The 522,762-nt window shown below is 38.1% G+C and overlaps 6 protein-coding genes across 8 annotated transcripts; 3 read left to right on the forward strand and 3 right to left on the reverse strand.

The window, feature by feature from the left end:
• Positions 1-81,492: 81,492 nt before the first annotated feature.
• On the forward strand, positions 81,493-385,715 carry LOC132157249 (pro-neuregulin-3, membrane-bound isoform). The gene is made up of 9 exons (XM_059566502.1): positions 81,493-83,537; positions 278,414-278,543; positions 335,034-335,107; positions 354,824-354,850; positions 361,596-361,698; positions 369,506-369,632; positions 375,835-375,944; positions 378,037-378,216; positions 382,568-385,715. The coding sequence occupies exons 1-9, from the start codon at positions 82,844-82,846 to the stop codon at positions 383,133-383,135; spliced, it is 2,013 nt and encodes a 670-aa protein (XP_059422485.1). The 5' UTR covers positions 81,493-82,843; the 3' UTR covers positions 383,136-385,715.
• Positions 385,716-471,302: 85,587 nt separating this feature from the next.
• Positions 471,303-491,859, forward strand: sh2d4ba (SH2 domain containing 4Ba). The gene is given in 9 exon segments (XM_059565539.1): positions 471,303-471,512; positions 472,795-473,018; positions 476,773-476,932; positions 477,240-477,387; positions 484,797-484,935; positions 485,398-485,692; positions 486,272-486,399; positions 489,906-490,126; positions 491,552-491,859. Coding segments are annotated over 8 exon segments (1,365 nt in total). The 5' UTR covers positions 471,303-471,512; positions 472,795-472,837; the 3' UTR covers positions 491,645-491,859.
• A 5,835-nt stretch (positions 491,860-497,694) lies between these two features.
• Positions 497,695-504,597, reverse strand: tspan14 (tetraspanin 14). 3 transcript variants are annotated; one of them, XM_059566504.1, is made up of 9 exons: positions 504,497-504,597; positions 502,624-502,710; positions 501,748-501,798; positions 501,411-501,557; positions 501,004-501,174; positions 500,412-500,537; positions 499,764-499,817; positions 499,170-499,283; positions 497,695-497,903 (listed from the first exon to the last, which is right to left on the reverse strand). In XM_059566504.1, the coding sequence occupies exons 2-9, from the start codon at positions 502,702-502,704 to the stop codon at positions 497,835-497,837; spliced, it is 813 nt and encodes a 270-aa protein (XP_059422487.1). In that variant the 5' UTR covers positions 502,705-502,710; positions 504,497-504,597; the 3' UTR covers positions 497,695-497,834. The 3 variants fall into 3 exon arrangements, with proteins under 3 accessions (XP_059422487.1, XP_059422486.1, XP_059422488.1); XM_059566503.1 differs by lacking the exon at positions 504,497-504,597 and adding an exon at positions 503,930-504,337; XM_059566505.1 differs by lacking the exon at positions 504,497-504,597 and adding an exon at positions 503,709-503,902.
• A 2,634-nt stretch (positions 504,598-507,231) lies between these two features.
• On the reverse strand, positions 507,232-509,433 carry mxtx1 (mix-type homeobox gene 1). The gene is made up of 3 exons (XM_059565540.1): positions 509,336-509,433; positions 508,865-509,049; positions 507,232-508,272 (listed from the first exon to the last, which is right to left on the reverse strand). Exons 1-3 carry the CDS (start codon positions 509,355-509,357, stop codon positions 507,505-507,507), a joined length of 975 nt encoding a protein of 324 aa, XP_059421523.1. The 5' UTR covers positions 509,358-509,433; the 3' UTR covers positions 507,232-507,504.
• Positions 509,434-513,071: 3,638 nt separating this feature from the next.
• Positions 513,072-517,519, reverse strand: elovl6l (ELOVL family member 6, elongation of long chain fatty acids like). The gene is made up of 5 exons (XM_059566506.1): positions 517,271-517,519; positions 517,021-517,152; positions 515,383-515,534; positions 514,385-515,115; positions 513,072-514,344 (listed from the first exon to the last, which is right to left on the reverse strand). The coding sequence occupies exons 1-4, from the start codon at positions 517,363-517,365 to the stop codon at positions 514,688-514,690; spliced, it is 807 nt and encodes a 268-aa protein (XP_059422489.1). The 5' UTR covers positions 517,366-517,519; the 3' UTR covers positions 513,072-514,344; positions 514,385-514,687.
• Positions 517,520-518,629: 1,110 nt separating this feature from the next.
• On the forward strand, positions 518,630-521,105 carry mtg1 (mitochondrial ribosome-associated GTPase 1). Its single transcript, XM_059565541.1, has 11 exons — positions 518,630-518,911; positions 519,113-519,177; positions 519,249-519,353; positions 519,480-519,566; positions 519,690-519,746; positions 519,822-519,912; positions 519,996-520,057; positions 520,138-520,234; positions 520,324-520,405; positions 520,520-520,632; positions 520,752-521,105. The coding sequence occupies exons 1-11, from the start codon at positions 518,809-518,811 to the stop codon at positions 520,847-520,849; spliced, it is 960 nt and encodes a 319-aa protein (XP_059421524.1). The 5' UTR covers positions 518,630-518,808; the 3' UTR covers positions 520,850-521,105.
• Positions 521,106-522,762: the final 1,657 nt, after the last annotated feature.

Below are 522,762 nucleotides of genomic sequence, written 5' to 3' on the forward strand. Positions count from 1 at the left end.
GGAGGCATTGTAACAAGATGGAACAGATGTCACAAAGCCCAATTTAGGACTTAAATCAATTTTGACCAGATGTGTAGTTACCATATTTTTGTGAGATTCGATCATATGGTTGTAGTTCTTCAGCTTATTGGTTTCTGAGTTCTTTAGTAGTAGCAGTACATGAGGCCATGCATAAAAGTGACTTTACCGAGGCTAAGATCAGTGGTGTTAGACAATATTCAAAAGCAAAAAACCTTTAACCTATAATACTTATACATATGGTAAATTCAAGGCCTTGATTTATTTATTGCTTTTAGAAATTTACAGCAGCATCAATATAAAGGATATGAATATTCAATAATAATAAAAATATAAACATATTAATATATTAATAGTAAAAACCATTCTTCTTTCATGAGTAATATAATTTATTAGCCTAACCTGTAGGCTGTAAATTTTGTAGCAACTTGGTGCTTTAATATTAAATTCATTTGAGGTGTGCATTGACTGTTTTACTTTAAATGTAGCTCATAGAGTCAGAACTGTGCATTAAAAAGTAGAAAATCTTTCTGTGTGAAACTTACAAAACAGTTCTGCTTCAGCTATAAAGCACTTTTTTGTTTTCAATTAAACTCTTTATATTTAAGAATATAGGGTTATACCTCCTTTTATCATTTTCACTGAATTCCTCCATCTCTCTTCTCTGTCTGTGGTTATGACTGTAGAGAAGCCGTCTGGCCCCCATGCTGAATGAGCATAATTAAATTACATGCTCCTGGTGTGAACTCCATTATCAATATGCTTCCAGATACATCTGAATGATTGTATCTGCAAAACCCCAACAGACATCTTAACTTTTTAAATCAATAACTGTAGAATTTAATGTACTGAATTTAAGATATGTAGCTTTGATTATATTATGTGCTATTGGGCGATGGAGTGCTTAAGAAAATTGCTGGGTAAAGAGGTTTTCATTTTTACACGTTAAGTGTCAGTGTATGTACTGTAAGTGTGAGAAACTGAACATAGGTGTGGGAGCTCTGCAGAAGCATGTAGTTGCTGCTTGCCAGATGGACATATGCAATATAGGTCACATTTACATGAAATAACAAATCATAAATCCACAGAGCTCTACATGAGATGCATTGACACAATTGGACATTTCTTGTCAGGAGATATTTAAGGATAAAGAAGAGATTTAGATTGTTATATGGAACCAGAGAGCACTAGACTGTTATATCCATTCGTATTCTCTGAATTCTAAATAAGGTTGTTGATATGACACATCAATAAAGTTGGATTTTAAAGAATTCTATGAAAACATACCATACCATTAATGTTCATAATAATGTTCATATTTTTTTCTCCTTCTCTGCTTACCAAGGCTGCACTTATTTGATCAAAAACATTGTATAACTGTAATAATGTAAAATTTACTTTTTTAAATATATGATAAAATGTAATATAAACTCCTGTGATGCCAAATCAAAAATTTGAGCATTACAGTAATTATTATTATTAAGAAAAGAAATGACAGAAAATACGCCTTGTTGTTCTGTGTTTTTGCTTTGTTAATTGGATTTTTCTCAAAATCAACTCTGCGGACTCCACTTTCAAACGGATGTATTTTTTTTGTGTCTGATTCCAACAATTCATATACCATTTTGAAGCTATTTAATGGAGAATGTGAAAATAAAATAACTAATTTTAGAAAATTTGCTCATTCTGACACATTTTGCCAGGACTGGTCACAATTTGCATGTTATATAATTCAGTTTGAGTTGATTGACAGCCTTAATTCTTGTCACTAGCACTCCGAATCCAAGGTCCTCTTTTGTTCCTGTTAAAGGAGAGACCAGATTGGCTGGATTCAGACTAGTGCAGTGAAGAGAAATGAAAGAAATCTGGCATTATCAAAGGAAATAACACAACAGCTATTGTCTTACGTCTCTTTAGGAGGAGTTCTTTCGTTTTTTCTTTCTTAGAAAGAAACCAAGAAAGAACACCCAGTCAATTAATATTCATTTTTTTTAGTTGGAGATCTCTGAATATAGTCTACTGACAGTGGAAATACAAAGTGTGAAAGAACACAGGGAGGTGTTTGGAAATAAACTCTCGTCACAATCAGGGAACCAGTCATATTTCATGGAGAGATGAAAACAGCACTGGCAGTTCGGACGTGTTATACATTTGAAGCATACAGAATATCTGCTCTGGCATTCTTCCAATCTGCAGTATCATTTATTGGGCCATAAATATGGTGAGAATGTGTGTGTTAATGTATGTGAGTCAACAGGAGACTCTAGGTGATCTATGGTTACTAATAGGCAGTAAATAGGTAGTGACTCTTGCGTGAGAGGTCTCTTCCCATGCTGCCACTAGCCTTGATTTAATTATCAAAAAACTCATCGCTTTAAATATGCTTTGGTGTCTGAGGTCTCCCGCTCCCTACATTTCCACTCTTCCATTGTTTACTCTGAAATAAATAACCTTGTGCACAGAAACACACGATCGATCTGCAAACAAAAAATGATGTTGTGGAGAGGAAAGATAACTCTTGTTGTCAGTCAACACCTCCATCCTCTTTCTATCATTACTGATCTTAAATAGCAGCGTGATCTGTCTAATCTTGTCAGCGCTGAGACCCTGTCTATATAAATCTTACTGCTACATGTGAAAACCACATTCATTTTATTAACTCTTCACCTGAGCCTAAATGAAAGAATTATGTTTGACTTACTATGGTTAGATGGGCCTTTAGTATTAAGAGAAATGTCAGTAATGTGCCGTTGTACAAATCTAAATGAAAGGTCTCATCCCTCTGGAAATCGCATGACTTAAGTCTGTTATGCATTTATCAGTATCAATAGTATTACACAGGGGTCCTGAAAGCATTCATCCAATTGCCTGATGACGGCTGTTTTTCACAGCTAAATGGCTCACTGTTGATTCTGTGTGAGAATCAGTTTAGCCCTTCAAAATGTATGGACTTAATATGATGCACTGATCATGCAATAGCTAACAGTACAATGACCGTGGCAGAATATGAGTTATGGTTAATCAGGGCAAGTGCACAGCAACTTATGTTACTAGTGACTATTTCTATTTCTATCAAATAAACGTAAAATATTCTGCTTTATTCAGCAAGCTTTATTCAATCTTTGCTGAAGCACTTTCAAAATGTGTCGGATTAAACTGATCAATCTGTTCCCACAACAGCTCAACATCTCAAACTTAGGTCCTAAGTCTTTCATCCACATATATAATACTCGTCTTTGTTCCTTTGCCCATTCTACCCTTATTTGTGAATATCAGGTGTTGTCTTTTCTTTGAAAGTCTGCCTAAAAGCACAATCTGTTTCTAAAACTAGAGACTCTGATGTACTTGCTTAGTTGTTGAGCATCTGGGCTGTCCACTTCTCTTTCTTTCCTGCTTAGATCCAGTTGTCTTTATTCTTTCGAGACTGTAATGTATGGAATAGCCTTCATCTCTCAAAAGAACAAAAGATGGGTTAGTTTCAAGAGAACTTGTTTCTTTATGTTAATTTTTGAAACCCAATTTCGAAAGTGCAACTGAACAACTGACAGAACAGTAGGGTAACACATATTGGAGTAAACATACATTATCAATATTCACCCACCATTTCTCAGGCTTTGGCATGTCAACACATATCTCACAGCTACAGTTGCTGTCTGTCCCTCTCCCAGGATATTTTGTTTTAAATTTAGTCATGCTTTCTCATGGCTGTGAAGTTATTTATATGATTTGTGAATTGGTCCATGTATATGTCTCTTGTTGTTTTGAGTTTGTGCCAGTGAAGGAGAAAGTGCACACCTGTCTCGACCTGATCTGTCTAGCAGTGAGCACACAATCTTTCCTCTCTGGGAAACAATGCCTTCCTGTGTCTGCATCTCTTAATGGCAAGACTGTGCAAACTGAGCCTGTATTTAGTCGCTTTGTATCTCTGACAGTCAGTAGATACTCTTCCAATTCATAATTAGGTTGCATGGTAAAATTGTCTGTCTGTTCATATTTTTGTCTATCTGTTTCTTTTTAATTCTACGTCCATAACTTTTTAAATTGCATCCTATTTTCTATATAAATTCAAATTCAGTAAGTTGATTGGAATTTAAAAGTCATTCTCAATTCAATCCTGAATCAGAAATGGGTGCATAGGCAGTGTCTGGTTTCAACTGGCCATCACTGTGAGTGTGTATGGAAGGGCAGTCTGGTTAAAATGCATTCTGAGACGCTTAGTTCTTTTATATGGGCAACATCAAAATTCAGGACACATGCTTGAAGGTGTAGAAAGGAACATTGAATGCTGGGTTTGTACTTTGTGATCAAAGTCATTGCAGTCATTTCTGTTTTAGTAGCTTTTCTCTATGTTTATGTGATTATTCATTCTTGATTAAAAACATAATAGTCACAATTGATGAACGACACTGCAGAGTTTTTTTTTATGTCATCATATTGACTGCATTTGACAGGACACTCTCAAACAACAGGAGACCCAGGAAGGAAGGAAAAAGCTTGCCACACAGAGCATGGTATATGGATTAGATTGAACCATGTTTAGAAACAGCTGAATACATCTCCAGCAAATAAAAAATGAAATATTTTTAATAATGCAGCACCAAACCTGTGCCTTTTTGAGTATGACGTCAATAAGACAATCCTGCTGCAAATTAAAGTATTGATGCTCTAAATGTAAATGGTAAGTCACTGCAATGCTACAAAAAAAATTGACATCTAAGAGGTTTTTAGTTTGTACTTTCATGTCTTCCCAAATGAAACATGTATATAAAGTAATATCTGGAGCAAGTCTCTCATTACCCATTCAGAGGGCAGTAAGCTCAGAATTATGCAAACAAATGCATTAAATACTGAGGTATGCAGAGGTCACACACATTGTCAAGCAATACAATGTGTGCATACACCACCAAAATTAGTGCAAAAGGACCCAGCTTTGCTTTCATTTGAGTTCTCTATAAAGTATAATAGGCAATGAACAACTTTGCATTTGAATACAGATTGTTTGTAGGAGAACAGAATGCATTTGGAATTTGTCTTCCAGCCATCTTTTGACAAAAGCTGGGCTTTGGGTACATTTTGAATGAGGGCTCTGGTAGTCACATTTATTGGATGCAAATCTTCCCCATTAGTTTTCAGCTGAAGACGTAAATTACATTTAAGGTGCACTGTCAAGTGTCTTATATTCACAAGATGAAACAATTTTCTCTCTTGTGTAGCTAAAACACCTTGCTGGTAAACCAAGACATTTCTGAGAAATTCTAAATCAATTTGTCAGCTTTTCTGTCTTTTGTTATGGTTTTTATTTGAGAATATTGGTAAAAAGTGGACAGTAAAATATATTATTATATCTAGAAGTTCTTATAAATGCATATCTTTAAGACTTTCAAGTTATACATGTATAACACTATTTTTCAGAAAACATTATTCAGTGGTTATTTATACAACTTATTTTTTCATTTGTTTTTAAAGGTCCCGTTTTTCGCGCTTTTTTGAAGCTTTGATTGTGTTTACAGTGTGCAATATAACATGTGTTCATGTTTCGCGTCTAAAAAAAAAACAGTATTTTTCACATTATACACCTATCTGTATACCACTGTTTTCACTGTCATAAAAACGGGCTGATGACTTCCTTGTTCTATAAAGTCCCTCCTTCAGAAATACGTAACGAGTTCTGATTGGGCCAGTGGTTCCTGTGTTGTGATTCGACAGCAGCTGAGCGCGCGCTGCCCTCCTGGAAACGCGATTGGACTAGTTTTGGAGTAGTTTTGAGAAGCAAGTGGGCAGGAGCATGTGCTGGAGATGTACTTATAATCACAAGAGCGTTTTTACTGACGAGATGTGCATGAAAATCGCATTTGTTTTTTTGCACAGCCCTAACATCTAGTTAACAAAGCTAAACAGCATTGCCCTTTGTGTAATAAGTTACATAAACTGTTAAACGCACCAACTTAAATAATAAAATACACTTACCGCTTGTGGTCCATAAACATCGCCTTCTCCAGACAAAGAGGGAACTGTTTCATCTTTCAAGAATAATCTTTGTGTGAATCAGGCATTAAACTGATTGAGATCGAGGAAGCTGTCCTCAGCAAAATGTGCTGCACATAGTTTAACATGTGGATTATAATTTCCGGGAACCGAGTTAAACATAAATTGTAACCATTGATCTCTAAGTACAGCGTCCCTGGGAAGGCCAAACAAAGGTGATTGGGCTCCGAGATGAAAATAACAGCGTTTCAACGACATGGCGACAAACACAAGTGCAGCTCTTCCTTCTTCTCCGTCGGAGCGCAACAAGACCACGCCCCCCTTTTTGTGTATTCCTGTGGGCGGAGGTTAGACATAAAACTGTTTTAGTGACGTCATTACTGCAGGAACTAGAGGGATGTAGTCCAAACTGTCGTTTTTTGTAGGCGAATTCTGTTAAATAAAATATCTCCCTTGGCATTGAACTTTGAGCTTTAGAATTTTACAGATATTATTTAAACTAAATATTATGTAAACAACATTACACACTAACTAAAGTTTAAAACATGGGATCACGAAGAAGGGGACCTTTAAAAAATGTGAAAATGAATATTATTCCAAATCAATTAACAAATGCTGTAAAAGATTTGTCATTTTGTATTAGATATTGATGTTAATTTATAGACCCTTACACTTTTAAAAATAAAGGTGCTTCATGATGCCATAGAATAACATTTTTGTCTAAATGGTTCCACAATGAACCTTTCTGTTCCACTAAAGGTTCTTTGTGGCGAAAGAAGGTTCTTCAGATTATAAAAAGGTTAGAAAGAGATGGTTCTTTAAAGAATCTTTGACTGAATGGGTCTTTGTGGAACCAAAAATGATTCTTCTATGGCCTCGCTGTGTAGAACCTTTTAAGCACCATTATTTTTAAGATTGTACTGTAAAGTGTTGTAATGTTTTCTTCACAATAGCATCATTAAATGTATTGCTATGTTCTGTTTCTTGCCCCCCCCCCTCCTTTTGCTTTAATCTTCTTAACTTAATAAGGAATTTCCATAAATTACATTTCCATAAATTAGCATTATAGTTTTCTCTGGTTAGTGTGTATATTTCGTCCACATGCCATCATCAATCGACCGTGAGCAAACTATAAATCAGAAGTCTGTAGTCAAACAGCGTTCAGTTTTCCTAAGGTGAGTCATTACTCACTCTATCATTCAGGGGCGGATCCATGCTGCCAATAAGACTAAAGAGTGTAGCTCTCATTTGTGAATCATTTAAGGGTCACTGGAGGATCACTGACAAACTGTTTATGAGTTTGTAGTGACAGTTGGTATACAGTATGAGTGAGTGAACTCATAGAGATATACTGTAAATCATTCGGTTTGAACACTGTCATATTCCTAGAAAACTGATGGATGAGAATGCAAACGTTAGCTTTCCCAGGTATAACAGATTGCCTTGGTAGTGGTATTATTTTGTGACTTGGATATCGTGGTAGTACCGTAGGGCCACCATGCAACATTAACAGGGATATAGAAACCTAGAAAAAAAGAAAAATTGATGAGCAACGTGTCTTAGGGCGAGTCTGAGTGTGTGTCTGCAACCAATTTTGGCACCTGAAAGAGCTACTGATTATTTTGCAATTACTCCTCACCTTGAGCCAAAGAATGTACTGCGTTGCAAGGGATCGGTCCTCCTTTGACGTCCAATCACCCTTTTTGTGTCTTCTCTGCTTTTGCCTGCGGTGTCTGTTTATGAGTTTACGCCTGCTCCTCCTGCTTGTCCTCAAATGCTCTCTGCCAATTAGAGCACCTTCCATATACAGCTGTATTTTATACAGCTCAAACATACTTGATAAGAATGGATCTGATATAGTAAATTGGGTCAGGTAAGAAAAATAATTTTAAAAGATCTCTTGAATGTTTTGTTGAGGAAAACAAGGTAGCTGTAAACACTTTTTTTTCAGCATTCAGCCTTTCCAAGCATACTATTCTTTTTTTTTTTTGTCTGAATTAAGTGTTTCATCAGCCTGCAATGCATAAAGAAAACATGACACGAGGAACATGATACTAACAAGATGTTAAGTCAACAGCTTCTAGGATTTGAACAAAATCAACTCCAGTGACATACAGGTGCATCTCAATAAATTAGAATGTCGTGGAAAAGGTCATTTATTTCAGTAATTTAACTCGAATTGTGAAACTTGTGTATTAAATAAATTCAGTACACACAGACTGAAGTAGTCTAAGTCTTTTGTTATTTAAATTGTGATGATTTTGGCTCACATTTAACAAAAACTGACCAATTCACTATCTCATCAAACTAAAATATGGTGACATGCCAAAACACCTGCAAAGGTTTCCTGAGCCTTCAAAATGGTCTCTCAGTTTGGTCGACTAGGCTACACAATCATGGGGAAGAATGCTGATCTGAGAGTTGTCCAGAAGACAATCATTGACACCCTTCACAAGGAGGGTAAGCCACAAACATTCATTGCCAAAGGAGCTGGCTGTTCACAGAATGCTGTATCCAAGCATGTTAACAGAAAGTTGAGTGGAAGGAAAAAGTGTGGAAGAAAAAGATGCACAACCAACCGAGAGAAACGCAGCCTTATGAGGATTGTTAAGCAAAAACAATTCAAGAATTTGAGTGAGCTTCACAAGGAATGGACTGAGGCTGGGGTCAAGGCATCAAGAGCCACCACACAAAGACGTGTCGAGGAATTTGGATAAAGTTTTCGTATTCCTCTTGTTAAGTCACTCCTGAACCATAGACAACATCATAGGCGTCTTACCTGGGCTAAGGAGAAAAAGAACTGGGCTGTTGCCCAGTGGTCCAAAGTTCTCTTTTCAGATGAGAATAAATTTGTATTTTATTTGGAAATCAAGATCCTAAAGTCTGGAGGAAGGGTGGAGAAGCTCATAGCCCAAGTTGCTTGAAGTCCAGTGTTAAGTTTCCACAGTCTGTGATGACTTGGGGTGCAATGTCATCTGCTGGTGTTGGTCCATTGTGTTTTTTTTTTAAAAACAAAGTCACTGCACCCTTTTACCTAGACATTTTGGAGCCCTTCATGCTTCCTTCTGCTGACCAGTTTTTTGAATATGCTGATTTCATTTTCCAGCAGGATTTGGCACCTACCCACACTGCCAAACGTACCAGAAGTTGGTTAAATGACCATGGTGTTGATGTGCTTGACTGGCCAGCAAACTCACCAGACCTGAACCCCATAGAGAATCAATGGGGTATTGTCAAGAGGAAAATGAGAAACAAGAAACCAAAAAATGCAGATGAGCTGAAGGCCACTGTCAAAGAAACCTGAAAATGAACACCAGGTTAATTTTCATTCCTTATTTGCATAATGCCAAATATTTTTAGCCATTATTGTAAAAAAAAAGTAATGATGACACACAGATGAGAAGATGAGCCACTGATTTTATTTTTATAAAGATGACAGAATGAGGAGCATTTTAAAAGGTATTGTAAATTACACACAGACTCTCAAATGTGTTTTTTTTCTGCACCAGTGATGTCCAAACTGCCTTGCAATGCCACAAGAAAGTTAACAAAAATATAATATAATTGTATTTCAATTAGAAATACTAATAAACAATAAATAGTAAAAGTAAAGAATAAATAATACATTTAATAATAATAATTTAAAGGTGACATATCATGAAAATCTGACTTCTACAGGTTTTAAGTGCTATAATCAGGTCCCCAGTACATCTACCAACCAAGGAAACGTGAAATAGGTTAACACAGTAACTTTGTTTTGGTAAGCCTTTTTCTGCAAGCATCTGAGAAAACGAGCTCGTCTGATTTCGCTCTCTTGGTGCCGTGGCAAAGGGCTCTCATTATAATATTACCACCCCTTAATCTGTAAGCTTTCACCCACGGTGCAGACATTTTGTTTTTGCAAGCGCCAGTGGTGTACCAGCTCTAATGCCGTAGCAAAAGTTTGAGCAAAACACGCTAACTGTTCTGTCTTTGGCTGCACAGATGAGCACATAACTCTATTTAGAGTGCCAATCATATGCTGTGACAGCCGCTTTCTTTCCATGTGCTTCAGATGTATGCACTCAGAATACCCTATATCAGATGTTTGAACTAATATGGTTTAAAATGCATGATTTTAGCACGAAAAACATGATAATCAGAACCAAAACAGATGTTTTAGCAGGTCCAAGCTGTAAAGAAGCAGCTCTATACTGGAAAAGGGGGCGGGGAGCAGCAACTCCTTTGCATTTAAAGAGACAGGCATGAAAAAACTGTGGTTTCTGCCTCCCCTCAAAATAGAGATTTAAGGTATCAAAATAATATAATAAATGATCTGTGGGGTATTTTGAGCTGAATCTTTACAGACACATTCTGGGGACACCAGAGACTTATATTATACAAGATAAAAAGCATAACACAACCCAACATAACACATAACATAACATAATATATTTTCAGTGTGTGTTTTTCTGTCTGCAGCCCATGCATGAAAACATCTGAAAAGGGAAAAAAAAAAAAATAAAAAATAAATGAAAGCGTCAGTTATAAATGGCACCTTTCAGAAAGGCTATACATTATAGACTACACAGCTTGTAAATATCCTCAGTAAGATCAATGAAAGCAAGATCATGTATTGTAAAGAATGAGATCAGGCCTGGATCTAGTTTTCCACAGAGAGCCATTTAAAACAATGGATGTTGTTGCTGCACGGTCTCAAGATTTCAGTAAAGATGGCTGCCTGCAGGGGAGCAGCAGCTATATGTGAGGGTTCAGATTAATTCTAATGATCATGCAGATGATTAATGCATGACAAAGGGAGCCTGGAGTCTCTGCCAGGCTCGTGGTAAGCTGGTTAATTGTGTTGATTTGACAGTCCAACATAAACATGCGTGCAGTAGCGTGATACTCTTTAAACCAGACTTCCATTCTTCTCACCCTTGGGTTTAAGTCACACTCTATCTTTCTGCTGTGCTGTGGTGAATGATCATAGATCAGATTGCATATACCCGCTTGAAGCTTTTCTGAGTATATTACTTTCATTCTTTTTGGGACTTCCTCCTCTCTGGGCTGTCCATAGGCATGTCCATTAAAAGAGTATTGGTGACAGCTTTTAGCGGTGAGGTTCATTTAACACTGGAGGATTTTAAATCATGCCACAAAGTTTATGCAGTCTCAGTTCCAGCCATTGGACACCTTTTTTCCCCATTTTCTTTTCTCCCTCATTTCTCATCTGTCCTGTGTCTTGTTCACTGTTCCCTGAGGTTTTCCAAACGTTATGATCCATTTCCTCCCAGTCCTCCTCAAGTGTGTCTCTGACTCTCATAAGCTGGCTGTAGACCACCCTAAGGACTAGTTAGTAGGGGTGTGACGAGACACTTATCCCACGAAACAAGATGAGACACAAGACTGGGTTTGCTCAATGAGACGAGACAAGATTTTTTGACTTTTTTTGAAGAAATCCTCAATGATGAAATATATAGGGAAAAATTTTATTTTATTCAACTGAAAAACACAAAAAGCTAAAAATGTAGGTGCATTTTGAAATCAATTTGTACTTTATGAAATTAAACTTCTATTTTAATGAATTATATGCAGCAATAAACAACATGTAAACTAGAGGTCCTTGTGGATTGCTGGTGAATCATTGGTTGAGAGCTCACGCAGATGCTTCAGATTAAACTAATAATAGAGCTAGGAGTTTGAGAGTGGGATGTGCCAGATCAACTGGAGAGATCCAATATATTTTCACAGATTCCCATTTATTATGTTTAATTATTTAATAGCAACTGAATTCAGTTACTTATCCTCATAGTTATATCATTAAGCCCGGAACCATCAACATCGTCAATGGTCTAATTTGATGACGCCTCTAGACACATTCGGTGGAGGTTTCTACAGCGTGTGTTCATTTTATAATCACAGAGAAAATCTTCACTCTCAAAAGCATTGTGAGCATAAGTTTATCGTAAACCAGTTATACCTAGGGTTTCTACGGTCTACTCAGACTCACAATGCTTTTGTCACAGTTGAAGGAAAGAAACAACGTATAAAAAGAAAATAGTACACCATCTTTAACTTAACACACTCTCATTGACATCGGGATACTGTGGAATGTAATGTTTGGTCGTCTTACAGCCGCGATCCAAGCGAGCCAACGACTCTTTGTAATCTCGGATACTTGGTCTTCGTGGTCACGCCTTCAAGCAGGAAAGCGGTGTAAAGTTATTCCATCTTAATTTTTTTCCCCAGTTTCCCAGCAGTTAAGGAGGCCATCAACGTGGCGGCCAAGCCAAGTAATGACATCACGATGCCCAAGCCCTATTCCAATAGCATTTTAAGAGAATAGCTTACAGTCACTAAACCATCTGTAAAGTGTTAATCTACAAGTCAAGTAAATTAAGTATTATTTACAAACGATTTGAGTTTATTTTATAAATATAAAAAAATCTAACAGATACCAATGTCGTATGTAACCTTACAGATGGTCCTTAAACTTGCGAATATCGAGCAACTAGTGCCAAACCAACTTTATGCCAGTGGTTCGCATTTCCAAAAAGCATCGTGAGCCTGAGTAGACTGTAGAGGCATTTAGTGCAACTGGTTTTACGGTAAACTTATGCTGACAATACTTTTGGGAGTCTTTTCTCTGTGATTACAAAATGAAGACAAGCCTAAAGCCCCTTTCACACAGCGATTCCGGAACATACACAGGTAATGTGTCCCGGCAATTGTTCCCGGGTCACTAGATTTTGCACTTTCACACTGCCAGTGATTACCCGGAATATGTGCGTGCTTACACACAACCCGTAAAGGTCCTATAATGACACGTGACATCAAGATGTTTCGTGTAATGTACGAGTAAAAAATGCTAGGCATATTAACTTTCACTTTAACTGGTGAACAATCTCAGCTTCAGCGCGGAAAGTGAGGAACTAACTGATCTCTGCTTTGTTACAGTTTGCTTATATTTGTTTAATCTCGAACGCTGATCTGCCTTCAGAACAGCCGGTAAAAAAGTTGCGCGATAACGTGACGCACCATTACAACACAACATTAGTTCTTGCTTCTGTGCACACAGCGCTGGTTCCGGGACTGAACCCTGCAATATTACTAGGTTCCCAACCCGGGATCAATCTCGGTATCAATCCCGGGATGTGTTTGCTTTCACACAGAAGGTGACCCGGCAATGTTCTGGCAATTTTCCAGGTCCAACGTGCAATGTGAAAGGGGCTTTAGAAAACTCCACAGAGTGTCTAGTAGCATCATCAACCTACAAACTCATCGACGATGTTGATAGTTCCGGGCTTGATGTAACTATGAGGACAAGTAACTGAATTCAGTTGCTATAAAATAATTTTAAATGATAATGTGAATCTGTGAAAATATATTGGATCTCTCCAGTTGATCTGGCACACCACTCTTGCAAACTCTTATCTCTATCATTAGTTTAATCTGATGCTTCTTCGTGAGCTCTCGACCAATGATTCACCAGCGATCCACAAGGACCGCCTCCCTCATTTCCATGTTGCACATGGAAAAGTAAAAAGAAATAAATCTATCATATTTCATTTCTGCAGGTTTGGTCTGCTCCACATACACACAAACTAAAACCAACCACATCCACACCTAAAACTTTCCCCTTCTCCTTCTGTCCCCTCACTAAGGCAGACGTATCCAAACTTAGCCTCTCCAGCCATCCTACAACATGCCCACTTGATCCAATCCCCTCACACCTTCTCCAAGCAATCTCCACTACATTTTCCACCACTCACACACATCATCAGCACATCTCTTCTCACAGTCACCTTCCCCACTGCATCAAGCAGGCTCGGGTAACCCCACTGCTCAAAAAACCTTCATTAAACACTTCACTTATAGATAGCTACAGACTTGTCTCTCTCCTTCCTTCCATAGGAAAAACTAGTTGTTTTTAAGCAGGTATCATTATTTCTTACACAGAACAACCAACTGGATCCTAACCAATCAGGCTTCAGGAGTGGCCATTCAACTGATACTGCACTACTGTCAGTCACTGAAGCCCTGCAGTTTGCAAAAGCTGATTCCAAATCGTCAGTTCTTATTTTGCTGGATCTATCTGCTGCTTTTGACACAGTGAATCATCAGATCCTCCTGTCTACCCTCTAATCACTGGGCATCACAGGGATTTCACTTCACTGGTTTGAATCCTATCTCACTGGTATGCCTGTCAGGGGGGCCTGTGATGGGGAGGTATTCAAGGCACATTAACTGATCACTGGGGTTCCTCAGGGATCAGTTCTTGGAATCCTCCTCTTCTGCATATATACTACATCATTGGGACCCATCATACAGGCACATGTTTTCTTCTACTATTGCTATGCTGATGAAACACAGCTTTATCTTTCATTTCAACCAGATGATCCAATGGTAGCTACACGTATCTCAGGCTGACCCGTCCACCTTTGAGCATAAATGAAAGTTAATTTAAATGAAAATTGCAGTAATATATATATTGTGACGCGTGTCCCGATGCCTCATCAGCGTCACCCTGGAAACGCATGAGGAGCACCTGGAAACCTCATCACCGGCAGATCGGTCACGGCTGCCGACAATCAAGCGGCGGCTACATAAGCCGCCGCCACTGATACACAAGTGAGTGATCACTCCAGAAGAATGGATGCTAACGCTGTTCTCCGTGTTCCCTTGCAGAAAGCTCGTGACCGATCGGCACCCCCCACGCACGGACACGCCGCACCTGGGATTTGCACGCCGCACCAATTCACCACTAAAAACTCTCTCACCCTAATAAATCCACCCTCCAGGGCCTTACTTTGTACTTCTCGCTGTCGTGTGATTCTTCACCCCGTGACACTGGTGGAGAATGCGGGAGAAGCCCCTCACCGCTGTTTCTTCTCTCCCTTTCGCCGTGCAGGCGGACACTCCTCCACTCGTCATGGAAGAGCTTCTCAAACACCTCACCAAGATCAGCATCCGCCAGCAACAAATTGCTGAACACCTCGCCAGCCGTCAAGGGGAGACAGAACGCGAGCTCGCCACCCTCCAGGCAGGCCGACACGCTCCGCAGCCTGATCCCCGTGTCCAGGCCGCACAGCTGATACCCAAAATGACCGCCCATGATGACGTAGAGATGTTCCTGCAGATGTTTGAGAACTTCGCCATCCGAGAGCGTTGGGAACGCCCGGGCTGGGCATGACTGCTCGCACCCCTCCGGTCGTCGACCGGTTCTTGCGCGCACTACCCCTGCCCCATCGTCAAGCGGCAGGAATGCGGAATCCCACTACCCTCGGCGAGCTGGTGGAAGCCGTCGAACTGGCGGATGCGTCCCAACGACGGGAGGCTGGGGAGCGAGCGCCGCCATTTCCCCGGAGGGTGGTCCAGGAGCGACGCACACTGGAGGGCACCTCGCGACCAATGAGCAGGCCGGTGGCTCCCACCCCCCAGGACGAGCCCATGCCCACCGAACCACCCCGCCCTTCCATGCGGACGTGGCTGACAGGCTGCATCGTCCAGCACGCCCCACCCGGGGGGGCTCCACGAGCCAAGGTTAAGGTAAACGGCCACCCGTTGGAAACTGTCCTAGACTCCGGGAGTGCGGTCAGCCTCGTCCACCCCACTGTCTTACCCCCCCGCCCGGAGTCTAAAGCCCGCCTAGCCATCACGTGTGTCCAAGGGGACACCCAAGAGGTGGCAGCACGGCGCGTCACTATTTCGGCCGCCCCAAGATCTTGGCCGCTTGAGGTGGGGATCATCACGGACCTCCCGATGCCGATGCTCTTGGGGAGGGACTGGCCCGGATTTGACCACTTCCTCCTCGCCGCCACCCAGCCTGCCAGCCCCTGTGGGAGCCGCCGAAGACCCCTCCGGAAGAAGGGGGACCGACGTCGCACAGTGCTGCTGGCATCCGACAGCGCAAGAGAGTGTGAGTCCCCAAGTGTCCCTAACCTATATCTTGATGTCTTCCAGCAGGTGTCTGGAGAGGGCAACTTCAGCAAGGCCCAGCACGAGGACGACCGGTTGAAGCACTGTTGGGCCCAGGTCATCGAGGGGAAGGAGGTCCGGCCAGGGCCCCACCCGGTCCCACAATTCATTGTCAGGAAAGGCCTGCTCTATTGTGTCGCACCGCTAAGGGGGGTGGAAAAAACCTTGCTGGTAGTGCCTCGGACGAAGACGGAGACGGTGATGGAGCTGGCCCACTCACATCCCATGGCCAGCCACCTCGGGGTCCAGAATACCGTCCAACAGATCCGGGATCGCTTCCACTGGCCCGGCCTGGACGCCGAGGTGAAGAGGTTCTGCCAGGCGTGCCCGACCTGCCAGCGAACGTCGCCACGGACCCCTCCCCCCAGCCCGCTGGTTCCACTACCCATCATTGAGGTGCCCTTCGAGCGGAACGGGATGGATCTCGTGGGGCCGCTGCACAAGTCTGCCCGGGGCACGAGCACGTCCTGGTGATTGTCGACTACGCCACCCGGTACCCGGAGGCTATCCCCCTACGGAAGGCCACCGCCAAGGCCATTGCCCAGGAGCTGTTCCTCCTCTGTAGCCGAGTCGGCATCCCCGCTGAGATTCTGACCGACTAGGGGACCCCCTTCATGTCCCGGCTGATGGTGGACCTCTGTCGGCTCCTCAAGGTAAAGCAGCTCCGGATCACGGTCTACCACCCTCAGACGGATGGCTTAGTTGAACGGTTTAATTAGACCCTCAAACAAATGCTGAGATGTGTGGCCACTGAAGATAGAAGCGATTGGGACCAGATGCTGCCCTACATCCTCTTCAGCATTCGATAGGTCCCGCAGGCCGTCGATCGAGCATGTCCATCTGATGCGGGAGAGGGTCGACAGAGTGATGCCATTGGTCCGGGAACACCTCAGTCAAGCGCAGCGGGCCCAACAATTCCACTACGATCGGGCAGCGCAGCCACGGGAGTTCCGGCCGGGAGACCACGTCCTGGTCCCCAACACGGCTTGCAAGTTCTTGGCCACCTGGCAGGGGCCGTATACCGTGACCGAGAAGGTGGGCCCGGTCACCTACAGGGTGCGTCAGCCCGGGCGAAGACGGGAAAGCCAGTTGTACCATATCAACCTGTTAAAAAAGTGGATTGGAACCCGGACCCAGCTCTCCGCCCTTGCCACCTCCTCTCCCGTGGTTGTGGACATGGAGCCCCAACTGTCAGCTGCCCAGAAGACGGAGCTGCAGCACCTGGTCAGTCAGTTCCCCGATGTGTTCTCCCCCCTCCCTGGGCGGACCAACGTGGTACAGCACGACATCCGGACACCACCAGGACTCATCGTGAGGTAGCGGCCTTATCGTGTCCAGGAAGCTCGGCGACACGCCATCGAGGAGGAAGTTAAGGAGATGCTGAGGTTAGGGGTGATCGAACCATCCCGGAGCCCCTGGTCCAGCCCAATCATCCTGGTCCCGAAGCCCGATGGCACCCTCCGGTTCTGTAATGACTACCGTCGCCTAAAGGAGATCTCAGAATTCGACGGCTATCCAATGCCCAGAATGGACGAACTTCTCGACCAACTCGGGAGGGCCCGGTATATCTCCACACTCGACCTGACAAAGGGGTACTGGCAAGTAGGACTCACAGAGGAGGCCAAGCCCAAGACCGCCTTCTCCACCCCAAGTGGCCACTGGCAATACCGGACCCTCCCATTCGGCCTGCATGGGGCGCCAGCAACCTTCCAGCGTATGATGGACATCCTCCTGCGGCCCCATCAAGCCTACGTGGCCGCCTACTTGGACGATGTCGTCGTCCACTCTGAGCGGTGGGAGGACCACCTAGAACGGCTCCGGAGGGTGCTAGGAGAACTGCGGAGGGCTGGACTTACGGCCAACCCCCGGAAGTGCCACCTCGTCCGTACCGAGGCCAAGCATCTGGGGTTCCAGGTGGGCCGCGGCCTGATTAAACCCCAGCAGAAGAAGGTAACAGCTATCCTCTCCGCGCCATGTCCCAGCTCCAAGACACAGGTACGGGCTTTCCTGGGGTTGGCAGGGTATTACCGTTGCTTCATACCTAACTTCTCCTCCTTAGCAGCCCCCCTGACAGACTTGACCAGAAAGGGGCAGCCGGAGAAGCCATCCTGGGGCCCTGCAGAAGAGAAGGCGTTCCATCGGATCAAGGCAGCCCTCACATCGGAGCCAGTCCTGCAGGCCCCGGACTTTAACTGCCCCTTTCTGTTGCAAACGGATGCCTCTGACACAGCATTGGAAGCCGTCCTCTCCCAGGTACAAGACGGCCAGGAACATCCTGAAATTACATCAGCTGGAAGCTGACCCCCACAGAACAGCATGACACGTGTCCCGATGCCTCATCAGCGTCGCCCTGGAAACGCACGAGGAGCACCTGGAAACCTCATCACTGGCCGATCGGTCACGGCTGCCGACAATCAAGCGGTGGCTACATAAGCCGCCGCCACTGATACTCAAGTGAGTGATCACTCCAGAAGACTGGATGCTAACGCTGTTCTCCGTGTTCCCTTGCAGAAAGCTCGTGACCGATCGGCACCCCCCACGCACGGACACTCCGCACCTGGGACACCACCACGACCAGCGCACCAGCACTTCCCACTTCCGACCACTAAAACTCTTTCACCCTAATAAATCCACCCTCCGGGGCCTTACTTTGTACTCCTCGCTGTCGTGTGATTCTTCACCCCGTGACTATATATATATATATATATATACAACCCGAATTCCGGAAAAGTTGGGACGTTTTTTAAATTTTAATAAAATGAAAACTAAAGGAATTTCAAATCACATGAGCCAATATTTTATTCACAATAGAACATAGATAACATAGCAAATATTTAAACTGAGAAATTTTATACTTTTATCCACTTAATTAGCTCATTTAAAATGTAATGCCTGCTACAGGTCTCAAAAAAGTTGGCACGGGGGCAACAAATGGCTAAAAAAGCAAGCAGTTTTGAAAAGATTCCGCTGGGAGAACATCTAGTGATTAATTAAGTTAATTGATATCAGGTCTGTAACATGATTAGCTATAAAAGCTTTGTCTTAGAGAAGCAGAGTCTCTCAGAAGTAAAGATGGGCAGAGGCTCTCCAATCTGTGAAAGACTGCGTAAATAAATTGTGGAAAACTTTAAAAACAATGTTCCTCAACGTCAAATTGCAAAGGCTTTGCAAATCTCATCATCTACAGTGCATAACATCATCAAAAGATTCAGAGAAACTGGAGAAATCTCTGTGTGTAAGGGACAAGGCCGGAGACCTTTATTGGATGCCCGTGGTCTTCGGGCTCTCAGACGACACTGCATCACTCATCGGCATGATTGTGTCAATGACATTACTAAATGGGCCCAGGAATACTTTCAGAAACCACTGTCGGTAAACACAATCCGCCGTGCCATCAGCAGATGCCAACTAAAGCTCTATCATGCAAAAAGGAAGCCATATGTGAACATGGTCCAGAAGCGCCGTCGTGTCCTGTGGGCCAAGGCTCATTTAAAATGGACTATTTCAAAGTGGAATAGTGTTTTATGGTCAGACGAGTCCAAATTTGACATTCTTGTTGGAAATCACGGACGCCGTGTCCTCCGGGCTAAAGAGGAGGGAGACCTTCCAGCATGTTATCAGCGTTCAGTTCAAAAGCCAGCATCTCTGATGGTATGGGGGTGCATAAGTGCATACGGTATGGGCAGCTTGCATGTTTTGGAAGGCTCTGTGAATGCTGAAAGGTATATAAAGGTTTTAGAGCAACATATGCTTCCCTCCAAACAACGTCTATTTCAGGGAAGGCCTTGTTTATTTCAGCAGGACAATGCAAAACCACATACTGCAGCTATTACAACAGCATGGCTTCGTCGTAGAAGAGTCCGGGTGCTAACCTGGCCTGCCTGCAGTCCAGATCTTTCACCTATAGAGAACATTTGGCGCATCATTAAACGAAAAATACGTCAAAGACGACCACGAACTCTTCAGCAGCTGGAAATCTATATAAGGCAAGAATGGGACCAAATTCCAACAGCAAAACTCCAGCAACTCATAGCCTCAATGCCCAGACGTCTTCAAACTGTTTTGAAAAGAAAAGGAGATGCTACACCATGGTAAACATGCCCCGTCCCAACTATTTTGAGACCTGTAGCAGAAATCAAAATTGAAATGAGCTAATTAAGTGGATAAAAGTGTAAACTTTCTCAGTTTAAATATTTGCTATGTTATCTATGTTCTATTGTGAATAAAATATTGGCTCATGTGATTTGAAAGTCTTTTAGTTTTCATTTTATTAAAATTTAAAAAACGTCCCAACTTTTCCGGAATTCGGGTTGTATATATATATATATATATATATATATATATATATATATATATATATATATAATGGGCCATTTAGTGCAACTTTGTTGTTTTTATTCATTTAGTCTATTTGTTCATTCTAAAAGCACAAGGTGACCATGAACTTACAATAGTAATGGTCGAATAATACATGTTTTAGAGCAAAATTAATGCAAGGGCTTAGTGTATGAGCTTTACATTTTGGCATTTAACCCATCTGGATGCTGCAACTGTTTACTTCTATTGTAAGTGCACTGCTGTAACCATGAATATATTTTACTTGGTAATTGACATTATGCAACAAACGTGTTGTTTCAGCTTAACGTGAATTGATCTTGGAACATTTCCTTATATCGCAAAGGGATTTGACCCACCTGCAGGGGATGTGATGATGTGTGATGTAGCAAAAGTTCACATCACAACAGATTCAGTTTGATCTGAGGCCATTTTAGTGTAATGAAGCTTGAGGATGAAGCTTGGGAAAATCAAGGATTTCTGAGAACTTCAGCCTAAAAATATAAATAAATGAAATTAACATTAAGTTTTTAGACTCTGAGGAAATAGAAAGGAGGAGAGAGAAATTGAGTTGGTGGGAGGGGAGAATCAGACAGGCTGATTTTACAAGCCTTTAAATTTTTATGTGAGTGTTTATGAGGCAGATTTTTCTGACTATGATGCAGTGCCTGAAATAAAAAGGAGAAATGGAGAGAGAGAGAGAGAGAGAGGGAGAGAGAGAGAGAGAGAGAGAGAGGGAAAGAGAGAGAGAGGGAGAGAGAGAGAGAGGGAGAGAGAGAGAGAGGGAGAGAGAGAGAGAGTTTTTTGTTGTCTCCCAGCTATTTGTCTAAGGTTTGTTCTCTGTGTGAGTATGTGTGTGTGTGTGTATGTGTGTGTTCTCACTCTTGTTCAGGTCTTGTCTGTGATGGCGGCTTTGTGACCTTGGGAAATTTGAGCATCTCTTGGTGCTGTGTAGAGAGAATTGAAAATGTCAGAGTCATTCTCTCTCCACCTTGATAAGCCTCTATTAAAAAATGTTTCTGCAATCACCAGCAAGCACAAAAAGCCAACCTACAGATTGAAGGAGACTGCACAAGTGAAGGCCCTGAGAGTGTAAGTAGCAATTTCCCAGTCAGTGTTGGGTGAGAGTTATTTGATTTTTAGGCCAACAATAAAGGATTAATGTATACAGATTGAGTCAATGTTCTTGAGCTGAGCTGAAGGTTACCTGCGGAGCGTTTGTCTGATTTACACTGCTGTTTGGCAGAAGCGTTGCTCTCCCGGCCATAGTCCGAGACCCTCCCTTGCATATGTCTGGCTCTGGACGGAGAGAGAAAAATATGAAGACACAGAGAGAGAAAGCGGTTCATTAGCATTGCTCTCCGAGCAAGCATGTGTTCAGTGCAGATGGGTCTGTGAACAGAGTCTTCCACCTCCATGGCCAACCACTCCTGACTAAATATGTCCAGAAGCCTTCTGACCTTTGACAGCATCCTGTGAGTCCCTCCTTTCATTTGAATGTACAGGGGGCTTTGTGTTTGCTCTCCATGTCAGGGCAGGTGTGAGCTTGAATGTTATGATCGTCTGTGATAAATGGTGGATGGCCTGATTGACATCTCTGGTGTTTGCCTTCTCCATTTTCCATTAAATTGTTTTAATTATTTTTTCTTTATTAAGGGTTGCTGTTAGCATGTTGTTAAGCAGTGCTACATGACAGTGATAAAACAGTGAAATAGCAAAGTTGTAATATTCTGTAAAAAAAAAAAAAAAATAAATAAATAAATACATATATATAAAAAAATACATATACATATATATATCTTACTGACCCCAATCTTTTGCATAGTAGTGTATATCATGTAGAAAATTATATGGAATTTACTTAAAAAAAAAAAAAAAAAAAACAGCTAACAAAATTAAGACTCTTTCTACAGCAGTAGGGAAGTTGTGTCGAATGTGGTGCAGAAAATATTTATTGTATGTCTCATATTCCATTACTCCTATAGATTACGTATATAAACCTGTGAACTCCTTTTACTGTATATCGACTCCTCCCATGTTTCTAAAACTAAACTTCTCTTTGTACGTAGTGCAAGTGAGATTTTCCAGCCTTACAAATTGTATCGCCAACAAGTAAACATTTGCTCTTCTAGTTTAATTTCTAGTCTTTGACAATTATAATCCATGAATGACTGACTCCACTGCAGAATGGTGTTTATTTCCTGTTGTGTCCTCGCTGACATTGCCTGATTTTTCTCCAATAATCTGCTTCTCTTCCAATATGGACTGTTCACAGAGATGAGGCTAAATGCCAGCCAGGCCCTAAAGGGTATCCTCTTTCTAACAGAGGCAGTCTGTACCGCGGAATAAATCATGGCCATAATTACCACATCAGCATACTGCAAATTAGCAGCTGTCATTTGTTAACTGTCCCGCCAACAATGAAACCCCAGCACTCATGTCGACGTTTTGCCTTTCTGGTTTGCTCCAGGGCCTCAGGAAGTTACTTCCACAGGCTAAATGGAGGCCATTTCAGCATAGGACAACAATTACAACAACAGAATATGTCAATATAAAGAGGTGCAACAGTTAAAAAAAAAACTGTAGCATTTTTATTGAGGTCATGGAGTCTGGTTCACAGCTGGGTTCCAATTTATGCCAAAGGTGTTTACTGGGGTTCAGGTCTGGGCTTTGTGCAGATTAGTTTAAGCCAAATCTGTTATTTAGAAGGGGTGTCCAAGTGCTTTTTATTTATTATTTTGTTTTGATACTATTCCACACATTTGGTAGTTCATGACCAAGTGCCATTCTCTGATATATATATATTACTCAGTTAGGGAGGAATCTTAAATCAATCTTTTTCTTTTTTTCTTTTTTTTCTTCAGAAATGGCAAGTCTGTCTTGGTTCATTAATTCATTTTGATATGAAGATAAACACTGTGTGAGAAAAAAGATGAAAATGGGATAAACAAGTCATTGAGATGCATGAAATAAAAGTAATTCAGTAGTAAAATTAATGTACTTAGCAAACAAATAAACACACTATGTAAAAGAAAAAATTGTGTAAAGGCTTCATTTCATGATGGATCACTATTTTTTTTGTCATTTCTTAACTTAAAGGGATGGATCAGAACTTAAAGCAACCACTTTTGTTTCTTACACAAATTACTTCAGAAGACTTGTGCATGTGTCAAATGGACATTTATGCTTTTAATGTGGTTTTGCCTCCTTTTTTTCAGCTCGGATGTTTCAAAATCAAATTAATTGTTATAACATCTAGTACAACCTTCATAATTTCTTCTGGAAAGACTGGAGGATGAGTAAATGGCAAAAAAAAAAAATTAAGTTTAATTCACAGGTCCAGGCAATTAAGGTTATGATATAAAAAGCAGTAACAAACTCCAAAAAAAGATCATTTGGGAACACACATGACATATTGAGTGCCTCTGACACCACATCAGAGAAATTAACAAATTTCTTGTGTCGTGATGTCTAATAAACAAACCAATTTAGGGCATTGCCAGAGAGACAAACTTCTGCGTTTCGTTTGAAGAGATGGATTAGAAGTGTTCTTTGGTGCCAGCTGCACTATTAAGATCTAAGAGAGTGAAATGACAGATTGTTGACATCAGCCTTACATCTTTAATCAATCAGCAAAAACAGCAAGATGAAGTGTTGTAGACTCTCAGCCTGCCTTGAATGGTGCTGGAGGCAAACAGGAACAGACCCAGTCACAGCTGCAGAGATTAGGGCTTAATTAATGCTTTATTTCCATTTTAAAATGGGGTCGTAGCACCGCACAGGCATCAGGAACCGTGTTGGGTGATCTCTGCCGAATGGGGCGCAGCTAAAGACAAATAAACAAATCTGCGGCATAGCTTCGCACTTACAGTGTACTGAAAAATGACAGATGCACGTGCGCTTGTACGCATGAACTACTCGATGCTTGAAGCAACAAGAAACCTTTTTTTCCACATCAAAGCTAAAAGGGTTCCCAAGGCGTAATCAGTCGGTGCTTGGATGGAGTGTGTTTTGAGACCAGCAGCTATTCGCAGTCGTATTGACTCTAGAAAAGCAAGACTCTGTCAAATTAAATACATCATATGCATTACGTCAGGCTAAATGCTACATACAGACCATATGCTATAGCGGCGTCCTGTAGAGTGTGTGTGAGGTAGCCTCAGTGTACTAGAGCAGTATGGGAGTTCAGAGTAATGAAGTGATCCTCTCTCTAATATTTTCCTGTTGCTGCATGCTATCGTACTATTGTCCGAGAATGTGAATAAAAGCTCATGATAATTCTCCGCCAGCCCAGCACTTTATTACTTTGAGATATGATACAATTCTCTGAGTTCAGTGGTAATTGTGAAGATAAGTTTAATACTTCTCTCCCCAGATACAGGGTTCAGCCAAGAGATGAAAAGGCCTGAAAATATTAATGAGGGTAGAGGAAGTGAGCTTGGCTCACCGGTGCTTTAATGTCCTTATCTGTTTAGCACAGGGGCCGCTCTTTGCAAACCAGACCTTCCCGAGTATGCAAATATCTCTGCGATTGGACAGGCTGTGAATTGGGCTATAACGCTAATTTCATCCCTCAACGTGCGCTGCTTAATGTATATTATTAGTGTGTCTGCTGGGAAACCAGGACATAACGCTATTCTAATTGATGACACGGCAGATGGAGACTTTATTCGAATGCCAAAGTGTTGCTTCATAAATGTGCTTTTCGTCTGAAAGTGTTTGCTCAGAGTGTGAGAGAGGCTGATCTCTCCTCCACTCTTCCCTGCCCACATCCCTCACAGAGTTCTAACTCAGTGTTTGCCTGTGAGGAATTGCTGTCAGAATGGAGGAACAACATGCACCTATATATTATTATGATTATTCATTTTTAAGCATCAGTGGCTCAGGCTCAGAAGGACAGAAAGAAGCTACTTATCGTTTTTACAATTTTATTAAGTAAAGATGCAATAAAATGATCAAAAGTGGCAGTAAAGACATTTTTACATTGTTAAAATAAAATTATTTTTTCAAGTAAATGTTGTTATTTTGAACTTTTTAACCATCAGTAAATCCTGTGGAAGAAAATGTTTCATGGTTTTTGCAAAATATAACAGTACAACCATTTTCAACATTAATAATTAAAATATTTTAAATTTACTGCACACCAAATATACAGTATAATATTACAAAACTGAACATATCAGAAGGCTGAAATAAGGGCCAAAAATTCATTTCACAGGAATAAACTACATTTTAGAATATATTAAAATAGAAACAGAAAATAGAAAAATTACAATATTTTATATATATATATATATTACAAACCAGGTAAATTGCAGTTGACCTTTTATATGCTTGTCAAACATTTTTTGTTTGTATACATGTTATAGAAGGCATTGCTACCAAGCCCTGCCTGAGAAACCACCAATAGTTTTTTTTTAACAAAGACATTTTTCAAGGCGAGACGATCAACTGTGGTCTGTGGTTTAAGTTCACGATATGTGTCAGACACTGCGTGTGTGTATGAGTTGTATGTCTCTGGAGGATTGGCATGCAGAGAAAGAGCCAGAGGACGCTTAGACACCATGAGATAGACACAGAGGTGTGAAATGAGAGAGACAGAGCTGGAGTGAATGTGTGAATGTTGTCTTTGTTGGAGAATAGGAAGAGGTTGCCCTAGTGCAATCGCCCTTATCATGCTCTGTAGACTAATCCTTTTGTCTGGGGGAAATGATGTGTGTCTGTTCATGTGTATGTGTGTGTGTATGTCTGAGGAAACAAAAGGGCTTTATATCACCTTAATATGATTATTTCATGGAAAGCTTACACTAATGAATGATACATCAGCAGAAGGGAGGCAAGGAAATGTGTTTTATAATATGACCTAATTGTTAAACATGAATAGGAAGAAGTTGCAGAATTAAAAAGGAAATATTTACTTTTGATTTACATCTCTGTACGTGCTCTGCTTTCCTCTGTAAATGGTCCTGGCATATCAGTCTTCATACCTCAGGCTGTGAGAGACAGTGTGTTTGAGACCCCCTTCAGAGGACATGGTTTTCTCATCCCACTGTGCTTGTACTTCCATGGGGAGTGTGGGAGAGGAGTGTGACTGCGCTCCTATCAGAGCTGATTGTCAGTAACGACCAGAGATGAGTTGTTCCTTCCACCTCCAAATCACTGCACCCTGACTGAGGGCTTCCACTTGAAAAGTGATTTATTTGTGCACACGTTTGTTTGGCACATTTTGGTCACCATGTCACCTCTCACATCATATTCTGCTCGTTAGGGTTTGCTGTTAAATTAAAGGAGTCGCGTTTATTTTATATAGAGTATTTTTTGTAAAAAAAATTATATAAATGTATTTATTTTTTATTCATTATTTATAGTTTTGACTGCCTCACCCTCATGCCTTATCAGATAAATATTTTGTGGCACTGAAATGTGACTGAATGTGAAAAAACAAACAAAAAAACAAAAAACAAAAAAGCTTAGCAACTTATACTCATACTAGAAGAATTTGCAGAGCAGAAGGTGCTACAGTACACACAACCAGGAACAGTACAATGATTGGCAAAATTTCCCCCATCTTGCTTTTTCATTAGTTATTAAAGTGTGGAGGAGCAATCAACCCAGGCTCTTTGTAAAACCATGCCTGTGGCAACATTTCTCTGATAGGGATATCACATTGGTTCTTACATGTTTCTCATCAGATTCAACAGTATGTATGCCAGCGTTATAAAATATGTTTACGTATTTTAGAAATGAAATATCCAGGCAAATGGTGCTAAAAGATTTATGCTCTATGAAAATAACATACCAACTTTTGAGGTCATAGCATACAGTGGTATTGTACAGGGAACAGCTCAAAATAAGTCTTTATTAATCGTAAAGCTGCCTCTGCATTCATAATTTGTTTGAAAAAGAAAAAAAGTCGTTTAACTTAAAGTTGTGTTTAACTGCCTCTAATGTTAATTTCAACTGAAAACCACAATGAATTAAATGTATATGTATGTTTTTGGACTTTTGATAAAATGTAGGTAAGATGCTCGTTTTTAGCCTTTGATAATATCAATCCTGCTTCCTTCATGTTCTGGAAAGATCTAGTTTATGAACACTGAAATTGTTGTAGATGTGGATGCACGTATTCATCTATTTAAAATGTATTTTCAGAAAGTTCCAGGAGTATAGAATAAACCATTTTAACAGTCACAGTAGTTTCAGGAAATGCTGTTTTTGGACTTTGGAGAAGTTTTGTCCTTTTAAACTTACAGTATGTTTTCATCAAACAGTAATCTCTGTTATCTCAAAAGATCAAGGCGAATTTGATTCCTCATGATGTGACCTCTTTAAGGACAGCTGCCCAGAGATTCAACCCTAGTTTCTCTGATAAAAAACACATTTCCTATGATGCCTTTAGGTGGGAACATATCTCTACATTATTATCAGAGCTAGGTTCAGGGGCACTGGGTCGAAATACAGTTAAGATGCACTTAGGATTTAAGTAATTAAATCCTCTGGCATTACTTCTAATAACAGACTCTTTTTGTTCTCTGACTTTTTGGTGTTTCTGTGCTCAGTAATAACTTAAAATGAATGTGTATAATGGACTAAATATGTTTCCTGCTGCTTTGATCCCTCCATATAATTATCTGATTGCATTTTGGTCATGTTTTTCCCACAGTACTTTGTACTTTTGCAATGATGGATATATATTTCTTATGATGCTGCATATCTTTAAGTATAGATATACTGCATTTATAGACTGTATTACTGTATTATATAGAGTTGGACTAGGATCATTTTGTACAATCTGACAAGCAACCACTATAAATAAAAATTGTTTTAAAGCAACTCAAGGACAAAATAGTGCCCAGACTGGACCATAGCTTCTGTTATTATGAGGAAAAGCAACAACTCTGCATTTATCTCTGCAGCCATTACTCAGTTTGTCTTCAGGCAGCAGTAATAGTGCAGTATTGATATGGCTAGATTTTGAGTGAAAACAGTTGAGTCATGTGGTTGTGTTTTATATGTACCTGAGTGGGAAAACATGAGTTGTGTGGTGGCAACTCTGAGATCAGTCTTTGTGCTAGGCCTCAAATCAAAATGAAGGGGCTTTTTTTGGAAAGATTGGGTATCATGTTGTGTTTGCGTTTGACTCTTCCAAAAGGACATCTGTTTGAATTTGTGTGTAATGGAAAAAATCTTCTTCAAGAATCCTTCAGAGAGGTCTTTTATTTAGCCGTTTTGAGCTCCTGTTTGTCCAGATAGACAAATGAGGAAGAAGAAATACCCGAACTTCTGCTACGATTTTACAGATCTAACGCTGCCAAAGCCAGTGCTGGGCTGCAGAATACTGAACATTTTATTACATCACCTAGAGGTGATGGAGGTGAACTCATTTGCATGTATTTGGGTTTCGTGGAATCAATCTTTTCATGTTTTTGTAAGATTAATTTTTTTTCTGCCTGCATAGTTACTGCGTATTTCAGAAAACCACATGAAGAACATAAGCAGCTCTTCGGTTTTTTGTCTGATCAGATGTGCCCTCGTTGCTCTTTATATCATTACTGTTTTTGTTGTCATGAACACAACAAGATGAATATTGCAATGTGATCAGGCATGGAGATATTACATAACCAGCCTGGATTTAGCCTTCCTGTTTGGTCAATAGATGTATTTGAGGCAGATGCTTTAGTGTATTAGATGCATTAGATTTTTTATTTTTTAATATTGATTTGACTGGTGAAAAGGGCAGAAATTATTATCCTTTTCTGTTAGAATCACCATGTGCAGTGGCTGCAACACTGCCTCTCATTGCTAACAGGGACCATCTGAAGTGAGATGTAAGTCAGAGAATATCTGTACTGTTTTTCTTCTAAGGACATTTCTGTAAATTTCCACAGAGAATTTAAAATGTGCAGGAGAGCATAAATATAAATGTAGACATTCACAAAATAAAAACAAACCTGTAAGTAATGTATTTTACTATAGATTGATAATGTGCCACTGACACAGATACATCGTAACTTGTAATTAATTTGTAGATGGCCTGGTGCATTCTTAAAGGATTAGTTCGCCCAATTAGCAAAATTATGTCATTAATAACTCACCCTCATGTTGTTCCAAACCCATAAGACCTCTGTTCATCTTTGGAACCAATTTAAGATATTTTAGATTTAGTCCGAGGGCTCTCAGTCCCTCCATTGAAGCTGTGTGAACGGTATCCATGTCCAGAAATGTAAGAAGAACATAATCAAAGTAGTCCATGTGACATCAGAGGGTCAGTTAGAATTTTTTGAAGCATCGGAAATACATTTTGGTGCAAAAATAGCAAAAACTATGACTTTATTCATCATTGTCTTCGCTTCCGTGTCTGTTGTGAGAGAGTTCAAAGCAAAGCAGTTTGTCATATCCGGTTCGCGAACGAATCATTCGATGTAACCGGATCTTTTTGAACCAGTTCACCAAATCGAACTGAATCGTTTTAAACGGTTCGCGTCTCCAATACGCATTAATCCACAAATGACTTAAGCTGTTAACTTGTTTAATGTGGCTGACACTCCCTCTGAGTTAAAACAAACCAATATCCCGGAGTAATTCATTTACTCTAACAGTACACTGACTGAACTGCTGTGAAGAGAGAACTGAAGATGAACACCGAGCCGAGCCAGATAATGACTCCGTTTCTGTCAGACGTGTCCGATTCGAGAACCGAGGAGCTGATGATACTGCGCATGTGTGATTCAGCGTGAAGCAAACCGAAACGCATGTGATCGTCTGAACCGAACTGATTCTTTTGGTGATTGATTCTGAACTGATTCTGTGCTAATGTTATGAGCCCAGGTAAACCGAAGGCTTAAATCAAGGGCAATCATCGCCAATGACGCCATTACGTCGAGCGCAAAAGAACCGGTGAACCGTTTTCTTCAACCGGTTTATTGAATCAAACTGTCCGAAAGAACTACTGGTGATCCGAAAACCGATGCAACTGGTTCTTGACTCGTGAACGAGTCATTATCTGGCTCGGCTCGGTGTTCATCTTCAGTTCTCTCTTCACAGCAGTTCAGTCAGTGCACTGTTTGACTAAATCAGGGGTGCCCAACCCTGCTCCTGGCGATCGACTGTCCTGCAAAGTTTAGCTCCAATCCTAATCAAACACACCTGAAGCAGCTAATTAAGGTCTTCAGACTCACTTAAAAATTAAAGGCAGGTGTGTTTGATTGGGGTTGGAGCCAAACTTTGCAGGACAGTCGATTGCCAGGAGCAGGGTTGGGCACCCCTGGACTAAATGAATTCACAGAAGTTCAGTCAGTGCACTGTTTGAGTAAATGAATTACTCCGGGATATTGGTTTGTTTTAACTCAGAGGGAGTGTCAGCCACATTAAACAAGTTATCAGCTTAAGTCATTTTTGGATTAATGCGTATTGGAGACACGAATCGTTTAAAACGGTTCAGTTCGATTTGGTGAACTGGTTCAAAAGACTCCGGGATATTGTTTTTTTTTTTTTATAAATTGCCCTTAGCAAGCTTTAAGTTACGTCAGAGCTCAGTAATAATTAAACTTGACTTTTTTAATGTCTCCAATCAGCGTCCTTGCCAAGAAGATTCCCACCATCTAGAAGCAAAATCACAAGACACAACATTACATTGAGAATAACTTAACTTAATAACTACTATTTAAAGACACATACCATAGAAAGACAGACAGGTTCTTTCTTTCAAGGACCTACAACTTCATTCTAATGTTTATATCATAATTAGTGTGATTTAAAACATTCTAGTGTTCCTGTAGCTCAGTTGGTAGAGCATTGTGCTATCAAGCGTAAGGTTGGGGGTTTGATTCCCAGGGAACACATGATAGGTAAAAATTGATAGCCTGAATGCCCTCTAAGTTGCTTTGGATAAAAGCGTCTGCTAAATGTATTAATTTAATTTAATTTTAATTTAATTTTTTTTTTTTTTTTTGCCTTTTTTGTCCCAGTGGTGTCAGAGTTCTTGGACATTACACTGACACCTATTGGTGTGGATGTATGAAGTTTATCCACTAACTGCTTCCACCTCACCACAAAAATGTTTATGTTTTTTCTCATATCTGTGACTCACTCCAGTGTTACATTGTGTCTGTATTACATTGTGCTTGTTGTTATTTTGCTTTGTTTAGATATGCTTTTTAGCACTATCTGAAATCAACACTAATAATATGTTTATTTCATGGTGCTTTTATATGTAGAAATTAAATTGCAATTGCATGAAATGATTGGGCATGGTTGCACTTTCCATGACAAGTGACCTGGTCCATGTAGGATAAAATAGATTATTTTAAAAGAATGATATGACTAGAGACCTCATCAAATGTCATGTATGTTATTTCTCAATAAGATTGTTCATCCTTCATGCACAAGTGTATTATTATTATTATTATTATTATTATTATTATTATTATAATTATTATTATTAGCAAAATATGTTCCTCCTCAGTTGTATGAAATTAATATCCCTGGCTTAATCCTTAACCCTTTAGTGGTAACTATATTTATGGTATAGTATAGCCTATCATACCTTATAGCTTAATAAACTGTTAACAACAACAACAACAACAACTATTATAATACTAATATAATACAAATAATGGGTTACACTTTATTTGTGTCCTCGTTTCAGTGTAATTATACAGTTAAGTACTGAGTAATATGAATTAACTACATGTACTTACTTTATGGTCAAGGCTATGACTAGGGTTTGGCTTACTTGCATGTAATTATGCATGATTTATTGTTATTATAATATTGTATAGTACATGTAACATGTAACAAGGACATCGTAAAATAAAATGTTACAAAATAATGCAATTAAATCAATCTGATTCCTGGTTACTTGATTGTTCAAATATAGTGATTTTAAAATGCACACAATGTTTCAGAAGCTGTTAGTTAATTTTAATACATTTAAAGCATTAGGATATACACAATCACTTTCCTAATGGCTAGCTGTGGTAAAGTGCTTTGATTTTGGTTATGCAGATCAGGACCCTCTGGCCTGTTGCAGAAAAGTATTGAATTTGTGTTCTTGCTGACATAGATACTTATGTTTGCTGTAGTTAAGCTCCTTGGCCAGTTTCATTAGAAGTTTGAAAAGAGAGCTGTGTCCCCTGAGATGTGTTTAATATCTCACTTGGCAGTGAACCAAATAGCTTTTTGGAACAACAATCCCTAGTCTTTGAAAGAACACTAATTACCTGATGTTTTCGGTCAATCAGATGGGTTTAATTCTAGCTACTGTGATATTTTAATTGTGTTTAATTGTGATTAGATTGCTATGTAATCAAATTTACCCTACCCAATATAAAATAAAAGGAGAATGTGACACAGAAAGGAACATTTAAGTGAAGGCAGATTTTAAAAAGAATGAATTCATCGGTTGGAACCTGAGCCAGTTTTGCTGCTGGGTATATGAGGATTCTGGTTTTCTTATTCATTTTTACAAGCTTAAAAGTACAAGCTTAATTGACAGCATTTGTATATATATATATATATGTTTATCAATTGGCATTCATTTCTCCTTAAAAATAAATAAAAGAAAAAAGTGATAAGTTGAGGCACTTATGGCAAGTCCATAAGCGTTAAAATCCTGATTTCTTCAATAGTACATCCATAGGACGTAAAAAAATATGCACATTTAAAATAAGAAAATAAAAATATATCAAATAATATCTAATTTTACAAATTTTTACATTCTCATTGCTATAACAACACAATGGCTTAGATCCAAAAAAAAAAAAAAAAAATAATAATAATAATAATAATAATAAAAATGCTAATAAATAAATAAATAAAAATATATAAAACGATGAAAAATGACAGCTGTAAAGCACTTTTAAAAGACGTATTATGTGTTTAAATTTTAATTATCACTTTTCTGCTTTTAAATGCTCCAAATATTGGCCTCATTACTTTGTACATTGTAAATTTACCATTGTACATGTCAACTGAGCTTAACTTGTAACAACCTATTCCTATTAACGTTAACATTTTCATGAACAATTCACCATATTTTCACCTTTCATTTTGGGAAAAACACACTGAACTTCTGTTGTTCCTGTCATTATGGAAGTTCAGTTTTATTTTGATCAGTGTGTTATGTAAAGTGATTTGTCTAACTTCCCAAAATGCCTCATTTTAATTGTAAAAAGCATCCTTTTATGTGTCTGTATGTAGACTGTAAATCCTGTCATTTAATGTGTTTTGAGCTATTGAAATTTTTTAAAGTATTCTAAAATTACAATGTTTATTATGTCACTTTGAATTAAGAAGCTTTTTATAATAACTTGTCGTCAAAAAGAAACATGCCTCCTACCGGGCCTTTTTCTGGAGAATGAAAATAGTAGTTAACCAGAGCATCACAAGCAGCATGATAACGGAGGTTATAGATCATTATAGTTGTGCATTAGTGCACACTGCCTTATTTAAGCGTAAATCTCCTCTGATGTGAGACCTTCTGATTCGATCCATATAGAGCCATGAGTGAATCACCTGGTGCTGGTATTAAGGGAGGCAGTTTGCTGCTGAACTCATTCATATATGCTATGGAAACAAAGGTGGTGGAAAGTGTGTTCTCCTCAGTGCGCTGCAGGGAGGCAGTATGAGTGCACAGGGCCAATCTGAGCCTCAGACAGGATGAGTAATGAAGCGGCATCTTCTGTTCGTGTGCTTCACATGCTCTGGAATATTCCTCACTTGTGTGTGAGTGCAAAAGTTTGTGCACATCACAATATGCCTGTGTGTGATTGATCATGGCAGAAAGTGGGAACTACGTCTTGTATGTGTCCCTCTGTTCTTTTTGTAGTTTCTCTATATTTTCTCTATATCCTTTCAGAAAGCACTGTGTATAGTGTGTGTGTAAGTGTGTGTGTACAGTAATTAATTTCTCTCAAACTTCAAAGTGTTACATATTTCTTGCTTGTCCATGGAGATTCAGGAAGTGTTGTCAGAGGAGGGTCAGAGTAGCACACAAACACAACAACTGCAAATACACACTTAGACACCGCCAATACTATATTTAAACATCAGCACTGGGTTTATGCAATCACTCGCCATGATCGTGCATTGCAGTAAAAACCTGTGTTTTTTGCAGGGTTTTAGAAGCAGTGAATGCTGCCATAATGAACATGAAAATCCATTGAAATCTGTTTATTCTTTCTTCACAGCCCTCTTGTGTTTAAGGGCAGAAAGCTTGTGGTGTTCTTAAGCAGTGCATCAGATTTCTGCCCTGTCTCATTTGGTCTAAGCACATAATTCAATATCCTGGTGTCTGGACTGTCTCCTCTTCTATCTATATCACATCTCAGTTTAGGCTGCAATTGAAGATACTGTAGTAGATCATAACTGCACTCAGCAATTTATAGGAACTTATGGAATAAGTTAGTTTTATTTGGTGGCCCAGTAGTGCACACAACAAAATTGTTGTGTTAATTGTTGCTGCTTCCATTGTGTTGGGCTAATTTTGTTGTGTTGCAGCTTGTTTCTGTTGTGTTGTGCTAATTTCATTGTTGCGACTTGTTTCCATTGTGTTTTGGAGCTTTCGCTGTGATTTTGAATCAGATTAATTAAAGGATATGCTGATTTATTTTATTTTATCTTGCAATTAATCAGATTTATCTGTATTTCCTGAGAAAAGCTGCCAAACAAAGATACTTCAAAGACCTTAGCATACATTATTGTAAGATGACAGTATTGAAAAGTCATCGAAAAGGGTAAGCTTAGTATTGCTCGTTGTAATATTGTAAAATATTGCTCAATGTTCATTGAACAATGAAAAATATAGTGAAAAGTTAATATTAAATAAACTGTTTCAGAAAAAATTCCACTAAAATATACACTACCATTCAAAGGTTGGTTTAGAACAAACAGTTTTTGAGCTTTTTTTTCTCCCAAATAAATTAATACTTTTATAAAATATCAAGCAGCTCAACTCTTTTCAACATAACAAATGTTACTTGTCAATTGATATTGCTATTCTACATTTTAATAATATCTCATAGCATTTCTGTGTTTACTGTATGTTTTATCAAATAAATGCAGCTGTAGTGAGCTTTAAGCAGAAGTGTAAGAGAAAGCAAATCAAGCTTTAATTAGCATATTAAATTAGCACCCTAGTTTATCCCTAAAATCAGTTTTGATTCTAACTGCATTACATAGCTTATTTTGCAAGTATTCTGTAATATATAAAATATGCTTGTCCTTTCTTTAGAGATAAATTGATTTTGTGTGGTTGACTACTGAACTTTTCTATGGTAATATGTATTAATGAAGTCCCAGTCTTCAAAGACATGTGCATAGTGAAATTCTGCTCACATCTTTGCTGTAATGAGTAAAACGAAGTGGCAGAATCTATTCATTAGAGTCCAACAAAGGGAAAAGTCAGTGAAACTGCAATAAAACAGTGGTACTGTATAATGAAGCTTTATTTGTGTGTAAAAAAAAAAAGAAAAAAAGGGCATGTTTCTACTCTTTTTTTTCTTTTTCTATCTCTCACCCTCTTTTTGTCTATATTAGTGTGTAATCCAAAATGCCTGTGGTGTCTCCTGGCAGGAGATGTTTGTCATTCATACATCAGAGGAAGTTCAGTCACCATAAAACAAGATCACAGGGACAGGTGGGTATAAATGGGTAAAACTGCATGTCAAATGAACATTGTACATTCCTGAAAGATTATTTCTGACTACTGTTGGCAAATCATGGAAAGGGTGAGAAAAAGGTGAAATTTTGTCCATATCCCCATATAAAGTCATTGGAGATAGATGATGTCAAGTATATTTACATATGGACAGCGGTGTTTATATGAGTGTTTATATTAGTGTCAGTATGTGGAGATTAATATGCCAATAAATGTGCCTTCTGTTCAGTTCTGTTGTGCTACGTCTGTGCCAAGGTCCCCTGAGAAATCAGTGCCCAGGGCATGATGCGTCATAATCTCTTTCTAAAGTTCCTACAGTTTTGAGAATTAGATGTGTAGTTCTCACATAGAGTTGAAATAAAAAATTGTTACCATTTTAACAATCAGTTCTCATTGACTAGTAGAGCTCTGCGAGACGCTCAGGCCCGAACCCGGCTCGTTTCATACAGCTTATCAGAATTACCGTCTTGAACCTGCCCCGTGCCCGCCCCTTCTCCCAAAACAGCTTATACTTCTGTTGCAGTTGTTAAAAATAGTCCATCTTTGTATGTAATGGCAAAGTGATCATATTTAATGTTTTAATTTTAATTCCGAAAAACATTTGGAGCATTTTATGTTTGTTAAACATACATTTTTGTTTTTAAAAGTAATGACCAAGCGGCCAGCGGCAGACAGTAAGCTGATCATATATGTGTAATAATGTTCGTATGGCAGAGAAGGAAGGAGTCCAGGGTCGGCGTACTGAGACTCGTGGGAACTTTATTTAACCAAAAATAAAAGGACGGAAAAACAAAGTCGCGCCACATGCGCATAAATCATAACATTCACTTTGATACTCTCGGGTGCTTCTCGCGTTCTGACGGCCGCTTCCTCCCATGAGTCCTCAGGTCTCTCACTCGTCTCCGGTTAGCAGCTGGCTTAAATACTGCCTCCCCATGCCAATCACTGCAATGAGAAGCAGGTGTCACTTGTCTCTCACTTAACTCACTTACCACCGCTGATCTCTTCACTCTCTCTCCCGTCGCTAAACCACACCTCCCCTGCCACATACCCCCACCGCCCGACTCAGGCCGGGGAGCCCTCACCTCCTTTTTGGTCTTGGGTCTGGGGCAAGTCGCAATTGCTGCCGTCTTGTCAATTTGGGGACGCACTTGCCCGTGACCCAAGTGGAAACCCAGATACCTTACCTCCACCCGCCCAACCGCGCACTTCTTCGGGTTGGCCGTTAGCCCCGCCCGTCTCAGCGCCTCGAGGACAGCCCTCACATGCTCCATATGCCGCCGCCAGTCGCCACTATAAATGATAATATCATCCAGGTAGGTGGCGCCATATGCAGCATGCGGGCGCAGCACTCGATCCATGAGACGCTGGAACATAGCGGGGGCCCCGAACAAGCCGAACGGAAGCGTCACAAATTGGTGTAAACCAAACGGCGTGGTGAAGGCTGTTTTTTCTCTAGACATGGGAGATAAGGGGATCTGCCAATATCCTTTTGTCAAGTCCAATGTCGAATAAAAGCGAGCCGTACCTAACCGATCGAGCAACTCGTCAATCCGTGCCATTGGATAAGCATCAAATTTTGACACTGCGTTCACCCTGCAATAGTCCACACAAAATCGCACCGAGCCGTCCGTTTTAGGGACCAAAACAATCGGGCTCGCCCAATCACTGTGGGACTCCTCGATTACTCCCAACCCCAGCATCACCTCTAATTCTGTCGGAACCACTTTTTTCTTGTGTTCAGGTAATCTATATGGCCGGCTGCGAACCACCACACCCGGCTCCGTCTCAATATGGTGCTGAATCAGATTAGTACGACCAGGTAGAGGCGAAAACACGTCTGCAAATTCGGACTGTAACTGCCCAATGTCAGTGAGCTGCGAGGGCGAGAGGTGATCCCCTCCCGGGGCCAGGGCGAGGGATTTTTCTTTAATGACCGCCTCTGGCCCGAGATCCTCCTCTCCGCTCACTGCCGTCGCTAGCAACACTGACTCCTCTTCGCTCCATTTTTTAAGGAGGTTGAGGTGGTAAATTTGCCTGGAGTCGCCTCTGTCTGTTCGTACTACTTCATAATTGAGATCGCCTATTCGCTGTGTGACCTCAAAGGGTCCTTGCCACTTTGATAATAATTTGGAGCTGGAGGTTGGCAGTAATACGAGCACTTTATCTCCCGGTGCAAATTCTCGGAGCTTAGTTCCCCTGTTATACAGCTGGCTTTGTCTGCCCTGGGCCTGAAGCAAATTCTCCATTGAGAGCTGCCCCAGTGTACGGAGTTTTGCTCTCAGGTCCATGACATATTGAATTTCGTTTTTGCTATCCGAATGTCCGTCCTCCCAAGTTTCTTTCAGGACGTCCAGCACCCCCGCGGGGCTGGCGTCCGTAAAGAAGCTCGAAGGGGGAAAACCCCGTGGAGGCTTGGGGGACCTCGCGCACAGCGAATAAGAGGGGCTCTAGCCATCTATCCCAATTTTTCGCGTCTTCTTGTACGAATTTACGAATCATTGTTTTCAAAGTGCGATTAAATCGTTCGACCAGACCGTCTGTTTGTGGGTGAAAGACGCTGGTCCGTACCGCTTTAATGCCCAATAATTCGTATAATTCGCGTAACGTGCGTGACATAAACGCAGTGCCTTGGTCCGTGAGAATCTCTTTTGGGATTCCCATCCGGGAGATTAAACGAAACAGGGCGTCCGCCACACTCTTCGCCGAGATTTTGCGGAGCGCCACTGCTTCGGGATATCATGTTGCGTAATCCACTATGACTAACGCAAAACGATGTCCCCGTGCGGATCGTTCTAATGGCCCGATGAGGTCCATACCAATTCGTTCGAAGGGGACCTGCACTAGAGGTAGAGGGCGCAATGGCGCTTTTGGGGTGGCCGGTGGGTTCACCAACTGACATTCCCGACACGACGCGCACCATCTGCGGACGTTCTCATGAATGCCCGGCCAAAAAAATCGGGTCATTAGACGATTTAGTGTGGCTGTCATACCTAAATGCCCCGCCATTGGATTACAATGTGCCGCCTGGAAAAGCATTTCCCGACGGCTCTTAGGTACTAACAATTGGGCCGTATCTTCCTTTGTCTGAGCGTCATGGGTCACTCGATACAACCGGTCCTTAATAACGGCAATAAATAAAAAAAAACAAAAAATACGGATAAGAGAGCGCGCGGTCAGGATGGAGGACCTGCCCATCGATGGAACGGACCTGCTCGAATGCATGTTTAAGGGTCTCATCCTGGGACTGCTCCAGGGGAAAGTCATCGCGACTGGAAAGGTTTAGCCTCGCCAAATCGCTCGGTTCCCCTGAAGCTTCCCCACTGGGTCCTGGTACAGATTCTCCCACCTGAGCGCTCACCCGCCAACCGGGCCTCTCTTCTTCCCAGAGGCATCCACTGTTAAACACCCCAATAATTGTTCAAAAGCTGGCCAATTGGTACCCAAGATTAGTGGATGCCGGAGGCGCGGACTAACGGCCACCTCCACATAATGCTTTTGTCCCCTAAATTTGATGCCTATGGTTTTATGGGGTATTCCACTATATCTCCAATGCCCCGGATTGTATCAGGCTTTGATGGATGGAGGTCTGGTTACAACCTGAATCCACCAAAGCCTGATAGGTACCCCCCTTAATACTCACGGGTATTTGGTACAACCCGGCTTGATCGGGGGCAGCCTGCGGGTCGTCCCGGATCCGGACCAACGTCCCCACCTCCATGACTGGGCACCGGTCCACGAAATGGCCCGGATCCCCGCAACGCCAGCAGGCCGGTCCAGGCCTTCCCACCACCCTAGTGGTTGGAAGTGGGTCAGGTGATTGACGTGGGGAAGCAGCCGGTAGCTCAGCCAGTCCCTCCCCGTGCGGCGGCCCCATACCCCTGGCAGGACCCCGTGACATAGCGGCCGGCTCCGTCCTTGCTCTCCAACGGGGTGCGGCCCTCGGTGGCCCCGTGTACCGAGACCTGGGTAAAGGGACAGGCTTTGGAGAAAGAGGAGAGAGAGGAGGGGGGGGTGGGGGGGGGTAGGAGACAGATGGAAGGGGTTCGCCGACCCCGGAACACGCCGCCAGCTGATCCTCCGCCAGTTGGATAGCCAGATCCAGCAACGCCGGCCGGTGGCACTGGACCCACTGAGCAGTCCTCTTTGGGAGTCGTGAGATGAACTGCAGCACCACGGTGTTGATAATGGTCTCGGCGTCGCTTCCTCCGGCCAACAGCCATTTGCGGCAGGAGTCCCGGAGCTGCTGGGCTAAGACAAAGGGCCGGCCCGCTTCGGTCAGTTCTAGCGTCCGGAAGCGTTGACGGTGCTGCTCGGGGCTGAGGCCGACCCTTTGGAGCACTGCTCTTTTTAAGTCTGCATATACCAGGAGGTTCTGGACGGGCAGTTGTTGAGCAGCCTTCTGGGCCTCCCCTGACAGCAGCGGAATTATCCGGACCGGCCAGCTGTCCTCCGGCCACCCACACGCCTCGGCCATCCTCTCAAACAGATCGAGGAACGCTTCCGGATCATCTGTTGGCCCCATCTTTGTAAGAGGCATGTGGGCAGCAGGGCTGGAACTGGGGGAGGCCGACCTCGTCCGAACCTCCCGGTCCAGCATGCTCCAGAACAGCTCGCGGTCCTCCCGCTGGACCTGCATCATTGCCTGAAACCGATGTTCGTGGTCGGCTCGCAGCTCCAGCAGGGCTTGATGTTGTTCCTGATGCAGGCCCGCGAGCGATGTAATGAGCTACGCAAACGCTGTTCCCGATGATCCTGACGGGGTTTGCATGGTGGCGTCGTTCTCCTTCCTTCCCGGGTTTCGGGCACCAGTGTAATAATGTTCGTATGGCAGAGAAGGAAGGAGACCAGGGTCGGCGTACTGAGACTCGTGGGAACTTTATTTAACCAAAAATAAAAGGACGGAAAAACAAAGTCGCGCCACATGCGCATAAATCATAACATTCACTTTGATACTCACGGGTGCTTCTCGCATTTTGACGGCCGCTTCCTCCCACGAGTCCTCAGGTCTCTCACTCGTCTCCGGTTAGCAGCTGGCTTAAATACTGCTTCCCCACGCCAATCACTGCAATGAGAAGCAGGTGTCACTTGTCTCTCACTTAACTCACTTACCACTGCTGATCTCTTCACTCTCTCTCCCATCGCAGAACTCGCTAAACCACACCTCCCCTGCCACAATATGTTTGATCAATTTAGCTTTCTCAATTAATCACTACTTGCCTTAAATAAAATCTGTAGATATACTAAAACAGTTCAAGCATATAACAATGTTTAAATGTTAAACCTAGATAATTGTACGCTGTATCCAATAGTTTGTGCAGAGAGTGGAAGCTATGCATGCTTTGCAGGACATGGAGGCGCCAGCGTGATCACTTGCATGTTTTCTGTGGATACGTCATCATTTTTGCTCATAAGGTAAGAGTAATTCATAATTCGTAACTGTAAAGGGTCTACTTTTATTCTTGTTCTCTCACAATATAAACAAACCATTGTGCTTTTATTAAATAAAGAAAACAAACATGATTTGCTTTTTGACGTCTGGTCTTGAATAGGAGCGCTTCAAAAGAATGAACCGAAACTCAGCGAATACATGCCTCATAGACATGATAAATATACAGTACAGACCAAAAGTTTGGACACACCTTCTCATTCAAAGAGTTTTCTTTATTTTCATGACTATGAAAATTGTAGATTCACACTGAAGGCATCAAAACTATGAATTAACACATGTGGAATTATATACATAACGTATTGAATTATATACATAATAAAAAAGTATGAAACAACTGAAAATATGTCATATTCTAGGTTCTTCAAAGTACCACCTTTTGCTTTGATTACTGCTTTGCACACTCTTGGCATTCTCTTGATGAGGTAGTCACCTGAAATGGTCTTCCAACAGTCTTGAAGGAGTTCCCCGAGAGATGCTTAGCACTTGTTGGCCCTTTTGCCTTCTGTCTGCGGTCCAGCTCACCCCTAAACCATCTCGATTGGGTTCAGGTCCGGTGACTGTGGAGGCCAGGTCATCTGGCGCAGCACCCCATTATTCTCCTTCTTGGTCAAATAGCCCTTGATGCCTTCAGTGGGACTCTACAATTTTCATAGTAATGAAAATAAAGAAAACTCTTTGAATGAGAAGGTGTGTCCAAACTTTTGGTCTGTACTATATCTATAGGAAGCTTTAAATTAGTACTTAACTAAATAAAACATATCAAAAACAAAATTATTTTATTATAATCATATTCCATATAGATGCATTTCTTAAAGGTACATCTAATGAAGAGATGGCGAGCACTGCACATGACCAATTGGCTCGTTGTTTGTCGTGGTAATCAAATCAAATCTCTTTCAAAATGCAGCTTTTCCCGAAGCATTGGGAACTTTTAATAACTCCCTACTTCTCCCAGATGCTCTGCATGGTCAACTGTCACCTGTATGCTAATGCGTGTGTATATATATTCATTCATTCATCTATAATCAGAAGCTAAATGAGCACTAGCCCAACCCAAGCCCCATCTGTAAAAAAAAAACAAAAAACATATGGCCCGAGCCCGACGTGCTTGCAGACCTCTATTAGCTAGTTGTTTATTAACATTCACATTACCAGCATGTTGGCTATTTATTAGTACTAATAATCACCTTTTCTATAGGTTGCAATGTTTTAAATTAATAAATAAATTACATATTTTATCGATAACTTATATTAATTACTAACAAAATACTTTTATCAATATACAGTATATGTACATGACATGATAAACAGTTGGTTCCACAAAAGGTTTTTCTGATCTCATTTTAAAAATCTAGTAGGACAAATAGCCCTAGCGCTGTTACACTGACACTGTTACATCCAAATATCTTGGCATTTGGCTTCACAGTTCACGTACAGCTAGCTAAAAGCTACAGGCAAAAGTGAAATCCAGATATGGTTTTTGATACCTTGTCTGTCAAAATATTATTTGCGTGAATGATCATTCTCCCCAGTCTCATTATGTGTATACAGAATGTTAAGGTGCTCTCATATGCTTAGATATTTTGTGAGATTTGCCAGTATGTTCTCCTACAGAACTCATCAGTGTAATATGTATTCGGTTAAATATGTGAGAACTTCAGAATCTTGCTTGGTCTGACACCAGCTTATTTGCAAAATATGCTACAATGTCTCTGGAACATATCGATCATCTATTTACAGCCTTCACATATTCCTTAAACAAACTGTTTTTGGTAGCTCTGCCAGCAGATTTGCTCCTAGTGATTGGAATCAGTCATGGAAAATGAAACTGTCTCAAGTGAATGGTTTTGAAACTTTTTCTTTTTCAATGTTTGTATTATGTTTGGTTTATTTCTCGTTTTTAGTTTTTGAAGAAGTTTTGATGAATAATTTAATTATATAAAATTGTGTTATGATTGTTTTCTTTAATAGAATAATAGTCTAGTAAATAATATATTTTTTTGTAAAGTACTGCCCAGTGCAGTACACTATAAAATAAACATTTTTATTGTTATTTATTAATAATTTATTTAATGAAATTATATGACTGGTTATATGATCTCAACATTAACCACTGGTGTCAAAAGTATTCACATTCATAACTCAAGTAGAAAGATTGATACTACGGTTTAAAAAGACTTTTGTAGAAGTTGAAGTATCAACTCAAACTTTTTACTCAAGTAAAAGTGTAAAAGTACTGGTTTCTAAAATACTTAAAGTATAAAAGTAAAGGTAATGTAAGGGAAAAAAATATATATAAATAGGCCATCGCACCAATAAAACATTTATTTCTTAACAAATTAAATTAAGATAAATTCTAAATTAAGATGGGTATTTGGCAATAACGAAATTAAGATAAAGGCTTCGCCGAACTTGCTTCGCCACTAGCAGTTGACATAAAAGAATTATGCCAACATTAGCCTATTCTGTCTACATTATGCATTTAAGACTCAATTAATATTTTGTTATCATTTTTAAAACCTTTACTCACCAAGATTATGCTAGGCCTACATTTTTTTGTGGAGGAAAATTATTGAATCCACTGTAGATGGCTTCAGCCACTGATCAGCTCACTGATGGTGCATCCAGCAATATAACCCACTGGATCATTATACTCATTATAAACACCTCAGACTTTACTTTATTTGCAACCAAAACGTAATCGCCAGAGGCAAGCCTCCATTTCACCTACTCAGCATACATTTTCGCATTTCTTTCTCGCGCTAATCGAAACACATGACCGCTCATTTACCAAACTCAGTGCAAGCCCGAGCCCGGCCTGAGTCCAGCCCGAGCCAGTGGTAAATTATATAAATTAAGCCAAAGATCTTCAGCTTTAGTAACGAGTTAGTCTACTTATCACAACATTGTCAATCGCGTTGTCAATCACAAACACTTAATTTATAAAACGGCTCGCTACCGAACTACCTACAGTAGCTTAATTTGCAGAGGACGAAGAGAAAGCACCCATTTAATACATGAGCCAGTAGTTGAGAAATAATAACTTTTAATAAATATATTTTTTGATGAACAATCCCAACACTGGCTGTCCTTGCTGGAGTGTGATGTGATTTGTGTCATGTGCAGGTGCGATGGATCGCATGCAAACCAATAGGGTGTCAGTATATGTTTATACTATAATGGTATATGTTTATACTTCTCATCCAATCACAATCAAATTCACTCCATCCGGATGGCGCTGGATAGTTTTTTTTTTTTTTTTTTTTTTGAATGATGAAAAGCTGAAATTAAATAGCAGTAATGAACCTATTTTTAAAATGTAAGGAGTAGAAAGTACAGACAATTGCGTGAAAATGTAAGGAGTAGAAGTAAAAAGTGGGTTGGAAAATAATTACTCCATTAAAGTATAGACACCCAAAATTTCTACTTAAGTAAGGTAACAAAGCATTTGTACTTCATTACTTGACACCTCAACATTAACACATCGACGAGGAAATGACCTGTTCCAGAAACAGCAAGGTCACTTACATATTGTAAATGTAATCATATTTTTCAAATCCAAAACTTAATTGGCAAAAATTACAGTGTGTACCTTTTATTGAGTCTATAACTGCAAAAACTGCATCCTTCACAATCACTCTATGCTTTTGGTATTGATGGAGAGTGGAGATGTTTTACGCACTTACTGTATGAGATATACAAGATGTTTTTTCTTTCTGGACTTGATTAAATTCTGTGACCATTAGTGGAGCAGAATTTTTGTCTGTGACTCTTCTGTGGTTCCTATTGAAATTCCAAGTATGTGTGTTTGCTGCAGGTTGTCTTCATCCCTTGAGGCCTCCGTTTGAAATGGAAATTTTCTTGGGAAATCAAAATATGCCACACACACACAAACACACACACACACACACACACACACACACACACACACACACACACACACACACACACACAGACAGTGGACCTCTCTGCTCCATTTCTAAGCTGTGCTTGTCACGGCTCTGTGGCAACCCTGTGTGCTCATATGGCTGCTGACACCTGCATTAGAAATAGCACAGATGCAGCTCCCAGAGATCCTGTAGATAATTAAACTTTCTCTTTCCTTTTACCAAAGGTGGGTTAACTTCATTATGCTTATTTACAATACATTGTTTTTATTTTTTTATCTTTTTGGTGATTTTGATGATGATAATGATGATAATAATGATAATCCTGTAATATTCTCTGGTTTTCACATAATTGTACAATGCAATGTCATTGCATACATCTTCTGGGTAAAACTGATTGATTGATTGATTGATTGATTGATTGATTGATTGATTGATTGATTGATTGATTGATTGATTGATTGATTGATTGATTGATTGAGTGAGTGATTGATTGACGGAGTGATTGATTTATTGATTGATTGATTATTTTTTTGTGCATTTCTTAGATCATTTTACAAATCCTGAACATGTATATAAACGTATAAATATAAATAAATAAATAAATAAATACATAAAAAAAAAAATATATATATATATATATAACCATTTAAGAAGAAGAGGAAGAAGACATAAATAAGAAATAATAATAATAATAATAGGAAGAAGAAATAATGATCATCATCTCAGCTTCTCATTATAGTATGTTTATTATAATGCTGTATGCATGTCCTGTAATTAATTTTTTAACATGGGAAACATTTTAAATCTCTATGATTGTTTGAAATTCACACTAGCTTTATCGACTCGCTCAAATAATGTCTCCATTTTCTTTTAGCTTAGTTACTTAGCAATGAATTTCACCAGGCATACTCTATATTGATAATAATAACAATAAGCATTATAGTCAGAATAATGAAAATGACCATTCTGAATCACCATGAATGTGGAGGTGTAAATAAATCCTTCCTTTCTCCAAAACCTCAAACCTGCCAAATGTCCCTTAAATGTCTGCCAACACCACCCTCCTGTTTTGCAGAGATAGGATTTAACAGTGACGTTTACTCACAAAGCTGATATTAACTGAGCATGGTCCCATATCCACATGCAGGTCTTAAGGGGGTGTTCTTTCTCTTGGATGTAGTGGGCACTTTAAAGTCTCCAAAAGGAGTTTAACCCCCCAGCTGACCCTGTTGGCTCAGTATGGGGTGGGATCTGACAGAGGAGGACAGGCACTGGCCAAGCCCTTGTCCCCAGAGGTACCATACAGAGGCAGTTGTTGGTCCTAACCACCCTCAGTGCGCTGTTCAGCCTGAGTCAGCATGTCATCGCAAAGGCCATGCTAATTTTGACAAGAATCAAATGCTCAAATGCTCTTCATGCCTCATAATTCAGCACTTCTTTAAAGCCATTGCTTCTGGCCAAGTGATTTTTCTGCTATCCATTTGGAGATTGTATTGGTGTGTGGGGGCAGTTCTGTGCGTGGATGCTTCTATCTGCATCATCTGTACATGTATGTGTCAGTGTGTGTCTTTTTTATGAAACGATGATCCACACAGTCCAATGAATGTGTCACTTTTAAGAGCTGACAGTAATAAAGGTGGATTGTCCAGCTGTTTTATAGCTGTAACTGGCGAGAGACAGATTTTTCGGTGTTCCGCTCCTCTGAAAGAGAGAAAATGTGAAATGCATATACATATATTAATAAAACATGAGATCTGATGTCATTTGCCTCCCTCTCGACTGTGATTTGGAGCTCGTTATTGGTTGTTTTCTTGCGCTGACAGCATGTTTTGGTTGACCTGCCATTCAGGTGACATCATCTGCGAGATGTACAGTATTCTAGTGGGATACACACTAATAGAGTGTTAATTTATTTACACCACACTCAACCTAACCACAGCATGCTGAGAATAACCAAATGAATTGTGAGCTGAGGCATATTTTCTCTGCATGCACAACGAACTGTCTGTCTGTATATCTGTCTGTCTTTCTTCTATTTTGCTTGGACTTGCTTCTATTCTTTTGGAGTCTTTTGAGTTTGCATCTGCTTGTACAGTATGTGTGGTTTAGGCAAGGATAGATCATAAAAATCCATGTAAAATGTTTTACAAAAAAATGTGTTAGTAAAAGTATTTATCTATTAACACATAATTACCTGCACTAAAAAAATAATAATAATAATAAAAATAAAAGTGTTATAAATGCACCTGCCAAAAATAATAATAAAGAGTATTCAGTGTGTATTTTTACAAGCCTGCATTGCTTGCCGTTGAGGTTCTATTTAAAATACATCTGAAACAAAATACAGTGACAGATACTTAAGAGAAAATAATATAGAGTGTAAGAGGACGCCAATTTAAAAGTTAAGTTATTTTAAAATTTATAATTTTTTCATGCATGACAAAATTATTCAAGAATAATACACCCTGTTATTTAGAATAGACAGAACCCCCCCCCCCCCATAACCCCCCACCCCATTAGCACCAACTCACAATGTTTCTCTGATAGAATGTTTAAAAGATTATAAAATAAACAACTGTATTTTGTTTTTTAAGTAAAAACTTTAAGGTATAAAATAGACTAACCTATAGACAGCATTTTTCTTAAAATTAAAAAATATTGTATTTTAAGTAGAATATATTAATTTAATATATTAATATAAATATAAAGTGATATATAGATATATAACATCCAATTAACAAAATGCTGGGAGGGCAAACATATTTAAGTTGATCTAATTTCCTTGCTTGGGCTTAGTTTGAGAAGACATATTATATTAGGTCTACACAAATATATTTAAAAACTAATACAAAATAATCCAGCCGACAATTTATAATGTATATATTTATAAACAAACATACAACATATACTGTATAAACACATCGAATAAGCATTCGAAATTAGTGGAAATTAGTTGTTTAAGTAAAGGTCTTTCATCTTGTTTAATCCATAAAACACTTAATGTAAAAAGCAGCAGTGTATGAAATTCTATGTTTGAGGAATACAGTGTTGCCGTACAAGCTCTGCAAAGACATCCAACTTATATCATCTGTATAGTTAACATTGTCTTGTTATTCCGCAATCTACTGTTGTGTTCATAGAGGGTGGGAAAAATAGTTTTTTTGTCCAGTATTTTGGACAAATAAAGCAGTTTGTTTGCCGGTTTTTAGCTGTCATTTCCATATCTTAGTATTAGCTCCGGAGCAAACAGGGCAGTTTAGAGGTAAACAAAAGGAGATGAAGAACCAGAGCTGCTGTTTCTTCAGCAAAGCAGAATAATCGGCCTCACACAGACTCGCCTTATCACAGCTGCTTTGAAACAGCCTGAATCTGAGAACAGCCTGGCTGCCATTCTAACAGCTCTCTGTTTGTTTGAGATGGTGGCCTATTGATGTACATTTGTGACTTATACATCATGTGTCTTTTTTTCCTGATTCATTTATTTTTGAGTAGCAGTAAACTATTTTTCTTTTTTCCCCTTTCTGCATCTTATTGCATTCCCGTCGGTCTAGACTAAAAAATATATCTCAGATCTCATTTTAGCACATTAATCTATCAAACGGGATGGCAGCTGAAAATGTGAGTGTGTGAATGTGAGATGAGGGTGATGAAGAGAGCTCCTGTGATCTATGAGGACGCGTTCTGTGAATCTTGGTCTCTCTGCTCCTCTCACCAGATCGATCTGCCCAAACATCTCTCTTCTGCATGCGAGGGTGAGCATGTGCTCCTGCGTATATTGATGCGTGTGGGTGTGTGCTTGAAAGTTTCCCTCCACCCTAACCAAGACACCTGCTAACTAGAATGTCACTGAATGTGTGTCAGTGTGTGTGTGTTTGTGACTGAGTAAGCAGGGGTGTTAGAGGCTGCTTGTTGAGCTGGTCTCACCCACTGAAGGTTAACAGTGAGCAGATTTGTGATGTCATACTTGCCTGCCTCCATTCCATCCTCTCTCAAAGAGTCAACAGAGCTCTACAGTATTTACAAAACTGTCAAAATGTACACAGTACTTACATTTGCAGGAATAGAAAATAAATAAGCTGAAGTAAATGAATAGATGAAGGAAATGGGGGAGAAAATAAAAGAAAGTTGATAAGAGAAAATAAATAGGAAAAAGAATGCAATTTAAGGACAAAATATTATGCTGAAAGTAGAAATTACTCATCAGAGTAATAAATGTTTACAGTCTAATAGTTCTTATTGACATGCTGCCACATAGATACTTCCTAAGGGGGAATGGGATTCTCTCACGCTCATTTTGTTCTGTCATCTCTTTCATTTTTCAGGATGCTGTGTCTTCGGTTGCTCGGATGAAAGCAAAGAGAAATAGAAAGACCTGAGGCGAAGTATAGATACAAACACATTTGAAGGTGGTATCGCTAGTTCAAAGCAACACCCACAGTATTGTCAGGTACATCACATCTCTGGCTCTTTGCTATCTTTTGTAATGATCAACATTTCATGCTATTTGCTGTAGCATTATGTAAAATAAACAATAAATGTTGTAAAAAGGATAAATTAATCAGAATATGGAAATAAAGCTCTTTCACCATGTTTGAAATCAGGCTGCAAATAAGTAATGCAGCGAGTCAGGCTTTTAGTGAGACAGACTAGGGAGATGTCTTTACCCTCACTTGCAGTTTTGGGGTGTGGAAATGCTAACGCTGAGAAATCAGGGCATCCCCTGTGATCATTATTACTGGAGAATATTCCAACTGTCTGCCATCTGTCTTTGAACTGCAGATGATTTTCTTAGTGGACAGACTGTGATACAAATTCTCCTCTGTTTTCTGAGCATCAGTCAGAGTGTGACATCATGAAGGAGGGACAGAGGTCTCTCAAAAGAAACATTTTGTAAACATTTCCAAGTAATCACTTAATTATTTTGCATACAGTTCATGCACGATAAAGCACACTTGTTAAACATGCCAATGTTAAATTTTAAAATTGGCTAGGCAGCCTTGAAAATGTAAAATAGCATTACAAATTGGAAGTTTAAGGTTTTATCTGAAAGATTAATCAGGTGGGATATGGACGGACTTATGGACAGATGGATGGATGAATAGATAGTTTTATTAAAGAAAGTTTATTTGGAAGGTTATACAGGACTCACAGGTTAGGTATATACTGTATATAGGCCTGTGTTTTTATAAATAGATAAAAACTGTGAAATAGAGGACAGAGTGGCTCTCTTTCATCACCCTCATTTCTCCTGTGATGGACGCTGGGGTAGATTTGTCACTAATGCCACAGGGTGTATGCTTTAAACATTATAAACTAAATGATACATAAGTCATGTTGAGGAAGCAGTAGGGCTTGTGAAAAACCTACTGCGTGATGTTTCTGATGAGAGGGGGAAAGAGTGGAAGTGATGGTTTATCATCTTCACTGTGCCATTCTCATTCATTCGATAAGGGATGGAAGGGTAACTGGCCCTGGAAATGTCTGCGGAGTGAAAGTGAGAGAGATCCAAAGGCTCTCCTGTGTGTCAGCGCTAAAGGCAAGTCTTTGAGGGGTTTTGACACAAATGGTCTTTTAAAAGTGCCTTGAAAACACTTCTACTGACATTGAGGTTTTGCTGAAGGACATTTGTCTTGGGCAACAACAACAGATTCTATCAACACACACACACACACACACACACACACACACACACACACACAGTTAAGGTCAAAAGTTTACATCAGTTTCAGAATCTTTAAAATGTGATTTATTTAATCAAATTAATAGGGATCATACTAAATGCATATATATTATATATATATATATATATTAACATGGTATAAATTAGTAATTGCAAAAAAGTAGAATTATAATATACTGTATAATCAATATTTTAAAAACAATAAAAATATAAACAGTACAGAATATATATATAATACATTATTATGACCTTAGGGTGCCATTTGTTATATTTTATGTTCATATACATTATAGGTTTTTGAAACATTTACATCAAATACACTCTTCCACCCTCAGTACCCATGGCTGAAGTGCCCTTGAGCAAGGCACTGTTCTCTTACGAGAGTTCTCTCGTACTGCGTCTTAGCTAAGACGCTACGGGAAAAGTCTCTTTTCACGAAATACTGAAGCAAAAAATTATCCTTAATTTTGAATTTTTGTAAAGCGCATTTGCAGCAGTACACAGCCATAGGCGAGACGGCTCGCTCGCTCATTGGCTGCTCTGCAGCAAGTGCACAGCCTATCGAGCGCAGGCTGATGCAATATCAGACCAATTAGGACGCTTCGCGCCCATCACGCCACTTCCCGTCGAAACGGGTGTGGCCCAACCCTATAAAAGGAGCTCGAAAAGGCTGACTCACCTGATTTTTCATCTCTTCAGCTAAGCTCACGCATCGCTGGATCACGGAGGAAGCAAGCGCCGTCTGAGAAGCGTCTCAGCGGGACGAGCCATTCTGAAGCTGCTGGTCTTCGCCGCCTTCTACTGCCGTTCCTGCTGCACGGTCCGGCGCACATATCCTTTCAATTCTGTTATATCCAGCTGTTCTTTATGCGTGTGTGTGTTCGCCCTGCGACACACACTCGTAAAAGAGCTTGCGTCTTTTTTAAGATGCCTTCCTGCGGCTCGTCAGAGCCCCACTCAGCGAGGGCGACCGGTACGTCATCTGTGTCTCCTGACTGGGTGAAGATCATGCAGCGCTCGCGCTCGCTGACGGCGGATGCCCTCACTGCGAGCTGTTGCCATGGTGACTCTGAGGACTCGCTTGGCCTTTTCTCTGAGCCTGCATTCTCCGCTGCGCTGAGGCGCCGCACTCTGCTAGCTTCGGGCAGTGAGGGCTGGGCGAGCTCCGAGGATCTCGCACCTTCTGCTCAGAAGCCCAGCAAACGAGCTGACATCGAGAAAGAGCCGAGGCGAGTGCTCACGCTAGCCGCGACGAGTCTCTGCCTCGAGTAGTCTGCACCAGCGCCCCCCCTCTCATTCCCGGCTGGATGGTAGTTTCCTCTCGGATGAGCGTACTTCTCAAAGCCCGCCTCATTTCTTCCTGAGCTTCACGGAGAGGTGGCAAAGGCTTGGAATGCTCCATATTCAGCGTGAACTCGTTCGTCAGTCTCACTAGCATTCTCCACACTGGATGATGCTAAAAACAGGAACTACCAGTCACTTCTGCCGGTGGAACAGGCGATAGCGACGCACCTTTGTCCGCCCTCTGCTGGACGGCGGACAAAAGCGGTGTTGCCATCTAAAGCCTGCTGCATGACGTCACCTCTGCTCGCGCGAATCTTCTGCTACTGAGCAGGCTGCGTCTGCACTGCACACGATGGCTGCTTCATCGAAGCGCCGGTGTACGAGTTCTGCTGTGGCCGAGCTCTCACCCAAGCGCGCCGCTGTTTCAGTTCCAGGAATTGTGACTGTCTCAGCGTTTTCTGCAACACGCAAGCCTGCACAGTTGCCCGCTTGCCTGCACACAAAAGCCGTTATCCCAACAGCTTCAGCAACGCAGCTCGAGACCCCCGTTCTCGCTCTACCGGCCGTCGCCCCGCGCCGCGGGGACCGCGGCAGAGGATTACGGTGAAGCCGGGAGCCCTGAAGCCATGCTAGGAAAGCGCCGGTGTACGAGTCGCCGCAGCCGAACTCTCACCTAAGCGCGCCGCTGTTTCAGTTCCAGGGATTGTGACTGTTTCAGTGTCTTTTTGCAATACGCAAGCCTGTACGGTGGCCCGCTTGTGCCTAAAAAAAACAACAAAAAAAACCCAGATATTTCCTGAAAAAGGTGTAATTTCTGGTGTCCCGGCCACGGCCGATGGTGCTATAAATGTAGTGACGATGCCCACTGCTCAGTGCCCATCTCCACATATAAGCACAGCCCTTCACACAGGGCTCGCGCCCATGAAAGCGACTCAAGTCGATCGCGCGCACTGCATAGTAAACGTGCCCACTCCTCAGTGCTCACAATTACCATGTCACACACGTCATGTGGTTTCTGTAAAAACGAAACCCGTGCATGTTCGTCCGGCCACGGCCGATGGTGCTATAAATGTAGTGACGATGCCCACTGCTCAGTGCCCATCTCCACATATAAGCACAGCCCTTCACACAGGGCTCGCGCCCATGAAAGCGACTCAAGTCGATCGCGCGCACTGCATAGTAAATGTGCCCACTCCTCAGTGCCCACAATTACTATGTCACATGCGTCATGTGGTTTCTGTAAAAACGAAACCCGTGCACGTTCGTCCGGCCACGGCTGATGGTGCTATAAATGTAGTGACGATGCCCACTGCTTAGTGCCCATCTCCACATATAAGCACAGCCCTTCACACAGGGCTCGCGCCCATGAAAGCGACTCAAGTCTATTGCGCGCACTGCATAGTAAACGTGCCCACTCCTCAGTGCTCACAATTACCATGTCACACGCGTCATGTGGTTTCTGTAAAAACAAAACCCGTGCATGTTCATCCGGCCACGGCCGATGGTGCTATAAATGTAGTGACGATGCCCACTGCTCAGTGCCCATCTCCACATATAAGCACAGCCCTTCACACAGGGCTCGCGCCCATGAAAGCGACTCAAGTCGATCGCGCGCACTGCATATTAAACGTGCCCACTCCTCAGTGCCCACAATTACTATGTCACACGCGTCATGTGGTTTCTGTAAAAACGAAACCCGTGCACGTTCATCCGGCCATGGCTGATGGTGCTATAAATGTAGTGACGATGCCCACTGCTCAGTGCCCATCTCCACATATAAACACAGCCCTTCACAGGGCTCGCGCCCATAAAAGCGACTCAAGTTGATCGCACGCACTGCATAGTAAACGTGCCCACTCCTCAGTGCCCACAATTACTATGTCACACGCGTCACGTGGTTTCTGTAAAAACGAAACCCGTGCATGTTCGTCTGGCCACGGCCGATGGTGCTATAAATGTAGTGACGATGCCCACTCCTCAGTGCCCATCTCCGCATGTAAACACAGCTCTGCACACAGGGCTCGCGCCTATAAGATCGACTCAGATCGGTCACGCGCTCCACATAGTAAACGTGCCCACTCCTCAGTGCCCACAAACACTATGTCACACACGGCGCTTGGTTTCTGTAAAAACGAAACCAGTGCACGTACGCTCTGCCCAGGCAGACAGCGAGTCGAAAGCAGTAAATGTGCACACTTGCAGCCCACAGTTACTCGCAGACATCATGAGTCCCACGGGACCCGCTCAGCCCTCCCTCAATCGGTTAAGCGCCGGGACGGAGTCGAGGAGGAGCGATCTGCCCGCTGTGATCAGCGCGCTCCCCGCCTCAAATGCCACAAGCGTAACGCCCATGTTACAGCACACCGAAGCACCGCCGTTGCTCATGTCAACAGAGCGCACTTCGCATCCAGCCCTTAGCCATTCATGCAGATGCATGTTCAGATATGGGACGGAGGGCCCCCCTCCCCCCCTTTCCTGTCCTGGACTCTCTGTGAGTCCCTCGGGTGACTGTGCACTGTATATCCTGGGCGTTGCTTCAGGTTTATTGGTGTGTGATCCCTGCGCGCACGGCGTTTTACATGGGGTTCCCGTAGTGTCTTAGCTAAGATGCAGTACGAGAGAACTCTCGTAAGAGAACGTACTCGGTTACTAACGTAACCTCGGTTCTCTCTAGAAGAGGGAACGAGTACTGCATTCTCTGCCGTGCGTACGATTCACTCTGGTTCGCTTCGGCGATGAAATAAATCAGGTGAGTCAGCCTTTTAGAGCTCCTTTTATAGGGTTGGGCCACACCCGTTTCAGCGGGAAGTGGCGTGATGGGCGCGAAGCATCCTAATTGGTCTGATATTGCATCAGCCTGCGCTCGATAGGCTGTGCACTTGCTGCAGAGCAGCCAATGAGCGAGCGAGCCGTCTCGCCTATGGCTGTGTACTGCTGCAAATGCACTTTACAAAAATTCAAAGGTAAGGATAATTTTTTGCTTCAGTATTTCGTGAAAAGAGACTTTTCCCGTAGCGTCTTAGCTAAGACGCAGTACTCGTTCCCTCTTCTAGAGAGAACCGAGGTTACGTTAGTAACCGAGTACGAACCCCCAGTTGCTCCCTGGGTTCTGGATATAGCTGCCCACTGCTCCGGGTGTGTGTTCACGGTGTGCTCACTTCTCACTGCTGTGAGTGTGCACTTGGATGGGTTAAATGCAGAGCACCAATTTTAACTTCACTTCCCTTTCACTTCAAAAAATGTTTATACGCTTTTAAAGTTTAATCTATTACAGTTTGACAATTGTAATCTCATTCTTAATCATTATTTAATTATTATTTTTAAATGAAAAGTATGTATGTGTGCGTATTAACAGTGATGTCTCATGTGCATGTATAGTAGATCTGCCTCCCCTCAATACCATTATCAGTCTGACCTTTCTGAGCATGTCTTAGAAAGTTTATAGTCAGCAATACAGTGTGTGGATGTACCATTATTGTATTTAACATATTTGATTAGAAGGAAAAAAAAACTGAGTGAGTGAGTGAAGTCAACAGCTTTCCATAAGAAAATGCAATTAGAGAAACATGTTTGACATGATGTCATTGTCTTTCTCTGGTGTGCCACTGAACGATGCCTGTTCAACCTCATCTAAATATTTTATCATATTATTGAATGTGGCCAGCAGCCATCCTCAAGGTTTTTTAAATGTGTTGTTATGTGCATAAAGTATTCCTCTCTTATTTTAACAGTTGATTTAATGCCAAATAGACTAGAAGGTACAGTTGAGGGATATCAACATTTCCCTCTATGTCCTTATGCCCATGATAGGCATTTCAGTTTAGGTGACAGGCAGTGAGCCCTACTGAAGGGACTGTCCCTCTGATGTCCTTGTCCTCAAGTAGCTGGACACAGAAAATGGCAAATGAGAGTTTGGTGTGGGGAGTTTGCTATAAATAATTTAAAGTGGTGTACCGTCATCAGGGGAGATTAGGGTTCAATTCCAGCTCCCCGAGTCAGAACCAATGTTTGATTGGGGGACATGCGCACACACATATACACACAACAAGAGACAGACTGTTGGAACAGTTGAAAGAGAAATGTTAACTCCCTGAGGAGCAGTGCTAGTTTTGGATCAGAAGAGAAGCACAGCTCCATTCGTAGATTCAGATGCAAACCGTGTCTTCTGTCTGCAGATCAATAGTAGAGGAACAACTGCTGTTAAGTCAAACACCCAAAGAACCCCGGTGAGATGAGATCAGTCTACAGTGATTCTGAACCATCTCTAAAGCAACCAAATTAGACATACGTGACAGTTTTGGTTCAGGCATTATTATCAAAAAATGTCACCACTTCCGCTTCCACCTCGAAATTATACTGTTGCCTCACGTTTCTGGATAGTGAAGTTCATAGCAGAAGTATTTTACCCCAAAAAAGGCAATTCTGACATAATTTACACATTCTCTTGTTGCTCCCGAACTCACATGACTTTCTTCTTTCTCTTTTGATATTTTGCAGGCAGTCTATTCAGCTTTATCCTATTTAATGGAAACATTTTAAACATTTTTAAAAGACCTTCTTTTGTGTTCAGTATAAGAAAGAAACTTAAACAGGATTGGAATGACATAAGGGTGAGTACATTTTCATTGTAGGTTGAACTATTCCTTTAAGAATAAATTTGCTAATTTATTTAGAATAGTTATTTATTTAGTATTTAGAATATTTTTTATTCACAAAAACAAATGTTATTATTGCTACAAAACTTCCTTGGCTTTCTGGATGGTTGTGTTGTTCCTGTGGGTTGTCAATAGGGAGATAGAGCCAGAAAGAGACCTGGGCAGATCCTTTCACCCCTTCTGCTCATGTTCTGCTTAGGCAATTTTGGCTTCCCAGAAACCCAATAATAATAAGTATCTGATAGATATTTTGAGCTATAATTTGCAGTGAAAGACAAAGAGGTCCTTTACCCTTCAGTGATACAGCCAATGTTTGCAGTGATACTGCTTCTGAATGAATGGACATGTCATTAAGATTGGGTGCCATCAGAATTCTGTTTAGGCAATATTGGCTTCCCAGAAACCCAATAATGTATCTGATAGATATTTTGAGCTATAATTTGCAGTGAAAGACAAAAAGGTCCTTTACTCTTCATTGATACAGCCAATGTTTGCATTGATACTGCTCCTGAATGAATGGACATGTCATTAACATTGGGTGACATAAGAATGAAGTCTAAAAGTCTAAAAAGCTGATAAAAATTTGTTATTTCTTTTTTATCCATTCATTGAAATTCAGTGGGGTCCAGTGTTATTTGGACTCTTCAAAATATATTATTTTGCTATCCACAGGAAAAAAAAAGGAACATTTTTGGGTAAACTTTTCTTTTACAACTTTCTTTACCACCAAACTAGTTCATAAAACTTATGCACTATTTTGAATGTAAATTGGAATATTCTTATCACATCTCATTCTCATTCCTTTAAGCATGCCGTGGTGGTGGCAAACACATGGAAAAAAAATCTTGTCTGTTCATTTTAAGGTTATATGTTTAAGGTTTTTAAGGTTATAAAATCACACAGTCCAAGTGTGGTTCACCCAGAATTGAAGGGCTTCTGATATCACAGTCCTATTTTGTCACTCTAGTGACATTTGTATCTTAGAACTGGACACTTAAAGGCAGATTACTTTGGGTAACTGACCTTCTAATTAGTATATATGTATGTATTGTCAGGTTAGTAAAGTGTTTTTTTTTTTTTACCAGGGACCACAGATGTAAATTAGCTTTACAGCTAACTCTGGTACAGGGCTTGAACTGTGCACGGTCCCTGTCAAATAAACTAATAAAAAAAATAAATAGAACCCATGACTCTGTCCAGTTATTTGCTGATAACGAACCTGTTTGCAAGTCCCTAGATGGCATAGTCGACAACCAAAATTATATCAATAGCCTAATTATTTCTGTAGTTTAGGCCGATTCCTGTCTTGCTGGTACGCGTCCGGTCATACTTATATATCGAGACGTCAAAGCCACACAATACGAGATTCCGATCCTTGTCTCTTCTCTTGCAGTGGCAGTTCAATAGTCGAAGGATCACTCAGGCACTCAGGAGATATCAAGGTACGTCGGGGAGTTCAGATCATGGAATATGCCTGGGGTGTTCTGGAGACAGGAGAACAAATACACACAGGTTACTTTCTCAAATGTGAGTATACTTTACGGCTTCGTGAAGACGAGGTGAGTCGGAGACAAGTTCACGAGGTCGATCCCTGTTGGAGGCTTGACAATGCATTGTGGTTTCCGGAGGTGTTTTATAGAGCAGGGGTAATGTAGATCAGGTGCTGGTGATCAGTATTCGGGAGAGAGTGAGCACTGGTGATTGGTTGGAACCGGGTCTGCCCGATCCCTGACACTACACCCCCTTCCAGGGTCCGCGCCAGCGGGCCTTATTCTCCGGAGTCGTGGGGGTCTGCCTCGAGGTCGTGGAGTGGGTTTCTCAGGATGCTGGGCATGAAACTCAGTAAGTATACTTGGATCAAGGATGTCTTGGCGAGGCACCAAACACCTCTCTTCTGGTCCGTAATCTTCCCAGTCTATTAGATATTCTAACCGCCATCCACCACGCCGGGAGTCTAGGATTTCCTTAACCGTGTAGATAGGCTCCGCGTAGATGGGTGGTAATGGGGGTTCGTCATCAGGGACCGGGTCTGCAGAGGGAACAGTAACAGGTAAGTGATGGGGTTTTAACAAGGAGACGTGAAATGTAGGGTGGATGCGGAACTGTGCAGGAAGCTGGAGTCGATAGGTGACCGGGTTGATTTGTTGCTCTATTGGGAATGGTCCGATGTATTTTGGGCTTCGTTTTATACAGGGCTTTCGTAGTCTGATGTCTCGGGTGGAGAGCCATACTAGTTGGCCAGGCTGATTTACAGGGTTCTCTTTCCAGTGGGTGTCTGCAAAACGTTGTTGGCGATTGACCGCTTGTTGCAGGTGATGATGGGCTTGGTTGATGGTGACATTGAGCATGGCAAGGAAAGACTTTCAGACCCTTGAGATAAATTGAGGTCCCCTGTCAGAGACAATGTCCTCAGGAATACCAAAGTTACCGAATACATGGTTGAATAATAATTTGGCAGTTTCAAAATCTGTGGGGAGACCTTTTAATGGGATGACCTTGCAAGCCTTGGAGAACCTATCTATGGCTACTAAGATACAGGTATTACCTTCAGAAGCTGGGAGGTCTGTAACAAAATCCACTCCTAGATGGGACCAAGGGCGTTGAGGAATGGGTAAGGGTAGGAGCTTTCCAGTAGGCAGTTAACCAAGGTAACCAAGGTACCTTGGTTATCGCGCAAAGTGCGCAGCCGTTGATGAATTCCAGGATGTCCTACCGCATCCGTGGCCACCAGTACTTCCTCTGAAGAGCTGAAAGAGTTTTATTCAATCCTGGGTGACCGGTTCTGACAAAGGAATGAGCGTCCGAAATGAGTGGAACTCGATAATCCTCCGACACATAGCTCTTACCCTCTTACCCTCAGGACACATTGGTGGAGCTGGCTGGTTCTGGGCTTGTTCTCGGAGTACTTCATCAAGATCCCATTGAATTGGGTTTACAAAGAGTTTGGTGGGCAGGATGGGCTCCACTTCCTCTTGGACTTCCTCTAAGCCATGTAGTCGGGATAGGGTGTCTGCTCTTGTGTTTTTCAATCCTGGACGATAAGATATGAGGGAATGGAAACGTGTGAAAAATAGTGCCCACCTGGCCTGACGAGGGTTAAGTCTTTTGGCTTCCTTGAGATACTGTAAGTTCTTATGATCTGTAAGTACAAGGAAGGGTAACCGGGCTCCCTCTAACCAGTGCCTCCATTCCTCGAGGGCCAGTTTCACCGCCAGTAATTCCCGGTTGCCGATATCGTAGTGTCTTTCTGCAGCGGATAACTTTCTAGAAAAGAACGCACAGGGCATTGGTTTCCGAGCTTGCTCAGAGTATTGGGATAAAATGGCTCCTACCCCCGTGGTGCAGGCATCCACTTCGACGATGAACTTTTTTCTCTGGGTCTGGGTGTTGTAGCAAGGGAGCTTTTGTGAAGGCACTTTTCAATGCTTGGAAGGCCTGTTCTGCTTCCAGGGTCTACTGGAGTGTCTTGGGTTTAACTTTAAGGAGAGATGTTAGTGGAGAGGTGATGATGCTGTAGCGGTCTATGAAATGTCTGTAGAAGTTTGCGAAGCCTAGGAATCTCTGGAGTTCTTTGACAGACTTAGGTATAGGCCAGGAAGTGATGGCTTTGGTTTTCTGGTCATCCATCTTAACCCCTCTTGAGCTGATCTGATAACCGAGGAATTCTATGGAGGTCTGGTGAAAGAGACATTTTTCCGCCTTCACAAACAGGGAGAATTTTCTTAGCTGCTGAAGTACCTGGACTGCATGCTGCTGGTGTTCCTCTTCGTTCCGGGAGTAGATGAGTATGTCGTCGATGTATACGAGGGGGAATCGGTCCATAAAACTCTGGAAAACAGAAGGGGCATTTACAAGACCATAGGGCATCACTAGATATTCGTAGTGACCGGCTGGTGTAATGAAAGCAGTCTTCCATTCATCTCCCTCTCGGATCCTGATCAGATTATTCGCACTTCTTGAAGTTGTTCTAGGGAGGATGGAATTAACGGTAGGGGATAACTAAACTTCACTGTGATCTTATTTAATGCCCGGTAATCAATGCAGGGTAAAACCACCATCCTTCTTTGGGACAAAGAAAAAGCTTGCTGCAGCTGGTGAGGTAGATGGTCTAATATATCCCTGTTTCAAGGTTTCTTCAACATACTCATGCATTGCAGCTTGTTCTGGAAGGGACAGAGAGTATATCATACCCTTAGGAATGGGTTCTCCAGGTACGAGGCCTATCGCGCAATCCCAGGATCGATGTGGGGGTAACTTGGCTGCTGCGACTGGATTAAACATCGGAAAAGGATGAATAGCATGGAGGAACACGAATGGACAGATTTTCTCTTGGACTCTCAATAGACGTAGAATAAATGATCATAGAATCTGGCTTTTCATTGGTGTGAGATACGCAGTGTGTTTGGATCAGCCAAGGACGCCCTAGGATGATGTCTGTCTGGCTTTTCTCAAGAACGAAGGGAGTGAAAGACTCGTGGTGATTATTCTGTACAATGAGTGTAATGGTGCAATTTGGGAGGTCACATACCCTTTGTTTATCATCTCACCTGTCACTGTGTAGATGGAGTATTGTTTCTGGGTTCTGGTTGTTTGGAGGTCATGGGTTTTCGCGAACTTTCCGAAGTTACCTGCAGATCCGGAGTCCACGATGGCAGTGGCTGAAATGACGACATCTCCAATTCTTAAGGTGACACTGATGGTTAATGGGGAGGATACAGATGGTTTGGGAAGAACTGAACTCACCAGTAAACGTGGGGGACGAGATGGGCACGTGCGTATGAAATGATTTTCCTTCCCACAATAGAGACAAAGTCTGTTTTCTCGTCGACGAATTCGTTCAGTGGGAGTCAGTCTCTTGATTTCAACTTGCATTCTCTCTGGCGGTGTTTCCGTGGGTTTTTCAGGTGTGAGCTGCCGGGAAAGAGGAACTGAAGCAGGTGTGTCTTGATAGCATGATTGGGATCTAAGATGCACTCATTGGGCTTGTTGCATGAAATATTCTAACCCCATACTGTAGTCGTATATGGCAAGTTGTAACCACAGTGTAGGATTTAACCCTTCTCGGTACACCGTTAGTAGGGCCTTCTCGTTCCATCCACTCGCCGTGGCCAGGGTTCTGAATTCAAGTGAATATTCTGACACAGATTTTTTCCCTTGACGTAAATGTAGTAATCGTTCACTTACTGAGGAATCCCCCACTGGACGGCTAAACACCTCTTTAAAATGATTAATAAAACTCTGGAATGATGAAGTGACTGTGGTTTCTTGGAACCAGAGTGCTTCTGCCCATCTCAGCGCAGTCCCGGATAACTGCTGAATCACAAAAGATATTTTTGAACTATCCGTGGGATATCGATGTGCATGTTGTTCTAGCGCGAGAGAGCATTGTAATAAGAACCCGTTGCAGTCCTCCTCCCTGCCTGAGAAGGGCACTGGTCGTGTGATCGTGTTCGCGATGTACACCAGTGTGGAAGCGGGGTTTACGGAAGTGCCGTCCTCGGGTGGTGTTGAATCCATCGGTGTTGGTCAAGCCTTCTGTCAGGTTAGTACGCGGAGGCAGAGGTAAGTGGATTCAACACAGTCTTTATTTTAAAGGGAATAGTGCGAGGGAAGGAAGTGCACTCAGGAGATATCAAGGCACGTCGGGGAGTTCAGATCATGGAATATGCCTGGGGTGTTCTGGAGACAGGAGAACAAATACACACAGGTTACTTTCTCAAATGTGAGTATACTTTACGGCTGGAGTCTTTGTGAAGACGAGGTGAGTCGGAGACAAGTTCACGAGGTCGATCCCTGTTGGAGGCTTGACAATGCATTGGGGTTTCCGGAGGTGTTTTGTAGTGCAGGGGTAATGGAGATCAGGTGCTGGTGATCAGTATTCAGGAGAGAGTGAGCGCTGGTGATTGGTTGGAACCGGGTCTGGCCGATCCCTGACATGCATATTGTGCGATTTGTATTTTGCTAAAAATGTCAAGCGTCTACAAACAGACCATACAGATAAATACAATTGTTTGACATTATTGCTTATTCATTCAGTCTTCTAAGACCTTGCTGGATTGATTTATACAGTTAGAAGCATGTTGCCATGGTTAACATGCTATTGAGCTCTTAACTGTGAAAAACAGAAATTACACTATACTGAGAACTAATGTAACACTTTGAATCAAATATATTCATAACCAAGGAATTTGTTGATTTCTCATCTATGTGATATCCTTAATGTTTGTTATACTTCTTGGACATGGTGTATATGTGCACTTTCTGAGAGACTGAACAGTTTTACACACTGTGTGTGTGTGTGTGTTGTATCTAGCTAATGAGCAGATCTTCAGGTGACTTTGTCTTGTAGCCTCAGCACACTTCTCAGCAGGGGACCACAACAGTGAGGAGATTCTCATTATTTTCAGCAGAGTGAGTGAATGAATGAGCAAGTCAGTAAGCCAATAAGTGAGCAAACTGACTGAAAGAGTTAGCAAATAAGTAAGTGACCGAATAAGTAAGTTGAAGAGAAAATGGAATGATGTCTGATGGCAAAACCCCAGATCTGGACAGCCGGAATAGAAATATTTCAAAGCTCATTCATATTTGAACAGCTTCACTGAGGGAAGTAAACTTTTGCTCAGTGCCCAATTTTACTCTAAACCTATTCTCCCCCATTGCCAAAACAATACAGCAAACAAATAAATATAAACATGATAGAGATAAAAAATCATGGGTCAGCTTGTTTCAGATTGTTTTCACATCTATCTATCAGATCATATATGTGCCACTTTAAAGTCCTTTCTAATAAATTACACATAAAGAAGATGTGTACTAAAAGAATGAGAAACAAAATAGTGAGAAAAATTTATAAGTAAAACATATCAATACATATAAAGAGGAGATCTTTGGCATTAGAACTGTAGCACACTTATATGCATCTCTCTACACTGGAACAAATGTCAGTTTATTTGTGTTTGTCCTGTGTACATGGGAAAAAAGGAATGAGAGTACTCATGGATGTGTCTGACATAACAAAAGTGTATAAATTTTGTCACAGGTATTGAAGAATGGACTGAATCATAATAGCCAGCCCATGGTCATGAGTAATTTAGACGTTCAGCGTAAAAAAAAGGATATTAACTAGCCTAGACTGTTTACACAAAGCTTGAACATTGCATTCCTTGGATTGAACAACATGAGCAGATGGGAATATTTTATTGAAATAGCTTTTTTATTATAATAATTCTGTCATGGTATGTGGTTGTAGCAATCCCACACGATGAAGGAGTAACCAAAATATCCTTTAATTCCACTTTAAACAAAAGACAGGAGAATAACCTGGGGAATTTATCCACATCAACTCACATACTTTAATTAACATTAATCTTGGACAAAGAAGAGACAGAAACCGATGGTTTATAAAGATCAGAAAACAAAGGAGCAAAACGATATGATTAATCAACACAGATGAACAGAACGAACTAATCAGGGGAACTACACTGAACCAAATTATAAACGCAACACTTTTGTTCTTGACCCCATTTTTCATGAGCTGAACTCAAAGATCTAACACTTTTTCTATGTACACAAAAGGCCTATTTCTCTCAAATATTGTTCACAAATCTGTCTAAATCTTTGTTAGTGAGCACTTCTCCTTTGCTGGGATAATCCATCCACCTCACAGGTGTGGCATACCAAGATCTTGATTAGAGAGCATGATTATTGCACAGATGTGCCTTAGGCTGGCCACAATAAAAGGCCACTCTAAAATGTACAGTTTTATCACACAGCACAATGCCACAGATGTCGCAAGTTTTGAGGGAGCGTGCAATTGGCATGCTGACTGCAGGGATGTTCACCAGAGCTGTTGCCCGTGAATTGAATGTTCATTTCTCTACCATAAGCTGTCTCCAAAGGAGTTTCAGAGAATTTGGCAGTACATCCAACTGGCCTCACAACCGCAGACCTTGTGTAACCACACCAGCCCAGGACCTCCACATCCAGCATCTTCACCTCCAAAATCATCTGAGACCAGCCACCCAGACAGCTGGTTTGCAACAATTGGTTTTCATAAAGTAATTTTGCACAAACTGTCAGAAACCATCTCAGGGAAGCTCATCTGCATGCTCTTTGTCCTCACTGGGGTCTCGACTTGACTGCAGTTCATTTTCGTTACCAACTTGAGTGGGCAAATGCTCACATTCAATGACATCTGGCACTTTGGAGAGGTGTTCTCTTCACAGATGAATCCTGGTTTTCACTGTACAGGGCAGATGGCAGACAGTGTGTATGGCGTCGTGTGGGTGAGCGGTTTGCTGATGTTAACATTGTGGATCGAGTGTTCCATGGTGGTCGTGGCATTATGGTATGGGCAGGCGTATGTTATGGACAACGAATACAGGTGCATTTTATTGATGGCATCTTGAATGCACAGAGATACCGTGACAAGACCCTGAAGCCCATTGTTGTGCCATTCATCCATTACCATCACCTCATGTTGCAGCATGATAATGCACGACTCAATGTTGCAAGGATCTGTACACAATTCCTGGAAGCTGAAAACATCCCAGTTCTTGCATGGCCAACATTTTCACCGGACATGTAACCCATTGAGCATGTTTGGGATGCTCTGAATCAGTGTATACAACAGTGTGTTCCAATTCCTGCCAATATCCAGCAACTTAACACAGCCATTGAAGAGGAGAGTGGACCAACATTCAACAGGCCACAATCAACAACCTGATCAACTCTATGCGAAGGAGATATGTTGCAGTACGTAAGGCAAATGGTGGTCACACACAAAGCCAACGTTAAACATAAGGAAAACCCCCCAGCCTTTCCACATCACAGAAAAACTGTCTGAAACATTCCCTTGTTTTTGGGCAATTCAAAGAATTTTTGTGCAATTCTTCTCAATGAGCACTAGACACTTTTCAAACCAGTGTTAATTTTGTTAATCAGAATCAGAATCAGAATCAGAATGAGCTTTATTGCCAGGTATGTTCACACATACGAGGAATTTGTTTTCGTGACAGAGCTCCGCAGTGCAACATAACAGCGACAGAACAAAAAACACAATAAGGAATAAAAAATACAAAAAAAATACAAATAGGTGGGTAAGGATTGACAATATACAAATTGACAATGTATGGCAGGTATATTAAAAAGAGCATTTATGTATGTACATGTATATTATGTGGAAAAATTGTAACTGTACGCTAAGTATGTGTGTTTGGATAAATAAGTGTATGTGTATATAAATATAAATATAAGTAGTATAGTGTGTTCCATGTATGTACATGTATATTATGTGCAAAAGATTTACGTGTACGCTAAGTATGTGTGTTGGATAAAAAGTGTAGTGTATATAAATATAAATAGTGTAGTGTGTCCCACAGTTATTATCAGCTGTTCATAAGATGGATTGCCTGAGGGAAGAAACTGTTCCTGTGTCTGGTCGTTCTGGTGCTCAGTGCTCTGTAGCGTCGACCAGATGGCAACAGTTCAAAGAGGGAGTGTGCTGGATGTGAGGGGTCCAGAGTGATTTTAACAGCCCTTTTGCTCACTCTGGATAAGTACAGTTCTTGAATAGATGGGAGGGTTGTACCGATAATTCGCTCAGCAGTCCGGACTACCCTCTGTAGTCTTCTGAGGTCCGATTTAGAAGCTGAGCTGAACCAGACAGTTACTGAAGTGCAGAGGATGGATTCGATGATGGTGGAGTAGAACTGTTTCAGCAGATCCTGTGGCAGGTTAAACTTCCTCAGCTGGCGAAGGAAGTACAACCTCTGCTGGGCCTTTTTCACAATGGAGTCAATGTGAATGTCCCACTTCAGGTCCTGAGAGATAGTGGTGCCCAGGAACCTGAATGACTCCACTGCAGTCACAGTGCTGTTCATGATGGTGAGTGGGGGGAGTGCAGGGGGGTTTCTCCTGAAGTCCACGATCATCTCCACTGTTTTGAGCGTGTTAAGCTCCAGGTTGTTGAGACTGCACCAGACAGCCAGCTCTTTAACCTCCTGTCTGTAAGCAGACTCGTCACTGTCCTGAATGAGGCCGATGAGTGTGGTGTCATCTGCAAACTTCAGGAGCTTGACAGAGGGGTCCTTAGATGTGCAGTCATTAGTGTACAGGGAGAAGAGCAGTGGGGAGAGAACACAGCCCTGGGGAGCTCCGGTGCTGATTGTACGGGTGCTGGATGTGTATTTTCCCAGCCTCACTAGCTGCTGCCTGTCTGTCAGGAAGCTGTTGATCCACTGACAGACGGAGGTGGGCACGGAGAGCTGAGTTAGTTTGGGCAGGAGGAGGTTTGGGATGATCGTGTTGAAGGCAGAGCTGAAGTCCACAAACAGGATCCTCACATAGGTCCCCGGTCTGTCTAGGTGTTGCAGAACATAATGCAGTCCGATGTTTACTGCATCGTCCACAGACCTGTTTGCTCTGTAGGCAAACTGAAGAGGATCCAGCAAGGGTCCAGTGATGTCCTTCAGGTGGGCCAGCACCAGTTTTTCAAATGACTTCATGACTACAGACGTTAGAGCCACAGGCCTGTAGTCATTTAGTCCTGTAATTTTGGATTTCTTTGGGATGGGGATGATGGTGGAGCGTTTGAAGCATGAAGGGACTTCGCACAGCTCCAGCGATCTGTTGAAGATCTTTGTGAAGATGGGGGCCAGCTGGTCAGCACAGGATTTCAGACAGGCTGGTGTAACACAATCTGGGCCTGGTGCTTTTTTCCTTTTCTGCTTCCTGAAGACCTGGCGCACCGCATCCTCGCTGATCTGTATTGCAGGTGTGGGGGAGAGGGGGGATGCAGGAGGTGTGAATGGTGAGAGCGCTTGATTGGAGAGGTGTTCAGGGTGGGTTGCAGGAGTTGTGAGTGGTGTGAACAGTTGTTTGGAGAGGCATTCAGGGTTGGTTGCAGGAGTTGTGAATGGTGAGAGCGGTTGATTGGAGAGGTGATCAGGATGGGTTGCAGGAGCTGTTAATGGTGTGAACGGTTGTGTGGAGAGGCATTCAGGGTTGGTTGCAGGAGCTGTGAATGGTGTGAACGTTTGTTTGGAGAGGCATTCAGGGTTGGTTGCAGGAGTTGTTATTGGTGTGAACGGTTGTGTGGAGAGGTGTTCAGGGCAGGTGATGGGTGTTCTTTCAAACCTGCAGTAAAACTCGTTCAGATCGTCTGCCAGTCGTTGATTTTCCACAGTGCTGGGGGGTGGTGTCTTGTAATTGGTGATCTTCTTTAGGCTTTTCCACACTGATGCGGAGTCGTTCGAAGTGAACTGAGTCCTTATTTTTTCAGAATAATTCCTCTTTGCCACTTTGATCTCCTTTTCCAGTGTGTATTTAGCCTGTTTATACAAGACATTGTCCCCCTTCACGTAAGCATCTTCTTTGGCCTGACGGAGCTGTCTGAGTTTTGCAGTGAACCACGGTTTGTCATTGTTGTAATTTAGTTGAGTCTTGGTAGGAATACACATATCCTCACAGAAACTGATATATGATGTTACGGTCTCTGTGAGTTCGTCCAGATCGGTGGCAGCAGCTTCAAAAACACTCCAATTAGTGAGGTCAAAACAAGATTGTAAATCCTGCTCTGCTTCATTAGTCCATCTTTTTACAGTCCTTAATACAGGTTTAGCTGATTTTAGTTTCTGCCTGTAGGTCGGTATAAGATGAACCAGAAGGTGATCAGAATGTCCCAAAGCTGCTCGTGGAACAGAGTGAAATGCATCCTTTATTGTTGTGTAACAGTGATCCAATATATTACTGTCTCTTGTGGGACAAGTAACATGCTGTCTGTATTTTGGCAGTTCACGGGAGAGATTGGCTTTATTAAAGTCCCCAAGAATGATTAAAACAGAGTCTGGGTGTTGTTGTTCTGTCTCTGTGATCTGCTCAGCGAGTTTCTGTAAAGCTGAGCTCACGTGCGCTTGAGGAGGGATGTAAACACTAACCAGAATGAACGAATGAAACTCCCGCGGCGAATAGAACGGCTTGCAGTTAATGAAGAGCGTTTCGAGATTTGAGCAGCACGTCTTCTTTAACACAGTTACATCTGTACACCACCGTTCATTGATGTAAAAGCATGTCCCGCCGCCGCGCGATTTCCCCGTTGATTCTGCGTCGCGATCCGCTCTAAACAGCTGAAAGTCCGGCAGATGGAGCGCGCTGTCCGGTATGGTGTCATTCAGCCAAGTTTCCGTGAAACACAGAGCAGCAGAGTGGGAGAAATCTTTATTTGTCCGAGAGAGCAGAAGCAGTTCGTCCGTTTTGTTGGGTAGAGAGCGGAGATTTGCCAGATGGATGCTAGGCAACGGCGTTCGAAATCCGCGTTTTCTGAGTCTCACGAGCGCTCCCGCTCGCTTTCCCCGCCTGCGCGTCCTTTTGAAGCGTGTGATCAGGGCAGCCGCTCCGCCGACAAGAATGTCCAGCAAAACATCAGAATAGTCGAAAACCGGTGAAATATCGGGAGATGTGTGTTGCCGAATATCCAGCAATTCATCCCTGGTGAAACTGATTGCAGGAATATAACTAAAGACAGGACAAACTAACAAAAACACAAAAACAACTGCAGAGCACGTCACGGAGGCAGCCATCCTGTATCGGCGCCACTCCACTAGCCTGTGAGTGGAGTGGCGACAAAAAGACGACGACAAAAAATATTCGTTAACAAACATTTTTTATGCGACTAAGACGAGATGTTAACGAGCTAAAAATAATATCTGATGACGAAATTATGACTAAATTTATGACGCGTTTTCGTTAACTAGAGAGACTGGACTATAATGTTATTTCAGGACTACCGGACATTCAAAATGCATCCTAAAGGCTATTGTCAGGTTGAGAACCACTGCTCTATTGTATTTATCTAATTGTGCTTCTATATATATATATATATATATATAGAAGCACAATTAGATAAATACAATAGAGCATATATATATATATATATATATATATATATATATATATATATATATATGTATATATATATTATAAGTGGGCTGTTATCGGCGTTATCGTGCTGCGTTAATGTGAGACTCTTATCGGGCGATACAAAAATATCAACGTTAATCTATCCTCAAAGTTGGGTTAGGAGCTGGGTCTATACTACGCAAGCTATGATGACTTTCACCTTGATATTTTAGCACGAATGTATACCTAGCCGAATTTCACAGTAGGGGCGAGAACGAGTCTTTGAACCTGTGTGTATAACTACTGTGAAATTACCACATCAAACGTGACATGCTAACATGAATGCAGCTAAGATGTTGCCGGGTTTGCTTCAGGGATTTTTTTTTAAGAAGCTTCCCAATGGAAACCTCAACAAAAAGCATGCCTGTTTCACACATACTCCATCTGCAGTACGTATGCAGTCCGTTTGCATTTCGTAAGTTGTGCTTGAAGCAGCACAGACTCATACTCATTTTGCTTTCACACAATACTCGGTACGTGAACGATCGCTGCACTGCTGCAAACGCAATGCTCCTGGAATGCACTGACGGACCGCAACCGCGTGAATGCTGGAATCCGTTAACATGGGTGTGTAAAAAATATGAAACGCATACGCACTGCAGACAGAGTATGTGTGAAACAGGCGTAAGGTTGTTTGCACCTTGTGCAATGTGGAATTTGTTTACAGCTTTCTCGAGCAGTTTGTGATGCATTTTGGAAACAGGAGATGAGCCCCTGGTCTAATGCACCACCTGGCTTTAGAAAATAGTTCTCAAAGACTTACTTTTAGTCATTATTTTATTTGGGTAACACACATATTCTGAATGCTTCGGCAGAATTCAAATGAGCCAATTTAATCTAGATTAATTCCAAGACTACAGTCAGATTAATCTAGATTTAAAAAAAAATTATCTACAGTATGCCCACCACTAATATATATATATATATATATATATATATATATATATATACTTTTTTATATACAAGATAATCCTTTTTCACTTCTGTTAAAGGGATAGTTCACCAAAAACTTTTAATTATCATAATTTATTCAAGATTTTCTAAATTCAGTCCTTGAACTTAAATAATTTGGTCTAAAGAGAGAAGAATTAATGATTATTTTAATTTGAAAACTACATATAAAATAGCAACCAACATAAATTTTGGTAACTAAAGTTTGGCTAAAACTATTTACTAAAAGTAGTGACAAAAAGTTGACCAAATTGCAATGACTTTTCATCAACTAAAACTAGACTAAAACTATGAAAGACTCAAATGACTAAAATGTGACTAGGACTATTAAGCATTTTCGTCTCAAGACTAAGACTAAACCAAAAATGCCTTTTTACATGCTCATGCCCTACAAATCATCTTGCATTGTTCCCCAGCCAGCTGCTTGACTTATGATGTTTCTCTTTGCACATGTACAGCACTATGTGAAGCATTTGTATATTCTATATATTTTTCTTTTTCGGTTTATGTATAGGTTAACATTTATATATAATATATTTAAAGTCAAAATCTGTCAGTAGCTTAATTGTGTATAGCTATAGTATTATGTGAAGCATTCGTATAGTCTGTATTTTTTATCTTATGCATATGTAAACATTTATATATAGCATATTTATAGTCAAAATCTGTCAGTAGGTTAGTTGTGTATATAGATTTCTACTGTTTTACTAAATTGTTGTATGTCTGTATTTATGTAGCACCATGGTCCTGTGAGGCAAGACATTTCGTTCCATGGTATGTCCACACATATAGTGGAATGACAATAAAGCTCAACTTGAACTTGAAAAACTACCCATGCACATGTGGACATGGCCTAAACCTGAACAGAACATAAACGTGACAAATTCACCTTGCTGGTGGGAATTTCTCTTTCTGGTTTCTTTCAGTTAATTGAGATCGAATCTATTGTTTTTGAGGATTTTATACTGATGCGACAAAGATTCAATTTCTGAGAGCAAATGGACCAAACAGATAGATCTGCTTAGCACATCAGCCACCATAAATGTATTTAAATCTAGCAGCTCTTTTTGGAGAGTTTCAATCCCATCCTAATTTATTTTTGATCCATAATAGCACCAAGTAAAAGTTTTATCTCAAAATATTGTCAAAGATATCTTTCAAGATGGCTTCATATAAATTTGTGGGGAGATTAATTCAGAAGTTATCTCTTTGACATATCAAAACTTATCAATAACTATGTTAAATTATTATTATAATTTTTTTCTGTAATGGCGATTAGTTATCTTAGTAATTTTACTAAAAATCAATGGACAAGTAAGAGTCCTATATATAACTAATGTTACTATTATGCACTTATTGCACCTGCTTTCAATTCACCTGCATCACAGGAGAATTATGTATGTTTGTGTATTAATATGTTGGTATAAAAACTGCTTATTCTTCACAGTGTTGTCTGTCTCAGCGGGAGTAAAAGAAAACTGAGTTATCTCTGTGATCATGTGAAGCACCATGCCTTTGGACAAAATGTTCTTGAAGATTGATGCAAGATTGAAGAAATTTTGAGACTTTGGGCTGTACTGTTTATGCTGTTACAAACTTAATGTAAAAACACACACACATATATAGCAGTAGAAGTGAAGTAAGGTGATAAAAACTGTTTTAAAAAACTGGCTGGTTATATACTTGCTCAAATATTGATTTTGGATCATTTTCACAAAACAAAAAAACAAACAAACAAAAAAAAAAAAATTACAGACTGCAGCTTTAAAAAACTAACTTAATAAAGTGCAATAATATTATCACTATTATTAATTTATTTTAAAGCTATATTTAATAGGCCGCAAAATGTGCAGTGTGAGGACCAAGCCACATCTCCAAGTTCTCTTATGAGACCCAGGCTCAAAAACGTATGTGCACCCCTGTGTATTTAAATAATAGAAAAAAATGTAATGTAAAAACGTGTAAATGTAATGCTTTGCCCTCTTGTATAACTTAGAGAATTTGTCATAATTTCTGAGTTTAACATTAAAAAAATCCATCAGCTTTTGGTATTTAATAATCAGTCCAATTTCAGTTCAATTAGATTTAAATGGTTAGTTTACCCCAAAATTTAAATTGTCAAATAAAAATTACGTACCTTTATGTTGTTTTAAAGCTCTATAACTTAATTTCCTTTGAGGAGCATAAGAAAATATTTTGAAAAAATGTCATTGTGATTTTTGTCTATGGTCAGTGGGATCCAGTGTTTTTCAGTTCATCTTTTTTGTGTTCTGCAGAAGAAAGTAATGCATACAGTGATGACAGTGATTTACCTTACCTTTAAGCATGACAGAAATATAAACAAATATGTGAAAGACAAAAGTGGCACTTGTTACAATCACTGCTGGTTGGGACAAAACAATTCTGACTGGCATGGAAGATGTGCCTTTAAGATGCAGTGAAAGGCTCAACACTGTCCCTCCGTTTTGCGCCATAGTTTTGGCATTGTTTATTCCTAAGGTCACTCTCATTCTTAAGAACTTTATTATAATTTTGTCTGAAATTTTTATGTTTTAGAATTTTTACTGTATGTTAATGTAAACTGTTTTCTCTTTTCTGAGCATCATTGTATTGTAGTTTTATATTGATTAGTAGAAATAAATCCAACAAATGCATTCCTAGCCAACAACAGTCCATCTTACATGCCATCATTCATCTATCCTAGTCACTGTGGGAGTTCTCCAGTCATTAGGGTCCTGTCCCCTCGGGGCCAATGTTTTGAAAACTCCCTGATGAAAAGACTTTGCTCATTTACAGCCTGTCGATTTCTGTCACCTCTCTGGATGGAGAAGTGTGTTTGGATGTCTGTTTGTGTGAACCTGAAGGCTAGAACTGTATTTGCTTGATGCACAGTTCCTGACCTTTAGTTGAATGGTTTCATTCCCTCTGACTCTGTATGCATTTATCAGTCACAGCATTGTGTTAACCTTCTGACCTGCTTTATTTTTTTAATTTTTTTTTTTTTTTTACTTTATTAATTTCCATGACCAGTCCTGTTTCCCGTCTCTGTCTCAACCACCTTTATAATGTTTTGTCATTCTGTACCAGAAAATGTCACAACATTGGATGAATGACCTTTTTAAAGCTCTGTCGACTAGCTCTAATCCTTCATCTTCACTGTGTGATCTTCCATCTGTGACCCCTTCGCATTCATTCTCAGCCTAATCACCTCCACCATAACACAGACCCTCACTCATCTAGACAGCTGAGTGTCTGGTAATCTCCTACGTATGGATATCAGGGATCTCTCTTGGCCAAAACGCATATGAATTTGTGATTTCTGTGTTAGAGATCTGCTTATTCTTTTGTGTATGCTCACTATCTCTAAAGAGATGATTGCAGTGATGTGTAATGAGCTTTCAGTCCTGTTATAATGACATAGTATGAATAATATTGATAATATCTGCTTGGAAGATATTGTGAATGTTTTCTATCTACATTGAGATGTACAGTGCACTCCCTACGTATTGGAACAGTAAAGAAAAAAAATGCTTTCTCTGCTGTGGAGTCTAGACATCTAAAAATATGATTAAAAGATGAATATGCAACAGAATGTCACATTTTATCATTAGGTCTTTCGACACATACATGTTTTACCAAATAAAAAGGACAGTACTTTTAATCTTCATTCCACTATTTGATGTGAGTATAGGTATTGAAACAGTTGAATTTAAGGCAGATGTATAATATTCAAAGCTAATATTTAGTTGCAGATCCCTTGCATGCGCTCAGAGCAATGAGTCTGCAACCCATAGACATCAGCACTCTTGGTCTTATGCATTGAAATGCTTTTCCCTGGCTTTAATGCAGCCAATTCCAACTGTTGCTTGTTTTGGGAGTTTCTGTATTTAGTCTCCTCTTAAGCTGGTGAAATTAATGTTCAATCGGATTTAAACTTGGAGATTGATTTGGGCAATCTAAGACTTTGCATTTCTTTGCCCTGATAAAATCCTTGACTGAACTGGCAGGGTGTTTTGGGTCATTGTCCTGATCCAATATGAAGTGCTTTCTAATGAGTTTGGTGGCATTTTCTAGAATATTGGTAGCCAAGATGATTTTGTCCCCTTCCAAATTCATTCTGCTAATGCAATTATACATTAAGTCAACATTAAACTGAAGAGGTCCTGTTCTATAGACAGCCATGCATGCCCGTGCCATGACACCACCTCCACCAAGCTTTACAGATGAGTTTGGATGCTTATGCTCCACACTTTTGCTTTCCAATCACTCAGATAAAGGTTAATCTTTGTCTCATCGGTCCATCAACTCCGTTCCAAAGCTCTACTGGCTCACATTGGTGAAGAATCTGGCCTTTCTATTTTTGGTGCTGATCAAAGGTTCTGCACCTTGTTGTGTAGCAAGGTCGTCGTTGGTTGCTGATGTCGCTGGTAGTTTCCTAACTCTTGATTTCTCCATGCCCTTTGTTTTTCCTATAGTTCTAATTGACTTCCTCTTTTCTTTTAGCATCCAAATTGCTTGCTTTTCTTTCAGAGTTGGCTTCCTCGTCTTCATCCTGATTTGTGTGTTTCATCATTGAATGCAAGACTTAGAATGCAGAAGCTATGGATATAACTGATAAGACACATTATCTGATTTTAATATCTGAAGAAATAATGCAACAGGACACAGCTGAACTCTTAGAAAGACCTGTGAGGCAACTGTTCCAAAACTTATGCTCACATCAGATATTGATATGAAACTCTAAAAGTGCTAATCTTCTTAGCTGGTAAAACATCTTTGTGTTGAATCACAAAATAATCATAGAGTGATGATAGAACTTTCATTTTGGGTGCCCTGTAGTAAGTGAGACTTACGTCACCGAAGACGTTGTAATTTTTGGGTCACGCGTCACTCGAGGTGCGGTTAGGAGTATATCAGGTGACCAGTTCCCACCTTGCTCAGTTTAGAGCACCAGTCAAGGACTGTTTATTTATTTATTTATTTTTTGCAATAAGCTGTTCAACAATTTGAGATTCACAAACCGTAGGGAGTTTAACAATAGATATACAAAAGTAAATACAACAACTTGTAATGATACCAATAAATAAATATGTTAATAGATAATAAAATACAACTAAATATGAAGAATTTATATGTTATAAAACTTAAAACTTAAACTGTTCTAAAAAAGAAAAAGTCACGGGGCAGCGTTGACAAGTTTATTTGCTCCTGGATGTGTGAGCTGGATGATCTGTGATAGTGTGTGTGTGTGTGTGTCAGTAAGCAGCACATTAATATAGAACAGTAAGGCTCTAATGAACACCAATTTAGCAGTACAGGTGTGTGTATTCTAGGAGCTAGATGACGTATGATAATGTGTGTATAGTAGCGGTGTCCCAATTCTTAGAGGAATAATTTCACCCCTACCCCTTGACAATCTGTTTCGAGGGGCAAGGGCATGGGGTATAAAATAGAATTGGGATTGTGCCTTAAGGTCTCCAAACATGGGTATGAATGGGTTTGGATAGATCTTTGTGGCCTTTCCTTGTTTCGGCCACTGCTGTTGTATCTAGAGAATTGGAAGACTTTTTACGGCACCTAAACCTTAGGATTTGGTGTGATGGTAAGGGTCAACCCGTAGTCCAATAAGAAGTACTCTCTTAGATGGTTGTAGGTGCAGAAGGTCTCCCTTCCTGTCCTGCTAGAGGTGTCTGGCAGTTGTCTAGGCATCTTATCTGATGGTTCTGAACATTTGTTTATGTTCTTTCACCAATCAGAGTGGGGTACATCTCCCTCCACACCAGCAGTTAGAGAGGGGCCTTGCCATAAGCTGGTCCTTGGAAATCCAACTCTTTAAAATTGAGACGTGGTTTTGATATGATAAAAACTGACCTTTGTTCTGTGGAGGGTTCAGGGTTGCATGAGTTCTTTGAACAGTGGGAATTTACCCATCATATCCTTAATTTTGGTGCTTTTCACTCAGATGGCACACAGATGTGCTTTTGTGTTTCTTCATTTCCTTTGGACAGGGTGACTTCAGCTTTTATAGGATCTCAGGAGTGCCTGACAGACAAAGTGCTTTCTCCTCAGTCTTAGTAACAGGACTGTGTGGGCGTACGGCTTTGGGGTTTAAAACATGGAACAAGAAAGAATGGAAATGGGGTTTAGTGGAAGGATGCCGTGTAGATATGTGACATAAGAGAGAGAGATGTGGAGTGTGAGTGTGCGCACATGCTCACATGCTTGTGGATGCATGTGGCCCTTGGCAGGAGTGGTCTAATCATTGAGCTGATGTGAACTGGCAGGTTGATGCATCCCAAATCAGACAGGTAGAAACACACACAGAGCTCTGTCAGTCATTTAATGAGTAGCATTAGCTTAGATACATGCTGGTTGAGAAAACATTCAAATAAAGCATCTTTGCTGAGCAAAAGTAAAGCCTTTAGCAGGCTAATCTTGTCATCTGCTGGTGTTGGTCTATTGTGATTTTTGAAAACCAAAGTCACTGGTCCATTTACCAAGAAATTTTGGAGCACTTCATGCTTCCTTCTGCTGACCAGCTTTTTGAAGATGCTGGTTTCATTTTCCAGCAGGACTTGGGACCTGCCAACACTGTCAAAAGCACCAAAAGCTGGTTAAATGACCATGGTGTTGGTGTGCTTGACTGGCCAGCAAACTCACCAGACCTGAACCCCAGAGAGAACCTATGGGATATTGTCAAGAGGAAAATGAAAAACGAGACCAAACAATGCAGACGAGCTGAAGGCCACTGTCAAAGAAACCTGGGCTTCCATACCACCTCAGCAGTGCCACAAACTGATCACCTGCATGCTACACCGAATTGAGGCAGTAATTAAAGCAAAAGGAGCCCCTACCAAGTATTGAGTACATGTACAGTAAATGAACATACTTTCCAAAAGGCCAACAATTCACTATTTTATTTATTTTTTATTATTGTCTTATGAAGTATTCTAATTTGTTGAGAATTGGTGGGTTTTTGTTAAATGTGAGCCAAAATCATCACATTTTATAATAATATATATCATAATATATATATTATTTTCTGGGGTATGGCTTCAATACAAAGTGGCACAAAGTGCTCATGCGCATCCTGTGCACAGAATTATGCACTTGAACCAACACAAAGTCACATTGCATAGTGCTCCACATAAAAAGGGAAGATATATTGATGCATAGTGTATTATATCGGTGCAATATTTTATTGAGCCTTTTCTTATAACAGTTTTAAATCTCAATTATTGTGCGCTCTTGAAAAGAGTTTCATCGTTTTGACTGTAGTAACCGAACGCTCAGTTTGAATGCTGAATGAAGAATGACAGACGCAGCAGAGAGCAGAGTTTATGTGAACCTAAATATTCATCTAGCTATACTTCACATAAAAAACTATGGAATGGCTTCAGAACACTTAAAATACAGTGCACAAAAAAGTATGGTGCTTTATAATGTTTTTGTGCCTTTCGTGGGGCTTAACAATAACACAGTATAGAATATGCACAATATCAGATTTGGATCTGACCGATACACGATCCAGCAGAAGATAACAGATTCGGAGTCGATACCGATACTGAGTATCGAATCGATGCATCCCTAGTATTTTAAATACAAAAATAATGAAAAATTCAGATTAATTGCTAGTATGAGATATTTTTCTCAATCCAGCTGTGGACGCATTTGTGCTAATTTTGAACCCTGACTGCCCCGCTCAAACCATTCAGGTTGATTGGTGTCCCAAGAAATTGTTTCTCCATTGACTTGTCTCCATCAACATGGCAGGTTACCGTTTTATTGACAGCTGGCTGGAATATTAGAAATATAAAACAACAAGTACTGCCCAATGTGCAAAAAACACACCAATTTTGTGCTCATCGGCACTCACCAGCCATTTTAATTGTGACCTGGGTCAAATATTTTGTTGAAATTAGTTCCTTTATTTAGATTTAGTTTTCACAGTCATTATCTAAAATGACAGTTTAGTCCCAGAAAGTAAAACATAGGTAGCTAGAAATGGAACACGCTAACAGAATGGGAAGGTTTCATTCTGGGGGGTTTTGAAAGGCAAACTGTCATGTTGTACCTGGAACCAGAGTAACTGATTCATTTGCAGAGTTCTCATTGAAGTAGCTGCTGATAGTATGGATTTATGGCAGTGGTGAAAAAACACACAACAAGAAAAGGTCATTTAAATATAGTTACATGTGTAAATGTATAGTTCAACTGAAACTAAATGGACAAAGGGTATTTTTGTGTTATATCTTTCAATATGTAATTTACTCAGAACCATGTTGTTTTAGTTGTTCTGCATTATTAAACGAAAATGTGCAAGCACCTTTTAAGCCTGGACATTCTATTGTGATTTATACTGTTTATGTGATTTATAAAGGCAAACAACCACCATAAAATTAAAAGAAAATTAATCTTTTACTATGCATTGTATTTTGAATGCAAAAGCATGTGTGGTCATTTGTAACTTGAATATGCAAGGCTTCTAGTCATTTTAGCTGTACAAAAACAGCCCTGCACACTTCTTTCCATATTAGTCAAATTTATTATCCTAATTTACATTTATTTGTTGTTATTATTGTTATTTACCTATTGTGGCTAATAATTAACATGTCTCACTTTGAAAATAGCTTATTTCTGTCTTGCAGAGTGGTAAGGGTGGTTATTCCAAGATTTCTGAAGACTGTATAATCAAAAATGATGTGTCACCTTGAAACTTTTTATGTGTTTTACACAGGAAAGAAAACAATATGGGGCTCAGAGCAACATTATTTTTTGTGTTTTTGTACCTTTAACTTGTAATGCGTTTTTGGGATTACTTGCTAAAGGACTTTCTTTTTCTGTTTCAAATGGATTGGATTTACTCCTGTTATTCTGTATTACAAAATACTAGAATTAGGTCATCCGTGTTGGAACAGTTCATTCACATGCTCTTTAAAGGTGCCCTTCAGTGATTTCTGCTTATTAAATACTGATTCTCCATGGATCATTAAAAATGTTATTTAATTTTAACGTAATAAAAAGTCTTAAATATCTCAAATGAAAAGTCTTAACTGTCATTTCAGGAGGTCTTAAATATGGAAGCGAAAAACAGGAATTGCGATATGGCTTAATGTGATTACTTTAGGCAGTGATTTAAATAAATGTGAATAGTTCATGTTTCAAAGTAAAAATGGGCCACTGTTGGATGTTTTACATGCTCATGCTTTTAGAGCAGTCGATGGCCACATGTTTGTCAAGTGATTGTTTTTTATCTACTCTTGATTAATTATGACAATATTTGCATTGCAGTGTTTAAATCATAAACTGCGAAGTCCTAATAAAATACTACTTGCTTTTATTTTATTTATTTTTATTTTTTTTTACAGCATATACACAATGTTATAAATATTAACTAATGAAGTCAGAGTCATTGTGAATACATATATGAATAAGTAAAATGACACTATAACTAAATATAAGTTTGTTTATGGCATAAATTAACAACTTTAAATAGTTTTGAATCTCTTTTTTTTTTACTTTTTTTTTTTTTGCTGTAAAAGAAATGTTAGTTTCTAATTATAAATTATATGTCATTCCGTCTTAGAAATAGACTTACAAATACATTGTCAGAATTGCCATATATTTTATTTTAAATTGGACTGTAAAATCGTTATAATTTTAATAATATTATTATTAATAATAATAATAATAATAATTATAATAATAACAAATTTAATAGCATTTTATTTTTGTTCTGGGAGTACCATCTTGGTAATTAAATTGCTTCTCACTCAAGTTGTTGTTGACCAATTTCAGTAACATGCCTGTTAATTGAGACTGTCTGTTGTGGAATTAAGTGTGGCTCATTGGAAATGGCTTGTTTGTACAGTGGCATCGGTGCTTCATCTGTGACTCATCTGTGCCTCTAGGTGTCAGTATTAATCCAAGTGGGCTGCCATATCATCCAGCACAACATAAACGAAGAAAATATTGAGTTCACATTTAAAACAAGTTAGAACCAACAGGAAACAAACTAGCATCTCTGTAGTCTTTAGGTATTAAAGTGTCATCCACTCCCTTTAATTACAACCCTTTTGTGTTGCACAACAGTCTATTTAAAAATACCTCCCATTAGACACTGCACACGATTTTTAATTCATGCCATCCATTAGGTTTTCCTCCCTTCTTAGAGTCTTAGACGTGAGGAGGGGCTGGTTGCATGATTGACAGTCCTGAAAGAGAGATGCTAAGACTCACTTTGTTTACAGCAGTCAGTAATCCCTTTTTCTGCTAATACCACAGAGCACTGACACGGATCTCTTTATTTCTTTCCTGTATCTTGTCTTTCTCTCTCTTGCCCTCTGCTTCTCTCATTTTCTATCTCATCCTGCTGTGAATGCTTTCTCAACTTGTACTTATCTCTCCTTGTTTCTCCCTCCCTCCCTCTCTGTCTTTCTTTCTCTGTATTTTTCTAAAGGGGTGGGGAATGTTCCTGTGTAGAAAGCAGGTGCAGTGCCTTCTCTCTCTCTCTCTCTCTCTCTCTCTCCCTCTCTCTCTCTCTTTCTCTGTCTGTCTCTCTCTCCCTCTCCCTCTCCCTCTCCCTCTCCCTCTCTCTCTCTCTCTCTCTCTCTCTCTCTCGCTCCCTCTCTCTTTCTCTGTCTGTCTCTCTCTTTCCTGGCATCAGCAGTAGGGGAGAGGAGAAGGCTGTCTGTGTATGTGTCTGGCTGCAGTGTCGTATGCTTGAGCCACGGTAAAATCCCACAGGAGATTAGAGCGGGAACACACGCTAGTCCGGACGCTTTAGAAATGGCAGCCCTAGGAGAGAGCAACAGAGAGGCAAAACAAACACAACAGTACTGAGGAATGGATGAATGTTGTCTCATGGTAAACCTGCATGGTGTCTCTCTTTTTTTAACCCTTCTCGTTTTCTCTTTCCGTTTGTCTTCGATAAGCTTACTCCCCCCTCCCTCTCCTCCATCCCTCCGCTCCTCTCCCTTCCTGTCTCTCTCATTCTTTCTTGCGCTCTCTCAGTGGAGGAATGTAGATAGAGGCTGAACGTACGCCCGCTGCTCTGCACAATATCAACGGCTCGTTCTACGGTGGTGGGTCGCTCATCAGATGCTGTTCAGAAAGGAATTTTACTGAATTTGACTATCCACCATCTCTTCCTGGACAACTCTGCGCCTGCCACTGCCTGCTCTGCTGGGTTTATTGCTCAGCTTGCACATACCGGGATCCTCGCTGCAGATCCCTTGCTCCCTTAAGGATGCTATAAATCAGCAGGAGCTTTGGTCAAGGAAAAAGGGACATATTGCTTCACGGTCAATGCTGAGTCCTCTTTCGTGAGGGAACCAGTTTTCCGGGATATGTATAGCTGACTCAGCACTCGAATACAAGACCGTGAGTCAAATCAAGACCTTGAAAAATGAATTGGTAAGAACGAGGGAGCCAGAGAGGAAAAATATAAGCCAGTTTTTAACTTTTACTGAACTCAACGTTCAAATATTGCAATGTATGGAGGAACGAGGTCGGAGGATAAATCTAACGGTGGTGTCATCTGCAAAAAGAGGGATTTGATAATCTGACGACAGAGAGTGCTGCTGCAACGGCTGGTGCTCGGAGTCAACATGCAGATGATTTCACTCCTCCCTTTCTTTCCACCTTCTTTGCTCAGCACCTTTATTTAACATTTGTACCATTTTAGTGATCTTACGAGGAGCTGGAAGTCATCTGGACGTATAAGTGGAACTGGACTAAAGGACTGTCCTTTTTTACCGGATTCTGAAAGATTTCTACATCCGGAATTCTATTGGTGGAATAAGCTTGTCTGTTTGTGAGTGTGTGTATGTGTATTAGTTGTGTGTGGATGTGATTTGTCTGTCTTGATTGTGTTTGTAACTCTGTGTTCTTGAGGTTGTGATATACTTTCCCATCTTTTTCCAATGTCTGGCATTGCTGGCCAGTGTTTCGTCTTGTGCTCTCCATGTCTGCCAAGTGCCTGGCTGTGGGGTTAACCCTTACCGTGCTACAGGCAAGATGAGTGACAGCTCTGGAACAGTGAACAACTCGGGGGCTATGGTACTGGAGGAGCCGGATGGGAGAGATGGCTCCGGTGGACGTGAACAAGCCCAGGCCCCTGCTCGTGGTGGTATTTTAAGGTGTGGGAACTGTGCCCTTTGGCCACGTCAACAGACTTGGCTCTGTGTGGTTCCACTTCTCATTGGCTTCATAGGCCTAGGGCTCAGTCTGATGCTGCTGAAATGGATCGTAGTGGGTTCTGTGCGGGACTACGTGCCTACTGACTTGGTGGACGCCAAGGGAATTGGCCAGGACCCCATCTTTCTGTCCAAGCCTAGCATGTTTCCTAAGGGATCTGACACCACCACAACCACTATTGGAGGGGTCAGCTCAGCCAGCCCCACCGTTACTACTGTGGTGCGGAGCAGGACTCGAACGGGAACTCCTCCGAACGTTCCCCCTAGGGGTGGTGGAGCATCCGGCAGCCAGGTGACACAGAAGAGCCCCTCTACACGCTTTGTCACACGTAATCCCACCTTTACGACCACCATGGTCTCTACCACAACATCTACTGTCCAGACATCCACCTCCAGCCCCTCTCCCTCCAATCCTGCCGTTCTAAATGACTCCACCCAAATGTGGACCAGAGAGCAGTCATCCACTGAGAGGCACGTGACCACGCCTGGTGGAACCCACATCAGCCGCAAGACACGTAAGTTTAATACTTTTTGATTGTTTCTTGATGGTTTTTGCTTTGGAAAGAGATGTGCAGTACAGCTTCTGATGGGGACTGGTAGTGATCAGATTTTTTTTTTTAGTTTTGCATTGTACTCTTAGCATGTGTATACCGTGTTAATTATGACAGTCCAGATGCAAAACATGAAGGAATTTCATGCTGTGTGCAGTCCTGTCTATCATGTCGCCAGGGAGTGGCAGATGCACTAATGACAAACATTGACTCTGACCACTCCCTGTGTTTCAAAATATGATAGAGTGAATCAGGATATATAAAGAGAATTTCATAGGTGTAATAGTGTAAAACAGATTTAATTTTTCTTATTTTGTATTTTTATCACTTACTGCAGCACATAAAATAGTTTATGTATCAGGATGTCAGTTAGTGAACATCAGAAGATGTCTCCTATAGCTCTGCATTTGCTGATTCATTTTTCATATTGGGTTACTGTAAGAGCTTCAAGTGATGTGTCTAATAATGGTGACATACTTTACATAGATTTATGTAATTGACAGGTACTACACATTTTGCTATTCATTTAAAAACTACAGGAGCCTCTGAAAATAAGAAATTGTATTGCATGTGCTAATGGTACACCTCAGTGTAACATCAATGGCATTTTAATTGTCTGTGCATGCATAAACTGATTAATGCGTCATCATGCCAGATTGCTCACACCTGCTCATAGTATTACCTGAAGCCAAGGTATGCTGTCCATATGTGATTCTGCTGTGGGATTATAGTGCCTTTACTATAGTCATCAGAATGCCTGGATAGAGATGTGTTCATAATTTAAAAATCACATTAATTTGCATACAGTGGACAGCCTGTCCACAGTGACATTTAGAAAGTTATGTCTGAATACTTGTCATAAGGATTACAATGACTCTTTGTAGAAGAGTTTTTGTTCTAGCGATGTAAGTATTGTAATATTTTGAAGAGCCCTTTCTTTGAATTCAGATGGTAATGTTGGATCATAGCATCAGGTAGTAAGAGGTTGTCATGCCTCACTACTCTATGAGATTACTTCACTCTCCATGTTTAATCCAGATTAAGTAACCTTCATTCATGGAAACTGGTACTGTTACATCTACATCTTTAGAAAAAAAATTACCTTATAAAGATTTTGCAAAACCTGCTCTGTATTTTCATGTGTGGGTTTTATAGGAAGTTTTTATAGGAAGAAAATTGTTACTAGCTTTTTTTATGTGTTTTCAAATTTGGAAAGCATAATTTTGTCACAATTAGTGTCCATTTTCAGGGCTCTATAAGGGAGGCCCACAAACAACATGGGTGACAATGGGAAACAACATAGATGATAAACTGCACTGAAACACTTTTGCAACTTTTATAAATTGAGGTTGTTGTGAAGTATTATAATTTGTTTGCATCATTGTTTTGTGAAAAAGCTGGAATATATATTTTTTTCTAAATGACTAAAATGACAAAAAGCAAATCATAATTAATCGAGAAAATACATTTTTCTTCCAAATATAAAAATGTTGCTTAAAAAAATCCTTAATGATGACCAGTTTATTTCAAGCACAAAGAGTCTATGTTTATAGTAATGTAGACCTCCCTCAACTGGCAACAATATGAACCACTGAATTTCATGAGGTGTCGTAAGGCTATGAACAAATCCTTATCGTATACTTTGGTTGTACAATAATTCATTTCCATTGCTATTGTCTGCCTGCTTTATGTCTCCAACAACAATTGCTTTCCTTTATCAATAGCACAGAGGAAAAGATAACTAAACCTTTTGTGATCCAAATGCATTTGACAGCTCACAGCTGTGGCTCGACTTAAAACCCATTATTGATAACTGTATTTGATATTAAAGCTAGAAACAGATCTGTCTTTAAAAACTTTCCAGGTAAAGAGGCCATTTTGTTTTCATAGAATGTGATTCTACAAGATTGGCTATGGTGAATTGAGTGGCCGGTAATTTTGTTTTCCCTTTTGGACTTCTGTTAGTTATGTTTGGTTGATGAAGTGCAAGGTCCAATGCTGGAGCCATGGATCTGTTAGTACTGCAGCTCATGTAAGAGCAAAGCTAATTAGAGTTCAATGCAAATTTGCATTTGATGCTGGGGGCACCTTGCGATGATCTGATCTTATAAAAGCCATATCTCAATGTGATCGATTATGAAGTTGCAGAATCAATTGTAGCATTAAGTGAAAACAGCTTTGGCTGAAACTTGGCTGACATGATTCCTGGTTCCAGCTGACTGCAATTTAATGACCATTGATTCCTCCTTTTGTTTTGTAACATCAGATTGATTTGGAGGCTGAGTTTATGTCATCTACAGTACCAGACCATATGGGGCATTTACTGCACACTACTTGGTCTTGAAATACAGTTGAGATTTGAATCATTTGATGATTCTGACATTAAATCATTGCCAGTGTTAAATGACCTAAAATCATTCAAAATGTTATAAGATGGTGATTTATTTGCCTTGTCTCCTCTGTCAATTTCCTGTTTTAATAGAAAACCACAAAATCTCTGCCTTCCAGTGACATTAGAACTTAATTTTACTATGAGACTATTTTTTTTTAAATGCCACTTTGATTTATCTTTTTAAGATCTCCTAGAGGAGGGTTGAAGCCTTAAATATTAATGCTTGGAAAGAGAAACATGTTCAATATGTAGAAGAGCATGTGAATAATTGACAAGGGTGTGTGGAAAAATTATCAGTGAAAGAAATGAGAAATGTGCAGGGTTTTATAAATAGAGGTGGAGTAGAGGACGATGAAAGCAGACAGTGGTGATTGGAATGAGCATATCAATGTGTGGAACATGCCAGAATTGGAATCTCTGTAGGGGGAAATGTTATTTCTAGTCAAGCCATATATAATGTACATTATTTTCTCCATAGTATAATAATCATTTAAATTAATATTATAAAATAGTACTTAAGAGATAGTTCCCTAAAAAATAAAAAATAAATTGCTTATGCTCATGTCGTTCCTGTATGACTTAAGATAATTTGAAGATATGGTTTTATTTTTATTTTATTTATTTTTTCCCTTTGGTCCACACAAAATAATCAACCCTGCTCTTACTGGAAAATGTGCCTGAGAAATATTTCATTGCTTCTTGCTAGTTTCATGGCATTTTCAAAAGTGAAATGTCCACTGAGTGGTGCTAAAAATGACCATGCAAAAATAATTCTGTGTTAATCATTAATGTGCTGAGTGATCATAATTTGTGTGAAAAGTAATATAAGTAGTTGCAATTTTACTTCTATAGTGTTAATTTCAGCCGGAATGTAGTGAATGTTTTTAGACTTTTCCAATGAGCCTATGATGAAAGTAGACACTCTTCTTCTTCTTCTGCCTTCTCCTTATGCCATTTCAAACCTGTATGTCTCTAATTTGAGGAAAGGCTGACAGAACTTTTTGGTGAACTATTCAAGTTGGTCATTCCATTTTTATGTTAAATGAAGCTTGAATCCTTAATTTAAATGATTTAACTTATTAAACCAGCATGCCAGTAAAGTTTAAACTGCTGTATTGTTGCAGTGCCGTACATAAATTGTTTTTAATTGTCTCCTTTTTTATAAGCTCACAATGATTCAGTCTAGATTCTAATCTGTTTAGTTTTAGGTAGAAATTAACATAAAAAAATATTGACAGCTGATATTTTTGCTTGAGGGATGGCTTTCAGAAAATATCAGTAATGATTATAAACTCCTGAATGACCATTTGTGAAGTGTTGAACTCTGGTTCAAATGCAAATCATTTTTGTATTTTCCTTTAGTTATGCACCAAATAGTGCAATCTTGAATCTTAAATCTGCCACCTTTCTGGGAAAAAGAAATACGCCTCACAGGAGAAAGGCTTAAATCGTTGACGATAAAAGATGCATGGGATGCTTATAAGAAAACAATAAGCTGTTCATCAGCTCTGCCGGAGGCAAATGTTAAAGGAGAAAGCTTTGTCTTCATTACCATAGGTTTAGTTTCTGTCAAAGAGTTTGGGCGTCTAGATCAGTCATATAGAAGATCATTATAAGCACCGTTTGGAAATAGATCTTTCCCTGAATCTACGAAGATAGAGATACTTGTCTATGAAATTGAATTCAATTAACTAATAGCTGCATTAAGTCTTAATGATGCTTTTTTGACACAGACTAATGCTATTTTTGTGTGCATGCTTCACATTGCAACATTACTTAATCTTTTCTGTGCTCATCTGTTTAATCGGTTTAAAATACTAATATTATGCATGCTCTGAAAACAAGTTATCAGTCTTATTTGCTTGTCAAGTAATTTCGTCTTGTGTTAAGAATTTGGATATTTTTTTTTTATTCTTTTCAGTGTTGTGTAAATTATGCATGATGTCATTAGGTTTGTCCATTGCGTTTTGTTTCTCCTGCTTCCCTTTTATTTCTTCTCTTTTGTCTCACGATATTCTGTGCTTTTGCAGGCCTACCACAATCCCTTTTATATCTGTGGACAAACAAATATCACGCTGGTTTGGTGGGTTGCCTTGGTCACTTGATGGTGTTCAGGCTTTCAGCCTAAGACCACATTGTGACTTTAAATAGAGCTGACCGGCATGACAAATGAGGACCATAACCCTTAACAAACCATTCTGCTCAACCAATCAGAGTTCAGGGATAATGTTTTCTCTCAGCCCAAAAATACAGCCCAGCATAAAGGAACACTGTGAATCCTGCTTATTACTGTTGCAGCTTAAAGCCTATTGAAATATATCGCTGCCAACATGAAAGTACGCTGTAGGAAGATGTTTAGCTAACTCTCCACCATAGTAGGATACTGTAAATTTAAATCATGAAGACATGGAAGTAAATATATTAGGGTTCTCAAGGGATTAAAACTTTTATTTTTTTATCAATTAATAACGCGTCAATTTGGCCTGATAAATTTACCCCAAAAGATCAGTCATTATTGTGTTAAATGAGAAAAGCAGTAATTAGACATTACAAAAAAGAATCTCTATTCAAGACAGAATTTATTACACATGAACTTCTAAGGATACAATGAGGCCATAACATTGTTTTCAGAAGCTGCATCTGAATTGGCACTTATTATTTACACACTTTTCAGAGGTGGCATGAATGCATTTATGCTACAATTAGAATAGCATAAATAATGCTATGAGATTATTATTATTATTATTATTATTATTATTTTCTTTAAAAAAAAATGCTAAACCATTACTGTACATAAGGCAAAATGCATGACACAAAAAGGAAATTTAAGACAATATAAGGCAAAAACCATACAGGGGCATTAATTTCTTAGCAACTGCAAGATGATAAACAAAATCCTAATCCAATAAACTGGAATGACGGGGGAGTGACTGTAATACCAGACCAATGAATAGTTAAATAAAGATGGTCTGTTGAAATGTATTGGTCTAGCCGTAATAATTCATTTAAAGCATTATTGTAAACAATGTCCACAAATTAAATAGCTCTTGGAATTAACTTGAACTTTAAAGAAGGTGATTTGCACAATAAGCAAGGCTTTTTTTCTTCAGTGGCCCATAAAATAACTCTGCGTGTCCATTTCATTCATTTGCTGTTTATGTTTATGTGTGTTTGTGGCTGGTCTGCATTGTCCCCTTTCAGCGCTACCTAAGGGATAAAAGAGTGGTGTCACCATTGTTTTTTGGAACACCTCAGTGCCTGCTTTCTCATAGCCCTGAGGGAATGATCCTACAGCCATGACATGATCCCTTATGCCTGAACTCATTTAGGCTGCTTAGAGCAATCTCTTCTTGCTTACCCTCGCTCGCTCCTATTCTATCTCTCCTACAAAATGCTGGTTGGTGGCTAATGTGCTCCATGTGCTCTCCATTTAGTTTTCTCTCCCTCACTTTTTCTCTTTTGCTTTCTCCTTATCCTCTTGTGGTTATCGAGGCAGATCTGTCACAGGGACACTGCACCTCAGGACATGGCTTCACACACCGTGACAGCATCCAGCCAACACACTCTCAGCTCAGATGGCAGATTAAAGAGGGGTCACACATGCCCCCACAAACACACACACATTTTGATGTCATACCGAGGTTGATGAATGGTGGAAATGGAGCGAGCGATTTGCACAGCTGTGTGGTCAGCGCTCCCACAGTGAGTGTCTGAGTACGTTCGAGGGAGTGGTCAGCACAGATGCGGACCGTTAGAGGCCATATGCTTCGTCTTCCCAATCAGATCTGGCTGGCATCTGCAGGGGTGAACACGTCAGTCCTAGTGCTGCCGCTCTCTCGTTTCAGCCACCTGTCAAATGTTACTGATGGTTTCCCACTGAGCTTCTGCCTCTCGCCTCTGACTCCACACATACTGTAGACGTGAGTCAGAATCATAAATGACTGCTGTGGTGATGAGATCTAATATGCATAATGTACGATTTAATGTACATCATTTTAAAATGTCAGTTAGGTTTTAAATTGGTGTCTGCTCCAAACCAAACAATTGTTCTTTACCTGAATCCAATGCCGATTCCTTACACAGAGGGAGATAGAAATAAACAAGGAGGCTTAGACTATTTGATTGATTTAATTTACAATTCTTATTTTTTTTTTTTTATAAAAACATATATACAATAAAACATAAAATAAATCTCAGATCTTTGATTTCATTTCATAAAAAATGTAGATACTTTTTTGTATATAATTTTTTTTTTTTGGAGGACCAGACCCTTATTGTTAAAAGCATAATTGCATTAATAAAAATGTTTCATTAATATTTTGCATAGTAATTATATCTTTTTGGCACTGCAAAACACACACACACACACACACACACACACACACACACACACACACACATATATATATATAGTTTTTTTGTTTGTTTGTTCATTTGTTTTTTTGTTTACAAATATATTTGTATTTATTTATTTTAGTTAGTAAAATGTGGTTCTGCATGGCTTAGCCTTTTTGCAAGTGCACCACTGTAGCTGTATTTACCCTTTTAATACAGATACAATCTAATCTTTGATATTCAACATTTTTATAATAATAATAATAATAATAATAATATCATTAAGCATATAAAACATATTGTTTACAACAGAATTGATATGATATTTAGGCTTAAATCTTGAAAAAAAAAGGTCTGCCATTGGGGTAACAAAAAAATAAATAAAAAAAACCTCCATTCGAGATACATTCTCTAAAAACATTGGGGTCCAATGCAGTTTTATTTTTCTCATAAATGTATTTGATTTTGAGCTTCTGAACTCTGCGTGCACAGATTTTGTGCCAATGACTGGAAAATGTTCTCAGTGGCATGAGCTCTCTTTAACTGACCTTTTCTGATTTCTTTAGGGGGAAACTTTGGGGTTAATCAGCCTAACAGTAATACCATATTATAAAACCATAAAACTAGATCCCACTGTCTCACTACAGTAGCACAAAGTAGGTCTGTACACCTACTCTGCTGCTTTCCTGTGCTGATGGGTGAATAGTTTGCCTACAATGAACCCCGCTAGACACTCTTACTGGCCCATATGATCTCCTCTCCCTTTATGTAGGACACCGTCTTAAATTATACATGTAATATTCTACAGCTTTAAGCTCAGAAGCAGAAACACACTTTTTCTGTAGGCACTGTAAATAATTAATTGTGCAACCACAGAAAGTAGCATCATTCTATCTGTTATTCAAGCGCTATGCGCTGGCTCTACCACTTGCCAATTGATAACATTAAGAGGACAGAAAAAATATGATGATAACGCCGTCATGTTAGGGATGAACTGTACCTTCCGCTCAATTTCTGCTCAATTTAGAATGATCAGAGATTCACAGTATCATCAGTGAAAGCTCATGCTTACACGGGATTCCTCAGATATAACACAAAATGGAGGCAGTGTGGATGAGATGATTGACAGTAGCAGAGGAACCTTGAAAGAGACGCAGGTTCAGAATGAAGTTCATTTGCGTCTGACTAGCTGTCATATCCTGAGTGACAGAGTGGCGATATATTGAAGTGACTGTGTTTGGCTGTGTGTTAAATGAGTAATTGAGAGAGTAAGTGGTAAGTGTGACAGACAGACAAGTTAAGATTCAGAGCAGAGATCTGAAGAATTTCTGTGTGAACGATACAATTTTAGAAAAGACCATAGTAATTGCCACAGAGTGGATGAGGTAAAATAGCACAGTGTCTGATCATTTGCCATTTGAATTTTCCACTCCAAAAATCAATATAATTATACATTTCTAGTCATTGATGATTACTGGATATGCCAAAAGACATGGCAAAGATGTTCTACAGGGAGAGGAAGCATTTTAAACAACAGGGTGCCTGAGCAAGACAGCGAATAGTACATTTGTAAAAGAAAATGCTGTTTTAAAGCTCACCATTCATGCTTTGAGTCCTGTCATTTCAAAGTCTTGGAAGAGTTGTCTTTTGCTCTCTTTCTCCACAGGAAAGTAGTTCACTACATCCTTGGCAGTTGGATCAGTGATGTTTTTACTGACTGAAATAAAGAAGTGGAGGCCCTCTCGGAAAAGTAGCATTTATGTGTCTGATATCTATCTCGGTGACAGCAAGGAGACCTGGGAAATTTTGCTGAAGTGAGAGAGGGAGTGATAGAAATAAATATGAAGAGAGAGCTATTACAGATTAGAGACATAATCTTTTATTTATGGAGTCAAATTCCAGCAAGCTGCACAGTGAGCTCCTATGGCACATGCCAATGTGCAGGCGTCTGATGAGAACCAGCACCCACCTGACTGGAGATAGATGCTGTCTTACTCCATTTCTCATTCTGTGACAAGACCCAGGTTTTGAAATATCTCTTGCGCTACTTCTCCTTTATCTTATCAATTCTGTAATGCATTTCCTAAACCACTTTCTGTTTTGGGGCTAAAAGTCCCAGTGTTATTTAATGCCTCAACAAATGCACTTTAAAGGGAAATTAAATTAAATTAAAGGGGAATAAAGAAAATTAAACTTGTCATTATTTATCCACCCTTATGTCAATTCAAACCTGTATGACTTTCCTTTGAAAGTCAGTGGGGCAATGTTGTTTTAAACCCCACTGACAGATCGTTGTATGGGCACAAAACATTAAGCAAACTTGTCTGACTTATATATTATTGAGTCACATTTGGGTACATTTTTTTCAGTGGGATGAACTATCACTTTAAAACTGAAGAATTAATTAATGTATATAATTCATTTACATGCTGTATATCTTATCAACATTAGAGCTGATTGGTAACTAAATTTTCTTTTGATTGAAGTTTTCTTCTGTGAGAGCATCAAATCTTTGTGTTTTGCTTTGCTTGGTCAAACGTGGTCCAATGAGAATACATCATAATTTGCACAAAAATGGTGAAATCGTGAGGCGATATATGAGTTAACCATAACTAACTATGGATCGTCATCCATAACCTAATCATAGTAGGTAAATGAAAAAGGCTGTCAGACATACACAAGTGTTAGCCAATCATAGCAGTGGGTGTATACATCCGACTCTACAATCCACCACACAGGGACAGGGCATTTCAATGAGGGGGTCAAAACCGGACAGAAAATAGCCTGTTACTTCTAAATAAATAAAAATAAAATAAAAATTATTTACCCCTTCAATTGGTAAAAATGCATGTGCTTTTTACAATAAGAAATGATAAGAAAAACACTTTAAAATAAAATCTATGAAAGTGGCACATTTTCATATGTTCCTAGTTGTACTGTGACATACGATTTTGCTGTCTAGTACAAATTCTTATGAATTATAGGAGTTTGTTGACTTTCAGGTCACTTTTAGTATGGATGCACCTGTGCTCTGACATTTCACTGTGTGTACAGTAAGTGCCACGTAATATTAGTCATTATCAAAGAAAATGGTTACTTTCTACTTGCAACAATGTAAAACTACAGCTTTGTCTCTCTATGAGGACTGATTTATGTTTTCTATCTTTCTTTTGCTTAACTTTTGATAACTTCCCTGAGCTTTTTGAACTTTTCTCACCCTCATTAGTGTTGGACACCCTCAGGCGTCCAGTTCCAAACAATTATTAACCTTTAAGGAGAGGCAGGCGCTCAGACAGAGGTGTGGTGCTCGGATACCTGAATCAAATTATTTCGGGGTTACTGAGAGAGTGATATATCGCCCTTTATGCAGCCAGCAGCCTGCCATTTATTGGTCCCCCATGACATTAGAAAGACATTAGAGTTAGAAAAGTGTGTGTGGAGTGCATTAAAACACATTATTGCACATTCTTTTCACCATCTGATGCTACATATATAGACAATCAAGAGTGTCCTGCATGTTTCTTGCATAACCCTCTTCAAAGTCCACTGTGTGGGTATGATGTGTCCATCACATGTGTATCTTTGATCTCAGCAGGATATCTGGGTGCGCGCAAAGCATTATATGATGAAAACACCTTATCTTACTACTTCTGCGACATCAAACATGACAGCCTTTGGTCTGTATGTGCTTTAATGTGGTATATTTTAGTGACACTTCAAATTTTACTCTCTTCTGGGGTGTTTAACAAATATTTTCTTATTTTCCATGCATTTTTGATGGACAGTAATCCTTTTGCGACAAGATATTTGGCTAAACGCCATCGAACGTATATCTATTGCGTCAACAACCGCTCAATAAGGCCTCAATCGAAGAGATGAACCTGTCTGTCACAATATACCAGACAGTCATTGATAGACAGCTTTAAGCAGGTTGTAGAAGGTTGTTTGTGTTTGTCGGATATTAAGGCCTTGCCTCAGCCGACCTTGCCTTTTGCAGTTTGCTCAGTTAGTCTGCGTATGTGTGTGTGCATATGTGTTTGTTGTTCTTGTGATAGAGTGTACGACCAGGGGCCACGGAGTGATGGATGGTGGAAGAGGACGACAGATCTCTCAAATGGCCGGCCTTTGCCAGCAATGGTGGTGAAATGCGATACCAGGGAAAAACAGGAAATGGGGGAATAAGCAGGCTCCAGCCTTAATGCTGACAGAATCAAATGGCCAGCGCTTTCTCTGAACTCCTCCAAAGGCGTTTTCTGCAGGGTTTCGAGTGAATAGTCTAGCGCTACCTGTTGTGTAATCTATATATTTTAGCCGGCGGCATGGCCACCCACCTTTTACCACTTCGGCTGCGTGTGGATAGCGGTATTTTGTTTGGATGGCCACCCCAAACACCAGCTGTTTGGTGACCCCGCCACTGACCTTTATCCAAGCTTGTGATTATCTGAAGCAGAGGAGATGTTATAAATATGTATGAGGCCAAAACCACTGTGGATTTGCATAATACCATATCAGCATGACATTTTGGCTTGTTACATAATCATTAAACGAGTTTAAAAAAGGCAACAAAATCACCCTGTTTAGAACTAGTGAATCTGAATGTAATGAGTTTGAAGGCATATCTGTGTGTGAGTGCTGTTAGTGAAGGGCATTTTCTGTTTATCATGCTCTCTATGGCCACAGGTGGCCTTCGTGGGGTGGCAGATGGGAATGTGGAGTGGAAGGATAGATGAAAAAAGTTTTTCTGTGTGAATTGTTGGTGGTAATCTCTATACAGATGGCTGCAGTTTGTAAAAGAGAGAGACAGAGACCAGTGGCGCGTTGTGTAATTGTGTGTGTGTACATAAGCAAACACTTATGAAGGATTAATGAATGCATTAGTCTCTTTGCCAGACAGACAGCGAGCATGCACAACATCCATATGTGTATGTGTGCGTAAAGTGTAAAGCTCATCTCATGAAAATCACACTAAATGGGAGCAATAAGTTCATGAGATGAGTTGATAAGTGCTTTGAGTACCTGCAGTGTGCAGCTCCATGTGCTGCATGTGTGTGAGAGAAGATAAATAAGATAAATGACACATGAGAATCTGCCTTTACTGGAGCCTTGTAATGGTGAATGGAAAAATCAATCATCATTGCTCATGTTTCATGCATGTTTGGTTTGATTGAATGCCCTTGCAGAACAACAGCACATCTTATAGTAGCATAATATACACATTATTTCAAAAAGATAATAGGATGAGATTTTCCTGACTTCTGAGATTTATTAATGGAATGATGTACTAGTATGGAACCATATTGTTACTTTCTGAACAGTAAACTTTGCTTTTTATAATAATAAAAAAAAAACATTTATGGAGAAACTACTGTTTTATTTATTTTTAATGCTTAGTCTCATGCTCACCATAGGTGCTAGATCGAAAAGAAACATTGTTGTGAAATATTATTGTTTTAAATAGTTGTATATGTATATGATCAATAAAATTAGTTTTCATATATTGTTATATATTGTGTTATGTGTTTTGCCTGTTAAATGGATGATAACATAAGTTTGTGATGGTGTCTATGGGCAAAAAAGGGAAAGCAAGTTTAATTTTTATAGATACAAATAAAATGTATTATTTTAATGTAAGGTTATTAGTAATATTATTTATTGACAAAGTATATTCTTGCTTTAAGCATAAACTTACTTGATTAATTATATTGTATTGATTTGTAGTGCTTATAGTGAAGATCTCTGTTCATTTATGACTCCCTGACAAGTCTGTTTGAAATCCATCTCCAGCCTCCCACTTCCTCTTTAGTGTGTCAGTCACAAGGCAGGGGTCCGTTAAATTGCATGGAAAAACAGTGAATGGCAGTAGCTCTCTCAGACTCAAATCCTGCTTTCAAAGCAGAGCTGCATTTAACTATTTGTGAACTGTGGGATACAAAAGAAAGCCATTTTCGTACATAGATACGTAGACACTCATGTGCCCCACACTGACTGTAGAGCTTGATAGTGTGATAGTGTCTTTCTGCAGGGACAAGGCTGTCACAGTGTCACACTGCTTGATGATGCCATGCCCTTTCACTGCAGCTCTTTCAGTCAGATGTAATAGTTCACATCTTAAATCTTCCCAGCGTAACCGGTCTGCAGTCTAAATGCTCCTGGGTTAGGTTAGCCTGTATTGAAAAGAGAGGGATTTGTTGGCAGCCTTGTATGTTGAGCAACTTCATCTCTCATGTTAACAAAAGTAGCAAAACATGTACACACACACACACACACACACACACACACACAAATATATATTCAAAACCCTCCAGAGGGGCGGTATCATCCCATGCTGTCAAGTATAGAAACACATTAGCATAGATTAGTCAGTCACAAGCTGACAAGCTCTGGGGAAAATAAACAATCAAAGCTAATTAATAATTTGTGCATCAGGTGTGAGTTCAGCCTTGTTATGATTAAATACTTTAGGTATAAATTTTCTGTATTTCGAAACTTGAACCATTCTTAAAAGATATGAATGTCATTTGCATTGTTCAATCTTTACAGATTCAGGGACTACCACAGCTAGATTCCCTTGCTCTACATTTTTATAACTTTAATAACAATCTAACATTAATTATTTTATAAGCACTGTAGAGTAAATAAGTCAAAAAAAAAAATTAAACCTTTTTACCGATTTTACGTGGTTTAATAATTTGGCTAATTTTATTACATCCATAAAAATGTTTGTGGATTAAATATTATTTTCTATTCCTCTGTACCATACTGTAGCTGTCTCCAGAATCAGCCCACCTTGTGTTTCATCTGTAAACATTGGTTTAGCTTAGCCCCTTTACTGTAAACCTTACGCAACTCTCTAATGGCCATAATTGTTAACCACTGCCATGCACAATTGGTGCTTGACCTAAATGTGACAAATAGACAAGGGATGAAAGAGAAAAGGAAACATTTCTGATGAGTCTCTTGTCTCCAGTTGTCCTTTGAACACTATATTCCTACACAATGTTTTTGTCTTCAACAGGAATTATTGTATGTTCTTGCAGTTGTCTTGGTATTGTTATTTGTTATATGGCTGTCAATTGATTATATTAATTGATATGATGATTAAATGAATGAAGATCATTTATAATAAATTACCCTAATGAAGATGTTTCACAAATATTACACTATTGTGACAGGGTGACATAAAAAGTGAGTTAAGACATCGATAAATTGTTTATTTCTATCTGATTCCACTTAAGCCTGTGGTTTACATACAGATCATGCAGCATTAATTAATAGCAATATTACTCTTTAGTTTATTTGTATTTTTCTAATTATATAATACAATATTATTTCATTCAGTTACATTTTAAAGTTTTATATATGCATATACTAGTGCTAAACAGTTAGGCTTTTTGTTTGATTTTGTTTGTTTTATTTATTGTAAACTGACACATCTACAATTTTTTGAGGCAAATTCTTATGCTTTTCCTGGAGCTGTTTATGTGCTGTAGTTTATAGTGCTGTTGCCTTGTTTTACTCTCTGCCGACGTTTAAGCAGAGAATCACAGGCAGCATTAAATAAATAGCTCTTTTTAATACAATCACAAGCACACTGGTCTTTTCTGAGCAGCATAGATTGGATACTAAAACCATAATGGTTGCTTCAGCTTCATTGTTTACTCTCAACCTCTCCTTTGCATGATGTGAGGAAGAGATTCCTATCGACTAGCCTTTGACCTCGCATTGCCCTGTTCTATTATGAGTGCCTGGGGAGAGGTCATGGGTCAGGAGCCTCCGGTTATTAGCAGATGTAGCATGTGAGAGAAATGTCAGTCACAGCTCTTTCTAGAAAAGACTCATTTGGCGTTCATGACAGGAATGGCAGGTTCTCTCTGTCTCTGTTGCCCTTTCAACAAATGACAAAGCCGTTATCAGTATACACTTGTAGTAGAATGAATGTATGTTGTTTAGTGTGACAGGTTGACTGAAATCTGATTGAACAAATGCTACAGAAAGGGATCGGCACATGCAACCAGTGCGATAAGTCTGTACATCCTTTATTTTCACATACAGCAAAGCTACAGTGTTGCTGGAACCACCACTTTGGCTTGATTAGCTTCTTACCTAAAGCCTTCTCTACTGATATCTCAGTTTCTGGTTTTAGACTTATCATAGGTATCACTGTTATCTAATTCCAGCCTTATCTTCCTCAGCGGAGCATGTCATGGTGCCAGGGAGGTGGGCACATGTTCACAGGGCCATGCTGAACGTCATGTAAATCTAGGCTAAGAGGCTTAGTGCCTGTTCCCTCTCTCTGTTTCCATGGTGTTCCCCACAGATAGGTGCCATCATGGCTGGCCAAATGCCAAGCATCCTTTTCCACTCTTCCTTTATCTCATTCTTTCTCCCTTCCTCCCAGTCTATATAGTATCATCAGGCTTGTTTGGAGAGGGTCTTTCTTGTGCAGTGCCAAGAGAGTGTAAGTAGGGCATCTAATCATTCCTGATCAGCTTAGTCCCACAACACCAAGAATGAAAACATGAGATTTCACTAAATCTCACTACTAACATTTTCTGCCCTCAGTTGTGCATGTTGCTTTTCAGAACACAGCAACTGAGGAATCATAATGATGTCACATGCAGTGTGTAAATGAGGACATCTCTGAGTGGTGTTGTGGCAAAGAGTAAGCAAGATCTCATTTGCATTTTGGTGGGCCATTTCTGAGTTCTTAGAGTTTCAGTGGTAGTCGACCTCTATGGAGGGTCAGTGCATCCTATAATGAGGATAATTAAACACACTCCCACAGTATTTGGTTTCTCTTTCTCTTAGTTGAATCTCTTAGTTTGCTCTCATTTTTCCTCTGTGCTCAATTTTTAGATCATTTCTGTTTAGTTATATTAAATGTGTCTGATTCAGTTATATTAAATTTGTCTTGAGGCAGTCCAGTTTGATTCAATACATTTATCTTGTGTACATTTTTTTTTACATTTTTTATTTATTTATTTTAAAAATGTTTTCAGTTTAGTTTGACTCAACCAAATGTGGACTGAACATTTTTTCTTTATCTGTGTATTTGACCTTTTTAGTTATTTATTATCATTATTATTTTAAATAATAATGAATTATTAATAATAATAATAATAATAATAACTATAATGTAATGTAATAAAAAATAATACATAACAGTTCACGTGAGTTCAGTTTATTTAAATTCAGTTTAATTCAGTTAAATTCATGTTTTGATCAGTAAGTCGGGGTCAGTATTTTTATTTTTATATATATTTCTATTCAGCAACGACACATTTATCCAAAGTGACAGTAAAAACTTTTACATTGTTACAAAATAATGTTATTTCAAATGCATGCTTTTTTCTTTTTTTCCAAAAAAGTGCCTCATTTATATATATATTATATATATATATATATATATATATATATATATATATATATATATATATATATATATATATATATATATATATATATTATATATTCAGCAACACTACTGTTTCCAACAGTGATGTTAATGTTTCTTGAGCAGCAAATCGACATATTGAAATGATTTCTGAAAGATCATGTGACACTGAATACTGGAATAATGGCTGCTAAAAATTCAGCTTCACTGCTAAAATTAATTAATTAATTTAAATTAATTTAAACTTTAATCTAGCAAACTGTTTGTAATAGTATTTGAGTTTTTTTCTTAATTTTGGGTATAATTTCCATCAAATGCCTTGGTGAAAATAAGATACTTTTCAAGGACATTAAAAAATTAAATTAAATAAATAGCCTATCCCAAACTTTTGAATGGTTATTTGTTAATTTTATTATGCTGTCATGTGGCATTATTCTTGTTGAATTCCAACATAACATAACATAAGTTGTTTGTGTATATGTGGAGAGCGTTTCCATAAGCTCTTGGGCACTGCAGGGTTTTGATAAATTTTAAGGCTCTGTGCTGTTTTTGCTGATATTCATCACATCCTGTCCCACACTCTGCTGGAAACTACAGCCCACAAATCTTCCAGCATTCACAGTGGTCAGCAGGGGGAACATGCCCAAATGTAGAGATTCTTTGAGCATAAAACACTTTCATGTCACTGCATTAAGTTTGGACTGGTCAGGTGAGCAAGTCAGAATGAAGGACACGACAGCTCATGTTCACTTCAGCATATAATACCCTCTACATAATTTTGTAATTTTCATGTGAAAGGTTTAAATGTCTACTTGAGCCTGGACATGCATTGCAGGCCCATCTCAACATATTGTACCTTTTTAAACTGGCACTCATAGGCTTATTTTTGGCTAATTTTTCCAGGTGATGTAGCATTATCTACACAATGTTTAATGCAAATAAACTAAACAAGATATTTGCATTTACTGTCCGTATCATCCTCCTCAACCCTGTTAAGTCATTGATATGTCCAACAGAACTGGAAATTAGCATTTCTATATCAGCCTGTTCTCCATGTGCGTCGTTTCTGCTACCATCTATTCGTCCTGCGTTTGACCTCATAGAGACTCACCAATCAGCACTAGTCATTTTCATGCATCTATCTTGTCCATAGGTAGCTATTAAACTAAAATGCTGTCAGGGAAAGGCAGGGTGATTTATATTACTACTTTCTCGCACCTCATGCTGTAATTATTGGCTGTGCTGACAGCAATACTTTCATGTGCCCCCCCCCCCCCCCCCCCGGAAAACAAATTAATAAATTCAAACCTTAAGGAGGGCAAACAGCATGCTGCCTTCTTTCATGAATGTGGCAAACTTGTTAGAATTGTGAGCAATGGCAATGGCTAATTCAGCTCAAAAAGGTCTTTGTATTTTATAAATGAACTTGAAACCACACTGTGGAAAGATGCTTGGCCAGTACTGAGTGCTTTACTCAGAGGTGAGTTCTGTCAAATCCTTTGACGGGAGGGTGCATTCGTTTTCAGAAAGCTAAAGCTGTGCCTTTTCCGGAAACAGTGAGAGATTAAGAAGGATGTGGACTAATTTTCTTCTTTACATTGTTTGATTATGGTTAATTATACCATGCCAGACTGTGAGACCCAATCTTATTTGAGTTTTCATCCAAATAAATTAAGCTATAAGCGATGTTCTTGTACAACAAACTGACAGATGCTTACGACGCTGAATATGACATTAAACTCAATTGATCTGCTACTACCACAGCTTCCTGCTTTCCATATACGCTGTTTGTGAAAATACTCTGATTGGCTGACCATAGATTACAGTTTTTATTGCCGCTTTACAGAAACTTCCAGCTGTTACAGAGATCTGTTTAATTAATATGTAATATGTCAAAATTATTAAATTGCAAAGGCGATCAGGGGTGCCCAATAAGTTGATCACAATCTACCAGTCCAACTCAAAGGCAATGCTGGTAGATTGCACATATGCTTGTGGAGAATGTAAACGGTGTTTTGTTCAGAGTTATACAAGTTCGCGAATCATCTCATTATAATATAGTGTACACATGATGTAAATAATAGAGTGATTGTGCAGTGTAGAAAGAGTCATTGATTATAACGGAACTTTGTGAGATTGCCAGAAACAATTAAAGGAGCGATGACTGTCAGTGCTGGTAACCTTTTAGGCAGGGTGCCAGCAAATAAGCTTGTGCTTAACGCTAAAATTGAGCAATATTATAATTGAACATTATTGTTTTTATTTCTTTTAGATTAAGCTTTTTTGTTTTTAAATTGATAGATCTCATTGAGTTTGTCATTTAAAAAGTCGATCCCCACTCAAAAAAAAGTGTGGGCACCCCTGCACTATATATTTCAGAGAGAACCATGGCAATGTGTTTATTTCTATGCGAGCAGCTCATGATTCAGTGTTTTCAGTGTCTCAGATTGACACAGTAAATGCTGCTTCAAATGAGCTCTATCTGCCCTGGATTTGGGTCACTTTTAAATGTGCATTTGGAAACACAGCATGCACCAACGATCTTTCCAAACTTGTAATGACAAGCACTTATAAACCGGCTGCTGTCAACAGAAGAGAAGCTTTCAGGGTTCCCTGTAGTTTTCCACAAAAATAAAATTAAAATTAAAAATTAAGACAGAAGTATTAAGTTGATTTATTTATTTAGTATTTTTGATAATATTAGTCATATTGACACTGTATATAGATCATCTTTTTTTAATTGCAATCACGTTTTTTAGCACAACAAAAAAAAGGAGTCACAATTAGATAACCTAATTTTGTGATATATGATTGGTAAATTATTTTTTTTTTCTAGAATTGAATGGTTTGCCTAAAATTACCAGGACATTTTTCATGTTACACCTGTGGTTGCAGAATTAGGAGAAAATTAAATATTTCAAAAGCGAACCATCTTCCTCCAGACACTGTGACAAGAGTTTCTGGAGAGAAAATAGGACACAGTAAATTTATAATAATCTCTGCAAGGCCAGACAGAGGTAGCTGCAGGGTGTTTTATTATGTGCTTATGTGTGTGTGTTTATATGAAGAAGATACAAGACTTTGTGTCCTTCTGAAAGTATGCTTCAGTGGATGTATGTTTAGTAAGTGTGCTAGTGTGCAACTTGAGTGTTTGACAGTGCCCCTACCAATTAGATCCACACTGAATCATTCATAAATATTGTAGCACATCACTTCAGGCATACTACCCCCCCCCCACCCCCTCCTTGTGTCTCTCTGATAGCCCAAGGAGAGGAACCGAGGGCTGAAGATGCATCCTTGCCTGTTAGTGTCTCACACCTATTGAAGTATTCATATCATCCTCTGTACAGAAGCAGCTCCCTTCAGAACCACCTCCGACCAGTCACAGGACCCCACAAACCCACAGTAGCCCATTAGTGTTCATATAACTCTAGCTGTGATTTTGACCAATGGGACAGCTACATCTTGTTCACTGCAACCAATCAGAGGTGTCTGCTCAGCATGGCAACTAATCATACTGCCTGTGTAATACATGCAGTAACCATGGGATCCATATACCAGTTATCAACGTGAGCAAGAGGTGTCGCAAAAAGGGTTATGGGAATGACAGGCGGCAGAGTGAGAGGGTGGGCGGCAGCCATGCAGTGTGTGAATGAATGTGAAACATTGTGAATCCTTTCCCCAAATCTGTTTTTTTTTCCCTCCATGGGCTATTGTGACTTACATACTGTAAATCATCGGTCATGATGATCTTCAGATATATAGTCTAGTATCTAATTTATATATATATATATATATATATATATATATATATATATATATATATATATATATATATAATTTATGATCTGCCCCTTCATGATTATGCACTGAAAAGTGAAAAGGAGGGTTTTTTTTTTGATTTGTGAAGATATAATTATGTTGTTTAGATATAATCATTTAAATGTTCGCTTTCTCAGCTTTTTATTTATTTATTTTTTTTAGACCTCTGAAGTTTTTATTCATTTTTTTCAGACTTTTTATAGAATCAGGAGATTTATTCAAACAATTTATAGTAAAATACAGTAAAAACTGATATTTTGTAAAATATGATTACAATTTATTGTCTATTTGTGTTTTTCATGTTGTAATTTTGTATTAGGAGCTATGATTGGAGTAGAGACATTATGTAGTGCTCTTGTCTGAATTGACAGCTATATGACTTCTTCAAAAAAATGGGCTCAATTCAAAACTCAAAACTTCCTTTTGATAAAGCATGTCAGATTTGGACCACATAATCATATTTTTACTATTACATATTCGAAAGATCATATACAGGTTCAGTCCTTTAAATCTGCACAAACCCAATTACAGTAATAAAAAAATATGTCATTCGAAGAGAATTGAAAAGCAATTTTCTTTCTCAATGCCGAGCATATCAGTGCCCACAGTCTTGTGACACAAAAAGACGTCTGGGCTAATGGTGACACCTGATATGATTTGAGCTCTTAGCCTGAGAATGATGCCTTTTTCGTCTGGTCTTGCCCCTTCAGGTGACATTTGCCTCAGAAGGCCATGTATCGATAAGATATATTAGACTGCAGATAAACAGAAGGGACACTTTATATGTGCTGAAAATCAATGGCATTAGATGGAAATTTTAATATGTCTAAAATTTGCCATTCTTTCTGAGCACGTCAGTTGTTTCTTATATGTTATTTTTGTTGGTTGCATCTGCATTTTGTGACTATTTATGACGGAGCTCTTGGCAATGAGTTATAGCAGGATTCGTAAGGTGCCACAGAAATCGATCTCTACACAAAACTCCCTATATTATTACAACGGCTCAACAAAGCAGAAGATAACACATCCTGCATCCTCTGAGATTTTTAATTAGACACTGAGTTGTGTTCATATCTCTTCAGCTATCCTTTAATCACCAGTGACCTCTTAAAGGGTGGGTGTAGAATATTTTGCTGTGATGTTTTCTCTGAAGCTGCTGCTGTTGGTATTCATTGATTTTCTTGGGTATTCTCGCAACTTTTGTATAGTTTATTTAAAAGAAGCCTTCAACTAAGCCTTGATTATACGGTAAAAAATGGCCCCTTAACACGCATGATCAAAATAAAAGTGGAAAAAGTGATGGCCATCATTATAATCAAAGACTTGCGGCTCATAATTCTATTTTATAGTGTGCAAATTTTCTTCAAGCTGAAATTTATGGCTAGTTGTCTTTCATATGTTTTTCTTTTATAACCCTAATCCAACAGCTTGTGTATCATGAGTGTTCATCTAAATCATCAGTGTCAATCAGACTTTTTTCATCAAAAGGTCAACATTCCTATTCTAAAATTCTTTCAGAAAAATAATAGTAATGAAGTCACTTTAAGTGCAATTTTAATGTGATACAACATTGATAGGTAGTTAATTTAATTTACACCCTCCTAAACAGATTTTTATTTTATTTATTTTTATTTTTATTTTGTTACTGAATAGAATACTGGCACTGTTTAATCACATTAAATAAACAGTTATAATATGCTATTGTTTGTAAGTCTGGGATCAATAAGATGTATATACATATTTTTTTTTAAAGAAATAAATGCTTTTAAGCATGGGTGTATTCAATTGATCAAAAGTGACATTTTGTAATATTGTAAAAGTTCAATTAAATGATGGTCTTTTGAATCTTACCATTCTTAAAAAACAGAGATAAAAAACAAAAAACAAAAAAAAAAAAAAAAAACCCTACTACAGTATTTTTATCATTATCATAAGAATAAACATATCTTAGGGACATGTTTAATATTTGTTCTTATTTTTTTTTATTTTTTTTTAATCATCCATGAAGAACTTGGATATGTATTGGAGATATCAGCAAAGTGAGGCTGTGTCTGTATGATTCACTCTTTCTTTCACTTTTCACATATACTGTTGAGCTCCCTGAATCAGTGAATAAATACTGTTGATGTTCACGGAATTAGTTTTAAGCCAAACATACTTTTATCTTTTAATCTCTGGCTAATTATGGCAGCTTCAGCCTTTATCAGACTTAATAGGTAAGTATTCATTAAAACTCTGAATCACACTATAACTTGCAGGTGGCGTCCTCTTTATTCCATGCCTTAGATTGTTACTGATCTTCACTTCCATTTAATAACCTCTTGTGTTTCACAGTTCAGCAGTATTGCCCCTTTTCATATACACTCAGTTTTGATTAAATTTGATAAATGAGTAATGAGTAATGTCTCAGACAATGGCTAGAGGATTGACTAAAATGTGCTGAAATGTTCTGGAACATAAAATTGTGTGAGGTCACAGTCTTTGATTAAAAGTAGTTTGAAATCTCCGTCAGAGTTTGCGGCGGTGATGAAATAAAAGTTTGTAATTTTTAACTCTTTAATATGATATTGCATTCATCCTATTGCTTCAGTTTAAATGTGCTTTGTAGTCGTCCCTTACCTAATTTTTTACTTTACAATTATTTTGATTAATTCTAAGATGACAAAATAGTATTTTTCTGTTTGAAGAGCAGGCTAAGCTTCATGAAGGAAGAGTCTAATCTTAGTATTATGGAAATTATTATGGAAGCAAGTTTTAACATTCTGCACAATGTTTGCTCAGCAATCTAGATGAATGAGAGAGGTGAGCAGAGGAAATAATGGAAAAAGGGGCCTCTCTCCAAAAGCTGACACCATCCAATGAATGTGCAATCAGAAGATGGTCAGTATGAAATGGCATTGTCCTTTTTAGATTGCTCTCATTGGGCAATCAATGTCTATCTCTTTGTGCCATACACCACTCTCAGGTATTCCTGGATGAGTCACACTTTCAGAAAAGAATGACTTGGCAATTGTCAAGTGGTAAGATAACTAATTTTGCTTTTGGTCTGTTTTTGAGGGTGGTTTTTACCACGTTCCGTCTGCAGAGCATGTAGGCAGGAGCATGATCAATATAGTCCCGCTTCAAGAAAACTCAATGACATAGTGAAATATTTTTATTCTAAATAAATATTTTTAGAAGGTTTTTACTGTTTTCTGAAGTTAATATTCCTAAAAAGTTTCAAATATTCATTGTTAACACTGAGTATGGTTTGAGTATACGGTATATGGCAACCTGCTCACCTGAGAAGTAAAAAAAGGCCCTGATTGGCTTATTTGATTACAGAAACTCTGCCTTTAAGCGTGACACTGGGGACTCTGTCTTTGTCTCCCACAATTGGTGTGGGATCTGGGTGCCAGAGAGGATATTTGGAATGCATGAGAACTAGAGGGAGCACATTGAGAAGTGTAGAGACCAGAGGGATTGAGGAATGAATTGAAAAGGACAGATTGAACTGAAAAGGAATAGGGGAGCCTCTGTTCCGGTTTGGAGAGGACTGTCCATACCAGTCTAGGGTGCATGCAGGGTATTTAAGATGGGAGAGTTTAGCATGCGAAGATGTTCTTGAAAGTTCTGGATGTTGAGTAGAATGGAGAGAGAAAAGGTAGGAGGGAGTCAGATGACAAAGCGAGGGGCCTTCTGTTGCATCGAAGTGCCAAGATTGTACCAGAAGAAAGTGTTAGAGGGATAAACAGCTTCACATGTCCTCTGAAACACCTTTTACTTTTTCTACTGCTGTTTCTTGAGGTCTTTGACCCAGTTCCCTCCTCAGTCCCTTTCTTTTTGCCCTCTATATTCCCCTTTTTGTCTGTATAGTCCTTTTTTCTATCCGTCCATGAGTGATTTCCACTGTGGGAAATCCTGACCTCAAGCTCTCTAATATTTTGGAGGCTGCTGGGCTGCTTGAGGATTGAGTGTGTGTCTTTTGTTGCCTTTAAGTCATGTCAGAATGCTGGTATTTATGAGATGAACACACATCAACACCACCATACGACCACATCACCAGTGGGGATTCTCAGGATTTTCTGTAAACCCCGACATGACAAATTGGTATTGATCATAAACAATAGTGAATGTTGACTTTACGGTTGTTTGTTCAAATTTCATGTGTGCACAGATGAAGATAAACCTCTTCTCTTCTCTTCTCTTCTCTTCTCTTCTCTTCTCTTCTCTTCTCTTCTCTTCTCTTCTCTTCTCTTCTCTTCTCTTCTCTTCTCTTTTCTTCTCTTCTCTTCTCTTCTCTTCTCTTCTTCCTTAGAGACATGCTTTGCCCACCCGCTGAGAGAAACCTCTGTTAATCTCTGTCTCCAGAGCTGCATTTGTGGAAGAGTTTGGCCTTCTCTAAATTCTTGCTCCCTCTGTGTCATTCAATCCATTTGAAGAACACCCCTCAGCAGACTTAAGCAGACAAGACCAGTTCAAAGTGTATCAGTCACTCTCAAACTGTGAAACTGTAAATTTTTAGCAAAGAGCGATCAACTTTTTCACAGCTTAAAAGTATATATGAAAGAAGTCTCATAGGGTTAAACTGAAGTGTGTCCCCTCCTTGGGGAGAAAAATAACTCATCTGAGAGGACACTCACTAGGAGCTGCCCAATGCTGTTAGAGCTCAGTGTCATGAAGTATCTTCAGGCTGTGGTGCTGAAACAGCAGGAGGCCTGGAGCTGTCACAGTCCTCCAGTGCTGAAAACAGCACTCTAGTAGGGAACTGTCGTCTTCTGTGGTGCTGAAAGAATGCTGTGGAGCTGTCCACTCCCTGGGGTGCTGAACCATTGTGACTTGCTCTGGGCCACAAAAGAAATGTTTATTATCATTGTTACTACTACTACTACTACTACTAGTAGTAACAAGAACAACAAATAAAACATCTCTTTAACTATAAAAAAATGTTGCCAGTGCAAGTCAATATTATTAATAATGATAATAATAATAATAATAATAATAATAATAATAATAATAATAATAATAATAATAATAATAATAATTTATTATTACTATTAATATTATTAGTCATCATCATCATCACAATTGTTTTCCACTGAAGCCTATATTATATGGGTTTCATGCATATTTAATACATGGATGTAAATTAGTTTTTCGTTTCTTTTAATTTAAAATAAACTTTAGATTAGTTGTCAGATAACTTTATGATAGTAGTGCTGTTGTATATCAGCTAGGGCTTGGAACATTAATGTGATAAAAATGTATTGTGCACTTGCCATGCATGTATGCATGCAAGTGTTGTTCAAACGTATTACTGTGAGTACAGGTGCAGCTATGTGTACGTTCATGGGTTTGTATACCCATGGCCTGATTAAAAAAAAGGATTTGACTGCTCAGTGGACTGAGCTGAGCTCTAGAAGCCAATTACTGTTTAATTTACCCACTGTCAGATGGAGTTTTTCTCTTTTCTCTGGGCTGCACTATTTGGAAAATGGCTGCAGGCATATTGATTGAGAATCAGAATAAAATAAGACCCAGAATATTTCAGTTGTGGCCCAGGAGGGAGTATGGAGGAGGGCAGAATGCGATTCAGACTAAAATGAGTACACATTGTATATTTATGGCTATACCTTACAATTTCTCAAGATCATTATAACTTCTCTTTCCTCCTGTTTTTTTTTTTTTTTTTTGGTCTGACAGTAACTAGATATAGTTTAATTGCCCCAGGTGACATCCCAAGTCAAACATGGCCTCACGCAGTCAGCTCCCATTACCATTGCCCATTCATCGGCCCCTATAGAATTGTAATAATGCACTCTTTGTACCACACTTCCTTCCATTTCTTCCCCATCAATGACTTTAGTCCTTGTATATCAAGAGCTGTAAAGAGGTTGTGCCATGCATTTGTCATTAATGTTTCTCCAGTGGTCAACTTATGTCAGAAAAGTGTCAGAAAAAAATAATAATTAAAAAATTTGAAAGTTGTGAAATGAGACATTTCTGCAGCATAGTTTCAATAAGTAGTCTTATTTGTCAGGTTTTATGTTCTGAAAGCACTACCATTCAAAAGTTTGGGGTCATGATTTTCATTTTATATATACTGTATATATATATATATGTAAAACTTTTTTTTTAGGAGTATAATACATTTATTCATCAAGGATGCATTAAATTACTGTCGAAAATTGCAGCAAATACATTTGTAATTACACAAAAAAATTGTGATTCAAGTTAATGGCACTCTACTGAACATCTGTGATAACAAGAAATGTTTCTTGAGCACTAAATCAACATATTAGACTAATTTCTGAAGGATCATGTGACACCGGAGACTGGAATAATAATGCTGAAAATTCAGCTGCCATAACAGAAATAAATATATAAAGTTTAAATATATTAAAATGGAAAACAGTTTTAAATTGTGAACTATATTTAAATATTTCAATTGCAAAGTGGTTGTCAAATTGTAATAATATTTGATTGTATGACTGTTTTTGTTGTATTTTCCATTTATACAGTAATACATACAACCTTGGTTAGTATAAGAGTCTTTCAAAAACATCTTACCAACGCCAAACTTATGAACTGTAATGTATGTTTTCATATAACATTGATCTATCAAAATATATAAATGTCAAATAGCAAAGAAATGTCAATCTTTAATATGAAGCCTTTAAAATCAAGGTTTTTTGGGGGGGGGGGGGGGGGGGGCTTACACATCATATTGCATTTCTTTTAAGGGAAAATTTTATGAAATTCTGTGTAAATCCGCTTTGTGAAAACCCTGAATAAGAGATTTAAGTGCTGGAGTTTTGAGTTTCATCTCAAGCCTGAGTCTCACACTGGTGTGTCTGTCGCTGATGCTAATGTGCAACTGGATGAGACAGGCACTCTCCACAGTTCATCCAGGAAAAAGATATGACGTGAGTCTCAGCAGGTTGTTTGGAACAGTGGTTAAAGGAGAAGGGCATCTCCCGTGCCCCAGAGAGCCCTGGTGTAATGGCATTCTGAGAAGTTTATCTTCTACTATGAAAAAAAAAACATGTTGTGCAGAGGAATTCTTTTTAATACAGCCCATTAGTTAGAGCTGGAACAAGGAGAGAGGAAGGGGGAAAAAAAACAGAAACTGACAGCAATAGAAAGAGGCTATGAAGAAACACAGCACAGCCCTCTAAGGGGAAACCGTATGGCCTGAAAGTGAACAGTGAGAGCTTTTCAACTCGTGTAGAGAATAGATACTTGTCTAGGATGTGATCTGAACAGGTTTCTGTTGTGTACTCTAACATTATATCCCGCTGTTGTCACTGCCATTCATGTCTCCACATTTATTATCCCATCATACTTCACTAAGGGCCCTGGAGTCCTCAGTCCATGTTAATTTAGCATGTCAGTGATAATAAATACAACTAATTTGGAATATTTCTGTTGCTGAATTTTGCTTATGGGTTAAAGATGTGATTTCTTTTAAAACATCTGCTTTGTAAAGGATAATGTACATCCAGCCGGTTGTTATCTCAGAATAGACTATTCCACTTCGCGTCAGGGTCCTGATCACCCAGTCGGGGTTTATTCTGAGATAACAACTGGCTGGATGTACATTATCCTGCTTATTACATGGCTAAAAATATTAGATTTTTTTTTTTTTTAAGCTTATAACATATAAAAACATTCAAAATGGTGTACAATTGGTTTACAATTGTTTTATTATGTCATCCTGGTATCGCGGACTCGCTCTTGTTTCATACAAACGCAGCTGATGCCATTTTGCTACGATTGATTTGTATGCTGTAATGGATTATAAGAGATCTAACAAACTGGTAAGGTTTTAAAACATTTTCGTCTTAATTCTTTTATTGCCTTAATTTTTTTGTGGTGGAATGTTGTGTAATACATGATTTTACTGCATAGTTTCCCTTAAATATCCGTTGAGTTTGAATTCGCCGCTTGCTCGCAGCTGCTGTTTTCACGGAAGCTTTGCGTTCAAATATTTCAACTCAAATCAATACTTATATATATATTATATATATATATATATATATATATTTAGGGGGTCATTGGATGGTACATGCACTTTTACAAGCTGTTTGAACTGAAATGTGTGTTGGCAGTGTCTGTACACAACCACCCTATAATGATAAAAATCCACCCAGTGTATCTCGTTAAATTATTTCCTCTTTCTCAAATCGAGCTGATCTCAGATGCCTGTCTTTGTGACATCACACAGACAGGCCCCTCCTACTATATATTTAATTGACAGTGGCATTTCAGCACAGACAGATCTGGCGTCTTACCCTGAGTGAGCTGTCATCAGTCCACCATTGTTCCACCGCTGGAGCAGATGTAGACAAGAATGACTCCTAAGCGATTGAGGTGGTCTGTTGTTGGATGTAATAATGAACATAGCAGTCGTCATTTTCTCCTGACATCTGAGCTGCTGAAGACGCAGACACATTACATTTGTTTCTGAAGGGAATGTTATGTCTGTTATGTTCACCAAGGCTGAATTTATATGCTCAAAATAAAATAAAACAAATTATTACCATTTAAAATAACTGCTTCTGATTTTAATGTGATGAAAGATATAATTTATTAGGGATGCCACGAATGTTGGGCAACTGAAATTTTTCAGCTGAAACTAACAAAAAAAAGCTCTTTCTGTGTTCAGCCGGATAAGCGAAAAGACAATGATGTGACACAATCAAATAGAGGCGCGCACTTATGCAGCAAACATGTCGGCAGTGGTTACTGTAAGGATTGAAATCATGAAATGGCCTTAAAACAATTATTAAATAAACTGCATAATATTATTTTTTGTAATATATGAACAAATTGCATGATGTATTCAAACAGCACTGAATGAGCTTGTGGTATATGCTTCTTAGCCAGGGTTAAAAATCCAAAGCACAAGGAAAATCTGTGCCGAAACACTGTTACTCGTCAGCTAACATTTTTATGTTCAGTGTGAATATTAAGTCAATATTTTAAATAGTTATTTTGTAATTGATTTTTTTTTTTTTTGAAAAGCAAGACAAAACAGTCACAAGCACATTTTGGCTATTTATTTAATTTATGCAATGGTGAAAAAAAAAAGGTAAAAGGTACCGTGTTCGGTATTTGTGTTTCATTGTTTAATTTTGTTCGATTTCAGCCAATAATTTTCATTTCGGTTTATCCCTATAATTTATTCTTGTGATGTCACAACTGAATTTCCAGCAACCATTACTTCAGACATTAGTGTCTCATGATCCTTCAAAAATAATCTGAATACACTTTTTTATGTTAATTTGTTTTTCCCCAATTGTTTCGTTTCTTTATCCAGGACACTTTTCATTTGTCATTTACCCTTTATCATTTTGTCTGCTCTAAGTGCAGCCCATTCTCCTTTGTTGACCCAGATCTCTTGTTTGCTGGGTGAGGCACCCTGTGTCTCCATTCAATTTAGAATGCAGTGGTTGACGCGGAGTCGGTTATATGATGTGTTTGTTGGACCATTGTATATTATCTGTTTTATTCCCATGGGATCCTGAGTCGGCCCATGTGGTTCCTCGAATGTAGCGGGCTGGTGTTGCTATGTAGGTCAGGAAAAGTGTTGTCTACGTGCACTGTAATCTTTGCACTCCCCTGTTCAATCTAAGTTTGTTTATGTGAGTCTGATGGTATGCTTTATCTGCTTCCCTCGAAGATGCTAATGGGTGGCCATGAAACTTTAAATACCCTTGACCAATTCAATAATTTAATAATCATCTCTCTGAAGATTCCTCCTACGCACGGCCCATTTGTTTTCTCATTCCAGAGGTGGAGAGAAAAAGTGGCCATTTGGAGAGGCACTGGTCTCAGCCGGCACAGCGCTTAGGCAGTTAGTGCTGATGTAGTAAAGTGAATGTATTAAAGAGAGTAAAAGTTGTTTTAAACACACTGTGACTGGTTTTATACAGCAGGTCAGAGCTGCTGAGAATACTTTCCATGGTTAATGTCTTACAGGTGCATGAAGAAATGATCGAATGAAGCGAAAAGTTAAAGTAATAGCTATTTTTTTTACATTCTCCTTGCTTATAGGCAGCAGCTGTCAGCCTCACCATCAATAACCGTCTTTTTTCACTTTACTCGTTTCAACTTTCATGAGGTTCCCAGCAGTTCCTATTAGATTCAAGGATGTTTGGCATAATACCAATACATTCTTTCTTCTCTTTCTATCGTCATTTCATTCATTGCACGCATACACTATGTATGCATAACAGTGGGATAGCAATCCAGATTCATAATAGCAAATTATTGCTTTTCCTTTTTCTTATGCATGCTGACATTTTATCTTATTTCACACGTCCAATTGTGATTAACGTCCTTTGAGTTACAGTGTTGCTCTGTGAATACATGTGTGGATTGCTCTCTCAGTTGTGGGTACATTCTCATTCTGCAGATGGCAGTGGTCCAGTCCCTCCTCTTTTTCCACTGGGATGAATGGCCTGCAGCTACCGCTCTTAATTAATGATGTGTGAGCCTGAACTACCTGTTCTTGTCTCTCCTGCAGGATCCTAGATAAAAATATTAAACTTCTAAAGAGAAGCAGACATAAATGGAAATGTTTGTAAAACATGAAAGATTCTTGACTCTATGCTGAAAACAACTGAATCCTAAACTAAAACTCCAACAGTCTTTAAAAAGTATTTTCGGTCATGTTTCCTTGTAGCAATATCAGATTTGATAAATGTTTTTAAATGGTTGCATTAAACATACAGTATTTAATATGATGACGTATGAACTTTGACAGCCCTAAAACATATTAATTAATTAACTAATTTATTTATTTATTTATTTCCATTTTAAAGTTTGGAATCAGTAATACCCAGCATCCATTACTCTGGTCCTCAGTGTCACATGATTCTTCAGAAATCATTCTGATATCTAAAATACTCAAGAAACATTTATTTTATTATAATGGTTAAAAGTAGTTGTGCTACTTAAACAGTGATACGTTTTCCATGATTCTTTAATGAATACAAAACTTAAAAGAACAGCATTTATTTGAAATGAAACTCTTTGGAACATTATAAATGTATTGATTAAAATAATAATAATTTTTCTGACCCCAAACATTTGGATGGTAATGTATTATAAAAAATGTAAAGTGTTTTTCGGAATGTTAAGTTCTCAATAAATTAGCTGAAGACTGTTTAATGCAACATTTTTTAAACACAATTATTAATTTACTAAAATACATTGTTTCCACAAAATATCACTGGAGGTAAATATTTGTTTTCTGTAGATTTTTATTTTGTGAAAAAAGAAAAGAAAAAAGAAAGAAAAAAGGAAAGAAAAAAGGAAAGAAAAAAAGAAAGTATTTTGACCATTGTTTTTAAACCTGTAAAATATTAAAATATTATCAAACATCTATCACAGCACATCACATCTGAGAGTCTATTTATTTATCTGCTTGAAATACTCAATGACGTTGTTTTAAACTGTTTCACACAAATGCATACGCATAAACCTAATCATAGAACAATGCATCTTTCCCAGATTGTTTAAGTTCAAGTATTTTAAATCATCAAAAACCTCCAGGTGTTTTTCAAGCTGATTTCTCTTTCACGGACAGTTAAGGAATCAAACGTTGCGTCCGGTCTGACCTGTATAAGAAAATAACTGTCTTTTCTGAGGTGTGCTACTTCAGCAGGCATCAGTATTGATGGAATCAGGCTGGAAGGAGACTCAGGTTGTGTGGCATTGATTTTGTCCGGTAGCATTCACACCCGGAGCTCAGCCATACTTTTCTACCCTGCATGAGCTTGTGAAGACAAATGTCCTGTTTTTTTGTGTTTTTTTTCTTTTTTTTTTCTTTGATGCTTTTGAATGGAGTACTCTCATCTTTCTTTTTTGCATATCAAAACTTTTTGCTTTTAACAGTTTTCTTGACCCGTTTATATCTGTGCATCTTGCTCTCTTAGTCTTGTCTTTTTCTCACTTTTTACCTTCATTCATTCCTGCTCTCTCTGTTTCCTTGAAAATCCCTTCTTCCGTTCCTCTCTTTATCAGTATCTTGCTTTCTTGTGTTGAGTAGAGCTGCTGATTGGTATGCTAAACATTCAGCACTGCAGACTTTGAGAGTCTGTCGCTGGCTGAGGCAATGAAGGCCTGCAATTTGATTGACAGGGTGAGGTAATAAATGATGCCAGTACTGTTTGGTGAATAAAGCACTGTAAATAAAGAGTGCAACACACGCACAGGATCGTGGAGGAAAGCAGGTTTGATCAGTGTGTGCATTAATGCAAGTTTACAGGCTTTGGTGCAGAAAAGATTAATAGTATAGAGACTTGAGAATCACATTGTCACGCAAGGTCAGATCCTCAGGAACCAGGCATGGAAATACAATTGCATTAATTCAATTTTCAGTATTTGACTGTTTTACACTGCACAGATAAGCAGCGCACAAGCAATGCAGCAGTGTAAATTATTTTACACAAACAGTTGTGGCTTTATGCAGAAAATAAAAATAAAAAATCCACTAAAATCCCAGAAAAAAAAGGAAAATATTACCAAGTTGTTAATGTCACAAATAAAGGACAAATATTCAGTGTATTGTTTCATTTAATATTCAGTAAGATCATAAACTAAATTTATAATCAGTATTAAATAATCAAAATGGTGTTTAAAATAATTCAAATAAAATGTAGCATTTTGATCAGAAAGTTGGCAGAACGTGAGTGCACTTTGTTGATTGATGTCCTCTCCAAAGCTGAACTTTGAGAATGGAGCGCACCTCACATTGATCTAATTGGACAGTGGATGTTAAACACCATTTGAAGGGTTTTGAGTACCTTACAAATAGCATAAGTGTGTGTCCATTTGCCTGGGAAGCATGTTCACTTCTCTTTTATATGGCAGCCCTCCAAACTGCCACTCTGCAGTCAACCATAATGAGCTCTAAAATCCTGTGGCAACTCCTCAGGCCTGTTTCTGTTTGCATGCGCAGTCGATGTATAGAATTCCCTCCTGTTCTCTATACTTATGTCCACTTCCATTTGGTATGAGTATAAATGCTTTGCACATTCAAATATCAAGTTACTGATAGTCAAACTTTTTATAAAGACAAAACATACTGCTAATTAGCAATTTAATTCATTTTTGCAGCTGCGTGTTTAATTGTGACTTAGCCTTCAATCCATATAGACTTTAAAGTTACAGATCAATTATTTGTCCACCCTCATTTTTTTCCTTTATTTTATTTGTAGGATATGCTCATGCATGTGATTCATTGATTAATTTTTTATTCTACAAACTTTTATTCTGCAAACTCTTACTCAAATAGTTTGAAAGCAAGTATGTGAATGTATGTACAATACTTTTGTGTTTGTGTGCATGTTTGATTAATTATCTATGCTCCTGAGGACATTATTCACAGCTGGAATACTGTCAGGCCAGCCAGGGCTAGGAAATGTATGCCAAGGTGTGTCTATGTATGTGTGTGAGTAAATATGCTTGCGCCTCCTACCGCCCCACACACAAGTACTTAGTGTACTTGGAAGTTGTTTATTATGGAAGCCCGTTTCTACCACTGAATAAAAAATAGAAAGAGTAATTGTTACTTTTTAATCGCACAATTCTGACTTTTTTTTCAGAATTGATAGTTATAAATCAGAATTACAAATGTTAAGAAAGAATTGTGTGACATAAGCGTGCAATTGTGAGTTATGAAGACAAAATTGTTAAATGTAATTCTGAGAAAACATCAGTCTTCTCCCCCATAAAAAAGTTTGTATCTTTTTTTGTATCTTGGGCTTTCGTAGTTTATTTTATTCAAGACTGTTGTCATATTCAGGTGCATCTTAAAACATTTGAATATCATGGGAAATTTCTTTGTAATTTCATTAAAAAAAGCAATCTCTCTTATATTCTAGATTCATTGCACACAAAATGAAATATTTCAAAAAAATATTTTTTTTTTTTTTGGTTTAATTATACACTCAGTACTTGGTTGGGGCTCCTTTTGCACGAGTTACTGCTTCAGTGCGGCGTGACATGGAGGCGATCAATCTGTTGCACTGCTGAGGCTTATTGAAGCCCAGGTTGCTTTGATAGTGGCCTTCAGCTCCTCTGTCAGATGTAACTTATCTTCTTCTTCACAATACCCAATAGATTCTCTGTAATGTTCAGGTCAGGTGAGTTGGCTGGCCAATCAAGCACAGTAATATGGTCATCAAAGCACTTGGAAGTGGTTTTGGCACTGTGGGCAGGTGCTAAAGTCCTGCTTGAAAAGGAAATCAAAATCTCCTTAAATCTTTTCAGCAGATGGAAGCATAAAGTGCTTCAAAATCTTCTGGTAGATAGCTGCATTGACTTTGGACTTGATAAAACACAATGGACCGACACCAGCAGACGGCATGGCACCTAAATTATCACTGACTTCAGAGACTTCACACTGGATTTCAAGCACCTTGGATTCTGTGCCTCTCCAGTCTTCCTCCAGACTCCAGACCTTGATTTTCAAATGAAATGCTAAATTTACTTTCATCTGAAAAGAGGACTGTGGACCACTGAGCAATAGTCCAGTTCTTTTCTCCTTATCCCAGGTGAAATGCTTCTGTCATTTTTTTTCTGGTTCAGGAGCAGCTTGGTTCTAGGAACGTGACAGCTGTAGCCCTTGTCCATAAGACGTCTGAGTGTGATGACTCCTGATGCGCTGATTCCGGCTTCAGTCCACTCCTTGTGAAGCACTCCTAAGTTCTTGAATTGGCTTTTCCTGACAATCTTCCCAAGGCTGTGGTCATCCCTGTTGCTTGTGCACCTTTTCCTACCACATTTTTTCCTTCCAGTCAACTTTCTATGAATATATTTTGATACAGCACTCTGTGAACAGCCAGCCCTTTCTTTTCCTTGTGGAGGGTGTTGATGATTGTCTTCTGGACAACTGTCAAGTCAGTAGTCTTTCCCAGAAGCCCAGGAGGTATCCGGTATTTATACTCAAAATTTGTAAAAAGAATCAAGCTCAAAATGGAATACTCAGAATTTTTAATTTTCCTATAAGCTGTAAGTCATAACCATACAGTTTGTCCATAACGAATGCAGCTGTACTCATTGTATTATATATCAAATGCAATTAAATAATAATAATAATAAAAATAATACAAGTCAAAATACACTGTATTTGATCCTATGTAGTATTTAGAACAAACTTGAGAATATTGCACCTCTTGTACCATTTTTTTTTTTTTTATTTGCTTGCTTGCTCAGAATACAAATAGCCATTTTATGTGTGGTGCCAATAATATTTTTACTCCCATGGCTTAGAACGCATATAATTTTTTTCCAATTTTTTGGGTCTAGTCACCTTTTTCGCTCTGTCAAGGCCTTTTGTTATTTCCTCCAGATTTATCTGCCACCCACAGGTTTCTCATTGCCATGGGAACTACTGCAACAACCAAAATGCAGTTACCCTTGATTGGTTCATCCATTCTCCCAGAACACCCAATGTAAGTCTGGTACTTTATGGATTTGAATTGTTGATCTTAGCGAGGAGACAAAGTTACTGTCGGCGCCCAAGTGTCCAGAAATAATAATAAAAATAAATAAATAAATAAATAAAATAAACAGTGGGTAGCCACATATATCACAAGATCCATGGCTTTACCGTCTTTAAATCCACTACATTTGTGCTGCTCTGCTTCCTCCATCCACTCCCTGCATGGATATATCCAGAGTGCTCTTGTGAAATGTGGAGGTCTGTGGTAGGAAATCACATCCGCAAATCATCAGCCAAGACTATGAGCTCCATTAGAGGGGAAGAGCTGGCCGGGATTCACTTTATAAACTCATTAGGGATGTGAAAACGGCATACTTTCAATGTTCCTCCACTCTCTACACAGACCTTGGACCGTCTATCTAGGCATAATGACAAACCAGGGAGTTGCCGCATACCTACCTGTTTATATATCCTTAAAGAGAGCATTTCACAGACTTGGTTAAGTGCCAATGTTAGTAGGCTGACGAGTAAAGGCAGGAAAAGCACTTTGTCAAGTGCATACTGAGGAAACCATCCATTTACCTGCATGGAATACAAACACAGGTTTTATTGTCCTCTTTGAATGTCTGGTCGACATCTGGCACATACAAGCGCATGTGCATGCATAAGCCATAATTTTCCTTTTTCAGTCTCTCTCACTTTCTGTCTTCATTTGTCTTTGTTTTTTTTTTTTTGTACAGAATGACCTGCTGTTTCATGCATTAATGCACCACTAAGCTGGCAGTGAGCATGTTAATCTGCTTTCAGGCACTGCTTAGAGGGAAACAGTGCCTTTTACATGGGTGCCACAGAAGTGGGTGCCAAACATCAGGGAGAGGAACAGATAAAGATGCCATGGATTTGGCATAATATTTGGATGTGACTGAGGCTAGTTGTCACTAGGCCTTGTCTCAGTAAGGTTTTGAGTCAAAGTCCAGTTGCATTCTGCAAATGTATGTTTTCTCTACAGGTTCAGATCCAGGTTTCATAACCTCCGTAATTGGATAGTTCACCCCAAAATCGTTTACTCAAGTTATTTCAACCCTTCTGTCTTCTGCTGAAAACAAAAGAAAATATTTTGAAGAATGAAACCAAATAGTTGCTGACTTCCATAGTATGGAAATCAATAGGGACTGTGTGTGTGTTCAGCAAAAGAAAAAATGTTCAGAACAACTCGAGGGTGAGTAAATTATGACAGAATTGTAATTTTTTAGTGAACTATCCCTTTAAAATAGAAGCAATATTTCTAAATTCAGTGTGCAGAGGTCTGTCTAGACTCAGCGGCAGGATGAGATTGCTAATTAATTTTTGCCCTACCAAAGTTTGAGCATGCATTACTATGTGTGTGTGCATCTGTGTGTTATATCAGCATAATCATCCTGCTTAAAAGTATTCATAGCACACAAAGCATGTGCCTGAAAGAATAGCTTTTTTATAATTCATTTAGTTTAACACGTACACAAGATTTGAATTTACTCTGTCTTTTGCTGGTGTTGTGCTTTAGTTGATTTATCAAGCATGTCCTTCATGAATGGTATGGACTGTAGTTTTATATGCACATACTGTAGATGAGTTTGTGTCTGTTTGTTACTGTCTCTTGGATAAAATGCTCTAGAAAGTTATGTTCTTAATTTTATTCCCAGATTGTCAATGTGTTATATAAGGTTCTGTTGCTATTATGGTGTGTTGCTTGCTTAGGTGTTTGCATATTGGTTGGCACATGGTGATACGTCAATATTGTGCCGCATCTCTCTCCCTCTGTCTTGGACAGGCAGACAATTGAAATTTATCTTGTCTACCTGGAAGTATTTGCAAATTGCCATCCTTTCATTCAGTCAGTTTAATTATTTATAGTTATCATCTATCTTCTTTAGGGGTTTCTGTGAGTATATCAAGTTTTATATTTCAGACAGTAACTTTGGACATATTTAGGTATCACCAATATGTAGAGCTTCAATAATGCAGGGTCTTTTCCTGTGAGTAATGGAGAGAGGAAGGAAGAGAGAGTAGAGTGCCTTCAATACAGCTTTTAAAATCCATTTATTCATTCATGTATAATACAATGATAAAATTAAATACAATATACCATATTTAAAACAAAGAGGCATTTAGAACAAACCTGACAATCATTAATAGTGTCCTTTATGTACTTGATACTCAAAAACCTAATTTTTCCCAACACCCTCAAGGTATTCTGCTGTAAAGAAGAGCAGATGGTGGGTTGGGAGCATGAGCCAGTCAGAGGAATTTTGGATGAGCTCCAGTTTAGAGTAATTGTGAATTTAGAGAAAAGTGAACAAGGTTCTGGTATGGGAGAGGTGTAGACCTTTGCAAGGACATAGTTTTTTTAATAGTAGCTACTGGTTGATGTATGTATTGTGGAGTGCTGGATTTTTCTTCATGGCACTGCATAATCAAGTCAGTATCAAGGAAAGCAAAGCTCATCAGTCTTTCATCAGCCTCATAACGTAACTGTAATATTAACAAGCCAGTCTATCAATCATGTTTATCCAGTGCTTTCTGGCTCATAGAAGACAAAGAAAAGATTATATGGCAGAGACGAAGCGTATATAAAGCATTTCAAGCTAGGACAACATCTTAGCAAAGGAGCTAAAATATGTATGTTCTTGAAAGAAATATCTTATGTTTACTGGCTGTATTATTTCATTAAAAATAAAAATTTTCTTTTCTTCTTTTTTCATATATTTTAAAATGAATTTATTCCTGTGATGGCAAAGCTGAATTCAGCATCATTACTCCAGGCTTCAGTGTCACATGATCCCCCAGAAATCGTTCTTATATACTGATTATACTGAATAATTTATCATTATTATCAATGTTGAAAAGGGTTGCAATGCTTAACAGCTTTTGTGGAAAACATTCTTTTCAGGATTCTTTGAATGAAAAGATCAAAACAGCATTTATTTTAAATAGTATAACAGTTTTAGAAAATATTTCTGACACTTATCAATTTAATGCATACTTTCTAAATAAATGTATTAATTTATTTAAAAATAATTATGTACCCCAAACCTTTGAATGGTAGTGTGTATATATATATATATATATATATATATATATATATATATATATATATATATATATATATATATATATATATATATGAAGAGTTCAGATGCAAAAACCTCTAAATGCCATCTGAAATTTTCATCTAAAATTAGGAATTTTTTCAGGCTCTTATATTTATGTTCAGTTATTTCACTTTAATAGCCTGGAAAACGACCTGCACATTACCATTAAAGTAAAATGACTCAACCTAAGCATAGGAGCTCGATAAAAATCCTAATTTTAGATGAAAATTTCAGATGGCATTTAGAGGTTTTTGCATCTGAACTCTTCATATATATATATATACACAAAGATTTTTTTTTTTTTTTTGTGCGTTTGTGTGACAATATAAGTGTGTAAGTTGCATTTGAAATACATTTGGGTGCACCCTGGCCCTTGATGCTTCTGAGCAACACAAGTCTGGTGTTGACAAAGAAGCAGGGGGAACTATCATTTTTGAGACCCAACATCCATGTCTCTTTGTGGCTGCCAGGCTTTTTCATCTGGGCTTTCTGGCACACTCTGCCTGGATTGCTGTTCACTTACAGTACTCTGTGGGCCTTGAGAGACACCAAGTGAATTGGTGCCCAGGCCTGACATTAGCCGACAATGGAATACTTGACGGGATGAAAGAGGAGTTTGGCAGTTGTAAAAAGAGAGAAAAAGAATAGATACAAGAGAAGTACATTGGAAAAAAAGCATAAGAGAGAGGAGTACAGGAAGTGACTCATACCATTCCTAGTGAGATATCTGCTATTAGAGGCCATTTCTTTTGAAAGAGGGATGACCAAGCCATTTTTTCTCTTCACAATAGTTGCAGAACATATGGGCCTCTATTAGAGATTAAGTCTATTACAGGTACAGTGCCCTCCATAAGTATTGGAACAGTAAAGACAAAATTGTTCTGTTTGCTGTGGAGTCAAGAAATATGTAAATATGATTAAAAGATGAATATGAGACAACATTACAGAATGTCACATTTTATTATTGGGTGATGCAACACAAAGATGTTTTACCAGCTAAGAAGATCAGCACTTTTAGTTTCATCTGATGTGAGCATAAGTATTGGAACAATTGCCTCACAGGTCTTTCTAAGTGTTCAGCTGTGTCCTGTTGCATTAATTCTACAGTCTGCAGGAGAATTTGACACAAAATTACAGAAGTTACACAGCAAGATGCAAACCTCTGATCAGCACCAAAAATAGAAAGGCAAGATTCTTCACAAATGTGATCCAGTAGAGTTTTGGAACTGAGTTGATGGAGCAATGAGACAAAGATGAACCTTTATCTAAGTGATTGGAAAGCAAAAGTGTGGAGCATAAGCATCCAACCTCATCTGTAAAGCTTGGTGGAGGTGGTGTCATGGCATGGGCATGCATGGCTTACTCTAGAACAGAACCTCTTAAAGGGACAAACAGAGCTTTTACTGGTTTGGAATGACATGGGGTAAGTTTTTAATGACAAAATTTTCATTTTGGGGTGGAGTAACCCTTTAATTTAATTATGACTTAATGTATGATGGCAGTAGCAGAATTAATTTGGAAGTGTACAAAATCATCTTGGCTACCAATATTCAAGAAAATGCCACCAAACTCATTAGAAAGCACTTCATATTGGATCAGGACAATGACCCAAAACACCCTGCCAATTCAGACAAGGACTTTATCAGGGCATAGAAATCTCCAATCTCCAGATTGAACATGTGACTGAACATTAATTTCACCAGCTGAAGAGGAGACTAAAGAAAGAAACTCCCCAAAACAAGAAACAGTTGGAATTGGCTGCATTAAAGCCAGGGAAAAGCATTTCAAAGCATAAGACCAAGAGTCTGGTGATGTCTATGTCTATGACTCACTGCTCTGAGTGCATGCAAGGGATCTGCAAATAAATATTGGCTTTTAATCTTTTACATCTGCCTTAAATTCAACTGTTCCAATACTTATGCTCACATAAAATAGTGGGAAGAACTCTAAAAGTGCTGTCCTTTTTATTTGGTAAAACATGTGTGTCTAAAGGCTTAATGATAAAATGTGACATTCTGAAGTTTTGTTGCATATTCATCTTTAATCATATTTGCAAATGTCTTGACTCCACAGCAGATAAAACTATTTTGTCTTTACTTTTCCATTACTTATGGAGGGCACTGTATATACAACGATTGCCTGCTTGTCTGCATGGTTCACAAGCACCACATGTATTAAACACCGCCTGCCTGGGTGAGCTGTGGGAGAATGGCAGCCGGACATTGACCCATCAGTCAAGAGCTACATCAGCAAGTTGACCTTTCCGTTACACCCACTCTCCATTTCCCGCTGCTTTTCACTAATGGAGAGATGGGAGGATGAAGGTTTAGAAAGAGATGTCTCTGTTAAGCATACCAGAAAAACGAATACCATTGGTCATCTGGAGCATCAAATAGAAAGATGTTTAATTTTAAGTGACACCTCAATATGTGAATATTTGCCTTATTTTTATACAGCCAATATGTTTTTTTTTTTTTTTTCAGAAGATAATTAAGAAACTAGCAAACCAAGTGGCATAACTATTGACAAACACAGACATTTTAAAACATTTTACAATCATTGATGTCTATAATGTTAAACGTAATTGTATAAATTGCTTAATAAATGCATTATTGAAAATGTATTTAGCATTATTTATTTTCAGATGCCACTTGTTTTTTTTATTTTTTATTTTTTTTGTTTATCTACCCATTTAACCCAGTGTTGCAAAATAACAACAATGAAATAAAAATCTAAAATGATCAAAATATATCAGAATACCTTAATATATACGGGATCTAGACATATCACTAATCACAAATATATATATTTCATTACTTGAATGATGATTTATCCAGTCCATTAAAACAAGAATATGTGCTTGAAAGGATGTGTGCAGGTTGTGTGAGTTCATCGCCAGGTAAACAAAGCCTATTTTTTTTAAATCTAGCATCAAATAGCATTGCTAAACAATAGGACCTAATAGTTGTGTAAATGGTCTTGGAGAGAAAAAAAAATCATGAGCAGGTTTATTTTAGTCAAGTTGAAAAATATGTTGTAATATTACAACTTTTTTTATTCAAAATGAAAAAGACAAATAACAGAAAGAGATCTGGTAATGTTAGCCTATAACCTGCTGCGCTTAGTCACAGCCAATACAGAAAAATCTTGTCATTACTTTTAAGACATTAAAGTATTTTTAAAATATTTTGCTGTATGCTACTTGTATAAGATTGCATTTACATTGCAAAAAAGAAAAAGGCTCAGTGACATTTTATTAGCCCTATTACATTCAGAAATAATGTAGGTTAAAATGTCAATAGGCTAAAGCAAAAGGTTTACAAGCATTATTAACACAGTTATTAGTTTCTCTCTACAACAAATCCTCTAAAATAAATCAAAGGCTGTTTACACTAGCTCCACCTACAAACATGTGATAGGAATGGTCAACATTATAAAAGACTGCACACAATTATCAGGTCCAATGGTGTAGATGGTAAAGCGTGTACTGTAGTTTTTTTGATTAGATCGACCCGGGTTCGAATACGCTTTTTATGGAACTTTTTTTTTCTGCCTTTTTAAATCTCATATCACATTGTAAAAGCATTTATTTTCAATAAAAATTAAGGGAAAATAAATAAATAAAAAGGAAAATAAATTATCGGGTAGGGCTAGGGTAAGGCTTTATTGTCCCAATAAGGTGGCACCCATTTAATAATTGTAATTTTATTTTATTTTTTATTTTTTATTTATACTCAATATGTTAGTACTGCATACTGTTTTATAATGTACTATAATACTAAGGTGCACATAATTGCCACTTTTTGCAATAAGTAGAAAAAATAGCAGAACATCCTGCTATTTTAACAGTGTAAATACAATCTATCGCTATCTTCACTTAGTGTAAATAGAATCCATCACTATTTGCACTTAGAGTAAATAGCATCTATTGCTAAGAAAATATGCTATTTTCACTTTGTGTAAATAGCCTCTATAGCTATTTACACTTAGTGCAAATAGCTGCTGCCTTATTTCTTTTTTTCTATTTGTTTGAAGAAAATACATTTATTGAATCATCTGGAATCATAAAATTTTATTTACACTTCCAGTTTACGTTTATAATGTAGTATAAATAGTTATAGTTCTGTTATGTTCTATAAAATTATGTTTTTAGGGGGATTTGGAATATTGTGTTGGACAGTACGGCTCTCAGGTCAAAAGGTTGAGAACCACTGGTTTCAAATGTCCAGCAGACAAACATTAATGTGTCTTTTAGCCTTGCATTGAGTCGAACCACCGCTGATAAATCAGACATGTTGTCGGGTCTAAGCGATTAGAGAGGTGTTAAAGTGTAGGGTTCAGATTTAACCAATCAAGTGTGTGGTGAAAAGAGGCACAAACTTATCCGCGTAATGACATCTTGTCTCTGAAAGACAACTCTGTCTCTCTGCAAGGTATTTCATGGCTCTCTTCACAGATTAATATCTGTGGTCGCTATGGTGGTTCTAGAGACAAAGACGCCTCTGTCCTTCTACTTAAAGATGGTGTCTATGGTAACTGCTGGGATCCCACTGCTGTAACAGTGTCACTATTTTCAGAGTTGGTTAATCAGAACAAATGAAAACATGCTTTGTTATTTCTCTCTCACACACTTTATGAGCAGGGAGCGCATGACTTCAAAATGCATTATGTACCTTTCCGGCTTATCTTGGTCTGCTTGTGTCAGCTACATCTCGTCTGGAGGCTCTGAGGCTGAGACACTATTGATGAAATGGCAGCACATGGGTAATGGATAGGTAGATTAGAGAGGTCTAAGAATATTTCAGCCATGGTAACATTTAAACATTTCAAGTTTGGGAATGGATTTTTGTAAGGGTCTAAGTGGAAAAACCTGGGTTTGGTTCAGGTGCCAGAATTTTGAGAGACAAGCCTGCATCAGAAAGAAAACTAACTTGAATTATTGATAACATTTTTATTTAAAAAAGTATTTTTTTGTTTATTTTAGTTTTTATGATTTAGATTTTTGTTGTTTTATTTTATTTTGGTTTATTAGTTTGCTTTTTTTTTTTTTGCATTTTTTAATTTGTATTTTTTGTTTGTTTCTCTTTGATGTGTTAAGTTGTAGCGTTGTATAATTTGTACCTTTGTTTACCCATTCGTATGGCATACTATGGCACCAGCTGAATCTCTTTTGTAGCTTTACATAATACTCCCACTGTCTGACCCTTCTTCACAAGAAACATAATTTCAGCGCACTTCATTATTCACAGGCCGACCTTTGGTTTCGTTTTAACATAGCTCTGAAGTGCCCTTTGACACCTTCTGCTGCAGTCCCATCAAATTTGCAAAAGGATGACATCGATTTTCTAAACACTCTGAAAGACTGTCTGGAATTGAAAGTCAGTGTTTGCCATCAACATGTCACAAAATAGAGCCTGCCTTTCTTTTCAGTTAACAAAAATGTGTTGGTTAAAAATCTCCTCACATGGGTTAATTGCAATGTTGGTGCACATTGGGTGGATGTATTGAGCCAGAAAACGCTTGGCGTGTTTCTCTCTCTCTCTTGTACTTTTTCATTCTCTCCATCTTTTGCATTCGGATTGCTCAGCTGACATGAAACAAATGACTGCGAGTTGAGATCTGGGTGCAGCTGAGCCACTGTATATTGATTTAAAGTGAATTGCTTTCATTTCTACACTGACGATACGTTGCTCCCTGTAAACAAACTTCTTTGGAGAGGAAATGAGAAAATTGTAATCAGTGCTGGAGTACCCGCAAGCAGACATTCATTCCTTTGGATTAGGGCAGTTAGAAGAAATTAGACCTCAGGACAAACATCAGGAGAAAATATCTCAGTGGGAAGCAGTTTAGCGGCGCTGCGCTAACGTTTTATTGAATGCCGCTTATTGCCTCTGACTTGAGGTGACGGACACTCCTCGTGCATCTGGCTGAAAGGCTGTTTTTATGTCCGATAAACGTTGGTGCATTCACCCTTGTGGAAGGAAAAATAGCACCACACTTGTCTTCCGGAGACAGACCATTACTCCCTCATTGTTTGCTGAGGTTGTGTGTTGTTAATAATACTTTGTAGCTTCTCCAATTTGTTTTACACAAAGTCGCCATTGCCAGTGAGAACAGAACATAAGCTGTGATAAACCAATGAACTGTGCTGGCGTGTGCTTGGATATGTTGCCCAAATTTTGATAGTCAATTTTCACAACATTTCACAAATAGCTGCAATAAATTAAATCAGGAATTTTGAAGTAGAACGACTGAAATAGTAGAAACATACTTTATTAATATTTGTCATTTAAAAAAATATTTGGGTCAATTTTTTTTTGAACAATGAAAATAAATGTTGTTCCGTTTGGCTAGTTTTGTAGATTTGCTAGTTTTAGAGGTCTTTTGGGCATTTTATCGGTGTCCAGTTTAAACCATTAAGACCAGAAGATCATCTTTATTGGTTTAGGGTGTTGTGTTCATGTCATGCATGTGTTTATGTGTGAGGTTTGTTATTCAGGTTTGGAATAGTGTGAGGTCTGTTTAATAAAACAGGTTTGCAATAACAAAGATAAGTAAATAACAGAATTTTCTTTTTTTTGGTCAAGTTTCATTCATTCATACCAAGCATTACCAAATCTATAGACTGACTACCTCAGACTTCGTACTTCCGCTAAATTTCAGTTTGCTTCTGTACTCAGTCTGGGATAAGCAAACCATCTTTCAGTTTTCCTCCGGCTCCAAACCAGCCAGCCAGTCAACGAACAGAGGGCGGGCTGAGAGCCGTGACGTAGACGCTAAACGCCGAATTTAAAGAGTAACTAAACCCTAAACCAACTTTTTTTAGTTAATGATCTATAAGAATGGGGCTTTATTAGTGCTGTTCATTGATTCGAGTAACTTTTTTGACATTTGCGTATAAAGTGTTTTAATTATGGTGTAAAAACGTCTGAGTGCTGCCCTCCTCAGGTTGAACGGTGGCTACTGCAGTTGATTTTTCCTATTGGATGTTGCGGTGGCAAGTGACGTAAGCGGTGGCAGGTGACGTAAGCAATTTCCAGCTCACCATGCTCCTTGGTACGAGCTACCACGCCCTTGGCAGTATAAAACCATCAAAATCACTGTAGTGAGTCAGGAGCTGGAATTGCGAGTATTGATAATGACCAGGATAGTCTATTATAGCATCTATTTAGCATAGCAATTATATAGTTATTTAGATCTTCAAGTTATCATAGATTTATCTGTATTTAGTACAGTGGTCAGGATGGTACGGAAGTGTGTTGCTAGTTGCGACAGCACTGCTGGACTGCATAGTTTACCAGCAGACTTTAAAATTAAGCGCCAGTGGTTGCATGCACTTGGCCTGGAAGACCGTGAGTTCCCGCCTAGAGCTCGAGTGTGCAAACTGCATTTTACACGGGATTGCTTCTCCAACGCAATGGAGGTGGAAATGGGCTTCTCCACACAGCTCGCGCTGAAAAGCGACGCGGTGCGGGAGTTAAGACCGCAGTTTGAGCCAGCGGCTCGATTTGATATGAACAGACACCTCGACATCCTCCACTTCAGGTGAAAGTGGGGGAGAAAAGTCCTCTACTTCAAATGATCGCTCTGTTGCAAAGCTACTTGCGGCACTACAGTCACTCTCCATTTTAGCGTCTCTGACAGCAGCTGTCAATCAATCCGTCACTGCGGCTCTCAGGTTTACGCCGCGCTCGCTCAGCCCCGCCCTAGGTTCATCCCCTCTATCTCCGCTGTGCTCTGCCCACTTTTCAGCATCTTTCAAATATTGTCAGTGGGTGGAGTCAGGCTCTGAGCAGGGGTTTAGTTACACTTTAAGATTGTAGTTTAGGTTAGGGAAATCGAAAACGACCGCGGATATGGAGACACGGGATGCTATTCGCTCTGTTTTTGAGAATATTCCCGGCATTTGCCAACTGAAACCCGAACAAGAAAAGTTTGTTTCATATTTTGAATGGATGTGATGATGTGGCCCTACGCCTGACAGGCTTTGGGAAAGGATTAATTTATTAACTGTTACCGATCGTCAGCGAGAAACTGGGGAGGCAAAAGTCCGGCAAGGCGATAAATGTGATTGTGTCCCCTTTGCTGTCATGCAGGATCAGGTAAAGGAGGCAGCAAAACTCGCTCAATGGTTTTTTTTTCACAAAATACCTGTGTTTACAGCGGAAGTTTGAGGTGGCTGAGCCAGCGCATAACACACGTCATAACCAAACGTTATGGGATTGGCTTAGGGGTACACCAATGATTTTAAACTTCAGACAGACTCTGTCTACGAAGCAAAGCAAAGTAGCAGAGTTTGGTATTACCAGGCTACCAAATCCATTCCATGTATTTTTTCCTAAAAACTAAAAGAGCTTTCTTTCTTCATATTTTCATTATAATTTGTTTGTCATGGTTGCCTAAGCTAACCTCCGAACAGCCCTCTGTCCATATAGAATGTTATGTCTCCCCATGCCATAATTTTACCTCTGAGTTTATCACTGGTGACCCCAGCTCAGACGTTACCGCAGGGATTCATCTGCTGGCTGCCCGTAAATCAGCAGAGTGCTGGTGTCTACATCCTTATCTTTTCCAACAGCCCTCAGGGAAATAGATTAGCAAACTGCTATAAAAGCAATCTCTCCTAGCTTTTCTCAGTGGTGTCGCCAGCTTGGATTTGTCTTTACATTTCAATTGGCTTCTATTTGTATGTTTCACAATTAAGCCCATCGCTCATTTGCAGCAGAAGAACTAAAGTAGCACCAAGAGTGTTTAACAAGTATAGCTTTGGTCTAGTAGAGCGAGCAATGCATAGACCTTAGTCAGTGTAGCACCATATTTAATTTCTGACAGGGATGAAAAAGAGGCTGTGAGTGAAAGAAGTACAGTGTGTTCAATGGACTGTACTGTTGTTTAACAACACATTAAACAGTGGGCTGTGACCTTTATACAGCTCATGCCATTGTAAACACTGGAGGCCTATCCCTCACAACCTTGTTTTCCTCCATGTTAAAATTCAGTATGGCATAATTCATTTCATTGTATTGAAATGAATTAGTTTATTGTATGACAAAAGATTATAGTGATAGTTCACCCAAAAATGAAAATTATATATTGATTTACTCACTCTCAAGCCATTTTATATGACTTTGCTAGTGTGCTCGCGCCGTGTGGCAGTTTGAACTTTGATACGCACAGATAAACAGTCTATGTAGCTTGATTTCAATGAGTCACGTTGTTTCGTTCCGCTTTTGACGCATAAACTAATATCGAAAATTTATCGAACTCCTCATTTAGTTTCATCAAGGTAAATTATATCTCGACAATTATCTTTATCGAATTATCGCCCAGCCCTAGTCTGAAACAAGAAAGTCATATACACCTAGGATGGCTTGAGGATGAGTAATCATGGGGTAATAAAATTTTTTGGGTGAACTGTCCCTTTAAAGGCATAACATCAATAGCTATTCACTGTTTACCTAATAACCTATAAACCATTTTCCTAACTTTGTTTGAATAATACATTTTAATATGTACCTCATCTTTGCTTTGAAAAAATAATGAAAAATCTAAATGGCCATTAAAAAATTATGTTTTTTGGGGGGTTAAGTGAAGTAGCATTAGCATCATCCAGGACAAAACCACTCCCCTCCAGGTGGACATGTGTCTTTCTGGCAAACAACGATTCGCCAGCAGTGCTGAGTGGTTTGATTAGGAGATAACTTACTTTGCAATTCAAATCATCTTCCTTCTGGGAAGCTGCAGAAGCACTAATTCAATTCTCTCACCTTTACTTATTAATTTGCGTTCAATTTTTAAACAAGTTTGAGCATCTCATGTTTATTGATGCCACGTTTTTTTGACTCATCAGAGTAGGATAATTAAACAATGCAAACTCATAAGACCCATTAAGCACTGATCAAAAATTAAAGAAAGTTTAACAGTACCTCAGTTTGCTGTACTTGAGTCAACTGTCTCCTTATGTGCTGTGCATTATATAAAGATGTATGTTTAATGATTTATATGTTTATTAGTATGATAGCTTTCCCTTTTTTATTGGATTGAGAGATTTATATTTTTGTAATTTTTTTATGCACACACACACACACACACATACAAACAAACACACATTTTTGACCCAATCTAGCTGAGTCTCGCCCTCAAAAGGCCAGGCAGTCTGAGCTCAAATGAGATTAATTCACACAACTACAGGACATGAGTGTCAGAGGTGAAATGTGAGGATGTGGATTGACCATTAGGAGTAATTTGTGCAAGATTACAGCCATATGAAGCCTTGGTACAGATGGGCTTTTAATGGTCATGTGTCAGTCTTTATGGAAATGACATCTCAAAAGAAAGAGCAACTGCTAATTCATATTCTCAATCAAAAGTAGCTTTGAATGGCTGGTAATGGTTGCATAAACCACAATTAATACTTTACGTGAAGCAATAATGGTCACTTATTGAGAAATTCATAAACTCTTTATACAATGAGGAAGTTTGGGGATTTTGGAGTCACTTTGTATATGCTGTATAATTTCAGTAATATGGTTTGCCACCTTTAACATTTGTGAAGTTAATATGTTTTTAAAAAACTGAGCTTGTTTTGTTAGATCAAAAACGATATTTAATGAGGCGATTTATTTGTCAAAATGTAATTAATGACTCCGCTTTTAGTAACAACAGCAATGGAGTTATTCACCATTTGCATTTCCAACTCCAATTTCTGATCGACTTAAAAATTAATAGAATATATTTGTATGTTGTGACCCAGGCTGATTTGGTGGGTGTTATATTAAAACATAATTTGTGATTTCAACATGTTTGCAAACAAACCACAAGACATGTCCACCTTCATCCCATTCACACATTTCCTGCCATAATGACAGTGATTTCACAGTCAACAAGTGTTATTTGCTATTGATTAATGCTTGTCTTTTCCTCTGTGCACACTTGAATGTAATATTAAACAGAAAAACTGAAGCCCCATTTAGGTGGTCATTGTTTTATATGGTGACATCTTTCAGTTTCAGTATTTACAGATGCTAGTCATTGATTTTATTGCTGTCCAGATAGAAAATGTCTGTATTTTTTCTCCCACCACCAAGGAGATAATTTACAGCCAAATTACTGTTTTATGACAAGCATGTGGTAATTTAATGCCTGTAAGAAATGTAATTTGTTAGTTTGCATGGAGGAATTTATACTTTTTGAATCCATGTTAACCACTGCTAAAGTCCTGCATAGCTGCTGTTTAACATTTTGATTTTTTTTTTCCTGTAAACCATCAGCTTAGGTTTTCTGGAATTCTGTGGTTGTGTGTGGTTTTCAGCTATAAATAGAAATTAAAATAGAATGACGTAAACATAAAACTATTTGTCTGCAATTGTGGTTGGAGAAACTAAAAACAACAAGCACTACTCTACACTTCTCAAACTCGTGTTTGAATCATCAGTGGCAAATTCTGTTACTGTTCTGGAACAATGTTGTAAATACAATCACTGATTTCTAGTTGTGCCTCTTTTGGGAGTCCAAACAAAGTATTTTTGCTTTTGCAACAAAGCATACATCATCTGCATGACATGGCGGCATCAACAACAATACTAACATACTAACAGAAAGCTGCTTGGTTTTTAAGTGACTTATGTGTGTACTGTGATTCATACATTGGTACATTAATGAAAATAGATACTGAACATTTTGCCTGCAAAATTTTACTAATGTATCTACATCTTGAGAAACAATTACTGGATTTATGGTATAGTGTATTAGATTCCTCCTGCAGTAGCGACTGCAATGGGTAGCTTTAAGAACACTGTTTTTCATTTCAATGCTCATGGTATTTGACAACACAAAGCCCTCATATAACTGACCAAGCTTATTGTGTTCCCTTATCAGCAGTAAATCCTGTTGTTGGGGGATTCAAGCAGATTGAGTAGATATCTTCAAAACCTGAGATGAGATCTAACAAGTTTCTGTTTGGTGATTTTCATGTCTTTATAAATCCCTTGTGTTCCAGAAAATTCTGGATTCACCTTGACAGGCAGTATCTAGTGACATTCAGATCTTGTAGAGTTTGCTTTAGTATGGCACACCATGTCTTCTATAGAAGTGTCAGTAAGGAAGAGAGACATGTAACCGTGTATGTATGCGCACACACTCTCGGGCACTCACTCTCACTCAATCTCAGTGTAGTCCCCATGGGGGAGTGCTACATTGAAATAAACTTCCTGTGCACCACTGCCAGGAGTGGTGGTGGTAAGTATTCTAGAATTATAAAAAATTCCTTTCAAAATCATTCATTCCATTAAATAACAATCTGTTATTGCAGTATTATTATTGTTTAAAAAATGGGAATTGATTTAGTCTTTGTACAGCTCAAAAAATGTCAAGACAACAAAGTCAGTGATGAAACCAGGAGTGGGGAATTTATTTGGGCCACATTGTCCAGACTATTACATTAAGCAGCCTGAGAACAATCAGAGCCTTATTTATCACACCAAATGGAATTCTGAGGTAGAATTGCATATAACTGCCATAATAGGCAGAACTAGGCTACCAGAACTAACACGCAACATGTAAGACAAAATTTATACAAGATTGGACCTATTAAAAAAAAAAAAGTTATTTTAAGGAATGCAGATGCACTATGAAAAAAAATATATGAAAAATGAAAGACAAATCTTTCTGAATATGAATACACGGCATTAGATTACAACCCGAATTCCGGAAAAGTTGGGACGTTTTTTAAATTTTAATAAAATGAAAACTAAAAGACTTTCAAATCACATGAGCCAATATTTTATTCACAATAGAACATAGATAACATAGCAAATGTTTAAACTGAGAAAGTTTACAATTTTATGCACAAAATGAGCTCATTTCAATTTTGATTTCTGCTACAGGTCTCAAAATAGTTGGGACGGGGCATGTTTACCATGGTGTAGCATCTCCTTTTCTTTTCAAAACAGTTTGAAGACGTCTGGGCATTGAGGCTATGAGTTGCTGGAGTTTTGCTGTTGGAATTTGGTCCCATTCTTGCCTTATATAGATTTCCAGCTGCTAAAGAGTTCGTGGTCGTCTTTGACGTATTTTTCGTTTAATGATGCGCCAAATGTTCTCTATAGGTGAAAGATCTGGACTGCAGGCAGGCCAGGTTAGCACCCGGACTCTTCTACGACGAAGCCATGCTGTTGTTATAGCTGCAGTATGTGGTTTTGCATTGTCCTGCTGAAATAAACAAGGCCTTCCCTGAAATAGACGTTGTTTGGAGGGAAGCATATGTTGCTCTAAAACCTTTATATACCTTTCAGCATTCACAGAGCCTTCCAAAACATGCAAGCTGCCCATACCATATGCACTTATGCACCCCCATACCATCAGAGATGCTGGCTTTTGAACTGAACGCTGATAACATGCTGGAAGGTCTCCCTCCTCTTTAGCCCGTAGGACACGGCGTCCATGATTTCCAACAAGAATGTCAAATTTGGACTCGTCTGACCATAAAACACTATTCCACTTTGAAATAGTCCATTTTAAATGAGCCTTGGCCCACAGGACACGACGGCGCTTCTGGACCATGTTCACATATGGCTTCCTTTTTGCATGATAGAGCTTTAGTTGGCATCTGCTGATGGCACGGCGGATTGTGTTTACCGACAGTGGTTTCTGAAAGTATTCCTGGGCCCATTTAGTAATGTAATTGACACAATCATGCCGATGAGTGATGCAGTGTCGTCTGAGAGCCCGAAGACCACGGGCATCCAATAAAGGTCTCCGGCCTTGTCCCTTACGCACAGAGATTTCTCCAGTTTCTCTGAATCTTTTGATGATGTTATGCACTGTAGATGATGAGATTTGCAAAGCCTTTGCAATTTGACGTTGAGGAACATTGTTTTTAAAGTTTTCCACAATTTTTTTACGCAGTCTTTCACAGATTGGAGAGCCTCTGCCCATCTTTACTTCTGAGAGACTCTGCTTCTCTAAGACAATGCTTTTATAGCTAATCATGTTGCAGACCTAATATCAATTAACTTAATTAATCACTAGATGTTCTCCCAGCTGAATCTTTTCAAAACTGCTTGCTTTTTTAGCCATTTGTTGCCCCCGTGCCAACTTTTTTGAGACCTGTAGCAGGCATTAAATTTTAAATGAGCTAATTAAGTGCATAAAAGTGTAAAATTTCTCAGTTTAAACATTTGCTACGTTATCTATGTTCTATTGTGAATAAAATATTGGCTCATGTGATTTGAAATTCCTTTAGTTTTCATTTTATTAAAATTTAAAAAAGGTCCCAACTTTTCCGGAATTCGGGTTGTACTATAAGTCCCTTCATTTGTGAAAAGTGTAATAATAAACAAATTCTTATAACAGACTGCAGACATTCTGAATATCAGTGTCGTGTCAGTGAATATCCATGCCTGCACTTGCCGAATGCAAGAAAAAATAAACAAAACAAAAAATAATATTTTACATTACTCCATTTCTCTTGAAATCTAGTTTTCTCAATACATCTTCCATGTCTTTGTAAAAAATATAAATTTATATCATATAAATATTTATATATTTTATTATTATTGTTATGATTAAGGCTGGGCAAGTTAATGCGCTATTATCATGTTAACGCATTCATTAATTAAAGCCGATAATTATTTTATCGCACGTTAACGCAGTTTTTTTATTGTTATGAAAGTCCATTTCTCGGTGGCTCTAAATACACATAGGCCTACAGACAAATCATGGGTCACAGGTGGAAAGGCTCCCGATCAGATTATTTAGGCTAAGCATCAACATTCACAAACCACTGTCCACTGTTATTTTTTAATAGAAAAGAATGCAACGAGCTCGCAATCATGACTTCATAAATAGGAAATAGGAAGTTTCCGATAGCATGTGAAGACAGCAGAAAAGCGCTTGCTCGGCACAATGGAGTGCATTGTTTTGTTAACTTTGTGGTTTATTACTTTGAATCGTATGGGACGCGGTAACACACGGCCCTCTCGTGAAATATTCACGCAATCATGCACTACATATCATAAGATCTGTGCTCCGGCATGGGTAGCGCTCACATTTACTGAACTATATATAACTGAACCGCACTCTTGCCCACCTCTTCCAACCGAGCTCGATCGTGCAGGTCTCTAATAGGAAGATCGCCTGTTAAAATGTTATGACCGAGGCTCTGGACTCTGAGCTTGTTTTTCTATAACAAACTATAAAATATTTTCTATAAAAATGTTAATTGCCATGGCAGTGACAAATAGTTTGTTTTATATTTAATTACATTAATGTTATAAGTTAAGATTTACAAGAAATATTTAACTGCTACTATGTAAAAGGAATACTGTTGTAAAAAACACCTTATTTGTTTAAAGTGTTTGCAAACCAAATGTGACCATGGACCACAAAACCAGTATTAAGTGTCAATTTCTCGAAATTTAGATTTATACACATTTGAAAACTGAATGAATAAGCTTTCCATTGATGTATGGTTTATTAGGATCGGACACAATTTGGCAGAGATACAACTATTTGGAATCTGAGGGTGCATAAAAATCTAAATACTGAGAATATCGCCTTTGAAGTTGTCCAAATGAATTCTTAACAATTACAAATCAAACATTTTGTTTGTTTGTTTGTTTCCTTCAACATCTTAAATGCTTAATTCATAACTTTTCATAAGTTATGAGGTTATTCATAACTTTTTTATTTCATAAAATTAACTTCATACAGTTCTAACACATGAAAAACTTTTGTCCAGCTTTTAGCAATTTTATTGTCTACAGTGGATGGTTTGCTAATACAAATAACTAAATGCAGTAATTAGCATGGAATTGTTTTTCTACCAATATTTGTTCCCCACTATTAGATTTTAAATTGCTGTTTCAATGCAAAGTGTTTACATTCGTGAAAATGATTGAATTGGCTATGCCTGCGATAACTTTTGTGACCCAGTCAGAATGCCAAGTCTGTCTTAATAATGCTAACATTCAATACTAGTGTACTTTTTGGAAAGGGGGTGTCGCCCTAGTGACAGATATTTATTTATTTATTTAATATAGACAGCCATGGATGGATTTTTCCTTGTGTTCGAACCTGTGACCCCAGCAGGATATGTCCACAGCAGGACAGCTCTATCTGTGTGTAAAGTCCAGTGATTTGTCAGCTTTTTCATCAGGGTCCACTCACAGAGTAGCCTACACACAAATAGATCGGCTGCTCCAGAGGTAGAACCAGATGTGAATGACTAGTGTATACATTAAGTGGATTGGGAGAGTGAGTCTGACAGTCCGTAAGCCCCACTGCGTGTTTTTAATTCGAGGTAAATGCACAATTATAAATACCTAGCAAGGTTTAAATTCATTGCTCAGCTATTTTTATGTTCTCCTTCATTGTCCCTCTTTAAAGTCTTTGTCCATAAGGGGTCATTTTACACAAGATGCATCTTTGCATTCCATCTGTGCTGTTTTTTTTTTTTAAGTTTAAAGGTACAGGTTGTAGGACCTGCCACTAGAGGGTGCACTAACCAAAACAATAACAATCGTGTGGTTTGATGACGCTAAGAAGGAGCGTGGAATGATGGGATTTGTTGTCTTTTAACACAATAATTGGGCATACATAGCATACGCGAGTTCAATGATTTGCGAGAGTAGATTACATACAAAGTCAATGCAAAGACGCGATCAGACTCGTCCTTGCCCGGTTCTAGAGATGCGATGCCCTGCGTTTAGCATGTATGCCCCATAATACTAATCTTGTTGATCGTTATAATAGCATACATTTTCTTTAAAGATATGAATCAAAAAAACTCACCTGTCGAGTAAAACACAAGCAAGATCGGCATCTCTTTCTAGTTAAAGTTTGTCGCGAAGCTCTCTCCATCTAGAAAATGCAACACCGATATTGATCCTCACTCTTTCTCTCCTCTTGTCCCAAACTCTTGGGTCATTTGGTTGGCCTGTACGTTTACGTTTAAGCTTTCCTTGTCGAAAGAACCAGTGGCAGATGGTACACAGTAATTATGTTCCATAAATAAGTAACACAATCCACCATAAAACGTGCAAGAAGCGGTAACTAAGGGAAACCAACGTCATTGACAGGCGACTACACTGCCCCGTGTCACTGTTTAGAATGCGAATTTTCTCATGATTTACAAGTAGTTGAAAACATTAGAGATATTGTTAGTAATCAGCTGGACAAAATATATAACACTAGCCTAGTGGTTTTTGGATATTTTACTGCAAATATCTTACAAATTGTACCTTTAAGTGGATGTTTAGGTCTACATAGATAGAAATTCTGCATAGCACACAGACACAACTCATTCCACCTGGAGTTTAACTTTAGCAAGTTGCTAAACTAATGATGTGATACACTGTAATATATATATATAATATAACATATATATACATTATATATATATATATATATATATATATATATATATATATATATATATATATATATATATATATATATATATATATATATATATATATTTATATTACATCATGTCCTTTGTGGTGCTTGTTATCAGTCTTCAGTCAATACTGTAGATCACTGGGATGGAGTTAAGCTACTCAAACACTCAACTGTGTTTTTTTTTTTTTTTGTACATCAATCCATCTTCAGACCTCCATTAAATGTTATTTTAAAGTCTGTACTTGGATAGGTTTGCTTTATTCGGGAGTATTCCCTGGTTCCCTGGTTGGGTGTCTGGCTCAACCCCAAATCCATTGCCTTGACAACAGTAACTCGCACCAGTCACAGAATGTCTGCCAAACTAAACTCAAATAAATAAAAGCTACTAGCAGGGACACCACAGGAGTGTTCCATCTGTGTTTTGTTAATTGATACTCTTAGCTAGTGAGGATCAACAATGGTATGACCACATCCTCTCCACCAGTCTTAAACCAGTTTCAAAATCTTTTCTACTGTATACAGTCAGGTTTAGTGTCTATACATCTCTCCTCTCTGAGGGCTACTTTCTTTCTACTCTCTAGCAAAAAGGACCATTTTTAATTCATAAAATCTTTGGCACCTCATTACCTCGAAAAGTGTTAACAGTAATGTTCTCTGCGCATCAATTGAAAAAGTCATTTTACGCAAGTTTTGTGACTTCCTCTCATTAATGGAGTAGTTTTGAGTAGATCCTGAGGGTTTTCTTATACAATGAAACATGGGCTTCATACTGAATTGCTGATTGGTTTGTAGGGGATGCTTGTACCTGTCACTCGGACAAATGACGTGTCTTCTCCGGATCAGCCTGATGCACATTATAACCCATTCACTGCATCTAATAATGCCCTTGAAACTGCCAGCCATCAGCTTTAATGTGGCGTGCGAAAAAAATGAGCAGGCATTTGAGTACGTGTTTATGCGCGTTTATGTATTATTGTAAATGTTTTTTGGATGGGTCTGGGGAGTGGGAAGGTTCTGTAGAAATATGTTGTGACAAAAACTTTCATGCAGAACCGGTTGTTTTGTGCGTGAAGCTCACTAATGTGACAGATTCTTTGAGCTGTAGGTCACGATTAGGCCAACAGTCTAATAAACCGTAATCACACATGACTAGCTCAAGGAGTCACAATATTCCTAATGCTGTCATTTATAGACTGGGTTGAGGTCACTGATTGACATGGGGACTGTTCACCAGCGGGAGATTATGGGAGTCATTTACCTTGAGCTTGACGGTGCCAGAGGTTTAACCTAAAGCCTTCAATCCAATTAGAGCTGGATGCTCAGCCTAGATCTGCCACACACGGAACTCTCTGTGACCTACTTATTATAGACTGTGCAGGGTTATGTTCATTTTAAATCTAATGTGATTAAATGCATACAGGACTAACTACAGGTGGGTTTGAGCAGTTGCTGGCTCCACAGTAGTTGTTAGTCTTAAATAGCTGCTTTTATAAACAATTCTTTTTTTAAACAGGAGTAACATTGTGTCTGTAACTAACTTCTTTGAAGTTTGAGAACGTGCACCATCATTTTGTATTTCAATTGTAAAGCTGGTGTATGAATTTGGATAGTTCAAAGTCATACCTGTTAGCAAATACAGCTGCCATTCCAACATTGACAGTGTGAGGGTGTTTCTTCATGCTTTTTTGTATTTTCAAGAAGTAGATTTTTTCTTCTTCTTCTTCTTCTTCTTTTTTTCAAGGTCACATTGAAATTCACTGGGAAACATTTTGCAAAACATTCATAATTAATTTTTGATACTCTTAAAATCTGAAAATCCATCAGATACTAACTATGAGAACTATGATAATCTAAACAAAGAATAAAATAATCATACATTTCAAGCATTTGTGTGAAAATTATTTATCAGTTATTGTAATAAAGGTAATAAAGGCAAATATTAATAAAGGTTTGCATATTTGTTTGCCAATGATATTGAACTGTATTTATTTATTTTATCTTATTACCCTTTTATTTTAAGTCATAAAAAAGTGAATTTGAAATGTGGTAGAATGTGATAAAAAGTGACAAATTTCCATTACTTTCATTAAACAAAAAAAAAGTATATTTTTTGTTAGTCCACATGGTCAAAAGTGGAACAACTGCAAACAATGGATCTTTGAAATTACTTTCAGGATCTATGGGTGATTACACATTTGTAAACCAAAATGTTTAATTTGTAGACTTCATCATAATGTCTTTAGAGTCAATGCAGCTACTTTGCCTAAAGTGATAAATTAAGTTCAGAAGCATTTGTTGTGTTTCCTTGTGTTGTAATGTTCAGCATATTTGCTCTTTTCAACGTCTTGCATCTGCCTACCTTAACTCCACTGACCTTACACCATGCCTCATTTCTTTTATTTGTACCTTTCATGTTTATGCTGTCATTTTGAAGAGTGTCTGAAATGTCAGCAGTGCGCAGACTGTCTGCAGTCTCAATATACAGTGGCATTTCCACAGTTAGATTGTATTGGGGACTGTGCTTATACCGGCTATTTAAATTTTAACTACTGTAATTGAGCTTAATTGAGCTTAAAGAGTTTTTTCCACTCCTTTCCTTTCTCTCCTGTCTTTCTGATTTTTGGGGAAAAAAGGCCCATTCAATATTTTAGTCCTTGCAAGCAGCAATGGATCTAAGATTTTCATTTATTTGTACAACAGTCTGTAAAGGCTGAGGCATCTTTGGTCTTTTGTAAAGTGTTCACATGGATGAGTAGACCTGAACCCTCCAACCTCTGGCCCTAATTTCTCTGAAACTAGACAACTTCTTTTGAAGCAGAAAACGTGAAGCATGGCTGAGTCCATCTGGTGGATATCTGTCAGCGCTCGACATGTTTACATCGAGACATGATTTAGAGAATCCTGAGTTTGTTTGGCTTCGCACTGTGAATTGTTTGCTTTGGGTATTGAATAATGAAGCATTCAAATGGGAGCAGCTGTCAGATAGGATCTTAATGTTTTCAAATACACAGAATACAAAAGAATCCGATATCAGCATGGTGAATGGAAGCAGCTCTGTGTGAGATGATTGGGTTGGGAAAAAAGATTTTAGTCAAAGATAATGTCCCAAATATCTGGAGACTGTATTTATGTAGCTTATTTATTCCTTTGGCAACACGGATACAGTGTTTATTAAAAAAATAGCCTGTAGTAAAGCAACAAAATAAATCGACCTGAAAGAACCTCAAGGTTTTTATTTTCTTATTTGACAAACCTACTGAAGACAAGATAGCAGTTCTTCTTTTTTGCAGTTTACAGAGGCTCGTGTTGTCACAGAGACAGGTGTGATATTTCAGGAAAGCTAATTCAATGGCTCCTGTCTGAAGAATAAGATATTTTCTGAGTGTCATTCCGTAAGAAATAGCTTACAGCACTTTTAATAAATTTTATTTTAATGTTTTTTCCATAATTTCTGAGCATGTTAAGTCTTTTGTCTTATTATATTTAAACTGAAAATTATCATATAATATGTATTACATTACTATGAGTGTAAAGTCCACCATCACTTCTGCCCATGACATTTCTAATGACAGCTCAGAGTCAATATTATGCAACACCTGTCACAAACCTGCAAGGCTTGCTATCTGTTAGACCCTGGTAGCAAACTCAACACCTCCTCACTTCTTTCAACAGGTTCCGACTCACCATTTTAGCTCTTCACAAAGCCTTCAGTTTGAATATTCTTGATATTTCTTAATAGAAATAATCTCCTGAGAAGTGTTTTCTGCACCACTGGTGGTACAAGATGGAATTACAATATGAATGATCATCTCCAAACAGATGGATAAGTTTCAGTGGTTATGCATTGTTTCATTCAAATATGCTTGAGTTGGTTGCATTATTATTATAATGGTTGAAAAATTGTCAACGGGAATGGAATAGATTTTTTTATACTTTTTGAAAAAAAAGAAATTTTGCTTCATTAATTTTGTCAGCCAAGCTGAATTTTGTTGTCGTCAAATACAATAATATGTAAGGAGGATGGTCGTAAAGAATTATGGGTAAGAACTAAAGATAATCACTAATCACCCATGGTGTTTTGGATTTAACATCACATCCTGAATGGGTCATTCATTTTAATGCTGGAACAGACAACACAAAGCAGGCAATTGAAATTGCTAGTTCAGTATTTGCATACGTATGTTATTGGAATATTTTGGACAAAACTGAGACATTTTTAAAGAAGGAACTACTTTACATAATCTCATTTATTGTTAATTAATCACAAATAATGTTCAGTATGCTGTTGAGTGACTGGTCTGGAATAAATCACTGGTGTATTTGTACATGAATCGTTAAAAAGTACTATCTGATCATATTTCAGATTGATTAATGGCAATGATACAGCTTAATCCAGTAGGCCTATACAATGAATCTCTCCCTGTATCCTTTGCTGCATTTACTTCCTGCTTGATTGTTCATACCCAACAGAAGAGACTCATGCCCCACACACGCATCCCCTGAGATCTGCAAGTCTGTACCACTACCGCTGGTTAAGATTTTACACCACTTAATGAGATGGAAAGGGTTTGAGAGGGAAAGAGAGAGCCCGGAGACATCGGCTTTCATCAATGCCTTGTTTTGCATCTGGAATTATGATGAGCACAAAAAGGCAGGAGATAAAGTATTTTGTACATGAATGCAATATTTAGATGATGGTGGTTATTCTCAGCCCACCAAGAGATGAGTAGGATTCTTTCTACTGAAAAAAAAGAAATTGCATTTATTTTATGTCTGATGCAGTTAAGTGCATACAGTATTAAGCTTGGCATATGTCTAAATACATTTAAGGAGCCACTGAAGCCCATCTTTAGGATTCCTTTGTCTCCCTGTGAAAGTGTTTGGTTCTACCTGATGATAAAAGGTGATGTTGGATGTGTTGGAATGCAGGTAGTCTCTCGCACACTCATGAATATTCCTGAGGGAGTGACTGGAGGGGCTGCTTGTCCAAGGTAAGAGTGACAGGGAGAGGGATTTAGTGCTGACAGGGGCTATTTCACTGCCACAGAACAGATCAATAAGGATTCTGTTGTCTGCTGTTACTTGTTGGTCGTCACACGCTCATGCAGAGAGAGAGAGAGAGGACAGAGGTTCAAAATATATTTATTCATATTCTCATTCTTGTACTTTCTGGGGGCTTTATTTTCCATCGGCATTCAATAAGGGTAACTGAACCTAAACTCTAAACAAAGCTATCACAGAATTCCATTACATACCTGCCGGCGCATGTGTTGCAACTGGATATGTGGCATCCTGAACCGGAACCCAGCCTGGCAAGGTCGCCTGCGCCCATCTGTCACCTAACTATAGTTACCAAGTCGCAACCAGAGTAGGTTCACTGTCTCCTTGTGCCCTTGTCTCTGCGGAAGGTGACACAGGTGGGGAAAGAACACAACAAATATGTGCCTTTAACAGATATACTGTAGTTTAACAGGTATGTGAAAGTCCTTTGTAGAACTGTGATGTTGCAGTTTTCCTTTCAATAGGCTGTAAAGCTCCAAAAATGAGAAATAGCACCACAAAAATTGTCTATTCAACTTATGTACATATTACAAGGATTCTGAAGTGTTCAAGATTCACTTGCCTTTCATGAAGCATTTACATATATTAAAAATTATATCTTAGAAAATAAAAGTTATTTGGCATCTGTGGTTCCATGAAGAACCATAAGCATTAATGGAACAGTTTCACTGCACTGTGACAAGAAGGTTCTTCAGATTTAATAATAATGGTTTATTTAAGAACTGTTCACTGAAAGTTGCATTGGGGAACCATAAATTGTTCTTCTATTATGTTATGGAACCTCTATTTGTAATGATGCCGAGTATAATTGAGTCCTGTATGGTTTGTAACTAGTTGCACCAAAATTAAGTGTGCAGATATTTTGAGTGAGAAGATGCCTTGATCGCAGAGCGCAGTCTCGAGGGAACCCCCTGGCCTGCGAGGGGCGATGGGGGTATGTGACAAGTAGGGCAGGGCAGAGAGCCGTGGGAACTCTTTCTAGAGATGGTCATGGTTCTAGTTACTTGACCATTAAATATAATTATTTGAAAAAGAAAAGCTATTTCTGTTGTCTACAGAAGAAAGAGCATCTAAGAGCTTTGGAACAAAATGAGTGAAGCAATTAAATAATTTTTGGTTGAAGTACTCCTTCAAAAATTAGAGATACCAGAACTGAGTATAACTATCTTCATCACAAAAAGCCATTAATCCGACTTACCCAGATGTTCAAAGCAAACAAACACAAAATAGCAATTTAACCTTCAGCATCCTTTATGATGCAACATTTGAGTTAAGTGAAGATCCACGGTACAGCTTGGGGTGTCTGATCTCTCATTAAGAGCTCTAAGGGGGAATAGCTAATGATACTGTGGTTTAACCCTCTCTTTGCTAGAAGAAACTGTCAGTGTGTGCATGAGCAAAAACCACTTGTTTAATCTCGCAATGAGTATTTCATGAAATCATGAATAATGTGTACTTTTGCATTTATAAGGTTCTGAGTTCAGCTGGCAATTTAAGCCATCCTACAGATTCCACTTATGGCAAAAAACGCTTACAAAAAACGGGAGTGGAACCATGCAGCTTAGATTAAAATAAGATGTTTCAGAAAGGCTTAATGTTTTAGGCTTAGAACTATGGAAAGCCTGCTTGTGTGTGTGTTTGCAACTGTGCACAGATGTGTAATTGAAATACACCGGTGAACATAATCAGTCCCTTAGACCATTGACCACAGTACTTGACAAGGTCAATACTAAACACCATTAGGACAGACAAGCAGAACAAAACCCTAGTGCTTCACCGGCCCAGCACTGACATATTGATTTGCTCATATAAGACCTGTCCTTTTGTGAGGAGTGGGCTGCTGAGTGTTTGCTGTTACTTCAGTCTTGAAGGATAAGCCAAGGATCTTCTTTTTGTACTAAGAGGCATCACTGTCAGTGTAGAGGGGGAAAATAAGCTCGTTTGAGGAGGGATGGTCCCGTTTCCTGTATTTGCTGAAGATACACAATCCTAGAGTCCTTAGAGCACTCGTCTTTGTGTTCAAACATATTCACATCTGAAATCCTAAAACTGTTCGTGCCTCACAGCTTTTCAAAGCCTGGCTCTTCAAAGCATTGATTCAAATGTTCAAACTTTCTAAACCAATGGCACTGTATGTATCGTAGAATACAATTACAGAAAGATTGTTGTCTGTGCATTGACACACGACTTTTGCTTAGGTCACTTTTTATACCCTTGTGGTTATTTGACACAGATTAAATGGCAAGAGAAGTTTAAAAAAAGCTCCCCATCCCTCTGTCTGTTGTGCTGTTCACCCCCTCAGCAGTCACACTTTTCCTTTTCATCTTTTCATCATTCACTTGTTTATATTGCTGTCTGTCTCACCCAGAGCTATTGGCAACAGACCACATCATATTTCACTCATTAAGATATTCCCGCTTTCCCCTCCAAAGGTTATTTAGCTCTTCCCGCAAACACTTTATCTTCCCACATATTATCTCGTTAGCTACATAGAAAAGGGCAAAGGTCATATGTGCCATATTACTTGAGCACAGTAGCTCCTGCCTGTCTGTCTATCTGTCTGTCAAGCTGTCTATTCGTCTGTCTGTCTATCTGAGAGTATAGTCTCTCTATGTATAAATCTATACAAAGTATCTATCTGTCGGTCTGCCCTATAGTATTTGATTTACTGAATTATATAGACCTATTTAACTTTGCGTAGCTGTCGGGCGGAAACCTCCTATGTCCAAATTTTGTAAATTTCATAAATCAATGCTATTGGTCAGTCACCACGTGGGTATGTTAATTTTACAAATTATTAACCAATCTAAAGTCTTAAGAATAGCTTGACAGCAAATCTCGCAACTCCATTGGACACTTCAACTGTCTGAGAAGTCTTGTAACTCTCTCACCTCTTCACTCAGCTGGAGCTTCACTACATAATCAAGACTGAGAGTCGCAACGAATTCTCGTCGAGCAACAAATCCTCTGAGGTAAATGTCCTCAAAACAATGGTTATTCATGATTCAGTTATATGAATTATATAATAACAGTTTATATATATTATATAAAACAGTTCTATCTTGAAGTAATAGTAGTGCTGAGGTGTCATGTGTTGTTTCTGAGGATGCTAGATTTTTCTTTCTGCTAGGTCTAGCATTGGACGGTAGCTATCTTGTTGACTGAAACCTTCCATGGTTTTGTTTCTGATGAGGATAATGAATTTAATGCACAAAAATTGCATGCCGTTGACTTAGTTAGCCACTATGCATTGGTTTTGTCGTCATGTTTGGTGAGATAGCTAACGTGATTTTCGTGGAGCTTAAAAAAAATATTGACCCCTGCTAGTTCTAGTGCTCGTCTGAGGATTGGAACTCAAATCCTCTGCAAAACAATCCTCTGCAATGCAGACTAAACCCTGTGCATTGCAGATAAAACAGATTGTATCTTACAATTTCAAGGCTTGCCATCATGTTCAACAAGTATCTGCCTTTGCCGTCATGTTCATCACTGTAAGCAAGCTAGCTGGCTTCTTGCCTCGTTATCATACGTAAACATGCTGTATAATTTAGGGAAATTATCATTTGACTTTTATTAATTTTTATTTTTTTGCAGCAACCATGTGTGTCTCCTTAGAGGAACTCTGTCAGATGCAGCCTTTATTCAGACCACCTGAAGATCAAAGAGCTGAAATTCAAACACCTCCAAGACCTGAGGAAAGTCATCCCAAAGGACTTTCACAGCTTTTATGACAATTTACTTCACTATCTTAATATAAGATGCAGTATTAACACAGTCAATATGATGGCAATGTTATCTGTGTTACACTATGATATCAGTTATTGATGTATTTCACATATCTACTTATTACTAGGCTTATTATGCATGTGACGAGTGAAAATAGTTAGGTTAGATACATTTGACTAGACCTGTTTTGTTAAAAATCAATAGATTTAAGGAAGATAGAGTTAAGGAAGATGTATGTAACCACAGTCGTTAACTTTTGTTAACTATTGAACCCTTTTCTCTTGTCAAAAGGTTCAACGTGACCGCCAATTTTGCGTGCAGATTAATTTCCGCCTATTAGACAGCCTAGTCAGTTTATCGTTTATTTTGGTATTGCATCACTCATAATAAGGCTCAACGTGACCGCATACTTCGATGAACACTGCTTGCAGCAGCAACGTCTGTGTCCGTATCATTCTTATCAATGACAACGTAAACTCGTATCTCCCTCCTCCCAAGTCATAAAACTTGTATCTCCAATAAAACATGATTCTGGGGAAACGTTCTGTTAATGTTGGTACACAACAGTATATGATAGCAATATAAGGTATAATACCAACTTTAACAATACATGTTGAATATCTAACAAAAAATATGCTGTTTTTTTAATTTCCTGAAAAATAATGGTTTTGGAGATGCAAGGATTCCGCCCGACAGCGACATTTGTTTTTACAATTTGCCTCATTTTAAATGTTGGTTTTATAAACTTTCCATTTAAAATTTCTCAACATTTTCATCAGTACATTTCAGTAACAATCCATAATATGGTATTTGCAGCATATTTACATAAGCACTGAGATAAACAGTGCTAATGTGACAAATAGTAATGAACTACATGCACTTACTGTATAATTATTTTGTGGAGCTTGTGTGGAAGATTTTATACAATGATTTCACATGAGACACAATGACTTTGTGAGTAGCTGAAACAGTGTGTGAGTTAATTAGTATGGGATAATTAGAGCGGCAGAAGACACTGTTCTTCATCTGCAGAATACTCACATGGCAAGGACATTTGAAGGACTTGTGGCCAGTTCACACAGAACATGCATTTGGGTTCCACTGCACTACTTTTTAAGTACCTTTTTTTTTTTTTTTTTTTTTTTTTGTGCAAGCTTGTAAAAGATGGAGGTTTTGTACAATTGTATTTTGTCAAAAAAAAAAAGAATTTTTGACCAGCCCCTTAGGGTACAATAGCTTGATGCAGATCCAGACCACAGTAGTGTGTTTGGTCATCAGTGAACCTGAGAGAGTCCACATTACACTTTTCTTCATATCACTCTATTGCCTGGCAGTAGATGCCAGCATCAAATTAGAGGCACTGATATTTGCACATAGAAAAGCCGCCAGATCTGCAGCCTTCTCCCTACACACACTAAAAACCTGTGCGCCATCCAAATGGTTTTATAGGTGAATGCCATCAACTTGGATCCACAAAATCACTTTTACTGCACCTGAGAGAAATGGTGTTACCTCCAAAATGTAATTTTTTAGCATTCCTCATTTGCAAGTCACTTTGAACAAAAGCAACTACTAAATTAATACATGTAACTTTAAAAAAGCAGACAGAACACTGAAGTCATTGAGAGTTTAATATAAACATATTTGCTAAGTATTTGAAAATAGATTTAAATTAAATAGTCTTGTCTTCATCTCAAGGTCCTGGCTTATTATACTAGAAAAAACATTTATTTATTTATTTATTTGTTTGTTTGTTTATTTTCAATTCTGATTCAATTTGATTTATTTGCTAACTTAGCTTTTGAAGCTCATGTGCTGATATGCATGCACTGATACCACCCCACCCCCACCAAAAAAATCCTCCAGTAGTTATGTTAACATGTTAAAGGGATCATTCGCCCAAAAATGAAAATTATGTAATTTACTCACTAATATCCTTTCTTCTGTTGAACACAAATGATAGTTTGAAGAATGGTGATAGCCAAACAGTTGCTGGTTCCTGTTGACTTTCATAGTATAGAAACCAATCTGTGTTCAACAGAAGAAAACAATTTAGATACTTTAGGAAAAAATTAAGCAGGGTAACTGTTAAGATAATAATACAAAAATGTTTCTTAAATGGTTAGTTCACACAAAAATCTAAGCACTAAATAAGAGTGGTACACATCAGGCTACAGTGTAGAGTGAGCATCTATATATGCATAGGGTATGGCGTGGGTTTCGATGCAGAACTATAAATTGGGCTTAACTCTGGAGTGACTCCAGTGACTTATTTCAATGACTTTTTATGGTCTTCTCAAAACTCACAGAGAGTATTTGTGACTCCTGTGGCTTACCGTAACAGCAGAGCATATGTCATTAAAAAATGAGATCAGGAGAAGCTCTTTGCTTGTTGTGCAGTTTGGCTCACTGTTTGAGTACGGATCTGCCATTCTAATATAACACTGGATAACACATCTCCCATTGCTCTCTTGCATTCAGCTGATGGCACACTATTCTGAGGAGGGTGTTCTTTTACAAAGAGCTGCTAGGGAAAGTGTTGAATGGTGGATGAGATCCAAATACACACACACACTACTGTATTAGTATGAAGATCTCATTCTATCCCATAAATAAAGCACGCACCTACGCGACGCTTCGCTTACACCACAAAAATTGCTTTTTGAGCACCTGGTAAAGAACATTTTTCAATGAGATCCTACCATCTCTTTTATAGCAAGCTCATCTCACCTAATTCACAACCACCATGAAACCTACCTAATTGGTCTGCAGAGGTGGAAAGAGTACAAAAATATTATACTCAAGTAAAAGTACCATTACATTAATGAAATTTTACTCAAGTACAAGTAAAAGTACCAGTCTAAAAATCTACTCAAGTAAAAGTAAAAAGTAGCTCATTTAAAATTTACTCAGAGTAAAAATTACTTAGTTACATTTTAACAGTGGGAGGGAGGCAAAAATGGGACAGGCCAAGGGTGTCAAACTCAGTTCCTGGAGGGCCACAGTCCTGCACAGTTTAGATATAACCCTAATTAAACACACCTGATCCAGCTAATCTAATCATATAGGTTTATTTGAAAACTACATGATATGTGTGCTGGAGCAGGGTTAGAACTAAACTCTGCAGGGCTACGGCCCTCCAGGAACTGAGTTTGACACCCCTGGGATAGGTCTATTAATCTCAAACTAGTTGTTTTTAATTAAAGGAATCAGTTATTTAGAATAATAAAACATTTGGGCTGTTACCAGGCAAATCAGTATCAACAAACTCATCTTTTAATGCAGAGGAAATGCAGAAGATTCATTGGAAGTGGCATTTAGATGTATTACACTATTTAGTGCAGGACAAGAATGCATTTAACCTGCAGTTACAAATGCATGAATAATGTTTTGATATACAAGACATAAAATGTTGAATACTCATTTGAAATGATAAGAAATTAATTATTTTAAAAAAATCAAAAGATACTTTAAATGTGAAATTAAAATGGCCAGTATGTGTCAGCAAGTCACTGTTAATAAGTGAGTCATTGCGATTGAACCGAATCATTTAAACGGTTGATTCATTCAGGAACAAAACACTGTCACGTTGCTCAGAGACGCAAAACTGTGCTTTGGTGGCTGTGTTTGGAATTATTTTCTGTTGTAGAAATAGAGCTAAAAAGGCAATATGGTGTCTAAAGCACAAGTCTCTTAATTAACTTGTTTACTGAACTGTTATATATATATGTATGTATATATTCATGATGATTTTTGGAGGAAAAGACGGCCTTCTTTGTGTGATTTTGATTTAATATATGAAATTACATAAATATGTGAATTTTCTGCCCCTATATCTTCAATTTTGTGATCATTCTAAATGCATTTTAGGAGACTGAATCACACAGTGAAAGAACGCACTATAAATGCGCGCGCACATCATTAAAACAAAAAACATGATATTATCGCAGATGATATATATAGCACACTCCTCACCACTGTCTTTTTGGCTAATTTGTGCAAAACCTCTTGCTAAAATGTCAAAGCTTCATTTTAACCACCAATGCAACGATGCAATTATTTAGCTTACCTCTACATTCTTGCGAAGGTTTGATGTCTTGTCGAGATTTTATAAGCTGCTAGTTTGGTCTTCCTAGGCAAGTACAGCTTACACTGCATAATAGAGCATACATATGGCCAGGGGTTCACTTCATTTCCTTCGAGTTCAACTTCAAACGGTGTCTGCACCACTAACGCCTGTTATGACCGTCTGCACCTTTCTTGTGATTTTAGTGCCAGTTTGCCCTCCTGCCCATTATTTACTGACGTAGTTTCCAGGGAGCGTTTTTTTTTTTTTTTACTCAGTAATTATTGTGATTTAAAATGTAGCGAAGTACAATACTTTAAACAAAATATACTTAAGTAAAAGTAAAATTACAGATTTAAAAAATTACTTTAAAAAGTATTAGTACACAAAAAAGCTACTCAATTACAGTAACGCGAGTAAATGTAATTCGTTACTTTCCACCTCTGTTGGTCTGGTTCCAGATGTATTTCAGAGCAAGCCTTATCCATCCTTTCTACATCTGGACTGCTCGTGTTTCTCTCATGGTTACACATGTTCTCCTGTGTTTCTTACCCTTAAGAAGAGCAATTACTGTCAGTACGCCATGCTGGCTCTCTCCTCACCTGTCCCTGCTTCTCCGAAGCTTCCCCTGTCCTGACACAGCCTTGTGTAATTACCCAGCAAAGGATTCAGGCTCCTGCCTCCACACCGCCACTGCCACCAGCCTTCTCGCCGCTTCAATTTCAATTGAATCTCAAGTGCAGATTGTAAAAAGGTGACTGGCTTTTAAAGCACACAATGACTTTCAGATGCATTGTTTTTTATTTTTTTATTTATTTATTTATGGTTGTTTTGAGGGTTTTTTTAATGGGGGGGGGGGGGGGGGAGGGGGGGTGGTAGAGGGGCTGAAATTGAGAGGGAGGTTTCTGGTATAAAGGACACCAATGTTTTGGTGGTCTTTTCTTTGATTTGGTTTTAATGCAGTGTCTTCAGGCATTTAATCCTAATGAAATGTAATTATTTAGCCTTAATAACATGTTTTTACTCCCAGCTGTACTCTGTATTGCATGAAAACAATGAATGTTTATTACCAGTTAAGTGAGGCAGTATTTATTTGAGGTTGTACCCTTAGGCTACTATTTCACTGTATCAATTTAGATTTTTTGTTTGACTCACTTCCTACTTCTCCATTTTTGAGATTTCAGCATACATTTTCTTAAGCTTTATGTTGTTCCAAGGGTCATTTCTCGGATTTTCTTTGCATACAAAATATTATTCGCAATTTCCATTTGTTTGGTTACTTGTTAACATTATCTCTTAAATGATTAAATATTTTCCAATATGCACACACAAAATGACATGTATACACACAGAATAATGTTTTTATTTATATGTTTATTTTGTTGGGCCTAACAAGTTAGCCAATTTCATTGGTTTTCTCAATCTGTAAGGTCACGCATAGGGTGTATAGGCAGTTGGCATGACTTACATTAACTGTTAAATCTTTATTATTGGCAGTGGGTGGGTTTGCGCTGAAAAAAATTAAATGAAAAAACTTACTTCATACATTCAAATGTCACCTCAATTGCTTGAATTTTATATTTAAAAAATGGTTTTGGGACATAATATGCATTCCAGTTGAATGTATTAACAGATCCACTGTCTAAATGAACTGCTGTAGTCTTTCTCAGGGCAAGAAAGAGGACACTACTGGCACGTGATGCTTCTTACAAGAACACACCTGCAACAAATTTGTTGAGCCAACACATTTGGGGATTGTGTTGCATAAGTATTCGGCTGCATTTCTAGGAGCATTTTTGTTCATCAAGAGAGACAGAAGCAAAGCAATGACCTTTGGCCTGAGAGCACATTTGCATATTTATTTAAGCCATAATTGTGCTCTTTGAATCTTTATATTGTGATTGTGATTAAACTGTCCTGTAAACCTTGACATACAAGATGCTGACCGTACACATCTCCATTGTGCACTTTCAAGGAGAGTCATTCCTTTTGTCCCAGCAGTCATCCAAACATGATGGAATACAAGCAACATGCGTTGTCACAACTGCCACGTTCATAGAACTTCTGCAGTGGGTCAGGTACTGGTTTCTATTACAGTTCAATCCTTCTCAGTTAATGGAATCATTTAGGTTTCCACCCAGCTGGAAATAACTAGTTCATTTCCGGAGTGGACATCAGTTGTAGCAAAGTCATTTTTCTTTCCTGTGAGTGCTGTCGAAAGGAAGATTGCAGGAGATCCCTTTTTCAATGTTTTCCTTAGAGGGCAAAAACTCCAATCCCAGTGTGTTCCAGTGGATCTGTTTCCTGTGGCATTAGCCTTTAATATTGGTTTTCCATTACAGCATACTGTATATACAGCATACCAGAGCCTGACCATATAACCAGCCAGGAAATCTTTGATTTTTAAATTGAAGATCTGTGTCTTGGAGGTGTCCGACATCTACAATTATGCAATTCTGGCTAAAATAACCTGCTTCCTACTTTTGAATTGTTTAAGATCTCCTATCAGCACAAGGTTGGTATTATTATTATTATGGTAAGGCTTTATTAGTTAGTTTTTTTTGCAGTGCCTAAAATAATTTAGTGTTAACTTGTACAGTTTGTTAAATGTAACAAAGGCAAACCAATGAGATTTTTTTCAACTCTTTCCAACCTTGGCATCTCTTAGCCTCTTAACTTTTGAAATGTATGTTTTGGAAATATTGATCTCTCCATGTTCACTCAGTAAATTAATCTTTATTTTAATCTGTTAGGCTTTCATTGTTTTGTTTTGCATCACCAGTATGATTTAACAAATATTGGTAACGCATCATGAACTCATCCATGTTACATATACAACAGTGCAGGGCAGGACTGATAAAAAAACGTCTCTAGGTTACGTATGTAACCCTAGATCCTCGAGGCAACGCTTTGGGGAACATGCTTAGCGTGAGCGACTCTGAATATCATGTGTAATCAGGCCAATGGAAGAGCGTGACGTCACAGGCGGGGTGACGTAAGCGACCAGGAAGCTATAAAAGCACGTGCCGCGCAGCAGGCGTCAGCTTCGAGTACCAGCAAGCGCCGGCAGGGGTGCTGGGGGTATGGCTCCGAGATGCAGCGTCTCGTTCCCTCTAGGAACTAGGGTTACATACGTAACCTAGAGAAGTTCCTCTTCAGGAACTCGAGCTGCATCGAACAACGCTTTGGGGAACGAGTACCAACGCCGCCAGACTACCAAACCCCTGCCTAGTGTGTATCCGAAGAGCACAGCTTAGGACGAGAGGACAGAAGCACCTGGAGTGACTGGCATGTCTAGGCCATAGAATTTAACAAACGTAGAAGGCGTGGACCACCCCACAGCATTGCAGATGTCCAGCATGGATACACCTGCTAGGAAGGCCTTGGAGGCCACCATACTCCGAGTAGAGTGAGCCTTGGCTCCCAACAGCGGGGGACGACCAGAGGACTCATAGGTGGCGTTGATAGCCTCGACTATCCAACAACTAATAGTCTGCTTAGAAGCAGGAGAACCCCTCTTGGGGGGACCGTAGCATACAAGCAATTGGTCAGTTTTTCTCCACAGGGCAGCTCTGTGGACGTATGTGTCCAGCGCTCAAACTGGACACATACAATTTAGCTTCGCTTGGTCGGGCTCCCGAAAGGGAGGAGGACAGAAGGCCTGCAGCACTACAGGTAGCAGAGGGAACCTTAGGAACATATCCCGCTCGAGGGTATATGAACGCTTTGGTCATGCCAGGTGCAAACTCAAGATAAGTAGGTGCCACAGAGAGGGCCTGAAGATCTCCTACTCTCCGCAGAGAGGTGATAGCCAACAGAAAGGAGGTTTTAAGTGTAAGATGTCTGTCTGAAATAACTTGAATGGGTTCAAACGGGGGTTTGCACATTGCCTCTAACACCACAACCAAGTCTGACGGGGGAATACGGGACGTACTGGAGGTCTCAGCCTCAGCGCACCACGGAGGAAATGTGTAGCTAGGGGGTGTTTTCCCAAAGACTGGCCATCGAGAAGGGGCTTGGTAGGCCACAATGGCCGCCACGTAAACCTTCAGCGTGGAGTGGGTCAACCCTGCAAAGAGCCTGGCCTGTAGGAACTCCAGAACTGTACCAACTGGGCAGTTTGCTGGGTCTAGCTGGCAGTCTCTGCACCATGAGGTGAAGAGTTTCCACCTCACGGTGTACAGTTTCCTCGTTGAGGGAGCTCTGGATTGGAGGAGGGTCTCAACAACCTCGGTTGAGAGACCAGCTGCTAATAGTTGTGCCCCCTCAGGGGCCACACCCACAGCTTCCACAACTCTGGGCGAGGGTGAATTATCGTGCCCTGCGCCTGTGAGAGTAGGTCTGTCCTGATCGGTATCTCCCATGGAGAGCCGTCGAGGAGCGAGACCAGGACTGCGAACTATACTCGGCCCGGCCAGAACGGGGCTACTAATAACAGATGGACCCCGTCCCGGCGTACTCTCACCAGAACTCCCGGGAGCAGAGCAATAGGGGGAAAGGCGTACAGACGAAGCCTCGGCCAGGTCTGTACCATAGTGTCCAGTCCCAGAGGAGTTGGATGAACTAGAGAGAACCAAAGAGGACATTGTGATGTCTCTTGAGTCGCAAAAAGGTCTACTTGAGCCCTCCCAAACACTCTCCATATCTGCTTCACCACCTCTGGGTGAAGCCTCCATTCCCCGGGCCTCGGCCCCTGCCTCGACAGTATGTCTGCTCCCATATTTAGTTTCCCAGGAATATTTACTGCTCTTAATGAGAGGAGTTTGTTCTGGGACCACACCAGGATCTGGTGCGCCAGCTTGTACAAAGGGCGCGAACGCAGACCTCCCTGGTGGTTGATGTAAGAGACCACCGATGTGTTGTCGGTGCGCACCAACACATGGTGACCCCTTAGGTCTGGGAGGAAGTGCACGATAAACTGCTAGCATTTCTAGACAATTGATATGCCATGTTAGATGTCGACCGATCCACAGACCACAGACAGGGTGGCCACTCATGACTGCACCCCAGCCGGTGAGAGATGTGTCCGTCGCTAGTATTACACGGCGACAAGGAGCTCCCACCATCGGGCCTTGATTCAAGAACCAAGGTTTCTTCCACATGTCTAAGGCACAGAGGCAGCACCACGTGACCTTGATAGTGCGAAGTAGATTGCCCCTCGGGGAAAATCCCTTGGTCTTGAGCCACCACTGTAGGGGTCTCATGTACAGCAGGCCAAGAGGTATCACGTTGGACGCAGCTGCCATCAGACCCAACAATCTCTGAAATTGTTTGACAGTAAGTGACTGGCCTTCTCTGACTCTCTCTACTGAGATGAGGATCGACTCGATATGAGCAGGGGACAATCGTGCCTGCATCGTGGTCGAATCCCATACTACGCCTAGATAGGTGGTTCTCTGAACCGGAGAAAATACACTCTTCTTGGCATTCAGTCTCAAACCCAGCTCCCCCATATGTGCGAGAACGACATCTCGATGCCGAGCTGCAACCTGCTCTGACTGAGCTAGATCAACCAATCGTCGATATAGTTGAGAATGCGGATGCCCTGCATGCGCAGGGGGACCAGAGCCGTGTCTACACATTTTGTGAACGTGCGGGGTGAGAGTGCAAGGCCGAAGGGAAGTACTCGATATTGGTAAGCTTCGCCCCCGAAAGCGAACCTCAGAAACTTCCTGTGTTGTGGAAGGATGGATATGTGGAAGTATGCATCTTTGAGATCTATTGTGACAAACCAGTCCTCGGACCTGATCTGAGCTACAACATGCTTGATTGTGAGCATTTTGAACTTCAATCTCATAACTGAACGATTTAAGACCCTCAAGTCTATAATCGGACGCAACCCCCCATCCTTCTTTGGAACTATGAAATACCGGCTGTAAAATCCGGACTCTTGAGGAGGGACCACCTCGATGGCCTCCTTCTCTAATAGGGTTTTCATGGGAAGTCGTGGCCTAATGGTTAGAGAGTCGGACTCCCAATTGAAAGGTTGTGAGTTCGAGTCCCGGGCTGGCAGGAATTGTGGGTGGGGGGAGTGCATGTACAGTTCTCTCTCCACCTTCAATACCACGACTTAGGTGCCCTTGAGCAAGGCATCGAACCCCCAACTGCTCCCCGGGCGCCGCAGCATAAATGGCTGCCCACTGCTCCGGGTGTGTGCTCACAGTGTGTGTGTTCACTGCTCTGTGTGTGTGCATTTCGGATGGGTTAAATGCAGAGCACAAATTCTGAGTATGGGTCACCATACTTGGCTGAATGTCACTTCACTTTCACTTTCACTTTCCTGTTCCATAACCAGACCCTGCCTGGGGCCGACTATCGTCGGGATGACCCCGTTGAATATTGGCGGCGCAGAGCCGAACTGAATACAGTAGCCTTTTTCTACTGTGTGCAGGACCCATTGAGATACATTTGGCAGTAGTTTCCACGCTGCTAAATAATCTACTAAGGGAATCAGTCTCTCGAGACTGACTTCTGGGGTAAGAGGCCCCCGCAGGGGCAGCGAGCGTCTCAGCCCCGCTACGCACACGGGCGGAAGATACTGAGACCGATGCTCACTGGGGACCACTGCGCCCTGGAACACTGGCAGGGTTGGCAGATCGGCCCCCAGAGGTCGCTGAGGCGAGATGGGCACCGTGTACTGCGGTGTGTACCGCTCTACCCCAGCAGAGGCTGCCCTGTGAAACCCTGGACTTTTGGCATCAGGGTTTCTTGGCCGAGGACTTCTTAGCATCTATGGCTGCCCTAAGATCTTGTTTAGGCTTAGAAGACCTCGGCCGAGAGCATCGCTGGGACCCTCGTTCCCGACGAGGAGGAGCACGAGAGGCGAAGCTCTGTTTCTTGGCCTCTCGATACGAGGAGCTAGGGTGCGGCTGGGGCATCTCCCGCCCAGATGCCCCGAGAGAGCGATGAGGGAGGAACTTATGGAACGCCGCCGCTTGTTTGCGGGCCTCCTGAAACCTGTCGACGACAGAATTGACTGCGTCGCCGAACAGGCCAGTCGGCTGAATGGGCCGTCCATGAGGCAGACCCTGTCCCGCTCTTTCATATCGGACAGGGTCAACTATAAGTGCCTCTCCGCGGCCACCATAGCTGCCATGGACCGCCCAATGGCTCGGGCGGTCTCCTTGGTGGCGCGGAGGGAGAGATCAGCGGTCCTTCTTAGTTCTGATATATCATGGGACTTGATCTCCTCTCCCTCATCTAGCTCTTTAAGCAGGTCAGCTTGGTACGCCTGTAACACCGCCATGGTGTGCAGACACGCACCAGCCTGACCTGCAGCCGCATACCCTTTGCCCACCAAAGCCGATTTATGGACGAGGAAACTGTACGCCGTGAGGTGGAAACTCTTCACCTCATGGTGCAGAGACTGCCAGCTAGACCCAGCAAACTGCCCAGTTGGTACAGTTCTGGAGTTCCTACAGGCCAGGCTCTCTGCAGGGTTTTACCAAAGGCCTTTATGGACGATAAAGGCCTTTGCCGGGGGACAGATAGCTCGTGAGCGTCTGTTCCACCCGGGGCATCGCTCTATAGCCGTGCTCTCCCATCCCCACTACATTGCCATAGTAGTCAGACGAGGGGATGTAGAGGCGGGCTGAAAATGGGCATTTCCACGACCTGGCGATCTCATCATTCAGGTCGGGAAAGAATGGGAGGCCCTGGCTGGGAGGTGGCTGAATCGCGCGCAGGAGGTGTTCATCGAGCTTGCTTCGCTGCAGTTCAGTTGTTTCTTCGGCGGGCCACTCAATGCTTAATTTGGTCACCGCGCGAGTAACCACCTCCGAGAGCTCCTCATATTGCGGCGAATGGGGTGGCGAATCTTTTTCGACCGACTCCACATCAACCCCCTCGGAGGAAGAGAGGCGGAGCGTCGATCCCTCTCCCTGGGTGGAAGGAACCGCAGAGCATGCTTCCGACTCCAGGGATTGGGCGTCGGATCTGGCGGAAGTGGAAGGAGATAGGGACTGGCCCGTCTCCATTCCCTCCACCAAATCCACTAGCGAACCCCACGGATGCAGCCGCCGTTCTGCCTCGGCAGAAGCGGGACCAGCACCGCAGGGAACGCTGACGAAGGCCTCCTCCTCGAAGAGGGCCCTCCGGGAACGAAGCAGCCGCACCGACATACGCTCACAGTGCGGACAGTCGCCCCCCTCGAGAGCCAACTCAGCGTGCTTCGCTCCCAGGCAAACCACGCATAAGCTGTGTGTATCCCCACCCGTTATGTATCGCGGGCAGGGAGGAACACACAACCTATAACGTGATTTGGAATCGCCATCAGAATGCTTGGATTTCACCTTGCTCTTCGGCATGACTTGGAGCTCTAACTGGACAGACAACTGTAAATAAGACTCACAAGACAAAGAAGTGACATTCACACACAGAGCGCTTGCTGAAAGACGCGAAGCTGACGCCAGCTGCGCGCCACATGCTTTTATAGCTTCCTGGTCGCTTACGTCACCCCGCCTGTGACGTCACGCTCTTCCATTGGACTGATTACACACAATATTCAGAGTCGCTCACGCTAAGCGTGTTCCCCAAAGCGTTGTTCGACGCAGCTCGAGTTCCTGAAGAGGAACAAATGATTAATCGCAATTAATCAAGTCCAAAATAAAGGTTTTCATTTACATTGGGGATGCCCTCGAATAAGGATTTTTTTTGGTCGACTAGTAGTCGTTAATTTAAGCATTAGTCAACTGATCTCACGTTTATTAATAAACCATTTAAATCTTTATAATGATCCTTTAATTGCCTACAAAGCCTTATAAGCGCTCAAGCGCATGTATAAAGCTTGCCACAGTGCACCAGCAGAAGTAATGATTATGAATCAGGGAATTGTCAGGGAAAATCAGCAAGGATCCACCACATTACATAATTTGGGAATATTTGTTTTACATTTGAATTCATTTAAGTCCATTTTAAAGTAGACATTTCAATCTCTTTCTGTATATTTTTTATGCCTGTAAGGTAAAGATATACTCAGTGTTAAGCGCTGAAGTTTACAGACCGAGACATCAGAAAGTCATGTTTGCTGTAATTATTTTACAGAAGAGTGTTTTGTTGTTATTGTGAGTGCACACAAATAAGCTTTCTTTGCATATTCAAAAGATTTAGTTATCTTATATATGACCAAAAATGAGGGAGAAGGCTATTTTAATAGCAAGTGAACACACAGGCGCCTCCATCAGTCCTGCAGCAAGTGCTACTGTTCAGCTTCCACTCTCCGCACACACACTTAAACGGCAAATAACATTACATTGAGCGGCCATGTAACATTGCTGCTACTTACTTAGTACATATTTCAGACGATAAGCCATATTTTTGGTGGTTGAATGCACTGTAAAAAAAAAAAAAAAAAAAAAATTATATATATATATATCAGTAAACGATGAATAGCCTTCGATTTCCTATTAAGCTGTTTATGTTGCAGCCATTTATCATTTTTTAATGATGAATCTCTGGCTTGCTAAGTAATTCCTGGATACAAAATGACAACTGTTTTGTGCTAAATGGGATAATGTAAGATGGAACTGAGTGAAATAAACACACTGGCGATACAATGATGCTGCTGTTATTGATATAAAGTCTGATATTGGAATATTTACTAATTTCGTTTTTATACCACATTTTGATATTAAACCAGGGGTCAAAGTTACTGGCCTCTAAATTGTTGAAGTTGTTAAATGCAGTCCTCAAATCAATTTTCATTTTCTACATTTTGGTTTGGCCTTTAGTGTTCTCTTAAAGAATTCATTGAACTAGTAGAATCAGAAATATATATTTTTTCCACATAACCTATTACAGGCCTAAAACAAATGTGAACACACAGCTGTTGCTGGTGACACTCTGCAACATGACATCTAAAATTGTGAACACACAAGCGTGACTAACTGTTTTTATCACATGATCACTATTGCATTATCTGTTATTACAGACAGTTTGATATGCATATGAGTATTTATGCACTTTTTACATAAAACATAGCAGCATCAAGGCTGTCAAACATGCACAACTGTTAGCCAATCATAGCAGGGGGCATTTACTTCTGATTCTGAGATCTGCCACACCTATTTGAACAGAGTGTTCGAATGATGGGGGTCGAAACGGGACAGAAAATAGCCTATTAACTCTAAATTACTAATTTAACATTATAAGTGGACCTCAGAGAAGAGTACAAAATAATAAATAAGGCAGTCCATGACCCCTTTAATGGCACCAATATCTATCTAGCTGAAATTTTTGGTTGTAGTTCAGCCATACGTGTTTGTCATAGGATTGCACATAATGGTGCTGAAATGTGGCCAGAAGTTGAGAAAGGTGCCTTGATCCAGGGCGCACACTCTTGACTTCTGAAACCTTTGCACCTGGTCTCCATGGCAACTCCAACAATGGGAGTAGTAGCTCCAGGTATCATTATATGCTTTCTAACAGCCAGGCATTTTTGAAATTGAGATGGAGTTGGCATGACTGAGCCTATGCTAATGAGACAGACATGTCCTGGCTGTCAAGGTCATTCGTATGATACCTTAACTGTCCCTTTAGTGGAAGCATCCACAGTATATGTCTTTCTTACTCTCACCCTTCCTTCTAATGTTCACATATAGAGATTGATTGATTATTTATTTGTTTATTTGAGAGTATGTCAACTGAGCAGATTGGCAACCATTTTGCCTCTGTACTTTAATTTAACTAGAAGGGATAATGACATAATTCTCAGCTTTTTATTTCCATTTTAATTTGAATTAAACAATCCAGACATTTGTCTTTTTCAATTCTACAAAAATGTGTTTACCCTTTTCATCATTAACTTAAACTCAAGGTTTTTTTCATATTTTCCTTTAGATGCTGTTAATGTGTGTAAAGTGTGAGGAATTTGTGCTGATGTGCAATTGCAATGCGCTAAAAATTGAGTGGTATCAAATTGATCTTTGAGTGAGGAAACATTGATGCTCAGCTTTCAAAAAGAAATACTTTTTGCTTCAGGCCAAATAGTGCAACTTTGCTTTCCACTCCACACCACTCACAAAGTCTGGCTGTGAATGAGACAGTTAAAGGCCAGAGATCAAGCTTTATGATTTGCCCAATTCAACATGACCCCATCCTCACAGTCAATCTTCCTAAACACACAAACTCACACACAATTGCGTTGCCTTTCAGAGTGAAGCCAGCGAACAGATGCCCACTCAGCTGGAATTATGGCCACTTTACGGGCCCACTTAGGGCTAGCCTATGGGTCCCCAGCGGGCTGCCAGCGCAGGGACTCTGAGATTTTGCTTATTGGCCCTGCATGGACAGCCCTCACTTAGCCAACACTATTAATCTACAACAGCGGTGCCCAACCTGGCCCTGTTCAAAAGCAACTGAACCAACTAATTAGGATCTGAAGGAGCACTTGATAATTACAGACAGGTTTGTTTAATCAGGGTTGGAACTGAACTCGGTAGGAAGATAGATCTCCAGGAACAGGATGCACCCCTCTTCTATAACAATACTAGGTGACTTGTTCGGTTTACTTAGTTTTGTCGTGACCACGACATAATAACTTGTGGGAACGTGATAATATGTCATGGCCATGAGATATTAATTTATGGGAACGTCATATTAACTCGTGGGAACGTCATATTATGTCGTGGCCATGAGATCATTTTGTCGAGGTAACGACATCCTTATGTCGTGGCCTCGAGATGTTATGTTGAGGGAATGACATGTTTATCTCGTGGCCACGAGTTTAATGCGTAAACAAACCTGCGTGACCATAGCAACCCGGGATTATCAGAGATGGATTCATTAGTATTTATTTTTGAATTAAGAAATTATTATATTAACTATATGCTTTGGCTACCGGGCTGTATTACATGCAATCGTCAGCATTCAAATGAAGTTTATCATGAAAAAAGTATTACATAAAGTGCATAATAAAATATTTGTAAAAAAATTATCCATCCTACAGTCTTGTAAGTCCATTAACTGATAGTCTTTCCCCCGTAATATGTGTACATTATTATTATTATTATTATTAGCCTATTATTATTGGTTATATTTTTTATTTCGTTTATATATTTTTTTTGCTTCAATTTCGATCTCTTTACTTAACGTTCTGAATACTTTTGTAAATAATAGCGTACTGTAAATGCTCTACATTTACATAAAATGTCATAAATGCATAAAATGTAAATGTATAAAATTTATATGTATAAATAATATAATAATTTCTTAATTCAAAATAAAATATTAATGAATCTATCTCTGAATGAATCCAATCCCGGGTTGCTATGGTCACGCAGGTTTGTTTACGCATTAAACTCGTTGCCACGAGATAAACATGTCGTTCCCTCAACATAAGAAGTCGTGGCCACAAGAAATGGATGTCATTCCCTCAACATAACATCTCGATGGCATGACATAAGGATATCGTTACCTCGACAAAATGATCTCGTGGCCACGACATAATATGACATTCCCAAGAGTTAATATTAAATAATTAATATCACGTTCCCACAAGTTATTATGTCGTGGCCATGACAAAACTTAGTGAACCGAAAAAACTAAGTAAGCTTACGGGAACCGTACAATACATCCCTTTAAATACTTTTCAGCTACTTTAACTTATGTCTTTGAGAAAAAACAGTTAAACATGTGAAATGGATGCAGTCACTACATAACTAATATCTTTATTGTCAAACATTTACAGTAGTCAGAGGGATTTCAAATCAATGGATTTATTAAAAACGAAATAGAAAATAGAAATAGAAAATATTCAATTCAGTTTAATACAGATACATATAGCCAAAAATGTAAATATACAAAAGTACAAACACACACACACACACACACACACAAAAAGAAAGAAACAAAGACAAAGGCAAACAAAGCATTGTAAGATTGTGGGATGTTGTCTTGTGAAAGTTGATGGGTGTGAAAGTCTTATCTGTAGTGCATAAATTTCAAAACACTGTCCTTAGCTGAAGTTAGTTGATAGCAGATTAATAATCCAACCTCTTGAAATGAAAACATGCCACAGCTCACAAACACTAGACTCTTCAATTAAGCAATTAAAAATAGTCCAGACTAAAATAACTTTAAATCCATATTTAGACTGGACAATGATGTAGTGTTCTCACCAATAAGGAGTCCTTCTAAAATGCATACAAATACACTGTCTTAAACTCTTAGCATGTCCAAACATAAGACATACATACATGTACCAGCTCTGCAAAAACATCAGTAATGTTCACTTTTAAACAAAACATAAAAACAATTCCTTTAGACTGGGCTTGAAATGACACATTTACCAACCAGAACACAGGTCAGCCATGCTGGTTATTGCTGCTTGTTATTCCTAACTCTCTCTACCACATGGCTTTACTTAAGGAAACCTAGTGGTAAGGAAGAAAACTGCCCACAAAGTTCTTATTAACAGGCTCCTGTCTGGCCTATAGTGTGGGCTACTCACAGAGAGGCTGCAGTGAGCCCAAAACTGTGGGCCTCGCCTGGGCAAAGCCCTCGCTTTCCTCAGAACGTAATCAACGCAGTCAGTGTTGTTTACGTTAAGCATGCGCGTGTAAACAACTCTGATTATATTGATTATGTTCTGGGGAAAGCAAGCACATCCCTGACATCGGCCTTAACAAATAACAAGATCTACTTATTGAAGAATTAATTTAAAAAGACAGCCCATGTTGTTTTTCCAATTTGAAGTCTTTAGTATTTTAAAATATAAACCATATTACAGAAAATCTACCTTTTATTTTCAGATTTTTTTAATAAATATATAGGTTAAATGTATTATAATATACTTATAAAAAGTAAGAAGGTATGCTAACAATAATAATAAGAAGTAGAATTTTTTTTTATATTTTAATTTTATTAGTATATGGGTAATACATATATACAAGACACATTGAGTTTTCCTTCAATTTAATTTTTTGTTTATTTAAACAGTTTTTTAATCACACAGTGTCGCCACATAGGTGACCTGACGAAAAATAATTTCCATTGAAACTATGAGTCAGGATTGATTATAAAATGATGTGCTTTGTTGCCTGCATTTGCCAGTTTGTGAGTATTATTATTATTTATTTATTTATTTATTTATTTTTTACCCTGGTTGCTATGGTATTATTCTTGTCCTTGACTGTGAGGAAACCAAAAACTCCTGAATATGTAATTTGGCAAGCCACAGAGCACCTGCAGATGGGAGATGACCTCTATCTGAATGCATTTAAGAGCGTTTTCATTTATCTATATAGTTACAAAATGCCTACATATATCCATTCCAGTCACCCTGCTGACTCCTCTTACATCTTTTTGTCTATCACACTTTTTTATGTTGGTGGGCCCTGTTTAATCAAACACTGGGTGTACATTACAGTTTTGTGACCTTGACTGAGCTAATCCAGTTTTATCAGTCTCAGTTAAAAGCAACAAGAGCACTTTGGAGATATCATATTCTCTTTCTTTCCTGAGGTGCAGGTGTCTTCCAAGAAATATCAGCATTTATTGAACCGTAGGGTTCCTAGTAATGGATATTGCATGGAATCTCTTTCAAGTAAGCTTTTGGTGGTCATATCTTGAAGGTGTTTTTTATCCCCTCTGTGATTGGATGGTTTCTTTATACTGTATGTTCAATCCAAGCCGGTTGTCAGAATTTGTATTTATTTATTTACTTTCATGAAAGCGCTAGCAGACATAGGCCATGGAAACAAGGCTTTGCACTCATTTTTTTTTAATCCTTGACACCACAGACCTACATTCACAGATCATTCTTAATGTGCTCAAAGAGAGGAAAAATGCAGAAAAAAGATTTCTCCCTCTCTTTGAATCTTTGACTTACAGTGCTTTGGTTTTCATGTAATACATTCCTTGGCGGGGTTTGGTGGGGGGGTATTTAATTCCGGTAAATTATTATTTTTAGAGAGTATTTGGCTTAAAACCAGTAGTGTTTTATAATGAATGCTGGCTGAAGTTGTTTTATGCAGTAGTCAGATAGTGATTCTGAATGGGTCCATATCAGGACCTAAGCTTATTTGTATAGAAAACATTTATTTAATTATTGATTGATTGATTGTGGCACTATACAGTATATTGTGAATTATGAAAATTTAAATAACAGTAAGGTAGGCTACAGTCAGGACTTGAGGATATTTGTATTGCAAATGTTTATTTGATTATTGATTGATTGTGGCACTATAGATATATTGTGTATTTATTTACTTAAGAAATAAACAGAAATAAAAAAAAGCCCTGCTTATTTTTCCACTTCAAGCACTGCCGTGAACTCAATTGTGAAGGAGCACGACTCACCATCACTTTGTCTCACACACACACAAAGAAAGAAACAGAGCTAGAGAGTTTTACATAAAATGTAAAACAGAATTGACATGCTACATGTAAACATCATTCTTTGTTGCATTTTCCTGTCAGAATAACAGCGTTCCTTTTGAATTCTTCAGCTTTTAAGAACTCCCGGGTTCTCTGGTTGTGGGCGGCAATCTCATTGGTTGTCCTTACCTATTTTTGTCCCTGTTTTGATTTCAGCAAATCAGTTTGAGCAAAAACACACAATCTGATTACTATTCTTGAACCCAAAAGCTCATTAATCCCAGTGCATTTTATACTGTTATTATTAGTAGAATTTGTAGTATTGTTATCTTATCAGTATTATTTTTTATAAAAAATAGATGGAATTATTCCATTTCCATTCTTTTTCCTCAATTCTGGCACATTGGTTTAAGCCCCACTCACTTGTTTCCATCTAAATATATATTTACAGAAACTAATAAATTTGTCATTGCAACCAATACATTTAAAGATAATGGCTTCGATGCACACCCCTGACGTATAGGGCTGCTAAGTATTGAGATGGATGGAGAAATTCGTATTCATTTCCTCCGTGTTCATTGCTTGTTGTTCAGAAACGAGATTGCTCAGATGTGCCTGTGACAAGTCTACCTGGTCTGCTTGACATCCCATTTGACATGTTCCAGATTGAATCTCAGTCTGCGCAGTGCTGCCTTTTGCGATTGATTAACATCCCGGCAGCCACACTGCAGTGCTTGCAAAACACTGCAAGCTTGCACCACTATTTGGCCAAATGAATGGGGGGGGGGGGGGGGGGGGGTAAAGCATCTATGTGAAGGCTAAAAATAGCATGGTAATAGTTTCCCCATCTCTAGTGAGTCATTGTGTGATGCCTGGGCCTGCCTGACTTCACACACATAAACTTGCACGCATAGGCTGCACACAAACACCCAAATTAACCGACTCAGCAAAAACCTGCCTGCCATTGTGCTCCTCCACTGTGCTGCTGCAATAAGGCAACTGTTATGAGAGACTGCAGGAGTAATGAAAATCCGGAAGAAAGAGGGAGTGAACGATGTAAAAAAAAAGCTCTCTTAGACTGCGAGAAAAGTGTTGCTGTGCTGTGACTTTTTAAATTTTTCAACAGCAGAATTAGTGGGCTATTTGACATCACTGTTTACATGCTAGAAAACAGAATAGAAAGGTAAAGTACACATTTGATTTAGCAGTTTAACTGAAATCACAAGCCCTAATTGTGCATTCATTCTTTGACAAAGCCATCTGGGTAATTGCCAGTCCTGCCGGTTATCAAGCTCTGTCAATAGCTGATTAACAACTGTAACAAGCCTCTGTTACAAGTTTAAGAGGTTTGGATGTTCACTGATTTGGCAGCTTTGTGAAATACAAAATCCGCTTTGGCCAGTGGAGATACACCATTATTATTTTGCCTTCAAAGAGCAAAGGCCTCATTTCATCACTGGCTTATCACTATTAGCGTTGGAATGGTATGAAACTGAATATGTGCCTGTGTGCCCCAGCTGATTGTTAGTGCAAGTGCACCACACTGTTTTTTTTTTTTTCTTGGTAAAAACAAGATGTTTACCTGTTTCATATGTTTAAAAAAAAATAAATAAATAAATAAATGTGAGGCTTGCTGTAGTGTCCATGTCTTGCATCACTATTTCACTAATTCACTAATTGTTTATCACCTAGCATCATTAAATGTCACCATTGGGAGTTCATATACTTGTTTCAAGAGCTGTTTCTAGGCACCAACTAGAGGGAGGCACCAATTGTTCAGTTAAAATCATTTTAGCAAACAGATCACATGTTAAGAACATTGTTACTAGGAAGATGGTCATCAAAAATATGAATCTTGCCTAGAGCACCAGAATTGCTTTGCTTGTTTCACTGGCAACTTGCTAGTACATGCTAGTTGGCTGTTGACTGTAGTCTTTTTGTTGTGTTCAAGCACTTTTTTTTTTAACTTTTTAGCCAAGATGCACTTGACACAAGGCACCACAGTTGGCTTTCATTGTGCCCTAATAAGTAGGTTGTACCATAGATGGTAACCAGAGGCGTCGTGCCCATTCGAAGTGAGGGGGCACGTGCCCCCTCAGATTTCTGAGCCAAGTGGATTTTAAATGCAGCTTCCAAACGAAAAAAAAAAAATTGCAGAATAATATTTTTTATATATTTGATACAATCACAGCGGTGTGATTAGATCGTTCAGTGCACAGCATCAGCTGCTAAATTCAAATCTGCGTTCGCTGGCTGGCGCTGAGCCAGAGACAGACGCGTTCGTACAACGCTTCATGATAACCAATCAGAAACTATTCTGTTGCGCTTATGGATGCAATGGCCAATCAGAGACGTCCAGAAGAGTCATCACTGAAACGCAGTGTTTTGTTCACTTGCTCGCTGACTGAATTATTTAGCGAATTCTCTCATCAGAAACAACAAAAAGTGCAGATGTGCGTACGAATGTAAGTAAGATATTCGTTTCATAATGTAAAGTGCTTCAGTGATTTTAATGGGAGTTTTTGAGAGTGCCTGAACTCTGGCTAGACTGAATGAAAATGTTTTTTGATAATGTAAATGTTCTTTACTCTCTGTAAAATGAAAGTGTTAAAATAAGTATCTTACAATATTGTTATTAAAATTTACATTAAATGCAAATTCAGTCGTATTAAAAATATTTTATGGCATGATATGGCACTTAAGTAAAAAGTCAGGTTTTTATGTGTAGTTAATAGATTACACTACATTTCCATATATTGATCAAATAGCAATCTATAAAGGTGCAAAACACGTTTACCTACACATATTTGAGAAACGAGATATTTCCTGATATATTAAGCATGTTTGGAATTGTTTTGAATAAAAAGGAAAAAAATAATAAAAAAATAAGCCTATATCAGTTATACAGTGCTTTCGTAGAATGACTTATACCCCCCCCAAAAAATGTGCCCCCTCAAAAATCATGAATGCATGACGCCCCTGATGGTGACCCTGGTTGGAGGGATGTAGACCCTCTGCTCTTCTGGCATTGTAGTCAGAATGAATCATTCTGCTCCTGTCTCCTGGAAATTTGCCTAAACAGAGAATAACATACAGCTTCACATAGCTTTTGATATAAACATAATTATTTTTTTCTCTCTGTGTAAACATTTCTACATTTATTGTTTTGGAATTATTTTCTATAACCACAAAGACAGCCTGGAAATATAAAAAATTTTGATCGTGGATGATTAAAATGTTTGCTTTAAAAGAAAGCATATTATGATACATTCTATCAGTTGCAGTACTCGGAGCCTCCATCTCAATACACAATACACCCTGAAGCACACATAATGGACCACTGGACAACAGATTACTGGACTAAGTTATCTTTCACGTCGGATTGTGCAAATGCTGTCAAAAATACACAAGGTTTACATATAAACACATTTGGTCATGTCTAAATTGAAAGTAAACAGTTGAGAAAAAACTGTATCTTTTTTGAACCTGTTAACCAGACCCCTCATTATGGGACTCGCACATGAAAATACCCTACCTAACTGAAAATTGTAACAGTTCCTTACTTCAGTGTGCTACATACACAATTTTGGTGTCTTTGGAAAGAAGACAATTTGGGCTTTACTGTCCATCGTCCAGAGTTGATAATGTTCAAAAATATTGAAAGTTATACACTGAAGTGCCTTGAAAAAAAAAAAAATTGTACCACACTAAATTTTTTATTTTAGTAAGGAAACCAGGCATTCAAATGAGTGAGTAGTCTCCATTGGACATAGTGGTTGTAAAAGCTTGAGTTTGTGTGTGAATGTGTGTGATTAAATGTTGCTTTTCCTTGTAACTTTTATTTTAAACAGCCATTTACCTTCTAGTCTGAATGGCAGCGGACTCTGATTACTTCAAAGTTTTCCTCTCCTTTTAATCTTCATTATTAATGAAGTAATTAGTAATGAAGTGCAGATTTTCAGTAATCTCCTGAACGCCTGCACTCAACTCACAAATAATTGATTAAAAGACTAAGTGACATCATCCTCAGAGGTATGGGAGGTAAATGATGTGAAGGGAAATGGTCATTCAGTTATCTCTTAATATTCTTCGACCACAAGAGAACACACGCGGCTTTTCGGATTAAACCTCCACAATGACGCACATGAATAAACAAAGGATAAACGCACTTACAGATATACGCAGACACACATAGATGTTTAAAAAGAACAATCTTTCATCAACATGGAATCAATTCAGCCAGCTCAGGCACAGGCGTATGTGTATGCAGAAGACCTTGATTTCAACTTCAAAGACAGTGTAAGAAAATGAAATTGCCCACAGAAGGGGCATTTAAAGAGGAAAAGAGACGAAAGAGAGAAAGCGCCACTCTTGCGTAGACGATGTGCTTGCCAACTCCAATAAATTCTGCTTCCATTATTGTGTCTGTCAAAGAGATAAGAAAATGTTCAGCTTTCCATTTTAGAGGAACTTGAATAAAAAATTACAAAATATTTCTGACTGTATGCTGGTTTAAAATGGACATCAGCTTGTTCAAACAGTACTTTGTACAGTAGCACCTCTATTCAAATGCTAATGCACAGTAGAGTCAAAAATAAACATTCTTGTACATTGGGGATAAAGATTGTTGGTGACTGCAGTTTCATTTGCTATTTAGAGACAGTGTTTGCATCAAAATGGCTACTTTGCGTGGATTATTGCATTGCTTTCTGATGAGAACGTTTGCATTATTTAGATATGATGAGATGAAAATGAAATTGGTTTACCTAAGCAGTTCCTTCCATAAACATGAAGCCTAGTTCCCCTATAAGGGACACTTTCCATATACCCTTTTTAGTAATTTGAACTTTACAATTTTGTCTTGGAAACCAGGTTAAATACTGAGATTGAATGGATTAATGCAGTGAATTGACGTATGTATTATCATGCTCCCGAGTCAGCAAAATTGAGATGGTTATGCCAGGTTTTCATAAATTCACTGTGGCCTAGCTCAGACACTTCAACTTTATACATCATATCTTTATTTACATTATTATTATATTTGTTTATTTTATTTGTTTAAAATAAAGTGTGTGACAACTTGAAGAGCCTGGTTGTGAATATAAAAAAAATCAAGTTCACCACATATTTGCATGCTAATATATATATATATATATATATATATATATATATATATACACACATATATTAGTTCTGGCATATATGGCAACATCTGTTCAAAGACAGTAATGGAATTGCTTCACATTCCTTAATGTTCACCTGTGATGGTGGGTTTAAAATTTGATGTGAGATATTTTGTGATCCTGATTGATTTACATACATAAAAATGTACTGCATTGTGAGAATGAGCATATGAAGTTGAACATGCCATCGCAGAGTCCTGCAGTGAATCAACCTGCTCAAACACTCTGCTAAGACCAAACCATGCTTCAGTTTGTGCTCTCACCTCCCTCAGCAAACAGCTTGCTCTGTCTCCCTTCTTTCTCACACAAATCCTTTCAAACTGTCCAAACTATGGGAAGCAGATGGTGCTCTCTGTTTTTAGTGGGCGCTTTTCTCTGTCATGTCTCTGCTTCCTTGTTACAGCGACTTGGTTTGATTTATGGTGTCGCTGACTGTAAGAATGGCAGGTTTTAAGAAAGGACTTTGGGTGATATGTCATGGTGCAAAAGAGGCAGGGCGCCATCTTGTCACCCCAGTCTGCTGTGTTTGTTGCTTAGGGTGGCAGCAGGGTACGTCGGAATGTCAAGGTCGGTAATCAAATGCATTGTGTGTTGTTGGGGTGGAGGAATTGTCTAAAGTAGCTGAGCGTGAACCATCCCAGCTATCTCCTCACATGCTGATAAGACTTTATATATGCAGAGTTCTGCCAAGAAAGCATAACGAAAAATGGTGAGCATGCTGGTGTGCATGTTTAAAAGCACACATTCAGACACACATTCTCTCTATCTCTGTCTCTCACATAAACTGTAAATTATGCACAGGGATGTTAGCATGCACATGCTGCATTCCAGTTTCCATTTTTGATAAGTTTCCACTCACATATTGCCTTTCCTTCAGGATGATTGATTTCCAGTTAATAATTTACCAATTAAATTGTACATTTTATATCCTTACATCATGGCCTTGCATAGCCCGGACTTTCAGAATATGGTCTGGTGCATCACATCTTAAATGCATAGTTCACCCAAAAAGATTCACTCTCATGTTGTTACAGATATGTAAGACTTTCTTTCTTCTGTGAAGCATAAAAGATATTTTGAAGAATGTTGGTAGCCAAATCATTTTGGATACCATTGACGAAAAAAATCCCTTTATTCTGGCTACAAGCTGCCTGTCTAGACTAGGGGCTGTGTGAGTGACACCCAAAGCAAACATAACAGTTTTTGTTTTCACACATAGTTCATGATGGGTTTATTTAGATAATACAGTTAGACTGCCATAGAAAAAAATAATTTCAGAGCACGTCTCTTTCAGATGTTAGAATATGTGGTAGCACTTTTCCATTGGGTCAAATTCTCAATAAACTCTCATTAAAACAGCTGAATTTTTAAATCATTCTTGGCAGTTCTGTGTAGAACCTCCATCAGAAGGTCATCAAACAGGACTGTGGGCAGGCCATCTGAGACTATTTTCATCTTCAGTTTTTTCAATATATTTTGATTTAATTATTTTAATACCACAAAAAGAGATAAGGATTTATTCCTTTTGCTTTTCTTGGGGTTTGTAAGTTTAATGAAGAATAACAGACAGAGGGGTTGAGACGCCCTTCTTTTCTTACACTCAGTTGTGAGCCTGCTTTCAAAAATTAGGAGATCTGAAGGATGAAGGAAGGAGGGAGAAAGATCAGAGAGTCTGGTTTGTCTAGTCTAGTTTGAGTCTCCTGCTCCAGAAGAAAGACTTTGTGTTTTGCTAGTCACATGTCTATGTGCTGGTTTACTCCATCTGTTGAGTTGTGCCCAAATGCGCAATGTGCAGCCTTCCCCAGAGAAACATCTGGAGTGATAAATGTGGCTTTAGCTTACAAAAAGCAAGAATTTAGCCCTAGGCTGGTTACTAGAGTTGGTAAATAAACAAAGGCTAATTTAGATCTAATTAAACTTTTATGTAAAGTTGCTTATCAGTTAGCAACCTTCTGCATCGGCATTGACAGTTTTTGTGCTCTGAAAAAAATCATTGTCCCTGCCAGACTTCTTAATTTTCTATTCATTGATGTGCAGGTCATAGGAGGCACCCAGCAGCGCATGTGTCCGCCTGGGCCTGTGAATCTCTGGGCTTTTTCTCTGGCTAGTCTCGTCCTCTGATGTCTGATCAAAGCCTTTTCTTGCTCTTCTCTCCTCTGACTGAATAGGAGCCCCAGGAGTCCAAGGCCCACCTGCCTAACAGACTAGAACAGAGAGAGAAGGAGTGATGGATCAAGAAAAACAATGACCAAAACAAAAAAGCACACGCTTACAAATTCCTAGTTAGAAAGAGATGAGCATGTTGGGAGGGAGGATAAAATCACAGCTTCTGTAAGGTTTAGTGTAATTAGGCTGGTCAGTCTACAGTGGTGCCAATGTAAGTGCCACACTCAACCCATAAAATCAAATTATGAGTACCACATTGTCTGAAATGACATTTACCACACACACTGACGGCTGTTATCCTGTTTGTGTACTGTATGAAAGAGTGTGCATTGTATCACAATAAATGGAAATGCCTTTCCCCGCTTGAGCCAGCGTGAATTTGCTAGGCCAAATGGTTAGTCTGCCAACTTGGTCATGCTGCTCAAAATGTAGTTGATGTACTAGTGTACTAGCATGGGCTTTCTGATAAAGCTGGTTGAAAAGGTTTTGCTAGTTAAGAGGCTTGGTGGGACACCAGAATACCTAATATTCCAAACTATGCTTTGCTATGAAAAACTTACCTAACATTCCAAACTATGCTTTGCTATGAAAAACTATGCTGGTTGTTTCAGCGACATTGCAATATGGAACAAACTGAGCACTGAACACACACACACAAAAAAAAAACTGATTTACCACCACAGAAATAAACTATATTTTAAAACTATATTTAAGATATAGATTTATATCTTAAATATAGATATTCTGATATGTTAAACTTTAAACTATTGCTAACGAATTGAATCTTTTTATAAAGTGTTATGTTAATATTAGTAGAACAGATAGAAAAGAGCTGCCTGCTCCAGCTTGTTACCAAGATGTCCACTTAGCGGAACATCTTGCTTTAAATTTTTATTATTGTTATTATTATTATTGATTAGCCACTGTAATGTAAAATTAATGGATGCATTTTTTTTTTTGTACATAAAAAAATCTGCTTTTAGCTGACAAGCAGCACAAAAAAAATGCTAATGATGTGGATTTCATCCGTTTATTTACCTGTGTGAAGTTCATCAGAGTGTGACTCTGTGAGTGTGCATGTGTCAGTACATTGGGGACACTAGTCTATGCTGGTAGGGTTCTAATACAGCTGCTGATCCATGAAAAGATTAAGCGCCTTGGGACACCTGAGCACAGCCACTGCTCAGCGTAAACAGGCTTGGATAGACTGAAATGCACGCATACTGCACCTGTACAGACACATACAGTACGCAACACACAACATCTAACTAAGCTCTGCACTTATTTACTGATGCCCCTCTTCGCTCCGCTGCTCAGAAACACACACACAAACACACAGACTGTATTGTAGTGATCGCCAGACTTCCTGCTTTGTATTCTCTGCTTGTTTTCAGTGTACTGATTTTGTGGTTTGTTTATCACTGGAGGTTGTTTGCTCCCTGGTGAGCAGTACTAATTCTCAAACAAACTCCTTTCCCAATTACCACAGGATCCAGAGACGAGGCCCCACAGGCAGCTGCCACCGCTCTGATCCTGTTCACCAATCAGACACATTCAGCCTCTAACTCTCAAGATACACAGCCCAGGCCTGGACCTAAAAAAAAAAAAAAAAAACTAAGACTCTGTGCCCCCAGCAATGATTTCCAACTGCAATTACAAACTATTTAAAGTTGTTGTCAAATGTAGTATTCCTAATCTGAATGTGATGTTATTTCGGTTTTGTTCCTGGTGAAAATACCAGTGTGAACTTCAGTGGTTTTTTTATATTGCTGCATTTTGAAAGATCTGTTCATCTTAATGTTAACTTCAACGTTTACAATGTTAATGCATTTTTAAGAATGAAAGAATGATTTTTATGTATTATAATATTAACAGTATTTGGTTGTTTGCTAGCGATAGTGATTTTCTTTCAAAATGTAAGCTAACTGAAAAAAAAAAACAACGAAAAGAAATATAAACAGAATACCAAATCTTTAATTTTGCATTCTGTAGCTTCTGTTATGCTCATGTACAATACATATAAAAATGTAAAAGTCATGTTTATATTATAGTGCAGTATTCAACAGATTGTTTCAAAGGAGCGTCTCAATGTTAAACAGGAAAGTAAAAGAATCAATATTGCAAACTTCAAAAATGAATCAGATCCAAAATTCTGCAGTAAAAGTTTACATTTGTCAAAATTTGTGAATTATGAACACATTTGGATTGCATGTCAAATGTAATAATAGAATACATTAATGGCTGTCTTATCATTAGGGTTGGGAACCGAGAACCGGTTACATAAATCGACTGCTATTGTTATGTAAGTATGAGGGTTACATTATTTAGTGTACAGGTCATTTCAAGAGAAACAAACAAAGTGATACAAATATTTATTTTCATGCATTTTAATGTTTAAAAATGGGAAACCGCTCATTGTATTACACCATCACCTGACTGCATTATTATTTGTAAAATAGGGGCTTTTTAGTGTATACATGGTTATAAGTATAACAGTTTATATTTCATTGAATTGAGAAAAAAAATAACAAGTGTCTCAGCCCTCAAGGGACTATTTAGCCAACCAGCTTATTCCTGCTTGAAAAGCAAAATGTCATTGATAGTGTAAAAAACATCAACTTGGAACAATGGACTAGCATTACTCAAACATTACTTACTACAGTACCTTCCAGCAACACTACATTCAATGAAGGTAAAATAGTAAAAAACATAATAATAGTTAATTTAAATGGAACCAGAACCGGAAAATTTCTAACAATACCCAACCCTACCTATGAAGATCCGTATACTATATGTTGCCTTTTGACATTTCCAACCATTAAATTAAGTTGACAGTAAGTAATAAACAGTATTGAGCATTGGGTAGTTGAGTATTGTGCATTTTTCCTTACCACAATTTTTTTATAGTTGTTAAATGATTTTAATGGAACCGGAACCGGAAATTTTTAACTATTCCCAACCCTACTTATCATTCAGGCATTGAGATTAGATAATTTCTAGCCAGGCACTGAATAGACTACCCAGTAACTTTTAGCCAGTAGAGTCTCTTTAGGTTCCAATGCAGTCTCCAGACTGTGCGGAGTGAAACACCATCGCACCCGTGTTCTGTACTGGGTGCCGGCATCCAAAGCTCATTCTGTCACACATTTTTCTATCAATTAAAAATCATGAAATATGGTTAGACTCATTTAACTTTTTAAGTTATTTCTTCCCTGGAGTAGAAGCTGAAAATTGGAGTAGAATTGGGAGCCATCTTGGCTCCCGGACCCAGCCTCTACATGGCAATGTTTAACTCCATTGCCAGTTCCTAGCATGGATTTGGATGGCTAGGTTGACAATATCTCTCCAAGTATCTGCCATCACTGGAGCCCAGGCCAGTGCCTCACATCAAAGGGCGACTGGCCTGCCCATGCTCTGTTTGCTCCTGTACGAAATGAGGGAGATATGGAACCCCTTCAGAGCAAGTGAGAAATAGCCGCACAGCTGCTGTGGACACATCCTCTCCGCTGAGCTGCCCAGGAGCTTGGAACATCCTGGACTCTGCTTATACAGTAGTCACGATATTCTGCTTGTATTTGATAGTGTAGATTATCTATGCTAAGGTGGCTGATGTCTCTTGTAGGGTTGCAAACCTATTTTGTTGGCCTTTATTTTTCCAAACAAAATGGAGCTGATATCAATTCGGAGCCAGAGTTATTGTTAAATAATATTAGGGAAAACAATTTGAAATGTTGCTTTGGTAGCTAACTGAAAAACAATGTAACTTTAAGTGCTAAAATTAACTGAAACTAAAACTGAATTAGAAATAATAATAATAAAAAAACCACATCAAATTACTGGAAATTAAACTAAAATTAAGATGAAAAATTAAAGTATACAAGTAAAAGCTATTTAAAATGTAAATAAAAATATAGTAGTAAATTAATAAATATAACTACAATACATCACTAAAATAACACTGATTGCAGCAGTGGTGTATAAAGTACCTGAAAGTCATACTCAAGTAAAAGTACAGATATCTTACCAGGAAATTACTTTGGTAGAAGGTGAAGTTACAATTTAGAATATTACTTAAGTAAATATCAGACTTTTACTCAAGTACAAAAAGTATTTTTTTAAAATCTTAAATATACTTAAGTTTTGAAAGTAAAAGTACAAGTAAATCCAAAATTGAAAAGCAGCATATACACACACACACACACACACACACACACACACACACACACACACACACACACACACACACACACACACACACACACACACACACACACATCATGGGCGGATCTACAGGGGGGCAAGGGGAGGCAGGAGCCTTGCCCCCCCAGCTGCCCCCCTAACTTTAGTGATCCAAAAACTGTACTTACAAAAACAACCCACCACTATGTCCAATACATTTACCAAAAGTGAACAATTTAATTTTTAATTTTAAATGTATTATTCGCCCTTCCCCCCTGCCCCTCAAATACTTAGTTACGTCCCTGATTCAAACGTGCATAGCGGCGTTCGCTCAGTCTGGCTCATACACACAGCGAGCCTGCTTCGGTGCGGTGGCCCTGCAACCAGAGACTGAGCTGCCCCGGACAGATCCTCTGAAGGTGAAGTGAGTTTCCTCAGGTGTAGTTTAAACACACGTTTAACTTAAAGTTACATTTGTAATGAATGTATTGTATGCTAAAGACGATTCAGCATCAGCACAAACAGCGAGTCTATTACGTTAGGCAAAATCAGCGGTCAAATCGCTCCCTCGTGATTTGTAAGAGCACTCTTCTCTTTGATTAGCCTGATTTTGATTTTAGTAAAGACAAGAACAGCTTAATAAAAAATATAAAATATTGAGGGGCAGCGCTAGGGCTGGGCTAATGGGGCTTAAGCCCCGAAAGTTTTTAGTAAAGCCCCGAATATTTTGTTAAATTGTCTTTCTCACAGAGCAAAACAATTCATCAGAAAAACAAATGTGAATACGATTACAGCGGCCGCGATTAACTAATCGTGAACAGTGCATATTACATTTTTATTTATATTTTTCCCTTTGCATTAAAGGTACTTTTGACGTGCTTTTGCAACGTTGAGCATTGTAGCCAATCACAGACATGTCTGTTGATCACATCGGCCAATCAGAGGCGTTTAAATGAGTCGCTGTGCTGAAGATGCGTTTTGCGCGAGCTCACCGAGTTCACGTTCGCAAACCTGTCATTATTATTGGCAATAAAGTTAAGATGCAGATAAGAGATTCACTTGATATTATTATTGATGCTGCTCTGATGCACTACATTACGCAACGCTCTGTTTGTTGTTAGCAAGACTAAAAGTTCAGCGGTCTAGCTCATCAATGTCAAAATGATTAAATAAGTTAACAAATGCCTGGTAAAATGTAAGTAGATAATTTAATATTTGACTGTTTTACAATAGAAAAGTTAAACTTTTTTTATTTATTTATTAAATTTTGCCTTTTTGAATTGAAAATATGCTATAATTTCCTTGATTCATTTATGTAAATTAAAAATAAAATATTAGTTGCAAATAGTTACAATTATTTCACTAATACAACAAGCCTTTCTTTTTCTTTATTCCCTTAAATCGCTTTAATAATTAATTAATTACTTTAAATAAAAATACCCAATTTTAGTTTGGGCTGTTACGTTACAACACACAATACAGTGCCAGTTAGGAGATTGATCATTTGATTAGCTAAGCCTAAGCAGTCCTATTAAATCCAATTCCTCTCAGATATCACAGCAATGAAACCAGGTTACAACTGGGGAAATAACAAATACAATAGAATTAAGTAGTCTAAACATAACTGGTGTGTGTGTGTTGTGAATTAAAAAACGTTGTAGTGTGTAACGGCATGATTAAACAATAACTACTGTAGTTTAAAAGTGTTTTTGTGTTTTTTTTTTAAAGCAATTCATATATAGGGATTCCATGTACCCCTGCCACCCTGCCAAGACCTCTTGCCACCCCTTTGCCCCCCCATGCAAAATTTTCTAGATCCGCCACTGACACACATACATATATATAAATATAAGTAAACACCATCCATTGCTCAGAGATGCAAACAGTGCTGTGAACTTTGTTTGGAACTATTGTCGTTAGCAAAATTTAGCAAAAATAAGCAATATTATGTCTAAAATGTCAGTCACTTATTGCTCTACTGAACTTGTATAACATGATTATTAAATGTGTTGTTTAAAAAAACGGTACTCTTTGTGTGATATACATTAAGTTATCTAGGCCTACTTTAAATTATATGAATATAAAAAGCATACAGAAGCATTTTTGCCATCTACATCATTACAACACCATATTATCGCAGACAATTCTGTGTCGCACACCGCAGACTTGTGTGGAAAATGAAATCATCTGCACTTGTTTGCACGTGAGCAAAGGTGTTTTTGTAGGAGTTTAACTTTCAAATGCCAGACCACTGATTCGTCAAACCTGTTTTCCTGCAGTCTGTGTTCTTCTGACTATTTTGTAGTAAGTAACGAATATACTTACGGGTAATGTATCGGAGTAAAAGTATACATTTTAATTAGGAAATGTAGTGGAGTAAAAGTGAAAGTTGGCTGAAATATAAAAACTCAAGTACTGTACAGATACTCCCAAAAATAATGTAGTACTGTAACAAAGTTTTTTTTGGATTGGATTGGAGTATGTTTGTTTTTATCTATCCATCCTTCCTTCCATCTGAATCAGCATATTTATGCAACCATAAGCTGCTTTTGATGCATCGGTCAAAACTGACATCAGATAAATTATAGCATTCACATATTTATTAAGAAAATCCATCTTTTAGACTTATGAAGGGTCTAGAGCTGCTGTGCAGTATGAAAAAAACAAAAAACAAAACAGAACAGTCTGTCAAATGATTGTGTGGCACGTCAAAGCGTCAAGCTTTTTCAGCTTAGACAGCTTTGCTAATTATAATGGGATCCAGTTGGTTGTGCATTAGATTTTTGTTGTTGTTGTTCTTCAGCTCCCGGCATTTATGTTTTTCCGATCCAAAATTGTTATTCTTTTTCTATGAAAACTTGCAGAATGGATCCAACATCTTTTTGTAGGTGGAAATTGGCCTTAATAGTGTCAGAGAATGCAAACTTTGGTAAAATGACCTGACTGCTGCTACATAAACATCAGAGCTTTTGCGACTCCTTTAAAATGATCCTTAAATTGAAGACTAAACTAAACTCCCATTCATGTTCCATTCCTGGAGGCCTGATCGCTCCTCGCGTCTCTCTCACCTCTCCTCCTCATCCCTGTGGGTGGTTTCACATGATTGCAGCATCTGCACAAGACACTTGTGGGTTGTGGGGTGTAGCTCTCCTTAGCGAACCAAAACAAGCTATGCCTTAATCATCATTAAAACATTACTGATGCAGACGATAGTTATCAGTTCCCTCTCCCTTTCTGATCCCCTGCCCCTTCCCTGCTTCTCTCGCATGCCGTCACATTTATGTCACAGTGATTAGTGACAGATTAAAAAGTCATCAGAGAGCAGATGAGGGCTGTAACCAACAGTTCATCATGGAAGCCTCTCCCCCTCCACACCCCATCTCCTGCTGGTGAATGAATGTGTGTTTATAGCTTTGCTGGGATTAACTCTGTAATTAGCATTCCATGCACTAACCGGGTTAAACATAACTGCCATGCTCACTGGCGCCTTGCTCATATTTGGAGGGCAAGAGAGAAGAGATAAGGGCGAGGAGGATGTAGTGCCCACTGCATTACACCCATGAAGTGGGATGGCTCATATCCCTCTAAATTGGTAATGTAAGAATCTTGTCACGCAAATCAGACACATTTTCATTAGCAGCCTGTGTGCCCCATCTTGTCTGCATGACCAGGCTGTATGGGGCATAGCAACCATTAAAAATGAGGGGGGATAATTTTATAGGTTACCAAATTTGTTAACTTTCACATCAACCACCTTAACAAATCTTGATTTTTTTTCTTCTGTTAGTTATATACTGTATACAGTCTGCGTGCATGTGTGATGTATATGTACCATTTTTGCCACTTCATATTTGAATTATTGTATACATTTATTAAAATGAAAATTCTGTCATTGATTACTGGCCCTTATGTTGTTCCAAACTCATAAGACCTTTGTTCATCTTCGGAACACAAATTAAGGTATTTTTGATAAAACGAGAGCTTTCTGATCCTCCATAGAGAGCAACGGAACTGGAATATTCCCAGGCCCAAAAACAGTAAGAACATTGTTAAAATAGTCCTTGTGACATCAGGGGTTAAACATTATGTTTACGAAGCTAAAAGAATATTTTTGTATGCAAAGATAATAAAAATAACTTTTTACTAATTAATTAATTATATTATGTCCTTACTACATTGTGTATATATATGTAAATAGGCATTTAAAAATGAAAAAAATGAGAGGTTGATGAGATTTAAAATGCATGTGTGTGAGCTTTTGAACATTTGGATTGTTCTTTTGCCCAGCCAGTTTGAACAATTGTGATTTGTAGATCATAGAGCTGTTCGGTACACTTTCAGTTTTACTGCTCTTTTAGAAACATTCACAAGCCCTTCTTTTTTAATTGTTTCCTCTTCTCTCTTGTTAGTGGGAGCCAAGGAGAGTTCAGTGCTTCTCTTGTGAATAGGCAAATCTGATTATCATTTCCAGGAAACCTTTAATCCAGGGGTTATGCAATTACAGTTCCAAGGAGGTCTGTTCTCTTAAAGAAGTCTGAGCCATCGTAACTTTCACTGTTTCAGAATACAGTATTTTGTATAGCTATGAAATTAAATAAGCAGGAGGGAGAGAAATTAATTGCAGCAGCATTTATCCATTGAAGGGATGATTTCATCCATAGGGAATCTAAAGGAATGCTATTGGTTTTTATGCATGGTTCAAAGGTTCAAACCTTTCTTGAATGCTTTTTAAAGAGTTATTTTAGCTGAATGTTAATGCATGTATGTGACTAAAAGGGGCACACTGGATGGCATTTCCTTTTGTTATTTCATTGTAATAGAGAGCTGTCCACAGATGAGTGGCAGAGCAGTGAATTGCTTGTATAAGACAATCAGATTTTAAAGGGGGCTGGGATGAAAGATTGGGGTTGAACCCCCTTAAATAGGCCTAGAGTCACTCATGGTTCATTATAATTTTTTTTAGGATGGCAGCCACCTAACAAGTAAGAATCCCAAAGTGGTGAAATCCTAAACAATGAAAATATTATTTCGAAACATGTTAATAGTTCAGAGTTTTTAGAGTATAAAACAAAATAAGAGTACTGTATTTAATGCAAATGTTACCTTCTTGTGTATATTTACATACTTGTAAACACGTAATATCTGTGTAGCTGTAAAACATCTGTGTTTTTTTTATTTTTATTTTTGTATTTTTTTGGTATGTGCTTCTTTGGAAGCAGTAAAGTTATATATATACAGTACAGACCAAAAGTTTGGACACACCTTCTCATTCAAAGAGTTTTCTTTATTGTCATGACTATGAAAATTGTAGAGTCACACTGAAGGCATCAAAACTATGAATTAACACATGTGGAATTATATATGGAATTATATACATAACAAAAAAGTGTGAAACAACTGAAAATATGTCATATTCTAGGTTCTTCAAAGTAGCCACCTTTTGCTTTGATTACTGCTTTGCACACTCTTGGCATTCTCTTGATGAGCTTCAAGAGGTAGTCACCTGAAATGGTCTTCCAACAGTCTTGAAGGAGTTCCCCGAGAGATGCTTAGCACTTGTTGGCCCTTTTGCCTTCAGTCTGTGGTCCAGCTCACCTCTAAACCATCTCGATTGGGTTCAGGTCCGGTGACTGTGGAGGCCAGGTCATCTGGCGCAGCACCCCATCACTCTCCTTCTTGGTCAAATAGCCCTTGATGCCTTCAGTGTGACTCTACAATTTTCATAGTAATGAAAATAAAGAAAACTCTTTGAATGAGAAGGTGTGTCTAAACTTCTGTACTATATATATATATATATATATATATATATATATATATATATATATATATATATATATATATATTATACAATTGCAAACAATGGAAACTCTTTGAATGAGAAGGTGTGTCTAAACTTTTGGTCTGTACTGTATATATATATATATAAACAATGGAACAATGCTCTACTAATTAGTGACCAGTGCATTAAACCGACAACAAAGAGCTTTACACTGAGAATAGCCCTTCTCATTCTCCCTGCCCCTCTAATTTCCCACACCTATCTCTTACACTTCAACATATGTAATCTCATTTTCTGTCTGGCTCTCTTCACAGAATTGCCTCAGTCTTGCCTCTTCATCCACATGTGCGAGTGTTCTTCCATTCAGATATTTTTTTCAACGTATACAATAAGTGCTTATTTCAGGGATTGTTTACATTTCCTGGAGAAAATATTAGTCCTCAGAGGTTGAGTGTTTTCTGAAACTCGAAGAGACGTGAAATTACTCAGGTCTTTTTATCAGAAGAGAAATCTAAAAGCAGAAGAACTAAGCAGAAGTTGCCATCTGTTATTCATTTAATCGCATTGCTGCAAAACGGTTCAGATAATAAGGTTCTCATTTGTGATTTTTCTTAGATCTTTTTAAGCATTTTCCTGCAACATTTCCATAGTGCAGTCTCAGAGGCAAAGTTTTGTTTTACATGTGCTCAGATCAAACCATATCAAGCCTAATGCTGATACCAGCAGGCAGCACTTTGACATTTTAGTTTAACTCAGTGGTTCAGTAAACCTTTGATTAGTGTGTGTGTGTGTGTGTGTGTGTGTGTGTGTGTGTGTGTAAACGAGGCAAAAGCTCAGCCGCGTCAATGGATTTAATTTAATTTACTGATTTAATTTTGAGTTTGATGCCAAATTTGGTTTTCAGAGGAGCTTAAAGTTTGAATAGCATTAACATTAATTATAATCAATAATGATTCACAGCTTTATCAAGAAACAGTTGACCCCGTTAATATGAAATGTATATTTAATTTAACTCATTTTGGCCTAGGTGTTTTTTTTCTGATATGACCATCAATTTGATCTAGAACATTTGAAGCACACAGTGTCATACTTTATATAACTGCCCTTTTACAGCCACTTTTGAAGGTCTTTTATTAATGTTTTTTTCTTTTTCTCCTCTCTCCCTATTGACCACCACTGGATTGCTGCTGTTCTTCATATATGCAGGTAAGTCTCTCTGATTTAATTGACTGTAAAGCAGAGTGCAGCAGACTGAAGCATTTATATCTTAAAGCAAAATATTTGACTTTTGTTTTTGGCCTTGTGTGCAGTCTGAGCATGAAGTTATTGTTGGAGATACAGTCTTTGCTTTAAGATTAGTTGCTTCAGGTTGTTTGTGGGAAATGTGGTTTTCACAGTAACTTTTTTTTTTAAAAAGTGAATGTTTTTCTTCCACTATAGAAATCTGAAATATTAAATATGATCTTTCCCCTTTCTGCACTTATCATAATGTACTTGCAGCTGCACAGCTGAGATGTTGGAATGTTTTTTTTACCCATAAATCACTTGTATCACCCAACAGAACGCCGGTGTCCTTGCGGTTTCAGTGCTGTTGCAGGAAACTACAGGACATGTTGTTGACATAATATCTTGGGTGTTGTAGGGTGCATGGAGAATTCATATCAAACTCGAATGTTACATATGTGTCAAGTTCATGTGTGCATGGCCGTGTGCCAGAGACTATATAGTTATAGTCCTGTCCCCTTTGTTTGGGAATACTGTCTGCTCTCTGCTCTATGACAGTTTGGTCGACTCTGGACTGTGTGTCTCTGCAAACTTTGGCCCGAGGCTTTGTCATGCGACAGCTCCGCAGAGAGAGACGGAGATAGAGAGGGAATTGATACATGCCATTTTCAATGACCTTCATTATTCTGCTTTAGTGCCATAGAGCTCATTTTCTCTTTAGTAACTGACAGTTTGTTACTTTGGCACTTGGACAAGTGTACGCACTTATCTACATATGATTGTGTAGTCGGCGGGGGTTACATTTGAATTAATGGCAGTGAATAACTCTATATACAGCATATGTGACCCTGGACCACAAAACCAGTCATAAGTAGCATGGGTATATTTGTAGCAATAGCCAACAGTATATTGTATTTGTCAAAATTATAGATTTTTCTTTTATGCCAAAAATCATTAAGATATTAAGTAAAGATCATGTTTTATGGAGATATTTTGTAAATATTCTACCATAAATATATCAAAACTTAATTTTTGTTTAGTAATATGCATTGCTAAGAACTTTATTTTGACAACTTTAAATGTAATTAACTCAATATCAAAAATACAGCAAAAAAAAAAAAAGCAATATTGTAAAATACTATTACAATGTAAAATAACTGGCATAAGTTGTTAACAATTTCAAATGATCCTTAAGAAATCATTCAAATATGCTTGCTTGATTGTTTTTTTTTATTTTATTTTTTTATTAGAAACATTATTATCATCAATGCTCATACAGGTTGCTTTGAAGAAAGTTCGTAAGAACAACATATTTTATGTGTCTTTACTGTTATGTTTGACCAGTTTAATACATCCTTGCTAAATATCAATATTAATTAATTTAAAAAAAGAATAATTGTTGTTGTTGTTACGTAAAATAATGCATATTATTTACTATTTGTGAACTCCAGTGGTATCAACATTTTGTAAAAGTCACAAAGATGCACAATATAATTAAAGGGCAGTCAATGTTTATCCAAAGACACCAGAAGGGAAGACAGTAAACAACACATTTCTGATCTGTTAAACTAATGGCAGTGTTATGTACTTTTGATGAAACAGTAATGAAGTGCAGTTTCCCATTATTTTACTATAGTGGCAAGTAAGATGTGTCAAAAAAAAAACATGAGAGCTGCTATAAGAACAATTATTGTTTGACGTACTGTCTCTGTTTATTGTTTGGTTTTTTACTTTACACATTGTTAAATTTTCTGTCGGTGTCCATTGAAAACATAGTTATTTATCAACTCAACATTTCTTCATACTGTACATTAATCATCTTATCTATATATATCAGCTTCATATATCTTTGCCATTTTTCTGCTGCGTTTGTAAGGTAATACTAAAGAAGAAATTCACAGTTTACTGTACACTGGAGCCCATATTTTCCTCTGAGATAAAGAGCCGTCTCATCAGTCTCAGTGGTAGTGGACCACAAAAGCAAATACTGGGGGTTTCAGACTGTATTTTACAGCTTTATACAGATTAGGACAGACACATATGCGCAGTAACACAAGGATGTGACATGCATGGCACAATAGTTGGAATATGCCAGCGGTGATGGATAACTTGTGAATAAACTTTTTAACAGTGTCAATTTTGGTGCAGTTTTCTGGAAGCCCTCTTTCCCTCTCAAAAACATGCGCGCACACACTCAAAAATATAATAAGTCAAGTAAGAGCTGCCATTCAAAGGATTTCACTTCTGTCTTTAACTCTTCTTTTACTTTCTCTCTCTCTCTGTCAGACTAGTGTCAAAGGAGCAGAAAACAGTCAGAAACTTTGTGAAGAGTTTAGACTTATCTACTGTTCAGTGTGAACTTTTCCTTAAATGTGAGCTTGTGTTCATCTACATTCACTTCACTAGCTCTGAATGTATATAAGTAGTTTTGTTTGTGATAGTTTGGATCAATGTTAAAAGATATGAACCCGTTCTTATAAAACAAAGACTGGAAAACACAAAAGGCTAAAATTCTATTTAAACACTGGGTGTTATACTTTTCATGTATATTGTCATTCAATACGCAAATAACACACTGGGTTGTTTGATGTGTGAAACTCGCTTTGGGTTGTCTGCGTTCACGAGAGCCTACAGGTTCAGAAACTAGATTTATGAAGTCACAAAGAGCATCTGTGGAACTGCAGGGATCTCTTGTATTTTGAAAAAACAGAACAACGTGTTTTACCAAAAGAATATTTTCTTTGGGGGTTTGCATAGAAGGAACATTGTCACAGGGGACATCTAGAGCTTGAGATGAACAGAATGTAGGACACACCTCAAAGATTCAGGTTGTGTCAGCCAAGTCAAAAATTTACCAAGCTTGAAAACTAGTTCAAGCAAGAAAACTCAAAACATTTCAATGGCTCGTTGTACTTCAGTTGCATTGTGTGATATGCTCAGTAAACATTAATTTCCTTCTTTAAAAAAAAAACCTTACTAACCCCCAGACTTTTAACTGCAGTGTGTACACTAATTATTAATAATAGTTTTTCTTATGCCCTCTTCTGTATGTCTTCATTTATATGGCCAAAATGCAGTAAAACAGTAATATTGTGAATCTTTTTTTATTTTATTTATCTTTTTTTTAATGTAATGTATTCCTGTGGTGGCAGAGTTACATTTTTATTTTCATTACTCTAGTCTTCAGTGTCACTTGATCCTTCAGAGATCATTCTGAAGGATCATGTAAAATCATAATCATGAATAAGAAGAAATGTATTCCTGTTAATAGAAAATAGATTTGTCGCTTAATATGTGCTCCTGTGGCTCAGTGGTAAAGCATTGTGTTGCAGCGCAGAAGGTCATGGGTTCATTTCCAAGGGAACACAGATACTGGTAAAAAGAAATGTATACCCTGAATGCACTGAAAGTCGCTTTGGATAAAAGCGTCTGCTAAATGTAATGTCATTTTATTTATTTACTTATTTTTGTTTATTTATTTATTTCTAAAGTGTAACAATGCCATGAACTGTGATACATAGCCATTCTAAACCATTGTAAAACTGAACGTTGAAATTAATAAGAATTACCATGTTTGCATATTATAATGATTTCTGAAGGATCAAGTCACACTGAAGACTGGAGTAATGACTGCTCAGAATCACAGGAATATGTTGCATATTCAAAATGTATTACAAAAATAATAACAATAATAGTTAATAGTTATTACTGTATTTTTGATCAAAACAATATAGCATTGGTCTCCTTTAATTCTCGAAAAGGTAACCACATCCCTGCTCTATTTTATTTGTAATTGTTTAATAATCTGCTACTCTTGGATGTACGTTATAATACGGTAGAAAACCTAAGATGCCGTGACAGTGCATTATTGGCTCAACAAGCCACCCAGGGCCATTCTTACTGCTGAGCCCAGGAAGACATATAAATATATATGTGTGTGTGTGTGTGTGTGTGTGTGTGTCGCATGTTTAACCTGCCAATCCTTAGGAAAATATGAAAATCAGTCCCTAGTATAGGTCAGATTAATGTCAGACGCTTCACAGTCTTTTTAGAGTAAATTAGAACAGAGAAAATGAAGGCCTTTAAGTGTGAACAGAATCAACAGCGTCGTCACCTTTCACGCAGCTGATCCCAAGTGCGTACGATGGGCAGGGGTTGAGCAGAGGTTTGAAGAGTGCGTTGATGAAAATGTATTACAAAGGCTGTAATCCACGACCGGGTCAAAACTCCTCATTCGGTTCGCCTTATAAATGTCGATTGGCGGCTTGGGTAATCTCTCTCCTAGGTGGCAGGGCTAAATGGCTGCTCAGGGTATATCGGAGCTTAACTTGTCATGGTATGGGGTGATTGCTGTGTTATGGTAAGAGGTGAAAAGGAGGGTAAGGAGGCAGTTTGTGCAGTGACTGATTGGTGCTGATGAGCCCCGAGACTCTATGCATGAAGTTATCTGTTGAAGGAGAGCGAGAGTGTGTCTGGATTTAAAATAAGAAGTGATGAAAGAGGTGTTTGTCGAGGCGCCACATCGTGACTGGAATCCTATCACGAACTTGTTAGCACTGAATGTTCTGTGTTTGAGGGCATCAGAGGAAGGGGGAAGATAATCTTTGGGTGTGTTAAAATGCAATAACGTTAGAAATAGAGCCAAACTGAGTGCTGTCGGTGAACTGCCACTGTGGATTGACTGAACGGCGGGATTGTAGTATAAATAGAGGATTTTACTCATCCCACTCTCTTCTTTTCAGCCTTTGCAGTGACTTCTCTTTATCTTTCCATCCTTCTGTCCTCATATCACGTCACTTGCCTTTTAAGATTTGTCATCAGTGTCAGATGGAGAAAAGAAGAGGATCTAAAAAAAGCAGTTGTTGGCAAGATAAAGTGACATGCTTTCAAGAAACTTTTGCTCCGCCGTTCACTCCTTCTCCACCCCCATGTGACTGTAACCTTTTAGATTCCTGGGAAGAGGGGGAAAGAAGGTATACAAGACGAGTGTGTGTCAGTTTACAGAGACTTTCCAGAAGGCTCTCCTTCACCTGTCAAAAACAGAGAAATCTAGAGAAGCCTTTTTTAGGTTTGAGGAAAGAAGATGAGTGTCAGACGAGAGAGAAATCCTGTCATCCTATTGATCTTGTTCTGTCACGAAACAGCCGGCGTCTGAGCGAGCCCATCCACCAACTTCTGTATCAGAGGTTACAGATATCAGAGAATTAAGCTTCTTAAAAGGCTATAAAAAGTTGTTTATTCCATGATGCAGTGAAGGAGTCAGCCTACAGGCTAGGAAAAGGAAATGTCAATTTGGTAAAGAAAGCCATGGAGTGAGTATATACAGTACATGCGTGCCTGTATGATTCCTTCTTCCTAAACGTCTCTGGGCTGTTGCGGTTTCCTGGTCCATCGGACTTGGTTGCCACACTGCAGCCCTCTCATTCGTCTCGCTACCTAACGGAACCAATTTCGCCTGGCACTCTTGTTTCAGAGCGTGAAAGTGGTTTGGAGGTGGCTTGCGTGCATGAAGGCGTTGGCTGAACCCTCAAGCTTGTGGCACAGGGTGGGAATGCTGTGTCTGCCCTGCAGTTATGACCTCCTTGGTTATGAGCAGCCAACTCACTGACTAACTGGGACAATTCCTTGTAACTCGTAGTGGCCAGATGCTGACTTCACAACTGTGAGATTGTTCAAGCTTCAGATTATGGGTGATGTAGAGTTGCTCCCGCCAACGGGACTGTGTGGATTACAGATGCTTAAGTGATTCTTGGGACATTTCACTTCCCTGCGTTGCCAAGTCCTCCATTCCTGGTTGTAAAATCAACAAACCGACAGTGTAGGAAAGCAATTCAAATGTAATGTAGGTAGCCAGATACAAACTATTCTACAAGAAAAAGTAAGTAACACTTTACAGTAAGGTGTCATTTGTTAACATTAGTTAATGTATTCACTAACATGAATGTACAATCAACATAACATTTATTACACTAATTATTATTTTTTTTAATGTTAATGTTAATAAAAATGTGAGAGTTCATTTTTAGTTCATGTTAGTTTAACTAATGTTAACAAACACAACTTGCGTTTTTAATAATGCTTAAGTTAACATAAACTAAGATTTATACATTCTGTAGGGTTGGGTGGGTTGAAAGTAGACTAAACATAAATAATTGCTCAACAAATACAGGTTTTAACCTGCGGAACCTATAACAAGAATAAGTGATTCTTTATACAGTAGGTGATTGCGTAAATATCGTCAGGGAAGATGTAGCAAGTTTTGATTTAGTATTAACCCAACTTAGATTGGGTAGACTAACAATCTGTCCGGTGATCAAATGTTTAAAACTATGATCTACTGTAGCCACATGAGATGCAAAGTAATATATTGTAATTGATCAAAAGTGACAGTAAAGATGTTATGCAATGTCAAATATAATGTCTTTGATTTTTTTTTCTATTTCTATTCACAAAAGAATCCTGAAAAAAACATTTTATTGTATTTTTGATCAAATTTAGCTTTGGTGATCACAAGAGACCCGAAAACATTAAAACATTTTGTTTCAACATTTTTTACTCTGAAAAAAGTGTTTAACACCATATTTATCTTATCTTGTTAGAACTTATCTTGTACATTTTTCCTGTAAGCCTTGATTTATGGAGTATGTATGAGGTGTTTATCACAGAAGAAGAATTACTTTGTAGAGCAGGTGCACATAAACACATTAAGACTATAATGAAAATGAAACTGTGATGAATTTAGAGTGTTACATCTCCTTCTGCCAAAGGCACAGTTGGCTTTATTGAATGGCGATAGCTCAGTGACTACAACAGAAGATGCACTTCTTAGCAGACAACTTCATCAGCATCAAAGTCTTAACGCATAATGTGAGCCATTTCACATGAAGACAACAAGAAAATGACCGTTTTCCCTTAATTCAACAATTGATAGGCCATCACTAAATGCATTAGGCTTCTATATACTAACTGACAGCTGTGTCGTCTCAATCTTATATCAGGGCTTCCTTTGATTGAAGACAGCAGAGCTGTTTCACAGTTTGAGATCTCAGCAAAGAGAGAATATTGCTCTGAGGATAGAACGTCCCCTGAAGAGTCAGAGTGATGAGCGAGAGAGTTTGTATGTTTACGTGTGTGTTTGGGAAGTTGCCTTTTATGGGCACAGAATGAGGCACACACCTCACAGGTGTGTATTTACACTTGTGTGTTTACACAGATTTGTGTGAGATTGAGGAATAGGAGACAGAAAAAGAAGATGGAACGAAATATGCAAGTCATGTACAGATAAACAGCTGATCTCTAAAAGTTTGTCCTACTGTCAATGCTTTAAAAATCAAAAAGATACAGCTATGAGTCAGAGACGGGAGTGAATGCAACCTGAGTTTGTCTGTGTGTGTGTGTGGTGTAGGTTAGTTCTATGCTACTTTAATGCTTAGAAATGCTACATTAAACAGCTCCGAAATAACTCATAGGATGACAGTCACGCTGGAACAAGCAAATTAATTCAGAATGGTGACACTGATGTTGTGCGCTTTCCTGTAATGCGGTAAATTTTTGCACCCCATGTGGCCACCTGCGTAGGATTTTATGAGCTCTGCTCCAGCATGAGAAGGAGGAAAAAAATGAAAGAGAAAAAACTGTGTGTTAGGAGACAGAAAGGTCTCTTGCTGCATCTCATTTGCATATGAAAGTCTCTGGTCTCTGGCAATGCCTTTCCCTGGAGCCTCAGCTGGCAGAATGGCAGGAGGGGAGCACCTGTGGGGTGGTCTGTCGGCTACCTCTCCCCTCTCCTCACCTAGTTGTACCAGGAAGCAGCCCGTCGAGGGAGGGATTCAAGCCAGGCTTCAAGCCCTCTGAGGTTCACTGTAGACAGGTTCTTGCTGGCTTTGTTAGCATGACGACTGGAGCACACCGACCTGGGTGGAGTTCGTACAGAGCTTCTCAGTATGGTGGATAGTGTACACAGGCTTTGAGGGGCAGCTCACTTACTGAGACCATCTCAAAGTAATTGACTTTGTACATATATTGCCGTATTGAATTGATTTTCACCAGTCATTAATCCAGTCTTCAATTTCACATGATCATTCAGAAATCAATGTAAAATTGTAATAATTTGGTTCTCACGTAAGAGTTCTGATTGATGCAAAAAACAGTTGTGCTGTTTACTTGTTTCATTATACAGTATATATGTGACCCTGGACCACAACCATGTGGGTAAATTTAATTTTAAATTGGGATTTATATCTTATGAAAGCTGAATAAGCATAATAATATCTAAATATTGAGAAAATTGCATTTAAAGTTGTTCAAATTAAGACCTTTAGTAATGCATATTACAAATAAAAAAAAATAAGTTTTGTATATTTATGGTAGGAAATTTACAAAATATTTTAATGGTATATGATCCTTTACTAAATATCCTAATGATTTTTGGCATAAAAAAAAATATATATATATAATTTTGACCAGTACAATGTATTGTTAGCAATTGCTACAAATATACTTGTGCTACTTAAGATACTTAAGGTTTTGTGATACTTAAGGTATATAAATGCATAATACATTATAATGCATAATAACATTATAAATGCCTGTACTGGCTTTAAAATGTACTGTATAATATACTGTATGTTTCATTGTACCAGTATATTATATATTATTTATACATTTATTTATACTTTTTTTCTTATGTATTAATCAATAATAATAAAAAGAAACGTCATATAATTTTAAGTTTTGCAGGGTTAAGAAGCCAGGTAAAGACACCAGCATCCACAATATATAATTTGTATTTTTTTTTTCTACAGGAAAGCCTTTAATTAAATTTTTTCTCAAAAAGTTTATGTCCCAAAAGCAGAAGGGAACACATGGTATTAGGACGATAAAAGGGATCAAACTGCTATCCTTATATAAGAACAGCATTATCTGATTTGGTCTTCAGCATGTAGGCAGACATATGTCATTTCATAGCTTCTACTACATGTATTTGTCATGTACGCATGTGTGCAATAAGTATCCTTGTTTGACCACCCCCTGCCAAAACACACTAAGTAATCTCCTGCCGTTTCAACTATGACTGTTTTGCCAAAATATACAAATAATGTCACTCCCTAATCTTCTTAGCATCCAGCGCTAACATAATCTCTGCGCCCTTTTCTGAGAACCAGTGCCTTTTTCAATTATAGTCCATTCTAATCCCTTCATCCCTCATACGAAGCATCACATCATATGACCCATGTCATCCCCAGACATGCTCAGCAGACGCCAGATAGGAAGTGAGTCTTCACTGAAGGCGTTGATATGATGACATCCATATCAGAGACTAATTTGCTTTCAACTTTATCCTTATTTAATATGTACACTGAAACTCATGACCTTATTGTTTAGTGTACTAATGATGGGAGCAATAAAGCTAGATTGCACTCATTGTTAGACAGTCTTACAAGAGGAAGAGCACATTGATTGCATGATAATGTGCTTGAACATCTTTCTGTGCAAAGCAATTCTAAATGGCACAAAATATCTTGGCCCAATCATCAGTGGTTAGTTATATAAATGAAGAAAGGCAGTATTGTAATTCTTACAGTGATCCGATGGAGCATTTGAGGGGACGCGTGAAAGAAACGTGTGAGTGTGAAATCAAGTAGGAATATAGTAAATTGGATTTCCAAAAGCCCAACTGGACCCGCCTCTCAGAGATTCTCAGTGGTATGTGAGTGTGGTTTAAAACATTTATATAACATTCACAAACCCTTGTGACTTTCTTCTATTTCTATGTCCTTCAGCCGCACCATTCCCTTTAAAATGAATATACGTACAATGAGCCAAAAGTTTGGAATAAATACGATTTTTAAGAAGTGTTTTTGAAAGAGCTATCTTAAGTTTTCTGATTATCTGAAATATTTATGACTATTTGATATAAAGTTCAGCTTTGCCATCACAGGAATAAAAGTATATATATATATATATATATATATATATATATATATATATATATATATATATATATATTAAAATTTAAAACCATTATTTTAAAATGGAATATTTCACAATGATAAATTCTAACTTGATGAGCATGACGCTTATTGCAAAAACATAAAAAAATATTTCAGTCTTTTGGCCACCAGTGTAGGTGGCATTTATTCCAAGCTGTGTTAAGTCACAAATTAACTGGAGTAAAGGTTTGCCTTTGGGTTTTAACAGCTAGAAAAAAAAAGAAAATAGAGAAAGAGAGAGAGAGAGAGAGAGAGAGAGAGAGAGAGTGAGAAAACGAGAGCTCTCAAAATTGCAAGAGGTTGCAGAACAGTAAGAATGATTTTAAAAGTATTACTTCCTGTTCTGAGTAGTTAGCAGAGACTAATTGAATCTAGAAAGAGAGGCCAAAATGGCATCTAAAGCACCAGTGTAAGTGTTCCAGAGAGAATCTCTTCAGCTCCACTATTGTCTGCTGACTAAACATGTAAAATGCCACCAGTGCTCTCACTCAAAGTTGCATACTTGTCATGATTTGCCACCTGAGACAATTTTTTGAGATTGTAAGATTTTTTTTTTTTTTATGGTAGGTTGAAATCACCAATCTTGGATCAGCCTGTGACAGACTGCCAGGAATTGTTGGCAACAGTCCTGCAAGTGTGACTGCTGTTATGACATCTGATAAAGAACCAGGAGTGCAGATGACATATTTTTGATAAAAACTTTAAAACTTTGAAACTTTAGCATTTTCTTTACTTTATTAGCATACTATAGGCCTAATTTATTTCTTCTGTATAATGAGCTGTTCCATGACCTTTTTTCCCAGCCACTACTGACTCCAGACAGACACTCTGCTGGTTATAAACACTAAGCCAACAGTCAGCTGTGACCTGAGACTTAGTTAGGATCTACAGTCTGGCGTTAATGACCATTGATGTACAATGCCATGGCCTTTGCTCAATATTTCTTTGGGATCAAATCAGACAATATGACAAGCAAACAACAAACAACAAACTGCATGCAGCATCCAGCTTCAATCAATGGCTCTGAAGCACAAGCCGTCCACTGCTCGCATGCTAAGCTAATTGCATGTTTGGTTTGCGTCCATTTGTCCATTTGCTTTTCCTGCAGATGAATACAACACTGGAGCTAAATGAAAGCTGAATACTGGTGCCACAGGTCTGCTGGTAAAGCAAACTGCAGGGCTCAAGACTCACAACTCCAGGGCTGTGAGCCCATCCATGCATTAGAAAAGCCATCTGCCCACACCGTAAACAGATATCACGGATGCTTCTAATCCCTTCTCTTTTCCCAGCATGTTTCGGTGAGACTCCCCAGAGTTACACGTAGGGCTGGACGATTAATCGAAAAGTAATCGAAACCGATATTTAGAACTTCTAACCGATGTAATTTTCCCATGTCAGTTATTTCGATTATTTCCTGTTAATACTTCCCCCTTAAAAGCGTGTGTAGCCACATGATTCTGCATGTCAGTGGCATAAAAACAAAACAGGGAGGTGAACGCCGGTTCAACACATAGTGATGGCGCGAGCGGTGAGCCTTGAGTCTTCACTAAACTTTGTCAGTTGTATTTGTTTTATGGTTTGGACATTCAAGCAATTAGACGATCGGATGTGTATTATTATATCGAGCTACCATGTTCGCGCAACTGCATTGTGGCACGAACACTCATAGCTGTGAAGATCGCGCGCACAGAGGAACACAGTTGTTAGCGCAGTCCTGTGATTTATCACTAAAGTATCTTAGAATCTCAAAACCTATTATAGCATATTTTTCTACGTTTGAAGGAACTAGGCTATTTACAACCCCCTGCTTCACAATAATATAGAGACGGTATGACTAATTCACACACGCAATCACTCATACTGGTACTGTTTACCTTTAATCTTTATTTATCTCTTACACCGAGCAATAATTTGTAAGAAATGTTACGAACATAGATAAAATAACTGCTGATAGTGAGCTATGATCGTTCTTTTAATAGGAAAAAATATCCCACCTTTAATAGTCGATCTCAACCGTCTGACTGAGGCCAGTCTAAAAGACGCTCAGGACAGTTGACAGAACGCTGCTGCGTGTCGACACGAAAGCATATCTTTTCACGTGTTATTAAGCCTTGCCACTTGCAAATGTAACCATTCAAAAGACTTTAAAGCATTCAAACACAAGACGTGGAAAAGCTGAACTGAGTAGCTGGTTACTCGCGCTCTGTGCTCGGTGCGCACGAGAGAGAGAGACGCGTATTACAGACAGTAACACTGAACCGAGGTCTCGTTTGCAAAGTTCTCCTTTAAGATCCTACTGCACCTCAACGAACAAAAACAAAACGCAGTTTAACCCTCTGGAGTCGATTAACGCGGATAGCGTTTTGAGTCATTTTTTCCTGATAACCCCGAAAAGAACTTAAATTACACTTTCAGTTTTAATCGTACAGGTAAGAGTAATACATCAGTCGAATCTGTAAAGGGTCTACTTATTTTTGGATACAGACATAATAACAACAAAACTTTGTGCACTTATAAAATAAAGATAACAAACAAGGTGTGCTGTCTGCAGCCTTTGTCTGCGCTGATCTTCATTTACAAACACGTCATTAAAATGAACTGTAACTCCGTGAATACTCAATGAAGAGACATGAGAGAGATATCTATAGAAAGCTTGACATGTCTCCTTTTAAACTAAACAAGTGCCGCCGAAAACAGATATTCTGTGATAAAGTAATACATATGAAAACAACGCGATGTCTGTTTTTCATGTCTCCCTTCATTATATCTAATGTGACCACGCCCCCGTGCTGAACGCTCTATTCAGATTCAAGGGTTAAACAAACAGAAAAGGATGTGTAAGAGCCCACTTAAGCACCGCGGTGTTCTGGTGTTCAGGCTCACGCAGAGAGAGGCGTCTCAAAACACTTGAACACCGAATTTCTCTGTTTTTGCTCTTGTACCGACAAATACATAAAAAATATGTGAAAATACCCGTCTTGGATAGTATATTCGAAAAAACTGTCAGTTATGTCTTAAGTTAAAGTAAACAGTTGAGAAAAAAATCGTATGTTTATTATATTGGATGCATTCATTGTCTCTTAAAGTGACCGTGCCTAATAGGGCTTGGACGGCGAGTTGCATTCTGGGACGTCGCGGGCATGTTGATGAACAAATTAACAGAACGAACATACAAATTAAACACTTTCAAACAGGGCCCACCGGGGCCCCGCAAACCCCAACTATGGCCCTGTTTACCTTACAAACCTTGTGAACTATGATGGCAAAAAAACTAAACAGAAACAAAATAATCATTCATTAATCGTAATCGAAGTAAAATGTTCAATGAATCGAGGTTTTGACTTTAGGCCATAATCGTCCAGCCCTAGTTACACGGACTACAGGATGAGTAATACGAAGTGGCAAGCATTTATTCTCTGAATTTTGATGTTCCCTGTCTTGGCAATGCTTTATTCCCAGGTGCTGGTCATTTGGGGGGTACTGTCCTTGCTTTGAACTAAGCCGCTTGGATTTCTGTTTCTCCATCTTCTGCTTTCAGTATTTCGAGGGCTGAAGGTGTTTGTTTGTTTTGCAGCCCAGACACAAAGTAATATTCCAACGCTATGCTGCAATTCCTCTATTGACCATAAAATGACCTGTTCCTTTATGTCTAGGGTACTTTCTTGCTGCCTGACACTGTGACCTTTCTATAAATCAGTCTCTCTCCATATGAGAGGAGAGATTACCTAATAATTGCATACTAATTTTCTTATATATTCTAATCTCAAAGACAGTGTATATTTTTCATAAAAATATATTGCAATATAATAATAATATCTATGTGTGTGTGTGTGTGTGTGTGTTTAAATACTTAAAAACAACTTTATACAAATGTAATTAAGTAGATAGTAGCTTTAGGAGGCTAGTATGATAAAGCTATATATATGCATAAATGATTAAATTGTGTAATTATAAATAATTTAATATGTTTAAATTAGTGCTGGGCAACAATTAATCATGATTAATTTCGCATCCGAAATAAAAGTTTTTGTTTATATATGTGTGTGTACCATATATATTTATTATATGTGTATAAAGACACACACATACATTATATATTTTGAGAATATTTACATGTATATATTTATATAATTTGTATTATATATAAATATATTTAATATATAAACATACATATTTTCTTAAATATATACATGCATGTGTGTGTATTTATATATACATAATAAATATACACAGTACACATATATTATGTACACAAAAACTTTTATTTTGGATGCAATTAATTGTGGTTAATCATAATTTGTATTATATATAAATATATTGAATATATAAACACATTTTTCTTAAATATATACAGTAAATGCGTGTGTGTGTGTTTATATATACATAATAAATAGACACAGCATACACACATATATTATGTACACAAAACCTTTATTTTGGATGTGATTAATCACGATTAATCATTGCCCAACACCAGTTTAAATACTTATAAATTATTCATAAAATGAATATTATATAAAGATTAATATTATATCAAGTTACATATATTTATTTATGTTTTTATTATCATTTTATTATAAATATACAATAATAGACATGTATAGGAATATCTATTTCTTAAACATTGGTGTGTACTTGATCCAAAATTTAAAGGGGATTACAGTATATGGAAACCAATTCAGTTCACAAAGATTGCTGAATGAGATCAATGTCTTTTTTTCATCATCTTTCAGATTCTGTTATTTATCCATTTAGTTCTGCCTATTGTATCCTCTTTTAGTCATTGTGCACTTGTATTATTCAATATTTAGATTCTGGTTGATAGCATCAGTGACTTGTGTAGACATGGGTTATTCAGAGTCATCCACATCCCAAGTGCTCAAATATGACAGCAACCCAAGCGAAGCAGAGTTGGAAACAAGCCTTGCAGGCAGGATATGGAACTGTCTCTGCTGCCACGTGATTCTTCAAAGACATCACTGATGGAGAATGAGGGCTCCACCTCACCTTTCACAAAGGAAAAAAATATATATATTGAGACAAAGCCTTGTGATGATTTGAAGTCATTTGTGCAGAGTCCTTCTGGACCAGGGGGGTTTTCAAATGAGAAAATCAGATGATTGGGCCAAATTTCACTTGCAGCCTCACAAGAATAAATCATTTATTTCTAATGGAAGTCAGAAAATGGTCATGAATATATAAAAGAAAGGGCAGAAATCAAATCTCTTTATGACCAGAAAAAATCTGTGCATTTCACTCACTATAATCAAAAGGACTGACAGCGGCCTATTCTTTTTATGATCCAGAGAGAGCAGTTTCTAATGAAAAAGCAGTATTAAACACCACAGGGAAAATTTACCTTAGCTTTTTTAATTTTTTGCCCCTCTTATGGGCACTGTGCTGCTGTCTTCACTTTTTCAAGTGCTTCCAGAGTGATGAGATAGCCATGATTTACATGGCGCTTCGACATGCCACAGAGGTCTTGTTATGCAGCAGTGTCAACAAAGTCTGTTCCACTGGTGGGCACTGTCAGTTCTGTAGTTTATCATGAGCTTTGTGAATCATCATTTAACCCATCTGTCTGCACACTTTGATGCATGGATATTTTGTGCATGAAAAAAAAAAACATAAGTAATCTATCAAGGATATAAGTATTAGCATAAAGCACAGTACTGTGCCAGAGACATTATAAGAGGTGGAGACTTGTTGCTAAATAGTCTCTCCTTACAGTTTATAGAAGTGAAATTCTTGCGTTTTCTATTTATAGAAACTAGGACATTAAGAACATTAGGTAGCACTTTATTTTAAGGTGTTTTTGTTAAACACGTTACATGTACTTACTATTATACTAACAATAAATTATGCATAATTACATTACATATAAGTAACCCTAATCGTAACCCTTACCACATAAAAATTTAAATATAAAATAAAAAAATATATATATTATTTTTAAAGGGGTCATATGATGCTTTTTCAATTTTTCCTTTCTCTTTGGAGTGTTACAAGCTCTTGGTGCATAAAGAAGATCTGTAAAGTTGCAAAGCCTAAAGTCTCAAATCCAAAGAGATATCCTTTCAAGTTATGACTCTGCAACGCCCCACTAAAACGTCTCATTCAAACATGCACCCACATATCTACGTCACTATGTGGAAATATTTGCGAAATGCCGCCCAAATGTGTTGAAGCAGCCATGTCAGGGAGATGCTGTGTATATCTAGGCGAAAGCAAAAGCACTTTATTTGGCCTTCAGAAAGTAGATGCATTAAGAAATATTTAAAGGGCTCATCTCTCTGAAAAGCGAGGTGTGCTGTGATTGGCCAGCTTATAAATGTTACGCCTCTTAACATATTGTGATGCCTTGTCCGGCTGGAGCAACGAGACATAAAACCCATTAGAAACGTGATATTAACATGCTTTCTAGTTGTGTTTTCTTTTGGAAGGCAAAAACAAAGTAGTTTCGCTTTCTCAGAGTAACAACGTCACACGCCGCGTGAGAACGGTGCGCTAGGCGGATTCTACGAAGAAGCGTACCTTGGTGTTGCAGGCAGCAACCACATGTGACGATCCCGGGCTGGACTCCGCTTCATTCAGGGTGAAAGATTATGCTGCGATCCACATTGCAAAGTTGATGCATTTCCTCAGCGACCAGCACGGATCAGCTCCAGGCATAATGAAGCGGATATCATCATCTTTTGGAAGGCCAAATAAATGATTTTCATTTTCATAGTGAAACACACAGCGTCTATACGACATGGTGGCGGCGGAGACAACAATACTACAACAAGAATAAGAGCTACGTCTTCTTTCTTTACTTGAACATCTGGGCGGCGTTATGCAAATCTTCCCACATAGTGACGTAGATATGTTGGGGCGTGTTAGAACAAGCCGTAAAGTGCTGATATTGCCAGAATCATGCTAGTAAAATGCCAATCATGCCTGAATGCCTGCTAGTAACGTGTTAATTGTGTTAACAACATGCTAATCATGTTAACAACATGTTAGTAAACTTACTAATCATGCTAGAAACATGCTAGTATTACACTAGTAACATGCTAATCATGTTAGAATCATCCTTATGCCATGCTAGTAAATTGCTAATAGTGTTAACAACATGCTAATAAAAACTGAGCAAAAACACATAATATTGTGTTTAAAATAAAACACAATATCAACTTATTTACTAAACTGTTGTATAAAGTCACATTTTAACTTGTGATATTAGAGACAAACAGTGTGTGATTGCTTTTGCTGCTTGTTTGATATCGCTTATCATATCACCCATATCTTGATTTTTAGGGCATAACTGCATTAATGGCATTGTTGCCCTGCATCATATTTGTCAAGTCAGTGCTGTTGGTCATACTGCTGTATTGCATCACCAAACATATAGTCAAGTAGCACAAAACAAGTATCTGTGCATGTATTCACTCTCTAAAATACAGTATCAGTGCATCCCTACAAATTACGTTACCATTTCTCTTTCTGACAGTGCTGAGAGGAGAGCTGTCATTGTGTGTATGTGCTTCAGCGAGGTAGTTAAACTGTGCATCACCTGCATTGCAGAGTGAGCTAAAATTAGAATAGTCTTAGGGATGGAGCTGAGAGTGCCTCTTTTATCCCTCTCACCTGTCCCAATAACTGCTGTAACTAACCCTCTCTGTCTCACGCACACTCAGTCTTGAGAGATGAGTGGATGGAAGTGGACGAGTAAAGGAAGCAGATGAATGATGAATGAAGCATTCCTCTAATAAGGAGAATGGATGCATGGATAGATAGATAGAGGTATGGATGGATGAGCAGATGGATGTGCACGCAAGACCCCATAGATACAGTAAGACGAGTATGTAGATAGACAGATATATGCAGTTTATACATGGATACAGAACATTGTGTGGACAAATGGTCAAGAAGGAGTTAGACAGAAACAGCAGGGGATGCTGGGATGATTCTGCTTGAATTCAGTCTGGTTGAAGACTATATTCATGCATGAAGTTGGTCTGTTTTACTGTCTGGTTCATTTCTGATGAGCTCCACCTGCTTTGCTAGCAACAGCTTTTTTTCTTTTTCTTTTTTTTTCAACTTCCTGGAATGTAGATGCATGAATTGAAATTGGAGGCCAGACATAAACAAGAAAATTTCCATCATGCACACACACATCCATAGGCCTCATCTTAGCAATAACTAGCCCTTACCCCAGCCGTGTGCAGAAGCCGATAAAACACAACAGTGCCTGCAAGCATATTTTAGCTGGCTTTATGCTCACAGCATTCTGTATGTGATGATGGCTTTGCTCCAGCAAATGTATCCTGTCATTAATCTAGGCGTTTTGATGCCGCTCAGAAGTTAAAATGGAGTGTCCGCTGTGTATAAGCATTAGAGGTTCATAAACACCAACGGAGACTGACAGGGTTTCCTGTGCGTTACAGATGGGGGAATATTTGGCAACGGTAATATCTTAATACAAAGAAACAAAGACACGGGCACATTTCACGCCTCATTTATCGTGCAGGTAATGATGCTCATCACATCCTTCTATTGGAGTTTGGCACTGTAGACCTGAGGAGAATTTAGAGCCCTATCATGCTTTCCTTTTTTTTTAATGCGGTTTAGCTGTTCACTTACTCGACTGCTTGATTCCCCCAGTACTTTCATTCACACATTTGCATAGTTGCTAGAAACTGCTGTTGTTGTTTTTTGAATGTGTATACATTATAAATCTGCCTTTGTATACTAATAAGTCAGTAATCTTTATCATAGAGAAAAATAAATCTACTAAAATTTATGTTTGAAATACATTTATTTCCTGCTAAGCATACTACAAATACATGTACATATTTGTGTATTTAATAAAAATACCCTTCAATTGTGCTTTTAAGATATTTCAAGTCTGCTAAGTTGGAACAACTAATGTTGTACTTAATGCACTTTATTTGTGGGAAGTTAAGTATATTTGAATGTGCTAAAGTGCAACTTTTGAAAGTATACTTCAGGTACACTTTAAATATTTTGTATTTGTTTTATTAAAAGATTATACAATTCTTATCAGTTGTGACATTAAAACACATTTTAGGCTTATAAAGAAATGTTCATTGTGCACAAGTAGTACTCCAAATATAGTTTAATAATAATATTTATATCAGTTAGTCCTGAGGGATGTGTCAGCAAATATGTTAATAGATTTGAAAATACTTTGTATGAAATAAATGTATTTTAAATATATAACTTTTTTTTACTAGGGTAGTATTAGTGATAGTTGTTAGGAATTTAATCCTGCACCAAGTGTTGCCAGATCCTTTTAGAAAAACAAGTATGAAAAATTTTAACTGTCCTCAACTTTGAAAAAAAAAAAAAACACAACACAATGACCTGTGTGAATTTTTACATTAAAATAATTAGAAACATTGACTGTTGAGCTGCATCCAAGATTTTTTTTTCCTCTTTATTTTGTTTTGTTTTAATCCATCAGTTGTTACCTTCAGGAGACTTTCTTTTTAATATATTAAATTTTGTTGATATAACTTATTGTGTTTGTATGAATTTGTATGAGTTCATTTTAATGTTAGTAAATTAAGCACTATTTTCAGAATTACATCTTTTTTAGTGTTAACGGAAAAAGTTCTGTTGCTGACAGGCACTTACAGTTGCTGAATTTTTCATGTGTCATTTATAAATGTGAGGTGGAAAAATTCTAATGAGGTTATTCATTTAACCCTTGATGACAGTCAACTCTAGTCACATGCAATGCAAATTGCATGGAACATGCATACAAAATGCCTAGGCCACATGAAAGGAAATCAAAAACTTTCGCAAGGTGTTTTTTTCAGCAATTAATTTGCAGTAAACACTTTCCAAACCAAATGACGTTAATGATTTAGCCTTCGAGTCATGAGATAATTAATTGATGTTAATATCTACTAATTACTGCGTTGTCACGGACACTCTGCTGTGTTTTTCTTTAATCCAAATTATCAGGATACTCACTCTCTCGCTTTTCATCTGCTGTGTGTCTAAGCTCGATGACAAATGGCAGAGTGATACCTGCAGAATTTATCTCTCGGAAAACACTCCCTCAACAGATGGAAACCTGAAAAGAGATGCAAGGCATGTTTGCAATACGGAAGCGTTAGAAGCCTCTGAAATATACAACTCTGAGACAGAGGTCTGAATATTTACAGCGTGTTTTTCTGACCGACACTCATTCATCAGGAAGTGCTGTGTGCTTGGCCATGTAATCTGTGGACTGCACATGTAGGTCTAGTCATGCATGTCTAAGCATGTGTGCCTGCATGTGAGTCACATGAAAATGTCTTCAGGAACAGTACATGCCAGGCCAGTCCTTCTTGTCTTGCTTTTGTTTAACATTAGCAGCATGAGCATTAATAGAGACATAAAAAAATAGCTGTGATACTTAACTGCAAAAGTCCAGCTACCCAATTGCCCCGACTGAGCAACTGAGTCTTAAAGATGCCACAGCAAACAGAAGAGGCTGCTTTGAGAAAAGGTGGCACTTACTTTCTGGTCTCCAGAACCTAGGCTGGTGTAAGATTAATTGCTCCTCAGTGACGCTTTGATAGAAGTTTTCTGTCCTTATCGAAAGCTGTTGCCACACGCTGCCCTGTGTTTACATGCATGTATATCTGCAAGGGCCAGTCTGGCTGCGGCTTAGTTGTTCTGATTTGCAGAACAAACGTATTGCGCTGGCAGAATTTGTCAGTTTTTTTTTTTTAATTTGTGTAAAAGAGATATCTTCTTTTTGCTGTGCTGTAGTCACTCTTTATCTCATTCCTTGTTGGGGTTTATGAAGAATGCAAGTAAGGAGCTGGTAAATGCCAGGCCTTGAGACAGATGGAAGGTCAAGTCTGACAGGAAATTTGAAAGCAGTAAAGGTGAAGAGATTATGGGAATTAATGACTGAGGCAACATGGCAGGAGTCTCTCTGTGTGATTATGTGCATGACTCCATTACAGGGATAATACTCATAAAATAGACAGTTCTGTTATCATTTTCTGACCCATTCTTTTCTTCTGCAGAACAGGAAGTTTGATATTTTGAAGACTCTTTATACATCTCTTTTCCATGCAACAGAAGTTAATTCTGAATGTTTGTTTATGGACAAAGCATTTCAGAATAACAAAAGTGGGGGAAGTGCTGTATGAAAGAATTTCAGCTGCCAAATTCCACCACAGTAATCCTCATTCTTGATGAAACTCCCTGTTGCTAAAACAAGTCATGATGGTTTCGAACTGTGAATTATGGAATGAACTTGCTGGCTCCCTGGTGGATGCCTCGTCCCAGCATCTGCTGCAGAGACATTTCTGTCAGAGATGCTGCAAGGGCAAGTCAGAGGCACATGAGAGGTTGAATCGTGAGAACAACACTTTCATTCCACTGAGGTTTTGTTAGTGCCTGATGAGAAATTGAACTGGGTGACATCTGAGGGATGTGAGGCAATCTGCAATGAGAAAGGGGTCACGCAAGCAGGAGGTGCACACCTTCAGAGAAGACAGGTGTCCACTGAAAGCTTTGGAGTTGGAGTAGAAATGAGGGCAGAGACACAAACGCCTACCAATCCTAGAAAGCAGCTTTTCAGAAGAGAAAAAAAAATGTCATACAGGTTAAAAATGACGTGTAGGTGAGTAATTGACAACATTTTTATTTTGGGGTGAACTTTCCTTTTAAACTCTGTTACAGGCATTAAAATACACATTAAGACATAGCTAGAAAGAGAATTGGGGTGGTATTTAAATTAGCATTTATGGTCTCTGTTGAGCCACAATGGCTCTAGCGACAATAACAGTGAAATTAAGCATGTAAATGAATTTAAGATTCCCTAACCTCTCTCTTTCTCTGTGTTATTCATTGTTTTAGTTTTTCTTGTTCTACACATATTGGGATTCTTAAGGACACCTGAACAGTGGCCTGAATAAATCATGACAACACAGTTAAGTACAAAATGATCTCATTAGTCAGCGGGTCATGGAGATGATTGTTCCTGGAGTAATGGGTCAGTGCTTCCCTCTAAGTTATCTGTAGTGCTTGTGTTTGTCATTGACATGAGCTCTTTGCTCCCTCAGTCAGAAGTGAGAACTCAATAGAGCTGCTCTTAGTACATTGAGATGAGACATCTAATGAATCTATGAATAAGTGTTATTTTATTCATCTAAAGTGTTCAGATCTGAATTTCATAGTAAGTGTATAAGGGTAAGTTCACCAAAAACGTGGAAACTATCATTTACTCACCCTCATGTCATTTAAAATCTGTATGACTTTCTTTGCTCTGTGGAACACAAAAGAAGATATTTTAGAGAGGGTTGGTTACTTAACCTTTCTGGTGGTTTCAGTGTATGCACATGAAAACTTTGAAAAATACTGTAGAACAAAATATATTTTTATGAAGGTGAGCAGATTTTGACAGAATTTATTTATTCTATCATGAATTGTGGGCTTACAAAGAATTAATTGTACCCACTGATATCGTTGCTCATTTGTGTGGGCTTTCAGCTTTTTCAATTCAAAGCAAAAGCACCAAATTCACTAGGCAACATACAAACTCAGTAATGGCATAAACATTACCAAAATATATACACTGAATGGTGCAGTTTACCTGCTTGCATGGGGAGTATTCACCCGTAATCTCCCAAACCATACTTACAGAAAGTATTCAATACAGAATGAACAGAATACTTTTATTAAAGCTGCACTATTTTAAAACTGAAAATTCACTTGACTTGTTCACACTGTGAAACACAACTATCTTCACTTGGACCAACTCTTAAAATTATAGCATTGTATATCTTGTTACACCCTAAAATCTTAAAGATTGATAGACTTGTTTGTAAAATGAATTGCTGTGAACTGTAGACCAATGATATACTTATGTTCCATAATATGGAAGTAAAACAACAAATCTATTGCCTTGTAAAACCATTTGAATCCCATTTAATTATCTTCATTTTAAATTTTAAAATCTAGCTGTTTTGTTTTAATATTATTATTATTGTGGTTGTGCTAAAGAGTCTTGAACATTCAAGACAATATATATATTATATATGTCCTGATGTAGGTTGTTTCTTGTTTTCTTATTGGGTGGGGGAGGATCCTAATTTTCGTTGTACCTACACAGTGCAATGACAATAAAGGCTATGCTATGCTATGCTATTACATATTTACATATAACCTAAATGCTCCTCATAAATCATCTACAGGGACAATCACTTAAATAATATAGTTTAGCTGCTTCTCACAAATGCCCTGCCTCCTTTGAGTAGATTTGACAATCTACCCATCACCTTTCCTTTGACCCCGATCCATATATTCCTCCACATAAATCTCATCTCATTTGTCTGTGACCATTCACCCGACCTACATCTCACAAACAGAGTAAATGACTCTGCAGTGTCTCCCTGCCACTCAAGACAATTCTGTCAACCTGTGAGAACAGTCACTCACCTGTTTCCACTCTAATCAGGAGTGAGCTTTTTGTAAATGACATCTAACAAAGAATAGGATGGAGAGAAAGAAATAGTGCACCGTATGTCTACACGATTCTATGAGAGACAGTGGCTATGTTTACATGGACACTGTTTTTTTTTAATCGGATTTAAATAATTCTGATTAATGAAACCGAATGTAGTGTCTACAGGAACGCTAAATCAAGTGATCGGGTTGATGTGTGCATTTATATGTTGCAAGCTTCAGTATCGGATTTGATATTTTGACATTTGCACACTGCATGACTACACAGGATTTGCTGCTGTTTGCATATACTATTCTCCTGCCATTGCTTTTTTTCTTTGTTTTAAATAGCAGACTTTATATTTATATATTTTGGGTCCTAATTAGGAGCTTTGTGACGTGCTGCCGTTATCTATCAAGCAGTAAAATTGCGGATTCCAGGCTGGGAGGATGAGAGTATAAAGTGAGGACTGATGGGATGTGGTTCTGCTCCACTTCACTGATGATGAGTGGAAGGAGAACTTTAGAATAACATGACAGTCATTTCTGACACTTCATTTTACTAAAAACAACGGCTCATTTCACGCGTCATGCATCATTAAGCCATTTCTACTTCATTGCACATGCACAGTACTTTCCAGTTTCAGTCTGCAGTCCGATCAAGTGTTTACATGTCATCTCGATCGGATTAGAAAAGGTCTGCACCACCCCTTTCCAATCCGATCGAAATTTCATTTGGATCAAGCTCAGTCGGATCAATTATCGTGTTTACATGAAGGCTTTTCCGTCCGATTGAGCCATCAGTCCAATTACTAACAGATTGATTATTTGTGATAAGCTGCTGGCTCACATCCTCCAAAGTATCAGCCATCATTCACTGCACTGACTTTCCAGCTCAAGCAATAGCCAAATGACTTCACATGAGCAAAGCTTGTGGTAAGGATGGTAAGAACCTTTTTCTTTTTTGTGTGTTATAGTATCTTTCTTTTATTTCCACACATATTCACTCTATACTCACTATATGGTCTTTAAGCAGCAGCAAGTGGAAAGACCATTATTCATGTTGGTTTAGCAGTATCTCAGGGGTGAAAAGTAGCAGGTGTAGAGGAGTAGCGTGCAGAAAGAGCTTGGGAACCTTCACGCAAGGATGACATATGAAAGAGGGTGCAGTTTGACAAACTGTGGGAGAACATAACCTTAATGTGGGATCGTGGGTGTATGTTTGAGGGGGATGTAAAGGAGGCATCAGTAGTGTGTACAGGCCTGTGAGCCTTTGTATTGATCTGTGTGCTTCTATATCTATGGAGAGGATGTTTTTCAGTGCTGCTGAGAAAGACAGGAGGTCTACAAGAACTCTCTCTCTCTCTCTCTCTCTCTCTCTCTCTCTCTCTCTCTCTCTCTCTCTCTCGCCACATGGTGTCAAGACATGGCCTATCTGAAATTTTATACATTATTAGATCTGTGTCTCAGAGCAGTTGCTCTGTCTAGAAACGTTTACCTTTTGAGTTGAATTGTATAGACAAATCAGTGCTATGGATATTGTATATAGGGTAACCCAGAGGTTGCACTGCAGATAATCATCATCCGTCACTTTGACGGGCCGGGTTGTACATTTTCTGTCATGCTCGTGTTTTTATCTGTTGTTTTTCCCTTGAGCATAATATATTGCATTGTTATTCAAAGTTTTTTAAAAAAAGGTTGTATTTATTTGATTAAAAAAATACAGTAAAAACTGTAATATTGTGAAATATAACTACAAATTAAAATCACTATTTAAAAAAAAGTGTATATATTTTAAAATGTAATTGATTTCTGTTATGGCCATGCTGAATTTTCAGCAGCCACTAGTGTCATATGATCCTTTAGAAATCATTCTAATATGCTGGTTTGGTGAGCAATAAAAAAACAAACAAACAAAAAAAAGAATATTTTATTGTCAGTGTTGAATTTGTAAAGTAGTGGCACAAATTTGACCCTCCATCATTAAGTCAAATAGTGTAATATTGTATTTTAATTTTAGCACATTTTTAATTGTTAGTTATTTTTTTGCATTTTGAACTGTCCATCAATGCTTTTAAATCTGGTCAGTTATGAAGAAGTCTAGGTTATCGCATATTTTGCTGCAAACATCACAATATATATATATATATATATATATATATATATATATATATATATATATATATATATACATATACATAAAAATAATTGAATTTAGCCTTTACTGGTTATTTAATTTTTTTGATGGTGTGATATGTCTTTTTGACTTACATGGTGATTTGTCGCCATGGTCTCCAATGAATGTAAAATATTTAAAGAATAAAAGAAAAGACACAATAACAATAAGTCATATGAAATATAGTGTACTAATGTTCTGAGGACATAAAGGGCAAAGGGTCACAGCCAATATAACACTCATCAGCCCTGCCCTTCAATAACCTACAAATATCTTGATCTAAGTACTGTGAGTCATACCCAGCTAAAGTTCTTTTCAAAGACAAACAACAATCCTAATATTAAGGTGCACATTGCCTATTGGGACATCTTTACCTGCTCAACATGCTTAAATAAGTCTAATTTGCTTTCCAAGGCAGGATTGCCTGCTGTGTCCATGTATAGACGCTCTGCACTTCTCCTTTAGACGAATGCCTACATTGCCACACATTGAGGCCAGGCATCCTGCTGAAATTCTAGAGAAAGGTTTGATTTTCATTTTGCCTTCATTGAATGTCACATTTTGCAATGAGAACAAGAATAATGGAGGCTACCTTGAAATCACACCAAGCTTTGCTGATGTGGCTCTTCAGGGAGATAAAAAAATAAAAGGATAAGAAACACTATATCGTCCATAGCTGGTAAAGCTGCTTTACATACTGTATTAGAAATTAGAATTATTTCTGAAGGATCAATTGACAATGAAGACTTGAGTAATGGCTGCTGAAAATTCTGCTTTGCCATCTCATGAATAAACAGCATTTTAAAATATATCAAAATAAGTTATTATTTATAGTAATAATATTTCACGTTAGTACTGTTTTTGTTGTATGGATTAAGTGTACGCTTTGGACATCTTTCAGAACCATTAAAAAGTCGACCAGTAGTGCGTGTTTTTATTTTTACTTATTTTTTTATTTTATTTTTACGTTGACACTGGAGCAAGAATATAAATATAAAAATTTGATGATTTATTCCTCTGAGCCACGTATACTTGTGGCTGAGCCCTTCTAAAACTGAAATCCCACAATCTCTGCTGCTATGGACTGATATTTTTTTTTGTTGTTTTTTTGTTTCTTTTTTCAAAGAAAAAATACAGTAAGTCTTGATTATCTGAAAAATGGGCAAGACTGCTAAATTAGATAAGTTAATGGTCCTTTCTCTGAGTTTGGTGGAACGCCTAAGGACAGTCTTAAAGGTTTACCTGTGAGAGCGAGAAAGAGAAAAATATGTGTGGCTATTGCCTGTGATCAGGAGAACGTCAAACACTCTGGGATGTGTGACTCCTGGCTCGGCGGTGGAATAATATTAATGATTTATGGGCAATTACATTAGAGTGAATGAAAAACAGAACAGAAAGTTCAGTGGAGAAAATCACATCAACCCACTCCTCTCGCTCTCTTCTTATCTTTCTCGCTCTGCTGCTTATCTCTCTCCATGTCTCTATCACTCGTTTTCTCCCTCACTAACTCTATTTCACTCCGCTGTCTCTCTTTTTAATCCCTTATTTCCTTGTCATCTCCCCTTTGCTTTCAAGTCATATTTGCCATCTTCTCTCACCTCCTTTAAGTTTGTTTTGCTCTGGAATCAGTGCTGTAAGTTAATATCGTTTTCCTGTTGCTGTCCCAACAGATTTTTCTGGTGTACTTGTAATTCAAATCTGGGAGAGTGAATAGAGGGTTTGTGAGTCTCCCATATGGCAAGAGATCCTGCCCCTCATTGTGGATGAATATAAATTTGCCTGTTGTTGTCATCAGCAATGGAGTCTGTTTATATCATGAGCCGTTTATACTATTGCAGAGTGGAGATTATGACTGAATTTTTCATCCCTGTCTTTTTTTCTTCTTCTCTTTTTCTCTCTCTCTGAATAGCATTTTCTATTGGGATTGAGAGAAAAGACTAGATTAAATTACAGATAATGGGGGAGACCATCAGTAGAACATTTGTTCTGATTAATGACTGAAAAAGCAAATGGGTGAAAAATATCTCCAACTCAAGCTTAAACTGCGGCACATCCATGTCTACCGCTGAAAACCAGTCAATATCTTTTCCCCACGCCAGTAGCACTTTATGAATTATGGCAGAGGATATCTCATCACTGTGCAAATTTCTTTGCCTGGCTTCCCTCCAAGTCCTCAATTAGTCTGTGTTTTCCTGCAGCTTGCGGGCCGGCAATACTTAGTCATTGATCAGTGCTTGGATAGCTGCCCGGCGTGGTGCCATGGTGAAAGTCTGCGAGTGGAGCGTGGCTTGGTAATGTCCAGTTCCTTATTACTGGATGGACAGACAGCATGTTTGAATATGATTGACAATCATCTCCAAACCCTGCTGTCACACTTTCTCCTGTGAGGTGATCAGTGGAAATGTGTTTAGCACATGTGTGATTAAAGTGGTTTCATTCAGCTTGGCTTGGTAAATCACAGATGTTTCCATTATGGTTATTTTGCCTTTTTAGATTTTTTCAAGTTTTTAACATTATTCTAGCTGATTGAATCTTTTGGGATCAATTTGTTAATGCTAAAGGCTTTTTTGTACGAAAAATATAAATTTTACAGCTGTTAATGTGAGTTTCTGTGTTTTTTTTTATTAACCTTACTGATTGTTGCAAGTACAATGTTATTCTTCTTAGTATTTTTTTTATTTGTATTTTTTCATTTACATTGTTACAGTTTACAGTGTACATTGTTATGCACTGTTGGGGTCATTGTCAATCCATAATTTTATTTCCCTTATGTACTAAACCTCAGGAGAGACCTATGATTTCTTTTCCAATAATCTTTCTTAAGATCTGCATGACATTTTTAGTGAGAGTATTATAGCTCATACTGATATAGTAACATATGGCTCAGTAGCATATTTTACCTTTTTTCTTTTGCTGTGATTACATAAGCATTTGGTGTCTGGCTGACTAATACATTATGCCTGTTCTACAGATATCGGCGGTGCAGTAACAGTCCTGTTTTACAGCAGCCTTCTGCTATGTTTGACACTTTAGCGACAAGTCTGATATTTCCGCGCCTCGATTTTCAACCAGACATCACCCTGATGTATTGGGCTGACCTTTCTGCCTGCAAAACTCAAATTGGCTCGCCTTGTCTCCTCGTTCGAATGAGATAAACAAAGTCTTTGTTTTTAGCAGCAGCACATGATAAGCATTTCTAGTCTGTTGTTGTTGTTTTTTTATTTTTATATATTTTTTGGCTCTGCACACATTAGGAGAGAGATAAACACTGGCAATATATTCTCACATTAGCACAAAATCGCTAAAATGAGTAACATTGCACAAGTTGGATTGTGGGAAATTTACTTTGCTGCAATATACTCAATGTTGAGTATCAATGTGCATTAGCGTTCAAAGTATTGTAACATAATAAGTGGTTGCCTTTGGTTTGTCTGTAAAAGAATCAGGATTTCTTAAGAAATCCTACAAACTTCATTTAACATAAGCATATTCCATGAAAAAGTACATAGTTTGTGTACAGTACAGTATGTGGGTGGTACAATGCATTGCTGTTCTCACAAAATCAAGACAACATAACTATTGGAGGGAACAAATTATTTTCAATTAAAGAGCCGTCTTAGATGGTGAAAGTGTGTTTAAGGAATAATTCACAAAAAAATAGACATTCTGTCAAAATTTACCCAACCCTTTGCTGTTCCAAACCAGATGTTGTTTTTTGGACCCCATTGAATTTCATTGTATAGACAACAACATTCTTCGATATATATATATATATATATATATATATATATATATATATATATATATATATATATATATATATTATTATTATTTTGTGTTCCGCAGAAGAAATAAAGTGATATAGGTTTTGGAAAACAACATAAAATGAGTAAACGATGGCAGAATTTTCCGTTACTTTTGAGCTTTTCCTTTATCGGAGTTAGAAAGTGACTGAAGAGTGATAGAGATCTATGTGTAGGTGTTAAGCTACTCTTTTGGAGCCGCCGTAAAGGGTGGACAGCTGATGGTATGGATGGAAATGGGGTAGAAACCTAACCTAATGGCTTATCACAAAGGCTATCCCCCATGACAACTTATTGATGGACTCTATTTGGTCTTAAATGGCAACTCTGCCCCTTTTACTAGGGAGAGATTGAGAGACTGGAAAGAGAGAGAGAGAGAGAGTGAGGAAAAGAGGGGGTAAGGGAAAGAGTGATGAAATGAAGGAGATAAAGATGGAAATGAACTGTGCGGTGGGGATTCTGACCACTCAAGTGATTCTTCTGAGCCAGGTCGCTCTTATTGCATCCCTCAGAGATACATTTCTATGCTATATAGATTGCTCACTCTGCAACTGTAGATGTCACATGCTTAAGAAATTTATAATGACTTTTTGTTTTTTGTTTTTATGAATTTGAAGCCTTCTATTGGTTTGCATTGGGGAATTACCAGTCGCCCTCTAATTAATCCTGAACAATGCTGGGTTAGTGAGCTATGCACACCCAGTCCAGAAATCTAAATGAGACCAGCAAAGGTTAACAAGCTGATAGCTCATTAATGTAAAGCCCTTTTGTTTATTCATGGACAATAATAGCTGATAATCATAGATAACGATGTTGATGTGCCATCTACACTGTGAGCGGTTTTGATGCAAGCGTTTGCTAATAGGTTGGTAATTTTAAGATTGCACAATCGAGAAGATCTGTTGATTGGATATCTAAGTTACCTGGACATTTACACTGATACTACTCTATATAAGAAAATACATTGTACTGTACAAAACAAATTAGATGTAAAATATACTAAATTTGCTTTTTTCTGGAAAGTGTTTAAATCTGTGTAAAATAAATAAAACTTGTGTATTTGTTCGTAAAATGTGTGTCAGGTAGTATACATTGTACGTTTTAAATACCAAAACGTATAATTGTACATTTTTATTAAACTTCACTGCAAATGTAGGTTTACATAATATAAATGTACATGTTTTCTGTAAAACATCTTCTACAAAAAGCAGTTCCTCTTTTCAATTCTTTTTTTGCACAATATAATCTAATAAAAAGGTAATTTTTTATGAACTAAGTAAGGATTTGGCCTTCTGTTGTTTTATTACAATATATAGACTATATACAATGTGATTTTTGTTGCAATTTTAAAGTCCAAAGCAGATTGCTGTAGTTTGTTGTGTGGTAACATTAAATTAGCTAGCCTAATCATGCATATTGTTGTGAACTGTAAAACATACAGGCCTCAATATTAAAGTTTTAGTCAAATTATAATTGAATGGTGTAATCCCAAAAGAAAAACGAGTTAGAAAATTCCACCTAAATAGAAAAAAAATAAAAATAAATAATAATAATAATAATTTCCTGCAGTGCTGCACAGTTTGCACCAACCGGCCTCATGGAGCATGCGAGATATTCATGGTCTCCTCTGCCTGTCGGCACTGTAGTCCTGCTAAGCTAGCTCATTAGTATGTGCATGACACGTTAATGAGAGTCTGTTTCCGGGCGACCACACACTAATACTCATGAATATTTAACTGAGGAGCGGGAAGATTATACAGAAGGAAGAAAAAATGAACGGAGAGGAAAAATATCAAAATCTCACTAAGCTCGGAACCGTGAGAGGTTTGAAGAGATGATGTGAAGCAGATGCGCAAAATAGCAGAAAATAATCAGAAGCTGAAAGAGAGAAATCATATTTTTGAAAAGCTGTTAGAATGAAATACGTGACTTTGTGGAAGGAATATGAAAATGGATGGTGGTAAAGAGGAATAGAAATAGCAAGCAAGATGAGTGGCAAGGTCTAATCTGGGAAGAGGCTATCAAGGGGCCTATGGAGATCGCGGGGAAAAAACTGCAGCGCAGGTAGCTTGGGGACTTTAGATTTTATTAGTAGACCTAAGAGAGGACTGTCTCCTTCATTTTTTTGCTCTTCCACCATCCTCAGAGCCATTCTACTTGGCTTTTCGCAGCAAGCGTCCTCCCATAGAGATGGATTGAAACATTTCCGCTAATAGCATCTCCGCTGTCTGAAAGTAGAATTAATCTTCACTCTTCCAGAATAAAATCACACCCCTTCTCTCATCTTTATTTCTTTCTTCTTCTCTTTCAACCTTTTACTCACCTTCCATGTCTCTCGATCCTGAATATTTTCTCTTTTTCTCTGCACTTCCACATTCACTCATGCTGCTCTCATTCTATCAAAGTTTTCAGAATATCCAGCTGAAGAGGTTTGTGAACTTTCAAACTTTAAGATGGTCATGCTTTAAACTGAAAATGTGAAATGTTCAGTGGAACTATGGCAAAACTATAGCCTTTAAAACTTTTTGTCTGTTAGTTTCTAAAATAATTAAATTAATAAAAATATATTTAAGACTAGAATAGAATAATGGTTAAATTGCATTGCAAATTGCATGTTCGTTATTATTTGAATTAAAGAAAGAAGAGGACGTACCAGAATAGAATTGCAAACAAAAGAAGCAATGCAATGATTTTGTCCCCCTGATCATGAAGGGAAAGCCTATTTCTTTATTTAATTTTATTTAATTTTATTTTATAGTTGATTATAATGAGGGACAATTATAATGAGGGAATATATGAGTGCTCAGGGAACCAGTGATTGTGTCCTCTGCTGGTAGCCTGGTGTAAGGACAGACATGGCAGTGACAGCAGTTAATGTTCATAGTGAACATTATGACCTTCTAACTGTGTCTTGCAGCAACTGCAGTTAACAGAGAGACACATGCAGGAGGAAAAATACATAGCTGTCCGTTTCTCTTATATAAGAGCAAACAGATCTGAGCTTAAATCATAACATGTGCATGTGTAGAGGTTTAATAAAGTTGGCAGTGCTGCTTCTCTGAGTTTAAGTTTGTATATTTCATAAGGCAAGAGCATTCTAAATCCAGTTATGTTTCTGCATGTAAATGATAACAGATATGTTAAATAAATCGACACAAGAAACTATAAATAATAATAATAATAAATACATCAGCTAGATTCAAATTCCTTATGCACCTTCCATTTCTCAGATGAAAAGAAGATGATATAGATGAAGATAGGTAAAGAAGCTTCCTATTTGTTACACACAAAAAATAATAAATAAATACATTTCTTGTTCGTGGCAATGCTTTCATTGAAATGTGAGCCTGTTTTTTCTTTTTCTTTTTCTTTTTTTTTTTACGATTTTAAGAATGGCCATTCTGACCTGGCTGGCATGTTTTCCAATTGTTTCACCTTTACCTCACCTTCCTTTCATGGCTTTTACCTCTCCACTCTCTGCATTTTTCTCTCCTGCAAGGACATTTCTTGTGGCTTATGTGCATCCAGAACTTCCCATCTAAAATCACACTTTTTTTTGTTAGTTTTTTTAAATTGCTTGCTACTGACCTGCTTCTAAGTGTGTAGACTGATGTTGTCATTTGTAAACACATAATTCATGACTCTATACCAAGATTTAAGCATCATTTATTAGCAAATTGCGGGTAACATTTATACTAATAGCACCTCTCAAACATTCATTTGAGCTGCTTCAGTTTGAACAGCCTCCAGTCATTGATTGAGGTGTTGGCACCTTCCTGAGATCATTAAGTGATTTCTCCATTGAAAGCATTTGATATGTGTGCTTTTGTCTCTCTCTATCTAGATTTATCGCTTTTTTCTTTATCTAGTAACCGATACAATCCACCCACTATGCTCATTGTCATCATTATGAGTGATTTATAGACTGAGATGTTTCATCTTCTCTGTAGACTTATTGTTCTTATTTCAATGGTTCAACAATCTCAGCTCCAGCTGCAGATTTCTTTTTGTATTTATTTACCATATGTAACAGATGCAACAGGAATTCTTTCTTGCTGCCAAATATAACTGTACAAGAATAAACTCTCTAGGCCAATAATAATACATACTCTACAAGACAACTTCTAGGAATCTGAATAATAGATTGTGAAGGTTTTTTTAAAGGATGGTTTTACTCTTCAGAGATTGGCCATGCCCTATTAATCGTATAGATGAGGGGGCGGAGGCCAGTGTTGTGCCTGAACGCGTTCATTGAATGATAGTTCATGAACTCGTTCATATTTTGGGCGAACGTGAACTGAACGTGCTGTATTAATGCCTGATGAACGTTATTGTGAACTCGTTCATTCTGGTGTCTGTGAACGGCACGCTCTCTCAGGTTAACTTCGTTCAATATGGTGCCAGATTTCTATAGAGCCTTCCAGGCGAAAACCCGGCTAAAACACACCGTAAACGGGTCTTAATATGTAGCGGAAAAACACCCAATCTGGCAACACCAGCCACCATCCGCCGCATGCGTGACGCGTCATCAAAAAAAAAAAAAAACAGCAAACGACAGCAGCATGTAGCAAGAAGGCGTATGATCATTTAAAAGAAATTTATGATGTTTATGACAAGGTCGGTGAGAATGGGAGACAAAGCATTAAAGCAACAATGGGGAAATGCTGTCCCCTCAATGCTAATGTAAACCCTGGTTGGATAAGGATTCAAAATTGGATATGAAGATGAAATCTGACGCATAGCTTCATTGTTAAAACTGATAAAATAATTGCTGTCTGTGATTCTATATGGGCTGTGGCAATAATTTTGAAAAATAATAGCTCGCAGCAACATATGGAAAAAAAAGAACTATGAACTAGTTCATTTTTGGAACTGTGAACTTTAGTTCAAAATTTTGTAGTTTGAACTATGAACTGAACTAGTTCATTTTAAAATTTGTGAATTGAACTTTGAACTAGTTCATGTAGAAAGTGAACTTTCCCAACACTGGGCGGAGCAAACCATTTCTGCTTGACAATTGCTGTAAGTCATTAGTATTAGTGCAGTCTCCAAGGAAACCCATCAGTATCAGAGCAGCAGCAGGTATTTGAAGCCATTACCATTGAACACAACAGCCAGTGAAATAGGGTTGAATGTGTCCATATGGAAATATGGACAAAATAAGATTGAACATGGGTGTGTTTATATAGGTTAAAAATGGAGAGACTGTGTAAAATGTTTGACGTTACAGTGTTTAACAAAGTCATTCATTTACTCAGCTCAGTTGTCTGTAATACTGTACCACCTCCATTCAAAATTTTTGGATCAGTGAAATTATTTTAAAGAAATAAATACTTATATATTCATTAAGGATGCATTAGGTTGATAAAAGGTTGCTTCATAGTAACTCATTTCTATTTCAAATAAATGCTATTCTTTTGAACTTCACTGTATCACTGTTTCAAATATATATATATATATATATATATATATATATATATATATATATATATATATATTAAGCATCACAATTGATAAAAATAATAAAAATGCTTCTGCAGCGAATCAGGTTATTACAATGATTTCTGAAAGACTGTGTGATGCTGATGACTGGAGTAATGGTGCTAAAAATTCTGCTTTGCCCTCATAGAAATAAACTGCATTTTAAAATATATTCAAATAAAATAATAAATAGCAAACTTTTTAAAATTGTAATAACATTTAAAATATTATAATATTTACTGTATGTTTTATCAATGCAGCCTTAGTGAGCTTAAAAAATAAAAAAAATAATAATAATAATAATAATTCTTACATACACCAAACTGCTTTATTTGATATTAATGGGATTTTTTAAAGTCAGATTACAGTACTTCACTTATTCTGTAAAGATTAAATGAAGGCAGACAGATTTTGCCCCAGGTACGGGGTCATCTTATCTCATTAGTAAGATGATTTCATGCTAAATTTGCTAACGTTTGCTTTTATTTGTGTTATTCTGTAGATCACATTAAAACCCATTTCTATATATTAACGTACTAAAAGTTCCTAAAGGGGGGCATGTTACCACGTTAAATGACTTGTTGTAAGACTGCCGTAAGTTTGTCTGTAATTGCCTTTCACAAGGCACTGTGTAAATACGGCACTTGTGGGGGGAAAACATAACATCCTGTTGGGCATAGTTAACCAATGATTGAGTACTTGAACTAGAAATGTAATTTATGTAGAACGAACAATATCTGAGCCAAAGGCAAGAGCTAAATCTGAGATTTGAACGACAAGCTAATGGTCACAGTTTGTAAAGCACATTTCTTGCAGACTCGCAAATGATGCAGCTCATATTGGGGGACTGTGAGGATCGTATCAAAAAGACCTGGAGAGCTTTAGGAGTGATTGACATACCAGCTGCATGGTGCAGTCAGGCAGTCAGAACATGGAGCATCATGCTTATTTCGCTGTCTCTGTGAAGGTGGAGAAGAGACACACATACACACTTTGTGACTTATCAAGCCACATTGCTGTGACAGGCTCTGACATGTGTCTCTCCCCTGAAGCACATTCAAACTGACCATTTACCCTGTCTGCCTCAGCACCGCGGTCATCACATTTAGCTCATGTCCCATGCTGATATCCGGCTATTGCATTCTGACTAGCTAAAGGTGGGCTTTTCATCTACAGTTCTCACTCAAGTGAGTAGTCTGTGTGAGCCATTTAAGTGATGCAGAACATTGTAAATGCAAGGTAACTTAGGCTATTGTTTTGCATTTGTCGGTTTCTAAAAGTCCTTTCCTGGGCAATGATTCAATGCTGACTAAATGGCTGAAAGCTTTTTGGTGTTAAATGTATTTACAGTGCCTTTTGCATATTTTATTTAAACAACAAAGTTCAAACATTTGGTGATCAAAAATATAGTAAAGACAGTATTATTCTGAAATATTATTAAAAATATCAACTGTAAAATAACTTTTCTGTTTTAATATATCTTAAAATGTCACTTATTTCTGTGATGGCAAAGCGTCTTCAGTGTCACATGATCCTTCAGAAATTATTCAAATTTTCTGATTTGGTGCTTAAGGAACATTTTTATTTTATCTTTTTATTATTATCGCTGTTGAAAACAGTTGTGCTACTGAAATATTTTGTGCATACATTCTTCTTCAAGTTTTTATTTTGAGAAAAAAAATATATATATTTGAACATTATACATGTCTTTACTGTCACATTTGTAATTTGCTGAATTATTCGGTCAAGAGCAATGGGGGATAACATTAAGGTCACTTTAAGAGACAATGCATAGATCAAATATAATAATACATTTCTGGGCCCGGTTCCCCAAAATGTTCTTATCGCTAAGTAGTTCTTAACCTATTCCTTAACCTCTCTCTTAACCTTATGGCACGGTTCCCGACACGTTCGTACGCTAAGTATATCTTCTGTAAGTCACACTTTCGTAAGGTTGGTCTGGACCATTCGTAGCTCTCTCTTAGCGTTATTTGAGCTCATGACGCTACTGTACAGCAGTCTTTAGAAACCAGCGCAGCGAAGTACAAACTATGGTATGTTGACAATTTTGTGGCTCAACAATGATTTTCTGTTATTTTTTAAGACTCATAATAAATTATGTTCGCAATGGATAAAGGCCTATTTATGAAGTTGACTTCATGTGGTTACAGAACTAATAAGGTGGTAATTAGCCTAGGCTTTTTCGTAATGTAATTAAAGCGAATTGGCAATCATTTTTTTGATAATTAAAATCTGGCAAACAATTTGGCTCTAAATGGCTAAGATCTTTAAATGGGTAAGCATGGTGGTGTCCAGTAAGCGACCAACTATGGCAGCGATCCAACGTGTTCTTGTATTGAATCAAAGACGGAGCCGGACTCAGAGCCGTTTAGTCCATGTCAGTTTTTTTATTCGGCAAAACTTAAGCCCTTTTGACATTTTGCCTGACGTGGCTATATTTAAAAAAATCCCCTCCCCAAGACAACTCATTGTGGAGCAACTGGACCTTCCCAGACCTGCGCTGGCCAGGCTAACGCGGCGGAATTCTGCTTTAAGCCCTGAATCCCAGTGCTACGTTTTTTTTTTTTTGCTACAGAGAGATTCATCGAGGTCGTGGGAGAGGGCTACAGCCTAATCAAGACCTCTGTGTGGAAGTGCGTCCACACTGTCACCAACGCCCTTCTGCGCCATGCCGGGGATTGCATCCTGGTGGATGGCACTCATCCCTATCGCCAATCCATCAGTGAATGATCAGGCGTAGGCTACTTATCGCGAAAGGAAGACGCGGCCATAAATGTGCAGGTTATAGTGGACCATAGGGGTGTGATATCTGACCTGGTGGCAAGGTCCAGCAACACTTCCTCTGACGAGAGGCTTGGTGCCCTTTTTTACGTTGCTTCCCCAGCATATTTTGTATCTAACTCTCTGTCTCTCTCTCTCTCTCTCTCTCTGTTCATTGTAGGTAGGTTGCTTTTTATTAAAAACATAAACCAATTGCAATCAATACCGCATTAAACAGAAGTAACTGCAGCTGCTTGCCAATCAATCTAATTGTAAAGTACCTTGCCATTAATATAAAAGTGTATTAAATAATTTTTATAAGTCGTTAAACCCAATTCAACAAGTGGCACAACGGGATGGATGATTAGCGAGGGATACCCGGTTTGTCTTACCGTCACAACATATCGTGTGAACATTACTGACCCTTTGATAATTTAATTTATAGTCTATATTTTACTGATAACTTAAACCATGTTAAAATAAATGTTACTGTAATAATTTGAGGAATGTTTCATTTGCATAGAACGTGTTGTCTTTCTTAACGCTGTATTGCACCTTCGCGTAAAGTGGAAAATCGATTAATGAGCAATCGATGCCAACTAATTCAGCACCCTGACTTTGGACAGCGCTCTTGTAACGTCGGACGTAAGAGGAAGCGTGCTAAGAAGCTTCCTAAGGGACACTTTGGGGAACACACTTAGAAACATCAACAACTTTGGTAAGATATATCTTTCGATGTCTTCTTAGCGCACTAAGAGTGAACGTTATCGGGGAACCGGGCCCTGATTTCTTTCTCTACTATTTCAGTTCACTTAAAAAAACATAACCAACTGTTTTCGTGGATACATTTGAAATACTTTTGTATATAATTTTTGTGTTCAAATGCAAAAAGATGCGGAAAGAAACGCAGTATGGGGCTTGCACATTGTCTGAGACGTGATGATGGAAATTATCAACTTTTGTGATGAGCAGTGGCCTGATCAGGGCAGTTACAAAACCGTCAACTGTACTGAATGACTTTCACATCGGCACCGGGCCATCAGGCTTATTAAGCCCTGCAAAAAAAAAAAAAAAAGCTAAAATTAAATAAAATAGAAAATAAAAACACATTACATTTTGAATCCAGAATTTTCAATGTCTTCTCAGATTTTCTGTCTTTTTCTTTCAGTTTTCCCCAAAATCCCCATTTCACTCGTTTTCTCTCTGTTTCTCTGTCTTTTGCACGTCTTCACACATGCATGTACTATTTAGTTAATGAAAAGATGTCTGCTTGTTCTCTGTGGAGCTGTATCCTGGAAAAGACAGCGTGAGCCACAATGGTGTTAACACCACATTTCTAGGACATGGGACAAATATGCAGAATAAATTAATAAAAAATTAATTTGAGAATGTGAATAAGATGGAACCCCCCCCGCCACCCCCCCCCCCCCCAAAAAAAAATCATCCACAATTGTATAGGGTGTTGCTACAATATGTGGTTGCTATGATGTTTGTATTATGTCATGAGTTTGGTTTCTGGAAGGTTGTTTACTGACCATGGTCTTTTTGATATTCTGGTAACATAGATGTTTTGTCTGCTCGCTTTAGTGAGCACCACTAATCACGTTCAAACGTCCGTTTCGGTTTTTGCCACAGCTCATGAGATGACGGCACACGTTTACAAAGTAAATAGCTTCAGTGATTATAATGGGAGCACTTATCCTGACACGCCGCTAGTTTTGTCGCCTCATGACGCTCGCTTAAAGTGACACAATATAACAGCACTGATCACTATTCAACTTTCCACCACAATTTATCAAAACATGAGGAGACTTCCATCCAATATTTACTCGCAACATACAAGGAGTTCATTGATAACTGGAGAAAAAATTGTTAATGCTTCCATTCATCTCAATGACAGTATGTAACCATATACTCTAACTATTGTGATATAGGCCTGATGACTTTGCTGTAATGTGTATTAGTGTTTTTGTGTGTTTGTTTGTTTTTTGAGTAATTTTTGCTAACATGCATATTCCAGATAAAAAGTTAATCTGTTGAGGGGACTGTATAATTATTTGTCATTATATAATACTTGCCAAATAGTGCCTTAGCACTGAAATAGTCTGCTTTACATTTTTACATAAAAAAATGCACTTATTACTTGCACTACTGTCTGTACAATCCGGAATAATGATATGATCCATTTGCACACTGGAATATTGTAAATGATGTTCATATGTTCCTAGTTTTTGCTTATAGTGTACATACACTTATTACATAATCCATCTGTATAGTATGTTCATAGTACATCTATCTATATATCACGCTGATAGTATTTAAAATCTGTAAATTATGTCCATAGTACTGCCTGTATATTTATTGTATATTTGTTACATAGTGTAGACAATGTATATCCTGTATTTACTGCTTATTGCACTTCTGGTTAGATGCTAACTGGATTTTGTTGGCTTGTACCTTGCATGTGCAATGACAATAAAGTTTAATCTAATCTAATCTAATCTAATCTAATCGTTATTACGAGTTTTTAGTTGGAGTTGCAGTACTTGATTCAACACTATTGCATTTTGAACAGAGATTTACATTTTGCTGTGCCATTTTCTGTATCTCTAGCTTCAGTGAGCACCACATAAACATGAAGAACCAAAAACACTGTAAACAGTTTTTACACCAAAAAGCTCTCAACCATTTAGTCAGTATTGAATTGTTACAGATAAACAACAATAGTCCTCACTTCTTATGGTCACGATTCAGTCCTGTATTTGTTCTTCGTGTATCCTTGCTAAGTAAAGCTTCAAACGTGACCTGAAAATGGAAATATATGTACATACAATTTTGTTTTTTATACAGCATTTACATAATGCCACTTCCTCCCAGTTATCTGTTTCTCTGTCACCTTTAACGTGTAAGGTAGAGCAGCTGTTTCTATACATCACTTGAGTCATATGCTTCCACCTCCTGCTGAGTGCTTTGAAAGCTGTCATTATGAACTTGCTGCCAGAGTAGAGGTTCTAGTCATTGACTAAAAGTGAACATTAGCTGGCCTTCCACCTCCTAACGGTTCTTTGTTTACAGAGATTGAGTTGTGGAACAGAAACACCACTTGATAGATCCCCATGACCTGAAAGTGCAGCAGAAATTAAGCGGTGGTTAGGATGGGTGAGCATCTGTATCTAACAAGCAATCTGAAGATTCAGGTCTTAGTCCTTAAATGGCTTCACACTTTTCATATAAATGTAAAACATTGTAGGGGTAGTAAGATTTTTTTGTTGTTGTTTTTAGGGTTGGGCTGATAGACAATGCCATCGTCTATCACCAATGACTGATGGACATCACGATGTTGAGCCGGCATCATCATACACCTCGCAATCCACCACATTCCAATACCGTGTTCAGAAAGAAAATGACGTGTACGGAACTCCAAAAGGGAATAATACGAGATGGGAGGAAAATATATTTTTCTATATTTTCTCTTGCACTTATTTGATTAGGCAATTATACTGTATATGAAATGCAGGCATCAGGGAGCCGCTATTATGCCTGACTTTGAAACTGCTTTTGCTTTTTAGTTTCACTTTCACTTTCGAAATTCACGATGGCACACACATTTTGCTAATCATCGCCATCCTCATCAGTCATCTTTCCTTACTCTTTTCATGTTGTAAGTGAAATTTGATGTAGGCTACTGTAATATAACAGGCAACCATTAACATTTTGTTTTCCATGCTTTTCTGAATATGGATTAATGCTTCAGGCACACCCCCTAACTCACCCCGCCCGGCCCCCGATGTCATCGTCCATCGTGATGTTTCACTGTAGATATTGTCCGATGGCAATTTTGTAGATATCGGCCAACTATAGTTGTTTTTGGAATGAGGTCTCTCATGCTCACTATGGTTGCATTTTTTTTTTTTAAAACAAAAACAAAACAAAAACATAATATTGTATAAATATTATTACTATTTAAAATAACTATAAAATGTTATTAATTCCTGTGATGGCAATGCTGATTTTTCATCAACATTAAATTAAATGATTAAGTGAAAACTAACATGTCAGAAATCATTCTAATATAATGATTTGGTGCTCAGGAAGCATGTCTTGTTGTTATCAATGTTAAAAAAAAAAAAAAAATGCTACTTAATATTTCTGTGAAAACTGTGATAAAGGATTCTTTAATTAATAGAAAGTTATTAAAAATAATTTATTTGAAATCATTTTCAAATGTAATGTATTCTTGCAGAATAAAATAGGCTATTAATTTCTCTCTAAATTCTTTAGTTTCTCCAATTCATGAAACAATCTTGAATGGAACAACACAGGAATGAAACAAGACGCATATTGTAAAATACCTGTATTTGTTAATGGGATATATGACATGACTGTCTTTTGTCCCATCTATTAATTTATTTATTCAAAAGACATAAAAAATACAATTTATACATTACAAATTGAATACACCTCTTCTATGATGACTATGTTTTTACTTAGTTTATTTGGTATCTGCTTATTTTTGGACCCTCTTATATACCTTTGACCTTTCAGTTGGTTTCTTAATTTGTTGCACAATAATATAATTTATTAATGATATTTTATTCTCCTGTTGTTGATTTTGAACAGCTGGTGGGCATGTGTAGTACTGTATATAGTTAGATGGGAGGAAATATGACGCATGTTCTTTCTAGTTTCTGTAGTTAGCGCTGTTGTACTCTGAACCGTAGGCTAAACATGTCATTAACTGTGATAAACTACATCTACATTTAAAATGCAAGGTTCATTAATAAAACATCACTTTCTAAAAACAAACCGTAAGACAGTATAATATCCTATGGCTAAAAGTGTTTGTTTGCTGACTTTTATTCACAGGAACAGAAAGTGACAGTAGGACAAAAACATGACCAGAAGGTAGAGAGGATGTTACGGTCTTATTTTGTTGGTTCACATTGAATCCCATGACCACCCTCTACATGCGAGCAGTTTGTTTAATTAGTTTGCCAAGCAAGCGTACACCATTTCAACGGCTGCTATGTTGAGGCAGGTCAAGCTAAGTAAGCAGAATGTGGGCGTCATTAGTGCAAATGATCCTTCATGCATACAGATCTTGCGGCAATTCTCAATCTTAATTACTTGCATTGGTATCAAGCAGACATTGCTAACTATGGCCTCTCTGGCCTTTATCGTGCCTAGTGACCTCTTCAGTCAAACAAACAATTCCCTGTTACAGTGCCATGGGACAGTGCTGTAATAATGACAAATGCACACTGGCAATTTGAATCGATTAAACCGTGTTGATGTTTGACGGCCATAAAAGCCATCTAACTGGTGAACTGTGTCTCCATCTTGTTTCGCTCAATCTGTTTCATCTGAGTTGGTGTGCTGAGTGGACGACTGCATTTGTTTGTCGGCTGTCATTGAAACTGCTAAGCTCTCAGCATGGGTTATAAAGAGCTCAAGCTTTACCTTCACGCTACAATAGCCGTACATCTCAGCGGCATGTTTACGCTAGTCAGTGCCCACATCTAAGTACGCAATCATGAGAACTTGTGCATTTCACAGCTGGATCCTGATGTTTGTGCACCTTCTTATGGCACGGCTAAAAATAACTGAACAGCACGCAAAATTTCAAGGTGATTCTTTCCTGCTGTATCGCAATAGAGATAAAAAACAAAGACAGCCTTGATTGAGTACATAAACCACTATGACAGCTGAGCAGGGGTCCCAGACAGTGGAAGACTGGAGCAGAAAGCAAATAGTAAAAAATATATATATAATAATAATAAAAAACACTATTCTGCAGACATGATACTTCAGATATTTTGCATTGCTATAGGGATATTTCACCCGAAAATGAAAACTTACTTCTCACCCTCATGTTCATCTTCAGAATTCAAATTAAGATATTTTTAATGAATTCTGAGATCTCTCAGACCTTGCCATATACAGCAAGCATAGCAAGGACATCATTTAAATAATCCTTGTGACTTCAGTGGTTCAGTCGTAATTTTACGAGAATACTTTTTGCGCTAAAAAACAAACAACTATAACAACTATATTCAACTATTAATCTCCTCCACGTCACCCTATATCACCCGAGTATCACATTAAACAACGTATGCTGTTCTATGTCAGCAGCACCGTACGCGGCTATGTTGTTTACATTCAAATCAAAGTATAAACAATGTATCTGCGTATGAAGGTGAGGAATTAATGAAAGAATTTTCATTTTTGGGTGAACTATACCTTTAATAAATTTGTAAAAATGGTGATCTTTCAATTTCTTTTTATTAAAATGGAGTTAATTGGTTAACAGATGTTCGGGAGCAGGGGCACTCCCAAAACAATCACCTGACTTCTAAAATACCTCCATATAAATCGGGCCACCTCATACTGAACTGCTAGTCTTGTTCTTTCGAACCCACCCTTCCCTCCCTTTCTCATCCATTCAGCCAACCTTATCCCACATTATATTTATATCAGGTTGTATCGGGGGGGGGGGGGGGGGGGGGGCTCATTGTCTGGCCTAAATATATGCTAGAGACGGTACCCCCACCCTGAGTCTCTCTGAGCCATCAATTCAAGATGCCCTGATCAACCTGACCACCATCCCATTCCCTCGACCCCTTCATCCCATTCCCCTGACCCTTTCATCCTCTTTCTACTCTTCCCCAACTCTCTGTCTAGTTAACAGTTTCATAGCTTGTTTGTGGCACAATTTTTATTTGTAATGTATATTTTTTGTAACAATACAAATTATTTTACTGTCTTTTTTATCAGTTTAATTCATCTTTGCATAATAAATTATACAATTTTTGAACGGTAGTGCATGTGTGCATGTTATGTATCGTATACTGTAGCCTAAGCATTCAATACACTTAGCATCCCAAAGGCAAGTTTGTCATCAATGCTTGTGGCGCAGGAGGAGAATGAATCTCAAATGATGACTCAATTCAATAGTTAGTCATCTCCTCTGGTATATTCAAGGAAACAACCTTGACTTGAACCTTGGTTTCCTGTCCTTATAACAATAAATACACCTGTAATGGGGATGTATTTGTGGAGCTGGCCTGGAAATGATTTTGTGGTGCGATGAAGTCCAGAAAGATTTCAGAAGTGGCCTGTGCCTAACCTCGGATATGCAGCCAGAAATATTTTGGCATCTCCAATCATGCTTAATTTAGTGATATTGTCTCTTTTAATCAGACAGATTGTTTTGATTAACTGTCACTTTTCAACACTATACTTTTCTACTTTCTGTCTTTGTTAAATAATTAAATAGTCATGATAAGTACAAGAGAAACAGAAGTGGTCTGACTTTTAAAGGAGCTACTCAATGAGATTGACAGTTCATCTTAAATTAAATATGTCACTTTATACTCTGTTGTTACAAACCTCTATGCTGTATTTTAAATGCAATTTTAAAGAATATTAATGTAGATCAGGGTCCTATTTCTGGATCAGTTTCTTTTCGGTGCCAACACACCTGTATGGACTTATCAAGTGTTTCTAACGATCTTATTTAGCCAATTCATTTTTGATTAGGCTTTTGATTCAAACTTTGAAGATATCAGGGGTCTTTTTCTGTGCAATGGTCCAAAAGGAGAAAAATTATTTTCCTTTTCCACCCTAAAGGTACTGTTAGTGGTGATATCAAATCAAATGGTTTTGGTGATAAAGATGGTGGCCTTGATGATGGTAATAGAGCATGTAATTAACTTAGCATTCTGTGACAGTGACAATGTCCAAATTAGTGTTATATGCAAGACAAAGTGAAAACCTAAAATGTAAAGCGTACTTAAGTAGTGGCACAACTTTACGATTCAATATGAGGAAGTATTTTCTAACTGAACGCGGATCTTAATGCTCATCAAATAAAGCTGAGGGTTCATTAAAGCAATTAGCTGTCTGACAGTCAGTATGTATATGTAATGTCTCAGTCTTAAGTGTTAAGTAAACATTAGGTAGGCCTACATTTCACTACACAGTTGTTTTAACAAAACGTCTCAAGGTTACGAATGTAACCCTGGTACCTTGAAGGAACGAGACGCTGCGTCGAGCGCTTTGGAGAACGTCCCTGACGAGACCGACTCTGAATATCGTGTGAAATCTGTCCTACGGAAGGGCGTGATGTCACAGGCAGGGTGACGTAGCGACCAGGAAGCTATAAAAGCACGTGCCGTGCAGCTGGCTTCAGCTTCGAGTAGGGAAGCAAGCGCCGGCGGGGGTGCTGGGAGTATGGCTCTGCAATGCAGCATCTCGTTCCTATAAGGAACCAGGGTTACATTCGTAACCTTGAGACGTTCCTTTTCAGGAACTCGAGCTGCGTCGAGCGATTTGGGGAACGATGTGCCCACGCTGCCAGACCTCCAAATTCCTGCCTAGTGTGTATCCGAAGAGCACAGCTAAGACGAGAGAACAGAAGAGCCCAGAGTGGCTCGCATATCAAGGTCATAAAATCTGACAAATGTAGAGGGCGTGGACCACCCCGCAGTGTTGCAGATGTCCAAGAGGGACACACTTGCTGAGAAGGCCCGAGAGGCCGCCATACCCCGAGTGGAGGGAGCCTTGGCTCCCAAAGGAAGGGGAAGACCAAAGGACTCATAGGAGACGTTGATAGCCTCGACTATCCAACGACTTAGGGTCTGCTTGGAGGCAAGAGACCCCATTTTAGGAGGACCGTAGCAAACAAGCAATTGGTCTGATTTTCTCCACAGGGCAGCTCTGTGGACGTATGCATCCAGTGCTCGCACTGGACACATACAATTTAGCTTTTCCTGGTCTGGCTCCCGAAAGGGAGGAGGGCAGAAGGCCTGCAGTACAATAGGTTGTGGTGTAACAGAGGGAACCTTCGGAACATAACCCGCTCGAGGGTCTAGGTAAGTAGGGGCCACCGAAAGGGCCTGAAGATCTCCAACTCTCTTTAGCAAGGTGATAGCCAGTAACAGGGCAGTTTTAAGCGTCAGATGTCTATCTGAGATATCTTGTATTGGCTTGAATGGAGCTTTACAAAGAGCCTCTAAAACCACAACCAAGTCCCAGGGGGATTATATCGTCGATATAATTTAGAGTGCAGATGCCTTGTATATGGAGGGATACCAGAGCCGCATCTACACATTTCGTGAACGTGCGGGGTGAGAGTGCAAGGCCGAAGGGAAGTACTCGATATTGATAAGCTTTGCCTCCGAAAGCGAACCTCAGAAACTTACTGTGTTGTGGAAGGATGTATATGTGGAAGTATGCGTCTTTGAGATCTATTGTGACAAACCAGTCCTCGGATCTGATTTGAGCTACAACCTGCTTGGCAGTGAGCATTTTCAACTTCAGTGGCATAACTGAGCGGTTCAGGTGCCCTAAGTCTAAGATCGGACGCAACCCCCCCATCCTTCTTTGGAACTATGAAATACCGGCTGTAAAACCCGGATTCCCTGTCTAGAGGAGGGACCACCTCGATGGCCTCCTTCCTTAATAGGGTATTCACTTCTTGTTCCATAACCAGTGCCTGCCGGGGGCCGACTACTGTCGGTGTAACCCCGCTTTTGTGCTTCCCGATATGAGGAGCCGGCATGTGGCGTGGGCATCTCCCGCCCAGATGCACCACGAGAGCGACGAGGGAGGAAATTCTGGAACGCTGCCGCCTATTTACGTGCCTCCTGGAACCTGTCGACGACAGTATTGACTGTGTCGCCAAACACGCCAGAAGGCTGAAGCAGGGCATCCAGGAGGCAGACACTGTCCCTCTCTTTAATTTCTGACAGGGTCAGCCATAAATGCCTCTCCGCGGCCACTAAGGCTGCCATAGACCACCCAATCGTGCGAGCGGTCTCTTTAGTGGCGCGGAGGGAGAGATCAGCGGTCCTTCTAAGCTCTTGAATATCATCAGACTTGATACCCTCCCCCTCGTTGATATCTCCCAGCAGGTCGGCCTGATATGCTTGTAGGACCGCCATAGTGCGAAGGCAAGCCCCAGCCTGACCTGCTGCCACATAGCCTTTGCCCACCAGCGAAGATGTAACTCTGAGAGGCTTGGTGGGCAACGTCGGAGCCTTTAGAGACGATGCCGACCCGGGTGACAGATAGCCCGCGAGCGTCTGTTTGACCCGTGGCACCGCTCTATAACCCGGGCTCCCAGCCCCATCACGTTGCCATTATATAGTGAATCGGGGCCGAAGAGGCGGGTCGAATATGGGTGATTCCACAATTTCGTGATTTCGTCGTGGAGATCGGGAAAGAATGGAAGGCTCCGATGTAGAGGTGGTTGCCTCGGCCGCAGAAAGCGTTCATCTAGCTTACTTTTATGCGGCTCAGTATGTTTCTCAGCGGGCCATTCGATTTTTAATCTATCAACTGCGCGAGTAACCACCTCCAAAAGCTCCTCATATTGGGGCGACAGAGGTGGTGAATCCCCAGCAACAGTCTCCACATCGACCTCTTCGGAGGAAGAGAGGTGAAGAGCTGATCCCTCACTCTGGGGGGAAGAAACCGACGAGCGTGCTTCAGAACCCAGGGTTTGGGTGCCGGATCTGGCAGATGAAGAAGGAGATAAGGACTGGCCCATCTCCATTCCCTCAGACAGATCCACCTGCTAACCCCACAAGTGCAGCAGCCATTCTGCCTCAGCAGAAGCGGGGCCAGCACCGTGGGGAACGCTGGTGAAGGCTCCCTCCTCGAAGAGAGCCCTCCGGGATCGAAGCGTCCGCATTGGCAATCGTTCACAATGCGGACAGTCGGCCCCCTCGAGAGCCGATTCAGAGTGCTTCGATCCCAGGCAAGCCACGCACAAACTGTGTGTATCCCCACCCATGATGTAGCGAGGGCAGGGAGGAACACACAATCTATAACGTGGCTTGGAATCGCCCCTCACGATTCCAACAACAATAAATAGGACCAACAGGACAGACTTTTTGACATGCACACACAGAGTGCTTGCTGACAGTAGCGAAGCTGAAGCCAGCTGCACGGCATGTGCTTTTATAGCTTCCTGGTCGCTACGTCACCCCGCCCGTGATGCCACGCCCTTCCGTTGGACAAATTGCACACGATATTCAGAGTCGGTCTCGTCAGGGACGTTCCCCAAAGCGCTCGACGCAGCTTGAGTTCCTGAAAAGGAACAATGCATTAATGGCATTGCCTGCTATATATCATTGAGCTATGGCTTTTGTGTGGAAGTTGTGGGTTTGAATCTGGCTCACAATCAAGAAGTGACATTTTATTTCCTGCTTCCTGACTCCATTGTCTTCTGTAAAGGAGAGTGCACACACTGTTCTAACAGAAATAATAATAATAAAAATAATAATAAATACAATTTCAGCTATCGTTGGGTCAGCATGGTGTTTCTTGTTTCAGTATGTTGCGTTTCCTAATTAGGGATCTGACTGAGGCCAAATATCATATTCTGTTTGTCTAAGAAATCTGAACTCAAAAGTATCATTGATCTAAGATGCTATATAATATACAGTATGATATGTCTTGTGAGAGGAACTGCTGCGTTAACACTGATGTGAATTTATGTGGTGTTGTACAGCACTGAGAATGAGATGTCAGAACTGCAACTGATAGAATGTGCACTTTAGCACCATACTATGATATTTCTTAAAAAGCATATCTTGGAAACATTTTTATCATCTATGATCAAAAATTGTTGAATTGCACACCCCAACTCTCTTGTGATTGTATGTATTGTATGTGGGTGGGTGTCAGATGTTTAATTTAGTTGTACCTCTGTGTGTTCTTCACATACAGTGCTGACAGTTGTGTTTGGAAGCTTAAATTACAGCTGCTGAAGAGAGTTCACAGCAGGAAGGTGGTTTTCTATTCAAGCCTTCGTTAGATAATGCTCAACACGAGTGGATTTGTGGAAAGGGGCTTTCAAAATGATCCCACTGACTCCATGCTTATGAAACAAGCAGTAAACAAAACACCCATTTGCCTCGACTCTCATTACTGGAAAAAGCCATCACACAATGACATGAAGGGGACACTGAAATCACACCGTTACATATAAGAAACACTGATTTTTTGTAAAGCATCTGACTTCAGGTACCACCCCGTTTCTTGATCTTTTTGTGAGTGCGTAATGTCCGTTCATGCTCGTGAAGTGTGCCACTCACAGACACAATACAACCAGACAGGAATCTAAGTGCCGGGCTTCTGCCCTACAGTGCATTGATCCACATTCTGTCCTCAAGCCCTTAGAAGATTCTCAGCCCATTGAGGAAAGCTTTCATATTGTCCTTGTGCTGCTGTTATATATTCCAACCCCTGTCCCACTTCTCCTACACAGATCTACAGGGCCCCAGCAAAGAGGCCAGACTTTGCATTTAACAAGCCACTCAGCCTGGCTTTTTTCTGGAAAAACAGCCATACTTAAGCCATTTTCATCTCTCTCTCTCTCTCTCTCTTTTCAGCAGGCCAGAATTGGTTCTTTTTCAGGCAATTACCTGGACTGCCTTTCAGCTAGCGGTAATGGAGCGGGGTTCTTTGCTGATTAAAACATGGGGCGTTGAGAAGCTGTCAGGTGATGCATTAAAGATCTCAATGGGGATGTACTGAATAAGTGTTAAAGGTGCACGTGTGGCCATGTGCAAGAAGGCCATGTGTCAAATCTCTCGGGTGTTCTTTAAAAATAAATAAGTACAAAAGATAAAGAAGAAAGAAATAGGAGAGAAGGTTAAAGAAGGACAAATCATTTCTGTTTATATTTTTACTCCACTGTCTAGCGTAAAATTGGATATGATAACTCTTAGTCCACACATATCAGGTACCTGACAAAATAAGATAGCATTAGATCCGTGCATATTTTTCTCTCAAATATTGTTCTCAAATCTGTCTAAATCTGTGTTAGTGAGCACTTCTCCTTTGCCAAGATAATCCATCCACCTCACAGGTGTGGCATATCAAGATGTTGATTATTGCACAGGTGTGCCTTAGGCTGGCCACAATTAAAGGCCACTCTAAAATTTGCTGTTTTGCTGTACTGGGGGGTCCAGAAATCAGTCAGTATCTGGTGTGACCACCATTTGCCTCACACAGTGCAACACATCTCCTTCGCGTAGAGTTGATCAGGTTGTTGATTGTGACCTGTGGAATGTTGTTCCACTCTTCTTCAATGGCTGTGTTAAGTTGCTGGATATTGGCAGGAACTGCAACACCCTGTCGTATACGCCAACCCAGAGCATCCCAAACATGCTCAATGAGTGACATGACCAGTGAGTATGCTGGCCATGCAAAAACTGGGATGTTTTCAGCTTCCAGGAATTGTGTACAGATCCTTGCAACATGGGGCAGTGCATTATCATGCTGCAACATGAGGTGATGGTCGTGGATGAAAATATTATACACCTGCCCATACCATAACCCCACTGCCACCATGGGCCACTCGATCCACAACGCTGACATCAGCAAACCTCTCACCCACACGATGCCATACATGCTGTCTGCCATCTGCCCTGTACAGTGAAAACCGGGATTCATCCATGAAGAGAACACCTTTTCAAAGTGCCAGACACCATCTAATGTGAGCATTTGCCCACTCATGTTGGTTATGTCAACGAACTGCAGTCAGGTCGAGACACCAATGAGTACGATGAGCATGGAGATGAGCTTCCCTGAGATGGCTTATGGTAGAGAAATTAACATTCAATTCACGGGCAACAACTCTGGTGGACATTCCTGCAGTCAGCATGCCACTTGCATGCTCCCTCAAAACTTGCTACATCTGTGGGATTGTGCTGTGTAAAACTGCACATTTTAGAGTGGCCTTTTATTGTGGCCAGCCTAGAGCACACCTGTGCAATAATCATGCTTTCTAATCAGCATCTTGATATGGCACACCTGTGAGTCATGTTTTGACTTTATGCAATTACAAATAATAGCATTGTGTTCCTTTTGTTTGAAAACCCCTGTCTCGACATTCAGGCTCAGCAGAGTGCGGCTCAGAGATGGTAAAAAGCAGTACGATTTCAGAACTGAGCTGAATATACGAGATCCAAAAAACCAATTTATGAGTGTTTGTGAATGTTGCCATTGGAGATTCCCAGCTCTCAGCTGCCTTAAACCTTAAGCGATAGCCTCTCAATAATGCATGATCTCATGACTCCTGCCTATTTGTCAAGGACAGCTCAGCCATTTTGATTCCACATCACGTTGCTCTGAACATAAAGTGTAACGACACGGCCCATTTATAATGCATACACAAAATCTATTTAGATGCGTCTTAGAGCCGTGCACTTGCAGACAATTGGCCAAATTGAGAGCATTTCTATATTCTCATGCTGTATGACTGGCTTTGTCAGATTGTTTGCTCAAGCGCAAGCTTGTACTGTATCTGTTGTCATGTTTTGATACATGTTTTGAGGGGACTACCCCCCCCCCCCACACACCACCACCACCCCACAGTTCTTTGTGTTTTATATTGCAATTTTTAAAGTAAAGAGTATTTTGAGACTGAGTCAGAGGAAATGGGTTGCATCTTTTTACAGACGACAGATACGACAGTACTCATCTCAAACCTGATGTTGTCTGCTTTATTCCAGAGTGATGATATCCAATTAGGGCTGTCCCCTATAGTCTACTAATCTTTAGTCAACCAGAGATATACCAAACTATATCTAAAGAGAATAAAATGACTACTTTCAAATTAACCAATTCAAATGGAAAACTAAGATTCTCAGATTATGTAATCTGTGTAATCCGTATGAAACATGCATACATCTACATTTAATCATTTAGCAGACGCTTTTATCCAAAGCGACTTACAAATAAGAACAATAGAAGCAGTCAGGTCAACAAGAGAACAACAACAGTATACAAGTACCATGACAAGTCTCAGTTAGTTTAGTACCGAACACATAGCCAGGATGTATGTTGTTGTTGTTTTTTTATGAAAGACAAGAAAAGGAAAAGTGCTAGTATTAGTTGGTTAAGTGCTGGAGAAAAATATGAGTTTTTAGATGTTTCTTGAAAAAGAGTAAAGACTCAGCTGTACAGTCATAATCATTAATTTTGCCGGTGTGCTGTGGCAAGCTTTATGCATCCGCTTGAGCACTTATTAGGCTTTGTAGGCAATTAAAAGATCATTATAATGATTTAAATGGTTAAACTACTATGAATACTAGTCGACCAGAAAAATCCTTAGTCGAGGACAGCCTTACATCCAACTAGAACATATCTGAGTCAAGCATCACAGTCTCTCCTAAAATGACTCTACTGCTGTTGCTTACTTCAGGCTCTGACAACCATATGTCCACTCAATGATGTCTGGTTTTGAATTTTTTTTTTTTTTTTTTTTTTTTTCTTTTCTATAAAATCAGCCTTAAACATTCCCATTTGTCTTAATGCCAGTTGCTCAACATTACACAGGCCTCCCGGAAGTATGCAGTTTAAAACTTGAAATAATTTAAATTTGGCCGACATGGAAAATATAAATAAATATAGTAACATCAATAAATTTGTACAATGGCAGTTAGAACATCTAAAAATGCTGTTCTTTTTAACATTTTATTCATCAAAGATGAATTACAAGTTCCAATATATATATATATATATATATATATATATATATATATATATATATACACAGCACAACCGTTTTAGCACTGATAATAAATCAGCATGTTAGAATGATTTCTGAAGGATCATGTTACACTGAAGACTGGAGAGCTATAGCATTCAACAACAATTGATGCAGCCTTTGTTCAAAAAATCTCCTGCTGAGTCTGAGAGGCGTTCAAGTGGCTTATTCAGCAGGAAAGTCCATTGAAACCATAGTGTGCAGCACACCCCAAATTGAAGTTTTCTGTGGGGATTTCCTGCCTTTTTTTTACGACATAAAGATGCATAACCACCCAGAACGCTTATCTTGAATCAGTATCAATTGAAACACCAGTTTCAGAATTTCACATTCTATTAGAATGCAAATTTGTGAATAATAAATGGAAAGATTGGCAAACTTTTGAATCTAAGAGCGGAACTGTGTTAAAACAGTGTTATGTATCAGATGTTTCCTGGCAGAGTGATATTTGATATTCAGAGATGTTTTTGTTTTAAATGCGTTGTGTTCTCCTTAAAGGGATACTCCACCGTGTTTTCATATTAAACTATGTTTTTCCCTTACATAAGACGAGTTGATACATACCTCTCTCGTCTCAGTGCGTGCACTCAATCGCTTTTGCCCGCGGTGACACTTTGAAAGGACTTAGCTTAGCCCATTCATTCAATATGGGCCAAGCAGAGAAGCTACCAAACACCTCCACGTTTTCCCTATTTAAATACAGTTACTCGCGTAGTGTAACTCGACCTAGGACGGTAACACAAAACAAAACGTTGCGCTTTTCTAAGCGTGTAAAATGGATAACTATATTGTGTGGCGGAATACCATGGCAAGTGCTTGTAAGCACTTCGTCTTGGCGCAGTAATATCTTCACTCGTGAAAAATCCTCTCACCGGCCCCCGCTCCCTCTAGTGAAGATATTACTGCGCCAAGACGAAGTGCTTACAAGCACTTGCCATGGTATTCCGCCACACTACGCGAGTAACTGTATTTAAATAGGGAAAACGTGGAGGTGTTTGGTAGCTTCTCTGCTTGGCCCATATTGAATAAATGGGCTCAGCTAAGTGCTTTCAAAGTGTCACCGCGCGCCAAAGCGATTGAGTGCACGCACTGAGACGAGAGAGGTATGTATCAACTCATCTTAGGTAAGGGAAAAACATTTAATATGAAAACACGGTGGAGTATCCCTTTAATGATTGTGGGTGTTTCTGTGCTTGTGCACTTGCAGATGCATTAGAGGTAATATATGTTCAGCTTCATCATGTTATTGTGTTGTTAATGCATTTAGGCCTCTGTCACATGTTCTTGAGTTTGACCCCCTTGCTATCAATGCAATTACACTAAATTAATTTTACAAAATATCATAGCAATTTGCCATATTGTGGTGTTAAATTGCTCTGACTCACCAGGTCATTATGCATTATATTGAACTTAGCAAGAAACTTTTGCGTCATGACAGCTGCCATTTCATAAAGGTTGTGGTTGCAGGTTTTTAGGTACCTCTTCTTAATTTTCCCTTAATCTTTAATTGATGCAATGCATTTCAAAATCCAGTTTAGTGTCTGATATTGACAGAAAGCTAGCATGTGACTGGGCAAATGAGAAAGAATCCTAATTATACCTTTTACAGTGGGCAGGACTAACCATGCCCTCGTAGGAAATCCAGCTTGCAAAGAATCATGTCTATATATAGTGCCTATGGAGGAACGAGTTTCAACTCACTGACCAACTGCTGTTAATGCCATCTGTGGATGCGTGAGTGAGAGTGTATGTGGGAGAGAGGTTGAGATCCTACGATTGATCAAGACTGAACAAACAAGATTTTGACACAGCTCTAACCTTCACATTAATCATGCGTTTACTTCATTACTCACCAGATGATCAGTAACAAAAGGGAAGTGAAGTTTTATAAAATGAATGTTCTTTTGTTTATCGAATGAACAGTGCTTAAAGGCAAAAAAAAATTTAATTTAATATATTTATATCTTACAAATGTTGTGAATTTAATGGTCATATATTTATATCTATAACATATACCCATATTACTTAAAAGATAAACAAGGTTATTAATACTGTATATAACAATGTATAATAATAATTATTTAATAATTACTTTAAAAATTCTACCTACTTCAACTTAAGTTAGGTTGATGCCTTACATTTTAAGTAAAATCTAAGTAAACTTAATTTCAACTTAAATTATATTAAATTGAATCTTGTGTTAATTGACGTTGAAATTGTTTAAATATACTGTAATTTCTTTTGAAGTAATGGAAAAAAATATGTTGACTTGAATAGTATAATTTTTTGAGTGATGCAGTATATATTTTATAAGCTGTTAGGGCCTCCCCTGCTAGCATTGGCTCTGTGTGTGTCTGAGGTCACATCCATTCAGCGGTTTGTCTGGGTGGATCTATATGTTTCACGCTCTTAGATCAAACTGTTTATGCCGGTAGCCATCTACTCTTCCCTTTCCTGTTTTCTCCTTCCATCTGCAGGCCTTTTATCACTTCCTCATTTGGTCAATTAATTATTTTTTGGTTTGTTAATCCAATTTAATCTATTTTCCTACCCTGTTGATCCAATTCAATAGTTTAACATTTAATTTAAAGTTTGAGAAGTTTAATGTTCTGTCAGAAATTCTTAAATCTATGTTTTTAAGAAATTGAAAAGAAAGGGAAGACAAACAAGTTTGGAAATAATTGAAGTTTGTCTTTGTGATGGAAATATCTTTCCCTTCTCTTTTGATGTTATGTGATAAATGTCACATTTAATCAGTGAGACTTGACTCTTGTAATACTTTATCAGATATTTTCTATGCTAACATTTATTAGCATGCATGTAGACATTTTTCCTATGGTTGGTTTGAATGACAGCTATGTAATAATAATAGTTCAATGAAATATATGGCTGCCATGAATTTCTTCACAGAAGTGAATGCAAATATTTTCTCAATATTGATGCCCAAACACTCAGCAGCTCCTTGTGTCTGGGTTTGCATGATAAGAGGTAATTAGGCAGCATATGTTTGTGTGTTTGTGCTGCGTGACCTCATTTGTGTTCATACGTGAAGTGTGCACATCCATTTTTGTATGTTTGGATAGACAGATCTAGATAAACATTTCTGATTGACAGTATCTAAACTAAAAAAAAATATGTTAATCTTAGTTTAAGATGTGTACATGTTTGCCAATTCTCTAAGGATTGGTTGGAACTGGAATTTTCAAAACCTGTGCGAGGGTTCTGCCGCTTAGCTCAGTGCCCAAAACACAGTCCCATAGCAGGACTCTCATTTATCAGCAAATGTTAAAGAAACTTGTCCTTGAAAGACCTTTTAAATGAAAAAATTGTTTTAAAATTAAATCCAGATGAGACTAATGTAAGTCATTTGCAATCTTTGTATGCATTCATTTCATTACAAAGCTCAACAAATGCAAAATATGTTATTAAATCTAAATCGTTTATTATTAGTATTATTATTATTCAGCAAGGGCACATTTAATCAAGTATATCAAATATATCTTTAAAATATATATAGTAAAAAAACGGCATGGTTTTGTAGCATACAGTGTCACTAACAGAATGAGATGATCCACAAAAAAAGTGAAAGATAGGTGAAAGATAGTTTATTTGAATTCAGCGCGCTCTCTCGTGATGGCTCATGACACGAATCACAGTGAACAAAATCTACTATTTTAATGGATTTGTAAAGATTTGTATGTGAAGTTTTCTATAGGTTGAAACTGCATATATAATATCTTTAAAAAATAAAAAAATAAAAAAACTTCATAATTGATCAGGGTAGAGAGAGAAAAGGAAAAAAAATCAACTCTGTTCTATAATAACTCTTGCTTGAAAATAAATTGTCTCTTGCCCTTCAAACAAATTAATCATTGCACTATGTCAAGTCTTGGTTTATTAACTGTTATCTGCTTAAAATTACTCATGATGTCTAACACGTTGTTCAGAGGCCTATCGCCCAAGAGCCTACACAGTTTGTATTTTTTATTTTTTTATTTTTCTCACACAATGGAATCAAAATGGGGAAAACATTTTCAATTTGAATCTCATTTTCCTGCATTTACATATATTTAAGGACTAATGTGATACAGAATCCAAGAAATAATTAAGTTGATTAAAATGATAAATTCTGCCAAAATGAATAGTAGTAAATCACTTTTTGTACAACGTAAGTGACATTTGTCAGAGACACATCCACCAAACTGCAGGTATTTAGAATAGCAAAAAAGCAAAAACCTTTTATGAACTTTGTGTGCTGAATCACTATTTTGTATTATCTAAACACACACTTCACACTCCTACAAGAAGAGCATTTCATTTGATAATATTCATACTGTATCCACTACCAGCAAGCACACTTCTTCCTTTTTATCACCAACAAATGAAAATCACCTGGCCCTTCATACAGCACATAACCTACCTGTAACGTTGTGCTGCTACTGCTTCTCCCTGTCTCACCCTCTTTGTTCTGAAGCAGCTCCACCTCATCTGTCCTCTGATATGACATATTTATATTGAGTTATTCATATTGAGTCAAACATTAAACTAAGCATCCTGACTCTGCTCGTCATACATTGCTGATAGAAAATACACTGTTTAAAGTGGACTCGCTTTCATGGTACAAAGAAATGTACTACATCAGCGGTTCCCCATACTTTTTAGAGTGGAGCACCCCTGAGGCATGTACCATCATTCTGTGTACCCCCTCTCTTCCACTTAAACTTCTCCTTTTCCATTAAGGACATTATTTTCCCCCTAAAATAACATTCCAGTGCATTTTGTTTTATCTTTATAAATACAATATTAATATTCTTTTAAAATAGAGTAATATCATGCAATGATGATAAAAAAGTGAAAAGTTATTATTTTTGAAAACTAAAACCACCAGTAGGTCTTAATGCGTGAGTCATCAAGTCATTAGTTCATTCAGTAGCAAGTGACTGTATTTATAAATGAATCCTTGAATCAATGACTTTCACGAACAATTATTTCAGAGCCACAGATTTGTTCATGAAACACTGCAAAACCTTACCCCTCTGTCGACTCACGAACCACTATTAAATATTTAGCTAACAACAGTCTGAAGTGACCTAGCAATAGTGTACGTTAACATTAGCTCAGTCAACGTTAGGCTAACATCAACAGGTGTAGACAGAAAATATGATTATCCTGACCTGAGCCAATTTATTGAAGCCACCAACACACATCTCCTTTCTTAATTTTCACTCATGATGACATTAAAGTCATCTGTTGCTGCTTCTGGTGTTTCATCGCTGACTGTGCTGCAACCATGATACCTGCTCATTAGAACTTTCAGTGAGCTATTTTTAGTGTGCATGCAAAGTTCCTGACTGGGGATTTAAAAGTGAGTGGGACATGTCCCGCCTGTCCCCGGTGGAAATTACACCCCTGACTGAAATATTCTGTAGTAGATGTCACCATCCAGAAAAAAATAATGTGTTTTCAAACAGGTTTCCAAAAGATCCCCCATCTCATTGTTCAGCCAAACAGATAATTCCGCCCTAAATTAACTCCATTGGTTAAATGATGTAGCTTGTGTTGGGCTATAGTCATTATGTTTAAGGAAACAGAGCAGTGTTTGCATATATATATATATATATATATATATATATATATATATATATATATATATATATATATATATATACATGTATTTGTGTGTGTTTTTTCATCACTATTTGGGGCATGGTGTTCTTGGGAGGAGTGTTGTTATACATTCATTATGGTTAACATAAACATAACATAACATTTGATTAGATGCAGAAACAAAATACATGAAAATGCAGAAATCAAAATGCATGGTTATGCTTTCCCTACCTGTCACACTCACACACTTTCTTTTCTTGCTTGTGAGGTGTTATTTTCACTTGTGCAACAGATAAATTTGCAGACCGCCCATGAGGAGAGAAAAATCTTTAATTGATTTGGTTTTGATTTGTATGTTCATGTTCCAGTAAGAAAATTATTTGTAGCATTGGCAAAAAATTATTTCATTTTATTTTTATGTCCAGAAATGTATGTTGAATTTTATTATGTTAACACATCTGATTGCACATTGTGTTTTTTGTTTATATTCTTTTTTTTTAAATATCACTGCAAAGATTTTTTGAGCAAAATCCATGGTAGATGCAACAGCACTGATCGTTGCCAGATTGTTTGATATACAAAAATGCATAGCTAAGATGATATAGAAGTGTGGACCGTCTAGGATTGTGGTGAATTGACCATACTTTGGAGCAACTCCTATATCAATCTTTAAAGTTTGTGTCCTTGAAAGATACATCTGAATGATACTACAGAGGTATGTTTGCCACATGCAAATATGTGTGTCATTTGTGCAGCACGACTTTTGTTCTCAAACCAACACGTATGAATCCTGCCAGCTTCTGTTTAAGCATGAGGTGATTATGTTTATACATTTATGGAAAAGTAAAAGATCTATTTTTTGATGTGCAAGTATAACAATGCAGTGTATTTAAGACCCAGTTCTGAATATACTGTATGTCTCTGCTATCCCACCAATCTTTTATTGGCTACACTCACAGGCAAGATGGCTGCCAGAGGCCACCCGATTATCCTGAGAGTGCAAACACAGCAGGATAAAATGCAGCGTTGCGTGTACAAAAACAAACAAACACTCCTAGTGTGAAACACCAGAGTAACAGATCATTCTGACCATCAGATCTTGCCATATCCTCCTGCAAAGAACAAAGGTTACTAAATAATGAAGCAGTGCAGCCTCAAAGGGACTGGCCAGTTTGGATGCAGAGTCACTTAAACTGAGTAATGGAAGACAGTCGTGGCTCAGATTTTAAACTCTGATCTAGAGCTGATGGTGCTCAATGTTTAGGTTTAGCTCAGGTCCCAAATTCACTTTTCATGAATAAGACACCACAGATGTAGCTTAACCTTCAGAAAAATGCTGACAGGTCAAACTACTGTAAATCTAATGGGCTTATTGTTTTCTATCTGTTTTAAATAAGATTTGTGCAACCCTATTATTAAGATTTTAATACAGTTTAAAAGCCAAATGTGCGTGACATTTAACAATAAAATATTAAAATTAAATACATGGTTTATAAAATTATAAGTTAAAAGTGTTTGATCCTTTTTGAGTAAGAGTATTGAACTGGATATAAGCAGGTGACCCTAAAATTAGCTGAATTAGAGAAAATAAGATGTTTTTCTTCCCATTATTCTTTAGGATCAAATGGTGTTACTTCTTGGTAACCACAATTCATTTATAATTGTGGGATGCAAAAGTCGTGACACCACATTTGGTTGTTAAATTAGTGAATTAATTAATTTATGATTTTCAACTCAATAGACTGTTAAAAATAAGACACTTTAGTAAGATTTTAATTTATATGATTGTTTATTGTGGAGATCCAATTTTAAGGCTTTAAATAGCCCAAAACCCATTTTAGGGAAGAATACAGATATGTTATTTGTTTTCACTATTTACTTTTCATGTGAGCTTAATTTTATGTTTGATAATAGTTTTCCACCATATATATATATATATATATATATAATTGAAACCAAACTGTGCTCTGTGCATGAAAATATTTATATTCATTATTTATGCATATCAAAGTATTTTCTAACCCCAGAAAAATGAATAAAGATAATAATAATTGAAATCAAACTGTAATTTTAATGGAAAATTCTATATTCATTATTTATGTTTTTCAAAGTATTTTCTAACCCCATAGCATCTTATCGAGTGAATCCATCCACAGATAAACTAGGCTCTCGGCCTTCCTTCTTTACAGCGTTTTCGCACATTTTCTTCTTCTCTTTTATAAGGTTGAAGCGGCTCTCTAAACCCACTTTCACACTTCCAACCCGTCTTGATGCTGGACAGATATGTGAGGGGCTTTGAATGTTAGGTGCATGTTTTCCATTCTTCCTCCGTGCATTGGTTAAGGATGAATGGCTTCTACGTGAGATGAGCCTTTCTGTTCTGCGGGCTCCACAGGAGGGAACGGCAAATTGAATCAAGGCAAATCTGCTACTGTCAGATCCACATAAGCACAGCAGATTTTCAACCCTGAGGCCCCTAGTTAATAGTATAGCTATTGATTTTCTCCAGTGGAATAAACAGAAAGGGAAGGATCATTTCAGTTTTGTGTGTGTGTGTGTGTGTGTGTGTGTGTGTGTGTGTGTGTGTGTGTGTTTGTTTGTGTGTGTGTGCACGCGGGATGCAGAGGGTGTGGCAAGAAAATGTCTTTAACCAGTTTTAGTTGACTTCATACTTCCTCACAGCTCTAAAACTGCATCGAAACCTTTCCAGACCCTCTCAGTCATCTCCGATCTCTCTGTATACACAGATCCCCTCCCTTTCATCCTTCTCCTTCACTCTCTGACCTCAATATGCCATGCCTGGTATCATGCGCTCCCTCTCTCCTGCTGGGGAACCAGGAGCGTGAGAGAGACGAAGACAAGCATGGCTGCAGCATTAATTAGTGATTGCAAAGATGATGTGTGAAAAATCAGCACTCCGATTATAGATGCGAGTGTGTGACATCTGTAAGAACTGAAAGAATAATGTCTCGTGTGAGTCAGATGAGGCGGTGTGAGGTAAAGAGAGGACAGAGAGGGAGCAGTTAAAGACGAGGATGATGGGAGTCGCTGTTCTCCTAATGACGCCCATGATGAAAGATACTCTCATTTACAGCACGGCTCCTGACAATGAAACCAAGAATCTGTCTGTTTTGCTCTCTTGCTCACTCTGTTCTTGCTGCAGAAAAAGAAAATATTTTCTTGATCACTATTTTGTTTTCCTTGTTTTGCAGTAAAAACTATTCATTCATTTATGTATTTGTTTTGCTTGTTTTTGTTATTAAGCATTTTTATTACTTTTTTTTTTGTCATTCACATTTGCATTTATTCTTCACATCAAGGGAATATGCAACATTCTCTGAAAAGAAATCTTACACAAATATGCCTATGATACATAAATATGTCTATCTAATTTATCATTATTATTATAATTAATATTGGCTCTTTCTTTTATTGGTTTTCAGGTTGTGTAATGCACAGTGGTTCCTTGATTTTTTTTTTTTTTTCTTCAGTAAAGAGTGAGTGTGTCTGGTCACTACTAAGGCTGGGTCAGTCTTTGATGCTCTATGCTGCAGCAAATCAAATTCATATATTCACAGTAAACTGAGAGACTCATGCAAAAACAAAGACTCAATACTAAATTCTAAATTCACTCAGCACCAGTGTTACATTTTCAACCTGGTCTCATGAGAAGTCATGATGGTGAAATTGCAAGAAATCGTACAAGTTGCCTCCTGCAAACATGTATGACCAAAATCAGGAATGCAACTCAGGAAACCTTTGCACAACCAATTTGCTAATGGTCTCATTTAAATCATTGGTTATAATTTTAAGTACTAAAAAAACACAGATGGCAATGAGCAAAGAGACTCCCATCATCCAAACATGGCCCCTTTTTATCCCACCCACCTTTTTTATTATAATTATTTTACAAGTGTTTATAATGCTAGATTGTTGAGAATGTAAAATTGCCTGTTTGAGCAGTAATTTTATTTCTCTGTACGCTGGGTTTACTAGATTGTTAGACACGCTTGACTTAGTAATTATGATTATGGTATTCAACAAGTACAAATGCCCTTGCTGGTACTAAGATGTTTACAAATATGACGGCAATGTAGTTTAATGTGTTGACACATATTAGTACATCAACAAAAAACAATCATTTACTCCAGCAACAAAAAGCTATTTTGCCAAGAGGCTGAAAGAGGCAGCCCTTGGAGTATTGCATTGCGGTCTTTTTAATGTTTGCAGTGTTTATGGGGTTCAGTAAAATCATATTGAACAATATTTTTAAATTATTGGAATCAATAATTCATATTTACCTCCAAATATATATAAATATATATATATTTTTTTTTTATTTTTTTATTTTTTTTTGTTGGGATTTTTGAAATTTTTGCAATTCTTACGTCCGTTCTTGTAGATAGAAACATTTTTTTTTATATAAGTTTTATATTTTATGTTTGGGTAATTTTGCTACAATTTTTTAAATTAAAATCAGGATATTTAGGTTCAAATTTTTAAGTGTATTTCTAGATAGAGTAAAAAAGTATTTAATATCAACAACCCATTTATATATTTTTTTGCACCATCCTGTTCAAAGGTGATGTGTCAGACTTATAGAACTTCAACATTAATTAGTCCATCATACAAAGAGTGCTAATCACTGCACGTGTATTAAAAATCGCATCTAGATTTATAATAAATAAGCCATTAGTAGCATTTTGTATGTAACTGTACCTTTGAACGAGAACACAACATAATCAATAAAGATGCAATGTCAAATTAGGTCAGTTTGATAATGTGTCGAATGTAATTGAGCTAAACATTTAATTAATCTCAGATATTAACGCTTTAATCATTCCTGTTGTATAATATACATCCTAAAAAGTTAATTTAGCATATATTTGTAGCAATCCTCAACACACATTCAATAAAATAGTCAAAAAATAGCTAGTATATCATTTCCCTAGCAGTGTCCTTAATCTAAGTCTACTTAACCTAACCCCTGAAGCTTTTAACTTTCACAAAAAGTAGGCAGGTATTGCTGAAGCAATTTCAATTCAAGGTAAACGCCTTATCAAATGAATGAAATGTGTTCTTGTGGAATTAATTTATTGCCATAGCAACAGAGGTGTGGGATGCAATTCTTTTACAGATGTGCATGACACACGTTTAAAAAACATTTCACAAAACTGTTGTATTATATATAGATAGATAGATAGATAGATAGATAGATAGATAGATAGATAGATAGATAGATAGATAGATAGATAGATAGATAGATATTTTTTAGCGTTAAGAGGATCTAGGTAGTCTGTACTTGAAAATCTCTGTTAATGGAGCAAGCTTTTCAAATAACCATATGGATAGATATGTTGTCTTTATGTGTGTAAAGGAGGCACTATTATACTCAGAAGGTCGATCAAGTCCTTTTTAGAGGATTTCAGAGCGCCTTGTTGAAAAGATATGTTAATTGCACTTGATTCTGAAAGTGTGTTTGTATGGTGAGTGCATAGAAAACCACAGCCTAGGTCACTGAAGGGATATCTCACAAAAAAAAAAAAAAAATTATGTCATCATTTACTCAGCCGCATGTTGTTCCAAGCACAAAAGTTTTATTATTGTTGTTATTTTTGTAAATATAAATAATTTATTTTTATTTTATATAAAAAAAATAAATAAAAATAAAAATAAAAAACAATAGTAAACATATTCCAATAAAAGGTAAGTAAATGTTAACAGAATTTTCAATCTCGGGGTGATCTGTCCCTTGGATAAGCTAATAATGCTTATAAAGGATTCAAATATGATTTTATATATTTTTTCTATGTGTAAATGCTATATTTCTGTTAAAAATAATTGAATTAATTTACAGTGTATCCATATTTTTGTTATCTTTCTGATGCTGACTGATACATGCTCACATAAACATTACCTGGTGAGTCTTGAGTGTTTGTTCACTCTTTCGGATCTGGTTGCAGGCAGAAATATTTAAAAATATATTGCTGCTCCCCGTCACAGAGATTTTCTACAGAACTCTGTTCTGTGCTTGTTTACATTTGCATCCATTGCTGTACTGACATATTTTGCACTTGCAGATATGATACTTTATACTTGTTCCCATATTAAAAAGGTCACTCTGGGCCATAAGTAATTTCACGTGATTTACAAATTGAGACGGAGAGAGAGGGGAAGGAAATCAGATCTGCTCAATGAGGCAAGATATAATGGGAATTTTTTATACAATGCGTGTTTAGAAAGGAGACTGAATACTTCTAGTGTGTGATTTTGTTTTTACTTTGAACTCACAGAGGATTGTCAGCTCTACAAATAACAAGCACCCTCAATCTTTAAATATCAATCAGCAGGCATCCAACCGTTTTAAAATGATTTATCATCTTTTTTGTTTTTTGTGAAATGTTACACGAAAGCCTGATTGTTGCCTGTGTGTGTGTGTGTGCTGTAAGATGCTTGCTATATTTTAGGATGTCCCCCATCTCCTTCCTCTAAAGATGGAGACCTAGCTGCCCCATACAGGGGGATTAATTATAACTCTCTGTAGGGGGATCACCAGCTGTGGCAGCCTCCAATGACATCACACACTACTTTATGTGTTTGTGTACTGTATGTTATGCATGCAGAAAGAGATTGAGAGATCAAGCTGCAATCAAATGCAATGAATTCTGAAGGGCAGAGGCTAAGTTATAAAAGGCAGCACATTCTGACTATCCATATTGTTTTTATTTTTCATATTGCATGCATGATAAAGTTGCTGTATTTTCAGACTGAAGTGCAACCTTATTTCCAGACTTCTCTGCTTTCTAGGTTAAATTGAGGTTCAGTTCACATCTAATTATCATTAGGACTGAACATGGACATGTTCATACAGTATACAATCAGATTAATTATATTAGATTATACGCTTGACAAACTGAGCTCACCATGTAGCAAATATTCCATGTCATGCACAGCAGGCATGAGTGTGTACCTGTGGCCTGATACGGCAACAGGAAGCGAAGTCTGCTGACTTCTGTTTGATCACTCTTGATTTCTCTTTCCTCTTAATTCTCCAAAGAGACTTTTAATTGCCTCATTAACCTTTCTACAGCAGACCATTGGAATTATTTAGAGGTAATTTTTCTCAGGCTTTGCTCACAGAGAGATTTGATGATAGGAATGCTGGGAAAATAAATAACTTGAATCCCCAGGGGAGAAGATGGTTTAAAGGGTATGCTGCGTGCATGTTTCTGGTGGGTCTGAGTGTGTGTGTTTTTTCCTTTTTCTTCTAACTGTCTTTCACCTCTCATCTGGCTTTCTCACTAGGTACCTGTTGTTGCATAGTTTAATGTCCACAGTAATACGTTATTATAAGTACAATTATAGTCACTGTCTCTCTGTGTCACTCACTTCATTAAGCTATTCCGTTTCCATTTGTCTATTCGTGTGTTTTAGCATGTGAGCCATTTGCGTCAACCTGTTTTTTCACTGTGCTAATTAAAGAAGGTCAGAGTGAAACACTAAAACTTGTTTTGTTTTTTTTTTGAGACATGCTGTATAAGTCGTATTACAAGTGCAAAAAGATAATAATAGTAATGATAATTCATATATTTTTCAAGAAAAGCTTGGTATTTTTTTGTCCATTGAATGACACTATCCTCCTCAATTGATTTGCCATTTTTCTAAATTGTGTTGAGAACTTATTTATAAAGGTGATGTCATTTGGGGGTTATAAAACTTTAAATAACAAGGAACAGTTTGACCAAAAGTCAATAGTGAGGCAAAATGGGCTGTGTTTACTCATTACTTCACTTTAGTTTCATAACAATTTATTCCCAAAAACTCTGAAACACTTCTCAAACATGTACAGAACTTATGTTGAGCTCAACTTTGTTGAACAGTTTATTTTGAGGATTTTAAGCTGGTCTTTCTGTTTGACCCACAGGCAATGTGGTCTGTCTGGACCTGCTCTCCTCGGACCTGTTATTTTTGTTGCCACACTCTTAGCTCCTGTCGTGCCCCCCTATGGCTCTCTGTACAAAAAATAAATCTGTCACACAGGACATGGGGACTGTTATCTGCTTAAAATGGTTATTGACTGCTTGTTATGATTCTAGGCGCAGCTCGGCTCTCTTTAGCCCTGTTTTGTTCTCTGAGCCCTGAACTGACAACTGATACAAATACAGGCATGTGCTCTTGAGTTCCCTATGGGCTTCTTTTAGAAATACAAGTCTCTGCACTTCTTCTGCACTTAAGTCATCCCAGCACCATGATAAAGAAAAGCAGTAGAGGACAGCTGATGCAAACTGTGATCATATCTCCCACCCATAAAATACACTGGAAAAATAGTGAATAATAATAAAAAAATAAATAATAAATTGCATGTTATTTTTTAAGTTAATTCACTTCATTCTTTTAAGTAGATATCTTGATCATGTGGTGGTGAGGCCTTTTGGACTAAAATTATTTTTCTGTTTTCTTGAGCTAAATTTTTCTAGCAAATTTTTGGCAGCGCAATGGGAAACAGTATTAAATAACACTTGGTACATGAAATTCAGCAAGGGTTACAATACAATAACTGATTATTTGAAGTAGAGGAACAAACACACCCTGACATCCCATATGTGACAAAATCAATAACAGCTGTGTAAATAATACAGACAAACAGTGAATGTGACCGTTATTTTTTCCTGCCCCAGTCCATCCTGAATAGAGAGTGAATGGAACTGAACCATTAAACCATTGTGTTGTTGTTGTGTAAGCCCATTTTAACAACAATAAAAAGTGTATTTGGCGAACTCACCTGCTGTGCTTGTTGTATTTATTATAGAAAAACAGCATTTTTAGTGCTTCTGAAATTGCCTGAAATATGTGATAAACTAAATAAAAAATCTGTGGGACAGCTGTGGCCTAATGGTTAGAGAGCCGGAGTAGTTACCAGAAGGTTGCCAGTTTGAGTCTTGGTGCTGGCAGGAGTTGTAGGTGGGAGGGAGTGAATGAACAGTGCTCTCTTCCATCCTCAATACCCATGGCTGAAGTGCCCTTGAGCAAGGCACTGAACCCCCAGTTGCTCCCTGGGTGCTGGATCTAGCTGCCCACTGCTCCGGGGGGGTGTTCACTTCTCACTGCTGTGTGTGTGCACTTGGATGGGTTAAATGCACAGCACCAATTCCAAGTATGGTTTACTGTACTTGGCAAATGTCATGACTTTCACTTTAAATTACATTTTGTTCAGCCTTGTTTAATGGTACATTTTTTACAGAGTAGAAGGAAAATGAGGAGATGAGAGCACTATAGGGAAACTTTGTATCAAAAATTTTAATAAATCCGACAAAATCTCAGTTTGAGGTGTCCTTGTATGTAAAAAAAAAACACCTTGGGAAAACACAGTATTATTATAATAAGACCCATTATAATCAGAGATACTGTCTACACTAGATTGTAACATGATGCAAAACATTACATTCTCATCAGTAAACAGATGCTGCTCTTTTTTTCTGATACATTCCAAGTGATCATGTTACTTCTGAGACAAAGGACGAATGGATTTACAACGTCTGGTGTGAACAATCTGAAGCTGTTGTGATGCGACAAAGGTTACATCCCGTGTAGAAACTCAGCAACATCAATAGATAAAATGTCCCCATTTAGATAGCAAAGTAAACATTTGCATGGCTGTGTAAGTCCTACTCTACTGTATTTTCAGTGGATAAGAATTAGACCTGACACCAAATGCAGCAGTTTGACATCACCCCCATTTGGAGGGTTCAGAGGATGTTTGGGAAAAGTTAGTAAGGATGACCCTCAGTGAGACAAGTCAAAATGATCATTGAGTGATGGGAGATGTTATCAAACCCTCCCCTGAATCTACTGGAATACTGCAAATTGAGAACACATTAAACTGTTTGTTTCCTGAAGAACTTCAGGATCACTGAACATCTTTTTTAAGGCATGTTGGCACGAAGTGATGGTACACAGCTGTCGTTCATAATTGCCCTGCCAGCCATGTCCTTTTTCAGGTCTCAGCTTCCCAGGCGCCTTTGTTGTTCTATTTTTTGGTAACTGCTGTCCTTTGCCAGCATGACGCGTAGAATCAGAGGCTCCCTTTTCAGACAGTGCAAAAAAGTGAACTGATGCAGACACGGCCCTATAATGTTATTTAAAATGTGTATTATTATTTTAGATGCATATTTCATTTTTCAGATGCTGTTGATAGGGTAGATATAATTCATTATCTACTCAGGGTATTACTTCAGCACATATTTAAGATCTTCTGTCTCATTAAGATTGTTTTGATCACATTTTCTGATAGATTCATAATTCTGTGTAATGAAGCCACTATATTAAAGAATTCTGTTTGCCTCACGCAAGAATCAGGGCTCATGAGAAAAAAAAAAAAAAAAAACTTAGAAAGCATGAGAGATGTCAGCCTCTACCCAATCTCTCATGCAGAAATGAGAGTAGAAAGAAAATCTAATTGAGAAAAAAAAAAATGATTTCATCATCAAAAATGAAGCAGCTCATGCTTGAGATTTTTGAAGTTGTTAAATGGCTTTTCACGTTTAGGGGAAAAGGACATGTGGTGATCTGGCACTTGGCTCGTTTAATACTTATGATAAAATCTGGTAAATCATTTTGCACTGGTACTCAACTCAAATTAACTTAATAAAGGGTCTATATAACGTATATTGTGATTAGCCTTGTGATTTAACTGTTTTTTTATTTATTTATTTAAATTTAAAGTCAATTTAACAAACAGTTCCATAGAATAGTGTCCTTTCTTTTGCTGTTGCTGCTGTAGTAAAGATATTTCTTTGCTGTATTATGGCCTGACTATAAGTTCAGGGCTCATGAGGAAAATGTTGCTGTAATTTCCTTCCTGTGTATGGGTTACCTATCCGTGGATTTATTAAAGACTGTTAACCTTCATCTATGTGTTTGTGCGTATTCATCAACACCATATCGCATTTGTGACAATTATATTATAATATACATAAAAATAATATTCAAATGTTCTAAATCTATACACAGTCATTCAAAAGTTTGTTAAGATTTGTAACAAGTGTAATATGCTTAAAAGGACAACATTTATTCTTACAAAAAAAGTAAACAAATAATTATATATATATATATATATATATATATATATATATATATATATATATATATATATATATATATATATATATATGTAGTTTAATAATTTATATTGTAAACTGTATTATTCCTGTAATAGTTAGTCTTCAGTGTCATATGATTGTTATACTTTTTTACGGTCTAGCTGCAATTTTAGAAAACTCTTTCGTCCTGTTCCGTCTGCTGTTTACAGTAGCTTTGAAGTACAGCTGTTATGACTGAAATGGAATAATCCTGTTTTGTTAGCGCTGGTGTGTCAGCCCCCTCACCTAGTTAAACATTTTATAAATTAATATACTGCTTTTATGGGTGATTGAGAAGTCGTGGCCTAGTGGTTACAGAGTTTGACTCCTAACCCTAGGGTTGTGAGTTCGAGTCTCGGGCTGGTGATACCACGACTTATGTGCCCTTGAGCAAGGCACTGAACCCCCAAATGCTCCCCGGGCGCCACAGCATAAATGGCTGCCCACTGCTCCGGGTGTGTGTTCACAGTTTGTGTGTGTGTGCACTTTGGATGGGTTAAATGCAGAGCACAAATTCTGAGTATGGGTTACCATACTTGGCTGAATGTCACTTCACTTAACTTCTTGTATAACAAAGTATAACAATATTCTTCTGCTAGGTGGTTTTAAAATATGTGTGTGCTATCAGTCTAAACCTCTGGAAATGGAGTTTCTCAATCTCATTGATTCATTCAGCATGGCTCAGTGGGTGAAAGCTACTACACATTCATGGTCATATTTTGACCATGTTTATATATATATATATATATATATATATGTATATATGTATATATTACTGATGTTCAGGTTTTTGATACTTTTCTCTCAGATCATATGATTATTACTATTATTTATGATGCCTTCTCCTCAGATAAATTCAAGCATTACTCCTACTGTACAATTGACTCGTTCCTTTTCTCTCCACTTTTGTGATGACTTCACAAACACATTTAACAAGGTTTGTTTGTCTCTCTCCTTGGAGTCATCTTTACCTGACTTGGATGCTGAACAGCATCTTGGTCTGTTAAATACTGCCTGCTCAGAGGTTTTTAATACCACTGCTTCTTTTAAACCTAAAAAGTCAAAACCTAAAATTGAACCATTGCTCAATGATAACATCTGCTCTCTGAGGCAGCCTTGTAGAGGAGCTGAACAAAAATTGGAAAAGGACAAACTGCAAATTTAATATGAAATGCTTACATTTTCAGAGAGCAGTGAAATCCGCAGAGTAGTATTTTTCTAATTTAATTGCAAAGAATCATCATAGTTCTAAAGATTTATTTTCTGTTATAAATTCTTTTTTAAATCCTCCTGTAAATGTGATTGCAAATCCCTCCATGTCATTATGTGAAGGTTTCTCAAGGATTTTCTCTGATAAGATTACTACTCTGAGATCTCTGCTGCAACCACTTGCTAATGTTTCACCTGAATCTTGCTGTTTTCAGCCATATGGGGATTCTGAATGAATCAAAAACCGAGGTAATAGTCTTTGGCCCCAGTGAGAATTCAGGGAGTAGAAGTATCGATCAGGACTACCTTGCTCCCTTTACTTCTTCCTGTATCAAGAACCTAGGTGTGTTCTGGGATCAAAGTCTCAAATCTGATAATCAAATAAATGCGGTTATTAGTTCTTGGTTTTGGTGCACATTCAAACCATAAAGTGATTAAATAAGGTCAAACAGTGTTTTTAAATTTATATATATATATATATATATATATATATATATATATATATATATATATACAGTACAGACCAAAGTTTAACATTACTATTTTTCATGTTTTTGAAAGAAGTTTCTTCTGCTCATCAAGCCTGCATTTATTTGATCAAAAATACAGAAAAAACAGTAATATTGTGAAATATTATTATAACTTAAAATAATAGCTTTCTATTTGAATATACTTAAAAAAAATAATTTATTCCTGTGATGCAAAGCTGAGTTTTCAGCATCATTACTCCAGCCTTCAGTGTCACATGTAACATCCAGTCTATCACATGATCATTTAGAAATCATACTAATGTTCTGATTTATTATGAGTGTTGGAAACAGTTCTGCTGTCTAATATATTTGATGAATAAAAGGTTAAAAAGAACTGCATTTTATTCAACAACAAAAAAAAAATTCTAATAATATATATTCTAATAATATATTTTCTTTACTATCACTTTTTATCAATTTAACACACCCTTGCTGAATAAAAGTATTGATTTTATTTAAAAAAAGAAAGAAAAAAAAATACTGACCCCAAATTACTGACCAGTAGTGTATATTATTACAAAATATTTATATTTTAAAAACATAGCTTCTTTTTTTTTTTTTTTTTTACTTTTTATTCATCAAAGTATCCTAAAAAAGTTTCACTTGTTCTGAAAAAAATATAAAGTTTCCAACTTTGATAATGGATCATCATATTTCTAAAGGATCATGTGATAATGATCCTAAAATTCAGCTTTGCATCACAGAAATAAATGAGAATTTAAAGTATAATAAATTTAAAAACAATTATTTTAAATTGTAATAATATATCACAATATTAAAAAAATTTCTGTATTTTTGATCAAATAAATGCAGGCTTGATGAGCAGAAGAAACTTCTTTCAAAAACATTAAAAATAGTAGTGTTTCCAAACTTTTGGTCTGTACTGTATATATATATATATATATATATATATATATATATATATATATATATATATATATATATATATATATATATATATATATATATATACGGCAGTCCTGTTTTTGGATTGCTGCTTTTCTGAGAAGACAGAATCCTTTGAGCTCATGCAACCTCCCTTACACCTCTGAGAACGTATCCCAGAATTCACTTCAATGGACTCTCGTTTCACTCAAACAGAACTGTTATCGTAGATATGTGTGCTGGTTTTTACACATTGGGTAACAGCGGTTTTCCTGCTGCAGCAGAGCTTCCCTCCCAGTCCTTAAGTTTGCCAGCACAAATCATCTCCACGCACAACACAGCAAGTACCTATCCATGTGTCACTTCCTATCTGAAATCAGAACAGCCCCAGAATGCTTGTCCCAAAGTACTGTCGAATAAATGTCACTCCTTGTGCTTCCACAACCTGTTAGAAACAGAAATGAGAATAGAAAACACATATTCTATTATTTTCTCTTGTTTTCTCTCTCATTTTCCCTCTTGCTATTATCACATGTGTAGAGAGACTGAGGTAATGCCAGTAAGTACAGAGCTGTGCTCATCCCAGAAGTAATAACTTCCTCTTGAGCTTAATTAAGAAAGTCACGCTGTTGCTCACATACGAACACAACCGTGAGGGAATTCAGAAAGAATTATGGAGGTGATGAAATTTAAGATTTGTTAGGATGATTTCATCATGTGCCTCCGGCTGACGTCTGCATGTCTCACATGTCAGCTGCACTGCACAGTCGGACACATTCATAGCGTACGTGGAAAGGTAAAAAAATAACTCTAGGTGTTTGGCAGATTATGTTTACATTTCTATACTTTTCCAGCCAAATAAATCCTCTCACGGTGCACTCAACCCAGAGCTTATAGCTTCTGAAACAGACAGATTCCTTTGTCAATTTTGATGATGCTTTCAGGAAGGTGAAGAAGTCATGAACGTGTGTTGAAAGATTCCTCAAGGGTGTGGCCTGTGATGCATGGTGACAAGCCACTGTATTTTGTCCTACCTGGAAATCACAGTGATGTATATTTTTTGCTGAGAGCTAGATAGGTGGAAAGGGATCACAATTGATATGCTGTTCATATGTGGCATCATCTCGTAGCCATATTCCAGGTACAATGTAAAAGGATTTTTAGCAGATGATTGCACTGATTTCTTCTTTTACACAGATACTGACACTCTGGTGTCTTTCAGTCTGATAAAGGCGAGTCTATTGTTTTGTGCTTCACTGGAGAGATGATTCACAATGGATCAATCTATCCTTATAAAAACATACTATCAAAAGCCCTGAAATATTGATTCAAACATCTGGACACTTACCCAGCTTTGAATAATTGTGTGAGAACAAAGTTCAAACACTCTTGAGCCAGTATTATATATAACTCTGAATTTATAATTGTACATTAATAATTGTAAAAGTGTTTTTGTCTGTTTTTTGTATATACATTTTGGGGAATATTTTTTCACACCCTCAATATTTGGAGAAGTGAACTGTCACCCTCAACCGTGCATCTGTCTGTATATTCAGTATTAGTTCAGTAATATAAGTTCAGTAAGAGATGCCAGTAAATTAAGCATTAACAGGATTTCTAAGTCACTCAGATATCTGCATATAGATAAGAATCAAAAGAGTGATACTTAAAATAAATGCTTTTATTTCAAAGTTTTTATTAATCAAAGCATCCTGAAAAATTGTATCATGGTTTCTTTAAGCATTATTAGTAGCAACCGTTTTCAATATTGATCGTGAAAAATGTTTCTCCAGCACCAGAACAGCATATTAGAATGATTTCTAAAGGATCATGTGACACTAATTGCTGCTGAGAATTCAGCTTTTATCATTTAACATTTTAAAATATAAAAAAAATTACAAATAAATAAAACAGTTCATTTAAATTGTAATAATATTTCACTATATTGCTGAAATATTGTGAGAAAAAGACTAGGGTGTGTATATTATAAACAGCCTGAAACACTGATTTGGGATGTAAAGCTGTTTTGATTCGAAATGGTGTTGAAACCTACACCACTGCATAATAGAGTCTGTTATATTAATGTAAAAATGCTTAATGATGCATATTTGCAGCAGTGAGTTTTGAATAGTTGTATCTTCACAGTAACATCAGTACTGAAGGTGATGCTAATTGTAAATTGCATCAGGCATTAAAAATAATGCTATACAGGGGGCACAAATAAATGAACATATTTATTCTGAAAAGGGGGAATTATCTTTCTGGGAGGGTGCAATTACATCTGGCATACAATTCACAATTTTAACGTTTTATCTTGATTAACCGGTTGGTATAATGCACAATGAAGATTCCCATTATTGGATAATAGAGCATATTTGATGCTCTCAAAATGCACTTTATCCAGCAATCTATGGTTTAATTAGCAGGAGTGTTTCCCCTTTAAAAGCTCCCAGTTCCCCTCACAAATCGAATTGTTTGCAGTGCCACCTGTCTCTGTGTGCATAGAGTGCACTGTGTGACATTTAGAGAGCACACATCATACTCCAGAGATAGGACATTTTCTTTCAGAGGTGTACAGTTTGGTTTGCTCTTCACTTAGAGCTGTGTCTATCGCAACAGTGTCTCAGCATTAGTCACAAGCACCACTCACCTCACTCTTCAAATGAATGGTGATGTGGTCCTCTATCAGGGAGGAGAAGAATTATGCAATATAGGTTCGGATAAGGGCAAGGGGACCTGAGGTCCCAATCCTGTCCTGCTAACGCATTACTGGCAGCCAGGATAACTCTGGATTTGGACAGCAGTTCTACAAACAAAAGTTTATATATATCATGTATCAGTCAGTAAAAGAATCATAAATGGACTGCATTTATATAGCGCTTTCAACGACCCATGGCCATCCAAGGCACTTTACAAGTCACCTAACATTCACCCATTCACCCACTCATTTATACACAGACGGCTGTGGTGTCAGCCATGCAAGGCGCCATCCAGCTTGTCGGGAGCAGCTGGGCACCTCGACACTTGGTCAGGTGGAGACGGGGATTGAACCACCAACCTTCCAGGCAACCTATATGAACCATTGAGCCACTGCTGCCCCTAATCATAAAAAACTGCATCACAGTTTCCATAAAAATTAAGAGGAACAGTATTTTAAACAATCAGCAAATTAGAATAATTTTTGAAGAGATCATGTGACACTGAAATTAGTAAATTCAGCTTTTACACTTTCAGTTGTTTTGAATTGCACTGTATTTGTTGTGACATTTCAAAATATTATTGATTTTGCTGCATTTTGAGTAATTAAATACAGCCTTGGTGAGCACAAGAGACTTCTTTCAAAAACATACCAAACATACCAAAATGTTAAACATATTTGCATTAAGTGCATCAAACTTAAAACCTTTAATTTTACTTGTGAAATCTGTAATTTGACTTGCAAATCTGATAAAATAGCATTTAAAATATGACATGAAGCAATAATCATATATGGTCAATGGATTATTTGTAGGTATGTTCAGCTTTTTAAGGCCTGTAACACACTGTGGCGAGTGGGGTGGGGCCGAGGGACGTGGGAACAAGGAGGGAGGCCGGCAATGATTGGGCAAATCAGTGGCACCTGCGGCCCACCGCCGGTCTCGAGTCCCACGTAGGAGATGGAAGGATATAAAACTGGAGCGACGACAGTGAAGGACGAGAGAGGACCAGGCCTGGGCTTTTAGTTGTGTTGTGATTTTTATTTGTGCGCACCAGTCGTCCGTGAGGGGCTGGTGCGCTGTTTTGTGTTTATTTTGTAATTAAAGTCTTTGTTTGATTGTCCGCCGGTTCCCGCCTCCTTCTTCCGGATGAATACGAAGTTTTATCATTACACACACTTTTAGTAAATATTTTGACAGTATCCTGACAGTAGCTTAAACAATTATTAAAGTATATTAAGTAAATATTGAATTTATACACTGGAGTGCAGATGCACTGATCTACTGGACTTTTTTATTTTTATTTTTTAATCTTATCTTCTGTTCCGTGCTTACAAACTGCACTGCAATCAGAACCTCCCAATGGCCATTTGCATGGAAATATTAATAAGTAATACATTTTCAGAAATGACATTCTCTTTTAATTTTATCTCTGTATGATGCATTTAAATTAGTGTTAATAAATGCAGCTGCTGTTACCAAGGAAACGCTGTATTACTGTACCATAAGCGCCGCCTGCTGTCAGAGTTTGAATCTGCATCACATTCAGTCCGTATACTGTTTCTGTTTCATACAGATGTTTTATGTAGCATAATTTCACAAAGTCAGGTTATTATTACTTCAGATTTTGAAATTATACAGTCTAATATAAATCAAACAATATAAAACATTCAAATGGCTATGAAAAATCAAGGTGCAACAAAGAGTGAAGAATATGCATATGTTGTTTTATATGTGATTTTTCAATTTCTGTACATGAACATGTACAAATTTTAAAACCTAAAGTATAATTTCATTTAATTTCTATTTTTATTCTATAGGCAAATATTTAATTGTTGTATTGCTTGTAATTTTTTTCTTATTTACTGGCAGTCACATGTCATTTACTAATGTTTAAAATTTTATTTATGTTCATTTTTGCTGTGGTATTGAAATTGAAATAGAGAATTGTAAAATGTAATTGGTATCTATAATATTGGTGTCAAATAAGCTTATATGTTAGAATACATGATAACAGATCAAAAACAATGATAACAGCAACTATTTTATTTTTTGTGGCAGAGCCAGTGAAAATATTGGCAGGGCAAGTAAAAATTTGAACCACTGGCCTGACTGGTAGAAAAAATCCTTAGCGTTGATCCCTGGATTTGTTTGTAACTAATACTACGCATTTAAGTCTTCGTCAAAATGTATTTTTAGCTAAGCTTTTCTCATGAGAGGTTGTCTAATTCTATGCTTTATGATGAACATGATGAACACAAAGTCAGCAGATGAATGAGAGAATGGCTTGAAAGGTTGGGGTCCCAACAGCTTTGCTTTCATCCTGGCACCTATAGATGAGCGCTCCATAGACTCCCTGGCATGTTTGTTTGTTAAAGAGGCTAATGCGCTTTAGCAATGGGACTGGAGTTGTGGATATTTACCCCAAATGCTAATCAAGACAGAACACGCTGTTAGGACTGGACCAGGGCCAGGAGAGCATGGCAATGGATGGATGAAAGGACAGAGAGTGAGTGATAGGGGATAGAATTTATGAAAAGAGAGTTATGTTTAGACTGGTTGAACGCCAGCTCACACCAGCTCTGAGTTCTGGACAGAGAGCAGGCATTTGCAAAGCACTGCAAAAAGGGGGTGTTTTCATAAGGCACAGAGAGATCCATTTTCTTGTCCTACAGCAGCTGGACAGAGAAGACTGTCTGCCCATGAAGAGCTGATAGCTGAAGCCATTGAGATGCTGGCCCAAAGTAACATAAGACTCTTTATGTTATAAAAGATCACATTAGCAGCGGCTAATTTTCCTCATATAAAGAGTGCACACGCTTTACGTCATGTTACGTCAATCAGCGCGTGTTGAAGTCCTCCGTCAAAGCAGAGACTTCCACTGCCATTCCAAACATCTGCAATGCAGCAGTGCACAGCTCACACCCGACTCACAGCAGCCATTGTTAAGTGTGTGACTGTGTGTGTGTGCGTGCGTGTGTGTGTGCACCGAGGAGATAGACGTCATTTCTAGGCTCTGAGTGATCAACGAGCCACCAGAGGCTTTGCTTTACTGTGAGTTATAGCGAATTATAGTTTTAGAAATAACAATGTGATAACAGAAACCAGTGTTGAATAAATAGTTAGAATTAGAATTAATAATTATCAGAATTATCTGTGATTACACTAACTGTAGGCTGTTTGTGGTTGTCAGGCAACATAGCAACTTGGCACATTATTTTTGATTTGTCCAATTAAAAATATTTATTAGGAATTTTTATTTTATTTTATAAATTGCAATAATATAGATGGTGCATGACTAAAATAGATATTTACAAGGGCATTGTCCCTTACTAAAGCTAAAAAAATAAAGCATTAAGAGAATAAGATCCAAGATGGCGCCGCACATGGCTGCTTCAGTGCTTGGCTCTCCAGTGTTTGTACTGTTTTTGTTCGTTTTTCCTGTTTTTTGTTTAACAAACACGATCAGTTTCACCAGGGATGAACTGCTGAACATTCGGCAGAACACACCACATGATATTTTTTCGGATTTCTATTATACAGACGTTTTACTGAACATTGTTATCGGAGGAGCAGCGGCGCTGATCAAGCGCTTCAGGACGCGCAGATGGGGAAAGCGAGCGGGAGCGCTCGTCAGACTCAGGAAGCGCGGATTTCGAACGCTGTTGCCTAGCATCCATCTCGCAAATCTCCGCTCTCTACCCAACAAAACGGACGAACTCCTTCTGCTCTCTCGGACAAATAAGGATTTCTCTCACTCTGCTGCTCTGTGTTTCACGGAAACCTGGCTGAATGACGCCATACCGGACAGCGCACTCCATCTGCCGGGCTTTCAGCTGTTCAGAGCGGACCGCGAAGCAGAATCAACGGGGAAATCGCGCGGCGGCGGGACATGCTTTTACATCAATGAACGGTGGTGTACAGATGTAACTGTATTAAAGAAGATGTGCTGTCCTGATCTAGAAACGCAGTTTATCAACTGCAAGCCGTTCTATTCGCCGCGGGAGTTTCACTCGTTCATTCTGGTTAGTGTTTACATCCCTCCTCAAGCGCAAGTAAGTCTGGCTTTACAGAAACTCGCTGATCAGATCACAGACACAGAACAACAACACCCGGACTCCGTTTTTAATCATTCTTGGAGACTTTAATAAAGCCAATCTCTCCCGTGAACTGCCAAAATACAGACAGCATGTTACCTGTCCCACCAGAGACAGTAATATACTGGATCACTGTTACACCACAATAAAGGATGCATATCACTCTGTTCCACGAGCAGCTTTGGGACGTTCTGATCACTGTCTGGTTCATCTTATACCGACCTACAAGCAGAAACTTAAATCTGCTAAACCTGTAGTAAAGACTGTGAAGAGATGGACCAGCGAAACAGAGCAGGATTTACAATTTTGTTTTGACATCACAGACTGGAGCGTTTTTGAAGCTGCTACCACCGATCTGGACGAACTCACAGAGACCGTAACATCCTATATTAGTTTCTGTGAGGATATATGCATTCCTACCAGGACTTATTTAACATTCAACAATGATAAGCCATGGTTTACAGTAAAACTCAGACACCTTCGTCAGGCCAAAGAGGATGCCTACAGAAATGGGGACAGGGTCTTGTACAATCAGGCCAGGAACACACTGAACAAAGAGATTAGAGCGGCTAAAAAGACCTACGCTAAAAAGTTGGAAGACCAGTTTACTTCCAACGACTCTACTTCAGTTTGGAGAGGACTGAGAGCCATCACAAACTACAAGACACCATCCCCTTGCACTGAGGCTAATCAACGACTTGCTAACGACCTGAATGAGTTTTATTGTAGATTTGAAACCCCCAACACCCACTCTGACCATCTCCCTACACAACCATTAACACCTCCTGCAATCCCCCTCTCCATACCTCCTGCTCTTCAAATCTGTGAAGATGATGTGCGCCAGGTCTTCAAGAAAAACAAAAGAAGAAAAGCACCAGGCCCAGATGGCGTTACACCAGCCTGTCTGAAAACCTGTGCTGACCAGCTGGCCCCCATCTTTTCACAGATCTTCAACAGATCTCTGGAGTTGTGTGGAGTGCCTTCCTGCTTCAAACGCTCAACCATAATCCCCATTCCAAAGAAACCCAAGATAACAGGACTTAACGACTACAGACCTGTGGCTCTAACGTCTGTCGTCATGAAGTCGTTTGAAAAACTGGTTCTGGCTTATCTGAAGGACATCACTGGACCCTTACTGGACCCCCTGCAGTTTGCGTACCGAGCAAACAGGTCCGTGGATGATGCAATCAACATGGCATTGCACTTCATCCTGCAACATCTGGACAAAACAGGGACTTATGTGAGGATCCTGTTTGTGGACTTTAGTTCGGCTTTCAACACCATCATCCCAACAACCCTCCAGACCAAACTGACCCAGCTCTCTGTTCCTAGCTCTATCTGTCAGTGGATCACCAGCTTTCTGACAGATAGGCAACAGTTAGTGAGACTGGGGAAATTCATGTCAAACAGCTGCTCCACCAACACTGGTGCCCCTCAGGGATGTGTTCTCTCCCCTCTGCTCTTCTCCCTGTACACCAACGACTGCACCTCTAAAGACCCCTCTGTCAAGCTCCTGAAGTTTGCAGACGACACTACAGTCATCGGCCTCATCCAGGACGGTGACGAGTCTGCTTACAGACAGGAGGTTGAGCAGCTGGCTGTCTGGTGCAGTCTTAACAACCTGGAGCTGAACACGCTCAAAACAGTGGAGATGACTGTGGACTTTAGGAGAAACCCCCCTGCACTTTCCCCACTCACCATCATGAACAGCACTGTGACTGCAGTAGAGTCATTCAGATTCCTGGGAACCACCATCTCTCAGGACCTGGAGTGGGACAATCACATTGGCTCCATTGTGAAAAAAGCCCAACAAAGGTTGTACTTCCTTCGCCAGCTGAGGAAGTTTAACCTGCCACAGGAGCTGCTGAAACAGTTCTACTCAGCCGTCATTGAGTCAGTCCTGTGTACTTCAATTACTGTCTGGTTTGGTTCAGCTACAAAATCAGATATCAGAAGACTACAGAGAACTGTTCGGACTGCTGAAAGGATTATTGGTGCTCCCCTGCCCACCCTCCAAGAACTGTACACATCCAGAGTGAGGAAAAGGACTCAGAAAATCACTCTGGATCCCTCACATCCAAGTCACCCCATCTTTGAACTTTTGCCATCTGGCCGGCGCCTCAGAGCCGCAAATACAAGAACAGCAAGGCACAAGAATAGTTTCTTCCCCCAGGCAATCTACCTCATGAACAGTTAAATGTTTCCCACTTAAACTTATGCAAAAATGTGCAATATCCTTATATTTATTTGTTACCCCTCCATCCTAGAACATTCCTGCATCTCACTCAATCCTATTCCATTATCATTTATAGCACAATTGTTTATACACTTATTTATTTGCCAATTTGTAAATCTCCTGTAAATTTTTTTTTTTTTTTCTCTGTTTACTGGAAGCTTATGTCACTAAAACAAATTCCTTGTATGCGCAAGCATACTTGGCAATAAAGCTCTTTCTGATTCTGATTCTGAATAAAACAACAACAACAATAATAATAATAATAACATTATTATTATTTATATTAATAATAATAATAATATAAAAGTAGTATAATTTTAAAATATAATATATGTTGGCTAATTCTGTCAAAACTAGAGTGAGGAAAAAATTGCAGATATTATTGAGATAATTACATGATTATTGATTTTGGTTATTGTTGTTATTGTTGTCTCGATTATTATTAAATTAATACATTTGTATTATTTAAAAAATAATATAATATTAACTAAAATGAACTAAAACAGAGTGGGAAGAGATTTGAGTCTTATACAGTGTCTTATACAACTTGTTTAATTTTCCATAATATTGCACACCCCCTTCCTCCTTTCCTTTTTCTTTCTTTCTTTCTTTCTTTCTTTCTTTCTTTCTTTCTTTCTTTCTTTCTTTCTTTCTTTCTTTCTCTGTTGGTTAACTGTGCTCTGTATACATAGCTCTGTATCCTTTGGTGTATCAGCTTTGCCTGCATGCCATCCATCGATTGCCTTTACTCCACTGCATGACTGCCATTGATCAGAATATAAAGCAGGAAGAAGTGTGCTTCACCACAGGGCTACACGCACAGACACGGACACACCATGATACATATGTACCACACCAGCTGCGGTCAGCCTTTATGCCTGATAGGATGCTGGTTGCTTAACAGATTTTATTGTTCAGATAAATGATGTTGCATAAGAGGAGGGGGTGAAGGAGACTTGGTATCTTTATTGGACAACTCTTGAGGGTGCTACCATCAGTCCTGCATCATGTGTGCTGATATCTGTATCAGGCTCCTGGGTGTGGCTATCATACAGGTAAGGCACAAAATGCATTCATGCATATCTCTGGTAGCAGTGAGAGGATCATTTTACATGGCAGCTAATGCAGTGCTTTTCAGGGGTGTTATTTGAAATGTATACTGTGTGTTTTCTGGTATAACATCCATATAATACTGTGAGGGAAAAATGTTTTCTAAATAAATCTGATTAAATAATTTCTGAATGTAATAATTAGTTGCATGTTAAAATATTATCTTTTTTTTTTATTGTATTCACTTAGTGTTTATTTTTTTGTTTGTTTTAGATTTATTTATTTATTTATGTATTGTATTTTATGTTTTCCTACCTTTAGAAATTGAATAACAATCACAATTCTGATTATGATTTCTGACAGGTATTTATGAACCAACATAGTAATATTATTTAATTTGTAGATAATATTACTATTACAAAATTTACTTAATTAATAAATGCATATTACAGCCCTAAAATTATATATATATACAGGTAGGGCCGGATTAACCATAAGGCAATTGCCCAGGGGCCCAAGACCTCTAAAGGGCCCAGGGAAGCAAGGGCACGAGCAAAATACTGTATCTGGTAATCTCCCGCTTTATATTAAACAAACTGTCAACACGGGCTTTTGCGCTGCACAGAGAGACGCTGCGCTGCCTATGACTTTGAACGTGATTTGAGAGCGGTTGAGAGTCAGTCTCATGCGGAATGACCAATGAAGAGAGGGCCTCAAGTTAAGACCCTCTCCTCATTGGTCAGTCCGCATTAGGTGAGTCAAATGTTACGCCGAGCGGGTTACGTCAGGCGTTGCTACAACAGATAAAAATCTGACTTGGAGAAGCTCAGTGGGAGCGCGAAGCGGAAATTAAAAAAGGAAAAGGACATCAGAAACGCAGAAAATTTTAAGTATATACCTAAAATAGGTCATTTCTTCACTCCTGTTAATGTTGCCGACAGTTCTGTTAAGTCAACTTCCGTCAACGACGAGGACAACTCAGCTAGCCAGGACTTTTCTTCAAGATGCCAAATGAAAGCAAACATGCACTCCCTAATTATTTAGGATTAAAATTGTGTGTTTTGCCAGGTTTTGAAGTATTTATTTTTATCTTTCTATTTTAGCTATTGGACATGAACTTGTTAGTGGCCTTGATTTGGAAGATGGTATACACCAGTTTGCACAGTCAAAGTCCAGAAAAAAGCCATTGTAAGATGTGTTTGCCAAATGAAGGCATTTCAAATTCAAACATGCACTTCCTCATTATTTAGGACTAAAATTGTGTGTTTTGCCAGATTATGTAGCATTTATTTCTGTCTTGTCTTCTTCAGAGAAATTGACAGATTTCTAAATGTTTATGTAGCACTAAAATGTTTAACTGGTTAATTGTGCTGTGATATGTTGTTGTTCTATTTTAAAACAAGTTAAAATGAGCTTAGGATAAAAATGTTTATGAGCAGATAATAGTGGTACTGCATTTTATTTATTTATTTTTTCCTTGAGGTGTCAGCTTTATTAAAATGCTGTATATTGTTGTGGAGGGATAACTGGCAGATTTCAAATTGTTTGTGTTGGACTAATAACTTGATTGCCTTGTTGAATTCTGAGGAGACAGGGTCACCCTGTCAGGGTGTGATTTCTGCTTAAAATGAGCTGAGGACCAAAATGTTTCTTGATGTGTTGTCTGTGGTCTTCTGTTATAGCTATATCAATTCAATACATTTCTATTGGAAATAAATGTTGTTAAATAAACAATGGTTTGAAAGTGGTTGCTTATTTATTCATTTTTGTGAAAATGGAGGATATTTCCCTCCCTCTCAATGTAGTGGGTCAATTTTACCAGATTATACAGATGCTGATGTGTTTTGTTTTCATAGCATTATATGTGAGTGAATGTCTTTGATAGGGGACATAGTAGTGCATTTGTAGTTCTATGAGCATTTAAATATTTGTAAATCAAAATACACCTGATGACAGTTAGAATTTGAAGTATTGAGTATATTTACTTTATATTACAGTAATATATTCTGTATATGACCATATTATGGTGATCCCGGGGTCGTGATGATGGGGCCCTTGAATATTGTTGCCCAGGGTACAACAAAGTGTTAATCTGGCCCTGTATACAGGTATATATAGTATTTTGGATATTTTTCGTATTTTACAGACCTTCTAGCACCCTCTAGTGACCCTTAATGAGCATAATCTGGATATCACAGAATACTTTGTATAATTGTGATGATGAGTGTGTAAGACAATATTAACATTTTTGAATCTTTGACTTTGGGTATCTTTGAGATCTTGGCAGATCTGAGAACAGTTGAGATGTTGCTCTGAGATCTCTTCTGAAATAAATGGAGAATCAAGAGAGATGGTAATAATAATGAAAGAAAAAATTGAACGTGAAGTGATGTGTGGCCAAATATGGTGACCCATACTCAGAATTTGTGCTCTGCATTTAACACATTCAAGTGCACACAAACAGTAATGAACTCACACACACTGTGAACACACACGTGGATGCTCTGGCACCTGGAGAGCAGTTGGGGGTTCGGTGCCTTGCTCAAGGGTCTCACCTCAGTCGTGGTATTGAGAGTGGAGAGACCTACAATCCCTGCCAGCCCTGAGACTCGAATCTGTAACCTTTGGATTACAATTCTGACTCTCTAACCATTAGGCCACGACTCTCTAACTATCATTAGGCCCCTAAAACAACATCAACAACAACAACAATAATAATTAAAGCTGCAAGCAGCATTTATCAGGGTTCAAGCACATTAAGGCCTCTGAGGTGGTCTCGGCCAACCTGGATGTATGGATGATAGTTAAACACATCCAAAATGGAGAACAGGCTAACAGACAGACACACACACTGAAAGTAAATGATTAGACTAATATATTAATACTCTATAAGCATATGCACACACACACACACACAAAGACAAAGACACACATATACATGAACACACATTTTGTTGCAGATATAGGTATTTGAAATAAGTGATAGGTGACAATAAACTTATTGCAAGTCTTATTTTTTTAAGAGTTTAGATGTCATTTTCAGGTTAAACTGTAATCATAATGTGGCAAAATTGTAAAAACTGATATATCTGTATGAACAAAATGGAAAACATTGACTCAATGAGATTTAAAATGTTATAACAGTTAATTTATTAATGTTTTGGCATGAATTCATGAAACCTTTGAACAGTACTGTTTAACTTAGCTGAATGAGCCCATTAGTGGTCTTCCGCTGCCATCTAGTGGTTATAAATTGCATTTACTCGAACAACACTGTTTTTAAACATAACTGTTATAGTGTTATTTTTTTTTGCCCAATCTCTCTTAAATTTTGCATGCTTGTTTAGAATGAAATTATGCATTATTTTACACAGTTTTGATAATTTGTGGGCTTTCTGTTTGTATTAATAGGCCTTTGTGTAACCTGTGACATGTTTTCACCAGGTTTTGTAAAGTTTTCAGTTTTCATCTAGGTTTTATAGGCTTTTGGGTATTTTGGCCACACCCCTTTTCTAAATTACCCTGTCAAAGGTAACCGAAAGACAAATTGTAATTTTTTCTTGATAATTATTGATCTGGGGAGTCCAGAGAAAATTACTGCAGTGGTTTGATTCCAATCGGGCAAAAAACCTAGGACTAGTTCGCAAAAGTAGGTTTTTATCATATTCTTGAATAATTAATTAAAGATTTGATTGACATCTTCGCTCCCTGAGGCAAAGTTGTTCACAAAGAGGAGATCTATCATATGATATTAAGATCTATAGTTTGTGTGAATGTATGAACATGTTCTATAAATTGTGATCATTTTCTATTGAAAATTTGTGTTTTTGAGGCTTTTTCAACTGTTATAATGCCACCTATGGACCGATCTACATTAAACTTTGCATACTTGTTAAGAGTCATTGGTCACATGTTTATTCCAAGTTTCAGAATATTTAGACTTTTTGTTTTGGTTTTATAGGCTTTGGGGTATGTTTGGCCGCACCCCTTTTCTAAATAACCCTTTTAAAGCTAACCAAAGTACAATATTCAACATTTTTTTGATAATTATTGATCTAGAGAGTCCACAGAATATAACTGCAGTGGTTTGGTTCCGATCGGGCAAAAAACCTAGGACTAGTTCGCAAAAGTAAGTTTTTAACATATTTGTGAATAACAATTTAATGATTTGATTGACAGCAATGGTTATTGAGGCAAAGTTGTGCATTATGAGGAGATCTATCAAATGATATGCATATTGTGTTGATATTTTAAAAACCACGTGATTACAGAGCCATAAAACTCATTAGCGCCAACTAGTGGCCGATTTCTTTCAAAATTCTGACAGTCCTTTAGGGCTATGAGTCAAACATGCCCACCGAGTTTCGATCCGATTGACCTCCGTTAACCTTGTCAAATAGGTGCTCAAATTTCTTTGGCCAATGGCGGCCATGTTTTTTGAGATACGCAAATGTCCTCATAGATACTTGTGCCGCTTCTGACAAAGACACGGCATCCCAATTTTCAAGTCGATCAGACCAACAGTTGCCTAGTTATAGCCATTTATGTGTTTTTTTCTGTCTTATAGCGCCCCCTAGTGGCAGAGGTGTGCAATTTTTTTTATTTGACCAAAGTTTTAGCTCCTACAAATGTCTAGCAAGTTTGGTTAAGATATCTCATTTCATTCACGAGTTATAGCCTGTTGCGTACAATTGGTCCTCGACTTTTGAACGTTTTGGCATCCCATTACAACAGTGAGTCGAAATTTCAACTTTTTTTTTTTGATAATTATTGATATTCACAGTCCAGAGAAAACTTCTGCAGTGGTTTGGTTCCAATTGGGTGAAAAACCTAGGACTAGTTCGCAAAAGTAGGTTTTGGACATTGGACAAATTTGCACTGCATGCTTGAACCCCTAATAATAATAATCATCATCATCATCATCTCACCCCCAGGAGAAACATGTGAGAAGCAGTCAGCTTCAGCAGACTGTCTGGGAGAAACATTAAAGATATTAAAAAGATCCCATCTGTGATTTTTCCCTTCCTATGGGAAAATGTGTTTCCATTGCTCTCTGTATTGTTTTCCACTGAATGCCTCTTCTTCTGGTCACATCCATCATTCCTGTCACTTATTCCCTGTGTTTTTCCCTACTGGCCATGCTCTGTACTTGCATCTTGGCGTGGCTGTAGACCAGAACACTGTGCTATGGGGGACTTGGGGGGTGGGTTCGTTGTAAATGTCTGGGCAAAGTAAGAACGTCCTAAACCTATCAGCCAACAGAGAGACCAAAAGCACAGAGTGGCCTGCAGAACTATGTGTTCTGGTGGTCCTCTTTCAGTGACAGGAAATTGCCATTGACCTCTGCATTCAGATGAGAAATGGGGGGAGAGAGACACGTTTTATAGCAAGAAAGCCAGAGAGAGATTGTCAATGTCTGATATTTCCAGCCAACAACAAGTGCTCTGTAATGAGAGAATTCAAATCAAAAAAAGACAAGACCATAGCCATTCACTACATCACGACTTTGATAAAACAAATTACTGAAGCCTCAGCTTGTAAACTGTGATCTGTCTTTGAAAAGATCTATATCAGTGAATTTCTGCTGCTGGACTGCTGAAGCTCCATCAGAGATTTGGCATTTTTGCCAGATATGAGTATTCACAGATAAGCAGCTATTTTGTTGACTTCTCTCATGTCACAAGCTTTTGATGCATTTGTTGACAGAAAGGGAAGATAAAATGGCTCAGCTTTACAACTGGACACTGAAATAGACTACGATATTGGTTTCTTAGAGAATAGTTGTCAAAAGCCCAAAATATTGTAACACAACAGATCACGTGATTATGCTTAATTATTTAAAAATTTAACATTTAAAGGCCCTGACATACCAAGTGCTTGGACTTGAGGCAATGTCTGTCAGCCACTTTAACCATAGCAAGTTTTCTAGCATCAGCTTGGTATGTCAAGGCTCTTAAATGCATGAAAAGGTGATCTTTTATCTGCTTTAAATCATAAACGGATGAAACAAACCCATTCTACAGCCTGATATTTTTATACAACTCTAAATGCAAACATATTGCACTGGTCTGCCAGCTTATGCAATGTTCTGTGCATAGTTTTGTTTCAAAACTGGAGAAAAATATAATACTTTCCAATGTCATTCATTCATTCATGCATGGTCAAATTTTCATAATGAGGTGCTTTTGACACAGGCTTCTTTTTCTTCTTTTTTGTTGTACATGAAAATATGCAGATGTTCAACAGATGAAAGAAACACATACATGTTTGGAAGAACTTGATGGTGAATAAATGATGGCAGAATTTTCAGTCTTGGGTGGACTATCTCTTTAAGCTAACATTTCAGTGAGACACATCAATCATCAGCTAACTCTGGGAGCTTTGTCCGCAGTCCCCTCGGATAGCTCTCTGTATTGCTGTTTCTGAGCTAATCGATTCTCTGTGACCTTCACTGTATGTCAAGCGCCAAGCACTCTGGGGGAATGTCACATCTGAGAGACGGCATCAGTGCTTGGCCCTGGGGAATCCCATCCTTTAACACCCTGCTCCTGCCTCGGCCCACGGAAACAAACTAAGATAGAGGGGATGTCAGGGTCTGAGTAGATCTCCAATCTCTTAGACACTTGGCCCTATCTCACCTCCTGCCAGAGTAGCTGCCTCTGTGAATCCCAGGGAAAGGGCCCAGTAATGATGCTGATGGGCTACTAAGCTGTTATCAATATCATCAGTGTTCTGAGGGATGACTAATGGAGATCTTGTTCACTGCCCAACAAGTTTTTGCTTTGAACACAAAGCACAAGCACTTTGCATTGATTTCGACAGCAGTTTGTCAAAAGGTCTGGCTATGCACTCAGATGCAATTATTGGAAAATGAATGGAGTTTTTATTAAAAACATTTAAAGTTTCATTTATTAAGGTCCTGAGATCCTCCTCTGGCTGTTCTGTCACCTGGCGGCCTAAACGCATGCCAAATTAGCCTCAGAGGACCTGGTGAATATCCTGAAAATTAATGAGTGTGAATATGATATCTTCCACAGCTGATACTCAAACAACGTTATTAGTGACTGGCAAAAAAAAAATCATGCAAAATGAATGTTCATTTTTGTTAATTAATTATTTATTTGTATATTACAGTTACAGTATATGAAAAATTCCATTAATCATGCTCTTTGACCCACACTTAAATTTCATAAGCAATTCAAGCTTTAATGTTGAAGATTTTTCCAACTCTGCAGTCATTATGTACAAATAGGGGCTTTTCTTACCAAATATAGATATGTAATTAATTTGTGTAATTGATCATGACAACTCATAATTCATTTGACAAATACAAGGGTAGTTTGAATGTGCAAAGAAACAAGGCAAGTCGATTTAGTTTGTTTAGCATTTTTCAAATAAATTTTGTTTCTAAGCAGCTTTACAGAAAATTATGAGGTTAGTAGTATCTTAATATCTTCAGGCTTTATAATCACATTTAGCAGATATTGCTATAATATTGCTTACATGAGTCCACTGTATGTATGCGGATTAAGCTGAATCTACTGTATATCCAACTTGATATACCTGTATAGATCTGTGCAATAATGTAGCTTACACTTTGCAACATTAGTAAAAATCACATAGCCGAGATTTGAAATTGCTTTAGGTGAATGTATTGTATGCAGATAAAGTAGTACAGTATATATATATATATATATATATATATATATATATATATATATATAAAGGAATCATGTGTCAGTCAGTAATAGAATCATATCATAATCATAAATGGACTGCATTTATATAGCGCTTTCAAAAGACCCATGGCCATACACAATTTTAAATATATCACTGGCTAATATTAAACAATCAAGCAGCTGGCATTTGCTATTCGGTATATATAAGTGCCTTTACATGAGTTTTCTGTTGGTAGGTAAAGTTGGATATATTTGTAGTTGTAGGCTGAAGTAATGAATTTGTTATATGGTTATATTGAGAATTATGTTTGGTTCAAATGTCAATCGTGCCCACCATTAAGCAGTTTAGTTGAAAATGATTGAATAATACTTCTAGCACATTCTTTCCATTTAGAACACAATTTAATTGAAATGTATTATTACTGTGTGGTCGGTCTTGTTTGTTCGTTGTACAAGGTGACCTTCATTCACTCAACTGGACAGTATCTTTCTCCACTAACTTTATGGTCTGCTTTAATGGCTATCATTCAAAGGGTCTTTATTTCCGGTGTGTTCAAAAGGTTGTCGTCAGTCAAAGTCTCTCAGGCATATAATTAGTTCTGTTTACAGATTCTCAGTAGGTAAGTTTGCACATGACTGTAAATGCAAGGTTACCTTATCAAATTGGCTTTAGCAAAGTGAACTTGGCGTCATTAATCACAATGAAGTCTTTTTCCCAAATGGTAGACTCCTGTATTAATTCTAAGTAGCCAGGGAGAGTGATTACTTCATTGAACCTCATTCATCATCCGTCAGTAATGGATCAGGAGCAAAACAAATTCATGCACACTGTACAACAAGTAATAACAAGCTATATTCAGCAGAGTAGTACGAAGACATTTGGTTGCTTGTTCCACAAAGTTATTGATGGTGTCTCTTGTATTATCTGGTAGTTATGTGGTGATCTTTGATGTTGCTTTAAAGTGTTCTCTTATTTCTTTTTGGTAGCCAATTGAGGAGATGTCTTGAATTATAAAGTACAGTAGAAGGTGAAATGTTGAAAGCTATTTATTTTAATGGTGATACTCTACCAAAAGACTTCAGAGCTCTTGTACTTCTTGGCAGTGCTTAAAATGTTGTAATCCATACAAAAAGTGGGTAGATTGTGTGCTAAAATACTGAAAAACATACAGTAAATACAATATAAGGCTGATGATACACAGGGCAACTTTTTGAGCAATTTTTCTGGGCAACTTTTTTGAGCAATGTTGCTTAGGCACTTTCCCACTGAGAATGGGTAGCAAATTTCTATCTGGATACTTTAAATCAGTCATAGGCCCTGTGTCTTACCTAGTTGCCTGTTGATGCCAACATTAACCAAAGTTGCCCAACAATATTGTTAAAAGTTGCCCCATGTATCATCAGCCTAAATGTAATTGAGGAATTTGTATGTTATGATCTAGTTAAATGATGACAGAATTTTAATTTTTGGGTGAATTATCCCTTTACTCACCTTCATGCCATTCCTCACCTGTATGACTTGAATTATTTATTTAATGTAGCATTATAAAATATATTTCAACTGTTGTTTCAACTGTTTTTGTCAGCATGAAAGTCAGTGGGGTCCAAAAAAACATTCAACTTTCAATTTTATGGCCAAATAAAAAAATAAAAAAATAGAAAAGAAGTTTTTTGGTCAACTTTATCTGCAAATATGTGGCATTATCCCCTGTATTATGACTATTGGTCATCTTCTTGGTCTCTCTGACTCACTAACCTAACTTTTTGCTCACCTGGCTGACATATTTTTCCTCTTAATCTGTTGCATGGCATAATTTTTCTCCTCTTTTCTTCTTTATCCTTCAGCATCACCAACTCTACCGCCTTTGAAATCTGAGCATTTCAAGCCATGTCAGGAGAAAGACCTGGCCTATTGCCTGAATGACGGGGAGTGCTTTGTCATCGAGACCCTGAGCGGCCCACACAAACACTGCAGGTATGACAGCACTTCCTGTTTCTGCGATGGAGGGAAAGGGTCGTCCTAGTGTTCGCTCAAGAAATAAATGCAATCACTATGGATGGGAGGCTCAGCGGTTTCAGTCTGATGACAATTCCAGAATGATCCTTCTGGAACAATCTGCCAGTAAATCTCACTCTCTCTCTCATTTTGTCTTCACCTCCCTCCCCCCTCTCTCTCTCTCTTCTCTTCCACCTCCTTTTTCCTACTCGTGTCTCATTGCCCTCCTCTCTGGGACTCTCGCTGTTGCATGAAGCTCTTAGTCATGCTAACGATGACAGCTTTGTCATAGCCTGAGAGCTTTCTAAGGTCCCTTCTCTGCTAATTAAAAGTGGCACTTTGCAGAAGTTCATTAGAGGCTTGTTTCGGCTCTATGGGCTTTTTTTTTCAAGGTTGAAAATAGGATTCATAAAATGGAGGCAGAGAATTTCTGACACTGATGTGATCACCTTTTGTACGAAGCGTGAGCACCATTTCAAATAACATTTCCTGAATGTGAGGGTTCACTGCTGTAGGTTTTGCATGAGCGGTCATTTCCTCATTTGCCTAATGGAACACAGAGACATTGCATGTTTGAAACTGAAGAGCCAAGAAAGAGCAGAAGCCAAGTGTCCTCATTTTAATCAATGGTAATTGGTGGTGTTGTTTTAGGTGGCCCATTTATTTGACTGAAGCTTAGCTAGTTCAAATGCTCTGTCTCTGATTAATTCCCTGAACACTATTCCCTCTCAACTTAAAGCCAAGGACATCAATGCATCTGTCTGTTCCTCAAAGCAAGGTGGTGACAGTCTCAAAGGATCAATTCACTGGAGAGGGTGGATTCTATAGAAAGATAATGCTATTAAATCTATTGGCATGGCAGGGCTTTTCAGAGCATTTTTAATCATCTACTGTAAATAAAGCAATTTGTGCTGAATTCCACTAAAGTGTGCTTTTATTCTAACAGAAAGCGATATGCACTGATTTGATATGTTTGGAGTCTATATGAACTGTATTAATACTTTAGATGTGTTTTGAGACCCCTGCTATTCAGGATGTTATATACTGCTGCTTCCTCCAGACAGACCTTGATCTTTTTTTTTTCTCCAGTGAATGCATCTAGTTCACCCGAAGTCTTATTTTTGTATTAATAGATTTAATGGTGTTTTGTAAGTGTGGCCTAATTTTTTCTAGATGTAATGATTGACTAATGGCTCATGTGCCATTATGAAGTCATTGTATCTAAATAAAAAGCCTGGCTGCTTGTATCTGACTGCCCTTTTTGAGTCTAGCACAGTCTGACAGTGTAGTTTTTGTATTAAAATTAGATATGCAGGGCTGCATCAAGAAGTCAACTTTCTATAACCCATTGAACATTTACATTAGATGGTTATGTGCTGCTTTTTACGTCTACTGGCTCTTATTCAACACAAAGCATTATGCTTGAACTGTGCAACCAGTCACTTTCTCAATAAGCTTATGTTTGCTCTCACCAATTTGCTGAAGTGCTATCACTGTAAGGGTACCATTGTGTTCAAAGATCTAAAAGCTATGCTAAGTACCATGTACAGACAGTGTCCTCCAAACATGTATGAGTCTATGATGCATCTGCTACCATGGCATACAGACATGGTCCAAAATTAACATCTTCCAAGCACTGAATTGTAGATATATATATATATATATATATATATATATATATATATATATATATATATATATATATATATATATATATATATAGTTTAGCAGACATATGGAGAGAGAGAGGGAGAGTCAAAACTGTGTTAAAATAGGCAAAACATGGCAACCGGTAGATGCTGCTCACTACGAGGATAACAAATGATTAAAATAACTCTGCTTGCACATCTATAAGAAATAGGCATGACAGGTAGAGAATCCTGTTTTCTTGGCTGTTCCAAGTTAAACAATCCCTTTGTGTGTGTTGACCTAGATTCACAGAACATGTGGATTTTTAGTTGTGCTGCCTCATCTGGTCTATAGACCTATATACACAGGAACAGGAGAGTGTAAAGGCTTACATCAATGTAATTACATACATTTTGGACAGTTGTGCATTATAACCCAGCCATGTGTTTTAGCAGTTGTTGGAACAACTCATGACTCAAGCTGACAAATTTAAACTATAAACACCATATGGGGTACTCAAAGTGTTGAAAGTTCATTATGGCCCATTAAAAGTTAATATATCACAATACTGTTAAGGATTATTAATAACATTATAGGCCTTAAAAAAGAGACAATGAATATATATATATATACACACACACACACACACACAACCTGCCCAGATCTGTTGGAAGTATGAATTCAACACAACCTAAAATTTTTTAATAAAATTTTAGATTATTTATTATTATTATTTTGTTTCATTTTTTATCATATATGTCATTCACTTCACATCCAGTAATATATCAATTTTGAGATTTCATTTCAGATATCTAAAGTTTAGGACTCCTGTAGCTTTATTATTATAATTTTTTTCAGCCATTATTCAACTGCTGCTGATGTTTAAAAAAAGAAGCCTTAATTGTCAGTAGTTTGTGAATATGAAATAATTGTTCACACGTACAGTACATTTTGGTGGGGTTACAGGAGTCCTGTAATCATGTGTCTGTCAGTCTATCCTTAAAATTTTTCAGAAATGGAACAGGTTGTTTTTGCATCTTTGTTTCAATAAATGATCTTTTTTCACTGTAGACAAAGCTTTGAGTTCTCAAATTTACAGCATGTTTTCATAGTGAAAGAGAAAAAGAAGCATGAATAAAAGAACAATGGAAGGTGTGAAATGAAAGAAATGAAAGGAAATCTTTGAATCAGCCGAGCTGGCACTGCCAAAGCCTAAGTAAGTCACTACTCGCTTATCCTATCCTGGAGGTCGGCATTGGATTTCTCCTCGGCTGCTGGGTATTTGACTCTTGTTAGCGTTGAGACGATAAGCCTCTACTGCCACAGCAGCACTGCAACAATCCCACCTGTCAGTGTGCCGCCACATGGGGCCGAAACACGAGTTGAGACCTCACGAAGCCCCCTGCCAATACCACTGCAGCCGAAGGGCCATGTGTACACTGCTAAAGGCCTCTGGTCTGAGAGGACTATTGAGAGGGAGCGAGATCGTGAGATTAATTTCAATGGGCTGTGATGTTGTAAGGTTTTAAATTGGATGTGAATTTTGTAGTTACAGTTTATAGCCTGAAGCTATGATGCAAATATAGGGAGCATTTGCAATGGGTTTTGTCAGGGGAGGGATTATGAATGCATGCAAAGCAGATTTATTGTCAAATATGCGTACAAACATTGTCTCATGAAAAAGCAGAGAGAGAGAGAAACAGAAATGGATGTATTATTGAGTATTCTTGTGATACTGATTTTATTGTTAAAACATCACAACTCATCATATGAAACAAAATGCCTGCTGCTGAAAGTCTAGAATCAATGAGAGGAAAATTCACAAAGATGGAAGCCATTTTCGTGTCTCTATCTTCCAATTTGCAATTCATTGATCCAGAACAGTGAGAGTTGGCACTCCCCAGACATTATAAAAGGCTTTTCTCTAGTCTTTGGTCCAGTTCACAGACAAGTGGCCTATTCTGTTATTTTAAATGACATTTTAAATGGAGGGACAATATATGTAAAATATTGTTTATATACTATATATATATATATATATATATATATATATATATATATATATATATATATTAAAAATTAATTCAGAAAGGACAGTATATACATTCATAATGTTACAAAGGATTCATTTTTTAAATAAATGCTGTTCTTTGATCTGTAAAAATCCTGAAAAAAAAATACAAAAATACAGTTTCCCACCAAAATATACATCAGCACCACTGTTTTTACATTGATAATGATAAGAAATGTTTTTTTTTTAAAGCACCATGACATTTAATCTAATTACATGTACTTTATTTTTGGGATCTGATTACGTAATCCAGATTACATGTAATCAGTTGTGATGACTTTGTAAATTTGTGAATTTGTAATGTAATTTGAATGAACGTAATTTAAAAAAGAGAGATTAGCATTAAGCACTAAACACTGAAAAGTTTTGTGAACATACTTTCCAAGAACCCAGCTAGCAGCAATGGGGATCCTGTTAGTCAGTGCTTGAGGCGCAGAGCCTCAAAAGGACACCTATTCTAGTAGCTTTGCATGCCTCTGACACAAACATTATAAAGATTAGACTTTCCTTCTGGCTGCTGTGTTGCTAATGTACTACAGCAACCGCTGTTGCCTTGAGAGTTGAAGGTAGACTGCGGTTACACACTGAACTAGCCATTTAGAAGAAAAAAAAATTGTAGCCCTGTAACCACAGTAAATGTTTTTTATGTGTTTTCCTCTGATTTGCCGCCTTTTCACCACACATGCTACACTCTTTGATACACATAAGGTTTGCCTATGAAGACTCTGACACTATGGATGAGCCAAGATGTTTCTGTGCCAAATCTGAGGCATAGAAAAGCCCTCCTCTTATCAGGCCCAAAATGACCCTCCCATGCTGAACGAACCACAACAGTAGGTTCCCATGTGATGGTCATCCACCCATGTTATGGAATAAGATAGCAATGATGTGATATCGGACAAGGTAAAACTAATAACTGTGTGTAGAGAAAATAATTTCTTTCACGCTGCTTCAGAGCACCTCATCCATGAGAAGCTATCCTGAGACTCAATGCTCTGCAGGTCAGATTAGAGAGATGGAGAGGAGAAGAGAGTGTTAGAGAGCTCTGCTGTGAAGTGCAAATGAAAGTAAAATGAATCTGAATTAGTTTCTAGCACATTTTAATGCCAATGTTATTTTCCAGAACTGGATAAAGGTTTGGTGAATCTGAACAAGCGGTGATCTCCTATTATAAAACGGATTGTTCTGCAGTTCCAGCTTTATTTTATCACTCAAGTTATAGTCACAGCTATATATATATAGTCACACTTGACACTTAATTTGATTCATTAAAATGTTTTTAAATGAAAACGTATTTAGTATTTTGATATATTTATTATTCAAGTTTTTAATCAAACATTTAATTTAATTAATTTAAAAATCTTAATTAAAAAAAAAAGTATTTTTACAACTTTTTTTGCCATTCGCTAGATTAATTAAAAACAATTGTGAATAATTAAGGTACAAATATTTCATTTAGTTAATTATCAGGCACTCATAAAAGTTATAATTTAAAAAAAGTTGTATTACATAAAATGACTTATAAATTGCTGGTTAAAATATTTTGTAGTATAGCATAGTAAAGAGCACAGAGACACATAGTAAAGAGTGCTTAGAGAAGAGAAAACAACAGAAGACAGTGAGATAGTGAGAGAATATATAGGAAAAGAAAATTGTGAGAAGGATTTGAGTTAAGACATGGGTGTCTGCAAGTGATATGGTGGAGAAAAAATGGAGATGTGGGATGGTTTGAAAGAAGATGTGCAGAATGATAGGAGTGGATAAGAGATATTTTGCAAGGATACAAAAGAAGGAAACAAGTAGTGAAAAGAGGTTTGGATGGCAGAGGAGCACTCTGTTTTTAGAGGGCTCATTTTTTGCTCTTGCAGGTGAGAATCTTCTTAACGAGGTTGAAACTGTTGGAAATTAAAGGCACTTGTAATTTCAATCACTCGTGCAGCAGGCCGCATGCACACACACTTGAATCAGAATGTAAATTCTGTTTCAAAATTCATTTCAAGCACTTGTCGCATGTCAAACCACAGCTTTACTCAACCAAAACAACAACAAAAATATCATTAATTTTCAGCATCAAATGGAAATTCATGAGGATTTGTAAAGGGGAAACTCTAAAGCCTAAATGAAATGATTTTTTTCTCTCTTTTTCATTTACTCTGCTACAGATGCATTACCTTCACCAGCAGTCAGTCAATCAGCTTATTATTCTATACCGTATGTGGGGTTTAGATATTTCAGTTGCCCCCATAAACTCTATTTCAGAGTTAACAGCCAACACTTATCATGATAAATGTTAGAGACTTTTGTAGCTCTGATGTGAAGTGCAATCTACTTTCTGCTGGTGGATAAATCATTCAGTTTTCTTATGCATGTATGTTTCATTCAACCAATGACAGTGGAAAGAGAAAGCAGAGAATAAGAGAAACATATTATGTACTCAACCTTTGTTCACTTTGTCTCCCAAAGTGATGGCTCATTCCACAAGCATGCTAGTAATCCAAGCACACCCTTAGGGCTCTGCCTTGTATATACTGCATCCTAATGATTCTTATTTTTTAATGGTGTCTTTTTTATAAACAGCATGAATGCAGTCTAGTAATTGGTATTAACTATAACTTAAATAATAGTACTAAACATACACAAAATGTTGTTACATATTTCATTGTTATTATTATTATTATTTTCATGAAAACTGGCAAAGTAATTAATCTTGTCACATGTACAACCCGTTTGAACCAACTCATTAGAATAATTTGTTCAGGAATGGAATAAAACTGGTTGTGCTGTATCTTGCTGCATGTTTAAATAGAATTTCCATTTTTAGGAATCAAATTATACTGGTTGTGCAGTCTGTTCATGATTCATTAAAAAAAAAAAATTAGAATCATTAATTAAGGAAATTATACTGTTTTTTTTTATTCACTAAAAATAATAAACTTATTCATTCAATGATTCAAATCATTCATTCAGGAATGGAATTATATGGTTGTGAAGTCTGTTTGTGATTTGTTAAAAATTACTTATGAGAATCATTTTTTCAGGAATCAGATTATACTGGTCTTACAGTATGAAACACACACACAAAAAAATAGAATCATATGAGCAGGGGTTTCATTACACTGGTTGTGCAGAATGTTTTTGATTTATTAAAAAGAAACACTTTATAAAAGTTATTCATTTAGGAGTTGGGATTCACCGGTTGCACTGTGTGTTTATGATTTACTATGGTATACTACTAAGTAAAACAATAAATACATTCATCATCATTACCATCATAATTATTCGTTCAAGAATCAATTTAATAGATTTTTTCGATTTCCTAAAAAGCACAAGGTCATAAGAGTCGCTGATTGCACTGTATCTGTTTGATTCACTAACAAGAACTGACTCATTAGAATGATTTCTTTGTGAGTCGGTACAAACTGGCTGTGCTTGTCTGTTTTGTGCTATAGATTTTTTGAGTATTGCAGCACAACTGGAGAAGTATTGGAATGGTTAACAGAACTGAACATTCTCAGTTCTCTACCTTAAGTGTGCTGTTTCTATAGTGTGTTTTGATGCATTTCTAAATATTTTCTGAACTCTTACTCCCTCACAGCGAGCCAAAGAGCTGTGGTGGGATCTTTTGATCGTAACCAGCCCTTCTCTAAAGCCCACTTTAGTGAATAATTCTCCCTGATTAAGTGATGATTAGGATCACTCTGTTAATCTAGCCCCGCTCTCGCCCAAGGCAAGAGTTCAGTCAGAATGCAATTTCCTTACCTCTTGAAGTTTCAATTGATTTTTGTTGACTCCATTGTTATTTCTAATTAATATGGTTTAACAAGATAATTGTGCAACTGTATTAGCTAGCTTTACCTGATTAATAGCAGGGAATTTCCAATTAACACGCTTGCAACCGGTACAATTCAAAGTGCAGTTCCTTTTTCCGGCTATAAAGAGCAGGTCAATTGTGCAGATTTTGTGTGCCTTTCACTGTCCTTCATATTGTGTGTGTGTCGGAAGCCAATAATAAACAGTAAAGCCCCGACTGACTATCAATTTGTTTAGAAATAGCATGCACAAAAACATCTGATGAATAGGATCTGCTGAGGACCACGTCTTTCAAATGCACAGAATAGTGTATCTTGCAGTTCCTGCAGGTTTCCCTTAGTGAATATATGTCATTTGGGGCGTCTCTATATAAATAAGAGACGCTATATAAAAAAGAATGTGTAATGGAAATATATTAAATAGCATAAATGATTTTTCATGTCTGGAAGTCTTTGCCAAAACAACTGTGTGCATAATAATTTAACTGGTTTATTCTAACATGTATTGAGCAACAAAAAAGAGCCGTTGGATTGAAAAATATGTAAATGTATCCAATACTGTCAAACTGTTGACATGCATTGCACACACACACACACACACACACACATTATAGATCACAAAACTGGATAGATTGTTGTAAAACTGCTTAACTTAATAAAAATACAGAAAATTAGCTATCTCCTTACATATTCTCAAACTGTCTGGTTACCTCTTATTCTTGTTATGAATTTCTTTTTCACGGATTTGACAGACCTGGTTGTACATCAGTGGTCAACGGTGGTTAGGAGAGTTTGTGGTTTGAAGTTTAGAATTTGTTTTGGTATAAATAATTAGTTAATTGGTTTAAAAGTATAAATCATTTTCACTGCAATTTCTTCAGACAAGCCTCCTGAAACCAGATTGACTTGAGCTATTGACTATTCACCCAGTATGGAAAATGTGATATGAAACTCTCTGGACATCTGGTATTTAAATTACAAGGAAACATTTCAGTTTGGGTGTTTCCACCCTGTTTGCACAATATTTCTTAGTAAATAACCCACAATACATCTAGACGAGTGTATGCAATTTGTTGCACAAACAACATCTAGAAGTCTTAAGTGTAATGTCTGATCACTTACCTATACATTTACAGATCCACACTCACATCCACACACATTTACTGTAATAACACCACTCACATTCGGTGAAACTTGACAGCTGGCACATTGGGTTTGTTTACCTTCCAGTCTTACTGCTGTCTGCTTTTACTGACAGGCCAAGAGAGAAAATGAGAGGAGATGGGAAGGCGCATTACACACAAATAACATGAGAAACCTCTTTGCTAATGTGCAAACAAAGTAACATAACCCCAAAGCTGCTGGTGTATATGAGGGTGAGAGAAATACAGTTTCTAAGCAAGGAATCCCTTTCAAGTCAAGAAGTTTGATATGGTAATTGAATGCAAATTAATGCAAATGAACCCTTATTCCCCCCAAATTCTTATTTCATTTGTGTGGAAGCATGCAAAAGCACAGTGATTTTCTTCTATAAATAACTAAACCAGATCAAATGAAAAGATAATTAAAAAAATAAAAAGGTCTGGGCAGCCTTCCATTGCCCACCCAAAAAAATACCCTTCAAACCTTGAAAAATGTTATTTGCTATTAAGAAATGTAGACGAGACAGTCTCCAGCAATACATAAATGCAAAAGTAAAGGTAAAATTAAAATAATAATAATAAGAAGAAGAATTTAAAAAAGATGAGAAGTAGAGGAGTAATGCCAGATTTAATGTAGGGCTGCAGTGTTTTGCATGGCTAACCCCAGGCCAAATACAGTGATGAATGTATTCATTTGAGCTATTACTATTAAATTTGTATGTCACTGAAAGGTTAGCCTTGTCTGTGTCTGCTTGCATCTATCTATCAATCTATTTTAAGTTCAGCGCTGAATGATATTGATTCTTTTGGAGTCTAGAGGGCATTCGGCATTCGGCATACCTATCCTGTCCTCTTATCTGGGAAGTTTTATTCATCTTTTTCCTGCACCATATAGATCTGTCAGTGTGTGTCTCACTTTGATGATGTTATTGTTATTCTGTGTCTTACTGACAACCAGCTGCCTGCTAGATGTTTTGTTTTGTGCTATTCTCCAGCTGCAATGTATTTGTTTTCTCTTGTAAATTCAAATTAGTGGTGTTTACTGTCATTTCCTTTGTAAAAAAAAAAAATGGAGTATAAAATTCTAATTATAAAATTAAGTCACTCATGTACTATTTAGGTATTAAAGTATACCTTTAAGGTAATATGCATCATTTCAGCATAAATAAAGTACAAATGTGCCATTTTTCTTTCTGAGATTATGAATAAACGTAAGGGGATCAACATGTTATCAAAGGTTTTAAAACTTCTACATCCCACTGGGCTGTTTACCATTATACCACAGCTCTGACATTTTCTTTTTCAGCTTTTTACATTTCTGTTTTTATATTTTTCTATCCATCTCTGCCTTTGCTTGAAAGCTCTTCTGCTCTCAGCATTCTGATATGAACTGTAAAGTTGCTTCCCCTTAGCTGTAAAATAAACACTTGCTGTTCTTAATAGCCTGGAGACATCACATCACATTTAAGTATTCTGGGTTTATAGATATTTTGCTTTAGTAACGCTTCAACCTGTCAACCGTTAAATATTTACAGTTTAAAAGTTTTGAAAATCCCCTATGCAGATGTTTGCCTCTCAACACCCTCTCGCATCATGTCAACATCTCTTAGCGATTCAGTGAGCTGTTGCCAAGGTACCTTGCATCAGAGATGTTTGTTTATTCACTCGTTTTATTCTGAACCCATTATTTAGCTTGTTGAGAAAAAGTGTATAGACAGACACACACTCGTACTCATACAGACACACTCAGACACACTTCGTCTCCGAGGGGAGTTTATAGTGACACTTTGCAAGGTCTTCAGGTTTTAACAAAATCTTTCTAAAAATTTTGGACAACTTTACGCATGATCTTCAACAGTAATGCATCGGCATTGGAATTTAAAAAGGGGTTCTCAATACAATCGCTGAATATACTAAATTTGCAGTGAGACTGTAAACAGGATGTGAAATTGCAATTCTAATTTGAATATAAGGGAGTACAAATTGAGGTTCAAATGAATTCAATCATTTTTAAAAACTGTGGATGTTTACTTAGCCTTTTTTATTATGTTTAAACAGCTTCGAAGACAATATTTCAATACATTTCAGAAGCAGTCATTTTCTGCCTTAGATTCTTAAATACAATAAGCTTCAAATCTTTAAAAATACTGTTCATAATGAATTTCCTTTCAGTACAGTGTCCTACAGCATTATCACTGTTAGTGATAATATGTTTTCATATTTCATGTGCCTGAGTACTATAGTAGTCTAGTCTTAAACATACTTCATGAATGGATAAGCGACATAATGAAAGGCTTGACCTTTGAGCCATTATATGAAGTGCACAAAGAATGCCGTTGCATTGCAAAAACAGCAGCAACTACATTATTGAATGCATATGTATTCAAAGGACTTAGATAAGGAGAACTTGTATGGAATGGAAGCAACTTCACCTGACTCTTAATTGGATGAAGCCCTTTAAAAGCCAAATAAATCATATTTCTATTATCCTCGTGACACTAAGTGTTGATAAGAGCACTGCCCTTTGCAAATCAGCAAGCTCTAGTTCTCTATGCCTATTGCACTTAATAATGGAGCATCAGTGTGAGACAATCTCAGCTGAGTACCCAGACTGCATGCAATATGCAGGACAATTTGGCGTATCTGGAATGTTCATGAGAGGAAATGAAAGACTACTTGAGGAATTTCCACAACTAAAATCTCATTGTGATTGCATATATTTTCAGCATACTACCCTGGCCTTATCAGTGAGAGTATAGCACAATAGCCCACAATAGTGTGGATGTGTTACAGCTTCCTATATTTTGAAATCACTTTTTACTTCTCAGAGGATTGGAATTGGAAGTAGTTGTGTGCGATTATTGAAACCTTCAACTCAAATGCAGTCAGAACCATGATCAAACATCAGCTAAATTGGAGCTGGCAAACACCAATGCTGAAGCATAATATCTTTATATAGGGACATGAGTGCAATTGTGTCATTCTTTTTCATTTTATTCTAGAGAGACATCTGCTTTATTGCACACTGAGGAGCTTTTGATGTAGTCTGGGATCTTTTCTGTCTTAACTCAAACCCGGGAATTCATTGCTCGTGAGTAATGGCAAGCATGTCACGCCGCTAGCCTTGGCATCCATCACTGAACCACACCACAAAACCTCTCTATTCACGAACACGACAGGACTTCAAGCGTATTCATGGGTCTTATTCACAGAACCTCTCTGTTCCATTCCAACACCAACTGTATTCATCTAACTTTAATGCTTTCTTCTGTTTTCCAAAGCTATAGGATTTAAATCTCTTATTTCTGTTACAATTAAATTGAACTGTTGCCATGACGATAGAAAGACTGCAAAAGGGAATAAAAAATAAAAAATAAACACAGGGAGCAAGGGGCTAAAAGGCTTATGATTACTATATATATTAATTTTTATTTTGAGATTAAATTATTAGCATGATAATTTGAGGGAAATATACATTATTATATTATAAATAATAAACAAATATAAATGTTATTACCTAATATATATATACATCATTTGATTACAGACTTATTTTAATATGTATACCGTATATTCAGTAGGTATGTGTGTGTGTGTGTGTGTGTGTGTGTGTGTGTGTGTGTGTGTGTGTGTGCACGAGATATATATATATTCTTGTATTTTATATTATGTAATATATTAACATATACATGCATGTGTTGCATATATATATATATATAGTTATTACATTAACAATTTTTTTTTATTTTGGATGGGCGTACAGTATACGCACATTATGTAAACAAAATATATTCAGCATACTTGTTTTGTTTTTAGATTTCATTTTGTATTTGCATATTTGGGCTTGGATTTTGTTTCGTTTTTTGTTTTAAATGCTATTCTGACTAGTCTGCTCGACTAACAATAAACAGTTCTATATTTATATAGGTCTTTCAGTGTGTGTAAAAATACATCTAAATAAGGCATATACTCATTCTTTATGCATTGAGAAATAAATCAATATATTTTGAACAGCCCTTTTGGCCCCAATTTTTCTATGCTACAGACATGCAAACAATTCACCAAAAACGACTGTATTGGTTTCAAACATTTCCTCAAAGAAAATGGAAGCATTTAAGACTCCTCCATGCACAGGGAATAAACTATATTATTTTGACCACTAACACCGCTGGGTAAACATGTGTGGCTTGTTTCCAGATCTCTTTTTGGAATGAAAGTTGCTAAAACTAGCGACCTTGCACCTGTTCCCGCATAGCAGGCTGGCCTAAGTTATATTTCCAACAAACCTGCAGGCCAAGCAGACTGACATAATGGAATTTAAAAGAATCAACAGAGATTTGAAGTGCTCACAGAGGTGGCGCAATAGCCTGCAGACACGTTTGGAAAACAAACACACAGTTCCTCACCTCACATTGAAATATGGCTCATTTCATCTCACTGCTTTCCACATCTTTCATGACTTTTTTTTTTTTTTTTGACATACACAGGGCCCACTGCAATGGATTTCCTTGCCAGTAAAGCATGTGGGTACAAAAATGTCAGTGGTGTAACCCTAAAGACTAATTCCACTGAAAATAACACATCATCACTTTTTCTGTCTTGCCAAAGAGTCTTCACATTCATCATCTGTGTTGTTAACAAGGTTCAAAAGACTGTTCAAAAGACTGCCTGTGTAATCCAGGAGAGCATTTGTAATAATGAGCAAATCAGAGATTAATGAGCCAATGAGAAGACGTGAAACAGCAGAAATATTTGTCCTTTTGCTTAGATGGTGGAATAAGCTTGAAGTGAGGAACTCTAAATGTGCCTAATTACGCCTCTCAGTTTTCCTCACCCACTCTACTCTAAAAAGAGAATAATAGCTAAAATGCATTACAAGCAGCAACAGTATCTGTTTCTGCCATTAAAAATACATTAGTTAAACAGAATGAAGAACTGTTCTGAAATCTTGGCCTCACAGTTTCTGTCTACTTCTGTATGATGTGAATGAATGCACCACTTGCGTATTAAATTGAGGATATATGTGCCTCATAAGCTTCTGAATGAGTTCAGTCTTCAGATATCTGTCAGCAAATCAGTCTTCTGAAGCATGCTTTACTATGAGGGTTGTTCGACTCATATGACCACTAATTACACACAATGTATGTTAAATACTGCAATGGTTAAAAAAAGTGAAAATAATTAGGAATGTTGTGTAGTACATATGAAGCAGAACAAAAATCTGTAGTTTTTACCCATTGGTAGTGCATGAAAGGGTGCAGGCTTAATCATTCTGCCCTCCAAAGATTTGAATCCATAGTTTAAAGGCATTGAAAGCTTTTATATCTCTCTTCACCTACAGTGCAACTGCTGATATGATTATAAAACCATTAGGTTTATTACAGAAGGAACTTGAATTTATACAGGAAATGGTGAAGGGATGGTTCACCCCAAAATGAAAATTGTCAACATTTACTTATATTCTCATTTTCTTATAAAGCTGTATGACTTACTTCCTCCTGTGGAACACAAATATATATATATTTTAGGTAGAGCATCAGAGACTAACCATCTCAGTTAACATTTCATCTTTTTTCCAGAAAAAAATCACTGCAGTTGAACAGTGACTGAGCCTTTTATCCTGTCAAACATCTGACCAGACAACCAGATAAAATGTAACCGTTTTCATTTCGGTTTCATTTTCGGTGTCGATTTCATATGAACTCATGGGATTTGTTTGGAAATATATAATTTAAAAAATAATAACAATAAAAAAAGTTTGCACGCATCAGATTGTACAAAAATGTGTGAATGAGAGCATACAAATTAGCCACCAATTTGCCAAAACACAAAGTAGTTACAAATTTCTATCAGAGTGTATTGGTAAATGTCAGGATTTATTTTTGGGTGAACTATCCCTTTAAGGCCACGCTGATAATGAAGATTTTTATCATGAATGCAAAGTTGCATCATCTCAGCAGGCATTGGAAGAATGTTTATGAGAGTGCAGTATTGGGTAGCCAATGACCTAATGATGTTTAAAGAGAGAGAGCAGGCTGTAATATGATATGGTGTTATGTTATAGCTCTCAATGTATCATTAAATTGTTCTCTGCTCTCACTTTCTCTTAAGGGAGATCACGACTAGACATAACAGGAGCAGTGTTACATTGTATGAGTATGACTCAGTTTGTCTGTATATATGCTTGTAAAAAATCTTGCAAAATAACTTTTTAATTTAACTGCAGGGTTAAATTTTACAACACACAAAGTGCAAAATAAATAAATCATGAATTCATTGCTTTTGTTTGCTACAGCTGTACATATCCATGCACTATTCTGTTACATGCCTGCGGTTCTTCTTGCTGTGTATTTACATAAGTTACACTATCATTTTGAGTCTGTTTATGTTATAGATTATCTTATTGTCCTGAAGCAGTACTTAGAGAGCTGCAAGGAGCGGTCAAGAGGGGTTTGCTTGTGTTCACTGCTTGGTCTTCAGCTGCTGGACACTGGAGAGCTAAGATTGAAGGCTTTACTGTGGTGGCAAAGTAAATTTTTTACTCCCTATTAGTGTACAGCATGGAGGCTTATGGAGATGTAAAAGGGCAGATCGATGTGGCGCGAGGTAAAGTGAATGACCAGCAATGCGTTTAATAAATCTGAGCATCTTTGAGGGACATTCCACCATCCTGAGCCATAAACTTGTTTGCCTTAACACCAGTGACTTGGAAGCTGTGGATTATACGCATATACAGTATAGACTATTCTCTCCTGTCTGTTGCATGGGGGGGTCTTGAGCACAGCACTGTGCCATGCTTTATCTGTATTTAAAGTCACATACATGAGGTTGATAACATTCTTTATAGCTTAATAAAAAAAGCCATTTCACAACAGATGTCTGTGGGCATAATTACTATACCACAGGCTTCTAGAAAGATGTGTGGATTTGTGTAATTTGCTCAATGCTTCTCAGGATATTTAATTCTTGTACAAACAGCACCATGTAATTATGACCCCATATACCAATTTATGCACCATTGTTTGTGTCATATTTTCCAGGGACTTATGGGAGCCTGATACTGTGTGTCATAGGTTTTTCCATGGGGAATTAATGTAATGAAGAGGGCCAATCTGTAGCAGTATTTGCTCAAGCTACAAAACAGCAGTGAGCCTATACAGTATTTCTGCAGCAGTGCCTGTCAATGTATAGAGGGCAGCAATGCTCACACTCTATTAGGGCTGCAGCAAACGATTATTTTGATAATCGATTAATCTAACGATTATTAGAACGACTGATCGATTAATCATCGATTATTACACTTAATCAATAGAATTTGATTGATTAATCAGCTCTTGCCATTAGTTAAAATACTGTTTACATAACAAATAAATAAAAGATCACTTCAGCTTTGGGAAATAATATTATGTAAATACAATTATTATACAATTAATTTATACAAATAAGTATATTTGACACACAAAATGAGATGACAGAGAAACCTTCTTATTTACCATCTATTTACTATATGAAAATTAACTGTATGACACATCATTCTGCCTAACATCTCCTTTCGTAAGTATATAATATGGATTAAGAAACAAAATAAAGGTAAGTGATTAGATGTTTTATTTTTGGATAAACTATTTTATTCAAAATACACACTACCAGTCAAACATTTTTGAACAGTAACATTGTTTTTAAAGAAGTATCTTCTGCTCATCAAGCCTGCATGTATTTGATCAAAAGTACAGCAAAAACAGTACAATTCGGAAAGATTTTTAACTATTTTTTTATTTTATTTTTTTTATGTGATTTATTCCTGTGATTTCAAGGCTGAATTTTTAGCATCATTACTCCAGCCACATGATCCTTCAGAAATCATTCTAATATACTGATTTGCTGCTCCAAAAAACATTTATTATTATTATTATTATTATTAATGTTGTTGTTGAAAACAGCTAAATATATATATATTTTTTAGGTTTCTTTGATAGAAAGTTCAGCAGATTGATCTGAAATAGAAATCTTTTGTAACATTATAAATGTATTTGTCAATTTAAAGCATCCTTGCTAAATAGAAGTATTCATTTCTACAATAACCCCCACCTCAATTAAAAAAGAAAAAAAAGAAAAATTTATATTGACTTCAAACTTTTGAATGATAATGCGTATAATGTTACAAAATCTTTTTATTTCAGATAAATTCTGATATCTGGATCTTTATATCCATCAAATAATTCTGAAAAAAAAAAATGTACTCAACTGTTTTAAATATTGATGATAATAATAATAATAATACATTTTTCTTTAGCAGCAAATCAGCATATTAGAATGATTTCTGAAGCATCATGAGACTGGAAAAAATTCAGATTTGATCACAAGAATAAATTACATTTTAAAATATATTCAAATAGAAAGCAGTTATTTTAAATTGTAAAAATATTGCACACTATTACTGCCTTTGCTGTATTTTGGATCAAATAAATGCAGGCTTGGTGAGCAGAAAGACTTATTAAATAAAAAATAAAATAAAAAGAATTCAAAAACTTGCCTGGTAGAGTAATCTCTCTTAAAGTACCTTACTGGGTTATGATAATAAATCAGTCCTGAGTTAGATTAAGCTTTGATCTCTGCAAACCAAACTATCACTTTATTCAAATATTGAATAATAATGTTTAATACCGTAAAGCTGCTTGATTTAAGGTATTGCATAAAATACTATAGACGTGACGTGAATGCTTTACTGAGCTCGTGCAAACATCCACATCGGTGTAATAAGATGCATTTTTAACTGCTGCTTTCACACTGCTGTGATTTTTGTTGTTGTGGTTTATTTTGTTATTGAGAGGAAAGTGCGTGTGATATATTTTCATATCCAAAAGCCATTCGGTTTGGCTCGAGGGCGTTTCTCTGAAGCAGCGCTGACGCTGTATCTCTTCTTCTCTTGAATTGCATCGAGGAGGGCTGAATTACAGCACCACACTGGTCAAACCGCATTATTGCAGGCTCTAAATTAGGTCAAATGAAATCAAACGACTATTCGACAACAAAAATATTTGTTGACAATTTTTTATTGTCGACAAAGTTATTGAACACCTTTCATAGTGTTCTGGTTAAAATGCATCAATATAACATAATATAAAAAGGAAATATGAAACAAAATAAATGTATACAGTACATGTTGGCGTATTCTTATGTATTCATTATTTTCAGGTAAAGGAAGTGGAACTATTTGTACCTGATATGGCCCTTAGAAGGACTTTCATTGATTTAGTTCTTTTATTTTACTTTTAATATATAAATATAAAACCAGGTAATGAAGTTAATTTTAAAAGGTTACCTATTTTATTTATTTTTTATTACAATATACATAATGGAATAGGGATGGTAAGATTCACTGGTTTGCATCTGTGCATCGGCATAAAAGGTAACTATGCAATGCATTGATTTAAAATCAGATAAAATTTGGCATTTGTATCATGATGTATTGTATCACACTGAACATATTTGCATTGGTAAAAAAGATTGAATTATATATATATGCTTTTTATAAGTAGATGTGCTATATGTTTTTTTTTTTTTATTATTTATAGAGGTAAAGTTTCTTTCACAGACCGATCGTTTTGTCTTTACACATCAATGTATCGTCATGACCCACAGGATTTCATGTGTTTTTTTATTTTTATTTATTTTTTTATTGTATGTTTTAGCCATGATTCCCATTCACATCCATTATAAGACTGACAGGCTGTGATGGTTTGTGTTAAAAATCTTTGTTTATGTGCTAATGAAGAAACAAAGTCACCTACATCTCAGATGCCCTGGGGGTAAGCAGATAAACATCAATTTTTTTGGTGAACTATCCCTTTAAGTTAATTTAAGATTTGCTGTCTGTCTGAAAAAAAAATAATTTTTTTTTTTTTTTCATTGCATTGAGTCTCATTGTGTTTAATCGAATTTGAAATCGGATCGCACTGCATCGAATGCCGTGAATTGTATAGCATCGGTAGCTGCTTTAAATGTATCTTTAATGCATCATATCACTGGCTATGCATTGAGATGTGTCTCACACCAGCCTCAGTTATGGAGATGTGCATCCCTGTTATGGAAGTATAAAATATAACTCCTGCAGAATTCTTATGTTCTGGAAGTATTTTGTAGATAACTTCAATCCTCTGTCATGGCAACATGGGGGAAGTTGCAATCAGTGTTTGTCATTGTTTTTCTGTTCATTCCAGATGTCCTTCTTTTGATTGCTTCCCTGCAACTTTTTTGTCCGTATCTCATTTTCTCTGAAACTTTTGCTGCACTGATTAAACAGAAAATGTGCTATGTGTTGCTGAGATCACAGATTCCAGCTCTGGGTTTGATGTCCTCCATGCTCTTTCTCTCTTCCCCTTCACTTCAATCCTGCTTCCTTTATGTCTGTTACATCATGTCCGACAAGATTCTGGCAACAAGCAATTTGTTTGTCCACACTAAAAGAGAAAATATGGTGCAACACATTAAGATCACAGCTAATCAGAATGATGTGGATGAGTACCAAACAAGTAGAAAATGTTGTCACTTATTCTGGCTATGGCTGGTTTAATTTTACTCAGATTTACATGGATGAAATAGTTTTTCTCACTTGTTACCTTATGGAGCTGTGCAAATTCAGGACATGTGGTGTTGTTGTTGTTTTTTTCCATACCAGAGCTCTCCTCGTGCTGTCTTTAATTAAACAAGTTAGTTATGGTTCTCTAATTGAAGTGAACAAGCAGTGTTCCATGAGGTCTGACATTTATTATAACAACACTGGGACTTCTCACTGTTTGTATCAATATGCTTGTCTTGTGTTTGTGAGCTGTGAGTAGTGCCGAGTGGAGCTTTGTGATTTTGTCTGGAGCAAAGAGTGTTTGTTTTTTTATTTAAATATTGATTCGCTAGCTTCAGGATCGGTCAGAGCAGGGGGTTTTCTACCAATATTGATTTCTCTATTTTAATGATCCTATTTTTAACGAAACAATACTGATTCTTAATTCCTAAAACATTATTAATCTAGCCTGTTTTCAGTTAATGAACATAACATTGTAGCACACATCCCATCCAATAAATCACAGTTTATCCCGACTTGTTACTTTTGATATGCAACAAAGTCTCCAAGTTCAAGAGAAGTGGCATGATCATCTTCTCTTCTGTAATACTAGTTTCAGCATGAAATTAAATGAATAATCATTCAAAGGTATGTTAAAAGAAAGAGTACTACTTACATGTAATCACTCAATCAGTGTTTTAGTCACGCAAAGGCATAAACAATATATATATCTCCATAATATTCAACATTGAATCAAATCAAATTAAAAAGTTGAATCGAACAGAAAGCTTGTGAATCAAAATCGAATCACTAATCGAAATTTTGTGTCAAACCTGCCCTAATCATAGGTGAAGCACACTTCCTTGTCAGAGGATGTAAATAAGGATTCCAGTTGTTCAGAATCCTGATAGCATTGTCATGTTGTGTAGCTCAAATGTGTGCTTTGTATCAGATGTATTTTTTTCAAGACTGAAAGGTGCAGCGAGCTCTAGGAAAGTTCTCCTACAACTTCTTTTAAACCAGATGTGCAGAATGAAGCTCCTGAAGTGGTGTCTTTTAAATTATTGCAGAGATCCTGAAAATCACTGTTCAAGGTACAATAGCTCAAGTCAGTTGCCTGGCAACTGCTGTCATATCTTTGCTACCGATACGAACATCGAGTAGAGGATGAAATACGTTTTCTTGTTTGTTTGTTTTTTTAATTAAACTTTAGCAGACATCATAAACTCATTAATGAGAGAAATGGGACTTTTTATGACTAAGTAATGCCCTTGTGCTTTATACATGAATGCTGCCCTTCTCTTAAAATTGTGAGAACACCAAGATTATAAATATTAAAATTAATCTAATTTAGAATACTGGGCAAGACTAAAAAAAGACTTAATTAGAGATTAAGTTGTGAAACACATTAGTATATGTATGCATAATCACAGTCAGACTTTAAGCATTCACTGCAGTCAAAGTTAGAGAGTCATTGGAGTTTTTTTTACTCTCCACCGGAGGACATATTAAGCTTAGGGGATGGAAAGTGATTATGTGGCCATAAATGAACCTTGTAATGCAACTCAAAGTTGTAAAAAATTTTACTTGAATCATTACTACCCATGCTAGTAAAAAGCTGGGAAATTTAAAAATAAAAATAAATTCAAAGCACTGGAACAAAAGGAAGATGAAGGGGAAAATATGTTTGTGTTTGTGACAGCTGTCCAATATTGTCTCCTCACCTCTGGCTCTGTGCTGTCATCTGCTCACTGACTAGCAAATTACTTCATCACTAATCCATTCTGTTATTGGTTTTATTTTAGAGTCTAGTTAATTTTGACTTGCAGTGCCCTTAATAAAACTGTGCCCCCTAAAATCCCCCGTCTCAGTAAATAAGCCATTGATCGGCCGGTAAGGGTTTGCTGCCTAAATAAATATGGCTAATGAATAAATGATGAGAGGAAATTGGATGAGAATGAAGAAGGACATTCAGAAAGATTGCTTGTTATCATTTTTTTTTTTTTTTTTTTTTGCTTGTTTGTTTGTTTGTTTGCTTCTTAAATAGGGTTGGCCAAATATAGACTGTTTTGTCTGTCTCAAGTCTTTTTGAGGTAGACAATGGATATATTTAATCTAGAATTTTGATTATAATTACTTATTTGGTTTAAGGTTTTTATTATTATTCTGAAATCTGAATATTTAAAATAAAGCATGTTTGCTTGGATATATTGTTAATAACAATTTTATTTTTGATAATTGATGTCATTGATATACTTTTATGATTTTTATAGATTTTTTTCAATGTCCTCAATATCACTTTCCATTCTGTTAGTTTTTTGACATGTAAAAAAAAATACAGATCATCCATGTTGTGACACGTGTATCACAAACACTTCATCCTTGAATTTTCATTGAAATTACAGTAGATAGTATTAAATATATATATATATATATATATAATTAACTTCACAATTGACTCCGTCATGTAAGATAACCTTTACTCTTAATTGCCTCTTCTTCTTTTTTTTGTCAAGTCAAGTCAAGTCTGCTTTATTGTCAATTCTTCCACATGTACAGCACATACATACAGCGATATAAAGACACTGCATAACAGGAATGACCCAGCAAATCGATAAAGATTCTCAGTCATTCAGGTCATTGTAGAATACTAGCCGTGTTGTTTTAGAAGTGGAAAACATATCCGAATGCTCCAGAATACATTTCTTAAGATATTCTTAGGCAGAAAATGAAAAAGAGAAGGAAAGAGAGGGAAGGTTGCTGCTCTGTCTGTCTTACTCAGGGTGTGGAGGGAATTAGAGGCGATTATGTGACTGTAATTGAATCCCTCTGATATGCAGCGTGGCCATTTCAGCTGCAGTCCTGTGATCGATATGCATGGCTAATTTAATATTCATTTAATCCCCGCCCCCACCTCCACCCCACCTTTCATGAGAGCTTTATCCATATCTACAGTTACACTTGCTACAGTTTTTCTCTTCCACTTTTCCCTCACACTTGCACCTTTGCTGTTTCTCCCTTAGGCTATGGCAAATGCAAACGTTTTCACTGATGTGTTAATTTAGCATTATAGAATTATCTTATATATATATATATATATATATATATATATATATATATATATATATATATTAATTTTTTTTTTTTTTTTTTTTTTTTTTTTCTATCAATAGCCAATTACGGCCTTAACCTATATATTTATTATCTTTCCTTTTTTTTTTTTTACCTCTTTAAGCTCACATTTAAATTTACAGCCAAAAAAAAAATAAAATGGTATGGTTGCCAGAATTGCACACAACAATTTAGATGAAAATGTTTCTGGCATTACAAACTGCCATATTGGTGCCTTATAACCACATTAATGATTTAATTAATGATATAATGTTAATATATCAAGCTACCTAAACTATCAGTGTTTTACCATAAAAATATCTAGGTTGGTCGTTTTATCGAGTTTGTACGATGTATCAATGTATTCTTTAGAAGCGATTCAATATGAGGCAATACCATTCAAAATCGAATCACATCAAGAAATTTTGTGTCAAACCTGCCCTAATCATAGGTGAAGCACACTTCCTTGACGGAGGATGTAAATAAGGATTCCAGTTGTTCAGAATCCTGATAGCATTGTCATGTTGTGTAGCTCAAATGTGTGCTTTGTATCAGATGTATTTTTTTCAAGACTGAAAGGTGCAGCGAGCTCTAGGAAAGTTCTCAATACCATTGATATACAGTAGTTTGATATGAGTGCATCTGAAAATATAGCGGAGGACACATAAGTGCTGGAGTGGAGTGCATAATCCAGTTGTTCTAAACATGTGACAAGATTCATATTAAGGCATATAAAAACTGGTAAGACGTAGTTTATTGTTTTGTTTCGTATACTAGTTTAAGCAGCTCGGCCCATCATGCTTTGACAGAAACTGACAGAGACAATAGGCTACTCGCGCTGTTTAATGTGTTTGAGATGTGCTGTCTTCCTGAATGCATACCTTACATTTCACATGTATTCTCCATCTGTAAATGTTAGAAAGCCATGTAGAATAAAAATAGTATAACACAACTTTTGTTTTGTTTTTTTATCACAAATGCTTTCAAAGTCTTCCAGTACAGACAGAGCGCAGGGGTCTCAAGACAATTTTGAACAAGTTTTCAGGACAAGATTTGTGAACTACTTTTAGCATCTAAACAATGCAATGCTCACAAAATGGATTCCTGAGGACTGTAGGCCTGCGGCAAACTAAACAAACAATATACAGCCTCATGTAATTTCTAAACATAATGTTTTGTCTGCGATAATATACCTAATGTCTTTGACCTCAGTCGTGATTTGTTTGTTCATTTGCTGTTTCATCCTTTCCTGTTTATCTCCTTCATTCTGCACCACTGTTTTCTTTCTCCCGCTCTTCTTCTCTTCTCCATCTCCACACCTCCTCCTGTTGTCGGCTAGCGGTACTGCTGTGGGATTACATCCACGTGAGAAAGGACTTCCTGCTGTTTTGACATGGCTATTATTCTAATTACAACACCGAAAAGGACAAGGCCCTCTTCGGTCTCAAAGGGAATGAAAGGTCTCTGCTAGCCTTTCCTTTGGGTTGAAGCAAACAGAGCACATCAATTTCACATAGCGGTCCTTCGAAAGCCCCTTAAAGAAGTCAAAGGCCTACCTGTCCGTCCTTGCAATTAAAATCAAGCGAAGAAGACCAAGCTTCAGTGTCACAAACTTTTTCTCATAGTGTCACTCTCAGATGTGAGGCAAACAGCTATGGCCTTGCCAGGGTGAAGGGATGTAAAGTAAATATTTTATGATCCTGGCTCTTTCTGCAGCTATTATAGTATTGATCTAAGGAATTTATCAAGTGGACTTTAAACAGCTTTCTCAGTTGAGAATTCGTCTGAGATGAAAGGTATGTAAGATGGTTTGTTTCCCCTTCAAAGAGCTGTAATAGATCACTTATCAAACACACAATGAAATGGAGAACAAATGACCTCAGTCTGCTGCCATGCCTGCTATATGTAAGTGCCAACTTTGGGTGATGAAGTGTTTTCTCACACGCTCTTTTCAGCCATTTTTGGAGTTTCTTGCAGCTCACCCTTTCATACGCTGTCGCCATGTTCTTGACCTTGCCTTGACCTCAGGGAAAGAGAGTTGACTTCTGTATGTTGGACTAGTCACCATTTTTACTGAAGGTTACTGAATCAATTATCAAATAAAAGAGCATGTGACACTTAGTGTGAACTTTTCACATTCACATGTTTAGGGTTAATAATGTTCTTGTGGCTCGCATTCATTACTGCTGTGCCTCCTGATTGATGAATTGTGAGTGCCGAAGATAAAAAAATAATAATAATAAACTTTCAATTTTAAGAGAATTTGGCCAGCAATGCCATGAAATCACAAATGTGAACAGTAATGCATCCAAAGTCTTTCTTTAGCTCGACATGTTAACTTGCTTTGTCATTATGTTCCATATTAATTAACCGCAGTATATGATGACGTAGTAAATAGCAAGCTTTTGTGGTCCATGAGGAAAACACCCTGTTCATGTGACTCTCAGAGGATTTTATATAGCCAACCTTACACTATAGAGGCCATATTTAAAGCTGATTTTTTACTTCTTACATCGGCATTTTTATTTATGTCTGATTCCATTCCAGCTTCCAAGTCTTGTGTTTTGTATTTAAATGCAAAAAGTCGCAACTACAGACATTTTCAACTATATTCACATTGCTTTCTTTTTCTAGTCTTAGATGCTTATTTGTATTGTAGTTTGGTGTTTTTAATATAGTCACTGCATCTGATAAAGGTGGAGTGGAAGTGTTTTTGCTATAATATAAAAAAAAATAGTTGATAATTTATAGAATTCAATTAACGGCTGCAGGTGTGTATACATTCACTGTTTCACAATGGCTTTAAATGTGGCTCATCTAATCAGATTTGAGACTTTTAGTAATATTAATGCATCTTTCCTCCCTAATACGTAGGCTGAATGAGACATTTAGCTTAATACTTAATTTTAAAAAGTCTCCTGCTGAGTCAAATATGACTGCATAAATTGTTTTAATTATTCAGTATTGAAAGAGACATTGTGCTATAAAAATAATGAAGTCCCCGCTAATACAGCCCTCATAAAGCACGGTTTCAGGGCTCTTTTGCTTTGCAGGCCAGAAATAAACTGATTTTATATGCAGAACAAATATGAGGGAGAGAAAAGAACTAAGCAGAAGGTGGAGGAGTTCTTCACATGATACTAATATGACTTTTGACACATCTCCTTTACTGGCATTTAGAAAAGAAAATATAATTATTTTATGTCTCTCTTTCTAAATGTTCTGTGATGTGTCTCTCCGTCCATCTTTTTTTCTCCCTGGTTGTTTGCTGAGGGCGGCCTGCTATAAAGTTGCATCACCATTAACATCAATCTTCAAATCTTCAAGATATAGAGCTGAGAATCCTATTATTGTTTCCTCTTCCCCACCCAATCACAGACAGATATGCTGACGCCAGAGCATCAAATTTTTTCTTGATATGAGGCTCTCCCACAATATCAGATTTTAGGGAAGCATTCCACTTCTCTCTGAGGTGATAGCCAAGCTCAAAGCTTCTGTTTTGCCACTTTATCATTGCTGCAGATGATATTTGTTGGAAATTAAAATCTTGGGAAGACGGCATCAGAAAACAGGAAATGAATCTGGAAGAAAACATTGTATTCACATTCTTTCTTCAGACTTTTCTGTTAAATTTAAAGAGTAAAACGATGATGAAACAAACAAACAAACAAATGCTAAATGTAAAAATCCAAAGTGTAGGCCAATAAATCAAGATAACATATAATGTAAAGCATGTTTGGTATCTATGAATTGGAGTCTTAATTTCCTGAATATTCATTTACATTTTATTTAGCTTCCTTTTTTCATTTTAGTGTTATACGGATCTTGAAGGTTTGTCCTTTATCACCCACTCAAATTTCATATTTAAACCTTGCTAGAAGACAAAAGCTCATAAACTTTCCCTCCGAAAGTACAATTCCTCATTGGCTCACTCACCTCCTGAGGGTGTGATATTTTCATGCTTTAAAAGATCACTGTTTTAGAGCACAGCAGAGATAGTTCTTCAGAGAGAGATTATTCTTCTTGAAGAATTAAAAGTTGGTGAAGATAACGCTGAGCTAAGTCTTTGAGGGATTGTTAGGTTTGGCTGTAGCATTGTCAACAAAACTACATCAGAGATCGGGGAAGTCGTGGCCTAATGGTTACAGAGTCTGACTTTCAATCAATAGGTTGTGAGTTCGAGTCTCGGGCCGGCAGGAATTGTAGGTGTGGGGAGTGCATGTACAGTTCTCTCTCCACCTTCAATACCATGACTGAGGTGCCCTTGAGCAAGGCATTGAACCCCCAACTGCTCCCCGAGCGCCGCAGCATAAATGGCAGCCCACTGCTCCGGGTGTGTGTTCATAGTGTGTGTTCACTGCTCTGTGTGTGTGCACTTTGGATGGGTTAAATGCAGAGCACGAATTCTGAGTATGGGTCACCATACTTGGCTGAATGTCACTTTCACTTTTCAACTGGAGACTCAACCAATTGCATCAGGACTCTCTTTCAAACAGGAAAGATGTACAAGTAGTAAACTTAGTCTTCTTCATTTATACATTTAATTATCACCTAACCCTTTTCACAAAGGTGTGTAAGAATTAAGAAACTGATGTTTCCCTCAGGCTTTATTTGCTGAATGTCAAATACTGCCGTAACTTTATGCTATTATCCTTCACTCTGCTTAACCCCCCTAACCCTCTTTCTTTATAGTGTGTGTTAGACTAGTTTATGTGTTTAGCATCGTTAATCGAATTGCGAGCCGAGCAGAGCGGCTTACGAGTACTTCCCGACCTCCCGATCATTTTTAAACATGTCTAAAAAGTTTGTGAGCTATCGGTTTGAATTCGTGACATGTGTGCGGTTGAACGAGCCGATTTGTTGATTTATCTGAAGTTGACCAATCACGAACTAGGAAAACCACAGAAGAAGAAACACGAACAGGGCAGCGCCACGGCGAATGTGGACTATTTACCAGGAGGATAAACTCGCTGAAGTCTGGCAGGAACAGCGAGCGCTGTATGATGTTTCTAGCAACGTGTACCATGCTTTTTAGTTCTCTCTCTCTCGCGCGCGCTCTCTCTCACACACGCATTATGTAGTTTACAGGGACTCTCCATAGACGTAACGGTATTCTATATTGTATATCCCCATACACTACCTCTATCCATTACGGAAAATGCATGTTTAAAATTTCTATTAAACACCGTATAGTATTTTTTTTTAAAGCCATTTGGTTTACGAGGGCACAGGAATTGTCCTCACAAACCATGTTTACATTGTAATACCTATTTCAGATATTTATAAACCTACAAGAACACACACACACACAGGGTGACCAAACGTCCCGGTTTCCTATTGCTGAAAAATAACATGTACGTGTAGGAAACAGTCACGGCTTGTATCAATATTGTATATGCAGTTATGGGAGAGGGAGAGCAGTTATATTAGGCGCGTTCGACTTGAGGCAGCGCTGCACAGAATGACATCACCTGTATGGCATCAAAGTACCGTGAGAGCGATTCGAATGCATTGGATATGTGTGCTCTCTTAGCGCTCTCGCGGTACTTTAATGTCATACCTTCTGTGCGTGCAGCGGTGCTTCAAGTCGAACATGTCTATCAACTTCGTGCGATTGCTTCTGGAATTCGCAGGTTGTAAAATCGTGTCGTATATCATCTCGTCCGTACGATTTTCAGATAAACTCACTCGTGCCGTGTGCGTGGACATACAATCTTTCGACCATCCGAATTCGCACCGTGTACGCCCGCCTTTAACAAAACTTAACAAAGACATTTTTGTTTTCTACAAAAGAAAGAAATGTAAGGTTCTTTAATTCATTTTGCTGTATCTGTTCTGAAGCATGTAAAATATTTGGAAATGTTTACATACATATGGATACATATGGATTTATCCAATCATTAAATGAATCCATTGTTTATGGTTGATTTAAAGCCTTTACCTTGTTCACTTGGGAAAGCACAGCAAGCATTGAATCATCCTCCAATTTTGCCCTTGATTGCATTTCATTGTCTTTTCTAGCATTCACTCTCCCTCGTCAGCACAAACCCTTTGTTCTGCTGTTTGTTAATTCTCAGCCAGGCAGGGAAAGCCAGATGTTCCTGCTGTTCATGTAGCATAACTATACCTCAAAGCATTACTGGAAGGTGTCAGAGATGTGGCGCAGGGGGTGTTCCTCTGTCTAATTAATTTAATCATTTTTGTTCTCTAGCTAACGTTTGCCCTTTTATTATTTTCTTTTTTACCATCGTCCTCGCTAGCTCCACCTGTAGAGATCTAATGGATCTTGACTATTTTATTCTTTTTTTTCACATTTTCATGTTTCTGTAACACTTTAGTATAGTGACCAATTATCTTTATTACCCAGTTGCTTATTAGCATGCATTTTACTAGCATATTGTCTGTTTATCAGTACTTACAAAGCACATATTCTGCATAACCATATTTTACATCCCTATCCCAATACAAAAACTTTATATTTGGAGTTGTATTGAGGCAAAAGTCATAGTTAATGGCTTGTTATTAGCGAGAATTGGTCCTTAAAATAAAGTGTGGCCCATGTTTCTTTGTAGTGTATTTTATTTTAACTAAGCTGAACAAATCTTAGTATTTGTTTAATAGCGGTTGCAGCAACAGCAGCAGATCTTGTCTGCCAAAACCGAGCAAATGTACATTTCATGCCCCATGCAAATCACTCAAATAGTTGTCGGGACTGAAATAATTTTAATACTGTATATCTTTTTTTTTCAGAACAGCAAATTTGGTGAATTGTGATTTTGAATATGTGTAAATTCATTTTTGCCTCTTATGTGTCTGCATAAACAGGCTGTAAAAACAGCTCTAGGCACGTTTAACCATAATCCAATTGGCGCATAATGCCGTAAAAGGGCTCCCACATATAGGGTTGGGGGCCCACCAGCACAGCGAAAGCTGTGGGGGCATCCCGTGCTTTATTTTTTGTCTCACAAAATGAGATTTCAGGTTTTTCCTTTGGAATATTCCTTGCATGGCCTTCTCTGTGCACCACAACCATAAAATTTAATTTTATAAAACATCTTGCATGGGTAACGCAACAGTTAACTGTCTTGCGGTAACTATGGCAACAGCAGTATTGGTAATGACTTTAGCATGCTACAAAGGAGCTAATATTTTAGCCAAAGCATTAGCCTGCTTAAGCTATTTCTCATTACATTACATTAGAATTCTCATGTTTAATGAGAGCCTGGGTGCTCCTACAACGCTAATCCACTTTCATGCCATCTCTCCCTGGGTGTCAAGTACTGACAGCTTGCCCTATTTACACGTAAATCAAAACATCAATTAATCCTAGTAATTAACAGCCCCCACTGCAACAATGCTGCCTTTCAGCGCACCATCGCAAATCCTCAGTACGCTAAACCCCTATAGATGAATGCAAATGAAACCCGTCCGTTGTCCGAAAGGTCATAGTCATGGGAGGATTTTTCTGTCTAAATCCTCAACCGCTTGCTTGACCAGAGAACTGGCTTTGTATCCCTTGTCTCTGCCAATCAGCTCAAGGGCTGTAGGTTTTCTCTCTGGGGGCTCACAACTGTCCTCTATTATACTTTCTTTGACTGATCGTTTGGCCTTTACGGGGCTGTTGCCATGACTACAGAAAGTAACTACAAATCATAATTCTGTTGAGAAGCTTAACCTGTATATGGATGTGCTTTTCTGTCATCTCTACTCTCTGAATCCCTTTTTTTCACCCTCTAGCCAGGGTAAGACAACTAATGGACCATTCTGTATGTTCAAGATTTTTGTCAGGGACAAGGCACCAGGTAACTGCTTCCTGCTCTGAGAAGAAGTAAAGCACAAGAGTGAAGTTCTCTGACATGAATGAGCTGTATATACATAATACAGATAAGCAGAGAAGATCCCCACACTGCCTATTTGCATGTAAATTCTACTTATGCTATGCGTTGTATATGCGCAGTGTTTTAAAGCAGCAAAGAGGAAATTTCTGGAGACCTGCGGCACAAAAAAAAAAAAAAGCGTATGATTCCATGCGTGGATTGTCATTTATGATGCATTATGATGGATTCAGAGAGTGCTAAGCAAGTATAACTGTTTTTTCACTAACTCTTACATGCATAATGTTATGTCTCTGTTTGGGTAATGGGTTTATATGTGTTGGATCTCATAACTTATGCATTGATTAATGTTATGTTATGCCCTGTAGCATTTTTAATGTTATACCCTATAGTTTTGTTTCTGCTTTAAATAACTGGCCAATTGAAAATATTCTGACTGGTATTAAAGTAAAAAATAAAATAAATAGCCTTGTATGCAGAACACTGACTTACAGCATTGTTGCACTACAGGGGTCCCCACTTCTCTTCCTTTCAGCTTTGATCTGTCCTCTCATAATAAAGACAAAAGTGGCAGAAAAAAAATAATAATAAAAAATAAATTATTACAAAGAAAAAGTAAAATAAATAAGATCATTGTATTTTTATTTATTTCATTTTGAAGTGGAATCTGTATTTAGACTGGTAATCTTTTTTGCTATTTCAAAAGGTTTTAACTGTACTTTTTACCTTGTACTTTTTACCTTTGCTGTGCATTTACTGTGCTTAGTGTAGATAATGAGAGTCTTCAAAGTCGGATTGTCAAATTAAAGCCAAATAACTTCCTAAAAAACTGTGTTATAGACTAAGAAACAATATACCTATTCTTTGACAAAGATATAGACCACTGTGCACATCGGGTGTGTTCCATTTAAAGTGGATTGACCCATACAATGGTTAACGTCTTCATTTAAAGCTACAAATCTCTTCTGATTGACCAGTTGAAGCTGATAAGCACATTATTGGCTGTGTAGTGATCTGTTGCCTCTGAGTTCTGTGACCACTGACATCATTAATGGTGTTGGAGCAGCTTCTTTTCAGATAAAGGGGACAGTAACAAGATGGTGGACGCATGTCTTGAGGCTGATTTGTCGATAGAACCATATGGTACAGAGGTTGTTTCCTTGGTAACCAGGTGTCTGGAGCAAAGAAAAAAATATATCAGCTGAGCTGTAGTTCAGTGGCCTGTAAGTACCACAGAAGAGAACAGCACACTAATGAAGCCATGCTTAAATGAAGTGATTTGATTTACAGTACATACTAGCTGCTAATAATCGTAAAGTGGGTTGGAAATATTGGAAAATATAATATGATGCAAATACATAACCATTCAAATGTTTGGGTTTTGTTAACGTTTATTCCTATGATGGCAAAGCTGAATACATAACACATTTTTGAGAATGTTTTGATTAATAGAAAGTGAACAGCATTTGACACTTTTGATCATTGTAATGCATCTTTGGTGATTAGGAAATATGAATTAATTTCTTTCAAAAATATATTTAAATATTTTATGTATATGTATAATTAAAAAGGTTACACTTTATTTTAAGGTATCCTTGTTACAGTGTAATTATACATTTAAGTACTGAGGAATATTAATTAACTGTGTACGTGGTTAGGGTTAGGATTAGTGTTCGGCTTAGTATTTATGTGTAATTTATTGTTATTATAACAGGAAGTACATGTAACATGTAACAAGGACACCTTATAAATAAAGTATAACCAAACAATATTACAATGAATGTTAGAGTTATTAGATTAACATTGAATATAAATCAAATCTCAACCTGTCAACCTATTAATTACCTTCTTCCTTCACTTCTTTTTTAAAGCTTTTTACACCCAATTTAAATAGTTGGCTTTTATATTATCACTGTAAAACCAAAACAAACAAGTATAAAAATTACTTTTCCCTCACTATTTATTCTGACTGCAGACTTAAATGATACAAATGCTACAGATATGTACTGCAATACAGATTTAACCTTAGCATTAGCTTTGTTTGGCTGAAGACTATAGAAGACTTCCTTGAGAGTCTCAAAACACTTGGCCTGTCATTCAGTGGGGATTCGGTGGCCTTTTGCCGTGTTTGGCCAAAGCCTCCTACACTCATCCATTACATTTGAGAAGGGCTGGAAATCCGGATATGGGGCAGCAATAGGACTCTGAGCTGCTTACGGAAAGCCCAAACTCTTTCTGCTACTTCAGCTGCAAAATGGGCAGTCTGAGATTCACAGCACACTGCTAACAAACACACACATAAAATATTAAACAGAACGGGAGCTTTCTGTGCCAGTAGCATTTGTCAAAACTTTTACTTCAGCATTTGATTCTACTATAACACTTTCATTGTACTGTATTTTTCATTAAACTTTTACAGCTCGTTTGGAGCGTATTTTGACATGGATACCAATAAATGCTGCTTTTAAATCTGCAATCGCCATTACTAGCAGCAGGAACTGGGCAGCTCCATTAGTTCAGCCACCCACATCAATACTGAGCTCATATTGTGCTCATAAAAGCATTTATAGGTGCTGTGTTAGTCGCTGTCTGTTGGATAGCTGGTGCAGGAATGGAAAACAGTCATTGGAAGCGCTCACGTGATTCTACAGAGCTTCTTACTCCTCTGAAAGGAATCTGGCCATTTATTATTTAATTAAACCTAGCTAAGGTCATGCTGGTTCATTAGACAGAAGGTTATTTCAAAGAACAAGTGAGGAAGAATCTCCTCAGGGATACAGAAGGCCAAGGAGAAATCGGAGCAACAGCATGAGCAAATGAACCTCGGCAGATGAATGTAATAGATTTTTTTTCCAGGCAGACTTTGGAAGACAGGAATGTCAGTTTTAAGTATACAACAAAAGAATCGGACTCGTTGTTTTGTGTGTACTGAGCTGAGAGAGCACATGCCTACCAAGGGCAGTTTCATCTTGGTATCAGTCAGGGAGAATAAACATTGGTCAGCAATATTTTATTTGCTCTGTCTGCTCACCTCAGTCTATTTGAATTGAAAAGGCTTTTGACTAAACAGCTGAATTACCATAGAACGTGCTGCTTTTTTTTTCAACCTTGTTTATTTGTTTGAAGGTTGCAGCCTTCATTTTTGCCCTCTGCCTTCCAAAAGTTCTCTGTGAAATTCCCAGCGCTCTGGTGAAACCAGGCTTTTTTATTATGCTGACGGAAATCTTTGCATGTTCATATTTATTAATATGAAGTCCACTATATAGTGGCATACGGACCCTATCCTTTTGATGTGCAATAGGAAAACACTTTATTGCATGCAGTTTATGATTTGTCCCTGAGCAGACTTTGCCCTTTCTTCTATATGTTGGTACAGCATCAACCCGATGGCAACTAATTTTTTTATTATTTTTTTTTTTTTAATATGGAGGTATGGGGTGTAGGAAAAAACAATTGTTTCTATTTGATCTAAAAAAATAATACTTGTTGTTGTGACTATTATTAAAATCTCACACAAAGATTTTTGGTGGCAGTGGACAGCCCTATTATTTTAAGATGCTTTTTAATACTGTTCTAATTTTACTTGCTGGCACTTCTCCCAAACAACCTTTACTACTGTTATATTTCCTGAGCTACTAAAAATGAATACATTTATTGGCAATAAGTCCCAGGCATGCAGTTTAAATTACCTTTGATACGTTTGCAAAGGCTCCTAAAAGGCTTAGATATGAACATATAAACACGTCTAGCAGCTTGGGATTGAATTGGAAGGAATTGATGGGTAACAAAGCAAGGGAGGGAAAGCATTTCATTTTATTCACTTTTTTATTCACAAGTTCTATCCCTCTCTTAAATAGCATCTGTATTTATGTGCCTTTTGCTGAATTACTGCTCTGGAGCGACTCTAAAGACATAGTGCTGCTTCTTGCCCATTATGTCTGTAATCAAAAAAGTGCTCTTAGTTCATGAAAACTCATCTAGGGTAAACATCCTGGCACCTCATGTGAAAATACTATGTACACTCAAAAGCTTTGAGGAGCATGCACAGATTTTCTTTCAAACCTATTTCTTAAAAAAAAAAAAAAAAAAAAATCCTGACAATTTTTCATCAGTTGTTCTGTATATGTAATTGGCACAGTCAACTGCATTTATGTTACAATAGCAGTCAAACAATAAAGTTGCTATCACCGAAAGTAACCAATTTGTGATGCATAGGCGGCTTTTATCAGTAGTTGTGAAAAGATGTAGGTGACACTTGTTTTCTGTATTATATCTAACAATGGCTCCTGTAGCTGAAGTTGAAGCTCAAGCTGTGTGCGATGGTCTCTGGAGGAAAGAGCTTTTAGTAATGTGCAAAACATCTTTTATCTGTAATATGCTAATCCTCTTTGAAATATATGCCTCAGATATATAGTATTAACAGAATAAGTTACTGTTTTCATTCATTAGATTATTCTTGCACACAACTTATACACAAAATATAATTTACTGTACATACATATACATATATGATATTGCTTTTATACAAAAGGGTATGTACCGCCAAAAGGTCTGATTAAAGTCACAGCAGAAAGCATCACCAACAGTTGTGATTCTGTTCAGCATTTTTCACTGAATTGGTTTATTTTAATGATTCACTAATAAAGACAGACACTAGCTATGTTCTTGAATGAATCTATGTTTTTCCACATGTTGATTCAGTTGAATGATTCGCTCAAAAAGATTCAATTTATCAATTCGCTCAAAAAAGATAAATTATTATTTAAAAGTGTAGTACAGTGTATTTGTACTCTATGTACTTGTACTTAACAATGACTACCTACAAATAAAAATGTACTGTTCCTTTTTCATTTTAAAATAATATTACTAGTAGTTGAATATATGACCCCCCCCCCCCCCCAAAAAAAAATGCTTTAGATATTTAAATAAAAATATCTACAGTGTACCTGTATTAGATGCTAAATATTGCAGAAAAGCAGCTGAAAAAAAGTCATCTAGCCACATTGTTACAGCAAAGAAAAAGCAGGTATTTTAGCACGCTGAAAGCTTGATGGCTCGATGGGAACTCTTGATAGGAACTCTAAAACTTTTAATGCATGACAAGGTTCTGATTTTATTTCTCAGAGCACAGTGTATTACATAATAATGTAATTACATAATGTTATTTGGCTTTCAAGTAAATAAAAAAAAAATATATATATATATACTATGGGGCCGTTGAATGCTTGAATCTGATTGACTGGCGAACGTTCTGAGGTGCAATTATTTTCTTGGAAACACACAGCGAACGTAGTTCCAGGCAGCTCTCTTGACCGCATTACAGTTCCATATCACTTTGCATAGTTAATAGTAATAACGGTCACGCAGTTTGCAAAAAATGGTGTTGTCAGAGCTGCCCTGATGATTTGATCAGTTAGCCTATAAAGTATAGCAACTTAAAGGGTACACATGACATTTCTCACTAGCGATGTAATAACAGCGCTGTTTACAGACGCTGCAGCAGAAAAGTGTTTAGAGACACACAAATTCGAACAAGCTCTCTCTCTCTCTCGTTCTATCTTTCTTTCTTTCTCTCTCTGTGTGTCTCTGTCGCTCTCTTTCAAATAACTTCATTAATAACTGCATTAGAATGCTATCAACGGCTCAAGCCTCCGTTACGAGCTTTAAAACAACGATTTGGTACTAGGAAAAGAGGCATTGGATGAGATATGGATGAGGAATAAATAGTCCTACTCACAATAGCGATTTAAGTACAAAAACCGGACGAATCCCTTTAAATAAATCATCTGATCAATGTCTTGAGGTGTGGTAACCGTAGTATAAGCGGAATAATTGACTCCGGACCGTTGAATTATTAGAAAGATAATGCACACCCAAGGTGTAATGGCCACGAAGCGATAATTTAATTTTAATTAAATTAAAATAATTTAAATAATTTTTCTAATAATTCAATGGCCCATCGTCAATTATTCCTTACATATAGTACTGTGCAAAAGTCTTAGACCATTAGTATTTTCACCAACAAAAAATAGTTTTAAGTCAGCTTTTGCTTTAGTGTGTCATAGGAAATATCGAGCCTGTCCTCCAACAAAAAACGACCATATAGGTCGTTTGTGCAAGCACCTTATTACGACCTATATTTACGTTTTAAAGTTAAGCGCCCTCTAGCGGGCGTAAAAATAATGACAGTATCGCGTTGCATCTGTCGTCATGAAATGACTTATAACGTCATTACCAATCAAAACGCACGTTTATTTAAATGCAATGTGTGGAGTTTTTACACCGATCTCACAGTAATTCGTACATATTTTACTAGGTGGCTTATTGTTCGAATGACCACACCTAACCCCACCCCTAAACCTAACCCTCACAGAAATCATGCTAAATTATGATTTATTGAGCATATACATTTTCGTGCACATCCGTTCCCTGGGATCGAACCCATGATAGCATGATTACCTATCAATGTATAGCGCAATAATCTACCAACTGAGCTACACGAGACGCAAATCAGAGCGCACATAAAAGAGTACAAAACATTAATATGAAAACGACCTTGTAGTATACGCTCTGATGGGTCGTATTTCAGGGATTTGGACAAACGACCTATACGGGCGTATTGGTTGGAGGACAGGTTGGAAATATCAGTTTGCATTTCCAAACATTATTTTTGCCATTAATTATAATAATCCAGGGTGTGAGAAGTTGAGAGCTACGGAGGACGTTCAAAGCGATGCAAATACGCCCCGATCATTACCAAAGTACCGCGAGAGCGATTCGAAAATCTGCCTCCTATAGCTCTCGTGAATGTCATACAAACATTGATCTCCAAAGTGCAAACAGACAAAAACAGGATATTTTAGGCAATATAGAAATCCTGCCAAGGGTGTGTCCCGTATAAATGGCCCGTATGGTCACCCTAACAAGGAGTCTGACAGCAGCCAGTGCTCCACACAGAGATCTGATCTCACCATCATCAGTCTGTCTGGAATAACATGAAGAAACAGAACAAACTGAGACAGACTAAATCCAGAAGAACTGTGGCAATATCTTCAAGACACAAAACAATGCGCAAGTGCACCTAGGACAAAAGCTTTTTTTAACAAATAGTGTGGTCACACCAAATGTTGATTTAATTTATTTAAGTTAATAGAAGTTAATTAATAGATATTTTAAGTGCCTAAAACTTTGCACAGTATTGTAGCTTTGCGGCTTTACTAAAACAATTTGGAGACATTGCCACAGTTCTTCTGGATTGAGTTGTTCTCAGTTTGTTCTGTTTCTTCATGTTATTCCAGACAGACTGATGATGGTGAGATCAGATCTCTGTGTGGAGCACTGGCTGCTGTCAAACTCCTTGTGCAAGCAAAAATCTCATTGGATTATTACAATTAATGGCAAAAATTATGTTTGAAAATGTAAACTGATATTTCCTACTGACACCTTATAGCAGAACATAGAAATAACTGACTTAAAAAAAATTTTTGTTGGTGAAAATACTAGCTTCCAGGAATTGTGTACAGTTCCTTGCAACATGAGGCCGTGTATTATCATGCTGCAACATGAGGTGATGGTCGTGGATGAATCAATAAAATTGCACCTGTGTTTGTTGTCCATAACATACGCCTGCCCATACCATAGCCCCACATCCGCCACGTTGGATATTCTGCCAAATTTTCTGAAACTGCTTTGGAGATGGCTTATGGTAGAGAAATGAACATTCAATTCATGGGCAACAGCTCTGGGGGACATACCTGCAGTCAGCAAGCCAATTGCATGCTCCCTAAAAACTTGCGGCATCTGTGGGATTGTGCTGTGTGATAAAACTGCACATTTTAGAGTGGCCTTTTATTGTGGCCAGCCTAATGCACACCTGTGCAATAATCATGCTGTCTAATCAGCATCTTGATATGCCACACCTGTGAGATGGATTATCTCGGAAAAGGAGAAGTGCTCACGAACACAGATTTAGACAGAGTTGTGAACAATATTTGAGAGAAATAGGCCTCTTGTGTACATAGAAAAAGTCTTAGATCTTTGAGTTCAGCTCATGAAAAATGGGGGCAAAAACAAAAGTGTTGCATTTATAATTTTGTTCAGTGTTTATATATATAGCCTGTAAAGTCATTTTGATAAGGTGCTTGTTTGTATTCCTTACATTTCAAATGCAAATAGTCTCAGTTTAACGCATCAGTTTTTCAGAGGCCAGAGGCTCTTGGTGTTTGTTTACTCTTATTTACACTTAGTTTTATGTTTAATTATTCAAGATATGTTATATCCTATTCTGTTTATATCAGGTCTATAATTAATGTGTCTGCATATTAGAACGCTGCTGGTTTTAAGCATTAATTGTCCTGAACATGTTATTTAGGAGTACTTCACAGTCTCTCTCTCTCGTGACTTATCCACTAATTTTCTTTTAATCATACCAAATCCAGAGCAGGTAAACAGACAGGGTGCTCAGAGCTCTAGGGAGAAAGAATCCACGTCCCAGATACTAGAGCTGCTTTCAGTAAACTTCTTTATCCACACACAGATGCTGTATAGATGTTTATACACTATGTAGTGGAGTGCAAACATCATTGTACACTGCTTTGAAAGAGGTAAACTAAAGCAATAAACTAGTGGTTTTAGAAATCATTGTGCATGTCCTTATTTTCTGATGTCAGCGCACGCGCTGTGGTAAATATAAGCGTGGGGCAGTATGCATTTGATTGCATTACCAGTACCAGATGTTAACCGGCTGTTTTAGAGCTGTGATAATGAGCATGGTATCAGCAGAAGGGAAGACTCCGGCACACTCAAATGGAGTTGATCACCAGCAGTTGACCGCCTACTTCAAGACCAGAGCAGATTTTGAATGGAGCTATTCCAGATAGCAAACCCCCACACAGTTGGATCCTCCACTCTGGCATCCAGTCCAACCTTCTACATGCTCATTCTGTCACTGGAGTCATATTTTCAATTTTAAGCAGTTTCTCATGGCTTCGTAACAAGCATCATATGCCACATTGACCTCTGTCTGATTCATTGGGGATAGATAGGAAGGCTGATTTTTTTGTAGCAAACTAGCAAGAAACCAGGAAGTCTACAAAGTAAACGGTAAAGCCAGTTTAGCTTTGAAGATATTTGAGCTAAGTCCTAGTAAGAACTTTGATATATTTCAGAAAGAAGAAAAAACCCTCAAAGTTGAAGTACAAAATGTTAGAGATTTGGAATGCTCTTTGTGAATTGAAAATCGGTCAAAAACATTGACTAAAAGAAAATGTAAAAAAAAGAGAGAGAGAGAGAGAGAGAGAGAGAGAGACATTCAATATCTAAACATATTTGAAATTAAGAATTTACACTACTGTTCCAAAGTTTTGAAAGATTATTACTATTAATATTTGTCTGCAAGGATATATTTCAGTAAAACTACAAAACTAAAAATACAGTTCAACACAGAAAGCACAAACTGTGTTATAGTTTTACAATTAAAAATAACAGTTTTCTATTTTAATATTTTAAATGCGTTTTATTCTATTATCGCAAAGCTGAATTTTCAGTGTCACATTATCTTTCAGAAATCAATCAATTTTAATGTCCCTTACTATCTGTCACTGTGTGGTGTGGGAGAGAATCACATAACCAAGGAAGATACAATAAACAGTATTTAATACTTCACAGAAGGGTGATCCACAGCAGGGTAACAGGATAACAAATACACACAAACAGGATAACACAGATGTATTCCATAGATGATACCGGAAAACCAAACACTGAACAGACTGCAACTTATATGGGGAACGTAGATGAGGATATTTGATAAGACACACCTTAACATATAAACACAAATAACATGAGACAGAAACTAGGAAGAAACACACAGAGAACATGAGGAATGACTACGTAACATAATGAGTCCAGTGGCGTGACATTAATCCCCCCTTCCGGAAGGTGCGACCTCACACCGTGGAACAATGACCATGGAGGAAGGAGACAGGAGGAACCCCGGAGCAGGAAGAGCCAGGCGGGACCAAGGGCACAGCCATGAGGGCGGCCCACGGTAGAGCCGATGGAGGAAGGAGCCATGGTGGAAGAAGGGCCGACGACTCCAGCAGAGGGGCTGACAGGTGACAGTGGTGGTGATGGAGAACCAGAAATGACAGAAGAAGGCAGGAGAGGGAGGGTGGGAAATCCAGACAGACTGGTTCCAAGCAGACAGACCTTTCAGGGCAGACAGAAAGTTCATAAGAAGGCAGGAGAAGAGGGGGCACGTCTGCACATATGTCCTCATCACAGTCCATAGAACGGTGCTCACCCTCAGCCATGGTGCAATGGGCTGAGCTTCCCTCCGTGCTCTCACTGTTATTGGTGCTCTCCACTGTGGCAAGCTCTGTTGCCGGCTTTTGCACCTGGTCTGATGTCACGGGCTCTGGCTCCCCACGATCCTCAGCTCTGTCTCAGTCCATGGTGATGTCTCGTTGGTCGCTGCGGGCACCGGCTCTCCATCAGCGGTGGGCTCAGACTTTGGCTCCGCACAGCGGGGAGATGGTGAAAATGGCTTTGAGTCCTGAGTGGGGCTGGTGTTGTTGTCCACGATGTCCACCGTGAGCAGCGATCCACAGGACACCAGCAGCCACTCAACAAAGTTGGCAAGGCTCTCTTAAGGACCATCCCCAGACAGCTGAGCTCATGTGGTGTTGTTCAGTCCAACTTGATAAAACGAGCAAAGGCAGCTGTCCAGGTAGTGTGTCAAGTTGGCCAGAAACACAAAGTCCTTGGTGTGGTCCTCAAGAGAGTGATCCCCCTGCTCCAGCAGGAGGACGAGGACAGCAGGATCCATAAAGTAAAACAAAAACTGACAAAGGAAAAACAAAACACGTGGGAAACACGCCACTTTACTTTTTCGTTGTCCGGTATTCTGTCACGGTGTGGTGTGGGAGAGAAACACGTAACCGAGGAAGATACAATATACAGTCTTTAATACTTCACAGAGGGGTGATCCACAGCAGGGTAACAGTAAATGTACACACACCAGGATAACACAGACATATTCCGTAGACGATACCGGACAACCAAACACTGATCAGACTGCAACTTCTGTGGTGAATGTAAATAAGGATAATTAATAAGACATACCTGAACATACTGACACAATTAACACGAGACAGAAACTAGGTCACACAGAGATAATGAGGAATGAAAACGTAACATAATGAGTCAAGAGGTGTAAAAATTATCTGCTTAATATTTTTTTTGGAAACATTTTAATAGAACAAAGTTTTTACAAAGTATTTATTTGAAACATAAATCTTTTTTACATACATTTATTTTCCTTTTGCTGTATGCTATATATGTAAATTAATGTAAATGTTTTATGTAAAACTCTTAAAAGTGTAAATTGTTTTGGTTTGTATAACCTGCTGTATAGCCAAGTTTATTAAGTGCTATTAAAGGATCACTTCACCCATTTGCATTTAGCTTTGTATTGTTAGAAACCCAGTCATATATTATAATGATCATGGATTTTTCCTTTGTTTTTCCCTGAGATGGGAGAAATAAGGATTTAATTGTTTTACTTCCTGCTTATTATGACGTAAAAATCGTCATTTTGCGTCATAATAAGCAGGAAGTCAAAATTCATTGAAAAGTGTAGAGACTACAGACACTAGCTTATTATTATTCCAGGGGGTGGGAGCCACTCACCCTACAGGCCTATTACAGATCAGTGGGTGGGACTAAACTTACAGAAACGAAAATGGAAATCCGCCATCTTGTTTGGAAGCTATGTAGCTAAGCTAACAAGCGCTTATGGAGTCAGATTTACGAGAATGGCTGGAGGAACAACTCATGATATGGAAGAAGAGGATTTTCAAAGTCTGTTGCTCGAAACAGATGTTCGTGGCTATCTATACGAGCAACAATATAGCGCAGAGGAGGAACAGGAGGCGGCGGCTGCAGCCGAGGCCGGAGACCTGCCTGTCGCGTCCGAGGAGCCCGGGCGTGCTCGAGCTGGTGCGGACTGGTGGTGCCTGTGCTCTCGTTGTGCGCCTACGGACACAGAGCTTGAGTCCGTCTGCTGCAAGAATTTGAAAGATGCCAATTTCTCCTCGAAGAAATGTCTGAGGCAGACAAGGACACGGATGTTTGCGTTGTGAACCATCCTAGTTTCGCCCCGCATATGGACAGAGGCGTCCTGGAGACATACTTCAGAATTCCGAAAGGTAAACTGGAAACGCCAGCCGAAGCCTGCAGGGACAAATGGACGTCTAACTGTAAAATAAGTGTTTCAATTTTATTTATTATTCATTTCGTGAAATGTACACAATTTCTTCAAGCATTATTATCACGAAATGATTCCCGGTTAATAAGTTACGTAACGTCAACTGTAAACTGTTTGTGCAGTACCTTTTTTAATGCACAAAAAGCTTACTGTGGCATTGTTTACTACTGTGGCACGTAAATACCATACATCGCTAACTGTGTCCTCAATGTCTAGTAGACAATATCGCCTAACAGCCTAACAGCGGTGTTCTGGATTAGTGGGAGTGGCTTGTGGAGCTGTGCAAATGTGTTGCATTGTGGGAGTTGTGGTTTTCCATACAAATGAGCCCTAAAGTTACTTTCTGTAATAACTCGGTCAAAAAGGCACCAAATTCGAAAGTTTTAATAGATTTCGACTACATATATGACCCACTTTCAATGAAGATCAATGTTCCCACGGGTGAAATGCTCCTTTAAGTAAAATTTTGGGTTTCATTTATTTAGAACCACATGAAGCGTATCTTTTTTAGTTTACCTGACAAAATACTCTCCTGTTTGTTGATGATGTCACCCCAAGCATAGCTGTATAGGTAACTCTCTCCTGACACACATGACAGCTGCTGCTGAATCAGGCTTTCAGCGTGAGCACACTTGATGTTTCAGCAGGGCATTTGTGTCCGATGCTTGTCATGGTGAATGCCTTCATGCGCCATCAGTTATAAAGGTAGATATTTTCTCATCACAGGGAGATTGTTTCATGCCAAGTTTCTTTCTTTCTTTTCTTTTTTTTCTGTCAGAGAGGCCAAGCCTTCAGCCCATCAATACACAAGCTGGCACATGAGTTATTGTGTAAGTTCCTGGCTCTAGTTAGGTAATGAGAAATACTCTTTTCACGCTGCCGCTCTCTCTCTCTCTCTCTCTCTCTCTCTCTCTCTCGCCATAGGCATCTGTCAGTGTTGGAATGAACAGGGACTAATCAGTGGAGTTCTCCCCTTTAGAGGCCTGTACTAACATGGCCAGATGGAGCCTGAGCTCACTTGGCACCAGTCAAACCAGCACCCAGGCTATATGCAGGGAGCTCAAGCATTTTATCCCCCCACTCTCTTTCCATTACTTTGTCTGACGCATACACATTTTATTCTCCCACGTATTTCTTTCCCATCCCTTCTTCATCTGTGATGTTGGTTTACTACACCCCCAAACATTTGTATGGTTCAAGGGCTTGTGAACTCACACGCCTCAAAATCGCTTTTGTTACGACCAAAGATGGTAACTGTAGTGTAAAATGTACTGTAATTCTGTGTATTTTTAAAGAAAAATTTCTACTTGATTTAAAAATCTTAAAAAATTCATTTTTATAGTGTAACCCACTGAAATCAGATTGATTCGGTTAATTTAAATATTTTTTTACTTAAAACCGAATTATGTTACTACATTATGGATTTTTTTCCTGAGATACTATACACTTGTGTTCTAAAGTTTGCATTAAAGTTTGCATTTTGTGAAAAATATTTCAAATCTATTCCCCATAACTGCAGCAAATTGGTCAAACGTGACAGTAAATACATTTTTAATGTTACATAAAAACATATATATTTCAAATAATATGCTGTTTGAAATTTATATTGAATCCAGAATCCTGACAGAATGTATCAAGCCTACCACAAAGATTATTAAACCACGGTTTTCAACATTATAATTATAATAAAATGTTGCTTTAAAACCAAATCAACATATTAGAATGATTTCTGAAGAATCATTCAACATTGAAGAATGGAGTAATGGCTGCTGAAAATTCAGCTTTGCCACCACAGTAATTAAATACATTTTAAAATATATTCAAATCAAATAAATGTATTCAATTCTAATAATAATTCACAATATTGTTGGTTCTCTTTATTTGTGGTCAATTGTGAGACTTTCAGAAACAATACAAATATTGAACAGTGTATTATACAGAGCACGATGGAACAATAAACACCTTGATTGTGGTAAGTTGGACTTCATAAAAAATGGGCTTGGTTGCAGAAATGTTCTGTGTTCAAGCCAAAGCTCATGAAGCAAAGCTTTCCCAAACAATTTCTGGATGTGGGCCCTCATATTTTATTTCACAAACACGTCACACTTTGAAATCATTGAAACGTAAAAGCTACTTTTTTTCTCCAAACTGTTTGTAATTTAACACAAGGATGAATGACCAGGATGGTTTTTGGAAAATACCTTACAAGGGCCCTCGAGTAATGTGTGATGTTTTTAAGTGCGGTCCACATAACAGACTGCTTTAATTTTCCTTTACTCTCTTCTCATTTCCCAGGACACACGTTCCTTTTTTTCTCTCACTTGAAGTTCTTATTTTAGCAAGGTGCTTTAGATGTTTGTGTGGAGTGTGTGAGGATATGTACATGTGTGTGTGTGTGTGTGTGTGTGTGTGTGTGTGTGTGTGTGTGTGTGTGTGTTTGTGTTGAGTGCCTGTAATTAATATCAAATCACAGAGCCAGTCCCGAGGCAGGCTAGAGCAGCTGTGTAAGTGTCTTCTTCTGATGTTCTAATTATTTCACCCTCTTCTCTGCTTTGCACTGTCACCTTAATGAGTTTCCTCACTCATCTTAGAATCAAATTGGAAGTCAAGAATAAGACTTTTGAAAAACTTGTTATCCCCCAGTGGTAAAAATAAATAAAAATGATTATTAATGTTATTGCTACTTGCTTTTTTCAAGATATTAATAAGACAAGTAGTGCAGTTTCTGTTACAGTATGTTCTGGTTTTTAAAACTGATCTGCAGCTGAGTTGGATAAATGCAATTCAAATAAGCCAGTTCACCATTTCCCAGCATGCACTGTGTACATTGTTTGTCAATTGTACAGCCACATGGACCCTTACCTTTATTCTAGTATGTACTGCATTTTGATTATGCATGTTTTGATGTGTACTGCTTACACAAATTTAGCAAATACATTCCTTATAAGTTTTCCTTTGAAAAACAGTGATCTATCATCAATGCTTTAGGCTTAGACCTAAAGAAGGATATATAGTTTGTCAAGATTAATTTTGTTCCATTTCATTTAATCTATTCGTAAACAATGACACCTGCAAACAAATGAGCATTCAGTGCGCTGGCAGCCAGGTGCGGGCAGGTTAAACATGTTTAAAAACTTTCTACTTACAATACATACTTTGTGCTGTAATTAACATTGACTAAAACACTTTTCGCAAAACTGTTCTGTTACATACAAGCTATTTTAAGCTAATTTCTCCTTACTGCTTGATTTAATGTGCTGAGGCTTCATTTAACAGCTATTGAAATGAAACATTATTATTCTGATATAGCATTTGTGTATGCATGTATAATTACAGTACAATGAAAAGAGTTTAATACCATATAATTTGCACACATCATTGAAAGGGAAGCTGAGCATGGCAAATCAGTGTTTTTTTTTTCTGCATCTCATTTTTAACCCAAAGCAAGTGATCACCTATTTGATGCATTATGGGCTCCAGAATATGAGACTCTGCTGACCACAGTATGTTATACACTCACTGTATAACCAGTGTGTCTAATAATGCCACTTTATTAGGTACACCTTGCTAGTACTGGGTTCGACCCCCTTTTGACTTCAGAACTGCCTTAATTCTTCGTGGCATAGATTCAACAAGATTTTGGAAACATTCCTCAGAGATTTTGGTCCATATTGACATGATAGTATCATGCAGTTACTGCAGATTTGTCGGCTGCACATCCATGATGCAAATCTCCCATGCCACCAAACCCCAAAGCTGCTCTATTGGATTGAGATCTGGTGACTGTAGAGGCCATTTAAGTAAAGTGAACTCATTGTCATGTTCAAGAAACTAGTCTGAGATTATTTGAGCTTTGTGGCATGGTGCATTATCCTACTGGAGGTAGCCATCAGAAGATGGGATCAATGTAGTCATAAAGAGATGGAAATGGTCAGCAACAATACTCAGGTAGGTTGTGGCATTTAAACAATGCTAAACTGGTACTAAGGGGCACAAAGTTTGCCAAGAAAATACCCTCCACACCATTACACCACCACCAGCAGCCTGAACCAAGGCAGGATGGATCCATGCTTTCATGTACTTTACGCCTAATTCTGACCTTACCATCTAAATGTCACAGCAGAAATCGAGACTCATCAGACCAGGCAACATTTTTCCAATATTCTATTGTCTAATTTTGGTGACCCTGTGTGAATTGTAGCCTCCATTTCCTGTTCTTAGCTGACAGTAGTGGCACCCTGTGAGGTTTTCTGCTGCTGTAGCCCATCTACTTCAGGGTTCAACATGTAGTGTGTTCAAAGATGGTATTCTGCATACCTCGGTTGTAATGAGTGGTTATTTGTGTTACTGTTGCCTTTCTATCATCTCTAACCAGTCTGCCCATTCTCCTCTGACATCAACAAGGCATTTTCGTCCACTCAACTGCCCCTCGCAGGATATTTTATCTTTTTCAGACCATTCTCTGTAAACATGCATAACCTTGAGGCATTCCTCTTCTGGAATCGAGCAACATAAAAATACAGATAGATACAGATTAAATATAAAATACAAATAAGGGCATTTAAAAAAAATAAAAATAAAAATACAGTTAAATAAAGCAGCACAATGCACATGGCAGATAGAGTGCAAACCAATGAAGTAAACAAAGTTTGATTGCAGATAAAATGATTATAAAATTGTTGTAAAAACAAGCAGTGTTACATATATCCTGCATAGCCACCCTGAACAGGAAGGCCTTGGAGGCCGCAACAATTTGGGTGGAGTGTACCTTGACCCCCAAGGTTGAGGGAAGACCAGAGGACTCATAAGACATAGCAATGGCATCAATGATCCACTGACTGAGGGTCTGCTTAGTGGCGGGCAGACCCCTCTTGGAAGGACCATAACAGACAAATAACTGGTCAGACTTTCTCCACATGGCAGCTCTGTGGACATATGTGTCCAGTGTTTGCATATGCAATTTAGCTTCTGCTGGTCAGGCTCCAGAAAGGGAAGACGACAGAAAGCCTGAAGTGTGACGGATGTAGTACTGAGGAGGTGACCAATCCTTCTCAGTACTACAGCTTTGGCCAATTTGGCCAATCTGGGCGCAAAGTCTAGGAAGGAGGGGGCCACTGACAAGGCCTGAAAATCTACTAGTCATTTCAGAGAAGTGATGACTAATAAGAAGACCGTCTTAAGTGTCAGAACTCGATCTGAAACCTCCTCTACTGAAACAAAGGGAGGTTTACAGAGAGCCTCTAGGACCATGGCCAGGTCCCATGGTGGAACACAAGCTGGTACAGGAGGCCTCAGCCTCAGCGCACCATGGAGGGAACATGTAACCAGGGGGTGTCTCCCCACAGACTGACCACATAGAGGGGCATGGTAAGCAGTCATAGCTGCCACGAACACCTTCAGGGTAGAGTGGGTCAACCCTGCAGAGAATAGAGCGTACAAGAACTGAACTGAACGGGAAGTTAACAGGGTCAAACTGGCAATCTCTACACCAAGAAATGAAGAGATTCCACTTCAGGGCATACAGTTTCATAATAGAGGGAGCTCTGAATTGGAGGATGGTCTAAACAACTCGGCCTCAACAACTGTTCTCTGATTTTCATCTGCAATGTGATCACTGAAGCCTGTATTTAGACCATTAGATCAATCTGATCTAACTGCCTGAGTCAAAATCGAATCCATCAAACAAGCACCAAAGGGGACAAGATATGAATGACTCAAAACACATATTACTACTAACATTCTAGCATCACTTGAGATTATATTCAAAATCTAAACTGATAACATTCACTCTACAAAATGGTTCATAACAGTGTCATTTTGCTTGGTACTGCTTACAATAAATAACAGAAAAATCTAATCTGCTAAAAAAAATAATGCCAGTGGTTAGCGTTATTTAAAAAGCAGAGATAAGAAGACTTGTTATGAAGGTGTTTGAATGCTCTGGATGAGGCTGGATGATAAGCAGGGAATTTTAATCCTTGGCTTATCAAGTTTTCATTGACATTTCATTTTGAAAGGGTGTATCAACAGTCACATCACACTTGTGGTGGCTTAAACTCTTGCATGTATTCAGAGCTCACGCTGTGGTCAGGCTCTGTTACATGTTGGAGTGAATGTACCAAGGCCTCTGCAGTCTAGCTTTTCTCTCTGTTTTATACATAAAAAGAGAAGAGCAGAACTGATGTACTGCTAGAAGCAACAAACTAAAGGGGGCAAAAGGTCATATGCTCTTTCCATACAATGGAAATATTCTAATATGAATCATTCTAATATGCAGATTTTCTGCTCAAGAAACATTCATTATTATTGAAAATTGCTGTGCTGCTTAACATTTTGTGTGTGTGTGTGTGTGTGTGTGTGTGTGTGTGTAAACTGTGATCTTATTAAATGCAATATATTATCAAAACTTATACATTATATTGTATCAAAGTTTATATTATTATTTAAAATTGCAATTAGAACCTGACAGTCAGTGATCACCATATTTTTTATTGAATAGACAGAGCAGCTTTGACCTTTTTTACCTAACTTTGAATGTACTCTTGCATCCTAAATGAAAACTCTAGCACTAGACCATCATGTTTAAATAGGGAGCTTTTTTCTCTTTTGGTCATGTTTTACCTTGCCTAGAGCAAAAAGTGAGCCATTACTGCCATCAGTGCCCCCTCAAGGAAAATAGGTGCATGGCACCCCTGAGTACAGCTGAATTATCTGTAATATAGGTATTTAAGGCTGAACCACATCCTAAAACAATGGCCTAGCTCAACATACTAAAATTGTCCTGTGGCAAAAAAAAAGAAAACTAAGAAAACTATAATAATTGTATTTGTGTTTTCTTAAAGAGATTCTGTCATCATTTACTGTATCTGATTTTTTTCTTGGTCCATACAATGAAAGTCAGCACTCACCAGAACTGAGTGGTTAATAACATTCCACAAGATATTTAAAAAAAAAAAAAAGTTTGTTGCAACTGAATGCTTACGTTCAAAAGTTAATGGTTTATTCAGCATTTTGTATAGCTTAGGTAACAAAATCATACCGTCTGTCTCCTTAGCTTGGTCTTATAACTGCAGTGACAGCATGGCACGGTTGAGTTTTGTATTTACCAGTGGCTCCATTCATTCTTCATGTTGGTAGAGAACTTGCTTTAAACTTATCCCCTGCAGTATGGTTACCAAATAAAGAGAAAGAGGAAACATGTCACAACCTCATGTCAGCATGCTATGGTGTTTAGCTATTTGTATTTATGCTGTAATAGAGAGTAAGTTGCTTCGCCTGGGTAGATTTGAGCAAAGCTGCTAAAAAGGCTGTACGAAATCTTTTCAACTCTACCGTGTGTTCTCTGTTGGATTCCTCTGTTGGATCTTTGATTTATGTTGTGCAATAGTCATCTCATTTTATTCGCCTCTTCTCACATCTGCCAGCATCCGCTGAAATTGCATGTTAAAAGTTAAAAGAACACCTGTCACAGGCTTGAAGTTGATGGCAACATAAACACGAGTGCATGCACAGCTTGAGTCGAGCTGCTAGAAGAGGCCCTTACACTTCTTCAGGAAGGAAAAAGAGGAATTAGCTTTCCATGCATCCTCACTCATGTTTAGAAATGAGGAGGGTCAGCCGAAGGTGAGCATAAGAATGCAAGACAAGTGAGCTATCTTTTATTTTCAGGTTTGCTGACACCAGAATGTAAATTATTTAAGGAGGCCAGTCTGACAAAAAAGGGGAGAAAGGGAAGGTCTCAAAGCCAACACATTCGTGTGTGCAAATTATGTGGCACACCTAAAGGTTGGAATGCACTACATGACTTTAAAATCTGTGCAGATTTTAAAACACTAGGCAGCATACACTAGCCTAAATGGTTACATAAAAAAGCATGATCATCATACACTAACCCACTGAGGATCATACACTACCGGGCTTTAGTGGCATATGAACACAAAATGTGCCCCGTTGATAGTAGACACATGACAAATTAGAACAATAAGCCTGTGTGTTCTAAAATGTGGTGGTGATGGTGCAGTGGATAAGTTTTGTTTGTTCATATGTTTATTATTGTGTGGACCATCAACGTACATTTTGGTAGTTGAAATACAAGTAGTCCGTGTCCTTGCTGTCTGTGTATGCGTCCAGATTGCTCATGCGGAAAGTATAACACAGGCTTAAGAAGCAATGTAAAATCATTTTGCAGAAATGTTGCCACAGGCACATATTTTCCAGAAATCCTGGGTTGTAGTTTCCCTAAATCACGTTACGTATCAGTTCTTGAACACATATAATGGGTCTGAATTACTTTTCCTTTTTTTCCTATTATCCTCTAACTTTCATCAACGGAGGATAGTGCATATTCCAGTGTCTGAAACTAAGTTTCAGACAGCTAACATGAAATCAGACCCTCTCTTGGCAGTGTTAATAAGTGCTATTCGATCAGCTCAGAGACAAGGTTATTGCTGAACCAATGCGGTCAAGAGGAAAAAGAAAGAAAAAGGCTGAATATTGTGGAGAGGGATAATCATTTTACACTGAGATGGAAGAGCAAGTATTGTATTAACATAAGTCAATTCCTTAATAAAAGCGCATTATAGCCATTTACACTGAGGTATGTAAATCAATATTCTAATACTTATAATCTGATAGCACAAAGTCAAATATAAGAATTAATATAAATGTAAACTTTTCTCAAGCTCCATGCACCAGGCACAATAAAACTAATTTATTCATTCACATTAACCGCACAAAGAAAGGCCAGTAACAGAGATGTCTGAGATGTTCTAAGAGTTTCTCTCTTGTCTACATTTCCCAGCATAGTGCCAGGTTGACCAGGGGTGCAAAACTACAGAGAAAATGGTTCTCTGAGAGCACTTCAGAGTACCTGTACCATCTCACAGTTCTCTTCACTCAATTCAGCAGATCACAGCAGGTGAATGCTAACCTCGGTGCTAACGATAATGGATACTTCACTAGTGCACTGTCAGGCTCATTGGATGATGCCGTGTGGAACTGTGATAATGATAGTTTAAACGGAACAAGTTGCTGCGATGTCCGTTGGTCTTTGCTTGAGTGTGATTTTGGGGTTTGGGAAATGGCGTGGATCTTTAAAATACCCTTTCACACCACTAAAAATCGATTTTTGTGTGCATGTTTATAAGTGGCCACAGGTATGATCATGTACAAAATGGTCAAAGGTTACCAAAAGGAAATCCATAGTTTCTGCTTTGTTTGAGGTCCAGGAAATTGGCTCTCTCAAATGTCAAATCTTCAATTCGAATCTTCAATGCCCTCCTTGTGCTTTTAAAAGTTTGGTACATAAACCATTTCATACTTGAAACAACAAGTGCTTCACTTTCTGCCTCACTAATTAGATGTCTGTTCTATAATTCACAATCTTCAAATATTGCTTACTGTATAATTAAGACAAAAGATACACAAAGATCATTTTCAAAAGCTTAATCTAATTTGCTGTTGTGCAGCAGGTAATCACTCACACAAGCCATTCTGATATCTAGGGAAAACATCACTATTATTAGTGATACTGCTTTTATGCAGCAGTTACACTGTGTGACTTAGACACACTATTTCCAGTTACTTTGTCTAATTTAGCTAAGCCACCAAAAAAAAAAAAAAACTTTCAAACAAAGCAACAATTCAAATGCCATGCATTTCCAAGCAACGCCTTTTAGGTGTGTTAAGTAATAAATCAGTGTTTTGAACAAATCTGTTAAGATAATGAATCATTGACTAACTCGTAAAATCTGTCCCTTGTTTTGTTCCTGGCTGAATTATTGTTTTTGAACTAATTGGTTGAATCAATAATTCAATGGCTCATTTATGAAGACAGTTGTTTGTTTCATTTTTTTCAATGAATTATCACGTGTGAAATAATGTATAACTGATTTATAAAGACAACCTACTGGCTTATCAATGTAAGCTGCAAAAAACCTGACCATTGATGTAAATATATACAGGTAATTTGGATGCTTCCTGAATCTATACCTGATGGAATTACAGCTTTGTTTGAACAATTTGTGCCATAAATGCACATACAGCAATTAAAACAAATTGTAAATGTTAAATGTCCATGCTGGCTAAGGTTATGATTTGCTTCTTTTTAGACTTACAGAGAAGAATTCCAAAATATAAACAGAACAGCTGAGAAGCCAGAGTAAACATGATAAACATGATAACATGATTAAACATGATTAAACACAGTAACTTGCTCTAAATCTCAAAATGCCTGTGTGAATAGCCTGGGAACATACTCCAGATCTCATTCCTTTTAATTAAAGGTTCTCATGATAAACTATCAGGTTGCTTTAATTGGTATTTATGCATGCTGCTTCTGTACTTTTGTCCGTTACATTTCCCATTATGAAATTATGAACTCCATAAATGGGTTCACATGGTTTCCTGGTTGTGATAAACACACCGAAGCCTGATCATTAGCAGTGCATATTTAACTGTGCATGTTCTTCTAACATTCTGCAAAAATATGACAGCTGGAGGCTTGGTATTTATATTTATCTGTGCCTGTAAAGCTGTCTCTTAGTTGGAATGATCTACACCTCCTTCCAGCATCCCATCCCCCTCCCCCATTTGTTCCTGCTAATTAATGAGTGTGGTGCTAATTAAAAGCCAGGCAACACTCAATACATTCTGGGTCCTTGAGAAATATTAACATTTTCATTTGCAGGTCTCTGAGACTAATAAATATTCGATTGCAAAATTTCCAAGGAAAATTATTGGGTTGAAAGGAGCATGAAAGTGACAAGACACATATGTTATATATAGACATATATTATGCAGAAGAAATGAAAGATTTCACACAGGGGGTCCTGTAACATGAAGTAAAGAAAAAATAATTGAACGTTAGAAATAACTGTAGCCTAGTCAATTAAAAGACATCGTCACACCCGGCTGAGATGCGTTTCAGTATTTCATGTTGATATAACTGAAACACTATGCTATGTGCACAAGAGAGGGAAAAAGCTTTTTATGAAAGAAAAGGCCTCTGCTTCGGTCGTATGCTGAGCAACAGGGAGCCTCCTACTGCGTTAAACATGCATCTTCTTTCCACATAAATCAAGCCTGTGAACAAAATGTCTGTGTGGGGCAAGATAAAAAAGAGGCAAGCAGCCCAGATGTGGTCTCTTGGGTACAGTTCCACACCTCCACCTCTTTCCATCCACTCCCAACATTTTAATTGCCACTGTTTGCCAATTGCCACAGCTCATACTTTGCCCATAATGACTGTTCCTCACAATGCAGCCATAGCACTTGATCTCTCTTTTAATGATCCTCCTTCTGTAAATTTGTACTGCACTACTTTCTTATCTCACAGATCTTTATCAGCTTCACTTGCCTGCGGACACATTAATTGGGGAGAGATTAATTGACCACAGATACTTCAGGCATGACTTATGCGCTATGTAAAGCACAGTTACACATTTGCGGAGCTGATTTGATTACTGACTCATAGCCCTCTAGCTCCCTGTGTGCAGTTAGTGTAAAATCTTTACTAGCAACGCATATGACAGTTACATTCAATTATTCGTATGCTGATTTCTACTATAGATTGAGGCATGATAATTGTTAACCTCAGATCGGACAAGAGTGTAAAAAGAATATATCACTGTGATGCTATTTATAGTAATTTCTGTGTAAATCATTCGTAAAACATGCCTATGTAAATTGGCACGTTGAATGGTTTTATGAACAATTTACATAGAAATTTGTTCTGCTTGTGTTTCATGAATGAGGCCCAATGAATATTTGTTGCTGTTCGTACGTTTAGGATTTTTGGTTTGACTGGGAAAAGACAAATATTCAGATGTATTCAAAATTATTCAATTTCATCAGTTTTCTGTGGTTCTTCTAGTTATAAGGGAAAACAATGGAATGATACAGAAAGTACATCTGTTTCATGAACACAGCAACATATTTGTAACAGTGCTTAATTTGTACATGACAAAAAGAAAGATATTTACAATGAAAACTTGGGCAATGTAGTGAATTATACAATGCAGTTAGCCAGAACTGTGACTTTCACTGTATTTATCACTCTGCTTGTTGTGTTTGCAAGGTACTGACAGACTGTCAGACTGTTCATTAGTGTTTGTAATCCTGCAGATTATAGATTATAGTTATGCCAGTAGGTGGCGACAAGTGCCAGTCTTTAAATAAATGAAATCATTTGTTCAACTGACTCATTGAAAATGAAAAACCTGAATCATTCTAGAAGAATACAAATAACTATCTTTATTAGTGACTCATTCAATCACTCATTCAACCAATTTATTAGTAGGTGAAGCAAAAACATAAGGGCATTTTCACACCTGGCTTTGTTGGAGCATTTGTTTCTGAACCTGGCGCATTTCTCCCTTGGTTCAATACATTTTGGCATATATGAACACAGCAATCACGCTCGGATTCAAACCAAAATAATCGACCCAAGATTGCCTGATTGAGGTAGTCTCAGCCCAATTGAAAACTAGCTCTAGAGCGGTTGCTTGTGGTAAGAAAGCAATCTGACCCAATGGACCAATGAACCAAGCTATATTATAATTCATAATGTAGGTGAGCACATTTCTTATTCCAGTTGAAAACCAAAGAGCAGCTCTTCTCATGGCTTTCTTTCGAAACAGGTGCATTGTAAGAATGCTGTCCAGACGAAGCCTTCATTCTCACTCTAACTTTGTTTATATATTATATATTTTTATATGTTATGTAGTAAGTATTTTACATCCATGTTTCAGAACAAAACAAATAATCTATGTACATGTGTGAAAATGACATCAAAAGTAAGCAATATCATATGGTAACTATAAATAGATCAGAGAAAGCTGCCGATGCAAGCAAATGTGCAATATTTATTTATGTTGCATATAATATTAAAAAATAAAAGATTGGGCTTTAAAATATATTTATTTTTCTGTTGGAAACTTGGAAACTTACAGCTTAAGCAATATGCAGCATTAAATTGAGCTCTTGATCCTCTGTAAAAGGATGAAATGTGCTGTATAACCAACAAAAGCTTATGCTATCTGCTGAGGCTCGTGAGCATGGCATATGCATATGCTCTGTTTGTACTCTGCCATTTAGAGCCAGGGACATTTTTCTTTGTCACATTGCTCTCCTGACTCAACCATCTGAAAGCGGGATTAGCCTCCAGTGTCTTTGAAAAGTCAAGAAGTGAGGGAAAAATGAGGATAAAGTGATGACAGGATGGAGAGAGGGAGAGGAAGAGCGAGACAGGCAGTAACACATGGGCAGTTACATGAGCAAGAGAGCTGGAGAGAGAGCAAACAGCTTGGCTGGGAGGGACATGGCATACATATTTCATATATAAAAGACAAGCATTTAATTTCCATATTTAGTGAACACCGAGAGAGCTTATTGAAACAGTCAGGGCTTTGCTGAGGTAGAAAATCAGCAAACTTGCTGTGCCCATGTATTTCCAAATCAATCTACTGCCATCTGCAACAGATGCATGGCATGGCACGTCTGGGTTTCCCATCTGATTTCCAGAAAACCCATGACCATTTGTCACTCTGATTGGCTTATCCACATCTAGAAGTTTCATTGTTATCAAATGCACAGGGACCAGTCTGGTGTTTTGTGGAGTGTTTTTTTGTGAGTGGTGGAGTGACCAAAGGGTCTAAAGTAATATTCCAGGTTCAATTTAAGTTAAGCTAAATCAATAACATTTTTAGTAATTCATTTTCACATAGTTTATAGATCTTTAAAGACTTTTGTTTGACAATTCTTTTTTATTGACAATTTTATTTCTGCTTTTTTTTTTAGATTTGGTTCTCTATTAATAACAACACAGCTTGCAATGGAAATAAATGGGGCCAGAAATGTTAAAATACTCATTACTTCACCAGTATAGCCAAAAAGTAGATTTTTTTGCCTTTATCCCCACAAGAAACAAGCCGAGTACAGTTCTTAACCCCATGGAGACTTTCCCTAAAATACATTGCTTTAGATAAAAGCATCTGTTAAACTGCTTACTAACTGTCTTTCTTTTTCTTTCTTTCTTTCTTTCCAAATCAGGTGTAAAGAGGGTTTCCAGGGGATTCGCTGTGACCAGTTCCTGCCCAAGACTGATTCCATCATGTCTGACCCAAGTGAGTGCACTTGCATTTTGCTTGAATACATCAGATGCATGTAAATGCATACATTTTTACTCTGCTGTGTCTGAAGTTAATAGAAAATACCATGTGAACAGTCTATGGATTATACAGTCCTTTTGAAATTGTTTTGAAATGAGTGTACAGGGTCACTGAGGTGAAGAGAGAGAAATGGCTATAATCAGCTTCTAACCCAAATGAATGCTTAGCTTCTGTGGACCATAATGCATTTATGCAGTCATTTGCAAATAACAACAAGGCTTTGCAGTTTGCAGTCTTACATGCACTGTTGTCATAGAAACCTTGTCATTACTAAAGTGTCACAACATTTTCATATTTTCCTGACAGGAACAGATTTCTAGATTTTCCCACCCACTCAGCTAATGACTGTATATTCACATGCTTCTACCAAACCTGAATGTCTAAATGATGTATACCATTTTACCAAATAAGGCTGTGTGTGTGTGTGTGTGTGTGTGTGTGTGTGTGTGTGTGTGTGTGTGTGTGTGTGTGTGTGTGTGTGTGTGTGTGTGTGTGTGTGTGTGTGCGCACATATGTACAGGTAGTGATTGCATGTTGTGGGCAATGAGTAAGACCACTTGATGAGTCAGAAATGGAGCATGATTATGAGGGGTTCTGTTTTCTGACCTTCTCGTAGAGATCTATCAGTGCTGTTTTATATGAAAGATAATAAAATGAGCTGCTCAAGAATTTGCTGGATGCAAATAGAAATGGTGAATACCACTAGCTGAGAATGTAAAGCACACACCCTTTTACTGAACAAAAACTAACACGTATACTATACATCCACACTCATATGCCCACATATCACAGCATAGCATTAATATGTTATATTCAGAAAAAGTATTAGTATAGTACATTGATCGGTTTTATCATATCCCCCCTTTTTCACAGAGAAGTCTGAGCTGTTTCAACTGAAAGAAACTTGCACTGATTGATCTCAAAACATGTCAGTACCTTTGTTTTGTCTCAAGATACACCAGTTTTTTATTTTATTTTATTTTTTAAAGCTACATTTATTAAAGAAATGCTTAAATGTCCTAATTGAATTTATTTAATACACGAGTTTCACAATTTGAGTTGAATTACTGAGATGCACCTGTATGTATACATATATATATATATATATATATATACAGGTGCATCTCAATAAATTAGAATGTCGTGGAAAAGTTCATTTATTTCAGTAATTCAACTCAAATTGTGAAACTCATGTATTAAATAAATTCAATGCACACAGACTGAAGTAGTTTTAGTATTTGGTTCTTTTAATTGATGATTTTGGCTCACATTTAACAAAAACCCACCAATTCACCATCTCAACAAATTAGAATATGGTGACATGCCAATCATCTCATCAACTCAAAACACCTGCAAAGGTTTCCTGAGCCTTCAAAATGGTCTCTCAGTTTGGTGGAAGACTGGTGATCTGACAGTTGTCCAGAAGACAATCATTGACACCCTTTACAAGGAGGGAAAGCCACAAACATTCATTTCCAAAGAAGCTGGCTGTTCACAGAGTGCTGTATCCAAGCATGTTAACAGAAAGTTGAGTGGAAGGAAAGTGTGGAAGAAAAAGATGCACAACCAACCGAGAGAACCGCAGCCTTATGAGGATTCTCAAGCAAAATCGATTCAAGAATTTGAGTGAACTTCAAATTCAAATGGACTGAGGCTGGGGTCAAGGCATCAAGAGCCACCACACACAGACGTGTCAAGAAATGTGGCTACATTTGTCATATTCCTCTTGTTAAGCCACTCCTGAACCGCAGGCAATGTCAGAGGCGTCTTACCTGGGCTAAGGAGAAGAAGAACTGTATTGTTGCCCAGTGGTCCAAAGTCCTCTTTTTAGATGAGAGCAAGTTTTGTATTTCATTTGGAAACCAAGGTCCTAGAGTCTGGAGGAAGGGTGGAGAAGCTCATAGCCCAAGCTGCTTAAAGTCCAGTGTTAAGTTTCCACAGTCTGTGAGGATTTGGGATGCAATGTCATCAGCTGGTGTTGGTGTCAGGGTTCTGTCACTCCAGTCTAGTGTTATTCATGGTTTTGTGACAGAGCCCTGATACTCTCCTCATGTCATTGTTTTCATGTGAGTGCGCGGCTTAGTTTTTACTGGCTGCGTGCCTTCTCGTGTGAACACGCGGTTTATGAGCTTGCTCATTAGCTGATGTTTGTCTATTCAAGCACATGGCTAGTGATTGGTTTGCTGGCCATGTGCTTGTGTTTTTTTGTTTTGTGTGAGCACATGGCTTTTGTCTTCGTTCCTATGTGCCATGTGCTCTCGTCAATTGTCTTGACCCCACCCATCTTGTTACCTGATTATTGATGTAATTTTCCCCACATGTGTTCCCTCGTTATCCTCCTCATTAGCTCCCTATTTATTGTCCTTGTGTTTGCAGTCTGGTTGCTAGTTCGTCGTCAAACATTTGTCTGTGCACATCGTGTCTTGCCTTGCCAGTCAAGTTTAGTCTGTTTTCCCCTACGGGGTAGTTTTTGTTTGTTTATTTTATTATTACTACTATTAAAGAGCCCTTCTCTCTGCATCATTGAGTCCTCGCCTCTTCCCTCTACCCAAACCCTGACAGTTGGTCCATTGTGTTTTTTGAAAGCCAAAATCACTGCAGCCGTTTAACAATACATTTTGGAGCACTTCATGCTTCCTTCAGCTGACCAGCTTTTTGAAGATGCTGATTTCATTTGAAGATGCTGATTTTTTTTTTCAAATCATCGCAATTAAAAGAACCAAAGACTTCTTCAGTCTGTGTGCACTGAATTTATTTAATACATGAGTTTCACAACTTGAGTTGAAATACTGAAATAAACAAGAACTTTTCCATGACATTCTAATTTATTGAGATGCACTTGTATATATTTTATATATTGTATATAGTTGTATTTTATTTAAGCTTGATTTTTCAGAATCTTTAGGATTCGAATTCTCTAAAGCAGTGGTTCCCAAACTTTTCCATTCCACGACCCACCTAGACAAGTGTAATATATTTCACGACCCACCAAAATATTAAAAAAAAAAAAAAAACAACGAGTGAAATTACTTTAAACCTAATCTTACTTAAAATTTTTATGACAGAAATTAAGTATTTAAGAAAAATAACCATTTTATTTTAGAGTACAACTGAAAATTTCACTACAAATTTACAAGTTTTAATTTTTGTTTACTGGCGTTAAAATATGTAGTGTCCATAAAAACGTGAAGCAGGCTCACTCCAGTGAAGTGTGATCTGCGCTGCTGTGTTTTGTTGCATTCATGATCCTTCCGTGTGTGTCGGCGAGAACGGAGCACAATCCAACACTTTTTTAGAAAAGCATAAGAAGCAAAGCAGAACTATCTAAAACAGTTTGGAGATTAAAATAATTGTGAAATAGGTAAAAAAAGACCGATTGAACCTTTTAATGACATTGCTCTGAGACCTTCAAAACACGCAACGCACACGGACTTAATTGCAATTTGAAAATCACACTAAGGATATTGCAGTTCATTATTAATGTTGGTGGGCTATATCGTTGTGATGAGTGGGTTCCCAGTTCCCGCCTCCTTCTTCCTGTGATTGTGAAGATTTTAATGTTTTACACTGGTGCCGAAGCCAGGGAGGAAGGAGGGGCGCGCTGCCGAAGATCCTTCGCCGCTGGGGTGAATCCGCAGTGCCATCGAGCAGGGCGAAGGAGTCTGCCGCCGAGGGTGCTCGATGTGGTGGGCTGGAGTGAGTTGCCGGGGGGGGGGGGCGAACTCACTCCAGCCCACCGCCTCGATGACTCCTTCGTGGAAAGAGGTGGGAACCGGCGGACAATCAAACAAAGTTTTAATAACCAAATAAACACAAAACAGCGCGACAGCCCCTCTCGGATGACTGCCGTGCACAAATAAAAAACAAACACAAAATAAAACCCAGGCCTGGTCCTCTCTCGTCCTTCACTGTCATCGCTCCTCTTTTGTATCTTTCCGATCTCCTCCGTGGTTCTTGAGACCGGTGAGTGTTGCTCATTTCCCAATCACTCCACCGGCCTAGCTCTGTTCCCATGGCACTAGGCCCCGCCCCACTCGTCACATTCGTGCAGCCCTAGACTGAACTGTGTTAGTGTCTGTGTGTCATTGAAACGCAAAATTAGCTGCAGCCAAGTGACTTTGTGCGACCCACCTTGTTCCATTCCGTGACCCACGAGTGGGTCGCGACCCACAGTTTGAAAACCCCTGCTCTAAAGGAATTGCAAAAATCAGGTTATAGTGCAAGCATGCCCAGAAAATCTGCATGGGACAATTTCTCATCTTGTAAGCCTGGTTTTGAGCACTAGGATGTAGAGGATGCGGCAAACTGCCACTTACATACTTTACTAGAACTATACAGCATCACTCCATAACTGCAATCCGATTCCAGAAACCTAATTTACATACAAAGGAAGCACATTTGTGTTGCAAGGAAAGACAATGACTTCATTTAAATACATTGCAGCTCATTAGCATATTTACCAGTCCTTTAAACAAGGTTGTAGATGGTTTATGAATTATCTGCAGGTTTTTTTGGCTCGCTTCCAACAAAGTCACCCCGTAGCATTATGACACACATTAGTGTGTGTGGCATTGCTCATAAACATAGCATTTTGCTCTGGTCTGATTCTGTTTCTTCTACTTCACTTGAAGGTTAATGAATAACACTGTAATCTTCTGAGTGGCACCCTGACAGAGTTTGGCAGAGATTTACTCTACAAGTCTGCCAAGTCTTAGCCACTTCTTATCACTTTTGGCTCAGAGACAATGAGCCACCTATTGGGCAAACGAAAAATAGAATTAAGCACAGCAGAGTAACCAATTTCAGATGTGTCACAACAGCAAATTGTGAATAATGAGCTTACCACTCAATTCAGACAATAATAGCTCTGTTGAAGGAGAATTTAGTGCCCTGACAAATGGCTATTGTGAAATAAAAGCCGCACACATATTTTATGTTGGCCAACTAGACTCGACACATCGTTTTATACATGTGACTCTCCACATACAGGTCACATACATACTTGGCTTTTACAGCTCTTAAATTTTCTGCAATCTCACTGGTATCCCTTCTGTTCAAGTGGTACTCTTGACTCTTCAGATTCAGACAATCTTCATCAGTTCAGAAACAAACGTAGACAGGCTTTCAGTGTTTAAAGTTTGAGATGCCAGTAATGGGTTCACTGACAGGACAGGCACACACATAGCCAAAGTCTCTCCTGTGCCGCCACTCTTAAAAGCATCATTCTGAGAAGTCAGGGACACCCAGGGTCACGGTGTCCTTGAGTTGCACAGCCAAAGCTTTCATCACACATCTCTCAACCTCTTTCGTTTTCTGTTGTGTCTCTATCCTTCCAACCTCTAGCTGACTTTCTTCATGGGTAACAATTACAACAATAACTATACCCTAAATGGATATTTCACCAACAATTATTTCTGTCATCATTTACTCCCCCTCATGTCATTCTAATCCTGGGACCAAAACAACATTGGGCCCCTTTTGCTTTTATTGTTATGGAAAAGAGAAAACACCTCAACATTTTTCAGAATATATATATTTTTTTGCATGTGCCTGAGAAAAGAAATACTAAAGTAAATGATTTAAACATTTTGGGTGGGTGATCTAATTATTTAAATATCATTTATGGGAAGTAAGTTATTTACTTTCAATTTTGCTCAATAACATTTTGATGGGGAAAAAATACATTTAAACTTCCTGAAGACCTCTAAGAATTTCAAAGGTTGACATGACTAAAAGTATTCTGGGTTAAGTTCAAGTTAAGCTTGAAAAAAAAAAAATCTGTGGCCTGTGGGTTATTACCAGAGAACAAATTTTTAGCTCATCCCTCAGTTTGTCAAATAGAACAGGAAATGCATTTATAGTAATGCACTTACAGTAAGAGCCTTTAAAGGCTGGATAGCCTGAGGGTTTGAAAGCTGTATATTTTTGTTAAAGCGCATTGATTAAAATTTTAGTTTGTCATTTCAAGTGTAATGTTATCTAAATTGTCTTTTTTAAGGTTTGGATACTTCTAGGTGCAGGCTCTGTTGGTATATAATTTATTTTGGGTAGAGTTTCAGTTTATGAATAGTTATGTGCCATCTGTTCCTAGTATGTCCACAGGGTAAGATAAGGTGAAGTTAGATACGCTCTTCTTCCTTCTTCATTCTTCAGCCTTTTGCTTTCATCCAAAAATTCCATTATGTCTCAGCATCATATATATTCATCAGAGCACCTGACCCAGGGTCAAGAAGAACACACATTCTGAATTATTACAGTCATTTTCTGGATAGCACCAAGGATCGAGCAGCTTAAGCCAAACATTTCCAATACGAAACACCACATGTCTGCACTCCAAGTGAATTACTGTATGAAGAATCAAATGTTCTTTTTGTTCATTTCATTGGAAGATAATGCCAAACATGCTATTTAAAACATGCCTGTAGTCTCTTATCAGTGACCTCTATGAATATGATTTTTTCAAGATCAAAATCTCCCCTATGAAACAAATTCATTTTCATCTGTAGTTTAAGCTAAACTAAGACAACTCTTACATTCTTGATCTACCGTCAGTTTTTGATCTGTTTGATGGAAAGAAGTGCACACTATAAAGGCAAAGATGAAGGGATCTCTCTTAAAACATCAGAGATCTGATGGGAATGTGCTCTTGCAGCATCAGTTGCTATTATGCGTTTAAAGAGATAAAAAAAAATAATCCATGAACCCTATAATTTAGTTTTTTATCTTTTCACCCTTCTTGATCATCTTCATTTCTGAGTAACCGTACATTTAAAAGGCAGTAATATTCAAGTAGTATTAATTTTTACTGCATTTTAACATAAATTTACTTAAAAAAATCATATTTATGTATTAATTTGAGACTGAAATGACAACTAGCTTTAGTTGATCATTATGAGCTTTACAGATATATGCCACCCTGTGGCTTAGAAATAGGCCCATTAAAGACATTTGCACTTTGATGCACTGAAGTTTACAAAATATTATTAAAGTGTCTTGCATAAATCTTTCTCCTCATCGTTTGACTTTTTCGGAACAAAAAGTGCATGTTGTTGATCGGTTGTTTATTTTGCCTTTAATCATAACATAAAATGGGCAATAAGGCAACTACATTATCATAGGGGCAACACGCTAATGGATTGCAGTCTCTATAGCCAATTTACCTTACCGCGTGGGAAAGTATAACACAAGGGTAAAGGGAAATTTTAAAGTGATTGCTGCAATTCGTCTGTTGAGGCCCAGTGCAATTCTGCTTGTTCACACTTGTAAAACATTTATCTAGGTCTGAGATAATGCTTTTGGATCGGTCATTTACAGTGAGATCTAGATCTTGTCAGCCCTCTTCATATAGAAAAATAAGTGAATTGTATGCTGACATCACTGTGTTCTCTTACGTTACAGTCTCCTTGGCAACGTGCCACGTAGGCAGGGTTATAAGGGCTATTTTTCTTCTTTATGCATCTTGGCTGAGAATAAAATGCATGGAGCGAAGCTAATTTTTAACCTGTTGAGCTTCTATTAACTACCTGCCTGAAAACGGTCATCTTTTCGCATTTTCTTGTGATAACTCAATTTAGCATCCATCTGGCAACAATTCAGGCAAATGTCAAGAGTGTTCAATAAAATCTGATTCACAGCAATCATGTACGACATGATTTATGCACTCAGGGTTTAATACACATCACCACTTTGTGCATTTCTGTTCTGCATGATTGACAGCAACCTATTAGCTCTCAATATCATGTGCCTCCAAAGAGAGACTTTCTGTTTATTTGTGGAGTTATCTGTTTGTTATTGTTACTTTGAGGGCCTCCTCCTAATTTCAAAGCTTTACAAGAACAGATCCCTCATTTTGGTTGCCCAGATTCCCTGCTGATCACAGTGTCTGTTTACTGAAAAGTGAGTCAGTGGTTATTAGCAGTCTCTTTGTGATGATGGCTCTGCCGAAGCAGCAGGTGAGAGGGGGTAAGTAATTGTCAGACTTGCTGATTAGAGAGGGTTCTCGCAGCCATTGGGCTGCTTATACTTGAATGTTTTCAGATACAAAAGCTTCTTTCCATCATTCCAGCCTCTCTGACTAGATGACCGTGTTATTGGCCTTTTGTAACTTTTCATTTAAAGGGCAAGTCACAGGCATGATTAGTTATCAAAGACAGTGGCATCATGTTCATATGTGAATCTCTGTGCAGCAGTTTATGTAAATTGAGCCAATATAATTTCTCTGCAATCACCAAGAAATGACACCCACTCACTATTAGAAGTAGGAATCTTGGGATTCGATTCAATTTTAAGTCAAGATCCAATTTCAAAATGAGTCTTGATTAATTTCTCATTTGACATCCATTTAATTTGAACCATATATGTTTAATGCAAACATTAATATGCATTATTATATTATATTATATTTATTATATTATATTATATTATATTATATTATATTATATTATATTATATTATATTATATTATATTATATAGTTGAATGGTTTTTCAAGGGCGTTTAAAATGTTAAAAAAACTTATAACATGATGAAAATGCATATATATAACGGCTTTAAAATGGCAGAGGGCAGCCAAGATTTGAATAGAAATGTTATACAATACAGTTTTTAAATTTAAAATGGTAATTGTAGATTAACATGTCGGTATGAAATAAGCGGTCTGATCATTGTGTGGCTCCGTCCAGAATTTTGTGATGCATCGTTTCTTTGATTCTGCAGAATCCCTTCTTCACACACTATATCAGAAAGTTTAAAATGTCAAGTTCGCTTTGTAACTAACAGCCTCATCTTGTCTCATTTCATCTGTTCAAGGTCTTTACACACATCTGCGGCTTTTCAGATCTATCTGTACTGGCAGACCTCCTCCTCTCATTTCACAGTGCTGGGTTCTGTCAGTTCTCCGGCCTCCTTAGTGTCTAAACATTATGAGGCTCTCCTTTAATAATTCTTCCTAAGCTTCTCAATCTCCCCAGCATCCCTAAGTCTGTCAGTCAGCCTCGTAGGCATCCTCTCCTCACCTTTATTCATAAGCCATGAGCACTTCAGAGTTATTACCCATAATTCCCTGGGAGGACCACAGCATCATCCTTACAATGACAAACAATGGGGAGCTGAGATAGTGCTGACAGGTACAGTCTGCCTGGCGGTTCATAAAAGACTTTTGTAACTCTGATGTAACATGAATAGCAAAGGAAAGTAAAGACAGAAGGGAAGGGAGGAGAAAAGGACAGTAATTGGTTCTATCCTGTTGCGTCTGTCCACCAGCTGTCTCAGCGTATCCAATGATCATTTCCACCTCAGAATATTGGACAAACTTTGCCATTTCACTTGTAATGGCAGCTGTTATGGCATATGTCTCATAGTTACTGCTTAAACTGATGGTAATACTGACCACCAAGTGAAAACAAAGGTCACGGCAGTGCTTCAGCAGAAGATGTTATGCTTGTATGGCTTTAACGGTAGTGGATTGATGAAAATGGATATCTTAATTGCTCATTCTAGCACATTTGAAGAAGCTGAGAGCGTCTGAGACCCTTACTCAATACAGAGATATACAGTACGATGATAATATAAAATGTGAATAAGCCATACTCGCTTCTAACTCTGTTTGCTCACATTGGAGTACAACTTACACAGTCAGCCTGCGTTTGTTGAAAATAACTCAAAATTTTCTGTGGACGACGCTTTCGGGATATCATAGCTTTGAACTAGATATCCTCTATATTAAACATGGCCTATTGCTTTTCATATATTCCTCTGATCCTATTTGTAGACCACAGGCCACAAATCATTTTTACTCACCCATATCCTTAGTATAGCTCTGGTTGAACATGACCTATGAGCCAGTGAGAGACCATTTTGCACTCGCTATAGTCATTATTCATGACTGTCGAGATCCCATGGCCCTGCCTGTTCTCATTGCATACAGCTATCCAATTTAGACATTGTAGGGGGGTTTTCTGGCCGTGTCATCTACTGGTACTGTATGACATGAAACTGTCTCAAAAGCTTGAGAAAAGATACTTGAGACCATTTGTAGCCTTAGGCAGCTAAACTGATGAGTCACCCACATCCAGTCTGCCCACAAAGACATGTGTGTTAGTCAGCACCTAGGTGTGTGTGTGTGTGTGTGTGTGTGTGTGTGTGTGTGTGTGTGTGTGTGTGTGTGTGTGTGTGTGTGTGTGTGTGTGTGTGTGTGTGTGTGTGCATTTGCTTGCAGAAGCATGGAATGAGAAAGACAGGTAAAGTGCTGTTTGACATCAGCCCCTAATGGTGATTGGCAGGTGGGTATTACAGGAGTCCAACTGTAACACTGACTCATCAGCTTTGGTGAACTTTTAGTGAACTTTTTATTAGGTCTCTAACTTGATCTTTAATAGGATCTGTTGTTCACACAACTTATAGATAAAACCCTGACAGCCTTCATGAAATGAAATTAGCGCTGCAGGTGCTTTGTGCTTTGTGCAGTGTATTTATTTGGAATTGGATGCAGAAGGTGTTTACCAGTAATGGCTTTCAATAATTTCTGAGGCAGAGGATCTCAACCTTGGGGTTACAGCCCCACATTTGCTCAACAAAGATTCAGATGGTTTGTCTGTATGCATGTATGTGTATATACTGTATATGAATTATATATTTGATTGAATATTGAATCATCTTTAAAGGGCACCTATTATGCAAAATACACATTTACATGGTTTGGACATAAAGGTATGTTGGCAGTGTCTGAACACAACCACCTTACAATGATAAAATCCACCCACTGCTTAGTTTTTAAGCCCCATTAAACCAGAGCAGACTCAAATCAATATGAAATCACATTGTTTAGGCCCTGCCCAGAGCCTGACAGTCCTGCATTACCGTAGTTCCCTCCCACAGCGAGTTATGTTGGTTGTATCCTGTCCTCCATTTTCTCTGCGCTTGAGCTGCTGTAATGTTAGCAATATCTCCTAAGCCCAAATTCTGAATTCGCAGCCTTCCCCTCAGACAGCAAGCCAAATACACATAACCTTTACTCAGTTTAATATATTTAAGTGTGAACTCATTAAATATGTACGAGTAAACTCTAGTCAGTCATGTTGCTTCTATCAGTTGTTTGTTGCTGTGGGCATACAAAGCAGAGACGTATACACTACACCCTCTTCTAAAGACGGTGACGGGAATATGCAGCTTATTTGCATTTCAAGTGAAACCAAAACAGCTCTTTTTTTTAGACACGCCCCAAAAATGACATTTTCCAGGTCTTTTAATAATAGAACTGCAGGGTATTTTGTGCTGAAACTGTCTGTGTGTGTGTGTGTGTGTGTGTGTGTGTGTGTGTGTGTGTGCGTGTGTGTGCGTGCGCGTGCGTGTGCGTGTGTGTATGTGTGTGTGTGTGTGTGTTGATGCAAAGGTCCAAACACACCATCTCACAGGGTGCAACAAAATATAAATATGCGCAACTGTCACTGACTGAATGTTCTTAAGCTGTGTGCACCATTTGCTGGCACTTATTTGAGTAAAGCAGGATTCAGCGCTCTTGATTACATTACATTGCAGGACCAAACATTGTTCCAAGTTGGACATAACAGCGGAGATGGGATGAATACACTTTTAATTATCATGTCGTGCTTTGACAAGCTGGAGTGCGACACACAACCCTCAATCTTCCCAATAGACAGAATGAGTGCCAATGAAGGGATGCCCAAATTATCTGTTACAGTTACAGAGTCAATAATTATACAATTGGCAAACTGTTTTCCTATATTGTACAACTTAATTTGCTGTCTGTGAGGCTATAGCTTAATGCTGTGCATGGGTGAAGTTTTGGGGGTCATGTGTATCTTGGAACTTTAAAAAAAAAATGTATCATAGACCTAAAAATGTTAAGAAAACCGTATATATTTCACTAGAATATGTTTGCATCTGGTGTGAAAAAGCATTTTTTTGTTAGTTTTTACACCTCCATTTCATAAAGTCTTTCACCGTCTCACTCTTTCTCTCTGTAATCCTCTATTTCTCACACTCTCTCTTTTTTTGGAGCCACAAAGTCTGTGTGTGAAATTCGTTGGCATTCTCAGTAAAAGCAGGTGGGGGTTTCGGGTGAACATTGTGGCTGGCCTTTCAGGAGCTTACTTTAATCTCTGATTTTTTCTGTCCAGCTGTGACCGCTCAGCCAGCCCAGCGTGACCATTTCTGATGTTTTTCACTTGTAATTATTGTGTATATTAGAGTAAGAAAAGGGCAAGAAAATCCAGTGAACTTAGAATATAGAGAGATATTTCTTCCAGTTTTTTTATTTGTTAATTGATCCTGAATGTAAAACTGTAGGTGTACCTTTGCCAGCAGGTTTTCTTGGTGTGATGAGAGCTGATGTCATGTCCCAAATGCCTCATATCACCAAAGTTATTATATTGGCAGACAATGAATAATGCAGTGAAGACAAGATGAGAACAATTTCTGAATCAGTATTGTTGCCAAACTTAAATATAATAATATAGTACTGTACTTATCTGAGGCTTGGACAAGAGTATTGAAAAAGATTACAGCACAATAGTACATGTTGTTATGCACAAGCTGCAAGATTATGAGCAAATAAGACATTTCCAACATTTATGAGAAGGAAGCAGCTTTATGGGATGTGGAGATATTTGATTAGGCTTTGTTATTATCCATTTTCTTTTAGAGCATGATTGTAGTTTATGATCATCCTTAAAATGGCAGATCTCATAAAAACGATCATGTTGCTTATTTTGGAGCAGGAGCCCAAATGGACACCTGAAGTCTGCAGACCATCTTGAAGATATCCATTGCATTTTCCATTAACACTCCACTGCGTAGAGGAGGAGCGGACAGGAGGGGGTGATCAGATAAAGACGAGGGGCGGCCTTTACATGTCTTTGTGTAGGAAAGAGAGAGAAAACCCGTTTAATTTCTTTACACCATGTCATCTTCACAAGGAATCCCCCAATTTATCATGCATGTGACATTTATAGATGAGCGCACATTTGTAACTCTTATAAATCAGGTTTGGAAATGAATTTGCTCACATTTAGTCTTAGTGAAAATGTAGCAGATGTGGTTGTAATATTGGAATTTTCATTATGTTATGCACAGTATTCTTCATCATGAATAATCACTTAGCCTGCAACATTATATCTCATGTTAATCTATGCATTGCTTCCTAAGCTTTTAGTGTATCTTTAAATCTACAACTAATTAATGTTGGGCTAAAACATTCTGGTTGAGTATTCCAGGGATGAACAACTGAATGACTCTGAGACTGCTCAGGGGCTTTCTCTGCTTTAGATGTGAATCTAAAAAAAACCACCCACTCACATGTGAAAGCTCACATGCACATATGCATCCAAAACTCATCCAGCCATTGACTATGATGCTGTTGGTGTTAGTAAATGGGGTTCAGCTGGTCGTTTGAAGCCTCAGGCTGTCTTTGGGTAGAGAGCTTATGGTCTCTTGTGGGTTCATTTACATCTTTCTTTTCGGATCAGGAGTGCAGGAATGTCTTTAGTTTTATTTTAAAGGTTCTGCAGATAGGTAAAGCGTTGAGCTAGCAATGAAAAGTCGCTCTGTGGGGTCTCATTAAGCCTCATTGAGTTGTATTGCTCAAAGATAAGATTAGATTCTGACACAACCACTGCATAAATCATACTTAAATCAAATCCTAGAAATGGCTGTTTTGTGTTTTATAGATTCAGAGATATAATTCATGACTTGCGGTGCACTGGGAGTTAACCTAGACAGAGAGCTGCCTCAGCTGTTTTAGCTCACTTTTCACTATCTTGACTCACTAAATAATATTGTTTAGTAAACATCTCTCTCAAGTTTTTATGCTCACCAAGTCGGCATTTATTTGGTTAAAAATACAATAAAAATAGAAAAATTGCGATATATTATTATATATTTTTCTTTGTTTTTATATATTGTGTTTTAATATACTGTGTTTCAAAATGTAATTTATTTAAGTGGCAAAGCTGGATTTTCAGCAGTTATTACTCCATTCTGCTTATATGCTGATTTGGTTCTCAAGAAAAATTCATTATTATTATAAATGTTGATATCAGTTGTGCCATCTAATATTTTTGTGGAAACCATGACATTTTTTTCAAGATTTTTTATGAATTGAAAATACATATTTTATCATATTATAAAATAAGTTAATTTATTGGCATATTTGATCAGTTTAATGTATCCTTGCAAATTAGAAGTGAAAATTTATTTTTAAATGGTAGGTTACATATTGCAACATTTTACAGTATATTAAAGGTCATTTTAATATTATATATATCGTATATAGTAAAAAAAAAATTAAGCATTCTGTTATAAACGTTTACATTTTTCATCAAAGAAAATCCGCTGTTCCACTGGAAATGTTAAAATAAGTTAAGCAATGAAGTGTAAAGAACCCATAGATATAATCAGCCGTATAATTCACCCATCACACTGAGCACAATGTGCATTACAGGACCTTCTAGTTGGAGCTCAGGGAGTTTGCTGCCATCTGGCTGAGGAAATTTGTTCTTTCATTCACCATCACATCACAGAGAATGTCAGTGTAAAAAAGCAGAACACTTCTCACAGAAGATCAGAGGACATTCAGTCAAATTCCTGTCCTCCTTCCTGCTATCCTACTTTTTATATTTTACTCACAGGAAGATTTTCCTTTCTTATCCTATGATCTCATTTGATCGTTTCTTTGTCCTTTGCATCTTTTAAACCTCTCATTGTACTCTTGCTGCGTGTTGATGTCTAAAATTGCTGTCAATATCTGAAAAGAGTTTAGAAAAGAGTGGAGAGAAAAAAAACTATTTTCACTTTCTTTCTATTTTCACTTTCTTTCCTGTGTCATACAGGCTAGTACAGACACGTTAGCTTCGTTCATTACTTCGAGGTGAGAGTGTTGTTTGATATGCTCAGACCAGCATGGCCAGTATTTAACTTCTGCTCAACATGTTTCTCTAGTCCCATTTTCTTTGAGCACAGACACAGAAACTTTTAATGAGCCAGCGAGCATTTGTGTTGAACAGGTGATACTGAAGATAATGAAAGCAACAACAGCCCACTCAGATATTAAAGTCTATTTCTGGAATTCTTCTGTTTTGTAGGAACTTCTGTGCAAGAGCTGTAAATTTTCTCTTATGTTAGATTTCAAATAGCCACATAATGAAATGTGGCGACTCTCAGGTTTGAGTAGAATGAGCAGCTGTACGCTGTGTTAAAGTTTATAGTTGGATACAAAAAATAATTTTACAGGCTGACAATGTGTCTCCACTGGATGCAAGTGGTGCATCACAATGCGATAACACTTAATCGCTCCCATTATAAGAAGTTGTGTTCTCTGCAGTGGAAGTGTTGCTGCTTTATCTTTTTGGCTGACCACTTCATTTTTTCCTGGTTGTCTATTATTCTCATCAAAGCAACATTTGATCAAAAATACATCCAAAAACAGTAACATTGTGAAATAATATTAAAATGTACCAGCTTTTTATTTTAGCTAGCTTTAAGTGAAATCCTATTAATTTTCACCATTTTTAGTCAGTAGTATCACATGATCCTTCAGAAATCTTTCTAACATTTGATTTGCTGCTCAAGAAACATTTACTCTTTTTAACAATGTTGTAAATAGTTTTGCTGCTTAATATTTTTGTTGAAACTGTGATACATGATTCTTTTATTAACAGAAAAAAGGAGATGATCAGGGCAGTAGCTGAGAAGACACTATTGAACATCACAGAGTATTTGAAGTAAATAATGTATTCATTGTCATATTCAAGTTACATCTTTAAGGTTCTGAAAGTGACAGCGTATAACATTTGTCTGGGACTGGCAAAATGGAATCCACAGGAAAAATGGAATCCATCTTATTTCTGACAGGGAGATGTCAGTGGAAGTGTGTCTGTCTGCTGACAAAATAAAAGAGAAATGAAAGGGAAGAAATAAAACGCCTTCCTACAGTAGTTGATTTAAACTCAGTGAGGGGGTATTTGTGTGTGTGTGTGTGTGTGTGTGTGTGTGTGTGTGTGTGTGTGTGTGTGTGTGTGTGTGTGTGTGTGTGTGTGTGTGTGTGTGTGTGTGTGTGTGTGTGTGTGAGGGAGAGAGCGAGAGAGACTGGGAACACTTAGAAGGACACAATCAAGGACATGGTTCAAGAACTCTGAAGGACACATCTCTGCTTGATGAGTGAGAGCAAGGAGGATAGTGACAAGACACCCTTGTCACATCCCCCAACTCCAAGGCTGATTTTATTTTTTTGATGAGATGTCAAGTTCTCCATTGCAAAGCAAAGATCTTGAAAGGTGTCCTTCTCGAGATAAAGCGATATCATCTTGTGATTGGGAATGTTGCAACCCTTCAACCATGCCCCTTATCAGCTCTTACAGACGTAGATTGGAGGTTATGTTCTCTCTATCTAAAACTGGACTTACTAGATACTAGATGTATTTATTTTTTAGTTCTCTAGCTCTTAGAATACATAAGATAATTCCATCTCTAAGTTCTGATTGGTCTCTAAATTCAGATTGCTCACACATTCTATAGTAGTACTCAAAACAGAGGCTTTAACTGAATTGACCTATATGATTACAAATGTTTGTTATATGTTTGATGTTCATAATTCAAAGTTTGCAGGCCATAAACTCAACGGAGTTCATACTACAAAACGTTTTTCATTCATCATAGTACTTTTGCTGTAGTTCATGAATCATTTAAAATTATAAAGAAATTCAAAAAAAATTTATTAATAAAATAGTGATTAATGTATTAATTGCACCATCAACTTTAAAAATAAGAAAAATTTTACTAAATTAAAACTCTTTGAATATCTACATGGTGCTAAGAAATTATTAATCAAATACAATATTTTGTGGTAAATTATTAAATTATGGATATTTGCTAAATTGGGTTAAAAATGACCTAGGAATGTAAAAGTTGTATGCATATTTTGAAGACACCAGGAATAAATCTGTTTAAGACTGGTTTTCTCTCTATTAGGGCAAAGCAAAAAAAAAAACCTGAAGACAACTACAATGGTTGCCAGCCAAAAAAAGGAAAAACAGTATCATAATTCTCAGCATTAGTCTGGCAGTATTTATTCTTATGTTGCATAGCACTAAGCCTCAGGATTTACAAGGCATTACAAGGCTATAGGGTGCAATTACATTTAGAAGAAGCGAGTACAATCACTCCCAATCTCCTTGATAGAGAGACAGATACTGCCGAGTTCCAGAAAGAGTGTTTAAACTTCCTCCACGATAGGACAGATAAATACCTGAGACAGTCTCATTCAGTCAGATTTATGGTTCATTGCTAGCCCTCGTCCCAGGTCGACTTCAGGGGACAGTAAGCACAATTTAAGGCACATTTCCAGTGATCCTGTGGCTGATGCAGTTTAATATAAGTGTTTTCTCAAGGACGACAAGAGAAGCATCAGTAGCCTTGTCTGTCTCCCTTCCTGTCTCAGGGACACAACTGATCTCATCTGAGATACTGAGCAATGTGTAAAATCAGCGATTGGGTACCGTAATATATGAGCCACTTATGGTAAAACATGTCAAGTGGCTGGGCATTTATTCTGAGTAGCCAGTAACAGAAGGTGTGCAATTAGGGTGTTTGAGTCCTTGGTTGTTTTGAGGGCAGTTTAGAAGGAGAAAACCTCCCCAAAGGCTCATAGCTTTAAACAAGCAGCTCCGGACAGGTAGAAGGTCTTATTTTTGGATCCATCTGCATGTGTGCGTTTGAATAGGGGAAGTAAATGGGTTTGAAACCCCACAGTCTGCACCTGCCTCACAGTCTGTCTTTGCTCATATTATGACATCAAGGCACAGCCACTACTATACGCTCCAGCCATATCGCTTCCTGGATAGGTCAGAATCGTCGGCACAGAGCCAATGATGCAAAAAAGCCCTGTGTTTGTTATGGATGAAAGAGCATCTCACTGTGGACCGCTTACGGTGTTATGTTATAGAGAGTTGCACACCTTCAGGTTATGTTTATTTCTGTTGTGGATGCTGACAGTTTTTGAGGAGATTCTGGGGAAAATTTGATTAGTTTGTTGGCATTTTTAAATACAGACTCCCAAGGGCACCAAACACACATACGCCTTGACTGCAACTACCATTCCCTTCCAAATTTAACTATGCCATCATTTTCCTGTCAGATTTCAGATTCAGGTGGGAGGTTTTGAATCTTTACACTTGAAGCAACATCTTATATAGAGCCTTTTACAATCATCCAAACTCCCTGAGTCAAATTAGCACAATTTGACGGCTCACTGAGGAAGAAGGAGATGGATATGTTCTCATGAAAAATAAATGTAGTAAAATCTTACAGTCTGACCAAAGAACATAGAAATGGTATCTATATTTGTCTTTGTGTAAGAGCTTCGGTTCTTTTCCTACTGCTCTCAACACATTCGCAGATCCTCAGGAGATAAAGTCTTGTATTCTGACTTCATACTGTTTACACCACTGCATTAAAGTGGCAAAAATAAATGTCATGCACTCTTAAATCTGCGACAGAGCATACCTGAAGGAGCACAGCTTCCATTTCCTGAGCTCCTGGGAATTCTCTGGCAGAATGAAGATGTATTCCTGCGGCTTGATTTACAGGAGATATTAAAATATGCTCAGTTTCTTTACTTGGAGCACTTGCAATAATATCATGAAATCAGTGATTCCTCAACTTAATATATCAACTTGCATCCTGAATACTTTTTTAAATAGCAGACTCTTAATGCAAAAATCAGGGGGGGATTTTGTTTGTTTGTTTGTTTTTTAGTGTATGAATTGTTTTACAGAAAATATATCTAATTAGTCTTAAAACTATTCTTTGCCTAAAGCAATATTGTAAGATATTAAGAAATTATTTGTGTTTTACTTCAAACTACAAACTCCATTCTGTGCCTTGCCATTTACTCAGGACTCCATTTCCCACAATCCTTTGCACAGACTCATCAGGTCTCATTATCAGTCCACAGCTGCCTCATATTAGTAGGGCTATAAGAATAGCACACACTTTCGCTTTGCTGGTGATTGAATGTTTGTGTGTTTTCCTAGTTTTGTGTTAGTTCCTTGTTTTCCAAGTTTCCTAGTTTTGCCTTGTCTTAGTGTTTTGATCATTGACTCTTATTGTTTTGATCATTGACTCTTATTGTTTGCTACCTGCCTTTACCTTCGCCTGTTCCATGGGTTACTCATTTGCCATTGCCTTGGAAATAATTATTTTGTTGATGTTGATAATGATTTTGCTGATAAAAAATATAACAAAATAGAAATTAATTAATACAATTATTTAATTTTGCCTTGTTGCTATAACCTGCTGGTCTGCATTCTGATCCAAAGCACAGAAATCCTTAACGAATATCATATATTTTTGAATGAACTGCATACATGGATCCACAATTACAGATTAAAGCAATCTATAGTATTGTTTTATCTGCAAATGGTCCTATCAGCCATGGTTTTATTTTACATAATAAAACATACGTTTTCTGAGCAGGTTGCACACACAAATAGCTATCACAGTAGGCTACTCTCTTACATAAATAGTATCCCACAATATCTGTGCATGCAATGAGAATAGAATGCACACAATGAGTGTCTCTAAAATCTTTTTTCTCTCTCCTCTCTTTCCTCCCTCCCTCCTCCTTTAATGCTGCCCTCTTCTATCTTCGCTGGAGCAGTGGATCACTTGGGCATTGAGTTCATGGGTAAGAAAAAGAAAGCATTTTCTTATTGGCAGAGCGATAAATCATGGTTACAGAGTTTATACTGTATGTGCCGAGGCGGCTGTGCATCTGCTTCATGCAGCCATGCTTTTATTTTCATTGCATGTGTTTGAATGTGAACGTTCCTGTTATTTCTTTTGACTGTGCACTGTATGTGGGCTAAAATGTTGTTTTCTCTTCTTGACTCTTCACAACAAACAACTCTTATGAAGATATCCACAGAGTCATCATGAATGCATTCACATTTGCAGAGATGTAATACTTGAAGCCCAAGGTTGCTTCATTCACATTTGACAGGACTAGAAGTTATTGTGCTAGTTACCAAAGCAGTGTGGTGCAGGGTATATGTAATTAAACTAGTTTTGTAGCAAATAACCACCCTGTGCAGTTTGTGGTCAGAGATTAGTAACAGAGAGCAAATTATAAATGCACACGGTTGAGATCATAGGTTTCTTCTCACTGGCTTTCATTTACTCTTAAACTACTCTTCCCTCTCTTCCAATCACTTGCCTGCATTCCACTGCAGAATTCCAATGATCTTTGGTCTCCTTGGAAACAGCATTGAAATGTTGAAAGGACAGTGACAAGAGACAGTGAGGGTGAATTCAGTTTGTTGGCACAGGTTCAAAGGTACCAGTCTCAGTGTCTGTAAAATTTTTGTGGTTTGTGCATTTGACATTGCATATGTAGGCGTATGCTATCATCAATATTTATTTTTGCACAAATACACATTTTACTGTTTGCATCAAATAATCTAATCTAACTACTCCACATTCTTAATTACCCCATTATTAAGAGGCATTTCATACGAATTTAATGTGTCATCATCTTGTGCCTTAGAAAGATAAATGTCTATCAGTATTTTGATTATAGATCTTGGAAGATTCCCAGAGCTGTAGATCGATGAACAAGGAAGGGTAACAGGCAGATGGATTTTGTTCACGTTGATTTCCAATTTCCATTGCTGAGGCCTGTAGTGGTCCTCTTCCAGAAGGTTCATGATTGAGAGGAGCCAGCACTTCACTAACTTTGATATATGGATCCCAATTGTTTTTCCTTTTTCCTTTTTGTCCAGCCAAACTCAGCAAGATAGATGCACTCACTTCTGACAAGTTGAGAGCTGTCAGAGATGCCAACCTGATTTAATTTCAAGTTAATGACTGAGTTGGTAGTTTCAATGGGCTCAACACTTTTTATCTATCTGTCTGTCTGTTTATCTATTAAATTCTGAATTATTGAATGTCAAATGGGGCACCCCACAGCCTTGTGGACGTCATGAACTGTGAGACCACATAAAGTGTGTCATTCAAGACAGGGCCTAAATGTTTTGGATTCTGCAGTCTGCAAAAATGGACATTATTAAGGCTGAGATGTTCTTTCATGCCTTGCTTTATTTCACACAGCTGCGAGTGTGATCGCTTGTTCAAGACTTCGTTTAAGCATTTATTTCCTATGTGTGGTTTGATAGTTGCCATGTACGCACTCAGAGCTCAGAATGATTCCTGTGAAGTCAGTGTCACTTCCTCTTAAAGGCAACTGCAAAGAGTGGACTACATCGATGAAAGAGAGTAGAGGGATTCCTGCAGGCCTTTTAAGACCACATACTGAACTTGGCTTTCCCTTTAGTGAACATAGGAGATGACACAAGTAAAAGTATAGAAAAAAGGCAAAATGTCTCATGGGGTGAGAATGAAAATGTAAAAAAAAATTCTAATTTTAGATAGATAAAATGATTGCTGCACACCTAAATAGGTCAGAAAATGTGAGTTCATGAATACACAACATTGTTCAGCATCTGATTTTTACTTGCCCTGCCTAGGGGGAAAAGAAATGTGGACTATACTTGCCAGAAAGAACGTTTTCTTTAAAACAAACAAACAAAATAAATAAGTGCACAGAATTTTCATTTCAGTTTAAGCTATGGCATATTATGTCACGTGATGCACAACATTGATTTATTTATAATGAATTTGTTATCTATCTAGAAATTGTTACCTTGGTGATAAGTTTAAATCAGTAAAATTCACTTTTTTCATTTAATTTTCAAGGTATAAAAACATGAACAAGATCAACAAATGTAAGATGAAGATTCAGTGAGCCGTCCTCATTGTTGAGATCTGAACTGACAGGATATTTTCCTTTGCAGAGTAAATAGTAAATAGACTCTTTATTGTATCTTATCTGCTTACTTAAGAAACCATATTACAGTTCAGACTTGTTGAGTATGTAGATGTATATTCTACAGTTTGACCAAGAGGGTCATTTTATAACAGTAGCCAGGTGGCGAAGACAAGGATAAATTTACTAAATTACAATGTCACTTGCAATCGCTACTTGCACTCTCCGCTAACTGTGACACTTGCAATCGACACAAATCATGCTTGTTGCCAATGGAGACAAGAAGCTGTGGTGGTGAATAAACGCAACGCGCAAAGTTTCGCGTTAAGCATTTTTCCATATAGAATAAACTGTCTACAACTCGTTTATATCACTGTCTTTGTCCAATAAGCTACATTATGTGTTTTATTTATAATGATTTTCTATAGGAGGAAAACGTTTAATGTACAATTTAACGCACTGCGTGCTGTACTCGTCTGCTTGCCTGTACAGAGCTGATCCTTTTAAAATCACTTAATGCATTTCATAATGCACGTTCATATTTGCTGGTCTGTATATACATTGAGTCAACAACAAGACATATAGGCCAGGCCTACTGAATTGTCTTCATCATCTTAGTCTGTTATTAGGCCACATTAAGCGTTCGCATTGTGTTCATAGCCATCTGCTTGCCTTATAGTCATTAAATAATAACTATATATCGAATTTGGTCTTTTAATTGAACTTAACGTATTCTAATACATTATGCTATATTAAGTGTTTGTTTTTTTCTACAGGAGGAAAACGCTTAACGAAAGACTTTGTGCATTGCGTTCATATTCTGCTGTTCTGTGGCCACGGATTTGCCGGTCTTGTCTTTTTCTTGCAGGACCCTGTAAATTATAGTACTAGGCCTACTAATTTAGTTTTAATCGTTTAATCACCACCACAGCATTTTGTCTCCATTGGCAACATGCACGATTTGATTGCAAGTGACGTCACAGGTAGCGTTGAGTGCAAGTAGCGATTGCAAGTGACATTGTAATTTAGTTTCTTTTTTCTTGTCTTCACCACCTGGCTACTGTTGTAAAATGTTGAGAGATTCAAACAAAAAGTTATCAATAAATAGAACAAAATAAAAAAAAATAAAGACTGCAAGTGACGTCGCTAGCGGAAGCACAAGTGTCTGAGAGTGCAAGTCTGAGAATGCAAGTCTGAGAGTGCAAGTGCAAGTCTGCAGCCAGACCCTTCTCAGTTTGACTGCTTGTGGGTCAATTCTAAAGCCTTTTAAAGCCAATTCTAAATTCTTTACACTGAAAGAATTATTGAAATCAGTAAAAAAGCATAAAAACACCTAAGAAATTAGGGCTGGCTGCTGTTTGCTTGACTGGCATAGTTTGCTGGAACCATGGGCGAGGCTAGCCCCTTTTTAGGGGTGCTGAAGCACCCCTAAAAAGGAGCTCAGCACCCCTAAAACTTGGAGTAATGTTAATGTAGAGTATGTTGTTATTCTAAAATTTTTGTTCGTCTTTTACACGGTTAAATAATGTCCAAAACATACTCCGTAGTTTGTGGTTTAAAATGTATGTGTTAAGGAGGAAAATGAAAACATCCCTGCATAGCAAATGGTGTCATCCTCTTCTCTTCTGTACCTGCACAGCTCAGCACGACCGTCATCCAGCGCGAAACACACGCAGAGTGAGAACCCGTGATGTAGTGTTGTGATCGGTTGTGATGCACCTAAGTTCCGAAACCATATCGGTGAATACTGAAGTCAGTATCCTGAATCACCATGGTGGTACATCTATAATAAGTGTTTATTTTCGGACTATTTTAGTCCGGCGGGTCGCCGCCGCTGTGGAGTAGCACAGGACCTGGGTGACTCGTCCATAGTCATAAACGGAGAGAAGTAACGCCGGTTACAATGTTCTTCCGCAAGACGCATGCAGTTCTGTTTATTAACTGCTAGAGCGTGAAACAAAAACAGAAGCGTGACAAATAAACTGCGTACCTGTGTAGTGCGTACGTGTGTCTCTGGTTGTTAAAGTTTATCGTTAATTTAATACTCAGGAGTCATGTAAACATGACGTCACGTGCGTCTTTTCTCGTCAGTCGTCATGGAAACATGAAGCCCTGGCGTTTTGAGTGAAAACAAACGACGTATCACTGAAAATACTCACTGTGGCTTTTTAAAAGAATTGTTATTAATTTCTAGATTTATATCTGTTATTTTTCAGTTGTGGCTGACTATCAAACTAGACAATAAAAGAAAGTTTCATGTTTTTCTTTTGCTGTATTTATTCATTCATCACACACAGGATTTAACCTGAACCAGGCTTAACTCCTGAACTCCTAGCATTACTCTCTCTCTCTCTCTCTCTCTCTCTCTCTCTCTCTCTCTCTCTCTCTCTCTCTCTCTCTCTCTCTCTCTCTCTCTCTCTCTCTCTCTCTCTCTCTCTCTCTCTCTCTCTCTCTCTCTCTCTCTCTCTCTCTCTCTCTCTCTCTGTGTGTGTGTGTGTGTGGCAGTGAGCCACATATATATATAAATCCTGAGTAAATGTCTCAAGCAAAGTGATGTGCTGCTGAGCAGTGAAGTATCCCGAGTACAGTGGGAGTCATTAGGAGGATGCTCTTCTTGTAGTCTTGGTTACATTTTCTGTCTGTGGGCGCCTTTTGATTATTCACACTGAGTTTCTCATAGCCCTGCACCAGTTACCATGTTATTGATATAAATTACCTGTTGCTCCCCAATTATAAGTGGAATTGCCCTAATTAGATACTTGAGATCATTGATTTGCTTTTATGAAAATGTAATTTTTCTAGAATGTGGAAAACTTTTTTCATCTATCAGTAATGAAGCTGACCAACGACATTCCAGTGTTTTATATGGGCATCCTAATAATAATCATCATCATAATAATAATACTTGTCAAACAAAAGTGGCTCTAGCTGGATTTAGTACTGGATAAATATAAAACCAAACGTTCTCTTTAATGGGGTTTTCAGTGCAACCGAGTTTTCAGGTCGATGTAGAAATAAAATGTCCCTTTTTTTGTTGTACAGAGATATGCTAGACTTGGGTATTTTTCGAGAGCATTGATGATATGTGTAAAATTATGGGCATTAATGACAGGCTCGAATAAAAGAATGGATAAATTAACATAACACCCCACTTTTCCTGCCCATCACTCTCTTGTCTTTGAGAGGATCAATGATATGTGGAAGAGGATGAGGTAATGTGTAGGATAGAGCACAGAATGTAAAGAGAGGATGTGCTAATACATCCCACCTCCTCTTATCTCTCCTCCTCCCTTTTTTATGCTTTTTGTATCCCAGGGTTTCCATTCACTTTAGCTATGTGATGGACATATAATGGCATAGGAATAATAAGTCAATTTATAAAGCATGACGATGGATATATAAATAATGAAAACTGAGCAATGCTTGATTAGTTTTACAAGGTTTTGCACTTTCATTTATAGATCTTTTCTGCAAGTTAGTGCACTTATATGAACTTCCGATCTGTTGGAATAATCTATTTTCTCTATATTACCAGCGACACTATAAGGAGAAGGAGAAGGACCACCCATTGAAATATGAATGAGTAAACTCAGTATGATTGGTATATTAGAAAAAGTGTGAAATAATAAAAACAAGAAAAGCACATGACAAAATCACTAAAACTTTAATAAATATAATAGCAATTATATGTTGTAATATTTTTAATAATGCATAATAATAGTAATAATAGTTTTCGAGTTTACTCTAGCTTTGATTGATTGATTTTTTTTATGTCACTTTTTTGTCAGATTTTATTCCTGATTTAAAATAATACAACATTATTGAAACACAATCTTGACTTATATTTTTCTAGATTTTGGTCCTTAGCCTTTCAAATCTGTATGCCTATTACTTAACATATAAAATAACTTCCTTGGGAGGTTACTAAAATGCACTAAAGGGAGTATGATATTACTTTGGGTAGCCATGATGACTTTACCATGTTAATTTCACCTGCAAGGTTAACTGCTTTGAGCCTGCCCTTGTAAAGCTCACGATTGCTTTATTACTAGTCGTGTAGCTGACACATTCATTATACTCCAGTGTATTCAGTGTGAAGTTAGTGGCAGCTCTTGTAGAGTAAGTTGTGTCTGAGTATAATCTGATTGATTGCCTATTAACAGTTGTGAAGACAAGCGTGATTTACTCTTTCATATGAGAAATGACAGCTGCTATTTTTCACACTTAATAGTGTCCATTTAGGTTTGAACACTTGTCCTGTGCCATCCATCCCCACAAAATAAATAAATAAATATATAACAACATCTATTACTTGCCTCTTTTCAGCAATTCAGTTTCACGACTCCCTGACAGTTACATAGTGGGGTTTTGCCGCATTGCAAACTAGCATTTTGGAAAATCAGGCTCCCACTAGTGAAGCCAGCCATGTTTTATTCTCTTATTCCAGGCCACCTCTATTACAGCAACAAATATTTAGTGATGTGCTGCATTCAGTGTCATTTTTTCAATGTAGATGAATCGTCATATGTGCTGCATACTTGTTTTTTGAATAGCAGTGAATGTTCTCCTAATTTTTTTTTTCTCCTTCTTGTTTGCTTCGTCCCAACAGAGAGCAAGGAGGTGTACAAAAGACATGTGATGTCTATCACATGTATTGCCATGGGGATCAGCTTTCTTGGCACCCTCTGCATGGCTCTCTACTGTCGGAACAAGTAAGTGGACCTCAGAATTAATCAAAGCTTGAGCTGTACCCCAGAGCATATCATTCGGAAGAAAGGCACAATATAACAAGCTAGAGGAAAGAGTGACTGCTATGGAAACCTAGAAACATAATGACTGGAGGTGTGGATGTAATTACTTTCCCATAAAAGCACCCACAGCTATACTGGCCACCTTTCCAACTGGAATGAATTAAAACATGTTTGGCCCATGGCATGCATCGAATGCACTGCTGCTGGTGCTTTTACTATTCAGCTTTTACAGGCTCGTTTCAACTATTTAATGGAGACAGATCTATTCACAGTCATTACAGCCTCAAGACTGTTTTCCCCCTTTAAGGCTCCTCAGAACTGTTCATTGTATTTAAAAATGAATTTGTTAAGACACAATAACTTGTTCTAGTGAGCTGACACACTGCCTACTTATTTTAATCATTGTGTATTTAGAAACATTTTTTCAGTCACCATTTGAAAAAACAAGGACATCTAATTTTAGAAGTGTGATTTCTAGACATTTTACTGCTGAAAAATATTTTAGCAGGATTTTTATTTTTTTTTTTTTACTTTTTTTGGTAAACAATTATCCAAAATATTTGATCAATATTTTAGCAAGCATGTAACCAAAATGGATTATGTGTTTATGAAACACGTGACTGTAAATGAAATTACATTCCAGTTTTAAATGTGCATCTGATTACAGATAGCCTGGGATTAAACAAGACTTGTATTTTAAAGAGAACTAATTTGAAGGAAGAATAATACGTTTTTGGGGTTAAAAGAATTTCTTAATATGAAATTTGAATGGCATGACAATTAGAGACTAGACTTTACAGTCTACATGCTAAAACACTAGGCATGTAATGATATTATAAATATTGTGATATCGCGATAGAAATACTCGATATTACTTTGGTCACATGATGATGTGAAATGATAGATTTCAGGCAAAAATTTATTTGATTTAAGACATTATGCTTTGGCACAGTATCTGTCAAACAAACTAAAACCAAAAGCACAATATATTGCTTAATCCATTCATCAAGTCTGTTTTTGCAGCGTGTTCTAATTATTATATTATATTATATTATATTATATTATATTAGATTAGATTAGATTAGATTAGATTAGATTAGATTAGATTGGATTGGATTAGATTATCTAATTTGTTATATTCTAATTTGTTTGGATTCCTAAAACACCAGTGCAAATGTAATTTAGACTGAGACAGTATTTTCAAATAAAAAGAGGGTTGAGTCCCACTTAAGGTTCAGGTACAAGGTAATGAGTTTCCATAGTTAAGAACATGGGTTGGAGCTCTTAATTTTGAATATTCTCAAAGTGCATTAGATAGAATAATTTAACTTTAAAATGTTCAATATATATATATATATATATATATATATATATATATATATATATATATATATTTCTAATTCTTAATTTGTCTTTTATTTTTAAATATCGCAATAAATATACTATTGTGGGTAAATATAGAATCTGTGAATCCTAAGTACAGGATCCACACCGGTGCAGTGACTGACAGCCACACAATCACCTCAAAACAGAGATGTGGCGACAAAGAGGCAAACTTATGGACTGCAGCTTTAAATATAAACAAATTGCTTAAAATGATTGGGAACCCTGAAGAACTTCAAAAATTTCTGGAAAACGTACTCGGTTACTAGAAGAGCGAACGAGTACTGCGTCTTAGCTAAGACGCTACGGGGAAAAGTCTCTTTTCACGAAATACTGAAGCAAAAAATTATCCTTAATTTTGTATTTTTGTAAAGCGCATTTGCAGCAGTACACAGCCATAGGCAAGACGGCTCGTTCGCTCATTGGCTTGTTCTGCGGCAACTGCACAGCCTATCGAGCGCAGGCTGATGCAACATCAGACCAATAAGGGCGCTTCGAGAGCTCTCTCGTACTGCGTCTTAGCTAAGAGATCACACACCAATAAACCTGAAGCAACGCCCAGGATTTACAGTGCACAGTCACCTGAGGGACTCACAGAGAGTCCAGGACAGGAAGGGGGGGAAGCCCTCCGTCCCATATCTAGCAACATCCGTAGATGCGGCAATATGACATCACACAGCCGAGGCAAGGCCTGACCAATGTGGCAATGCGGGTCTTACGCAATACTGCCCATATAACAGTCGGCAGCACATAACGCTCACGAACTCAGAGTTCCCCTCAGGGCCCTGATTCGACTATACCGACAGCAGCCTTGCTTGCAAGGCGGGAACCTCCAGGTTATAGAACCTGATAAATGTAGACGACGAGGCCCAACCTGCCGCCATATATCCTGCAAGGAGATTCCAGTAGACCACGCCCATGACGAGGCGACGCCCCTTGTGGAGTGTGCTCTGACGCCCAGCGGACACTGAAGGCCCCTGAAAGCGTAAGCTAACGCTATGGCGTCAACTATCCATCTGGACAGAGTCTGTCTCGAAACAGCCATTCCCTTGGAACGTCCACCGAACGAGACAAACAGCTGCTCCGTCTGCCGAAAGGCAGCAGAACGAGACACATAAGCTCTTAAAACCCTGACAGGGCAAAGAAGACTCGAGTCTCTATCCTCTCCTGACACCGGCAGGGCAGACAGGGCAATAACCTGAGCCCGAAACGGCGTGTTGAGGGATTTCGGCACATAACCTTGCCTAGGTTTGAGTATGACCTTTGAGTCATTAGGCCCAAACTCCAAGCACGACTGGCTCACCGAGAGCGCGTGCAGATCACCCACACGCTTCACTGAAGCGAGAGCCAACAAGAATACTGTCTTGAACGACAGATGCTGAAGGCTAACTGATTGGATAGGCTCAAAAGGGGGACCCTTCATGGCCTCCAAAACCGCCGCGGGGTCCCACATAGGGACTGACGGAGGTCTGGGAGGATTCAGCCTCCTAGCTCCTCTAAGGAAGTGGATGACCCAATCATTCCTTCCTATTGACTGACCGAGCGCTGTTTCAGAAAACGCTGCGATGGCCGCCACATAAACTTTGAGCGTGGATGGGGCTCTGCCCTTATCCAACAGCTCCTGTAGGAAGGAGAGAACCTATGTCACCTCAAAACTAAGGGGTGAACATCCTCGAGCTGTGCACCAGCTGGAGAACACCGACCACTTCGAGGCATACAGACGTCGTGTCGACGGAGCTCTAGCCTGAGTGATGGTATTTAGCACTCCCACTGCGAGATCAGAGGGTAACCGTTGAGTGCCCACACATGGAGGGACCACAACTCCGGTTGAGGGTGCCAAATCGAACCCCTGGCCTGCGAGAGGAGGTACCTCCTCAACGGTACTGGCCACGGGGCAACATCTGCTAACTGTATCAAATCTGGGAACCATGGTTGGTTCTTCCAAAGAGGTGCTACAAGCAGTATTGAACATCTCGTTTCTCTCACCCGTTCTATCACCTGCGGAAGGAGGGAGATGGGAGGGAAAGCATAAAGCGGGAAGCACGGCCATTTCCGTGACAGCGCGCTTGCGTTCTTGGAAAAGAACGCTGGGCAGTGAGTGTTTTCGTGGGACGCGAAGAGGTCCACCTCCGCCCTGCCAAATCTCTCCCACAACAGCCGGACTGTTTGCGGGTGTAGAGACCATTCGCCCGTAGAAACATTGCCTCTGGACAGCCTGTCTGGACCCAGATTCTGTAGCCTAGACACATGCACTGCCCTCAGCGAACGCATGTTGCGCTGAGCCCAAACCAGGAGGCGTTACGCCAGCCTGTACAGGTTTCGGGACCCGAGACCGCCCTGGCGATTTATGTAGGACACCACAGACATGTTGTCCGAACGGACTAAGATGTGGTGGTCCTTGATTTGGGGACAAAAGCGCATCAGCGCGTTCTCCACTGCCAGCATTTCCAGACAGTTGATATGATGGAGCTTTTCCCGTTCTGACCACAGGCCAAAGGACGGTCTGCCCTCGAGCAGCGCTCCCCATCCCGAAGTGGAGGCGTCCGTCGACACCATCTTCACATTCGGGGAAGTCCCCAGGCTTACACCTGATCGGTATCAGCCGTTTGCTGTCCAGGGTGTCAGGGCTGTGACACAGCTCTGATTGACCTTGAGACGTAGCCGGCCAGACACCCACGCTCTGCGCAGCACCCGCGCCTTCAGCCAGAGCTGCAGGGGGCGCATGCGGAGCAGGGCCAGCTGCAGAGCCGGAGATGCTGAGGCCATGAGGCCCAACATCTTCTGACAGTGCTTGAGCGACACGGTCGCGCCGCAGCGGAAAGAACTCGCTGGGCGCTGAATGCCCAACGCGCGCTGTGGTGACAGCCGCGCCGTCATGGAACACGAGTTCAGAACTATACCCAAACACAGAATCGACTGACTGGGGTTCAGCAAACTCTTCGCCCAATTGACACTGAGACCGAGCTTCTCGAGGTGATCGAGTAAAACGGCCCTGTGCTCCACGAGCTCCACTCGTGATCGAGCCAGAACCAGCCAGTCGTCCAAATAATTCAGCACTCGCATGCCTCTGAGTCTGAGAGGAGCGAGCGCTGCATCCATGCACCTCGTAAATGCTCTCCATGCACCAACCGAACGGCAGGACTGTAAACTGGTATGCCTGGCCCTCGAAGGCGAATCTCAAATATCGCCTGTGATTTGACGCTATCTGTATTTGAAAATACGCGTCTTTCAGATCTATTGACATGAACCAGTCCCCTCTGCGAACCTGCGTGAGGAGCTTCCTGGTCGTAAGCATTTTGAAACTGCGTTTCATCAATGCCTTGTTCAGCTGTCTTAGATCCAGTATGGGCCTGAGACCCCCGTCTCTCTTGGGCACCAGAAAGTATCTGCTGTACAGCCCCCCCTCACTTTGAGTTCGAGACACAAGCTCTACAGCCCCTTTGCTCAACAGTTTTGATATTTCGGCCCGAAGTATGTGTGCTACTTCTGCTTTGACCGTAGTTCCGACGCGTGCTAAAAAGCGCGGAGGGCGTCGACAAAACTGTAGCGAGTAGCCTCTCTTTATAATGCCTAGCACCCAATCCGAAACCCCTGGAAGCGCTGACCATGCATCTGCATGAAGGGCTAAGGGCTGGATGCGAAGCGCGCTCTGTTGACTGGGCAACGGCGGCGCTCGAGTGTGCTGCGCATCTGAGGCGGGGAGCGCGCTGATCACAGCGGGAAGATCGCTCCTCCTCGACCCCGTCCTGGCGCTTAACCGACTGGGGGAGGGCTGAGCGGGTCCCGTGGGACTCGTGATGTCTACGAGTAACTGTGGGCTGCATGTGTGCACATTTACCACTTTCAACTTGCTGTCTGCCTGTGCAGAGCATACGTGCACGGGCCTCGTTTTTACAGAAGCCACGCGCCGTATGTGACATAGTGTATGTGGGCACTGGGGAGTGGGCACGTTTACTATGTGGCGCGCTCGACCGATCTGTGTCGATCTTATGTGCGAGAGCCCTGTGTGCAGGGCTGTGCTTACATGTGGAGATGGGCACTGAGGAGTGGGCATCGTCACTACATTTATAGCACCATCGGCCGCGGCCGGACGAACGTGCACGGGTTTCGTTTTTTCAAGAAACCACATGACGCGTGTGACATAGTAATTGTGGGCACTGAGGGGTGGGCATGTTTACTATGCAGTGCGCGCGATCGACCTGAGTCGCTTTTATGGGCACGGGCCCTGTTTGCAGGGCTGTGCTTACATGTGGAGATGGGCACTGAGGAGTGGGCATCGTCACTACATTTATAGCACCATCGGCCGTGGCCGGAACACCAGAAAAAACACTCTTTTCGTGAAACATCTGGGTAGCCGTGATAACGGCTTTTGTGTGCAGGCAAGCGGGCACTCGAGCAGGCTTGCTCATTGCAGAAGACGCTGAGGCAGTCACAATTCTCATGAACTGCAACAGCGGCGCGCTTGGGTGAGAGCTCGGCCGCAGCGGAACTCGTACACTGGCGCTTTCCTAGCAGTGCTAGGACGTTTCCGGGGCTTCTGGCTTCACCGCAATCCTCTGCCGCGGCTCAAGGCATCGCGACAGCGTCATCAACGCAGCTCGGGACCCCGTTCTCGCTCTTCAAGCCGTCGCGACAGCGAGAACGGGGTCCCGAGCTGCGTTGATGACGCTGTCGCGATGACGCAGCTGGAGGCGGTGGGCATGACTGAGAGCTCTGTGGGGCCGGTCTAGAGCGGCTAGTTGCAGAACCGGAGCGCTTCGGCAAGAAGTGCTTGAACGCCTGCGAAGCTTTCTGGTCCTCGGCGAATCTCTCCACAAACTCGTTGACAGATAATCCGAAGAGGCCAGCAGGAGTCGCGTCGAGGAACGCAGCGCGCTCAGACTCCTTGATGTCAGAAAGCGTCAGCCACAAATGCCTCTCAGCCGCCGTAGCGGAAGCCATAACCCGTCCCATGGCCTGTGCAGCGGACTTAGCAGCGCGGAGGGAGAGATCCGAAGCACTCCTCAAATCCGCGAGACAGATTGCTTCAGGTCCCATCTCATCCAGCTTGCGGAGGAGATCGCCCTGGAAAATCTGCAGCGTGGCCATGGTGTGCAGATCAGACGCAGCCTGCCCAGCAGCAGAGAAGATCCATGCGAGCAGCGATGACGTCATGCGGCAGGCTTTGGATGGCAACGCCACCTTGGTCCGCCGTCCAGCAGAGGGCGGGCAAAGGTGCGCTGCTATAGCCTGTTCCACCGGCGGAAGTGACAGGTAGCCTCTGTTTTTAGCCCCGTCCAGTGTGGAGAATGCTGGTGAAACAGATGAACGGACTCTCGCCGAAAATGGAGCGTTCCAAGCTTTCACCACTTCTTCGTGAAGCTCAGGAAGAAAGGGGGCGTGCTTTGAGCTTGGAGAAAAACGCTCATCCGGGAGAAAGCTACCATCCAGCCAGGAACGAGAAGGGGGCGCTGGTGCAGACCACTCGAGGCCGAGGCTCGCCGCGGCCAGCGCGAGCACTCGCATCAGCTCCTTATCGATATCCGCCCGTCTGCTGGGCCTCTGAGCAGAGGGCGCGAGATCCACGGAGCTCGCCCAACCCTCACTGCCCGAAGCAAGCAGAGAGCACGTGTCCTCTTCCTCCAACGCGGGCCTGAGACGCAGCTCTTTTTGTTAGTGTGCGTCGCAGGGCGAACACACACAGGATATAATGATACAAAGGATATAGGCGCCGGACAGCGCAGCAGGAACGGCAATTTATCATTTCAGTTTTAATTATAACTAGTTTTTTTTTTATAAACAGAATAGAAAACTAGGGCTAGGAGACCTTCAGATACTATTGTGGACAACCACTGCTGCAATGGAAGCATGTGTTGCTGCCTTATAATTTGGACAAATTTAAGTACATTATCTTAGGAAGCAGTATAATAAAAATTCCTTTCTTTGTAATAGCCTCGGGAGAGTGTCTATAATGCTTTAAAATGTTGCATTTTGTAGGCATGAGTAGGAAAGGGGTAATAATAGTCACATTAAACTGAAATTGTGATGGATCTGACAGTATATCCATATTTCACCCATGAGTTGAGATAATCATCAGTAAGAGCAACTGACTGCAAGTGAGAGCTCCTAAATCAAGAAAGGGGTGTGTGTGGAACAGCCCAGCAATTTAAATATAACACATGATACAATGAGTGAGTGAACTGACAGAAGAAAAATCAAACAATGATGTAGTGACATTTAAGTGCACCAGTAATTATTTTATCTCCCAGGAAAATAACTATGGGCTGTCTTAACTGTCAGAATATATTCTTACAGATGATGGGTGGTGTTTGCATGTGAATGAGTCTGCTTGTGTGTTTAGCCCATGGTATTTTGTATTCTTAACTAATGATGCTGCCCCATACAGGAGAAGGAGGGAAAAGCTCCAGGCGCACTTGAAAGAGAGCCGTAGCCTGAAAAACTACAACCTCAACTCTTTCAGCTTGGCCCCTAAACCCAGCCTTAGGCCTCAGCAAGGCTTGCAGCTCCAGAAAGTAAGCACCTCTGGCCCCTTTTATTCCTCGCATCAATGTATGTTTTGTATCCGGATAATATATTCTTGAAGTGGATTGCATTTGTATTTTGCTCCGCTGCTCTGTTTTGGTTTATTTTTTGGAAAATGAAGTTTTCTGTGATGACTCTTTGCCTATTAAAACATGAAGTCTTTGGTTCCAAATCCGTAATACCTGCGTTCATCTTTGGAACACAAATTAAGATATTCAAATCTAAGAGCTCTCTGACCCTTCATAGACAGCAATGCAACTGAAATGTTCCCAGGTCCAGAAACGTAGCAAGGACATCTGTAAAATAGTCCATGTAACATCAATGGTTCAACCATGATTTTACAGAGCTACAATAATACTTTTTGTGTACAAAGAAAACAATAATAAGATAATTTATTCAACAGTCCTTCTCCCTGAGTATTCTCGTAGCTTCGTAAAGACTGATGTCCTTGCTACATTTCTGGACCTGGGAACATTGCAGTTGCATTGCTGTCTATGAAAGGTCAGAGAGCTTTCAGATTTTATCAAAAATATCCGAAGATGAAAAAAGGTCTTACAGGTTTGGAACGACATGAGGGTGAGTCATTACTTTTTATTTTTGGATGAACTAATCCTTTAAATAAAATTCCTTCTTTTCGAAAAAACATTACTTTGTTATAGCTTTTGTCATGAACAATTGGCAAACAAATAAGAGCCCCAAAGATACTCCATTACCTGAGAGAAACTTTAATAGATAATTTATTCAGTACCTAATTACAAATAATAAAAAAATCACTTTATGATGTGCACCATCTTAACTGTTATTATGGCCTTTTTTTTATGGTTACATATATCCTATGATATAGATTTATGTAATTATACACTCGTTCATTATTATTATTATTATTAGTTAGCTTATGTTTTGCAAGTGAAAACAGTTCAGCATGATAGCTTATCTTATTGATAGCCAATCTGTTGAATAAATAATATGAATATGAATATATACATGTAAATAAATGTAAATATTTTTAAAGTATTTACTGTATGTGTATTTATATATACATAATAAATATACACAGTACACAAACATGTATTGTATAAACAAAAACTTTAATTTGGATTTGATTAATCGCGATTAATCGTTTGACAGCACTAATTTAATTATAAGTTCATAAGTATAAGTAACATTCTACTTTTATATTATATTATATTATATTATATTATATTATATTATATTATATTATATTATATTATATTATATTATATTATATTATATTATATTATATTTATTATATTATATTATATTATATTATATTATATTATATTATGATTAAGTGGCCAGACCAAATTGTTCATGAAACTCTAAGCCATGATTTGCTATATTCTATTGGCAGGCAGTATAAGTGTGAAGAACATTCACATTCAAAACAGAATTCGATAATACAACCCAGATTTATGGTTTATGTATTTTTGTTCTACTTTCACAAAAAGAGAGACTTTTCTTTATTTTTTATGAATTTATCTATTTATTAAAAATGTTAGCTAGCATACAGATGGCAAAAAAAAAAAATATTTTTAGTTTAGTTATATTAATATGATCTCAATTAAAAATGCTGAAAGAAAATACAAATAATAAAAATGTGATGTACAAAATTAAACTGACATATTTTTCAGTTTATTTATTTTTATGCACATATTAGCTTAGATGTGAGGCCCTTCGATTATTAGAATTTGAATAATGTCAAAAACTTAGACAGCCACTGGACTACAAGCAACAAAACTCATGGAGTCATAAATGTAATCAAATGCTATCTGATAATGATGTGATCGCTGACAATTCACGTTAAAAGGGATTCTGAGACAGATCCCATCACATTTCCTGCTTTTTTCCTCATCAGCAATTAGAAGCAAGAACAGCTTTACATCGCTCAGCTCATTGTAATGAGGCTCTGTCACAGCCATTCAGGGTGTGCAAGTCTCTGAGGACAGACACACTAATAATGGTAGTCACACTAGTCCATCATTGAGGGTTTGTGATTACTGCATCATTCTCTGTCTTTCCAGCTCAGAAACTTCATGCTAGTCCAGTGCTCTAGAGAGTGTGTTACCTTCCTTGCATCCCGTTGGGAGATTTGGTTAATATTCATCACTTTCTCAATCACTCCAACTTGCAGATCCATCACAGATAAGCCGATACAGGCTATTTGCATTGCAAACACAGTGGTAATTTAAATGTCACTCAAACCCAGTGAGATGTTTAATCGCTACAGCAATTGCCCACTGTCAGAAGACACGCAAATGCCAGCCAAAGCAATCAAAACTAGTCCAGTGACAAGGAAAGACCAGCTTTTGACACATGATATTAGTTCTTTTTCCATGACAACAGCTTTTTCTTTCAGTAATCATAAGAACTACATTGAATTAAAGGGTTAGTTCACCCAAAAACGACAATTTGCCTATCAATTACTCGCCTTCAAGTCGTCCAAGGTGTATATGATTTTATTCATTCAGATGAATTGTGTTGGAGTTATTTTAAATACACATATTTGATCTTTCAAGCTGTTTACTGCCACTCATGTGAGATACTTTTTATTAAGGATGGGTACTTTTTATTTAACTTCTTTTGGACTGCCATTAAATGCCATTAAATAGCTTTGAAAGATCAAAGTATATTTTTAATATAACTCTGACTGGATTCGTCTTACAGAAGAAAGTCACATACACCTAAGAAGACTTGAGGGTGAGTAATTAATGGGCTAATTTTAATTTTTGGGTGAACTAACCCTTATAGATGAAGTGAGTTTTACATAGAGATACCTCTGTTAAGTAATATCTGTGACGCTCAGTAGATTACTGATGTAAGATATATTTCCAATCCATCTCAAATTTAGTCCTAGCCTTTCTCTCCCTCTCTCTCTCTCTCTATATATATATATATATATATATATATATATATCATAAGCTTATTACTCTTTCTAGTGCATAATTTTCTGAAAGTTCAGCCCATGGGCATATAAACAAACATTTGTTAATACACAGGTAACACACATCTTGTCTTGTCTAGAATGATATTTTAGGATTCTGTTCCAGGTAAATTTTTGTTGTTTGCTTTACCCCTGCATACCACAAAGATTTAGATTATTATAGGTGTGAAATATTTGTTGACTTGCGGCTGAAATGAGGCTGAGCAAGAAGAACAATTCACAGCTTATCACACATTTACCACAGAAACTCTTCACTTGAATGACATTTAAAACAATTACCATCTACAGTACCTTTGGACAGATCATGCAGATCACACACACACAAGCTACAGTAGGTGGTGGTCTTGCATGTCAATATGGTTAAATTAAAACATACATTACACTAAAATCCCCTCCTAACCAGCATGTTTTGAGCCTTATTTATCTCTGTTCAAAGCAGGTCCATCAAAAGCCTCTGTACACAGACATGTGGTGGTATATATTTGCCCCTGTTAGCTGTATAATAAAGTCACGCTGTGAGAAACTCACTCATATGGCTTTTGTATGTACCATTATGATGTTTAAGGTGGTCTCTGCAGTGCTATTTTGAAATAATCTTTTGTAGATTACTTTTTTTATATATGTAAGTCTCAATTTTCAGCTCTTTTTTAAAGTACCTTTTTCTACAATATGCTCATTACCTTTTGGGATGAGTAAACATCAAATGTTCTGCCCACTGCATATTCATTCTCAGATGCATTGACAAAATTTCTATATCAGTTTGATAACCTTCTTTTACAAAAATTATTTTCCAAAAATTCTAACGTGCTTGTTACGTGCACATTAGTCTTAATCAGGTTTTAAAAATGGGAATTTGGAACATATATAAAATTTGTAGTATTTTATTTCTCTGAACATTAGTGTTTTGGCTGAATTTGCCAGATTAATTTAACAGCTAAGAAGTCTATTCAAGCCTGTTTACTTAAAAGTATTTTCTGGAAATGTAGTTGGCTATGCTTCGAAAAAGAAAGAAAATGCATCTTCGAAGATCAGAAAGACCTGCTTTCAAAAGATTTCCGATGAAGTCATTTTTGATTGCCTGAACAGGTTCTTTTGACTGTGGTCAAAGTGCATCTCTAAGGGAAAAGAAATTGACTGCTTCAGTAATGATAGGGTTCTAGCTTTTCTTATACTAGTTACCTATGTGATGAAGAGTTGACCTTAAATTCAGAAATTACCATTTCTATCTTTGTATCAATCAGACAGTTATGACCGTGAGGGTTTGGTATTGCACACTTGCTAAATTATAAACACATACTCATATTTATTTCTGCATGTACTTATTTCAATGAGCCCCGATAAATGCAGTTTGTACTATTTCTAAAACGCTTCTTTATAAAGAACATTGTTTTCTCAATACTTTACCTATACCGCTGTGAAGGAAAGAGCGCACAATCGATCATCGAGGCGTCGATATCAACCTATTCAGCGCCTCCATCATGAACAGCGCCTGCTAAGGTCGAACTTAAGAAGGTTTACCTTAAGCAACATCCTAAGGTATAGTTCGGTATAGTTATAGTTATATAAGGTATAGTTGAGTCTTCGTAGCGCGCTAAGAGACAACGTTATCGGAGAACGCACCCCTGAATCATAACTTTGCTTTTGTGCAGCAATATAGCCATCATACTAATGACAGAATATGTTTGGGTTTGAGTAAAAACAAAGTGAACTGACTGTTAATTTCATACTGCACACCATGGACTAGAAAATACAAAATTACCATTTAAGCAAACTATATTATATACCTTTTTAATATTTGGCCTTTATTTTCACTCTGAATTCAGATAAACCTGTTATTTGTCAGAATGTCTTTAACAATACTTCCTCTCGCAGTTTTAATGCTACTCTTTCTCTTGCTCCTTCTCTTCCTCTGAATAAATCGTATACTCTCTATCTCCTTCCCACTTACCTGATATTTTCAATAGCACATTTACTGTCATTACAAGTTGCTAAAAAATTCATCTATGCAATTCATATTTTGGATCAAGCAAAACATAACAGCATAGCTGGTTAAATGCTAACTGTGAGTCAAATCCATATATAAAGGCCTAAAGTATCATGAACCAAGTTTTGGTTTTGATTTTGAAAAAAAAAGAGATTAAGGTTTATGTAAGTGATTTTAAACATGACTCACTTGAATTTCAATACTTTAGATAAAACATTTTACAATTGCCCACGGTGTTACACGTGGGTTACGTTTCATATATTGTCATCTTACTTTAGACCAGGTTTGAAAAAAGTCAAGCTTACTGAAAATGTCATTTCTTTGTCGAGGCAGTGTCAATATTTCACAGACACAAGAGGTTTCCTCCAAGCTGCTGTTATATCACAAATGAATAAATTCCTGTAGGCTGGGATGTTACATGATGCATTCAAATCATACTTTAAAAATGCTCCCAGCTATAATTTGGAGAACAGAACATAATGGGTTACTAAATTATCCACATACACTGCATGTTTTTAAGTAGTCACAATAAAGTTTGCAATGCAAAAGTCATAGCATTCCCAAATAATCCATACACTGTTGAAATGTATATTTTTAATACAATGTAAGTTGCTTTGAAAAAAATAAAAATCTGCAAAATGTAAATGAGGAAAGTAATAGGGAAAAAAACAGTATGTTATCTTCTGCACTGCACATATTGTTCCCACACGAGTTCCATTAGAGGAAGCTACTGGGACATTGCTTGGATTTACATAGTCCTGAATTGCTATATTATCCAATTAGAGTGACTCTTGTGCCCTTCTCTGATCCCCCATCAGCCATCAGTTCTCCTCCTCCTGTATATTCCCTCTCTCTATTCTATTCCACTCGACACTGTGGACTGAAGGTGGGATAGTGGAGGAGATTAAGTATCTCTCTGACATTTAGACCATTGTGTGCATTCTGCCTGAAGCAAAAAAAAAATGTGTAAGTCTTTGAAGGTGTGAAATTTAAATTGGATTTGTCTGCAGGTTTTATACAGGTCTGTTGGATTATCTGAACATCAGTGGAACACTGACCACTGACTCTTTGTTGAAGACAAGAATCAAGGCGAAGAGTCAAGCAGAAGCCTAAGCTCTTCTTGCATGCTTGATGCATTATCCAACTGGGACTGAGGATGTATTAATTAAGATTTTAGAGGACAGTGCATTGCCCATAGATGAACATGTGGAATGTTTAACATTTGTCTTTGTTGTGTCTTTTGCAGTATTATAAACCCACATGTTCCTCGCCACCCCATGTTCGAGAGCCTGGTTTTGGTCAAAGCACTGCTGCCTCTACCAGTCCACAAGGCACACTGACAGGGAAACACCCTAGGTATGAATTATCGCAGAACTTTTTTTTTCATGCTGATTTAATGGCTTTCAAAGAAATGTTTACAATGATTATTGTGATTATACAGTATGAAATCCACATTGAAGAAAAAAATTACATTTCCATCCATTACAGTGCACCCAGTGACCATGATACAATTACTGAATAGTAAGAAAATTATAATAATTCTTTAATTATAATAAACCTTTACTAAAGATGTATGCAAACAGTGTGATTTCATTCAGATGTACGTACTTGTTTAATGGTTAATTGGATATCATTGTTACAATGGCTGGACTGAACTGTAACGTTGCAAAGTGATTTATATTATATGCTGTTTATTATTAAAGAAACTATTGCGCAATAACATGCTTATAAAATAGAGACAACAAATGTTTCTTGTATTCAATGCATTTATAACTGATAACATTAACAAAACACATTCACAAACACTTCAGTTACTATTGAAACTACAATAACATGAATCAATACATGAAATAAAAGATGTTAATTTACCTTGAAGCAAAAGTAGGTGCTCTGATGGGAATGGGCGACAAAACATATTGTAATTTTTTATGTTTTTTGTCATCTAAAACCAAAAAGGCATGTCTGAAATATTGAATGGCAACCTAAAGTAGGATTGGTCAAAAAATTATTTTAGGCATAGAAGGGTTCATTGAAATTGAAGTATTTGATCGTTTTAGAGTCTAACAGAATGTTTTCTTGAATTCTTTCATTGATTAAAATGTTTTCTGATATGAATGATCTGTTGTGTTAAATGATGGCTTGTCCATGTGTGGATAAGAGTTGTGATTTGTGGAGGGGTTTTATGGAGGGCTGGGGATGGTCTGTGATAGCAAAGACACAAATCCTTTCAGCCATGTTTAATCCTCATACTTTCCTAACGTTAAGCCCTGTTTCCTCTCGTTCTCTGTTTGTGGCTCAGTGCACTCTTGCAATCATATATATGTTTTTTTTTCTGTGATGACATGTAATTTGTTGGCAAACAGCCTTTTGCCCCCTGTCCCACCCCTTCCCAAATGCTCATGTCTTCAAATGCTCATCACAATCTAACTGATTGCTCTTGACTCAGGGTAAGGAAGGATTTAAATATGCAGTGAATTATCGCTCTGCTGGAGTCTCATCTAAAATCGAGCATGAATTCTTCTTCGGGGTATTTTTACCAAATAGTCAAATGTGTGCTCCTTTCTGCCATCGGTCTGATGGGTCAATTAATCTCTATGTTAATGTGGCCCCATTCAGTGGATACGTATGTACAACATCTCCCCATAGTTTGCCTAGCAGTATCACATAAATATCTCATTTGGAACAAGGTGACTCATTGGTCATGTGCTCCCTTTTTTAATGATAAAAGAAATGTATCTAGTAAATCATTTTTGTTGCTGTTGTTGTTTTAATGAAGTCTACAGGTGTGTAGATTAAAGCCTATATTCCTGAGTGTTGTTTATTCCCAGTGTCTTTCTCATTGAGCTTTATGAAAACATGTTCTGCTTTGTAGAACATTCAGCACACCAGATGGAGACAGAGAGAAAGCGAGAGTGTAAACTTGTAAAATGTAAAGCATATTTAACATAAGAATGCCATGGACTGGGACAGAAATCAGATTGAGTATTAACAGCTTTGCTTTGCTCGGAGTCATGTGTGCTATTTTATGATTTCTTTAAAAAATAAATAAAATAAAAAAACACCAACAGACCATATCTGTATTCAATATTATTTACTTTCATACATAAAACTTTCTTTTTGATTTGGCTTTTTATTTATTTATTTTTTTTTATTATTTTTTTTTTTTTTTTGTCCCCAGTAATGTACAAAAACAATAATAGTAATAGCATAATTATTATTATTATTATTATTATTATTATTATTATTATTGTTGTTGTTGTTGTTGTTGTTCATTTGCATTCTGATGCTTCCAATTCTGGCAGAATCAAATCCCCGCAGTTTATTTTTATTCATCCCTCAGTAAACATGCACTTGTCAAATTTGTATCATTTCTCCTTGGGGATCAAAACGACCCTAGCAAAAACACAGAAACACAAATCAATGGTATGTTGTGTATTTTATTTTACAGGAGTGGTTCCCTCTCTCATAGTCCAGATCAGAGGAGTCGTTCTGCTTTTCGGCCTGCATCTCACAGAACACCACCCATAACCAGAGGATGTCTCAATGCCATTGGTGGAACGAGAGATTCTGGTCCTGCCTACCAACATCTCCAGGAAGTAGACAGCTCAGAGAGGGAGTCAGTAAGAAGGTTAGATAGCAACATTCATTTGCTATACTTCAATGATCTTAAAGCTAATTATTTTTATGCTTGCGTATAGTCCTACCCAATGGATTAAACCCATGGATTAAACTCTAGTCTGCGATTCTCTGAGGGATGGGATTCATTAATGCAATGAAAATTGCATGCAAAGAGTTTTGTTGTTGTTGTTTTAGGGTGGTGTCCATGTGAGTCAGTTCTGGTCGGTGACACTGTCTGACTCTATCAGGACCCCTCTGTCTGCTCTCTCTGTCTTCTGATTTATGAGCCAATCTGCAGTTTAAAACAACCACTTCTGCCACACAACCCCAAAGGCAGAGGCTGGTCTTACACTTACTCTTTGTCATTTTTCTTTCTGTTTCTGCTAATGCTTCTTAGATCTGAATTCAAGACAAGTTTTCTCCAGGTTCAATAAATAAAGATTTTATTAATTGTTTGCTTGTTTTCTGTGTATTAGTGTTTTCATGCACCACTTTACAGCAGCAGAGCTCCCCCACTGCTAAATCTATACCACCACCTCCAAATCTTCAGTGGCACAGTAAAAGAAATGATATTTCAAATCTGAATTGTGAATGCAGTCTGTGTTCAGTGTGATCAATTTAAATATAACGTATCACAAATATAATGACATGAAATATATTTCTATTGAGCTGCAAAAATAAACATGCAGTTCAACCAGTGTATACAAATTTACACTTAAGTTTAAGTTTTTAAGTTTAAGTTTTTAGAGAATCGTTTGTTAGACTGATTGATAAAAAATGTCCTGTTGAGCTGGTTCTTTGTAGTGAATAGTTTTTAGACTGATTCTTAAACAACTGATTAATTTGAGCTGATTTGATTCGGTTTCATGTGAGTAAATATAATTAATGATTGATTTAAGTGTTTTTTTTTTAAGAAACAATTGATTATATTAGCCTGGTTCTTTTTAATTAATAGTTTTTTAGTCTGATACATAAACTATTGATTCTTATGAACTGTTCGTTTTTTAAGTCAATAGGTTTTAGTCTAAATTCTAAACAAATGACTTACATGAGCTGGTTCTTTGTAGTGAATAGACTGATTCATAAACAACTAATTCTTAAAAATATATATATTTTATTTATTCATTCATTTATTTGTTTGGGGGGAAGGGTATAATTTAGAAATGATTGATTTTAATAGGCTGATTATTTTTTTTAATTTTTTTTTATAATTCAACATCCAGTACAAACTTTACTGCATGATGTCACCATTTGTGGACAGGGCCCCGTCTCATGGTTCCAAGAGAGGTTCCAGGATTGGTAGTATGTCACTGGCAAGGCTGGCTTTTTAATGCGTGATAAAATACATTTACCCAGAGTATATCTTTAATAGTTTTGTGTATGTGCCATAAAGCTAGTTTTATAATTGCTCCCAAGTTTTGCCATAAAGCTTGTTTTATAATTGCTCCCAAGTTTTTAGTGGCGAGCATATGCCTTTGTTTCTATGCTAGCTGCAAGAGCAACAAGCAAGCTTTTCTGAACTGTATTATTGAAGTTCTGTATGCAGACATGACTCACTGAGAAGGGAGGGCACTGGGGAGTGCTGCCTTTTCCAGGAGCAGCACAGCTAATAAAAACCACACTGTCATAACCAATTAAACAGCCAGTGATATATCAATAGAATGGGCAGTCCTGGATGAGTTTGCTAGAATGGGCCAGCCATCAACTCTCACTATAGGCTATCCTGGCCCAGTTAGTCCTCATTTGCTCTACAGGATGGCTTTATAGTGTGGAAGACTCCACCTCGCCTTAAAATCTCCAACAGGGTCTCAGCACTGACCTATTTCCAGCCTTCCAGCCTGCATAAGAATATTGCTCTGCCGGAGAGAGCTCTGTTTCCATAGAGACAGGCTGGGAAACGGGACAGGAAAGAGAAGTAGAGAGTGGGAGCGATACAGGAGAGGAGTGACAGAAAAAAGAGGGAGAGAGAGACAGAGATAGAACTGTTTTGCATTTGACAGCAGAAAAAAAAAAATCTTGGCCGTCTCATTCCTTCCGTCCCAGAAAGCATGCTGTTAACTCACTAAAATGGCTTAAGCAGGGAACAGATTTTGCATGGTGTTATTGTTCCAGGTATTTTTAGGTAGAAAGGTACCTGTCAACCCCCTCTGGGTCATCTGAGTGCTTGAGTAAGTATATAGACAACATTTATAATTGCTTACTCATATTAAGTCCTGCTGTAATGTATAAAACTCTCCAGAGGACTTACAGTAAATTCCCAGTTTCTGGCGTACCTCCTATCTGATCATTGAAACAAGGCTATTTTGCCAGTAGCCAATTTTCTTTGGACAAAGTCAGTTTCTAAAGCCTGACCTCATCAGCTGAATTTCTCTCTTACAGCAGTATTTGCTCATTAAAGTGTTTTCAGTATGAGGGTTTTAGATGTGGGCTGTTCATTATACAGGACTTAAAAATATTCCCTGAATATATTCCACTACAATGACACCCTTCAAGCTTTTTTCCTTTCAGCCTAATGCATTTCATGCAGGTATCTGAATTTGTAACATGATATGATGAGGACTAACAGCATTGCAGGAAATAAGGCTATAAATCATAATTTGCAGACAGTGGCACAGCAGTATAATTTCCATCGGATGTACTGTATACCCTCAAAAGTGATGTTTCCTGCTTGTTTACACTGTAACAATTAAAATAGAAGGATATTAGTCTTTTTGAGATATAGAGAGCATCACATTTATATAAGACCACAGTGTCTCTTTCAATCCGGCTAGCCTTTGATCTGATTGGCTGACTGGTGTTAAAGGGATAGTTCATCCAAAAATTAAAATTATGTCATTAATTATTCCACCCTCATGCCCACTTTTCAGTATGGCTTGTTGTTTTTTGTTTTTTGACTCCCCTTGATTGAGGCTTAACTGTGACTCGGTCATTATCAGAAAAAAGCAGTGTGTGGTTAAATATTGATGCTATGAGAAAAGCTTTTCTTTGTCAGGGATTATGAATTATTACACAAAGATAATGAAACAGGGGAACAATAACGATTGCTGCTAAATTGAGAGATTAGTTTACCAAAGGTCTGATCGGATGGAACTTCTACATTCATCCATTTTAAAAGAATTCTGCATGCAAATCGTCAGAAGATTAACTTAACAATGACTGCCATGGGAGCAGCAAGTTCTGAATCTGGAAGCCAGCTAATGCTCAGCTGAACTAATCGATTATGTCCCCAGAGAAGACACTGGGCTACAATCCAGATTAAATAAACGTTGAATAGCTAATAACATGAGATACCTGAGTATGTAGAAATTGTTTTATTTCCTAAACATTTAATAGCCTCAACATGTACCAAACTCCTTGCTGTGTTTTTATACACATCTTTAAGAATGCAATATAATGTTATCATCTATTATGTAAGATATTATAAGACAGTGTCTGCTGTGCTGACATGGTCAAATTCATGTTTTTACATATTAAAATGCATTCTTGTATCCTAGCAGAGATCTACAAGTAAGCAATAGTTTGACAAAAAGTGTATGGAACAGACTCTGTACAGCAAAGAAAATGCTGATCTGTTTGCTTGAGCATCACAACCTGCCCATTACCCTCAACACTGATTCAACCAATGACACAAGTTTGGGGCAGGACTATATGTTGACTGACTAATAGTAACACTGTGCTACCAAGACAATACACTCAAATTAATATACGTGGGAGAAAATGCAATGCACAATATGGCAGAACAAGTCCCGCTTTATAAATGAAATAGCTAACCAGCAATTGATAAAGACATCACACCATTCTATTTGCCACCTGAGGCTTTGGTTCCCACAGAAACAGGTAATGTCCTGAGACATATACTTGGGACTGCACATGTGCAACGGCTGAATCAACTTGTTGATGCTATATGAGTGTGAGAAACCAAATCCATGGGTCAGTTCCCGTCAGATTTTGTTGCTGTGTTGGAAATATTTAAATGAGGATTTGCCATTTAAGTTTTTGATAGTTCAGTATTTCCAAATTCAGGCATATAGGCATAGTTGGTCTCGGATGCCCAAAATAGCTGTCTGGAAGTGTAGCCAATATGGCTGCTTAGTGAACTGCCTTCCCTTGAAAAAAGGAATTTGCTGTCAACAGGAGCGACAGAGTATTTGGAAACCTGTTTGAACCATACATTATATTTTACAAATCTGTTTGTTGAAATTACAAATTTTAGATTTATTCAGCTTTCAGAATATGTATCAATCATTTTTGAGATTCGACCAACCTCTTTCTTGGCACTCTAATCATTTTCAATATATCCCTGTGTTTTCTTTAATCCCCCTATATATTTCAGTCTGTCATCTTTTCCTCTTTCTTTACAGGAATCTCTCTGGGCCAGGTAACGACCTACAACAGGATTCCTTTTACAATATGCAAGCCTCACAATCCTCAAAATCTTGGAGCAGCCATTTAGACCACAGGTGTGCTAGGAGCCTCAGGTCAGGCGCATCTAGCCAAAGTCCTCCTGCTCCCTGCCGTCCCTGCTCTATTCCAATCATCCCCTCTGTCCACTCCTACCAGGATGAGGTCTTGTGTATGCAAACTAACCCTACTGCTGGAAGCAGCCGTTCTAGTCCTCTGGAAAGCACAGCAGAAGCTTCGGCCGTTGATCAACAGTCCAACATAACGGTCTCCAACCGAATGGCTGGTAGACAGGAGGAAGTGGCCTCACTACTAGACGAGGCTCAGGAACAGCTTAGAGTACTAGCACATGCCCAGAGGAAACAGGAGGACATCAGTAGCTCCGTCCCTCAGGGGGCGAAAGAAACTGTGTGCATCCTTTTAGCAAATGGGGCTGGACAAGGGGGAGCGGCCTCTTTTGGGCCCACAGAGACTCAGTTAGTGAGCCCCAGAGACATGCACAAAGATGCCACAAAGCCTGGCCAATGAGAAGGACTTGACAGGACAAACCACAAATGTCCCATGTGTTTTGGGGCTTCAGAATACTCCGCCAATATTGGGATACCACTAAAAGCGACGATTTAACTTCTGAGGATGTGCTGTGTGAGGTAGTGTGGGAGAGTGACAGTCTCAAACATGTGAAAAGATCATTTATTTATATGCATTTATTTAAGGAGAAACTTAGAAAAAGAAAACCAAATAGTCTGTCATCTCCATGGTGTTTTTAACTGTAAAAAAAAATATACATAAATATATATAAATGGATATAAATATATGAATTCAGACTGGTTACCAAGTACAAAAAAAATGGGAATGAGAATGAGAAACTTTTTTTGAAACATATCAGCTCCACATCCTTAAAGACTCTATGCTTGGTGTAAGAAAAAAAAGAAAAGTAAAAAAAAAAGAGTTTTTCAACTTGTTTCACTCATTTCCAGTCAAGTTAAGCTTGTCCAACACACAATCTTGTGTTTTACACCTGCCACTGCAGCAGCTGTGTTTACTATCACCATCCCAGTCACTGTCCTCTACCCTGCCAAGGAATATGGCTCCATCTGCCTTTGAAAACCGTGGAACGTGGATTACAATTGGACTTAACTTCTAAACACTAATCGTATCCAGGCATGAGGTAACTGATAGTTAAGCACTGCCTCCAAGACATCGATTGGAAGAATTTGATGTGTCCGTCCAATTGTGGAGCAATCTGCGTTTTGTTTTCTGTGCCTCGGTGCATTCACTCCTTCATTTGGGTTTGGATACGAGTAAAGATAAGCTAATGGAACAGAGCACATCGTACTACACACCACCCAACATGAACAAACAGACCGTTGGCACCTCTCTGGATGGACAGAGGAGATTCCTGCACGGGATAACAGACCGCTGGCTTGGCCAGCTTTTGTGTTGTTTTCTTTTCATTTTTATGAAATTATCTGCTGCTTTCTGGGAAGTTGGGTGGGAGCAGCAGTCACTATGAGTCTGTATGCTACTTTGAATTGGGACATAATACTTCTGTGAATTAACAACCAAATGTGGTAAGAAAAGAAAAATTAACAATGAATCTTTAGTGAAGCTGTTTCTTTGTTTCCAATATTTTTTGTTTGTTTGTTTTTTCGTTTAGATTTGTTCTGACCCCCAGTTCACACAATTGTGCATGTTGATGGTATTGTTTTGCAGAACCAACCCATGATAGTTTAAATGATTTATAGAAAAACACCACAAAGAAGAAACTGCATTATAATTGACCTGCGTCTGCTGATTTAAACCCAAATCCTGGCAAAAAACAAGAGTGGTCTGCTGAGTTTTATAGATCAGTCCTAATAGACCCATTTCTGAGAAATGGTCAATGGCTGCATTATATTGAATTGACTTTTGTTTTACATGCTGTTGTTTTTCCTCCAGCATTTATTTAAGACTGCCACCTGTAGTTTGATTTTAAGACCTTCTTTAAAGCATGCTGCATTTGTCCTCCATCAGAGGTTGTGTCTATCATGCCAGCCATAACTCAAGGCAAAGGTGAAATGAAACATCTTCAGGTAAAATAAAGCAACGTAAAGGTTAGCCTGTGGCAGAGAGGAGCTGTAAGGGCAGACAGATAAGACTCTCAATGATCTCATAAAAACTTTCCCTGGGCAAAAGCACTGACCTCATCAATGAATTGCAGTGAAGCGGCATGTCTATCAAGATAATCAAGCATCATCAAGAGTAATGTGAAATTATTGCTGAAAGGGAAAGACAAGATAGATTTAGATCTTAAAGCTCTACCGTTTCTTTATATAACAAATTAAATCTTAAAAATAGAAAATATCACAGTGCAACTATTAGTTGTCAGGTGGATTTCATTTAGGAGGCATCAGTTTGATATGAGCTGTTGGTAGACTGTCTTTGACATATTTTTAAAACAAATTCAAATGGTATGTTTGTTAGTATGAGCATTCATGAATTTATTTTTATTTTTTTCTGTTTTCAAATTCTGTATATGCTCATTTTGTGAATTAAATTTTATTGGCATACAGTAGATATCCAGAAATGCCACACATGCAACAAAGATTAAACCACATTGCTAAGTGATCTATAAAACGGCAGACTAATTCATATGCAGGTCATAGCAGCAGATATATGAACTGTCCATCTGTTACATCTATTAATGTTCCTTTTCAGTTGAAATGGTGTGAGAAAGTTTCATTTAAGTTGGACCATATTTTTGTACACTAGTCCAAAAGTGTTTTTGCACAGTAATTACAATGTATGGTAATTTATGCTTACATGATTCTAGAATCTAAGGTACATGATTTGATGAATTCATCACAGAAGACAGTATATTGCAAGACAGAGTGTGCAAGCTGCAACTGTGCAAGATGTAACACGAATACAAACTAAACTTCATGGTTCTGTATAACAGCCCCTTGATGTACTTTAATGTGCAATTTCGAAATCGAGAAATTACATTTCTGTTCATTCTTGTATGTGAGAAACTGCATTATTGCTCTTCCCAATTGAAATAGTTTTTCTTTTCATTTAGTTAATTTTTTTATTTTATTTTTATTTTTTCAATAAAGATGAATCTTCGGTGTTGAATAATGTTAGAATTGGTGTTTTTTAACAAAATAATAAACTATTGTTAAATAGAAATCATAAGATTAAAATAGTGTTATTCTAGTATTATTCATATACTAATATTTTTTTGAGTTTTTCTTAGGCGCTAAAATGACTAAAATTCTCCACGTCATCTAGTCACCTGTGCACATCATAAAAGCAATTTCTCATTGTTTTGAACAATGCTGTGGTTGTTGATTAAAATATATAATACTGGTTGAATAGTATTTCCCCATAAAATAACTAGGAATTAGTTAATGTATGTTAACATAAACAGTCAATCATACTTTCCATACATTTCGATTAAACTCTGCAAAGCTGTGGCCCTCCAGGAATTGAGTTTGAGACCACTGACATACAGACTGTAAGTCAAAAGCACCAGACTGTCCTTGCAAAGAGTGAGGAACAGCTGGCCAGGGGGCCTGAGTGAGTGGCAGCCGGCAGCTAGAGTAGAGCGGCCGGTGGATTCGACGAAGAAGCGGCCAGGGGTTGCGTCAACCACATGTGACGACCCCGAGCTGGACTCCGTTTCATCCACAGTAAAAGCCGATCCGGCGATCCACAGTGCAACGTTTATGTATTTCCTTAGCGACCAGCACGGAAAAGCTCTAGGCATGACGAAGCAGATATTCTCCTCTTCTGGAAGGCCAAACAAAGTAGTTTGCTTTCACAATAAAACACACAGCATCTCCACAAAATGGCGCCTGCGGCAACAGTGAGAATAAAAGGTACGCCTTCTTTCTTAGCATGAACATTTGGGCGGAGTTATGCAAATCTTCCCACACAGTGACGTAGAGATGTGGGGGTGTGTTTAAACTAAGTATTTTAGGAGGGCGCAAATGAGTCTTAACTTTTATAAAGAATATCTCTTTGGATTTAAGACTTTAGTCTTTGCAACTTTACAGATCTTCTTTATGCACCAAGAGCTTGTAACACTCCAAAGAGAAAGGAAAACTTGAAATCGCATCATATGACCCCTTTAGGCCATGATATTTGGACAGCAAAATGATCATTGGGTCACCACGGTCAGAACAAACTGGTGGAGAAGAAAAGACCCATTAACTACAAAAGAATTAAGGTGAAGAATTAGGTGTGAAACCATTTAGGAACCATTTAGTGTCCAGAGCAACCATTTTCCAAAACTGCAACCTACCTGGAATTTCCAGAAGTGCAAAGTGTCAGGTTCTCAAAACTTTGCTTGAGTAAGAAAAAAAAAGAAATTACAAAATAAAATAAAAAAATCCTTACAAAATGACCCTTCCTTAATGAGAATATGCTGAAGTGTTGTGAAATACATAACAGGCTTTATAGACAGATACATTGAGAATGAGTCCTGAAGGACTAGCATCACATCCTCTTGTACAACTCTTTCAATAATTTATTTTCCAGAATCTGGCAGTAAGTTTTGGGAGTTCATTTTCAGTCCATCTCTGAAAAACAGACTTTTCAGGATAGGAGATGGACTTTAAACAGAGTTGGGCTGTGATTTGATTAATTTAAATTAGATTTTGATTCCGATCTTGTATTTAAAATACTCAAAATAAATAATAAAGTATAGTTAATTTTCAGTGCTTAATTTATAAATTGTGAGGTCCCGGAACAAACCGGGGTAACGGATCCAGCATGTGATTACAGGAGGGAGAGGTAACGGAACATTCACGCAATCACATTGCTGGACCAGTTTAAGTGATTTTAAGAGCGTGCACCAGTTGCATTTAGGGTCTGTAAGGTCATGAAAATGCCATGCGATTTTAAAACAACAATTTCCAGGCCTAAAAACGTTTTGAAAAAGTTGTGGAATTTTATTTTTCAAATCTCTGTGTAATAGTTATATTTAATCAGGTCCTACATTTCTGTGGTTTTAATAATTCTCGCAGCTTTCAAGTTTATAATGAGGTAAATCCCTGCATTTATTCAACATAGCTTGTAGGTTTGAATAATAAAATAAATCCATACAAACAAGATTCAATCAGTCATTCGAAACCATAAACTCTCTCGGAGCGCGCATCTCATCAGCGCATCTTGTCTGCACTTCAGCGACCTGCTGCAAACTGCGATACAAGACTCACTCGCATTTCGATCGGGACAGCTGACAGAATTGTCACTTGACTTGACTAATAGGGTAATTGTTGCATTGTCACAAAAATGTATAATTTGCACAAGTATTTTAATCCATTTGGTACTTGCGCCTCACATGCTGTAGGCTATGTGCCCTCGCAGTCACATCCAAAGCTCGCGCGTATAAAGCCGCCTCGCGAGTATTAGCCTATATAAGAGTTATTTTTCGTAGTTTCTTGAGTTTAAGCAACCAAATACACACAATATGATGTCTGATGAGTGTAGACAAATAAAACAGTTACATGGCACACTCTACTAAAATACAGGTGGGGGGAGGATGAAAGAAAGGGTGGGGGGGGTCTAATATTAAACAACACTGCGTCGTCAGTGTTTGTGTTGTACCAGACACGTGCAATTAACATTAGGCTATATGAAAAACAAGCTCAAATGGAGTTAACAAGGTCTTTGACCGGCGAATGAGGAGATCTGTGTTTTGTCCGCATCTGAGGCAAGTGCAGCACATTATATGTTATCATCACCTTTTACAGGCTATATAACGTTTATTGTTGCTATATGGGCACTTAGTTTTTCTTGTTGTTTGGTAAACTTGGCCAGTGTCTCATGATATAAACGATAAAGCGCTTATGCACAGGATATTCAAAACGTACAAAAGTATATTGGCTAGATGGCAAAAAAACGTACTTCTCCAGTCTTCAAACACTCAAAGACATTAGCCTTTACAGACATAGTGTTTGAGTAAAGAAATGCTGTATTGTTTTATATGCTGTTTTATATTGTTTACCCTTGCTTTGCGAATAAGCGGAGATCTGTCTCCTCCAGGTTGTGCGCGGCACTCAATCTGAGTGAAGGCGGGGTGAAGTGACGAGGTTTCGCGAGAGCTTGAGGATCCAATGGCTTAATGAAGTTTTACTGACAAGCTCTTTTAAATACTTACCATTGGTTAAATATTTGTAAAACCCTCTGATTTAAAATAATAATAACGAATTATAATATAGATATGAATTTTTGTTAATTTTTCACGGCACATATATGTCTGCCATTCGGAAACGCCACCCCTGATGGAGGGGGATACGGCAAAATGAGGTGCCGGATCCGATTTCAGAGGTGCCGGATCCGGATCCGGCTTGTTCCGGCACAAATTAAGCCCTGTTAATTTTATTCTCAGATAATACAATATCCTTCTTCACAAAAAAAACAACATTTAAATTTCCTTTTTTCTTTACAGAATACACCTGTACACATACATACCTTATATTGTTTATTTTGTATATTGTGTTCTTTCAAAAAACTTTATATTATTTCCTATTTACTTATTTTATTTTTATTATCTGTGCCTTGTCTTGTCACTGTCATTCTGTTTGTTCTGTGGAAGCCTCTATCACCATAACAAATTACTTGCATGCAGGGTTCTAAATTAACTTTTTTGATCACCAGCCAATGTGGCTGGTAACTTTCTAAAGTTACCAGCCAATCAAAATTTCCACTAGCCATTTTTTTCCGGTAAAAATAACAAATTATGAGTGCCACTGAATGCATTTGATCATTTTATTAACATTGTTGGCATGAAAAACACATATAAAGTACAATGCATACAACAAAATATACACTGACTCAAATTTGAAATTATTAGTTCCCACCACGAAATTGCTTGTTTTGTTTTTTCTTTCACGTAACTTACATGCGGCAATCCTGACAAAGCATTAAGACATTCTTGTGATCAAACACAAGCCATTCATGACCCGTGATTAACTTTTCTTTTCTTTGTTTCTCTGTCCGTAATACAGACAGGCCCGGTTCTAGAACCAAATCACTGAGGGTGCTTCTGATTATAGTGAGGGTGCTGCTTACATAATCATAGGAAATAGCTCAGTCATCAGTCTGAAACATAGTATCTCAAAATTGGGGATGTTGTATACAACAATACTACTGTAATTGCTGTTACGTTAAACAATATACGATCTGGCAGTAAATTATAGAATTAAAACATGCCACACATAGCCTACCTACACTGTGGTGATACCCTTGTTGTAACCGGCTTCAACTTCAATTGAACACTCTTAGAATGGCCAAAAGTCACTGCCTTACACCTACACACATCTCTCTCCATGAAGGTGAGAGACACATTTTTACATAAGGCAGAAAATGTACCAAGAACATCCAACCTAACTTGAACATAAACACACGTAACTTTACTAACACAAACCCCAACCATATTGCAGTAATTACGCATAAATCAACTCCCACCAAACAATTACCCATAATGCACTAGCGCTGACTGCCGGGTCTGTACAATATGACAACCATGACAACACATCAACACCCAATCAGTCATTCATTGTTAGCGTTATGCATAAACATATTGATAAAGCACTGCTGCAAGCAAAGTGGGCAATTAAAGAGACAGCTTCAACTTTTGCGTATCGCGATCACGAAAGGACAACTACAATGCATTAAACATGAAAGCATAACGAAATAATTTATTTAATATATATATATATATATTTGTTTCATTTTATTAATTTATTTATTTTGTGTAGGCTACCCTATTATAGGCAAGAGTGTGAAATCCATCTGTGTTTTATTTTCGGCAAAATCTTGTTTATGTGTGCTATTAATAATTTTTCATCTGAGGGTGCTTTCACTTTTATGCACCCTCAAGCACCCCCGTAGAACCGGGCCTGAATACAGAGCCCCGCACGTCACCTGTAGGAGAAAAAAATCAATCCGTCCCCTCAGTTTATAAACCGTACTCACGAATTCATAAACTGTTCCCTCGGTTTAACAAATCGTGCCCACGGATTAACAAACCGTGCCCACGAATTTCCAATCCGTGCGCTCAGATTTTGTAAACCGTACCCTCGGTTTTTCCATCCGTACTCATGAATTCATAATCCGTGTGCACGCTTTCGCAATCCATTCCCACAGATTTGTAAACTGGCACGCATTTGTGGCTCCGCCCCCACCGGCAGATTCATTTCTGTTTATTAAACATTATTTTTCATAGTATCCAACGAGACCACAATCAGCATTCACAAAATAGTCTTCTTTTTAGCGTTTATTTTACATTAATCATCAATAGGATAAGACACAGCCGCCTGTGTTTTATGGCCAAAAAAATAAACGCTAAAAAGAAAAAAATAAGGGTAAAAAGCTATACAAAACAAATAATATGCCGTTTATGTTTTCATTCCTTTTCTCTCTAACTGAATGCAATGTTATTTTTGGCCTAATTATTTAATAATAACATTAACAGTGAAACATGCATCTAACTCCGGCTTAGTATAATAAAATCACAAAAATAAGTCTTCATGTTAAGAAAGAATTGTACACAAGCATTTCCAAAACTGTCAAAGGTTATTTAGAAATAAAGCAATTCATGAATTATTTTATGACAAACATTTTTACTGTCTTGTAATCATTTATTTAGCCTACAAATTAAAATTATAAAAATAACTTTCTTTTTATTCTTATCATTATTATATATTATTATACAGGTTATGCATAAGAATATTTTATCCAAAACAACTAACAAAAGAGGAAAAATAATTACTCCAGAGTCAGTCACAATGGCAGGTTTATTGTACAATAATAAAGTGCTATTATAAGATTATCACAAATTTAACAAGATTTTGATGCACATCTTTCTTATTAAATCTTTGTATTCCACCTTGTACTACACTTGATAGAGAATCACTTAAGACACTTTGCTGTAGAACCATTCCACATAATAATATTCATTAAAACTGTATGTTAACACGTAGGAGCATGCTGCATGAATCTGTGAGTACGGTTTACAAATCCATGGGAACGGATTGCGAAAGTGTGCGCGCAGATTATGAATTCGTGGGTACAGATTAAAAAACCGAGGGTGCGGTTTACAAAATCTGAGCGCACGGATTGGAAATTCGTGGGCACGGTTTGTTAAACAGAAGGAACAGTTTATGAATTCGTGAGTACGGATTATAAACTGAGGGGACGGATTGCAAAACCGTCGCCTCTGATTGATTGTTTTTTCTCCTACAGGTGACGTGCGGGGCTCCGTAATATCCTCATCCCCTGCCTCGTTCCTCTTTTCGCCCCGAGAAATCTGTCCCAACCACCGCCGCATTTAGTTTAATCTTAATTTTTTTCTTTAATAGCTAACTCCCCCCTCTTTCAGTCTATGTTCCCTGCTCTGGCTCCATTCGTTCTTCTTCCTTGTGTTTTCTGATGGACGCTCTATTCGTTTCCATGTTTTTTCGCGCTGGTTTAACTGCAAACTGCGTGCAGCCAATGGGCATATGAAACGTCATCACGTAGCATTACAGCACAGTGTTCATGGGAAATGTAGGAAGTGCTGCCAGGGGGATAAATGACCGAGAACAGAGCCTCATGCCATGGATCACCAGCCAAACTGTCTAGTAAGTTTTAATTAACACCCGCCAAAATTAATTTTAACCCGCATTTGGCGGGTTGGCGGGTGTTAATTTAGAACCCTGCTTGCATGAGTAAACATACCTGGCAATAAAGCTCTTTCTTCATCTGTGTTAATAGTAGCTACTGCCAACTATAGCATATCATAGTTTTTGCCTACATGCAGTGAATCATTTCAATTATATCCTTTTGGATCTGGTTTAGTTCATCTAAAAAATAAATAAATAAATAAATCTGTAATTACTCACTCTCATGTCATTCCACTCCTGTAGACCCTTGGTCATCTTTGGGACATAAATTAAGATATATTTTATGAAATCCGAGTGTTTTCTGTCCCTCTACATTCAGTTATGGAACTTATACATTCAAGGTCCAGAACAGTAGGAAATACATCACTGATTAATGTCATTAAGTGATCCAATTTTATTAAGTGACTTGAGTGCTTTTTATGCACACACGCAAAAAACAAACAAACATAATTTGCCACATTTCAGAAAATATTATCCAAATACGTGTTGTGGTACTTTAGTGAACACTCACTCATGTGCATCATGTTGCAGCAAGTCTTCTTTAGCATTAACACAACAAAAATGCGTTTTAATGTTCTCGTGAACACACAATGCATATCAATATTTTCATAAATAAAGTAGAAATGTATGTTTTATTGTGCAAACAAAGCACTTGTGTTGCTTAATAAAATTGAGGTTAAATCATTTAAGTCACATGGAGTACTTTCCTACATTTCTGAGTTTTGAAATATATACGTTGCATTACTGCCTATGGTGGGAAAGCTCTCGGATTTCATCAAACATATCTCCATTTGTGTTCGGAAGAGGAATGAAGATCTTATGGGTGTGAAACGACCATAGGGTGAGTGATTAATTACAGAATTTCCATTTTTTGGTGAAATTAACCTTTAATTCATCCATGGTTACATCCTCCAGCTTGAAAAAAAAATCAAAAAAGTTGTTTTGGTGCTCACTGCAAACTAAGTATGTATTAAAATAATTACTATGTATAAAAATTACTATCAGATATTGCTCACTGAATGTTATTACAGGACAGAAGAAAAAGCTGCTCCAGAACTACTTGCTATCTGACAAGTTACATTAGCTTGCTTGGCAAAAGGTAGCTACTTGTTTCTATAGACAAACTAACATTTTTTCAAGTATTAAATTTAAATAAATATTATTTCCAATATCTGAACAGCATATAATGAAAACATTTAAGCCTGTAGACTATTATGTGAATGAGTTTTTCTGGGAAAATCCAAGGGAAACTGTCATTACAGTGTAATTTTAATGAACTTCATCTGTCGACATGATGTTGATGAATCCCACTGGCCGTTGCTTTCTCGCATTATAAGCTTACAATGGAGTGTTTGCAAGAGCATGAGAAATAATTTACTGATCACAGCTCACTTAACAGACACTGGTGTCGCTAATAACAAGGGTTTCTGTATTCTACATAGAGCCCTTTAACAACTAAATATCAATATTTTCAGGAGTTAATCTTTACTGTTGACTGTGAAATAGCTTGAGCCATTCTCTCGAGTAGAACTAGGTGGTATGACCATACAGTTTTTCAGGACTGCTTAATTTTTGACATGCTTATAAAGAAACGATAAAGGAGCAATAAAGAAACATGTAAAATGTATGTGCAGAAGTGCTTGATGGTATTCAAGTAAACAGAAATTAGAAGAAATATGGATATTTCTATCCATATTTGGATATATTTTGGATATATTGTCTAGTGTTAGGGTTAAAGAATGTTGTTTATAAATATGTTGTTTATAAGTTGTTTAAGGAGGGGAAAACACTTATCTTTTTTGTATCTGTATTTAAATGTAATAGCACTGTCTCTTGTGCTTTTTTTCAAATAGTTGTATCTCGGTCAAATATTGTCATATACTAAGCTTATTTATTCAGCTTTCAGATGATGTATAAATCTCAATTTCGAAAAATTTACACTTAAGACTGGTTTTGTGGTCCAGGGTCACAAATTACAAATGACTTACATTTTAATTAAATACATTTCTCACACCAGTAGTTTGTATTTTAAATTAAAAATAAATTTATTGAGCAAGTATTTTCAATTTGTAACTAAATATCTTTTGATGTATTTGATCTCTGTCATATTCAGAACAGCTAATTCAACAATGTGCACTTTATGGTAATACTGTATACTTACTGTAATGTTACATAGAGTACTCCAGTTGCACTTTACATTATACTTTACATTATATACTTTACTTTACATTATACAGTGAATATGCTTTATACAGGCATATTCTGTTACACAAACATGTACATATGAGCGGGAGAGAGACGTGTATCTTTCTTTTCTGTATTGCAGTGACATTGTATTATTTGTTGTCAGACCACATGTAAATGCATACTTGTAATCAGTATCCCATATACAGTAATGTGAACTGTACATTTGTACTGTTAAAACTGATATGTCATACAGAAAAAGCTCAGCCTTGTACGTTTTGTTGAGTATCAATTAGGAACCAGCAGGAAATACTAGAAGAGTACACAGTTACATCTGACAACATGACTAAGTAATTTGACTATCCAATTTTACAACACTTACTTTTGAGACTAAAGATTTTAAGAAAATTCATGTTCAGAAAGTCCATTGCATGGTGCTCTTTGTACAAACAAACTGTTTCAAGAAATAAACGTACTGGTTTGTCAGTGTTAAAGGGTTAGTTCACCCAAAAATGAAAATTAGTCCATAAATTACTCACCCTCAAGTCATCCTATGTGTATATGACTTTCTTCTTTCAGAGGAATCCAGCCGACCTCATACGTCATCCGCCCAGAGCTGCTTCAGTGTACAACAGTGAACGCAAGCTACAGTAGATTACAGTGATTATTACATTTTAAATATGGTTATTTTTCTTACAAAAACGCATCGATTCGCTTCAAGAGGAATGTTTTTTTTTTGTTTTTTTTTTTGGATGGGTGCTATTTATTTAACTTCTTTTGGACTGATGCATTGCAACTCCCGCTGAGTGCCATTAAACAGCTTGAAAGATAATTTTTTTTTTATTTATATAACTCTGACTGGATTTGTCTAAAAGAAAAAAGTCACGTACACCAGGATGACTTGAGCGTGAGTAATTTATGGGCTAAAAATGGTAATAATCTGAATTAGCTTCATTTCAATGAACAAAAATACTCTACCCAGTCATCGAAGCACATTATGAATGAGCTCATAATCCATAATCTAGAGAAGAAAAAACAAAAATGAGAAATACCTGCAACACATCTTTATTTGCCACCTGTTGGTGAAGAGCAGCAGACAGTGGTTCAAAATGAGAAATGAGAGGTGGTAGAGATGTGCATTTATCATCTTAATAGACAATAAAAGCAATAAAAAATAAAAGCAACAAATTATATATTGTCATGCTGTCTGGTCTCTGTTTCCCTGGGTGTCCACTAGTGGGCTCACTTCCCCTTAGACACCTCACAGTAGGCACTACAATTCCCACTAGCCTTGTCCCTTCATCACAGTAATTGCACTCCTGTTAATTGCACCAGGTGTCTTGATCTTATTAGTCATTATCCTCCCTATATTTACCAGTCTTTTCCTGTTGTCTGCATGGAGTCCTTGCCTTCCGTTTCTTTCCCAGTCTTCTCGTCTCCCGAGTTCCTCGAATTCCGAGTTCCTGTTCCTCTGTCCGTTCCTGTTCCCTTCCTGTCCCTTCCTTGTTTGTTTATTTGGATTGTTTCTGGTTTTGACCCTGGCTTGTTTAGATTACGATTTGGATTACCCTAATGAACATACCTGCAATTGGAACTCTCTCTCCCTGTGTTTCACTGGGTCACGACCGTCACAGAAGGACTCCATCCACTAAGATCCAGCGGTATGTCTTTTGATGTTTCCACCCCAGCCAGTATGGTGGAGCGGAGGGAAAAATATTTAAAATTAACCACCCTCCGCCAAGAGGGCAATGAAGTGGGTGCCATGGGACAAATGTTCTTGACCCTAGCAAAGGGTTTGGGATATAAGGATGCGGCCCTTAAGGACTATTTCAATACCGGGCTGGATGACCCGGTTCCTTAAATAGAAATGGATCAGTTGGACACATTTGGGTTCTGGGAATTCGTGTGCTACTTGCAGCAACTGTTTCCGTGGGATGCCCCAGCCACTCCTGTCTCTTCCGGTGGGATGGCCGATTCTGAACCGGGGTCTGCAAACAGGAGAACCACCAGCCCAGCACCACTGCACAGTATGGTCGCTAGCCCAGCGCCACAGCACAAGTTGGCCGCCGGCCCGGCGCCACTGCACAAGATGTCTACCAACCCAGCGTCACAGCACAAGGTGGTCGTCAGCCCAGTGCCACGTTGCAAGATGGCCGCAAGTCCAGCGCAACTGCACAAGATGGCCGCCAGCCCACCGCCACGAGGCAAGATGGACGCCAACCCAGCACCACAGCACAAGGTGGTCGCCAGCCCAGCGCCATGATGCAAGATGGCCCCCAGCCCAGCTTCACGACGCAAAAGATGGCCGCCAGCCCAGTGCCACAGCACAAGATGGCCGCAAGCCCAGCGCCACTGCTCAGGATGGCCGCCGGCCCACCGCCACTGCCCAAAATGACCACCGGTCCAGCGCCACGGCCTTAGAGGGCCGCCGGTCCAAAGTCATGGCACAAGATGGCTGCTTGTCCAGCGCCTCTGCACAGAATGACAGCCACAGTTGACCCTCCAGAGTCAAGTCAGGTTCCCGTTGACCTTCCAAAGTTGAGTCAGGTTCCCGGTGACCCTCCAGAGTCGCGACAAGTTCCCGTTGACCCTCCAGAGTCGAGTCAGGTACCCGTTGACCCTCCAGAGTCGAGTCAGGTGCTCGTGGACCTTCCAGAGTTGAGTCAGGTGCTCGTGGACCTTCCAGAGTGGAGTCAGGTTCCCGTTGACCCTCCAGAGTCGAGTCAGGTTCCCGTTGACCCTCCAGAGTCGAGTCAGGTTCCCGTTGACCCTCCAGAGTCGAGTCAGGTTCCCTTGGACCCTCCAGAGTCGAGTCAGGTGCTCGTGGACTCTCCAGAGTCAGGGCTAGTCACCGTTGACCTTCCAGAGTCAGGGCTAGTCTCCGTTGACCTTCCAGAGTCAGGGCGAGTCACCGTTGACCTTCCAGAGTCAGGGCTAGTCATCGTTGACCCTCCAGAGTCAGGGCTAGTCACCGTTGACCCTCCAGAGTCAGGACTAGTCACCGTTGACCTTCCAGAGTCAGGGCTAGTCACCGTTGACCTTCCAGAGTCAGGGCTAGTCATCGTTGACTTTCCAGAGTCAGGGCTAAACACCGTTGACACTCTGGAGTCAAGCCAAGTCATCGGTGAAATTCATGGACAAAGGCAAGTCACCAATGATCTTCATGGGCAAGGTCCAGTCACCAGTATTCTTCATGAACAAAGGCAAGTCACCGACTATCTTCATGGGCAAAGCCAAGCCACCATTGATCTTCATGAACAAATGCAAGTCACCGATGATCTTCATGAACAAGTGCAAGTCACCAATGATCTTAATGAGCAGAGTCAGACCACCAATGATCTTCATGAGCAGAGTCAAGTCAGCATTGATCTTCTGGAATCCAGTCTAAACACCATGGGATTACCATGCCTTCCGTGGACCTTCCAGAGTTGAGTCAGGTTCCCGTTGACCCTCCAGAGTCGAGTCAGGTTCCCGTTGACCCTCCATAGTCGAGTCAGGTTCCCGTTGACCCTCCAGAGTCGAGTCAGGTTCCCGTTGACCCTCCAGAGTTGAGTCAGGTTCCCGTGGACCCTCCAGAGTCGAGTCAGGTTCCCGTGGACCCTCCAGAGTCGAGTCAGGTGCTCGTGGACTCTCCAGAGTCAGGGCTAGTCACCGTTGACCTTCCAGAGTCAGGGCGAGTCACCGTTGACCTTCCAGAGTCAGGGCTAGTCATCGTTGACCCTCCAGAGTCAGGGCTAGTCACCGTTGACCCTCCAGAGTCAGGACTAGTCACCATTGACCTTCCAGAGTCAGGGCTAGTCACCGTTGACCTTCCAGAGTCAGGGCTAGTCATCGTTGACCTTCCAGAGTCAGGGCTAAACACCGTTGAAACTCCGGAGTCAAGCCAAGTCACCGGTGAAATTCATGGACAAAGGCAAGTCACCAATGATCTTCATGGGCAAGGTCCAGTCACCAGTATTCTTCATGAACAAAGGCAAGTCACCGACTATCTTCATGGGCAAAGGCAAGCCACCATTGATCTTCATGAACAAATGCAAGTCACCAATGATCTTCATGAACAAATGCAAGTCACCAATGATCTTAATGAGCAGAGTCAGGCCACCAATGATCTTCATGAGCAGAGTCAAGTCAGCATTGATCTTCTGGAATCCAGTCTAAACACCATGGGATTACCATGCCTTCCGTTTCCTTCCCAGCCTTCTCGTCTCCCGAGTTCCTCGCATTCCGAGTTCCTGTTCCTCTGTCCGTTCCTGTTCCTGTTCCCTTCCTGTCCCTTCCTTGTTTGTTTATTTTGATTGTTTCTGGTTTTGACCCTGGCTTGTTTGGATTACGATTTGGATTACCCTAATAAACATACCTGCAATACATACCTGGATCTCTCTCTCCCTGTGTTTCACTGGGTCACGACCGTCACATATATAAACAGACACTTATATGTGGAAAGAGGAAATATATTTGTTTGTTTGTTTTGTTGTTTCCACAAAGTCCAGTAAGATATCTCCCACCAGTTGCATTGTGTAGAAGAAGAAGCAGGATTTCATTTCAACAGCTTGAACAGTCCCTGAAGTGTTGGGGAACGGAAGACCCTGATGCACTGAGAGAGTCCATGCTGCTGCTGTGAGAGTCAGGCAATCGATGCCGAGCATGATTACAGTCTGAAACATGCGGCTGTCATGAAGGTCAACAGTGACTGCTATCAAAGAAAATCCTTAGTGTAGAAGCTGAAAAAAACATAACGTGAAGGTTTAGTTGACGAGAGTATAACCTTGTTGGGTGTTCCAACATTTATTTTTTGACTGAATAGTAAAAACATACTCATCACTCCTCGAAATGTCATTGAAGCCAGCCCAACAGAAAGAAATAGGCATTTTCTTTAGCTGTTGATGTCTTAGAGCAAAGGGCTGTGAATAAACTGAGACCAAGATTTCTAATCAATGTGTACTTTAATTTTATTCAGCATTAAGCCAATTTAAATCTCTGAAATTTTAGACCACTTCAGGAAATTAAGTACTACATCAGGGGTTGAAATCTTTTGGCACAATGGTGGCATGCTGAGCGAAAATCACTGCCACACAAGCGATAATGAGACAGATTGATTTAAAGTGCTTATCTGAGAAAATTCTGACTTATTTTTGTAATCATTCCTCATCATCTTGTTTTTAGACATGAGCTCTTCTTTTAGTAACCAGCTGTCACACTGAACCACTCAACAGAGACAAATTATACTTGCAAACCACTGGACAAATAATGTTTATCTAATGGGTCATGGTGATGTAGGTCTGTTTTTCGTTACTTTTAGAATATAACTTTTTAGAAATTAGATCTAATGAGGATCTCTGCAGAAGAAAACATATTGAGACATAAAATAAACCAAGATTTCAATTCAGCAAACAAAGTCTTTAACATACCATACACTAAACACAATGATAGTGACAGTCAAAATCAAATCATTACAGAAAGAAATGCACTCAAAGTCATCGCCACATAACCAAAAACAACGCCGATGGAAATAAAGTTCTAAACAGTAAAACAATAAGGATCTGATTTGCATGATTTATTCATGCTGTGGCACATGCTAGGAACGAGTCCAGCATACAGTGCTGTAGATATCCAACACAAATTCATTAACCTGTCTTAAATAATACATTTATGGCAACATAATCAAGTCTAAACACACAAAATTTGTTCCAATCAGTTAACATTAGGGTTACTGGGCATGGACTTGGTTTGTTCATCACATATAATAATTTCAACTCTTATTGCCTTCAACTGCCTTCAGGTTTGGACATATATTTATATATTTCAGATTTGTATTTTTATTTTTCTGAAAAAAAAATGCAAAGAAATGTAAAAATTATAATAATAATAATAATAATTAAAAACCAAATTAATTTCTTACAGAATCGTAGGAAAATAGATAGATAGATAGATGGATGGATGGATGGATGGACAGATGGATGGATGGACGGACAGACGGATTATTTATTTATTTTGCATTGGCTATTCAAAGATTAAAAAAAACTGTATTGTGATTATTAATCTAGTAAAGTTGGTAGGCAATTTTGCTTCGTAACCTTTAGAAAACTTTAAACTAGGTCATTTAACAGAATGAAAAAAAACTATTTTTGAAAATTTGCTCATTGTGACTCTTTTTGCCAGAACGGGTCATACATAGATTTCTCTAAATTGTCTAATTTATTAAACTTTACTGACTAATACATTTCGCAACCTAGGTAATAAGTAATAATACAGTTTGTCTGGGATATTTTTAAAAAATTCTGTCTATTTTGCAGCCCCACTATGAATCACCAAATCCTCCTCTTAAAGAACTGGGTAAACAGAACCTAGCAGACATCACAGAAAGCATTCAATTTATTTCCAAATCAACTTTAGTTCCACAATTGTAGGGTTCAGCACTCATACTCCCTTTTACACCAAACCACTTAGTAAAGTCATCACTCATGGCTAGGTCTCATAGATTCTCCCATCATTCTTTTGCAGATGATATTGAATTAGTTCTCTCTTCTATTCCACCCTCTGACAACAAGATACCTCATGAATCACTGCATATCTGCCAAGCATTTCTGCCAGGATAAACACCCATTATCTAAAGCCGAAATTATCAAAAACCGACTTGTTGCTCATCTGGCCAATGAGAACCATTGCCAAGACCTTGTTGTTTCAATAGACAGGTCAGCCATCTCACCCACTCGGAAAGCCAAGAATCTTGGTGTCAAACTGGACAAGAATTCTCTTTTTCAGAAGTATTTCAATCCAATCCAATCCACTTTATTTCTATAGCACATTTTACAAACACAAAGTTTCCAAAGTGCTGCACAAAAGATTCAGATCATACAAAACAATTAAAAATATATAAAATACAAAAGATAAAAAATATTTAAATACCACAAAGGACCACACAACTCACGCGCAGTTAAAAGCCAAAGAGTAAAAATGAGTCTTTAGACAAGACTTAAAACACTCAACTGTAGGGGCAGTTCGGACATGGAGGGGCAGAGCGCTCCATAGTTTAGGTCCAACCACAGAATATGCCCTGTCCCCCCGAGTTTTAAGTCTTGACTTAGGGACTGCAAGCTGTAGCTGGCCCTCTGACCTCAGTGTCCGTGCTGGCGTATAAATTTGGATGAGGTCCGAGATATATGTTGGGGCCAGTCCATTTACAGCTTTAAAAACAAACAATAAAATCTTAAAATCAATCCTAAAACGAACAGGAAGCCAGTGCAATGAGGCAAGAATTGGAGTTATATGAGCGCTCTTCTTGGTTCCTGTTAAAAGACGTTCTGCAGAATTTTGGACTAACTGTAAGCGTGAAAGTGCATTTTGATTTATAAGAATATAAATTGCATTACAGTAGTCTAAACGAGAAGAAATAAAAGCATGTGTAACTTGTTCAAAACTGTTAAAAGACAAAAACGGTTTAACTTTGCCTAAAAGGCGAAGATGATAAAAACTAGATTTCACTACAGCATTTATTTGTTTGTTTAGTTTAAAATCACTGTCTATTTTTACCCCAAGGTTAGTTACAACAGGATGCACAAAATCATTGAGGGAGCCCAAATCTATCATGGGGTTAGTGGGGCCAAACTGGATAATCTCTGTTTTACTCTCATTTAATTGTAAGAAATTTTGGGCCAACCACGCTTTGACGTCATTTAAACAATCAAGAAGGGGTGTCAGGGGGCTGCCTTCATGCTTTCTGATTGGCATATAAATTTGACAATCATCAGCATACAAATGATAGGAGATGCCATGCTTTTTAAAAATTATTCAGAGTGGAAGGAGGTACAATGCAAAAAAAATAGGACCAAGAATTGTACCCTGGGGGGCCCCACAGTTTAAAGGCACAGTTGATGAAGTAGAGTCCCCTATTTTAACAAAAAAGCATCTCCCTGAAAGATATGACTGAAACCACTTTAGGGCAGTCTCCCTGACTCCCACACAGTTTTCCAGACGAGATAAAAGAATTTTGTGGTCAACTGTGTCAAAAGCAGCAGTGAGATCTAAAAGCACTAAAATGGCTGAATCACCAGAATCTGTTATTAAAAACAAATCATTAAAAACCTTTAAAAGTGCAGACTCAGTGCTATGATATACTTTAAAACCTGACTGAAAAGTATCTAGGATGCCATGTACCTCCAGAAAAGACTGTAGCTGCAAAAATACAAATTTTTCCAATATTTTCGATAGAAAAGGAAGCTTTGAAATAGGACGATAATTTGAAACATTTGTGGACTCAAGTCCAGCTTTCTTAATCAGTGGCTCAATCACTGCTTTTTTACAAAATGCAGGCACAACTCCAGAAGACAGGCTACTATTTATAATTTCCTCAACATGAGAGCCAATCATTTCCCACACATCCTTAAAAAAGTGTGGAGGGACAGGGTCCGTAGAGGATGTGGAGGGTTTAATTTGATTGATAATCTTTGTAAGAGATAACAATGAAACTGGCTGAAACTGACAAAAAATAGCTGAACATTTCATGTTTAAGGAAAAGTATAAAGTAAGGGGCAATATATTGTCTCTAATATTCAAAACTTTACTTAATAAAGGCCTATTCTATAGAAAGGAAAATTCTATAGAAGTGGATTGCGGAGGGTTCAGCACAGACCCAATGGTTTTAAAAAGAACACGTGGATTTTTGACATTTTGAGAAACTATTTCTGTAAAATATTGTGTTTGTTTAACTTTAACAACTTTTTGATAGTTTCTACAGCTGTCCGGTATAATCTGATAGAACACCTGCAGCCCATCCTTTTTCCACCGATGCTCTGCCCTTCTACACTCTCGCCTGGCTGCGCAAGTGGCTTCACAGTGCCATGGCTCAGGCTTTGGTCTAGCTACATTGGAGCTACAGTGTCCAGGACCTCAGAACAAGTTCACAGAAAAACATTTGTTAATTGCTTTGTATCATAGGCAGCGGAACTACTGTTTGCTTGCACATGAGCAGCAAAAAAGGAAGAAAAACACGAGGAGGTGTCGGGCTTAAAAGTGCGGCCATGACGCAGAGGAGCGTCAATAAAATCAAACATGACAGGACAATGATCCGAGAAAATAGCATCAGACACTAATACATTATCAATAGGCAACCCATAGGACAATACAAGATCCAATAAATGGCCATGTATTTGTGTGGATCCTGCAACATGTTGAATTAAATTAAAACCATCAATCAAATCTAAAAACTCTTTCGCCATAGCTTTTGAAGGGCAAGAGACATGTACATTAAAATCACCAACAATTAGAATCTTATCATAATTTGTCCTTATAACAGCAATAAAATCAGAAAAATCACAGAACAGGATTTCGCGCACCCAGTTCAAAACAGCTTAGCTCAAATGAAGTAAAAGCCATCGACAATGGCTTACAATGTAAGCGACTCTTTAATATTTTGGCAATTCCTCCTCCACGTCCAGTAGTACGCGGTGTGTTTATAAAAGTACACTCGGGAGGTAACAATTCCGAAAAAGCACTGGACTCACCCAGATTAATCCATGTTTCCGTAATAAAAAATAAATCCAATGAATGCGTAATGAAATCCTTCAGAATAAACGACATATTCATAACTGATCTTGCATTCACAAACGCACACCTAGTTGAAGCCTGGACGCGGTTTGCTGCCGAAATTACCCGGCTCAGCAGCTGGAGATGGCCTGGGTTCACTCCACGTAGCAGAGATCAGCAATGGCGCACAGCAAAACACTCATCCAGTTTACCGACAACAGGGACCAGATAGCTGCCAACAGGAGCGAAAAAACGCCGAGATATCAGGCGATAAAAACAAGCCTCGTACTCTTGAGGGATACTTGCGTAAGACCATGCCAAGTTTGGAGAAAGTGCTAACCAGGATTTCAGCCTGACTAGCCTACCGCTGCGCACTCCTCTGCGCCGGCGATTCCTAGGAAGCAGAGCCTTCAGGTGGAGCAGGTGCTCTGGTATATCAGCCAGATAAAAAGGGGACGACTTTGAAGATCCCTTGTTGCTATATTTGGCACACGAATCCACCAAAACTTTAATATTTAAGAGCTCTATACGATCATACATCCGCAGAGAGTCAGTGGTCCTGATGGTATTTTGTAAAAACAATATAAAACTTGCAACAGCCAGGAGAGCCAAACGGCGAGCCAGGCACGCCTGTGCCATCTGAACTCTGAACTCTGATTCTCAATAGGTAGTGTACTAGCTGTATTAGGCTTATTATACTCAAAGTACTCCTGCATTTTGCACGGTAACCACTTCTTTCTAGCAGGTTCTAGCCAAAATGCACATTTGCCATCTGCTGATCTCTGTAAGAGACAACGAATGCATCCAATATAAGTCAGTGTCAGTGTCGCTGTCTGTGATATGCGTATGCACCGAACACAGCGTGCGAGTAACCAGTTCAGCTTTTCCATGTCTTGTGTTTGAATGATTTAAACTCTTTTAAATGTTTCAATTGGAAAGTGGCCAGGCTTAAAAATATATGAAAATGATAAGCTTTCATGACGACACGCAGCAGTGGCCTGTCAGCTGTCCTGATCGTCATTTTAGGCTAGCCTCAGCCAGATGGTTGAGATAGCCGGGGGCCCCACTCATCCGTGGGCCCCTATAATCGTCACCACCTTTCACCGCACTTGCTACGGCCCTGCTTATTGTGTACTTGTGGGTTCATAGGCCTCATAGGTCCTAGTTTTTCAGATTTCTTCTCAGAATGATATAAAGAAAAGGTTTTACTATTAACCATGCTTATCACAAAAAAAAAAAAAAAAAAAACAATTGGAAAGAAAAAGCAAGATGGATGTGGCTTCAGAGTGTGCGATTTTGTTTGTAATACTGTTTTTCACTGCAGCTACATGCATCAATTATGCTGGCAGTGTCTGTGACTGTACCATCCAAAGCATTTTAACTCTAATGGGATCTTACTGAAGTGTTGCAAGATCTTATATATTTTCGCATAAAGACAATAACTTGTTCCTTAATAATTGCACAGCAAATCTGAAGCCATCAGGATGTCACAATTGTTTGTACACTTTTGTACTTTTTTTTTTCAAAAGCTTGACCTACAACATGCTCATGCTGCTTTTCAAACAGAATAAATGGATGCATTAGTAAAGGCACAATGCTGCAACTCTCTGAACTAGTACATGAATAATGCATTGTTATTTCAGATCAACTACAATATTCCAAGTGTGCTCTGTCTCTAAAAATTGAAAAACAAACAGACCTTAGAGGTCTTTCTATTTTAAGTGTACAAAGATTTACCAGCATTTTAATATGTTCAGTAATTTCTATTTACACGTGAACTGTGAAATTTTTGTGAGACTCCATGGCATCAAAAGATAATTGCAAAAATAATTAGTTTTTTAACAAATTGCTTGGCTTCCTCTTGCGTTTATTTGTTCAAGAGATAGATTTCTGGCAGAGCAAGTCTTGGCTCTTTTTTGCCATTTGAAGTTCTTTTTTGTTGTACATATGCACTGGATCATGCTGAGAACCACAGAAATAATACGTTCTCACACTTTCATTGTGTTCACTGGTCTTTTACCCATTCTGGCAATAAAATATAAAACATACTCATGAAGAAATCATATAACAGTGTTGACAGCAGTAAAGATGCCGTTACTTGCAATGTTTGAGATGTTCCAAAAGTAAAAAAAAGCCTTGCCTGTATTATATAGTACTGCACAGCATCTTATACCTTGTGCTATTCAATGAAGTCACCATAATTAAGATAGTAAATTACAGCATTATAATTAATTGTATATACAATAACTGGGGCTTTCAATAATTAAAAAAAAATAGAGCAAAAGGGAATAGCTATTTAAAGGTAATTTGACATTTTTAATTTGGAATGCACTTGTATAATTAATGTACCCATTAACATTGATGTGTTCTGATCATCTGAATATTTCATACCTGAGAAAACATGGGGGAAATGGAGATAAAACATGCTTCAAAACTCTGCAGAGATTAAGTGGACAAGCACAGTCTCATTACTTTACTTGCCAGCTCTTCATATCCACCTAATGATAAGTATATATGTTGTTTACTATTATACTAAAATGTGGAATATAGTAAGGTAAAAATAAAAATTGTAAAGATTGAGTAGGTGTGTTCAAGTATAGATTTTTATTTATTAATTGCACAAAGAACATTTACAAAATTCTGTATTGACCTAACCATAGTTCAGATATTTTTGAGTCATATCTTCCATCTTATCTTCCATCACTTCCATTACTCATCTGATGTCTCAATATCTGTGGGCGGTCTAAGGGCGTAAATCAAATTTGCACCCTTCTTTATGAATAACATTGAATCACAACAGCATCTGTGATGCAAATGAGTCTGCTGATTCAGAAACTGTCCTATGTAAATATTAGCATGGTTAAATGGTCATAAATCCACTATAGCAGTAGCACAATTTACGGTCAAGTGAATTTGTGTGAGCAATCGCTTCTTTGAATATGAGTTAATACACAGTTGTGCCACTCACTGGTCTCGAGTCCCACGGAGGAGCTCCGGAAAGGATAAAAGGAGGATTGATGACAGTGTTGGACGAGAGAGGACCAGGACTGGACTTTATGTTGTTTTCGTTCTGTTTGTTCATGGCAGTCGTTCTTGAGGGGCTGTCACGCTATTTAGTTGTGTGTTGTTCATTTGTTTATTTAAGGGGTCATATGATGCGATTTCAAGTTTTCCTTTTTCTTTGGAGTGTTCGTGAAGCTGTTCGTGAATAGATAGGATCCTTAAAGTTGCAAAAATTAAAGTCTCAAACCCAAAGTGATATTTTAAAAAAAAGTTTAGACTCTGTCACACTTTCGTAAAACTACTAGTTTAAACAGGCGCCCACATGTCTACGTCAAGATGTGTGAAGATTTGCATAATGCCGCCCCAATGTTAACGCAAAGAAGGAAGGCGTATTTTTGATTCTCTCTGTTGCTGCCGGCGCTATGTCATGGAGACGCTGTGTTTCGTTGTAAAAGTGAAGCTACTTTGTTCGGTCTTCCAAAAGAGGACACAACTAGAAATCAGTGGTTAAGTTGTATTTACAACACTGTTCCAGAACAGTTCAACCCAAATATTCAGGTCTGTGCAGTACATTTTATTGAGGACTGTTTCCTGATCCTGGGAGAGTAGACTACAATGCTGGCTGTTCTGACTCACAGTCTGTAAGTACGTTTACTGTACATAGGTAAAGGATTTGCCACTGTTGATTCAAACACAAGTTTTAAGCACTGTAGAGTAGAGCTTGTTGTTTGTCATTTCTCCAATCACAAATGCAAACCTTGTTTTATGTTTACACGGCATGATGCAATGCATAAAAAAACAGCATAAGTCATTATAATCAGTAATTATGACCTCACTGGATGCAACAAATGGCTAGTATTTAATGGGATTTATTGTTTTTGCCTTGTCGCACCAGTGTTTTGACCATTACATGCATCCCAAAATGGCAAGGGGCGTAACATTTCTGTCACGCGCTTGAAGCATTCGGCCAATCGCAATGCACTGGATTGCTGGCCAATCAGAGCACACCTCACTTTTCAGACCGATGAGCTTTGTAATAAACGATGCATTTCAGAAAGTCGGGGCATAGAGGAGAAACAATAATGTACATTATGTGGAAATTAATGTGTTTTTTGAACCTTAAACCACATTTCATTACACCAAATACACAAAATTATGTTCTTTTTAGGAACATCATATGAACCCTTTAAAGTTTTATGGTTAAATGTTCGCCAATACCCACCTCCTTCTTCCCCATCTACGAACTTTGCAACAATGTTACTAACCTGCCACACTAAAAATAGACTGATCCTCAGTGGCACTTGTTTTTGCATGTCATTTGTGTTTCTGAGCATGCTTAGATTGTGTTAAGCATTCTATTTTGGTATTTTTTACTTTTTTGGATTTTTGTATATAACACTATACCAATCAAAAGTTTAGAATAATTAAGATTTTATAACTGTTTTAAATTATTGGTGCAAAAGTATTGGTGCAAATCTTTTTTGAAGAAGGGAACATTGCCTGTAACCTATATACAGTGTTGTAATGTAACAAACTAAAAATACTTCATTACAGTACTTTAGCATTTTTTGGGAGTCTCTGTACTTTATATGAGTTTTTATATTTCAGGCAACTTTTATTTTTACTCAACTACATTTCCTAATTAAAATGTATACTTTTATTCCAATACAGTTCCCGTAAGTATATTTGTTACTTACTACAAAATAGTCAGAAGAACACAGACTGTCAGGAAAGCAGGTTTGACGAATCAGTGGTCTAGCGTTTGAAAGTTAGACTCCTAAAAAAAACACCTTTGCTCATGTGCAAACAAGTGCAAGCCGCGTACAACCACGGATGATTTAACTTTTCCACTCAAGTCGAGGCCGATATACAGCATCGTCTGCAATGATATGGTAAGTGTTGTTGTAATGATGTGCAATCTGACGTTATCAAGTAGTCTATATCACCGAATCATTCAGAGTTCACACACATTAATTTATTAGTCTATTAAAACTCAATATTCCAGGCATTCTAAACTGTAGGCGGCAATAATTTTTTTGTATGCTTTTTATATTTTTATAATGTTGGTCTGGGTTGTTTTATGAACAAACCCTTGTTTGCGGACATTGTCCGCATTTTTAAAAGTTAAAGAGGTTAATGAACTCTTTTACCATCTATTATTGTTAAAATGCATAATCAGTGTTAGGGGTCAACTAGTTACATATAGCTAAATTATATCATTTGATTACAAAAATAAATGTAATCAGTTACAGTCACTGAGAAAAAATAATTAAATTGCGGTTAATTATGAAGATGTTACATCTGAATATTTTTTCACACACGTACAGATTTAATTGATATATTTCATAAACCACCTTAACTACTCTAAAATATGAGTCAGATGTTTCAGGAGTTAAATACATATGCTTATTTCCTATTTGGCCGATGTATATTTATTTCTTAAATTGAACCGCTTTACCAACCCGTTGTTAGATGCCGTGGCATTTCCCTTCATAGGTGTGCAAAAACTTGATTTTAAAACAGTATCATAGCTTATAAACTTACTTGTTGTGTTTTTAAATATGTATTTAATCTCCAAGCAAATCTGATTTTGTGGTGGTTGTGCTTTAAAATGAAATGATCACAATCCTAATTTAAGTGATGAAGGATTTTGAAAAGTCTGATGGTCATTAGCTGTTGAGCACTCTAATGTTAACCCCGTCCTGTTTACATGTTTCAAAAGATTAACGGTTGAAAACATTATAAGTCTTAAAACATGTAATCAAATGTTATCAGTTACATTACTTTTTTAAAGAAATTGATATAGTTGCACAACCTTTTAGATTTTAAATAGGGTAATTTGTGACCTATAACCTATTACAAAGTTCATAGTAACCTCCCCAAAACTGTGTGTAAAATAATTCCACCAAGGTCTCAGCTACAGCTAAACGTTAAAACAAAAACTTAAGGTCCTTGTTGGCAGTTTTGTGAGGTGTGTGTGTGTGTGTGTGTGTGTGTGTGTGTGTGTGTGTGTGTGTGTGTGTGTGTGTGTGTGTGTGTGTGTGTGTGTGTGTGTGTGTGTGTGTGTGTGTGAAAACCGCGTTGTTTGAAAGAAAAATGTTTTAGCATATATATGTGATTTTACTACAAACTGTAAGCATTCTAACTAAGAAACATAATATGTTTTTATTTTTTATTTTCCAACCAAAACGGTTGTTCGCAGTTTAAAAAGTCATAAGAATGTTTATTGTGTTTTGAAAAGAATTTTCAAAGTTATGATATATAAAAAATATTTTTTTTATTGTTTAACATCAACCACAATGCTTTTATGAGGTTATGTATTTCTTCTGCTTCATGTATGCAACGGTTACCGTACACACATTCAAGAGAAATGCATAAACTCAATTGTTTTAAACAATATAAACCATTTAGTCTGTCATTAAAAACCTCTTACATTTTTTTTCTTCAAGCATCTATTTTCATCTGTCTCTGGACTCTTGCTTAAAACATGAATCCTCATGAAAGCTATTTTAAACATCATGGTTAACAACACCATTTGTAAAGTGAGAAAGGACGTCTAATCTATTGTATAAACTTCTGTGAGACATTTGTAGCAACAAACACTTTTGGTTTCAAAGAAAACTTATGACAACTCATTTTCAATCTAATATAGGTATTTTCATGTTTGTGACCTATTTTGTTTGTTTGTGTATTTATGTACTTGTTTGAGTGTATATTTGTATTTGTTTGGTTACATGTTCATGTTTTCTGTATGTTTACATTTGTGTGTGTGTGTGTGTGTGTGTTTATGATTGTATGGTTGTGTTTGTGTAATTGTTTGCATTCTCAGTACGTCTATGTTGAGGTTAACAATATTTTGTTAAACAACATTTTTCTATGGTCTGACTTGTTAAAAGATTTCACATCCTTTTGACCAGTAAATTAACTTTCAGCTAACCTCGCAAACACAGGCCTAAGCAATAAAGTTGAAAATGTCACCCTTTGATCACTGAATACACAAAACAATTTTTTTTTTTTTTTTTACTTTAGCTGATCTGCAGCACACCATTTACAACACCAGAACCCCCGGAAAACTAATTAGATTATAGTTGAGTTGCAAACCCCAAAAACCTTTAGATGTTTTACAATCTTCGCTGACATGGTCGTAATAGTAAACACAAAGACATCAGATGCCAGACACCAGATGCGTTTCTATGCCCTACTTGAGATGAAATATTTAGCCTTTCCTGTAATGTTGTAAAAGTTTCTTTGGCAAGAAAAGCCCATCTTGACTTACCAAATTCATTCCTGTTTAATATTTGTATGCCTAAACGCATGTTTTAATTGATATAGCAACGATATAGCAATGATAGAAGTTAATATTGACAACATAAAAGACGTATTCAAGGATTTAGACTACTAAAGTATGTGTGAGTGACTTATTAAAATTAAATAAAACAACACTTTTTTCCAACAAGGAATTTTTGTTGAGATGAAAAAATTAAATCGTATAGGTTAACCTAATTTTAAAGTAAAAACATCTGTCTAATATTAAAACCAGGTAGAATGTTTTCATCAAATAAGAACTGATGTGTTTTTATTAAAAACATTACTTTAATTCTTTTAACATACATTTAAACCTTTGCGACCAACGTTATTAGGGAGGTGGGAGAAGTGTTAGTGGGTGTTTTTTATTTTTTATTCGATGCTTTAAACATTAAAAACATAAAGACGTACATTACTGGTAGATTTACAAATACGGTCTGAGATTACACTAAATGTTTGTTCACACTCTGTACATCATAAAACAAAATAAATGTAAAATAAATAAAACAACACTTAAGAAAAAAATATATATATAAAGATAAAGAAAATGTAGGGGGGAGTAACATATTTTCACATTCAGAAACCAAAGTCCTCTAATGAAGAATACAAAAATCTTGTTTTGGGACTTTTCATTCCTTTTAACGTCTCCAAATACATCACAAATTTCCTCTTTCAAAAGATTTTGAAAAACATACATTTATGAATGTAGAATTTCGTGCCAGAAGTTAATATTAACAAAATAAAAGACATATTCAATGATTTAGGGTATTAAAGTAAGTGTGAGTGGCTTATTAAAATAAAATAAAACATCAAGGACTTTTGTTTAGATTAAAAATAAAAAGCATATAGGCTAACCTAGTTTTAAAGTAACTCATATACATAGATGTATCTAAAGATCCTGAAACAGTCCGTACAGCAGCAGCAGCTATATATGTTCCAAGGGTTAGGTATAGAATACCAGAAAGAACATCTAATCATCCGTCTGTTTATACTACAGAAATTATGGCTCTTCAGTGGGTTGAACACATTAATAAACCTAAAGTAGTCATATGTTCAGACTCATTAGTTTAAAGTGTGGCGAATCTTCTACTAGACAAGACATTTTGTCAGTCATTTTACAGAGTTTGTTCAGAATACAAGCAAAAACAAATATTTATTTTGTATGGACACCCGCACATATAGGTAATGAAGGTAATGAAAAGTAGTGGATCAGATAAAAACATTAAAATATCAGACATCAAATGTAATACTCCAATGAGTAAATTATTACTAAATAAAAAATAAATAAAAAATAAAAACATACGTGTCAAATTAAATGGGGTGGTGAGAATAAAGGACGGCATTTATATAATATTCAAAGAACAGTTGGAAATGAAAGGAGAATTTTGGGGGTAGAAAGGAAGATCTCGCCATAAAATTGGACACATTGCACTTAATCAGTCATTATTTATAAGAGGAAAAACATGTGTCTGGACTTTGTGTTAAATGTGATCTTCCTGAATCAGTTGAACCTGTTTTAATAAAATGTAAAAGATATGACAACGAAAGATTACAACTTACACACTTGTTATAGAAATAAATCAGATCTCATTTTAGAAAATGTTTAATAAAGATGTGACTATAGAAATGTTTCAATGATTAAGTATCTCAAAGAGTTGATAAACAGGATTTAAAGAATCATTACTAAGTTTATTATTATCATTCATTTTATTTTTGTATTTCTTTTATCTCTCATGTTTGAGTTAGTTTCATTAAGGTCAATGCTCCACACTCCTGTCCTGTAGGTGGCGGTAAACGCACCTAAAGCTTTGCGTGAAAGAGGAAGAAGGAGTGGTTTGAGTGGGACTGGACGTAAGCATTCTGAGTGTGTCTGCGGTGCTGTGAGGTCATTTTACAGAAGGCTTCGCAAACTCTGCTGGGAGATCTTTTTATTTTCTTTCGTTTAACTCTCTGTCAGTAACAGTCTAGATTTTTTAAATTGTAGTTTGTGGTAAAGTACAGCATAGTTTGACAAGTATCTTGTGCTGATAGTTTAAAGACGGGGTCCGATGTATTTTCTTTGAGATCAGCGTAAATGCCTACCTTTTTTTTCTTTTGTTTTAACTTTTCACCCAACGTGGCAAATGCCTACTTTCTTGGTTTGTAACATTGCTTTGCGTTAGCTTCTTTTTTTAGTTTGAGTCGATCTAACGTTACCGGAGACGTCGTAACACTTTGCTGTGAGATCTTTTTTTTCTCGATTTTTAAAATTGTAGTTAGTGGTAAAGTACTGCATAGATTTGACAAGTATCTTGTCTGATGTATTTTATTTTAGATCCGCGTAAATGCCTACCATATTTTTTCTTTTGTTTTAATTTTTCATCCCAACGTGACAAACGCCAACTTTTCTGGTTTGTGTCGCTGCTTTACATTCACTTCTTTTTTTAGTAAAGTACAAATGCTAAAACTCTGTTACCTAGTTTTCTAACTGGTAACAAAACAGCTTTTTAAATTGTAATACTACAAGCTCTCACATCTTTTTCACGTGTTGCTTAACGAAATGTATCTGATAGTTTTTGACTTGTATAGTTGTTTTAGATAAATAATCAGTAACCTAGTTTTCTTTTTTATTTCATTTGTAACAACTTTAACACCGTTTTTACATTTTTCCAACTACGAAAACGATCATTATATTGTTTCCATTTCTGTTTGTGTTTATAACCTTTTTCTTGAAATGCACTGTGTACTTAAAACCTTAATAAAAACTTCCCTTATACCATTTTCACGATTTCGCCCTTTTCAGAGTTTAAAAAAAAAAAGCACATAGATCCCAACACAACTCCCTCCGAAATTCCTTCTTGGGTTCATAAGTTCATATTTAGGTCACTGGGCTGTACAGTGAGGGGAGGGGGGGGGGGGGGTGTACAAACAGGTGTCCAGAACAGATGGCTTTTATGACCCTCATCAATCAAATTTTTGGAGACAAGCCACCCTGGATCCTCTCTCACGTCCCGATCTGTGGAACCTACATGTGTGGGTCCTGGATGGGTCATGGAAGGTTTAGGTACCTTGCCACCACAGGTGGTAGCTATCATCACTTCAGCTAGAGCCATGTCCACCAGACACGCCTATGCTTTGAAGTGGAACCTCTTCGTCACTTGGTGTTCTTCACGGCGTGAGGACCCCTGGAAATGTCCGATTGGATCAGTGCTTTCCTTTCTTCAGGAGGGGTTGGAACGAATGGCTGTCTCCTTCAACTCTCAAGGTCTATGTGGCCGCCATTTCGGCTCACCATGACCCTGTTGAAGGTAAGTCTCTGGGGAGGCAAGATCTGATCATCAGGTTCCTGAGAGGAGCAAGGAGGCTCAATCCGCCTCGCCCTCAGCAAGTCCCCTCTTGGGACCTTGCAGTGGTTCTATCAGAACTGCAGAGGGCTCCCTTCGAAGCCTTGCTCTCAGTTGAGCTAAATTTTTTATCTTTGAAAACTGCGCTCCTGACGGCTTTGGCTTCGGTGAAGAGGGTCGGGGACCCTCTTCAGTTGACGAAGCGTGCCTGGAATTTGGGCCGGCTAACTCTCACGTTATCTTGAGACCCCGGCCTGGGTACGTGCCCAAAGTTCCCACCACTCCTTTAAGGGATCAGGTGGTGAACTTTCAAGCGCTGCCCCTGGAGGAGGCAGACCCAGCCCTGGCACTGCTCTGTCCAGTACGTGCGCTCCGCACCTACGTGGACAGAACTCAGTGCCTTAGGACCTCAGACCAGCTCTTTGTCTGTTACAGAGGCCAGCAGAAGGGAAAGGCTGTCTCCAAGCAGAGGTTATCCCACTGGATAGTGGAGCTATTGTCCTGGCTTATCAGGCTCAAGACCTGCCATGCCCTCTAGGGGTGAGAGCTCACTTAACTAGGAGTGTAGATTCCTCCTGGGCGCTGGCGCATGGCGCCTCGCTAACAGACATCTGTAGAGCTGCGGGCTGGGTGACACCTAACACATTCGCAAGATTTTATAATCTCCGTGTAGAGCCCGTGTCCTCCCGGGTACTCGCCCCTTCGGGCCAGTAAGGACCTGCTCGGTGTCAATCCGCTTGCTGCGACATTCCACTCCGCGGACTGGATGCGTGCGCTATTCCCCTCAGGTGAGTTCCTCAGTCAGATCCCTGGGTGTCTCCAGCACTGTTAATGTCCAATACTTGTGTACATGCCCTTTGGTCAGCCCTGTGTGGGACTAGGTGCCTCCCCATGTGCTGTGATTCCCCTTTCTGGGCAATCCCACATGTGTGTGTCCGCAGTAAGTCTCTCCGCAACATGTGTCTTTCCCTTGGCAAGCCCCTTGCCAGCTCTGTCGTTGAAACTTCCACCCTGCGGGCTGGGTACCTCAGAGTTTTTATGTATCACCACCTGGGTGGATACCTGCCTTCTGTAAGTCCTCCCACGGGCAGGCAGCCTGCTAGCATACGTCCAGATGGAATATGCTACCCAGTGTATTCTGTGGAAGTTATGGGCCCTCACTCGTGCTGGCCTCACGACAGGGTGCTATCACTCACACAGGTCGCTGGAAGACCGCCATGTGGCGTTTTGTAAGGGACCCCATTCGTAACGTCGAACGTGACCGACTGAAAGGGAACGTCTTGGTTACGTATGTAACCCTCGTTCCCTGAAGGAGGGAACGGAGACATTACGTCCCCTTGCCACATTGCTGTTCCGCTGAACGGCCGGGTCACTGGCTCGGCTTCTCAGCGAAGATTTGAATGCGAGTTGCTCGCGTTGCTCCTTATATACCCGCTCTGCGGGGCGGAGCTTGCGATGCAAATCCCGGAGACCAAGGTACTTTGTGTACCATTGACTCGTTTTGTACCACTCGAAGGTGATTGGGCTCTCGGGCGAGATCCCATTCGTAACGTCTCCGTTCCTTCCTTCAGGGAACGAGGGTTACATACATAACCAAGACGTTGTCATTTATTCACTTCCATGTTTTTCTAACATTAAAATGAAATGTGCTGAAGCTTTATTTTTATTTTTATTTTAAGTTAGTGTGTATACTGGTGTCTGAAACTATATGCCTCAAGTCCATGCTTATCTTTTTCTCAAACACGTGTTTCCCTATTTGTGATGTCTGCTTCCAGCCCGTGGCATTTTTCATTACATCCCCACTTGCCCAAAGGACTTGAAAACAGGGATTAAGAAAAGATGAAAGGCATCTTTACATGTACAGTTCTATAATTTATTCAGATCAGCTCAGCTCCACACTGCTGGCTGCTTGTTTAGAACAGAATAATGAGGCTTGTGGTCAAACACTGTATTTAATTGCTGGAATCAGGATCGTGATAATGGTTTGTTCTTAACTGTTTATTGTAGCGTGTGCTTGGGGGGTGGACTCTTTTCTTTTTCAAGTGTTGCAGACTGGATAGAGATGTTTGACAGTATGCAAGATGAGATAAGAAATGCATTACTGTTGAATTAATCACAAAGTACAACGATGAAGAGGATACATTTAAAAAGAACTCTAGTGTGGCAGAGTCAACCTTATCCTTGAGGAATATTCAGGAATAATGTATTGCTTCCTGTCGTTGCTTTAAAACTCCATCCAAGAGTGACAGTTTAATATCAAAAACATGTCTCTGAAGTGTCCAAATTGCATTATTGGTGGAACTATGGGATATGGAGAAAATTAATAGCTTTTCTGTATACTGCTGGTTTTCAAAGCTAGGCATACTCTATGCGCGCGCACGTGTGTGTGTGTGTATGTGTGTGTGTGTGTGTGTGTGTGTGTGTGTGTGTGTGTGTGTGTGTGTGCGCGTGTGTGTATGTGTGTGTGTGTGTGTCTCTGCTCAGCTTCCAGATCGATTACAACTGTTGATGCTGACAAATGATGGTAATTTTCTAACTGTCTCTGAACCATTATAGTGGTGATTATTTTCACAGTATGGTCACCACTATAGGAACTGCAGCTTGATGGCGAAGGTACAATATCACTAAAATCGCTGCTGTTACATTTCAGAGACAACTGAGAATTCTGACTGTTTTTACAAAGTAAATAATAAATAAATTAATAAATAAATAAATGGAGTCATTACTCCAGTCTTCGGTGTCACATTCTTTAGAAATAATTCCAATATTTTGCTTTGCTGATCTAGAAATAATTCTTCTTATCAATGCTGAAACTAGTTCATAAGATCAGTATGTATCTGAAATAGAATAAAAATAGAATTAAAATTTATCTGAAATAGACCCTTGAAAAAGAGTCTTCCTGACCCCCAACTTTTGAACAGTAATTTAAGCATAACTGAAGTTTGTTTCCTATACTTGGCCGAATCAGAAGTACTATTTGTTTAATTATAAATACTGGAGTATACAGTGGCCAGAGTCTCAGACATTCATTGTCTCTACAGGTCCCTCACTCAGCATAGTACTAAAAGCATCTTTAAAAGGCAGATCAATAACCAGGTTAAAGTTCATGCTAAATGTACTAAAGTATGTTCAGCAAGTTTATATGGGATTTGCATATTCAGCTGTAAACACTGTAAGTCATAGCACCCACATTGGCAGAGACGAGGCATTGTGTTTTGTTTCAAAGTTTTTTAATGTTTGTTTTTTAACATTTTTATTCAGTTTTCTTTTTTTTAAAAACAGGTTGAAATGGACTAAAATTTGAGTGAATCTGAACAACAACAAACACAAAGACAGAACAAATACAAAAAACTCCAGTAGAAATGCTATATAGAGATCGTGGTGTATTATATCATCATAAATGTCTTGTTGGAGCCGGTCCTCATAAAGCCCTTCAGCTTCAACCACACAGTGTGTGGTGTAGCAGGTTTGCTTTTGATAGCTTTTGATCTCTGAACACCAGAGTAACTGTAGTGGGCATTAAGATGGCTACTCTAAAATGAAGTGTTTTCACAGTTTAAAGTGCTTTGCTGTTCACCTGACTTTTGCAAAGGCTGGTCACTTGTCTCTACACAATAAAAAGAGATTTTGTCAATATATTGATTAACTGGACAGAATATTAAAGCAAATCCATATTTTATTGTTACCTTATGCAAAGGCTGGTCACTTGACTCTACATAATAAAAAGAGATTTTAGCAAAATGTTCACATAAAAATTCATTTTTAACCTGACAGTGGTCTAACAGATTTTGAGTCAAGTTGGTATTTCTTTTTTTAACACCATGTATCAAATGAAAGTTTGGTTAGTTTTAATCTAATTTTCCAGATACATTTAATCTATAGATTAGAATCATTTGATTTATTTTACTTTTCTAAATGCTTATGGTACAACATATACTCTCCTCCTTAAATTAGCTTAATAAATTATTATTTAAAGTGATCATTATGGAAGAATAATCAAAATAATAATCATTACAATTGCTGTAATCGAAATAGTATATCATATTAACCCTCTTCTCTTTTTCTGTGCTAGCTGCTATGTTTTCCTGTCATTGCTTATGAACAGACCTTTCTCTTCCGAGGAAATCTTTTGTGCAAGAACATCCTCCTCACCTCATTCCCCATGTAAGTGGATCTGAGTTAAGTACAATCTTTCTTTCTCACACTGTGTGATGTGAGTTGTCACCATAGTGACAGAACCAGCAAGAACCGTCCACCACAGTCCAGCTTCATTAACTATAAATCCTCAAGGTGGCCATACGAAGATGGCACAGATCGGGGGCGGTACAAATCTGTTTTCAATTTTATTGGTGGTCATCAGCAGTATATTAATGAAGAGATGTCTGGAGTAGCACCAACTGAAACGACCACAGTTTGTATGGAGATGAGTTAGCTGAGATGCAGAAATCATAAAGGCCAGCACTCCTTTCTCATTAGTCTTCCTGACTTAGGGTGCTCTGTGCTTTACATATTTAAAGATTAAGCACAAAAGACATCCAGGCATGATTCTACCAAAGCCATACTGGTACCAGAGTTCATGTTAAAGTGAAAAGAAATCCAAACCCGCTGTTCCTCACACCTCAAACTGCAAAGCACCTTCGCAGCCTCAGGCAGAGCATTTTTTTTTCTTTTTTTCTTGCTGCTTTAGTCACTGGAGGATTTGCAAGGAACCCTGGGTAACTCCTGGAAGCTTTTAACGTGAGTCAAATCAGGTACAAACGCAACAATAAAAAGACTTTTGGAGGGGATCATTGTAAGTAGTGACCTCAGTAAGTATCTGTAGGTGATGCAATGCTTACATCAGGGGCCCTTTTAAAGAAACACCTTAAGAAATAATTATGTGTTCCGTTGCAGCGAACAGCATCATAAATTATTGAAAACATGCCTCCCTTATCACTTTGGAAACAAATTCAAATAAATTGCTGGAATATAAAAGAGCTGTGCATATTCTAAATGTGATCATTTACAAATATACTGTATGCATCAAGCATAAAGTGCATGACACTTTCAGATGTCCTTTACTGTCCCTGCATGTGTTCAGTCCCTCATAGTGGACAAGGACCCCGTTACTTGTTTCCTGCCCTCCCCTCTGTTTGTGTTAGAGCTGAAGGGTGAGAGATAGAGAGAGATCCTATTAAACCATATGGAGTGGTAAGTTGTTGACATAATGGGGTGTGACAGACCATGAGCTCTGCTGTGACCTCAGGTCACCACATAGGTGTGGAGACATCTGTGGATTGTAAACAGACACTGTAGTCAGCTAACCACAGTCGTTTTCATCAGCTGCCGAGTGAATTATGCCAACAAGGTGTAAAGGTGGGACTTAAGTATTGTATGGAGATATTGTAATAAACACTAGGACTGCTTTTCCAGGATGTTTAAAAAGAGTGTTGACTTTTAAGTATTGGATTGTAGTTGGATGGAAACTATGGGGGAAAGGAAATGTCAAACTGTTCACATCTTGAAATCATTTGAAATTGCTATGATGCCATTGTCTTTTCTCAGTGATGACGTCACGAATTCTCCTCTCACAAGGTCTCAAACCTGTGTGATTTCTAAGCCACAATACTAGTATAAAAGAGTTGAAACTGAAATGTTTTCGTCGAAAAATGTTGTAGCAGCTGCAGTTTTGCTGGTCTTATAAATAATCACTTTAAAAAGATTGTAAAATGTATATATATAATATTTATATAAGGATGCATTACACTGAATTTGAATTGACAGTAAAGACATTTACATTGTTATAAATGTGGCAGATTGGTTAAGTTCCCTCCCCTGCATTTAAAATGACAGCCAATCAGAACCAGGTATGTGTAATATAAGGGCTGGGAGTAGGCCACCTGGTATGCGTCACTGCTAGCTCCGCCCCCTTGGGGCGTGTGGGCTTCCGCCTAAAAGTTGGAATTGGATCTTGTTCGCAACTTCGCGATGGTGTGTAGGCTGTCATTACCCTCCACCTGGTTTATTCACCTGAATATGATTGTCAAGTCATTGAGTAAACTGCTAAGATTCATTCTGTGATCAACCATTTAACTTGTCTTGCTGACCAATTGTCGCAGGATGAACAATGTCTGTTGGGAGTGCTCCATCTTATGGTGGTTGGGACGAGCCTTTCCTATGGAGCGACATTAAGACTGCGTTGCTGTTTTGTTGCTTTGTTTGCTTGCTATATGTGATAATTGTTTGTTGCTTTTTAAGCATTGTGTATGTTTTATATAATTGGTGTTCTGTGTGTTAGGCCCGGTGTCAGGAGGCTGGCTGTACTAGAGCCTTGGTGGTGTTTGGAGCACTGAGATTGGATTGCCCCTTGTGATCACTTGCCTCATATGTGTGTGTGTGTGTGTGTGTGTGTGTCTTGTGATCACTTGCCTAATGTATGTGTGTGTGTGTGTGCGCGTGTGTGGTGTTAAGAATAAATCACTTTACAGCTAGCCTACCTGGCCACGGGTAAGTTTTAGTCATTTTGTTTTGTGTGTATTGTATTGAGTCTTAGTTGTTTAGCTCTATTGAGCTGTATTTTTAGTCTTGTGTTCTGAAAATTGTAAACCTAATAAACATGTGCATTAATACCTTCTAGTCTCTGCCCTACCTGGTAACGAACCTGTGTGTCTAAAAGTCTGTTAATTTGTTAGTTCCCCTCACTTTAAAGGGGTGGCGTAGTCAGCATTGATAACCTTAGGGTTTTAGTATTCCTAGGGTCCTATATTAATCTCTTCCTGCCCTGCTACATGAATAATTCAATTTCAAATAAACATTGTTCTTTTTAATATTTAATTCATCAAAGAATCCAGAAAAAAAAAATTCTACAAAAACAAATCTTTCTTGAGCACGAAATCAGCATATTAGAATTATTTCTGGAGAATCATGGCAACTGGAGTAATGGCGGCAGAAAATTAAGCTTTGCATCCCCAGGAATAAATTCATTTTTAAAATATATGAAATTATAAATTTTTTCTTTTATGTACTAATATTTCACAATATTACTTAAAATGCAGTCTTGATGAGCATATGAGCCTACATAAAACCAAACAATAAGTTATTATAAAGCCTTTTATGGAAAACTTTAAAAACATATCTATCTTCACACAGCAACATCTTTGCAAACACCCATATAAAGTATGTTCAGTTTTGCAAATATCCTTTCAATTTTTTACAGGCCCTAAGCAACACTCCACTGAGAGTTCAGTGCTGCGGTCCTCAGTCAACAATGCAATCAAAATCCACACATCCTACCTGTCAGAGCTCTTCTCCCTGTGTAACTGAATCTTCTGGGATGTGGTCTCGCCTTCTGCTTCACATTTTTCATTACTTTGTACTTTTTCCTGGGTTCTCAAATCCCTGAGCGAACTGTCACTAATTTGAAGCAAGCCTGGAAAACACATCAAAATTATCTGAGAGATTCAGAAACAAAAAAGTGTGACAGAGTGGAAAAATCATGTCTGCTGTGTCAGAAATGCAACCAGTATGCTTGTCTGAAAGTGAGTAACTTGCAGTGGAAATAAAAGATAAACAGAGTCTTTCAGGATGAGAACAGATATTACTCTAAAATACAACCTGACCTGTCAGACTAAGTAACACATTAAGCAAAGACAGATTTTTTGTCATATGCAGGGCAGAGTTTAATTGTATTGTTTGTCTGAACAGATAGCAGACAGTAAGCCAATGCATTCAGCCTGGCTTGAATGCCAGTCAGAGTTGAGCTTTACAGACACTCCTTTTACTCCTTTCTATGAAGACCACACAGATTGCTATAGCAACACTGAAAGGCTTTTTGACTATTTGGACTTGATGTCAGGGTTATTGTGACTGTCTGCAGCTCCTTAAAAGCAAAACTCATTGCAAGTCAGACTAGAAAACAAGAGATTTGTTAAAGCCCAGGGATCCATCAGGCATGCTAGAACTGATGAAAACATAATAATGAGCAATAACCAGGTTAACCAATTCACACTAGATTTAGTTCACATTAGTTTTATATTAAATCACATTTAGATTATTAATTTTGTTTAAAATAAATAATCATAGCTACATTTTGCTATACATGATATTCAGAATAGAATAAAATGGAATAGAATTAATTAGGTTAATGATTATTTTATGCAGTTTTATTTAGCTGTCCAATGTCAAATCAAATAAAATGGAAAGAATGCATAATGATTAAATGATGAAAGTGATTTGCTATTCAAGTTAAGAAAAGTGATGGCATACTTCAAAACAAGTTGAATACAGCATCAGAAATCACATTAAACAATAAAACCATAAAAGTGAAATTAGTGTTAAATACATGTGATGACACTGAACATATTTAATTAATCTCATTGATTAAATACAATAAATCAACCTATTAATTATATTAATTCAATGTTCTATTATTCTGATTAACCTAACCTAATCTATTAAAGTAAGCATTTTTTGTCTTTAAAGTTCATATGTAAAATGCTAACATTTAAATTAGGTAAATTAGTTAATGTAAGTTTCATTGCGTCATTTTTACGCAAACATACTATTTGAAAATGCAGATATACACACACACACACACACACACACACACATAGTGTTTATTATGCTTATGTGATTACTAACAACTAATTACAGTGATAGGCTACTCCAGTGTCTGATTTTTATCAGTATCAAGATCATTGATCATGAATATTTTCTGATACACTGTTGAACAGCATCCTACGGTGCTAATGTTAAATAAAACTCACAAGCCATCTGTGCCTGTAGAAGAAAATATTACTCCACTCACTGCTTGTTAACAGGGAAAGAAACTTCTTGTCCACTTTCAGTGGGAGCCTGTGCCAGATGGGAGTGGACATGTTTTGTTTGCTTCAGCTGTCAATTTGAGAAATAGCATCATGCTATCAATTTTTATTCAGAGAGGATTTAGAGCTGGCACACTGGTGTGTTCTCATACAGTTCTTCAGCTGTTCCACCTTCTCAGTTAAGGCTGCAGGTGCAGACAGGTGTGCAGTCTCCGGGAGGTACGGCAGTACATCACTGTGTTTAAAGTGGTCTTTGATCAATTTTTATTAATCAAAATTCAGATGTGATAATATGGAGGGCTGCTGATATTAGCATATTGGCACTAATTAGGGCATTTCTGAGAAACATAGCTTAAGAGCAAGCAAGCACATGTGCTGTATGCATCTGAATGATCTTAAACTTCACCCCTGAAGATTAAATAACACATACCTTTGGTCACGCTTTATTTTAAGGTCAAATTCTCCCTATTAAAATTTGCCTCATTAAAGCTTATTAATAGTAAATAATGTGGAGTAGTTGTTAAGTTTAAGTATAGGGAAGGATTAGGGGTGTAAACTATGGTCAAGCAGAATATGTAATAAACAACTATTTAATGGTCAAGCTAATAAACAAATAATTAATACTGGAATTTGTCCCTAAAGTGTTACCAAACCTTTCACTGTTCTATATCAGCTATATAACTACCAATGGGAATTAAGATATTTGATATGTGACAAAAGTTTAAGTCCAAATTAATATCTGAATGATACATAAAGCTGTATGGATCCAAATTAGGGATGTTAGCCACTGACTTTTGGCCATACTGAGATTCAGTTCTGGATTGAATGTGTTAAACTGCCTATAACCAAAAGGGATGAAGATAATTAATTAAAAGTACAAGTTCAATTTCATGTCTGTTTGACATGGGGACCCCCTGAGGTTTAATATAATAGCTTCTTAATAGGACTCAGGATGATGGCACCACCCCATTCAGGAGGCATCTTTTTTCCCTTCACCGAGTGCCTAGATTTATTTAACAAAAAATCTTCTGCCAAGCCATTTTTGCAGCAGCTGTCTTGGGCAGCCAGTTTCTGCCCACCAACCACATCAGTTCTCTTACGAGAGCTCTCTCGTACTGCGTCTTAGCTTAAGACGCTACGGGAAAAGTCTCTTTTCACGAAATACTGAAGCAAAAAATTATCCTTAATTTTGTATTTTTGTAAAGCGCATTTGCAGCAGTACACAGCCATAGGCGAGACGGCTCGTTCGCTCATTGGCTTGTTCTGCGGCAACTGCACAGCCTATCGAGCGCAGGTTGATGCAACATCAGACCAATAAGAGTGCTTCGCGCCCTTCTTGCCACTTCCTGCCGAAACGGGTGTGGCCCAATCTATAAAAGGAGCTCAAAATGGCTGACTCACCTGATTTTTCATCTCTTCAGCGAAGCTCACGCATCGCTGGATCACGGAGGAAGCAAGCGCCGTCTGAAAAGCATATCAGCAGGACGAGCCATTCTGAAGCTGCTGGCATCGCCGCCTTCCACTACCGTTCCTGCTGCGCTATCCGGCGCCTATATCCTTTCAATTCTGTTATATCCAGCTGTTCTTTATGTGTGTGAGTGTTCGCCTTGCGATACACACTCGTAAAAGAGCTCGGGTCTTTTTTAAGATGCCTTCCTGCGGCTCGTCAGAGCCCCACTCAGCGAGGGAGACCGGTACGTCATCTGTGTCTCCTGCCTGGGTGAAGATCATGCAGCGCTCGCGCTCGCTGACGGCGGATGCCCCCACTGCAAGCTGTTGCCATGGTGACTCTGAGGACTTGCCTGGCCTTTTTCTCTGAGCCTGCATTCTCCGCTGCGCTGAGGCGCCGTAAAAGCATCGCTTCTAGCAGATTCCGGAACCGTCTTCAGCTCAACCGAGCTCGCCGGTTCGCCCTGCTTCACCGCCCCCCCCTGCATCGCTTCCCGGTGGGCAGCGCCCGCTGTTTGCCGGCGCGTCGTCCGAGGAAGTCGATCTCAGGGCCGCGTCGGGGGAAGAGGACACGCGCTCTCTGCTAGCTTTGGGCAGTGAGGGCTGGGCGAGCTCCGAGGATCTCGCGCCTTCTGCTCAGAAGCCCAGCAGACGAGCTGACATCGGGAAGGAGCCGGGGCGAATGCTCGCGTTGGCCGCGACGAGTCTCGGCCGCGAGTGGTTTGCACCAGCGCCCCCCCTCTCGTTCCTGGCTGGATGGTATTTCCCTTTCGGATGAGCGTACTTCTCAAAGCCCGCCTCATTTCTTCCTGAGCTTCACGAAGAGGTGGCGAAGGCTTGGAACGCTCCATATTCAGTGTGAACTCGTTCGTCTGTCTCACTAGCATTCTCCACACTGATGATGCTAAAAAACAGGAACTACCAGTCACTTCCGCCGGTGGAACAGGCGATAGTGACGCACCTTTGTCTGCCCTCTGCTGGACAGCGGCAAAAGCGATGTTGCATCCCTAGGGCCAGGGTTGTAACATAATGGGGGCTCGTCCAATTTGGTTGGTAAAAAGCATTGGTTTTCTTTTGATATTTTGGGGACTGTATTCGTTTGTTCCCTTTGATTGAGATCATTTGGTGAGTATGGTTGTTTGAGTATTTTTGAGTATATGTATGAGTTTTCCCGGTTAGGAAGGGTGAGAGTTCCAGCTGGGTTGATTATTCGATCCTTCCATCGGTTCACTCTTTTGTTATTTTTCCTTTTTTGTTTTCGAGGTTATTCTGGGTGGAGACTTGTTCTCTGTCGGGGGTAAGCATTTCAGAACTGTGACCATTGATTAATTGGTTCACAGTTGCTGAGGTTTTTCTTTTAAAGTTGCCTCGTGCCCGGTACACCTCAGAAGATAGATAGGAGTTAGAAGTGTTAGGCAGGTATCCGGGTGGATCTCATGTGTTTTGAGCTCAGCAACCATGCTCACTTTTTGATGGAAGTGAAAGAGGAGTACTTAAGCTACGTGAGTTAAACATTTTTTTGAGGAACTGTAATGTTTTTTGGTCCATGATCCTAACTTTAGTGTGTTAGCAGTGTTGTGTGAAGTTCCTTTGTGGACTTTAGTGTAGACTAATGCCCAGTATTGCCTTTAGATATTCGTGATTGCTTGGGGTGAGTAATCTTCTGTGGTTGGGTTAGTTCTACGTTGTTTAAAGCTTTGTTTGAGAGCATTTTTGCTGCTATTTGTCATTTTTGTAGCTGTGTGCTGTTGGACCTGTTGTGTTGGCTGAACTTCTATGTAAGAAGTAGTGTTACTACTTAAGTGTAGTTAGTGTTGAGTTTAGTAATGGCTTCTTTAGAAGACTTCCTAAAGCAACCTTCAGAAGAGTTACTTGAGTTTTTCACAAAGGATCAACTTTTGCAGTTGTCCTCTCATTATGATATTCCCAACACAAGTAGTGAGAAGCGACTGAAGGATAGTGTGAAGGAAATCATTAGAAGTGTTTTGATTGACAATGGTATTTTGAAAGTTAAGCAGGTTTCCCCACAATCCATGACTGCTCCTTTGTCTGAAGCTGCAATTGAGCTTAGGCTCCGAGAGCTAGCTTTCCAGGAGAAACAGCTAGAGGGTAAAATAAAATTAAGAGAGAAAGAAATGCTTCTTGCACATGAACGGTCTCTTAAAGAGTTGGAATTAAAAGCGGCTGCTTTAACTCCAAGAGGTGATGTTTCTCCATTTGATGTTGGTAGACATATTAAGTTAGTACCTCCTTTTTCTGAGAAAGATGTTGAGAGATATTTTTCTCATTTTGAACGTGTGGCAACCACATCAAAGTGGAGAGATACTGGAGCTTTTCAATCTGTGATTTTATGTGATGTCTTGTCCTTCAATGAAAAGTCAGCTCAAGGTTCAGAGGTAATTGTTAAAGGTTTTGGTGGGGGATTTTTGTCTATGCCTTTACATAACATTAATCTCCAATCAGATTTAATCTCTGGCAATGTTGTTGTGGCACTTAGTTCCCAGATTCCCATAGATGGGGTGTCCTTTATTCTAGGGAATGATTTAGCTGGTGGGAAAGTTCTTGCTGTCCCTGAAGTAACCTCTACTGTCCTCAAGTCAGATGGTCCAGACGAACTTGAATTGGCATTTCCAGAAACTTTTCCTGTCTGTGCAACTACTCGTGCTATGTCTGCTAAGAGGCAAGTTGAAGCCAAACCTTTCAACAGTCAATCTGTGATTCCACTTTATGATACTTTCATGGCCCAAGGTGACATGAACTTGGCAGAAGTTTATCGATCTGACATATTGTGTCTTGCCCATGATCATTGTCTGTCTGGCCATTTGGGGGTCAAGAAAACTTTGGATCGTGTGTTAAGGCATTTCTTCTGGCCTGGGGTGAGGTCCGATGTGGCTCAGTATTGTAGATCATGTCATGTTTGTCAGGTTGTAGGCAAACCCAACCAGTCTATTCCTGCAGCTCCATTACATCCCATTCCTGCCATTGGAGAGCCATTTGAACATGTCTTGATTGATTGTGTTGGACCTCTTTCTCGTACCAAGTCAGGTAATCAATATCTTCTCACAATTATGTGTGCTGCTACAAGATTTCCTGAAGCTGTTCCTTTGCGCAAGGTCACAGCCCCTGCTATTTCCAAAGCCCTTATTAAGTTTTTCACAGTGTTTGGGCTACCAAGAGTAGTTCAGTCTGATCAAGGGTCTAATTTTATGTCTCGCCTTTTCTCCCAGGTGTTGAAGCAGATGTCTATTCGGCATAATATTTCATCAGCGTATCATCCAGAATCTCAAGGTGCACTTGAGAGATTCCATCAAACTCTCAAGACTATGCTGAATACCTACTGCAAAGAGTTTGAGAGAGACTGGGATGATGGCATTCCTCTACTCCTCTTTGCAGTTAGAGAGGTGGTTCAGGAATCCCTTGGTTTCAGTCCAGCTGAACTTGTGTTTGGCCACACTGTGAGGGGGCCCTTGAAATTGGTAAAGGAGAAATGGTTAGATGTTGAGCATTCTACTCCTACTAACCTTTTGGACTATGTGTCTAACTTTCATCTTAGGCTTAGCAGAGCTTGTGAACTGGCCAAAGAGAATTTGAAAGCAGCTCAGGAAAAGATGAAGACTTGGTATGATCGAAAGGCTAAACATCGGGTGTTTTGTTCAGGAGACCAAGTGCTGGTGCTCTTACCAATACTGGGTACTACATTGCAGGCTCAATATAGCGGTCCATATACCATTGATCGGAAAGTTGGTGAGTGTGACTACTTGGTTAAGACTCCAGATCGTAAAAGGAAAATCCGCTTGTGCCATGTGAATTTACTCAAGCCTTACTTTGACCGTAATCAAACAGGGTCTACAGAGATCAAGGCCTTGGCTACACTGAATGCTCCATCTGCTGAGACCGTAGAAAGTGTTGCTGTCTCTGAGATTGCTCAGAGTAGATTGCCAAATTCTAAAATCTTGGCTGATTTAGACATTCAGTTGTCGTATCTAAATCTCTCTGAGCGCTCTGATATTATTCAGTTAATTGGTCAATACTTGGCCTTGTTTTCTGATGTTCCATCTTGTACCAATGTGTTAGAGCATGACATTGATGTAGGCCAAGCTAACCCTATTAAGCAGCACCCGTATAGGGTGAATCCTGTTAAACGGCAGCTTTTGCGTAAAGAGGTAGAGTATATGTTAGAACATAACATAGCTGAACCGACTTTTAGTGCTTGGAGTTCACCATGTTTACTAGTTGAGAAACATGATGGTTCGTTTCGGTTTTGTACCGATTTTCGTAAGGTAAATGCTATCACTAAGCCTGACTCCTATCCTCTTCCACGGCTAGACGACTGTATTGACCAAGTAGGTTCTGCATCTTTTGTTTCAAAGTTAGATCTTTTAAAAGGCTACTGGCAGGTTCCACTCAGCCAGCGAGCCTGTGAGATCTCCGCTTTTGTGACGCCGGACAACTTCTGTCATTATAAGGTTATGGCATTTGGAATGCGAAATGCACCTGCTACTTTCCAGCGTCTGGTGAATAGGGTGTTGGAAGGAGTTGCAGGATGTGAGGCTTACCTTGATGATTTAGTTATTTATAGTTCTACCTGGTCTCAACACTTGGCCCAGCTCAGGGATGTTTTCAAATGGTTAAAGGCTGCAAATTTGACCTTGAACCTCTCCAAGTGCGAGTTTGGGCAGGCCACAGTAACTTACTTGGGTAAAGTTGTTGGCCACGGTCATGTGTCTCCAGTGGGAGCAAAAGTGGAGGCCATCGTGAACTTTGCTGTACCATCATCTCGGCGGGAACTAAAACGTTTCCTGGGTATGGCAGGATACTATAGGAGTTTTTGCAAAAATTTTGCCACTGTTGCTACACCTTTAACTAACCTGCTTAGTCCTAAGGTTCCTTTTGTTTGGTCGGAGTCATGCCAGGTGGCCTTTGAAAATCTGAAGGCCTTGTTGAGCAGTTCTCCTATTCTTGCTGCCCCAGATTTTAACAGACCTTTCAAGCTAGCTGTGGACGCTAGTGAATTCCGTGTGGGTGCAGTTCTTCTTCAAGATGATTCAGAGGGAGTTGAGCACCCTGTGTGCTATTTTTTAAAGAAATTTGATATCCATCAGAAGCACTATTCTACCATTGAAAAGGAAGCTTTGGCCCTTATTCTTGCTCTGAACCATTTTGATGTGTATGTTTCATCCAGTGTTTCACTGATTGTGTACACTGATCATAATCCCCTAGTCTTCCTCCATAGTATGAGAAACTCTAACCAGCACTTAATGCGATGGAGCCTGTTCTTGCAGGGATATGACCTTTCAGTCCGCCACATTCGTGGAAAGGACAATGTTTTGGCGGATGCTTTGTCAAGGTCGTAAGTGCTTGTTTATATTTCATGTACTTGTTGCCTTTGCCATATGTTATTCCATAGCAATGTTTTAAGGGTGGGAGTGTTATGTGGGAGTGTTCTAATCTGTGATTTGTTGCAATTTCCCTGGTAGCTTACCTGCAATCAATGGGTTAATTGGTGCCACCTGAAGGGAGCCACTTAAAGTCTTGGACACATGCTCTCACTCTCTCTCTCTCTCGTCTTGCAGCCAGCACTGCAGCAGTAGTGTTTCTGCTTCTACAGTCCCCTTTTTCTTTTAATATGAAATAAACTTAATTTTGATTGGCAAACTTTGTTGTAGTGTCCTTTATGTTGCATCCCTAGAGCCAGGGTTGTAACACATCTAAAGCCTGCTGTGTGATGCTGCGGTGTACGAGTTCCGCTGTGGCCGAGCTCTCACCCAAGCGCACCGCTGTTTCAGTTTCAGGAATTGTGACTGTCTCAGCATTTTCTGCAACGCGCAAGCCTGCACAGTTGCCTGCTTGGTGCTATAAATGTAGTGACGATGCCCACTGCTCAGTGCCCATCTCCACATATAAGCACAGCCCTTCACACAGGGCTCACGCCCATAAAAGCATAGTAGACGTGCCCACTCCTCAGTGCCCACAATTACTATGTCACACGCGTCATGTGGTTTCTGTAAAAACAAAACCCGTGCACGCTCGTCCGGCCACGGCCGATGGTGCTATAAATGCAGTGACGATGCCCACTCCTCAGTGCCCATCTCCACATGTAAGCACGGCCCTGCACACAGGGCTCGCGCACATAAGATCGACACAGATCGGTCGAGCGCGCCGCATAGTAAACGTGCCCACTCCCCAGTGCCCACATACACTATGTCACATACGGCGCGTGGCTTCTGTAAAAACGAGGCCCGTGCACGTACGCTCTGCACAGGCAGACAGCGAGTTGAAAGTGGTAAATGTGCACATATGCAGCCCACAGTTACTCGCAGACATATCGAGTCCCACGGGGCCTGCTCAGCCTTCCCCCAGTCGGTTAAGCGCCGGGACGGGGTCGAGGAAGAGCGATCTGCCCGCTGTGATCAGCGCGCTCCCCGCCTCAGATGCGCAGCACACCCGAGCGCCGCCGTTGCCCAGTCAACAGAGCGCGCTTCGCATCCAGCCCTTAGCCATTCATGCAGATGCATGGTCAGCGCTTCCAGGGGTTTCGGATTGGGTGCTAGGCATTATAAAGAGAGGCTACTCGCTACAGTTTTTTTTTTTTCCGACGCCCTCCGCGCTTTTCAGCATGCGTCGAAACTACGGTCAAAACAGAAGTAGCACACATACTTCGGGCCGAAATATCAAAACTGTTGAGCAAAGGGGCTGTAGAGCCTGTGTCTCAAGCTCAAAGCGAGGGGGGGCTGTACAGCAGATACTTTCTGGTGCCCAAGAGAGACGGGGGTCTCAGGCCCATACTGGATCTAAGACAGCTGAACAAGGCATTGATGAAACGCAGTTTCAAAATGCTTACGACCAGGAAACTCCTCGCGCAGATTCACAGAGGGGACTGGTTCATGTCAATAGATCTGATGGACGCGTATTTTGAAATACAGATGGCGTCAAACCACAGGCGATATTTGAGATTCGCCTTCGAGGGCCAGGCATAGATGTTTACAGTCCTCCGTGGCTCCTCGTACGTTTACGAGGTGCATGGATGCAGCGCTCGCTCCTCTCAGACTCAGAGGCATGCGAGTGCTGGATTATTTGGACGACTGGCTGGTTCTGGCCCGATCACGAGCGGAGCTCGTGGACCACAGGGCCGTTTTACTCGATCACATCGAGAAGCTCGGCCTCAGTGTCAATTGGGCGAAGAGTTCGCTGAACCCCAGTCAGACGATTCTGTTTCTGGGTATAGTTCTGAACTCGTGTTCCATGACGGCACGGCTGTCACCACAGCGCGTGATGGGCATTCAGCGCGCAGCGAGTTCTTTCCGCTGCGGCGCGACCGTGTCGCTCAAACACTGTCAGAAGATGCTGGGCCTCATGGCCTCAGCATCTCCGGCTCTGCAGCTGGGCCTGCTCCGCATGCGCCCCCTGCAGTTCTGGCTGAAGACGCGGGTGCCGCGCAGAGCGTGATCAGAGCTGTGTCACAGCTCTGGCACCTTGGACAGCGAACGGCTGGTACCGATCAGGTGTAAGCCTGGGGACTTCCCCGAATGTGAAGATGGTGTCGACGGACACCTCCACTTCGGGATGGGGAGCGCTGCTCGAGGGCAGACCGTCCTTTGGCCTATGGTCAGAACGGGAAAAGCTCCATCATATCAACTGTCTAGAAATTCTGGCAGTGGAGAACGTGCTTTTTTCCCCAAATCAAGGATCACCACGTCTTAGTCCGTTCGGACAACATGTCTGTGGTGTCCTACATAAATCGCCAGGGCGGTCTCGGGTCCTGAAACCTGTACAGGCTAGCGGAATGCCTCCTGGTTTGGGCTCAGCGCAACGTGCGTTCGCTGAGAGCAGTGCATGTGCCTGGGCTACAGAATCTGGGTCCAGACAGGCTATCCAGAGGCAATGTTCCTACGGGGGAATGGTCTCTACACCCGCAAACAGTCCGGCTGTTGTGGGAGAGATTTGGCAGGGCGGAGGTGGACCTCTTCGCGTCCCACGAAAACGCTCACTGCCCTGCGTTCTTTTCCATGAACGAAAGCGCGCTGTCATGGGAATGGCCGTGCTGCCCGCTTTATGCTTTCCCTCCCATCTACCTCCTTCCGCAGGTGATGGAACGGGTGAGAGAAACGAGATGTTCAATACTGCTTGTAGCACCTCTTTGGATGAACCAACCATGGTTCCCAGATTTGATGCAGTTAGCAGATATCGCCCTGTGGCCGGTACCGCTGAGGAGGGACCTCCTCTCGCAGGCCAGGGGCTCGATTTGGCACCCTCAACCGGAGTTGTGGTCCCTCCATGTGTGGGCGCTCAACGGTTACCCGCTGATCTCGCAGTGGGAGTGCTAAATACCATCACTCAGGCTAGAGCTCCGTCGACACGACGTCTGTATGCCTCGAAGTGGTCGGTGTTCTCCAGCTGGTGCACAGCTCGAGGTTATTCACCCCTTAGTTGTGAGGTGACGGAGGTCCTCTCCTTCCTACAGGAGCTGTTGGATAAGGGCAGAGCCCCATCCACGCTCAAAGTTTATGTGGCGGCCATCGCTGCGTTTTCTGAAACGGCGCTCGGTCAGTTAATAGGAAGGAATGATTTAGTCATCCGGTTCCTCAGAGGAGCTAGGAGGCTGAATCCTCACAGACCTCTGTCAGTCCCTATGTGGGACCTCGCGGCGGTTTTGGAGGCCTTGAAGGGTCCCCCTTTTGAGCCTATCCAATCGGTTAGCCTTCAGCATCTGTCGTTCAAGACAGTATTCTTGTTGGCTCTCGCTTCGGTGAAGCGTGTGGGTGATTTGCACGCACTCTCGGTGAGCCAGTCGTGCTTGGAGTTTGGGCCCAATGACTCAAGGGTCATACTCAAACCTAGGCACGGTTATGTGCCGAAATCCCTCAACACACCGTTTCGGGCTCAGGTTATTGCCCTGTCTGCGTCAGGAGAGGATAGAGACTCGAGTCTTCTTTGCCCTGTCAGGGTTTTAAGAGCTTATGTGTCTCGCTCTGCTGCCTTTCGGTTTGTCTCGTTCGGTGGACGTTCCAAGGGAATGGCTGTTTCGAGACAGACTCTATCCAGATGGATAGTTGACACCATAGCGTTAGCTTACGCTTCCAGGGGCCTTCAGTGCCCGTTGGGCGTCAGAGCACACTCCACAAGAGGCGTCGCCTCGTCGTGGGCGTGGTCTACTGGGATCTCCTTGCAGGATATATGTATGGCGGCAGGTTGGGCCTCGCCGTCTACATTTATCAGGTTCTATAACCTGGAGGTTCCCGCCTTGCAAGCAAGGCTGCTGTCGGTATAGTCGAATCAGGGCCCTGAGGGGAATTCTGAGTTCACGAGCGCTATGCGCTGCCGACTGTTATATGGGCAGTATTGCGTAAGACCCGCATTGCCACATTGGTCAGGCCTTGCCTCGGCTGTGTGATGTCATATTGCCGCATCTACGGATGCTGCTAGATATGGGACGGAGGGCTTTCCCCCTTTCTGTCCTGGACTCTCTGTGAGTCCCTCAGGTGACTGTGCACTGTAAATCCTGGGCGTTGCTTCAGGTTTATTGGTGTGAACCCTGCGCACACGGCGTTTTACATTGGGTTCCCGTAGCGTCTTAAGCTAAGACGCAGTACGAGAGAGCTCTCGTAAGAGAACGTACTCGGTTACTAAACGTAACCTCGGTTCTCTCTAGAAGAGCGAACGAGTACTGCGTTCTCTGCCGTGCGTACGATTCACTCTGGTTCGCTTCGGCGATGAAATAAATCAGGTGAGTCAGCCTTTTCGAGCTCCTTTTATAGGTTGGGCCACACCCGTTTCGGCGGGAAGTGGCAAGAAGGGTGCGAAGCGCCCTTATTGGTCTGATGTTGCATCAACCTGCGCTCGATAGGCTGTGCAGTTGCCGCAGAACAAGCCAATGAGCGAACGAGCCGTCTCGCCTATGGCTGTGTACTGCTGCAAATGCGCTTTACAAAAATACAAAATTAAGGATAATTTTTTGCTTCAGTATTTCGTGAAAAGAGACTTTTCCCGTAGCGTCTTAAGCTAAGACGCAGTACTCGTTCGCTCTTCTAGAGAGAACCGAGGTTACGTTTAGTAACCGAGTACGTTTTTTCTAGGAACTGTCGTCTTTCCTAAGAAAAAGCTAACATGTCCATAAGGCACCATGTCCACAAATGATCACCTGTTGAAAAACTACTGGATTCTCTCTACATCCACATATAATCACAATGGATCAAATCTGAATGCATATGTGCTTAAGATTCGTTTTAATTCATTGTTAACTGAGGTAACAAATAGATTAGATTATAATATTATTATTTAATCTATATTTTTACTAGGACTGAAACAATATTACAATTCAAACCTATATCAATAAGATGATAATTATTTAATTGGCCAATATTTAAATTTAATTCTAGTTTGTCAAAATAAATAAATAAAAAATCCCCACTAAAATCTTTCTAAATGCTACAATTTTAATATGACATAATACATATTGATATTTATATTTGTTAAAGATAATATTTAACAGTATTAGTTTTTATTTCTTTCTACAATAATTTGAATGGAGTGTTGACGGTTTTAAAAAGCAAGCTAATTTCAAAGTTAATTTGAAAAAAAAAAAAAAAAAGTACCAAAAAATTCCAACACATCTCACTACAGTCTCTAAATGAACACAAGTGGAAATAGCTTTCATTCATTTTCACACTAATTTGAAAAATCTGTAATATCACAGATAACCGATATAGTACCCTAGTATTTATTAATGATAAGCAGTTATACTTGTTTTACAGTGTAACGTCTTTGATTCTGGATTTAAGCACTCTCTGTACTCATATTTTTGAAAATACTTTTTGTTTGTCTTTTTTGTCTTTAAACCAGTCAAAAGGCAAATTGTACTTTCACAACCACTGTTATGATTGATACTACAAAGCCACAGTGCCACACGTCTTGTAATCTGTCGAAACAATGACTAGCTATTTCTACAACTCCAGCCTGCCAGCCACAGTTTCCCGGTCTCTGTTAAACTGAGAACAAAAGCAAAAACAAACCTCTCTTGATGCCCTTCATTTTCTTGTCACACTGCAGCCAGGGTGAAAAAGTCTGCATTGGTCAATCCTTTTGCCAACAAAAATGGTATTTCTTATCCCTCTCCCTCACTTTGAATTCCTGCTGAATATGAACTTTGTTTTCCACTGGATCTATCCATATGAGAGTGTTTGTCATTAATCATCACTCTCAATTCCAAAGCACAAATTGAGAGTGCAAGTGTATTAATTTTACTTTTACAAGGTATGATGAAGGCTTCTGATGTACCCTTACCTTCAGAAAAGCTCAAAAGTGACAGCTCACTTTTTAACAGTCTTGGTTGTGGAATACCTTTCTCATTTATTTTCTCTATTGGGCTTTCAAAATCTACAATAAAGAGTTTTAAGCAATCAAAAAAAAAAAAAAATGATAAAACACACCAAATCCATTTTTTCCCCCAAAAAATAAATAAAGTGACAAGACTCGGGATTGAGAGGAGTTTTACTAAACAACATTCTAAATTTAAAAGAAAAATTGTCAAATCACACTGACTTGTACTGTAGGTTCTAAAAAAATAACATTGGAGCTTAAGGTACGTCTCTCTTGAAAGGTTTACACATTTTAAAAAACCTATTTTTCTTGAGAAAGTCAAGGTTTTTTTTGTTGTTGTTGTTTTGTGGGGGTTTTTTGGAACCCAGCAGTTATCTTTTTTTGATCCGCTAAAATATTTTTTGGCTATGCCTTATACAAGCACTATAAATAACGCAGTGAACCAATCTGCCCCCTCAAAATCATTTTCATAAAACATTTTCATTTTTCATACAATAACATCTCCCCTTGCCTTTATGAGGCAGAGTTCATAAAATCATAAACTGTGTGGCACTAAGAGTCAAGATTTAACCCAATTTATGAGTAAAGAGGCCTATATATCAACCCATTAACTCTCGATTAGGTCAAAATATGAAACATCAATTTTGAAAATATATGTGTATTCACATATATTAGAGGTTTGCCAAAAAAAGAGCCACACTAAAGGCTGCTAGAAAAGGATAAACATTTGTCATGATGGTCCCGTCATATTGTTGCCTAGAAAATGACAATGACAGCACTTAGATTTAAATTTGATTTTCAGTTTAAATTTAGATTTAAGCCAAAGCTCATAACAACTCCAAAGTCACTCAGCCCTCCTGCCTGAGTGACAGTCAGAAAGTCAATAAGAAAAACATGCATTTCCAATATGCACTTTTAATATGTATTTAATTTTATCAACATTTTTTATCATTTCTGTACCTTCCTTACCATACATTTTATTTTTATTATTTGTCACGATTTATATGCAGTTCTGCTTTGTTGTTTTGGATGTCACAGTAATATCTCTCCATGTGGAGGGAAATGTCATAAGCAGTGAAGCCTGTGGGGTTGCTGAAGGCTGGTGTAAATCACAGACTCTTTGTAATGCATCTGTGTTCTTAGATTTGAACAAGAGAGGGAAAGAGACTGGCAGAAACAGAAAGAAGCAGCAGAAATAGGAGCAGAAATTTCTTGAGGAGACATGAGCTTATTATTAAGTCTTTTGTCCAGAGCATGTCAACACTTTTGAGCATAAATTAGCATTTAACCAATAAAATGTTACGAAGTGTCATTTTTTATTAAATATTCTTGGTTCTCATGACAGAGGCGATATGCTTCTGAGACCAAGTTTTATTTTTTGTTCTAGAAGGAACCCTAAGAGAAGGATTTTCTCTTCTTTAAGAAGTTTTATCTCCATGGTGTAATTTAAGAGGCACTGAGGATTTAATGGTGGCATTTGTTGGCATTGTATGAATTTCTACCTAAATATAAAATGCATTTGACAAAGGTTGCACAATAAAACGCCTTAAAGCTAAGCCACTGAATCAATATTGAAGCAAAGGGAAGTCAATAAAGAAATCAATAGTCCTCTACAGGGAAAAAATATGTTCCTGTAACCCGCTAGTGTATGGATTAGAGTTGAACACCTCACTAATGAATAAGTCTCATCCTGATGTAAAACGGGAACAATCTTCAGGGGAAATTAAGCATTCTTATGTTCTTTCATGTCTTTTGTAGTAAAATCATGCCAGTCATGCCAGTATATGCTATTCCATTACTCACCAAAACTATGTAAACAATTGTAACTATTTTTAAACAAGTTAATTTTTTATATATATTTTTTTATGTGGAATTGACTTGTACAGACAATTTGATACTTTAAACTTTAAGGCAGCAACTGAACAAAGTATGTGGACATTTTTCACCATATAATTTAATGATTTAGTTTTTAGTTCCAAACCATTCTCATTAAATTAATTGCATAATCTGATAATAATAGAATTTACAATATATTAACTCATTAAAGACCTTTAATGTAGTTTTAAAAAAAAAAACTGTAACTTGTGGTTCTGTCAGGACCACTATTGTCAAAATTAACTTTGGTTTGGCAGTATGGTTCTATTCTGGGCAAAAACTAGAAAAAAAAATAGAGCTTATATAGGTAGGCCGCGATAGGTGTCGTATTACTATAGGTAGATGTGATCAGCTGAGAATCAGCTGATACAAGCTTGAGGGATGGAGGAGGGTAATTTGCTCTTGAGCAAGCTGAAAAGCTGCTGAATACTACTGAATAGAGCTTATATAGGTAGGCCACGATAGGTGTCGTATTACTATAGGTAGATGTGATCAGCTGATACAAGCTTGACTCACGTGACCTGCCAAAACTAACGCTAATGCTTAATTGTAACTACATGCTTTTTTTACTACGTTAAAATAGGATTATTGAGAATTTCTATCTCATAAGTCAGACTTTGTTTCTCACAATTCTGAGAATTACATGGGGGTGGGGCTGTCAGAATTGTGAAATGTAGTCAGAATTGGAAAAAAATAAATAAATAAAAAGAAAAGAAAATTATATTGCGCAATTATTTTTTTCTCCAAAAAAATGTCTGACTTTGTGAGACTGGAACTCAAAATTGTGAGAAAAAAACAATTAATTGTGAGATAAACTATTGTATGGTGAAAAGGGCTTTCAAAGTTCACTGTTTTGTTTAAATAAAACAAATTAAATGTAACTCTTCAGCATGATCTATGTAAACCCATCAGACAGATTTAAACTGAGCAACTCCCAGCTGAGTTACATTAATTATGAGCCAACGTCCATTTCATACTCATATACACCATTTCAGTTATTTATTTCTTATTACTTCATTTCGATCACATATTTCAATTTGTTCCTTCATTTGTTCTTAAGAGACTTAAATGAGTTCAACTCCCGGTCTATTGTCATAAACCAGAATTTAAAGTATATAGAGGAGTCCCACCTCATAGCTTTTCACTGTCATCTTATTCCACCATACGCTCCAACTGTTTCATATCCCATCATTTATTCATTCATGTATTTTGGAGAATAAGGCACTCAGATAAATGCCATCAATACAGAGATTTTATCACTTTCTTGAAACACGCCAGGCTGTCAGGAGCTTTATGAATGTTGCAGTACCTAAACTCCTAGACGTTGATGAAAGGGCTGTATGGCTCAGTCACTGATCCCCAGACGTTGTAACTTGCTTTAGATTAATGAGACTATAGCAATGGGAGGACCCCATCTGCATGCCATTTCCATCTTGATGGGACTGCGGCATGATGCTGCAATACTACCTGCACATGAGCTTGTAGGCAACATGCTTTCCTGTGCTTACAATGGCAGCAATGCATCAAATGTGCTGGAAACCTGAGAGTCAAAATATATTTTTTCCAAATGCACCATTCAAAACCTTTTACTGGGGTAATCTTTGGTAAAGTTAATTAAAAGTTTACAGATACTCATGATGAAAAACTAATGGAATGAAAGAATAAACCAAAGGATTATGCTTTTCTTCTGAATGGAATAATATGCATAAGAGCATTAATCCATAAGAGCATTAAACAACCTCAACAAAATTTAGCAGAGCTGATAAATAATTCAACATTGTTAAAGATTAGTTTTACAACTGAGAAATACTATTGTAAAAATTGTGTATGTACAGAAAACATGGCCAAAAGTTTTGGCAGTGCCAAATTTTGTGTTTTGCAAAGTTTGCTGCTCCTGTATTTGTAAATAATTTTTTCACATGTTTCTATGGTATACTGAAAAAAAATGAAAAGCATATCATAAGTTTTAAAGGCTTTTATTGGCAAAACTCGATATTTAATAAGTCAATATTTACAGTGTTGACCCTTGTTCTTCATAACCTCTGCAATTTGCTCTGGCATGCTGGATATTAGCTTCTGAGCCAAATACTGACTGACGGCGATCCATTCTTGCCTTATTAGTTCTTTGAGTTGATCACAATTTGTGGGCTTCTGTTTGTCCAGTCGCCTTTTGAGAACTGACCACAGGTTCTCTATGGGAATGAGACCCGGGAAGTTGCCTAGCCACGGATCCACAACTTCAATGTAGTGATCTTCGAGCCACTTTTTTTATCACTCTTGCTTTGTGACATGGTGCTCCATCATGCTGGAAAATGTACAGATCATCACCAAATTGCACATGGATCGTTATTCAATTAATGTTAGCTGACCATTTTATGTCAAGTTCAAAAAAGTTAAATTATTTTTTTTTGCCTGTGTGAAAAGTTCATTATTTGGCCAATGAAGCTTTTAGCAATTATTTAAAATGCATCTGATCATGCTTCCAAATAATCTAGAAACATGAAATATAAAAATAAATGATGCACAGAAATGAAAAAAGCTAAATATTTACTGTACATTTTCTGAAGAAAATATAAGTGCTACCAAGGTGTTTTCAGCATGTTGCTAATGCTAATGTTCTGGATGGTTGTAGTTTTACAACTATGTCTTATATTAATGGTTTTCATTCTTCATATGGCTGCCCATGCCTCTTTGCATTAGATGTTGTTTCCAACTTTCATTGCAATCTGAATCTCAAAGTTCAAATTGACATTGTTATCCTGAGGGGCTTAGCATTTTAATGACACACCCTTCAGCCCCCAACAGGCTTCTGTCCCCTACTGCAAAATGCTTAAGTCGTAAGGCAGAGGAGATTGAATGGAACAGGGCAGAATCTGCTAAGAACCAGGACACAATAGATCTCGGAAACCATGAGTTCAGTTGTTTTGACTTAAAAAAAGGAATCTGAAGACTTAAAAGGTCAACAGGATAATATACAATAGGATTTTTCACCCGTGTCCCTTTGAAAAGATTGAAAAGCAGTTCTATTATACACCTACGGTATAACCGATTTTGAGTCCTTTCTCAATCTTCAATCCCAAAGATCTGAAAAAATTGTGTTGCAGCAGCTCCTTGTAAAAGAAGACAGAAAAGAAAGAACAAAACAGGAAGATAAGATAGTAGTCTATGAGTGAAATATGCACATATTTTAAGCTTTCTTGGACAGTGAATATAGAGGAGTACTCTAGTAGAGTAGAGCAGGAGTTTTCAAACGAGGTGCTGAGGGTTTACAAAAAATACAGTGCATTCAGAAAGTATTCAGACCCCCTTCGCTTTTCAGTTTTGCTGTTGCGGCCTGATACTACAATTGTTTAACATTCATTTCTCATTAATCTACACTCCATACCTCATAACAACAAAGTGAAAACAGAATTAGAAATGTTTGCAAATTAAAAAAAAGGGAAAAAAAGGAAATATCAGATTTACATAAATATTCATGTGTGCTTAGGGTCATTGTCATGTTGGAAAGTGAACCTTCAGCCCAGTCTCCAGTCCTGAGCGCTGTGGAACAGGTTTTAATTAAGGATCTGTCTTTGTTCAGGGTTAAGGGAAACTGAATGGAACAAGTCTCCCAGTCCCTGCCACTGAAAAACACCCCACCGCATGAGGTACTCTGCAGGTGATGAGCAGAGCTGGTTTCCTTCAAACATGATTCTTACAACTGAGGCTCATTAGACCAGAGAATCTTGTTGTTTTTTTTGTTGTTGTTGTTTTGCAAATTCCAAGTGTGTTTTCATCAGTGGTGTAATGTAACTAAGTAATAATACTTTGTTACAGTACATAATTATTTTTTGGGAGTATCTATATTTGAGTTTTTATATTTCAGACAACTTTAACTTTTACTCCACTACATTTCTTAATTAAAATGTATACATTTCCCCGAAGCATATTCGTTACTTACGACAAAATAGTCAGAAGTCAGAATCAGTGGTCAGAAGTACGAATCAATGGTCTACCGTTTGCAAGTTAGACTCATGCTCAAGTGCACACACAACCATGCATTCTAAATTGTAGACGGCAAAAATGATTCTGTATGCTTTTTAGATTTATAAAACTGAATAAAGTTAACTTAATCTATATCACACAAAGAGTACCATTTTTTGCAGATATCAGCATGAACACATATGCCTTTAAATAAATATAGCCAAAACCTATCAAAATCCCACCAAAATCTGTTCCCATGACTTATCGCGAGATGCAGAAGGTTACGTTTTAGACTAATAACATTGGTTTCGCCAATGTTAGTTCTGCGCAAGGTTTGCGCAAATCTGTAATGAAAATGCGCCTTTGTGTTGCCTTCCTCTCTTCTAACCCATAGAGTGCACGTCCCGTGGCACACACGTCTCGCATGCCTTAAGATCTCTTGGTCTGTTGACACTCCGGTTGATGCCCGTGACCATACAGAACACACTGCTACACATGCCTGCACCAGATGACATTTCAGAAGTCAGATCTAGACACAGCTGTCACAGAACATGCCACAGCCAAAGTGAGAAAACTTAATATTAAAAATCACGGGCATCAATTGCGGTGTATGGTGGATGTAAACGAGAGCTCTAATGGCAGGCGCATGAAGTTTAAGTGGACGGAACACACGCTATATTATGGATTAAAAGGGAGTCACAAAAGATAATGTACAGAGGTAAATAACTGTAAATTTACACGGTTTACTTAAGTGCATCACTCAGCGTGCAGACAGTAAGATGTGCAATGCACCTGTAACGCTCAGGTGCTCAGAGACACACGATCCATAATAGATCTATTATAAAGTACAGAGACAAAAAGGTAAAAGTGTAGAATTGTCTGTTTGCTTTTGTGCATCAATCGGGGTGTAAACAGTGAAAAATGTTGATGCAGGTGAAAAACGTTTGGTTAATGGTGAATATTGACCTATTGTGCTAGTTGCTGAGCCCGCCTTTATATAACGATTGACAGGTTGGGGGCGTGATCAACTTTTCAAACTGAGTCATCTGAACAAACATTGCAGCTTGAAAATATTTATATTAATTATTAAAAGGTTATAATTTTTACATTTTACTGGCTTAATGCATGCTTATATTAGCAATGCTAAATGCTACATAAATTTTTGGTTGATCTGACAGACCTTTTAAAACTCAATAGACTGACTTTTATTCATTAGATGAACTAAAGTTCTTAAGGGTGCTTTCACACCTGCCTCATTTAGTTCAGTTTAATCGTACCAGAGTTCGTTTCCCCGTTTGGTGCGGTTCGTTTGGGCAGGTGTGAAAGCAGCAATCGCACTCGGGTGCTCACCAAAAGCGGACCAAACAAGCGTACCGAGACCTGCTTGAAGAGGTGGTCTCGGTACGCTTTCAAACGAACTTTGGTGCAGTCTGTTTGTGGTGAGAACGTGATCCGACCTCGAACAGACCCAACTGCAAAAAGTACTGATAATTTTTGGACTAAACCAGCTGCCGTCGTCAGCTGCGCTGTGCATTATGGGATGAGGAAGTGTTTGTTGACAGTTTGCACTTTAGCATTGCAGCTCGTGGAGTAGTGAGGAGGCTATAGAAATTTGGTCAGATGACCATGAGCATGTCAGAGTTAAGAAGAATTAATGCAAGCCTCTGCTTGAAGTTACGAGCGATGCCCGCTCGCCGTTTGCAGTGCATTAGAATGTTGTTTTCAAGCTGCATCTGCGCTTCATTATAGAAATGTATTGTTTGCATATTGTGGTGTATACAAACAATGTACTAGATTATGGCCAGGGACAAAACCAGCCCGCGCAGTCGTCTCTCCATAGTTGTGTTGTCTCCGTGTTGTTTGCTGGCTTTCCCTCTTATGTTGGAATATTCCCACCCATAAATTCTGACCAATCGAAAAGCAGTTTAGGTAATACGTCATGGCCAATGACTTATGTGGATGTTGTCATGTAACTGCATTTTGGTTCGTTTCAACTGGTTCGGACCAAAGTAATCAGTGTGGTGTGAAAAGGAACCAAAAAAGCTGAAAAATGCTACAATGTATAATTGTTTGCCCTTGGTTCAGACCAAATGAACCGAACTAGAGATGTGAAAGCACCCTAAGTTGTCAGTTGCTATTTGAGTTAACTTAAATTGAGTGCGAAAGGTTGCATTATTTTTATTTTTTTGTACCTTTATTTATTTGTTTTTATTTGGCTTTGCATGGCATGAATACGTTTACTCATGGAATAGAGTCATATTGATGTTTGCACAAAAAATTAAAATGTACCAGTAAATCATTCATCTGTTTATACCACCACTTTCATGGGCGTTGATGTCTATTAAACAAAGCCGGATCAGTTGCTAGTTACACTTAGTTTTATTTTCCAAAGGTTCTGTTCAAAATTAGCCATAACTAAGATTATTATAGAAAGCTCCATGACACACAAATAGGCTCAAAGCACAATTCTGACACAATGAAATCAATAATTTCAAGTGAGAAGAAAGCTATTTCTTTTAATCAGGGGTGGTAGCCGATGCTAATGAAGTGTGTTGAAGCTTGTGTGCAGTATTATAAATGAAAAGCAGATATTCAACACAACTCCATTCTAATTTGCATGTAAATAGCAGCAGATCTTTGGCCTGCATCCACCACTGGCCTGTGGTTTACTGCTCTATGCATTTTCCTGTCCGGGCTGTGTTGATTCATTTAATGCACACATGCGCACACACACACAAATCAATAGACTCTTCTCTGCAATGCTTTAAAGCATACTAAGCTGTGATTACATTCAAACATAACATTGCTTGCAGGGCTGTTCAATGATTCATGCATATGCTACAAATGGTTAAACAGATAAACTGTCTGAATAAACAAGACAAAAATGCATATGCTATGATTTGCCACATGCAATTTGTAAGGGATGTGCTATACGCCTGGTGAATAATGTGCTGACACACTCTCAGCAGGTTCCTGATTGTCTGGCGCTGCAGGAGCCTGACTGTCTCAGACAATAAAACTTCCTTCTGTGTGCTACTCAAGCTACCATATATCCATACCCCTCATATCCAATCCAAATAAAGCAGCCAACGTCTTATTCCCACTACATCATCTGCTTCAATAGGAAACAGGATACAATCCTCTCAGCAAATTGTAAATGAGTCTCATCTATTCCTCCCACCCTCCATGTGGATCTACCTTTAGCCATCATCATCATCATCATCATCGTGACTAGACATTTTCCTTTCCTCCATTCTTTCTTTCCACAAACAAACAAAAAGGAAACAGCAACATATGTTCCAATATTTTATTCTTAGCACGTAAACTTTAAAGTTGTGTTAATGATCACCAATGTTTTCCAGGTTAGTCTCATCTGATCTCTGAGTTTGATTGGAGGTTCTTAAGAATAAGTAAGTAAACTAGCTTAATTGTATAATGTTGGTGCAATAATCTGTGCATATTACTTTTGGTAACCACTTTTTCAGATAATTGCTATTTCAGGTCAACCCACTTTCTAAATGGCTCATAAAAACAAAATGGTTCTTTTTCATGTTGGTCTAACAGATCTTTCCTGTCTAAGTGGGTGGTTCTTGGCCAAAAAGAGCTGCATACTGGACTTTATGCCAAAAGCCTATTTAAAGACTATTTAAAGTTCCGATTCCAAGAGGTTGGAATAATAGTGTGAGTAACAAAGACTGAGTCAGCAAATCCAAAGAAAAAAATACAGTGCACATAAAAAAACCTGTTGCACAACTCGATGGCGACCTGGATAAGAAAATATACTCATAGTCTTTTCACACGTGTTTCTCTTTGAGCTACTGAGAGACCGTGAAAGAGACCATATAGGAGAATGTGACAGGGAATAGACAGGGTAATAGAGATAGAGACACTCTCACAGCCTAAGCTTTGATTCATTTTCACAGATGGAGCTTTAAGCTTTTATTCCAGCTACAATTCCTGCCACACTCTTCACAGAAGTACTGTAGCTGCACTTTGCCAGCTTCTGTCATCTGTCCTAAAACGAAACAAGGAATACAGTTGTGTAAGCATGGTGATATTTGCTAACGTCTGAGAACTGTTGATCTTTGACTAAGGATATAAATATAGTGATTACCACATAATTACAACTACATTAGTACAGATTTTTTAAAAATCTGATAACTGCAGTTGTCAGTATGGTCGTTTGTCTATAACGATCATGTGAAATATTATTCAGTATTTCTCTTAATTAAAATTCACGTCATGTTAAATATCATGATTACTATGTCTACTTTTTAATTAATAGATAGATATCTCCATTCAACCTGTATGTTAATCATTTGCTTCTTAGAAACCACTATTTTGTTTATATACCTAAATGTTTTAGTTAGCAGATCATATAGCAATATCGCTGGTGCCAGGCCTAAAGTTGTAAAATAAGGCTTTACAGTTGATTGGGTTTGGTGGAAAAATATATCAGTATACACTTTTTTTTCAATTCCCCTTTCAGGACTTCGCTGGCCAGCAGAAGTTGCAAATGCTCCTGACATATATTGCTTATTTTTCGATATATATCTGAGAAGTGCAAAATTAGAATTGATCAGAACAATGAAGGGGAAGCAATTACAAAACTGTCTCGAGTCATCTGAATATAAATTAAGTACAAAATCAATGAGTAGTAATTGCAGTATTCTTTGGCTGAGTCATACATGCAATGTTGCAGACTGCTATTAGTAAGTTTGCCAAGCTACAGTCAAATGCTTTTTGGCTGTTTCATATTGTCAGACTGCTGATCTTAAAATTATAAATTTATATGAATATGTTAACACATTCCAACAAATCCACTGCACACTCTTTCCAAAGAAAAACAGGGGATGTGTACAAATATTTGTGCTTAAGAATCAAATGGCCTATTTAGACTGGACCACTTCATGTGTTTTATTTGATCGGATAGCTATCAGATCCCAAAAATGACCAAGTGTAAATGCCCTCTGCAATGTGTTCAAGACAATCCGATCACAATAAAACACTTCAGGAAGTGGTTTAAAACACAGATGCAACTATGAAACATCAGATGCAACTATGAATTTACAGCATCCGGTTGTTGAAGTCGAAATGGAAAAAAAAATAAAGGTGCCAAAGCATGCTTTTTAACTTTTGGCAAACTGGTAACCAGATACCATTGCAGTACCTCAACACACATCTCCACAGCCCGTCAGAGATAAGCATCTCTCTACAGCAAGCCATTATGCAAATTGCCACAAATGAAACTCACTACTTGGCATTGCATCTTCAATCTTTTACCAGTGTTTTGGTATTGCTAAATTTTTTTAACAGTGCTATTGCTGCGTTTTTTCCTATTGTCCTAAATAAAATTCAGTCCATATCTAACAAATTGAATAACTATCTGATAAAAAAAAAAACTAAATTATTGCTCAAAGACAAAAAAAACCTTTCATTATGTATTCATTTTTCTGTTTTTCTAAAGAAATAAAAATGAAAAAAAAATATAAAAAGTTGTAGAGGTATATCATTGTGATGATACTGTATAAGGATACCACTGTAATTGTGACTTACAGACCTTTATAAACTTTGCATGAGCCAACTTTATATTAGATGCTCTTAGAGTCACAATTTCTGTACTTTCTGTGCACAGCTGTGCTCTGGTAAGACCAATGGGTTGGCTGAGGAGATAAGAAAACTAGTGTGCAATCTCTAAGTCCTCCAGCAATGGTCTTTAAATTGTTCTTAAATGGAATCGGGTTATTTTGCTTCTTCCACTTGTTCAGCCAACCCAGACCAATCCTCCGGTTTAATTTTTAAGAGTCTATATTGACGTTTTCTTGTAGATGGCATGAGCTAATTTCATGCTCCAATTGTTTCTTCTTCTTAAGATCTGCCTTGAAGCACTAATAACAAGGAATATATCAGAACTGCATTACTTTATGTTTAAAAAGGGCCAAGTAACCATAGATCACTTAAGGTCAGGAATTGTAAAAAAAATAATATATATATATATATATATATATATATATATATATATATATATATATATATATATATATATATATATATATATATATATATATATATATATATATATATATATATATATATATATATGATATTATATAATTAATAAAAAAAAATCAATATCAGATGTTATGACACTACCTTTTTTTTCTGTCAACTGTCAACCATGTTAGCATTCATCATCTAAACAATAAAACACCAAAACTGTTTAGTATCTGAACACTCCAATAAAAGATTTTAATGGAAAAACAAAAATTCTGTTAATCATTAACACAAGTTTTATATCTTATAACCTAATCTTATAACATAATTTCTTGTTTGTCAGACATAAATAGATTATGTCTGTGTCCATATAAGCATGTAAAGCCAGTCATTTGTTTCATTCCACCTGCCACCTATTATCACAAAAAGAACTTACATCTGTGCCATTTCCCAGGAAACTACTGAAGTGGGTGGACAGAATCTGATTCGTGAATGCAGATATTTCTAAATATGCTCTTAGATAATGAATTGTGTGCTTTTTGATATTTGTCTAAGGCTATTATTTTCTGACAAGGTGAATAAATGAGCATAATCATAAGAGGTCTAGAAGCCAAAAGAAAAGGGAACTCGCATGACACAATAATAAGCTAGAATTAATAATGTTTAAGCCAAACTTCAGCTTGAGACCTGGCCCCACTGCACAGGCAAATCAGTACAAGTGAGCACTGCTCTCTCAAAAATCATCCACCCACAACAAACAGTAATACTGTGTAACCATAACACAGCACACATGCTGTATCCATTCAATGTGGTTGTTAATTAATGGAAAGCAACTCCTGTAGAACGAGGACATTAAGACTAAAGCTAATATTGGGCTATCTATAATTAGCAGAGATAAGTCAGTGAGAGGCAAAGTCATTTGTCTTATTATACATCACAGGACGCCATTAGCTCAGCCTCATCAAACATTGGCTGTGCTGGTATCACCTGTTCTGAGTTTGTAAACTGGTTTCCTCACCTACTGGCAATAAATAAACTTTACTCAAAAAACAAAACAAACAAAAAAACAAGCCTATCACATATAGTGTTTACATGACTATGTGAGAGGTTTGTAAGGATTCTCAACAGTTTTGACTACTCCAGACTTCAAGAGCCCATTTTAGAAACACAAAAACAGATGCAAACTAGCACATTACAAAATAACAAATGTCTCATTTATGCAAATTGAGGCCTGCCACCAAAAATAAAATAAAAAAATTTTGATTGCTCCCATAACGTGATTTTTCAAGCATGAAAGTCATTTCAGAAACAGTTACTGTGTCTGCAAATTAAAACAACTGAAAGACAAGTATTAATCTGATTCTTGTTGTACAACGTGGCTGCTCTCACAGAGAATACCAAGAAGTATTCAATTCTATTGAGCTGCTGACATGCAATAATGTGCTGTGAAAAGATTTCTCATGAGCATTTAGAAGATGTTGCTCTACTTAATTGGCAAACTATTTATTTAAATCAAATAAAAGCAAATCAAAGCAAAGGAGTCTGGTCACTGTTCTCCATGTTGTCTCTTTCTTGCCAGAAGCAACAGAGTTCAAACAATCACGATGGCTAAAATAAAGGACAAGGATTTACCTTGATGTTTCAGTGAGCACACTGAATGCTGAGGATGAAACTTGAACTCAAGCTTTTCATCATCATCACAGGGTGACGCTAACTGATGCACACCTGGAAGGGTCTTTGTCTCTATACTTCATTTGGCGGGGCACTTTTTGACCATGAGATCCACATCCTGTGGGCATCATCTCACCTTGAGGAATTTAAGGATATATAGTTGGATCCTTGAGGCCCATAAAAACAAGACATGTTCATCAAACTCCTTCAAAATAGTATGAAGACAAGATAAAAATGCTCTGTGGTTTCTGTTATACTTAGAACTATGACTACAACTTTGAGTAAATGAAAGTCTAAATAATAATTCCATCTAACCTCCAGCTCTTGGCAGCTCTTTAATGAATCCAAAGAACAGGTAAGCTTTAGTTTTGAATGCAACAGACCAACGTGGATTACCACAGGCAAAACAGAAGTGAATGGAGGGAAAAGCATTATAAGAGACATCTGAATTGAACATGCACATAATATCCTTGCTTTCGTTCAATATGCTTCAGGGAACACAAGATATATTTCAAAATCCTAAGAAACATGAATTAAAAAACAGTGGCATAGTACAAATTGTGTAGGCTCCCAGCAAGAGTGAAGAGGTGCGTAATTCAAATAAATTTTCTGCTATCTGTGTCACGTGTAGTTTCCTGTTTGTCCTTATTTGGTTCGGTTCCTGTTCTCATTATTAGTTAGTCACCAGTATTTTAAGCCCTGTGTTCTTTGTCCCTGATTGATGTTTATTTAATGGTACACGTGAGTTGATTATGTATTGCGCTCCAGGGGTGTATTCCAGAAAGCATGGTTAACTTATTTGAGCTAAACACTGAACTTTCTGTTGATTAATCAATAAGTCACTATGGAAACGGACGCTAAGAAAAAGTGCCCATGCTGTTTTTCTTCTTTTGTTCAATGGTCGTTTACATGCCTAGTGCATATCGCCACCTAATTAATTGTTGTGCAATCATTTAGATTTTTTTTCCGTTTAATCTTTAATCCTTGAGAATATGAATTATATTGTTTGTTTGCTGCTAATTGTATATTTAGACATGACATCAGATATGTATTTTGATTTAGAATTTAGACCTTATAGAAAATGCCGATTCATTTGTGAGATGATAATATAAAATGTAATAAATAAATATAATAATAAGTTAAACTTTACCTTGTCATAGCGTTTTATAATTTATACAGATAACTGTATAATGCCAATAAAGTAAATAACCATATTAACATATCATACAAATATATTCACTGAACAAAATTATAAACGCAACACTTGTTTTTGCCCCATTTTTCATTGGCTGAACTCAAAGAAGATCTTAGACTTTTTCTATGTACACAAAAGGCCTTTTTCTCTAAAATATTGTTCACAAATCTGTCTAAATCTGTGTTAGTGAGCACTTATCCTTTGCTGAGATAATCCATCTACCTCACAGGTCTGGCATTTCAAGATGCTGATTAGACAGCATGATTATTGCACAGGTGTACCTTAGGCTGGCAACAATAAAAGACCACTCTAAAATTTGCAGTTTTACTGTCCTGGGGGTTCCGAAAACCTGTCATTATCTGGTGTGACCACCATTTGCCTCACACAGTGCAACACATCTCCTTCGCATAGAGTTGATCAGGTTGTTGATTGTGACCTGTGGAATGTTGTTCCACTCTTCTTCAATGGCTGTGTTAAATTGCTGGATAATGGCAGGAACTGGAACACCCTGTTGTATACGCCGATTCAGAGCATCCCAAACATGCTCAATGGGAGACATGTCCAGTGAGTATGCTGGCCATGCAAAAACTTTGATGTTTTCGGCTTCCAGGAATTCTGTGTACAGATCCTTGCAACATTGGGCAGTGCATTATCATGCTGCAACATGCGGTGATGGTCGTGGATGAATGGCACAACAATGGGCCTCAGGATCTCATCACGGTATCTCTGTGCATTCAAGATGCCATCAATAAAATGCACCTGTGTTCGTTATGAATTATGAATATTACAAAAATATTTATGCTATTGCTGATAAATTGCCAATTGCAATAATACAAATTAGACCATCTTAAATGAAAAATCAGTAGTTTTGTCAAAGGCAAATCAATGCTGTGATGCTTAAGTGAATATAACTTTGAATTAGGGTATTCATTTTGAGATTAATAGTCGAGATTACAAATTAAGAGTTAAAAAAATCCCTAGTGTTCTTATAACTACATAAATGCATTCTTTAAAAAAAATAGTGCTCTTAACGGTTAAGTCTTTGCCGCTATCAAGTGCCAAATTAGTGCTAGATGATAGTACAAGCCATCTAAAAAATGTCCAATAAAGCAATAAGTAAAAATCTGGAATATCAACCCAAAACCAATATGCAAAAACCACTAACACTGACTGCAACTTGAATGTATGCTTATGCATTTGACTCTGAGAATAATATTACTGCATCTCTTGCTTACCACTGGTCAAGGGAAGGCCATCTTTCAGGCCAGACACAGAGGCACGTCAGAGTGGAGCCTTCGATTGACCGATGTCCTGACAGTGAAACCCATCTAAAATCCTAAGTGCGTTCACCTTTCTCCTTCCCCTGAATCACAGGATCAGCCATAGGATAAAAGCAAAGAGAGACATAATGTACAGCGAGTGACAGGAATACAGAGCAGACAGAACTCACAGAGACAGGGAGGAGGAAACATCAAAGCTTTTAGGAGAGTACTCATTCCAGTTTTTGCCTTTTATTTTCAGGGCTGATTCATTTCTCATACTTGTGATTAAAACAAGTCCTTCCTGGAAGGCAATCACCAGACAAAATCCATTGATCAAAGGCTCGTTTACAATCATTTACGACAGAGAAATCTAAGATGAAGTGCCATCTGAGAAGTGCCAAGGGTAGTGAAGCGGCTGCATGTGAAATTTACTGAAAATGATGGAATGCCTCTGACCTATTGAATCCTTAAACATTTTTTCTTCACATTCAAGTCACAGCTAGGAGAAGTTACGCAGCGCAATCTTGTAGCTTGTGTTACTTTGTATTCATGATTTAAAGCTCAATGGAGACGAACTGAAAGAAATTCAGTATCTGTATTCAGGATGAGATTACTATGAGAAGTGATTTATATCTCTTTAATGACTGAATTATATTAATGTATTCAACTGTAATATTGTAAATACTGTAAGCCATTTTGTTTTTGTTTTTTTCCAACAGCTTAAATGGTTAGTTTGTGAGATATAGTGTATGTTTCTACAGTACAGCTGGAATTTCAATAAAACTCTTTACCATGCACCACCACATACTTTCATAATACAGAACTAGCACCATTTTGTGATCTTCATTCATGGGACCAAGTCTGGCTAATTAGAAGTTCTCTTAAACTGAATTATTACATGATATGGCTGAGCCACAGTGCCTGCGGTGACAAGCAGGGGTTCTCTGCCCTCCCAGAGCCTCCACTGCCTCATTTCTGCCTCTAATTATAAAGGTGGGAAGGGAGGTTATTCAGACACCCTGCTGCACTACATGCTGATGCTCACATAATAACCTACTCTCCAAGACGTGCAGGTTTCCACACAGCAACCGTATAAATAAGACATCCTGTCTGGGAAGCACACTATGGCATTCATATTGGCTACAGGCGGCTAGTGAGCCGAAATAATTGGAAATCATTTTTAACTTGGATCAACACTTTTTTTGACATGTTAATCAGTGATTTAATTAAATCATCTAGACACAAATAGAGCCAAGAATCTATGAATGTCACTAACGTAACGTAATTCTGTTCTGCAGCTCCTTTATATGACATCAAGGTGGAACCGGGTTCTGCAAAACCTTAAAGGGGTCCTTTAGGAATCAAATTTTCCTTGATCTTTTGAAGCAAAAAGGCTGATTCACTATGAAATCTACTGTAATTCTAATAAATTAAACCTTCCTCCTCAAACGGTCCAAAAATAGCATTTATTGAAACTGAAGAGCAAAAAAATGACTCATTCTGTACTATGTGATACATTTTGTCCTTCGTTTGGTTTCTCACTGGAGCAAAAGCCTGCTTTTCAAGTATGTTCAACATCAAACGTGGACTGAAGAGACTGTGAACATAAATGGACATGAAGGAAGTAGAAAAAAAATAGAACATAACATGATTAGAAAAAATATAAAAATGACAATTTAATCACAGAAATGAAAAATACGGTATGTGTTTTATATGGCTGAGAAAATAATGTTCTGCACACACCCCTGGAATAATCACTAATTCTATCCCCAGAAATAATAAAAAAGAACATTAAATAAATAAAAGTATAGTAGTAAAAAAAAAGCTGCTATTCACAAATATTTAAAATAGAAAAATTTCTAATTACTGTATTTATGTTCTTTCCTCATTAATTTGGAGATTCAGTGAGAGAAAAAATATATATATATATTTATATATTATATATGGTATAATCAGCTATTTTATCCCCAGAAATCAAAAAAATAAAAACTATAAAATAAATACATTTAAAAATAATAATAATATAGGCATCGGTATCAGTATTTTTATTAATATAGTACTTTAAACAAATATTTAAAATAGCAAATATTTAAAATCTGACTTTTTTCCACATTAATTTGAAAATTCAGTGTGAAAATCGACTTATGATTACAAATTTCAATTTTAGCTCCAGTCAATTATGATTCATTACAGAAACCTGTGCTTAAATATAAAAAATGCACAAAAAAACGTGACTAATTTTAAAAAAATAAACATTATTTAAAAACAAAGTATGATATGACCTCCTTAATATTCAACACGTAATTCAGCTCTCTCCTCATGGTTATCACTGTTTTACACACAAGACATCAAAGGCTGTTGATCACAAGACAAAATGAAGCAGGCCTCAAATGGACCACAATTCTTGAATACTGCATGAGATTAAGAGACTGAGTGCAAAATACAACCCAGAGCGAGAGAGATCAGATTAAAGGTTACTAGATAAGTTCATTACAGTCACTTTTCATGTGAGTGGGAGGACACTCAAAATGCACATCAGCTCTACATGACGCCAGTGCAAGTCATATCGGACCATCATACCTCATCTACAGACAGAGAGCGAGAGAGAGTCAGTGTCCTGAAGATAAAGAGGGTTCGGGAGAGAGAAATACAAGCATGCAGATGTGTGGGGGAACATTCAATTAAGTTTATTCACCACCACCAACTGGCTCGTTAATCAAGAGGAGATAAATATTACAGCACATTAGCTCCATTTATTCTACAAAATCAATTCTTCTCCAGACTATGTTTTCCTTTTCTTTCTGCTCCAAGCTAAAAGAGAAGACAAATCGCTACTTTTTAATACAAGCCTTTAATGCAGATGAATGGTAGTGTCCATCTTTACACAATTCTCCTGTCAGCCTACTTCTCCATAAACAGCTAGCTGCTCCAAAACCTCCTATCTCTGCCAGAAATTCAATCTATCAAATACCACAGTGAAAGCACACAAACTAATGACTATTCACACACACATCTGCATATGGATGTTTGTCTCAGTCAGTGTTGGGGGTTAATGAACCTAATGCAGCTTAGTAGCGAACTTAACCATATTTTTCAGTTGTTTTTCAAAAATTATGATTATTTTATATGCTACTTTGGTTTCACCTACAGCTTTACAACCAAACAATGACACAAAAATCCAACTTGCTCTGCTAAAATGTTCTTTTATCCATATTATGTCTGGTTCATTTTAGCAGATTGGTTCCAAAGTCTATGCAGTTTTGGTCTTATATTATTAACTGCACACTGGATCGCATGCTTGCTGTCAATGAAACCTCAAAAGCAGCAGCTTGGTTATAATCCAATATGACATACACAAACCACGGCATCATTAGAGAAGATGAGAGATGATGATGGGTGAAAAGAGGTGGCTCAGTAAATTGGAGTCATTTGATGCAATGCATGAATTCTGTACATACATGTTTTAACATTGTACTTATATTTAAAAAAAAATATCTGCATGTTATAACATCTGTAATTAATTTCTGTAGTTACATTTACACTGTTGACCCATCCCTTACACTTTAACCCACCCTTAAACCTACCCATACCACCAGACCTGTGCCTAACCTTTTGCAATTTAATATGAACAAATACATAGTACTTATTTTTAATGAAAGTACATAGTAGTTAAGGCCATCTAATATAAAGTGGGACTGAAAATGGTTATTTTAATTTGTAATAACATTTCCCAATATTGCTGTTTCTGTTTAAACAGTAAAATATTGCTGTTTGTGATTGAATGCTGCCTGGGTAAGCATTAGAGACATCTTTCAAGAACACTATATTTAGTCAAAGTCCAGTTTGTGTCCACCAATACTTCTTTAATCCCAACATATTTGTAACACTGAATTATGCATAGAGGATTCCTCAAATAGCAGCACACAGGGGCATATGTTGGCTTCTCATGAAGAAAGTTTTTAGGAACAGTATAAAAGGCAAACAGCAGAAATGGTAATGACATAATAGACTGAGAGCTGATGTTTGAGTCCAATTCCCTGCCCCATTAGCCAGGTAATGGCTGATTAAAATGAAGAGGGGTTAGATCCACTGAGACCTCCCTAGTCATCAGGGCACTGCACTCCCAAAGGTTTGCAACAACTTTTGATGGAAAGTCATTACACTGGGATGTGCTGAAATCCATAGTCACCTGAAGGCTCATGAGATAATCTAACTGACTTAGTTGAAGAGCAATTTTTAATTGTCTAACTTGTGTATTATGAAATATAATAAACAGGTGTGAAACTATCATTTTCTGGTGAACAAATCTATTTATTTCTTATGGACTTCTGCTCAGAGCTTCCCAGTACCAGCAAACCCATTTTGTTTCTGTTTTACAACATTGGTGCACCTTGTAGAAGCTACTCTAAGAAGGTCTGAGGGTGGTCCTTGTCCCACTGAAAACTAGAAGCTCAGGCCTAACAGTCACTCACTGTGACAGAGACAGAAAAGGTTGAAACACCTAAAACATGAAACAACTCTTAAATGAAGCCTGTTTAAAGGTGCTCAGCCTCAAAAAGAAGGTGCAGACACCCTGACAATTCCACATATTAATTTATAATATCGGCATCAAAGACAATTCAGATATTCTGCAACTCAAGGTTGTCATAGGAAGATTAATTTTTTCAAAGGCTTACTGAATTGAACACAGATGGACTGAAAGTGAATTTTAACATTGTTAAAAACTTTATTAAAAAAAACAGATCTAGAATATGGTCATGCAGAAAAAGGCTCATGTAGGAGGAATATGTGCTTTATAAGAATTAATAAAAAAGACAATATGCAAGTAATATGCATGCTACCAACTAATTAATAGTGGATGTTTGTGTGTGTGTGTGTGTGTGTGTGTGTGTAAAGATACACACACACTTAAAGGCACCAGTGACAGTGTATTCATTTATGCTTCAGAAACTCAAGGACATCATATGGTTTTCTCTCTGTAGAATCCCACAAACATCCTTTCTACCATTGTCCCACCCTCTCAGTATGAGCTTTTTATCTCAATTAAGCTTACTGAAATTCATCAACATGAAGCCTTAGAGAGTGATGACGTACAACTTGTTTGATAAAAAAAAAAAGATATATATATGACCATATTTGTAAATCTGACAGCACTCTACTTTGGCCGTTCCACAGCAATCACCAGGAGATGTCATAACTAAAAGTGACTGTGTCTGCTGTACTGAATAAACTCTTCAATGTGCAGTCACTGAAATGTGACATTATGCAGCTACTTTTATAATCAATCATCTTAACGAACACTGGATACAACAGTTGAATGCATTTTAAGTGCTTATACTAAAGCCATATTACATTATGCATTTCAAAACCAATTAAAACTTGTTGACATTAACAGCAAAGAATAACTGTATTGCACAAAATGGAAGTTTCTTCCATTGCCACTGAATATGTATACGGCGCAATAAGTAACATGGATACAGTTCCTATGGTCTTGGAAAACAAGGAAATATAAGGGGAAATCATAGATATTCATTAATTAAAACAGATTTGAAGAAATATAACATTACACTGGCTCACCAATTATCTGCAATTATCTGCAACTATCTATTTTAAATGCTCAAATAAAATGATATACTGACCTCCCAACCCTGTCGTGATGAAGCATGATCCTGTAGTAGTTGTGTGTTCAGCCATGACTAACAACTGCTCAGAATTCCCCAACAGGGCTCAGCTTCCATTTGCTTGTAAGACAATCTTTATCATGGTACTAATAATCTATTTTAAAGGCTCCACAAAATCTTACTTTGCTAGTAAAAGATTGATTTATAATTTGAAGAAAACTTTTTAAAAGTTGTTCCTGGTTTTAGCATGTTTTAAGAACTTAAAAGCCACTGTGTAAATATGTGCATCATCTTTCTGTCCATAATACAAAACTAATAGGAAACCCGTATAATTCATGTATTGACTAATTATATAAAATTACAAGAGCATGCAAACTCAAATAATATAATTGCCAAATAACATGAAGAAAAAAAAAACCTATTTGTCTGGAAATACTGTTTTGTGCCTGTAAAAGAGGATGCCTGAAAGATTTACTTTTCTCATTTACTTTCCTATTCTGCTGGCTAAAATATCCCCCATTATTTCAGCAGGGTGTCTGTTGTCTTTCAGATGAATGGAAGGCTTGTTTGTGAGACTGTAATGTGAGTCACGTCCACAGTCTTTGAGTCCCATTATGGTCATAATCACACTGCGATGGCTTCCTCTTTGTAAAGGACATTATTAAGTGTTGTATCTAAGTTTTGCAAGTAAAAGAGTCAATGTCATCCCAATTATATTATCAGGCCGTGTCATCATTTCAATCTGTTATTCTGACTGAAAATTGCACTTGGAGCTCTCAAGCAATGAGAGGAACATCTAAACAGATATAATGCCCAGCAGGAATTTCCAATAATGCTCTCATGCTCCAAGTGGAAATAACAACAGAGGTTTGGATCGTTTTTGCTTGACACTGTGCTGACAAAATTAGCATTAGCTTTTCTTGGAGTAAAGATACTTTTGAGTAGCGTGAATTTTTGTTTAAACTGAAGGGTAACACATCAGATAGATTCTACTCCTTTATTCTCTTTTAGATGGGTTCATCAATAAATTTACCACTGACAGTCAAGATGAGAAAAGTGTCTTATGTGAGCTGAACGGTGCAAAATATGCAGACTCTTAAATCACAGACATTTGTGTCCTGTTAACATAAACATTCAACCATGCTTAATTATAATGAATTGTGCATTGCTTCATCTGATAAATATTCTCCAAAATGGAGGCTCTCAAAATCTGCTATTTTACTAAATCATCGTCTTTAAATATCTTATTAGAAGTAAAACAATCATGCTTGCAACAATCTACATAAAAAGATGCAGTGCTGGTCAGTGTGTAAATTAGCATTCAAGAGCAATCCTTTAAAGCAGAAAGGCTTATTTGGCTAATTTGAGAAAATCTCTGAATGTATGTCATTGGTTTATATAGATTCCAGACATGCTTTCTTCACTCGGCCATTCCATTAATCAACCTCAATCTACAATTATTCCTTTTGAGAAAAAGACAAGACTTGGAAATTAAGCCTACTATTAGCTAACTATTAGCATTCCAAAAATTAGGATTGACAAAAAATGTAAATCAAACGATGAAGTGAAAAAATGAAGATCAACCGATTTGAACACTTTCCTTACAAAAAGGGGAGTTAATTCTGTGAAAAGGTCAAGTATCATTTGTTTGCATTGAAATTTGGTTTGAGAAGTAATTCGAGTGTGATTTAAAAATACCCTCAGGTTTTGTGGGCCCTCTGTATAAAGTACATATAAAGAGAAAGATAGAAAAATTTAATTGGTTGCTGAATTCTTGAACATCCTGTGAGCTTTTCAAAGGATCAGGTAGCAGAACCCTCTAAAGTTTATGAACAAGCTCTATTTAAGGGAGCTCATACTTGTGACTCTTTCCATTAAAGTTCCCTGTGGTTCAAAACAGCAGGTTCAGACTACAGAGTTGTACAGAAAGCCAGTTCTGCCTGGGGTCTAAAAACGTACCTTTCTATATGGTCACGCTTCTGTCCAGCTTCCACTGTGCAGCCACCGCAGTGGCACAGCTGGCAGATTACTGCTATTGGAAGAACACATTCACTTGCCACAGTCTCTAAGACTGTTAAATATCTAGTCGTATTTAAATGCTTTAGTCCTACAAGAAAAAAAACCCCACCAGAATCAACTGAAGTTTACTCACAAATAGTGAGCTACATTTCTATATATTTTGTAGAAACAGTGAATTTACTGATATGTATTCATTCTGAAAAAAAAAAAAATATATATATATATATATATATATATATATATACTACATAGCCAAAAGTATGTGGACAAACACTACACCTTTATGAGCTTGTTAAAGGGATAGTTCACCCAAAAAGGAATATTTTGTCATTAATTACTCACCGTTATGTTCTTTCAAACCCATAAGACCTTTGTTCATCTTCAGAATCCAAATTTAGATATTTTTTATGACAACCCAGAGCTTTCTGACCCTGCATAAGCAGCAATACAACTACAGCGTTCAAGGCCCCAAAGTAAATGCATCGTTGAAATCCAAGTGAAATCCAAGTGACATCAGTGATTCAGCCATGATGTTATGAAGCTACAAGAATACTTTTTGACTTTATTCAACAATTTCTCCTCTTCCGTCTAAGTCTCCATGTAAATACCACAACGGATGCATGTGATGCTGCTGACGCAGGAGCCATCATTCTGACACATACATCTCTTTTAGTTCATTCTCAGTATATTCTGGTTCAAATAATTATAGCCCAGGACATTTTTCCTTTGGCTGTAGTCTGTGCTGTGTGTTCAAGTCCAGCTTTTTGGTCCAGACACTGCCGTCAGCTTTTGTCACCGCTAGTTCTTTAAAGTCAGCTTGGTATGTTCCGGCCTTAAGGCTTGGCAAAAATTTGGCATCCTCTCTGTCCAAATCTTCAGACATGTTTGCAAATACTGTTTATGTACAGTTATTATGCATGTACAGTAAGCATCTGGGTTCTATGTCAGAACACTGGCTCCTGCGTCAGCAGCATTACACGCATGCATCCTGGTACTTACGTGAACGCGCATTGAAGAGTGACACGGAAGAGAAGAAAGTCATTATTTTCATTTTCTTTGTGCACAAAATGTTTTCTCGTAGCTTTGTAAAATTATGGTTGGACCACTGATGTCACATGATCAATGTCCTCACTACTTTTCTGGGCCTACATGGTAGTTGTTTTGCAGTCTATGCAGGGTCAGAAAGCTCTCAAATTTCATAAAGAATATCTTAATTTGTGTTCTGAAGATGAACAAAGGTCTTACGGGTTTGGAACGACATGAGGGTGAGTAATTAATGACAGGATTTTCATTTTTGTGTGTACTATCCCTTTAAACATTTAATTCCAAAAACATTAATGCGGGTAGATTTCCTTTTGTTGCTATCAAAGCTTTTATCCTCACAGGAAGGTTTTCCACTAGATGCTGGAAAATGGATGTAGGGATTTGCTCCCATTCAGACACAAAAGCATCACTGAGGTCAGGCGTTAGGTCATGTGTTCTGGCTTACAGTCACTGTTTCAATTCATCCCAAAGGGGTTCATTGGGATTTAGACTGGTGCTTTGTTCCGACTAGTAAAGCTTTTCTGTGCCATTTTACTTTGACAATCACTAACCTCTTTCTGATTCTCTCAATTTTGCTAAAAAAAAAAAAAATTCTAAGGCATTGATCTTCAAATCTGGCTGGCGAGATCCACTTTCCTGTAGAGTTTAGCTCTGACCCTAATCATACACACCTCAGTTTGCTAATCAATGTCTTCAGGATCATTAGAAAAATCACAGGCAGGTTTGTTTGATTAGGATTGGAGCTAAACTCTGCAGGAAAGTGGATATTGCAAGCCAGATTTGAGGATCACTGGTCTAAGGTGATGTCTGTGGCTCTATGCTTGATTTTACACACTTGTTACTCCACTTGCAAGCAGCTGAAACAGTCAAAGTTGTTCACTGGAATAGACTTTGACCAAGTATTGTACTTTTAAAGGTGATATGTAATGTAAATAAATGCTAATTGTGTCAGACACATCAGTAGCCTGTATGAGAGTTAGTATGTGCCCACAAGTCTTCTCTGTTAAAAAAAAATAAAACAAATAAAAAATGGTTTATTTCCATGGGGGGAAAAAATATATATATATAGCACTGTCTGAGCTCAGCTTAACAGAACTGTCATGTCCAAGGATTCCACCCCGAAGGACCATCTCAGGCAAGTCACTGCCACTTAACCAGAATACAGTGAGTGAAAAAGAGAAAACCACCAACCGTCAGACTTGCTGCACAATGTGGCAATACATACCCTATCAAAACAGTATGCTTAGTTCTGAATTACACTGCAAGAGCAAAAAAAAAGGCCACATTGTTCATATAGAACAACATCACTTTTAAAACAAAAAGCATTTGAATAAAATGGAATTAGCCACTAGCTGGAATATGAACTCACCCCACTCCTGCCAAAGCAGTGAAACAGTGGCATCTGGTGACAAACACCCTGAACAGCATCAATGACAGAACCATTTCATGGTTCAAGGTTTTATCAATCTAGACCAGTGATCCTCAAAACTGGCTCCACTTTCCTGCAGAGTTTAGCTCAACCCTAATCAAACAAAACAACCTGTGATTTTCTAATGTTCCTGAAGACACTGATTGGCAAACTCAGGTGTGTTTGATTAGGGTTAGAGCTAAACTCTGCAGGAAAGTGGATCTCGCAAGCCAGATAGAGGATCACTGATCTACAGTGTACATCAGGACTCGGTGACTATTCAGTCGTTGACTTGATTGCAAATAAATGCACAGACACTATTTAAACTGAACAAAGATGACATCACTGAATTCAATGATGAACTGTCATTTTGCATATTGACACACTGTTTTCCTAATGAATGTTGTACAGTTGCTTTGACGCAATGTATTTAGTTTAAAGCGCTATATAAATAAAGGTGACTTGACTTGACTATTCATTTACACTTTGCTGCAGCTGTGTAAACACACACATGCAAAAAAAAATCTATATTTTATAATAAGTAATGAAACAGCGGTTTTCCCAGGCTACATACCATTGTTCACTTTTTATCACTTTATCCTGGAATATACTTAAAATAACCTAGGATTACCAGGGTTAAATACCATGAACTGATTTGTACCTCTTTTAAGAGAAAGGTTTTTATATATATATATACATATTTAGACTGAGTCACTGAGTCATATTTAGACTGAGTCACAGATATTATTAATCACTACTTTCTGTTAATGTTGTATTTATCTTTTATATCTAAAAAAAAATGACCGAATCTACCAACATGACCCCAAGGTCGACACAGGAACCCTGAAAAGAATTTTGTGCCTCGATGGGCTGCATTGAGCTGGATCTGTGAATGGAATGGGATAACATCCTTTCAATCTTCACTAGCTGTCTTCATTGTCGTGTTTTTTTGTTTTGTTTTTTTCTGGTCTCAAACTTAACTTTGAATAATAGTTCAAGTTAGATAAGCATCTGGAGATGTGCAGGCTAAACAGATTCCATTTCCGTCATCCATCTTAGCTGCTAATTGCATGAGCCATTGTGGCAGAGAGCCTCGAAGCATCCATTCAATTTTCTGAAATGGTCTACCCAAACAAGAAGGCACTTTATATGAAACCTTCAGCAAAATTAAACAAACAGTCAAATCAGAAATGAACGTGATAAATATCTGACCTTGTTTGTTTTGAAGCAGAATGTTTGCTGGCTACATTCGTTGCAAAATGCAGCATTCAGCAATCTGCCATCTGCCATGGTGCTTTAAGTGATGCCTGAGATGTAAAGGGTAAATGTTTCCTCTCACAAAGCCACGAGAGCCCCATCCACATCCTACCAAATCTCCTTGAAGATGATTGCATGCATATCTCATGTGAGGTCCAATTTATGGATGTGAGCACAGGATCAAGGATGTTTCTTGTTATTTCTATGTTAGATTTGTGAATAAAATACTCTTCTATCCAGAATGTGTGTTGATGAGGATTATTAATCTGTTCTCTAACACTGAAAGAAAGAAAGAAAGAAAGAAAGAAAGAAAGAAAGAAAGAAAAAGAAAAATTCAAAACAAAAAGCAAAAGCAAAACAAAAGGGTATACAAAAACATTTTTTAAATATGTATTTAATTTAATGTATTTTGGGAAAAGGATATTGTCAGTACTTTTTTTTGCCATTTATGTAATAAAATTAGGTAATTTATGGTGCATTATATTATATTATATTATATTATATTGCTAATGTCATTAATGCTTAATTGAAATGTGTGTCGTGGTAATAAAACAAAACAAGATAAAAAACAAAGCAATATTCCTTTGATTCAACTACTTTTTTCAAATGCTATTCATATTTGTGACCATTCACTCATTCGCCATTAATTCTCCCTTTAACATTGTCGAGGCAGTTTTCCCACTTAACAGTTACACAAACAGCCTTTACCCTGGGTCACAATTACCACACAAGCCTTTGGTTCCCAGCCAGAGAGTCATATGTCAAGCCCATTATGGAGCCTGTGATTGAGGTTTCATTTCTTGCATCAAATCCAAAAGTGTGCCTTGGAGAAGCGCCGGCAATTTGAGTTGTAATTGTAGTCAAGATCCGTTTAGTCAACAGAAAACTGCAATTACCCTCGAGATGTATCCGCCTGTGTAAATCTGTCTGCTCTTTCTGAGGCATTCTGTGACCATGGGAGGCTTGTGTCAGAGCTGATACACATGCAGTATCAACAACAACATGCGAACATACAAATCCCTGTAATGACTTAAACATTCTATTGCCAGAAGTCATCAGTCCTTCTTGTTCCTGTCCGTTTATCCAGCAGGAAAAGTAAATCTTTGTGGTAAATTTGGTTTGCTAAGCAACATGGTAAATGCACATAATAACAGCAAGAGTCAGTCTCTTGATTCCGAAGTGCCTCTTTTTATTCTACAAAGACGGCGACAATTATCTGCAAAAAGAAAGTGGTGAAAAGAGGGATATGAGAAAGAACGAAATCCATACAAAACATAATGTATCACAAACTACCTACAGTGCCTGAGGAAAACTTTGTAAGACTTTCTGGGAACTTGTTTTGCCCTGTCTGAAAGGGTGAAAATGCAATATTCCTCCCATTGTTCCTGCTCTCACAAATCAATTTCTACTGAGGGAAGATGAAACTCATTTCTATGATCGTTTTCTATTGAAAACAGATGCACTCAAGGTAACAACAACAGTAATCTTTTTCCTTTTTAACAGTTCATGAGTTTCATCTGACCAGCATCAATTTACTTCCTCTGCTTCTTTTTTTCTTTGATACACATAATTCACAGACACCATAACGTGATGTGTAGGAAATCTGCTCAGCCCATTAATTAATATAGCATAACCCCATAAAAGCAATAAACCAAATTAAATCATTTTATACATTTACAATGTACAGCACTAAAACTATTTAATTCATAATGAAGACATCAATGAATGCCGCCAGATGTCCACAGGAAGCTTCAGACCTGTGTTACAAGCCAAGATCCCCTGTAATTAAAGAATGTACTCCATACTTCATTTAAGATTTCATCATTTGCTTCACAGAAACATAGACAGCCACTAATAGACATCTCGAAAGCCTCAAAGAGAGCCGTCAGAAGAAATATGCCCCTTCATTACCCTCTTCCAATAATCAGTTCTACCACCTGTTAGGTGTCAGTACATTAATATTCCTTGTCTCAGTCTTACAGTTTCAGTTACTGGCTGAATTATACTCCAGACATCTCATCCAGAATGAAGTCCACCCACTGGCGGTCTGCCACACTCAGTGCAATCAGTGCAAGTCTGTGCAAAATTTTAAAAAATAAACAATAAAAAAACATTCCTTGAGGATGATGCTAGCTTGACCTCCTGGAACCTTAAATGGATTCAATCTGTTCCTTCACTCATTTTGGTAGGAACAGTCAAACCAACATCTCTCAATATCGCAGTGTTTCTTGAACCTGCATGTCACCAAAATGATCACTTACCATGTGTTTTGCTGAGCTGTCACTATTACAGTGATGACTTAAAGTGCTTTCTCAAAGAAAGTGATCTGCAGCCTTCTGCTCAACTCAGGAATTATGGCTTTCCACCAGGTATATGCACTACCATTCAAAACTTTGGTGTTTGTGAGATTCTTTTTAATTCATTTTTTTAAAAAGTGTCCTACACCATGGCAACATTTATTTGATTAAAATGCAGTAAAAACAATAATACTGTGATATATATATATATATATATATATATATATATATATATATATATATATATATATATATATATATATATATATATATAGTTCTTTGATGAATAGGAAGTACAAAAGAACAGCATTCACTTGTATATTAAATGGAAATATTTTGTATTCTGCTTGGTTAGATGCTATATGCTATTGTTAGATGTGTATTGTTTATGACAACATATTTGAAACAGAAGGTTGTCAAATGTACAAAGGCAAAACAAAATGCAGTACCTACACATTTTGTCAAAATTAAGTTTTAGACTATGATCTGGTCTGTGTCAACTATTCTCACATTCACAGAAAATGAAGTATGAATTGATATCATCAATGAAAATTCAATCAAAACTTTTTTCTTCTCTTTTTTAATTTCTTTACTTTTATACAAATAAATGTAGCATTGGTGATCATAAATGAGCATATATATATATATATATATATATATATATATATATATATATATATATATATATATATATATATATATATATATATATATATATATATATATATATATATATATATATATATATATATAAAAATACAAAGTGAATATGCAGATGCAGGTAAGATCCAGTATAAATGAGCACCATTATGAGCACATTAGTAAGGTGCCTGTTGCAATCAGGCTGAATAAGGATGAGCTGTGAGTGTATTTGAAATGACAGTGGCCCTAGGGGTGACCCTATTACAATGGCAATCATGCAGACCTGTCCTCAATTTCCTCTGCTGACTTCTCCTCTCAGAAGATAACACTTTTAGTTCATATCAGTCAAAGATTGAGCAGTGACTGCATCATATTAAATAATTATTCCTCTATCTATAAGAATCAGTGTTATATAATAGCTTTTTAAAAAGAGAAAGAAATGCCTCTCTTAGTTTAAGATGGGTGGGAATTAGAATCACCATTCTGTCATTTCTACCTCCACTTAATTTTTTTAAATGATTGGAAAGCTCAATTATGGTTATGGTCAATTGCCTGTCAGAGGGGTACACATGAGGAAATTTCTCTCAAAATGACCAGAACTAGGTATATTTCATATATTTGTTGACGACGATCTGATCGATGACCTTCTCACACTTGAATAAGGCTGACACTACTGTCAGTATTATGTTCGTTGACTTATAAAGTACCTTTTTCATTGCTCTGCCTCTCCAGTTTGGGATTAAACTCAGGTTGTTGTAAGTGAATCTTCCCACAGCCTAGATCACAGATTACCTTACTGACAGGTGACACTTCATGAAGCTCATGACTTGTGTGCTTGAGATGATGTGGTGAATATCACTGGAGTTCCACAGGGTACGATCCTGGCCCCTTTTCCATTCCCTCACTACTTGGACATCATCAACTATTGCCATTTGCAGATGTTCTCTGGTGAAAATGGCAATAACATCAGTACAGTTTAATCGAATGTCTATAAATTATCTCACAATAAAAATACCACAAAGACCACAAAATTTTCAATGGTAGCTCATTATGTTATCAAGGACATAAAAGTGTACTACTAAAAATCTTTTTTTTTATGATTTTAGGCAAAGTAATAATTTGACAGCATAACGTCATGAAAACACAAAGATCAATATGCATGTTCAAATGTATGAAAGAAATTGATATGTCTATTTCACACTTTAGCTACACAATAATTGTCCCCTTGCATACTGGAGCTGTGATAACTAGTAAAATTGTGACTTTTAACATACTAACTCTGTGCCCCAGATGCATAATAATAACAGCTTTATATATTAATATTGTTTATCTTTTAGCCTTTGAGAGTGAACTGCACAGAGTTGCAGGCGTGGTCTTCTCCCTAGTGTATATTTTGTTCATTGAGCCAAATGACAAGGTTTAGAGAAGCTGGTAATATGGCATCCAGAGCGTTTTATGTTCAGAATTAGGGCACCTCTGTGGTTTCAAGGGAAGGGAGCAGGATGAGCTGGTCTGGTGAGACTTCAAATAACAAAAATGAACACAAGCCCAGTCGCACCATTATGAAAGCGTGTCAATCTCTGAAGCGTACTGCATTGCCATTTAAAGAAGGAAGGTTAGGGATACAGAAATACACTAAAGTAAATATCTGTTGTCAGAAAAACAAAGAGAGCATATTTAGATAATAAGCCATAGGTTTTCGCCCTCATCTTCAAACTTTCACACATCTATTGCTCTATGATGTTTCTATATTGTCCTTCTGATACATCAATAGTTACATTAAACATTTCTTTTAAGATATACTCAATAAAAAAGCATGCTTGCAGCATGTGCGTGTGTGTGTGTGTGTGTGTGTGTGTGTGTGTGTGTGTGTGTGTGTGTGTGTGTGTGTGTGTGTGTGTGTGCATATATAATTGTTTTATTTTCATATGTAGTAAAATACAAAAATACATAATAATAATAAAAATAACAATAATATGAAAAATACAGGTCAGTCAGATTTTTATATTAGTCAGGATAAACAAGATTTATATCATGCATCACGTAGGATTAAACTCTGTATTTTTACAAGATAAACTATTCAAGGCTCCAGTGTGTTTTTATAAAGTTTATGAATTCTATTTTAAGCTGCACTGTTGCTGTACATTTTGAGAGGTATGCATGCCGCATGTAAACACCCACGCGACTCATGAACAATGAAACATTTTCATCTCTGCACATTTTACTTTATTTCTCACTGCAGCTTATAAAGCTGATTCATCTTAAAAGTGTAGGACAGTACTGATATGATAAAACAAACACATTTCTGGAACACAATATCAAAGACACAGATTTACTTTGACTCAAATTACAGGCACCCCTGCTGTTTGGCTTGATCGTCTGAAGCTATATTTACGAACATTACATAATTGCTTGTGTATGTACACGCATATGCATATAATTTTATGGTGCATATTGTGTCTGCTTAGAAAAATGTTTTAGCACTTTTCCAACCAAGGCAATGCATCTCTCTAACACTCACACAAATCTTGAAGTCAATCCACATGACTCCACACTTCCACTTAAGCTTCTATAATAGAGCTATAATGCAGTGTGGAAAAAGAGTGAGGAGGCGAGAAAGAGATCACACAACAGGGACACCTGTCATAACCCCAGCAAATCTATCTGGACCAGTAAAGAGCGACTAAAAGACTGACTGATTGCCGTCTTCCTCTCTTGCTGCGTGTTTGATCCAGTCCTTTAATTCCCTCTACTTGTTGTATCTGATCCATATAGCCTTCATCTCTCTGCCCAGCGCGCAACAGATGCGATCAGTGAAGACTCTCATTGTTGTGTTAATTTATGTGCTGCTGTGCATAGCCCAAGGCAACGTGAGCATTCCAGGTGGGCTGTGTGTATCTCTAAACACAAACGAGATTGTGTCCATGAGACTGTCCGAGGGAGGATGTATTTCTGCTGCAGTTCACCATTAAGCTTTCCCACTCATCTCTAATTCTTTAATTGCAAAAAAAGCAGGGATTTTATTACCAGCGGTTAGATAAATTAGTTCTAGAAAGGAAATAGAAAATAGAAACTAAGGAAGGAGGACAGAGAGAGGCGGATGAAAATTTGAGGGGAAAGGGGTGGCGAGTCACTGGAGGGACGGAAGCAACATAAACGAGAAAGAATAGAGCCAGGGAGGAAGAGAGAGCATGAATACGAGACTGGCAGACACCATTAGTCAAAGGCTGACAGCAGACTGTGACCGACAGGTAGACCAGTGCCAAGCAGGCTGTGGCAGCCTTGGCTCGGATTGGTTCTTCCCATTTGGATGCCTTGTTCTTGATTAGTGTTGTTTTGAAAGACCAAGTAATCTCTAATGGCTCACTTAACTTTAGCTCAACACTGCCCCCTGTCTGTTATTACGTCACATAACTGTAGTGTGTGCAGGCACCATATGCATTCTTTGAAGGCATTCAAATAGAACTAAGGTCCGAGGGGAATAGAGCACAGCAGGAATTATGTATTTTTGTGGGCCAAAACCTAGGAAGAAGTTAGCATTTTAGCACTTCTGGTTCCATTGTCCTGAAGTCAGTGGGTTCTCGAAAAGTCAAAAATAAATTAGAAGGGTTTTTAGTAGAGAAAACCAGAGTGATGCTATCTTTCGGGTTGGCCTACAAAAATATGTCAAGTTCATAATGGGAATGTCATGAAACCTCTGAAGAAGAAACAAGAAGGTTTAGACATAAATCCCTGAGTCCAAAGGGTCTTACTTGTACAGAGAACTTCTGGTGCCAGTGGCCCACAAGTCTAGTTGCACTTGATCAATTTCATCCACTCACGTCTGGTGATACACACACATACACATAAAACCTACAGATGGTGTAACACACTCACCCACACATTCAGTTCTGCTAGTTCATATCTCATGTGCCATTACAGCTGAGAAAGGACCTAAAACAATCTGTCTTGATGCCTGGGGCTTAAGCTTGCTGGGAGATAAATTGACTTTTTAAGAAGTACTGAAGAGGAGAGCACTAGTGTGAGAGTTAAGGTTAAACTTTTAGTTTGGCCCGCCGGAAAGTATTGGTAGTTTTTAAGTTTAAAAGAATTTATAACATTCAAAAAAACTGGAAAATGAAAAGTAAGCAAGTAGAAATGTCACAAATCAAAGTTTTATGACATTCATTTATACTTTCATAGAAATATGCTTGTACTATTATATAAATACAATTAAAATTGATTGATTTTATTTTTTATTTTTTTTAAATATCAGATCTAAATACTTGCATGAATTTACACTGCTATTTAACATTCATCAAGGCTTTATGGGAAAAAAACTCAAGGATCTTTTGAAAAGGAACTATAACCTTGACACAGAAAGAAAAAGGACAGAGAGAGAAAGAGAAAAAGAGAGAGAATTATGTACCATGTGGTTGTTTGGGGTGCCCAGCTGAGAACATTATAAACACTGAGACACTTTCAGTCATTTCCCAAGATGTACAGATACAAGCTCAAACTCATTAGGATTTACTTTGTTCAATCTGTGTTTAAGGCAATATTTTACACAGATACACAGAAAATGTAAGGAACGAACAACATAAAAATACAAATTAATAATTAATGCCAAACAAGTCAGCAGCATCATATTTGCTTAAATAGCCTTAAGAATAACTCAAAGTCTCTCTTGCAAAGACATTAGCAGTGTACCGCGGGAGGACAGACTTAATGAAGAGAGCAATGGGCCCAGATGAACCCTAGATAGGACAACAGAGAGGTTTCTAATTACATTAGCAGTATCTCTCTCTCTCTCTCCGGGTGTGTGCCTGTTTGCTTGGCGAGGTGAGAGAGCTAAAGAAAGCGAGCTAGAGAGATCCAGTTGCATTATCAGTTGACAACAGCCCTTGTCTATTCACCTGTGGGACACTTCTGACCTTCATTGCACACCAGAGGCCCGCCACAACATAGATGCAACCACACAAACCCTCATCATGGATCTGATGGGACACTATACCGCACCACTGTATTCACCTGCAGTCAGCTGGCTGTGCTCGACTCTTCAATGACAAGCAAGAAGCTCCATGCTGGCAGGACACAGAGGGATCTGAAAGAGTCAGAGCAGGTCAGTAAGATGAATAATGCAGAAATAGAGTGACCTAGGAACACAGAAAGCAGAGTGCTGACGAATGCTAGCTATTGATTTTCTGTGTAGAAAACAACAAACTGTGTAGAGTTTATGAGAAGTATTTTTTTTCTTATTTTTTGTATTTCTTCTATTCTTGTATTGTAAGATGTTGAGAAAAAATGTGTACTATGTTACTGAATAATTAAAATGAGGCAGTGGAAATTCATACTTCTATTCCCCAATGTAGCATGTAATTGTTAAAAAAGTTAAAAAAGAAAAACGTGATAACAGTACAACACAGTTCTCTGTTATTATTACTCTTAAGATTCTACACATTTATACAAATCTATCATTATTGAATTGAACAATGAAAACACTGTAAATTGTAAAATGCTTTAATGTAATAAGTGTAAGTACTTACCAAGTGTATTGGCAATGTATCGCCCCAAAAAATTATAACCATTATTGCTGTTTGAATGAAATTACTATTTTATATTTTATTAAATCATAAAGTGAAGATTTACAGTTATAGAAAGAAAACTACTATCTTAAAGAAGAAAGAAGAGAAACAGAGCCCTCACTGGAGCTCAGCTGGCCTTATTAAACGGTACACTCATCAAAGACCAGCGTCATCTGCTTTGGTGGAGACTCTAAAATATTGGCCTTTTAGTGAAAATATGACATCCGACACTGGCAAAGAAAAAGAAATGGGTAAAATGAGCAAAAGAACATGAAGACTGGATGGTAAATGAAAAATAAAAAAGTAGTATGGATGGGTGTGCTGCTCCAGAAACTGGAGACGGTCTGTGAGAAGTGACCTGTTATATATCATCACAAATAAAACATATATTCTACACAACAAATGTAACAAGTATTCTATACACAAGGTAATGAATGAAACCCCAAAAATTATTTGATAAATGTGTTTAATATACAGTAGTCATCAATACCATTAAAAATGTCTTGGTTTTACAGTAAATTGGGTTGATTTAAGGTGTCTTTGATTAACAAAGTATCAATTGATTAAAATGTATAATGATCCCAAACTCTTTAACAGTATGTTTGTGACTTGAAGTCTGATACAACCTGCAAAATGTTTTGCGACAGCTACCTAAGATATTCTTCAAAAACCAGTCAGTCTCAGGGCATTTGTTGTCGAAGACTCACATATGACTTATAGGTGTAAAACATTACAGGCTGTTCCAGGTAAGCATGCTGAAATGGTAGTTAACGCTACCTTGTTTGACTCAAAGAATTCTGCTCCAAATATACCTTGCAGTTCTCCCAGCGTGATCCTAGAGAGAAGATTCTGGCAGTCCAGAATGATGCAACAGATCTTGAGAGACATGTTTGTAGATCCAGAGCTTCTGGCTGAACTAAATGAGGAGCAGAGGCAGATTCTTTTCTACAAAATACGTCAGGAGCAGGTGCGACGATGGACAGAGTGTGAGAGCCATGAAGGAGGCTGGGAAAGACCCCTGACCAACTTTACTAGGCCTTCATGTAATCAGTCTGCCCAATCTCAGTCCAAGCGCTCTATTACTGTAGATCCCAAGTGGTGCTAATATACACTCATGATGCGCTATTGTACTACTGAAAACTTTTGCAAACTTATATATTCAAACCGAAATCTCAGTTGGCCAGACACTTTTAATGAATCATTAAAATATTGGTGTCCAAAACAGCATAAGAAAGCTTTTAAAAGCTTGGCTCATGTGTTTTATAAATGAATAGTGCTCATAAACAACTGCAGAAATAGTATTCACAATTGGAAGCAGATATAGTATTCAGTGCATTACAACTTAAAGGGATAGTTCACCCAAAAATCTAAATTATGTCATTAATAACTTACCCTCATGTCGTTCCAAACCCGTGAGACCTCCGTTTATCTTCGGAACACAGTTTAAGATATTTTAGATTTAGCCCGAGAGCTCTCAGTCCCTCCAATGAAACTGTGTGTACGGTATACTATCCATGTCCGGAAAGGTAAGAAAAACATCATCAAAGTAGTCCATGTGACATCAGAGGGTCAGTTAGAATTTTTTGAAGCATCGAAAATACATTTTGGTCCAAAAATAGCAAAAACTAAGACTTTATTCAACATTGTCTTCTCTTCCGTGTCTGTTGTGAGAGAGTTCAAAACAAAGCAGTTTGTCCTATCCGGTTCACGAACGAATCATTCGATGTAACCGGTTCTTTTTGAACCAGTTCACCAAATCGAACTGAACCTTTTAAACGGTTCGCCTCTCCAATACGCATTAATCCACAAATGACTTAAGCTGTTAACTTTTTTAATGTGGCTGACACTCCCTCTGAGTTCAAACAAACCAATATCCCGGAGTAATTCATTTACTCAAACAGTACACTGACTGAACTGCTGTGAAGAGAGAACTGAAGATGAACACCGAGCCGAGCCAGATAATGACTCGTCCATGAGTCAAGAACCGTTTCTGTCAGACGTGTCCGATTCGAGAACTGATGAACTGATGATACTGCGCATGTGTGTTTCAGCGTGAAGCAGACTGACACAGAGAGCGTCTGAACCGAACTGGGCCCGGTTCCCCGATAACGCTCACTCTTAGAAGACCTCGAAAGAAAGATCTTACCAAAGTTGTTTATGTTCCTAAATGTGTTCCCCAGAGTGTCCCTTAGGAAGATTCTTAGCACGCTGCCTCTTACGTCCGACATTACAAGAGCGCTATCCCAATTGAAGGTGCTGAATTAGTTGGCATCGATTGCTCAGGAATCGATTTTCCACTTCACGCGAAGGTGCAATACAGCGTTAAGAAAGACAACACGTTCTATGCAAATGAAACATTCCAGTAACATTTATTTTAACATAGTTTAAGTTATCAGTAAAATATAGACTATAAATTAAATTATCAAATGGTCAGTAATATGTTCACACGATATGTTGTGATGGTTAGAAGAACCGGGTATCCCTCGCTAATCATCCACCCTCCTTATCCCGTTGTGCCACTTGTGCCACTTCTTGACATAGGTTTAACGAATTCTAAAAATTATGTATTACACTTTTATATTAATGGTAAGGTACTTTACAATCAGAATTGATTGGCAAGCAGCTGCAGTTACTGCTGTTTAATGCTGTATTGATTGCCATTGGTTAATGTTTTCAATAAAAAGCAACCTATCTACAATGAACCGAGAGAGAGAGTTAGATACAGAATATGGTGGGGAAGCAATATAAAAAAAACAAGCTTCTCATCAGAGAAACTTGGAGTTTTGCTGGACCTTGCCACCAGGTCAGAGATCACACCCCTATGGTCCACTATAAACTGCACGTTTATGGCCACATATCCCTTTCGCGATATGTACGCCTGATCAATCACTGATGTATTGGCGATAGGGATGAGTGTGCCATCCACCAGGATGTAATCCCCGGCATGGCACAGAAGGGCGTTGGTGACAGTGTGGACGCACTTCCACACAGAGGTCTTGCTAAGGCCGTATAGCCTTCTCCCACGACCTCGATGAAGCAAAAAAAAGCCTGGCAAGCGCAGGTCTGAGAAGGTCCAGCAGCTCCATAATGAGCTGTCTTTAGAGACAAACTTTTTTAAGCCACGTCAGGCAAAATGTCAAAAGGGCTTAATTTTTGCCGAATAAAAAAATTGACATGGACTAAACGGCTCCGCGGCCAGCGCCGTCTTTGATTCAATACAAGGACACGTTGGATCGCTGCCATAGTTGGTCGCTTACTGGACACCACCATGCTTACCTATTTAAAGATCTTAGCCATTTTAGAGCCAAATTGTTTGCCAGATTTTAATTATCAAAAGTGATTGCCAATTCGCTTTAATTACATTACAAAATAGCTTAGGCTAATTACCACCATATTAGTTCTGATACCACATAAAGTCAACTTCATAAATAGGCCTGTATCCATTGCGAACATATTTTATTATGAGTCTTAAAATGTCCATAACATAAAATCATTGTTGAGCCACAACATTGTAAACATACCATAGTTTGACTTTTACTGCGCTGCGCTGATTTCTGAAGACTGCTGCACAGTGGGAGCGACTAGCGTCTTGAGCTCAAACAACGCTAAGAGAGAGCTTACGAATGGTCCAGACCGACCAACCTTACGAAAGTGTGACTTACAGAAGATATACTTAGCGTACGAACGTGTCGGGAATCGTGCCATAACGTTAAGAGAGAGGTTAAGGAATAGGTTAAGAACTACTTAGCGATAAGAACGTTTTGGGGAACCGGGCCCTGGTTCTTTTGGTGATTGATTCTGAACTGATTCTGTGCTAATATTATGAGCCCGGGTAAACTGAAGGCTTGAATCAAGGGCAATCACCGCCAATGACGCCATTACGTCGAGCGCAAAAGAACCGGTGAACCGTTTTCTTCAACTGGTTTATTGAATTGAACTGTCCAAAAGAGCTACTGGTGATCCAAAAACGGGTGATTCGTTTGCGAACCGGATATCACAAACTGCTGTGTTTTGAACTCTCTCACAACAGACACGGAAGAGACAATGACAATGACAAAGACAAAGAAAATGCGGAATAAAGTCGTAGTTTTTGCTATTTTTGGACCAAAATTTATTTTCGATGCTTCAAAAAATTCTAACTGACCCTCACATGGACTGACCCTCACATGTCACATGGACTACTTTGATGATGTTTTTCTTACATTTCTGGACATAGACAGTATGCCGTGCACACAGTTTCAATGAAGGGACTGAGAGCTCTCGGGTTTGGATCGACAGTGATAAAATAAATTCAAGATGTTAGCCTGTAAAATACATAGAAATATATTATTTTAATATTTGTCTGTGCAATGTATTTTTACCCTTATAAGGGTATTAGCTTAACAACATAACACATGCTAACAGCAAACTCTACTGACACTCTGTCAAATCTTCTTTATGTTTATGTTGTCAAGGATTTCAAATCTGTTACTTCTTAAGTTTCATGATGGTTAGGATTGTCCCTTTGAAGGTAGTAATCAGCACTTTAGTTAAAGAGTTTGTTCACTCAAAAATCTGAATCCTGTTGTCAAATACTCACCCTCATGTTATTTCGAAATCAATAAGGCTTTCTTTAATCTTCAGAACACAAATGAAAATATTTTTAATTTTTTTCTCTTCATTTTTGTTCATGTAGCCTATTGAGAGTCCACCCAAACAAAACTTTGACGCAACAAAAACTACGAAAACACATTGTAAATGTATAAATAAAATATAATCTAGTCTAGTTTTCACATCTGCCTTTATCACTGTTTCCAGAAAACAGAAAGAGTGTACAGTGGCTGCAGGGCAGAGATGGCGAGGTGTGGGTCTGGGTAATGGGGGACGCCCCTGGAGACAAACCATACGAGATGATTGTCAAAGAACTGATGGAGGAGAGAGCCAGGCGACAGGCTCAACTAGAAGCCCAAGAGCTGTGGTGAGGATTGTGAGATGAACACCAAATCCATGATGTTTATCTGTATCAACTGACAAGATTAGAAACTCTTTCATTTCCAAAATGAAAACAAAAAATATTAAATATTTTCCTGTAATGATTTAGCATCATGCTTTACTGTGCACATAGAAATATAAGATTAATTTTGTTAATACGGAAAAATCATGTCATTCTTCCAAATATGCCTATAAGGAATCAATACACAGGCGTGAAAGTTAAATTAGGTTGTTTCAGGAATTGTCTTATCCTATTTTAATAAAAGATTTATTCTTTTCTGGCATTTTCCAAGGCGGAAGAAAGAAGAAGAAATAAAGCAAAAGTTCAGAGATGCCATCACAAAGGAAAAAGCTCGCTTAGTTGCAGGAAAGTGGAAGGAAGAAGCTGAGGACAGGAAGGCAGCCAAACAGGAGGAGGAACGGATACGGGAGATACTAAAGGTGATTGATCCACAAAAACCTCAAACTTCTAAATGTGCTGCAAAATGAGAATGCACTAATTGGCCTCAGCAAGATTAAAATGGTTGCCAGTGTTCCACAAGGATCCAACCCATCTGCTAGAAAGCTAGGGGACTAGCTTAGCAGTGGGAGTCACAAAACAATCCAAGTGATCAATTACTTGTAGGAGACCTGCAAGGATGCCCACCTTTAGGGCAGTCGTTTGGTGGATGTTGTTTTCCACCAAAGTCTCTGTAAATTATTTAGGTAACTGTGTGGAATGGCTGCTGTATGTGGAGGTGAGCCCTCTGTACTTCTATTTTCTCTACCTCCCTTTGAAAGACAGAGAACAATAAGGAAAACAACCAGGGAATCAATACTCAATCTGAAACCAACAGGAGGGCAACTTGCTGCATCAACGACAAAAACTAGGGCCAAAGGGTTTTTTTTTTTTTGGTCCCCAAAACAGTCTATGTACTTTTGTTTTGTCATGTTAGTTTTAGTTGCTTCCCAGTTTGAAAATGCATTACACAAAACTGAAGCTGCTTTTAGTTGATGTTGTGAAAAGTAGAAGTCATGTTAAAATGTTAAAGGGTCAATGACAAATAAGGGCACACATAAAAATGAATAGGAGTAATCTATTAAACATCTGCTTTAAAACACATTTCAAGCACTTAAAAAAGTAACTGGTGAATTAATGTTAGTTTCAAAATCCTTTTATAGTATTTTCAAGAAGAAACATATACATTATACAATAACATTTCCTTACATCTACATGTGAGCGAAAACATCTTGAATTATTAATAATGATTTAAAATATATACGTATTTATTACAAATATCATGAATTCTTAATCCTTAAAGCGATCATCGGATTTACAAGCATTTACAAGTTGTTTGAATACAGAGAGAGAGATTTATTTATCCTTTCGGAAATTTGTTCTACACCATACAGTATGTCTGATACATTTATACATAAGACAACAAGACAGTTGACAGGACAGAATTCAAAACAAAATATACAACAAAATTTCCCTCTCCCCAAACACCCCCACCCTACCACACCCCCACACATACCCAACATCAGGACAGAAGACTCAAACCCCACTACACATAACTAGGATAATAAAGTGCAATTGTGCATACTGTAACAGTCAAGCTGGAAAGAAAGTGCATGATGCTATTTAAAGTGCTGTCCTGCAGGTAAGTTCTTATTCATAAATGTAATGCTAGTTGGAATGAATGACTTACTGGCTCGATTAGTTTTGAAAGAGGGTAGCCTAAACCTCCTCCCTGATGGCAACACCTCATATGCCTGGTGTAGGGGGTGTGACATATCTCTATTAATTGCTTGACCTTTCTACAACACCCTTCTTTCACAGGTAATTGCCATACTGTCTAGTTTTTTCCCCGCAACCTTGCTAGCCAGGTTAACTATCTTGCTCAGTCTGTTTTTATTGGTCACTGACAAAGAGAAATACCAGGCAACACAACAAAAAAGTAGAATGCTCTCCACAAATGAGTGATAAAAAAGTAACATCATATCACTATCCACTCTAAATTGTCTTAGTCTCCACATAAAATGCAGCCTCTGCAGCCCCTTTTTATAGACGGTGTCAGTATAACTGTTCCATTGCAACTTATTATCTATTATTGTGCCTAAGTACTTGTACTCGGCTACAATCGCAAAATCCTCTTCATTTATAACCAAACACTGATGGGGCTGGCTCCCAATTCTGTAATCTATTATTATTTCCTTTGTTTTCTTTATATTTAGATGAAGATAGCTGGACCTACACCAGTCTGCGAATTGATCCATCCAGGCCCTGTAGTTGGTCTCATCACTATTCAGTATTAACCCCACTTTTGCGCTATCATCTGCAAATTTTATTGTAAGATGCTCAGGTGTATTACTTCTACACTCATTAGTGTAAAGAGTGAACAATACTGGTGAGATGACACTGCCCTGTGGGGATCCTGTGTTGGTCATAATCGAGGAGGACACAGCCTCATTTACCCTAACACACTGTGTTCTCTCCATCAGAAAGGACTCAACCCACCTTATTATGTTAGGATTTACCCCTAACTGCCCCAGCCTCTCCATCATAATGTGGGGCCTGATGGTGTTGAAGGCGGAGGAAAAATCTATAAAGAGAACCCGGACATATCGTTTGGGCTTATCCAGATGGCAATAGATATTAAGGAGCATATACAGAAGGGCATCATCTGTGCTCCGCTTGTTTCTATAGGCAAACTGTAAAGGGTCGATATTACATTGCACATCATTTAGAATATGTCTCAGAACAATTCTCTCTAGGCTCTTCACCACGATTGATGTTAGGGCGACTGGACGATAATCATTTAAATCAGCTGGTCTTGCTACCTTAGGTACTGGTACTATGAGCGAGGACTTCCAGGCTTTAGGAATGTATTGTGTATCTAATGACTTTTGAAAAAGCTGGCAGAAAATGAGGCTAAGTTGTTCACTACACATTTGCAAAACCCTACCACTTATTTGATCTGGGCCTGGTGCTTTTTTAGAATCAATTATATTAAAAACTCTACGCACATCATCTGCTGTAATAGTTGGAGGAGTACCATACTGTAGCTGCTGTCTAATGGCATCACGCTCCAGGAGAAAGTCTGGTGTTTCGAACCATGCATAAAAACCATTCAGTTCATTTGCAAATGCTTGATAATCTCCATTTGTAACTATGTGCCTTTTCTTCTCTTCCTTCCCTATCATTGAATACATCCCTTGCCATGCATGTTTCAGGTTATTCCCCCTCATTTTCACCTCAATCTGCCGTTTATATTTCTGTTTACAGTCATTTGTTATCTGTCTAATCTCCTTCTGAACTGCTTTCATTTTAAGCCTGTCTCCCTGCTCAAAAGCTCTCCTTTTCCTGTGCAGTGCAACTTTTAATTCTTTATTTACCCAGGGTTTGTCATTTGGAAATACCCTAAAAGTTTTTTCTGGGATTATACAGTCCACACAGAACCGAATATAGTCAGTCACCACTGAAGTCAACTCTTCCAAGTTCTTACTGGTATTCACGAAAATGTCCCACACAGTACAATTAAAACAGCCTCGAAGGCATTCAACAGACTCATCAGTCCACTGTTTAACTGTTTTAGTCTTTATCTCGGGTTTGCTGGTCTTGAACTTTTGTTTATACTGCAGGACAAGCTGGATTGCATTGTGGTCTCCAAGGGGTGGTTTTACATAGCCCTTATAAGCGTCTTTAATATTCCCAAAGCATAGATCGAGTGTTTTATCCCTCCTTGTCGGGCACTCGACGTATTGATAATAATTGGGCAATACGCTTTTGATTGAGCATCCATTAAAGTCTCCGAGCACAAACTTCGGTGTATCAGGTGCCATGTTTTCTAGTTTAGCCATTGTGTCGTATATCCTATTTGCCGCGACCTTAGTATTAGCGCAGGGATGAATATATACCACAGTGACAAACACCTGACCAAATTCCCTAGGTAGATAGTAAGGTCTTACCGACAGCGACAATAGCTCAATATCCTCCGAGCAATGGGAGTCTCTTACTGTGTAGTTTTTACACCATCGCTCATTTATATAAACACACACACCCCCTCCCATTCTTTTGCCGGTTACCTGTGCATCACGGTCCAGTCTAATCGGGTCGCTAAACCCTCTGATCCTGAGTGTTGAGTTATCAGTCGTGTCTTTAAGCCATGTTTCCGTGAAGCACAACAGACAACTTTCCCGATACTCTGAGAGGTACCTCACAGCGTTCCGTAGCTCCGTAAGTTGCTTCACCAAGGAGCGGGTGTTAGCCAGGATGACCGTAGGTAGCCGTGGCTTGCTCCCCCTGCGCGAACTCTCCGCCGTACGCCTCCTCGCCGGCCTCTTTTCCTCGGTGCTGTGGATGTCCGTGTACACTCATCTGGCAGATCGACTGGAAAGTTTCCGGTATGCAGATCCCTTAGTTGCCAGAGTTGATCCCGGGTATAATGTAAAATCCCATATGTTGTGGTGGCGGCCGATGCATAGCTTCCCCGACTCAGTGAAAGGACTGTTAACAGCAACAGGTGAATTGCCAGGACGATAGACAAAAACTGCGTAACAAAACGCATCTTGACTTTGTTGGCTCGCTTTTGACTTAGCAACCAAACTTTCAAAGCGTCTAGTTCGAGGTTTATGTGGTGAAAAACGCTTACATATAAACCATAAAACAAACAAACATTTCAGACGTGCTGTAGGCACTCGTCGCCACAGTGCAGCGCCGGAAGCTGGAACATACATATATAATGATAAAAATCCACCATCACACTGACAGGCCCCTCCCACAATAGTTTAAATTGACATTAGCATTTCAGCACAGACTGGACTGGTGTCTTACCTTAGATCCACCTTGAGTGAGCTGTCATCAGTCCTCCATTTTTTCACCACTGGAGCAGATGTAAATAAGAATGTCTCCTAAGCGACTGAGGTGTTCTGTTTTTGAATGCAATAATGAACATAGCAGTGGTCATTTACTCCTAACATCTAAGCCACTGAAAAAACAGTGGATTTCATTTGTTTCTGAATGGAATGCGCCCCAATCTGCCTAAATGCATCTATGTTTGTCTGAATCATTCATGATCCAGCCGATCTACGATCTACAGAAGTGAGTATAATGTTTTATAATGAATCTTTGCAAATCGCCTTTCCTAATAATGTATTAGTTAGCGAGTTTCACAATTAATGCGATGAGTTTTCTCTTAGAGAGTGGCTCGGAAGAGGGGGGTGGGGTCAGCAGAGCTCATTAACATTTAAAGCGACATTCAATTAAACAGCACGCTGTAGACCAGTGGAGTCAAACTCATAGTTTAGTTCGAACACTGCTCCAACACACAAACCATGTAGTTTTCAAATAAGCCTGAAGGACTTGATTAGTAGATTATTTATGGTTGCATCTAAATTCTGCAGGGCTCCGGCCCTCCAGGAACTGATGGCGCGTTTCCACCGAGATTACCCTGAACAATTGTACCAGGAACTTTTTTCCCCAGGAACTATCTTACCCCCAGACCTGTTGCTTTCTGCATTTCCACCGCGGTCTAAGGTACCAGGAAGATTAGGCAAATAGTCTGGTGACAAAGGTCTGCGCGTGTTTCTCAATACAAATTATGCACATTTTGGACTTGCATCTTCGGTAGTTCAGACTTTGTGCATTCAACACGAGAGCGTGATTTCAGCTACGATGCAAATCCGGTAATTCTGCAAACAGCAGCAGACCAGTCAGCTCGCCTTGGCTACTGCAGATTTCCTCTTTGTATATTTACAATAAAACGAAAAAGGATATCAAATACCACTGCCTCCTTTCGTTTTCATTTAAACATAATAATAGCAGCAGAAATGTACTTAGTCCAGGGAAATGTGTATTTATACAGCCATTACAATGAAACGAAATTTTATATCAATTGCCTCTTTTTATTTTCAATATAACAGATAAATTGAATACAGACCAAAGATTACCCGTTAGATTTACCCAAAACGAATTATATTTTATGTTTAACCACTAAAGATAGATCAGAGCCAGCGGCACATATCAGAAGGACTTGCCGAGTTGAGACTGCTCTCAGCGGATACATTATTACTGAGCTCCCGCTGATCACGTGGAGCTGACCGTCTCCGAAATCGGCGAAACACATTTTTAAATAGATGCTGTCTTTATAAATAAACCACAGATTTGAGTTTTAAACAACTACATTCTCGCCTGAAATAACAATAACAGTAATATTTTGAAAGTGATCTGAATAAATCGTGGTTGAAATCACAATGCTGCGTGAACTCAACCAATCAGGATGTTTAGCGCCCAAGTCCCGCCAAAGTATTACCTCTCCAGCAGGGACTTTCTGAGGGAAATTTTTTGTACCCGGAACTTTATTTAGTTCCTGGTTCCCCCAGTGGAAACACACTGAGTACCAGGCCGAAGTCCCTAGTTCCTGGGTAAAGTTCCTGCGGTGGAAACGCGGCCTGAGTTTGACACCCCTGCTGTATACAGAGCTGGTTCTGACAAGGTAAAAACTGTGTTGGTTTACACTACCATTGAGAAATTTAAAAAAATATATGTTACGGCCTTTTCATTTAAACCCTAAAGAATCATGTCAACTTGTGGAAAATGGGCATCCTATGACCCCTTTAAATATCATACGTTTTTGAGGAGTCACATGACATTTTACAAGCTGAACTAAGTTGCCTTGTCATAATAAATGTCAAATTCCCTGACATATCATGGGTCTTACCTAACTTCCTGCTGATCGCATTACATAAAAAAGATATTCAAACATCAATAGGCAGTGAAGTAGTTTTGTTGAATAACATTTGTTAAATTTATGCCTTCCAAAAGATATCAAACTTTACTTTGGGGGGGGGAAAACATGCCATTGTAAACATGAATTTGTATTTTTATGCATTTTTAAAATGATGTTATTGACCCAAAATCTAGATGCATGGTATTGTGCCAAGTCAAAAACCTGTCAACTTTATAAGAATGAATAAGAATGTTTGTCTGTAGGAAAGTGAGGGCAGAGTCAATTCATCTTAAAGAGGAAATAAGATCCTAAAGGCATCTCCAGTACTGCAGGATTAGTTATTCAGAAGTTGCACTGATGGCATTATCTTTTCAAAGAGGAAGAAAAAGAAAATGGCAGAGCGTAGGAGGAGTCGGGGCAGAGAAGTGTGGTGGCGCGACCGTTTTTCAATATTCACACTGCAGATTCCCAAAGAGGCCTTGATGGTTATGATTTGCGGCCTGGTAATGAGACCTTCTAAAGAAACTTGTCAAATATTAAAGAGCTCATTTATCACAGCCCACATATCATCCCTCTTACTGGAAAGTGCCGAGTCATTAAACTTTGAAGTGTTTCTCTCACAATACTCCTTAAGTAATCTTTAAAAAGACTGTCGAGGCACAACGTAAAGAGAAGAGTGAAAAGAAAATGGGTGAACCTCTCAAAAGTTGTTTTACTTAGACGTTCTACAGTTTTATTACAAGACACTTGTCAGCAAACTCAAAGACAAAGATCTCCATACTAAATGAACAAGAATGAACAATATTTTCCATAGCAACTGTCATGACCTAAACTGCAGTCATTTTTTTGGACTAGTGCTCTAGACAAGGAGTGTCTGTTTTCAGATAACGCCTCATTGGTAATTACCTTATGACAATAATTACACGGCTTAAGTATCTCAAACAACCATGCTGCCAAATGTTAGTGGAGGATTAATTATTCAACCAAATGATTTCCATTTCAACACAGCTAATGAGCCACTGGTGCTAATACATTAGTGCCGCAAGAGTTATAACAACATACTGAGCCTAAGTAAGGACTGAGGTGCATTTGATTTGTCACCACTCTCTCTGTCCCAAAAGAAAATGTGTTACTCTCACACAGAAACAAGAGGAGGAGGAGAGGCAGAGGGAAGAGGAGGAGATACGACATGCAGAGGAAAAAAGGGCGAAGGAACTATATATGTCCCTTGAGCAAGAACAAAAAAAAAGTGAACAACGTGACAAAGAGTGGGAGGAACAATGTGAGTGAAGATGTTATTTCTTCATATACATTTTCATCTGCCAAAGGTTTAAAAATTAATCATAAAAACCTGGTTACCTGATAAATACCAGTTACAGTGTTTATGCATAGAGAGAAGAGAGAGAGAGAGAGAGAGAGAGAGAGAGAGATGGTAATAAGTCAAGTTGTTTTTTAACTAAACTAAATGTCAAAATACTCGACTAAACAATATTCAATTAATTTACCTAATCAGTGTTCTAACTGGTATACAACTGTATAGCAGCTAGTTTGTTGCTACAAAGACAGTCTAGCTTAGACCAGCTAGAAACCGGCTACCATGTTCCAAAACACACTTTCCACAACTTTTATAAGCATTATATATGTTGCATAAGCTTGATTTTCCAGCAAAGTTGCATGCAGTCTATCCTTTATTATAAACTTTTCTCCATCTGACCATCTATTCTTTCTACTTCTTCCTCTTTAGTACGTCGCTCAAAAGAAGCTGATGAGGAGAAGACAAGAAAGGCTCGCTGGGCAAGAGATGAGTATAAGCGCCAGTCACTACGGGCCATAGAGAAAGGCCACGTTGCTGGCCTGAGTGGCCATTTCCAGAAACAGTCCCACCGGAGACACAGTACTTTCATTGAACCATCTGTTAGTTCTGTTTCTAGTAATGAAGTCCGTCCCAGACCCAGCCTTCAGCGTGCAGAACCCCCTCTCTACCGGCGCAGGCAAAGCCGCAGACATAGTACAACAGCAACACAACCACTAATGGACAGGTAACCATTCTGTAGAGAAATAACAGTATGTGACACTGAATATAGATTATACTATATTCAAGTGTTTTAAGCAAATTTTTATTTATCTGAAACACACAAATATTAGAATTCTGGCTGACATGGATAAATATTTTCAATTATCACTGAAATCTATAGTACGATTTTATTTTCAATTCAGTAGACATTTTAATTCCAAAGTGACTCACATTCAAGGTATTGCAACTTGTCAATAAAAAAAAATCAATTAAAATGGATCTGTTTTTAATTTGCTAAAGATTACATTTACCAGTCACCCTTACATATGTGTGCATAAAAAATGCCCTACAGAAGAAATGCTTTAGACCACCCTAAGCTGGTTTGTAGGTCTAGGACAAGGTCAAGCTCGTCTTCCAAACTGTCCAAGCCCAAGTTGGTTCAGCTGCTCTCCCAGCCTTAAATGCTCTAATATAGGCAAACCAGCATTTGTTGACCAGATTGAAAGACCATCTAAAACCACCAAACCATATTAGGCTGGTCCTTTCAAAAGAATTATGCATTAGATCAAGAACTGTGTGAATTAGCGCTTTTCTTTACCATTAGCCCTGCATGGGTGCGAACACCACGGCCCAGTTCCAGGGAAATGGTTATTCTCTGGTTCACTGAAGAGCAGAAACCAAAACAAGCGGGATATGAACGGAATGGCAATGCTATCGCACCGTGGTTCCACGGTAAGGTTTCTTAATGACCTCTCTGGTGTCTCCCGTTATCCGATACGATGGAATAAAATCCATGATCACCTGTTAAATTGTGCCTATGTCAATGTCAGCATTAATTGCAGAATGTAGTTGATGACTACTATCCTGTAAGCAAGTGGAAAACATGAGTAGTTTTAGCGAAGCAGACATATGCTAGTACCTCTCAAGACCTCTGCCCTTTTACCCTCTTGTACACACTGTCACCCAGATCCACGAGGAGAGAGAAATGGAGCGTGGAATAAGCAGCCCCTGTTTTGAAACCAGAAACTAGCCAACCAACAGATGGAGAGCGGTGGTGTGTGTGTCTGCGTCTACTTGTACACGGACAGACACTAGAGAGAAATAGAGGGGGAGTGCTCAATAATTCAAAGGCTTTGCTAAGCTAATTACTGGCATGAGTCCTGCAGCTTTGTCATGTTAGAATGGGTTACAGTTTGTGACTCCTGGTTAAATGACAAGAGAGCAGATTAATAGGCGTGTGAGTGTCGGAAATTCCAACGGAATGTGGGCCACGCATCAGCCTGTGTGATTCTGAATAGATGTGTCTAGATAAGAGGACAGACGCACACTCAATTCTACCCATACTGACACATACATACACAAGCCACGGTGTCGATTTACACCAACACTGCTGGTAGAGATACATGGAAAAAAACATACTATACCACTTTCTATCTGTCATCTGATGACTCGATTACAGAGATAACAAGATTACAATGGAAACAATGCTGAAATACCTTTTTATTTACCCTTGTGGAAAAAAGTACAAAAAAATCAAAGTACAAAAAGCTACTTGTGATTATATAATATTAGCATGAACTCATGCCTATAATTAAGTATACTTTTAAAAAGTGCGCTTTGTAATAATGTTGAATAAAAGTTGCTTCAAAGAAGTAACGTTACACATATTGTTTTAGTGTTGACTAACATAGTAAAGCACATTTAAAGGAAATATATTTTAAACATATTAAATTACAGTTTTATCTTACATACTGTATGTATATGCAAACGTATTTAGACACGACATACAAGTTTCAGTAGAAGTAACATTACGTTTTAGTTGACCATAAATGTTTGTCAGTACATTCAACTGTAACCAGGGGTTAAAGTGGGCCGGAACTCAGATAAATTAATAAATAAATAGATTCATTAATATCAATGATAGAGCGATAGTAGGCTATAGTTTTAAAAAAATGTTGCATGTGCACTGTCAAATTGCAACCAGCCTGGTGCTTCTGATCTGAAGGAATCTTTATGCATCAAGTAATATCACCTCCTGGCCCCGCCTTCACAAACCCGCTTCCCGACGTGTGTTATGTTCTCAGTCACGGTTCTCCTGTCTGATGTGAGGGCATTGCCGGTTCAACACAAGTCATGGTGTTTACAGTTGCTGTTCTAGCCATAGCTAGTGGATGTTGCAGTGGAGTCAAAAGTCTAAGGTGAAGTAGAATATAATGTCAAATTTACATAATTTAGACAGGGCAACAAACACAAGTTAGAGAACGAGCAAGGCTCCGAGTTAGACTATTATTTGCAGGACAGTATGGCTCTGTTCATCAGCTAGTCAATGAGGAATTCACCAAGGATATTTTCGTAAACAAAAACTGAAACTAAGACTTAAACTATCGGTCAAAAAAATTTTTTTTCCGTAAACTGGAATAATACAAGGAAAATCACAATAAATGAAAAACGAAACGAAACTAACAACAGTTACTGAAATAAAATATTAATTTGCAAAAATCAATAAACGTTTTCTTTATTAATAAGCTCTTCACTGTGGCGGAAAATCTGGCCTGTGGCTGTTTAGGGAAATGCCTGTTCGCGCTCGAAGTTGCTGAGGCAATTAACCGTGCAATTTGCTTGTTGGTAATAAACATTTAAACTGTTATCCATTGTATTTTATTTTGTTGGTTATCAAAAAACGGAATATAATACGAAAAAGTAGGTACTATCTTACAGTGGTTTGCAACGATTCTCCTTTCCCCCACAATGCATTGCATTACGTCACCTTGGGGAGAGAATTTACCAAAGCCCGCCTTTTTGCATTGAGAGTGACTAGAGAGACGATTAGTAGACGAGAGTATTCAGATTATAGATAAATAGATACATACATAGATATAGATAGATAGACTAGATATATAGATAGATATCGACCAACAGCGACCAAAACGCACTCACTTCCCTACAGCACAAGCTTTCCAATGCAGTTTTCATGGGACAGCACCGCCCACACTGTGTGTCGTTATTGTGCACTGCTGTTTGTAGACTAGCTCCAGTGCTCACTGCTGCGTTGCTAAATGATAGCAACTCACCAGAACACTTTACCAACTCTCCACTCATTCTCCTCGGACCATGCATTTAATTGGCTTTGACGGCCATCAGTTCTTGGCAATTCCTCATTTGCCCTCTCACGTCTGGCAGGTTCGAAATTATACGGCTGCGGGCCATCATACATGTTGGCTCTTGCCACCTCTTCCTCATCCCAGTCAGCCGCCATGTTATAATACTAGACTGAGGCTACCATAGATATCATCTAGGATGTCTATGGAGGCTACCTTTCCTCTACTTCTCCCCAACATGACGTCATCACCGAATTGCGTAAAAAAAAAGGTTAATAGCAAAAACTTAAAATACATTTTTGAGACATTTTAAAAATGATATACATATTTTGTGTGATTTATGTACCCATTAGTCAACAGTGGTGGTTAACCTGCAATATGGGCTTTAAGTTGCATTTATTTATTTATTTATTTTTTTTTTTATTTTTTTTTTTTTTGTTCAATCTCAAACCATTATTTTATTCTTAAAATAATGGTTAACTAATGTGTGCAAAAACTTTAACTTTGAATAAATGTCTTGCTAAAACTAAACTGAAATTTAAAACAAAATTGAAAACGATATTAAAATGAAAACTAATTTTTAAAATGCAAAACTATCATAAACTTGTGACAAACATAAGGTTAATTGCAAGGTAGATGGCTAGCACTCCAGCTTGTCACTACTGAAAGAGACAAAAATGTCCATGAATAGTAATTACACAGAATAAGGCAGTCTGTCAAAACAAAACAAAACAAAATAAAAGTAAAAAAGTATTGTGATACTTGGTGCCACAGTGACTGTCCCAAAAATTATTTCTATACCACGATACTCAATATGTTGTCACACGGCGAGTAATTTTTCCCTGTTGCTCCTACACAAAATTTGAGGGTTCTCCCACCTGCCAAATCCCACTTTAACCACTGACTGTAACCATATTTCAAAAAATGAAATTACATACATTTGAACTACAATAATACATTTTAATTTAATCGCAAATAGCAACCCTTTTCACAAGGGTAAACAGGCCAGTATTTGTGAAGTGCTTCAGTTAACATCAACATAAAATTGTTTTGAATTAGTGTACACTTAATTAACAGCATTATAAATAAAGGTTTATAATGCTGTTCCACTGACAGTTTACTGTGATGTGTATGCTGAAGGTATCATCTCCCGAGAGGACTCCGAGACACTGCTTATGAATGCTGCTGAGGGCTCTTTCTTGGTACGGGTCAGTGAGAGGATATGGGGCTACACACTGTCCTATCGCACAGCCAGCGGTTTCAAGCATTTCCTTATCGATGCTTCGGGGGACTATTACAGCTTTCTGGGTGTGGACCAAAACCGTCATGCCACCCTTGCTGACCTCATCGACTTCCACAAGGTAAAAGAGCAGTGATAGTCTGTGACATATGGGAAAATGTATTTTTACCTCAAGAATGCAAAAGATAAAAACATTTCTCGAACCAAAATACATCTAAAATAGTTTATATTGATCGTTTACAATAAGGCCAGTCAATTTTGAAAATTGAAAATAATGTAATTTCCTGTACTTTTTGAGAACAAAAGCTTAGAGTGCTGTAATCATTCCCTCACCATCATGTTGTTCAAGGCAATTTATGTCCAGACTGCTCTTTTCCATTCAATGAAATTGGACAGATGAGGCTCAAGGAATTAGCTTAAAAAAAATCAAAGCACAACAAAAGCATGATTAAAGTACTCCATACTAGGCTGTTAACCCCATTAGTCAAAATTCACAGTGCGCGTCATCAGTCTTTTGGATGGAGTCGATTTATAAAATCGAACGTTTTAGTGAAGAACAATCTGGATCTCGTGCTGTGCCCAGGTCAGAAGGGAGGAGCACAGTTTGTCAATCTTTATCTAACGATACTGAATGAAACAACCACCTTTTTGCCATGAAAAACGTATGTTTAGGACATGTATTGTGAAGTAAATGAATTATGGCAGAATGTGCCTTTGCCAGTAAACTGCCTTCAGTTGTTTGGAAATCAACAATTACTTTCTTGTGCAGCCATTCAGTGCTTGTAGCTTCAGATGTAAGTTTTCATCATTCTCCAGAGCAATGTTTTTACTGTGGAGAAGCTCTGAAGCCCAGATACATGACAGCTTGTGCAGGATTAAAGTTAGGTCCATCTAAATGTCTCTGGATCTCTAAAAGTGCTGTAACATCTCAACATGTGAGGAATGGATTAGGAGTCAGGGCTGATTCCTGAGTCAGACAATGTAATGTAATCTGTACTAAAGCAACTTCCAATAACTGAGAGCATGCCTTGGCATCTCCACAAACCTTCAGCATAGCATGTGTAACCATGGATACGTATTTCACTTTCTGGAATGCTGTCAAAGTTTGAGTCACAAGCTGTGAAATCTCTGACATTAGTTACATGGAAATGCAGGCGACGTTGTACAACTGTCAACAAGCGTTCCTGCTTCACGCCTCTGCAATATGGTGAAAATAAATAAAAAACACTGTAGAGAACCTGTCTACTTATATATGAAAATTACAACGGGTTTAGCTCAGATAGAGACAATCACCGAATGAAAAAAAAAGCAAGTCAGATTTACACAGCAGAGCATTGCTGGAAACAAGACTGCCCTCACTATTTCAGCCCGCATTTGGCGTAAGTTTGAATATGTAAAATAGATCGAATGACACACATAGCATGCTCCCTTTTAGCATAAGATGATTTCCAGCCACTTGTGTGTCAGCAAACAGACTTTAAATCTTGTACTCGTTCTATTAGAATGCAGACTGCACTGACAAATGGCAACATCTGTCTGCTCTCAGGAGGAAATCATCACAACTACAGGGAAAGAGCTGCTGATGGAGGCCTGCAAGCGGACTGGGCCCTCTGTGGATTTCGGAGGGCTTTTCCCATGATTCCTTACATGCTAAAGACTTCAAAGGCCAGTCTCTGTAGGGTATCTAATGTAGCAGGGTGTTCACTTCATTTCAAAGAACATGGTAAAAAAACAAGATTTCTGGTCCTCATGTTCTGCCTCTGAGTTAAAGTGCCTTATGATCAGGCCTCAACGGAAAGACTTTTTTTCTGTGGAAAATATGTAAGAATTCTTATTTCAAACATTGTGAATGTGTTCAAGGATGCAGATTATGCTAATTATGTAGAAATATGAGGACCTTTGTGACACTGTATTGTCTGTGCTGATTTTTTTGAAAAATATGAAGAATTCTGGTTTCAAACTTGGTAAAATGTTAAGTGAATTCACCAAGGATATTTTCGTAAACAAAAACTGAAACTAAGACTTAAACTATCGGTCAAATTTTTTTTTTGCAGATTATACAAATTATACAGTGATATGTATAACTTTGAGGCTTTTTTTGCAATTCCTGGACTGAATTTTAAGAAGAGTTTGTAGAATTACAACAAACATGGTAAAAATATATTAAATTAAGCAGATTATACTAATTATGTGCAAATGTTTAGACACAGACTAGCCTGGTTTAAAGGAACTGTGCATGGATCCGTGTTTTTCTGTAAATGAAAAGCCAATAGTGATCATTTTCTGTTCTTTATAATAGGATGGAAAAAGCTATGTAAATAAGAGCCAGTGTGGACACTGAAACAATACATCCAAAGAAAGTTTGTCTAAGGAAGGACTGTTTTAACAACAACAGGAAAAGACTGTTTCCTCAGTCCACCCTTTAGTTAAAGCTTTTTCCATGAGAGAGAAAGTCTATCTGTATCTTCCACTGAGAGAAATCAGATCAAAATATGTGCACTTCACCCTACAGAGGGTCAATGGTCTTTTTTATTTGTTCGCATTATGTTCCAACTCCATCTGCCCTGCCAGAAAAGGCCATAATGGGACTTTTTATTAGGACGGATTGTCAAAGATGTTCAATCTCATGTAGAGGTGACCGTAAAATGGCGAATTTACCTAGCTCCTAGTTCTGCTTTATCACCATTGAGCAAAACACTCCAGGTTTCTTCAGGATGATTGTGCTTGTAATTAGTGTGTCTAAATCACTTTGAAATGTAATATGCCACTACTAAATAATAAGAGAAATGCTTTAGTAGTTTTATGGGCTGAAAAGTCACAAAAGGTTTGTGGCAAATGTACCGCACTGCAGGTTTTCTCAAGAACTGGACCTTTCTGACCTGAAAATCTGATGCTCAGATTTCATAAGTTTGAATTTTAAAGGCTGGTTTAATGTTAAATTGTTTAGTTTTTTTTTTTTTTGTCCCTGCTCCAGCCAGACAATTTTCTAATAGAGACCTGGGTAATAGAGCCAGATAATGACTCGTCCACGGGTCAAGAACCGTTTCTGTCAGACGCGTCCGATTCGAGAATGTGTGATTCAGCGTGAAGCAGACTGACACACAGAGCGTCTGAACTGAACTGATTCTTTTGGTGATTGATTCTGAACTGATTCTGTGCTAGTGTTATGAGCGTGGGTAAATCGAAAGCTTGAATCAAGGGCAATCATCGCCAATGACGGCATTACGTCGAGCGCAAAAGAACCGGTGAACCATTTTCTTCAACCGGTTTATTGAATCGAACTGTCCGAAAGAACTACTGGTGATCCGAAAACCCATGCAACCAGTTCTTGACTCATTATCTGGCTCTGCTCGGTGTTCATCTTCAGTTCTCTCTTCACAGAAGTTCAGTCAGTGCACTGTTTGAGTAAATGAATTACTCCGGGATATTGGTTTGTTTGAACTCAGAGGGAGTGTCAGCCACATTAAAAAAGTTAACAGCTTAAGTCATTTGTGGATTAATGTTGGAGAATTGGAGAAGTGAACCGTTTAAAACGATTCAGTTCGATTTGGTGAACTGGTTCAAAAAGATCCGATTACATCGAATGATTAATTCGCGAACCAGATATAATAAACTGCTTTGTTTTGAACTCTCTCTCACAACAGACACGGAAGAGAAGACAATGCTGAATAAAGTCGTAGTTTTTGCTATTTTTGGACCAAAACTTATTTTCGATGCTACAAAAATTTCTAACTGACCCTCTGATGTCACATGGACTACTTTGATGATTTTTTTCTTACCTTTCTGGAAAATGGACAGTAGACCGTGCACACAGTTTCAATGGAGGGACTGAGAGCTCTCTGACTAAATCTAAAATATCTTAAACTGTGTTCCAAAGATAAACGGAAGTCTTACGAGTTTGGAACGACATGAGGGTAAGTTATTAATGACATAATTTTGATTATTGGGTGAACTAACCCTTTAACATGGCATCAACACATCTCAAAAAAGTTGGGACAAGGCCATGTTTATCACTGTGTGGCATCCCCTCTTCTTTTTATAACAGTCTGCAAATGTCTGGGGACTGAGGAGACAAGTTGCTCAAGTTTATAAATAGGAATGTTGTCACATTCTTGTCTAATACAGGCTTCTAGTTGCTCAACTTTCTTAGGTCTTCTTTGTCGCATCTTCCTCTTTATGATGCGCCAAATGTTTTCTGTGGGTGAAAGATCTGGACTGCAGGCTGGCCATTTCAGTACCCGGATCCTTCTACGCAGCCATGATGTTGTAATTAATGCATTATGTGGTCTGGCATTGTCATGTTGGAAAATACAAGGTCTTCCCTGAAAGAGACAACGTCTGGTTGGGAGCATATGTTGTTCTAGAACAGTGGTTCCCAACCTTTTTCAACTCGCGGTCCACACAAACAAAAATATACGTTTGTGTGGCCCACTGCAAAAAATTAACTGACCCCACTATTGTTGGGTAAATAACTTAGTACTCAGAAGCTAGATTGTTAACTGTCTTTATTGAACGATCTGGCAATGAACAGAAAATAACTCGGTTGCACCGCTTGGCACAACTTTTACATTTATTCATTTAGCTGACGCTTTTATCCAAAGCGACTTACAATTGCTATATGTCAGGTCGCACACCTCTGGAGCAACTAGAGGATAAGTGTCTTGCTCAGGGACACATTGGTGTCTCACAGTGGATTCGAACCCGGGTCTCTCACACCAAAGGCATGTGTCTTATCCACTGCGCCAACTGGCAGTTTGAAAGTAAAAAAATGAAAGTGACATGACATTCAGCCAAGAATGGTGACCCATACTCAGAATTCCTGTATTTAACCCATCCAAAGTGCACACACATAGTAGTGAACACACAAACCGTGAACACACACCCGGAGCAGTGGGCTTATTTATTCTTAAACCAATCAGCAAGCTCGAATAGTGGAAGCATAGTTACAGTTTAATATTTCTTTTTTGTTATTTAATTATATATATGAAATTATGTTATTATGTTATGACTTAGACATTTTTACATATATTAACAATGTTATTATTTTTTTAATAGTAATTGGTGGCCCACCTGCAATACCATCGCGACCCAGTAGGGGGCCCACAGGTTGAAAACCACTGTTCTAGAACTTGGATATACCTTTTAGCATTGATGGTGCCTTTCCAGATGTGTAAGCTGCTCATACCACACGCACTCATGCAACCTCATACCGTCAGAGATGCAGGCTTCTGAACTGAGCGCTGATAACAACTTGGGTTGTCCTTGTCCTCTTTAATTCGGATGACATGGCGTCCCAGTTTTCCAAAAAGAAATTCAAATTTTGATTCGTCTGACCACAGAACAGTTTTCCACTTTGCCACAGTCCTTTTTAAATGAGCTTTGGCCCAGATAAAATGCCTGCACTTCTGGATCATGTTTAGATATGGCTTTTTTTACCTATAGAGTTTTAGCCAGCTATAGCGAGTGGATTATGTTCACCGACAATGTTTCTGGAAGTATTCCTGAGCCAATGTTGTGATTTCCATTACAGTAGCATTCCTGTATGTGATGCAGTGCCGTCTAAGGGCTGAAGATCATGGGCATCCAGTATGGTTTTCCGGCCTTGACCCTTACACAGAGATTGATCCAGATTCTCTGAATCTTTGGATGACATTATGCACTGTAGATGATGATAACTTCAAACTCTTTGCAATTTTTCTCAGAGAAACTCCTTTCTGATATTGCTCCACTATTTTTCGCCGCAGCATTGGGGGAATTGTTGATCCTCTGACCATCTTGACCTCTGAGAAACACTGCCACTCTGAGAGGCCCAATTATGTTGCCCATTGACCTAATGAGTTGCAAATTGGTCCTCCAGCTGTTCCTTTTATGTACATTTAACTTTTCCGGCCTCTTATTGCTACCTGTCCCAACTTTTTTGGAATGTGTAGCTCTCATGAAACCAAAATGAGCCAATATTTGGCATGACATTTCAATCATTTTCAATTATATATATATATATTTTTTTTTTTTTTTTTTTTTTTTAAACAATTCATATCAGCTCAAACCCAGCAAATTTCATTTAGAGGACAAATGACACTGTGGCTGATAATGTCAAACTCTTTCTTTTTTTTATTGAATATAAAAATGCTGAAGAGAATCCAGAAAATATTTACAAAGATAACAAATATCCAACAACAAATAACATCTAAATCCAAAAAAAAAAAAAAACATCCCTTCATGAAAAAGAAGGCTCTTGCAGCAAGGTCAGGGAAACTGTACTGCATTTTAGTAAATACTCTATCAAGCTTTAACACTACACAGTGGCACAGACAAGACACTCCAAAAAGAGACAAAATAGTGCACTCGGAATTAAAAAGATTAACTAAATGCTTTCTTTTTTTATATAATTTTCTTTTTGCATTAATGAGAATTTCAGAGGTAATATTATAGAAGTATACTACGATAGAACTTCCAAAAGATAAACCTTTGGGCTTTAGAAAGAGTGAAGACAGTCAGATGTTTGCATTTATTTACAAATTAATATTGTGTTTTGGCTAATTCAAGCATGAATATGGTAATATAATTAATGTTACGTATTTTAATTAGTTTGTGCTGTAAAGTAAGTTATACTTTCAACTGAAAACACAAATATTCTTTGAACACCCATAAAAAAGGCCAAGCATGGGTATGATTCTATCCAGCTTAAACATGGTATACAACACATTTTATGAAATCTTCAATGCCAGAGAAAAGGCACTTTCTGCATTTTTGTATAAAGTCACCAAGAAGAGTAGAAAAAAGGAGGTAAATATTGGTATCTCAAGGCAATGTTGACATCAGTATGAGCCATGTGGTGACTACCATCAAACTTAAGTGATTCAAAGTTTTGCACAGGTCCAGTTAACAGAATGACCAAAAAAAGCTTGCTTACTGTAAAATAAAGGATACATACTGATGCATCTTAGCTCCTTTGTGTAGTACCAAATGGATCAGCTCACGTCTCTTTTAGACTCACTGACATTCGATTTCTACCCAGCTGCATTCTCAATATGTTCTGTTTACATGCAAGTACTTCTGGTCAGATCCTGATAGTTTTTCTTCTGCACTCTTTGCAGTTGACATTAAATGCAGAACTTCTGTCTGCAGAAAGATTAACTTACAAACTCAACAAATGTTAAAAATATGTATTTACTGCCGTTAAAACTGCATAAAAAATTGTTCTCCATCATTACACTTTTTTTTTTTTTTTACTATAAGAGGATCTTTTTTCTTTTCTTTTTTTTTTTGCATGTTTTTTATCTAAGGAAAAAATAAACATGCTTCTTCAAAACATCCTAAATTTGTTCCAGTTTGTGCTTTTAGTAGTAATTCCTAATTTACTTCCCCAATACAAGTACACAAGATTTTGGAATGTATGCAATATGACCACATAGATACATTTCAGTAATCAAAACTTGCACATCATTACGATTATATTTCAGGTTGGTTTACAGGTTATGGTCCCATCACGTTGCCACTATGTATACCCAGCTTGGTTAATAGTGGTCCCAAAAATACACATTTTTGGTTAATGATAGTCCTATAATAAAAAACAAAAAAAAGATTAGAAAAAGATTATTCAAATAAACATAGGGAGTGTGTTGGAGGTAAACTTGAAGAAGAGACAAGGCACACGTGACACTATCCAAGTGAGCTTAGGCAGCTACGTATTCAATATGTGGTCAATAGAAATGCTGAAAAGGTGGTCCAGAGTCCTCTTCTCCACAAAAAAAGACGCAGAAAAATAAAAGTAGTTCCACATCTTTTTCCATACATTGCCCTTAGCTCGCTTTAAGTTATGTCAGAGCTCAGTAATAATTAAACTTGACTTTTTCAATGTCTCCAATCAGCGTCCTTGCCAAGAAGATTCCCACCATCTAGAAGCAAAATCACAAGACACAACATTACATTGAGAATAACTTTAAAACTACTATTTAAAGACACATACTATAGAAAGACAGACAGGTACTTTCTTTCAAGGACCTACAACTTCATTCTAATGTTTATATCATAATTAGTGTGATTTAAAATATTTTAGTGTTCCTGCAGCTCAAGTGGTAGAGCATTGCGCTATCAAGGTTGGGGGTTTGATTCCCAGGGAACACATGATAGGTAAAAATTGATAGCCTGAATGCACTGTAAGTTGCTTTTGATAAAAGCGTCTGCTAAATGCATTAATTTAATTAAATTTTTAATTTCATTTCATTTAACCCAGCCCTTCTCAAAGTCCAAACTCCTGTCTGAATCCGGACCCGCCTCCACTTCCACTTCAGATTTCAAGTGCACTTGTATATCACTCAGACTTCCATTGCATACACACACACACACACACACATACACACACAGGGGTGCACGAACCAGTATTGCAGTTTTTACCAACTTTTTTTTTTAAAACAAAGCGCATAGCAGCTAGCAACATTTTGGATAAACCTTAGCTTACATTCAGAAGAACAATGTCACCGGTTTCGCCTCGCCAGCGTGAGGTTTCGCTTTCCTGACACAACTTGTCTTTCTCAACCGACAGAGTTAGCAGCACATTCAACGGGCCGAACAACAGCAGACTTGTTAATGAATGAGTATAAAACAGCGTTTCCAAAAACCTATCTGTAAATATGCACATAGTCTGTAACACAGATGGACATTTGTGCTGCAAGATATCTAAAAAAGTAATATAATTTGCTTCTGTATAACAGCGTTTTACAGTTATAATTCAAGATTTTAACAATTAATTCACTGCAGGTTACATTGAAGTACTATTTCAGAAACAAAGTATGTAAATGAGATCAGCTTTATAAGGCATTTAGTTGTATAAAAATGCAGTACTGAATGTAACAGTTCAGATAGTAAACACAAGTACGACTTGATGTCATGAATATGATAATTAGCATATATAAAGCTAAATTCTTATATAAAGTTATAAGCATGTTTATGTTTTGTAATAATTATTTTGGACCGTTTGACGTAGATGAGAATTCAGATTCGGACCTTTGAATGTAAAATTGAGAACCCCTGCTTTAACCATTTGAATAGTGGTTTAGCTTTTTTAAACTTTTGGTTGCTCTGTGAAAATAAAAGTGCTGAGAGTGACATCTAGCTGTAAAATATTTTCCATGCAGTATTTCTTTCTTTAGTGCATCCCATACCTGTAGCAATGATATGACTATGAAGACTCCAGCCACAATGTAGAGATTTCGTGGAAGCCACTCCTCTAAAGCCATCATGCATCCTTTGACATAAATGGTTTGGCCCCATTGAGGCTTAAAAATAAACACAGTGTTTTATGTTTCACAAAGTAAGTGACATAAAATGTTATGAAATTAATGAAAGAGCATTTTATACTGCTGTGCAACATTAAAATATACAAGTTTATTCTCTGTAGGTATTCTGCTCTCCCATTTGCAATTTACCTACTACCAACAGAGCACAAATAAGAATGATTATGAGAGCAGAGCGAAAGAACAAAACAACTGTACACATGCCCCATTGGTGAAAAAGCAATTTCCGTACTGACAAATATTAGGGCTGCCATCAGAGAAACTGAACCTAGGAAACTTGACTTTCATTTCAAAAAATTGAAAAGCTGACAAGTGTTTTAATTTATTCCACTTTCTGAAGCATGAACTCACTCTGAATCTTTCACATTTGGAAAGGAACATGTACTGAAGCAGAACTTTTGCCAACAACAGCAAAGAATGAAATACCGGTCTTTCTACTACAACTGTTGAACATGTACTCACCGGGTTCCCAGTCATTCTAACATCATATCCACACTGCGTGTTCACCACTGTATCCTGTAAAGAAAAGTCATTCAAATTAGTCCTATATTTACCATAAATAGATTACTTATGGAGAAAAAAAATCCATGCATTAATAAATTCTAACCAAAACAAGTCATAACTTGTGCACAAGAGACAAGGTTTTATGGTCTATATGAACTATTATAGTTTCCAGAAGAATAAAAAACTATCAGCATGTTAAGAGGGATTCACAGGAAAATTCTGTCGTAGTTCTGTCATCACTTCCTCATTCTCATGTTGTTAACAAAACCATGCTCCATGGACGACAAAAAAAAAAAAAATACATTTGTAAAAATATACTGACTGTTTGATAGCATAATGGCAGTTAATTTTTTGATTGAAAATACAAGTTACAATTCTTTGAACATCTGTAGATGGTTTGGAATGCCACTAGGGTGAATTATTCCTTTCAGTATTACATACATGCAGTGAGCAGAAGGCCAGCACAAGCAGAGGAAGTCTTCCACATACTTGGCCTTCGGGTTTAAAGCACAATGGGTTCTTTAAACAGTATTTTATAACAGTGCAGCATGCTGAAACAATCTCTTTATTCTGTGGAGGGCTGCTGTGAATAAGAGAAGAACCTACAGCAGGGTCGCTGATGCAGCAGGAAAAGGGCACTCCACATCTCTCTCTGCTTGGGTTATCCTTTGAGCAGTTAAAATACACATTTAGATTCCAGTCGTTGGGGTCTTTAGCACCACAGCAATAATTCTGTGGGGGAACAAAACATGTACGTTCAGAACCTGCAACAATATAGCCACAATTGTGCATATTTATTAGTGAAGACATTTCTTTTGACCACCTTTTACCAGACTTTCACAAGCATTAAGGCATATGATTCATCACAATCCCCCAAATTACACCAATAATAATACACATTTTGGAAAATGTAAAACATTTGTTTGAGAATACCTAAAAGCAATGTGTCCACTACTAGCTACTACTATCTATGGCTTTTTCATTCTCTTTAGGGTTTTGTTCAGGTTAAATAATATTTGTTAATTAAATATTTAAGCAAGTACTTGTGAAAAGACATGTAAAAAGCATGTAGTGAAGCATACAGTTTTTCTATGGAAACCGTTTCACGTATAATATATATGTAGTGGTTGGCAAGTTGAGTAAATAGAAAGCATTCATTTTATTTAATGCAAATTAGCTTATACTTTTAAACACTTACCAGTTTCTGGAGAGAGTCAATCAGATTCTGCAGGTCAATGTCGTCCCTGTAGGCCTTTACATTGGCCAAGAAGAAATCATTGATCCACTCCCTAACTTGGCCCTGGAACACAAACGCCAAAACCGCAGCCGTCAACTCCAGGAAGAAGATGAAGCCAATGACTCCAGAGAACTGCAAGACAAGGTCAAGAAGCAAGGCGAAAAATCAAAAAGCAGCATTTGACAGTATAATAGAATCTGATCATTTTTATGTCTGGAAACTGTTTGCATTAACACATCTTCGAGTTATTATCTTGTACAGATCTGGCACTGCAAGGCATGCAAACATTTTCTTTGGAGAGGAGACTTCTTTATTTAGAATTGACCCGCAGCATTTGTGATGGCTTCAGTATCACATCGAGTACTTACAAACTTAAGGAGGCAGATGTTTTCCCTGAGAGCTCCAACACACCCAGCAAATCCCAAAATGAAAGTGACTGTGCCCACGACAAGCACCCCCCAAACTGGGTCAAAACCATGTAGACGTGTAACTTGTGTCAGATCTGATAAAACGCCCTGTGGGCAAATCAAGGAACAAACTGGTTGTTTTTCTGCTGAGCCACTAAAACACATTCACAGCTACATAACTCACAGAGCTTTTTTGCAGATTAATTGCAGACTACCATTCAAAAGTTTGATAAGTTCTTACTTGCCCAAACTTTTAACAGTGGTAGTTATGCAGTTTAGAATAGAAGTTTCTACTTACCTTTTCACTCCAGGCCCAGAACCCAATTGCAATGAATGCCGTTCCAGCTAGCTGAGAACCAGAAGAGGTTTAGGAGAAATTAAATGATTAAATGTTGCATCAGAATAGTCGAGTTCAGGCAAAACACCTGAGTGTGTGGTCAAAGCAGACGATGCAGATGTGACTAGTGTATAGAACACCAAGAAACTAGACAAAAGCAACATTGTTTGCAATAATAAAGTTTAAATACACCACCATTCAATAGTTTGAGGTTTGTTAGATTAACATCCGTCAAACCAAATCTTAACAAACCCCAAACTTTTGAATAGTAGTGTATACCATTTCTGAACATACTAAAAATAAAAAGCCTTAACAGTATGGAAAATAAAGTGTTAGACTTATAATTCAAATCTAAAACCGGTCATGAAATCCTAACATGCTGTGAAGTAATAACAATGCTTGTTTCACAGGAGTCGTGTTTAATATTGAAAACAGGAAAATCGGTTAGAATGCGGTTATCTCAGAATCCTCCCATGCTTCCCACAGAGGACACCTCAAACTACTGCAGCGATACGCTAGTGTTAATCTGTTTCCTGTTGACGTTAATATGAAAACCTGAACGTCATCAGGAAGACGTTTCTCTTGATACATAAATTATCCGCTGTGGGTGTTCACTTACTGTGAAATGACCCACCCAGTAATGAAAACACTGAAAGTATGAAATCTGTGCACATAGCGTGAAACTAAGAGGAACAAATAGTCATGAAATGTGGGGTCGGTCTGCAGATCATGTCATCTGAGCAAGAGTGGCAGAAAAGACGTTATCTAATGTTAGGAAAGGAAGGGTGGCCATTTAAACATGATCTGCCGTGAAAAACATATCAAACGTCAACTTACCCAAAAGATAATGTTGTAGCTGAACATGAGGTATTTGTAGCAACAGCTGACCTCTGCATTTTTATATCTGTAATAGTGCATCTTCCTCTGTAACAAAGAGAAAGAACTCTTGAGATTACCACAGTAAAGCATCTAGAGAGACCTTTATCACGTATTGTAACTTAAAATGGGTACTAGGAGAAGTTGAATTGCATCTAGATGTGTTACACCTCAACCAAATCACGTCACATCCTAAGGATTAGTCGGTTTCAGATGTTTAATTACGAAATTAACAGTTCACCACATTTCAAGTCGATGCCAGTAATACAAGCCAAAGCCTGCAATTCACATCCTGTGTGCGTTTATAGAAAGAAAAATGAACTTCCTTAAAAGTTGTTAAAGGATTTTTAAGCAAACACTCCCTTCCTTGCTGACTTACACTTACACTGACTAAACTTTTCATACAAGCAAAAGTTAACAATTTTATGTAGCCCCTAAACTGGGGGTTCATGAGGGAACTGCAGGTAGTTCACAAGGCGATAAAAATTTATAAATTTATGTAAAATAATGTGTATAAATGTCAAATATAAATGATTTAAAAATAAAATGTGTAAAAACAGCTAATATTTTATGTTTACATGGATGTCATCATGTGACCATTAACTGACACCAGACAACCAAAGATATGTTGTTCATTTATTAAAATAAACTTATTAAAATATAAATCTCAGGGAGTAAGTTACCAGCAAACATTCAGGTCAAAGCGGTCCTGCTGCCAAAAATGTTTGGGAACGCCTGCTTTACTTCATGTACAACAACTACTGTACTTTTACATTCATTTCACAACATAACATTTTATGACTAAAAAAGTGATACATAATTATTAATAAATCCGTTGCTTATTAATTATATGAAATGTACTATCACTAACCTGCAGCATACAGAGAACTATAAGGGTTTATTGAGATTCTTCTTCAGTTTTTTGTAAGCATGTCCCGCAAAAAAAAAAAAAAAACAGTATGTCTTTCTAAAATTACGCATAAAAACAGCTGGTTAAACATCCTGATTTCGTGTTATGTAATCATAATAATTCATATTTGCATTACCTGCCAAGCTGTACCAACAGCAGCCAACCAAGCACCCAAGATGATTCAGTTCTGTTATTCTGGGGCAAAAATTCCGTGTGTACGATTGTTTTCTTTTTATTATCACATCAAATATGGCCTCGGAATATTTTAGTGCCCCATAGACAACTTACAATGACATATATCTATCCAGTAATGAAAAAATCGTAAGCGAGTACACACACACACACACACACACACACACACACACACACAAGATGGCTCACAAGCTCTGCCCACATTTCTTCTTCCGCTAGTTAGCTGAAGGGCTAGTTGATTAGCAAAGTTGTCGGCTCACTTTGTAAAACCAGCTGCCAAGACAACTCTCAGTCTTACCGAAACATTTAATATTCTCGTTTAGGAGATTTAAGAAAGTTAATGCAGGGAACACCGTCAGTACTATGATAATATAAATTAATGTTCTTCGATAAAAGCAAGAACAATGCCAACAGCTAGATATCTCAGTATGGCTAACCAACAAACTTTACCACCTCACGACTAGCCAAAACATATCATTTAATCACAATAACCAACTTCAAATATACAATATTTTGATATATACAATCTTTACAACAACAAGTCGGTGTAATATATTTACGAGGAAGGAGAGTGCGCGAGCGCGCCGTATCTCTGCTTGAAGCGCAATGCTCGACAATAGAATTCACCAAGCAAAGTAGTCTTTTGGCGATTTTCGCAAAAAAAATATATATTCCGTGTTAGGAAATCTAAATAAATAAGCAGTTATAATATGCAATCTAAAAAAGTCTTACCTCTTTGTTTATGTCACACAATGCCTCCGCCTAGTAGGCTACTTAGCCTACAGTTTGAAAAAACTCTTAAGACACCACCCACCACACATGAATTTGAAAGAAGACTGGAGTTTGAGTGTGAAAGCATCCGGGAAGCACACACCCGGTGCTCCCTGCATTCATTTAATTCAGTAATGATCACTCACTTCAAAATACAACTCTCTTTTTTCACAATTATTCTCTGGTGAATCGCTTTTCTCAATAATAAGTACTGAAGTACTTTTCTCAATACTAAGTACTGAAGACAAGCTGTGAATCACTTTTTTATTTTATTACTATATTTTGTTTTTAATCTGTTTAAACAAAAAAAAATGACAGAAACAACCTCTACATTAATAATAGGCTAATAGTAATAATAATATTAATATGCCTAATAGTAGCTAATAATAATAATAATAAATGTAATATCTTCTATAAATATATAACAAGTTTATGCGTGCAATTCAGGTTAATCCTGCCACATCAGCTGCTGTGCTATAAATTAGGATCTATAAATAGGAAAACACATAAGATTATTTGTTACTGCTCCTCCTACTCTCTCTTTATCACTTTTTGTCTCTTTCTATAACACACACGTCTTTCCTTGCTGTAATAGACAGAGTAACAACTGTACTAGGAAACAGTAGCCTATGGGACACATCAAATGGAGTTTCTCCAAGAGGAAAAGAAAAACCACAGGAACCATTTCCTCCTTCTTGTTTATTGTTCTGAAGTGTTGTTTGAATGGAAATTTTGAAAAAAAGACAAACATCCCCGAAATCACATATCCTGCAGTAGGAAACCAAATCACTGAGACACAAAATAGAAACAAAACTGGGATCACAGAACACATGATGGAAGAAAAAACAGATCCGCACATCTTTTATGCAGTAGACTACACCTTACAGTTTTTTTCTGTAAATATGTACACACACGCACATTTTAAAAATGGAGAATGTGCAATAGTGCAAACTACTCCCTACCATCTAAATTGTGTAAATTACAACCATATTGTGTAAGGAGTGGGGACGTGAAGTTTCTGGTTTGTTGACCATGCTTTTGCTGAATATTTCTACTGTCCAAATGCTCCACCTGGCTTTCAGCTGGTTGCACCATGAATTATTGTATTCTGAGATAGACAGGAATGTTTTTCTAGGGAGTAGAGACATGAAAACCTATGGGGAGAGAAAGTGCTGTTGGCAGGTGTACAAGGACTGTAGATGGAAAAAGAGTGTGGAGACATCTCCAGCAGATAACAGAGACATATTTCAGTTTCCAGGGAATTGCGAAACCACATCAAAAGCCCTTGTTCATACTCCTGCAATCCAGATGTGAAACCATAGCGATCACTGTGTGCACCATGTGACTTTATATTGTTGTTGGGTTCATTCTGGTGTTGTTTTTTCTAATCCCAGAGGTTTTGCATTTGTACATTAACAATCCAAATGTACAGTTCATATATCTTAATCATGCAAGTCTTTATACTACAGCACAAAACCCAATTAGTGCTATTTCCACCCTTCTTCAAACCAGTCGCCCCTGTTGGTTGATCAAAGAGCTGCAAGCAGGTCTTGCTCATTTTATGCAAATCACTTATCTCCTTTTCCTGTTACATTGCTCTTTCTAAAAACACACATACAAATTAAACATTTATAATGTAAAATCAATGTAAAAGTTGCCAGCACATGTAGAACTATTGATAAAAGATCAATATGTATTAGTTTATTATGTATCTTTTGAATGCATTTGTACAATGTTATTTGTCTCTTGTAGGGGCTTTTTGGGGGGGGGGGGGGATTTTGAACATACAATTAAATTGACAAATAAAAAGTATTTTAAAAGTAATACAGAATTACTCTTTTAATTGTCTCAAATCTGAAACCAAATAAAAGTGGAGAAAACTGCTTGTCTTTGTATGTTACTTAAACTCACTTTCTGATTTAAGTATTGACTATCAACGGCTGCGAAGAGTCTGCCTGAAGAGACTAATATCTCACATTTTTAATGGATGACAGGCCCATTTCACCCCTCGTTAATCAAACACACCAACTTTGATAGTTGTGTCTGAGTGTCAGTCCGCTGTTGTCTGAAATTAAAACATTAAAACGATTAAAAGTAACAGTATGGCATTTATGATGTTATAAACAATTTCTAATAAAAAAAACACAACTTATTAATTAAACAAATCTTGAGAGATAAATGTAACAGTTTCCAGAATTATATCAAGCAGAACAATTGTTTCTTGAGCAGCATACCAGCATGTTAAAATGATGAAGGATCGTGTGATACTGAAGAATGGAATAATAACTGCTGAAAATTATCAGCTATGCCATCACAGGAATAAATTGCATATTATAAAATATAAACTATAAAAATGAATACAAATAATATATATTTCACAATATTACCATTAGTGTATTTTTTATAAAATAAATAAAAATACACTATGTATGTAGATGTGTATGTATGTATACACTATCAATGTATATACGTTTGATTCAGAACAGAAAAGTGTTCGTATCAAGCAGAAATGTTTCACCTCATGGATTACAGAAACTTTGAGTTGTGCAACATTACTCGAGAATCGAGTTTGATGATTATCAATGTTTTCATTGAATGCACTGAGGTCATTTAAAGATTAAAAAAGATAGAAATTACAATAGCAACATATGCAGAACAATTGTATACAACTCATGAAACGACATGAAACATGAAAGGAAAAACATCTTTATTTAAATGCAAGTGCAGCGATTAAATGAAGTTAGCAAAGATGTCTGTAAACGATATACACATAGCTGCATAATCATACTTTTACAATGATCATTAAATAAATAGCAAGATCAAAGCCCATTTAATTTAGTCTGAAAACATCTGAAATCTCTCATTTTGTTACTTTCAGATCAGATAAATAATACATAATTGTTCATCCATGTCCTTAGTCAATAAATACATTGAATAAATAGTCATAAATAGATTGTACACAGCAAAATTCAGCCGTACACATGGTTGTCCTCAGACGAGTGGCTGTTTAGTCCTTCACCCTGCCACCAGTCTCCTTGCAGCTCACCCAGAATCTCCTGCAGGGACAAGGTCGGCAGCTCAGGCAGAGGCCCGTGGTGAATCCTGCTTTCCTGTTGACTCTCCATCCTCTGAACCTCTGGGTTATCTACATAGAAAGAGCTGGAAGCTGGAGGAGTGTCCTCCACACCACCCTCCCAGCAGCCCGAGTCTGGGGTAACAGGGGTCAGCGGCTGAAGACTGTTGTGTTTTTCAGATGGAGAGTAAAAAAAGCCTTGGACGGGGCTTGGATTGCAGCCATAGGCATCAAGATGATATGAATTCCACATGGAGCTCACAGGTGACCTCCTGTCATACCTCGCAGCCCAGTTTGGAGGCATCTGATGCTCTGGGCTTAGCAGAGGACTGCTACTGCAGTGGGTGTTCATGGCTCTGGCCTGATGATGGTGTCTGTATGAAGGGGTGCAGTAGCCGGAATCATCACCAAACGACATGGAAGATTGAGTGTCACATCCATAAACTCCATCCCTTTCCATTTCTTGCTTAATATGACTGGGGTACGCTGGTGGTGGAGTGCATAAAGGCCCAGTACCTGCACCAGACTCACTGTTGTTGCTGTTAGAAGAGTGTAGTTGAACTGGTGAATTCTGCATTGCACTAAACGGTGATTCAGACTGCCACAGCGGCTTCTTTCCTCCCTTGCATTTCAACGTACGAGCTCTCCTGTTCTGGAACCATACCTGTTGTGAGCGGAGACATCAATATAAAGAGGTCAGACTCATAAGAATACAGTTGATTGATTAGACTCAACCATCTAGTGCATACAGATAAGAGCTTCCCTGTCTAAAGATTCAAGTTAATCAATGTGAGATGACATCCAGCTACGGTGGCATAGTCAGGTTTTTATCTCTGCCTGGTATGTCTATTGTTTACAGACTGTACGGTTTCTAAACTAAACAACAGATAAACACAAAAACGCTTACGTCATCTCAGATATTGATAGTGGTATCAGTGACAGCAAACAGTGTTTTCACATAAGGCCTTATTAACATATCACTTCACCTCTTTTATGTGTATCTGCTGATTTTGTAAATGTATAAGAGATACAAACAGGGAAAAAGCTGTTGTTTCCTTATGTACATAGTTAAAAATTACAGTCAAACCTGAATGAATTTTTTTCCCTCTGTGGAACACTCCTTCATAAAATAAAAGCTAACAACATCCAAAGTTGTTTTAAACCCCACTGACTTTCATTATATGCATAAAAGTAGCATAAACAATCTTCAAAAAATCTTGTAAATTGAGTGTGTTTTTATTCATGACGTAACCCACCTGTATGCGAGACTCTGGCAGGCCTGTAGTTTGGGAGAGACTCTCTCTGAGGCTGATTCCTGGGTAAGGGTCTGTCTCAAACGTGGCTCGAAGAAGCTCAACATGTTCCTTTGAGAAACTTGTTCTCTTTCTGCGACTTGCACTTCTTCCTACAGTACCGCTTCCAGATATTTTAACAGATGCATCTGAAAAAGAGATTAAAAAATAAGTGTGAAGCTAATCATAGTGTCATCATTATTTCTCATACTTCAGTTAGTGGAAACTAAACTGCACAAACGTAATATATATTAGAAACGCAACACCAGTTCAGTGTAGCTAGGAATACTTCTTCAGAATAATAATATATGCAGCAGAAAATCTGCAACAGTGCCTGATGTTTCATTTGAGATGGAGAAGCTTGGAAAAACAAGCTTTCTTATGAGATCTTGCATATTAAATCCATCGAAATGATCACCATTCAGTAATGCTTACCAGTACTGTTGTCTTTCCACATCCTGGAGGCCAAAGGGCTTATAGGATTCTCAGGCTGCCAGTGAAGGTCTGTTGTGTTTGATGCTCCTCAGGGATATGATTTCTGACCCCTTCAGCTCTGTTTTATACCTGTCCCCTCTAGTCCTATACCATGACCCCCCTTTTCACCTCCACCTCCCCCATTCAAGAAGTACTTATTATGTATGAAATACGAATGACTTGAGGGAATCTCTTTGAAGGCCAGCCCAAGACATTAAACACATATTTGTCAAAAAAAAAAAAAAGAAGAAAAAGTAATATTTTTATTTTCCTAAGCACTATAGAATATTTAAAACTTATATATATATCTCTTACTGTAAAGAAAAATCTACCTATTTCAGCTTAAAAACTTGAATGTTCAGTCATTTCAATTTAAACATTTAATCAACTTAAAAGTCAAGTTGAATTTCATATAACTTTGTTTAAATTTAACATAAGTTGCCATCACTTTCATATCAAATCATCATATCATATTTTACAGTGTATTTATTTTATTGTTTGTTTGGTTATGCATTCCATTTACCATTTTAAACATAATATGAATAATATATATTTATATTATTCTTACATTAAAATGTAATAAATACTTAAACTTGTTTAAAAAAAATCTAAAATATCAAAAGTTTAAAAATAATTTGAAAATTAAATGTTAATTTGTTTATTTCGAAACTATATATTTTGTTTTATATCTTTATAAGGCTAAAAATAAACAGACTGTACGCTACTACAGAAAAATTGTTTTGGCATTGGCATGTTAATCAAACATTGTGTAGAATTACACTTATTGGAAAAGTGTGTGAATGGATGCATTCAAGCATTGTAATCGATAAAACAATAGACTCGAGAAAATATTAACTAATAAAGACATTAACAACGTGCTTAACATAAGTTCAAGCAGAAGGCTGTGCATGGATAACTCTTTGTGTCATCTGACCTCTTTTCAGAAGGAACATAAAAGTAACAAGTTTGGAGGCCAAGGAGAACAAGGAGAGCGATCTGTGGGATGATTAATAGGACAGTTAGCACGTGTGAGTATTGTCACCCTCTCTCTCTGCTCCAGAGGATTCGGAGGGGATAACAGTCATCTCAAAGTCAAGGTGGCTGCCAAGCTTGTCAATGCAGATGAGCTGTTGCTGTTGAATTAAGCCAGACTAAAGCAAACTGAACCCATACAATCACAAAGGGACCTTTCAGTCCCAAATGAAATATAGATGACTAGTTCATTTCGATGGTTTACCAGGATGAATCAATATGTAAAGTCCATATCTGATAAATAAGATAAATATATTTATCAACACATTATGGCATTTGGTTAGCTACCAGAATGTAAGTGAAGTCCATCTTATCTTTATCTTTTGCATTCTTAGATCATTTTATAATGGTTATTGAATGTAAAAGATGCAAGATCACAAAGGTTTTGGCAAGACTGCATTGAATGTATATCACCTCTGAAGTTCTTTGCAGCTGTTGTGGGGTTTTTTTCTTTATCAGAAAACCAAAAGCAGCATTACATCCCCCCATTAATCAAACACACCCTCTTAGCTGATACTGCATTCTGCTGTGGTCTAAATCCAATCATCTGTTGTTATTTTAAGATAAATGTGCAAATCTTAGAGTTGTCGTTTAAAGGTTTTTACTTGGCATCTAGAACCTGTAACAGTCATGGAATCCTTCCATTGTACAAAAGGTTATTTATAAAAACAAAAACAAACAAAAAACAAAACAAATGGGAAAATAAATCGTGGGATTTTTAAATCGTGGGGAAAAAAATGATTCTTTTAAGTACTTTTCCTCAAAAGGTTCTCCTTGGAGCCCAGAGTGGTTTTTCTGTGGCATTGCTGCTAAAACACTCTTTTGGAACCTTTATTTTAATATAAGTGCATAAGCAAATATATTTCCATATTTGAAATTTACCTTTTTGTTCTTATATAAACTCTCTGATCTAGCTGTTCTATAAGTAGAACAGTAGGTGGCAGCATTGAGCTTTAATAGCATTATAATACTGAGGCATGATTTTTCACTGACACGGAGATCCAAAGTCAAACGCATTCAGACATTACAGATGGCATTTTATAGCAGTCGATTTTTATTGAATACAATAATTGCTGAATTTTTGCCTGTAGAAGCTGGATGTCTCTCGAAAAATAAATAAATAACTGTGATGTAACTTAATAGCCTAAATAACTCAAGTGAACATATACATTGAGTCCAGAGTACTGCAGGGATTTCGTGTTTTTGTAGTCCAAAACTTGGAAATAAGATGGGATTTTTTTCATCCAAGTCAATGGACATCATAAAGGTTTTTGGGTAAATGCCTGAAATAAGGTCTGTGGTTAAAAAATAAAAAAATACATAAGCTCAGGATATTTTCAAGTTTTAGTCTATGACATAAAATAGCTACAACAATGATACTTGGGTATTAGAAGCTTTTATCATGATGGTGACTGTGAAGTCATTTATAGCTATGTTTAGCTTTTTACTTCCCTTATGAAAATTAACCATGTTTTTATTATAGTAAAATTGTAGTAGAACCCTAGGCCTTACCACACTTATGAAAAAAAACAATGAAAAAAAAAAAAAACAATAGAACCATCACAGAAAATTCTAATGGTTTCCACTACAACAATCACTACAAACCTTACAGACCATCAACTTTTAACTATTAAAACCATTCAAAAATAGTGTGTTTTGGAACATTCCATTAGGATGTATGGGTTTTAACAAGCCACCAACAGAAGGTGACCATTTACCAGTAGAGACCCCCAAGGTCCATTAAAGTTTCCATTAAAACCAATACAAGTCCCATTGTAACCAACTATTCAAAATTTTGTCTATTGTTTTTTCAGCAGGGCATGGTTTTTTGGCATATTGATTACCATTTGTATAAACACAGTTTTACTACAAATACCATGGTTAAACATGGTTTAACTATAGTAACCATGTTTTTTTGTTTTATCTGTAGTAAAACCATGGTCAATTTTCATAAGAGTTCTGATTGCTCCAAAAGAGGTTTTAATTTGTGTATATTGTCATAATGAAAAAAACATGCAAGGATCATAAACTTTGGTTTGTCGGAAAGCTTATTTTCTGCAATAATCCAAATCAATTAAATCCTGGGGTTTCTGTCAAGTGAACCAGGGTAATGCTAATGTCCTTGATTGGTCTACACAAAGAAGAACCAGGCACTAAAGAGTTAATAAGATTTCAATTTCACAGCATCTCTGCTGCTGTACCCTTGAGCAAGTCGCTTAACCTATGATTCCAGCGGGGCAATGAGAAGGGTCACCTATGGCAAGTTACTGACATGCTAGTCATGATGAATGCAAGGGTCAATGTACGGCTGTTTTGTGTCGAACCACATTTTTTTTTCTGCCAGTGGAAAAATGGGATCCGGCTTACTTCCAGTTCCAGAGAGTGTTTTTGTCACAAGTTATTTAATATTAAAACCTTAGAGACTAAAGAATGTGATAAAGAAATCATTTCTGAAGAGACTTCCAGAGTCATATTCAACTACAGGAGCTCTTTCTTTTACTGGCCCATATGAAAGAAAATGAATGAAAATGATACCAACCTGCATCTAGGTTTACATCTATCACAGTGCTTCCTGTTAACAACAAAAAGTATGCATGTGTTAATGCGTGAAATATGTCAGATTAGCTGATAAAAACAAATTCAATAGAATGATACACACACAAAATAAGTATAGAAACAGTTTTATTTAATGACAAAAATAAATACACAATCAATTTCTTCATATCAGCTAAGAACTTGTACAGGTGTTCAGGTAGGAAAGATAAATATTTACATTCAGCACCTTTATAACAACATTACATTCTTCATTTTTAAAATACAGAAGTTGTATACTGTGCCTTGTAATGTAGGCTAGTACCACAACATCAGACTTTGCTCTTAATGCAACAAAGCAATTATTTGGCTTCAATTGTCAACATATTTTAAGACAAAGTCATAAAATCTCTAAATCAAAATATCCTTTAAACTGAACTACACAAAAGGTAGACAAAGTCTCTTAATCTCATAATAATGAACAGGAACAGATAGGAGAGATAACAACAAAATTCTTGGACGGTAGCAGCAACAATTCAGATGAGATCAAGTTAAAGCGCGTGATTCCACTGAATATTCTCAAAAGATTGTTCTCTACGATCACATAGGCTAATACAACATTTTTTAAAAGATCAAGATGGAAACCTTATCATAGTCATTTTAGTGGAAAAAGAAATATCCCCACAATCATAAAAATGAATTATGTCCCAAATGTGACTGTGTGATATAAAATATATAAATACAACTATACATTTAACTAATGACTAAATTAACACTAATATAGGGAAAGTTAAAGGTTAACTGTTCTGCTAAGCACCAATCCAGTATACAGTCCAACCATAAAACCAGGTATGAACATTTCAAACAGACTCTACCCATGTGTTATTCAAAGGTGAATGAGAGAATATCAATCGTTCCTCAGCTGGTTTTATATACTGTAACTTCAGTGCATGAGAGCTGCAGTGAACTCATGACAGAAACATGCACAGAATGAGAGCGAGAACATGGGTGTCATCCTTCTAGAGAATTCCAGCCAAAAATGGCCCATTTAAATGCCGGGGAACCTGTCCAACCAGTCAGCACAGATAATTCAAGTTTCTGTGACATCATGAGGTGGAAACACTGAACTATTATGCAGCAATAAAAACACACCCAGAAGAGCGTGTACAGAATGGATGAATTTTAGAAAGGGTGGCCAAATTAAAACACGTCGAGTTGTACATTTAGATTAGAAAGCTTTTTACAAATTGCTTACTTGTTCTTTGACTATGAGCACAGATTACAAGGAACTTGGCTCTCACTACAACACACACCATACGTTTCAGCTGGGTTCGGGCCATGTTATCAAGTCTGCAGAGAGTAAACAAACATGGACTTTTGTATATTAGAAACTGTGGCCAATAAGTCTGGGTGGGGGGGGGGGGGGGGGGGTCATAGAGGACCCACAGGATTCAAATCACCCTCCAGAAATGTTCTTTAAAAGCATTTAAATTAAATTATCAACAGCAAAATCAAGAGTTGTATTTGATGCGCTTTGTTCGGCTACTACCAACTATAAAATAATATACAAATAACTGCCCTTCTCTATTGTTCTTTTCACATATAGATTTTACAGTCTGTTACAAACTGTTGTTTGAAAATATACACATCTTCATTGTTCACCTTGCTTTAAAACATTAAATAAATATGCATTTTAACGAGGTAAACCATCAGAAATACGATCTCATATTTAAACCTCAGGGCTGCATATCACTCAGTTTTGATGCTTGTGGGTTTTGAACCCTTCATGTAAGACTGATAAAAGAAAGAAGAGAAGAGGAACAGATAGCTGAGATACATGAGTGAAGCCCACACTATGTTGTCTATGTAAGAAGGGCAATCTCCATCCTGCATCCATTGGTAGACTAGCGCACTTACTGCCAGTCCCATGGCCATCTGAGCAATCTGGGAGGAAGTGATGATGATGGCACAGGGTTTCGGCACACGGAGTCCAGCAGCTCGAGCCGTGTAGTAGCTGTACATGAGCGCGTGCACTGTGTAATTCATGGTCATGAACCAGCCACCACCGGCAACCTGGTCTTTGTAGGAATACCAGGAGTACACCAGCACAGTAATGTGATGATACCAATGCAGGAAGATCAGCCGCTGCTTGCGCAAGACGATGAACATGGTGTCCCCTGAAAAAATTTGGATGCGTGTAAAAAGGGTTCAAATGGAAGTATAGAAATATTTGGCAAAGAATGCAATGAAAATTCAAATTTAGTCAGCAAAAGCTTTGGACAGTGAGGTCCAATGTTGCCTTTCATTATAACATTCAAAGTATCTTCTTTTCTGTTCCACAAAAGAATGTCACATACAGGTTTGGAACAACATGAGAGGAAGTAAATGACAGAATGGTCATTTTTGGTGTATATCCCAAAATAAATGAATAAGAAAAGGCTCACCTAGCTCGGGGGCCTTGCTCAGCACAAACGCACAAGCCCAGAACTTGCTTATCGGCCCGTAGTAGAAGCTCTGATCACAAACAGACTGTTTAAAACCATTGGTTCTGAGAATGTACAACATGAAGCACCCAGTTCTCACCGCTCCAATGATACTGAAAGAGAAAAAGCAAGATTTGAATGTGAATATTGTCTGTAAAACCATGGTATTCATGATAAACAGTTCAGACCTCTAGTGAACTCTGGGACGGGGGAGAAAGGAAAGAAAAAAAAAAAAGACGGAAACTTTGCTATGGTAGCAGGCAGTTTCTGTGTTAAACAAATCAATATCAAAACATTCATTAAGTGGTGAAAGTCCAGTTGCTGTGGGAGATCTAAAGAACATGTGAGCAGAGGTCACTGCTGCCATCTAATCACAGTTTTCTATTGTTCTTTTCTCAAGCATGCAAACACATTGTGCTTGCTGTCATCTCTGTCCTCTTTTGAGATGGGACTAAGACACCTTCCCCCACCCGAATGAAACCAAACCCAACTTGAAACGATAACCGCTGAAGATTTAAAAACCACATGAAGTGGTAAATCTCACAAACGTGTCCTGGGCATGCATTTGGGCATGCTCATGTTTCAAACAGAATTTTTGCAGTTAACAATAGATATCGTTTTCTTTTTGGTGCAACCATATGTTATGTATTTGCATTCATTCATTTAGCTGACGCTTTGATAAAAGCGACTTACAATTGCTATATATGTCAGAGGTCGCACGCCTCTGGAGCAACTAGAGGTTAGGTGTCTTGCTCAGGGACACATTGGTGTCGCACAGTGGATTTGAACCCAGGTCTCTCACACCAAAGGCATGCATCTTATCCACTGTGCCAACACCACCCCCTATGTAACCTAATATCCAACAGCAAAGTAAAACTGCAGGGTGGTGTGGAACCTCCATGAGCATCTTGAGATTTAAGACTTCAATGCACCACTTTGATCATCAACTTGTTTTAATTTTTTGAGTATTGTCGCTGTCTGGAAAATGAAACATGGTCAGTCTCACTAAAATAAGAGACAAAGTATGCGGTTTCATTTTAAATATAAAAAGTCCAGATCAATGAGTAGTCCTAAGAAAACTTCTTTGTGTGTGTGTGTGCCATTTTAGTATAGAGATAGTTTTTAATATTTGGATTTTTTTCCCCCTTTCATTTAAATTTTAGTCAAAGCTTTAGTAATTGTTTTTAAATGTCTTTAGTTCTTATTAATTTTTATTTATTGTAGTACATCAAAAAAGAAAAGAGAACCAAGTTTAATGTTTTTATATATTTTACTTGATTTCACCTTTACTTTAATAAAAAGATTTTCGTTTTAGTTAACTAATAACCATTATAGATAACCATATTTAAGGGACATATTTGTATCCAGAAGTGGACTAAATCTGACAAAACCTCCTTTTGTTGGCATCTTTAGGTTGCAACTGTAAAAAATGCAGTTTTCTGTCAGGGTTAGGTCATAATATTTAACTATATAGAAACACAAAGAAGTCTATGGAATGTCCCCGTTTTAGATTGTAAATGCTTGCTTACACAAATAAAAGAAGGGGGTGAAGGGGCTTGAGTCTGATGCACTATAAACCAAACACTAGTTTTTACTTACCTAAAGATGGCCAAACTGAGGGACCACAGCAGTAACACTCTTCGTAGATCAAGTTTTTGTCTTTCCTTCATGAAGTGCTGACCACCAAACACGAGCACGACATACACAGCACCAAACAAAAACGACTTTTTCCTGAAAGAGGCAAAATATAACACCAGAAACATTATTTTTATGCTGAACTTCCAAGCACGAGTGACAGGTGTTATTGATACAGATGAATTCCCAATTCAATCATACAGTTAATTCTCACCAGTTGTCCTGCATCCATTCAATAGCAAACCTCTCATCAAAGTGACGCTCGAAATCATACTCAGTCAGAGGCAGCTGAAATTCCGTCACATTCATTTTTAATCACCTACAATAAACTGCGATATAAAAGTAAAAATGATTTAGTTAAAAAAAAAAACACACACAAAGTTGCTGTCTGTTCTGGTTACTGTGCGCTCGGCAAGACGTCCAGCAGTTAACTAGTCAACCTCAAACATACACCTGTGCACACACACCTGTCGTATGTAAATCAGGGAGGAGTTTATAGGGAAGTTAAGGGAGTGACTCTCAAAAACTAGTTTCCTCCTGAATGAAATACCAGGGGGGGTTTTCGCGATGCAGACGAAAGAGAGGTCTTTATATATGTTAAAATGGCGGTTTCATCATTTGTATACGAATATGCAGCCACGAGGCTGATTGACGAGTGTCTTTCGTTTTTTAACCCAGAGCTGTGATAAAGACCAGTTACAATTCAGTATGCAAACAATGAAACCATCGCCATAATGAAAGAACATTCTTAGTTATAGTTTTCATGACTTTAAAAATAAATGTATAATTCCTGATTTATAATGCAATTCATAACCTAAAATGCAATGATCATTTAATATATTAATTTATTATTATTATATTTTAACTTGGTTAAAATTGGTTATATTCTAACAAATGTATTATTATTGCCTAGGTAGGCATATGATAATCATTTTAATTAGGCCATTCAACAGTTGAAAAATGAAAAAAGTACAAATGAACGATATCTTTTTTTATTGTCTGCAAAAAGTTGTGTGATTTGAATTTCTTTTTTGCTTTTGGACTTTGAATTGTAGGCTACTGTAGGCTATATAGGCTATAGGCTGTAGGCCTACTCTAAATCTGCCTTTCCCGTTCAAATTCTAGTGATCTGAAATTATTTTCCCTAATTCCCTAAATATGATAATTTAATATAATAGACTAGCCATGTGGAGAAAATACACTGTACCAAATCTTTGTTTCTTTTTTCAAGTTCTTGCACGCGAGGTCACCTGTCACTCAAGAGATCCCAAATAAATGGTAATTGGGAATCAGATTTACACTACAAGACTTGCTCTGTGGAAAATTACATTATCAGCGTAATTAGAGAAATTACAGAATTAGCCTTTCAGTAGGCTATAGGCCTACGTCTAATTTAGCCAGTGGTTAAGGCTAATTCATCATTCCTCTTTTATATATTTTAATCTCAAGAAATAAAAAATGACAAAAAACGTTAATAATAACACTGAATTGTTATGGAGCTTTTGCAAATATTATATTTGTAATACTGGTATAACAGGTTTTGCTCACTTGGCTGGCGCTAGTTTCTCTTCCGCTCCTGCAGGCGGCGATGATTGAGTTTCTTCATTGTACAGTCACAGCACAGAAGAAGTATGGCATCTGTAGAAGAGTGATAGGTGCTAGACTGTTTTTAAACCTTAGATTAGGAAGTCTCTATTCAGATTATTTTGTTAGCAAGTATCGATCTGTATTCAGTCCGACCGAGCAGCTACGATGAGGATTTATCATTCTTTACTCAATGCTGTTAAGTTTAGGAAAGTGTTTGACTTTGGTGAGCGAGAGGTGGCGCATTGGTTCCCCGGACATATGGCCAAAGGTGCGTGACAAAGATTAAAACCACCAAATCTTTGAGTGTGTTTCAATCATTCAGCATTCTTTCGTTGTTTTCTAATTTGCGCCAATCTAAACATTTACTGTAGGTGTCTAAATCTATTTTCACCTGAATCTTTTTTTAAGTTTAATATTTAATTTTGTCCTACAGAAATATGATCACCATTGTGATCTTTTCATTTTTTAGGACTCAAGCAGATGAGAGCCAATCTAAGGAAGGTCGATTGCATTATAGAGATCCATGATGCTAGAATATCCTTTTGATTGCAGAGAATGGACGTTTCGAATGATTAAACCACAGTATTTTTCTTTAACTGGCCAACATACCCTTTTCTGGAAGAAATCCCTCATTTCAAGAGAGTCTTGATGTCCGGCCACACATACTCATACTGAACAAGATGGATCTGGCAGACACATCAAAAAAGCAGGTCTTATAATCTTATGCACTTCATTATTGCTTTTCATTTACGTAAATGAAAAGGGAAAAAAAGGAAAGTACTTAAATGATGTGCTGATAAAAACAGGACTTAACAGTTTTTTTTTCTTTGCACCAGAGTATTCTGAAGCAGCTTGACAGAGAAGGTGTGAGGAATGTTTTATTTACAGACTGTTTAAGACAACGAGATGAGAATGTTAAAAGGGTGAGCAGTGTCAGACGTTACATCAGATATTTCTAAATAAAAGCTCTATTTCTAAATGAAAGACTTGGAGAACTGGCACGTTATAATTGTAAACATTCTGTCTTTCAATGTCTGATGTTCCAGATTGTTCCTCTTGTGACGGAGTTGATAGAAAGTGGCTCACGTTTTCATAGAGAAGAGGTAAGTTTCAATTATTCCGGTAGCTTATATTTTGCTCTAAAGTTTGTTTTCTGACTTCTTTATTTATTTGTGTAGGACAGAAGTTACTGTCTGATGGTCATTGGTGTGCCAAATGTGGGGAAATCATCACTGATTAATGCTGTAAGAAGAACATATTTAAAAAAAGGTATTTACTTTTGCTTCTTGCAGTCCATTGATTTTAACACACAAACATAAGGCCTAAATGTTAGATGTTCTTCTTGCTGTCAGGCAAAGCTTCTAAAGTAGGAGGTGAACCAGGAATTACAAAAGCTGTTCTGACAAAAATTCAGGTATTAATTCTAATCATTTGGTGGATTCAGTTGGATTGATTTGTTCAAACATAGCTTTAGATGAAATTTCGTTTTACTAGGTTTGTGAGAGACCCATAATTCACTTACTGGACACCCCAGGGGTCCTACCACCTAGAATAGAGAACATAGAGACTGGAATGAAACTTGCTTTATGTGGTAAGTCCACAAATCTCTAGGAAATAATCTTCATGTATAGTTGTTGGTTTTTGTTGTAAGGTGATAAAAGGTGTCTCCTCTACAAACAGGTACCATTTTGGACCATTTAGTCGGTGAGGATGTCATTGCAGATTATCTGCTTTTTTCACTGAACAGACTGGAAAGATTTAGGTAGGTTTTGTGACAATCTATAAGCATTAAGTAGTGATTTTTTTGTGTGTGTGTTTTATAAAGCTGAATGTACAGTGGAATAATCAGTCATGGTTGTGACCATTTCTAATGTAGTTACGTTGAAAAGTACAATCTTGAAGAGCCTAGCGATGATATTCAGCATGTGTTGAAGTGTATAGCGGTGAAACTCGGCAAGACCAAGCGTGTGAAGGCCATCACTGGAGTTGGTGAGTTCATTCATTCAAGCCATTTCATTTTCATTTTAATGATTTCATACAAATCAGCCTCACTTTTCTGATTGATAAATCATTGAACATATTTAACCAATAACACATCACCTGTTTAGGTAACATCACTGTCCAGTTACCAGACTACAGTGCAGCAGCCTACGATTTCATCAGAGCATTTCGCAAAGGAGAACTTGGGAAAGTTATGCTTGATTAATTGCATTTAAAAAGCTGATTTGCATTTATTGCAAAAAAAAAAAGCTTGACCTTACTGTATGTATGCTTGTCCAAGACTGGACACCGAGCACATGAAAGAAGCAGTCATTCATTTTAATGTTTTAATTAAAAGGTGGTGACCAGCGTGCTTGATGCATGTCTTATTTTTTTGTGTACTTATCAGAGAAGGTGCATTGAATTGTATTTTATTTTCTCTCTACTGCAATCATAGATACAATAAAATATAGATTTTTTTTTTTAAACAGCATTGGTATCTTGTATGTGAAAACCAAATATTTCAACCTAACATTCAAATGACAGCATAGAAGTACTCATTACAATTTGATTATCTACTTTCACAAAACTACATCATCTGTTTTTTTCCTATATTAATGTATTAATTTAAATGAAATATTTGACATGTAATTGCTTTGATGTTTAAAATTATAATTTGTTAAATATATCTAACAAAAGCTGGCAAAGTGAGCTTGTGCTGTGTATATATATATATATATATATATATATATATATATATATATATATATATATATATATATATATAGCGTTATTAAACACTTGTACACTTAATATATACTGCATTCACATTTTTTGTGGGTTATCAAAAATCTCTACTAGGAATACAAAATTGTTTAAATCCATCAAATTATTTATAAATCATTTAAAAAGAGGATGTTTTCACTCCTGAAGCGATGGAAGTACAGGTACAGTTTTCTTAATCTTGTAGGTACAGCATACCTCTTCAATCTACGTACAGTTATTAGTTGAATTTGAACATAAATATTATTAAACAGACAAAGGTTCACTGCTATATGTCTACTACACTAAATTAAAGTTTTAAATCTTTTTTTCGTCTTTGTATCTGCTTTGTTTTGCATTTAACTACAGATTATTAAACATCGGTGTTGCACAGTAACATACATAAGCAGCTTATTAAGCTGTGCCAAAGTGTCTTAAACTGCCTCAAGGAGCAAAGTACATCACAAAGTTTATTGGTAAGAGCAAAGCAGAAAATCTAGTGATAGTTGAGTCATGCACGATTGCATTTGATGTCCTGGCGAGGTAAAGCTCCCAGTCTGTTCTGTTACTGTAGTAATCATCTCCGTGCTCTGAGCTGTCATCTGGTCGACGCTGGGCCGAGGCGTACCATCCTCCGGCTCCCAGCGCCACCACAGCCCCGGCCGCCGCTGCCCCTGCCACCCTCACAGCGGGAGAGCCTCTGTTGCGGGACGTCCGGCCTCCTCGGGCGCTGCCCCTCGCTGAACCCCTGGCTCCTCCCCTGCCACCTTTGGATATCACCTGATCACACAGGAATGCTGAGAGCAAGAGAAATATCCAGCAGGTGGCAACAGCCCTGTTCATTCTGAATCACCCTGAAAGCATGGAGATGTTTCAGAAGAAAATAAACCCTCAGAATATACTGTATGTAAAAGCTCTGCTGAACTTCTTTGTATCTACTTATTTTACCCAATATTACAGTGGCTCCTAATTGTAATTGGAGACTTTAAGGAATTTTAAGTCACACTTAGAAATGGACGAACGGCACTCCAGTATCAGTGGTTTTCATCTGGAGTTCTGAGACCCACTAGGGGGCCTCAAAATGACTACAAATGATTTAAAATGGGCCAAAAATAAGACATTTTAATTCATCCCTTCAAAAACATTTTATTTTTTTAAACAACCATTGTTCTCGCTGCATAGATTTTTTTTTTAAACCTTATCCAATAATCGAAAATAAAAATAGCAAAATAAGTCATGGGGCATTTGAATGTTTTGGAACTGTATTAGATAAATTATTTAAAACTCCCAAAAGTATTTGGAGACTTTGTTGTTTGTCATACTTGTGGAACTTGTACACCTCTAAACTTGAGGGGAATGTTGCAGTGTAACGAATGC

This window comes from Carassius carassius, chromosome 14, assembly GCF_963082965.1.
Source record: "Carassius carassius chromosome 14, fCarCar2.1, whole genome shotgun sequence".
In the NCBI taxonomy this organism is placed as follows: Eukaryota; Metazoa; Chordata; class Actinopteri; order Cypriniformes; family Cyprinidae; genus Carassius; species Carassius carassius.

Coding starts and splice junctions, on each gene's coding strand:
- LOC132157249 (XM_059566502.1), top strand. CDS start 82,844: ATGAGTGACAGCTCTGGAACAGTGAACAACTCGGGGGCTATGGTACTG. Junction 335,108..354,823: donor TTCCATCATGTCTGACCCAA/GTGAGTGCACTT, acceptor TCGCTGGAGCAG/TGGATCACTTGGGCATTGAG. Junction 354,851..361,595: donor CTTGGGCATTGAGTTCATGG/GTAAGAAAAAGA, acceptor TCGTCCCAACAG/AGAGCAAGGAGGTGTACAAA.
- tspan14 (XM_059566503.1), bottom strand. CDS start 503,968: ATGTGGGCAGAGCTTGTGAGCCATCTTGTGTGTGTGTGT. Junction 501,175..501,410: donor ACATCTGCCTCCTTAAGTTT/GTAAGTACTCGA, acceptor CTTGTCTTGCAG/TTCTCTGGAGTCATTGGCTT. Junction 500,538..501,003: donor TTGACTCTCTCCAGAAACTG/GTAAGTGTTTAA, acceptor GTTCCCCCACAG/AATTATTGCTGTGGTGCTAA.
- mxtx1 (XM_059565540.1), bottom strand. CDS start 509,357: ATGTGGAAAGACAACAGTACTG. Junction 509,050..509,335: donor GTGGAAAGACAACAGTACTG/GTAAGCATTACT, acceptor TCTCTTTTTCAG/ATGCATCTGTTAAAATATCT. Junction 508,273..508,864: donor TGCCAGAGTCTCGCATACAG/GTGGGTTACGTC, acceptor CGCTCACAACAG/GTATGGTTCCAGAACAGGAG.
- elovl6l (XM_059566506.1), bottom strand. CDS start 517,365: ATGAATGTGACGGAATTTCAGCTGCCTCTGACTGAGTATGATTTCGAG. Junction 515,535..517,020: donor CTCAGTTTGGCCATCTTTAG/GTAAGTAAAAAC, acceptor TTTCTCTTTCAG/TATCATTGGAGCGGTGAGAA. Junction 515,116..515,382: donor GAGCAAGGCCCCCGAGCTAG/GTGAGCCTTTTC, acceptor AAATTTTTTCAG/GGGACACCATGTTCATCGTC.
- mtg1 (XM_059565541.1), top strand. CDS start 518,809: ATGAGGATTTATCATTCTTTACTCAATGCTGTTAAGTTTAGGAAAGTG. Junction 519,913..519,995: donor AAGAACATATTTAAAAAAAG/GTATTTACTTTT, acceptor TCTTGCTGTCAG/GCAAAGCTTCTAAAGTAGGA. Junction 520,235..520,323: donor AATGAAACTTGCTTTATGTG/GTAAGTCCACAA, acceptor CTCTACAAACAG/GTACCATTTTGGACCATTTA.